This window comes from Corvus cornix, chromosome 7 (genome assembly GCF_000738735.6).
Source record: "Corvus cornix cornix isolate S_Up_H32 chromosome 7, ASM73873v5, whole genome shotgun sequence".
NCBI classification, from domain to species: Eukaryota; Metazoa; Chordata; class Aves; order Passeriformes; family Corvidae; genus Corvus; species Corvus cornix.
The window spans coordinates 6,825,578-7,368,480 of record NC_046337.1 but is presented as its reverse complement, the minus strand read 5'-3'; the positions used below and the strand labels follow the sequence as shown (position 1 = coordinate 7,368,480).

The window sequence follows — 542,903 nt, the reverse complement described above, 5'->3', positions numbered from 1 at the left end:
GGGAGAGAGAGAAACATAAACTGGGGCTTGTTTATATCCTTGGACTATTATGATGATAACACCACTATTGCCCATTTTATTTGATAGGAATAACAGCAAATCATGTATCAAAAGACGAACCTAGAAAAAGAATTTGACTGAAAATGTGATGCCTCGAATAAGAACTTGATGTTCTGGCCTGAGGCAAAATCTGCAAAAGGGAAACTGCATTCCTATCTACAGCTTGCTTTTCCATTCAAAATTGGTTCTCTTTGTGCTGCTATTCTGTTCATTCTCATAATGAATGCATCTTAATCCTTTATAATGCCTCTGCAAGTGAATTAGAAGAAGGATGGCAGCAGGATTGCTACAACAGCAAAGCAGAATACAAACTTCTGCCCTTGTGTTGTATCCATACTGCACAGGCTCCACACAGTCACACCTGGGACCCAAGGAATAACAGTGCATATTTTGTCCATGATCAGAAAATCTGTGCTTTGTTGTGTAATAGAAACATTATTATGTGCTCTCAGTTGCACCTATTTACTTCCTTGGCTGGAACAAATGTGTATTGCTGCCTTTTTCATGTGACTTATGCACCTCAACTGAACTGAAAACCTAAATCAATCACAACTGTAGGTACCTGACCTCCATAGCGTGTCATGAACATTAATTTGAGTAAAAACCGTGGTAACTCACAAATTTATGTAAAATCACCATTTTTAATTTAGTTGTCTTTTATTTTTTATTCAGAGATGTCATCCCTGTGCTAAATAAAACCAGTACATCACCAGTTTGCAGTTTAGTAGCTGTTTAACAGGCTTGTGAGCTTTCCAGCAGAGCACAGAAGCCCATCAGGGTAAAACCAAGCCTTAACACAGGGTCAAGTATCAGAGCAAGAAAAGCTGGATTGGAAAAGAGGATCAAGGTGAGCCAAGTGGGTCATTTCACAAAAGAGGTAGCATGAAGAGTCAGAGAGAGTGCAATGACACCATGGGGTTTTTTGCTACCCAACCATTTGAAACTGCAAGTAATTGAATGTGTGGCAGGTAAACAAATGGGTTTCTGTTCTGAGACACTTTTCTGGCTTTTACCAGTTGCTTATCAACTTTTGAGAGGATTTGGCTGCTAATGTTTGCCCTCTCACTCTAAATGGCTTTGCATAAGGGGATTGTTTAAAAACACTCATATTGTAGGTGTTTGGATTTCTCCTTGGTGTGTGACTTTTGATCAAAATACATTCTCTTCAGTTTACCCAAACTGTTGACTCCTCAGATTAGCTTTCAGAAGACAATAGATGTTATAAGGTTATTATATCACATCTATGGTCATTGTGCTGCGGCACAATTACTCTTTTTGTATTTAATTCAAGATAATTCAGGGAAGAGAGGAGGACTAGGAGGAGAATTTGGAACTCACATGGGCAGGTGTTCTTCTGTGGATGCAGCAGGGTGCTGCTTGGATATACAATATCAGTCAGCTGGATATTATAGCATCCACAGTTCTATTGGAGAAGCACGGATAAGCAGTCTCCAATTGTCTCTAGACAAAATGAGACATAACTAAAAATACCCCCTGTGATGGGTTAAATTATTTGGCTGCCTTCTTTCTAGCAGGATAGGGAATGTTCCCTTGCAGAATAGGGAACGTTTCCTCCACCAGAGCTGGGGGAAGGCAATGAACAGCTCATGCAGCATCTTTTTCAATTATCACAGCTATCTGCAGTCCAAGTTTCTTATTAAGACATATGATTTATTTAGAAACAATATACAATGCTAGTTAAGTTAGTCAACGGTGGAACACTTTAAAAGTACTGTGTTCTTCGATAAATGCATAACTCAATCTATTTCTAGTGACAATGCTGCTTGCATACAAAATGGAAACAATTTCAAAGCACTATTTCTGCATGCTGGGTGCATCCACACTGGGTTTATTCTATCTGTTTGGTAATATATAAAGAAACTGTTAATTCATTTCTGTAAAGTTGCAGTTTCTTGCTTGTCCTGCTCAAAGACCATAGGAAATTTTCCTGAAATAATACCTTAACAAATCACCAAAAAGTATAAAAGCTGATTTGCAGCTCTACAGTGCTGTGTCTGACACTGTTAGGATTATGTGAATGTCTTTGAAGAAGACCACGGCCAATTTTTAATGATGTGGTCTTCACATGTCCAGTATCAAAAATATATCAAAACTAACACATTGTATCCAAGTGTTTCTCTTACTCTGCTGCTTTAAAAAACAGCACTAAAAGCAAACACTCTGGTAAATTATGCTAATGAATATGTAAATTGGGGAAAATTTTATAGACAAACAGATTACATTAATTATGTTAGTCCTTCCTGTGAGAATAGGGGCATTAAGATCTCTATTTGGAGCACTACATGCCTGTTGAATTTGGTGTGCCATCCTAACAAGCCAACGAACTTGGCCTTGATGATCAATAATACACTTTGAAACATTTTGATCTAAAAATGGTGCACCAGTGAAGCCCCAGTCCAGTAGCTCTGTCTGTGCAATTCCTCACCTGATAAAATTTCATTCTTAGTGCAGTTTAAGACCATCTGCATTGAGAAGACCAGAGGCACATGTTAAAATTAGAAGGTGTGAAAAATGAAATGTTCCCCCCTGTATTTCCCTGCAGAACAGCTTCCAGTTTAATCCATTCCATAGAACCCATATATACACAGGAGGCCTCCCTTGCTAGTGGGGTAAGAATCAACATGGGCCATCCATTCCTTTGCTTTAGGCCCTTCCTAGGAGAATCCCTGCCTTATCTGGAGCATTATGCATTCCCAGCAAGGGATCAGTTCACTGTTACCATATTGGGCAATGCTTCCATTCCCTTTGAATACCACCTTATGTTGCAATGTGCCTCTGTGAATCATTGTGGTTATTCACCCAGGAATGTGCAAAAGCACAAATGTAAAAATCTGTTCTGTGTTCTGAACACGGAAGGGTCAGATTATCAGCAATTCCATCTGGTTAGCCTTGTGCTGGGAGAACTGCTTGACTTGACCTTTAGAGAATTTGCTTTAATGGGGCTATTCAATGTAAATAAAATTCTCTTTTGACTCTCTGTTAAGGCCTTTTTGGTGTTTTTGGAGCACATCTCCAGCAGCACAGGTATTCATGCTCACACATGCCTTTCTGCCAGCTCTGGTTGTTCAAATGGCTCTCTGGTTGTCAACATGCATGAAGGCTACATGTGCAGTCCCGTCCTGCGTACGATTTCTCTCAATGTCATGGTAATTCTGTAATTCAGAACACTTCCAAAAGGTTTACTTTCCATTTCCTTTTTGGTTTGCTTGAATAAGCTTTCAAATGGTTTTTTAAATCGTCTTTTTTAAAGCAAATTATGATCACAACTCATCTACTGAAAATAATTGAGTGATAGCAACTCAGTAATTTTCAGTCTGGGAAATCCCATTGCCAGTTAAGCTTCCTGTTTTCTTTCCTATTATAAATCAGCAGAGTAAAGAGACTGAAGTAAGGGATGACAAGTTCCCCAAACGAGTTGTTGTACTAGTCAGTAATTTTATTACTAGATAACACTTGCAAGCAGTGTTCAGTAGGAAGTAAAAAAAGCTCTTGGTTTCAATTAATTTTCTCCAGCTATTAAAAGTAATGGTTGATAAAAAATTACATCACAAAAATATTTGTGTTTTTTTCTTCTATTACATCCGCAGTGTAATATTTTCCCTGTAAGCACCAGTAGTTCTCATAGTGATCAGCATAGATTTTATTCAAAATAATAAATTTTTAAGCACTGAGGTTTCTTAGAGCCTTGTCATCAGGTAAAACATTTGAAAAAACAGCTATGTAGCAGCTCAGCATGGGTCAAAAATATGAAATGTTTGTAAATACACAAAAAAGAGACTGAAAACAGAATGGAAATTATAACTTTAGCAGTCTAACTATATTTTGTGTATTCATATGAATGTTTTCACTTCAGCCTCTCTAGAACTGGACCAGGAGGAGGGGAAGGCAGTGAGTATAATTGAGCAATAGGATCACTCCCTTGATCACAAGTGGCTTCTTGCAAAGCTGGACTTAGGATGTGAGAACACCTCAAGGACATTCAGGGACAAACATAAGACAGTTAAAACTCAAATAATGCAAAGAAGGTGAAGTGGAACAAGGATTACAAATTGTGTGATAAGATTATTAACCAGTGGCCTAAACCCAAGCAAAACAAACCATTTTCTGCTATGTCACAAGATTGTCTCAATAAATCCTTAACAGCTTTTGTGTTACTGAGTTCACAGAAGGGATTATCCAAATTCATAGGTCCATCAAGAGCTATTAAATGCATTGGCTGAATTACATCCTTCCAGATGAGGATGCTGTTACCCATTTATTTCTAAAAACTAGAAGGATGTGCCATGGAAACCACTCCCTGGTTTTGAACACCATTTTCCCCAGGCATCCATTATGAGTCCTGTGGAGACGTGAGGATTCTGAGCTAAATGGACTTTTGATCTAACCCAACAGGACAGGGGAATACCCCGCTGTCATGTGTCCTACACCGAGTCTAGTTCTGAACACTCAGACTGAATCATTTCCCTGTGAAGAGCAGAAGATGATCAAAGCTGACTTTGTCTGTTTGAATTTCTAATACAGTTTCTTCTGCTGCTTTGCCTTGTTCATCAACATGAACATCTTGTTCGTCAAAGATCTGTTCCAAATCCTTTTGAAGGAAGCATTTCTCTAAATTAAGTGGATTCAACTCCTTTGTAGAGATTTATTATGAGACCTACAGAGTATTAAATTTCATTCTTGGGATCTGATCTATTTCTTCCAAATCAGCTTTTATGTTCTTGTAACTAGAACATACATGAGCAGAAGCTAAATTCAAATTTTCTTTGTAAGAGCAATTTATAAGGCTTCCATGACTTGTGGATGTTTTATTTTATGAATTATTATAGTGCTGCTGGGAAGTAGATGTAGTTTTGCTTTGCCTACAGAAATGCTATTCATGTAGCTAAAATATTCACAGCAAGATAAATAAATATGCAGTATGTGTATATTTTCAAGATACATATTGTTTTATTACATGTGTTTACTAAAATCTAATTCCTGAAAAAGGCACAGTAAAAACAAACTGGACATAATTCTCATAATAGTTTCTTTCAGAGAAGACACAAGATCATCATGTGAACTTTTACAATAGGAAGCAAATTACTTAAGAGCTAAAAATACAGAGGTCCTGTGATATTTTAAAGTGTAAGAAGTACAAACTTCTGGGCTTCTGCCAATGTTGACCTGTTTTTCTCAAAACACCCCAGGAACCACAGTGTAAGTGCCTCATCCTGTGATGAAGAAATCTTGGCACTCCACCTGAAGGACAGCAGTTCTCTCCTGTTTGCCTGCCCCAGTCAAAAGGCTGAAAATCAGAACATTAACAAGGTGGATTTAACTGTGCTGCCATATTGACATGCAAACTGCTGCATTGCCTCCTAAAGAAGAAAACTCTTACACATGAGAAGACACATGGAGTTACACCCAGAGAGCTGGTCTTATTTCAGGTGGGATTTCATGTGTTTTTTTCTGTCAAAGGAGACTAAAGGATAAAAAGAGAGAAAATCTGCATATCACAGATATTTTGTCACTGCTAGAACCAGCTACTGCCAATCACCATGGAAAAACATTTTCTAGGGGCAGCAAACCAACATCTCAAAGGTGAATTCCTCTTTTCCAGAGCTCTTCTATCAATGCAGGTTCACGTAAGACGGAAGAGCCTGGGACTCTCAGCTTTCCCTGTTGCCTTATTTATTCTCCCTGTTCACATGCAGCGGGGTTTGTTTTTTTTTTTTTAATATAAAACATTCACCCAATTTTAATATAAATTATGCATAATATTTTCCAATATATTATTTAGTAAAAGCACTATTTGCTAGAGGAAAGTCTTATATGCAGTTTCTCTGTCAGAGTACTGGAGTCATAACTCTTTGGTTTTCTCTTCAGGTTTTGCTGCTGTTGAACTGAGTGGCCTTGGATAAACCATGTAAGTTTACTGAGTCTCTGTATAAATACTAAATAAAGATCTGCAAGACCCAAGAAAATTAGATGCTGTGAGATACACACGTGTTTTTGCAGTTACATTTTATATAATTTTCAGCTCCTCTGAATTTCACAGAATGCACCATTTCAAGAGGACTGCTATTTTCCTGAAGCTTTGGCTAAGAAATTCATTTAATGTCAAATCTCTTTTACAAAGTTGTAAAGTCAAAATTTCATGTAAAAGCACTATATTGCACATTTTGGCAATTTTGGCTGAAAGGCCAATAGTGATGGTGAGGCCAGGAGAACAACAAATCAATACAGCATTTATAATGTGTACTCAGAGTACATCAAAAAAGGACAGTTTGAACCAAGAGCATAATTCACTGCATGTCCTTGCGCCATTTATGCTATAATGCTTCAGGGTAGGGATTGTATCTTACAGCTTCTAACAACCAGTTTTATGGGGCATCAAACTTGTTGGACATCTCTTAGTGCTGCTATACGCAAATTAAAATACAGCTGTACTAAGAAATTCAGGCTCACAAAAAAGCCCAAACCAGTTTCAGACTAAAAGTTCTTAGAATTTGGGGGTTTTTTTTTAAGAAGTAACTTTTGTTTATCTACAGGAAATAACTCAAGCCCAACAGCAAAACTCACCCAGATTTATGATTATAAGACATCACATTTTTATGTGAGAGGGAATGGATATTTTCAATCACTAACTTGTAAGAAGGGTGAAATATAATATTTGATTTCAACAGTAAGTGTGAGTAGCATTTAAAATAATTTCACAGCTATATCACATGTATCACCTAATAACAATTAAACATCATTTACCTTTTTACTCGTGTATACATTGCTTACTCTTGTTTCCTAGCAGTTTTTGCTGTAAAATTTCCAAAATATGTAACAGTTAAATTTTGGAAAAAGCTTTATTTCTGTTAGCAGGTGAATACTGAATAATCTGCAAGATGTGACATACAACATTGGTTATCTTTAGGTTGGTATTGTGAGCTTAGTTCTTAAATATTAATCAACACTGACTACAGAGATTACTAACACAGACTGCAAAACCAAACCAAAGAAGACCAGAATCTGATTTTGCGATTTCATCTAAGCCTATAATAGTTCATTTTATTCAATATATTTGATAGACTTTGTCTAGTACTTCCTTTTGCAGCTTGTTAGTCACTAACTTATACATCTCAAAATTTTGATTTAATTTAGCTTGCATATCTACGCAATATCACTTTTTTATGGTCCTAAAAGAGTGTTGATAGCGAAGCAGACATCTATTCAAAAATTTAATTAGTTGCCACTACTTTCAGGTCCTGTGAGATTTTGTATCAGAGCGTGTAAAGATTATGGTAACTATGAAACTACGTTTCCACCACCTCACTGCATTTTAGGACGTTTCTCAAGGGTCTTGCTCACTTTGGTTTTTCTTCTTCCTTTTTTTTTTTTTTTTTTTTAACAGGCTGGTTTCAAGCTCCATCCCACTTCTGCATCTCTAGTTCTTCACACCGTGCTCTCTTCCTCTGCCGTTTCTGTTCCTCCATATTTTAGTTGGTTGTGGTTTTTTTTTTTTTGTTTGTTTTTTTGGGTTGGGTTTTTTTGTTTTGGTTTGGTTTGGTTTGGTTTTTTTTTGACTTGCTTGTCTTACAGTTTTGGACAAGCCCGTATAAATGCCCGTGTCTCCGGAGGAAGCCCTGCTCCATCAGAGCTGTACTACCCATTCCTTCGTTAGAGATGGTAAATCTCCTTGGAACAGCCGGTGCTTCTCCCGCTGCCAGCTCCGCTCCCAGGAGCCGCGGCGGGATAGCCCCGAATGATCCTGGGACCAGCAGGAGTCCGGGGTTGCCAGCCCGCTCTGGCTCTTCCCCGCGGTGGCTACGGAGCGGTGACTCCGCGCCCCGTTCCGCCGGTCAGGGCGGCACCCCCGGGCAGGACCCGGGAGCGAGTCCGGCGGCAGAGCGGGGCTTCCCGGCGGGACACGGAGCGGGCACCGGCAGCGCAGCCTTTGGCTGCAGACGGGACGGGCGTGGGGATGAGCACGAGGACGGGAACGGCATGGAGATGGGGGTGGGGGTGGTGATGGGAACGCTGCTAGGAATGGGGTCGGTGATGGCATTGGGGACGGGGATAGGGATGAGGATAGGGATGGTGGTGGGGACGCAGAAGGGGATGGGGACAGTGATGGGGACGGGGACGGGGATAGGGATGGGCATAGGGATGGTGATGATGACAGTGGTGGAGACAGGGATATGGATGGGGATGGAGACGGCGCTGGCGATGGGGACAGGGATGGGGACAGGGATGGGGACAGGGATGGGGACAGGGATGTCCCCCCGCCGCCTCTTCTGCCGCCCGGCGGGGGGCGGGTGGAAGGACAGGGGTGTGGAGCTGCTGGCCGAGCAGCTCGATGGGGCCGGCCCGCGGGCGGGGCGGGTGGGGCGGTCGCTCGCCGGCTCTGGGATGGATTGTGGGTGTCCGGCGCGGGCGGGCGGTGCCGCCGCCGGACGGAGCGCGGGGGGCGCCGGGCCCGGCGCGGTCTCAGGTACCGGGAGCGGGGCCGGGGCCGGGCGGGTCCTGCCGCCGCCAGGGGTGCCGCGGGCGAGAGGCCCCGCAGGGCTGAGCGGGGCCGGGCCTAGGAGGGAACTTTGTCCCTTCGCGCGGGCGGGGCGACTGTGCCCGCCCGGGCTGGGGGTGTGCGAGTGCCCCGTGTCCCGCCGCCCCTCGGCCCCGTCCGCCCCTGACAGCGGTGTGGGGAACGCGCTCTCCGCTCCACGCCTCGGGGGAAGTCCCCTGACCGGGCTGGGGGTGCGTGGAGGGGTTCCTCTCTCCCCAGAGCGAGCCTGTACCAGCCAATAGTGCGGGCAGGCGACCAGGGAAGTGATTGTGCCCCTGTGCTCGGCGCTGGTGAGGCCACGCCTCGAGTGCCGTGTCCTGTTCTGTGCACTCACTACAGGAAAGGCACTGGGCCACTGGAGCGTGGCCGGAGAAGGGCAGCGGAGCTGCTGAACGGTGTGGGGCACGAGTCCTATAAGCAGTGTCTGAGGGAGCTGAGGGAGTTTAGCCTGAAGAAAAGGAGGCTCTAGGGGGACCTTATCGCTCTCCACAACTCCCTGACAGGAGCCAGGTGGGGGTCGAGCTCTCAGGCAACAGTGACAGGACAAGAGGAGGCAGTGTTAGCTGCGCCAGGGGAGGTTCAGGTTGGACATTTGGAAGAATTTCTTTGCTGAAGGGATGATTAAATATTGGAATGGGTTGCCCAGGGTGGTGGTGAAGTTAGCATCCCTGGCGGTGTTTAAGGAAAGCCTGTGCCGTGGTCTGGTTGGCCGGGGTGGTGTTTGGTCATGGGTTATGTTCGATGATCTCAGAGCTCTTTTCCCACCTAATTGATTCAGTGATTCTGACCTGGCACCACTGTCCTGCCTCGCCGGGAGTCTGGGGGAGGGTCCATGTTTCCCCTGCTTGGGCTGCAGCTCCCTTTCCTCCTGCAGTTTCCATTTTTTTAGGTGCGAGTGCAGCACACTCATTTTTTACCCTCCAAGATCCCCAGGGCTTGAGCCATATATCTTTCTTCTTAGACATCCCCTTTTCCCTGAGTGCATTAAGGAGACTTACTCATTTCCTTCTCATTTCCTTTGTTCCTGCTACTTTTCCCCAAAGATATCTATCGTCAGGGAGGAGACCCCCATTCACTCTGAGTGCGGTGATTTTGCCGATTTCTACCTTGCCTGGAAGGCTCAGCTTTCAGCTGCCAGGGTGTCTCGCTGAAAGCTGCTGTGCTGGTTCTTATCAGGGATCTGTGTCTTTATATCCTGTGACAAAGCACGATATGTTTAGTCCTTGCACTAGACAAGATTAGATCTGCAGCATGTGAAATGGATGTCATTTGTAATCCTTAGCTGATGTTAAATGTGGAGCTACTGGTGGCTGACAGATTGCTCTGTACGTGGTGAAGCTTAGAGAGGCCTTGGCAGCTTGACATGGAGTTTTTTCTCCTAATGTTCCTGGACAAGAGTAACAAGGAGGTCAGTGTCTGTTCTGCTTGTCAACTTTCACTCTGCAGACCTGAAACTTGGGTGTTTCTAGCTCATTGCAGTCAGACTTCAAGTCCAGCAGGGTCACAGGCTTGGTGGGGGTGCTGTAGGAATTACTGAGAACTGTGCGCTTGCACAGGCTGGTGGCTGGTAAGGACTCTGAAGTATAAAAGAGATGAATACTCTGCGCTAGTTCTATATAGGAAAATTTGTTTGAAACGTTGCTTTATTAATTTTAAGTGCTGAATAGGAAACTTCAATTTCATTCATGAAAACATTCCAACATCCATGTCCTTTTTATTCCTTAGATACCCAGATCCAGCTGTGCCATGACAGTTTGATAGCATGACTGTTACATACCACCAGATTCCTAAAACATATCTTTATGTTAAGCTAAATTCTCCAAGTTTGGTAATAAAATTAACGTGTTTTCTGTGCAAACTTTGGTCTTGTGTAACTTCTTGTTTAGATGGGAACAGTGATCTCTACTTGCAAAACTCAGTACTGGCATGGAAAATTTGGTTGCTTTTTTGGATCTTTTGCTTCACTATGTTCTACAGATCCTACAGGAGACTTTCTTTGAGTAAAAATGACAGGGCTGTGGTGAATAAAATAATCTTGTTGCATAAGGCTCACGTTTCCATCTTTCCTGACCATTCTTGGCTTTGCTCTCGTCTCGTGGTACCCTTTGGAGGTTGAGTGGAGGTCAAAATTGTGTTAATCTTGCTTTAATGTATGCTTACAGATTTTGACATATAAATAGAAATCATTTTGCTTTCAGCTTTTTTCTTCTGGTTAAAGTGAAAGCAGTGTCTCTAAAAGCTATCCAATATGAAACAAGAGTCACCTGATGACAGAACATGTTAAAAGGGGGAGGAGGTTGTATCCCAGAACTTGTATTGTTGGAGCAGCTGGTATAACTGGAAAAACTAAACCCATTTATTTTGCTTGCAAGCCTTATCTTGATATGTTGTCTTTCAAATTGCACATGAAATCGTATTGAGTAAATACAAGGAAGAATTTCCAGTTGACTTGCACCATGGTCTGTGACTGAGCTGCTGTTCTGTGTCTTCTGTCATTCTTGTTACGTACTTTTTTTCTATTCCTTGGTGGTGGAGGGGAGAGACAAGCTATGTGTTTTCCTCGTAGAACAGTCAGAACAGCAATACTTTTGTTTTGCAATGATTTGGCAATTCTTTGGCCTATAATGTTCTTTTCCCTAATTGTCAGTGCAGTGAAATTTTGTGAATTTCATGTGATTTTCTCTTTTTGGGTGGAACTTTTAATGTGGAAATAATCTGCACAAAGAAACATTTGATGCTGTCCAAATAGGAATGCACATGAAGTATCAATGTTGCAGTTATATCTCCTGCCCTCAGAAGCTGCCTGTTGCATGTTAAGAACAGCAGGGTTGGACAGGCTGCTGGGCCTGTTGGCTTTAGTGCAGTCAGCTGTGTGAGCATGCACTGTAGACCACAAAGAGGGAGACCACTTCTTATATCTTTTTATCATAAATTACAGTGGTGACTCTTCTTACATGATCTAGGGTACTGCAACATTTTAAAATCAAAGTACAGTGTCACGACAAGAAAATTTTTAATGTTTATTTTTCAGAAGATCTTCATGTAACTGGCTGGAAAATGGTTCTACAAGATGACAGCACCAACTCTAAGACTGTTGGAATGGTAAATAAATTTTAGAGACTTTAAAAGGTCTCTGTGCTATTTGCTGAAAATTATAATGATATTAAGAAATGCCTTTTAATGAATATTCCTTTAAATGTCAGATTTGAGTTGCTGTGTTTAAAGTTACACCATGTGGAAAGCATATTTCTTTCCTCATAATGGAAACAAAAGGCAAACATGCTGAAGTTTCTGCTCTCTTAATAGAGTAGAATAAGGTATTTACTTTTAAACCATCATTCCTATTTCAGCCTCTCTGTCTTCTGGTGACTTAAATTTATAATAATTTTGTGCACTTGAGAAATTAAATGTTTTGTAAGGGTCAAGCCCTACAATAATAATGCCAAGGTTGTGGCTTCAATCCCTGGGCCATTCACTTAGGAGTTGGACTTTAGCATCCTTGTAGGCCCCTTCCAACTCACAATGTTCTGTGACTTACTGCCTTGGTATTCAGGGTCTACACTGAGCATTGGCTTTGTAGAGTAGAAGTTAGGTAATCACATACTTGTGTCTTAGAAAATGTGTCTTCCAGTTTGTTTGTGTGTTTGTTTTAAGCAGTTATGGCCATTTGGTAAACTGTGGAAAAGGTTTGAACTTGCTGTGTGTAAATGTTGAGTTCAGTGGGGGCTGAACTGCAGGCTTGTAGGGCCTATCCTTATGGGCTGCCTCTTAACCTCATAGGTGAAAAGCATGAATTTAGCTATTGCCCCATGTTAACAGTTTACAAACTCTCAGCCGTGCTTGACAGGTGATTAAGAGCAAGATATTGGGTAAGTATTTAGTTCTGCCCTTGCTGCTACTTCTGTTTGGGACACTAATTTGAGACTCATTAGCATAGTGTGTGACTCCTGTTGATTCAGGATATCCCTAAAACAGAGTTTAGAAACATTTCACATGAATAATAGTAATAATAATAATAAAAATTCCAGCACTTCCAGGCAATAAAACTTATGGCTCTATTTTGTATAATGTTTCTTTTCCTATATAACACTTTTAAAGTGAATTTTATTGAATGTGTCTATATGATCTGAGTTTAAAAATTAAAAAAAAAAGTTTCAGGTAAGGTGGTGTTTTGTTTTAATACAGTAATAATGCTGTATCCATTTTAGGAGTGATACTGGGCTTCCCCAAGACATAACATGGAGGTGCCTTATCTTTCTAGATTATTTTAAGACCAACAAGCCAATATGTTCTTCCATTACCTTTCTAGTTCTAATGTTTAAATACTTTGCTTAGGAATGTACACTTAATAAATAGTGCCTTTCTGTGCATAGCTTAAAAAATCAGAACTTAACATCATCAGGTTCTTGTTCCTCATGTAGATCTCTTATAGACAATTTATAAGGAAGGGATCATGTTCTTTGTAATATCAAAAGTAGTAAAGGATCATGTTTTCTTGCATTTCAGGGCTGTCTTGTTGGCATTTTTTATGCAGACTGATTCTTAAGATTCTAGATCTGTATGTCCCCAACACTTAGGACTTGAGCTGCAGAAGACGCTTGTGGAACTTGAAATTTTAGACAGTATTTTGCACAGATAAATGCTTAATATACCTATGCACGTGTTTCACACTGCTTTTTTTTTGTTTGTTTTTTTTTAGGAGGCTGTCTTCACTTTGACATGAAGTGTGAAGTTTGTTAGTCACCACTTTTGTTTCTTTTTTACAGTTATTGTGGAAGGTAATATGAGAAAAGTAAATACTCTTTTGTGTTCATTTCTATAATGAACATAAAAGTAGGGAATTGTATTTCATTGCAAGTTCACGAGTACTGTTAGTAAGTGGGGATAATGTGTCTGTTTAAAACTTTCCAAAATAGTAGTTTCAATCTGTCTTTGCATTTTGTGTGATGTTTTACTGGGTTTTAATTCTGTCCTAAAACTTAGTATTCAGGTTTCAGTAGGCTTTTGGATTTCTGCAGAATGTTGTAGGCATTTTAGTATTGCTGCTTTGCAACTTTTTTAGTCAGCTATTAGCTTGAAGGTGATGGTGCTGCACTTTGTAGTTACCCTTTCTTGTTAAGCTTTTTGCCTTGTTAGGGAAGGATTGAGCAAAGCACTATATTAGGCACACAGAATTGTTAAACAGATACTTGGTAGTCAGATGAGAAAGTAATAGCTGCTCTTATTGTAACATATAAAAAATTTCAACTTCAAGGCATAATTATGGGCTCTTTATTTAGAATTTTAACATCTACTTATCAAAGGTACAGAAGAAATGGTGTAAAATGTACACAGACTGTGAATAACTTTATGTGTAACTTCTTATCTAAGAAGTGGTGGATAGTCTGTCATCCTTTACTTTGCTCCCATTGAGGGATTTTAAAGCAAGGGATTTGTTCAAGCCTAATACAGACAAGCTGAGTACAAGATTAAGCAGCTGCAGAATGTGAATGTTGTCTGTGCACGATCTCTGTTCACAGAGTGTGCTTTGAAGCAGCTTGTGGTGAGAACAGCAGAGCTGTAGGTGTGAGGGAGCCTCTGATGTGGAGATGTCCAGTTGATTGGGCTGCTGCCTTTCCCTCCTGTCTCCCCAGCTACCTCTCCCCTCCTGCCTGCAGCACAGAACTGGTGGAAGGCTGCAGTGCTTTCATTTCTAGGATACTTTCCCACTGTCCATGTTTTGTGCTGTAGCCTGACAGGAATGAGATTTCTTCCTTCCAGTTTGTTTGGAGCTCTTCTATGCCCAGCTTCCATGTTAGCTGCATCTTATGCAAACACAAGAGCAATTTTTAGGCTGTATATAATATAACTTCATGTAATGGCTTGTAGGCTATTAGTCATAATAAAATGAAGGCAGAGTTTGTAGAGTATAATACATAGTATCTGTTAAACCAATTAATAAAAACTGAAAAAACCTTTATAAGCTTTATGTTAATTTATTTGAGTTTAAGATAATATACTTATTTGTTCTCTCTTTGAGAACAAATGTTTTCTCCTTTATTCTGTATCAAGTAAAAACTGTAATTCCTTGCTGAGTCTTTCATAATTTTGCCCCTCCATACTTACAGATTTCTGCTTTCTTTTGTCAGTCCCACCATTTTATCAGAAAAGCAGAGTAATTATCCAGAACTGATGCCCACACATGGAATATATCAGCATAGATCTAGTGGTATAATTATACTTCAGGAACTCTGCCTGTTCATTTTTCTTTTGAAAGAAGCCCTTTAAGAAATGGAGGAAAAAGTGTCAAGATTTGAACATGGCAGAGACTGCATAGAAATATGAGTCAAAGCAGGAAACAGTGCTGTGATCTCCAAGCACTTGTGCATATCTGGGCATTTAAATCATTAATCGGAAGAACAGGCTACTCTGGGAAAAAGAAATGTACCTTCCTCACTCACTGAGAGCATTGTTGCACTGTCTCTTTCATTAATAATGAGAAGAAATGTAAATAATGAGAAGAAAGCAAGTATTTGTATGTTCACACGTGGAAAAAACAAAGTTCAATTTAAATTTGCCAAAACATATTAGCAAATCAGATGACCTCTATTTACTGTGAAAGTCAGAAGCTGGTCTGTAAAGGTGGCTTGGATTGCAGTTCTTTGAGCAGTTCTCTCAGAGGTAGTGTTTGAGTTTGTGGTATGCTATGCCATCTGTAGTTATTGAACTCTTGATAAATTGGTTCTTAAAATATAGACATAAATAAGCTAATGTCAATCATAGAAATAACACATACATGTCTTACTGACATTCATTAGAGAGTTTGTAAAGGATTCTGGTACAAGTAGAGCAGTGAATGAGTCATCAGTCTCTGTCACTTGAGTTTGAAGCTTTTTAGTAATATAATTGAAACTTTTCCTAAATTTAGGCCATCCAATGGGCAGCTGTAAAGCTGTGTCACAAATCTGAATTCCCTTGTAGTAACATTAGTGGATTTTTGATAGATTTTCCCTTGAATTGGTTCACGCCTGTATTTCATGAATTGCCAAATAACTGTATGATTGTTTTTTAATTCAACTGCATGTGTAGTCTGCTTTTTAAAGTTTACAATTATTCTTTTTTTTTTGCTTGAATCACCTCTTGTTATAAGGGTTTATGATTTACCCAAATGTTTTCCTATGTCTTCAGAAATGTTTGTTGAATGCCTCTAAGTTTAAACGCATTTCTGACATTTGTCACAACACATCAATCTAATTTATACTGTCAGGTATCTGAATTTACCAAAATATAGTGGTTTCAAATTTTGCAGAACTTGCAGCACAAATTCCAAAAAGGCATTGTGTTTTACCTACTTTTGCTTATTTCAGTGCTAAAGCAGTTGATAAATTGTTGCAAAGTCAAGATTTATTTTCTAATTGTCCCTAATATCTCTGAAAATTTCCTGCCAGATCTGTCAAAGATCTGCTTTTTAACAAGCAGGCCTATGTGTGTCCTTGCATGTTAAGTCCTGTTTATATATATGAAACAGTTGCCCCCACTGCTTATTTTTTTGTGTGTCACTGTAATCTTCTGTGTTTTATTTCTGTGTCTCTTTTGCCCAGGTTCCAAATGGTGTGGGTTTTTATCATGAACCGGATGAGCTCCCAGAGCAGTTCGTCCACTCAGCGCAGGCGAATGGCTCTAGGAATTGTCATTCTCCTCCTGGTTGACGTGATCTGGGTGGCCTCTTCAGAACTCACTTCTGTAAGTGTTGTTCGACATCTTAAAGGGAAAATAAAAGAGAAGGATGCAACAGAAACATGGTTATCAAGCACTCAGTGTTTCACCAGCCTGAATCCACTTAAAGTTACAGATAAGCTCAACTCAGTGCCTGTTTCTTTTGAGACTGAAGGTGTTACTGATGACTTTAAAGAGCATAAGCTCATAACTATGTACTGTAGTCAGGGAGTTCATTTTGTTTATTGCCATATTGATTAAAATAATGCCCTTATGGTTCCCAAAAAATAGTAAATGAGCTGTAACATGGAAGACTGAGTGATGTGGTGCATTATAGTTCAAAACATCCTGAAGTCCAGGATGAAAGGACTTAGGTCATGGAGTTTAAGCCCTGTAATTGCATTTAGTTCATATATTCACCATATTGAAACTGTTGTGGTGTTTATTTCATACTAAGTTTTAGAACTTAAAACAGAGCTTTAGCAATGGAAATAGAATTTTTAGCAAATTCTTAAATTCAGTTTTCTGAACTGTCATCAAGGCATGTTCTATATCAGTTTTGAAACTAAGCACATACAAGTGTTTGTGCTTATCATGTGATATTAATAAAACATTTTTTGCAATAAGCTGGTGGAGTCACTTCTGAGACCTAAATGTTATTTAGCCAAAGTAATCTTCTCTAATTTATGATTAAAGTTATTGCTTATAAAAGTGGTCTTTAATTTAGAATATATTTGTATGTAAATGTATTTTCATTGCTACATTACAGTAGCATATAAATATGTTGCTTGGTGAGATGCCAGTAATAAGTAGCTTTCCTCCTGTGGCATTGTATCTTGCAAAAAGGCTTCTTTTTGTTGGCACCAGAGATAGTTTGGGAGAGGGTTCCCTAGAACAGGTAGGGCCAGTTGGTTCCTTTGGTCATCCATGTCAGTACTCACAGCTCTGTTATTTTGGGAACCAGACTGGACTATATACTTAACACCTGTTCATTCATTTTGTGAATTCTTACCTATTTGGTAATTTTGGATACTGCAATTATTTTCTTTCCACAGTATGTTTTTACAAGGTACAACAAACCCTTTTTCAGTACATTTGCAAAAACATCCATGTTTGTTCTATACCTCTTGGGATTTATTGTTTGGAAACCATGGAGGCAGCAGTGCACTCGTGGGTTTCGTGGAAGGCATGCAGCTTTTGTAAGTATTATAACTCTATAGATGCTGTGATATTTGTTTAAGTTTTTACAGAATAAAACCCCTTAAAACAGACCCTAGAGAAGAGCAGAGTTTATGTATTTGAGGTATAAACTGAGTCATGGCACAGGAAGACATAGCAGCTGTAACAGTTGTCATGTGAAAGGATGAGGCAAGAGAAAGCAGCATGAGATGTGTCAGGAGTTGTAAGAAATGCTCTGCTGGGCCAGACCATTGGCCCAAGCAGCCTGGTATTGTATCCTGGGCAGTTACAGGGGATGGTTCCTCTTAACAAGAGCTTGTGAACCCCACCGCTGTTGGCTCTTGGTTCCCTTTACCTCCCCCAACATCTGTAACCAATGGAGTCAGAACTTGGACTTTGTAATTGATTTTTAGCACTGACTTTTTTAGTCTCTGGCACAACTGTTTCCTAACTGTTTTGAGGGGTTTAAAGTTACATTTAGTAAGGGTGGTAGAATTATGTTTTTGTTACTGTTAATACTGTTTTTTATAGCTTTTGTGCATGAGTGACCTTCTGATGCCCATTCCAGAGTTAGGCATAGTTTGTGCTAGAACGTAAAATTATTGTTATATGGCAGAAATACTGGGTTTTTTTCCAAGAGATGCTGGGAAGAGCAGTTGTTCTGTGCCAGTGTTTCAAAATGCTGAACAGCAGCACTCAGGAAGCAGTAAGGCATTTGGCCTGATACTAATCTCACATTAAAAGAACAGAAAATGTAATCCAAGAACATGCTGTTAATCAACATGTCTTTATAGAAAATAGCTTGTGTGAAAGGACCTGATTTCAGATTTTCTGGATATGTTAGACTTCACTGATAGTGACAGTTGTAGGCATAACATATTTAAAGTGTTACATGACTTTTATACAAATTACTTTTATTAAAAAAAGACAAAACACAACAACTAAAAAAATTTCTTTCTTTTAAATTCTTGAGTTAAACACATAGAGCATTTAGAGTTAGCTGATATCTTGATATAATATTTGTTGAATGAGCTTTTAATACCAAGTGTCTGTGCCTAATATAGCACGTTAGACTTGACGTTCAGAATCATCACAAGATAATTTGGCAATAAACAGAACTTAGTTTCTTTGCTGACAGTAATGAAATATGAACTGGAATGCAATGAGTAAGAATGCCCAGTCTGTCACATGTTGTATGTGGTACTCATGACACTGCTACTGGAATGCCATTATTTTTCCTTTTCAAAAGAACAGTGCAGACAGGACTGTAATGTGCAGTTAGAAGTTTCCTTCCCCTCAAGGGATGTAGTTTAATATTCAACTCTATAATTATTGCAAGCACCTTTAAAATGTCTTGTGTTTATTAATCTGGAAAACATGTCCATTTATATGGTTTTATTTTAATGATTGCTTGGATAAACACATCTTATTTTTAAGTTCTCTTCCACATTAGAGGCTTTAATAGATTTGCTACCATCATGGTAGAACAGCAAGCTGCAGCTCAGGAAATAGGGGTTTGGTAAGGTGCAGAAAGGAAGAGGGAGAGGAATTTTGCCTCAATAAAATGAAGAAAGAAGCAGCTTGTTAACAGTTGCACGATAATTTAGTGGAGAATGTGTCCCTAAGACTGAATTTTGCAGGTTTTCTGTATCTAAGAGTCTCATTCTGCATTCATACCTGGGTAGTTGAATTCAGTGGGGTTCTTCAAGAGGTACAAGAAAGTACTGAAATTATTTACTGAACTTGTAAGCCCTCTTGGTATTGGGGAGAAGGGCTGAGGGGAGAGAGGGAATTGTGACAGAATTATGGAAAAAGTAATAAAAATCTTACTCTTCAAAAATTTCAGTTACTAATAACTTTGCCTTGGTAGTTTATTACATTAAAATTTCTGTAATTAGTTTGCAGATGCTGAAGGTTATTTTGCTGCTTGTACAACAGACACCACTGTAAACAGTTCTCTGGTAAGTGCCCTAATTTATGAAGGTCAATGTTTTTGTCATTTACAATAACATGGCACAATCATCCTGACTTACTGTTTATAAAATATGGCAGTCTTAAATGTATTAGTTTTTGGCAAAGGGGATTGCTAACTTATATGCTTATATGTTACTAATAAGTACTGCACATAATAGTATTGCTAATTATAAGAAATATGGATTCTCAGCTCAATAAAGCACTTACTTGAATGTTTCTGTAGTCATTTGTCAAAGAAATACTGTCTTGCACGAAGGAAACCTTTACATATTCAATTCAATACCATCTCTAATAGAGCGGGGGGAACAACTGAGTATTGGCAAATTACTGTATGGATATTTTATACAGAATTACTTGAAGAGACTTTTTTTCAGATGCATTCTTCATTTAATTTTTAGGGGATTTTCAATTTTATCTCTCTGTGCTTAAGAATAAAATCTTGTTAGCCTGCTCAATTCATTAAGTTGATGTGACTCTAGAAGCCTGGGCAATTTTGTGTTAATTTAAACATCCACCAAAATTCTAGTCCTAAACAAGCCTAATGTAAATCCAACTACCAGATCTTTTTCATTACTTCACTCTTACAGTTAATTAATTTAATCTAAACAAGCACCTTAAAAGTTGTCTTGTTAGCAGAAGTTTTAATTGCTTGAAATACTTCTAAGTGCTTTATGTATTGTACATGTTTCCCAAAGTTTTTTGATGTTTAGATCTAGGGAAGAAAATGAGGGCTTTTAGGCTCATGGGGAGAAAATGAGTGCATTAATTTTTGTATACATGTTCTATATTTCATGTTTCTAGTTTATAATTTGGACAGAAGCTATAGTTTTATTGAAATATCTGTGATATTGATCACTTACTTTGTAATTTTAAATCAGTAGGTGTGAATTTTCTGGCCATAAGTTTTGTATTCATGAGGATACATGCAAAAGAGCACAGTTCTCTTTTAGTACTGTGTTTTCCCAATATGTCTAATATGCTCTATACTTTATACATGGGTTTTGACAAGTCTATATGCAGAACCACTTTAAGTTTGATTCTCTTACTATTCACCAATCTTTATTTAGTTTTCTAATTCGCTAAATAAGTTCTACTGCTTGTAATTTAAATACCCTGCTTAACTGTATTTTTACTTATACTGATTCATTGCAGAGTGAACCTTTATATGTTCCTGTAAAGTTTCATGATTTGCCAACTGAAAAAAATGGCAGTAATAGTAGTGATGCAGAGAAAAGTGAGTAAAGACTTTTGGAATGCTGTAATGTTAGTTCTTTGGTGAAGGAGTTACTTTTCTCTTTGTTTAGTGTAACTGCTGTCATGTTGCAGGTCTTGCTTCCCCTTCCCCCCCACCCCCTTTTTTTTTTTTTTTTTTTTTTTTCTTTTTTCGCCTTTCTAAAAATCTCTTCTTGCATGAATTGCAGTCTCATGTATTTACTTTCAGGTAGAGAAAACATAGGCCTGTCGTTCAGTTTACCTTTCTTGGTCACTACAGATGCAGCCTATGTTTATCTCAAGGGACCAACTGGGTTCAGTACTTGTGATTCTTTCCTTCTGGGCTTGTAAGACCAGCAGCAGTGAGTCAGCCTCTGGAAAAACAAGCTATTGTCCTTTTTAGAGCAGGAGCAAAGCAGTCAAAGTAAGAATTTTAACAGTCTATGTGCGTTCTGGTTTTATTTAAGCCTCACTATCTTGTGATAGTACCTGAACAGGCCTAACTGTCCTAGACAATTGTAGAAAGGTTGGCTTCAAAACATCCAGTTAGCCAGTCCTCAGCAAAAGAGTCCCAGCTTATCAAAGCGAAAGTCTCTTAATTTCTACATGGCACACGTTAAGAACCAGTTTGGTAGACTTTGCTTCCTGTGGCAACATGCACCAATCATTTCAGAATTGTTCCAGCTGCAGCTTTCCCGTTACCTTTTTTTAGGAAATTAGGTATTGTTTCATATTGATCTAGGCTAATATTTACCTGTAGTGTGTAGTGTAATGTTTTCTTTACAGAGGGAGCTAATGATACTAAAATAACTATAAATAAAACATGATCCTAGTTTGCAAGATTAGCTAGAGGGTGGCTTTCAAAAGGGCAAGTGACTTTATGGTCTCTGCTAAGCTTTGAGGTCTGTTGGACTTTAATCTTCTGAATGAAACATTGTCCTTGCAGTTAGGTACAGTTGTGTGCAGGTTTTGGCTGTTTGGCTGTTAGACATTTAAAGAAAATGTTTGTCAATATGGAATAATTCCTGTCTAAAAATATGTTGTTACCTTTTGTTGATATTTTTGACAGGGAGCAGGGGTGATGCTTTTCAGTGAGGTTTTTGTGGATGGATAACTTACTGATTGAAAACAGTAATTAATTGTGCTTTGTCTTATTATTGGCCTCCTGAATAGCAAAATATTAGTTTAATAAATCATGATGGCATGTCTTCTACTTGGATAAAAACCTGTTATTTGTGCAGTATTGTAATTAATGGTGTGTTGCAACGTCATAGTTTTATTTGCATATTGTGTTGGCTCAAAAAGTTTAATGATAATACGAATCTTTTTTCTTTTTTTCTTTTTTTTTTCTTTTTTTCCTCCTTTCAAGCACCCAAAAAGCCTCGTGTGAGGTTCAGTAACATCATGGAGATCAGGCAGCTCCCATCAAGCCACGCTTTGGAAGCAAAGCTGTCCCGCATGTCGTATCCAACAGTGAAGGAGCAGGAATCAATCTTAAAAACTGTAGGAAAACTCACTGCAAGCCAAGTAGCAAAAATCAGCTTTTTCTTTTGCTTTGTGGTATGTGCTCCATTCTTTCAGAAAACTTCAGTTTAGATGCATTTAAAACTTGTATAATAATAATGAAAAAGTATTGAGATGACTTGTATTCTTTGATTCTTATTTTATAAATGTACTATAAGAAGTAAAACTTTCCTTGTGCTGGACATGCATGTGCAAGATTTAATTATGAATCCATTGGTAGATGCTGTTGCTGCATCATGCCTCAGTTGTGAGGGGAGAGAGAAAGATAACAGTGGCAGGATTTTTGAGACAGAAAAATATAGAGGGCATATCAGTGATACCTTTTCCAGAGGCAGCTTCACTAGTACTGCCAAGTGTGTTCTCTGTAATGTGGCTCACGACAGCTTTTCCTCAGGAAGTAGAGCACTTTAAACATTATTGTTATTGTTATTATTATCATCAATAATAATAATAATACCACTGATGCATGTGCCAGAAAATAGAGTTGTAATTTTTCCTAGGGTAGTGTCCTCATGTCCAAAACAAATCTTGTTTATTCTGTTCAAGGACACTACTGGCATGTACATGTATTATTTCTTGGACTTTAGTCTTATGTGGAAATATTCATAGAGAGTGGTTACTTCCCTTAGAATATATCTGAGATCGTATTAATGAGATCTCAATCAAGAAGTGAGAAAATGCTTGCCATTTTATTCCTTTATGGAGGAATTAGGAAATATTTTTTAGGCATTGAATGTAAGAGATGCTTGTTTTGAACAGTGGAGATGAATGCTGGTTTTAAGTACTCTAAAAGACCTCATTAGGCTGACTATGTCACATGCATTACTGAAATTTCTTTGCAGCCCTTGTGCAGTTATCTTGAAGCACTCCAAAACAAGTTAAAAGTACCTTTAGTTACTACAGACTAGCTATTATAATGTCATTTTAATTCTTTTTAAGTTCTGAAGTATGTTATTTCGTTATTAAAGATGTATGTGGTTGGTTTGAGCCAGTTCTAAGTTTGCTGCTTTCTTTTAATGTTCCTGCCACTTTAATAGAAGTCTCTTGAAGCTAAAAATCTAGTTCTGATTTTATTATTTTGGTTAAATAATTTTTTCGCTTATTCTCAAAGTAGGATTTTATTGCACTGAGAAACTTAAGCTCTGTTGTTGGTACCCAAATATTAACAAAGATATTTTTCTTTTTCCCCAGTGGTTCTTGGCAAATTTCTCGTACCAGGAAGCTCTGTCAGATACCCAAGTTGCCATCGTTAATATCTTGTCATCAACCTCTGGTAAGTTTTATTTACACCACCAGGTGTGCATTATAAGGCTGTTTATAACATAAAAGTCTCTTGTTACAATGGATTTGTGTAACATTTTTACCTGGGGATTTGACCTAAAAGCATTGAATATGTGTGTTTAGAAAATTCATTTTGTATTTGCAGTGGTTTTTTAGGGTACCTTCACTGCTTTTTGTGTGTGTACTTCTCCAGTTACATCTGTATATTAAAGAAATATATTTGGAGCGTAATAGCTTTGAAGCTGTGTAATTTTCTGGGCAAACTACTGGCAAAACTTGATTGTATAAACTCTTCTGAATTTCTTTTGCAGGGCTTTTTACATTGATCTTAGCTGCAGTCTTTCCCAGTAACAGTGGAGATCGGTTTACCCTGTCCAAATTATTAGCTGTTATTTTAAGGTAAGATAATAGGAGCGAACATTTGGTCAAAAACTCCCTGGTACAGTGAGGGGACAACTGTACCTACTATACCTGTGGTATCAGGTATAAAAGGTGTCACCCTTTTAAAAATCCTTGTTTCACAGATGAATTGAGCAAGTGAATTAAGTTAAATGCTTTGTATCATGAACCATTGCCAAATATCATTCTCTTGCAGGAAATTAGAGTGATTTTGGTTGGAAATAGATGAACTTATTTTATTGTTGTTTAGTTGTGGTTTGTTTATTTTTGTGTAAATGGTGAAAAAAGAAGAGGTTTGATGTTGAGTGTTTTCAGCCTCTTTCATTAAATGCCTGGTGCATTGTTCTGGGAAGTTAAAAGTGGGATTGGTTGTTTCTGACTTGGGATCATGCCTTAGCAGTTGAGAACTCCTTTTGACTTTCCAGAAGTGGGTTTTGATTAACTAAAAATGCCTAAAGATAGAATTGTATATTTGTTTTTCTCTTTCTTTTATCTGTTTTTTGTAAAGAAATTCCTGAGTTCGAGTAACATTTTGCATTTCTTCTTTTTTTGCTAGCATTGGTGGTGTGGTACTTGTTAACCTTTCTGGATCTGAAAAATCTGCTGGAAAAGATACAATAGGTATTTGCTTATGGGCTTTAATCCTGAAATATGCAGTGATGAGTACCATCTTCTGACAGTACTAAGTAGTCATATAGCAAGCTCTATATCTCTTGCTCATGTAACATTTCACAATCTGGCTTTTTAGTTTCAACTTCTAAAACTTGCCATTTATGATAATTTTCCACCCTGTGCATATGTTGGGAAAGTATTTACGTTGTAGAGCTTTCTCCATTTTTCCATGTTTTTCATTTAGTAATGGATTCTGTAATCAACAGAGATTTAGGAGAGTTGATCCTTCTGTGTGTAACATGCTTGGCATATCTCAAGGGATTATTTTTTCCATTTTTCCAGGTTCCATTTGGTCTCTTGTAGGAGCAATGCTGTATGCTGTCTACATAGTCATGATAAAAAGGAAAGTAGATAGAGAAGATAAACTTGACATACCAATGTTCTTTGGTAAGACCAAAAGTAACTCCTTTGAAAGTTTTAATTCAATGTGTGATTAAGTGATCAGGCACTGAACTGTGTCTGAGTGGTAAAGGCGCTTAGAAAAGCCAAGGAAGTAGAGAAAGCCTCTTACTCCCATGGTTACGAGTCCTTCAGAGCCTGGTTTAGTGAATTATTTCTTGTTTAGTGCCTTAACAATGAGAGGTAACTTCCTGTGGGAAAGCAGACAGCCCCACTGACTTAGTGAGATTTCTGATTTTTATTTTCTTTTCAGTTTCAAAGCTGTAAATATCTGATGCAAATTTAGTTTGTGAATTTCAGGTTAAATTTCTTACATTTGTTTCCTTTCAAAGATTTAAAATACTGCTTCATGGCTGCTTTGCTATATGCATATTGTCAAAATAGCAGATTTTAGCTGAGATTTTGGTTATGTTGAAGAATATTTATTGTGATTTACTTAATACTGTTTTTATATTCAGGGTTTGTAGGACTGTTTAATCTGTTGCTGCTTTGGCCGGGGTTCTTCCTGCTTCACTATACTGGATTTGAAGCATTTGAGTTTCCCAATAAACTGATATGGATGTGCATTGTCATAAATGGCCTTATTGGAACAGTTTTGTCAGAGTTCCTCTGGCTGTGGTATGTACACCATACATTGAATATGTTTCACATGAATTATCTTACCTGTGTTCTCAGATCTTGAGATGTAAAATTGTCTATGTTAGGGTTCTTGCCCTTTTCTTTTTCTTTTTTTTTTTTCTGTCCACATGTGCAGTTTTAGCATCGTGTCGTAATGTCCTGTTAAGACAACAGCTGACTTTAAAAAGTAGCTGATGTGATCTTGTAGTAATTAAAATACTGTGTGCTGGGCTTATTCCAGAATTAACATTTGGGACAAAAAGACTTTGTGCTACAGAGTTGCAGTAGCAAAAGGAGAGCATGAATTTTGTTGTAACAGTTCTGTGACAATACTGCAATGAAAGATCAAGGTGGAGTAGATGGATTTCCACAAAAACCTCTTGGTTTTGTTTGGTGCTATGGATTTTGGTTGTTTTTTCAAGTTGAAAGTTATGTATGAAATTTAATAATGAGATTTTTTGTTTATTGTCAAACTTTTACACCAGTCCTGGGTATACATGCATTGCGGCATATGTTGCTTTGCAATTGAACTTTTGTGTTGATAGAATATTTTTGTGATGTTAATGCCATCCTGTATCAGTATCAGTGTCAGGTTAAGTGTAGTTTTAACATAGGCAAAATAACAAGCAAACCAACCCCCCAAACCTCAAACATTGTCTCTTGTCCCAAAATCAAGTACTAGCGTAGGGTTAAGTACATGGATGTGCAGAGACTTTTTTACAGGATATTTGTTTAATTAACTCAGAATGATATTCCAGTCAATTTAAGAGCTAGTTTTACTTCCAGTTCCTTTTCTATAGTTTTGCACTGGGACTGATTCAGAGTTTGTGCTGATACCATCCAGTGTGCCACTAGTGTAGTCTTCTTTACTTTTTTTGGTAGTAAATAATGTCATTTAACCTACTTGTTTACTCCACCCAACCACATATTACTGACTAAATAATGGATGGATAGACGTGACTCTTCATTTTTTTTTAACATGCTGATAAATTTTTATTGGATTCTGTACCATTTGGTCATTTGCAGTTCTCTGTGGACAGGTTGGTTGTAATTCAGAAGCACTCTCTTATGCTATAGAGAATCATGGTACGGAAGCAAAATGCAGGTTTTTCTAGATGAAGTTACTACATGTGAAATAGGGAAATTTCCATCATCTCAAAAGATTGGGATGGGAATTAAGCCTCAGCCCAGAAGACATCAGTTGCCTAGTTAAGAATTTTATGCACTTTTGTAGATTTATAATGGAGTGTGATGGTTTGAGTTAGTTTTTGGTTATTTAACAGTAGCTAACAGTTCATCAAATGTCTTCCTCATTTGATGTATTACTTAGGTTGTCTTTTAACTTCTAAGTAAAACCTCATTATTATAATTATTATTTATTGTCATTAAATTGTATAACTGTTATTATTTTATTGTCTTTTAGGGGCTGCTTTCTTACCTCATCACTGATAGGCACACTTGCCCTAAGCCTTACAATACCTCTGTCCATAATAGCTGACATGTGCATGCAGAAGGTAAGGTACTACTAAATTTTGATCATTGTTTACAGAATTTCTTCTAATTAAATTCTTTTAGGCTTGTACTTGTTTATTTGGTGCAAGAAATCAGTCAAGTCTTGCGCTTGGAATGTTTCCAGACAAAAAGAAGCTTTGCTGTTCAATGTTTTCACAAGCAAAGTGTAAATTGTGATGAGTACCTTGAGACTTCTGAAATTTTGTGCATGTAAAAATGGGGTAAAAAAACCCCAAACACAGCTTGTATTTTGCTTTTACTTCATGTCAGTGTGGATTTTGGAAAATAAGTCAGAAAAATAAAAGGATAAAGAAAGGCAAAGTCAAAAAGAGTCAGACCCTGAATAAATACTTTCGTAATGAACATGTGACATACGGTATGTTTTGTGTTAGTACTACCTGCATATTACAGCAGGGAAACAGAGCAAATACTGAAGTGATTCCAACAATAGTAAAACATTTGTTGGTAAGATAATTGTATTTGTGTGGCTCTTAAAGCATCTGCAATGCACACTTGAGAGATAAATTGTAATGGGGTGGTAAATAACCCATGATAGCTATAAAGGATTCAAGGAATAAAATATCTGTAGACTCCTCCCCCAAAATTCACTTTCATGAGCTCGAATAGATTTATGAGTGAGTTAATGCTGGTAGAAAAAATAAGAATTTCGTATGTAGGTTTGTGTGTTAGTACTCATTTTAGATATACACAGGTGTGGGTGCATGTGCAAATACATTGGTAGAGATGTGTATATACATATAGTTACATATATCAATATATGAAAATTTTAGGTTGTCTTCTGAAGTGATTCATCTAAACTTTCTTCTGGGATACATTGAAAAATGGAGTATGTTTTTCTAATTCCCAGTAAACAGCTTAATCTTTAGGCTGTTTATTCTGAATAAACAGAGTCCAGATCTTGTAGAATTAATTTTTATTCATGTACTAATGCAATATGGAGGCATTTCAAATAGCAGAAACATCTCCAAAGCTCTCTTGGATGACTTTCAGCTGCTGTTGGTAACAAAAGGGCAAATTACCTTTGTAACTCCTGGTGTTGGAAGTAAATCCTTTCTGTCTTTTATTTTGGAAAATAAATTACTAGTATTAGAAAAACAAGTGAGGGACCCTGATTAAAGGCAAACTGCTGTAGACTTTGAGGGTTTTTGCACAAGTGTGTTTGTACAAGTCTGTCTCTGCCATACAGACATCAGAATATCCTAAGCCAAGCCCTGTGCTCACGGAAGTCTCAGGTGTCCACATCTCACATGACCTGATAGAAATTTAAGCTTCCAGCTTCAGGCTGCTCTGTTAATGCCTCCGGCCAGCCTTGTTTTTAGTTAAACCTGCACAAGAGTTCCACTGGCATGGCTAATAATCATGGAATCATAGAGCTTGAAGGGACCCATCAGGATCACCCAGTCCAACTCCTGGTCCTGCATGGGACACCCCAAGGATCACACCATGTAATGTAAAGATTAAAATATCAATACATGCAGCCTACATATGACTGTTAAATGGCATGGTAGTTATACAGTATTCATAATCACTAGCTTTCTGAGTATTTACTTTTCTGTAATTTTCTAACATAAATCTGAATCTTAGGAGATTACAACCAGGTTTCTAACAACTAATTAAATATTCCTTTTGGCAACTTACATGTTCTGAATTTAATTTGAAAATAGGCTTAAATAGGCTCACAGGGTTTAACAATTGCAGTTTATGAGATCTTTGAGGAGGGTCATCAGCGCCAGGTACCAAAGCTGAATCTGTTTTCTCCAAAATCTTCAGTTTTGGATCTTTTCTCCATTCAGGGGGCCATGCCCATAGCTCATAGCTCTGTTGTCCTGAAAGGCAGGTCCCAGGCTCTTCCTGTCCTTGTGCCCTTGGTTTGGAGTTACAGAACCATGGAGTGGTTTGGGTTGTAAGGGACTTTAAAGATCATGTCTTTCCAACCCGTGGAATGTGTAGGAGGCTTTCTCCTTGGCACCAGAGACAGAGCTAAAAACCTAAAACTGAGACTGTTTGGAAATGGTAGTCTTATTCAGCTCCCAGTGCAAACAGAATGTTCCATTGTAAAGAATGGATCAGTGGGAACAGGTTATGCAGTTCTTCAAAGAAGTAATAGCAATAGAATTGGTACCAAATAACTCACACTGTTTAAAATAACTCAAACTGCATCTCAAACTTACAATAATAATCATTCCAAATATACAGCATGTCAATTCTTTTTTAAGCTATTGAGTGAATGATGTTTGTGTTTCAATTCCAGGTGCAGTTTTCCTGGTTATTTTTTGCAGGAGCAGTACCTGTATTTTTTTCATTTTTCATTGCAACTCTCTTGTGTCACTATAACAACTGGGATCCAGTGATGGTGGGAATCAGAAGAATTTTTGCCTTTATTTGTAGAAAACATCGAATTCAGAGGTAGGACAATGACAAGCTATAATCCTGTCTCTTCTTTAGCTTTTCCACAATATTCATACTCTGTTTATTTTCACCTGATTTTATATTCAGGTGTATTAATTTCTTAATAGTTGTAGTTGCCAATCCGTTTATTAACCTATGTAATGCTCAGAAAATGGAAAGATGTGAAGTCTGTTTACCTTTTAAAAGAAGTTTCCTAGTGGTTGTCACAGCTTTTTCCCTTAATGCATCTGTGATAATTTCTGTACCCAGCACATGCAGTGAGAATTGTGCAAACTTGAGTACACTTAATAGACTTAAGGAGTCTTTGCATGTTTTTGATGGCTAAAGTTCAAACAGCTGCATACTTGGTACTTCTGTTGGATTCATAACAACCAATTTAATATTACTGTATGACTTAAATAACTGTGTTTCTTTCAAGAATGCCAGAAGAAAGCGAGCAGTGTGAAAGCCTCATCCCTATGCACAGTGTTTCACAGGATGGAGACAGCTGCTGTTCATAGACAAAAGGTAAACCTTTAATAAACCTCAAACAATGCACAGAAAGGTGAGGATTGGTTTTCATGGTGGCATTTGTGTTATGCAAGGACAAGTTTTTCAAGAGCATGCCATCGGTCTTGTTCTGTATCTATGGACAGAGTTTTAAAGTGTGTCTTCAAAGTTATTGCTACTACTTGTTGCCAAGCATTATTCTCACAGTTCTTGGTCAATGGTTTTGAAATGGAGTTTTTTACTAAAGAGTATTACAAAGTTCATCCAAAACTGGATGTGAGTCAATAAGCCAGAAGAGGTATTCAGCTTCTTGGCATGGATGATGTGCTTGGAAAACATCTGAGGTAATTACTTCAGTCTTTAATGCTGTTGGGGTCTCAGTCTGGGCTACTGCAGCTCATGAAAAACACCAACCATTTAAGGACATTTAGAGAACATCACCAGACTTTATCATTACGGGTCCCAAAAGTGGAAAGGAGCCCTTGTGTTTGTGGTTGACAAGAATTAGGTTGTTAAATTCTATTAAATATTAGGCTAAATATTTCTCATGATAAGCATAGGGAAAGTAGACTAGAATAGCTAAAGAGTTTGCAAAATATCCCTCCTTAAGAGGAGGTTAAACAAATCTCTAAAAGGAACATTACATGGTTTGTCAGTACTGGCTTGGAGCATTAAAACAAACAAAGTTTAGGACTCTCTTAGCCCTGTGCTTCAGAGCTTTGGTTTTCAATAATGTATGCAGAATTACTTGAAAGGCATGTTTTTATTTTCCAATGTTGCTTAAATCTAATAATGAAATTAAAAATATTCTAACCAGAGCAGTAATTGTGATGTCTTAAGACATGGAGTTATTTCCTTTGTTAGTAAGATGGAAACAAATACTTATGGTAATTCCTCTTTTGTAATCCTGAATTTTGTACCCCTGATAATTTTTTTTTCTTCTTCTTAGTTTAAAAATGGAATGATGCCCAGCGAAGAGACAATCTTCAGGAAAAGTCCCTAAGGAATCATGTTTCAGTGCCTATTCTGAATTTGTAGTAAAAATAAGACGTTTCAGTTCTTTTGAAACTCTAAACTTTTTCTTGCTTTCATCTGATTTTATAAATGAACAGATTTACTACATGCCTGTCACCATAGGGAGTCTTAGTCCATCTGAGCAACCAACCTGCCTTATAACACTTGAGCTGGTGACATTACTTAAGAAAATCAAGAAAGCAAATGCTGTTAAGTGATTTCTTTCTTTTTTTAAGTCACAATTTTGTTAAATGCTGGACAATATTATTTTTAAAAGATACTTTTAAGTGAGTTATGTAAATAAGTTTGCAGGTCATCGAGTCTTACAGGCTTTCAGATGAAAAGCTAAATAGATATGTTACCTGTAGTAGGTACAAATTAAATTTTTTATGTTGTATAAATGATTTGCGTATTAATAGATGAAAATAGAAAAATAATTTATTAAGTGCATTCTTATAATTACTGAGGAAGGATCTTTGTATGGTCCTGGAACACTACGTATATAATGTCTTAGGCCATTTTGAGTAGCCTTGTAATGGCAATGGGTGCTGATGTTTAAAAATCAAAAAAATTTCCCAACAATCAGGAATCCTTAACATTTCAGTGAATGATAAAATATTTCTAATTACAATACATTTGGGTATACATTCTTACACATGTTTTAAAACAGATTGGTTCTTTAACCCATTCTCAATCCCAGTTATCTTTCAGACATGAACATTTTCAGGTGTAGCTGCCACGTTGTGAAAGAGATAAATTGGTTATGAAAGTTTTCAGTCAATGGGTTGGCACTACAGTAATCTGCTAAGCAATCTGAAAAGGAAAGGTGTTTGCATTGATTTTTCTTTCCCCCCAGCTGTATTAATAAATTTGTTCTAAAACTGGTAATTATCTTCCTTCCACTGCAGTGTTTCTATCCTTTTGAATCTGGAGAAGCTATTATAATTATATTCAGGAATATTTGAAATTAGTCAATGCCATTTTTCAGCTCCTGGCCTATAAGACACTTAGATCAAAGTTAATTTTGGCTTTTGATGGATTTTATTTTTTTGTAATGAATGTAAGGTGGATTTTTAGCCAGGAGTATTTTCTTCCACATAACAAGGTTATTAATAATGTAGGGTATTTCTACTGTCCCTCCACACAAATACAGAAGGATGACATAGCAGAAATGCCTGTTCATATTTTGGCACTCCGTAATGATCCTTCCGTAAGAAATTTTGGTCTTTTGGTGGTAAAACCATTATTTAAAGGGAATGCAGGAAAGCAACATGCTTAACTCTGCATTTATAGAAGAATTTGAGCCAGCAGCTGGAATTTAACATAAGAACTGTGTGTAGAGAAGGAAGACAAAATGAACCTGGGGCTATTCTGTTCAAATATTTATCAAACCTTTCCTTCCTGTTTTTAATACTGGATTGCACTACAAACTTTGGTGATCTGAGGCATCTCTTCAAGATGAGATAGTAAATCCTTCTTGGACGCTAAAATAGGAATTAAAAAAAAACCCCAAACCAACCACAACGAAATCACAAACCCAAAAGAGACAAGAAAGTCGATTAAATTTCACAGTTAAATTTTCAAACCCCACAAGTCAAGGGGTTGAAAATGCAGTATGTTGAACTAAATTTTACTTTAGTAGAATTTTCAGGCATTTTTTGATCAGTGGAGTTTCCTTAGGTTTTGGATTTGTCCTTCAAAATGATGACAAATTTAGGGGATGTTTGCATCAACTTTTTTTCAAGAAGTATTGTACTGCCTACTCAAAATAAAAAGATAATGTCTCTCTTCAGTTAATGAAAAGTTTCAGCGATCCTGCTGAATATTTCATACCAGGCATTAACTCCAAATTTGAATCAGCTGGGACTTGTGGCATCAGTGAATTAAGCCTGGGAAGACTGAGTCTGCTTTCAGATGGGCAGTGACTGTATTTGTAGCAAAATTTTCTATTACTGTTATTTGAAATTGGTCATGCAAATATGATTGGATCTGTGATGTTGAACAGGCAGTTGCCATTTATATTTGCCCTTGTGCTTGTGGGTTAAAATCAAAGATCATCATAGCCTCCCATGTATATGACTGTTAATTTGCACTACTCATTAGTTTGAGAGGTTAATAAGAGAATATTCTTCTGCCTCTGACCCCAGGAATGTTGAAGAACGTTCAGTAAACTCAAAGTCATGCCTTTCCAAATGTTTTTGTTTTTAACAAAATGTGTTAATTTTTTTGAAAATAAGATACGAAATATTTTTATCTCGTGGCACTAGGTAGCTTAAGCTGTGTTTTTGCATTAAATTACAGTTCTTTGTATAGTAAGAACAAAACAAACTCTCCTTCCTGAAAGGATTTTTAAACAGTGGTGCCCCTGTAGTTACAAGAAACATGTTACACTTTTAATTACAGAAGCTATGACATACGACATTGTTCCTGCATTTAATAGAATGTGATGGAGTTTTTTCTACAAAACCTTGTGATTTTTAGTACAATGATATTTTATAAATATAATGTCTGATTTGAAATGTAAATTGCATAGCTCTCTAATGGGTGCTTGGTAAATGCACAAGAGATTTAGCTTTGATTCTCAGGTACCTCTAATGCAATGGAGACATGCTGGGTTTTTCTTCCCGTGACACAACTGGAATGTGAAGGAGCTCTCTCATGAATGCTTTACCTCTGTGTGGTAGTGTAAATTGTCATTGCTCTTACTGTTTTGATTTGGGAATGTCTTTATTCTGACTTACTTCTTGTAGGAACCACATATGCTTTAGAAAAATAATGTCGAGCATTTCTTTGATTGTCATTAGATGGTTAAGAAACAGTGATTTCCCAGGCCTACAAGGTGGGAAATGAATACTATGTGTTGCTTTGTCAAACAGTTGAACTAATTCCTGTAATCCTTTGAGACAACCATCAATTTCTTCTGTGTGTGCAATTGAGCTTTTGGGGCTGTTTGGTTTTTGTATATGAAGGAAATTATGATAATTTGCCAAAAGCTACAGAGCATGCCTTTGCTTTTAGGGTTTTGGTGAGTCTCCTGTAGTTTGATAAGCAGTGTGCTGCACTTCAGAACAAAGGCAGAAAAGGATTTCAGTTTTTCTGGCCACTTTGTGTTGGGTTTCAGTCATGCTGAAAATGTGTTCACTACAAGGGACTGCTGCAGATGTAATGCTGCTTCAGCAAGGGATGGAAATATCACATCTGTAACAGAGTCTGGGGCACATGAGTGCTCCTGAAGGCGCTGAGTGCCTGCTGTTTGGCTTTCCCAGTGTCCACTGCATCCTGCTCCTTGGCTTCTGGCCTGTGGGAATCCCTGTGAGGGGGTAGGGGCTGTAGGACAGGACTGGTCTGGCTGGCCATGGAGTTGGGCTGCAGGGATTGCACACCAACTCAGAAGCTGGAGGCTGAGGCACTGCCCGGGTGTCCCCGTGGAATGGCAGATGCTGAGGTATTTTGTGGAAATGGGGTGTTAAGCAGGGTGGTTGTTCAAGCTGGGGAGCTGCAGGTGATACTTGGTCTATTCGTGGCAGACCTCCTTGGAATGTACTAATGAAAATAGGAGAGCCTGCAAATTGCTTTTCTTGGTGTGTGCTGCTGTCATTGTCATTCCTGTCACAATACTCGTGCCTAGGTACTTTTATTCACAGCTGTGATGGCTTTAAATAAGGTGGCAAAATGATTTCTTTGTAATTCTTGGTTCCATTTCTCTTAGTGTTGAATGTTGTCATTCCTATTCCCTACTAAAAGATCCTCCTGTCTTCAGGAAATGATGTTACTGAGCTGAATGAAGCTATCAGAGGACAGGGAAAACCAGTTAAATTTTGGAGATAGGCTGAGTTTATGGACACACTTTAGATTTCATATGGAAATAGGCCTTGGAAAGGCAGAGTGTAAATGAAGTGAAGAACTGGCATGCTCAAAAATCAAGAAACAAACTGATGTTAATATCACAATGGTGAGTTATATGGCTAACTGTAGGATGGTCCTTTGAATCAGTTTTCTTTATTTGGGGTAAGTTTTGAGTTAGTTACCATTTCCGTTATGGCTGTCACATGTAGTGCCTGCAATTTAATAGTTACAACTCCAGTAGCATTTTGGTGTTCATTCATAAACTGTTAGGCCTTTTTTTTCCCCTATCTAATCCATGATTTCATTAATGTTGTATTTTGTGTTACATGATCATTGCAGGGCATGATTTCTCAGGGAAATATGGATGATACCATATGTTGTGAGAGGTGATAACTAATTCCTGCTTTTAAAATCCCTACAAACATTTCCAGGTTTCACTCAAACATTTCACATCATGTAACTCCCATGTTGAATTTCCTTAGGCTTATCAGGTAAATCATGATGAGAATGTTAAGAGCATTTAAAGATGTCAATAAAATATACTCTGCCCAACTCTTTGTTACTTTCTGGGGAAGTATCCATTCTAAGCTGTTGCTGAAATGTGTGTGATTTTCTACTTTATTATCCTCTGTGCCATAGAAATGAATAGTTACTCTGCTGATTTTGAAGCTGCACTTCTGGCATGACAGTGACATTAACTTTCAGGGTTGGGCAGTGCTGTAATAATACATAATCTAATTCTGGGGTATATCAGGATAAATCTCTAACATAAATATATTCATTTGTATCATTAAATTTTTACAAAGTCTGTTCACTTTGGGGATTTTTTGTTTGTTTTTCCTGTAAAGTTACTTTGGCTAGACTGGGATTTGATCCAAAGCCCATGAAAGTCATAGACAGCATTAATAAAGTAAAATTTTATTGAAAGGAACTCTGAAGTCAGGTTGACCTTTATGCCTTTGCAGTATTTCTGTCTGCAGCATGTATCTGGAGTGGTTTGCTTTAAGACCTCAGTAATATAAGTGGAGGGATTTTAGTGCTGGTAAAAATGGTAAACACTGCTGTTACTGGTCACAAAAGATATTTCCACATATCCAGTATGCAGCTTAATTATTTAGAAGGTGAATTTGTCTTGCTACATGACTTTTGTTTAAAATCAGCAGCATGAGAAATATTAACCCCTGCACTTTGCTGTGTACTTTTTTGTCTGTAGTGAGAATATGTGATCATAGTCATCAGCCTTGAGCATCAGCTTCCTCTTGGTGATTTCTGCTTTGACATTTCCATTTCCATGCCCTGTTGCATTCATTGCAAAGTGAATTTCCTCTCTAGGTAAAGCCAGTGTAATTGTATTTTGACTGCCCTAGTCCTCTGTGGTGTTAGAAATCTGACATAAGACATAAATCTGACATGTAATGTGACTACTTAGAGATCTGTGTTCTTACTCTTGTCATTAGTATTAGTAGGTAACCAAACCTTTTCTGGACATGCCTATCATGATGTGGAATGCATCCAGAATTCCATCTGGCTTTCACTTCCTACTTTTAAAAAGCATTAAGAGCTTTTCTCTGAGGATTTTTGTAGAAAGCAGCTGTTCAGTTCTACAAGTTCAGAGTCCTTTAACTGCATCTCAGTTTATGAAGTTGCATCCAATGTTCCCTTTCTTTTATTAATGAACTTCTGAAGGTTTTTTCAGGGAAGGTGCACAAATTTTCTTTATGTTTCACAGGAGAAATATGACAGGATACTGAAATGGCCTCAAATAATAATTCAGGGCCATTTCTATAGTTCTTCAGATATGTTCCTGATTTTTTTCCCACTTTTTTTTTTTAAGAAACCCAACCAAATAAAACCAATCAAACTCCACACTTATCAAGCTGAGGGGGATTAGCCATTTAGCACAGAACTAATTTTATAATATGCAAATGACTGTATTTTATCAATGATATCAGTCAATATATTACTGATGTTGCCAGTCCACAAGTCTTCCTTGTCTGTGTTACATGTGGTACTTCTACCTAAATCTGACCACTTGCATGCCAATTAAGGTAGTTCCACTGCCAGAATGACTAATTTCTAAAATATTTTAGGATCTACTTTTTCCTCTATGTAGGGTAACAGCAGGGCTTTCCAACCAACCAGTGTCACTTTCCTATTGGAGAAGAAAAAAAAATGTAAAAAACTTTAAAACAGAAATCCTAATTGAAAATCAAGACTATTAGTAGGAAGGTAGGAAGCATATGCTGTAAAATCATTGGGGTAATTTCTTACGTAGCCCAATTCCACATAGGAAGTGCTTGGGCAGTAGTTTATTGGATTGATCTCTGGTTGATCTTGATGTAATATAGAAAGTAGGTATTTTAAATAATCATTTCATATTGAAGCTGAAGGCTTAAATTAAGCCCTGTGATTGTTAAAAAAAAAAATCGTGGAAAAAAATTATATTTGGAGACTTAGGAAGGGTTTTTTTTTTTTTGTTTGAAGTTTGTGTTTTTTAAAACAAAAGTCCATCCAATGCAGTTACAAAGGAATGCTCTGTTAGTTGGCACTCATGAGAGGCTGTTTACACAAGGCTGCATGGAGACCACAACCAGGTGTTGGAGCTGACATTACCTGAATGGAATTAGAGAAATGTACTAGGTATGAGCTACAGCTTCAGCATTGTAGAGCTGAAGGGGTGTTTGTAATGATTTAAAATCTGTGTGAGATCTCTTTGGAATAGATATTAGTGAAACAAAATTGTTTATGAAACCTTGATTGATGAAAGTCCTGAAACTTGACTGTGTTAAAAGATGCACAAAGCCAGTCATAGTTTTGATGGTTGTTTTGGCACTGCATTTTATACCAACTTTCAGGGAATTCTCAGTTACACTTTTAAAGTGGAAGCTGCTTTAACTGAAGAGCTTTCACCTGAAGAAAACTTGGTTTCCCCTGAAGTCTGTACACTTTGCTGATAATTCAGATGTTCTGGGAGCATAGCAAGTTCCAGATATGTATCCTCTATGAAACATCTTTATGAATCATCTTTTAACCATTTTCTTTAGTGAAAGCAAAACGTGAATTGCTGATTTGTATTGCGTTTGCAGTTGAAAGCCTGATTCCAGAGTGTGTTAAACCTTGATCTATTTTTGATAAAAAAGAAATGTAGCATTTAAATCTGATTTCCATTTAATGGCAAGGATATTCATGCAGAGAAAAACATATATCAGGGTTTGATGCAGTGATTTTTAAGCCAAGAAAACAGCAGGATGGCAGTGGTAAATCTGGAAAGAAGATGCGTATCTCTTCAGAAACTCTGGTTTCCTCCTGCCCTCTTTATACCAAATTGTGTCTCCATTATTCCAGGATAATACAGGTGAAGCAAGGACCAGAACTTCTACCCTTTGTTCTTTAAAAGTGAACACTGGCTTTTGTCTGAGGTGTCTTTGTCCTGTCACTTCATTTTCTGATGTGAGGTCAGTTAAATAAAAAATATAGAATAAGTATTTTTAATTAAAATCAGATTTAAGCTATTAATTATTTTGAAAATCTCTATATTAATAGAGATCTAATGAATGGAAATTGAAGTCCTATATTGCAAATACTGAACAGTGCTTATATATTTTTAACAAAACCAGTATATATATGAAGATTTGAAATATGCATGAAGGTGAAAATTGGAAGATTGTTTTTATGTTAAAAGGTTTATAAATTGAAATTCTTAATATCCAGTACCAAAACCCTATAAAAGGGCTAATGAAAAGAAAATGTAATGTATTCTGATTAACAGCCTGTATAATACAATCAATGGGTGTGATGTTTTTGTTCTGTATTATATTTATTATATGTAAGTAAACAATAAAGATTATAAATCTTATTTTCTTAACAGGAATTGGTATTTGGTTGGGGTTACTGCCCAAGGTGTTTTATATCATCAGTTAAGAAAAAATGGTGACTAGGGGTGGGCTTAAAGTGAGTTTTGGGGTGTCATTTTGTCTCATTTTGCCTAAGCCAGAATGTGGAAGGTAATAATTTGGTGTCAGCTTGGTCTGCGTGCCGGTTTTGGCTGGGGCAGGGCTAATTTTCTTCCCCGTGTCTGGTAGGGGGCTGTGGTTTGGGTCTGTGCTAAGCACGGATGATAACACAGAGATGTTTCTGCTACTGCTGAGCGAGGCTTGCACACAGCCAAGGCCTTTCTGCTTTTCCTCGCCCCTCTGGGGAGGAGTTTGGGCTACACGGGAGGGTGGGAGGAGACCCCGCCGGGATGGGTGACCCGGGCTGAGCACGGGGTTATTCCAGACCGCAGGACATCGTGCTCACTACTTAAAGTGGGAGCAAGAAGGAGGAAGAGGGGGACATTTGGAGTGATGGTGTTTGTCCTGCCAAGTCACCACTACCTGTGATGGGGTCCTGCTCTCCTGGGGATGGCTGAACACCTGCCCAGCCGTGGGAAGCAGGGAGATCATTCCTTGGTTTGCTTTGCTTGCGTGCACACTTTGAACTGTTGAACTGCCTTTGTCTCAGCCCATGAGGCTTCCTGCTTTTACCCTTTCCATTCCGTCCCCGATCCCACTGCTGGGGCAGGAACGAGCGGCTGTGTGGGGCTGGCTGCTGGCTGGGGTCAAACCATCACAGTCGGGTCATTTAAGCAGTCAAGCACCGATTTTTGATCTCTTTTTGCGAGCGCCTGAATGGCAGAGTGTGCACAGGTCTGTGAGCAGCAGGGGGAGCTCCGGCCGTGCCCGTCCCGCGGCTCCGGCTGAGCAATTAATGTATAAACAGTGAAAAGACAATTAATTTACCTGTTTATCGTCCCTGATTCCCGCAGTTAACCAGGGCTAGACATTGACCTTTCTTCTTGCAGCTGAACTTTCAGCGTCTTTAATAATTAAAACCTCGGGGATGATAGGCATTTACCTAAATACGTAATAAAAAAAAAGAGGAAAAAAAATTTCCACCTTAGGCTTTTCTGAGTTTGCTGGATTACCTACAGCTGAATTATTTTTTGCCAAATTCATAAATAGTACTGCTATAGGAAGAAGCAGCTTTTTACACTAAAACAAGGGGATACTTGCTTTGGCACTAACTAATTAAAAAGAAGTTCATCTCATATTCCCTGACAAGCAACAGGAATTCTGGAGCTCAAATTAAGAATTTGAAGCAACTTGGCTTGAAAAGTTTCTATATACTTTCAAAGGCAAGTTGGCAACAAGAATCCTGTTCCTTTTTCTAGTGTCCTAACTGATGGCTAGAATCCCAGTCATTGTGTGATTTCTCCCTTTTAAGTCAGAGAGAGAAAGTAAAATGTGGAATAATTTTTGGCAGGTTCTGCCATTAAAACATAAAATCGCTTTCTTAGGCTCTGTCAGCACCTGATGAGTTGTGCTGAGAGGACAGCTGGCTGCATAAATGGCTGGGGCAGGTGGTGACAGAACCACAGGAAGCAGATTTTGCAGTGGAGGCTTTGATAGAGATGTGTGGAGGCCCAGAATGAGCTACTGGAGAAACAACTGAGGTAAGAACTTATTTTATGGTTTGTTTTTTTTTTGTTGTTGTTGTTTTGTGGGTATTTGTTAGTTTGTTTTTCCTTATCCACACTGTGAATCGATGTATTGTTATTCTGTTAGGCTATTAAGATCTAAACTCTCCTCTGTGATATCCTGACACCTGGTACTTTTCTGTATACAAAGGGATCAGTCAGTGCAGGCTCTCTAGATTGCTTTCAGTCTTTCGGATGTAATTTGTTGACACATTATCTTGTTCTACTCTGTATGCTCTTCAGTTTTAGGAGACGCATTTCGTACATGAAACTGCCACTTGCCAGAAGCTCAGTGTCACTTGCTGCAAGGTGAGGTTTAAAGCTTCTGAGAAGGATGATTTAAACCCCATTTTCAAACTTCTTTTCCTATCAACACTATGTATGTGGGAGACATTCTTGGATTTTATTTATGTCTGCAACCCAAGAATATTCCACTTATATTGATTTTAAAAAACTTGCACAAAATTTAAGATTTCCGAAGAAACAATAGTTTACTGCCTCAATGTGAACTCTTCTTCCTCTTTTCCCCTCACTTCCCCCTCATCTTGCCCCCAGCCACTATTTCAAGATCGTGAAACAAAAGCCAGTTCTAGTTTGTGGCTTTGCAAGCTTTCAGGACTTTTTTTTGGTAGTGTTACCTAATGTGTTATAATTTGCTGTGAGATGAGAATCTTCATATCATAAAGATTCCTTTAATTATCTAAATAGGCTTTTCTTTGTGGGAATCTTCCAGTGTTGGGGCATTTACTAGGCTTCTTTGATTTAACTACTGGGATCCTGCTGCTAATGATGATAGAAAACTCATGATTACACTGCGAGTGTGCATTTACACAATGCAAGAGAAGCTCCATAAACATAAAGGAACATTCTGTCTATCTGTAATAGTGTTCCCATTAAGAGAGAAGCTCATCTGCCAGTATGATTTTCTTTTTATCCCTTTGGAAGAAAAAAAAAAAATTGAAAAGTTAAGTTTTAAGCAGATGGCTTTTGTGGCTGTGGTGTTGCAGGAAAGCAAGAAGTGATGCCCTATGAGAGGTTTCTGGCCATGGACATGTGGTGATCTCAGACCAAAGGGAGATAAAGAGGAAATCCGATGCAAGGGCCGTGATGAATGGAGCTGGGTCTCATGCACACCTCTCCCCACGTCCTCCTTGCCTTTTTATGTGTTTCCTTCCTCACAAAGGAATGTACAGAAGACACTTTTCACTAATTGAGAGGATGTCATTAGTTCATAGTGTAAATATTTAAAAATATTATGGATATGTGTTAGTAATTTAACACATGTGTTTTGTGAAAAACACATTTTGGCAAAAGTGCTGCAACTGACTTCTACCTCCCCTTTCACTGTTAGGTAAAAGCTGATACAGCTCCATCTGTCACTCTTTTGCATGTGATGTTTTTCCCAGTGCTTAAAAATGGAGTTGGATTCATTACTCTTCCTACAGGAATGTGTTGGCCATAGTGAGCTTGAAGTGTAGGAAGAGAAGCTCCTGGAAAATGTGTTCCTAGGGTAAAACAGAGTTGCAGTGAAATATTTTTCTCAAGGAAACGGTTATGGACTAAGCCAGTGTCCTCTCTGAGATGCAAAGGGGCAATCAGGACCAGCCTAACCTAGAGAAGAAAAGAACAAAGTGATGATCTGTCAGGAGCTGATGGAGAGCCTTGGTAAGGGAATGAGCAGCCCCTTGGAATTAGATGCATAATGGATTTCCACTAAATGAGGTATACCTGAGCTCTTGCAAAAGGAGTCAGCCTGAGCTGAAATTATTCCTGTCCTTGTCTGCTCCTTTTGTACTCGAGGGTAGGGTAAGAGGTTGAGCTCTTGATAAAGCTTCAAGACAGAACAATTTTGTGAGAGTCTCAACTGTTCTGTGAATAGTGAATGAATCAGCTTCAGATTGTCATGGATTAAAAGTTTCAAAACACCCAAAAATTGAAATGGTAGAAGTGTTTCATTATTTTAAAAAACACTAATTTGCTTTTAGGGGTCTCAATGGTATAAAGGTTTGGTGACACATTGAGTCTGTCATGAAATAATAGTAATGTCATGTTGGCACCCTGCCAAAGTAATTCCTCAAAACACCTAGTTAATGCTTTTAATGATGTATTTCTGCTTTCTGGCTCTGGTCTGCCATTATACCTGCCAGCCTACCTCCTCCTTTTGCAGCTGATTTCTAAAACTGACACGTTTATGTCTCCCTTTATATGTTCTTCATTTTTCCCTTTTTTTTCCCCCATCTCCTCTCACCGGTTTAAAAAAAGACAGTTCAACTCTAAATTGTTCGAAAAATTGGCAGCAGAGTCACCCTAGCAGTATAGCAAAGAGGCACAAGTACAGAGGAGTTGAGAATCCTGGCTTTGTGAATTTCTCGTCACATACCAGACTATTTAAATCTGAAGTGTATGTTGGCCTTGAAGTGGATCTTCAAGAGAACTCCTGAACAAAGCTGCTTGTTCCACACAATATTGTGTCATTTGTTTAGAAAACACTGCTTCTTGCTTGGTTTGGTTTTTCAGGAGAGGATAACAGTTTCAAGGTAAAGGCTGCTGGGTGTCAACTCAAAACAGAATGGACTTTTAGAGAAGCTCTAGAGTACTACAGTCAATTCCATAGTGTCCTTCTGAACATGACCTGTTCCAAGGACCCAGCCTTTTATGTGCTGCTTTGAGAGTTGTGAGTAGACACAATACCTCTTCCCTTCCTTATCCTTACTGATTGTACTTGGGAAAGTTCCTTCACCTTCCAATGGTTTGGGTTTTCCCCTTCCTGAAATCATGATAATCATTACAATTCCTTTTTCAGGAGGCGAAAACAAGATAAATTGTTAGCACAGTTGCTTCAGGGCCTGGGCACAGAAATATTGTTCCCATGTCCTTAAGAATGCCTCAGTTCTTAAGGAAGCTACAGCTTTCAGCCCAGGCCCTGCAGCAATATTGCCATCTTGTCTCTCATATTCCCTAAATCTCCCTAATTCCTCCTGCCCTGCCTGACCTGTGCTACTTGAGCAGTCAGTTCACTTCCCAAAGTCCTTAATCAGTGCTAGAGGTGCCAGCACTGTGAGATCAGGACCTTTAGTACGGATGCCACCAGAGGCACACCAATGAAGATTAACTACTATTTCTTACATTATTAAAGGAAGTCTTTTAGCTGCTTGAAAAGAGAGTGGGGATTGCTCCAAATACCTAAAAGTCTTTTTTCTTCAATGTAATGAATGTTGGTTTACCTCAATGGCTGTGCTACAGAAGCTATTCCAGTACCAAAGGGTGCAGAGCCACCATAATGGAGATATAGGAACATTAGAAACTGTGGCTGGGATTCAGTTTTTGAGGAACTGGCCTAGGCTCCCCAAAATTCACATCTGTAGGAGACCAGGGAAAGGAATAAACCAAGAAGGGGAGAGGGGTAGGAAGAGAGGTAAATAGGGTGGCACACACACAGGGTGAAGGTAAGTCCTCTCCTTCCATCTCTAATTCTGACCCTTAAGGTAGTTATCAGTAATTCCCAACGCTGGAAGATCAAACCTTTTCCATGTTTACTGTTCTCTAAGCTATTCCTTCTTACAGCAGTGAAATAATTTTTGTGTTCTGTCCCCTTAGACCAGACCTACCTTGCAGCATTGAAACACCCCAGAGATGTTTGTATATTTATTTTTCGGTCTTAGAAAAACCTGCACATAGTGAAAAACATTTTGAAAACATTCTGCTAGCAATAATTTCATCACTCTCCACCCACAATCTATTGAGTCTGAACATTTGCTTCCTCTGAGCCGCCTTGTTGCCTCTAAACCTGTTCACAGACCTCTGAAAATGCTTTTCCTGCATTCTGCAAATCACCAAACTCAGGTAGGAGAAATTCTTCCACTGGTAAATGGACTCTGCGGGTTAGTGGTACCCTGGTGTGCTTTTTGTTTGGTTTTTAATCACATGCTACTCCCACAAACCTACTGTGTTTTTCCCATCTTTATATGCACCAAGTTACTCCTTGGAGATAGTCAGGCTTCCAAAAGTTGGGAGCCTGAAATGTGTGTCTTTTACAGAAAGTATAAGCACTTACATGTAAATTGTAACTCTCTGAAGAAACACCTAAAAAATTACCCCTCGCCCACACACTCACTGTCCCACTGAGCTGAGATTTCTCTGTGCTTTATGGGCTTTAAATATAGGGTGTCCCTTTCCCCCTTCTTAATTTGCTGCTGTATTGGGAGGGTTTTTTCCCTTCCTTTAGAGACAAAGCAGCCTTTTGGAGAATTCAGGATAGCTGAAACATCTCAGCAGGTGTGGTGTGAAACTGGGCTTGCTGTGAACACTGACTTACAACTTTTTGCTCAGAGGCATCCCACTGAGTCTCTGTTCAGGTGAACAAAATCCCACTTCTGAGAGCGTTACAGGCTGGATCATCAACTGGGAGTCAAAGGCATGGCCCCATTTATTTGAACAGAGCTGTGCTAATTCACATCAATGAAAAAATCTGATCTTAATGGATAATCTGCAGTTAATCCCTACAATGGGTAAATAACTGTCTCTAAATGCTGTCCTTAGGGTGCTTTTTTGCTGTTAATTTGATTTTGTAACTTTTCTGTAGATTTTTTGGTAGCAAATGAAAATTTATGTGACTAGAAGAACGAGATATACCTGAGGCTCGTTACAGTACAAGTGAGAGTAGGAGCAACAGAGATGTATCTTGCTCCTTGCTGATTGCATGAGCATGTGGATCACATGAATGAATTCTTTATATTAAATGTGACTTCTTTGTTGTCCATCACCCTAAAGGAAACTCAGAGTTTTAAATTTCATCTTTCCATTTCTCTCCTAGTTACTGCTTCAGTTCTTCTCTGCACTCTTCTTGGAATGGAGTTTTTTAATATTATTTCCCTAAATAGTTTGGTTTTAGAATGATATTAACATTATTGCTAATAGTAACTAAAGTGCAGAGCTTCTTGGAGCCAGCGATTTCATGGCTATGTGCTGCTTATAAATTTCTGGATGGGGTTTAACAAATCATGCCAAGAAAACAGAAGGGCATACTGTCCTTGACCCTTAATAATGTTGATTTTCCTGAAAAGAGTTCTTGTGTCACTAGTCTTGATCCTTTTGCAAAGTAAGTACCTGCTTGCTGCTGTTTTCTGTCTGCAGAACATCCTTCTCAGAATCAGTTAGGTACACTGCAATAATTATTTACTCTTAATTAATGTGGTAGTTTTATTCATGGCTTCCTTTACTGGTCATCTGTTCTATTATTTCAAATCCAGGTCTGGCAAAATTTCTTTGCCTGCAATTGCTTGAGAGGAAGATTGTACAACTAATTGAGCTGCCTGGCTCTGGTCCATGGCCTGTAAATGTCCATCTTGCTCACACAGCTGTATAGAATTTTCCAGACTAGCAGGCTGGTCTGGCATTCAGAGTCAAGCTTTATTCTCCCAGAACAATCATCACTTATCCCAAGAGAAAGAAAGGTGAAGACACCTTCTAGTGAAGGATGCTTCAAGAATTGGGAAACTGATTCACTCTTCAGGGGTTTAGTTATCAAACAGAGATCAAATATACGCTCCATGAGTTGACTCATCTAAATAGTAAAATGGACAATTACTAAAATATCCAAATTACTAAAGTATCCAGGCAATTACAAAATTAAGCTGAGCCTGATAGCTGACACAATACCTGGTGCTCAGCTCAGTATTGCTCCTCAGTCTTACAGACATGGCCAGGGGGAAAGGGAGGGGATGCACATGTCACAGTAATGCATCATCACACTGAAGTGTGTCATTCAAACTCACTTTAGGAAGCAGGTCCAGGTCTGTAAGGTGCAATAACAAAATAATCACATGTACTGTTTACTGATGTTGAAAGACCTAAATGCACAGAATTTGCAATTCTGCATGGTATAATAGAAACTAAGCAAAAATGTTATGGCAAAGACAGACTCCAGTGGGTGTATTTGTAAAGTTATCCCATACAGTCCTTAGCTGTTAAAACCTGCCATCCATTCTAATCTCCTCAGACACTTAGTTCAGAGCAGTTCTTGCTAAATTCACACAGTTTTAGTCCTGTGTTTATCTCCTGACTAATTTTGTATTATGTCCTCCTCTGTGAGCACCTCCTCCCTCTGCTGCCCACTCTGGGCACTCTCCAGGCTGTCCCTCAGCCCCTGGCGCCCTTGGCCCTTTCTGAAGTGCCATGGGTGTCACTGCTGGGCCGAGCTGTGCTCTGTGCAGGGTCTGTGGCAGAGCTGGTGGGAGCTGTCCATGTCTGGCACAGAGGGAACTCCACAGCCAGCGCCCAGACACGAACACCAGGCAGCAGGAGCTCTGGGCTGTGCTCTGGAGTCTGTCTCTGGAGGATTTTGGAATCACCAGCTGTGGAGAGAGAGCCCTGGCAAGCATGCTTCATTTCCCGATGCCAGCAGGGCCGGGTGAGCACCAGGAGCTCCTGTCAGGGGCCCTCAGGTGTGGGTGAGTGTGGGTTCACAGCACAGCGTGGAGTGATGAGGCTGGGAAAGCCATCAGATGAGCTGTTACTTTATTTTTTCTCCACAAAGGAATGTCTTACCCTGTGTCTTTCCATAACCTTGTCCTCCAGTTGCCACTTCCCACGGGTTCTCACGGACACAGTGCTTTGCTGTTGCCCAAGGGACATGAAGTGGCTCTCAGGGAGCTGCCAAAATAATGGCCTTGAAATCATAATCTTACTAACATAAGCTCACATTGGTGCTCTTTCATGTTTATCTACTTATGTGGTCTCCAGAGATGGCTTTAACATTGACTTTGGTTCATCTGGACATTACAGTGTGCCCTCCAAAGATGCCTGCTAAATTTATCTTGCCCCTGGCTTTAGCAGGGATGCCATCCCACAGAGCTCATACCCTGTGCTCCAAAATGTGATCATGTAGACAAGGTCAGAAAAATACCACAGAGGTTTCTAGTTTGGGTGCTTGTGCCACGTGTGCTTTGGCAGGCCAGGAGCTCTCTGCTCCCACACATCATGCAGTGCCTGGGGTGTGGAGCAGCTTCATTGGAAACACCTCCTGGTGCCTGGAGTTGGCAGGTTCTTTGGGAAACCTGAGAATTCACCCCCAGCACCTCTTGCTGTGCTGCTGATGGCAGCGTGTCTTTGCTTGGCTTGGGCAGGTGTTGGGTTGGGCTTGTCCCTGTGCTGGGAAGATTTTAAGGCTCAGGATGAAAGTTGCAGGTTGAGAGGTTGGCTCTGTCCTTAAACCACCAGTCTGAGCCTGAGTTTGGTCAATTGCACCTCAGTGGGTTAAGCTGCTCGCAGGGATGTAGGAGGAAAGGTGTTGCCTCCACTGCCTCACCAGCAATCTGTCCTGAGCTTCCAAGAGCAGAGGCAAAAGGGTGACGGATTTCTGTCTGTCCTCTACAGCTGCTCCTGCTGTCTGACTGTCTGGGCAGAGCTCTGTGCCTAAAATCCTGCCTTTCTGGAACAGCAGACAAGGTCTTTTTGTCTGCTGTGTCCTCTGATTTGAAATTGTGTGCACTGAATTTTAAAATTCAAAACCTTTCTCGTCCTTTCTTGCAGGACATGGTGTTGTCTTGCAAGCCAGGCCTGAGGTGACTGAATGTGATAGCATTTTGTAATTTTTGATGGAATAGGTATACTCTGAAAGTAAAACAAACCTAATGGCTCCATGTTCCCTGGGTCATGATTTTCCAAGGAAGAGACCTTGACTTCTTTGTGCAAACACAGAAACCTCTTACTTCACCAAAAAAATTTTAAGATATAAAATGGGGAGCTAAATAACCTGAAATATAAAGTATTAAATACAAAATAATTTAGCAAAAATATATGTTGTCTTTTTTTACCAAGGAAGAATGCATCCATCACATATGATAGTCTTTCAGCAGTAGTAGAAACTGCTGTTCTGCATAATAAAGCTAGTGGAAAACAGCAAATAAAATGGCCAAAGTTGCTGTTTCTCCAAAAATTATCTTCTTTGAAATCTAAATAAAACAAACATATAGAAGATAACAGGGAAAAAAAAAGCACCTTGTCTAGAGGTAATTCTTGCTTGCAGCCTGAAAGCTGAAGAATTTCAGCCACTCTGAGGCTGCAGATTTGCATGAGAGCCAGGCTGCTTTAAACTGCTGCTTTTGGAGCTTCTCTGCTGGCCCTCAGCTCCCAAAGCCACTGCCTTAGCAGCCTAAGACAGGTTCTCTTTGAAGAAAAGGGGTAACAGTAAGAAGAGCAGTTTACAGAAGAAAAAGGATACCTGTCAGGGAGAGGACACTATTAGGAATTAAAAATCTTGCCTGGTGGTATGTAGGTTGCTCAGGCTGATGGAGATTATTAGATTATTTTATCTTTGCTTCTGTGGCTGGTCAGGATTTCTTCAAATGTGAGGTTGATGAGATCTGGGTGGTGCCCCACTATCTCGGGAGCCCTTGAGGAAGGCAAGCCAGGAGAAGCAGCAAATTGTTTTGAGTTCTTCTTTATATGGGTGCCTAACAAAAATTGAACATAGCTACCCCAAAGGGATTGGTAAATAACTAACTACCACATCTAAATATTTTTTAAGGATGTGTTTTTAATCTTGGCATATTGTCTTTGTTTCACTGATTTTCTAGTTTATTCTCCTTTTGTTTTTTACTCATGATCAGCACATTCTTCTTGGTAATATTTATTTATTTGCATAAATTTAGACCAAATAATATTTTTGTAGTAAAAATTTGACATTTTTATCATCACTGGTAGCTGACCCTTTGTGAGTTTTTTTTCTGTGCAAGAGTGGTGTTGTTCAAGATCTCTTGAGCCCCAGCTCCAAAACTTTCTAAAGAGTGAAATTATGACCTCACTGAAACCAGTGGGAAAACACCTTCTTTGGTGATGGAGATAAAAGAACACTTTGGGGGGAAATGCTGGACATCCACAAATATAAGTGCATATATTATGTCTCTTTTTATACATCACTTTTAGATCTAAGATGTTCTCCACTAAAAGAGGTTAAAATGCCTGTTATATTCTCCTGGGGTTTCTCCCTTTCCAGCTTTTTTTCTTACCTTTTAGTAAGTTTCAGAGTCTGTGGAAATTTCTGACTCCTGGAAGTGCTCTTACATTTAATTTAAGACTTCCAAGTCTAAAACTTCTTACTCTTTGTAATGTATTCTGCAGAGGGACCATATGAATTTTCAGGCATGCAATAATGATCACAAACCTGTACTTACACACTGTGGATTTCATACAAATAAATGAGCATGCACTATTCATTTTCCTGCAGTGGGAATACAGCTTTCCTATATTTCTAAGATTTCTGGCAAAATTTCATGATGGTCTTAGTTACTCAGTACCTATTATGAGCCTCCAAGATGGGAATGTGTTTCCAAGAAATGAAACATGGAAGTGTTCTCCGAGCTATTTTAATGCTAATTCTTGTTCACTTTTTCAGAGCCTGAGCTTTAAACACCACCACTGTGAAAAGATCAGACTGAACTGGGAAATGCATTTTGGCCATAGAGATGAAATTGTGAATGGGCATTTAATTGTGGGAAGCGATTCTGTAGTAGGTCGTTTTAGATCTTTCAATTGGTGTGAGTCAGTGAGCTTTTATGGCAACAAAATTGCACAGTAGGCTTTAATTGTGCATAATTATTGCACTGCATGGTGCAGAGTACTATACTGTAGGCATTCAGCTGCATTCTGTTAAATGTTTTTTTTTGAACTCTCTGAAGAAGTGCACCTGATGCTATTTGATATATGTTTGCTTCATGTGCTCGTGCTTTTTTTTTTTTTTTTGTCTTAGGAAGGTGAAAATAATAATAATAGAATAGTTTTCATCCCTCCCCTCCATTTTCCAGATGACTAATTATACTGCATGGGATACCTGTGGGCATCTGCTAAAATTAACTGGAGTCCTATTTCTGATTTCAGCTGCAAGAATTTTACAAAAGTTCTTTGGGTTTATGAGGATAACTTTAAATAATACAGAATAAGACAGGGTTCAGGTTTTTTACATCCATCTGTACATTCTGAAGGCTGAATGATACTTGGCTGAGTTTCATCTTGTTACTTCTGTAATCTGCAGCTCTTTCCAATTTGATTATTTTTCTTTCTTGCGTGTTTTATGTCTGCTGGATCTGACAAGTGCACCTACCTACAACACAGCCTGTGATTCAGGATTAGGAAAACTTTATTTCCTACTCTATAAGTAAGTAAAACATTTTTATCACTATGGACCTAGTGATTTGTGAAATCCTATTGTACTTTCTTATTTCTCCTGCTAAGCTTTTAAGTTGTCAGCAGTGATCTGATTGTTTCCCATCATTTCACCAACAATGGAGCCCAGGCCAACACTCTTGTTGCTCTCATGAATTCAGTATCACAGCTCTCAGTCATCAAAAGGGCTTTATGATGTTTCTGGGATGTGACATTTCTGTGGAAAAACAGCTTTGGGTTCAGGGCTTGGGTTTTTTGGGGGATGAAAAACTAGAGCCTGATATTACTGTCATTATTCTACCACAAGATTCTGTAGTTCCCTTGCCTTTCCAGGGATGAAAGTACTATATAACAAACAGTAACTCTGGCAGATCTTTTTCCTGTCTCTGTTGATGAACTTGCCGTTGCTGTAATGTAGATAACAAACCTCACAATAACCCTTTTGCTTGTTAGCATCTTCCAGCACAGCAACTTCTGTAGCTGGCCTCAAAGAATGAATTTTGATTGCACCACTGCAAAAGCTTTTATTGTTCTTGTTTGTATAGTAAAAGTGAAGTAGAAGGAAGAACAGGTGAAAATTTCTCTAACAGTTTTACAGCTCTTTTCAGACGAGTGTGCATTCAGGAACAATGCAGGATCATTGGCATCCCACTTACTCTGGATTTTACCAGGGAAGTGTACCTTTATCATTTCTGCTTCACTACTTCTATCAGTGGGAAATAACTGTACAAACACCACGTCCTGTCTGACATCTGCCTTCCTATGGTGCTCTCAGCCCAGAGGGCAGAGAACAGACGCCTCTGCAGGAGGTGAGGGGTCACTGTTGATAGGAACTGTGAAAAGAAACATTTATACACATTTTAAGACCTTTCTCTTCTTTTAGCTGCTACCTGTTAAGTGGGGTCTGACCCTCAGTTAAATAAGGTAATTTTACAACATGGCAGGTTTAAATATTTTTTTACTTCAAAAGCCATTGCACTTCCAGAGATAATCAAGTCTTTGATAATGTGCCATAGAACTACATCAATTGTGATGCTTCAGTCTGTTTTTCGGTTTAGTTTTGTTCTGTTTTGTTGGTTTGGGTTTTTTTTTTTTGTTTTTGTTTGTTTGTTTTTGTTTAAAGGTTGTTATTTTAAATTTTCTTTGTTTTCCTTGCTTTAGTTTTTAAGGAGCAGGAGGAAGAATGAGCAACACTAGAAGGGAAGAAATTCTTACTGATTATATTACTGCGTTAAATGACAATTTGGATGTAGTCCCAGATTATACATCTGCCCCTTGAATGTACATCTGAAATGATGTTAATACCAAACCAGACATCTGTGTGCTAGATGTGTTCAGCTGCTTGGGAGTGTGGTGCTGCTGCTGCTGCCGCATCTGCAGGGAACAGCCTGAACTTCCTCCTGTGCTCAGCAAGGAGTGGCAAGAGGGAAGAGCAGCCCTCGTGCCCGGGCTCTTCATCCAGCTCACAAAGCTCTGTAATCGGCATTTCACCCTTCAGTGTCCATCCTGCTTTCTCTGTAATGCTCTCTAGCTCACATCTAGAGTCAGGTTATGCTTCAGATTTACAAAGGCAATGGAAGAGAAAAGCTTTTCTCAATGCATTGTTAACTGGACAGATGCCAGCACCGAGGTCCTGATGGGATGGGATGGGTCAGGGCAGTCTTTCCATGCAGGGTTGAAGCCTGAAATGGAGAAAACTGCAATGCTCTGGCTGTACCAGTTACTCAGGCATACTCCTCTCACCGTTCTTATGGTTTAATTAATTAATTAATTAAACACTTGCAGCCTTTCAAAGAGAACTGAAGCTTTTTTGCAGCTCAGGTGAAGTTTAATTGATTAATTAATTAAACACTTGCAGCCTTTCAAAGAGAACTGAAGCTTTTTTTGCAGCTCAGGTGAAGTTACAGGCCAGGGCAGGATAGTGAAAAGGTCAGGGAAAAGGTTTTACCATCTTTTTTTATTCATATAAACATATTTATATTTTTTTTGTATTTTGCTAATACTTCTAAGTTTAAACTAGTCCCAGAGTGGAAAGAGCCATTTACACTTGAAATCTTTTGTGAGAGAGGTTCATGTACAATGTAGAAAGAAGCCTGATATTCAACAGGTCCCTTCTTCCAGGTTTCTTTTCCAAAGACTTCATTTATAGGTTGCCAGGTAACCGTAACTCTTTGACTTTTAAATAATACTTCGTAAAGGTACAAAAAGCAAGGTTTTTTTCCAGAGCTGAAATGGCAAGAGCTATCTGAAATGAACAGTAGCCTTAGCAAATGTGTACAGAGCTGACCACTGATACACACACACAAAAACGTGGAAAAAGCCATTTCCAAAAGCCAAATTCCTCTGTGGCTCTGTGGATCCAATCCCAAGCACAGACAGTGTGTATTTTCCTAGCTGGTTATTAAATTGAATCTGCATATTCTTACTTAAGGCCATATTGCTGTTCAATAGGTAAATAATATTCTTCATCTCCTCCAGGAAAAGCAGGTGTCTGCTGCTCCCAGTCTGCTTCTGCTTCTCCTCTGAGCTGGCTAGAGTTTCTGCAATGTGGGAGAGAGGGATTAAAAAAGATAAGGGTAATTTAAATTGTCAGCATTAGCATAAGAAGCCAAATGTCTCTAGAGGACAGTGCCAGCTCTTCCTTCCTCCTTTCTACTTTAATCTGAGAAGAAGCTGAGTGCTGTGGAATACCCAGAATCACTCATGGAGCTGGAAGAAAGAGCTTAGTGGTGGGTCTGTTGGTTTTTCAGCCCAGGACAAGGCCATGGCTCAGTCACCACTTAGGTAAGGTACCTTGTTCTGAGGATCTAACATGGTATAAACCAGAGTTAAACCTATGCTCATTACTGCCCTGTGCTAACCAGCACCAGTGAGAGGATGCAGTGATTTTGGTTTAACCCTATGTAACTAAAGCACCCCAATCCTGACTGTGGGGCAGGAGAGCCCAAGCTGGGACTGGAGCCTGGGGAACAGGGTGGATCTCAAAAGTTGTTGGTGCTTCCAAAGGTGGAATCGACTTTCAAAGCAGTTAAAGGAAGCTGTGGCTTTAGAGCAAGAAGGTCATTGCTCCAACACTCCTCCTGCCCTGCTTGGCTTCGTGGTGACTCTTGCACAAGAGGAGTTTTGGTCTGTGTCTTGCTGTGGCGAGTCTAAGGGGCAGGTGATTGCCTCAGGTGATTGCCTCTGGTTCTTGCCTCTCTGATGTGTAGCGACAGGGCAGGAGTTTCAGCACAGCCCTGCTGGCAGGGAGCTGCCTGAGGCCAGGAGCTTGTGTCACACAGTTTGCTGTTTGTCCCAGTGTGGCAGGGAATTTCAGTTCTTACATGCTGAGATTTGAGACTAAAATCTCCACACAACAACAACAACTTTCATTTACCCTTAAAGGCTGGCTTTTGAAAATTTTCTTTTTCACAGTATTTTTACCTCTGAGGTCATTGTGGAATATCTTACAACAACATTCAAGCCAAATCAATCTATTTCCAGACCTTCATCACGGCAGCAATGCATTAGAACAACTTAATAAAATGTTTATATCAATGTCTGAAGTTCACAGCAATCTGAGAGTGTGCAATGACACCTGTAGGATAAATCGTACAGCTCAGCACTGAAACATGACCGTAGTACAAAGTATATTGTTTGGAAATCTACTGCCAGACAAGAAATCCAGCTTTGCAACTTTTGCTTCAGAGTTTATACTGACACTTCTTTATCATAAATGAGATGCTTACATGCCATCCTTTTGGGCATTACAGAATACTTCAGGATCAGAACTGGTGCTGAAAACCCAGCCTGTGTACCACTAAAACCAGACAGATTTTTCCTAGCAGTGTGCTCATGTTAACTTTTCTGATAAGGTAAAACTGATAACACATTTATTGTGTGACTTGCTAAGTCTGCTTCTGATTAAGTGCTCTGGAATTGCAGCATAAAGACTGCAGGCTTATTGCAGCAGAACATGAAAGTCTTAATCCTTTATTGCTGCAAAAGCAAACAACTGTCCCAATGAGCAGCCTAAGCCAGAGCAACAGAGCTCGGAGAAGAATCCTTCCACTCAGAGTTACTGCAGTGCTTGGGTAGCAGGTTACCCACTTGTACCTCAGTATATATTTATTGATACATATGTTACTAAGCTAGGAGGACTTTAGTAACACAAAGTAGAAATCTGGCATCTGCAGCCTGCATTTCTCTCTTTGCATTCCCACCAAAACCCAGTAAAACAGATTCACACCTGCCCAAGTACCAAAAAGCCTTCAGCACAGCTAATACACCAGTTTGCTCAAAATGGAAATGGAAGTGATTCATCTTTTCCACACACTAGCTCCCTACTGTTAGGTCAGGAATAGTAAGGAGATGTCAGGGAGCTGGAAAGTCACTTCAGCAGTTTTTTTCATTCATAATTCAGTTGGGGTTGGACTGAAACCTGTTGAAGAGCTATTGCAGTTGATTGCAGTAGGATTGTAGTATCCAGCTATTTACTATGCAGACAGAGAAAAACAGAACTTAGAAATGAAATACAGCCACATGATGCAATGGAATATTGCAGTCAAATCACACCCTAATCCTTCAGACCACACTCAAGTGTTAGGCTGTTTCCAGGTGAAGACAGCAAAATTGTCTGTAGTGATTCAGAAATGTTCAGTGAAGTTTCTTGGTTGATATCACAGCAGGAAGACTTAAGTTTAAAGCAGCAGACTTGGATGTCTTGCACTCTACAAAACTGACAAGAGGATTTTTAAAACAGCATCTCTGGCCTTGTGATGCTCTTTTAAAATCATGAAACGTGGGTTAAATAATTAAAGTAATAGCATTTTCCAAAGATTTAAAAAACTTGACATGGGTGAGAAACCATACTCTTATCCTTAACGTTGGCAAAATAATGGAAAAGTTAATAAGGGGTTTAAATGATAGAGATTCAAAGGACAGAAATATAATAAATGTTAAACAGCACAGCTTCTCTGAAAAATATAGCTTATGCAGGAAACCTGATTTTGAATGAGATTATAAATGTGTTGATAATGGCTGTTGCGTAGATATTGATAATATTTTTCTTATATTCTGATGAAAAATTTTGCATTCTGCAGCTTCAGTGAAGCATGCATTAAAAATGAGCTAGCAGATCTCAAAAGTGAGATGTCATTGGCAATTATTACAGAACTCGTGGAGTGCTCCAGGGAGGTTGGTTGGGGGAACATTAAAGAAAATATAGCAGATCGACTGATCAGCTCAGGCTAATCATGGGCTGGAACTGGGTATCCCCTCTGGGAATCAGAAAAACTTGGATGTATTTCAAACAGTTCACACACCATCTGAAACTACTGAACATTTTTATCAATGATCCAGCTGCAAGTACATGGATTAAAGCCTGGAGCAGTGGTCAGCATGAGGGCAGGGTATCCCAGCTTGATTCGTAGTTTATTCGATAAATCTGAGCCCGTGCACAAAATGCAACCAATAGACAACCTGTAAGGGATGCTTCTGCAGAAGGGAGAATTCCCTGGAAAACAGCAGCTTGGAAGATGTTTTAGGAGATTAATTGAAATTCAATGCAATTTGCCAAGGTGATACTGTGGCAGAGAGGAGGAGGAGGGGGAAGAATGAAGTGTTAGCTGAGAAACAGCTGATAGGGCTGGGAAGGTATGTCCCAGGTGTACCACCGTGCTGAGGCTGAAGACAGTAATGCTTTTCATGGGAAACCCTGACCTGAGAGGTGTAAAAAGCTGGATTCCAGGTAGAAAACAAACATGACCAGGGCCAGATATCTTGGTATAAGGAAGAAATAATCAGGAAGACCACACACAGGTGACAATATATGGGTGACTGGAAGAGTCTCTAAGTCCTTTCTCAAGGGCCATTTGAACTAAAATTAGAGTCCCAGAAAGAACTAGAGTCTGGAGGCAGAAATCAAACCAGTGCAAATAAGAACCTGTACTCATACTTTAAGGAACTACAAAAAGAAATAACGATGCCTCCATATCTTGAGGTCTCTGAGTGAAGGAGGGTGCAGGTATCTCAGCCAAACAGAATCTAATGTGCTCACTGTGAGGGGCTGGGTGATCGTCATGGGATCCAATCAGCCTGCTCCCTTCTGGTCTTCAATGAATGAACCTATGAGTGAAAAAGCACAGCTTTTATTGAAGGCAGTTAAGTTTTACCTAGAGAAGTTCTACAGCATAATTCCAGGTTTTCGAAAATTGAACAAAGTTCTTGGTTCTGAATACGAATCTTGCCTTACAGTGTTGCTGTTTGCACACATCACAGAGTTCTTGAGCTATTTAATCCTCATTAGTGAAACATTATTAATCCACAACACTGAAAGACAGGAGGTATAATTTAGAGAAATCCTTATGGGAAGGATCTCATAGGAGATAAAAGGAATTAAAGTGTTTCCATGGACTAGTAACACAAATCATGGAATTCGAATGCAGTTATTTATTCTATTAATGTTGTAAATTTAAATTCTGCAGAAGAGTTTTTGGTTCCTATGGGTGCTATAAGGTTAGGGAATTATGTTCATTTTTAATCTGTTTTATATCTAACCCTGGTCTGTGGGATTCCCATCTTGTTTGCTCCTTTAGGCTTTCCAGTAGAGTAATGTGTTAGAGAACCACTGAACTGTTCAGCTCACTATCTTGGGATTATTTTGCTTTATACTCACTACCAGTTTAACCTGTCAAAAACAATTATTAAGCAATATGTAACAGAGATGTAAATGGTCTCAAAAAGTGTATGACTGAAAAAAAGAGCAACGGCTTGCTGGAGCTTGCATTGTAGAAATCCATATTAACTTGTTTCCCAAGGGTTAGACTACTTGAAAATATTTTGGAAGGTTAGAATAGTCAGGAATTATCAGTCTGGATAAAAGGGGGAAGGGCTTTACAGCCACCTGTTCAGGGAGAGAGGGAAATCTCCCTGCTCATGGGAGGTGCTTCCTGTGTTTCCCACACTGTGCAGAAGAGCAGTTCTCAGGGACACATCCCAAGTTCCCTGGGAAGGATGTGATGCTCCTCGGTTTGAGAAGCCGGATCTGTCATTTCTCACAGCTTCCATGTGAGAGGTGCAATGCCTTGGAAACAGCAGTCTCCATGAGCCATGCTGCAATCAAAGTGGGAATGAAACAATGATTAAATAGCAGTACAGACACTGAAAGGGTATGGGAGTGATGCTCTCTTCCAAAATGTTTCAGTGTGGGAGGCAAATTATGTCTGCCAGTAACAAAGGGAGCAATGAAAGAGCTTGTATTTTCACTTAACAAAGCAAAATGGCTGCTTTGACCACATTCAGTGGTTCCTCAGCTCCTTCTCACTGAATTAATCACATTGTGGAGTTAAAGACATCAAGTACTTAGATTTAAGACTGACATTTATTTTTACAGCAGCACTGCATAACTTCCAGAGCAGCAGTCCCCAGTCTGGGGCTTCCTACAACCCATGCAGTCAGGCTTGACCTCAGTGTTGGTAATAGGAGACTTTGCCAATTCAGGGCCAAAAGAGGAGAGGGAAACCTCAGCAGGCAGGAGTCTCTCACTGCAAGGCCTCTTAAACTTAGCTCACATGTAGAAAAAGACCCAAGACCAACTCTAAATCTTGCAAACACACACAAAACATTTTCTAGGAGACCTTCCTGACTTATCATCCCTTTAGGCTGATGTTTGACAGTTCCAGGTTTCTTTTTGTACCCTAGAGAGCCTTTTCTTTCTGTAGATAGTGCACGAGTCTGAGTTAAAACTTTGTATTTTTACAAATTCCGGTTTGTTCTTTCTGGGTAGCATCTGGAGAGACTATCTTTCTAGGATAGTGTCTCCAGATAATCTCTATTCCTTATCAAATGTTTATTTAGGAGCAAACCAGGCAAGTCCATTCTGGACCATTCTGGTCCATTGACCTAGACCCGAGTTCTTTATTCATCAGAATGGATGTCCTGTAACACTAATGGCTCTTGAGCAGTCTGTATTGCTAGCTGGTTTCTGCATGCAGTGATTCTTCCTGATGGCTCTTAAGTCAAAGAAAAGTTAAGACTGGGAGCTACAATAGCAAAGAAAAGTCACCCAACAGTTGGGTAATCAAAGTAACATTCACAAAATGAGTGGGATATGTCAGCTGATGCACACACAAAGATTTTTACATGCTGTCTCCACTCTGTGTTTGTGCTGGGAGCTCTTTTTGTCAACAGAGAAAAGAGGGACTCCTGGGGTAGCAAGAATATTTTACACATCTTCTTTAGGATGGCACCAATCAAATCTTGGTTCCAGCGAGGAAGATCTTCACTGCCAGCAGGCAATCCTGGGGTGACAGTGTCAGATGTCAAAACAGGCCTTGTGGCAGCAGGCTGGCATTTCCAGCTGTTCGAAGCATATGTTTTCTTAGTAGGAAGAGTATGCCAAGGAACGAAGATAGAAACTATTGTCAAGAAGGGTGGGGATGAGGGGGAGAGAATTAGAGATTCAGAAAGTGAAGAGAAAAAAAGGCATAAATAAAATATTATCACATTAACTTGATATAATTCATGCTTCAAAATTTATATAAAAGCACTTGGTTTGCTACAGACAAAGGAGTTTTTGTATTTTTCTAAAACAGAAGAGCTCTACTTACCTACTATGTGAAGTCATAACAATTTATTGATCACAAGTATGTTCTGATAGGTGGTCCTGTTGTGCTCAAACAACCACTTGCGCAGAATGCAGTACCACATAAACACAGGTAAAATAAACAGTTTGGGATCCCATTTCCTATTTATTTCCCTGTTCAGTTTCAGGATTTAGCTCACAGTGACCAGCCACTTCCCATGTCATTGTTTAATAGAAGCATTTCAGAAATAAAAGAAGGTACACAGATAAAGTGAGCATAAATGCATTCCCAAAGCAAATGAGGAACCACACACACACACCATGCAGGGCCATCAGAAATAAGCACTGCAAACAATACAAACCCTAACTCAGAAGTAAAGTGTGTCCTCTAAATTTAGATCAGCTCACTTGCAGGTTTGTTTGTTTTATATTTTCCTTGCTTGACTTGCGTTTGTCAATACAGTGCTAAATTGCCAAACAGTCCCATTACACTGTTAATATTTGCCTCTGCATTTCAATGACAGCTAAAATGCAGTGAAGGAAAAATGCAAACCTCCACAAGTCAGCAGTGAGCTGGTGGTGTCCTGGAGCCAGATTCACCTAGTGTTTCTGCTGAGAAGAAGAACTGAAGCCCTGCATTCTGGCCAGATTTCAGCTCTGGCAGAATTTACATCTTTTACTTAGAAACTGAGATGTGGCATCTTCTATATGCATAAAGTACTGTATAATATTAATTTTCTTGCCGTATCCAGAGGTGATTGTTGCTACCTGCTGTAGCCCAGATCACAGCAACAGGTGAAACACTCTGCCTTTTTCCTTACAAGCTATTTGAAATTGAGTTTGTTGACGTTTCTGCAAGGGAATGAACTACATAATGGTAAAATACAAGATCCTTAAAATGAGAAGGGTATTTTGAATTTTGGCATCATATATGTATTGCAAATGAGAAAGAGCAGGGTGACAGAAGTGCCCTTGCTGTGGTGATGTGCTGCTAGGGCTCCTTAGAATTGGGTCAAAAAGCTGTCATTAGTTTGCTTCAGGCTAAACCCCATCAGCTGAGTTCTGAAAAGAGGCAAAATGATTCTGTAATAGCTCAGCTGGGCAAGTCCTGATGGTGATAAAATGGCGAGTGCAAGAAGCAAGGAGATAATTTTTGCTTTTCCTTCCAATTGTAAGGTTTAACATTTCTATTAAGAGATTTTTCAGGAGACCAGGATTAAACCATCAACACCTTTTACGAAGATTCCCTGTTGGTTTGTTAGGAAAAAAAAAAAAAAGCATGAGCTCTGAATTGCAGTGCTTTGGTACCAGCATGTGACAATCATTTCCATAGATTATCGACCTTGCAGATTTTTAACAAAAATTATGGAGAATTCAGGATGTGAGATGCATTTTTACAGAAGTTCTCTCTGTCTTGTCACTTTCAGCAATTAACTACATTCAGAGAAAGAAATCTCAGGTTTTTATTCTAGGGCAGTAGCACAGCAGCATCCAAAAGTGTGAACCTCTGTTAAAAGATGAGCTGGAAAAGTACACTGCACAGAAGAATTTCACTTAAAATATGGCATAAGGAACTCAGTATGCTCTCAAATAGGAGCTTTGAATTGTATTTTGCAGCCATTAATGTCTATTTGGACAAGGTGGCCATTTAGAAGTCACACAGAGAAAAATGGGATTTGATTCAGTGTGCTGGGGATTGTGCCCCAAGGCCCACAGTGGTGATTTGTTGAACCAAATGTTGTGCCTTGATGCCACTGTGCTTCAGACAGAGGGGAGGCTGACAGATATTTTAGGATATGAGTTCAATACAGTCAATTTGTGTTTATTGGGATCCAGGCTTAGTGTATATGTTCATTTTGGCTTTAAGTTACAGCTCCTTTATCAGGCCTGGGATATAAATAAACTCATTTCCTTTGGTGCCTCATTCCCAAAGGATGCAAAAAGGACCATCTCATTTCAGGAGATTTGCTTTACCTGCATTTTCCAGCCTGTCTTATCAGCTGCTCTCAGTTTGGGGCCATGACTGGTGGCCTCTTCTTGGCCTGTTAACACCTCCTGCAGTGTCAAGGGACAGAGAAGTGCATCTCTTCCCTTACTCCAGGAGTGGAACAATAACCCTTCCACTTCCTTGCCAGGCAAAGTGCTCTCCCACCTAATCACAGCAAACCACAAACCTCCTGCTGCATTTGGTTTACTTCAGACACCATTGCAGTTGAGTGAAGGCTTTGAACAGCTTTAACGTCTTTCATTTACTGGGGAGATCAGACAGCAGGTGGTGTATTGTTCAACAATTCCAGATATGGCTGCATACAATAATTATGTGTTTTGGTGCTGTACTTGTGTTTTAAATTATCATTAATTAGCATCAGTTACAAACACCAGAGCAGCCAGTGAAGACCTGTGTAAATGCATTTCTTGCTCAGCAGTCTGGGTGCTGCAGGTCGTGTGAGGAAGTTAGCAGGAATCCAGCGTATTGGTGAGGAGGCTCAGGTGTTGCACAGATTTTCTGTATCTTAGATAAACCATTTAGTCTCACTGTCACCAGTTTCTCCTCATGTTGCTTGCCAATTTGTAAAATACACTGCAAGCAGAGAAGCGCTTTCATCTATTTATTTAGACGGAATGATTTGGAGCAGAGATCTTTTTCACTGTGTATCCTGGAAGCACTTTTGAAATCCTATTTCCAAATCCAAATTTCTCTATCCTCCAAATAAGCATACACAATACAATGCTCTGAGAGGATGGCATTACAGCAGGTAGCACTGCACATTGCTGAATAAAAGATGGCAGCTTTCCGTATGCCATCCTTGTAGAGGTAATCTAACCCAATAGAATTCATTATGGATATTCAGGTTACACGGCAGATCCACTCTCCAGCTTGCATAACCCAGTCTCTCATCCTACCAAAAGAAAAGGAGCCAAGCAGTTAGCAGCAAAATGGTTGTTAAACTGTTTCACCCAAACCCAAACTCTTAAGGAAATGAATAAGACATAAATTTCACAAATGACTTGTATTTATTTATAATATTAACTGTGGGGTATGCCTGGGCATACCCCACAATTAACTATCAAAATAATCTTCCAAAGAAGAAAATTATAATTCAAGAATAACTCACCAAAAGAATACAAAGAGATCTTAAGGGTAAGGAGGCTTGTTAGATGCTAGAAAACTGAAAGAAGCCTCAAGTTATCTCAGAGCAGTCTTTAATTATTTAAATTTCTAATGAAAAATAATTTTAAAAGCCAACATGAGCTATCTTACACAAATTGATGTCTTAAAACATTTAAAATCACTTGGACATTTCACTTTTGTCTTTGTTGCTTCTTCCTTTCATTCCCACAGCACTTTCCCCTCTGCCTGTGCAGATCAGAGTAGCTGCCTCTGCAGAGCAGAAATCTCATTTTGTTTACTTTGTGTTTCAAAGAGAATTGAACAAGCCCAGGATTCACTTTCTCTAAACAAATACTGGCAAGACAAAGGTATCACAGATATTCTGGGGACAAGAGGTTTGTTGAGATGGGGAATGGTAAAGACTGGCAAGAAAAAAACAGTCAATGTGTTTTTATCTGAAAAAATTTTAATCCTTTTCACAGCCTCATTTTCTTTGCTTTTGAGATAGCTCTCCTTTTTCATTTAGGTTTTAGAGTTTTTAAGCTAAGGGAAGCAAGAAACCGAGATATTTTCTTTGTTCCTGTCAAGTAGCTTGAACAGTTTGAGAACAGAAACCAGTCGGAGCAGTGTGATTAGCGTAGCCAATTAAGGTGGATTTGCATATTCACAACACAGCTATCGAGAAATAATTCTGCAGAGGTAACGCGAGTGTGGCAGTGCCTGTGTGCCAGTCAGAGCAGCTTGGCACTGTGCTGCATGGTAATTGAGCAAGAGCCACGGGTGATCCTGCACCCCGCGGCAGCAGGGGAGGGAAGGGCGCTGGGGAAGGTGGGAGCAGCGATGGCCCCGCACGCTGGAAAAGGTTAATCTGCAACCCACTCACCCAAATGCAACAGCATCTGTCCAATGGGTTTGTTTTTCCAACATTTATTCCAGCTACAGTTTGTGCTACCTGCTGGTTTTGGGGGCCCAGCCTCATCAGGAGTTTGGGAGACCTGGCTTTTAATGAGCAGCTGGCCAAGGACTGAGTGCCTTGCAGCCCCTCCTGCCCCCTGCTCAGCCTGGTCTACGGGCACGGCGGGATGAAAGGTGGTGGGTGAGCTGTACAGGGTGCACAAGGGGAGCTTCATGCAGTGGATGTGTTCATGCAGTGGATGGTAAAGCTCTGCTTTCTTCTGCCCCAAAAAGCTTTTCACCAGGATGTTATCCAAGGACCAGGCAAGAAAGCAAAGAGCCCTCCAGGAAACCTTGTACACTCTGTTGGGTAACAAACTGGGGCAGGTGAGCACAGCAGCTTTATTATCTCTGAAGGTGAAAAATCACCTTATGCTCTACATAAACAACAATCTGTGCTCCATCTCCGTGATTCTCTATCTCCCACCTCTTGTCGTCTCTTACCAACAACTGCATCACTACAAACATTTGGGTGAGCATGGACAGGCCAAGTGAGTGGCACACATAGCCAGCTGCAACCTGTGCCCATGGCATCTGCACCCCCAGGAGGCTCAGCTTTCTTACCAAGGGGCTGACAAGTGATTGGCAGTGTGCAGCATCCATGTGTGCTGATTTTAGAAAGAAATACAGCCATTTCTATCCTTCATGCTCTTGCCTCCTCCTCGGTGCTGGCAGCCGAAGTCACGATGTGCAATGCAACAGATTGGGTGAGGAGAGACTCCCTGGAGTGCTCTCCCAGGTGCAACTGCACAGGCCACATTCACTTTCAGAACTGCTATGGGAAAGGCAACAACACAGAGATAACTCATGGTATTCACTGCTGCAAGATACGAAGGAAAACTTAATGAAATCCCTAAGGTGGGACCATTACCGAAACCCTAAGTTTATAAACTGGTATCACATCCACTGGGATAAAGACAATGGCCTCTCAACCTCCATGCCACAAAGAGGCATTAAGCACATTTAGTTCTGGAGAAATATCTCTCTGCAGGAAGATATATTTTCTATAATCACCCGTGATAGGCATTTTACTCTGGAATACTCACTCCTGGCTTATCTAATCCAGTAACCTATGTAACATTTTTTTATTTTTAATGGTCTCCATCTATGATCATCCACAATTGTCTCTTTCCTTCCTATCCCCTTTGTGGCACCAGCTCTTTATTAGAAACTTAATAAACTTTGTGTATGTTCTAAAGATAATATTGAAAATGTAAAATTGTGTTCTGCATTTTATAATTGGTGTGGGAAAAAAGGGGGAGATCTAATCCTATTGGGCCTTCTCTTTTGCTCTCTCTCTCTCTCCCTTTTCCCTTTTGATGGTAAGCAGCAAATTTTAATTAGCTTCATTTCCACAATTCAGTCATGCATATGTAATCTTTGTTCACACTTTTATAAAGTAAAATTAAGTGAAAGAAATGGGGTAATAATAGAAAGCTTGTCTGAGCAGAACAAATGTGAATTATCAAACGTAAGGAAAGATGACTGGGACTACACAGCTTGAAGTTCTGCAAGGTTTGAGGTGATTTTTCTGAAACAGAAGTGGATAAGTAATGCACAGAAACAGGTGCTGATTATCCTGTTTTGGGCATCTTTTGTTCATTATGTACTTGGGCTGCTGAGGTACAGTGATAACCACTGAATGTGAGGAGACTGCTTAATAACTTCCTAATGTTTCTCTTTTATCATGAGCTGCAAGTGTCACATGAGCTTGTCTAGTTAATAAAAATCACTTTGTGAACCCACTGTTCTTAGATTTGGTATTGGAGCAGATCACTGTGCTGGGCCTCTCTCTGTTACAGCTGCAAAAGCTGTACTGCTGTTTTGCACTGTAATTTAAAGGTCTCCTAATCCATATACTCACCCTCTAATTAAATGTTTCCAGGGGTTACCTTGGGAGCCTTCACTGCTATGGTTTGTAACTAAAACTAAACACCGCATTAAATTCTTTCCCCCCGGGGTGAGATGCAGGAGGGGGAAGAACATTTGCATCCCTGCTAGTCCAGATTATTTGAAAGCATGGTCATGACTGGGATTACTGACTGGGTTATTCTGTTATCTAAGAAGATGGAATTTTGAAGGGAAACAATCCACATGTCTAAATTTAGAACTCATCTTATTTTATAACTTCCAAGAAGCCTCTTTAGACTCTAATCAGTTATTTAAGGAGCTGCCAGTTTAGCAGCAGCAGCTGAAAACCAGAACCTCCTGTTGATGTAAATCAGTCTGTGGCTGCACAAGCTCCATAACCTGCACTGCAGATGCTGAGGTCTTCATTAGAGGAAACGTGAAGTAGTGAAGCATGTGGGCAGTAGCACATACAGTAGTGAAGTCTGAAGCCCAGTGAATGTTAAACTCATGAGGACATACTTTCTCTTCAGCACTGTTCATACATTCAGCCTGATAACCAAACCACAGCTTTAGGAGAAACACCTCGTCCTGTGAGTGGAAGTGAATTTCAGATATGAGGGGCTTGCTTTTATTTTTTTTCCCCTTCTCCTGAAACCTGCTGTGCTGACAGTGACTAAGGATAGCCAAGATTTTGGTTAATGGTTAACAGAATAGTATAACCACACAGACTGACTTCCTTCTGCTGGGGCCAGGACCAAAAGCTGCTTTGCTTGCAGGGGAAGAGGCAAGCGTGGAAAGCAGAGCAGTTCACATTGTGAAGGGCTGGAGAACAGAGGCTTCACCCTGTGGAGAAAGGAGGAGGAAAATTCAAAAAGAGCAAGAGGTGTTTGCCATAAAGAAAGGTAAGAACTGAAACACTTTCCTGTTTGACTGACTCAGAGGCTGTTGCTCACAAACCAACAAACCCCACAGGTGTGGCTGGTTGAGACACACGTTATACCTGACTGCTCGGACATGTGCGGCTCGGGGAGAGGGGCAGAGTGAGGAAGGATCTGTTTGCTGTGAACTTGAAAGTTGGAGAGGGCAGGAGAGCACCTCCTCCACCCTGGGACTGCTCATGGCAGGAGAGACACCCTCTTCAGACTGTTCTCATCTCATCGACCACAGCCACGTCCCAGAGTTTGAGGTGGCTCTGGGGATCAAGATCACCTTGGCTTTTATCTATGTCTTTATCTTTGTTGCGGGCCTCCTGGGCAACAGCATCACCATCAAGGCCACCAGGATCCTGCAGAGGAAAGGCTACCTGCAGAAGGAGGTCACTGACCACATGGTCAGCCTGGCCTGCTCCGACCTGCTGGTCATCCTGCTGGGCATGCCCGTGGAATTCTACAGTGCCATCTGGAGCCCCTTTTCTGCCCCCAATGGCAACATTGCCTGCAAGCTCTACTACTTCCTCTTCGAAGCCTGCAGCTATGCCACTGTGCTGCATGTGGCCACGCTCAGCTTTGAGAGGTATGTGGCCATCTGCCACCCCTTCAAGTTCAAGGCTGTGTCTGGACCCCGCACAGTGAAGCTGCTCATCACCTTTGTCTGGGGCACATCTGTCATAGTGGCTCTGCCCCTGCTCTTTGCCATGGGCACAGAATATCCCCTGGAGATCATCGAGGGCTACCAGAGAGTGAGTTCCTGTGTCAGACCTACTCCCAGGCACTACATTCCTGAGCTGAAGCACAACATGACCATCTGCACCAACCTCTCCTCCAAGTGGTCTCTGTTTCAAGCCAGCATCTTCAGCGCCTTTGCTGTGTACGTCATCGTGCTGGGATCTGTCACCTTCATGTGCCACAGCATGATGAAAGCCCTGATGATCCACAAGGAAGGGACTGTGGCAGTGAAGGGTGGACTAAGACACCAGGAGAAGTACCTAAGGAAAAGTGAAAGTTCAGAGGGCAAGAGCTCCAGGAGACAGATCACTTTATTCCTGGGTAAGAGCCACATCCTAGTCTGCCTCCCCTACCCCCTTTCCACATGGCAAGAAAGCCCAGAAACCTCCGTTTTTATCTCACCAAGCTCTCCCAAAGGGGAAACATGATTTGAAAGTGGTACAAAATGAGGGATAACACTTTTGGTTGCGATGATGCATTTTAAGAAGCCTGATCTTTCTGTATATTTTTGGTTCTTTTTGTCATTAGAACAGGTGGGAAGGAAGAAGGAAAAATCCATTTACTGTCTGCTATTTCTCTTTGATTTTATTACATGCCTACGTGCAGCAATATGGGTGACAGGCTGTTGCAGCTTGACCTTTGGGGTAGCAATAGGCAACAGTTGCCTGGATATAAAGTAGCTCTACTTGGATGTTTTGCCACTAAATGACAAATATGGGTGTTTTTAGTAAGGCTGCTGATGGGAGGGAAGACTGTCTTGCAAGATCTCAAGCTTGTGTCTCTCTGAAGGCATTTCCCTGTTAGTTCAGAATGCTCCTTGGAGAGTTCTTGCTTAGCCTCAGCAGTGGTGGCTGTGTTGCATCTGAGCATTAAGGAAGCTGGACTGGAGAGTCGATTTGGTTTCACAAATTGCGGTTGCCCTCTTTGATTTTTTTTTTTTTTTCCTCTGGTTTTATTTGAAGGCTTGTAACCCTGAAATTATGTTTGATTCTGATCTCTCTCACCACATTTGTCAGACAAAAAATTAATCAGGCTGTCATCTCACCAACTTGGAATCTTTCTGGGCAGTGATCCATGTAGTCTCCACGTTTGTTGATAGTTTTATAGGCACCCTTAATCATGCCCTGGCTGCATTACTGTTGGTTCCTGTTTTGTTGGGTTGCTTATTATGATGCTGGATGTAGTAAATTAACTATCTAGAGTAAGAATGCACTGTAGACCCAGTATTTCTGTGTTGCTTTTTGGTGCTCTGACTGATACGGCAGAGAGGGACTTGAAATTCATGGGTCTCTCCACTTCTACAAATTTAAGTAGATTCGATTTTGTATCACTTTTTTCCTCCTTTTATTTTTTTTTTCCCTGAGGATTCTCTGCTTCTTCACCTAGTCCTGCTTTTGCCATGGTCTGTGGCACGCCACGAAGCTGCCATGAAATGAAGAAATCATCTCCTCTCACAAGGTGTTGAGAGGCCCTGTATGTGGTTTATTGAAAGGGCTCTCTGTCCCTCACTCCAGTGACAGTACAGATTTCTGGGGGAGAGGCACAGCAGGGTAGCTAAATACACCTGTTGCACAAAGCAGAAAAAGATACCTGCTCTTGAAGTGCTGCTTGGGGGATCCTTAGGTGTCTGTGGGTCTCCCTCCCCTTGTACATTACCACAGCTGCATTAAAGCCCAGTCTAAGATACAAATCCTGGCTAGGTTGAGAGGGGAAGGTAAATTGCCCTGACTTTTCTTCCCCTTCTTGGTTATTCTTCGTGGTGCTCTAGCATGGAATAGGCAGATGCAGTGGTGCTTGCAAAAGTGCTGAATAAAGGAAAGCAACTGGTTTGCCCTTTATGATAAGGGAATTTGCCACCCAGTGTATCTGACACTTCCTCTGTACTCTCAGTTTCTGGAGGCAGGAGATACTTGTGTGAATTCCCCAAAATTATTTCAGTGGCAAGACTCTTAATACAAGTCTTGCTAATTTACTTGGCTTGGGGAATAAATTAATAAACTGAGGAGGAAGAAACTCCAGCTTGCATTTCTGAGAACAATGCAAAGCAATTTAATTTGGAGATTCCATAAGAGTGATGCTTTAGGGCAGTTTTAACCCAGAAGAAATGAACATATAAACTGTTTACAAATCGCTGAATTTAAATGTTGTGATTTAGAAGTCCTCTTTGTTTTTCATTTAACAGATGGGTCAAATTAAAACCAATACTTGTGCATTCACAGCATATTTCACTTTTAATGTGAAATGTAAATGACGGTATACAGCATCATGTCTTTGTATGTCGAACAGCAATAAAAACAATTTAGCATTTTCTTCTGGTTGTTGAAAGTGATAAGTTCTATAAAATGGAGATTAAAATCATAAATCTCCTGACGATGAGAAAAAGCTAAGTAGAGGATGACACGGGGAGGAACTAATGCTTTTTTAGTGTCATGTTATTGTGTGGCACTCGAGACCAGTCATGGAAATTAATTGTAAATGTTGAAAGTGAAAGATTACTGGCCATAGGTGGTATTGATGCTTGCAGGATAGGCTCTGGATGGGGTCACACCACTGCAGAAACTGAGTAGCTGCCATACTAATGAAAACACTTTGCTGATGGCTCCTAAATGAAATCCAAGCTTTTAACAGTATTTAAAACATCTTAATATGCTTGGCACACCCTGACAGGGATCAATTTAGTCCTTGTGGCTACTTGATCTTATCTTTCTCCGATGGCCATGAAGGCAGTGACCACCTAAATGGTCACAAGGTGCCACTGGGGACATCTTGCTGCTCCAACACTTGAGCTGAGGCCCCTGCACTCTAGCAGAGAGCTCTCAAGAAAGGGTGAGTTTGGAGAATTATATGTCTTATTATTATTATAAATATTATAAGTAGGTTGTAGCAAACACAGAGAATGTAAAGGTAGGATTCTGTAAAAGAGAGCCCCAACAAGTGCAGTAACTATAAATTATGAATATTACCAAAAAAATGCACTTCCATAGCTGAAAATAAGTTAAAAATTTTTCTGAAGTGCCAGCATTGGGAAAGGGGAGCAGTATGGGACAAGCCCCCACACAAGCTGCTGGAGGGAAAGCACCACCAGCAGTGCTCGATCACTTTGTGAGCATGGCTGCACCCTTCTTATCTTGGTCATTGTACAGAACCACATTTGTACAAAACCAACTGTGTGGTTTGTCAGCACACTGGATCTGACTCACCTGAACTTGCCCTCTACAACAAAGTGAGTTGTGACGATCCCAGCTGAAAATGGTGTCGCCTCTAAAGCTTGTGATGTTTCCCTTGGCAGCTGCAGTTTCAGCTTCTGCTAAAAGCCTTGATCATTTTGCATAAAGCAGCCTCAAGCCTACCACAGTAAAGACATTGAAATGAGAGTCCATTAGTGCTACTACATCCTCTTTCTTTGTATTATACACTTCCAGTTTGCCCTTTGGAGCAACACTCCTCTGTTCCTGCATTTCCACTGAGTTGGAGGCTGCTGGGCACGGTGGGTGCTTTGCCACTTGACATCTGGGCAGTATTTTTCTGTCTCCTGTCCATGATGAAACATCTGTCCTTCCCGAGATCTTCCATCCAGAAAAGAGAAATATCAAAGTAGTCTGGCTGCTGTGGAAGTGTTGGTGGAGGTGCATTAAAGCACTGCCATAGCTGCAGCAGTCAGCAGGAGCCAGAGTTGATGCTGGACCTGCCTGACTGGCGGCCCTGTTGGTACCAGCCCAGCACCATCAGCTCCCCTGGGACATGTGAGGCAGGAAATTCCCACTGCTCTCTCTTTCCCACCTCTACAGAACTGCAACTTTTCTTCCTTTGGGACCATCTGACATAGGATGAATTTTTCCAGGACAGCAAATATTCTGCAGCTCCTTTAATAAGCAGGCAAAGGAATTTGTTATGACCTGTGGCAGTGCCTCCATCTGAGAAAGGCAGTGAAGTGGTGGGTGGTGGTTTTTCAATTTTTTTTACATGGTCTAACACTTAAGTGTGTCAAATACACTCAGTGTCAACCTGAAGGCAGTGGCAGTGGTGGTTTCCTGTGATGTGGTATGGTACAGATAACTTCAGGTCTGGTCTGCTTTACAGGGCAAGAGTAGCCAGAGGCTTTACTGAGGCTCTGGTGAGTGCCATGGAATGAAAGAGAGCTCCTGTCTCTAAATAAAATAAAAAAAAAAAAGAAAAAAAAGAAAAAAAAGAAAATGGGCAAAAGGGAAGGACTGGAAAATCTAGGCAGGGGGAAGTCAGACCTGACCAAGGGCATACCACTTTTTTGGTGGCTGTTGTTGAAACAATGCCAGGCTAGTCTATAAAAACACCAAAGCCTCTGTAAACACCATGAACAGCTGTACCAAGACATAAGCTAAATCTTGACAAAACCTTGACTCAGAATTTAAAAGGATGTCTTAGAACTTAAGATGGAGCACCATTTTCTTTCCATATACTACTGCTGGCAGTTTAATGCTCTGCTCAGAATAAAGGTATTGTGTGTAGGAATAGCCTTTCCAAAGATCACTAGGGAAGTGCATTTTGTAAGGCAGTTGGCAAATTTCAGGAGGCAAATTACTTCAGAGTACTTCAAGTAGTTGTGAAAAATACATGGCTGTCATCTGGATATGACTCAGGCACAGTGTAACTTGACAATGGTGGGACTTCTGTTATAGGAAAATTAGATGCTTCTTCATAGGCTGGAATTTGGCTGGGTTTTTTCCTTACTGAAAAAGGTAGAGGTTAGGGATAGAAAAAAAATGGAAAGAACAATCTAATTTATGGGATCCCAGAACACAGCTCCAGCCCATGTTCTTTAAACTCAGCTTCATTGACTCCTCTTGGTTCATTTCTTTAATCATTCCATCGAGCTGCCTTTCTTCAGGCACTTTGTTGGAGACGTGTCTGAAGATGAGTACGCTGCGGGCTGGATGTGATTTTAATCTCTGTGCTTCGGATGGCGTTTCCATCCATATGTTTTCCTGAGCAGGGCTTTGAATTACTCAAGACAAGTAGGAGACTCAGAGCACAGCAATGGGTGGCAGGGGCTGAGCAGGGAACACAAAACACGTAGACCATCAGACCAGGGCCTGGCCACTCAGCATTGTGGGGCATCCACCCTCTGCAACCAGTAAGTTTTTCTTTTCGGTCGTGCTTCTTGGAAGGGAGATAAAAGAAAAATATTTTCCTGCTGGTGTTTGGTAAAATTTGCCTTCCTCTTCTCTGCAAAAGCATTAACCTGGTGTCAACAGCAAAACCAATCAGTGCTGGTAGCACAAAACTGAAGCTCAGATTTTCAACAGGTGACAATGAGGCTGCATTGAGGGATGATGGCTTCTCAGGGCAATTGCGTACAAATAATCTCCTCTCAAGAGCGGGGGAATTTCTGTCAGTTTAAAAAAAGTCCCCACAGAAAAACAGACTCAAGGCAAATTTCCAAAATCCAGACCTCTGTATGTTCACGTTTCCCACACAGCAATTTAAAAAGGAACATAGGGAGAGCCCAGCATAATTTTCCTCCCTATTGTACAGAAAGCAATTTATCTACTCCTGCTTTTAACTGGACTCATGTAATAGAAGATTGTGCTTTCGGAATAAGTAGACAGTCTTCCTTTCCTCCTACACTGAGGGATGGAAAATAGCACCAAGAGAAATAGAATCGAAGAATAGGGACTAATTGAGGCCAGCACCCCCAAGGTATTTAAGACTTTCGTAGTTTTAATGGAAAAATCAATGTGTGATTACACTTTTCATTAGAGTACTTAAAAATTGCTTCTGCATGAAAAGTCTGCAGCTTTGAAAACAACCTCACCCTGCAAATACTGTAGTCAGAGGACCAGACTCACCATTAGTGTAACCCACATAATTGTCCATATATGATATCTTGGCAGGTATGGTCTCTGGGGGCATCTGAGTGCTGGTTTTGCATGAGAAGCCCATGAGGACAATGAGTGCTTTACTGGTGCTTTTTCAAAGCTGTGGCCACGCTTCTGTCTTTCCCCTGATGCCTGCAAGGAAGATGGTATCTCACCTGGTCTGAAGGTCAAAGACCTAGAGGTCTTGGTTCTTTATGTTTCAGTGTCTGAGCTGCCCAGAGAATAAGTGCACAGCCAAGATTCCTGAAGTACTTCTGCCCTGTTCTTGCAGCTGCCCAAAGACTTTAAACCTCATTAAAGACCATTACCTGTGTTGGCCTTAAACTTTATATTATTAATCTCTCTCTCTCTCTCTTATAAGCTGTAGCTAATAAACCTAGTGGCCCTTGGTTCTTCTGGCACTCCTAGGTGTATGCTAAGAGAAGGAATTAGGGAAGTGCAGGCGACATCCCTCACTGTGGCAGCGTGAGCCAAGGAACAGGCAGGGGAGTGCCACCTTTGGGTGCTGAGGACTGGCTGTGTCACCTCAGCTTCCAAAAAATACACTGTGTCATGGCAAACCCTCCATAGCACACTTTCCCTTACAAGCAGAAGCCTTGGAAACTGTCTTTTTCTTCAGAGTGGATAAGAAAGCAGGGAGATTTATTTCTCTCAAAGTGGAGAAGCACAGATTTTGCTACAGGTGTGAAGCAGATTGAGGGAGACAACCCTCAGACAAACACAGCCCTTATTCTTTGGTCAAGAGACTATTGTCTAAGCATTAACTTTCCAGTTTCTCTCTCTGTTTTCTTGCTATCTCTTCTGAGCAAGGTGCCATCTCAAATGTAGATTGCTCTTGCAGCTCCTCAGTTTCAGTAGGTAGGAGTCATTTGTGGGAAGTTTGCAGATGATTTATTGGAATCTTCACCTGTGAAAGCTAAATGCATTATCTAATCCTCTATTTTTTCATATTCAAATTATACCACATTTCCTATAATTAAATCTTTTGTTTTCCTATCTGATGTTGGGTCCATTATCTTTGAACAATGATTGCAAGCCTGTGAATTTTAATGGGGAAGAACTTTAATATCTGTGCATTTGTTAGTGAAGCTTTAAATTTTGTTATTTATTATCCTTATTAATGACCCAGAGGGGTCGAGTGCTCCCTCAGCACATTTGCAGGTAACACCAAGCTGAATGGCGAGGTTGACACACCTGAAGGACAGGATGCCACCCAAAGGGATTTGGACAAATGTCCAAGGTCAGGTTGGAGTGGTCTTGGAGCAACCTGGTCTAGTGGAAGGTCTAGGAGGGGCTTGGAGTAAGATAAACTTTATGGTCCCTTCCAACCCAAACCATTCTATGATTATCCTACATAACTTCTTGGTTTACAACATTTATGTAAGAAACTGAGAAATGACTAACAGCTTAAATACTATTTTCTTCCCTCTCATTGTTGCAGCTGGGTTCCTAAAACACTGAAGGTAAACAGTTTTCAACTGTTTATCAATGTGCTGTAGCAGATTCTTAGCCCTTTTTGAGGGTATCATAAGCATGCTTATGCTGCTTAGGTGAGAAAGCAGTTATCCCTCTGATCCCTGCTATGCATGGAAGAGTAATATCAGGGTCAGAATATTATGGATTAAATGAGTTTGCCAAGAACCTTTTTATCTTACGAATTGTGACTTACAAGGAAAGGTGAAACTGAGAAAGAGGTCTGGTACCGTGATGAGCTAACTTTTCTGTGTTTCCTCTTAAGCTGTCTGTAAGCTTCTCATTGTTGCATTAATTCCCTCTTAAAAGCACCTAGCATTTTTGTTCTTAGGAATTTTTAGAATAAGGAATTTAAGTTGATAGTGCTGATATGAAGTTAGAGTTGGGGATTTGTCAGCAGGTGTATGCTTGTTACAGAAACATGCAGGGCGATTTCTGTGAGGCTCAGAAAGCACTTGACAACCACCTGCAAACAGGTGCATGTGTGTAACAATTACCAGGAAACTAAACTTTAATCATCAGTACAAAAAAACCAGGCATGCATTAGAGAAGATAACATTTCTTAGCCATCCATCCTTGTCCTCGGTGTAGATGGCTTTCTTTTCCCATGTTTGATTTGGTAGCATCTACACAGATGTTCAGGAAGATGTTCTGCTCCAATCTCTAGTTGAACCTTGCAAAAGAGCTCAGCCCCTTTTCAAGGGTAGTGTAAATATTTTGTCCCTGTTCATGCAGCATTTCTGCAAATCCACCTTGATTTGCTCCTCCATATATTATTGCCAGTTTGCTTTTTGTTCAGCATAATGACTTTCTTACACAGCTAAACGAGCAGCCACCTCATGCCCAGACTTTTGTTTTTGTGGTATGTCTGATATGGTGCTGCTGAAGGTGATTTTGATTTGAAGAAATATTAGAAGACTGTCTTGATTGCTCCTTCATAACCAAATCCCTGGAGATCAGTACATACATAGGCCTTCTATTAGATTGCTGTAACTGCAATTATTCTAGTCTTTTTACCATAAGGCACAAAATTCACCTTGTGAAACTCGCTGTTGTGGAGGCCAGATGTAAAAATGAGCTCCTAAAGAGGTTAAACATAACCTTGAAGGATAGTGCTGTCAAGAACAATATGTAATCTCCACTCTAGAAAGTCCTGATATTGCTGGGTGCCAAGACCTCGGTGCAAATAGAACAGGAAAATCCCTCTGTTCTTGTTCCTTTTCCTGCAGATGTCTAAGTGGGATCATCACAGAGAGAAATTAATGGGCAGATGAGTCCTAGGTCTGTCCCAGTATGTCTGCTTTTAAGATGAAACTTTCTGTATACACCAAAACAGGCAAGTAATCTGTCTGCCTTCAACTAAGTACAGGAACATGAGCTTTTTAAGATGGTAAAACAAAAATTTTGAGTAGACAAGAGAAAAAAAAATTGCTTGAAATGCTCTCCATCAAATTTTGGTTATTTTTCCCTACACCCCTATGCCCCCATATAATTTTTTCAAGAAAAAAAGCTATTCATTTCTGGGTGTGGTACTTACCTCTGTTGTGTGTGCCAAAATGTGTCTCATTTGATAGGCTCTAGTACTTGCTGATTTTCTAATTCCTTTCTAATTCTAACGTGCTTCACATTGTCTCTCTCTCCAATAAAGACAACGTTTGAGCTCCCTGAGTTTGAAAATAAAGCAAAATTTGTCCCATAAAGGCACTGAGAATAAAGGTCCTCTCCAGCTGAATCTCTTAGTAATGCTTAAGGATATCTATAAAAGAGAGTTCTTGAAACTGCTAAGACCGAACCAAAAATCAGAATAAAACTTTTAGGGTAGCTAGAGATTGCAGTATGTCAGCAACAGAGTACACAGGTGTTCAAACAGTCTTTCTCGTGAGCACAACTTTAAACATGTCAGAGTTTTAACCATTAGATAAGAACCAGAGCTGTGTGGTGAAGGTCAAACAGAAGTCAAAAGCAAGCACGCTGGTGCTTGCCCTTATCCTTCAGACAGTGAAATTGCTAAAAGCCTTCTGACTTTCTGTCACAGGTTTACTCAACAGACCTTTCTGATTGCTTGAAAGAAATGCTTGTCTAAAATGGGTGAAATGGGTTGTGTCACAGGTGTTCAAAAGATGGTATTTAAGGGATTGTTTTGTCTTGAAAGCCAAAATACCTAAGCTCTAGTGCTAGTAATGATGACATCAACTTCTGCCAAAATGTGTAAAAGCACGTATTGGTGTTTTCAGACACGCACATAATTTTGAAATCTTGGATGATGATTCTAAAAGGGCAACTTAGCTACTGAAGTTTAATGGTTTAGAATATATTTGTTTTTAAACTTGGACTTTTGAAAAAATGCAATGTGTAACCACCCATGTTGAGGTTGGAGGAAAAAAACCTTACCAAGGTGACTGGAGAATGGGGAGAGAGATCTTTAACAGAAGCTAAAATGAGGTTGTATTGTTTAATGTGGCAAACTGAAGAATACAGCTGGCTTTATCAGCAAATGCAGTGGGGCAGTGGGTGCCAAGGAAAGAAAAAGGTCTGGTTTGTACCCTGGTTTGAAAACCTTGCAAAACAAATTCAGAAACAGTTGTATGCAGAGTGACTCTGGGCACAATCAGTCTGATCTCACTGTGCAGTGAGTGAAGCCTGGCACTCTTGCAGTGCATGTTCAGACTCTGCCCAAGGAGCCCAGCCTAAGGTTATGTCAAGCAGTTTGCAATTGCCTACAGTTGCAGAGCAAGAAAATTCCCTCCAGCCTGCATACATCTTCCTCTTCAGCCTAGAGACTTGAGTCTGAAAGTTGTAGTACCCCTGATTAAGTCCAAATTTAAAGAGCTTTAAATCCAGGTTGAGTATGGACTTGCTATTAAAAAAACCCAATCAAAGAACAGCAATAGAAGAGCAAAATGAGAGTTCTTCTGAAACTGCTGCCTGCTGGCCTGGTGGGCACAAAGGGCCATCACCCTCAGCTGGAGCAGTGTCTGTGCCTGTGGAGGTTTGTGACTGTATCCCTCTTCTTGCCTTCAGTGCTTCTCTTGTGCCCTTTCTTAGAAAATTTTCCCCACCTGGTGTACTTGGAGGCAGCCTTGGGAATTCATCGTTACAAGCTAATGTCTGGAGACTGAAGCTTTCCATTGGCTCGATTCCCTTCCCTTTTCCTACCTCCTGCTCAGATACACGTCTACTGAATTCTGAAGAGCTTTTTGATAGTTTTGGAATTCAAATGTCCCCTCTCTATTTGTCTTCTGGTCCAAGCCAACATTTAAATGCATTCTTTTCTATTACTAAGAACATATTGACAATTTAGGAAACATTGTCCTACAGTGCAAACACTCTGATATTACAAAATATTGCCATGTTCTCTCCACTGATCTAAATGAGAGCATTGGCACAGGAACTAATAGGTCTATAGGGGCCATGAATGAGTACAGACAGAAATGAGAAAATTTCTAATCATGAGAAGGACATGTTCAGGGACAGTTTTCCAAGCAGAGAGCTGGACTGAACTCGTTCAGTTTCTGGGGTACAGAATGTGACCATTTCTGCAAGTCTGTGGTGTGGTTGCCTGTGCTGGGAGTGGAGACATATCTCTGGCCATAAAGACAAGGATTCCTCTGGGTTGGAAGGAAAAGGTCATGTTTATTGCTCCTTGGTGTGGCCTGTGTGACTCAGTATCCTCCTTCGGGCCACTGTTGAACTTGCAAGGAAGGTGCAGCAAGCCTAAGCAAGCTGAACATTTTCAGATACCTTTCATTTTCAAATACCTTTTGCCAAAAGGAAACTTTGAGAAAGCTGGCCTGGGACCACACAGGTCACCCTTGGCACACATCCAGATCCCTGCCTGTAGGTGGGGGCCCCATTTCCTTTGTGCTTTGGTCTCTGACTCAAGGGTAAGATATCTCTGTGCTGCTCCTCCTCTTGCTGCCCAGATCCACTCTGCCAGCCCGCCCTGGTGCCCTCCTCCAAGCCCACAGGGCTGTCAGCCTCCCTGTGCCTGATGAGTACCGTTCAAAACCCTGCCTCTGAGCCTCTATCTCCAAGAGAGAATTGCTTTAACCTTATCAAATGGAGGTGAAATTTAAAATGACTTAATGCTTATTTGCTGACAGGCAGGAATGTCCTCTAAATTGACTGTCACAGCTGGAACACAATCTTGTAGGACCAACTCAAAACCTCTTGCTGGCCTTCAATGAAACAATGTTAAATTTGGGAAGTGGGGATATTATTTTGGCCCCCTGGATATGTATGGATAGCATTCTCATTTTGAAGTTTCATACAATGAAGCTATATTTGATATTTGCATAATTCAAGTAGATGAAATCCTCAAACAGGCACAGAAGACTTGATTTCATTAACTTGGGAGGCAGCCATCCCCATCTTTCATGCAAATGGAAAATACCTTTCCTGTAAGTATGCTTTAAAGATTCATTTCTTTCTCTAATCAAGTGGTGAAATCCTACCCACGGGAACCAGAATTGATTTCTTTTCCCTTCAGACTCAATATCATAGACCGTGTTTGGGTTAAGTTCTGTCATGGAATGTTAAGGTTAACCCTTCTGTGTGCTGCCAATCAGCTGCCTGTGTTCCTGTTTGCTGCTCCAACACACTGAAAACACACGTGGTGCAGTTATCCTGCAGATGTAGCCATCAGCTCAGGGAAGCTCTGCCTCTTGTCAGCAAGGATCTATTTCCACTGAATCCCTGACCTTGAGAGCTCGTTTTTAAATTTCCTCCTGGGCCTTGAATGCTGTAATTGATTAGGGTTGTTTTGGTTTTAGTCTTTAACAATCAAGGTGAAGAATTGCTCCTGAATTTGTTAAGGTGTCAAGAGGAAGGCAGCTTGCCCACACTGCATGGACAGTGTCAAGGAACTGCAGTGGGCTCCTGCAAGCCTTCCATGAAACACTGATGTTTCTGGTTGGGAATGGAAATCACACAGGAATGCTCCTGGAGCTGGCACTTGTGCCAGGGGCCTCTTGGGGCTTGAGACAGCTCCATTGCATTAATTCAATTTAATAGACATCAGTGAAAAATTAAAGCTATTTGATGTTGGTCCAAGTAGTCTTAGGGAATAGTCCTTTACATTCGTAGTCTGAGCCCTGGCTGGGACTCCTGTCCACAGCAGTGCTTAGGTGAATCTCCCTTTCTCCTTGCTACTGAATTTCCTGCATATCTTTGTATGCTATTTTCTGGTTCACCTTCTTGATAATAAAGCTCTGCATTTTATTTTCTGTCTTTCAGATATATCACTTTTCACTTGAATTGTCTTATATTAGTTGAAACTGATAGCCTGACCCCTTGGCCATTGTGCTTCATCAAAAGCAGGATGCTCTGCTACATTCTAATGAAGAACTGCCTTAAAAATAACAAAAAAAACCCAAAACCAAACCAAATGAAACCAAACCAACTGACCAAAACAAAACTCCCTCCACCCCCCAAATTAAGAACCACAAAGACAAGAGGAAAATATGTAGTTTTCTTGGATGTCTGGGATGCTTAGTTTTCTCATTCTCTTTGCCTTAGAACACAAAGCAGTCATTGGGAAGGGACTTTTTCTCACTCTGAAAGTAAATTTGTTGTGTGCTCCTTGCCTCTCCTGCCCACTAGCCAGCCCTGCAGGAGAAAGCAGTAGGACAACTGCACTGAATGGCTCAAGAGAAGCCAAGATGACCTGGGTTTTCCTGTTGTATTGAGGGAATATTTTACTCTCTGGTTGGCACTGATTACTAAGCCCTCCCTTAGTGTGTACACATCGTATATTTGACCTTGCCATGCAACGCCCAGTACCTGGAGTCAGGTGCTCAAAGAAAGCAGCCAGCTGAGAGAAAAGCCATGTCTGCTTCCCTCAGGGTTCCTGTGACCACAAAATGTGGCTTTTTGACACCAGGGAATGCTGAAATGATCTAGGTCTACACCCACAGACATTAAATATGTATATAAACATATTTACATGGCATTATTGACTAATTAGGAGTAGCCCTTCTTACCAATCCACGTGCTGCATCTCAGGGCACGCTGCTCCCACTGAGCAGCAGGGTGGGTTTTTGGCTTGTTTGGTTTAGTCTTTAAGCAGGATCAGGCATATTTTGGGAAAAGACATGTCCAGCAAATCCCCAAGAGCCTGGAGAGTGGGGCAAACACCAAACTTGTCAGTTTTCACTGGAGATCACCGCACTGAATTCAGTAGGGCTAAAAGCATTTCAGACGTTGTGAGGCAAAATTCTTGCTGACTGAACTCTACTGAACTCTGCTTTCAGGTCATTTCAGGTCAGGAATAATTGCCATCTTTACATCACGATTTTCAAATTCTTTATCCTTTGAAGCAGCACTGAGAAAGTAAAGTGTCCCTAGGGTTCAAACCTTCTTTATTTAGTTTTCCTACTATTTTAATGTATCAATGGTTCTGATCACTTTTGCTCAATGCAGTTTTGAGGAGAAAATTCTGAGGCAAGAAAAAACCTGTTTAAAGTGAAACATTATGCTTTTGATCCAAGGACTGATGTTCTATGGGAGGAATAGAAACAAAAGTCTCATGATAACCCCTCTGCTTTCCTAAAATAGAAAACCTGCCTAGGTAATGAATATAAATGAATGTATATTCACTTCCTTTTTTTTGAGGTTACTAAAGCTGATTAGCATTAGGGTACCACGATTTATTTAAAGCAGTTGAGTAATTATTCTGCTTTCTATACTATGAACTTGCAACTTATTTATTACTAAAAGTTCAGGGATTTTTTAATTGTGTCCTTGAAATAACATTGGGGACATATCTTTATCATCATCTGAGTTTTAAAATAAGTATTTTACAGTAAGTAATTCTGGTATATGGGCAAAGAAGAAAAACTGGTCAATGTTATAGATAGTCAATAAACTGTGATGCATCATCTCACAGGAAAGGACCTAAAATCCTTAGGCACGAAATAATGTATTGACGATTTGTGTTTACACAAGTAGAATTCAATATTCAGCATAATTAAATTAGAAATTTATAGCTTGAGCAAAACAAAACAGTTTTTCAAATAAAATTTAACATAGGTGAAGCCACTTTGCTTTATTGTGACACCAGGTGGATCAGGGTGCTTTGGCTGAGAGTTATTTTCCAGCAGATCATCATAAAGTGACTTGTATGCAGTGGCCTTACCTGTTATGTTGGGCTAATGAGAATTTATTCTCCACTTGCCTGTAGAGGCTGTGTTGTTAGTAATGCCAAGCAGGTTAAGTTGCTCTCTCTGGGTCCATCCTTCAAAAATTGCATCTTCTTTTCTCTCCGACCAGCCGTCCTCAGGGTGTGGAAAGACAGGCAGAAAAGTGAACTGACTCTGGCTGCAGTCAGAGGTGTCCAGGAGCTGTGCAGGTGTGGAGATTTTTCAGGCTTGTTCCTTGTTGTCCCTTCTTTAAACTTTAATAGGCTGGCTGTTCGACAGAAATACCTTTAACCTGGTTAAAAGTTATTCACTAGCTTTACATAATTTAAGATATAATTGGAGTCTTCTTTGGGAGCACTTTAATTCCTCATGGTTGGTAGTTGTCCCTAAAGGTATGTAAAATTGTGTGTGGAGGAAAAGAAACAATGAACTTCTTAAACACAACATTATTATTTTAAATGTAGTAGCACCGTTTTAGATTAACTATCACTTCAGTAAGAAAATTCTATTTTGGAATTAATGACTAAATCAGAGACACCTCTAGCCAAAACAAATGAAACTGTTGACGTGAGCACCTAGCAGAGCAGAGTTTCAGTATTAGGCCTGCCTTCCCACAGGAACACACACAGAGCTCTCATTAGTATCTGCAAGTTCTGTGTAGGTACCCAGGGAGGAACATACACCACTTAAAAGCTGGGGGGAAATAAGAAAGAATCTGCTCTGGAAGCTTCCCTGCTAAAGCACTTGAACCTCATCTAAGGAGTATTACGGGACAGAAAAAAAATTCTGCAGCTGGTGAACTTTATGGCAAAGTTGCATTTCATCCTCAGACCTGTTGTAGAAAGACAAGCTAAAATAAATCTACATTTTGCAGATGTGCAGACAATTCATGAATAAAATTTAAATCTGCAAGCAACCTATTATGCTATAATAACAAGTTAAAAAAAATTCAAAGCACCTGCATGCTGCTCATTTAGAACCCCCAGCTTCTGAAAACAATGACGTTGGGTAGCCTCTCCTGACTTAGCAGGAGCAGTACTGAATTATATAAATGTGGGTATTTCAGTGATGTAACTTGTAGTTTATTTATCACATAGTAGTGCTTTGGAGCCCAATCTGAGACCAGGGGCCTGCTGTCTATGCACTGCACAGACAAGAATGAATAATTTCTATGTCAAAACGTACAAAATCTACGTAGTAGAACCTGAAAGAACTGTGAGAAGGAAATTTGACATATAGAGTAGATCTCCTCCAACTTTTATTAACAGAGCAGTTACATATTAAGTGCAAGTACCAAATATTTTGAAACTAGATAAGAAATGTTTATTTACAGGAGAAAAGTGGCCCAGCTGCTTCTGAGAACCACAGGCTCCATGACAACTGCGTAGCAAGTTTTAGGACACTCAGTTTTGCATTTCCTGAAAATGCACATGCAAGAATCTTCATTGTAAAAGCAATTATTTGTCTTTGAAGAGCTCATGATTGCCAGGGGCTCCAACATGTGTTGCATATTTTAAGATATTCATCATGGGTTACTAGATGAAAATGAGCTGCAGTAAGCTGTCAAAGGCAGATGGATTTGAGCAGTAGGAATTGCTGCCAGTAGACAATCATTGTCAGCCACCTCTGATGCTGGTGTTGGAAGATGAAGAGGATTATTTGCACCAGCTTGTAGCTGCTCAGAGGAAAAAGAGCCTCTGTGTATTTGCAGATTAGACTAGACAAAGGCTTTGCTTCTCTGAAGAAAACCCCTTAATATAACTTGCACTGAGGCTCTGAAGTGCAGCCTGTTTGTATTTTTCCCTTGGCAGTGTTACAAAACCTCCTGTCTCCCTGATCTGCATTTGAAGAGTCTTCATTTTTATCTCTTTTAGATATGGGACTTTTCTGCTTTAAGCACTTCCTCTCTTTCATTTGAGCATGGAGCTGTTGGGAGGCTTTTTTTCCCCATCTTGAGTCTGAGCAATAGTCCAACTATTTGCTTCAGAGTCCCTGGTTTGTCACTGATGGGCAGTCATGTTTCCAAATGGACTGACTGCAGCTCTCCTGGGTGAGTCTGTTTTGTCTGATTGTGTCTTGGAGTAACACAGGGACAGCCTGCAGCATTGTTTGTTCATAGAACTGCACATTCAGACACACTGGTGCACTAAACTTCATGCATTTAGGAGGGTAAACATCCCATGGCACGCGGAGCGTAGACCTTATGGAATCACAGAATCACAGAATATCCTGAGCTGGATAATTTTTAACATGCAGTTTCACATGCAAAGGAATTGTTTGGAATGTGATAGGAGAGAGCAATGAAACTGAGCATTTCAGTTCAGGCACACATCACAGGAACAGTCACTTCTGTGAGTGTGGTGTCTCTTTAATGCTTGCTGCATAACTAAATACTTTGGACTTTTGCAAAGACCATCATCTGATGCTAACAGTGCAGGTTTTCTGAGCCTGTGATATCAAGATGTGAAGAAATGAAGCTGAAACCTCTCTCTCCTTTCCCCTTCTTTCTCTAGGTTTCCCACCAATATGCCAGTTCTAGGTCAGTCAGCAGTGAACAAACATGTGGGACCTCTAAATGGGATAAAGGCATGCAGTTTACTCATGGCACTTGATATGAGTCCAAAAATGAGTAATTAAAGAATTTTTGGAGACTGATCTTCCTTTTTGCCCTACCTGCAATCTCTTTCTCCCCAGCTGGCTGAACAGCAGTGTGTGGGTATGTACCTGCAGATAATACAGGAAATTTCTTTGAAGCCTTCCCTGCCTTTAATTTCATAGTTTGTTCATGGAAAATGTGATTATATAGGCTGTGATTTCACAAAATCATGGAATGTTTTGGGTTGGAATGGACGTTAAAGACAATCTCTTTTCAAGAGCCTGCTATGGGCACAGTGCTAGACCAGGTTACAAACAAAACCAAAATCCTTTGATTTTCTGTGTGTTTCTCTGGAATCACTCCAAGAACTCCACAGCCTTCTGAGGCTGGGGCCCCAGAGCTGGATGCAGTGCTCCAGGTGGGCTCTCATTGGAGTGGGATAGAGGAGCAGGATCACCTCCCTCACCCTGCCGGTCATGTTTCTTCTAATGCAGCCCGGGATGTGGTTTGGGCTTTCTGGGCTGGAAGTGCACATTTTTGGGTCATTTTGAGCTTCTCATCAGCCAACTGACAACCACCTCAGTTTGACAGAGGTTGTTTTCCCCTTGGATGCTCGTAAGACCAAAAGTGATTGCCAAGTGTCCACCACTTTATGCTTTGAAGACAACATCCTCTTTGTAGCTTACAAAACCCTATAAGCCAGGAATGTGTTATGTGCATAAAATCTATGGCTGTCTCTTACATCCCAGCCATAATAGGGTTTTTTATAGCTCTCGTGCTCTTCTTCCAGCAGGTAGGACAGTTGCCTGAAAACAACCCCAAGTTTGTTGACCAGAGGTGTGTGCACAGTGTGATTGAAGAAGGGCTAGTGTTGTCAGCTCTCTTGTTTTGGAGCCCAGCCTAAGGGGAATTTTTAATTCTCTGGTTAGAGAAAGGGGTGCCAGCTCCATAAAGCCGTATTAGTTGTAAACTGTTACAGATGAGATAATATGAAATACAGTAAGTATTAATAACAGAAAGCACTGGACAGGAGAAGATTTTCTCTATGGGAAATTGCCCATCCACAGCATAGTAAAGATTTTATTCTTTTCATAAGTCAGAATTCTGAGTTCAGCTAAGGCTTTTACAACTTCAGATTTTTATCCTGCTGTCCAGCTGCCTCTGTTTCTTTTGGTGAACCAGTGAAAATTTTTCTTCTTAAAACACTTTTTCCATGCCTCAGCACCACACACCAAAGTGTATGAATATATTTTGCTTACAATATGGCCTGGGTTATTTATTATTTAACCTGCTTGCAATTAGGGTTCTAAAATGATAGCTACTTTTACCCCTTCACAGTTGTGAAGCAAACAGCAATTTTCTCACTGCTCAGTAGTAGCAAACTCTTTTCCTCCTTCTTCCCCCAAATCAAAAGTAAATAGGATTTAATTTCATTCCCCAGCCCCTACCTTAAGTGGTTCTGTCCCAATGGCACCATCTCTAGGATTATATTTAACAAATTTCATTCTTTATACCCTGTGAAATAAGCATGTTTACTAACAATAACGTTGCTAAATTTGTCGCCCTTACACTCAGGGACTGTGCCCTCAGGTTCTCTGTGCTTTTGCTATAGAAAAATTGGACAAGATCTTCAAATGGTGTAGCTGGAAGAGGAAGTACATTTCCAGTATCTTTTTCTTTTCTCTTAAAAAGCAGCAGAAATTATTTCAGTGACACGCAAAAAGATTTGTGTTGCAGAATAGCTGGAAAGCAGGTTTCCCTCCATTTGTATTCATGACAGCTTCCATATATTCAACTATCAAAACCTATTATGAAGAGCAGTATTGTAGTGTAGATAGATTTTTATGCTTGTCATAATACAGATCTATAGGTAAATTTGTCAATGATATGTTCACTGTCATATTGCTGTATTTCTTACAGAAAATATTCTTAATGATACCAAGCTACATATCTGTACCATGTAAGACTGAGTTTGGTCGGTTGCTCAGTTTTAAGAAGAATGTTTTAAATTAACAGGGGTTTTTCAGTTTGGAGCAAATGTAGAAACACCACATTTAAAACAAAAGTAATTTGCTAGCCTAGAGTTACTTTCTACATCCTGCTTTTTTAATAAGGTGTGCATGGTCCAACAAGCTTCTTTCCATGACTTCCAGGGCTAGATTTTCCTTCTTCTCGTTTATACATGAATTGTACAGCCCATCTTAGCAGCTTATTCTGGAATGGATTTTAACAGGTTGATTTAGAACCAATCCTCCTTGATTCCCATTTGAGCTCTAGGTTTGAGCTCAAGGGCTGTCTTTAAAACCTAAAAAAGAAAAAATCTCTGTGTTTTTATCAGGAGAAAATCTCCTGATAAAAGGAGTGACTTCTTCCATCTCTTCAGTGTTTTAGTTCTCATTCTGCCCTCCCATGTTTCTCCATTCCCTGTTAATAGCTGAAGTAGGGCTGAGTGTGGGGTGACCAGGCAGTTATGAGGAAGGAGCAGGAAGGAATGGGATGGGGGGTGAGAAGGGAGGTCACTCATACTAATTTAAGAACAGAGGTTCAGGGTTTTTTCCCTCATCAAGCAGGAGGTATTTATAGCAACAATTTGTTGTTTAATGTTTTTGGTCACAAAGATTAAAATAGTTCTTCACTTGGGAAAATGAAGCCTCAAGTATGTCAAGAAGATAAAGCCAAAAGGTGTTTTCTCATCTGCAGAATCAACAGTTTAGGTGTCCCCTGTTCCTCCCATGCCATAAATAGCAAACCCATCTAGGGCAGAGAGAAGGAAGAACTGAGGGCACAGCCTAGTTTTGGGGCTCTCAGGGTTGTGTCACATCCGTGGTGACACCTCTTATCTCCCACCAATACACAATAATGTCACTCCTCACATACACAAGCCCAGAGGTCAACACCTGTGGGGTGCCAGAAATCACTGCTGTTTTATCCTTGAGCTCTGACTAATTTCCTTTCCAAACATAAAAGTGACATCAACCATTGACTGAATGACAAACTTGGTGATGCCAAGAGGGAAAAGCAATCCAAGCTGAGATATGTCACCCCCTCACAAGGAAAATTCTGTGGGAGTGCTGGGGGTGCCCCAAGCCACACCAGGAAAACTCAGTGCATGCAAGTGGGACAGCTCAGCCAGCACACACAGGCATGGGGTGTTGATTTGACCCATGGGTGGTTGGGGAGCCACCCAGAAAATGCCTCTGTGAGAGAGGTGAGACAAAGGAAAAGTGCTGTTACCATCACACAGGCCTCTCCTGGGGTCAGGAGCTGAGCAGAGTGGCCTTTCACTGCAGTGACCTGTAAGACCTGGTTTCAAATCCACACCTCTTTGTCCACTTGAGCCCCAGGCTCACTTATGGTCACTGGATGCTGGCTGTACCAACAGCAGGAGGTACCTGTGCAGTGTGGTTTGGCAGTGCTGACCTGGAGCTGCCCACAGCTCTCAGCCTACTGCATGCAACACTTCTGTGACATCTCTGCATCCATTTCTGGGTTCATTCGCCCCTCCTGATCATTCTCTTTGCAGGCTTCATCATTGCTTCTGGCCTAGGCTATGAGCACAGGCAAAACCCCAGAAATTAGCTCCTTTTTGAGACACAATCCATGGTTTCCCTTTTGAAGGTCTTGTGCTCTGAAGAAAAAGGTACTAATCTAGTGAGAGGAGCCTTTCTGATTCCATTTATCTGGGATTTTTCCGTGTTCCTTTTCCCAAATTGCCCTGCAGGTTAAACTACTACTCTATGTCCTCTGTTGTTCAGCTCCAAGTACAGCACATACAAATAGCAACAGCATTCAAGATGAACCCAAATTGGGTCTGTGTCTGCAAGGGAGACAAAATAAAAAGAGCTAACTAGTTTAATTACTCCCCATTCAGATGTAATTCAGTTGCATTGCACTAAGAAAAATAAATGCTGCTGGGATGTTATGAGACAATTAGTAGGATAATGGAAAATAGTTAATATCCCTCATGTCTGTGAAAGAATGCTCTCCCCTCTGCTTCAGAGTAGCCTTGAAAGTGTTTTCTGAATTGTATTTTCAAGTGAGAGTATCTTCTCCCTTTGCAAATACTAACAAAATCCTGTCACAGGACAAAATGGTTATTTACAGTTTGGAAATCCTAGAGTTCAAAGAAATCACCTTGGTCCTGAGCCAGCCACAGGGTGCAGATGCAGGTGCTGTGAGGATATCCCTCTGCTGGGAATGATTGCTGCACTTCCTCACCCAGCAGGTTTGATTGTGCCCTGTGTTTCCTTGCAGGCACATCCAAACGAATCCTTGGCTGCAGTAGCCATCCAAAACATTTCACTCAGAATGTGTCACAAGTATCTTCCTTTTTTATGCTCAAGATTGAGGATTTTTTCCTCTTCCAGTGTCACAAAGTTAGGCCAGCAAGTTTGCCAGTAACTTACCAGCTTATCTTCCCAGCACATCTTGTCAGCCATAAATGCATTTGCCCTTGGCTACGGGGTCTGAGACTCAGGCTCTGATCCCAGCTCCTCTGTGGCCCTGCTGAATGACCTTCTTCAATCTGTGCACCCTCTCTGAGCCTTGGACACTTCCACACCGTAGTGATAATGATTTCTGACTCTTTGTAAGTGTGTTTTATTTGCCACAGCAGAGTTAAACACCCTGGCTTTTGCCACTGCGTGAATTACCAGCTGCCAGCACCCATGGGCACAGCAGGGTGATCCTGAGCACTTGCGTGGGCATTAATGCAGATTTCCTCATTTCTCTTATTTTGAAGTCCTTGCCTTGGGGTTAGGAGTTTGGGGATTTTTTTTTAGTCTCTTAGATGTGGAATTCCTATTAAAAGTCAACTGCCCTGTGCAACTCGATCAAAAAAAAATCCCGTTTAATGTGAGATTAGTTTAGGCTTTTGTACTTGGTTTTCTTGGGACTCTAATGGCAGTCTGAAAAAGCAAATCACCCCTGAGAACGTCTGGGTTTCACATAAATGTAATCCAATTAGCCCAGTCTAGGCCATGCAGAACTATTTGGTCTGAGGTTTACATCAATCTAGGAGAAGTACAATATACTGAGCTGAAAAGAAGGCAGATTGGGCATATTTCTTAATAGCATAACACAATGCAATTGCCAAAGGAAAGGCAGATGTTTCTGTCCCACATTACGCAGAGCCGGGACTGAGTAATTTGTGGGGGGAGGCAGGAGAGAGTGAAGTCCTTGCAGGAAGGGATTTTAGAGGTATCTTCCCTGGAGGCCAGTTTTGTAAAGGCATACCATCTGGTGCATTCAAAATGCAAAAAGATTTGTTCTTCAGAAGTCTGAGCCAGGGATAAAAGTCCATCCCTGCCAGGGATGGCTTAGCAGTATCCAGAGAGAGGGATGAGTTTTATCACAAACAACGAGATTCTCCTTTTCCTCCACCCTTAACCTCTAATTCAAACATCAAATAGACTGATCTGACTGTAGCTGCTGGTTTCTGCAGTGAAAGTTTCTGATGTCCTTGCTTACTGTGAACTGAGCAATGAACTGTTTCATTACTATTTCTGCTTTGCTTCTGAGCACCTTCATTTTACACAGAGGTCAGAAAGGGGTTAAATGCAAACGCTGACATTATCCCAGGCAAAGCCTGAGCTGGGACTCAGAGTGGCTGCTGCTCCCCCCTCGCATGCCTTCAGCAGCAGCCAGCCTGGGCACTGTGCTGCAGCAGCTCGTGGCTGCCCCCAGCATCAGCCTCAACGCTGGCACCTCTCAGGCCTGAGCTGCAGTGATTGAGTCTCCTCGCAGAATTAAGCGGCTTCTGCCCCGTGCCTCGCAGGCTGGATTTCGAATTTCCTGTAAGAGGAACGGGTGCATGTTTAGCTTGCCTTGTGTGGCGCTGTTGATGGAAGCCCTCGGTGCATCCCTGTCACAACTGCAGCTCTCTGCAGAGGCTGGGGCCGGCGGGAAGCATCCACTGGCTCATCCCTTCGCCAAGCACGAGCAATTCAGGGCTTAGAGCGTCCTTAGTGCTCCCATTGGGTGGGCTCAGGCTGGGCACAAACTTGGGACCAAAAGAATGTGCTGAATAAGCACAAGTTAGGATTTTACAACAGAAGAAGGCGTGGTCACTGAATAAGAAGATATAAGTGCATCGTGCCTGAATATTGGGATGTGATCACAGTCCACAGCTCCTGGGATATCTCACGGCTGCAGGCTGGGCTTCCCTCTGGACTCTGGGAGCCATAAGAGAGCAATCTCGAATACGGAGAAATTATGCTGATCTCTGGCTACTAGTGCCATGTAGATCTTTGCCTGCGTAAAAGCAGCAAAACAAGCCCTGTAGGCTGCACGTTCTGCAGCTCGGCAGAGCAGAGTGCTCCTGTGGCTCCCAGGTATGCTGTGTGCACAGGGGTGTGGTCCCCATGGACCCATAGCTGGTGTCCCGGCAGCCCTGCTCCTTCCTGTTCATGTCTGCAGAGCTCTGAACTTGTCTTTATTTTGTTAACTTTAACATGCAGCCAGTCAGTGTGCTTGTGAGATCCAAGTGCTGTCAAACCTCTTTCAGATGTGGCTTTTTATTCTAATCAGGTGTAAAACAAAAACTAACTTTAATCAATTACTTTATTTAAAAACACGGCTTATATTGGCTTTTCTCATACTAGGAGAAAAATGCTGTCTGCCAAGTAGAAGCAGCCTGTACAACCTCATCTTCCACAGGTACTTCTACAAGCGAGAAACTCATAGAAAATAACTTCTAGCCTATTCCTTTCAATTTCTCCTGCTCTTCCTCCAGATTTGTGAATAGACTTTCCCGTGTCTTTGAAGCTTAATAGCTTTAACCTCATTCCAGTCTTCCTTCAATTTGGGCACCTAATGTGTAATGTCATGGACCTCAGAAAGCAATAACTCACTGGAAAGTTATTGGGCATCTTCCTGACGCCCTGTAGTTAATGGGTGCTTCAGCCTTGAAGAAGCAGGCAGAATCCTAGTGGTGATGCTTTGCTTTGTGTTGCCTTTATTTGTTCCTTATTGATCTCTGAAATGCATTTGCTGCACTATTATTGAGTTCTAACAACTCCCACGTGAAATGTGCTTTTGCCACTAATTTTGTGATGTTTTCTTGGTGATGAGCTTACCTGGGTGTAACTACACTTTCTAACACTGGCCACAGCTTCTGCCTTGTTCCTGTCAATGGAAGGAGAAGAGACAGCACAAGAGCAAAATCTGTTTTGTTACTGTGATAACTTCTGTGACCAGGAAAATTAGTGCAAAATAAATATATTACAGAGAGGCAGCAATAGCAGAGCCCTTGCACTGTCCTTTGTGTGGCCATGGTAGGGCTGGCTGTTATGAATAAATCAGGTAATTTAAACTGGAGCTTTCTCCTGGTGAGTCTTCCTTTCCTACATTCTCTGTTCTTTCTCTTGCTTGGAGGATCTTTGTGGACATGATAGAGCTTGAGAGCTGAGGAAAGCTTATTCAAATGTAACACGTATGGTCAGGTTAGAGAGTGCTCTTTGCTTTCTCTATGCCTCTGTTCCCCTTCAAGCCCAGCTCAACTGATAGAGCACGGTGTCAGTGAGGCCAAAGGAGTGTACTCACTATCACAATTGGAAAAATGTATTAAAGCCCTCTGAAAACTTATTAAAGGTCGGGTTAGAAGCAGTGTTATTCTTCACCTGCCTATTCCTTTTAAGCTGTTTTCTAACCATCCATGTTGTAAATATTTCTGACCCAGAGGAGTGTTTCAGGTGGAAGCCAGAGCAAAACAAAAAATGTGGCTTAATTTAAAAGTCTTCTGGGGAAAAAATGTGTTGACCATTACAGCAAAATACCAAAGCATCATTAAATGCTGTAAATGTCCTATTAATAAAACACAGTTATTTAGAGTGGTCAGCCTTCATTTGCCTTGCTGTGGGAAGGACATGTGATTTAAAACTTTCTTTTCCCTCTGTCACCTTGAGTAAGGAGGACCTGGCGGATTAATGGTGAGATGGTGAAGGAGAGAATAGGAGAGAGAAGCTGTTGCTAGAATAAATTACCCTGAACTTCCCACTCTAGCAGTCAGCACTGCTGCTCTTCAACTTCCTTTTGTGGCACCCTTTCCTCCTTAGCACTGAGAAACCCTCCAGAGGTTCATGAAGGGCTCAGCACAAGAGGAAGCTGCTTTTTACTCTTTTTTTCCCCAAGCTCCTTTTGAGTGATACAGGGACCTTGTGTCATTTCAGCTGTGAGGGCCAAATTTCCCTTTTCTCTCTGGGGATGCAGCACTTCCAGAAGCCACTGAACTCTTGCTGGGAATGAGCAGGAAAGGTGTATGATGCTGTTGTGAGTAAATGTCTAGGCTATAATGATAAAGCTTTCCTTCTGCCTCATTCCTCCCTGGAAATGCTTGAGACAGGCAGGACATTTCAAGGGCCTGTACTTGAAGGCATTAAGGTTTTACTCAGTTCTGCTTAAATCAGTGGTCTCAAGCATATAGTCTCCTGCAATTATATATTGCTTCATGCTTGGTTTTATGGTTCTGCTACCATAAACTTCTGCTGGAGCTTTCTCAGGCATAAGAAAATCCGAAATGCAACGATCATTAGAGGAAGTATTGAACCATTTGCTTGTAGAATAGACATAGATTAACTGGGAATGGATCAGTGCGCTTTTATCACATAGCATCAATAGTAAGACTGAATCTTTGGGATAAAGAAAAAAAAATTGTTTCCAGTTGCAAGGAGATGAGGGGCAGCTGGAGAGAGCGTGGTGTGAGAGGTACAGCAGCCTGCATCCTCTAAACAGAAGTGAATATTTGTAAGCCTTCAGAAGTGAAAAAACTCACGGAGGTGGTGCATGGGGAAAAGAGACTGGCACTGAGCTGCTCTTTCCCCCCTCACCTGCCTGGGCCCTGGTGACTTGCTCTCTGCCACCAAATCTCCATGCTCTGGTTTGGCGCAGGGAAGGAGTTTCCGTCCCCTCCTTCCTCCGTGCTGCAATGGCAGCAGGGATCAATTCAGAGGGAGAATCCTCCAGCCTGTGTTTATTGACCAGGTCAGACCAGGAGATTGTAGTGGTTCATTCTGCCTTTCTAATCTAATAACCTGCTCTTATCCAGTTACCCTCTGGACTTTATTTTGAGCTACTATTCGATCAGAGTACAAACAAATGATAGGAACCCTCAATGACAGCATGCCAGAGGAAATGCTACAAAACCAGAATTAATTGGAAATATATATTCCAAGAGTGAGATATGGACCTTTTTTCTAATAGACTTAGACTTGGATATTATTACTGAAATACTGGCAAATTCACACATCAATGTAAATTGTCTTGCTGCATCTGTCAACAGGCACCTAAAGCAGTAATAAAGGCAGAATAGCTCCTCATAAATATCCAATATCCTAATTATCAGAGCTTGACTTAACCAATGGCAGGGTAATAAAAAATGAGATTTTTTGATCTTTTGCCATGACAAATGCGTACTTTATTCTTTGAAGACTAACTGCAGTGTCACAACTTTTGTGGCAAATAGAGCATGAAGCATATTGTCAAAAATATGGTTAGGGAATATGAAGCCACTAAATATTTTATCTTCCTGGCAATGTACTAGGAGAAAAGTATAAACCTTAAATCTATCAGGTTCCTCCTCCCACTTCCCAAACTGTTTTAATAATATAGAAATTCGAGTTTCTAGAGAAAAGCAATACATCCATTTTCCAGTGCGCTTTGATATAGTGAGTATCGTGAATTTTGTAGTTTTTGCATTGGGGTTTAAAATGTCATCAGTGTATATCTCAGAGAATTGTTCAGCAGTCACACTTTATGAATGTCCATTTTTTCCCTCTTTACTGATCAGTCACAATGTTCTGGCTGGATGCAAACCCCTTCTGACTGGGTGTCCCAGGGGTGGTGAGAGATGGCGGGCCAGGAGGGGTCCCAGGGAGGGACAAGCTGCTGTCAGAAAGTGACATCCCTCAGGACAGGGTGAGGCCTCTGCACGCTGTCACTGAGCAACAGCATTACACTTTGAAGGGAGGTGGATGGAGGGATGCCAGGAGTAGAGGGGTCCATCCCATTTTTTTTCCTCATGTGGCCATTGCTATGGTTGCTTGCTCAGTAAATTGCTGAAAATCGGTACTAAAACACTGAATCTATGCTGAGCACCTGGATATATGCTGTCGTTCACATTTTAATTTATTTAATTTATTAAAACAAAGCAGCTTTTTACAGTGTAATCAGGATATCATCCTACGTGGCAAGGATGCACTGGGCCCTTAGGACTGAGTGGTGACATTCACCTGACCCTTGTGAAAAAGTGATAATGAGAAAGTGTCTGGGTCATAAAATAGTCTTCTGCTGTTTGTTACTATGGCAAGGGAAAAGGGCATGTGTGTGCAGAGTTGTGTCACGTGAAGGCTCCAGTTACACAGCTAAAATCCCAGACTTTCTGCTCTCCAAGGGAATGGGTTTTCTGTTGCATCAGCGATGTGCAGACAAATTATTTCAGGGTGATAAGCCAATTCCTGCTTTATAAGTAGGAATCTTTAGATATAAGTGCTGCCTTTTCTCTCCTTTGTTTCCTTGGAAAAGCCAAAAGGAAGTTTCCCAGCCTCACCCCACCTGTGGCTGCAGTCACAGCCTGTGTCAGTGTGATGGGGAGGAGGGCTGGCCTTCCTCCTGAGGAAATCACACAGGGCTCACATCTCCCTCAAGGTCTCAGTGCAAAGTGTTTCACCCAAAGTGTCAAAATCCTGTGCATCCAGTTATTTCTTGAGGAGACTTGGAAGCAGGAGTACAACATACACACATCTTACTGGTGAACTCTGATCTTCTGGTGGAGAAATTTAAGTGCTCTGTACGATGGTGGTGGCACAGAAATACTGCATTCACTCCACTCTACATGGTCTGAAATAAAAAGGACTTCATAGTAATGTTTTGACAACAGTGCTTTTTGAGAGGCTTCATAACAGGGAGCATTGCTTTTTTGATGACAAAAGCTTATAGATGAATGTGCATGAAGAAGGAGAACCCAATTTTTCATGACTTAGGGAAAAAAGCCTCCTTCTCCTAACGCATCGCTCATGCTCCAAGTGCGTTCACCCCCCTATTTTAAAGCAGAAAAATGCACAACAGGCAGGACAGCACTGAGAGTACATCCTTTAGAAAGGATAGTCTATCATCTTGTCTCTGGCTTTATACTCCCTGTTGAACAAATCTGCCAACATGACACTGGATACTGATGAGCAATTTGTATGGTTATAAAAATATTGGCAATGCTCCATTGTTTTGCTATTTAATTCTTAATTTACATTTTTAATGTGCTGTGTCCTCATTCATATTATAGGTTTTACTCTTCTGTGTACATCTATAATAGAATGGGGTTTTTTTCTAAAAATTAATTATGAATACTAAAGAGCTGTTACAATTGCACTGTGTTTGAATTAAGGACTGTGCCTGTCTTTTAAGATATGTTTCCTTAGGAATGGAGTACTTTTGCAAGGGACAGGGGAAAATGGAGTAGGTACAGAATAGGTGTATTTTCAAGTGTTCTGCCTGAGCTACAGATTGTGTCCAGTACTCAGACTGGCAAAAAAGTGTAATAAATGATGAGGACTGAAGGACCAACCTCTGAATGGCCTGTCTCAATGTATTTATTAGTTTTCCCTCCCTCCCTCCCTCCTCCTCATCCCCAGTTTTTGATGAGGAGGATGAAGTGGATTTTTCCCAGCCCAAGGAAATAACGGGCTTAGCAACAGTACCTTCACTCTCTGTATCCATGCAATGTTTTTAAATTGCTGTGTCCAGTAAAACTGTTTACTGGACTATGATTTGCACTAGAACGGCACTGCTGGTAAATGGTTTGGTTTCCTCCTCCAGAACAACTTGCCCACAGAAAGCATCCTACAGAAAGCATCCTAATACGTGTGCATTTCTGTGCTGTGTTCCCACAACACATGGGCTGATAGGGGAGGCAGGGAAATACACATCTGCTGGTTGGAACTGGGGATGAGCAGTAGGAGCTGGGACCACCCTGCCCTGCCCTGCTCTGCCCTGCACTGGGGAGCTGGGCTGCAGAGACAGCCCCTCCTGCCTGCAAAAGCAGAGGTGCAAGCTGCACAGAAAGAACAGTCTGCAGGCATTTCATTCCATTGAACAGACTGTCATTCCCGGTGATTAATGGCTTATGGAATAGCAATACAGTGAAATCATTGACAGTGGGTTTAAAGTATAGTTTAAGGACTCTGAACCCAGAGAAATAACAGCAATCAAGTTTATGTGGCACAGGCTGATAAACCTGCTGCTCTGAGAAGCCAGTGCAAAACACGGAAAATGAATGTGTATGCACAGAACACCTCAGTGCTCCTCTACCAGTGCTGTGCTTCCTGTGCCCTCAAAAGCAGTGGGAAGGCTTCTTATTTCCAGTGCTTTGCTCCAGCAGAAGCTTTGCAGTTACCACGGAACCTTGCAACCTTAGGGCCCCTTTCAGGAGGGCACACCTTCCCCCAGTGGGGACTGTGTGTGAGCACAGGGAACAGCCCCAGAGGGTGCAGCAGGAGCAATTTTTGCTGTGTCATCACAGAAGGACTTGCAGAAACACTTGGAGCAATTCACCAAGAGTAGGAATTAGATTGGAAAAAAGTTTTTACGTACATATGCAGAACCAGGCATTTTTATGAGGACTCCTAAAGTTGGGGTTGAGATAAAAGGGCTACAGGGAATGGGAACCAAGTTATTCAGTGGAATTAAAACTGCATCCTGGACAACTCTTCTTGGATCACTGGACATCTATGATGTATATCTTGGACCCTATATGCTCATTGTATGGATTTATATTCTTAACTAATTGTTTAATCCTTTTTCTCTTTTACAATGAGTAGTCACAATACAGCTAAAAATAAACCACGTGTGGTTTATGTCCAGATTTGGACTTCTCTTTGATCTACCAGTTTTTTGAAGACATTGGTGGGGAAAGAATTGGGGCATCCCCTAACTCATAAGTAAGAGGAGTTTGCCATCTTGATGGCACTTTATTTTTATGGTTTTGTTCTAAACAGCTGCTTATGAAAAGAAAAACCCATTATCCAAGAGAAATTACCCAAGCCCCAATGGAAGTCTGTTCTCTCCTACGTGATCCCATACAGTCATACCTTTTTTCGGAAACATTAATAGATTGTTTTGCCGTTTTTTGAAAAGCGCCTCTTTCTATGGCTTTCCTCTTGAAAGCTGTGTAAGTGCGCAGTGGGAATTGTGAGTGGGAGAAGAGCTCTCTACAGACCTGCTGCTTTAGGGCATTCCCAGCACTGCTCGGCTGGGATGGGGGGCACTTCCATCCCACAACGTGCCGCGGGTCTCCCTCCTTGCCGGCGGGAGAGTTTGCCAAAGGCGGGGTGGGTAAGGAGGCAGAGAAAGCTGGGAAGGCACAGCCCCTCCGAAGGGGGAGGCTCCGGGATGGGCAGCTGCCGGCAGCGCTCGCCGGGACTCGATGCTCCTCCCCAGGCAGCCTGGAAGGCATCCAGGGCTGAAGGGAGATGCAGTGGGAAGGGTTTATACCTGCTGCTTGTGCTTCCTGCGAGAAAATATATTGGAAATGCCACCCTCGGCTCCCTGGACAAACACATGTTAGCTTCCCCAGGGCTGCATAGGGTGTAATAAAGTGTTACTGCAGGGAGTCTACCCAGTGCTTTAGTTTTAATTCAAAAGATGTCTTTAATCTTCCTGTTGCTTTGTGTAAGTTGTAAATTACATAAGCCTGCAGAAAATTATATGTAAAGTAGGATTATGATTCTCATTTTTATTTTGAAGCTGGCTCTGCATGGTAAAAACCGATTCTCACGGTCACTTAATTTTTCATTTACTCTCTGATTTGCATTTCGTGTATTAAATTCCTTCAAATCGGAGTGGATTATTGCCATGTGGATATTCCAAATTTATTTATAAGCAAACTAGCTAAACAGATGCTGTAGACATGAACTATAAATGACCATAACTGTTGGGCTGACATGCCAGAGGCTGTTCCTGTGCATGTGCTGTGCACAGCAAGAGCTGCTGCAGAGCACCAGGGTGCTCAGTGCTACAAACAGACCACAGCAGGAGCATCCCCACATCCCTCGGGGATTGGACAAGGTTCAGGGAAGGTTAGGAGTCAGAATTTGAGGCAGCACTGCAGACTTTTATAGGAAAGCTATACCGGGAGTGAAGAGGGCACAGCAACACAGGGAGCATCTCAGAAACTTGAAATTGGCTGTAACACCTGTTGGTGGTGGCAGTGCTGGGACAGGGTTTGATAATGTTTACACTTTATTTGAGTTCTTACTGAGCTCTGCATTCCTCTGCATCCTCAGTGTTTATTGCTTTGGAGATTGCAGTGCCTCTGGTGGGGGAAGGAGGATGAGGTGGCTGAGCTGAAGAGCAGAGGGCTTTCCTGAGGGGTGAACTTGAGGTGGGAGTGGGAACAGAACCCCAGAAATAGGGGAAGGAAAATTAAAATTTGTGAGAGGACATTGTCCCTGATGCTCCAAGATCCCTGCAGGAAGCAGTGGGTGGTTGGAGTGCTGCACTGGCCAGCAGACACATCCCTCTGGAAAGTTCAGCCACTCCCTGCTGCTGCTTTCCAGCTAGCACCAGTTATGGCACCAACTGGATCTTTTGTTTAAAATGATAGTACAAAACCCCACCTCCAGCTACTATGCAGTGCCATTCAATTGCCAGCTCTGTGGGACTACAGACTGGGTTTTGTGGTGCTGCAAGGGAAGGGAGGGAAGGGAAGTGGAAAGGGGAAGTAGGAAGGGCTCAGAGAGGACACAGGGGTAACTCTCAGCGGCAGAGTGGAGGGTGAGGGATGCCCTGGGGGAGATTCAGGGAGATTCAGCATCTACATGCTGTGCCCACAGCTGCCTGAGCACTGTGCCCTGCCCAGGATCCTCAACACTTCTGCCTTAGGCAGAATGCTTCCCTCTGCTCCTCTCTCCTTCCCTGTCCTGTACCATAACACCTTCTCCAATGCCCCAAGGCTTACAGCTGCTGCCTGGAAAGCACAGAAAGGAAGCTCAGGTTTAAGTGATGGAAGAAGTGTTGCTGCAAATCCTGAGTCAGAGAGCCCCAAACAGCGCATGCGAACTCTGACAGGGACCATTCCTGTGGTGGGGATGTGGCCCATCCTGGCTGGTTCTGCCTCAGGTGGCAGAGGGAGAGACGACTTGTACATCTGTGTCCCAGGAATATGTAGTGGTATGAATGGCAGGGAGGAAAGGAGGGAGAAGTAAGAAGGAGGAAATACGACAGCAGAGGAAGTGGGGGAGATGAAAATGAAATGACTAATTGCAAGAAGAGGAGAAAATTTAGCATCACCCAATGGGCACTAGCTCAAGTAATGTGAAGACCTTCAAATAATTTCTGAGATTTTAATCTTACAATAATATAAACTAGTGCATTATTTCACTGCTAATATTGAGTGCACCTTGAATGTTTCCTGATTATTAGGGATTTCTTTTTTCACCCTCCCCCATAGGCTGAAGGTTTTGTATGTAGTCTTTTCCTTCTTTCCTCTCCTTTTCTTTCTTCCTTCTTCACCCCTCCTTCTCTCTCTCTCTCTCAGTCTCTAATTTAAGCTAAATTGGTTCAGCTGTTTTTGATTTATGCAAGCGTGGGCAAAATATGTTTTTCCCATAAGTTCAGAATAAAATATGTGCACACTCATACGTCTAAGCTGGCTGGAACTAGCAATGTCAAATTAGCTTGTTTATAGCCCTCACTGGGGAGTTCCAAGTTTTGGAGAAAATTGGTTCCATGTTTTTGAGTTCTGAATGCTCTGGAAGTCAGCGTTTTCATGTACTCACATTAGGTGGGGTTTGTTTGATTTTTTCTCCTTCCCCTAATGCTTTTAACCTGAATCAGCTTTGAGCCTTAAGCATGCATTGCTAGGAGGCTCTTACATTCTGTCAGAGTGCTAAAGCACTTTGGTCACACATGGGTGCAGAGAGTAGCACACTTTTCTTCCTTCATAATAAATGTGTATAAGAACCAAAATGCAGTGGGGAATCTTGAATAATGCAAGCCTAGTGTTTCTAATGCTGTGTTAACCATGGGAAATAGTGAGTTTTCAGAACGATTGGACTTGTTTCAAAGAATTCTACTACAGTTTACAGCAGCTGCTAAATGTCGTTATGCTCTGTAGCACACGGTATCAAACAGGTGCACAGTAACCTGTAAAATCTCTCTGTAAGTGCTTTAAATGCAGCCATGCGTGCCACCCTGTTGTGCCTGCATGCTTTTGGGGAAGCCCTGTGGGTACCAGCCTCGTGCCTGTCCCTGGGGCTGAATTTGTCTCTGCAGTACCAGCCCTGGCCTCAGCAGCCCGGCCACAGCTCGGACCCTGCATCTTTGCTTCAGGACTTGGGCTCGCTGTTGGTACAGATCCTGCTCTGAACAAGTATTGGCTGATGTCAACTCTGGGAGGGTTAAAAATAATAAGCAAATTAACCTAGCCATAAACCCCCCACGCAGCTTTTTTAGCAGCTTCTGGCTACTTTGAAAGAGCTTTGCTGGGGGAAGACCTGGTTCCTCCTGTGGCTGTGCCCTGCCTCTCCCAGCCAGCACTGGGAGAGGGATCCAGAGGGATCCAGAGGGATGCTCAGGCTTCAGGACCACAACCTTCTGAATGTTAGCATCTCCTTATTTATGTCTGCACACATTATTTCCTCCCTCCTCTGTTTAAGCTAATCCCTGTCTGTTTTCCAGTGCAAGCAGGTGGTGGTACAAAATTTGACAGGGACCCCTATTGCCACAAAACAGTTCAGAGCTGTTTTCACTGGACAGGTGGCAAGAAAAGGAGTTGAAGGCTCTCTCTCTCTTCCTCACCTCACTACTCTGTGCCAGCCATTGAGTGGAAGCCCTGATGCCTGGCCCTGCCACTTTCCTCCCCACAGGCACCCAGGACGGGGGACGAAAGAGGGGAGAATCACTGCTGGCAGAGGAAAGGAAATGCCAGGCTTGTGGCAGCTGGTGAAAAAAACCCCTGTAATAGCAAAGACAAATCCCAGCGAGGATGGGGTTCAGGATTTGAGGGCACAGAGGGCATGCAATGGATGTTGGACAGCACAGCATGTCCCTGTTCATGCACACTTCAACACCTGCTCCCAGTCCCTGGGGAAACACCTTTATGCTGCAGTGTTTAACTAAAGTGACTGCATTTGCATGTCCAGGAATGAGATCTAATTTTGTGCTGTGTTAATGTGCTGCATCTCCAATGTAAAATCTGAGAGTTGAACTGTGGCTTGGAGAGACGTTTCTTGAAGTTGTGGTGGGTGTATTTGATGCTTGCACGTAACAGCAGTTTTTGGTAGCATGTCAACCTCTCCTGCTTCTGTGCAAAGTGACAAAGGGCAGGTTTGGATTAGACATGAGGGAGAAATTCTTCACTGGGAAGGTGATGAGGCACAGGTTGCCCAGAGAAGCTGTGGATGCCCCATCTCCGGCTTCAAGGCCAGGTTGGACGGGACTTGGAGCAACCTGGTCTAGAGAAAGGTGCCCGTGGCAGGGGACTTGGAACAAGATGATCTTTAAGGTCCTTTCCAACCCAAACCATCCTGTGATTCTATGAAATGCATCCAAAATCGCTCTCTATCATCGTTAACATTTATCATTGCTAATGAAATTACTTACTTAATCATTTTAACCTTGATGCTACCCTGGATAAAAGAGCTACGATGTATCTGAAAGGAATAACTACACATTTGATACAGTTGAAAAGATAGCACTAATTTATTTTAGTCTGATTTATGATTAGTACTGCACTGCATGACACACTCTGTGCCTCTCTGTACATCATTTAGGGCCCACAGGATAAATAATTGCTGTGCTCAGCATCCCAGAAGCTGTGTCGGGTGGGCACTGTGTGTGGTGGTGTGATTTTAGTTTCCAAAATATATGAGTGTGCTCCCACCATGGGGAGATGCTGAGCCATGAAGGTCTGAGAGGGTTCCAGCAGGGTGGAGAGAAGAGACCAAGGGGCTTCTGGGGTGCCAGGCATCAGCTTCATCAGAACGACAGAAAAGGCTCAAACAGGATTATACACAGTTATTTTCTTTTAAGAGAAGTCATCTCCAGAATCTTTCCCCGTTGGCCACCAGAATGAGCTTCCAGGGCCCAGATTTCCCCACTAAGGTGCTCAGGTTTAAATGTGCCTTTGTAATTGTGCCAGGCAGTGGTGCTGGTGAAATGAGATACGCTGCATTATTTTTGGTGCTTAATTTCAATTTAGGATGGCTTCTTCAGCCATACCCCAATCATGCTGTGCATCTCCAATCTACAGAGAGGACTGGGTCATTAGGATAATTAGCAGCCATTAAGAGTATAGGATAATATCACTATAAAGCTGTGCAGATGTTCTGTATTCTCCAGGTCTCTGTCAAAGGAGGAAATTTAACATATGTCAAGTCCTGGCAGTGATGCCTACTTTATTCCTGTAGCACATAGGAAGCTTGGAGGGATTCATCAAGCTAGACTCAGAATATTTTTTCCTTCCTTGTTTTTGAGTAAAAAAAGTGTTTTCTTCTAAAAAATCAGTGATTTTTCTCTCACTCCATTACCCCCTCCCAGTATTTGGACTCAGAGCTCATGCCAGTTCCTACTTCTCACTGAATTCCGACTTGCCTTTTTGTCTCTTACATTTATTCAGCCTGTGGTCATCAATTCTGCATTACACAAGCCTGTCTAACCTGTCATATTTTACTCCAATAAATGGAAAGGATGGCTCTGTGCAGCTGTTCCCATGTGTGATGGTTGTGACACTGGGACTGACCTTGCACACCCACACCTCCAGGCTGGGACAACTGTCCCCACCACATCGTCACATTTTAATGAGAGTTGTACTTGGGTGACCCCTGATAGTTCTGGATAAATCTAGGTGATTTTATTCAACACCTTGAATGCATTTTTTGTTGTTATTTTTTTTAAGAGAAGCATGGCTGCTTTGTCATGTCACAGCACATAATTTTAGATTGCACTGTGTAGATTTTGCCTCCTTCTCTCAAAGGTATATGTTAAGGTTGTTGTCATTTTAGACAGCGTCTCTGAAACAGATTTCCAGGTTATTTGAATGGATACCAAAAGGAATTTTAAGTCTTAATGTTAGATTTAGTTCATATCTTTCACTCACTCTCTCTCTGGCTTGCAAGATGCTTTCAAAATGCAGAGCTCTGGTCCTATATCCGTATGATTGGCACAAAGATTTAATAATCTCTTTTGTCTTTATGGCAGTTCCATTTGTAGCAATTTAAGCATCAGTCTCCAGTGAGCCTGAGTAAAAAACTTTATTTAATATGAGCCAGCTAAATATAATTTCCCATTTCTTTGATCTCCTCTATTTTAATTTGCTTCTTATCAGGTACCTGTAGGGCTAATAGATACAGTTGATGGTGTGCTGCTTACAGACAGATCTCATTTAAGCTACATGGATTATTGTTGGTGAGATATTGCAATATTCCTCTCATTATGGCTGTGGTACTGTAGGTTAGGGATGTTTTGCTAACAAACACCCTGCAGCTGTTGTGGGTAACGGTTTTGCTTCTGAATCTCCTTCCAGAAACTTCTGTAAAATATAAGGAAAGGATTTGATGAAAAACATCTGGAGCAAGTGCCTGTTGATTAATGCCAAGGGTACCTCAGTCAGCCCCATGTGGCTGTGGATGGGTGCTGGGTACCCACAGGCAGCCCAGGCTGTCACGATGCTGAGGAAGGTGTGAACATTGGCCTTTTGCCCTGCAGAAGCAGTCGGGATTGCAGGGTCAGGATCAGGCCTCCCAGGCTGCTGTGCCCTCTGCCAGCCCAAAGTGTTGCTGTGCCACTCTGCAGGGCAGGCCTGCCCCAGGGTTTTCTCTGGGGATATTCCTGGTGTGTAGCCTTAGCTGTGAACTGCAGACAGAGCATCCCTTCTTGAGTCACAGAAATGAGGTAAGAACTGAGTGTGGCCTTCAGGTGTCCCAGCTGCCTGCACTCACCTGCCTGTCTCCTCAGCCAGGGTCACCTTTTGCAAGCAAATTCCATCCTGAAATGCCTTTCCTGGAGACAGCTGGAGAAGAAGGGAACACTGAAGTCCCCAGCTTTTCTTTTCTTTTGCTGCATCACTTGTCAGTAAGAGCAGCAAGAGGCAAATAGTGCTTCAAAATCCTGGGAGGAAAGCACCTCAGGAGCAAGTGTGAGGAGCAGGATGAAAAAGCCAGGCTCAATCAATGTTTCGTGCTATTGCCAGCACCCACTGGAGATTTAACCTGCTGCCTGCATTTCCCCTTGAAGATGAGTGCTGAGAACTGGTGAGGGTAGCTCAGTGTCTGTGTCCTCCTCACCCATGCAAACCACCTGAGCATGTATTTGTAGAAGAAGAAAAAAGCAGCTGTTCTTTCGTGCTGCGGATTTTGGTGCTTTTGTTCTGTAGTCTGATGAGGACCTCGGTGCTTGTGAAGCAGAGATCAGGTGTGCACATGCCCAAGTACATTATACTAATTAGAGCCAATTTGAAAACCAAACTCTTCTGCACTATTTAAAACACAATAAACAGCTTTTCTCCCCAAGTGTTAATCATCTCCTGCTGTTCAGTCTCTGAAGCTAAACCCCTCTATTCACTTCAAAACACTCTCAGTAACCAAGTGTGACACTGCAAAAAGGATTTTGAGGACTTCAGTTTGCGAAATAGAGTATGTGTTTAGGAGAATCAAATCAGCAAGGTCTTTGGAATTACAAAGAAACTCCAGGCAAGAGAAGGACAAGAAATGAAAAAACCCAACCCTAGTCAATGTAAGTGGACGTGCACTAAAATTAGCAGGAGGGAGAGAGAGGAGGTCTGTGTGTGCCCCAGAGAGCCCCAGCCATGTGCCTGTGCACTTGAGGAGGGACTTGGGGAGGGAATTGCTGCTGCTTTTTCTCCAAGTCCCAAGGTGAGAGCAGGCACATCATGCCCTGGGTCAGTCTTGTGAAAGCTGGACACTCTCAAGGTGCTTTGTCACTGGGAGGCAATGAATTATCTGCTGTACAGATGTGCCCGCAGGGAGCAGTCTGCAGCGGGGGTGGGGTGCTGTTGGGGGCCTTGAACCCTCCGTGAGGGGGGGTGAGGCTTGCAGGTGGTCTCCAGAGGCAGAGGGAGTCATCCAGTCTCTCCCAGCCTGGCTCCAGCTCTCTCAGCCACTCTGGAGATCAGATTCTCCCACACCATCAGCACTGTGAGATGGAGTGTGTTATTAAGCTGAACCTACACATAAAGAAAGGGTTGAGAAATTGCTACAATCGCTGACCCATGCATTTATTATAATTGAGTCCATTAGCCTTAATTTTATAATTTCTAAATTAGCTTTTCAGATTTACAAATGGCCTTAATTGCTTCATGGAGAGTGTTGGGCTTTAACAAAGCTAAATGCCTGAAAACTGTATCAGTTACATCAGAATCAGTGGGTTTGCTGGTAACATAATGCTGCCAATTTAGATCAAGCAAATTGTTTAGAAAATGCATTGTTGAAGCATCGAAGTTACTTAAAGTCATTCTAGCTAGGAAGAAGAAACCCCAAACCTCAACTGGAAGTTTTCCCAGGCAGATTCCTCCCTATGCATGCTAAGCACTGATTTTAAGCACTATTTCACTGCTTACAAAAGGTGTTAGCATGTGAACATCAAACCTGATACTATCTCTCTTGACTAAGAGTAACTTCTCTGTATCAAAGTTCCCATCCAGAATTTGGGGTCATTTTCATGCTAGTCTGGGAAGACAGTTCAATATTGATATTACAATCTTCAATGTGGCTTTCCTTTGGACCTGATGGAAGGATGTTCCAGTTACTATTCCCACATCCTGGTGAGTGAGGGACATCTAGATGGGAGATGTTTAATCTAGAGATGACTATTAGAGGTTTTGGAAAATATTCTTAGGGGGCAGTGCTGGAAAGTACCAAATCCCTAATCTTTATTTATTTGTACAAATCTAGAAGAAGGTTCCTCCAGTCCATTAAGAGATGTGAAGTGCTATCAGAAGGTGATGGACTCTGCTTACTGGAGACAGCTGTAAGGAAGTAAGCAGTGAAACCTCAGTTGCCTTTCAACTTGTATTGTTGTTGGTTTTTTTTTTTAAATGCATAGAAATGCAAAAAACCCCCATCACTTTTAAAGCCTAATTTTCCTTTTGAGTACATTGCTGAGACTTGAATTCAGTCCAGCTGGCACATTGCCTCAAACGGCTGTTGCTGGTGTCCATCTCCCAACAGGAATCTTTTCCACCTTTTTTCCTCATTATTGAGAAATGCCAGGCTCTGACATTGAAATTCCTTTGATGTTAATAGCTGCAAGGTGAATATTTTAATGTTTTCCCTGAAATTTTGCTGTTTGACTTCCTTCACAAGTAGCATTTCCTGAAGGCACTGTGAAGTGTCACCAACTGTATGCAGGGTCAGCTACTGTGGTCACAAAACTCCCGCTGTCCTGAACTTCTTAGAGCAAGTTGTTAAGGCTGCAGTTTTACTTCTGAATGCTTTTATTCAAAGGAGGAAGGGATATGAGTTAGCAGTTGTAGTTGTCTCATCTTTATCTAGAGGAAGTAAATTGAGGGGAGTAGAAAAACAAGGGTTGAAATGTAATTTATTCAAAAGAAAAGAGAATTTTATGTATTTGGGGTTATTAATATGCAGCAGTGGTGTCTGTGCTTGAGAGGAAAGTGAACATAGAGACCTCAGCAGACAGCTCTGGTACAACATGTGACATTATAGTATGTTTGATTGTCAGTAGTACTCTGTGACAGACATCGAATTGGGACAGGCAAGACCAAATTACACATGTTTCTATGTGAACATTTCTTTTCAGACCTGGGTGCTTTGATTGAAGCTTAGAAACTGAACCCGGTTCTAAAGTAGGCAGCAACAACAGGTGTAGCTAGATTAAATATCTTTTTCCCTTCCACCTTCCGTTTCAAAATATCTGTGCTTTTCTCCTCTTCTGCACTAGGATGAGCTCTCTCCACATTTCCCCCGTTACTCCCCCAAAAGAAAACCTCCTCTATGAATAATTTGATGATGGGGATAGTTTTGAAGATGAACAGCAGAGCCAGGGCTGTGACCTAATCTGAACTTCCACATTACTGGCTATTTTGAGGTTGAGTCTCTGTGGCTACATCAGAAATTTCCCCTGTGACTGGACAATCTTTTCCTGGAGAAAGTTTCATTTAAATCTATACATGTATTTCTATAAAAATTACATTTAATGCATGCTTTTTCCAAGGTCAGGAGAGGAGAAAACAAACGTCAGATAGAGAATCCTCTGGAGTTCTGGTCCCAGTGGGGCCATGTTACTTTCAGAGAATGTGGACTTGTATAATGTGATTTTTATTATTATACTCTAAACAAACAATTTATTTTGTTGCTTACTCAGTTATGAATCTGAAATACCTCTGAGAAAAGGGGAAAAATAAAAAAAAAAAACCAAACCAAACTCAAACCACTTCAGACAACTAATGTGTGGATAACAGATAATATTTCAGAGAGTGGTGATTTTAAAGGTGTCACCCATGAATTGTAGTATTCATGTGCAGGTGAGCTCTGGTGCCCTTCAAATTTATGGTGCTGCATTCCTAATAACAGGAGTCAGAGGGAGTGGAGGAAATCTCCACAGGAGTAGCTGGCTCTGCTGTCGCTGTACCAATTTCCACTCTCTAATCTTTCACTTCCATGGCCTCCATGAGAGGCTACAGTCCCCTTAAGGGCAGGATAGCAACTATTTCCCAGTGTGTGAGGATGTGTCCCAAACCCATTAAATCTTTCAGCTCATTTTTCTCCTGTTTATCTGTTGGCCTGGAGGTTATAGCACAAATTTGTCCTAAGGCCACTGAAGGCCTCTTCAGTTACAAGTACTGGAAGGAGTCTAAGAGTCCATTTAAACTGTGCATGACCTTTTTGTCTTGGTCACTGACTTCATTTAACTTGAGCTTTGCTTTATTTTTGTAAAAGATTGCAATGGTAAAGGCTATAAATATTAAAGGTTTAGAGAAAAAGGAAAGTGCCAGGACACAAAGGGTTTTGTCGAGGATCTGTAAAGACCAGAAAGGCAGTTTCCTCCTTTCTTTTTCCTTTTTTTTCTTTTCCCAGCAGAGAAATGAACAATAAGAGATAAATAAGGTGGATTTCTTGAAGTTTTAGAGTACTCCTCTATCGAGCAAAAACCATGTGCAGAATTACAGGAATCTGAGCTCTGACCTTCGGGCATCATCACGTGCAGATGGGAGAGAAATGAATACAGGTGGTAGTCATGACACAGCTGAGAACAGCCTGCTTGATTTGCAAGCAGTGGCAGTACAGATGGTAATGCTCAGATTGGATGCTTTGATGGGATGATTTGTGCTGCATCCTTTGATGTCTGATAACAATCAACACCCTTTTATATCTAATAATATAGAAGCATCAGCCACAAGCTGTGATTGAATCCTGGTAAGGCTTGAGCCATAGGGCTAAGCCCATCCTCCTCCTCCTCCCTTCAGCTTTCCTGCCCTGCTGAATCTCACCTGCCTGAGGCCTGGTTTGTGCAGAAACTTGTCAGCTTGGGAGAGCTGGGTGTGTGAGTTTGGTTTCCTCATGGCAGCGCTGTGAGCTGGACACCTCACAATTAAGTGAGGGAATTTTGTAGCCCAGCCAGTCCTAGAACCACTGCACCACCATGCAGACGAGAAATGCCACAAAACATAGCGCCAGAATTTTCCTGTCTCACTGAAGTTTTAGGTTTTTCCAAGTTCTCTTCAGTGAAAATTGGAAAAATCTGGCACTATGGTTTTTGAGGCACCAGGGTTTAGGTGTTCTTTGGGATCCACCTTAGAGGATTTTGGGAGAAAGTAAGAGCCCCATCCTGGATGCTGAAAGAACTGAGTCCGTGGGTATGAGCCCAGTTCATTTCAAATTGGGGAGTCAAGGTAAATCCACAGTGCCCCATGTTCTCCCATGCCTGTGAGGTCCTGTGGTGTCTCACCGCACCAGGGTTGGGCACCTGAGCTTGGAGGGGCTTTGCAGCTCCAGGAAAGCAGCTGGTGCCTTTGTGTGGCACCAGCATCGAGTGTTAGAGGCTTGAGAGGCCTTCACTTTCAGCTCTCACAGGTCTTTTTGGATAAAAGTCTGCCAACCACAATCTTTGGGAATTAAAATTTTGGACTTTAAATTGAGCACTTGGTTCTCATAGTGAGAAAGTAGAAGGGTCCAAGACAAGTATTTCTGCCAGAAACCCATGACTTTTAGAGGGCAGAACTGCAGCTGAGCTGCCTACAGCCTCAAGGGTTTCCTTCAGGCTTCTGAGTAATGAGGCAAATGTGAACCAAGATGAGTGTTCCCAAGAAACTGGGAAAATGGTCACTTTTTGCAGCAGTGGGGTTTTCTCTGGAGTATGATAGTGACTTTGGGGGCATTCAAAAAAGGGACCCCCATGGAAATGATGTCAGGGTGAACACAGAGGTGGTGAGGTTCAGTTACTTCAGAGTATCAGGATTGCCTCCGTATTTATCCCAGCATAATGAAAGTGGAGAGGGGATGTGAATTGCAGTCTATAAATACATCGGAGAAGTAAACACCAGGGAGAGAAGGGAAAGGAGCTAGTTCAGCTAGAGGACAGTGCTGGCACGAGAACAAATTGGTAATAAACTGGCCATGAATAAATTTCAGATGGAAATTAGAAGCAGCTTTCTAATCAGTAAAAAGGTGAGGTTCTGGAAAAGCCTTTCACTGGGATTTTGGGGGCAAAACCCCACCTATTTAGCAGATGGATCTTAATCAATTTATTAATGTGATTGTGTGATGTGCTTGTCTCTAATATCAAGGGACTGGGCTCCTTGACCTGTACATCTCTTCAGTGCTGTGTTCCTACATGTTGTACTTCGTAATTCCCTGTGAATTGCCGATGTGCACTGAGCACAGAGAAATGCTCTATTCTTGTGATGCAATGCTGTTTTTCAAAAAGCATATCAGACTGTAAATGCACAGGGATGAGGATAGTGCTGGGTACCTTTTTATTTAACCTACTTTGAAATGAAACCTGGGTGCTAAACAGCCTTAGTCACTCAGAGGATATTGGCCATATCTCTCCACACTCCATTACTAATTTAATTTCTGAAACCTGTACTTCCGAAAAAATATTGGCTGCTTAGGACTGGAAGTGTTAGAGGATATATAATATTCAAGGTTACTCTGTGATTAAGGATAGCAAGCTGCCATCACATAGTCTAGGTGTTAGCACAGCCTTGTCCGCAAAAAGACCAGACACTAATCATTATTCTTCTACTTCCCATAGTGGTAGACACTTCAAGCAATAGAGAGAGCAATTTCTTACTTAGAAATTGTTTTACTGGTTTTCCTTCAAGCATCTGGAACCATCACTCTTGGGTCCCTCCCTTCTGATGGGCTGACTGACAGCTGCAGTGGAAAAAGGAGCTGGCTGCTAAAAAAAGCCCCAGACCCCTCTCTCTAGTTTTGTACGTGGGAATGTGAGTTTTAAAATGAATCCGGTGAGACTGATTGAATGTGATTGGCATCTGCCACTGGTACAGTGAGGAGAGGAAAGACCTCCATTCCCAACGGGGAGAAAACCGACACCTTGCAAAAAGCTATTCTTTTCCCTTCATTCATCATCTCTCAGACTCCTCAACAATAGCTAAATAACAGGAAACAAATTCCGTATTCTGAGCCTGCTTTCTGAAATGCCAAAAACCAAATCAACCTCCTGGTTCTTCCTGGGGTAAGAGGTCTCAGAATTTAAGTCAAGCTATGATGAATATACCATAATGCTGAAATTCCAGCAATGATTACTGTGTAAACATTATAAACAACTAGTCTGAGGGAGTAATTTGTTTTGCATTGAACAGAGTGCTCTGGTTGTGACTGTCAGCAGAGTCTAATACTGATCCCAAACCTCATTTTTATTTTAAAAAAGGTGTAATAAGCAGATCAAAGAATGTGAGAGAAGAAAGAAATCTCAATAGAACCATACACAGGTTCAGAAAATATCCTCTGCATGGAGGATTTGCAGTCATAAACCACAATTCATTTATGTAGGTTTTAAAGGATTCTGTGCATCTTATTGACTGTTGTGTGTAACAAAGCTTTTTGCACTTGATCATTGAGTTCTGCCTTGCACCCTGGTGGGGAGGGAAGCACGGCGTGGCAAAGAGCTGCTCGTGCTGGCAGGTGTGAAAGTGCAGGGATAACGTTCGTACCAGTCAGATCTATTTTGTGTCTCCAGTTGATAATTGCCTCAAATTTTGACAGGGCTGTGATGCATCAGGTTTGTGACATGTCTGCCAATTGCCTCTGCAGCACTCAGAGTGCAACTGCTCTGCTCAGGGGTGGAGGGTGCTGGGTTGGGGCTGTGTTGGCAGCGGATGCTTGCTCAGAGCACTCTGAATTAGCACTTCCATTAGCAGGAGGGAAACAGTAATCTACTGTCAAAGTACATTGAATCAGTAAGTCTCCTGCAAAGACTGGGGATTAGCCCCAGATTTCCATATGTTCTAGTCCCTTTAACTGAATTATATTTTTTGATGCTGGAGTCTGTTTTCCTTCTAGCCATGGGGAAGTGTTAGGAGGGAAAACTCGAACTAAATGGTGTTTTGCAGAACTTGATATTTGGAGTGCATTTCCATCTGATGCTCTTATTCTCTGAACGGTATGAATAACTTCATAAAGTTTAGTTTGTTGAGCATGATATGCAAATGTTTTGGGTTTTTTTAAGTCTCCATTTCTCCGGCAGAAGAAAGGAGGTGCAGCCTGATTCATACTTAGGGCTCAAACTGGAAAGTAATCTCTCAAACCATAAACATATCTTTTGATGTAGTCACGTCTCATTCCATTACCTGCCAGGCGAAATTAATGGTTTGAGCATTTCTGTTTGGTGATGCTGATACCACACTTGAGGCCTTCAGTATCTACTCTGTGCTCTTTGTAGCCTGACACTCCAGCAACAGTAAACTGAGCTTGTGTAAGAGCTCAGATGAGGGATTTTGACACAAGAAGTTATTTCTGAAAAACACGATGGTGAACTAATCTACCATGGAGCAGTCTCCTGCTGCAATGAATTTTCCCTGTCCCCTGGCAGAGGCTTGTTAGGAAAAGGGAGAGAGAGGGTTTCAAACCACTGCTTTGAGGGTGCTATGGGGAGAGGCGCTGTTGCAGGAGGGGGTAGGGAGAGAGACCACTGGGACCACAGCTCTGCTCTACCCCGCATCTGTAGATTCCCAAGTAAGGAGTCCATCCTGGAAAATCATATTGGGCTTTTGATTTTCAGAGGGAGAATGGGCAGAAAGGGGCTAGGATTTCGCTTGGGCACAGGGCCCTGGAAATGAATGCTCAAGGATGGTCAGCAAATGCCTTAAAGGATCTGTCCTTGGAGGCACTGTCCTCTGTTGCTCTAGTTAAACCCCACTCACTTAAAGTACATGAATTCAGTTTTCATTTCAGTGGTAAAAAGTAGCAGTATTACAAATATGCAGCACTGAAGCTCACAGCAGCCCTGGATGTATAACCAGGTGCCATGCTGAAGGTATAATGATGAATTTTAAAAAGGAATGTAAGCAACCGAATGCTGCAGGAATTTCTGTAGGGATTTGAAAGATTTCTGGTGTAAACTGAGTTCGGTTTTGCAGATGCAATGTGTGAGGAGTCACCTGGGACAGAGCAGGAATAGCTAATTAAAGCCAAGAAGAGTATAAGGAAGCCTGATGCTTTGGGCAGAGGACATGTGGGCTCCAAGGTCTCATTTGCTACTGAGGAGTCAGTGTTGAGTAGCAACAGACTGCAAACTGTGTGCCAGCTTGGCATCCCTTCTCTTACCTGGTGGAAGGGGGAAGCAGAGGGGAGAAGGGCAAGTTGTTCATCTCAGCACCCTGGAAAAAAGGTCTGTTTAGCTCTTGGAAGGGATGCACACACAGCAGAGCAACGTTTGCTGAGGCTGAAGAAGAATGAGCACAGCGTGTGCTGCATAATGAGAGCTCAGGTCAGTCACAAGCAATCAGTGAGGGTGAAGCCCAGGCTGACCAGCCCTGCTGCAGGTGGGACAGGAGGCTGAGCTAGGGGCCAGGGAGATGGGCAGTGAGGCAGCAGGTCGGGGAAAGATCAGGAAAAGAAGAGGTGGTTTGAGAGGGGAACTTCAATTTTTGCTCCATCCACACTGCTCACAAGCTGACAGCTGGGCATCCAGGTAGGGAGCAGGGAGACAGGCTGAGCCTCTCGCTGGGACTTACCGAGACAGGTTGGTATTGGAGAGGCAGATCTGAGCTGCCAGCATGGAAATGGCAGCTAAATTTGTGCTGGCAGCAGAGGGGGGACCAAGCGCCAATCTGTGCACCAATCTATGTGGTTCTACAGGAGGGAGAGTGGGGAATTAATTGTTCTGGTGATTAAATGAAGCAGGAAATAATCCAAGAGGCTGACCTAATTGGGGGTGGGGAGTATTTTCCATTTAGCAAAACTCTGTAGGATTGAAAATATTAATTTTGCAATTTTGCATGCTTCAGATAAGCAACAGACTCACACTTGATAGGACACAGAATCCAAAAGGAGTGTTCCAACCTGAAAATACACCCTGCCACCAAAGAGCTCTTTTCCATCATCAGCAAAAACAATATGGCACAGATAGAAGGGCTGTGGACAGAACTTCAAAACAGAACTGCATAATTAATACTTTCAACATGTGGATTTATTGACACCAGCTCCTGTGATTTTTTATCTTCAGCTCACTCATGCCAGGGTGCCTGCAGCAAGCTTGATGGGCTGTTTATGCCCTATGGAGAATTTATTTTCATACAGTGGGATCTAGAAAAGTGGAGAAGGGGAAAATAGGGTGGTTGGTGAAACTCCCAACCACTGCTCTACTGCAAATACTGCAGTCAAACATCAAAGCCCGTGGATGTATTAACTGGGAGGCAAAGATCACAGAGTGCTGCCACACCAAATAGCAGCTGCATGCAAGCAGGCAGGCTGCTCCTCTCAAAGCTGTAATGTAAAAACAAGAGAAATGCCCCTGCAATGACAGGAGGTATATTTGTCACCATTCTGTGGTGACATGACGAGGCTTTTAGCAATGGCATGTTGTGCTTGCAGCCCTTCACACTCCCATGCTTTGTCTTGCCTTAGGTTCTCTCTCCCCACGTCTGTACCCTGAGATCCCTGTTGCGTTGGCAAGAGGAATGATGGTGGGGAGCTGGAACGTGCTGGGCTTCAGTGAAACTTTTGGGTGCTAAACCCTGTGCTCCACTCCCACAGCAGCTGTCAGGCTTGTGCCCTGCAGAGATCCACAGTGAATGAGTGCACACAGTAAGGACAGGGAGAGCTCCAGTGTCTGTGCAAAGTCCTGCCAGCATTCCTAGATAAGCAGGGCAAATGGGTGGGCTAGCAGGGCTGTGGCAGGATTGCTGGCCGAGCTGTAGCTTCCTGATGCTGAGGTCCCCAAACCTGACGGGTGGAAAACTCCATCAAAGGTGGGACAGCAGAGACCAAGACTGGCCAGAGACTGCATTTGAGTTTTAGGCCAAATCTTATATCTTCGGAAGCATCATTATCTTCTCCAAGCTATTTCTTAGAGGAAGGCATTCAGAGAAACCCAAAAGTTTGCATGCAAATCAGTCTGTCCCAGGAAATCAACAGGAAATAAAAGATTTGTTTAGCATTTTTCCTTCTGACCCTATTTTTCTGTGCTGGCATGATTGCTTGGAAGGGCTGCAGAGTGCTTAGGTCTCCCTTGCCACAAAACCCAGCATGGCTGCTATATAATTAAACAGAAGTGCAGCAAAAATGTTGCCAAATTACCTTGTGATGGTTTTGTTTACAGGGGAGGGAGCAGAGAAAAACCTGTGTAAAGCAGTCACTTGAGGAGTGGTAAGAACTGTGGGTACGTGCAGAAAATGAATGAAACCAGCATTATTAACCTAATGGCTGCATGGCTGGAAGATTGCAGGGTTTTTTCTATAACAATTCCAACTGCTGTCTTTATTTACACTATCTTAATTTTTTTATACCTCTTGTTATGTTCTCTTTTATAAAGACACATATGAGGCTCCCAGCAGTAGTAGCTCAGGGACTCCTTTTTATATTTCTCATATGCAGTTGCAGACTGCCATGGAAACAATTCCTGGTGCAATTGGAGGACTTTTGTTTTTTAAATAACTTTCTCCTGGGTCCTCTGTTACTTTTATTTTAAAATATTTTGATGTGTAGGAGAAGTTTTTATAGAAAGTAGCAGCAACTTACTTATGGAACATAGTTTTAATTAAATTACAGAAACAATATGTTCTCCAGTATGAACAAACTATATTATTAAAGTAATAAAAGTGAAAGAAACAATTTATTGAGGACAAAATAGTGGGAAGAGTGAGCAGGAAGATAGGTAATGAAAGGCAAGTAAGGGTTTGGCAGCCCTCTACAGGGCAGAGTGGAGCTGGCAAAAGTCCAGCTGGAATACGTTCCCTGATTAGCCTTAATTCTCCACTTTTAAATTCAGACTGGATGGCAACGTGGCATTTCTCTGTCATGTGCGTTTCTCTTGCAGAGCGAATCCCGAGCAGGGATTTTGCGATGTATGGCGAGCAAATAAATAAATAAATAAACAAACGAATAAATAAATAAATAAACAAACAAATCCAACTGCCACAAACCATTTCGCTTTTCAAGACTACAGGATATGCTTTTAATGCCTCTCTCGGAGCTCGGCGCTCAACTGCGGGAAGTTCATTAACGCGCTCATTAGCGCTATCTGATTCACTGCCGCAGCCTCTCCCGGGGAGCAGCTGCGGGAGCGGAGCAGCCGGGGCTCCGGCAGATGTTAATAACGCTAATGCCGGAGCATTTGGTGCTTCTCAAGGAGGGAGAGACAGTAAAATATCTGCGCCGTCTCTTGCTACACTTAAAAGAAAAAAAAAAAAAAATACCAGTGCAACATAAAATAAAGCTATCAGCTCGGAATGTTTATAGTCAGTATTTATAGATTAGTGCAGTAAGTTGGAAAATCAAACACTACTATGCACACATGAAGACCCATTCAATGAATTATTCAGGAAGATCTATTGTAAAGTGCTCCACTGACAAGGAAAGCAAACTAATGTTTCAACTGAGTCTGCCCCCTCTGACCTGCCGGCCTGGCACCATCAATAGCCCTGGCTGGTGTGAGCTCTGTTTTCCATGTGCTCCCTGTGCACGCTGGTGGTGGCACCAAGGAGGTGCAGCTGCACCTTGGGGTTGTGCTGGAAATCCTGAAGGAGTCAGACAAATTGGCAGCTTCTCCAACAGCCAGCGGGGGAATGAGCCAGGCTGCTCCGCTCCAAAACACACCTGAGTGGCTCCACAGGTGTAGATGTGGAAAGCATTTGGCACAATTGCTGAGCTGAAAGAAATGACCAAAGTCAGCAGGAAAAGCAGCCTGTTCATATTTCAGCAGTGCTGGGGGCTTTCTGGGTTTGTGGATGTGTGTTGTTGGCCCATTTGAATCCAGCTTGCTGTGAATTTCTGCGTTTCCACCATGAAAGGTGAAACTGCAACCTGAGGTGATAGTTTTTTGTTAAATTTTCACCTACTAGGCTGCTTTGCTTGTGTCCTTTTCCTGTGGCTTTAGGAAGTCTACATGTGGATCACTGGCTGGTGCCTGGTGTCAGAAGAATTTTCTGCTCCGGTTTCCCACTCACTAAAATCACATCAATGTGGCATTAGCAAACTGTGCCTTTGGACACCACGGGACAGCTCTGCCCACAGTAAATGCTTGTGAAGGGCACAGGACTAACCACGTTGAATAGTTTAAAAAGGTGTGTTGACTTTTAATAAAAAAGTTTTGTTTATGGTTCCTTGTAAGTGTAACTAAATTCTGGTGTGAAAGGTGGTCTCAGTGGCTCTGGACACCCATCAGGGCTCACATACTGTGTAATGGGCACCTCTCCCCTCATAAATAAGTGATATATTAATTTTGCATGAACTGCTTAAAGCTAAAATAGGTTTTCACTCTCTTTGCCTGATTGCAGTATTACTGCTTGGCTCCTCTTATTCACATGGGATAAATCTTCACTTCTGGCCTTCAGAGTGTGCTTGAACTTGTGAATTTTTCATGCTATTTACTGTGGGGTTGTTTTCCTGCTCATGGTCTCTGTTAAATGCTGATACATTTTCAATTATTTTTTTAATCTGATAAAGCTTTCAGCTAATTTTATTTGAGTTAATAAGCAATTCTCCCCTCAAAAGTGTGTTTTCAGATCTTTTATCTGGAATGCCAATCTCCATTGCAAATTCTGCTTTCTGCTCACCCGTTGAGGCTTTGCACACCAGGATGATGTACAGCACAGCTGAGTGACTCCAGGATTGTAGACTTGAAAAGTGTTTGGTCCAGCACTGGGCAATTTTTTCCCCCTCCATATCTCTATATTTCACATTTGAATGTATCATTGTTCTGTGTTGATATCACAGTGTTACTTTGTACTCACAGTCTTTTATTGCTGTAACTCAAAGATGCCCTTCAGGCTGTGGTGTGGTGACAAAATACAAGGATCTCTGCAGTATGTGAGGAGGACTGGAGTGAGAGGGGTGTGGAAAGCCTCAGCTCCTTCCTCCTAATAAATTCACTCCTGGTCTGAGCATCATTTTACTTATAAGCTGTCAGGAGAGGGCTTGGCCACAGGCAACCCTAACTGAGCCAGCAGCAAATTCCCCAGTGACATGGGTATGCTTTTACTGGCATTGGGTGAATGAGTTTGTTTAATGAAAATCATGGGGGCTTTCCTACTTACTTTACCAAGTCAAGTGCTCTGATCTTCCTCATCAGTCCTGCATGGACAGCTCTCCTCGTGCCATAGCTGCAAGCCCAGTTTGTGTGCACCACATGGGTGGGAGCCCTCTCTTAGAAATCGGGGATATTTTAAATTTTCCTTTCTGTGCTCTGTAATTGCCAAGTTAAAGCAAGGGCCAGGACCCTCTGGAGCAGTGGGAATATTCGTGTCACCAGGGTGTACATTGTGTGTGCTGACCTTTGCTGTCGAGAGGACTTGTCCAGGGGTTGGGGTGGCAAAGGGGATGGGCTGGGTTCCCTGCCCCACCGTACACCCACATGTCTGCCAATAACACCAGTGTGACTGTCATGGAATATCAGGAATTACCTGCTGCTTCTGGCATGTCCAGGAACCCTGCATCCAAAGCATTATCACAGAGCAGAATTTACTGTTGAATCAAATCCCTTGGAAACTACTTTCTAATGGAAATGATAATGAAACTTTAATTATAACTGTGCTGCTTGGTTCCCTGAGCGTACACATCCCATTAGATGGTTTCTGCTAAGATAGTGACATCTTTCAAGTTAATTTCCAAGCATATTAAAAAAAAAAAAGAAAAAATGCTATTACCTGTGACGTTACAACTGTTGGTATTTTTTCTGGGTCCATTGAAATTTCATTGGCATTAATCAGAGATGTGACCAGAGAGTAATACAGTTCCTTGGGTTACAGAATTGAACAGAAATATTTGCATGAGCCAGAAATGTATTTTTTGAAGAAGTTTTATATTTGAAAGTTGTAAGGAATTTTTTGGTACAGCAGAAGGGCTTGTACAGATCGTTGTTTGGGCAGCATGCAGTCCAGGTTTTGCTCAGGTGATTAAGCATACTGTTCCCATGTGACTAGTAAAGGAAAAATACGGCACAGCCTTTCCTCATGTACCTCTGTATCATCATCTTAAGCAATAATTTTGCAAAAAAGGATATTTTACATATTAGATGAGCCGTTCCATTAGCTTCAGTTGCAGGCTCTGTGGGTAGGACTTGCCATTATTGCAACCCAGAAATGTGCACTGGAACTAGACTACATTAACCTGCTTATGAACGAGATTATTTGTAGGGCAACTACAACCCCCCACCACCTTTCTGCATGAGAAACTGAGCAGTTTATTTGGTTTTTGGATTGAATGCAGGTCACAGGGTGTCTCCAGTGACAAATAATACAGGATTATTCCAGGTGTTGGAATCTGATCTTTCCAAGCTTGTGCTTGGCTGGGGTGTCCCCTCATGACACCTTCTCCTTGGTGGTTTGGATATTGCAGGGCTGTAAGCATGGAGGCAAGAGCTGGCAGAGACACAAGCAGGTCTTGGGAGTGCTCCTCCTCTTCAGCCTCAGCACTTTGGGGTGTAATCAGCTCATGCAATGATAAGCAGCTATCAGACAGACTCCTCTGTGCACTGGTGCTGGGATGCAAACAGGCAGGGCAGCCCAAGGCACTGTCTGCTCCCAGCATGTCCATCCAGGGCAGTGAATGGCAGAGTCCAGGCTTTAGAACCCAAGTCTTTGTCCTTTCCTAGGCGGACTTGAAAAAGAACAATAATAATAATAAAAAGATGCGCTTTTTCTGATGCTACTATCTAAGAGGGACAGGAGAGGCCTTTGCAGCATTACACCACTGGAAAGTTGGAGATTTTTTGCTGTTGATTTTTGAAAAGGGGAAATAAAAAAGCACTCCAGTGCAGGAGAGTGTAAGAAAGGACGATGTTTTTAGTTTAAAATAGCCCCAGAAAGCAATTACTCTTCTTGTGGGAAGTGCAGGATTCCTGGGTACTTTTTAAGCCTGTCCTACAGGTACAAATGTGCCTTTTAAAGTTTAACCTGCTCTGCCAACCCTGCTGGGAACTCCGTTTTCTCTCCTCGGCTTTGTTGCTGTATCTCCTGCTTGTCTGTGTGAGCGATGCCAGATTGCAGTAAAGAAAATCTGACATTACAACTCGGAATAAAGCCTTCTTCCCTGTGCAATGCAAGGGGCTTGCTTTTTAGAGAGAAGGTTAGCACCTTCAGCTCCAGCAGTGCCCCTGAGTTAATGATTATCATATCCCAAATGCAGAACCAGGGGAATGAGCATGGTGCCTGTAAGAGAGGATACTGGAGGGATGTGCTGCCTTTGACATGATAGAATCCATCAGCTGTGAGCTGGGGGCCAGATCTCTTATTTAGTGCCCACAGCAACCTCAGTGTTATTTTGAGCTTTTCCCCTCTGCTTTCATTTCAGGTTTTTATTCCAGCCATTAATTTATATAAGATGCTGGGACTGGGAGAAGTAAGGGAACATAATTCAGCCCAAATACCTCACTCTGGGGTCAGGCCTTTGCTCCTTGCTGCTAAGCAAAGTGACAGAGGATTTAACACGTGAGCTGTGGGACAAGGCAGATGCAGTGTTTCCAGGTGTGTATTACCTGTTCAGTGTGTACCAAACCCAGCAAGTGAACAGTCCAATCTTTCCGTATTTGAAAACTAAAAAAAAAAAATTTAAAAAAGTAGAAAAGAAGAGAAGAAAATTAAAAAGAGAGAAAGGAAAAAAAAGCCCCTGTGTATGCTACTTAGGAGAACATTTTAACATCTGGAATAGCCAACATGTGTAGATCATGTTCGTCACCTTCCTAATCAGCACTTCCCTTAATGAGCTAATTGGTGGCAACACGAAGTGGCTGCATGAAATTGGTGCAGCAGGTTGCTGTGCAGTGGCTGCCTGAGCATCATGGCTGTAATGGCTAAAATCATCCCACTGCACAGCAGCACATCCTCTCCTGGTCTCAGAGGCCCTGCTCTGCTCCCTGTCTGTCATCCTGGGTTCCCACAGCTCCATGAGGGCTTTTCTCCCCTGAAGAGCACTCAGGGCACTGCTGTGGCCTCGCCCCTCGCTGCCCCAGGCTCGGAAACAGGCAGCTGTCTCTCCTCAGTGCCTCTCATCTGCACAGGCAGGATCAAAGTCAACGTGCTGTCCTTTTAGACAGAAAAAAATATCTCCGTGCCTGACAGTCCATGCACAATGGATTTTATGTCTGCACCATCTCAGGAGTGTGGGGTTTTGTCATCTCCATTGTTCCTCTGTGCACAGGGAGATTGTGGTGCAAACAGGAATTTGGGGAGGAGGGGCAACTGCAGGCTCGCACTGGGGTGCAGGAAAAGGTGGGGAGGTGCAGAGCGGATTGGCACACACCAGGTTCCTTCTGGCATTGCTTGTGCAGAGCCAAACCAGGAGAGGAACCATGTCTAAACAATACCAGGTGGGTCCAGAAAGCAGAGACACTACATCAGAGAGGGGTTCAGAAGGGAAGAGATGCAAATTCCCCCTGCCTGCACGTGGGGAGTTGGTGCAGCAGGGACTGTCCCATGCACCCAGGGCAGCGTGGACCTCTGCAGTGGGCATGCAGGGCCAGGTGGGGATGGGGCAGAAGCTGGAGCACTCCCAGAATTGGTGGCCAGCTCTGTGGGCTCTCAGGGCCCTTGATCCTCCCCTGTCACCCTTGCAGGGATGGCCCTTCACCCATGGAGCAGTGACAGGATGCAGTGGGGATGTCCCTGTGCAATGCAGTCCCTGGCATGGAGCCTGTCCTTTACCACCACACACAGGCTTCCCTCTGGGAACAGAGACTGATCCTGAAGTTGTTATTTTATTTATTTGTTATAATCCACTTTGTTATTTTATTATATATTGAAGGACTTAACATTTAATAATTTTATCCTTAACATGGTACTGCTCATCTCTGTTCATGATCTCTGGATTTCAAATGAACATGCCCTATGGAGCATGAATTTACATGGAAATTCTTACAAATCTGGGGGGAAGTGCAGACTTTGTGTCTGCGTTCGACTTTCTACTCCAGAAATTTCCCTCAAACATCAATCTGTACAATTCCAGTAAAAAAAATTAGTACCATGACAGATTAATTTTGTTTTAAATGAGACTCTAAGGCCCAAGCTTTAGGATGGAGTCAGCCCTAGATCTTTAAGGTCTCAGTACCTGACATTGTGAGACTAAATCCACATTTACCCCTGCAAGCTTCCCCCCATGCCCTGTCCTGCCCCACACATAGGCACCATCATTAAAAATGCCTTGGCACCAGCAGCCTTCCTCCTCTTCACGGAACAGCCTGGAATACAGAAAATCTCTGCGAAACAAAGTGCACATTTTATTATATAACCTCTAAATTGCAATTTGGAAAACAAACAGCTTCTTTTCTGGCTCCCTAAAGCTACTTTGTCTTACCAAGGTATCTAGTGTTATCTACAGTGTTTGTGTTTTCAATTGCAATGATAGTATGGGATTAATGGAGAAGAATTCCAACCTACAGGTTAGGGAGTAAGCAGGGCAGACCCACCCAGCTTTCCAAGGAAGCTCCACAGAACCTGCAGGAGCCTGATTTTAGAAGTACTGTGAAAGTGAAACCTGATGAACTGGAAGGACAACCAGATTACAACGCAGGCAGGACCAAGATTTTGAATTAGAAGTGTGTATTGGTGCAAAACCAGATAAAAATAACCAAAACCTCTTGATCTGAGGGCTTGCAGAGGAATAATGTCTTTCTAAGGTATGCTTTTATAAGCATTAAACAGTTTTTGGCACTTGTAATAATCGCAAGGTCCAAAAAAATGAAGGTAGAAAATTGCTTTTTTCTGGGAAAGAGCACTGTTAATATTGAAATCATTAAAGAAGCCAAATTATGTGAAGGGCGTCTTTATTCCTCTTTGGCACATCATGACTTCACTTCGATCAATGCAAGCTACATCTCCACATTTTTTTTTTGTCTAAACCAGCTTTGATCAACTCAATTGAAAAAATTTCTCCAGGCTTCTTCAGTAGTAAGGATGTGTGCACTAGGCTGGTCGCTGGCGACCTGTCCTTATCCACATGACCTTTATGATGAAGAAATAAGATTTAGAGATGAAATTTTTAGATGAAGAAACAGCATTCAGATCTCAGTGGATCAGCAAAGGGACGTGGTTGTGAGTTGCTGCCTGTCACTGGAGCTGCTGGGTTTATTCCAGCCAGTGGCATGGGGTGCCTGCTCCTTCATGTAGCCACTGGCAAAATGTGGGAGCTTCATTCCTTTTGGAGGGGAGATCCATAAAGAAAGGACTGATGGAAGTTCTTTCCATGACTGTGGGCTGAGCAGGCTGGGTCCAGCCAGGTTGGGCAGCCCAGGGAAGGAGGGCAGGTGTCAGAAGCTGCTGTTTGTTGGGAGCAGCACCAGGGAAGAGAGAGATGGGCTTGTAACGGGGACAAGAGGGGATTCAACAGGAACAAAACCCCACCTGCTTTAAAGAGGTGGGTAGAGAGGAGGTTTAGCTTGGTTTTAATCTCCTCCTTGAGCTGTTGATTCCTCATTTCCCTCCCTAATTCCTCTCCCCAGTGGGAGCAGGATACCTCGTGTCCGGGTGGCTGCAGCTTTCCCTCCCACCTGCCCCGGGCAAAGCAGAGAGGAAGCAGGGAAGGACACAGGAGACATAAAAACGCTCTGGCATGCACATAGAGTAAATCAGGGTGTTAGACAAAACCTCTGCTCTCAGCTAACGAATGTTTCAAAGGAAAGCATTTCAAACGCTGGGAGAGGTTGTGCAGTTAGCTGGTGATGCAATTACATGGCTGTAAGCTGAAGAAACTCTTTCAATGTGGCACATATTAAACCTTTCAGAGGTAGTGCTTTGATTTTTAATTTTACGCTGTTGGCAGGCAATCAGGGTCTTTAATAGTACGGGGGCCAGAGGGAAAATGTTTCAAAACAGCGAGGATCTTATCATAGTGTGCAATTAATGAATAATTATTAAAAACCAGAAATAGCTGGAAGAGCAGGCAAGAGCTGGCAATGCAATTCTCTGGTTTCAGGCCTATAATGAAATCTCAAGAGAGGGAAGTATGATATGCAGCTTTGTGCAATTAAAGCTGGGATTTTTTCCCCCTAGTTAAAAGGTCAGTGATCTTGAAAAGTATACCTGTCACTCAGGTTTGTTTTTCAGTCTTTTAATTGTGGTGGTAAAGCATTAACATATAACAAATATGGATACATTCTTCTGCAAACGATGGATTTTTGGGGTTCTTTCTTTTAAACAGTAAGATTTTGATTATTTAAAAAAAAAGAAGTTTGAAAAGGAGATTGTCAGCATAGTCTGAATGTGTTAATCTTGGGAAAGGGCTGAAGTAATGCTCTACCATTGCTCTGGCTGGTAAATTTGTCCACGAAGACAGAAGAGATGACAAAAAAAGATTCCATGAGGACATTAGATGCTCTGTCACAGGACAGCGCTTTCTCTGTAATGCTGAGGAAATTTCTTAACACCTGTGGTATGTTCCTATTTCAAATCCACTTTTAAAAGAACAACCAAAAGGTGCAGCTATCACTGTGTGTTACCACTGGTCTTGTTTTTCTAATCAAAAGTGAGCTTAGAGTTTGCATTTTCACTTGAGGAGTATAGGACCTTCCTGCTTGGAAGTGGGAAAAACTGCTTTGCTTTTAAAGCTGCATAACAAACCTAATAGTTCAATGTGCAACGCTCATGTTTTGCCACTGGAATCCATTAGCTTGTGGCACAGCAAGAGGGCTCTGCCATGCAGACTTGAAGATGCATTTGCTTGAACAGCCTCTTCTTTTGAGTACTGAACCGCATTTGCTCACTGCTGTTTCATTATACATGAATTAAACACAGAAAAAGTTATTTACAGCTCTCAGGCATTTCTACACACAGTGCTGAGAGGGGTTTTTTCATTAGCTGTGAGCTAGAGCAGCTCGAATCATGTGTTTATGTGTATGTGTGAGTGTGTGTGTGCTTCCTGGCTGCTCTCACCCTGCGTTCCTGTCCCTGATGTCACCCTGTGGGACTGGCACCCTGCAGGGGTGTAAGACGTGGCACCCTCCTGAGCAGTGCCTGTGCTCTGGTGCCTGACTGCTATTGACAAAAACAGACTGTGAACGACGCCGACGCCGAGCCGTGCTGAAAGGGGGAAAAACTCTCTTGGTTGCTTGGAAGGCTTTCTGGCTTGAGCACACTTTCGCATATTTATTTAGACACTTTGATTGCCACAGAGCATGGCAGCTCTGAAGAACTTCACGAGCTAGGAAGTGCTTCTTGAGGAACAATGAGATTTCCCAGACACATTGCACTGGAAACCAATGGTACTCTGTCAGGGGGGATGCCAAGTTGGCTGGTGGAGGCAAGTGAAACCCGGCACAAATGAGAGGTGGCATTTTCTTGAAACTGTTTCTATGAGACAGAAGTTGATCCTCAGCACTGAGCCTGGTTTCTTTGTGCTGGTGTTTTGTTTTCTGGCCTCGGTGTTTTATTCTGCTTTAGTTTTCTCCCAACTCTGATGCCCCCTCGTTTCTCCAGGATGTTGTTAATATGGTGTAAGTGTGTGAGAGAGACGCCCAGACCCCTGTCCTGGCTGGGGGACAGGAAGCTCCCAGGAGATGTAGGAGAGGGCATCCTTGCTGAGCTTTGCTAGCCAGCACTGCAGGAAGCTGATCCTCTGAATGGACAACTGCAGACATTAGAAAATGGTCCTTTCTTTGGGCAGAGATTTAGCAGTCCCTGTCTCTATTCCCAGGCAGGGTGGATGGGTGGGTGCAGCAGGGTTCCCATGAGGTGGGTGCCCATGAGGGCTGAGGTACCAAATGGGAGCCGTGTGTGCTCCAGTCCCCACATCACTCTGGTTTTGGGAATAGTCCCCACAGTGTCAGCAGCTCCTCCTCATCCCAGGGAACTTCTCTGAGTTCTTTTCTTCCTGAGACACCTCCTGAAGGCAGCAGCTTTTTTTGCTCCTTCTCGCTTTAAAGCTTGGAGGCAGAGTGTGCACCAGTGAGTTTGTTATGGTGTTGTACCCGCCTGCAGCTCCTGTCATCAATGGATAATCTTGCCGGATCTGCTGGAATGCAGTGCCAGCTCAGCAAGCTCCAAGGAGCTCTCGGGTAAAGTGCTCTCCATATTGAGACCATTGTTGGCAGCTTATCCCTTGATTTATCTCCTGTTTCCAGGTGTGGAACTAGAGGTGAGCTGTCATTGTAAATCACTAATTCAAGCAGAGTGAGTGAGCAGAGCACAGTTTGCATATTTCAATACCACTTAATTAAAAAAAAAACAAACCTTGTTCTGTACAAATGTACAGTGCAGATCTTTTCTCTTAGTGCTTCAGATGGGTAAAATGTTCTTTTGAGTCCCACATGTCTAACACTGCTGCTCATCTTGTTACAACAGACTTTTAATTTTGTCCCTGGGACCAGATTGGGAAGGAGCTTTTTTTAAAGCCCAACCCAGTATGTGTCTCAATCTGGGAAAGAATCCCTGCCTGCTGCTGGCACAAACACCAGCACTGACACCTCTTAACCCAGCTTTGAGCCTGCTGACCATACTTATTTATTTTTTAATTAAAAGAGGCCTTTTGTCCTTGGTAATTGCATAACTGCCCTTTTATGTCCCAGTAGTCCTAGATGAGGTTGAGCTGTGTGTCTTCCCTAAAGGTGTTCTCATTTGACTCTTGCTCAAAACCCGCTTCCAACTGCAAATTGTGCTTTTGCATGACTACACCTTCTGCTCTACCCACCCCTTATTTCCTTCAGCCACCTCCATGAAAAACAGACTCATTTACTGGATCAGTGGGAATAACATTTTCTTGCGGCATGCTGCTTCGAAAAAATAAGAGATTCTTGATACAATCACTGCCTTCAACCCTCCTCTCTTACCATCCCCTCTTCCCTTCCTCCATTACCCTTTATGCTCCTGCTGCACTGCTGGATGGCTGCACATCCAGCATTTGCATCATGTCCCTCCCTCTGCTCTTCATCTTGCCAGCCTAAATTGCTCCAGCAACCTCATAACTTTGGTCTGCAATCATTTTGCTCCAGTAGCTCATGGCAGTGCACAAACCAAATTCTCCCTTTCTTTTCAGCCAGGGCTGGCTCCTGGTGTGCTGATCTCAGAGTAACTCTGATGCTGAGAGGTTTTTGAGGAGCCAGGTGCACCAAAAGGCAGCTAAAAATTAAAGCTGGAAGAGAGAACATCCCTCTTGAGACACCATCCAGTGTTTTTTTTCTTTCAGCACTAGCCAGTTGCTATTTAAACACAAAGCTATAAAACCACTGTCCCATTATAAAAAGAAATATCCTAAAAAAAAAAAAAAAACCAACCAGCAAACAAACGAATAAACAGTAACACCATCTTTTGATTTATTGGTGTGGTTTTTTTTTTTCCAAACATGATTTCTAGCAGGCCTTTCTAGTGTGGCTCAAGAAATTGCATTGTACGTATGATTTTCTCGTTCAGATCAATTTGCTAAATTTTCATTTAGTTTCAAAATGGTTCATTTTGTTGAGGCTTCATTTTGTTTAGACCAGCAACTCAAGAGGTTTCCTGTAGCTTAGAGAGATTGCTTTTGAATTGGTACATTATTCAGCTATGAATTGTTTCTTTAGTATATGAGCAGCTGAGTGTGGATTTTATTACAAATATGAATTTCAGTGCAGAACAACTACTATTTTTGCCAAATAAAGAATGTAAAATTAAGCACAGGTCTTCATACTATGCTGAGATGCTTTTCCACACTGTGTGCATTGGGTGTTTTTTTAAGTACTTAGCAAAAAACTCCTATAGGACAGGGTAATATGATTGACTGCAAACACAGTTTTAAAAATAATACAGCTTAATGTGGAGACGTGGATACAGCAATAAGAACTGAAATAATTTTCTTATTATTTGGAGAGGCAAGTAAGTACATTTTGGTTTTTGTGATCAGCTACTAATTAAACAGGTTTTCAGCTGCCTGCAGCACCTGATCCTGTTGTGAAGTTCCAAGTGAGTGTAGCAGGATTTCTGCAATCACTGAGGTAATGAGGTGGCTCAGGGCAGCAGAGCAAGTGCAATCCCAGTGTTACGCACCAGCCTTTTAAAATATGGTTTTCCTCTGTGTTGTTTCTTGTTGTTTACCAGGGTACATGATTGCTTTTACCTACCTGGAATTAGTTTCCATCTCTGCAGGATTTTTTGTCCAGTATATTAACTTGGGTATATGGAAAGCAGTAGGAAAGAAGTGCCTGGGTTTTGAAGATGCTGTCTCTGGATTTAGGGAGATGCTGTAGGAGGAATATTCTTGTAGCAAATCAGGTGACATTGTTTACTTGGTGCTTGGGGTAAATTAGAGGCCCTTTTGTGTTCCAGCTACCTTAGTAAAGAGATGGGGGATCCCATCTGTGCCCCAAAGCAGATCTCCTGCTCTGTTTTGCTCTAAAAAGTTTAATGGTGCAGCTGTCAAAGAGTTTTCCCTGACTTCAGAGGTGAGAGGCAGGGTTTGGAAGGGCATCCTGCCACCCTCTCACAGCTGCCCAGGGGTCATTGGAGCACCAAGTCCTGGCTCTTGGCTCTCTGACTTCAAGAAGAGTCCATTTTTGCTCTGATGTCATAGAAAGGAGCTGCTTGTGCTTTGCTGTGTGACTTACTGGTCAAAGTTTATTGCCATATGGGAAGATGATTTAGACTTTTTGGTTTAATCTCTTGAATACTTTAAGAAAAATTAGCTCTATTACCTCTTGGGAGTTAGAGTTTCACTCACTAGTAGGTAGAAACCTTACAAAGTTCAAAAGAAGGTATTTGAAAATCTCTTCCCAAAATGTCCTAGTTGATAGGTCTGAGTAGAAAAACTAATTTCAAAGGAAGAGACCATTCTGGAAAGAGGATGAGAAGCGAAAGTCCAGTGGATATGGCTGTGTTAACAGGGGCAGAACAGCTACTTAATTACATAGCAATGTCAGAAGCAATGGGATTATCTATTTCTGTCATGGTCTGGGTCAAACTGAAGACCAACAGTTGAACTTAAAGTGCTATATAAATGCATAAGAAAGTTCCCAAATGCTTATAATCACCCTCTCAGTTCCTGTGAATTCTGATATTTGATGATCTTCTTTCTCTCTTTCACAGTCGTATTTTTATTATATGTGAAAGGGTTATTGTAAAAGTCTTTTCTCTTCACAGTGGTCCTGTGTCCCACAGCTGGAACCAGCTGCATGAGGCTGGAGAAAGAAATTTATTTTGTAATTTACAGCAGGGTAGATTTAGTCCTTGCTAAAATCCTTTGCATCTTCACTGTGTTCCAGAAAACGCCATCTTTATCACCAGATTCCAGAATATACATTAAAAATGGAATAATGAAATACCTTGCTACGTCTTGATTCTTCCTCTTTGTTCATAGGGTTTCCTCCAAAAAGCACTGGTTCCTTCATTTTCTCCAAGAGAGGGGTAGAGCAAGCTGTTGGGTACTTGGAGCTCAAGCTTAATTAGTTTTCTCAGGTCTGCAGTAATATCTTATAGTTCTCAGTGTTTCTTGGAAAGGTGCTACAAAAGATAGAAAGAGCTGCATGCTCCAATTCCACCTGGAATATTTTGGTTAGCTGTGGATTCACCTCAAGGAAATCAAAGAGAGTTAAAAAGCCAGCAAAAGGTACCCTGTACAGCTTGGATAAGGAAAGGAGCACTCACTGGTTTTTTCCAAAGGTAAAAATCATTATAAGGGAGATTATTTCAAATAAATTTTATACACCAAAATGAGCTGACATCTTTTGCTGTAACTGAGATGCAAGGCTGAGATTGTGTTTGTGGAGAAGAGGAGGAAGGGCTGGCTGACGTTTGCTCTGAGCTGCCCACCTGAGACAATTTGGAGTCCCCAGCAGCTTCTGGAAGCAAAGTGTAAATATCACAGCACAGACAGCAGGCTCCCAAACCAAATGGTGTCTGTGTTCTGGGTGAATCCATGCCCAAGTGTTTACCTGAATGCCATTTGCAGAGCACATTTGCCTTTTAACCTGGTACGGGAGACTTTGAATTCAGCTGCTGCCAAGGCTGTGGTGAGGGAGAAGAACACTCTTTATCTTGTATATGTATTTCTTGAAAAGGCTTGAGAAAGGAGGTTTTGACAGATTTGCACTCACTACAATTCTCTGGACAGCTCCAAAATGTAAATAAAAGGAGATTCAGGTGTTAGCAGAGACGAAACTTAATCAAAATACTACAGCTCCCTGAGTAGCCTTCTCGGAGGGAAGCTGCAAACAAGCGCTGTTTGCCTGGGACAGTTTTCTTAGAGTGATTTCAAAGAGCTTTGCCCTACCCAGGGGTTTGATCCAAATAATCAAAGGTTAGGCCTAATTTAGAAAATAAAGCTGCCTTGTTGCTTAGCATTTACTTTATGTTTCCCCCATTGACATGATAGCCAGGACACAATGCAAAGAGTCAGACTGGAATTCAGCCTTTGTTCATCTGCAGGGCCGGGATTGCCACTGGAGATGGCTGAACCAGAGATTCCTCCTCTCCCCACCCTTTCCAAAAGACACCCATCTGCCACACCAAACACCTCATTCCTCACCATCCTCCAGGTTATGATGGTCCCCGTTCTCAGGGACAGAGGACAACAGTGGCCTTCAGTCTCAGAGCTGAGCCCCTGAGCTGTCAGCCTCATGCCCGTGGTGCCACAGGTGCCTTGTGAATTTCTGCTCTTTCATTCCCTGGCTCCTGCTTCCTGTTGCAGATTTTGGTTGGTGGAATTTGGATAACTACACATAATTTTGATGGCAATTTGCTTTGGTTTCTCTTCTCACTTAGGCTGCTGAACATAAACTCCAGTTGCATTTGTTTTTTAAAGCAGCTGGCAAGCATGGTCGTGCTACCATTTGTGCATCAATAATTCCATTTTCATCTCACTTGCTAAAATACAGCAAGTATTATTCACTTGCAGATTTTTTTTACAAAAATCTGACTTGTTTATTGATAATGCATCTCTCATTTAGGAAGAGTTCTGCTGATCCCCCCATGATTATCAGTTCCATATAACATATAGTTAAAGCTTGTCTTTCTGGCAGAGCTCACAAGTATCTGATGTATCTGCCGAGCTAATACAGTGTCGTTCTGCATTTGTATTCTGCAGTTGATTGTTCAATGATTTCTCCTGCTGAATTGCAATAGATGAGCTGTTTAATGTTGCAACGGCTCATTTTGTAATGTAAAAACAAAAAAAACCTCTCAATTCCAGATTGTGTTTGCTAGTTAGAATGCAGAATTTAAACGAGATTTATATGGAAGATGTATTTTTCCCATTGTTTCGCCAATGAAGAAGGAAAACAGGTCTTCACTCTTTCTAAAAGAAAATCAAAGCAACCATGGTAAGAATTTGTTTTGCAAGGAAGAAACATCAATGAAAACTAAACCTCTTCCCTTCTACACATTTCAGTCCATATTAGTGATTTTTAAAAATACTTTCTCAATTCAGAAATAACAGTTTCCAATAAGTGTGTCTTTTCTGACAGCTGGAATGTTAAAATTTCTAAAAAGGAGCACTTTAAAATATATTTCTTTTACCCTGGTATGTCTTCTGATGCTGAGTCTATGAATATTTCCACAACATTCTTGATTTTCTTTTCGCCCAAGTACCCTGATTTTAAAGGGACTTATATTTTCCTGGAGAATTGTGCTCGTGAATGGCAATGAATGGCTCAAAAGCAGATGCTGGATTTTGTCTTTTATTGACAAACTGCACGAGATTGGCACTTGAATAAACAGCCAGCCCTCACTTCAAATGCCAAGTTGGTATTTATTGTACATTCATGACTGTTTACCCACCTTTGTGAGGCGAAGCACCCAAGAGGACAAGGGAGCATAGGGAATTCTGCTGGTTTTTATGTCTGGGGGCAGCCTTGGCTCTGTTCAGAGAGCTGGGGTCCCAGGCAAAGTGCTGTGGGGTGTTGGTGAGTGACCTGAAAGACAAACCCACACTCAGGGTCTCCCCATGTCGCGGGGGTGCAGCCTCAGCACTGAATTATCTGGTTTCACTATCGTAGATTAATCATCATCTCTGTGCACAGTCGTGCACATTTAGGACTGAATTACAGCTGATGAGGAGTGCTAAGATGGAGTTTGATATTTTAAGATTAATGCTGAAGAGCAAGATAAACCTCCAGTGCCGAGTCTATCCTGAAGCTGCTGGCATTGGCTCCACCGGACTTGGGGGAACGTTCTGGCAGCTTCTCACAGAAGCCACCTCCACAGCCCCCCACAACCAACCCCTTGACATGCAAACCCAACAGAGAGAATTAAAACTAACATGAAACCTTCTGGTACTCTATGAGCAGGTCTGGTTTTTAAAAGCATACCAACACTTTAATCACTACTTCTCAAAACATCTGCTGACATTCAGTAACGATACTCCTGTCACAAAACTTTTTCAAGTGTTTCTGGGTTTTTACTAGTGTTTGTACTGCAGAATGACAGTATTTAAAAATATTTGAGAAGCAAAACTTGACCCTGCTAGGAACTGATGATAATTGTCAGACATTTTAAATTGCTAAGAAGTAAAACTGTTAACACTTGTGTCCTCACTAATTATGTTCTGCATATCTGTGTTCCCCTGGCAACTTCTGGTGCCTCTGGTACCAGTCTAACTAATGGCTGTGGGCTGTTAGATGATGGTACAAAGCAAAAATAGCTTATTCTTCTGAAGAGAAATGCTTGCCAGTGCTTTTGGAGAAGTGTGTGATGGGATCCCCCTAAGTTGTTATGTTTCAATGCTGCAGAGTCAGAAAAGATTTTGCTGTAGTTGTTTCAGCTCCATGTAAATCTCTCATAATATTCTTTAAGGGCAGTGTTCACGTTTCTCAACCGAATGTGCAGCTATCAGCAGCTATCATCATCACTCTGCAAGGAAGCTCAGGTGTTCTTCTGGGCTTGTTCCTTCAGCACTGGTTTCTATTAAAGGTCAGGTTGCTGGAAACACAAAATTGGCCTCACCCTTTGCCATTGAGTCACTGATGGGGTACTGCTGTGCTGAAGCAGCCCAGAGCAGCTCTGTGTTGCCAGTCAAGAGAAGAAATGTGTGTGGTAGGGCAGGGAGGACCTGAATGGAGCAAACATTCGGGTGGTGCTGGGGTTTTATCCAGCGAGAGGGATTGTGGGCATGTTTTTGTATCCCTGGTTTGACTCACTGACACCACACTTGGCCAGAACCTCTGAGAAGCCAGTTTGGTCTCAGTGATCTCATGGCACTCTTAAGGGTATTTGAGGCGGGGGAGTTAGTCCAATCCAAAGGAGAAGATGTTCATATTGGATTCTGCAGCATCTGCTGGGCCTCAGGGATGATTTACGTAGTCACCTGTGAAATGAAGTGTCAAAAGCAGCAGCAAATGATTTTCTGATGCCATGGGACAAATATTTGTGTGAAATTCTTCTTCATATGCCTGACAGCTCCAGTTATCTACAGAAGCTTTAAATAAAATAAAAAATAAACTCCCTGTGTTGTCACTGCCCCACAATTGAACACTTTGCTGTTTTGAGCAGAGAAAGGCCACTTACGGGAGGAATTCGTGCATCACTTTAGCATTTGGGATTTAGTGAGACTCCTAATGGTGGCTTCAGTTGGAAGAAAGACAACTTTATGTGCAACAGAACAGCAATACAGTTATTAAAATCTTGCAGGTTTGGTTCATTTATTGCCCCAAGAGGCAGCTAGTTTTTCCTCAATGCCTTTCATTTATTGCACTGGTTCAGGGGACAGCACTGTCCTGTCACCCAAGCATGCTCGCTAATGGGACGCGGCCTCTCTGCACAGCACCCTTGAAGCTGGAAAGAGCATAACGAGCATGAGATGGACCCAAATGCCTCTGAAGGCTGTGGGAATTGCTGGTCCATTGGTTTTTTGCTGGAAGCTGTTGATTGGATGTACATGGAGCTGTTTTTCAGCCATTTGTCCCAGGCCATACGCTTAATCCTTCCAGCAGTATTTACAACAATAACGAGTTTGTTGCTGGCTTCTGTTCAGTTCAAACCCATTCTGAGAAGGGCTGTGGGATGTTTGCCACATCTCTCTGTGAATACTTGGAGATTTTGCTGCCTGTGCTGGTGACAAAATTGTTGTCTCCCTCTCTCCTTTGCCCCTGTTTCGGTGCAGTACCAGCAGAGGCAGTGGCAGGGGTTTGACCTCAGTTTTGCTTTGCCAGTGGCACCCGTGTATGTGGTCTGTAAGTGAGAGGGCTCCACAGCAAAGGCAGCGAGTTGCTGATGTGCAGCCATGAGGAAACTCCTGTTCTCTGAGGAGGCTGCACAAAACAGTCAGCCCAGATCCAGTGTCAGAGCCCAAAGGGAGCCTGAGGGTCTCCCTGGTGGTTAGAAAAACAGAACGGGAAATCCCTGGGAGATAGACACTGGCCATATCTTCTCATTTTTTCTCCCTGTAGTTCCTGCCTGAGTAGTGCTAGTTTACTTATTGCCTTCTTCCCCTACAGAGAAGCATTTTTGAGAGACAAATCCGTGATTCTGAAAATTGAGGGTAAAAAGAAGAGAATTGCTGAATAACTTGAGCTTATACAGAATGCATGTAGCAATGCATGTATTGACTTGTTTCAGTGAATATCAAAATTTATTGTCCTTTGAACTAAATATTGACATGGACAAAGCAATATCAATATTTATCTCTCAGGTTAATACATCTTATATTCGCCTCAACATACATCAATATGTGCTTATTATTACTATAATGTTTGTCCTTCAGCAGAAGAAACTTGCATGTGGTTGAGAGGGGCAAGGGAGAAGTTTGTATTAGTATTCTTTTCCTGTTTTTAATCTTCATCAGAAGTTTATCCTGCCCGTGGAGCACAGTGCAGCCCTCATTCAAGCAAAACCCTTACTGATGGTTGTGACGTTGTGCACTGAATACCGATTCAGAGAAGGGGTTTTGGGAAATGGGAGATTAATGGTCATGAGTACACTCATAAGGGCAGTGAAACCACCCCTTCTGTTTTATAGACATGGTGGTGCTCCCTGCAGTGACTCTGTAACCAAGATCTGTGTCACTGCCCACATGAACGGGGGCACAGAGCGTGGGACATGAGGGATGAGACCTTGATCTGAGACCCAGCTGTGAATCACTGCCTACAAAAGGATGCTGCAAGTGTTGGACAGGGGCACACGGGTAGGAACCCTGTGGTAGGCTGATCTCACGCCTGTGTGACGTATGGCACTGCGTCTGTGGGCCAGCTGGAGTTGGATTTGTGGGCACTCTGGTGCCATAGAGAACCCAGCAGCCTTCTTGGGCCTTCTACGCTCGTGTGTGGGCAAGCAGAGTGTGGCCACTTCTCTGTGTCTGGAGGACTATCGCTCAGATCTGTCCCATTGCCTTTTTTTTCCTTACTCTGGATCTTAGAGAACAAGGCAGAGGTTTCCTAGAGAGATGATGACAGGCTGCACAAAAAGGATGCAGGCATGACAGCACTGAATATCACAAGATTAATTTAGGATATACAAAGGCCTTTTAGCACATGATTTGTGCTATACAGACCCTTTTAAGTGGAGATACCAGCTCTGGCAGAAACATTGCAATTTCCACAGAAGCCTTGAAGAGACACTGCAGTTCCTCTGTGGATCCTGCTTTTAAACCTCCTGAACTTAAACCCAAGGGAGATGATGGGGGAGGCAATGATGAGACTGGGAGCAGAAGTAAAAGGTGTGTTCCTGCCTCCCACCCTCTGCACACCCTTCTGCTCATCAACAGCTCGTTACTGTTGGTCAGAGATAGAGAGGAGGTCGAGTCACTTTTTGGACACCAGATACTCACCAGGAGCTGTTAAAAGCTGCAGGCTTGGATCTGAAATTCTGCCCAGCTGCTTGAGGACCAGAGAAACTGATCCAAACTCTCACCTGTCAGAAGCAGAACCAGTAGGAGAACCTTGAGACTGGAGGGCATGGAAGACAGTCCCCTCCTTGAGCTGGTGCTCCAGCGTCCCTCAGTTTTCCGTGCTGAGGCAGAGCAGCCTGCAGTGCCGAGGGCCAGCAGCCATTCGGGCATCAGCCTGCCTGGTTTCTTTGCTGCATTAGAAGAAGCCAGACTTGCAGCAATGAAAGTAACAGCTGTTTGTAAACTGACATTTCAATGACAATTGTCAGGAGACAGCAAGCATATGGCAGCTGACTCCTCACATGCAGGGAGCTGCAGCAGCAGAGGCATGGAGCAGCTGCAGATGCTGGAAGATGGTGCTGCATTGATCTGCAGTTGGGAAGGTCATCTTAGTGATTGAAGACTGCATTTCATGCCTTGACTCTTCTTGGAAGCTAGAAAGAAAATAAACTAGTGCCTTATGTCCTTATTTCTAGCAAAAAGCAAGATTTTTGTCCTTGTTACAACAACAAATATAACACAAATACAGGCCAAACCCCACCTCCTGAAAGTAACGTTCTTAATTAGTACTTCAGTCTTTGCTTTTTTTTTTTTTTTTTACTTCTCCTGAGTTAGTAGTGGCTGATATTGAGACCACTGAGACCCTGGTTAGTGGCAAGGTATCTTTGCTCATGTTTTCAAAGCCATTTGTAGCAGAATCCAATAGGAACCAAGTGCTTTCCTTATGATTAGCATTGCTTTATGATGGTAAACTTAATAATTGAGGGTGGTGATGTTTTCCTCTGTTGGGACTTCTTCACACCTCTGATGCACTGCTTGAGGACTTTGTGACTAAGCATTAGTGTCATGTTGTGCCTTTGAGTATAGTCAGGCCAAGTACACAAAAGCTAAAAAAAGCTCTTCCTCTGGACCAACTGCATTTCTGCCTGCACTTGACTCACAGCTCAGTAACCATATGCTCATATTCCACTGACAATTGCCACTTAAATGTCATTTTACAAGCAGATGCTGAGAGCCTGCCTTTGTGTCATTAATTTAATCACAGAGAGGCAAAGTTTGAGGTCTAACCCTTTGGGCTGACTGGAACAGAGCAGCAGCAGCAGTCTGGCAGACCTTGACCCATGAGGATGGTCAGGGTTAAGTGCACAGGCAAAGGATTGTGTACCTGAGGTCACCAACAGCCTCAGCTAAGGGGCTGTGGCAGCCAAAGAAAAGCTGTTCTTGGCACTGTCTGGTGGCAATTATGATCTTGTTGACAATTTCAGGCTTTTTGGAACTGCTGGCAGTGGCCAGGATAGAGGAAAAACACTGGGTTATCAAAGGAGACAGATTTAAGTGCTCAGCTGCAGAAGAAAAAGGCAAAAATCTATTCAGTAGAAGAATAAGGGGAAGGGTGGAGAAGGAAGCCCTCTCTACCAGACATCTGCACATATTCAAAATCCTTCCCAATAAAGTTTATAATGAATTTAATTTAGTCTCCTATGGCCCAGAGGAATGTTCTGAGTAATAAAAATGTATTGCTAAGGGACAGATGAGTGCCAAACTCCTATTCTCTGCCAGCAATGAATATTTATACTATTGGCATTTAAATGCTAGGTTTATTTTACTACATAAATGATCCTTTGTCACATATTAAGATTAATACTGTGAGATTGACTTCTGAGAAGTTAGAATAATGATTCCTGAATTTAAAGTGGTGTTAAATTTGTATGTTTTATTTGTAAAGAGGCTTGGGCTGGGGGTTTTTTTCCCATTAAAATAGTAGTTGGATGTGGTAATTCCTATTTTGGGGTAAACTCTTTTGTGGCTTGTTTATGGCTTAGCTTTTTAATGTAGTTTTAGTCAAGGATCTTTTCATCTCGTTTTGTTTGTTACCTTGAAATATCTAAATCAATGTTAAATGAATTCTAAGCTCCTGTCCTTACTTAAAGGTTGAGATGTACTCACTTACAGAAACGAACATAAGGGCTCCTGGCTTCTGCTGGTGTTTTTATAAAACCCTTCTGATGATTAAACTGGAATGATTCAAATGCGAGCTGGAAATTTCAAGCACCAGTGATGTAGGTTGCAGAACCACAGCATTACTTTGTTTATAAACACTGTTATTCCATGGAAGATAAAGCTCTGCTCTGTGTCACTTCCATGCAGTGGTCAGGAAAATGGGGGGGAAAAAAAGCAGAGCTAGTGATCCTTTTCCCTTTAATAAGAAGGAGTGGAAGACAAAGTCAGATATGAGCTGAAATGTGAAGAATGATTCCTATCAGACAGAAAGCTCAAGGGAAAAATACATCAGTGCTGGTGTAAGATGCAGTGTGGTTTACATTCAAGCTGGTTAAGGCTGTTTAAGCACCTCTGGCACATTGCAGTACAACACAAACTCCTCGAGCCTGTGCCCAAGTTCAAACTGACAGCAGCAGTGCTGAGCATGGAGGCTTCCCAAGGTGCTCTTCTGCTGCTCTTCCATTTACTCCACACTGCCATGCCTAGTGTGAAAGTTGGAAAAAATATTGTGAGTCTGTCAGCATGTTTATTTGCATGGTGCATCTCCTTTGAGTCAACAAGCATCTTTTCAAAGTGTGAAAATGAACAATTAGTCATCCCTGGAAAACAACAGTTTTGCAGACGTCTCCTCCCGCCCCCCAAAAGACAAACCTCACTGTGCTGCACAAGGGCACAAGCAGCTCATTTTTCACTCGCTGTACACTCTACCAAATATTCAGTTCTCCAGAACAAAAGTGTCTGAAGCATATAAGGGGGTATCTTAAGCACTTGGCAGTTTGAATTAAAAAGAAAGGTCAATGCCAAGGAATTCAGATAGAAGCAAAAAAAAATCAGACATCTCAAAGCACTGCAGTTGGGATTTAAAACTGAATGCACACATTGTTTGCTCACAGTTTTTCACAGCAGCATTCATAATTTAGGAAACTATTAATCAGCATGATGAAGTATCCTGTTTCTAACCAGGAACAAAAAAATTACACAATACTGCTTATTTTCTTCTCACTTGAAAGAGACCTGGCAAAATTTGACGACAATTCCACAGATTTGGGCTTGTGAACTTTGTGTTTAAGTTGCACCAGATAAAAAGCCCCAGCAAAGCAACAGAATCCTTCCACTGCCTTTTTATGAGGCTCATGACAAGTCACTGCTCAGGGGGCCTTATTTTCTTTTGGCCTGTGCCAGAACTGCTACCCTGTAGTTGTTAAGCTGACAGGAGGAAAAAAGCACTGAAAGCTACAAACATTTGCAGGATTAATGCAAAATTCAGATCAATTTTTGACAGAGGCAGAGCAGGTACTGAAAATTGAGGCAAGGAGGCAGGGGAAAAGCAGGGTAGCAAGCAAAGGGGCAGGGAGGAGACTGTGGGACTGAGAGCAAGGAGACAGTGGCTGAAGAGAGTTCTGCTGGGCAAAGAACTGAAAATGGCAAAGATAACACATTTACTGTTGGCTTGCCAACAACAGCCCTCCAGGGCTCCTAATCCAGTGCTGTAGGTTTAAGATCTGCTACTTCCCCATCACACCAAAGTAACTGCGACATTAAGTGATTGCAGAAGCAAGGGATCCAAAGGACAGCTTTTATTTGGTAGCTCATTCAGGGAGATAATAAATTCGTTAAAGTAAGTATCCCTTTCATGAAAAAAATTAATTTTTATTTTTTTTAAAAAAAGGCATTTCATAATTTTTCTTTGCTTGGGGGTACTGGTGGCAAGAACTTGGACATACCTTGATGAAATTTCAAAGTTATGAAAAATCTTTCTTCTATAGTCTGCCTCCCTTCCCTGCTACATTCACTAATGAAGTACCATTTTCCTGGCTTCAAAAACCCGCGTGCGCTATTTCAGAACGGCATTGCTGCAGTGACCTGTTCAGTGGGGGCAATCTGGCTCAGCCTAGAGGGGTAAGAATTAAACAGCTTCTGTGCTGCTGTGGAGAGCAGAGGTCAGGCATTGGATGAGGTTAACGAGGTAACACAGAGTGAGAGCTGCCCTGCCAGCGCACTCCCTGCCGCAGGGAAGCAGCCAGCCTGCAACTTCTGCTCCCTCCAAGCGTTTGCGTAAGGCACGGCTCCTGCAAAGAGAGAAACACAGAGGGGACAGTAAGCTGGAGGCTGCATTGTGTGCCTGGCAGGGGGGAGCAGCAGGAGGAGTGACTTTGTGTACCTGGGATGTCACACGAGGTGTCAGGATTTCCAGTGCTGACACACAGGAGCAGCAGAGGATGCCACTGAGGAGCCAGGTGCCTTGCTCCTGCTCCATCCCCTGCCTGGGAACAGCCAGGTGAAGGAACTGACATGTTCCTGCAGGGCTGCTGCTCCGGCCATGGCATCACTGCTGGGCCCTGCTGAACACGCTCCACGCAGGCAGAATTTTCAGACATCCAGCACTTCAGCCACCCCTTTTTAATGCCATTAGTGATGCAGCAACATGTATTTATATTTACATATAAATACAAAATGGTCAGATACCACATTTTAAAGCATAATTTACAATCTGAAACTGCTTACACTTTCATGACTAGGCTTGGGTTTTTTCTCATTTACATTCATCATTTAATTCCACTGGAATTTGATTTTTAAGAAAGCCCAACATCTCTTAATTACCATAAAAAGATCCATACACATTTTACTTAAAAATAGCTTCTGTAAGAGGAAATCTACCAAAAATAACACGAAATATATTATTATGCATACATTTTCTTTTTTGTAAAGTACAAACAAGAATCTGATCTCTTCTGGGTATTGCCTGATCTAATATGGCTATAAGGTTCTATTTATTTTGTTTGTTTTTCAAAGTAAAGGGAAAGACAGAAGAAATGTAAGAGCACAACCCAAAATAAAAATGCATTCCTTCCAAAGACACAGATGATCAGAGAAAGAACACTTTGAAAACTAATAAATGACAACAGGTACAAAGAAACACCATCCAAGCGCTATGCAGTGTTTTGTCTGAGCATGTGCCGCAGTGACCTTGTAACAGTTATTAAAAACAACAAACAAAAAATGCTACTGGCAGAAAAAGCTGTCAAGCAAAACACTGAAAAATTGGTACCATTTCCTAAGAAGTGCAGAACTGATAGCATTTTATGTGTCTTCCCCCACGTATGCAGACCTTTCTTGCTCTCTCTGCCCGCAGGACTGATCATTGCCACTCTGGCGATTTGCTGGATGCCAAACCAGGTCAGAAGGATCATGGCAGCTGCTAAACCAAAGCAGGACTGGACCATCCCCTACTTCAAAGCCTACATCACCCTCCTTCCCATCGCCGACATCTTCTTCTACCTCAGCTCGGTGGTGAACCCGCTGCTGTACAACATCTCCTCTCAGCAGTTCCGCAGCGTGTTCCTGCAGGTGCTGTGCTGCCGCCTCACCCTGCAGCATGCCAACAGGGAGAGGTTCCTCAGGGCCAACCAGAGCTCCGGGGCACGGAGCACCCGCTCCCTGCGCCCACTGCTCTTCATGTCCTCCAGGCGCGGTTCTTCCACCAAGGGCAACACCAAAGTTTTCCTGAGCACCTTCCAGAAGGAGCCCACGCCTGGCTGCAGCCCACAGGAGCCGGGTCCTGCACCAGCAGATCCCAGCCTGGAAGCGGTGCCCCTGGAGCCTGGCTTAGAGCCCCGTCCGGGTGCACAGAACGGCCTTTGTGAACATCGAGCATGACTTCATAAGGCAAAGTTAATGCTTAGCAATGAGCTTAAAAACATGGAAACTGAAATGATCGAGGAAAGTGACTGCATCACAAAAGGAGTAACACGGATGGATTTGTTTCCAGTTATGCAGAAAGAACAGGAGTTCTGTATCCTGCTGGGATTTTTAAGTGCACACTGGAAACTCAATCTGCTAACTGAACTCATTAGCTGACAAAAATTTCAGCCCCTCTTCTCCACACAACCACTGAACTTTCCTCGCTGTTGACAGGGATTTGGAAACAAACGGAAAATAATTGCAGCATCTTTGAAGAAAGGAGGATGAAGGAAAAATTGTGTCAGGGCAGAAAAAAACCAAAACAACTTGCTTGAAGATTAGCAGTACAAAAACAACAAAGCAAATTTAAGAAGCAGAAGAGTGGTTATTACGTGTGCCCTCGGCACCACGGCAGAATTCCCCCTCTTCTTGGGCCGGGGTCCATTGCAGAGCGGGGTGTTGCAGCAGCTGATGCAGACAGAGTTCACCTTGCCAGGAGAGCAGAAGGACTGGTAGCCAGCAGAGGCGATCAGACACGCTGCCGAGGAGGCGCAGGACTTGCGGTACATGATTCCTGCGACACAGAACAAGGGTTACTCCATTTGATGGGAACACTTTGCAGCAGGATTCGTGCTCAAAAACTGCTGCAAACCCAGTTTGCACCCCCAAAGCGCTGCTGGTGCTTAGGGCAGACACCTCAGCAGTGACAGGACCGGCAGCCCTGCCCTGCAGGAGCACCACAGTTGCTCTCCTTTGGGTTTCTCTGTAGTTTGATTCTGGTTGGAACCAAAAATATTACAGACTCAATTTGCATAACGTATATCAAATGATGCATTTTATAACTGGAATTCTTCATCTTTCAGAATGAACTGTAGGAATAGCTGTAACTGAAATGCAATTAGTGAGAAAATTAGTTTTGTTTCTATTGCTGAACATGTCTGAGTTAAGGTGTCTAAGTAATTACAGCTTTCTATGCTCTTAATTTGTCTTTTGAGAGTTTTTTTTCCTTTTCTTGTTCCATTGCCACACACAGACAAGTAACCAAGAGTAAAAAGAGGATGATTATCAGCAAAACTTTCATCCTCCTCCCTCCCCTTTTAAATTCTTTTTTAAAAGAAGAACTAGAAGTACTTTTCCAGGTAATCTCAGTTCTTGCTTGTCTTTGAAGTTTAATACCCTCAATAACAAAAATTTCCATTTCTATAGACATGTCTTTTTTGAATTGAAAGTCTTCCCTTTTGGAATGTAATTTAAGTTAGTTTTAATTAATAAGCTAATTTATAATTTATCAAATTGTTTTTAACAGAAAAAAGTACATTCTGATGCACATAGCTGTTATTTGAACATGGTTTATAAAGGCTTTAAAATACACAGTTGTATTTTCTTCTGTCACAGAGGAAAATGGTTATGGCAGTTTCCCCTCTCATTACTCCAAAATTTTCCTGCAAGTGATACAGTCGAAATTGTGTCTTAGAAAAACATACACATAATAGAAATAGATAATGGAGGCTTGCTTGCTTGTAGCTACAAAAAGAGGTAGGGATATTCCTAAGGACGATAAAAATCACTATTCTTTTTGAATATGGGATTTTCAAAACGCTTTTATTTTTTTCCTCCTGAAAAGCAAAGGAACAGGATTCCCTTGGAGAATGGTGCCTCTGCATCTTGTGGCACGGCCCTGGAATGTTTTTAAATACACAGTGATTGAGACTTTTTTTGGAGGGTGTGAGGTGGGAATATGACCCACAGTTTCTGGACTTACAGTACCTGCAGATACTTATTCAGTTCCCAGGGACTTAATAACCACTACAGCACCTCCATGGTCCAGGAAAAACCTCTGTAAAATGGCATCAGTCACTGCACCTCTGAGTGCTGCGAGTAGCAGCAGAACACCCTTTATTTGGTCTGTGCTCAGAAAGAAGGATTTCCTGTCTTCAGAGACTTTTAATTAAAGCAATTCTTTTATATTGTCACAACACTGCTGCCATCCCAACAATGCAGGGGTTTCCTTGTTTTGTGTTCTCCCTCTGCAAATCTGAACTCTGAAACATGTTTTTAGGCTATCTATCTCGTTAAACTTATGAAAAAAAGCCCTCAAGTGAGTGTTAAATCTTCCTCTGTCTCCAGTGAGCTTCAATCAATCAACACAGCAGGTAGAGCCTTTTCTCAAGGAAGAGGAGCTGTGGGCTGTTCTCCCTGTAACAGCAAAGGCACACAGATCAAGCAATGCAATCTTTATTACTACAGTTTGCAAAAAGAAGGGAGTTCTGTCTCTGCTGACAAACCACCGCTGTCAAGGAGCCTCAGTGGTGCTGCCACTGCTCGGCTTTACAACACCGAAATCTCGGCTTGTTCCCCAAAAAGACCTGGTGCTTTGTCCATGTTACTCCTGCAGTCTTCCCAGAGCAGAGACAGATATGACCCTCCCCATAGTTACAATTAATTCTTTTCCTTCCCCTTCCCTCTTGGGAAAGGGCTCCTGTATTCAATTAAACCAGGCACAGTGACTGTTCTCTGTTCCCTAATCCCACATCTCCCCATCACAGATATTTCCCTGAGCTACGAACACCAACCAAACTCCACTACTCCTCAGTCTGCCATATGAACAGCAGTGAATTTGACTGTCCCTTCAAAGGCCAAACCTCTAAAAAGCTTTTGACACTGGCAGATTTCCTATTCTTATTATTTTATAGATCACTCTCTTCCTGCTGTTTCCTTTTCACAGGTTTCCTGCAAAGCCCTGTTCACAATTTGAACCAGTGATTTATTAGTTTGGGTCCCTGAAATATCACACTTTGCACTTCTCCCATAGATTAGGAGACTAGAATTGTTCAGTGCTGTGAACAATTAGATGATGCCTGCTGAGGTATGGTTTTCACCAAGCAGCTCTAGGAAACCTCTCCTGCAAAAAATCAAAGTCCTGCAGCTTAACTCCATGTGTTTACAACAGCTCTGTTCTCCAGGATCAATTCCATAGAACAACCCTGAGCTCCTTTTGAAGACAAAACACAGTATTCCTGTACAGTCTGAAATTTTCAAGAACAGATGTACCATGTTCACACCTAAATAGAGAGAATAATCTGACTAGTAGCAAAATGCCCTTCTAACACTTCTCCAGTGGCTTTTCTGTAAATGCCTTACAATAGGAAATTCCACGCCCAAATGATTTATTCCCACTCCCATTTCTAGTAATCTAAAGTTTAGAAAGAGTTTTTCATAAAAAACTCAGCATTTCCATCAGGTTTTCAATAGCTCCTTTGCTAACAACATATCCTTCCCATCCAAGGTTTTTTTCTCTAAGTACAGATAGATTCTCTTGATCTCACAAACCAGCTGCTATCCCACTAAGTGCTTTTTACAAAGCACCAGATATGAACCAAGCTTGATCAGCATAGAAAGGCTGTGCTCTCTGGTTCTGCAGTGTCTTGACAGGAAGACACAGTGCAAACAGGCACAGAAGTTGGTGGAAAAAGAGGGAATATTAGCACTGCAGGAGTGACATTTTTAAAACACTTGTGCTGTCACTCCACTTACTCTTAACCCTTCTTCCTATCATAATTCTGGTAGGAAATACAGTCAATACAACTGACTTCCATGATCTGATGGCAGGGACACCATCTCCTCGCTCCAACAAGCAGGATAACGGAGCCCAGTAACTTCAGCTCACCCCCTGAGTTCAGCCAGGACAGCAGCCTCCTCTCTGGGTTACTCTCAGAGATCTCTCCTCAAACTCCTCCTCTGCAGCATTGCTGAGCCAGTTCCAAAACGATTCCCAAGCTCTCCCTGAATCATTTGCCACCAGCAGCCTGAACTGCAGACAGTTCTTCAAAGTGGTTATCTGCCTCATAAGACTCATACCACAGACATAACTGCTAATTACTGGGTATTCTTGCCTGAGCAATCAGCTTGATGCATTCATTAACATATCACCCAGAAAAATAACTGCAAACATTTCTGGAAGCTTTTCTTCTACCTCAGATTGTTCTGAGTCGCTGGCTAGGCATGGAGACTTCACATTTTTATACTCTGCTTTTACTGGGATGGGATCATTCCCAGATACCCACCCCCAACAAGTGACACTAGTGATCAATTAGCATATTTACTACTACTCAGTTAGCATATTTATTGCCCAATTACTTGATGGATGAGAACAGAGTAATTTGTCCTTTCTCACAAATTCAGCAGTCCCCAAACACCAGTTTAGGTACCATAAAGATGTATGGTACCACGAAGCACCTGCTACTGCCCAACAGATTTTCCTTCCTTTTGGCTTCAAGGTTTGTGGGACGCAGTTCAAGTACTTCCAAGAAGAGACAACATGCTAATATCCCACATCCTCTCCTGTCACATATACTTACTGCAGCTATGATTGTTTTCAGGGCTTTTTTTTAAGGCAGATTTGGGCTTAAATTTGGCGTTGAAAATTTATTTCTAGACTAAGCAACTTGCCCATTGTTACACCTCTCTGTGCCCCACAAGACAGTGTCAACTACTATTTCTGCCTTGTTCTTTGCAATGAAGGAATGAGTGTAAATCTTAAGGCTTTTCTGTAGTTCCTGCTTGCAATATTTATTTTCTCAGCTAGATCCAGTCTAGTCCTGTGCATCTGCACTCTGGCACTGTTTTGGCCACACGCAGGTGCATTCTGTCTTGATTGTAACAAACAATTCAAGCAACAATTTATTCAAATTCAAAAGTGAGTGCTCTTCCCTCTACCCTGTCTGCACAGCCCAGTGCATTTCTCTTGAATAACAGCTTAACTTGTTACTAGGACAACCAAAGAAAGGTGACATCACACCTACACCCTACACTGCCTTTATGCAGAAGGCACCAGAAGATCCAAGGTTTTTCTCTTACTGATTGAAAAGGATATTATTAGACACCTCTGCTTCTTCTGTTCTAGGAGGTACAGACAAAAAAGATGCTGCGTAAGCATGACTCTCCAACTTTTAAGAGCCAACCACCACCAAAGCAGTGTGCAACTTCAGTTTGCACCTGTACTCTCATGAGTGTCCTTCAGGAAAATGCACACAGGGTCTCTGGAGCCAAAATAGGCAACCAGGATTTCACCTCTGAGATCAGTGACCTAATTTCCAAAAAGAGTTACCTTCCCACTCCTATGACCCAGCTACTCTGAAACTGCTGTCTGCAATGGCACAGCTCAGCAGGAAATCACAGCCCTGTCCTTCACCGCAGGACCTCATGGCCACAAAACTCTCCTCTCTAGGTTTGACTCCGTCTAGTGGACACCACCACTTTCCCCAACACTAAGTCTTCCAAGCCAGATGTTCTCTGACCTTGTGGACTGTGACTGACACTCCACTTTTCTAAAGAAAGCTTTTTCTACACGATTTTGTACATAACCAATTTCGCAGGCACATGTGACGTCAGTCTTGTGCAGCTCATTCCACAAACAGTGCTTTAGCAAAATCCCCTGCACTTGCTCTCTGTAAACCTGCCACATAAATCTTCTGGAGCTTAGAAAGACATTTATGTCCAACTAGGGACCAGCAGTGAGGCATCCTTGAGCCTTGTCAAGACTAGACCAGGTGGTGGAGGCAAAGAAATAGCTGCAGAAAAGTTTGTATCCTAAAGTAAGTAACTGAGAAAGCCAGCAGGCAGATCAAGGCAAGTTTGAGGTGTACATTTACGGTTTTGACAGAACCTCCTTTAGATTGGGTGTTTAAATCTTGCCCATCTCTTCTAAGCAAAAGGTAGAAAATTGGCCAGCAATGGACCATTCATAGTGTAGCACACAGAACTCAGGAGAAGCCCCCCAAACTTGTCGTAGCTCTTGTATTAGCATGCTTTCATGACTAGTACAGGATTTGTTTTGGGTGTTCTCTGAATGTTGCTGCTCATAAAGAGAAGTTGAGAACTGTGCTTATATACCAGTACTCCTGTCTTTTAATATCCTGCATAGTTCCAACTGTCTCATTTCACCAAAACTTTCAGTTTTCTGGTCTTGGTGAACCTGTAAGTTTTCCCTCTCATTGTGCATAGAGTTGATGTCTGCTCTGCCTGGCCATGCTCGCTTTGTGATTTTATTAATATATTTCTTTCTTTATTTTTTGCCCTAAACTGTCACTAGCTTACCCTGCACTCAAGTAAAATTCAGCACCCAGCTCTTTCCTAATGTCTGCCAAAAAATAAAATGAAAATTTATACTAGTGCAAGAATAACATGTAAACATGTAAACACCACTTTCTAGGGAACAGAAAATATAAATGTGACTATTTCTGCATTTTACTGCATCAGTAATGCTCAAAATTGTATTCATACGATATACAAATAGGTTTGTAAATTATGTTTTTTAATTTTCATATTAGGTTTTATGCCCAGCCTTTTGCTATGATAATGATTTGTTCCTCAGCTGGTACCTGTTCACATACATCACACTCCAGAGGTCCTATTGTGATTTGATGTTTTCTAGAGAAAGTGATTATAAACATTTTACGTAATAAGGTCCTAAATATCTTAGAAGGTGTCTGAATATTGAAAAGCAATCAAGCATTCTTCTGAAGTTGGGCTTCCCCAAACAATTTTTGTTGTAGTCAGATTATGTTTTATTGGTTTAAAATATAAATTAAGCTTCCTCAACACACAGCCTTTCAGCTATGGCTGTAAACGCAGTTACAAAAAAAAACCCCAAAAAACAAAAACCCCAAATCCCAAACAATTTAAGCAAGTGTAAAATATAATCATATCCAACCATGTCCTGTGTGTTTCACTTCTCACTAACTCTCCTTATCCTTGTGGACTCCAGAGAGAAGGTTGAGGAGACAAGTGGTTTAAATAATTTGTACCTTGCCAGAAATTTTATCATGAAATTTTCTAATCACCTTGTAAGCAGCTACTTAAACTCTGTGAACTACCATGATTGGTGTTTTCCAGATAAAAAAACCCCAAGGCACTAAAAGTATGTGACTTAAAATCTATTGCAAAGCTATGCACACACCTCCTGATTTTTAATCTTGTGTTTTAGGACTGCAGCTATTTCATCCTGGTCCTCCCTTTGATGCATTCTGTAGACAAGATAAAAGCATATTCATGCCATTAGGCTCTTACAGAATACAAAATTCTATTAAAAATAAACCCCCAAAATGAAAATAAAACACCCCCCCCCCCCCACCAAATCCTACCAGGTTCATTTAGCAAATTTGCACCGCAATTTTCTATGAAAACTTAATATCATCACAAATCCTCCATACTTTTGGCACTTTTTAAAAGTTGCACATTTTTTCAGAAACTAACAGGAAGTTTTTGACAATGGAAGTCTGGTTTCCTCACTCTCCTTCTGACCTTGACATGACACCTTGCAGAAATTAAATCAGCTCAGGAGAAAACTGGACAACTGTCAACTGACAGAGGACAAGGGTTTAGATTACCCTGATATCTTTTGTAAGAAGTTGTGCCTTCTAATTTTGGTGCTGGAAATGTGACTCAAAACGGTGTTGTTAACAACAAAAACCATCACAAAATAGTGTTTGTCACTGCTAGCAAAGCTGAAGCATAGCATTAAAATGCTAAAAAATGCACAGGATGAGAAAATTAAGTACAATTGCTAGTGGTGGTGTTATCAAATATTTTTTAAAGCCACAGGAGGCTACAAATGAGAGGTCAAAGCTCAGCTTTCACCTGCATATCCGATAATTCTTTTGTTTCCTGCTGTTCTTTTTTGTTTCTCTGCTCACTAATGTGGATGTACAGTCAAGCACTAAAACATACAATATTCCCAACAAAGCAGGCTCACAGCCTTCCATCCTCTCCTCTTACCTGATACAAACGTATCAAGATCTAAATGTCCTTTGCTACCAAGGCCTAAATATACTTGATCTTGGAGAGAGAGAGAGGTGAACTTGGACTCAATTTTCAGAATCCTGTATGAGCATTTTTCTTGACAATCCTTACGTGCTGAGATGAAGGGGAGCCACAGCCCTTATGTCTTTTCAAATGTTCAAATGTTACATCCTTGCAAAAAGTCACATAAATAATTTTACACATGAATAGTCTTGCTGCACCCAAATTAATGTCCTTACCAATTTCAGTGGAATGGCTCAGATATTGGCACTTGTCAGAACTTTGGAAATTCACTTCTTTCATATCTTTAGCTATTTTCATGCTCAGAGTTTCACAGCCTGTTCAGCTTAAGAGCAGGATTTTCCCGGGTTTTATATGACTTTTTCCAGTTTCAAAGACTTATTGGTAAGTTGGCAAAAACCAGTTTCGTCAATTTTGCCAAAAAAACCATCCGGACTACAAAGGAAAAATGGAAATGAAAACAGTTTGGATTAATTAAAGCTAGCTTGCTTGCCAATGCCTTGATAAGGTCACTGGGAGCTAAAACGAGCGACAGGGACAGGCCTCAAGAAGGTTTGGAAACACAAACTCATTTGTGTGTGAAATGCAGGAGGAAACTCTTAAGGGAGGTTTAAGAGACACCAGGCTGTGGGCACTGTATCATCACAAAATTCATTTGTATATCTTTCATACAGGCCTGAGAAATAAAATAACATAAAAAGCTATTGTCCATGTCCTGTGAAAAATGAAATTCGCTGGACCAGATACCCCATCTTCCTTAAAATAATGCAGCCTTCATCTTCTGCACTTGGATCTTTGTCATGACTTTCAAGTCATAAACTGCTTGAACTGTTAACTCCACTGCTGCTTTTCTTTATTGAAAGGCAGTCAGAACAGCAACTGCTGCACACTGTCATAAATTCTCCTTAGCTGACACACTTAGGTCAGTTCATTCCATAAGTGGCTGGAAGTTTTCTGAGAAACCCAAAGATTGGAAAAAATTTACAAGTAAGGAAATGGCTTTGACATTTGAGAAAAAGTGTTTCTGAATGGTAATGTATTCACAGTTCCAAGTTTTCAGCATACAGTGAAAATTAACAGCATCCATTGTAAGTATTTTATTCAATACCAAAAGTGAACTGTGTTCCCAATATTGATAATATGTCTTCATTTCATTGGGGACCTGGTAGCACAGTATGTGATGTTACAGGTACCAACTGTCCCATGAAAAGCTTTAAAGTCTTTATTTATTTTTTAGAATTGTCAATGAAGATTTATTATATTGTGCTTTGCTTTGATTAAAAAAAATCAAAACAAAACAAAAACTGAACAAAACCCCAACAAATTATGTTAATTTATGTTGATATGCTTTGACCAAGAAGTGTAGAAGAAAATAATAAAAAAAAAAATCTGCCACCAATGTAGCGGATGTTTCTTACTGTTTCTAAATGGATACTGAGGATGCAGCAACTTCCTATAAAGCATTAATGCCTGCAGTAATTCTGGCAACATTAAACTTTGTTTGCTGTCTTAATCACTTTCTCAGTAAAAGTACACCAGAGCATAATTTTCCCTTGATATAAATATGCAATTAGTATTAGTACTAATGGATTCTATACATGAACACAGAAAAAAAGTACGTGGTTCTGTAATCCTTGACAGGCACACATGAAGCAACTCAATCATGGCAAAACCAAGTAATAAGCACATGTAAAGAATCTACCACAGCCCAACTCATCGTACAACATAGCCACTGATAAAACAAATGACTGGAAAACCAGCACTGGAAAGAGTTTAAAGAAATAGATAAAGTTATAATTCAACACTGAGAGGATGGTCTTGCTCATGGTGCTCCCAGGCACGGCTTTTAAACACACAATCACAGCAACTGCTTTAACTACACTGCAGAGTTATATACTAATTGAATACATTAAAAGGGCCATTGTACCCCAAACAAATAAGCAAAGTTTCTTATTGCAGATTAATAGAATAACTGGATTGTTTCCCAATTTGCTTGCAAAAGGAAAAATTCTTGATATTGTAAAGTATTGGCATTGCTACCATGGATCATTTTCTTTTCCTTGTGAAAGTTAGTAAAAGTATGTTCACAACTGCCTTAGAACAGACAGTGTACTGTTCAAAACACACACATGGGCAGGTTTACTTGCAGAGAGTTCCAAGAAATTTAGACTGGCTACCTCTCTGGGCTGTCTCATCCTTCCTGCTTTATCCCTCTCTGATGTATCCACATTGCAAGTTTCATTTTGCCTTAAGTAGGTTTTAGATCAGCCTTTATGCTCAGATAGCTCTTCCCCTCAGTAAAAGGCAAGGCTACCATTACCAGTGTGTTTTCCATACTATAGAATATATACAAAAGCATATACACATTATAAATTCATCTATACATCACCAAGATGTTTCATTTCTTCCCAATGTACTGTGGGATTTTTTTGTTCCTACATATATTTTAAATTAGAAATGTCAGTGCTCCTTCATTTTTAGAAGTCCATAGACTGGAAAGAGAGAGGGAAGTGGGAGCAGGGAATCTGCCACAGGTATTTCCACAAGGTATCTGCAGGTAGAATTATTTTAAGAACTTTGATCCTTTGTCAAACATTCAATTTACATAATTTTCAAACACCTGCTTATCCTTTTGAAGAATGCACTGGAAACTTATCCTTTATATTAATCTCTGTGGGGTGAAAAATTTCTTGGTACTGTCTTGAGTACCACTTTCCATTCTCATCACTCCTCCCACTAAAGGAAGGCTTTTTTTTTTTTTAAGATTTAATTAACAAATTAGTTTGTAAAATTCTTTATCATAGGGAAAAGACTGTCTTGTCCTGTATCTTCCACTGGAGCAGAATGCTAACAAGCATAAAACTTTTTCTGGCAAAATTCTTAAATACAGCTCAGTCTTAGGTGAGAGAATATATTTTGGCATTTACTGCTCAATTCTCAATTCACGTTAAGTTGACCAAAGGAACAAATGTCTACCTGATACAACAAACAGCTGAGATCAGATGCCTGATGATCTAATTCAAAATAAAAGTTACTAACACCTGCTTTCTTAGCTGTTCACATCAAAGGCTGCCACAGGAAGAGCTGCTTTTTAAGCTCTGGGTTAGGACCATGCCTGAGCTGCTGCTATTTCTCACCTGAAGCTGTTTCTCCAGAAGCTGAGATAATGTTCTGAGAGAAGTCACTGACATCTAAAGCAGTAATTTTAGAGACACTGAGGAGGAGTGGTTTGTTTAACTACGATCAGGCATAAAGAACTTTTTACAATGGGAAGAACAGCACAGAGTTGCAATTTGCCACCGTGTTGCTCCTACTACTGGGAGTTTAATCCAGAAATGAAGCTGAGCCACAGAGCTGCCATGGCACAACTCCATGGACACCAGCAAATACCACGGAAAAGAGTCACTGGCCACATGCTGGCCACTGCACTGTAGGCAGAACACAGAACGTGAGCCAGTGACCCCTGTGACAGCAGAACACACAAATGAATGCCTCCTGCAGAGGAAGGGTGGCCCCATCAGGAGGGTGGGTACCTACTCACACTGTGAGCTTTATCTCAAACACTGCCTTTAACTCCTAAATAAGGTTTGAGAGAACTTGCAGCACTTTGCTCACTGATACAGCTATGTTTTATTAATGACAAAAATGGGTTAATCTACAGAAATTGCACTCCTTTGACTGTATTTAGTCAAGAGGAAAAAACTCTAATTACGAGATTGTGCTGTCAAATAAATGCAAATTCGCGTATTTCATATTCTGGGTTAAAAGCTCAAACTCAAGTCTATTATAAATTAAAATCAATACTTGAAACATTTCAGCTTTCAGTAATAAGCAACAACCAAAAGAATCAGGTTATGAAATATACTGGTGGAAGTAGAATGAATTATTAAATAAAACTTGGGAGAGTAAGGCATTTATATTGCACACATTTAAATATCAATTAGGAAAAAAACCAATAAAAAATGATGAACTGAATCATCTCTGTTTTACAACCAACCCACTCTAAAATTGACTGAGGGTAACAGAGAAACAAAGCTTGCAATGTAAATTTTATTCAGTTTGAAATAGGTTAAAAAATTTAATTTATTAACCGGCTGAAATTTACAGTCTCTGGACTTAAAATTAATAAGAACTGCATTTATAGAAGTAAATGAAATAGAACAGTGGCACCTGCTATTCACAGCATGCTAGTAACCTCCTAAAGGAAAAATCCAAGGATCTGCTCAGAGAAAACATAAAACTGCACAGAAAAAACACCCAACAGGAAGTTTAAGAGCTGCTTATTTACTGTATTGCAAACCATTTCTTCACAGGAGTAATGGCAAATTATACATCAATGAAAAGGGTTCGAATCTGACTTTTTTTTCTGTGTCTACTACTACATCTAGAGCCCTCCAAATCACCACAGCATCCTTTCCAACCTCATGAAAGTAGTACAGAAGCTGTAGTGTGGAGATAGCAAAGCCTTCAAGCTGACGTTTAGAGATACTCAAGATTTTAAAAGTACCTTGCAAGCTGTAGCTACCTTACATCCCCACCACCCTTTTCAAGTAAATTTGAAATAAAATACTCCACTAAAAAATAACTTAAGAGTGACTAATCTTCCTTTAAACAGCTTAAAACCAGCTTTTTTTCCCTACACTGCAGAGGCTCTAAGTATTTCACAGCAGTGGTCACTGTGGACGATGTTACCCAGGATGAAAGAGTGCCAGCAGCTCAGCTACTTTTGATGTCACAGCAGTTGTTATTATTTATCCAGGACTGATTACACAGCGACCTGAAGTTACTGGCACAGGTGCGGCCAGCTGACTGTCAAGCACTGGGAAGAGGAGTTTGTTAACCCAAGAACCATTGTTGCTGTTCAGGACGGATGAGTGCACACATCTGCTGGGTGGAGAGGCATCCTGCTGCTCCTGGAGGACTTGCTGGGAAAGGGCAGACTACAGACTACAGCTTGATCGACATTAACAGCGTAACTCACAGAACTCCACTCCAAAGCTGCGAGGTGGGCAGTCCCAGAGAGCAGCTTCCCCTTGAATGAGGGTTCTTCTGAAGCCCCAAGCTGCCCTCTGCTCCCCAGGCTTGGCACAGGGGGCAAATCCAGGCTGGGACTCCCCAGTGAGTGACTGCTCCTTGTCTGTTCCACCCTCACAGCAGTCAGAGCAGGAGGCTCCACGAGCTCCAACTCCCACCAACACCCTTCCTGCCATCCCACACTGCCCCAGAGTCCCTAATAAAGTTCTCGTCTTCTACTCACGTAGAAAGCTACAGAGCAACACAGTAGTGTAAGACCTGAAAGCTCTCTCTAAATCTCAAATCCCTTCCATGATGCTGAATAAAACCCAGCCATTTATAGCACAGCTCAGAAGACAATAGAGGCAAGATGCAGAATCACAGCTCATTTCCTCTTGGACACACTGATGTCCCAATACGTTAACTTTAATATTAATTGCAGTAAGGGAAAAAATTCTTAGAAAACTGGTATGGCAAATAAATCTATATGTGCTCTTCTCTTCCTCCTAAACTCCTTTTTTTTTTTTAAATCCCTTTCTCCCTTTTGCTTGATGGTTTCTTTAATGGATTAAAGCAAAGATCCCTACACTTTCCTTCCCTTAAGATGAACCTTCAGAGTATATAAATTGCCTGAGTAAATAAAAGAAAGGAGGGAATTACTAATTTAATGCTCTTCTATCTCTTGGGGAAAAAGCCCATGTAATTAACTGTAATGAGATTAAACTAACTTGTTGTTATTAATTTCGCAGTGCTGGGAAACTATATCGGAGACCCATAAGGCTGTGTATTAACCAGCTTTATCAACATTTGGCTTGCATCCTTCAGTTTCTACATCAGTTTTAAAGGAAAATGTTTAACTTCATCAAGTTGCAAAGCCACTCAGAAGTACAAGACATTGAATCTGGTCCCTTCAGGTAGGGACACAAGATTCATCTGTAGCTGAACACCATGAATGGGTGGAGCCACGAGCAACAAATGCTACCTAAACCAAGTAAACAGATGAATCATTATTAAATTCTTACCAAAACTTTTTTCCATTACTTCTTTCTGACACATATCTTGAACATTCACTGTACAATTCACGATGAACTCTGGAGAAGAGCAGTCATTATTTAGCTGGAACTCCTCACACTGGTAACACTGTATTTGCAAACCCAAACCTGGAACAGATAGAGATTTGTTCAAAATCATAGAATGCTTTCTGTTGGGAAGGACCTTCAAGATCATCTCATTCCAAGCCCCTGCCATGGGCAGCGACACCATCTGCCAGACCGTGTTGCTCAAAGCCCTATCCAACCTGGCCTTAATAATAGCAGTTGTATTAAAAAACAAAAACCAAACAAACAAAAAAAAAAAAAAAACAAAAACCCAAACCAAAACAAACAAAAACCAAAGACCGAAGAAAAACAAACAACCAACACGTGCCAGAAATCTTCCTTATCTTTCCCCCTTCGCATTTTGCTGTTCCTAGCTACTCAACAGCTCAGCCGAAGTACCCCTCTGACAAATATAAAGTAAAACCAGCGTGCCACCCGCTCAGCGGAGGCCGAGCGTTGCGGGCTCTGCTGATGCTCCTTTCCGCGGGGCGGCCGCTCCGGCGCTGGAGACGCCGCCGCCAGGAGGCGACGGGCACCGGCACCGACACCGGCACCGACACCGGCACCGGCACCGACACCGGCACCGACACCGGCACCGACACAGCCCCGCAGCCGCTGCCCATCGCCCGCCCCGCGGCTGCCCCTCGGTGCAGCGCGCTGAACGCCGCCCGCGCCCCGCAGAGAGCAACCCGGCTCACAGACACACTCCGGCTCTTATCTGTGCCGACGGGTTTACTTAACTACTAATTAATTACAAATGATTTAATTACTATTTTGCCATGCACAATTAAAGCGGCGGAGCATCCTTCGCCAGCCGCCTTTATCATGCAAACGAGGCGCTCCGCGTGGCTCGCCAGCCGCGTTCCGCCGGCAGCTCCCGCACGCCTCATCCCGCGGCGGGGACCCCCGGCCCGTGCCCGCCCTCCGCTGGGAGCGCCCCGATGGCACCGACCCACGGCCCGCGGAGAGGCACCGGCTGCTGCGGCTCGCCCCGCGGGCAGCCAGCGCTGGGGACACCAGGGCAGCTCTGCGGGGAGCGGGCAGGACGGGGGCTCCGCTGCCCTGGTCCTTTTAGCGCCGGTAGCAGCTCCGTCGAGGGGCTACGAGGGGACGGAGTCTCCCAGCGCCGGGCTGGCCGCGGGCGCCTCCGGGCGAGCGGTGCGGAGCCCCTTACCTGGCGCCAGGCACAATCCCCAGAAAGTTGCAGCGAGGAGGAAGAGCCGCATCCTCCCGGAGCCGCGGCCGCCGGGCTGGCGTGCAGTCGCGAAGGGGCATCAGAAGCAGAGATGCAGCGGAGGCGCCGCGCACTTGTGCCGCTTCCCCGCCGCCTCCGCTGCAGAGCGGCGCCCCGGGAGCCGGCGGCGGAGCCCGCCCTGCCCAGCCCCGCGCCGCGCTCCAGCCTCGCCGGAGTTGAGCGCTGAGACTGGAAGAAACTGTAGGAGAAGCGAGGGCTGGGGGGCGGCTCCCCCCTCCCTCCCCCAGCACCATGTGATGCCGGCGGAGCGGGGCGGGGATCCCCGCCAGCCGCCCCGCACCTCGCCGGGCGCGCCTCGGGGACGGGCGAAGTTCAGCGAGGGAGGGGAGCCCCCGCACCGCCGGGTCCGGGCCCGTCTCGCACGGCGCTGCCGAGGGACATCGCGACCCTCTGCCCGCCGGGGCTGCCCATCACATCCCCGCCCTCCTCCTCCGCTCCGGCTGCGGGGCTCGGGGACAGACCCCGCGCCTTGGCGCGACTCCCCGGTCCCTTTGGTGTCCCCGCCGGCCCGAAGCCCACAGGTGGCAGCCGGAGCGCTTCTGTGGGACCGCCAGGCCGGGCCCCGCTGCGAGGCGTCGCTCGCCTCCCACAAACGCCCCGCAGCACCCGCGTCCCCGGGAGGGACTGAGGGGAGGCGCGGCCCCGCCATCCCCTCCTCCCAGCCCCCTAAAAGGGAATTCAAGCGTAACAAAAGAGGGGAAAGGGCGCGGTGATCGCTACGTGCCGGAGCTACGGTCAGACCCTGCCTCCTCCGCGGACACACGGCGGGATGGGCGGGGGAAGGGGATGAGGCGGCGGGAGCTGGTGGAGGGGTGGGATGAGACGGGATGAGGAGGCAGCAGCTGGTGGTGGGGTGGGATGAGGCGGTAGGAGCTGGTGGAGGGGTGGGATGGGGTGGGACGAGGCGGCGGGAGCGGCGAGGAGCTGTCGGGGTCTGGGCAGCGCCCGCCCGTGGGGAGGGAAGGGCAGGGGCAGCCCAGGGCGCTGCGCCCACGTCGTCCCTGCTGGGACCGTCTCTGTGGTTCGCCTCCTCTCCTGATAACCACGTTATTTCCCAGGGATCGTTTCACAGCTCTACTGCAAGGAGGAGTTAATTAAGATTAAATCTCTGTTTAAAAGCCTCGTGTCAGGAATTCCCCGAACGCTGCCTGCCCGTGTGCTGTCCCGGAGCGCGGGCGGCTCGGTGGGTATCCCCTGATCCCAGACCTGCACGCCCAAGCTGTCACAGCACCCCCTTCCCAAAACCCCTCCGCAGGCACAGGTAGGCAAGAGAAGTTTTATTTATGAAAGGTGTTTCAATGAAAATTTCTTAAAAGTTGAAAAAGACGACGCAAGTTTACAGCAGAAATTACTTAAAATATAACAAATTGCACAAAATATTAACACTGATCATACAATATTTCAAAGATTAACAAGCATGTGCTAAAGAAACTGTAGAGTCTAGAAATACCCCAAATATATCTAGTTTACAATTGCTGTACAAAAAGCAGTTATAAATACTTCACATCTAGAAAAAATACACAGAACCTTTGAAATAGACTTTCCCTTACATATAAACAACCTTTGTAGAAAAAAACCAAAAACACCCAATACAGGCCAATCCCCCTGCTCCAAGATATGTCTGAACTAGTACTGGTTAGCACCAACATCTTAGTGTGTCACAAACAGGAGTTGTTTTGTTTTTTAAAAAATAATTTTAGTGTTTAGAATTCACTTAAGATGCAACAGAGACCAGAAAAGATAACACAGGATGGTACATTCATAATTTGATGGGAAATGAGTACAGAGGAGGTGGAAGTTGAAAAGCCATGTTGCAGTCAGAAGTACAGGGCAGTTTATGTGGTTCTCATTCCTACAAGACTCCTGTTTGTGTCAGCAGTGAATTGCTTTGACCCTGATCTTTCAAACAGTTATGTGCATGATTGATGAAGCCAATGCCAGCAGTATCAGGCCTTTTAATCTATTCATTTTCTTGCCATGTCAAAAGTCAAAACCCTTTTGAAATAAGACACCTGTTGTGAAGTTGTAATAAGTGAAATGCATGTTTCCCTAGAATACCTTTATGGAATTGCACTAAAAGTAAAAAATAAAGTATGTTTTCTTAAAGGGAGTCCATGGAAGTTTATTAGAGACAATCTGGCAGGCTCAGGATTATGGCAATGCAGTGTTACTACATACAGTTTTAAGACTAGAACAATTATAACTCTTTTTAAAAAAATCTACTAGCTTTTTTTGTTAATATTAACACCAATTTCTTTAAGTTAGTAATCTGCCATTACAGGAGCATAGCACCGATTTAATATTTATTGCTGTCATGTATCCCTACAAATATATTTTCCCAAGGTATTTACAACTGTACAAATATTCACAAAAGTGCAAAATTAAGACTTTATTCTGTGTATTCGTTGTGTTGGGTGTTGAGTCCCACACAGCACCGTGATGCTGTCCTGCCTTATTGCTGAGTGCTGGGAGGTCAGAACACCCTGATGTGAGCACAGCAAGCCCGAGGGGGAATTTTCAAGCACAGTCTCCTCTCCCCCTTCACTCCACGCTCGCCTCCAGCTCCATTCCGTGCTGCAGTCCACTGGGAAGAGTCCCTAAACGTCGTTGGAGCCTTGGCTGGTGCAAGAGGAGAAGCTGTCGTACAGGGAATCACTCAAGGATTCCAAATTGTCCACATCCTGCCGACCTGAGCTATTCAAGGAAGCTGCTTCTTTCTTTCCATTTTCTTCCTTTTGTCCTTCAACCTTGTTCAGACAGTTCTTCTCTTTTTCTAATGAAAGTACATTATTGCTGTTAAATTTATTGAGAGACTCCAGGGAAATTTTAGATACTCTATTCTGGGAATCTTCTTTTGTTTCTTCAGTTTGCTTCAACTTCTGTAAAAGTGAGGGAAATATTAGAAGCATATTCCTTAAAAAGTTATCCTATTGCACACCATTAATTACCATCTTTCCAAAGTTCATAGGGTGAAAGGAAATAGATTGTTAGATGCTTAAGTAACTGTTATGATTGAATAGAACATTAGTGTCCATTTTAGGATAAATCATAACTTTAATGATTCTGCTGAGACAAATAAAGCTCCATTTATGTAACACTCAAGTGCTATTAACATCCTAAGTAGGAGACCCTGGCCATGCACGTGTTAAACATCTCCAGCATCTTCACAGTAACTGACATCCTTTCCTCTATGAATACTTTGGGGGGTATGTTTAAACAGGTATTTGTTTAAGTACACTTTAAAAATAAAAAGCACAGAGGAGTAAACAGCATTTTCTGTAAATTAAGGATGCAAATGAAACTTGCTAGGGAATAACCTCACATTTTGCAGGTATAAGCCTATTGATTTCCACAAACCCAAACCCTCTCTAATAGACAAGAAAGCAACAAGACAGGAAATTACACTGAACTGGGCCGTTCCCCACAGACCAGAATCAATCAGATATTGGCCAGGCCTTCTTGGAGAAGTGGTGTAATTCTGTGGGAACACTGGACGATGTATTAGCACATTATATTAAAAACACACAGTAGGATTGTACCAGAGTAATTTTATCCCTTTGTGAGCTACTGGTATTTTCAATCAGAGATCTGACCAAGGAATCATTAGGGAGCTGTGTAGGGAGCAGCTCAATAAAAATGACCTGCTGTTCATATACAGAGTGTTTCAAAATCTGAGTAACTAACTCCTCTTACAGATCATATTACCAGAGAAATACGGGACAGCATTCAATGTTTTACAATCAACATTCAATAACCTCCTGGACAGATAAGATTCAAGGATTCTGAGATATGCCATCAGAGTGCAAAGCAATTCCTCATTTTCGGTACCGCCGTCAGATGGCAAAGACAGAATCAGTAAATTACTGTAAATCCAAGGCATCAATATTTATGTTTAGCTAGAAAATGAGATGGCATTTTAAGCACACTCAAGATATAGCTTGGGCAGATGTGTGGATGCTGTGGGTCATTACATGTGCAGCTGTAAAGGGTCCTTAGAACTTTCTGAAGAATTCAAGCTTCAAGTCAGTCTAATGTTGTGCATGCTGTGCTGCTTTTCCTTGGAAATCTTTGGCAAAAGGAAGATAAATTTTTACATAGTTTGATTGCTTGTTTTGATGGCTAGTTAGATAAAAACTGAAATGCCAGTCCAATGACTGGTTTTGCTCTGATCTTGTCACATTTCATAAACTGACAATGCATAATTAGATTACTATTTTTGGAAAATGTTTCAAACAAACTTGAGCAAAGCAACAGGAGATCCTAAAGTCTTAGTAAATGAACATTTCCTGTTTGGTGCCTTAATTAATCTTGAGTCTAAAAGGTTCTAGGGAACATTGTGTTGGATTCTAATTTTGGATGATAGTTAAAACTAAGGTCTTCAATATCTGTAATTAAAATGTTTTCTGAGCAAGAGGAATATAACCCTTGGTAATGGGAACGAACACAAATTTAGGACCCTACAAAAGAGATTTTTCACATTTTCATCTTGAAATGTTCTTCCCTTTGCCCTCATTTAAAATACTAAAAGAGTTGTTTCACTTCTCTATAGGCCAGATGACAAAATTCTCAGCCATGGCATCAATAACACATGTTGGCACTTTTTGCTTTTTGGAGTGCTAAACCTAAAATATTTTATTATATGACAGACTAAATGATGTTTCTTTGTCTGTAATTTTCCCACTTCACAGCTTTTCTTTAGATAAATTGAATGTGACTACTTAGCACAGACTTGGGACTGTGCGACTCAATACTGGAGTTAGTAAGGCCTGTGATAAAACTCTTATTGATTCAAATGGAGCCAATTTCAACTCCTGGGCAGAGGGAGCACTGTCTCCTGGAGAATTTGCAGGACTGAGCAGTTTGGATGAAGCATCACATCAGAGAAGGATTTTGGCTATCCTACTGAAGGATGGATTTACACCACAGAATGGACCAGACTGAATGCATTGGTATATTCTGCATATATGCAGTATCAATAATTTTTTATGCCTTTCAAGCACAACCTAGGCTACAATCCTACTTTAATCACACCCTAGAGTCTCATTTATTTTATAGAGTACATTAGAGAAACGGCAGGGAATAAAAGTACTCTACACATTTTAAGCAAAAACATTGAATCAAGTGAAATTGAAGTGAACTGAAGCCCATCAGTGAGACCTGCTGGCAAAAAGATACTGGGTAGTGAACAGTACATCTACTGTACAGTACATCAAGGCTTAAAGGGAAAACTAATTCTAATAGGAATAGCAAAATTTTTTACTAAAACAATCAACTCAGAAAAAGGTTATGGATATTTTCTGGACACAAAGTTGTTCTTTTTAGGTGTCCTAGTGCCCAGTTACATCCTTCTGTAAAAAACCCTCAAACTTTTCCTTTCTTTAACACATAGAAGAAAACTCATGAGCAAAAATAAAACTTTAAGCAGAGATATTCATGTGAGAATCCACATAATGAACAAATAATTTTCTCCCACAATAACACAATTATGTTCATTCCTAGAGCTGAAAAGTCAGTGGTCATTTCTTTAACCTTGGTGTGTGTTAGAACAAATGTTAACCCAAGTTAAGAACTTTTTCTCTAGTTACTATAGATACAATTTGTAAAAAATTGCCAAAGAGTGCTTATTTAGATTCATCCATAATGCATTTCTTATTATTCATGGCAGTCACAAAAGCTGCTGGATGAATCAAAAGGCAAAAGCAAAACAACTATTGTTAGAATTTGATTGATAAACTGTGTATGTGGTTATGTAGTATCTTTGGGTTTTTTATGTAGATTTGCTATTGGCTGCAGCAGAGTCAGAGCTATAACAAAGAACAAGGGTTAGCCCAAAGATGTTAGCATTGTGTATTTTAAAGTAATTAGTTCATTAATGCATTTGAGAGCCACACTAATGTGACTGAGCAGCTGCCTCTGCAGAGTGGAACGTGAGGCGGGCGTGTTCTACATCCACGAGAGCTGGGTGAGATTCGGTAAGAAGTGTAGAGAGCCCCCGACCTCTAAGTCATGGGCTCCAGTCAAATCTCTCCTACCTCAGGAGTGATTTCTGCATAGTGAACAGGTGGTTTTACCACCTCAGCAGCAAGAAAGACTCCATGATTTTGCTCAGTGCTGCTACAAGAGCTAAGATGGGACCAACAGCCTGTGCTTGCTCTCACACAGGATCCTTCTCAGCAGTAATGCTTAAAACCATTTCAGCCTGGAAGTGTTGACTTTGCTGCTGACTATTCTGAACTGTTCTGTGAATAAGGTGAGTGCTGCCTCCAGTGTGGATACCATATGCTTTCCTAAATATCAGTTAGGGGAAAAGACAAAAACATGTAGTCAGAGACTTTGGTCTATGAGAGAAAGGTAACAGAAAAAGAGAAAAAAAGGCTCAGTGCAGACAAGAACTGTGGTTTTCACAGTGCCTCTCTAACAGCTCTGGCCCATCACCCTAAATGGTTAGCTTGCTTTACTTATCCTAAGTGTATTTTTGTATGGAAAACCTGTACCATTATGGCCTTAGGGTATGGGGAGAATTTGTTGTTATACACCACTGTGTAGGTGGGGAGCTTCCCATGGCTGGAGGTTCTTAGCTGCCCAATGTGGGGTGCCTTGTACCATCTCAGAACAGTGACCAGTTGTCAGAACAGGAGAAACTCTTCCTGACATACACAGACATTCATCACGAGTCACATCACTTTGAAATAAACCCATGGGTCATGAATCAGAATAATGTTTCCTCGTTGGCAACATCCTAAAGGGAATAACTAAAACCCATTAGTGATGTAATAAAATCTGGCATGTCACTTCAAGCACAGCAAATTAGGAAAACAAAACTAGCCTGCAGTTACACTGATACATTATAAATAGGTGTTATTTCTACATTAATGCATCGAATTACATTTTCTGCAAACTGTAAAAATGAGAGGTTACATGTGGGTAGAATGCCTTTTCAGAGCTGTGTGATCCAGGACCAGGAACAACTGCAGCCCTTCTGAATGGCACAAAGATTCCTCAGGTGTAGTGGGAAGGAGAAGCAGGGAAGGGTGGGCACAAAGCACAAAGGACCCCACACCCACGTGCAGGAAGGGAAGCAGCAGCAAGGCCATTTCTTGTACGTGGTAACACACAGAAGCTCTGATTATCTGGAGGTCAGGCTACGCTTATAAGTCCTGCTAGAGCCCAGAAATAGCAATGAACCATTATGCAGGATAAATGTATTTTCCAGCTGTCTAAGTTTAGTTAACCAGCACTTTAAAGGGCTCAGAATCAGTTACAAAAAAGAATAAAATGAACTCTATTCATGTCTCTCATGCATTGGGCAATTTAGTTTTTAGATTAACACAAAAGCAAGAAGGGCATTGCTTCAAGTGAAGTATAACTGCAGAACACTATTGGGTAAAAACAACAAAATTGCTATGAGAATTAAATATAGATCAACAAAATCAATACTTAATTGTATAACTCAAGGTCTTCCATTTCAGCTCTGATCTCTAATAGAAGACAAAAAGTATGTTCCCTTTTGTTTTTTTAGTTATTGCTCATAACTTTATTGTGAAGGGAAACAATTTTCTAGATTTTTACTTTTTAAAAATTGCTTGTTACTTTGTCTGCATATGCTCAGGGTAAACTTGATCCCAGGAGCCACTATTCCTTATTTTAAATTTCCAATTTAGGCATCCTCTAAGTCCTGTAACTGCTTTGTATATATGACACACCGGGTCTAAGTGGGATACGCTGTTGCAGCATTACACAGGCTCATACATAACCCGTTTAGTGGGACAACTTTAACATGTTCACAGCTTGTTGTGGAGCAGGTGCAAGGAGATACAGGGCAGTTTTCTGACCAGAGATGTACTGGTCTAATCAGAAGTGACTTCTCACTGAATTCTGTGGTGTCACATGACAGTTTGCAGTAGAAGGTGCCACGTGAAAAGGGCTGGGCTTGAGCTGCCAGGCAGCGGCTGTCTGTCACCCAGCCAGGACAGAATGCCATGCAGGCTCTCTGTGGAAAGCGAACAATCTCCAGATCTCATTTAACATCAAGTGAACAAGTAACGCTCAGCAGTGAAAACAGCTGTACAGCCACATCCAGGAAACTACAAAGGTGAAAGCTGTAACTGGGTGACCTCTACTGCATTACAGCTGGGCTAAAAATGTGATGTTTGAACTTCTTTCTCTTTAAAGCATAAGTTTAAATAATAGGATTAGCCTTGCTCTCCACTGTACATTGTCAGAAGTTTCATCTATTTTCTGGACTGACAGTAAAATAATTTTTGAAATAATGAATCATTTTTCTTTTTTCTACTTAAGCAGAAATCCCAAAATTATTTTGCTGTAGCAGACAATGGCATTCTCAGAGACATACCATCAGATTTCCATGACAAACAATAAGTGCCAGTTTATTTTTTGGGAAAAAATGCATTGCTAGGAAGCATTTTTAAGTTAATTGGTCTGTTCAGCAGTTAATAGGAAAGCCAGCTATACATAGGTATGTATCATCCCCTGATAGCATTATGGCTAATGCAACAATGACAACATAGTCAAAGTTTACCTACTGTATTTCAGAGTACAAAAATCTACAAATATATTTTAGTATCACAAGGAAAGCATTTCTCATGATCCTGAATTGTAACTAAATTACCTCAGAGGAAAAAAAGCAGATTAGCACAAACTGTGTACGACTCATAGCAGCAGATCTGGACAAAACAGCTATTGCCTAATGAACAGGTGGCTGGGAAGTTGAGACTTATGTTGTCTGTAGCTTGAGTTCTTGTGTGGTTTAGGAGATAAAAGACAGTTTAGTGAATTGGGCCTTATGCTTTCAAAAGCATAATTTTCATAAAATGACGAGGTGACTCAGTACATTCAGCATTCTGATGCCAAGATTAACATCCTCATACATGAATATTTCCTTGACATGACAAGACTGTTTGACCTGATTAGCTTTATACCAACCCTCTTTGAACTTCTGCATAATTTAATAAACCAAGATGTTGAGGTCTGAGTTCCCAGGCTTTTTGCCTTCTGTTCAGGTATGAACTGAATGGCACAAAAGTGGTTGTTTTCTCATAGTGCCTCAGAATGGCCAATGGCTGCATCAACTCTGCATGGACAAAGTTTATTTAAAAAGGAATAAGAAAATACAATTCTAAGTGGCAATACCTTGGAAAATGATAACAGTGCTGGTGCTCAGCCAAGTGTGTTGAGGGGATGTATTAAAAAGAAAAGCAATTAAACACCAGTACTTTCTCCAGAAGGCAAAGCACAGCCTCATTCTCTTCACATTGGTAGAATCACCAATTTTGCTTCTCACAGAGGGAATCTACCCACTAAAAGCAATGCTTAGTGCAATCAGAAGCTCACCACAAGGCATTAAGGAAGAAATATCCACGGTGAGAAAGGAAGCTGTTACTCAATTGAACCTGATGGGCTGAAAATGAACAGGAGATGTATAGGATTCACTTTACTTCTCTTCTTGAGATCCTTTTAGCTTTACTTGTAGAGGGACTTAAATAGCAAAATTTTTCTGATTTTCTAGTGATTGAAAAAAATCATACTGAAAGGTAAGATTGGTGACAAAGTTATTGAACTTGGCTTAACCATTTGAAGGTCAATACTCTTCTTTGGCAGAATTATATGAAGGGTTATTTTGCCAGTGGTACTGGAACTATGCAGTCCTAAATAACTTCACTGTTTCAGTCTTCATCAGACTGTATTTCACCTCACAGAATTTAAATATATAGAGGTTTGTCCTACTGAATGAAAGTAGTTACCCTTACCTTGATGAAAGTATGGCTGATTGTTTCAATAAGGAAGGGGTTTTATACAAAAAAGGGGCTACAATTTTATCCTAGACTAGAGGTTTGAAGGATTTTTTTTTTTTTTGGGATAGCTACACAGAACTGAATCAAGGAAGGAAAAAAAGTATAGTTTGAATATTTTTTTAAGATCCAGTACCAAATGTAGTTCTTAATGAGACAGATTCCATCTCCCATTTGATTAAAGTGAAAAAATCCTCTCAAACTCGGTAAATGCAGGATTGTACTCATAAAACATATAATCTCACAGACATTTTCAGTAATCAGAGTAATTTTTTCTGTATGGCTGAACTATTCTCAGACTTCTGCTCCTGAGTATTAGCTGTGTTCTTACCTGTCTTCAGCTTCCACCTTTGGCTTTTTTGAATAAGACAATATATTTTGGTAGTTACAAAGACTTATCCCTCTCCCTCTTGTGATGCCTCAGTTCCTGGCCTGTACTGTCTGTGTGTCAGTCACCCGGAATACTGGAATTGGGAAAATGGAATTGCACTCCAAGAATGTAATGTATTGTATCGTAAAAGGTAATTGGAAGTGGGTAATGATCTTCCTCACTAGTAGTCCTGTCTTTTGTGTCCTGGAATAGACTCATAGCCTGTGACCATCCAGCTGGCCTGTGGATAAAAAGACAGAAGCAATAGAAAGAGAATCATGGAATAACAGAACTGTTTAGGTTGGAAAAGACCTTTAAGATCATCGAGTCCAACCACCAAAGAAGCAAGATTATATGGCAGGATCAAGAGCAAATCAGCAGTATGACAAAACCACGTGGAAATAATTCTCCTAGCTATGAAGACTGGCATATTTATGCATTAAGAGGGCTGTGCTGTCTGGGGGAGAGTTCAATGAGCATGAATCTCTGCTGGGAGACCTGCAGAGGAAGGAAAGGGAATATCCCTTCTTGCAAGTCCTCAAAATGATTCAGAGAGGTAGCTTAAACAAAGGAGTGAGTTCCACAGCAAATAGGGCTTTTTTATTTTTAGCCTCTGAGGAGGAAGGAAATTTGGGAAGAGACAATCTTCCCAGACCCATCAGTTCCCCTTTGTGTGACTGCAACACTCGCTGCTGCAGAGGGAGCCTTCATGTCCATGGTGCACACACATCAGAACTGAAGCTCTTCCAAGCTTTCAACAGGAATATAGAGGTCAAAATTTTAAAATTTGGAAACAGGGACTTCTTCATTGTTAAAAAATTCTGAATTAGCTTGCTTAAACCCCAGTCAAACAATATAGTTTATTTTAGGAGCCTGAAGCTGACATTTCCCTTTCCACTACAGAGTTTAATCAACTCTCTACATAGCAGAGATTTTACCAATAATGATTCTAACCAAAACCCACTGCCCTTTCTTTCCCCTTCTGTGACACCTGGCCTCTGAAAGGCACTAATGAAACCCACTAGATGTGCCCTCCTCTGCACCTTCCCTAAGCGAGGATTAGGGGCTGGGGCTGGGCAGCTCTGTACTGCTAAGTGCTCCTGGAGGAGCAGGGGTAAAGGGTAGAGCCCAGGTTGCCTTCCCAGTAAATATGGAGCAGCCTGAACCATGTGCGTACTGTTTTCTGACTCTGTGCAATGAGACTAGAGAAGTTCCTTTGTAATCAGAGGAAACTGGGACAGGATAGATGCAAATAATGATGCTGGTTACATGACTGTGCTTGCCACCTCTCCAGCTGACATTATGAGCTGCAAAGTTTTCAGCTCTGATTCAAGCAAAGCATGAATTGCAGATGGAAACCTATGTTTTAAGTTCATCTGCTATCAAATCCAACATAACAGTACAGTTATTTACATGAACTTTCTAAATTTATGCAAACAATTTAGCTCTGCTGTAGGGCAGAGTATTTCAGGGACAGCAGCACAACATGCACAAAATCCAAGACAGTTTCAGGCATAGGCTGCAAAACCAAATTAAAGTAGAAGGATAAATCCTCTCTTGCAATTTTTAGTTCATTTCAGTACAGCAAGTTGTATCAATAAAAAGCCCGTAGTATAAGTCAGCTAGAAAAGAAATGCTATGAAGGATGTTCCATTTTATGTTGTTTGAATCTGATTAGTGATTAGTCCTGGCAGCTAAACCACATGGGAACAGTAATCAAGGTTTCTCTACTGCGGTTCTGTAACAACTGGAAAACACTGTTGGCTCATGTCCTATTCCATGATGGGATATTAACCTAAAATCTAATTAATATATGAATGAATTACGTTTCTAGAAACATACTATATTATAATCAATTTTAAGTGAGTTCCTAACAGGGGATAAGATGAAGAAAAAGCTGCAGAATTACCAGAGGCTGATAAATTCTGTTTACTGTGACTGATGATTTTTATGGAGGATAATTTTACAATCCATCAAACTTTTGTCAGTTCAAGAATCATGCTGCCAAACGTATGCAGTAAATTAATTTTTAAATTTACATATTTATTAAAAGTCTTATTGAAAACAGCAGGAAGTAAGCCTTGTTTGAATAACAAAATAACTTGTTATTCTACTGGAAAGAAAACAAAAAAACCCCAACCTTCTATTAAGATGATTTTATAGCAAGGCAATAATTATAAACAACTACATGAATTAGTTAACCAAACACTGTAGTAAATAGCCAACCCAAAATTAATCAAGAGTTTAGAAAACCTGTTGGAACATAATCAAATAAAAAATGCAATTTGAAAGCTAAGAAATTCATGGCTGAGTTTCAGATGTGCTGGAGGACAGGTTTTCTAACCCAGGCCTGTTGGCTGGAGCTCCTGGATTCCTGGGGAAACCACAGGGAGATGCAGGTGTCTGCCTGTGGCTGGAGGGGCAGAGGAGGAAGGGATGTCAGCAGTGTTCCCATGCACGTGCCCACTGGGATGTGGGATCTTTGTTCCCTTCCCTGCAGTTTTCTTTGGCTACTCCTGACACTGGGGCCAGCCATTCACACTCTTAAAACACCTACTTTGTGTGTGCAAAGTGCACACTGGGTACGTGCAGGGAATAGGCAATTCATGTCCTAAACACTGACGGCAGGCAATAGTCCTTTTATTAACTCAAAAACAAACATTGTTTCTCTATTATTAAGAGAATTAAGAATTAGAATTATTATAAATAAGAATTTAGAATTAAGCAGAGCAATGCTGGGCACCGAGATGACCACTGCTGGAGATGCAGATGAAAGCTCCTACAGCCAGGAGATTTATTAGTGTTGAACTTGACTCCTCACTGAATTAAAGCAGTGATATCCATTTTGATTAACATGCATATCATCTGGCCGTGATCCGAGGGGAATTTTAGTTAATTTATGAATTTAGATGTGTTTGCTTCATCTTTTAGAAACATCTACATCTGTTTCTGGTCATGAGAAGCTCTATCCTACTTTGTGGCTCAGCCAGGCATACAAAATGTCTCCCACTGGGAGCTGGCAGGAGGCATTAGTGCTTGCAAACTCTCTGTGAGGGGTACAGCCTCGAAGGAGAAAACTCAAGGACAAGGGCTGGACAGACCTTTGCCTTTCCACCTTCAGCTTCCCTGGGTACCAGCAAAGTTCAGGTTAAGCATCTAACAGGACCTGAAAGGGTGGTAACTGCTTGTGCTGAGCCCATCTGGGCTGTAAAAGGCCCTTCCTAGGCTGTGAGGTGGTATTTTGGCAAGGCTTTCGAGGCTTTTTCAGAGAAAGGAGGCACAGTGAAAATATATATTGCGAACCCTGGTTCTGTGGGGTCTGACCCCCCTGTCTGGCTGTGAGAAAATCTTTGTTGGGAATGATTGAAGAAGGAATTTGGTGTGAAGAACCAGCATAGGCTCCTGCTCCCACAGTGGGCTTCCTGCAGGGGCAGAATAACGGAGTATTTTTTTGTGTTGATTTTGCTGCAATTTGTGTATAAAAAGAGACATGTGTGAAGTGACAGCTGCCACATGACTGGATTTGTTGGACAAATGCTTTAGGAGACTTATTGACCTTAGCAATGCAGAAGTGTTACTGCAGTACCAATGCTGCAAAAGTCAGTGAAATACTGGTGATACAGAATGTGTTCCTATGCCTAAACCACAGATTATAATATTGTTAATATACTAGGCCACTAGGAGGACTAAAATACAACTGGAATTCATGCAGACACACTGTACAGCTAATACACACTCACTTTTTGAAGCCCAAAGACAATACAAACAGAAAATCTGGATGAAAATACACAATAAAGCAGTTGCCAGACCCTACTAGTGAATGAATAATTTGAAAAAATGTTGCTGAAAATGAACAGGCATGTAATATTTATTGGAATACAAAAACAAAAATTCTTTTAAGTGTTGTTTTCTTAAATATCTTAGATTATTCAGGATTCAAATACTCCTAACAATGGAATAAAAATTTCCTCCATGCACAGACATGGTTAGGAGCCCTGTATGGACAGCAGGACTGCTGAAGGTGGCCGAGTTCTGCCCATGCAAAACTCTTTGCAGGATCAGGGTGTGAATTTGCTTCTGACATTTCAAAAATTCCTCATCAGAGGAGTGATGTGTTTATGGTTAGCCTTTCTAATGCAAGATCCCATCTTGAGCAAGAATGCTTGATGAGAATATTAAGTGATAATGATTATTTGCTTAGTGCTGCTGTGGGGCCTTCAAAGCTCTCAAAGCAGCCTGCTAACAGTACTAGATTAAAGCCCAAATGCAGCTGGAAGGTATTATTTATATTCTTTATTTAAAAAATGGGGAATTTAATAGGAAGAGAGGTTTAGCAATTTGGACATTCAACCAGAACATCATCCCTATCTCCACAGTCCTGCACTCGTCTGCTACGCTTTTTGTCAGTATTTGAATATTTTTTTTATTTGCAGGCAAAAATTTCTCCATGGAAAGACGGAGGCTTACTGTTCTCACTAGGGAGCATCTGAAATACTCTTCAACATACAGGACCTGGCATTTAATCCACTGAACATGGTAGTTAATCAAATGTTTTGCACTGACTTTAGTAGAGTTTGGATCAGACTCTTGATGCATTAGAGAAATAAATTATTTAACTTACTGAGTTCCCCTAGAAACAAAATATTGAGCTGCAAACAAAGCTAACAAACACCAAATGGGATGCCATCTGCTGCAATGAACAGAACATGACCAGTTCCCCCCATGCTTGAGATTTCTCCAAAATACAATTTGAAATACGTTTGTTAAACTCCCAACTGTCTCACCGAATTGGCACAGCACAGGTTAGCAAATGCTAATGCCACCAGCAGCAGCAAGGCAGGCTCTGATGTATCAATTGGAGTCACTGATGATTTCATTCCTATTGGACTGCCCTGTGTAAACTCCCAGGGTTTTGGGCTGTCCAGAGCCTATGGAACCCATGGAGATGCCTGTCTTCATGCCCTGTATCCTAGGGCCAATGGACACTGAGTGCTTTCTCCCCCCAAGTAAATATGAATGGTAATTATCCATGTAATGCTGCACTCATAAATCTGGATTTTTCTATCCTCTGATATCCAGACTCCATGCCTACTGGAGAAACAGGATATGGAGGCAAAAGTTCTGCTTCCCACAGATATCTCCCCCAGGAATGGCACGAGATATCTGAAATCCCAAGTCCGGAGAATTCCTTGCTTTGTAGGGAAGTTTTTGGCTGTGGAGGAGAGAGAGTGGGCTCCCCAGCACTTTCACAGGAACAGGAGAACAGCGCTGAGCTAAATGCAGAGCGTGTGACGCCTGTGGGTGACATCAGTGCCAGCCTCCTTTCTGCTTCCCAAGCACACTAACTGGGCAGCCAGGCAGCTTTTATGTAATGGGAGGGAGAAACCCAGCAGGATTGGCCTTGTAGAACAAGACAAGAAAATAAATGTCTTCATACCTAAATTTCCTGCCCAGCCAGACACTTCATCTTCTTGGATCACCACGACAAGTGATGGAACCACCACAAACAGAACCTCCAAAGACAATTTAGTCTTTAGCAGTCAGCCAGGAAGGCTCCAGCCCTCACAGGACACAGCTTCTGGGTGGTGGCTGCTGTCCTTGGCTTGCTCTGTTGCCCCTGTTTTCAACACCATGCTACTAATGATGTCATAACACAGCTCCCATATTTTCACAATGGATTTATTTGTAGAAATGCTGTATTAGAGATGTCGACCTCTCTGTACCCTGGCTTGCCACAGTGGTTCTAGGAAACATTAAAAGATAGGAAGATGTTCCTATAATAGTGATAGTAAAAATATTCTGTAAAATGATACAAATTAAAGTTTAAGCTTTTTCCAGTTGCTCATACACTAATGTTAACGAAAATGCAATAAAGAAATGGATTTAAAAATATGAAGAATTTCATTATGGTATGATTTTAATGGGAACACAGTAGGACCAGATTAAAAATGCACAGTGTTTGAGTATTTGGCCTTCCTTTTAATCTGGGGGAAATGTCTGCTGACGTTCCATGTCATTGCCCACAGAGCCAATGTACAGAAGCAGCATGCTACAGACCAAAATTCTGCCAGTCAGAGGGAGACTAAACCAATTTTCAAGCATCTATATAAACTCCGTGATTTTCACACGATCCAAATAATGTGAATTGGTCAGAGACATCAGCAAAAGCTACAGATTTGTAGCACTTTTGAAAACTGGGCAGCTAAAGTGTCTAAATATCCATTTGGGCACAGCCATTAAGAAAAGAAACTTGAAAAAAACCTGACCTTTATTTTTACTGATTAGAGGCCATAAACAAGTCTCCTCTTAGGTATGCAGAGCGAAATAATTATTGCAAGAGCAATCAGGAAGGATGTATTGTCTGCTTTGCTACTTCTGCTCCTCAGTTTCAGGCATTGTCTGAATATCTTTTACATTTCAAATCTGCTTTTCATCTTATTATATGTGTTACCAACAAGCTTCCTAATCTGGTAATTTTTTTTTGTTAGAAGAAATATAGACTATTTCTGCATAGTTAGCATTTCAATTTTATAATCCACAGCAACACACCCTGTTCATATTTAATTCCTTCATTTCCACCCACTTCTGCTTCTCTCTTCATCCTCCCAAACCCATCTGAGGCCTTGTTTTACAGTTTGCTTTACAGAGCACTCAGTAACCCATAGGATATGTGCATATGTAATAGGATGTCAGAAAAATCACTTTAAAGTGTTTGACTGGCAATTTTTCAGATAATAATCACTCGGGGTTTGATTTGCTGAGAATAACACTAGACTAGCTAAGGGAAGTTCTTCAGGCTACAATTTTTTACAGTATGTAAAATTTTTAGTGACCTCTATTAATGAGGAAGAAAAGAATGGAGAAATTGAGAGAAGGTGGCACTAATGGGAGCAGAGCCATCAGGCTGTGTCTCAGTCATTGATGGATTGATGAGCAGCTCAGTCTGGGAGGACTCTGACATGTGCTATGAAAACTTATGTCACTCTTCTTAGCCTTTGTGAAAGATAATTACACATTTAAATTACGTAACTACATCTTAAGAGCTTCCCAAAGTTCCCTGTGTCACTTATTGCTGCTGAATCTGCTAAACACCATGTTTGTTTCTCCTATCAAATACAAACATTACTTTTTATTAAATTAATATGAATGCTGCAAAAGCCTGAAATTCATGTATTGGGGCCTAAAAATACAGTAAGACATAAAATACTATGCTTTGGGACTAGCTATGAAGTAGAATGTTTTAATTTGCAAAAATATTTGCCAATATTTTTCCTAAGGTTTTAGAGAATCTGTGTGTCATACTGCACAAACTCTAGCATAACTTCTCATTTCAGTGAAAGGCAAATCACTTTTGGGAGAGGAGAACAGCTAGTGGAACAAACTATAAACACCAACAAATTATTTAAATGTTTTTGTCAATATTTGACACAAAATTTGCCTTCTTTTCAAAGACCATGTTGGTTAGGATATTATTGTCATGTGCATATGGAAAGAAAAAGCATCCACTTAAAAATAGAAATAATTTGCTAATGTATTCTCAGTATATTGCCATAATTCCTGCTACCATCAGCTGTGTAACTTACTCCTCATGTATTCTCCTTGGTACAGAACTCTCACACTAGAAGATCAGTCATTTCCCACCCTTCTCTGCATGATGCTTTGAGTGCTTTATGCAAAACATATCGCTGTTATAGACGGGGAAGGCAAGTTTCAGCTGGAAAAACAATTCACAAAAATATTACAGCATTATTCATCTCGTTTAACTCTGATAATCACATTCTTCTCTTGGAGTCAAAATATTTTCCAGCTTCAGAAAACAAGCAGCTCACTGAATACACCTCTGTGCCCTACTGCTCATATCTTGATTGAGCAATCCAATGTTTATTGGATCCAATCTACATTTTAGCGTTTTCTTTTATTACTAATATCATTTCTGCCATTACAACAATTACACTATCTCACATGCTTACTAATATTTATCATTTTTTGCTGTTAATGTGCCCTGAATTCCATTTTGGCCCACAGTATTACTATAATATTCCAATTCGACAGCGAGAGAAATGAAACCTGCAGCTTTTATTTCCAAAGATGGGGGACTGAAGAGTGCCTGGTTACAAATGGCAGAAACATGAGTGCACTTTGGGCCGTGCTGCAAATCACATCAGCTCCATCTGTCAAACCTCTGAAAAACAGCCCAGAACATTTTCCACTTGGGGAAATCACTAGCAAATGATACTTTTATTCCATATGTACTTTTGGTTCCTATTAGACTAAAGGATCTTCCTACTTACATCTAACAGCCCCTGTGCCTATTAAATCCACATGTAATCTCCAGTTATAAAGGCAAATAGACATTGGAGTGCTGGGGATGTGTCTGCAGCGAGCAAGGGGGTCAAGGGTCTTACCCACACCTGACTTACTGCAGCTACTCAGCCCTGCTGAGAAATGACCTGGGGTACCCAAGCCACCAGAGCGGAGCTAGCGCTGTGCTGGGGCAGGCTCCCTGTACATGAGCTCTGCACAGCTCTGCACAGCTCTGTGCTGCTCTGCACAGCTCTGCACACCTCTGTGCTGCTCTGCACAGCTGTGTGATGCTCTGGGCTGCTCTGGGCTGCTCTGGGCACTTGCGCATGAGCACTTTTGGGCCGACCCTCAGGGGCTCCAGCAAATGAACTGCAGGGCCTTTTGCGACATCTGGGCCAGTGTGTAACGTGATAGTGCAGCTCCCACATGCTGAAAAAACAAGCTTCTCTCCATAATTTGAAATTACTTGCTGAGACAGTGGGATATGAGGTTTCTGCTCCAGTGATCAAGTTTTTCCACTCAGAAAGGGCAAAGTTCTCCCCTCCTTACAGCGCCAAAGGGGTTCTGTGAGCGCAACGCTCCAGCTGTGGCCACAGGACATCTTAGTGTGCTGCTTTAAATCAGACAAGCCCAGACATCTGCATGTGGCACTTGACAAGCCATGCAGGCACAGTTCACTCGGTGCTGGGAGCGACTGGGGCGTTTAGCACTCGGTGACACTGTGCCAGAGGCACTGCAACTGCACCTACATGCTCAGCCACGCCTGAGGTCCTTGGCTTTCCTGCTTTCCACCTCCTCCATGTCTTCTCTCAGACTCACATCCAAACCATTCTCCTGCTAGCCTTGCACACCATGTGTTTTAAATGCCACACAGCCTGCTCTACTATGCCAAAGACTTTCTGTCCCTCACTGATACCCAAATACTCTTAAAACTATGTGCTAAAAGATATTTGAGTTAAAATGTCGCCACCTACCCATCCCCATAAATACACTAACCAAACATAAAATAGCCTTTATACCAGCTGGAGGGCTAGTCAGAATGGGGTTTGGTGGCACAGTACAGAAACTACTGAGGCCATTAATGCTAGAAGCAGAACTGCTTCAGCAGATAACAGCTTCCGGGTTTTCTTTAGGGTTATGTTTTCCCTAAAAACGTCCCTTGCATACCATTAAAAAGTTGTTTTCTCCGGTGTACATTGCGTTCCAAATGTTGTTCTGTCTTTTAAAAAGTCAAGAAAGTTATGGAGAATGCTATCATCCTCCTTGCTGAGGCACTCTCCATTGCATAATTTTTTACTGAAACTCTCAGCAGCATAAGAAACCTCAGCAGTTTCACCTAGAAGGCACAGGGAGAGAAATGAGTCTCTGTATAACTGCAGCTTTTTACTGTTGCCAAGCCAGTTCCCCAGGCTGGCTGTAAGGATGTTCTTCCACACCACACAACATTTCTCTTAAGTGATGTGTGTCAAGTGAGACTTTGGTCCCAGAAGACTGCCTAGCTAGGCTTCAAATTGCTTGTTTTGCTGTCTCTTCACTTCACTTTTTGGGGGCAACTTTGATGGCAAGGTATTAGAAACAATAAAGACCTCATTGGGAATATAAGGCTTGGAAGCAGATCTTAGAATGTGAACTTGTCCTATGGAGGGGAAAGAACATGCAGATACAAGTGATTTGTTGATGTCTGCAGATGTCTTAGCCTATTTCTAATTTTGCGTTTCCCCACATGAGCTGAATCAGACTTTAGGCTAGAAAAAATATGTTAAATTCTGTATTATTCCCAAGGGTGGTATGGTCAAATCTGTTTTCTTATCAGACCATGCTCCTGTGGTTTTTGTCATGTTGTCAAATACTCCTATAGAATTCCCCTGATATCAGACATGGGTCTTACATCAACTTGGGCAATTACTCAGACAGTCCCTGCTTTGATGGCACAAGTATTGCATCACTCACGTGAGGATCAAACCCCTTTGATTACACAGAAAGCAAGTCTTGCAGCCCCAAGCCTGTCAGCAGGAAAATCCTATTGAGGCAATTGTGACAAATGGAAATGTGCAGCTCAAAGATCCCCACGAGGCCACGCTCAGGGATCACATGGTGGTGCTGAGTATTAATATCACCAAATGCTTACATTACTAGATCACCTCCCTAAACATATGCAATGATTTGTTATATTCAGTCCTTACTTGAAAGAAAAGCAATGATCTTAAAATGCCAGAGATGGGTGAATGAGACTGCAGGCTTATTCTCCATCTACAGATTGTACAATGGCAGTTTCTTCCTTAATATCCTAGGTTCATCATGGCTAGGAAAGCAAACAAAACTGATTCACTCCCTACCTCATCATCTTCCTCTCTCTTAAGCCTGGCAAGAAAAAGAGCAAAGAGAAGGTGAGGTTTCTGTGCTTGATATGCAGTAAACTGAATTATACAATTAGTGCACTGAAACCTACTGTCACCTAATTTCTGCATTTGATCCAGCCCATTAGATGCTTTCTCTTATTGACAGGGGACCTCTTCTACTTTCTGTTACTTTCTAGTATAATAATTTCTAAGAGCTGCTTCAAACTCTCTATTTGCAGTAACGCACCCACTGTACAAAACAAGCTAAGACTGAGGGCATCAGGAGCATTTGCTGTTCTCTACTGGTTGTAACATGACATAGGTGTTGCTGTCACCAATTTACAGACAGCCAAACAGATCTTGCTGGCCCAGCAACTGGCCAAATATCACCCAGTGCTGCCCCAGCTGCAAGTACTCCTATTATTATGAAAGTAAAAGCAAAGTAATTATTTAGTGCTCACCGGAGAGCGCACCGAAATGTGGTTTCACTCTCCCAAATACAGATGGTAGCTGCAACAGCTGATTTTTAGTAGTTCCCCACAGACAAAAGTTTGGGGCAATGTTCATGTTTTTAAATTTGAATTGAAAGTTTGGTATTAAGGATAAGGAAGCTGCTGGTCAGGGGAAAGGAAGAAAGTAGTTCCACAGGGCAATACCTTCTTTCCACTTTAAAGTCTTAGGATACAGCTTTTCCCAAGTGCTAATTGGACCAAAATCATTATCTTAGGCTTTTCCACACATGAAAAGCAGAATCCCTCCCTAAGATTATTTGATATAATATGAAAATAATTAATTCTTTGTGAAAGCAGAGCGCACATGATCTCCCCAGAACTAGTTCAGATACTTAAATACAGAGAATCTTTTTAGAGAGAGACTTAATTTAAGACCGAAGAGCTTCTCTCTTTCAGAGAGAACAAGGCACCTTCAGAAAGGGTCTCAGAGAACCCAAATCAGGCACACAAACTTTTCTGGAACACTCTCCAAGATCTGCCTACAGAGGTGAACAGTGCAAAGTACCCAAAGTACCCAAAGTACTGCTGCCAGTTCATACCCTAGCTCAAGTCTTACTGACCTCTGTAGGAGATGAGATGCAAGAAGCAGCAGCTCAGGCCTTTCTTTATTTTCCCCTCACTCTTGTTTAGTGTAGCCTGCAGAGGTGTCTGGGCTGCTCTAAGTGATGCTGTAATTCAGCCAGGCTGGAACACCCTCTCTAGTATCATCTTAATGCTCAGAGATCCTTGAGGATGGCAAATGTTGTGCAATTACCAGACTTAGTCTTGTTTCTAGTCCTTTTGTGGGTGCTCTCCTCTGCTAATAGGAGGCTTGCAAGCACAACAAGTCAATCATACAGCATTAACTCCCAATCAGCTTACTCAGCTGTAAAATCCTTGAGTTTATCTGGGAATGCCGCCAGGTCAGTCCTATTTGTAAGTGCAGTCTAAACAGCAGCAAAATGTCTAATTTTTCCTTGGCCTGTATTTGCCAGCAATCTGTAATGCCTACTTGAATTTCCAGACACAGGGATTTGATCTCATTCATGGATCATCTGTTCCACACATACAAACTCCACCATGGTGGGTGCAGCCATAACTTCACACTGCACAGAGAAGACTCTTTCATTAAATGAGTCTCCCAGTTCAATGCCCATGAAGTCAGCAAGGTAACTGTGCCAGAAATGTCAGATTTCTTATGTATCTCATCACAACTGGGGGAAAACAAGAGGGAAGTAGAAGCTTCTGATGGGTTCCAACCCCTTCCATAAGGGATCTTTTCTTTAAAGTGCTCAAGTCATGCTTTGAAACACAAGTAAGCCTTGATGGTGACGCCAATTGAGTAATAGGGACAAAAGAGAGCAAGAAGGGCTGTATGACAGAGTAGAATATGTGACGGTTGGTTAATGACAGAGAAGTAAACATTTTTAATAACTCTTTAGCACTATAAAGATGATTTAGTAATAAAATCTTTGACCAACTCAGCTACTTCTCCAAATGGTTCCTGGTCAATTATAAAATATGTTAATAAACAATAGGGTTGAGGAAGGGAAATTCATCTTGTTTTCTGAATTCTTGTAAGAAAAGAATCACTTGAGCTTTTAAAGTCTAAACAGTAAATTAACTGATGAAATGTGAAATAATTCTTTCATTGCATTAACGTGGTAACAATCAGGACGTTGGCAAAGGGCTCAGGGCACTCCCAGTGTCTGCTGCAAGGAACAGGAACAGCTGTTTAATGCAGGGCTCAGTGAAGTTTCACTGACATTGCGTGTCCCATGGGCTGGATGCACTGGATTTTGGATCAGGTGCTGCATATATTTTATTAGATCAGAGAAGTTACTGTTCAAATAAAAATAATTCACTTGATACATGTAAAAATGAATGTTTCTTGTTGTGAAAATCCTACATGAGGAAAATACACCAAAGCTGTTAATTTAAGTGAAAGTTTTCTGCTAACGATTCAATGCATTTTATTCCTTTCTTTGAAATTGTGATTTGCTTTCCTTGCCCAAGGTTCTGCAGTGTGCCAAGGGATGACATAATTTCAGAATATGTTTTTCAGGTCAAAATAAAAGTAACGTAAAATTGGTCTTAGTGCTAAGAGAATTTAACCAGGATGCTGTTTAAGGCTGTAACAATAAGTATTTTTCCTTTCAATGTCTAAAAGCCCTTTTTGAGTCCTCAAACTGTCCCTGCAGTGTTCCTTTATCACAGTAATTGCCCATCAGTTGTTTCTCCTCTGAAACTCCTGTATAGTACTTTTTTGCTGATGAAACTTGCTATGTATAAACTTTGGAGGTAATGCTGGTGAATGCGTTGGTTGGGAAGGAGACAATCAAATGATAGGTCTGGGCTAAGAGAGTTTCCTGACTGTCTCATTAGAGCCCCCAGTCTGAACCACTGCCATCCTGGAGCTGCACAGCCCAATTTAATTGGGCTCAGAGACTGTCACAGCACACTTGCTCTCCAGACAAGCACTGTAAACTCATTTTGCCCATCACAACATTTTTCTGACACGCATCTTTTGTTTGCTTTTTGAAAGGCTTGATGAACACCACTTGGGAATTAAATTCAAAGCCTGTACGATTTCCTCTTTCAAAATGCCAAATATTCTGCATGAAAGCTGCATTAATCCCCCCTCAAAATTTATCCTTTTTTTTAAGATTTGTTGGCCGTAAGTCGTTCCCCTTCTGGTGTTCCCTCTTTTTGTGGGTAATGTCGCAGATCACACAGCTCTAATTTAAACAGACTGTGGATCTTCTTGGGTTGGTGTTGCAGTGAACCGTGGCCAACACCACAGTCAGCCGGATCAAGTGGACCAAAAGGTCCATTGGTTTGATGCCTCCACAGCCCAAAAGCCTTGAAGTCACAGGCAGCACCCAAAAGGCTGTGCAAAATATGTAGATCTGTGCCTTACCATTGGCCACTTCTCCTCTCCCCTTATTTCTCATATTTGGTTGTCTTTCCAGAGAGTTCTATGTTCCTCAGTAGTTGATTGGCCCTTGCTACTCCTCCCCACCCACTCCTTCTCCCATTTGCCACAATTCCTTCTCCCCACCTTTGTAGCACCCCCTAACTGAGGTGTTATTGGTTACCGCATGTTCCCCACGCCCACTCTGTAGGGCTATAAAACCCCATGTCGCTCCCATCTTCTTGGCTTCTCCGTGGTGTTCCTGTGTTCTTCAATAAACCCTCTCCCCCACAAAGAAGTTCCTCTGCTTCTTTCCTGCCTCCTTTGCCATGGGTGGGCAAGGCAAACCCCACCAGGAGCTTCGCCTGCCCTCCTGCACTGTGATCGGCCCCGTCCTCCCCTTTGGGGCAGGCAGGAGATTGCCCGGTGCTCGGGGCAGCGTGCTAGCCAGCAACAGCACCGAGGCAGCTTGGACAAACTACAGCTCAGAAAAATCTGCTGTGCTGGTTCAAACAAGGAGTTCAGGGAAACCTGCTTTTCATGGTTACTTCCTCTCATTTGTCATTCTGAAAAGTTTAATGCTAATAGGCAAATCTCTAGTGCTTTATTGAGCCTTCGCTGTGCAGGGAGAGGCAATGCTGTTTGGAAAGCTATTTCAGATCCTTAAAAAGCAAGCTCAAGAGCTCCCCAGCATAATGCATGAAAAATGCTGGTGCTGGCTGAGATACACCTGGTGCCCTTTAGTTTAAGGATGGAGTTTTACAGGATCCTAAGGCCAGTTCAGTGGGCTTTGTTTAGGTTTTGAGGCTGATCAGGCGCATTGCAGAGATGTCATTCACAAGGAACACATGAAAAGAATTAATTAAAAGTAGATGCAACTCTGAGTCACTTTTCTAGACTGGAACCAAATCTAATTTCTCTGTTAATAGCAAAAGATCTTGGCCTTCAGAAGGCAGAACTGATTTTTATGTATTTTTTTATATACATATATATATATATATATATGCACACATATATAATTCGTCTCCTACACATAATTAAACTATGAATGCCTGGATGTTCAAGATGAGGAATTAAGTGGATGCTCAAATTATTTTCCTGCACTTACCCTTTTTAACACCCTTCTGCTGCCTTCTTTCCTTTTTTTTTTTTCCCAACTATGAAGCCAGATTATTTAAAATTGTTCCTTCTAATATGACCCACAAATATTAAAATTGAATCCTATTCCGGGTACTAATGAAATTGGGTTGATTGGGAAATGAGGCAATATATTTCAGGATTTTTCTTTTGAAGTTTGTGGTCAATTTAATATTCAGTTAAGCAGGACTTTGATGCCAGCAGAGTTGGAATAAACAGGGCCACTGCCATTTTGCTCTTCATATTCCTTCTGCATATTTGGCCCAGATTCCAGAAAGCTCCAAGACTCTAACTTTGGTTAGAGTTCATCACCTCTGATGTTACAAGGCACAGCCATTTCCTGAAACTGAAAACTGGGGTCTGGGAAGAGATAAAAATTCTTTTTCATTTATGCACTACACCAGTACATTACAAACCAGCAGCTCATTCCTTATTTTCTGCTGCCACCTTTGTTTATAGTGTAACAATCCCAAAATGTGCTGACTGCTACACACAGAAACAAAAGAGCTGTGTCTAAGAAGAAGATCTGGGGAAACAGACAGAACACGGAAGCAAAATGATTACACTGGATCATGACTGGATGTCTCTACTTTCAAACAAATTGGCTTGTTAGATCAAAGGAGAGAGGGAAAGAAGTGAGAAATGATGAGAGGAGAAGGCATGAGAACAGAGGAGGAAAACAACAAGTTGAAAAGGTCCTCTTCAGGGTTGCTGAGGCTGTGTGATGTCAGGTTCAATACTTTCAGAGACAGAAAAGAAAGTGGATTCACATGAAGTACGAGGAGAAAACAAATTTGTTTCAGTTTAGCATCAAGGTCAACCCATCAGATCAGGACTGATCTTCATCAAAATAATGTTTAAAACCATCAAATCTGGAATTCCAGAGCCAACACCAATATTTCAAAAGAGATCAGAAGATAGGTGATTTCCATAGTGTAATTTCATTTAAATTTTCAGGAATACTTCTTCAGAGTTTTAAGTCATTTAATACATGTTGTTCTATATAAACTATCTAATTATATGCGAAGGAACAGCCTTAAAAGATAAATTTGGTGTTTTCTTGCTAGCTTTAAATTTCAGCTTCTCACTAATGGTGGAGTACAAGTGCTAGCCTGTCTCTACTTGTCAATTTTGGAAGTCTAATTCTATGACAGGTGAGCATTCAAATGTAACATTCTGTTCTAAAAATATTCAGATCTTTGCTCTTCTGCAGGTCCTGTTGTTTTTTTCAAGTCTGCCTGGTTTTAGTAATCAATCAACACACTGAGGAAAAAAACCAAAAAGCAAGCAAAAATAATAATGAACAAAATGAGAAGTAATATAAAAATTACAGTAACTCACACTTGGGCTCTCCTTGCCCTTGCTGTCTTTACTGGAAGCTCCGCTCAGCTGCTCAATTAAACTGTAATGTGTTAATTGTTCAGGTCCATCTTCTCCAAAATGGCCATAGAGACTGTGTTGGTATAAATCCAAAATCGACATTGGGTTCCCCAAAAACGACCTTCTATGACTTTGTTTTTCCTGCACAGCTGCAAGAGATGTAACAAATAATATCATTATGGCAGTCTACATAGATTTTAATGTAATTTTACAATTTTAGATGTATTTCAAGTGTTTTTTAAGATATCTGAACTTCAGTGCAATAGAAACATTAAAAATACAAGCTTCTAATTCTCCAATGCATATACAGGGAACTGTTCATACTTAACATACAAGTTGGAGGAGATGGTAAGAGACATACAGAATTAATTTTCTTTCTTTTCAAATTATAGACAAGATGGTTAATTTGGGGAATCATCCTACTTAATTATTTGCAGTAAGGTTTTGTTCTTCTCCTTTAACAGACCTACATGGCAGATGTGCTAAGTTCCTTTAGCCTTTCAGTTTGACTGTACTTGATAGTTCTCTCCTTTTCACTATATTTTTAGTTAATGAATGTAACAGCATAAAAAATACACGAGGTATTACACCACTAAGAGAGTGGGGCTTGTTTTAAATCCTGCTGTTGCACAACAACATTAGGAATAAAGCCCCAGTTTCCAAAGTCCAAGGCTGAAAACTCATTCAGAAGAACAAAATAAAAAGGAATTTTCTGCGGCTCCACGAAAGCACACAGGAGGCAGAGATGTTTATGTGAACATTAAGCTCCTTTCCTCATACTTCTTGTTACACAAACTTCAACTCTGCCTTGTAACCTACAGCCTTAAGAGAGTATCTGCCTTCAACAGAATCACATCAGGGTAGAACTCAATTTATGAGATTGAAATCAAAACACTTCCATGGCTGAAGAGAAGGATCTGGAATATTTGGCGTATTCCCTCTTACTCTACTGACCTTCTCGTAACATTGGGCAATGAACTGGGAGTCTCATGCTAAGCCCATTAAATTAACAAAGGTCTTATCATTGACTTTTAATAGCCTTTGCGTTGGGCACTCAGTCTTTCTGTTCCCTGCTCATAAATGGAAAACGAAAATCACTACAACATTATAATTGTGCAACCAGTGAGTTCGGGGACTCAGCTAATAAATGTAATTATCTATTCATATAAAAATATTCTCTGTGGATTGGTTTGCTGGAGTCCCTTCCCCAGCCTCATGTGGATGTTTTGAGGTTATATCACTTGTGTGCATAAAGACACTGAGACCTTTGAACACAGAACGGGATAAAGCATGGTTGTTAATACGATGTGAGAACTGCATTTAGAGAGCACAGAACAGAAATCCTGACTATGAGGAATGACCACAGCAGAAATACTTTTTTTGTGTTATAATCTTCTATTTGTCTCCATCACAATTATGTATTTTATTCTCTTACTGGCTAAAAAGTGAGGCACATACACAAAATTAATGAATCTCTATGTAAAATGGTCACCTCAAGTCATTAGATATCATTAAACTTGGAATCTGCTGCCATTTAAAGCAACTGGTAACACATGATAAATCCTTTTTTTTTTTTTTGCAAATTGTGATCAATACAGGAAAGAAAAAAGCTTATTTACCTCTTTAAAAAATCCCATTTATTTCATTGAAATATGGTTTGTAAAAAGCAAAATCTGTAAAAAGAAGTGTTTATGGGCTGACTAAAATGACTTGCAATATTTTCTACAGATTAAACCCACAAAGCTGCAGCAGTAATGTAAATAAATGGCCCTAGCTTCCTATTCTGCTCTCTCCCATGGAACAACAAGCAATGGATTAGCTCTGAAAATGCCAAATGTAAGAGCCCGATGCCCAGCAGACACTGAAGAGCACAGCATCCAGCCACCCGTGGTGTTTTCCCTGCCATCGTCACTGCGGTGATGATGCTGCAGGTGCTGATCTCTGCCAGGTCAGGCTTGGGGCTGCACAGGGGATCAGCTCTCAGGGTGGTGCCAAGACCTTGCACTGGCCTTTGCACTCACCAGAATTTTCCGCCTGCAGGAGGGGATCCATGGGCTGCAAGGACAAGGACAGAGCTGCCCTCCCCTTGCTGCTCCCAGGGCACACATCTGCACTGGAAGGTGGCTCAAAGCACAGCAGGCTGGTGGTCAAGAAAAGCCAGCAATTTTCTGGGTTATTAAACACACAGAAAACTATTATCTCAAGAACGTCACTTAATGTATTTTTATCTACTGGAATTCAGTAAATTCTGAATTGCCATCAATTCTCACTAAAAACTTTGGTACTTGAAAGCTGCAATATATACACAGAGGAAAATGAGAGACAATTCACTGTGGCACCATAACCAACATCACCTTGATACAGAGGTTGGGAAACTGTGGCCTTGATGGCTGCATTATTTCAACTGGCTGTATAATTAAAAAGAAAAAAAAAAGAAAACCATATTTATCGTCAACTTTCAATTTTGTAATAATGTAATTATTTTTATTTGCACTGCAGAGAGTTAAGAATGTACAAGTTAAGCCCCTCTGAGGAAAAACTTTGGAAGAGGGGGAAAAGCATATACACATAATAAAAAGCAAAAGGTAATAAAAAGCTAATAGAGAATTAGACTGAAGAAAGATTTGGGGTTAGAAAGTGAAAACCAGACAGAAAGTTCAATGAAGGACACCATCTGCTGCTGAGTCAGTGTGAGGATGAGGGACATACATCTTTATGAACAAATTTTCAATTACCTTGTCTGTTGTTCTTTGTTAGCTCCACAAGAGTCTCCTCTGCAGTTCTGAAATAACTGGTTTCATACTCTGGCTCTGGCTCACTGTCAGTGCTGCTCGCTGAGTACGTGCACACCCTTAGAGCTGTGTCCTGCACAAAGAGGGGTATGGCAGCAAGTCAGATAATGCAAATCAAAATAATGCAGAAGATAATATTAGGAGTAGCACATTTTATATACTTCATGCAGTATAAATGGGTAGTTCAACTGGGAAATCTGCATTACCAGTCTAACTCCTTCAAGTAAGCAACCATCAGTCTGACATGGGGGAAATAACACATTCTTGTCCTGGTAAGTCCCCTGAGACAGTCTGGCAGAAACAATCCTGACTTTAACTTTTCAAAATTTTTTCCCACTGTAACACTGTTTTTGATTCTACCAACATTTTCAGATAATTTTATCCACCAAGTTCAATTTTAGAAGTTCTTAAGTATATTTAATACAGTCTATTTGTAACATGCAAAATTATCACACCACAAATGGCTTGCTGCAAGCAATTCTAGAGACAGTTAGGATGGCCAGTAGACAATACACCATTTCTACACCAGTAAATCCTAATTGTTTCCTGAATTCATGTCACTTGTCCTGGTGTTTATATTACAGTACTGGAGAGCCTTTAGTTCCCAGCTGATTCCTTTGCAAGTTCTTTCCAGGAAGCAATATTATTGATTTTCTTCTGGGAATAAAGAGGAACACTGACAGCTCTGGACAGCTTCTAATCATGGAAGGCCTGAAGGCTCAAACTATTCAGGAGCAGCAGCTCAGTACAATAAACCCCACAAACCAGGTAGGGGGAAGCTAAGCCTGTTACTGCTCGGGTAATGGCATGTAGAAATACAACCTACTACCCCTATCCCAATTGTCTATCAGTGGCTCAAATGAGGTTTTAATTCTGTTTCTCTAAAACGGATATTAATTTCCCCATCTTTCCATCCATGCTGCAGTTTCTAACCGATGCAGGAGGACATCCCTTTGTTAGGAATCACACACTTGTGGAGAGGGAACCAGAGCTGAGGATACCTGCATGCAGCCAGGTATGCCCAGCATTAGAGATTGCAAGCCAGCTGTAGTCCCAAAACCCCACAGAAGCATGTTACAAGAGTATTGTCCTGTTCACAATACTTCCATAGCACATCTCTCAAACTCTCATACTACACAGCCATACAGACAAGGAACCTAGGCCTGGGGAAAAAAAGAATCTGAACTTCACTAAAAGCAACAAATGAGATCAACTTGCTAGAAGAGAAGAATGTGTTTTTCTTTTCTAAAAATGCCTTTGAGGATTTTTAATTAAAACATGTTTATAAGCAGGAGGACAAAGAACCTTTAGGTGCTGTATTATTATTACTGGTAAATAATGAGATAGCAAATGAAGGGTAAGGAAGTAAATGTAGCTGTTAGATTGTTAGTTACTCTTTTCACCATATTAAAAACACTGGCCATTTCTGATACCTCTACACTGGCCACAATACCCATCTCATTTAAGAGATGCCACCTCTTAACTTATACCTTTGTTTTAGTAGTTTTCTTGGGGGTCCACTCCGGAAGAGCTTTTCTATTTTCTACAGTCTCTTTGGTGTGTTCTAATGAGGCAGAGGTCACAGAACTTGCTTCTTGTTCACTTTGCTTTGCAAGGTTAATTATTCCTGAATTAAGAGAGACATTATTTAAATTCTAGGTCTCATCAGCATCTTCATGATAGCGTGTCAATTATAATTCAGTAAAAATTGGGGGCAAATTGTGATACTTCCATTACGTCAAATAATATTTTACTGCTCAAAGGAACAATTTACTAACTTACTGGAATAGTTCTAACTAAAGTGGCAGAATTTCATCCAAATCCTTTTCCAGTTAACAAGAAAAAAGGAAGGCATGAATTTAAATCCCTTCATTAGTTATAAAATATATACTCTTTCAACAAAGAAACAACATTCAGTAACTACTCCTAGGCATTGTACTCTGCCATTTCATGTTCTCAGAGAACAATCTTTTAACATAAATACAATTGGAAGTACCTTTCTAGCAGAAAGCCAGCTTTTTTATTTGCTATATTTGCACTATGCAAAATCGGAACATCAAAGAAGATATATTGTGCATATGAAATAAAGTGATAATTGTAATTTGGATGAGAAAGTGAGGGAGAGAAGAATTGAATGAAAATAGTCTAGTAAAGAATGAGTTGACCCCATCATCTGATGTGTACTACTTTTTTGTAACATCTCTTCATGACAATTTAATTAAGATACAAACCTTACAAGGTTGGTGCAGTGAATATTAGCATTAAGATCAGAACAATCTTACTGCTTCTGACTTCTTATGAAGCAATTCAAAGCTTGCAGTTTCTGTTCAATTTGTTATAATGACAGTGTTTAATCATGGGCTCTACTCTATAACACACTGCTGAATTGAGGTCACACATGTGACCATTCAAGCATGTAGCACATAATCTATAACTAAGATTTCTCTTCTGAATCCTTCTTAGCTGTATCATTAATTAACAGTACACTTATTTAAAAAATACTAAGTATTAAAATATCTTTTTATTTATTTAGCTTTGATTTGAAAAAAGCAGGGGAGTCTGCAATAAAGTATACAATGTGTGTTTGCAGTCTATTACACCATTACAACACTGCACTGGGAATATTGCTAAATCAACTTAGTTTTAAGATTTTTAATTAGAAACCTTCTGTTATACATCCTATGAACATACAAGAGAGGCTTCTTTCCTCCTAGGCTCAATATATGTCAGCTCATTAGCAGAACATATATTTGATGGCTTTAAGCTAAGCTCAAACTTGATATTTAACCTTACATGCTAATTACACAGAATGTCTCTTATAGATAGAGTGATACAGATTTATGCAAGTTAAATACAACTTTTACAGCAGCAATAACTGGGCTGACAAAGTGCTAAACACCATAACCCCAGTAAATAAGTGACATTGCATTTGGTCAAGATAAAAAAATACCCATTAAACTAATCACTTTTACTGTGCTTTGTGCTGTATCTGTCATGCTGACTATGAAAATTTCCCTGTTGCTAATGCTACATGATTTTTAATGCTATTAACATATATATTAATAACTCCAAAGTCTTCAAAAACTTATATAAATAGTCAATATTTGTTTATGAAAAATGCACAGACTTCAATGGAACTATATACTAACACAAAGTTATTTTCTGGAGCTTTGATGGATTGCCAGTCCTTTTATACCTTTGTCAGCTCTTGTTTTCTAGCTTAAACACACACGTAGCTCATAAGAAAAAGTCAGGTATTTTATATTCATATATAGAAATGTGTTTGCACGATGTAGTAATGAGAGCCTTATTGGAGGCCAAGGCTGTATATTCAGTGGGACAGAATTTATGCATCAATGCCAAATGAGTCTTTAGTTCAAATCCAGTATCAAAATCAAGTCTTCATGAATATATCTTTTCTATGTCACAACATGGCTGTGCTTTGTACTCTGTGTTCTCAGTCTGATCCTGAATATTGCTGAACATCCATATTCTTTTTCAAGTCAACTTCCAAGGCTGGCATATGTTTTTTTTCTTCAAGTACTGTTTCTTGAGAAAAGGCTTTAAGAGCTAAACTCATTTTTCTTTCTCAGATAAGCACTATGTATAACAAAATTTCCATATGGCTCAGGTCACAAACTTGTTAACCTTATGCATTCATAAAAAGAGTATCTTCTGCTCCGCATTTAACATTTCTGTTATCAATTGCCTTTATTACAGGATTTCTGCTAATCAAAACAGAGGCCAAGGCAGAAATAATGTGACTTTCAGTGTAATTGACATTTTACCTGAGGAAGCTGGTTTGGGAAGGTGACTTTGAAAAGGTCGTATACCTTTGGTAGTCATGGCCGGATCAGATGTTGAGTGACTAATTATGTTTTCCACAGCCTCCTGGCTCTTAGCTGTTGAAGGCACTTCTCGCTCAAGAGTTTTGGCTTTTACTGAAGGAGCTGAAAGAAGAACTTGCTCAGATGCTGCAAAGACTCCCATTTCCAAGGCTGATTCTTGCTTAGAAATATGTCGCCCCGTCGATCGGTTCCCCGAATCAGGGAGGGGGAAGGTTCCAATCCCACTGTCCAGCGTCCTCATCTGGCAGCAAGACTCTATGGCACAGGAAATTAGTGTGATGGGATGGAGCTAAAGGTATTTAAAGTCAGTGAAAGCATCTGGGGGGAAAAAGGGCATCATAAAGGGAAGGTTTCAAGGCCAGGGAAATGTTTTGCACTTTGTGACTGTGCTGTTACCTGTCACTGGAACGCTTTTGACACCTTGTCTAACTGAATACAAGGAAATACCCTGTTGAGGTGCAATGAAATTAAGTGCCAAAACATTGACACTGGCCTGCTTCAGAGTAACAGTGTGAATGGATAAGTGGGACTGGTCCTGGAAAGCGGTTACAGATGGAATTTTAAAATTGTTTAGTTTGAAGGCCCACAGAATGTCTGGAGAGTACCAGTGTGAGGCGTGGAGTAGTGTAATATATTTCTTCCAACATAAACCCACACTCCACAAAGGTTTGGCCTCTCCATATCTCTGTTTTGCTAATTGTTTCTCATACAAGAAGGTGTTAACCAAAATGTATCATGCATTCTTACATAAAACTAAGATCTGCAGAATATCTTCAAAATACCCATCTCTCAGAGCATCCTGAAAAACTGGGACAGCAACAGCCATGCCTGTGTTTACCTTGTTACGCTCTGGTTTTGCACATCCCAATTTGGGTAAGTGTACACAATGCCAGGGATACCTCTAGTACTTTTATTTTTCAGAAGCAGTATGGTTCCACACAGCCCTCCAGCTTATTCATCTTACTGGAAAGGTGCTGTACTAACCATGAAACAGGGAAAGGTGCAAGTGTAGGTGTGTGCACATGGCTATCTGAGCAAACAGGATGGACTGGTAACCCCCCTGCCCTCTCATTCTCTATCAGTTTCCAGAGACTTCCCTTTTGTTTCTATAAGGGGCAAACAATGTTGAAAAGAGTGTGATGGCAAGGTCCTTCTGAGAGCTATAAACACCAAGGAGGGAACTTCAGCACTAATGGTTGGAAAATGAGCATAATTTAGGTTAAATGTCTGGAAACATCCCTTGACAGCAAGCTCTTAAGTCTGTGGCAGACACTCCCAAAGGAAGCAGAGGAATTTCCTTTGCTTTGAACAATTTAAGGCTACACTAGACTAAAGATATACTGCAGTGAACAATTGTACTCCAGCAGGAGATGCAGAATATGGCCCAATATATCTTCTCCATCTCTATTTTAGGTGTTTCTGAGTATTGATTCTTTTTTTATGATATGTCCATTTGTTATTTAAGTCTGTTGTAGTTAGCAGTCCTCTGTCAAGTCATTTTCATTATTTTTTCCTCTGCTGAGTTTCTAATACTCTCAGAAATTTGGAAATATTTCTCCCCTATGGGTTTTGCCTATTTGTTTTTGAACAGAGAACATTACCATGGTCATTCTCATTAAATATCTTCATCTCAATGGGCCTTTCTTGATAACAAGTCAGAAACAACTTATAGATAAATTAAATATGTATTTCTATTTCATGGTTCTTGTGAAAGGAGAAGCAGCCTTATATTTATGTGTCCTCATTACCTTATCACTCAGGGTCGAAGAAGGACTGAAAGTCCTACTGAGCACCTGAACCATACAGGGCCTGGCTGAGCTGCAGCAGCAAAAACTCTATAATTGTCTTTTAAAAGGGCAACATATGACTCTGGTTTCCCTCAGAAAATTGCTGCATACCAATAATTTCTCTCTGTAGGTAAAAGGAGGTAAGATGTGGAAGCCATGCCTAGCTAGCACCTACATTTTCTGTCACATTTTTGAGCTAATATGTCATAATGATTTTAGAAGTTGCTGAAGGTTTCCCAGGAAACATGAAGAAAAAAAAGAGAATTATATTTGGTTCTGCAGCGTCAAAAGGAGGTATCCCATCTACTGAACCCTCTTACCTCAGCTATACTTCCTCTGAATTTTTTTTTGTTGTTTTTGAATAGCAAAATACCTAGCTAGAAGTGGGAATGCAGAAAAGCAATTTAAAATGCCAGGCATTGCCCTTGCCATTTTCTGTACATAATCAAGCTGAAACAGCATGTTAGCTCGTGGACAGGCAATTCTTCAACTAAAGGCTGTTGGTGAGAGAGTTAGCAAATAAAGAGAAATATGGAATAAGAAAGGACTTCTGTTATTTGCCTCTTAACCAAAAGACATCTGTGCAACACTGGTTGTGTTGGAGAGGCAGAGCTCTTCAGCAGAGACACTGAGCAAATTGAAAACACCACATAAAAGAACACGAAAGTCTGGGGAGTCCCCCCTCTCCTGTCTCTATGGTCAAAGTGAGACCTGATTTTGTAACCATTTCCACGGGGACTTTGAAGGACCTTGTAGTGTTGTTTCCTTTCTGACCATTCCCTAAGACAATAAAAAGTCATTCCCTCCTAATTATTACAGGGAAATTAAGTAGGATCAAAATGTGTATCAAAAAGCAAAGCTACAGCCTTTGCTAAGGGAGAGCTGGAAGATGGAAGCTTTTATCTTCTGAGGACATGTATCTTAAAATGACATATGGATTGCTCTTGCCCACTGTTACCTTGTGTACATCTACGAATGGACCATGAAAGCAGTGGCATAGAATCAAAAGAAATGAACACTGAGGGCCAGACTTCCAAGAAAATACAATCTCCTGCTGTTTCTAAAATAATTGGGAGAGGGGGGGAGGAGCACACCAGAAGTATCGCATTTAATTAGCAGGAAAAATAGTTTTAAGCGATTCTAGTCTTCCTTCATAGAGACTTTATCCATGATAAAGGAAATACACCAGGTGGAAAACAGATTTTTAAAAGAGGTCACTAATTTTTAGTTCTGAAAAACCACAAAAGGGTCTGGTTTTCAAAGCGCTCAATGCTTGGCAGCTCCCGTTGTGACTCTTAAAGACAGATTTTTTTGAAAATTCTGTGACTCAGCTATGTTGAAGAATCCTCAAAAACCTAGTCCTAAATCCAGACTACACCACAAAATTCTTTGTGGATTGTAATTTTTCATTACTGAAAGTAACTAATCAACCCCTACAACTAATACAAATAAAAAAGTATCTTTCAGACAATTTGTATTACTGAAAGAATGAATACACATTATCTTGTGTTGCTTTTAAATGTTTATGAAGCAACTGCAAAATAAAAAAATACGTTGTACATCCCAGTGACAGCTTTCAAACAGCTTCATGGCCCATCTGATTTCATCAGCTGCACTGACACTTCAAATTACTGTTATCAGTCAGAGCTGCGCAAGACTACATAATGAAAATATGTAAAAGTTAAATCTCTGGTGCTGTGACAGTACCACTCAGTAGATGAAAAATGACTCAGTGAAACATTAAAGTCTGAAAAGAGTAATATATGAGCTTAATTACTTTTGCTTGAGAATTCTTCCTGATATACCAGCCAAATTCCTTGCCTGTTTCTGATTTTTTTTTCCCCTCCTCTTTCCTTGCCAGGGAAGAAAGAAGCTCACAGAATGGTATTGGCTTTATAGTGGACACAGATAGACTCACTCACCATCAGCCATTTCTCTGAATAATCAGACTAGAATCAAAAGCCTGAAATACTGAAATAGCTCCTTCCCTCCGTCTCATCATGGGGATTCTAGTCTGGACCAAAAACAAAGTCCCTGGAAGTCCTACTGTAGAGGAACAATTCCAAACTGAAAATAGAAACAAGGAAGAATTTACAGATATTTCCTGGAGATCAAGAAACTCCTGACTGCATAGGGATCTTTTGATGACAGAGCGTTGTAAGAGCTCAGTGGAAAACTTGAGGAAGACCTTTAATTTTGAGAAGCCTCTAAACCACTGGAAAAAGGGAGTTAACACTGCATAAAAAGTTTTCTGAAAGTTTTCCAAACTACTTCTCAATAATTTTCAAATTTAGTATTTTCATGTGCAAGACAATCCTGCAGTTCATGTCCTGCATCAGCTGGACACCACGGTAATTTGTACAGCTGGACAATCCTTTGCAATATTGCACCATCGCTGGTGCTTTACCAACATTTTCTGTATCAGTAAATCACCAAGGTCTCTTCAACATGGAGTCAGCACGCAAATTAGAGACGGAATAAAAAGGATCTGTGAAAACTCTGCACCACTCTGAGGGTCTGGACAAGAGGAGAGTAGGAAAGGGACATACACTCAGGCTGGCAGATATCAGGAATTCTAAAAATCAGATCATCACTGGGGAAAATAACTCTAGCAGCTCCTTCTGTAGTTTTTTTTTTTACATTTTCCTCTGAAATGCAAAAATTAAAGAGTTAGAAGTAAACATACCCCACTGATAAGAACTGACAGCTTGGAATTCATTGAAGTATTTTAGGGCATTCTCCTGAGCATAGATAATTTAAAGATGCATCTTAAATACAAGCAAATCATTAAACCTAATTATTCTTCAACTTTTTATTTCTTCTGAAAGACTTGAATTAGGCATAATAAGAGGAGACATTCCTGGATGGTGGCACACAGGGAAGGACTTACAGGTCAGAGAGGAAATAATTATAGGTCCTACCATGTTGTAACTGCAGTTTTGCCTCTCTACCCACTTGTGCCACAAGTGACAGAAGGCAGCTGCGTCTTAGTGCTGCTTGAGGGTATTGAGACTTCCAGAAGCAGCTCAACAACCTCAGCCATTCTCCACCATGATGTTACTGAAACACACTGATGGACACCAGATGCAATTACTGCAAACAGACCCTATTTCTACTTCAAATGACATATAAACAGTTTCTGTTTGGGGGTGGCAAAGTTACAGAAGTGTTTGTGTTACTTAACTTTGATGGCCAATCTATCTTAACATTCTTAAAAAGAGGACAAATTTATTTTACGTCAAAAAGATCCCAGGTAGTTCTGCTTACATCAGCCTTTGTAGGTACAATACTAGTAGCACAAGGATATGTTTTCTTTCTAAGAAGCGTCCCACCTCATGAAAAATGTGGAATCCTCCCCTGTGCTCACCACTACAGCTGGTTTGAGATATTCCTCACATAAATTTTCAAGTTTTGGCCTACAAAAATGTACATGATTGACAGAAATTTCAGCTGAAATCTTTAAGTAACCACCAGAATTCTCCACAGAAAGCAGGCATTTTCAGGAAAAAAAATATCAGTCAAAAATAGCTCTGTATCAAGAACAGTTTCGCTGGGAAATTTCCAGCAAGCTGTTTTCAGAAGTACAGACTCAAGCCTTGACGTGTTTCGAGTGGTACATAACACTGTATGGGCCAGCTTCAAGAAGTATCCAGGACATTAAAAAGGGAAGGATGTAGTTCCCATCAGTAACAGAACACACAAATTCTAACACATTATGTTTCCTCACATTAGAAAGTTCAAGACTTCCCACTAAGCTGGCACGGTGAACCACATAACACATACTGTCTTTCTTCTGAAACACAAAGGGAGTATAGTTTTTCCCAGCATTTTGAAACATGCCAAATAAAAATTAATAGATTTTCTTTTTTTCTTTTCAGAAGAATATTTCAAATGTAGATAGGTCCCTACAAAATTCTTTCAAAAGTTAATAAACATCTTTGAGCTACATGTGGCGTTGGCACAAAGAACTTAAACTACAGATGGCAAAGCAGATCTCTTTATTTGCACATCCTTCTCTTCATCTGCAATGCTAAAGCAACCACAAAAAAAAGAAAATGTATTTCTGCCAAATCAATGTCAATTTAAAGTAGATTATTCCTTCTGGATTTACACTATAATTTGATCCAATTGGTCAAATATGAGTGCATTATTGTTTTCTATCTAGATCTGAGGTACAATCAGTGTGCAAAATTAAAGAACCCAAAGGCTCTCCAAGGTAAAACTAGAAAAGACCCGAGTTTCCACAGCCCTACACTCCCATGGGTACTGCACTGGTGGCATGGGATTATTCCCATTACATACTGAGGAGGGATAAACGGGAGGACTGTGCTGACTATTTTCAAATGATGGAACTTCATTCACGGCTACTTGAATCTGGGATTATAATTTATGCCTATTTACAATAACAATAAAGTAAATAAATAAAACTTATTTTACCAATTTATTCAGTGCTCTTTCTATTTTCTTCCTAGTCACGCTTTATTTTGCAAAACCCGACAATCTTCAATATGTCATTCATCCATGATTTGTCAGTTGTCTTCACAGTTTTCCGTGACCACAATCCCATCTGAAGTGTATTTTCTGAGTTGAAACAGATAATTGCTGCCTCATTTTAATTCCAGTCCCATCTTAAAATACATTTCTACTAGTAAGTCAAAAGATTAGTCTTAATTATTAGAGAATACTAGCAATCTTGTACTCCAATTTAGCAGTTATCTATGGACTTTTTTTTTTTTCAACAAATGCTTCCTATGCTCCTCCAGGCATTTAGATCTGATTCCTGCATGCTTGTAATGGTGGCAAGCTATGTGGAATAGGGTTTTTACAGAGGACAAAAAGAGCTGGAAAAAGAACTTGGATGATTTTTTGGATTTGTTACTCGACACCTCTCAGTGTCTGTTGAATACGAAGGTCTACATGCAGTTTTCCAGTTGGGGAAGTCCCACAGCTAATGGCACCTGGAATTATCTCTCTTGTATTATGCTGTTACATTTACTTTCTAAAAATCTACTCACTGTTCTCAGGAGACAGGATATTAGGAATAGATATAATTTTAGTCCTAGAAAAGATATATTGAGATTCATTTGAAGAGCAACTTGAAGCTCTGTGTAAAAGGTAATTAAATGAGGACCAGGTGCAGCCTGGCTGTCAATGAGGCCAGCCTAGAATTTCTTTGGGGAGCTATTCCTCTCTTGTAGCTGTATATCCCCCTTTGGCTTTACATTGCCAATCAGCCTTACAACTTCGTAGCTATCTTTGAGAAAGCTATAGATGAGTAACAGCTGAGAGGAAGGAGAAGTCCTCACATCTCAAGCAAGGTGTGAATCCACGGTAAGCAACAGGTCTGCTGCAATACAGGAATGTGGCTTTCCCAGACTTTTTCACCAAGCAAAGCCTTCTGTTTCCCTCAGAGCCCTGAAATGTGAAGGTTGGGAGCCAGCAATCAGTCTCAGGAACATTTTCCTGGGGATGGCTCAGTCAAGGCATGGATGGATGCTCCCCTTCCTCTAACAGGAAAGACTAACAGCCCTCAGAAATCCTGTCTGTATGTAGCAAAGCCTAAGAAAGGATGGTTTGTTATTTACTCAGTTGCTAAGGGCTGCCTCAGCCATGCCTTTTCCATGTAACCACAGGCCTTTATTTCTCTCTATGCCCCAGTTCTTCACATTAAAACACAGAGCTAATCCCACTTCTCCAGCATTGGAGTGCTGCCATGAGGATAAAGAACGTAAATGTTCGGCAGCCAGTGCATAACCAACCTGCAATCCCTGCCATGAATAATACTTGTGTAGAGATACCTCCACTCAGCTTTTCTGAAGGTTGTTCAGCAACTAACAGCAAGCTGCAAAATACTTACAAGAAGCATTAAGATTGGTGTTTTGCTGATATTATTAGAGGCAGCTGGTTTATTTTAAGAAAAACTGCATTAAAACACAGTTAGAGAAGTGAAGAGGTCAGACTTAGCATCTCAGAGACATGGGCTCCACGTGGTGCCCAAGGGAGAATTTGGCTGCTCTATGGAGGGTTTCTGTTCACTGATGGCTGTGCTGGAGGCATTTAAGGATAACGGGATGGAAGCACTGATTTACTTACTGTTAAGCAACTCTTATAAATTGGAGTTTGGTTTCACTCACATTCAGATACTTTCTTTGATTTTCTATTCCCAACAGATAGGAGTAGGGATAGTGCTTTAAGCATAAATGCTGTCTCTGGTAAACATGGACCAATTTCTAAGTGCATAGGAAGCTCTGGGTTTTGCAAATGCACTAGAAAACTTACTATATTTATTTTGTAACGTCACTGCTTTTTGTTTGTTAGTACAAAAAATACTGAAATTAAAGCCACATGAATATTAAATTAAGCTTTAAATAATTTATTTTTAGTTTTGCCCTGCAGATGGCTTTACTTAAGGGTACTGCTAATGAACACTTAAAAATATACATGCACACCTGAAACAAACTGATTTTATTTCTTAATTGATGAAAACTTATTAGCAGAGGGAGTGCAGAGAGCTTTAAGTAGCTTTTAGGTGCATTATAGTCCTTCCATTCTGGTACCCAAGTTCAGCTCCTCCAAACCAGTGGAACCAATGTGGAACTAACTGCAGGCAAGCAGGAGCTGGTATGAAACCATCATGATTTGAAGCCAGAAGAATGAACTAAGACTTTTTTTCAGGATATCTATTTTTTGCAAAAAAGGTATGCCATGTTACATGGTGTTACAAAAACACCATTAGAATGACCACTTTGAAACAACATACTGCACCTCTTTGCCTATTAAAGATAGAAAGTAGAGAAATTACTCACTGTAAATATATTGGTTGATTTCCTTTCCCTTTCCTAGCAGTGAATTTTCCAAACACTGAGAAATTGAGTTCACCTAGTATTAAAAAAGTATGCACTAATTGCATAGGTATTACTTCTCTCTTAGAGTGATTTTTTTTGAAGAGTCTGTTTTTCTATGATCTCCAATGATGACTAATTGCATAATCCTATGTCAACAATTCAGGTGTCAGACTGAAGACATGCATCAAAGCTCAAACTCAATTAAAAACAGCAACAAAATTAGGAACAGGCATCCTATCCTCAGAACGAGAATCTGGAAATGCATATGCCAATACAGCTCAAGCTTAATTTATAATTCAGGTAAAAATGTATTTTTCATAAAGTTCTACTAGATTTCATTGTAGGAAAGGAGCACAAAATCCCTGTGAGCACGGATGAAACACGTGTTTAAAATAGCCCAACACATCCTCACTCAAAATGCTTTTCAGTTTGCTCAGTTGCACTTCAGGTATATGAATTAATGGGAAATGCATGACTGAAGCTTCATGCACACATCCACAGATGGCCCTTGCCAGGAGCAAAAAACATGTAAAGTAGAAAAATTTCAAATAGAAGGACTCACACTGCTATAGAGAATACCAGCGTGTACTATCCTGTGAGAGGCAGGATAATCAGGCACAGTGCTGATTTGGGGGATAAAAATTAATATAGATTGGGCTAGACTGTAAAGAACTGTAAATCAACACAGCAGCGTTAACTTCAAATAACTTGGCCATCCTGTTTAATTGACATTTTAAGCCTGAATGAGACCAGCAGATTCTCAGTATCTTGAATAATAATTAGACTGTATCCTACATATAATGCATAAAGAGACACACTTCTCCTAGTGATAAAATTTGGTATTTCTGGGTGAATAAATGTAAGGTAAAAGAAGGAACTTAACAGCAAATCACTGTGGCTAATAAGGAAGTGTTGATCAAAAATATTAATTCTCTCCACAGAGGGAAGACAAGCTAGACAGTAAGACTGCAGCAGAGCTGTAGAAGAATTGGCAATTAGACAAATGCTATGTGTACTATCTTTAAAGTACAAAGAAATGATTTGTCTTTGCCAGACTGTGAAGAAGGTAAGATGACATAAATTAGAAGACATTAATGGATGTTAGTTTCTTATTATTCACATTGGCAAGGTTCTCCATCATCTTCACAGAATACAAGTATCAACTAGAAAAATGCACAGAAAGTTTCACTCTGTTATCATAGGCTCCTCCAGACCATTATTTTAAAATCAATCCCTGCAGCAATGCCCAAATGCCAAACAAGAACACAGCACAGCTGACACTATTCATTCCATTTCTAGTGGTTCAAACCCACACAATGCCATTCCTCTCTCAGCTCACTCCATCCTGCAGAGTAGCTTGTTTACCTTCTCACTCATATAAAAACCATGCAAAACCCCCAGTCATTTATTTTAATGAAATTCCACTGAGAATATGCAGAGCAGCTCAGTAGAAGGAAAGGACATTTAGTCAGCTTTATGCACCAGTGTATTTCTGATGAGCAAGGCCTAGCATGGTAATTAAGGCTGTTGCACACTGCCCTGCAAGGCCACTCAACAGCAGGACCACACCAAATCTTCAGCAAGACAAATATTGCAGCATAACAACAGAGGACTGCTAAACGTTGTGTAAAGTCTCCCAAAGAAATGGCCAGAGACAGATGTAGAACAATATCCTTGAAGATTTAAAAAACTTGACTGATGAGGTCCCTGAGCAGGACTTCCAACTGTGGGGGATGTTTCTACATGCAGGACAGTCAGTTCTTGCAATGCCCACTAGTTATTAACCCAGACTTCCCACCAGTGATGACTCATTTTAGCTGCTCTGGTTCAGAAAACTAAGCAAACAACAGCCACAGGTCATTTCAATGGTGTTGAAGGATCAGAAAATGAAGATGTTGGAATACAAAAGGGGAAGAATAGTGCTTGATAATTGCATGGAAATGTAAATGCTTTGGGGAAATTACAAGGAGGCAGTAAATGGCATAAATTTAGAGGGACTGACTGAGATATTTTGGTAAGTAAAAGTACAAATGAAACTGCTTTTTACCCAGTTGAGCTCAGTTCACTCAGCTGTACACTTTCACATATGCCTCCTGTCTGTATAGTAAGACCATGGTAGGTAAGATTGTGATGGTCTCTCACATCTTCCAGGACACTTTTGGCTCTAGATTTTGAGGCTTTTTTGGTTTGTTTCAATTTTTTTTTTAATGAAAAGGTTTGGATCCCAGCATTGCTCAGGGCAAGCAGTTTATTTTACTATTTATTAATTCATCATTGTTCTAGCAGTTGGGAACTCAGCCCTTTGGATTAACTGCCAAGCTGGAAGCTGGTTAGATACGGCAAGTGAGCAGGTTTTTAAGATGCCTGCTACACAACCCCCATTTCAAGGCTCTAGCACACTTGTTAAGCAATACAGCCAGGACCTACAGATCTAACACCTACCTTTCAGCTTCCACGTGCACACAGGGCTTGGGAAAACAGCTTTGTTACGATGTGCAAATAAATCCATGCATACTTGTACCATTGCTCATATAGGGGGTGCATGAAAAATCTAATACCCTATCACAACTTGTATCAAATGGAACATTTTGCAGATGTGTAACAGGAACAGACCCAGGCTGGAAATGGATTCAGTGATAACTGGTTTTGCTTGATGACTTTTATAGACAGCAACCTCACGTATAGAGACTTCTAGGCATTCCACAGCTTTGCTGTAGTGTTGTGATGGGGAAGATAAAGCAAACAATTTTCCTTTATCTGAAAATGTGTAAATGAATGATTCAACTGCCATATCAGTGATAAGATGATTGCTAAATGGTTCTTCTCAACTTCTATCAATGGCCTGATGAAAGGAATTAATGCTGACAGTGATAAATTGTTTTTTCAGGCAAGACAATGACAAGAGAGAACTTCTTTCGAGGTCAGAAGACTCTATCAGTTGAATATTGTTCTTCACTACATGCATTGGAGGCATACAATGATTTGCTGGGCATCTAAGCAACTTGTGGCTTATCCCTTTGCCTCTCCACAGGGATGTGAATTGCCTCTCCTTACTGAATGCACAGGCTATAATACAGATCAGTTTGCTCACCATCTTTCCTCTCTCATTTATCCAGTTACATTTATCTCAGTAATCCACCACAGACCTCACATAATCTGTCTCTAGGTTTGGAGGGTTCCTTAATGTAAATGTGTTTGCTCAAATATATCAGACTTAATGGACATGCTTTAGGATGATGCATGTCAAATTTAATGTATTTACCATATTAATCAAGCTTATTTCCTTCACATCTATTTCAATTCCCCAAAAATGAGAAAATATGAATTTAATAGCTGTTTACTTAGTACCCCAGTAAACACACCCAAAGCTTCAGTAGTTTGCATAATGGTGGACAAAACCGGGTGTTTGGTTTGGCAGAGGAGGTGTCCAGTACTTTTTTTCCTCTCATTGGAAACTTGGTACAAGCTTATTAAATAAGCAGAGGGACTGCTATTGTTTTCATAAAGCTTTGGAATAAGACATTGGATAATTTATATAAGTAAGCACTATGAGTATGTACATTAAATGGCACATTCAGAAATGAAATTTGAAACATACTTTCTCAGTTCCAGTGTTCATCAGATCTAGATTTCAGGAAGGAACCAAGAGAAACAAAAAAAGCAGATTGCACTGAAGCAAGGATCTGTTGGTTAGAAATGGTTATTGGTATGGATACAGAAAGGCAGGCTCTGAATGGTAGTCTGGATTTGTGGGGAGTCAGACAATGAGCAATACTGGGGTACCACACAGGCAGTAGAGTGATCACCAGTTTCAAATAATGGAGGTGAACAAACAGGAAGAGAAAGCTGAGACAAGAAAATGGATATATTTGTGGGAAAAACATACATTAGAACCAGGAAGAAAAGAGGAGCCAGAAACAAGTTTATCTGGAACACTAGAAAGAATGCAGGTCCTTCTCATAGAAAAGTCTGCTCATTAAATGTGTTTTCTTATTATCATATAAATAATTTCATAGTATGGCTTAGTATGGCTGCTGAATAAAACAAAATCAGAATACAACAGCCAAGGTTATCCTCTTTAGTATTTGATATGTCAATACAAACAATTGTAATGCTGTAATGTAATTCATTTTAAGTCAAACCCACTTCTATCTGCAATGTTACATGTTCTACCTTTGCTATCAGTAGATCTGTAAAATTGTTATCAAGGAGCTAGCAACTTAGCTGTAAAACTTGCTGTGAGGGACTTTCCTGGTTTCTACTGAAAATGGAGTTTGATCACTTTGCAGCATACAAACCTTAAAGAAGGGGATTTTAAAACAAAATGCAACATATAAAATACCCACTACACTTCCTCTCTAGAACATGAAGCATCTAAGTGATTCAACCAAATGCTCTAAAGAAGACAAATCTCCAAAAAGTTTCTTCAAAAGAAAAGTTTCTTCCTTTTTCTGACCAGATTGCCTTTAAATTATGCTGCAAAATCCTTCTGAAAGGTTGTTCTTGGAAAGCAGCAAAAATGATGACAAAGCCTGCTATAAGGCAGATGATTATCACAAACTTTAATGGAATTGAGCACTGGGCTACTGCAGAGCTACAAAAGAATCCCTTGACCTCGGTGTGTGTTTTTGTTCTGGCACAAAGCTGCAAAGTCTACAGTGCAGTTTTAATGTTGCTTTGATTGTGTGGAAGCCCAACCCTCTACCCAGCTAGAGACTTTTCAAAACCCTTTTAAGTCTCTGAAGGCATTTGCTCTGTATTATCTACAAGGTTCCCATTTAACACTGGATGAGTCCATTTTGAACAACTGAGCTGGACCTCCAATGAAAATTTGACAAAAATTAGTTCCAAGTCTTTCTTCAAAGTTTCAAAAATCCTGGCTACATTTGTCTTCATAATCTTTGTCCAGCTCTGAATTTCACTTGAAATTCTGCAAACAAACAACAGGGGCCAATGCACAGTTAGGTAATTCCTTTCCAGGAATTGTGAATCTTTCTACTGTGGATTCTAACCCCAGCCTGCCTCAGGGGTTTAATTCCCCACAAACCTTTGGTAGGAAGTACCTTGTGTTTCCAGTGGAGCAGGCAGTACCAATGACACCCAGATGTATTTTGGATTGCTACTACCAATTGTCCTATTATCAAATATTTGCTCTCTAGACAACCCACAAGCAAACTGCAGGTCTATTCAGATTCAGTTAAAATCTATTTTATTTTTAGCAGTGATGTTATTTTGATGACAAAAATCTACCTGCAGTGATGTCCCTGTTGTCAAAACTCAACAGGATTTTACTAAACAATGAATCTGGCCTTTAAGCTCCATCAGTGACATGTTAAATAAAACATTTGAAATCATAAGCTTTCCAGTTCAATAAAACCATTTATTTAGATGAACAGCCCATACTTTCATGTACTCCCTGAATTTCAGTGCTTTAGACCAGAAGTGTTTGTTTGATTCACTTATGTTGCTAAGGATGAAATGACTGCTGGAAATCCACTATGGAGAATAAACATATTCACACATAGAAATATCTGTGACAAAAAAAGAAACCCTCTTTCTTTGTATTGAAACCTGAGAATAAATTGAATAGACTTGAAACTTTCTCAGACACTTCTCATCAGCCTATTTATGCTGAGGCTGTGTTTTGTGTGAAGCTTGAGTATATCATTAGCAAAAAGCTTATTCCATGCTGACTTGCTCCACTAGCAAATTTGCCACCCATTTTGGGTAACAACGAGAAAAGGAAACTGGACTCAGAAAATTTATCATCATGCAACTTTCAAGCTGGGGTTTGATAAATCACTGAGAAAATGGCGCATTCAGTCTTTCCCTTCAGCCTCAGCAGAGGTTCATACCAACACTGAAGAATGATATGATTAATTATGACTAAATTTCCCTTTCATTACAGATATATTCCCAAAAAGAAAACAGCCTGGTAATTTGTGTATACCCAAAAATACTGTTGCTGCATACCCTAATATTCCCATGAGAAGCTGTCTGCAAGAAAGAGTTCTTCAGTAATTAGCAATTGTTTGCTTGTGCCATGGATTTTTGACTTCTCCCTTGAAGCTGTTTATCAATGAAAATTCTTAATGCATTATAATTAATACAATCACACTTTTGCAGAAGCAGCTGCTAATTTGAAACAGTACTTGAAATATGAAACATTGAACTTTTTAACAAATGCTTTGTTCCTTTCAAGATGTCCAATTATTACATTCTGCATGTAAAGGTGTCATCTGTAACTGCCTTGTAAGTTTTTGGGCCATTGTGACAATGGGGAAATTCAAGACAAATAATGACACTTCTACTCCCTCCCTTGAGGGGAACAGAATTCTTTTTCTTTGTAAAATGAAGGCACCTTTTTTATGTTTACATGGGAACAATACTGTCAGGAGCTCGCCACATCATCTGTGCATTCAATAAAGGAATTTTATTTATAGGAATACTTGAAGGCCCTGCTGTACCTCTCTGAGCTGGGGACTCTGTCATGACATGAAGGGGAAGTCAACCTTTTTATCATGTCTTTCCTCTTACTAGGTACTTTAGCATTTTCCACTTCATCCCTCTTTCAAAACACAACTACTTTATTGCGAAGGGCTTGAGGAAAGAGCTCTGAAGATGGCTGGACCTCAAAGGGATACTCATGGATCCTTAGGTCTGCTGTCTGTGGGGGTGGGAGCACTGGTAGCATCTGTGCTGCCAGGGCCACGTTTGGCTTCCTCACTGACACTACAGCAAAGGCATCCAGGGTATAACATATTTTTAAAAACTTTCAAAATGGTTTAGATATATTTTGAAGAGCCGTATACCACAATATAAATGACTGCTTCATCTGGAAATGATCATGTGTTCCTGGCATATAAGTATATGAGGAGGAAAATTGTATATAACTGGGCATTGTTGCTTTCTTTCAACTGAGCAAATCTGAAGAGCCAGCAAAATACTTAAATTGGTTTAGATCAGCAACTGACAATTAAAAACCTAGTAACTGGTATTTTACATGTTTTTTGATTAATGCACCTAGCAATATTTCACTATTAGAATGTGATGAACCAGAATTGTCTCCCATGACACCTACCTAGAAGACTGTCATTAGTATCTTGTTTATTAGTTAACTGGGCAGGACTGATGTCAGTTTAGTTATTTTAGTGACAACGACGGCAACATGTGTTTTTCCTGCTGTATAAAAACCATATTCCCTGCTTAATCATAGCCTTTCTACATCTTCTATACATTCATCTCTAAGTCTGTTTTGATCAAACCCAGTGGAATAATGCATTAAAATACAGCTAAAAACCCACAGTGAACTTTGTTTTCTTAAAACAAGGAGGAATGGCCTTAAGATGATGGAGAGTAGATTTAGGAATTAGTAAGAAATTCTTTAAGGGTGGTGATGCCATGGAACAAGTTAGTGAGAGAAACTGTGGCTGCACAGAGTTTCAGCAGGAAAAAAAATCAGTTTCTATGAAACTTTGTAACAGAAAAATGCCAGAACCTCTATCAAGGAATTTTAAAAGCATCTGACCACCTGCTCCATAACCACTATGTCCTGTCAGAGACTCAGATTTAGTGCCTGTGGTAGGAACAAAATATTAATACTCTCAGAAGCCACCAGCACAATATATTACAGGACCGAATGAGAAAAAAAAAATTCTGGTAACAGAAAATAAGTCCTTTATGCACAGAATGATTGGCATGCATTTCTGTTTGCAGGGCTAGTGCCTACCCACACAAAGAATGCCCTCAGAGTCCCACATTGTACAAAGATCTTGTTATTCAGCTGCTGTCATGGAGCCAGGTTATGGCTGAGTTCTTGGAGAAGGAAGAGTTTAGGATTCTTTCCTTCAGGTAACACAGCTAGAGTTTATTTGTCTGAATTTGGGACTGAAAGAGCTGTACAAGTCAATAAAGCATGCAAACATTTAAATTATTTGCCCCCAAAACCAATGTGTTTTGACATGATACCTCTGTTTGGACTTGCTGGGTTGGCAGTACTAGTGAAATGAAAGAGATTCTTGCTAGAAAATATGGAATCAGATTTTAGCTTTTTAATGAAATTTTTTACTGCAGTCTCTATCTGCAAAGGGAACTTGCTAAAGGTGACTTTTTCTTGTTCAATCAGTTCCTTATACTGACACACTGCTCTAATACAAACCTCAGACTTCTGGTGTGTCCTCCATTGCCCATTAGATATTTTTACATGTACTCAGATTAAAAATTAGTACATGCCAATCACAAGGCAGGGTGGATGGTGCTACCCTTCTACAGCAAAGGCAACTTTGTTTTCAATAACAGCTTTAAGGTCTCCTGAACAGACACCTGTTTGCTTCTCCGTGTGGTTTAGTTTATCACAGTAATTATTCTGCTATTTAAATTTTATTCTGAATTTTACTAATTCAAGGCCAGATGACAGAGTTACAGTATGTCAGTGTTACTCCCACTGAATATGTCATGCACAACAACCCTTATGTAACCCACTAGTCCTGGAGGCTGAAATGATCTTTCATAACCACATCCCGAGACTCTCCAGTCAAGCATTGCATTGACCACAAGGGTAATGGTGTGTACTGATCTCATGCATTTGATGGAATCTGGCTATCCAGGAGCTAAATGAAGGCTAAAGCTGACATAAGGGGGCAAACAAATAAAATAATGAAAATTAAACATGTCTTTTTCCCAAGAACTGACAGCAATAAAATGCAGTGTAAAATATAATTTTGTACCTATCACATGACTCTGACATGTAGTCCTTGTCATGGTGTCCTCCTCTTCTTCTTGCAGGTTTTCTGTGACTACTTTAGCCTGTACATAGTGCAACAACAAAAGTGAAGAACATCTGTGACTCTGTTTATGTTGTTTCATGACAGCTACAGAAAACTGTTCAGAAATAAATCAGAGTAAAGTTACATGGCAGCTGAGTGGATCTATAGCCTGTCTTATTCTGTGAATGATATCCAATGATAAAAACTTTAATTTCATTCAAAATCACAATATGCAGCAGTGAAAAATAACCTTGGAAGATGTGCTTCTTCAAAATAAAAACCTAATATATCGTACGGTATCTCTTTAGTTCAGTTTGCAAACACTGAACTTTGGCATTTTTATTTCCACCTCTGTTTAAAAGCATTTATTAGCTAGACAGAGTGAAAAAATTAATTTAAGAATGCAGTGCAGTCCAAGAGCCTGTATGTGGTATTCAAGTTTGTGTTATTCAAATTCCTCAGATATTCTGTTTTTTTTCAGACAAAGATGTATCTTCACCCGTTATTCTGCAGTCCTATTTCCCAAGTGGACAGATAATCTGAGAATCTCCCTGGCACACAGTGAAATTCCCCTCCACCATGTGCCATCAGTGGCCACAATTCAGATCCAAGGACATATTTTCCTGCCATGCTACATAAATCAAACAGGAATAAAGATACTTCCAGGGTGACGAGAGCAGGAAAGGCAGCACCACAGAAAAAGTTGCTTTCAACATCTCAGGGTTCTTAAATTATTTGCTAATCACTCTCTGCTGTTTTACACTGCTCACAGCACACTCACAATAACAAGAGCATATTTTTAAATCTAAACTACTGGAATTTATCATCATTTGCACGACACATCTTCAATCACAGTGCAAATCCTGCTTACTGGGTTACACAAGTAGCCCTATTGACCTCTTGTGACCAGCCCAAGTAACACACCAAAGATTCACTCTACATTTGTAAAAGTGCATTTATCATCTCTCAATCCTAGGGATTTGATCACATCTTTTCTTTCTTCCAAAATGCTTCTCCAAAATGAGGAGGCGAGTGATCATTTGGCATCCAGTTCCGGGTGGAACAGTTTCTCACATTTGCAGAGTGCATGGCCAAGTGCTGCTGTGACATTTGACAATATTGCAATAGATCCCTGGGTGCTCCCCAAACACACAGACTGCACACATGGAGTGTGACACAAAGCTCCTGGTGTCTCGGGTTTGGTGCAACACTTCCACCTCACAAAGTGAAGCCCGTGGCTGTTCTAAATCACACGGGGCTGTAATAAAATCACAAAGATGAAATGAAGCAGTGTGGCACAGAAGTGATTACATCTCACCTTAAGCTCCAGCCAAGGACATGAAAAAGTACTGGAGGATGTGGAATATCCTTGGTGTAGGCTATAGTGTTATGTATTTCTGCTGGCTGGCCTTTAGAGCAAAGTGCTTTTTTGATGAACGCTAACGGGAAGTGTATCCCTCTGAAGGTGAATGCACAAGGCCACCACTGGTAGAACATTGCTTTTTCCATAAATTCAGTGGAAGTCCAGCAATAACATTCTTTGCATGAACAGAAATCAGAGGTAATAGGTGCATGTGTTATGGCATAACAGTGCCTCAAGCCTTTACCTGGCACATCATAAGAAAAGTGATTTAATCATCAAAAATTAAATAGCTTTTAAAGGAAAAAACTTGCTAGAAAATTAATGTTAAAAACTGTTCTGGCCCGGATTTGAAGCAGCAACATATATCTGATAAGCAGCTTGGAAATACAGCAGCTTCTGCACTGAACCGTAAGACTGAGTGCACTTTGCATTGTTCAGAAAAGAAAAGAAATCTTCCTGGTTTAGGGCTTTTCAAAAGATTTATGCTGTTTTCTCCAAAAGCTATAATTTTGTCTTTTTATGAGAAAAAAAATGCACAACAGGTCGCTCTACTGCATGTGACTGTTTTCAGTCACAGCTATCTCCCAGCCCTTTGCAATTTGCTTCAAAGTAAGCAGACACCAAAGAATAACTGGAAATGATAGTAATAAAATTCATGAACTTTGAATTTAAAGACTTTGCATTGTTTTTCTTTTAGAAGTTTGGAGGACAAGATGAAATATCACATATTGAGGAATCTCAAGGTATATCTCTTTCATAAGTTAGCATTAATAACCATAAGCACATTTTAAATCTCATTATTCTAGATGTCCTCAGTCTTTTGGCAGTAGATATTTCTTTCAGGAATTAAGTGCCACAGTAAACACAATATGAAACTCAAAAAGTGAAACATATAAATGTAACTTAATCTTCAAAAACAATATAAAATACTCTGTTTCCGTGCTAACAAAAGCATGCATGGTGTAGCAGAAGTAATGCCTTTTCACCATGACTAACATGTCCTTAAAAACTAAATAGTATAATTAGCATATCTCCATTATTTACATACATTAAGGACAATCTTTGTAGTTCCCTCATAAAATGAAGTGTGTTTCTCGAAGATATACTTAAAACACTATTATTGCAGCATTTAGAAAGACTTCACAAAATGACAGACAAAAAGCACAGCAAATTATTGCAGCATTAGAAAATAATAAGTTAGAAAGAAACTGTAGAAGCAGTGTGTAGAGTTTTTTGTACTTCTGTACAGTGAAGATATACCCTAAGCTGTCAGGACCATATTAAATGGGGCATAGTTAAACTGAGTGGCTCTGATAAGGGGCTCTGCTTTGCTATCTAAGTTCTAGATCAGTTGGATTGAATTTCCTGCATATTGCACATTTCCAGACTTTCATTCTCTCTCTTTCCTTTCCGTGACACTACAAGGACAGCCTTAGATATGCTTATAATTTGTGGTTTTATAATGCAGGAGACATCTACATTTTCAAAGAAGACATGATACCAGAGGAGTCAGGAGGAAAGTTTTCAAACACATTCACTTTGCATATGTTCCCTGTAAGTTTTTAAAAAATGACCTTGCAGATGTTTCCAGGAAAGACATCTGTATTAAAGTAAAAAAAAAAAGAAAAAAAGAAAAATTTGCCTGAATTTGAAACATGTATGGAATGCCTTGACTTCAAGCATCCTAAACATCATCCCTAAGCTGAGCTTTTTCAGCTCCCATTATGAAGCTTTTTGCAATGCTCCCAGAGAATTTGTATTTCAGATTCCCTCAGATGAAATATTTGTATATGCTGCACTTCAGTAACTCAGTTCTATCAGAACAACAAAAGCAACAGCTTCACAGTAAGCATTATATTTGGCACAAGTTTCCAGACTGTTAAAATTGTGGTTATGGCTAATAATCATCATGATAATGTGGACAGGACAGCTATCTCAGGAATGAGGTAAAAAATCCTATAGGGCTAAAGCATCTCTGTTCTCCTCGTGCTGGACTTTAAATCATCATAGGATAGGCCCTTGCTTTTTAAAGGCAAGACACTGCTCATTAAATTCTGAGGTTAATTAAAAGAAGCTTCACTAGGAAGGGCACCCCTTCAGCCTGACTTTAGGTTACAATCCTAGACTCTGTGTGAACGCTTCTCAATGCAGTAAAGTTAGTCCAGAACCAGAATCTAGCAGCTAACAGAAAATAAGATGATTTTTCTTCTACATTGCAACATTCCTCCTCTCTGGGTTAATTAAATGATCAGGTACAGTTAGTACCTTATTGAAGAATAAAACTAACTACAGGGCATTAACAGGGAGATTTTTAATGGCACAAAGAGAGATGCAGGTCCAATGTATGTTTTTGCTTTTGAACATTCCTTCTTGAGTGACAAATATTCCCAAATGTGGTGAAATACTTTGTGTTTTCCACATCAGCTGTGCACTTTTTGGCTTAATGACTTCTATAATGTTCAGAGGAATGTTCAATACTGGCATGCAATTTTCAGGGAAAGGGGGGAAAAAAAATTAAAAAATAATGGTCCTATTATTTCACTCTACTACAGTATGATTATAGCATCATTGTGCATGTATCTTCACTGGAATTGAATTGCCAGCAAAAGCAGTAGGATCTTCATGACTCTCTGTATAATGTGGCCTATAGTCAAGCTGCCAACTTCTGTATTAATTCGCAATCCTCTAGCTACACAAAATCTTTCTATCTTATATATAAACAGTTATTATCCTGTTTGCCTGCAATGGCAATAAGAAACACATATGGAAGTTAAAAAGAAGGTAATAATGTTTTCGTGTACTGAAGCACTTACCAGGGTCTGATTCTGCATTTCCATATCAGCTTTTGTGTTGCTGTTTTTCTTGTGGTTTCCTTGAGAGATGATAGAGTTGCCATGAAGAGAGGAGCCCTGGGAGCTGCCCTTCGACACACTCCTGTAGGAAACATTATTTGATCCACTTTCTGTCTGCTGAGCTGCTTTCTTATCAACTCTGCAGGTAGAGAGTGATTCCTCTGATAAATTGCATTGCCCTTCTTCAATCACTCTACTTTCCCATTCCTTTAATGTTTAAAGTAACCTCTCTGTATCTTTCTGTCTCTAGACCTTTGAGTGATAAATGTTTCTAACTAGCCTTGATCAAACCTGTCACTTGCAATTTCAGGTAGTATATCAATTTAGCCTTTCACATATAATGATTTATATTATATTTGGGACTGTTGTGGGGCAAACGTGAAAACACAATATACCAGTTGCTAAGTTCTTCTGTGACCAAAGGTTGTGATAGCTAGAAATTTAATTAATTCTGACAGGTTACCAAATATGTATTTTCTGGTTACAGTACAGGAAGATGGAATACATTAAAACATGTACCTAATTACCCTCTATCTTTACACACCATCTGCCTAGATTCTTGATTTCTGGAATAATTTGAATTATCAGCTTGGATGTAATTCGCCTATCTTTAATTTCAAAGACCAATGGTTTGGTTAACAAAGTAACATGAACAAAATTATCATCTCATTGTTAATTTTTTTTTTTTCCTGTAGAGATTAAAGTCCCAGCTGTGCACCTACTGTTTGCTACTGTGCATTCTTAGCACAAAAGGAACATACATTGAACTTTGCATCTGGACATCTGTAAAGCTACATGGACATCAACACATCCCAAATTGTGTTCTGGAGTTTTACCTGTTTAAAAGCTCTCTCATAAAACTGTCTTTTGGTGAGTAGGCAGCTGTGGTGGAACCTCTGACTTGTTCACACTCAATCTCACCAGGAGGGTCTTGGGAAGGCTTCATAAATTTGCTCTCCATGGCTAAAACATCACCATTGTCTGTTTTCCTGTTAATTTCATTTTCTATTTCACAGTGTTGTTCAGTTTTCTTTTTTTCTTTTCTTCTCTCTAATTTTGCCTGCTTAATTCCAAATCCTGAAACTTTTGCGTCCTTTTTTTCCACTTTAGTTTTAGGAACATCAGTTTTCCTGCTACTCAGTGCTGGGAGCTTACTCTTTCGGAAGCCAAACCAACTGGCTATAGAAGGTCCAGTCTTTTGTTTAGTCTCCACAGTGGGGGATTTGGTTTGTCCCTGACCCTTTTGCACATTTTCTTGAATGCATAACATGACTTTCTCCTCTATTGTAGGTTGCAGAGATGGTGAACTCAAAAGATCATTAACCTTCTCAGAGGTTTCTGCTAATTTTAAAGACATTTGCTGCCTTCGTGACTTTGTTGCTTCCAGTTTATGAGGACACTTTACTCCATCAAAGCTTTGGAAGGACAAAATTTGTTGGGAAGATACAGTAGCTGAGGCTTCTAACTCCAATTCTGCTGATAGAACATTTTTTTTACCTTGAGCTTCGTGCTTAAAGCTTTCAGTGCTTTTCTCACTCTGCACAGATAGACTGCGTGCATCTTTCTGAGAAAAGGGTTTGTTTCCATCACATTTTGAAGCATGGTGAAACTGGTCTACTTTTTGAGATGATCTGAAGGGCAGTTTGCTTGGGCTTCCATGCTGGCTATTGCAACTAGTCATATTTCCAAGAGAGCCTTGTCTAGCATAAGAATTTTCTGTGGGTTTAGTAGTATATAAAAGAGTCTCTGGTGTCACTGCTGACCCAGAAATAGCCTTGCTTTGAAGCCCTTCCATGGCTGAGTTCTGCCTTGTTAGAGAATTCCCTCTGTCAGAAGTGTTTGTAATAATCTGAGTCCGTACTTTCCCAGGACCTTCTGTCACAGGGGCAGATGGCTTCTCCCCTGTGTGAATGCTGAAACTCTGACTACGAGCTTTCGCTCCGTTCATGCCCAGAGCTGGCTTCAAGTGTGACTTGTTGCCAGAAGAAACAGACCTCTTAACTAATTTGTTTTCTAATCCATCTCCTCTGTCTACCACCAAGCTGCAGTTTTCATGTGAATGAGCGGATGCTGTATCCATACTAAGTCCCACAGCACAATTATTTTTTACTTCAGTATCAGACTTGGAGTCCTTTAATTCCGCATCCGTTGCACCTTTGGTGGTTACACACGCAGACTCACTTTGCTTGTACTTACTGGAACTCACATTACTTTTGGAGGCTGCATTTATACTGTCTTTTTCCTGCTTCCCTGGTACAGTAGAGCTCTTGCGGAGAAGCTGGGGAGATTTGACAAATAATTTCAGTCCCACAGGGAGACGGGTTTTCATTCCTCTCTCATTAGAGTTTTGAGTAGCATGTGCAGCATCACCGGCATGAAACAGTGTTGAGGGGAAATTGTTTACCTGAGATAGCAAAGGCTCACTTGTGCTTGTTGTGTGACATTGAGGAGTTGTGGGGAGAATGTTTGGCATCTTTTGTAGCTGATCCACACCACTGTCACTGGAAATATTGTTTTTGCTGGAATATGTGTCTTGTGAAGAAGTTGTTTCCAATGACGGACAACCTAGCGAGAAGGACCTGGCTGTTTGAAAATCTGTGCTGGAATATTCACGATTTCTGTGGAGACCCAGCTGATTAGGGTTTTTTGGGCAGACTTGCTTTGTGGAAACTTTGGAAAGTCCTTGGCACGCACTGTGGGATTGCTGAGATGTGCATTTATTTTGCATAATTCCTTCTGCATTTTCTTGAAGGTAAGATAATTCAATTTTGGCCCCAGAAGATACATTTTTTGCTTGCATTTCATGACTAGATTGATTATGAAAGCCAGAGTTCACAGTTCCTTTTAATGGAGATGATTTCAGTATATTTTTTGCTGTTTCAGTGGGACGAGCTCCTCCTAACTTTACTGCTAGAGGTGGAGAATTAGCATAATTAGGCCGAATCAACAAGGATGTTGACCTGCCTGGAGGAAGGGGTGGGGATGGAGACCGGGCTTCTACAGCAGCTAAATCACAATGAAAGTCTCTGGTTGGAGGTTCCCCATAGCTACTGGGCTCTATAAGGTGCTGAGGCAACAGTGGTGATGCTAGACTCTGACTCTTTGGATACTTTGACCCATCTCCTCTGCCTGGACGTTTCAAGTCGGGCAGGGGGTGGGCAGGGGGCTTTGGAACCTGAAAGTCAACTTTAGAGTCAAAATGATGAGGTGGGCTTTGGGCCTTTTTGAATCTTGAAAGCTTTACAGGTGGCAGAGCAGGTGATTTCTCAAGGGCTGTGGGGCCCACTGGTAGAGCTACAGGTGCCTCCCCACTCTCAGTCATCACAGTTTTTTGGGGAGAAAATTTACCTCTGCTGGGTATTTTAGTTACATTTGGCTTTTGATTGATTCCTGCATGCACAGTGGAGCTTGAATTGACCTTGCATGATGCATCATACACTGGCTTCACTAGTTTTTGTCGTGAAGTATTTTGCTGTGTCACTCTTCCACAGCGTGAAGATTCACTGCAGGTCAAGGGGACAACTGCATTTTTATTCCCTGTATTATCTTCAAGAGTATTTTTCCCAGTTTCATCTTCCTGTCTTTCTAAAGCAGTGTAGTTTCTAGCATTGGGTCCTGGCTGCAAATCAGTTCTTCCCTGAGGTACAAGTTCAGTGTATTCTGCACTGGACGTAGTCTGTGGCTGGTTGATTGAAATCTCATTTCTTGTTACAGTGACAACTCCAGTTTGATGTGAGCTGAATTCAATTGGCTCACCATCCTTAGCATCATATATTACTGTAATGCACTCTTCAGAAGAGGTCTTTTTTATAACCTTTTGTTGTTTAATGAAATTACATGTCTTCAGCCTAATGTCTGAGTGAACAGGTATCTGGTTCTCTTCTTTGTCAGTAGATACAAACTGAGAATTCTCCGTGACTTTGAGCAAGTCAGAGGTCTTTGTGTACCTCTCAGGAAAGGGAGTTGATAATAAATCTGATGGACTTTTCTCATCACTGCTTTCTATATGCAATTCATCCAAGACTTCATTGTCATCAGTATCTGAAAGCTGAAAATTAAAGTCCTTCCAGCCCATATTAGAATGGCTTTGATCTAACTGTAATTCAGGCAGCTTTGCTCTGGTGCATGATTTTACTTCTGCCTGAAATCCACTGACAAAACTAGTCAATTTTTCAGGTCTTTCCTTTGAATTAAAAAATGAACTTCTTTCTGGCAAATGTTTCCTTTTAGGATCCCAGTCAAAGAGACTGTCAGAAATGCTATGAGTTAATTTGTTACAAGAGGTCCTGCAGTCTTTGCTTGGTACTTCCTGTGGCAACAGTAAAGACGAAGAGTCATCATCTGCATCATCATGTGAATCTGAATCATAAGAGAAAGTTTTGTTGTGTTCAATGCAAATACTTCCCATTTCCATTGGCTTACAATGGGTCTGTTCACTATGGCTGCCACATTTAATTCCAGGGGAATATATTCCTTCGTTGGAGTTCATGCAGTCTTTGTAACCCCATTTTGATATTACTGAAGGTGGTTCAAGAAATATCTTTTGCTTCTGTAATTTCTTCAGCCCTTCTAAGATATGGTTTTCCTTGATACGAGTTGGAGGTAGATCATCTGCAGGGCTTGAGAGGTTGCTTGGGAGCGAAGAACCAATGCTTATTCTTTTGTCCCATCTCACGGATGACTGTCAAAACAAAATAAAAATCACTTTTGTTACTCACAAAGTGCTGTCAATAAAAGTGTTCCATTTTGGTAAAGAGATACAGGAGTTGCATAAGGGCATTACATTCCACTCTTTGCCATTTATAGCAAATAATTTTTTAATAAAGGATTTCACAGTGGTGTGAAGGCTGTGGTGCATTAAAAACCTGTGGGAAGAACAATATGAATGGAAGGATTAAGATAAAGAAGAAGAGCAGTTTGGACTATGAAAGGCAGAATAAAAGTCAGAACAAGTGAGGACACTGTAAGCAAGCTGGAGTGATAAAGGAATCATTAAAAAAATTAAATGGGGGGTAACAGTTTAGTGACAACTGTTTTCAATATAAAAGAGAGGAAAGTAAAAAAACTTCTGAAGGCAGCTTTTCGATTAATCTTTTTTCAGATTAACTTAAGCTAACACATGTAGAAAAGTAATTTGATTTACCCTTTTACTTGTCTTTCCATCATTCCAAGTGTAGGAGGAACCACTGGAATATTCACTGCAAGCGCTTGAGAGGGAGAGTTCACTGCTACTGCAGCTGCTCCGGGGATACAGGCGGCTAGAACCTGTCATATTTAATTGACTCTGGCATTTCAAGACAGGTATGCTGGATTTCACATTCTGCTGGCATTCCTAAAATATGAGAAGAAATAGAGGTACCTTATGGGTAGAAAATCATTTAACTTCCCCTTGATTAAGAATGGCAAAGAAAAGGCAAGTAAGCCAGTTACAGCTTCCTATTATGTGATTTAGCATCTGGTGAATTTAATACACAGAACTAAATTAAAAATTGCTAACAATTTCATTTGTCGGGGGAAAAAAAATCCACAATCCTCAATGTTTTCTTCTTTACTCTTGAACTAGTATTCTGCTCTTCTTATGGTAAAGATTATTCTGAGTCTATTTGAATTATGCTTCATACATAAGCAGCGTGCGCCGGTAAGATACAGAAAACAAAGTTATAAGAATACAAGTACATCTTGACAACTGCATTATAGCCCCACAATGTAACAGATGAGGCTGCACACCCTGGACAAGGTAAATTAATTTAGTATCCCGAGCAGAATGTCCACTGAGAATGGAATCTCTCCATTACAGTCTAATTTTGGTTTCCTATCTAGTTCAAAGCTTTGTCGAAGAAACTCTCTGACGTAGGACAATCCATCTTCGTGTCGCTCACAGACAGCTGAAGCCTCTTGCTTATGCAATTTATTGACACTTTATGGCTGCCTTTAGTACTTGTGTAGTTATCGCCCCTCTCCAAATGCAATTTCAGCTGACTGTGACTAAGTGCCAGCTTTGAGGAAGAGAGTAATGAAGAGTAGATAGCACTTTAGGTAAAATATTAAACCTCTGTAGGAGTAGCTAGGATGCCTTTAATTTGTTTTCAAACTAATACTCTTGAGCCTAACAGCATTAGAGCTTCTTTAGTGTTAAGTGCTTGCACTATTCTTCAGTTTCCTTACAGAATCAGACATCTTTTTAATTACCAGGAACACCAGACATGACTACATGAAAAGAGGTTGTAATGAGGTGGGGGTCAGTCTCTTCTCCCAAGCAGAAACTGATAGGACAAAAGGAAACAGCCTCAGGTTGTGCCAGGGGACGTTTAGATTGGATATTAGGAAAAATTCCTTCACTAAAAGAGTTGTCAAGCAATGGAGCAGGGAAGTGGCTGAGTCACCATCCCTGGAGGGATTTAAAAGCTGTGTCGATGTGGCACTTGGGGGCATGGTTTAGTGGTGGGATTGGCACTGCTGGGTTAATGGTTGGACTCAGTGATCTTAAGGGACCTTTCCACCCAGTGGTGGGTGAAAGGCTGGATTTGATGATCTTAATCATAAAGGGCTTTTCCATCCAAAGGGAATCTATGATTCTGTGCCTCCTATGCATAAAACTTCCCTTTGGATTTCATTAAGGCAAACTGAAACAATATTTATTGATTTTTGTATGTAGATATACCTCAAATTAATTTTGCTTAAATGGAGAATTTACCTTTACAGTCAGGAAGAAACAAGAAATCTAAAGTTATTGAATCCATAAAACAATTATCAAGGCTGTGTTTGCCATAGACACAGCTTCTTCATGGAAATCTCTGGAACAACACTCAGTTTGTAGGCACTTTGCATGCACTGACATGCTTTTTGGCCTTCTGCTGATTTCTTCCATTTATTCCCCATGTTCCTCCCATTTACTATTACTGGGGTTGAACCTTTTTTCAGCTGAATGGGAGAGAGTAGAATTTTTACTGCTGAGGAGTTCATCAGCACAGATGTTCATCGCTCAACTGACATCATAATGTTCTGCTTTTGACAAACCTAACTACAGGGCAAATCATTATTCTTTGTCACAGGCAAAACCTATGAATGGGAAAATCATTCAGAGGCACCAAGAACACATTTCACCTCTGGGAATTACTGGTACATGTTCTCCTAGGAAGTCAAATGGATGCAGGCAGAACAGCTTTTAAATCCAGTGGCTCTGGGAAGAAGACATCTTTCAGCATCAAAGGCAGGCTGATGCCTGTGTTTTTGGCTCTGAAGCAGACTCTCTCGCTTTGTTGAGACAAATTAGTCTTTATTTCTGGCACTGTGGTACCCCTGGGGAACCCTCTGCCATCAGCTTCCTCAGCTGTTGGGGTGTCACTCCTGGTGAGGGTGACTGTACAGAGGCCAACGGCAGCACCTGCTTGTTCTGGCTATTCCTCTGCATTTCGTCTCTGACATTGGGAAAACATCTCATGGAATTCCTGCCCCTTACACTGGGCTGTGTCCCAGCCACCATAGCATTCAAGGGACAGATGCCTGTAAATCCTCTCCTTTAAGAATCTCCTGTAGGAGGAAAGAGATCAAAGCACAGTGACAAGTGTGGCCTTCCTGTCATCTTCAGCTAGTCTGAGAGCCTCTCCATCCTCTCACTTTGTTTCCTTTGCACCTAGGAGAGGAGAAAGGCTTTTGGTCCTACAGTTCCAGCAGGGGGAAAAATGGAGCTATCTAAGCAAGGCTAAAGAACAGTATATTACTGTAATCATCTTTAAGAGAGGAGAAAATGTACAAAAAATATCATGCCACTCCAGAGTATGAAGTAGGGTATCTACTCAATTTCTAGACTGCATTCAGATCACTTAAGAGTGGAGTTTTCCCCTGCAATTTGCCTTTATTCTCTAAATTATCCAAGAAAGTACTTTGAATAGCATGTTTATGATGCATTAATTAAATACATTTAACTTGCATATAGGTCTATTAACTGACATGGTGAAATTTTAATTTTTTGTAATCATGACTCTTTAGTCATTACCTTTAATGAAATTAGAGTAAAAAGGCCTGAATGTAGTATTACAGTTTAAAAATGTAATTTTCACTAGAAATCAGAGAAAATTGAAATAATCAGACCATTAAAGACACAAAACTCTATATTAGAGCAACTTAACCTGAAGGCTTAATTAAATATATGGCAAAGGGTTGTTAGCATTTTTGTGAACCTTTGAAACAATGCCTTTTCATTAAAGTAGGTATTACAAGGGAGATTACATTTTTGTTGACACTACTATACTTCAAGATCAAAGGCACATGCAGGTTCAATGTTCTGTTCTTGTACTCTTTGTTTCCCTGTACGTGATTTTTGTTTTTTAAGCTACTTTTCTCTTTGACAATGAAACATGAAAGCCACGCTGGAGAACATTTTGCCAAATAAGCACAAAGCTCACTCCGTCTGAAAAAAAAATGCAGAGCCCATGAATTTTTAAAAGTTCATACATAATATATCATAAAAATGGGATGAATAATACGGGGCATGGGCTTTAATAAAAAGCTCCTTGACCATTTCTCAGAGATTCTGAGATGTAATCAATACTCAAAAAGGTGTATCGGGGACATTGCTAAGATTTATGCTTTTTTTGCACACAGTGACACTATCTGCTCACTATATCAACCGAGGACACAATATTGAATTTCAGAGAACAGAAGGAAGCAAAAGTATTGTTATCTGCCTCAACGGGGTTTCAATTCAGAGATCAGCTTTATGGCTCTTCCCTGACACCAGACTTGAGAGGCGAAGAGGAGGTTCCAGATGAGGGGTACAAGGGCAGCACAAACACTCACGTGCATCTGAGCATCAGCACTTCGAGCTTGCACCAGGCTTCGGTTTCGTTCTACTTCTGAAAGCAAATCCCCAGATGAGAGGTCCAAGATGCGTGAATGGAGTTTCTGGGGGGGCAGAAGGGAAGGAGCAAAGCATAAGTATTTGACAGATATGCAGCAGATCAGCATTTTTAAAATTCCAAACTCTGCTGTTAAATTTCAAGGGTAATGAAGAGCCTGAGGTAAAAGAGGATTTGTTCTAATTTGAAATGTTGTTCTTTGTGCTTACTTTGTCCAAGACTTCCTGTCTGGAGGACAGATCATTCGTCATCCAAAAAACTCTACTTTTTCTTCTAGTCACTGCTTTGCAACTTATCATTACTTCACACACAACAACAACAAATGAATATGAGTCTCACCATTATCCATAGAGTTTGACAGGTTTCAGGAAAAAAGCATAAAAATGAACTACAAAATTAACATTTATAAATCAATCAACATGTTAATGTTGTTTTATTTACGAGCTGTTACACCTTGCTTGAATGATTGCAAAAGTGACCCTATTTTTAACCAGCATTGATCTGCTGAAGGCCTCCTCTGCACACATTTTAACTCAAAGTCATTAATGTCATCTGTTAGGAACAATTAATGTGAATAGAAAATAATTGCATCAGGGAACTGGGGACTCAGAGGATTTTGTGCATTAATATTCACATGCTGTTTGATTATATACACAGTTCTTCTCTCAGTTTTGCTTGGAAGGATGGCTAAGCTTGTTCTTCTTCCCTCCATGTTCACCTGTACACTAATTCTAGGGCTTTCAGTCTGCATTAAGCCTGATTTGTTTTAATTGCAGTTTCAATAAAATCCATGATTTATGTGAATGCCTTGGCCAATGACTTCAAAAGAAGAAATATCTGCAGTCTTGTTAGTCCTGGGCCAACATACCATGTAACAGGCAGTATGGATCTGACTCACGGTCCATTGAAATCAATGAAAATGGACTAAAAAAGTAAAAACCAAGAAAAAAGAACTTTGGATCAGGCTCTTTTCATTTTCCCTTTAATTCTCCAGGCTTGCAACCTAAGAGACCACATTTACCCCCTCTGCTTGGAGGAACAAATGGCGCAGACCCTGCCAGGTGCTTTGCCAGGGGACTCTGAGGGATGCAAACCTTGGAGATTTGTCAAGGCAGTGTGAGTGCCCCATCACCCTGTCCATCCAAAAAGACTGGCCAAAGAGAGAACAAGAATCTTTAGCCAGAAAACCCTCCACACACTGTAGCAGTAGCTCTTTGCAGGGCTCTGAAATGTGAGCCACACCATATCTTACACCCTGCTACTCCCCAGCCTGCTCTCTGTGTACCCACTGCAGAAATTAATCTGCTAGAGAACAAAGCAGGCAGCCATTCCTACAGCCTCTGTTATCTGCATGCTCTGCTTCAGGCTTCTGTTCCCCACAATATAGGAAATATTTTTAAAAACTACTTATTATAAATTTGGGAGTCATTTCTCAAGAGTTACATATTCATCTAGGTTTATTAAGGAGGTAGTTTGTTGCAGAGAGATTATGAAAAATATTTTCAATGATCAGTACTCTGTATAAATATATATTGTCCAATAAATTGCTGAATAGATTAAAATGCTGCAAGCACTCAGTATCCAAGATATGTTTCATTATAAATATTAACTACATCCAGGCTATGTGTTTTTTAGCATCAGTGATGCCTGGTTATTCGGCATGCACCTTTCAAAGTTCTACTATTGGTATTACTGTCAGGTGCTTGTTAAAGATTTAAACTCCAGGTAAAATGCCTGCCCAAAGTCACAGATTTACTGACTTTGTACACTTGTTCCTCTTGACGATAATTCCAACTGCATCACTGAGCCACCAGAGAATTCCACTGTTCTCAGAACCAACAGTCACTGGTGCTATGAACAAGTGGTTTGCAGACAAATTAGTTACTTTCTCCAGGGATACCAGTCATCTGAGATATTTTAGTGGAAGTTACAATAGTCAGACCCGTGCATTGGAGATGATGACTGGGGACATCTGAGATGGATGAACATTTGTTAAGTGAAAATGTATTTTCCCAGAAAAAAAGGATCCTAGAAGTAGTGCTAAAGGAATTTTACAGTTGTAATATTGTCTTCCCATTTTTCCAGAAAGGCATTTAAAAATACTTATTACTTAAATGGCAACATTTACACATTTCAGTAAGGGAAAAAAAGTATTCCCCTACAATGTCATCCAATGGAATTTAGCGTTACTTACAGAGTACAGAATCTGTGTCAGGCATAAGAGCAGAGGTCAGCCCAGCTGGAACAGGCAGGAATCAGAAACAATTTTTGACGAGTGATCAATCATAGCCCAGCTGGAAACAGCTCAGGGTTCTGGGGGTCCCTCCCCAGTGGCTCAGTGACCGGAGGGGCTGGGCTGCACAGGGGTCATGCTGTGTTTGAGTTACCTTTGCCATTGTTAAACTCAATGACTCTGTAAAACTGCAGTACCAAAGCCAAATCAGCAGACTAAAATGATTAACAAAGAAGGAAAGTGTGTTCTCGAGATGTATAATGTGATTATATTTCTGTATCAAATGAGATCATCACACTGGGAATATTCCTCCCCACACATATGCAAATAAACTAACAGAGGTGGCCAGCACAATGACTAGCTTTAACAAACAGCATAATAAAGTTTGAGGTCATTAATTAAATATAATCACACAGTACTGAAGCAAGTCATCCAATTACAAAAGAAAAGCATAAGAAAAAAATGTTTCTCTTTCATTATTTTTCTTTTTCCTTCTCCATTGTCTAATTTAAAAATGGGGAAAACTCTAGTATTTGCTAAAAAAACTCATTAATGATGCATTTAAAATCAAGTAACAGATTGTGCTAACTATGTATCTTCATTCTGATTTCTTCTCAGATACACAAAATGTACTGTGTCCTTTACGGTTATTTTCAGATGACAGTCACATAACTAGATCAAGGAGTTACTGCTGCCTTGAAAATTGTACAGTATTAAAATCGCTGCTGATGCTATCATGAGACAATGCAACAAAAGGCAGGCCACTGCACAGAACGACTTCCACAGAAAAGATCACATTAGTTTAAATGAATACTTAAATATGGAACTGAGGAGTTACAACTATAAATCCAAGTTATCTGCCCCGTTTGTTGGTGCCTGATATAATGATAAGGGGAAAATGAGCAATACTTAGAGGTGCTGGGGAGCGCCTGGGTCCCTCTGGAAACAGGAAACATCAGGATCACTGGAGTGCAGCCCTGAAAATCCATATGGAACTGAATGCAGCATGGACTGGGCCAACTTTCTTGGAAATTACCCTGTCCTGAATACTACAGGGCAGGTGTGGACTACAAAGTTTGTTACATCTTAGTTTGACTGGACCCACATTGTCCAGAAAATGGGTACTGAGAGGCCAGGGCAGAACAGAGGGGGCCTCTCTGCAGATGCCTGTGACCAACAGCAGCAAAGCTCCTCCCTCACCTGTGAACAGGCGAGGGATTGATGCAGAACAGGCCGTGCTCTTTGTGATTCAATGTCAAGATTAACTCCCGTAACCCACATGAAAAATAAAAACAAAGCAATTGATAATTTAGGTGGAAACCTATTATATCAAGCGCAATAGGAAATACAATTATCTGGGAGGCAGATAACCAATTCATCAGCCAGCAGGCCAGTTCCCCCTCCCCCAGCAGCATTCTTATTAAGACTTTCTAGGAAGATAAAAAAGGCCACTACCTGCTGGCATGAGGCAATATTACAGAGACTCCCCTAACCATTGTGCCTCTTGCCTCTATCTCTGCAGAATATCTATCAGTTCCCATCTCCTTTTTGAAACATCTAATGGTCTGCAGCATTGCCAGAACAATTTTCAATGAATTATGCCAAAGAGTACACAGCTCTCCAATATTGGATGAGTTAATTGCTATTAAATCAATTGGCTTTGCTTTTCTCACACGAGCCAAAGCCCATCATTCACAGGAAAAAAATTCTCTCTCTAGGTACCAAGGAGACATTTTCATCCTGCTGCTCCTTGCCAGAGCTGTAAATGTTTGTTTGGTGTCTGTGGCCCTCTCCTGTCTCTGCCGTTTTTCAGGGCATCACAAACCTGAACAGGCACACTCTGGCCTGCTTCCCTCTATACCCCAGCCTTTGAAATTGGGCTGGTGGGGAAAACCTTTACATTTCCATTTCACCATAAAGACAGCAGGCCACAGAAGGAAAAGAGATTATTAGGCAAGATATTTACATATTATTAGTTTATGTAGAAGTATAATCTTTCATTAAACAGAATTTTGATTTTTGTAGCCCTTAGATACGTTTCAGAGGGGAGGTTTAGCTGGAAATGAGAACACCTCTCACCTATCCCACCAAAAGTTACCTAGAGTAGAACATGCACTGTTCAAAATACAAAGTGTGAACTTGTCATTCACTAAATATTCTGGAATTAAGGAGAAAATTAAGTATAGTTAAGGAAAAAATAATAAAACCTCCGAAAGTAGAAATCAATTTTGCCTTTAGACAAATAAGAGTTTGCAACATATATGCTTTTGATATATGGAAATTCTGCCTTCTAAAGAGAGCAGAACAAGTGGTTGTCAACAAAAAAATGGGCAAATATGAAGCAAAAGTGAAAGGTGCAAGAAGATGCTTCCATTTTATTTAATTCTAATAATGACTAACATAGGAAATGTACTTGCAATTGTACACTGTGCGCATACAGCAATTCCTGATGCTTTATTGCATATAATTGATATCACAAAAACAAAGGTATAATCATTTTTTTTTCAGCTCTGGAAGCCATATATTTAATAGAAAATTCATAATTATGTCCTACTTTCCTACTATTCACTTCCTATAAGCAGAACTTCATGGCTACCACTGTGAACTTTGTAGTAAATGAAAACCAGGCCTAGCGAATGGCATCCGTGTCCATGGCAGGGAGGTTGGAATGAGATGAGCTTTTAGGTCCCTTCCAACACAAACCACTCTACAGTTCTATGAAAGTTATTCTTTCTCTTAATGTTGGGCCACGTTTAGCCATTTACAGGGTTGGGGCTAAAACCAGAGTGAGAAACTAACACCCTTTGACTCTTTAAAATACTCCTCCCTTACGTAAAGTAATTAGATGTTCATCACTTAGACCTCTAAAAGTTATTAATCTGGCTCTGAGCAGGCAAGAACATCCAGCTTCTGATTGCAAAGCTAATGCACCACACTAAGCTATTTTTTAAATTTCTCTGGTGCTACAGGTACCATTTCCAACAGAGCAAGCTGTTAGTGAGGACACTTGATATTTGACAAAAAGCATGGAACATTGCAGAGCTCAGTCTGGAACAGGCAAAGCAGCTCAGAAGTCTTACACCCTTACACCTTACAATGTTAGTTAGTATGAGCAGGTACATTCACATTTCAAATTCTGTTCTGTCTTAGGGCTTGCCTGACATTAACTCAACTTGCTCCTTATGCTGCTGCAAGGGCTCTCAACAGCTCTTACAACAGAACACCACCACCATAGCTGGTTGTATTTCATTTTGGTGGGAGGAAAGGGTTAACCCACTGAAAGGTGAGCCCCAGGATAACTCTTACAGCGGTCTGAGCAAACAGTTGGAGAGTTTTATTGATCCTACCCCTAGCTCTTTAAAACACATGAAACAATCACAAACATGCAGTATTGCTCAGTGGTGATAGGAGAAGTGTTGTACATAAGTGAATATTAAAGGATTAACTTTCAAATGCATTTCAATAAGCTAAATGAGTACAAAATTAAAAAAAAATTTAAAAAAAGGAAGTTTTCAGCTAGTCCTTAAATTTCAAGTGAAGTTTGTGGATTTGAATTTTCCATTAATCTAATAAAAATACTTCCATGAAAGTTCTAATTTGATATTTTCCATCTGTTTTGTTGTTTTTCCCTCCTACAAGACCTAATTTTCTAAAAAACCTTTACGGAAGATGTTAGACTTTAAATCCAACCCTGGAATCAACAGTGGTTTGTCAGTTTTGCTGGCAAATCCCCTGGGTGAGTTTACTGAGATTAAGGCAACATCCAAGACAAAGTACCAGGGCACGATACTTAAACCATTTGTATGGAAGATTAGGGTGCTAAAAAAAATCAGAAAAACCTGCTAACAAGGCAACTCCAGCACAAAAAGTAAAACAAAGGTTTCATTTGTGTCTGCTGCAGAGCTTCCAAGCTTACAGCTCTCTATTACTATTGAGCCATCCAGAGATGGCAAAACTCAATTAATCAGACCTAAAGTAACTCCAAAGGCTGGAAACTTATATTCTAAGGTATAAATTGGGATTATTAAGCAGGCATTTGATGCATAAACACAAATAGCATAATCTTTCTGTATTCTTCAGAGAGTTGACAACATTAATGTAAGGCTAAAATTACTCCTGTTTCAAATCCTTAGTTTTATTAATTTTTATAAACTGCTTTAAATAAAAGTTACATTGAAAGACACAAAGTAATCCCCTCTGATCCCAGTTTTCATTTTGTAAGTCTATCAGTGTTTTCACTGATAGACTTACACTGAGATTCCAAAGTTCTCATTTTAATAGCACTATGGTAGGGGTCTGTAAATATTGCATTAATATGAAAATGAGCTAATTTAATTTCTTAGGAAAATGCATGTATAAAGTTCCCTGTGGTTTGTAATTACCGTAAAGTCAACAGTTTACATCAATGACCCAGTAATCAGCTACTCAGAACGTGAATAATTAATGAAAAAATGTTTTCAACGAGCTTGGAAATGGAAGACTCCTTGGAGTATGGTGAAACAGCCATGCTGTGAGAATAGTGTTGTGCAGAAGTCAAGCCTCTTATTAAGTACATATTTGTATTTTGTCTTCTATCTTTCTAAATGTCTTCCCATTGATCTAATACTACTTAGTGTGTCAATTCCACTGTGCTAAATGAGGGCCTGCAGGTGCTGTGGATTATGGCAACAGCAAAGAGTGAAAGGCACATCCTGCACATCCTCACACGTCCTGTTGTTGCACTGTCCACAAACAAAACCACTTTGTTTTTAACTCTTCAGCATTGTCAGAGTGAGTCTAGCAAACAACTTTATCCTGAAGTCCTGCAACAAGGAAGAGCTATACCATTAATCTTTTCTGGCATGCCCTACACATGCTATCAGCAGTAAAAAGGTGGGCTGGTTTTTATCATCTCACTGTATTTAAGAAATGCTTTAATATAAAAACAGAAGGAAAAATTCTCACTTCTGCAACAGTCACTGCATTATAAATCCTTATATGATTAAAAGCTACTCACTAATTTCAACATGCTGCTAAATTGCTCATACAATGACAGTCAGTGACATTCCTGGTAGCACAGCATAACATCAGTCGTTGTCTTTGTGATTCCTACAGTTTAAAATCCATTTTCACATTCACTTTCTGACTATGCCCCAAAATAATCTAAAGGAATTAGGCAGACATCAGTGAGATCTTCTTATTGACATTTATGTTGATCAATGTTGGCTCTACCAGAATTGGAATCTACAGATCAATTCCCTTATTAGATTCGTTCTCAGTGCTGCCATGATCATTTTATCACAGAAGCTGCTGCCATCAGATGCTGCTTTATCACTTTATAATGGGATAAGCTGAAGCTTTCCTCTGGCATATACTTGGAAATGATAACTGTCTGAAGTCTAAATATTTCTTTCACAGATTTTCAAAAATATCCTTATTAAATGCATAGGTCTGTTTTAAACACTATTTTCAACTGAATTTACCTAAGCAGCAATAATTTTTGTCCAGAAGAAAATTCCAGCTCTCAAGTTGTTAAACAAACCCCGATGCTAACAGTGGAGACTGCCCTATTAATCACTTTCTTCTTGCTGAGCCTATGAGCCAGATGACAGAAGAAAAGAGGCTAAGAATGAAGATATGACAGAAAAATCAGGATGGTCTCAGGAACAGTGAGCAGTATTATATGGACACACAAACACACATGGGAACACTCCAAAATAGCACCCACAATACACACACAAGATTTGTCACAAGTTTTTTATCTGGTTTTGAAAATATGCAGGGACGTGGTATTTTTAGTGAGTGGTGTTACAGGTCCTGTTGAGAGAGAAGTTCATCACATTAATTTAAATCTCCGATAAAATAAATTAGCTTTTTTATTGCCAGGTTGAACTACAGGGCTATGATTGTTATGTATTGCTACAGTCTAAGTCTTAATGGCATTTTAGCCCTGTGGTGGTCAAACAGAAACCATTTCAAACCTTCTAAAGGCTATTAAAACATGTGCAGATGTCTGGAAAATTAATACTATTATCTAACACTAACCTTTTGCCTGTAGGAGGAAAAGGAGAGAGAAGGCTCAGGGAAGATGTTTTAGATCAATACATGGCAACCCAGGAGGGCAAGCTCCGTTTCACAGAGAAGTTCATTGGCTGTGAATGGGGGATTCAAGTGAGCAGATTCATCCTTATTTGGATTTCATTGAAATCACTCATTTACTCAAAAAAAAAAAAAAAAATTAAGAGAGATGAGCATTATTTTCACAATCCTTCCTCACTGCTGTTTCCCAAGGTCCAGCAATCTAGACACTGAAAAGATTCATTCATTTAAATGACAAGAGCACGAATTTGTCAAGGTTAATGTTGAACAAGCCATATTTTCCTTGCTTCAGTATTATGCAATAAAAGGTTTCTCCATTCCTCCACCCTCTTTTTTTGTTTTTCTTTCTTTTTGTGTGTGCAATATTGTTGAAATGTCATATGGATTGAAAGGACTTTAGAAGTAGGAGGAGAGTTGCAAGAAATCTTTTATTGTTAGGTTAAGGCTTTTACATACATATTTTCTCTCCAACTTTAATGCATTGGTTTTGTCTCTGACAGAATAATTTCTAATAAGAAGAGACTTTTCTTGAAAACCTGGATGCAAAGTACTGGATTCTATTCCTTTTCCTCAAAACACTTACTTAAAAGCATGATTTAGAAAGAATAAATGGGTAGATTCCCAGCTGGCAGAAATTATTGGCTTCACTTCTCCTACTGAAATGCAAAGAATTTCTTCCAGGACAAGAGTTGCCCCGAAGACCTCCCAAACTTTTGCTGCGTTTCAGAAATAAAGCTTCTAGAGGGTCACAGTGTGCATTTCCAGTGGCATTTCATTCTTGAAAGTCCCAAATCTGACCACAAGACCTCCAAATGGCAGTTCAAGTTCTGCAACATTTATCCTGATACACCAAAATCACAGGGCTTGTGTAGGACACAGCGCAACCCTGGAGACCTGATGATCTCAATAAGCAGCTCAAACCTTGGCTGTAGCCTTCTGGAATTCCACCAGCCTACTCTGGAGTGATGAAAAAGCATGGAAAGATCTCCCCATCAGCCTGGCTGTGCAGGCCAAGTAAAGTTTAGTAAGGCTGAAGCACAGGTGAGGAGGGAGAGCTGGTGCTGGTACCAGCAAGGAGGGTGCATGGATGGCCCGAGGACACAGCCCTGCACTGTCCACATTCATCTGCACCTCTCTCCTACTGCCCCAGCCAGCAGGAACACCAGGAGATGGAAAATGAGAAATGCCAGTCATTGCTCCTGGGCCAACCTGTGCTACTGCAAGGAAGGGCACCGTGCCCTCGAGGCATTATTTAGGACCTGGACTGGCCTTGGGAGGGCTAGGGCTAGGCGTGGCATGGGATGGCATGGAAAAATCCCCTCTCCCACCCTGCAGCCAGAGGCAGCCTGGCCCAGGCTGGGAGCTTTACCTCTGGCATAGGTGGCTGAGAGCTGAAAACCCTCTCAGCAGCTGTCTCTGCTCAGAAGCAGCTGTGCCAACCAGCTCTTGACTAGGAATCTGTGCCCTTGTGAATTGATCATTTTTATCCCTGTGGATAAAAACAGGGCTTAGGAGGTATTATATAGGAATTTCAAAAGGGATCAGCTCCCATTTTGGCAGTAGCCAGATTTTTAGAAGACCTCAGCACAATGCCTGAACACTTGAAATTCTGGTCCCATGTACATGAAGGACCTAAAAACCTAAATGAAAGGTTAATAGCATTTGTTATTCCCCCAGGAACAAACTACTACCAGGTGAAGACTGGTGACAGGGCAGAGAGTACCCATATTTCTAATTATTGTCAAGATCTCCTAGGGATCATTTACTGGAATAAATCTAAGTGAGCCTCTAAAACACACTGCTAATCTCTGATTCATGCTCACACTTTCAGTATCTATAATTCATAATAATTGTGCCTAGACCTGTGACTGTGCCTGCATCTACTGCACAGGAAAAGTACACAAGGTATATTTAGAGAAAAACAGTTAACAGTAAGTAATAGAAAACTCAAGAAAAAAAAAAATTGAGCATTTCTTCTTTTAAAATACAACTGAATATAAAAATTTAGGATCAAAACACTACAAAATTAAGTAGCTCATCTCTGAAATTGTATACCAGAAAGATGAACTGAAGAGTGGGTGTATATTTGTGATTTTTAAAGCACTGATATTAATTCATGATGCCATTACTTTGGCAGTCTGTTTTCCATACTTCTAATGCAGTAAGATGGAGTTCAATTCATAATGTTGAAGATGCCCTTGTGATGCACACAGGACAAAGACAAATCGCTGCCCCTTCCTGCACCCAGACATCACTTAGTGACTAATGGAACACAGCTTGTCCCCATCTAGAGAAAGAAAGGAGCAGGGATGCAGTCTAAAAATGCTAAAAATACAGAGAAACTTAAGGCTGTCAGTATCACATTGTTAAAGATTTAATGACAAAGGTAACTTTTCCTTTCAGCTTGTCCTTATCAAGAGAGATACCCAGATGGTAATTTAAGAGTTAAGGCATTAATGGACTCTTCAGTTTCATTGAGCAACTCATGCTGATTTTATCTTGCAATACAGTATTTCACATTCTCAGCGAAGTCAACAGAGATTTAGTCAATAGTGTCATGGCCTTTGGATGAGAATTTGAATCCTACCAGTATCCAAACTATCATTAAAGAAGATAGGTCATTTGGGAAACAAAGGAGAGCATTAGTAAAATCCAATACTAAAAGATGGGGTTGGTTCCGTAGGTGTTTTATGATTCATTATGAGTAATATTTTATTCTAATTATTGACCCTTTCTTCTATGTGCAGTATCTGTAAGAATGTACAAAAAATATAAAATGTATCAAAGGAAAACTATTTTTTTTCATAACAGATGGCAACAGAAAATACCTATTGAGTAATCTTATGTGCTTCAACCCACTTAGCATAATGTTAGTTTGTTTCATTTGATGGAATGTGTAATTTTACATTACTAGCAATTTACACTGACCTGATATAATCTGAACAGTTTAAATGTTAGGAAGCAGAGCACTTATTGGCACACCTATTTCTCAGTAAAAGAGTCATAATTCTGTATTGCTTCATGTCTTTAAAGTGCCATTGCACCTAAATAACCCACAGTAATAAAGAAAAATACAAATGAAGTTTTATGTGTATTGTGTAATAACAGATGAAATGAATCCTTTATCCATTGTTGTTTCATATATACTTTTGCATAATTATCCTTCCTTTAAATCTCAAAGTTTTAAGAAAATAAAAATGAACTACATACTTAGCTCCATTAATGCAATAAAAAGAAAATCAAAGATCCGTAATAATAAAGGTTATAATTCTGTAGCACTTTAGAATTTGAATAGATTCCCACTTTACCACAAGACAGAGCCCTTTAAATCTTTGAATTAATTTTATACATTCTTTTGGTATTTCATTTGAGAGTTACAGAGTGTGAAATATGCACCATGACGAGAAAACAATTACCTTGCACACCTGTTGTTTGAGCATACTGCATTTAAGCAGGATTTGCAGTGGGCTACTATTTTATTCCACTGTGAAATCCAAGATGGGGGAGGCGCTAAAACCTGACCTGATGATATGGACTTGAACTTTTATATGTGACACATGGCTTTTAGGGACCACATCATATACTGTGATAACATTAGAACAAATCCATACTAATTTTTGCTATCAGAATGTCCATGAGAAATATTTTTTTTTCCATTTAGAAAGGAAATCTGAAGGAGTGACCCTTGACTTAAATACAACAACCATATACTAAAAAACCCCATAAATTGCAAACTGCAAAACCAGAAACATATCAGACAAAACATGGATCTGTTGGTCACACAAAATATAGACACGAGTAACTCATAGTGTTCAATATGTTCACAATCTGTCTCTAAGCAGCCTCTGTACTCACACTTGACCATTTACGCAGGGATTCACATGGAAAGTTGCTGATAAATCTTGTCAATACATTCAACAAACAGAACAGGTTGAAAGAGTAGCTTAACAATGTTAAGCATTGTTGTAGGTTAAATATAACTGCATGGAATAAAAAAACATGTCTTTTTAATGTTTATTACAAATATGAAGCACAGGGCAGGTTAGGAAAGGAATACAGCAATACTCCTTCCTGTTGTGGGATCCCTTCCTTTTTTTAAAATTTATTCCCATATGGAATATACACAGTACAGGAAAAAAAATATGAACAACATTCTTGTACTTCATTACTCTGTCCACATACTTGCTTAGGGTTTCAAATGCCATATTGGATTCCTGCCATCATGTGGATCATCACTGATAACAAAAATCTATGCATAGAATAAAGAGAAATTGTCGGTTCACCCAGTGCCGGTTGCTTATTTTTCTTTGTCTGAAAATAGGCAGTAAAATCTCACTTTTGTTGTTCAGGCCTGTCACATCAGTACAGCCCCACCATTCTCCTGACACGTGCTTACTCTGAAATACCCTCTTTCCTCTGAATCATGCCAATTCATTTCTTCAAAACTTAAAAAATATTGCTCTCCTCAGTCAAAATCATTCATAAATACTTCACCAAGGATCACTTGTGGCTTTCCTGAAGATTATTTGCTCATTTGATTTACTGGTTTTGGCATCACTGTAGCAATTTATTTTCATCAGGGTAATGGAAATGGCCCATTTTTAGACTTGGTAGCTGAAATTTATCTATTTAAAATTGTATCACAGAACATCATGTTTGTGTTGATGTGGAAAGCCTTTCAGTGGTTTTCTGTGGAACCTCTCCAGGCCAGTTAAAATACTTGGACAGAGGAATGCTGAGCAGTTGGGGGTAATTTTCTCTTAAAAGCATTACCATTCTCATCAGAACTACATGCCCTGCGAGCTTAAGTTAATGCTTTGCTTTTGTTTAAGAGCAAATTGGTAAGAACTGAATTGCTGAAACAAGGGACAACAGCCTGACAAGAAGGTAAATCACCAAAACACAAATACTGATGGAGCAGACCTATCAGGTCAGTTGATCTAAGACCCTCACAATAAAATACTGTTCTCCACTGACCCTCTCACTGTGCTTTGGTTTAGTTTGAACTATTGTGAGAGATATTGCCCTATCTCTCCTCTCCTTCCACAGTCTATAACAAACATTTTTGTGTTCCTTTATCAGCCTGCCTATCTGGAAGCTCCTGCCAGGGCTGACTGTATATCAGTTACACCACCAAATTCTTTCAGGTATTGTGCAGCTGCTGTGCATTCAAAACTAGAAATCATATGGCTTAGGGATATTAGATGGAGTTTCTCCAGAGGGGCCATGTTTCCTTTCCTTCCCTCATCACTGACTTTTTGGTCACCCATTTATCTAACCAATTGGCTCTCATAAATATTTTATCTCTGTAATATTTCTTCAGCATATATTTAGAGCTCCAAACAGGGCAAGTAATACATATGGTTTATAATGTATTATTACATGTTGATGATTTAAGCTGGGATGAAATACAGACTTTCAAAGTTTTGCATTTCTGTCTTCTCAGATGTTATTTGTGAGCGAGGACATGGAACAAATAGGAAGTAGATAACAGTTTACTGAGGTAATGCAAGACTGGAAACAATGCCATCACCAACTTCACATGGATAATGTTCCTTTAATTTGTTCTTGAAATTCTCAAAAAGCTTGTGTTCCGTACTAAATCACTCTCTTGATTCCTGATCTACAGAAGCATTCTTCTAATTTCTCATGGCTACAGGGCTGGAGCCTCTTTCCTGGGGTAGGATCTTCATGACAGTAACTGTGCACTTTGGTAGCCTTGACCTGGGGGAATCAACCCAGCAGGGCCTGAAATCTTTTGAGAACCATAAATAGAGTAAAACCCTTACACTTCTTAAAAGGGGTTCTGCTAGGAATGAAATTTCTGGGTAAAGGTTAATGTAGTAGTTTAAACTTAATATATCTCAAACATGCCTTACATTTATGTGATCACCTTCTTCTCTGTTGACACAGCCCTGGAGATTGTCTTAACTTGCAAGCAGTATTCAATTACTGCTGAAGCAATTAGCAGATCTGGAATTAATTTCTCCTTCAAACCACCAGTCCTGATTTCTGAGTAAGGAAATATCACTACAGATGCTGCCACATCTTATTTATATTTATATCTTTACAGAGGAGAAAAGGACAGAGTTTGTTCTGGAGCTGGAACTTTGCTGAAGATTTGCAGAGAGGAGTGCCTTGACAATCCAATGGACACACAGGAATAAATGTGAAGTAAGCAAATAAGCAGGTCAGCTGCAGGAGTTTCACAACTTTAAATACAATTTGCTGATTTGGTATCAAGTCTGCCTGCTCCCTCGAGAGCCTGCAGGCACCTGGCTTCTGTGAGATGGGAATTCTAAGGCTGCTCAGCACATAACAATCCAGTTACTGAAATGTACTTTGGAATGCTGACAAACTGTTTCGTAACAGTGTGTGACGATCTTTAGTTTTAATTTCAAACCCTCAAACACCTACTCTCTGAAACACTTAAATATTACAAGGATCTCACTGCTGTAAAGCAATGCAACTTCAGTTTTAACCTCCTGCATTCAGACTTCATCATGTCTAACGATGTCTGGACCAGAGGTCAGGCTCTGAGCCCAGACATTCCATCTCCCTTTGTCAGGTGTTAGGGCAATTAAGTGCCCTCTTCTTCTTCCCACATATAATAATGTCATTGCTGCGATCTACCCCTTCCTGCTAAACTGCGCAACTGTTTCCATCACAGTCTGTACAGCCACACCCTGTCTTGTACATCAGGGGCAGAGCTGTCAGGTTATTAAAAGGGCTCATACCAATGCAGTCATAACAAAGTAATTATTATTTAAATTGACCTTCTGAGAATTCAGATCTGTGCTGTAGAATTTTAGAAAAACTTTTAGGTGTAAAATTAAACAATGTGGATGGCCCATGAATAATAAATGTAACTAATCTAGCCAGAGAAACACAAAGAGAAAATAGATGCTTCAGGAGACCTCCCTCCTTGGTTCTGGGGTTGATAAAGTAGAATTTTTATGATGGAAATAAAATGGCAATGAAAATATAGTTTAAGATCAGGGATATTGTAAATCTTATGATTAGAAATATTATCTTATACTTTCCCAACTATGAAAATTTTATTACTTATTTAATCAAATAAATCAACTCAATAAATTTTGCTACTTGCCACTTTTTCATCCCTTTCACTGAAAAATCCTGCATGGTTTATAAAAAATCCCTGTGACAACAATGTTCTGGGTGAAAAGTGAAAGCAGGACTTCTCCTGTGGGAACAATTCATCTAGCAAACATCTTGAACTTGTGTAAACAGAGCTATATAATATAAAAAAAAAAAATTAAAAGGGATATTTATAAGAAGGCAACCCCTGGTCCCTGTCTTATCCCTTCAGCATCCTCCTGTATATCACCTACACAGATTTCTCTCTTCACTTCTAATTAGTTTTCCTCTACTCAGTTTTAAATCTCTGACTATTATCCCCAACTATTTGTCCTACTTGCAGATGAAGTACAAGGTGGGTCACTAAAATGGAGTTCCTGGTTTTGTTTTGAAATCCTTCTTGCTATGACAGGCAGAATTTAACATCTTTTTAGCGACCACATTAACAGAGGAAAATTATGGCTGCTTGGGCAGAAGCTACTCTTTTGTGCTAACATTTAACTATAACTATTGCTCTTTCTCAGATGGTGCTGACATGAAACAATTTTCCAAGGCTTCATCATTTTAAAAAAAGCTGTTTCAGAGAGATTTCTTGAATATTATAAAAGAATAAAAATAATAATAAAAAAGATGATTTATTTATTCTAGGACTGCCTCTGTAAATCACACACTTCAGCTCCAAAGAACGTCCCCAGAAAGAGAGGGTAGCTCCTAAACTGTCTATAGTATCAGAGGTGAAGAAAAAAAAGCCTGAATTATCTCTTTATCTCCTAACATTTTGCATCAGAGACTGCATTACTTATCTTTTCACGACAGGAGTGACACAGCATCTGTGTCACTCCCTGCAAGCAGTGACCACACCAAAATTCCTGGTGGCAAAGAACTTACAAAGAACTTACAAACACAATCACAATATCTCAACACACATTGCTTTAAAAACACTACTAGGCCCTCCAACTTCATAAGCACTTACACTTTTTTTAAATGCATGAAATGTAATACTTTTAACACCATTTCAACAGTGCAGGATTCCTGAGGCAGTCATGAAAACTGTACTACATTAATTTATTTTTTTTTTAATTGGTAGCAAAATGAGTTTTTCTTTTGAACTGTGTAAGAAGCATGAGCAAAACCAACACAGTGCAATTGGTACGGTGTGCAGGCCATTACTCTGCAGTCAAATTCAAACCACTTGTATCAATCCAGTCACTGAAAAAAAAGGTGAATTATCTGCTAAGACATATGAATCATGTATTATTTCCTTGCAATCATACATACAAAAAACCTAGGGCAATGGTGAAATCTACACTTACCTTTAAATTTTGTTTTTAAAAAAGAAATCTATATTTCTGTTGAAATTTGAAAAGTGAAAATGTTTATAGTTTAAAAATAAGCTTACTTTGTAATAAAAAGAGTCTTCTAATGTCAAATATGGTATATCCAAATATTCCAAATAACCAAATCACAGAGGCTGACATGCAGAAAAAGTAGCTAACACTACTGATTTTTAGCTTGTGCCCTCTCCCCCAGCATTCTTCAAAATCTGTAGTTTTACTGAGTGTGGCTACTCCTAGGATGAGATCAGCATTAAATAAAACTGGACTGTATTGTATCAGAGAGTACAGGAAAGGTGAAAACACCCTGTGCCCCCTGCCCCCAGTTAGCAGAGTTTGCCCACTCCTTTGATTGGGGTCATGATCTAGCAGGAATGTCCTTAAGCACATATTTATAACTTTTCGGTAGAGTGACACATTTAAACAAATATTTACCTACTGCTCTAAATCTGGGCTGTGTGCACTTCCAAGAAGACATAATGCAAACTGTTCTTTAACTTTATGCAGGCACACAACAGTATTTGCTCAAATTCAGTCCTAAGAAAACATCCTCCTTCAGATGTTACATCTCAGGTTGCAAGATCACAGACTACATGCCATCTCTTTGAGTCTGGAGTATAATTAGAGGATAATTAAATTTCTGGAAACACACAGATTTACTGTTTTGTTTGTTTTGGATTTTTTTGTAAAAAAGGATATATGAAGTGTTTTAACAGAAGTTCTTCACTTTCCAATGTACACTGCAACTTGTTCTCTGCTTTTTTTCACCTAGGGGGTTAAAACCTATTGATAGCAAGACAAGGGACATAATAGCAAATTTTGCTCCAGGGAGACCTGGACTTTCTGAATGAACTTAATTCCCTTTTGTCCTCAGCTAATAATGACAAATCAAGTGAAAAGGGGGAAAAAAAAATCTATGCACATTAAGTCCTGCCAAACTGTGCAAGAACAATGATGCAAAATAGTTTGAATCCCTCAGGAAAATCTGTTAGATCATTTGTTTCTTTCTTCCACCTGGCGCAGGTTCATCTCTTTCAACTTTTTTCAGAGCTGCTGCACAATCCAGTTTCAAGGAACTCAACTCAAAGCGTTGATCCCCCTTTTCAGATGCTAACACTTCTGTAGCATTCCCAGAATAACCCAGTATTATTGTTGCCACACAAGGAATTGGGAATAGGAGATGCATCTGTAATAATGAACGTGCAGCGTGTGACATCTGTGCAATCTAACACCAAGCTAACATCACCTGGAGTCAGACACTTTGGAAACAGGAAAAAGAAAGAAAAAACCACCCCAAACCAGGAAGAAGGAGCAGTTGATGTGACTGTCAAAAGCAGAACTGAGCAATAAAGATCCATGCTGTGGTGGATGCTTCAAAACTGTGAATGGATAAAGATAAATCAGTTCTCTGTACAGGGGTCTATGAAGGATGAACTGGGAAAGAAAGCAGGGAACAAGGGACAAGAAAGCAGAACAGAGGAGGTCCTGACCTAGCAACACCCAAATCAACACAAAATTAAGAGACAGAACAAGAACCTGAGGAAAACTGAAGAACCCAGCTCCTTGTGATGGTGACCAGGCACCACCCTGCCCGTGCTTTAGAGCTCCTCAGTAAGTACAGCCATTTGCCCTCACCGTGGGGATTCCCTTGTTCCCTTTAACATCATCTGTGAGCAGACCACGTTTCTGCAGAAAAACCAGCCCACCCTAATGAGAGTTAGCAGCCCTCAGCTGTTGGACAACAGTGCAAGGGCCAAACTTTCCTCTGAGATACAGATACAGAGCAGTGAGGATTTAAGATCCATATTTAATATCACTTATGTAGCTGCTGTGTCCGGCAAAGTTCTAATTAGTCTTCATTTGCTGTTCTTCCAGCTCATGGTCAGATTTGTTGGAATGTCTGCAAAGCAATTCTACTTCTACAAAAGGGTGACAAAGCGATGGGTTCATCCACAATAGCAGACGTTGCCAAATGAAGAAGGGTACTGAAACATCTCTTAGTATTCCAGAATGGCAAATGAGTGAGGCATGGGTCAATTGGTTTCTCAGCTATATCCTCCCACAAAACATTGGCAAAAAAAAATTGCTCTGAGCTTGTGAAGATGTACTTAAACCCTTGCAAGTAGGCTGAAACCAGGACAGTATCACATATGGCAAAAGTTAAATAAATGGGCTGTCTTCTCACAGGAAATTACACTGTTCACCATCAAGCAGGATGTTAAGGAATACGAGCTTCTCCCCTGCAGAGGGATAATGAACCCCTATCATTCCATTTATCACAGCGAAGAATCACCTTAAAAAGTAAGTTACTCTGCAGGTGTACTCCTCTCTCCAGATTTGCATGCAATATCAGAGCTCATTGGCACACATTTTCAGTTTCAATGAGATCAGAGTACAGATATTCTTCTAATATATTAAATCTATCAACTGTCATTTCCCACTTACTGACATAACCCTACAAAGAAGAGAAGTATTTTATAATTTTAAGAAATATAAAACTCAGCTTGCTTCCTGCAAAGGCCATTTCCTACCTGAAGGAGGAGGTCGGAAGCTGGTTTGACTTTCTGCTGGAAAAGCACGCTTAAAGTTCGATTCTGTTGTTCCAGATCAAAAACTCTCATTTTCAGCTTTATACATTCCTCCCTCAGACCCTGCAGCACAAGGGAAAATAGTAAGATTAGAAAGCAGATAAGAGAAGCACTTAAAAAGCTCTAAGTAATGTCAGATACTAAGAAGAAATAAATACACAACTTTTAAAGTAGTATAAATTGGAAGAGTGTGCTACTTAATTTTCTCTGGTTGTTTGATCACCCACTATAACAATAAAGAAAACCTCGTAATGACAAACAGTCGCTACCTGGCACCTCCTTTCAGAGTTTTCTGTTAGTATAAAAATGATTTTTCTAGTGATGTGTTCCATTTTGCAGCTGACACAAAGCAGAATGCAGCAATTCATGTATGGCTATTGTAATAAGCATAAGCTAAGTAAAAAGCCAGAGCTGTACCAAACCAGGCAGAAGTTCAAAGTGGCACTGTTCCTTCAAGGTACTCTTCTGAAGTCTGATCCCCTCCTTGCTTTTTCTGAACAACCAAGTCAGCATTGCTGTGCCTGATGTGGATGGGCTGTGTCTTCCCAGACACCCCTGGGTGGGCCCAGGTGGGCAAGAAGGCCAGTGGCATCCTGGCTGTATGAAAATAGTGTGGTCAGCAGGACCAGGGCACTGATTGTCCCTCTGTACTGGGCACTGGTGAGGCCACACCTTGAGTCCTTTGTTCAGTTCTGGGCCTGTCACTAAAGAAAGACATTGAGGGGCTGGAGCAAGTCCAGAGAAGGGAACAGAGCTGGGAAAAGGTCTGGAGCACAAATCTGATGAGGAGCAGCTGAGGGAGCTGAGAATGTTTAGCCTGGAAAAAAAAAGAGGCTCTTTTTACTCTACAACTCCCTGAAAGGAGGTTCTAGCCAGATAGGGCTTGGTCTCTTCTCCCAAGCAGCAACTGATAAGACAGAGGAAATGGCCTCTGGAATGGCCTCCAGAAGAGGTTGAGGTTGTATATTAGGAAAAATTTCTTATGGAAAGGGTTGTCAAGCATTGGAACAGGTGGTGGAGTCATCATCCCTGGAGGGATTTAAAAGCTGTGTAGATGTGGTACCTGGGGTCATGGTTTGGTGGGCTTGGCAGCACTGGGTTAATGGCTGGACTCAATGATCTTAAAGGACCTTTCTAAGCAATTCTGTGATTCTATGAAAAAACCTTAAAATTGGGCATTAGAAGCAGAGGTGGAGTGTAAAACCATCAAAGCTACTAATGGCTTTCAGATACAGATCTGTCTATCTATCTAATCTCTGTCTATCTATCTTCAGTGTAAAACCTGCCTTTCCTGATCACTTGAAGGAATACAGGATTCTAGCAGAGAGAGGATTTTGGAGACAGTGCAGAATATGACACTCAGCTTTTCAGCATATTTTGTGCAGCGGTCCATTTTGAGGTAGGAGAGCCTCAAAAACCAGGAAAAGCAGTCTCCTAGTAAAGCTTACAAATAAAAATCATAAGCTGCATCCATATCTAGGTTGCTTTGTTTGTTTGTTTTTTTAATTTATGTCTCCAAAATACTTACCCTTATTTAAATTTAGGACATTTGCTGCCCTGTGGTATTGCCTCGCTCATATTACTTTCCACCATAGGAAGGTGGAGAAACAGTCCTCAGCACCCCCATATGTTGTCCTGTCAATACCATTTACAACATGATGACCTGGCTTTATGAGGAAACAACTCAGAGGGGGAAATTGTAGTCAGATGTAGCTTAAATTCTTGCCTGCAGTTGCTCTAGTCTCTGCTCTAACCAGCAATGAGGTTAGAAGAGGTGAGCACACAATAAAATATGTTCATCTTGAGACTCCCAGAAAAATGCAAACATCTTTTTATGCATATGTATCAGATTTTATGAATACTGGATGAATGTGGTTATTTTCTCCTGATGGTTTTATAACATTTGTTTTAGGTGGCTGTCAAGTGGTTGTTCAATTGAAATTGCTAGAACCTTCCACACGACCCTCCAAAAATCTTGAGGTTGATGATTTCCAAAGCCCTGAAGCTTTGTTTCCTGTCAATGAGACCTCTTACCCCTGGTCTTGCACAAGGCAATCTCTATTAGGAATAGAGATTGTAAGCATCAAGACCCATCATTATCTGCCTTTCACAAATCAGAGAATTTAAAACTGAGCCTTGGCTGTTACAACAGTGCTTAACATTTCAACACTACTAAGGGCACTGAACAGGAAAAATGATTCACAGAAACTAACAGTGTAGAAGAAAATTAAATCTTAGCAAGGCCTCTGCTCAAAACCTTCCTATCTTACAGTTTTAAAACCATAAGATTTATGTTTCAAGCCTTAGAATTTCTGTAAAAAAGTGAAATATAAGATAGTAGATTACCCAGCCAGATGCTGTAAACCCTGCCAATGGTAATGCCACCCATAGCCCAGAGGAGAAATGAGGCACATAAAGGTAGCAGTATTCTGGTAAAATAAAGTCTGAGTTTAGAAACTTGAAGTCCTAAAATTACCAATTAATACAACTAGCAAATGTCTCAAGTATATAATTCCTCTCCTGTGGGCAAAACAACCAGCTATTAAGGTAGCAATCTCCCAAATATTTAAAGTACTCCTGGGGATTCACTATAGTAATATCTGAGCATCTCTCTAGTCTTGCTTTATCTCTTCAGTGTGAACTAGACTAACTCTTCTCCAAAATGGGATCCAATGGCCTCAGCAGAAGTTCCAGAAGAACACTGCTCTCCCTCTGAACATGCTTCTTTCTGCTTTAATTAACACTTAATTCACTTCTTTTTTATTTCACTGATGAAAATGGAGAAGAAATAACTTTCATATAGAACCCAGAGTAAAAAGAGTAATCTCCTGAACACACTCCTATGGAGGAGATTATTGTGCAAAAAGTAGATATACAAGTCACAAAATAATTTAATTAAATGGTTTAACTCAAATTTAAAACTGTGGATCCAGGTCCTACATGGAAAAAAAAAAATTAAAATCCTGTTCTCAGTAGTCCAATCAGCTCATGTTATATGAGAAGTCTTTGGGTGGACGGAGAAAGAATGCATGTTTTCAGTATCATAGCATACAGGTTTGCCTCAATTAATTCTGTTGGATTTCTGACTTCTTAAATTTCCTAGAGGCAAAATTTTCTCTTAATAAGTGGTAGAAAATCCATAGAATTTTGCTACATAAAATTGTGAAATTATTTTGTATGGCTAATTCAGCACAAATTCAATTTAACTTCGTTTCTCCATGGTCACATAAAAAAAATCCTCTCATGTTAGAGAAATTCTATAAGTATTGTAACAAATTACATACTTGAAAAGTGAACGTTTAAGACTGTAATTCCATTTCAAGGATTCAATGACATTGATAAATCACTTAAGCTTCGCTCACTCAATTTGTGTCACCAGAATCTCTCAGTGGGATCACAGTCTTTCCACATCCCAGTGAGTACACAGCGCTTTACTCATTACATTACAGCATGTACTTAATTTAAGCAAAAATTAGTCCTTAAAGGATGATTTCAAATTCTCTGCAAAGCCTATGCAGTGTGTGCTACTGTACAAAATCACTCTTCTCCCTTTTGTGAAAGCTCTCAGCTTTTCTTCATGTCTTGCTCTGCTCCAGAGGTGTGTTATCTCTCTGTGGCATGACTGACTCGGTCTTACTGCTCAGCTGCATGATGGTAGATTTATCTGTTTACCAGCTACTATTTGGGCTCTGATATCTACCCTTTTGGGAATGGTGTGAGGAGTGCAATTTCCTCTTTATTGTATGCTATTGTGTTCCTGTCTTTTCTTATAAAAGGACTTGTATGAACGGTGTCAGGAGCACTATAACAGTTAATATTCATTAGCATTTAGAAAAGTACCCTCTTTCCTCTTTCTATGGATATTAAATTAGCTGTTATTACTCAGTAATAGGTAAGCAGCTGTTAAATCCCATCAACCCTAAGTAAATCACTTTATTAAATGTATTCGGATCTGGTTTTATGGTATCCTTAGGAACTCCTTGGTTCCTATGGGTTTGGAAGGATTAATTACTGAGGAAGTATGTAGTCATCAAAATGTCTGACACCTTTGCAAAGGAAGTCAGGAAGCTTCTCTCTCCATTTGGGAAACAATCAAAATATTCCCAAACTAGAGATTAATATATTGAGATTAACCCTCTGGTGAATATTTCACCATGTATGGTTTTATAATACAAAATGTGTATGAGGTTTTTGTGTATATTAACATGAGAAAATAACTCCATTTCCATTTAGAATGTACTGAAACATAGATTTGGGATTTTTTTAGAAAATACTTTAAGTTATATTTCTAGCAGGTGTCACAGCAATAGCTCTGCAGTCCTCTGATGATGCACAGACTCTACTCCTATGTGTAAACAGAGAAACACAGCAGAGACAGCAGCAGGGCAAACTTCCCTGGATGTCATGGCTTGCACAAATCACCTCTGAGCTGCAACACTTCCAGCTGCTGGAAGGCAGCATCCCTCTTCCAGAGTACAAGCCTTTGTTGTGGATCTAAAAATCATGGGATGAGCAATGATACATTCAACCCTGTGTGTCCCCTCTGTCCCCACTCTTCCCTTTGCAAGGAGGATTCTGAATGATGTCCTGCTGGGAGGAGTGATGTCCATAAGGGAGGCTTTGGAGCTGGTCCTCAAAATCTGTTTGCATTTAGAAAGCTTTTGGATGCATGGCAGAGGTTTTTGATTATTTTAACTTGGTGTTTCTTGCTGCATTTTAAGAATGTTATTACTTGTCCTGTCATTAAGTGTAGACAAAACAGTTTATTTTCTTCTTTGCACTATCTGCTTTAAAAGACAGCATTTATGTCTCTTTCCGAATCATCTTTTTAAAACTAAATGATCCAAAGCATTTTAATAATGCCACATCCATCAAGTGGTCTAGACCTCACAAAGGATCATTCCATGAATATTGAAGTGCTCAGAGCTTATTGTTATAGATCTTGATATTTTGTTTGTCTTTCCTTCTTTCTCCCCCTGACAAAATGAAATCATGGAATCACGTTTAACTCAAAGACCATGTCAGAAAACCAGAAGTTCAGACGTGACCTGATGCAGAACAGATCTTTGTAGAAGCCAAAGTGAATCTTTTCACTGTACCAGGTTTGCAATTACCCTACAAGAATTTTTCCTGTGCAGTACTTCCCCTGCTTACTGAATATGTGAACATAGTTTAAAAAATGTATACTATTTAAGAATATATATATCTAAATCTATTTCTATATATATATATACATCTCAAATAAACAGTGAACATCTACAAGCTTTAAGCTACACCAAAATACCCAAATCACAACTTACCTTTTGAGTAAGTAGAGCCTGAACAACCTGGTTAGCTACCTGAAAGATAAAAAGTAAAAAAATTTAAGTATGTTATCATGTGTGTAAATGCATAACAATACCTTCTTCTGTGGCCTGTCCTGGTTTCAGCTGGAGCAGGGTTAATTTCCTCTCAGTGGCTGTTACAGAGCTGTGTTTTGGTTTCTGAATGAGAATGGTGTTGATAACACACTGATGTTTTGGTTTTTTGCTAAGTTGTGTTTATCCTAAGTCAAGGACCGTTTTTTGTCTCGTCTCATGCTCTGCCAGTGAGGATGTTTACAAAAGAAACTGGGAGGGAACATTGCTGAGACAGGTGACTCTGGCCAAAGGGAAATTCCAAACCACAAAACGTCATACCCAGGATATAAACTGGGGCAGTTACCAGGAAGGAAACTGTTTTTATCTTAACATACAAGTTTTATCCTGATTCTCCTCCCCATTCCATCGAGGTTGAGCAAGCAGCTGCGTAGTGTTTCATCTCCATCTGGGCTTAAAACCATGACAGTCCATTTTTGGCACCCAATGTGAGGCCCAAAGGGTTAAGGACATATCCAACCAGAGTGTGTTGAAAGATTGTTATGAACATTCACTGTGTTGGTTTCACAGTTGCCAGTGGCTTTCCACTCCACTTTCCATCTACAACCACTACCAATTCTAGCATTTTCATTATTTACTAGTATTTTAGTAAGATAATACTAGTAAGAATACATGAAATTCACATCAACTACTTCTGTTCTAGTCCTCATTATAAGCAAATGTGCATTGTATCAATTGCAGTGTGGCATGAGGGGCATTTGGTTAACTTCTGTCATCTCTTCTTTGCAGTACATTAAACTTTCACAGTTCTATATGCGGCTGGTGTGCATCAGCATGGACTGACTGCATCCACTAGAGTGGACTTTTACCAGCCAAGGATGGAGGCCTGAATGTTTTCATGAAGTTTAATTGTTTCTTGATTAAATATTGACAAAATGGTACATCTATCATGACAGGCAGAAACCATAAAGTGCCACAGAAAATTAAAGTACCTACTGTCATTGAAATGTGGTTGGAAGGCATTCACCCCACATAGCATAATTGACTTGAATGAGATTACACACCATTGATTAGCAAACTATATATTCAACACGGAATATTTGAAGTTATCTATTGTATACATCCTTTCTAATTTATATTTACCAGCAAGGATAGGGGCAGTGAGGTGGAAGAAGGAGGGAGAGAAAGAGAGACTGAGGTAAGATTTTCTGTTGATGCTAACTTGAAGGTTCAACACCATATATGCACACGTTATCACACATTGTGCTGATTTATACTTCTGCTCCTGCATTTAGGCAGAGCAAGTAGAGATGTCTCTCTTTGAAAAAAGAGATTTTTTAATTTGTTTTTGGTTTACAGAAATTATATTAAAATTTATGCAGGTATCATTAAATAACCTGCATTGATTCTTGTTACTCTTGGCAAATTACATAAAACCCCCACCACCACTGATGAGAGCTCAGTTGGGAGAAAAGAGCTGCAGCAGCTAATTCACTTCTGCAAATAATTTGGTTCTGGCTAGATCCAAAAGTTACATTTGATTCATACTCATAAAGTTGCCTTGTATCAAGTCTTTTTTCCAAACTGGTTTCTCACTTCAGGCAGCCTGTGGAACAACACTCCAAAAGAACAGCTCTATACGTGATTTAACAGAAGACACAGACTAATATTAGAACAGTAATAACCAACAGAAGTAAGCATGCTATGGTTTTGAAAGCCCATGTGCCTTGCCCTGCAGGCTCTCAGGCTCTCCATCCAACACTGTTCCTTCTGCCAGGTACTTTAAGGTCTGTTTGCTCTACCTGAAAATTGAACAAACCATAGCGAATACATTATTTCTTTACTTTCTGACATGGAGTTACTTTACCAAGGAAGAACTAAAAGGTTCTTTGAAGTGTGCACTAGTCACTCACAACAGCATAGCCTACAAAATGACTCCTACAGCTTTACATATTGTACAGAGGAGTGTAAATGGCATAATATTCCAAATGGGAAAAAACTGAACCTGCTGATGCATATATGACAAATTTTTCTGCTTTTGAGTGAAAATAGGTATCTAAATGGTAGTACCTGCCAGTGATCCATAGCTCCCATGGAACTCAAGAAAGATATGTAACCAGGTTCTTTAGAAAACGTGGTTTGTTTTTTTTTTATTATCTAGCATCTTGGAAAACTGTGTTGTTATTACCATTCAAGATTTTCAGGTCTGTATTTTTGGTATTCAGCAGGAACAGAGGTGGGAAGCCTTCAGTGAAATGTTTTGCAGTTACTAAAATTAATTTAGCACTCAATAAGTGGAATCATAGCCAAATGTTTGCATTTCAAATGAGGTTGCCATTCCACTCCTACAGCAGATGGAAGTAAGCTGCTAAACTCAACAATCTACTTCATTTTAACTTACAGGTATCAGGAGACACCATGATGTGAATGAACAACATGAACCAGCTCCACAAAACTGGCAGTCACAACTACCAAGAACTGTGGAAACTGAGACCATCGAAGGCAGAGGAATTGACTTCTGAGATGCAGAAAATATGAAAATTTGAAGTTCCTGCTTATATGAGGCATAACTGTGGCTCAATCCCAGTGAAAAGCAGGCTGTAAAATTACTTGACCTGTGGTAACTGCAGTTAATCAAGGTGAAACAAGGAATAGAACAGAGCTGGCTGGTTCCTTGGTCTGCTGTTCTGCAGAAGGTGACACTCCTTGCTTTCACACTGCCTGCCTTTCCTTTGAACTTAATAGCCAAGATCTTTAGGTGATGTTTCCTTTTCTGGTTTGCAATAAAAGAGATAAAAGATCCAGCTTCAGTTTTTCCGTAGGCAATTATGTTTACAAATATATGTCATAAAGTGGTCTTAATAGAAAAGTTATAAAAGAACGAATCAAAGAAAAGAGATCCTAATGCAACATCTGTCATGCCTTTTACAAGTACTGAGATTTTACACAGCTGCCTTTAATGTATGATTCCATATGCAAAAAGACATTTCAAGTGTACTAAAATAAAAGATTTATCTTTTATTCAAATCTTAAAAACAGAACGCCTTTTTTTAAGATAACTCTGCATTTTTGATTAGTTAATTCTTAAAACATCAGCAAAAATATCAACTACCCTAAGTTGCATAATTTCCTGCATGTGAATATGGTGAAGGTTGACAGAAATCTCAGCTGGCACAGTGATGTGAATAACCATGACATTGCTACCTACCAATCAACTGACATCTGAATTCCACAATAGGAAACTGGGATTAAGCATGTTAACCTCAAAGCCCAAAGGTACAGGAAGACAATCCTGGGTTTCACAGTAAATTTTTCAGCAACAGAAAGATACATTTATGGAGTATGTCTGAAATTAAATAAGCTCTTTTCTTATTTATCAAGTACTGGAACATTTCAATGACACCTTCTTCCAAATACTGTTCCAAGTTTTTTACATTTACACTTCAGAGATGAACAATTACTTTAAAATCAGTGAATAACTGTTAAAATTCATAAAGGACTCTGCTCAGCTTGACCCATATGCTTTTCAGATTTAATCTCCCTGAACATTTGAGTTTCTTTGAATTTTACCATGAAAATGATTACAGAGCATGCATTTTTATGTCACAGTTGCAGGCATTCATACAATATTAAATGTAGGGCATTATATGAATGAAAAGTACTATGTAAAATAACTGATTTAAAAAAAAAGAAAAATGAGAGAAAATAATGGCAAGCATAGCTTTAATAATTCAGCTCTGGCATCTCTTTGCTACAGACAGACAGAAAAATCACAGTGGCTATTCTTACTTCCTTCATATTCAGCTTAATGGCCATCAGCACCTGAGCAGAGGGCACACTGGGCATAGCAGGTGTCCTTATCACTTTGCTGTGACCCTGAGGGACCACGAAGGTCACACTGCCAGGGTGGCCAGGTTAAATGGTGCTTGAGTGCCCTGAGCAGAGTTTGCCTGTGCCCAGGGGAGAGAAGCTACAATCTGAGGTTGCTGAGTGATGAGTGAAAGATGGCAGCGTTCTCTCAAGAGTCATCAAATGATGTTCCCAGCCTTCATTACCTCCAGGGCCTGTCAAGGCTCCCAGGCATGTAACAGCCAGAATGGCCAGGTGGTAGCTTGGGAGGGAAGCACTCCTTGTGCATCAGCCCAGGAGAAGTTCATTGCACTCACAACTAATTTGACTGAAGAGGCAAAATTAAAATCATGATTGTAGTAGGCACTCACATGTTTTGGTGGCACTTCAGCTATGTCAGGTTCGGGTGTGATCACAGCCTTGTGTTCCCAGGAACAGCTCTGTTCCTCACTCCAAACCTGCCAGGTGCCCCTGAAGCAAAGTGGGACTGCAGCACAGACAGATACACGGCTGCTCCTAAGTTATATCTGCTCCTAAAAACACTGAACAAGTTCTGAGGGCCAGACTAGGGAAGGTCTGAAGAGATTCTCACTTTCAAGAAGAAGGGCTGGTGTAAGATGAGTTATAAACAGAGCAAGCATCAGACTTAAAGTCTTAAAGAAAATAAAATTTTCAGTGGAAATATTTTTAAATATTTTAATTTTTTTTTTTTTAAATCTTTATAGAAAGCACTTTATTTGCTTAAGATTTCCAGTTACAATCCCTGCCTGGAAAGGACTTTTGGTTATTAACTAATTGAATTTCTGTCTTATCTCCTATACTCTTTATTGTTACTATAAAATAGAGGGTGAGAATGTGTGATTTCTTGTGCAGCTCCACCAAAGGAATGTGCTCAGGTGGATGCTGACCCGGGACTCCTGCAGAATCTGCAATTATTAAATATGGTTTTCTTGCCCCAGTCACTGGCAGAAACTTCTTCACCTCAGTGACCAGAAGGCATTAGGTCCAAGCTTGTGTCAGCTCAAACAATGCTGGTTACAGTGCTTCTGCCAAAGCACTGTGAAACAGAACACACAAAAAAAAGAACAAGATAAACAAAAAATGAAACAGGGAAGCCCAACCCAGGGGTGGTGAGAAGCACTTTCTCCTGAAAAAGTTGACACAATGGGAGAAGATGGATAATACAGAAGAACTGAAAACAGCCAACATAATGTTGGAGATCATGAACTTCAGAGCATAGTTTGATGTAATTATATGATCTTTAGTCTGAAACGGTGTGTGAAAAACAATCCTGGGTCAGAAATCCATCACGTCACTGCAAACAGCATAAAAGCATGTTTCCTGTCCTTATAATCTGCATGGAGTGTTTTGCTGAAATGGACAGTTACAGTGCTTTGCTCATTTCCAAAATTAATTATGTAAGCAGATTTTGTCCTAGACAATCAGAAAATAATTTTAATTCAGGCTCTGTAATTTAAAATGAAGTTAGCAATTACATGGTAATTTCATCCTTATCACCAAGATATCCATACACGGTTCAAGTGTGCACTGAAAGAGTGACTTGGGCCAATGCAGACAAAGGCTCTGCTCGTACCCCAGAGCCACAGAATGGGCAGAGCACGACCCTGTGGGAAGGTGTATCTGTAAATTCCCTGATAAAACTATGCCACAGTGGCAAAAGAGTGGATTTGTTGATGAAAATCTGCACTGAACTGAGGTTTCTTGTGCCAGAGCTGTATTGCTCATGCTTCTAACACTTCAGCAAATGCTGATTAAAAATTTAAAAAGCTGGTGGGAAGACTGGAATTGTCATCTGCCCTGGGTGGTTTGCTTGCTTACACACTCTTTTCTCCAAGGTGCAGCTGGGGTTCTTCTGGTTTTGTTTGCATGTCAGCTAATTACTTATGCCACTACACATCCTTATTATGGAATGGGTAAATGATTTCTGCCAAGCAACTCTTCGAGCCACTAAGAGTTTTAAAACTGCTTTAAACTCTCAGGCATGTTGAAGAGCCTTATTGGGAGGAACAAGTGAGCATCAGTACATGTGTGGAGAAATCTCCAAGCAACAGGAGATGGTAGACACTTCTGGAATTGTAGGCATTGCTGGAGTGCTCAGACAGTAAGTGAGGGGCAAATTACATTCTAGCTGTAATTGGAAGCTCTGATCTAGAAAACAGCTAGAAAAAAACAGCATTAAAAGCTGTGTATGTAACCCTAAGGGCGAGCTGAGGACTAAATTCTGGGGTTATGGAATGTATCACATGAGAAAGCTGGGGGGCTCTTGATGGGAGAAGCCACTGTCACACGTGTTCCACTTCAGATAAAAGGAGTGCACAGCACCTAATAGGCAAATTATAATCTCCTCCTCCTCATGAAAGCAAGCCAGTTCTATGTATTGACCACTTTTCAGTGAAGAGGTGTGGTCAAAACAGGTTTTACGCAGAGGTCATGGAGAACAACACCTTTGACTGCCAGACACATGTTCTTGGAATTAATTAGAATGAGGTAATGCGAAAATTGCAGAACAATGTCAACCTTCTAAGAGAGGGAGAGATTAATTTGTATTCATTTAAACATAGTAGTAGGTAAGAACAACCTTTCCATATACCTTACCTCATCGAGACATCTCTCATACTGTTCTCTCTGATTTTCGTTTTCCAGAGCCAGCGCTGAATTCTCCGCCTACAGTAAAATGGAATAAATATGTAAATATGTACATTTAGCAAAGGATATATTTCACCACATGACAATTCATAAAAATTCTCAGGGGGCTTAATTATTTTCCTTCTTCAAGATCCAGAATAAAATGCACCATACAATTTATTTTGCTGCAGGTTGGTGCTTTGAGTAAAACCAGAAGTGACATTCATTTATGAGATTATTCACACCATGCATTACAATCCAGAACAATATCATAGCAGATATTCCACGTGTGTCCACCATCTCATCTTGTCAGGTGCAATAGACTTGGCAATGAAACACTATAAAAGATATTGACATCTCTTCTCTTCCTCTCCCTTTTCTGTTCAGAGGGAACTTGATAGCTGCGAACCACTCAGATGCAAACAGAGGCAGCCACTATCACAGGGAAACAAAAGCCAATCTTATGTAAACTTTTAACTCATAAGCCTGGTTTCTGCAGTGGGGAACTCCAGGAGCACAGGTCCTTCTACAGCTCATTGGTGAATTACACCCTTTAACTGAAGCAGATATATGTAATAGTCTTTACTTACAAAAAAAATATCCTCCTACTTCAACAGTGAGAGGTATTTTGCTACATCTAAACGCAATCTTGAAGCCAGATTTTTTTTCTCTCACATATGTAATTCTAAATATGATAAAGTTTCCTGTATATTAGGGCCTTTCATCTGTCTTTAATTTTCACCCTGTTCATATTTTTGCACTGTGAAAACTTCAATATAGCACAATCTGGTAAGTAAATCACAGTAAATGAAAGTATTTTTTTTATATATATCTGTATTAACTTTAGGAATTCTTATAGTATTGGAAAAAGAAAATTTTTAAAGTGTGATGAAGTTTCATCAGAGCAAGTTTCTACTATTCTTCTCTTAAAGGCTGAGAAACTAAAGCAATATATATATAAATCTATGAGTTATAAATGGCTCTAGAAATCTCTGTGCCTCCCATGCATAACTTCACGTCACATAACCATAACACCAAAATCAATACATTCCCATAATTACAACTATTATGCAATTTACAGTACTTGCATTACTTTAACCTTCTGTCAACCTATAAAACTTAAACAAATGCTGTTTCAAAGGAATTGTCGTTACCAAAACAACAGTGATAAATATAGTTAACATTTGTAGTTTTAGAGGAAAATTAATGTAATGTGCTGTATGGAAAGACTCTGTGGAAAGATGCACTGTTCCCCCTTCCTTGTTAAAAATAGTCAATGAATCAACAAAATAAGAATCCCAAAGTCTATTAAATTGGCCCATTAATAAAAATTTCAATTGCAGCTGAATCATAAAAGTAAGGCTTGGAAGCAAAAGCAAACATACACTATTATCCAGCATCTTGAAAGAGATTGAAGAGTGAAAGTGTGCTAAGAAACAAGGGCATATAGAGTTTACTTATTTAAAAGTCTAAATAAGCAACTGTACGGAATCTGCGCTTTATCTCCAGGGTACAATTAAAGCCAGCAAAGGTGGTAAAATGCTCTGCATCATATTTTCACAATGTCACCTATGAAAGGGTTCAACATATGGCTATAAAAAGTCTATGGGTGATCCTGCAGAGAGCACTGTGAGATGAGGCAGCAAAAAGTAGCAGATGCAGAAGTACCAAAGTAGAAGAAGAAGCTGCAAAAGCAAAAGCAGTAGTAAGAAATCAGAAGCTGGAGGGTAAATAGTCCTCCAGACTGAAGAGGCCATAGTTTGCTTTTACAGACAGGTTCTTGCAGGTTCATTGATAAAATAAAGAGATGTTCGTTACATAAAAATATATTTCTGAGTTAAAGATTTTCAGATGTTTTCTCTAAGAATATCCCCCTAAAATGCCATCCAAAAGAAATTCTTACTGTTTTGAAGCAATCACTAAAGGATTAGTCTGCACATATTTTCACTCACACATATTGACATACTTATGGATTTAATTTTTAATTTTCATTTTCATTAACATAAAAATATATTGTATGATTTTATCCTAAAATAATTTGGGCAGATTGCTTCCACATAGAAATGTGTAAAAGAACTACAGCACACACTTGTACTATATGAAATACAGAGAGAGCTCCCCATGCTTCTCTTACTCTATATTTTGGAATGCTGTTAAATGGAATGCTAAATCTTCTTGGATCTGTTCACTAAATCCCTGATTTCAGCAAGCTATTCCATTACAAACAGGCTACCAAAATTAGGAGATCTAAACTTGACAGTATTATAAATAAATGCTACATTTCAGCTCTTATCAACCCACAGTGGAAACATCTGTATAATAAAACCTATTCTCACACCACTGCTTTCAAAATTGTAGTGGAAGGATGTAATGCAGTTAATATTAGCTTGAATTTTGTGCTTCTTGATTGCCAAGCAAATCAAGCCTATTTATTTGGCATTTTTGTAATGAGGACCAGACTAGAAGGGAACACTTGACTGACTTTACTTTAGAATCTGTGCCAGTTCCCACAACATGGGAAAACCAGTACTTGATACACTAAATCACTCTACATTGCAACCAAATACTTGATAATAATCCTCATTCCCCTGAAAGTATTCTTTTGGAAAATTTGTAGTAGCACTTACAGTCTCAAAACCCTGCCTCCTAATCCAAACCTTCATTTATTTAACAGAAATCACTGGGTTTTGATGTTATTGTAAAGCTGCTCAATTTTTGCTCCAAAGAATCTGCCTGCCTCTCGTATTGTATATTCTGGGCTTCCTTTGCCAGTTAAGCAAAGTACATCTCCTTGAGGGAAGCTGCTATTAAATCTACTTCCATTTTTATTTTCAGGCCACACTTAGAGAAAGCTACGCTGCAGTAAGAAGCCCCTCTCACTTCTCACAGCTTGAAAGCTTTTGCACCCTTGCAGGCAAGCAGGGGCAGTGACAGTTCTGACCCCCAGTGCAACCACTAATCCCATCCATAACCTGGCAGGGGACTATGCAGGGAAAACTGAGCTTGCTGAGAACAAGCAACTGAGAGCCCTGAGAACAGCACTTTCTGAGATAGCCACTGATTTCTATAGAGATTTCTAGTTTTAGGCAGAGCTGTCCTCTAGGAATTGATGTATATTTCATGTTACATTTAGAAATGAACAATCCTTCTCTGTCCCTCAGCCTTGCAAGCACTAAAAGCGATGCAGCCCAGCAGACACGGCAAACTCAGCGCCTGCCACCAGCACCTCAGGCAAACACATCTTTTCGGGGGGGGGGACAGATCTCAAAGTACAGCAGCATTCAGTCAGCCAACAGTAACTGTGGCATAGTTTACCACCAAATGAAACATCAGTACATTTTGGTTTTGGATCATTACAGATTCAAGGATCCTAAAATGTCAAAACAGACATCCCTCCCAATTCCGATTTGGGAGAAAGGATTTTGCACAAGAGTCTCTCCAAACATTGGAAAATTTAAAGATTTCAGTCATGACTTGGATAATGCTAAGCAGCCTCCAACTTCCTGAATTAGAGACAACATTGTTCTGAACTGAGAGATTGGGTTTATAGAAAATCAGTTTGAAAGGTAAAACTTCAGACTACTTTAACAAAACCGAGGCTGCCTTGAATTGATACCACTGCTAACACAGTCATTATAAGAGACTTTGCCAACTGATTTTAATTCCTTCCTCAGGATGAAAAACATAGCCCTGGTAATGATAAAAAGTCTTTGGGTCAGCTAATAGCTTTCTCTCCCTTCCACAGATATTTTCTCATCTGGGGCAGCTGTTAGCACAGTTTCAAAGTTAGTAAAAGGCTACACACCTGATGCTTCAACAGACAATGCTCTGCACTTTTATAATGACAAGGAAATTAATTAAAACATTGAATTTTCTACTAGAATGCACGAATAAAAGAGAATCGTGACTAAAAGAGAATTACGTAGAAGATAGTTTTCCTTACTCAACCACTGCAGAGATGAGACAAAACAAAAGGACGGGAGGGGGAAGAGAGAAGAAAGCAGAGAGCGTGATGCATTTTGCACTAAGGGAAGAGGAGATCACAGAATCATAGAATGGTTTGGAATGAAAGGACCTTTAAAGATCACCTAGTCATGGACAGGAGGTGAAGGTCTAAAGGTTGTATGTCTAGTTAGCAGCTCAGCATGCTCTGAAGGTATCATCAATAAAGGTCAAGAGGAACAAAGTTATGACAGTGAACTTTAAAATCCCTGACAGAATGCTACTCCACAGTTACCAGGTTCGCTCCTTTGTTATTTATACTAAACCGTTTGTCCATTTACAGAAAGCTTTATTGATTTACACAGACACTCATTTGTCATGCCCAGTGCAGTGTATTAAGGGCTGTCCAAGCACTTCAAATGTACTCAGCAATTTTTTCCTGCTTTCAGCTTCTGATTTTGTATACTTTTGTGGTCACAACTTCCTACAGCACATGAGAGGTCAAACGCTGTCATTGGCAAGGTAAGAAGTGATGCTGTTGCATTTTTTCCTCAGGTCCTTAGAGCATTTTTGGTGAGCTGCTGTTCTGGGAAGAGTTTACCACTTGAATCACCTCTGTGTCATTGGTCACAGAGAACTTTTTGCATTTTTCTGTCCCTGTTATGCAGAAAATTTGTCCTTTGAAAGACTAATCCAACAAATTGTCAGAGGAAAGTTTAACACCATACTTATGCTGGTCAGAAGAACTGAAAATTACATTTGTGCTTTTAAATCAATGTAATTGTAGCAACAAAAGCCTTAATTTAATTCTACCACTGTAACAGCATTTCCACTGGCCACTTTCCAGTGCCTTTTATATTAGTAAAGACAGCTCTTTGCTAGGAGTAAAATGGGAGCTGCACCTCAAGGCCACCTGTCAACATTTGGATGTTTCCACCTTGTCCTTTACACTTTTTCCACAACAGATCAACACTGGGCAACCACAGAGTGTGCCCCTGCTGAACAGCTCTGCTCCCTGGCCCCACATCCCCGGGACACTGAGCCTGGGCAGTGCTAGCTACTGATGCAATAAGCAGTGAATTTAGTGGAATAATACTTAGGAAAAGTGCATTTTTTTTTCAAATGTCCTAGTCTTAATTATTTCTTCTGGATCATGGAGATGGGAGAAAAAAACTCCCAAAACAACCAAAAAGAACAAATTAGTGATAGGATGACAGCTTCTCACCCTTTCTTCAAAACACTTAGCCTTCTAAGTAGGATCATTTTCTGTTTTATTTTTCAATAGCCTGTTATATTTGACCCCACTTAAAACATTTGACATATTTTATCTGAAATATTCAGCTACTGTTTAATTCCCATTCACTTAAAACATGGCACGAAAGTCATACATATGCGATGCTAAATAATAAAGCACAGAACTATACAAGTGTCAATTATAATTCTGTCTATAAAAAGGCCACATTAAACCTTACTGGGCAGCACTGGTGGGGATCATTCTTGCAATTCACAACTTCAGCAATATTTTTTCAATTCTTTACTGCTACAAAACTGTATTAAATCTCAAAAGCCGTCTATCTCCCAGGCCATGCTGTGCTATAACTGTGCTACCCATGGGTTTGTAGACTCACAGAAAGCAGTACAACCTTCTAAAGTATGCTAGAAATCAGAAGATACTTATTCAACATCAGGAAACTAACCACTTAAGGCTACCAAAAACTCCTTGGGTTTAAATGTTGCTAAGAAAAAGCAGCCCAAGGTCCGTGCAACTTCTTATGATGCCTTATCAATTATTGATTAGCAGATTCATGTATTTAAACATGAATTTACAGCAGAAATTAGGTAACAGTTTTAAAATTTGTGTTGATTTCATGCTGTCAGAGATCAGAACCCAGAACTTGTTCATTTATCTGCACATTTTCAGCAGATTGCACGAAGGGATTCCCACCCACAGTCCTGGTTAGGGCTCATAACCACAGAGATCTTTCCCTCTCTGCTGAGCTACTCCCAGTTCAAACAAGAAGAAACAACGGGTGTTCAACCTAAATGAGGGAGCCTCCCTTTGGAAAGAAGGGTATAACTAGAATTTAATCCTTCAAATCTACTCAAACTGGATAAATGTATAAACTTCAAGACCTGAATCAAACAAACCAGAACCAAATGAGATTCATACACTGCTGATGAGACTGTGTCCTAAAAATGACTAAAGCAAACCTCATATTCCTGGGAATTCCTCTGCTAAATACCTTTATTCTGCCCCCCGCCCCAAATCTGGGCTGGAAATTTTCAACTGAATGACAGTATTTGTCTTTTCTTCTTCCAGTTAACTCTAAAGTAGTTAAGAATTACAAACCTTTAAAACTTTAACATTTTCCCTTCTGACACCACAGAAATGTTTGGAGTTGACATTTTAAAGAGAAGGTTAGGAATACATCTAGCGAAACAGACGGCATTATAAGCACAGGCTTATCTCCAAGCAAATAATCACCCAGGCTCCTACTAACAGATATATCAATAATAGTGTTGTATGTTTACCTGCATGCAAATTGGAGAAAACAGCAAATTCTACCAGTATTTACAGAGATAATAATAGACTCTCAACATTTCCACTGGTAAAGCACTGTCAATACAGGCCTTTGCACAAATGGGTTAAACTTATGAAGAATGTCTTTTTTTGTTTCCCAAAAATTTCTTCCAAACGAGCACATATAAAACAGTTTTTGAGGACCAGGATTAGAAGAGGTCTGAATAAACAGAGAGAGGCAGCAAACAACTATATTTCCTAAAGACATGGTCTATATAACACACATGCACTTGATAAACCATAGAGGTACAAGCATGGGGAGCCAAAAGCCCCACCAAGACTCCCACCACATCCTTTTTTTCCCCCTTCTTGTTTTAAGTGATTTTTTCCTTACAGAATTGCTGTCCCTAAAAACAGAGAGCATTTCACCCTGACAGACTGACTGTGCTTCCTCATGTAATATTCACAGATAGTTATTTCTTCTATAAAAGAAAAAATCCCTGCTCCATGAAAAAAGGTCTGAGATCCTGAAATTGTGAGTCAAACTAAGATTCTTACAATTAACACAGACAGATAAAGGCAAGTGGTGTGGACTTGATTAATCTGAAATGGCATTTTGTGGTTAATATCTAATTGTATGTGACTCATACCTAAGTATCTTTGCACTGAAACCTCTTTTAGGAGCCAATCACATCACATTTGGTCAGTTGCATTTGTTTCAATTTTTCTTGAAATTCTAACTCTTTGAAATAGTAATTACTTGATAAATTTGATAATAGCAATTATTAGTAAAGATTACTTGAAAACCATTGACTATCTGTAAACCCAGTGCTTAAGCTCAATACAAAACTTACAATGCAGTCATTTGCAAAGAAAATATTTGCTTTGCTTTGCAGGGAAACATTTTGGAGAAGACTTTTATCAAATTTAGGAGTCACATTGAAACCAATAACTAAATTTTTTAAATTTAAAAAATTTAATTTTTTTACCTTTTAAAAGGTAGGTTTTTCTTTTAGTTTTTCTTTTTTTATTTAAATTCAGATCTTGAGGAAGACTCATATATTTTAAGACAGTTTTTCAAGCACTAAGAAAGACCACTTTAGAATTTACTGTAAATGAGTTATCCTTCAAAGCTGGGCAATTTCGACCATGAGCTCACTGACACCGTGACAATTTTGTACTTTCTGTGATTCCATTATCCACACCTGAGCAGCACACTCAGCTTCAAGGTTCATCTAATGGGGAGCTTGAAAGGAATAGGGCATTTCAGATCTCTATATGAAAATTAATCTCTGGGCCACTTTATCCCAGCAGAAACACTTCCTATTTCCCCCCTCTTGTCTTTGAGATGCTCAGAGAAAATACTGAAATGCTATTACTGATCCTTGGCTCTGGGAAGTGAGTATGGAAGAGGAAGACAAAGGACAAACTGCCTTTACAGGTAGAAAACCTTGAAATTAAGTATCAGGAAGACAAGGATTACATAAAGTATTCAGGATTTTTTTTTTTTTAATTTCTAGAAATTCTATCAAGAGCAGCTCTTCTCTAAAGTAGCTTTTCTATGGGTTTTTTGAATAACATTGGACTGAAAATAAAATATAATTTCACAGGTCAGTGGAAAAAAAAACCGGCTTTAATGCTGTAACTGGTGCTTCCAGGCTGCTCAATGCACCTGAACCAAAGGGCTGCTATTAAATGATAGTAAACAGTAAAAATCTGGAGCTCAATTTGGCACTGTCTTCAAGGAACACCAACACCAGCCTCCTCCCCACTTGCCCATTCCACTCCCCCAAGGAAATTAAGCAATTGAGTTTGCTCATGGGGGCTGAGGATAGAAACAAAATATTCAGACTTTACTGCATTCCTGCTTTTTGTCCCCTCATTTAACGTATAATCTACAACACAAATGTATCCCATACCCAATTATTTTGGATCTCACTGGAAGGTAAAAGAGCAGATGTTTTGCTCTGACTTCAGAGAAAGTGGATGCTGAATATTTATCAAAAAATATTTTTTCCTAATTATTTATCCTAAGTTCCTTCATTTAGTTCAAACAAAAGTAATTATGAAATAAAATGATTTAAACTGACAGTGTGGAAAACACTGATTCCATATGCTTGAATGTCACATGCACTGGTTGGGTGATGGGAAACTCATACCAGTTCTCTGCTATGCAAGTGGGGAAATCTTTTTTTCTTCTTTTCCAAAGAAACATGTATGAGTTTTTCTGAAATGGAAAAAATGGAATATACAACTGGTTTTCCATTTTAAAAAATGCCCCTTCAGCTTTTTTTTATTTGAATTACAAGAAAAAGAATGACTTTTCTTTGTTATACTATGCAATAGACTTAAAAATTATGTGATGGTATAATTGATACTGCCACAAAGTATTTTTAAACATAATAAAATATAAAATATATTTTTTTCCTTCTCCTATGCTGAATCATTTTACTCTGTTCCTTTAAAGACTTCAAGTTAAAAGCTTTCCACCACAATAAGCTATTAACGTCAACTGTTTCACACTTCGCAACATAAATTTATAACAAGTTTTCCTGTTTTAACTACATGGGAGCACTGAGTTATTCCTGAAGGCGATGTTTCCTGCAATTCCACTCTCTTCATCAGAAGTCACCCATAAGTCAACCTCCCCAGGTATTTCAAAATGAACTTCTCTTGATGGCCTCAGTTATTTCTGTCCCTCCCAGCTAAGGAGTCGTGAAGCCGAGTGGAGCAGGACAGGTATTGGTGCTGTGTTATGGAGAGCATCGAATGCCACATAACGTGCAGCAATTGTTTTGTAGCCAGTAGCCAACTCCTAATACCTGAATCACAAAATTACTGCTCATTTCCAGCTAGCTGAAATGAAACTCTATTTGCAAATATCACCGTGTTTCTCCTGAGAGCTTTGAACATTCTTCTCTTTTGTTCTTACAGGCGCAGCACGAATCGGGCAATGTCCCTTGCTCCACACAGCAACATGTGGCTTTTGCAGTGACATTTGTTAAATTGAAAGTTCTGATTCATTTAATTTTTAATCTTTTAGAGTGAATTTGCAGAGTAATTGTATTTGGCCTAAAAGAGCAACAGCCCAGGCCTCAAATTCTGCCTTTTAAAAGATTCAGCAGATTGGAGTTGTGTCTGGCTTTTTCTGCCCTGTGCAGACTGTGCTCACTTAGAGAAGATGGGATGAGGATCCTGTGGAAAATTATGTGGCAGCACCTGATTGTGATCCTAACGAGTTATATGAAATGTCTCCTACTGAGCTGGCTGACATCAGGTCCATCCACATTGGATTTTGGGCTTGGATGAGCTGTGAGTGTCCAGATCTCCAGTGATTTTTCTGATCATTACAGTGACCAGGTAAGAGCTCAAACCGTGGTGTGGCCTTGGATCCAATGGACTGGGTTTCTTTTACAGGAAATGGGAAGAGGAACTGCAGCTGCTGCTGGGCTTTCCTGGAGCTCAGCCAGAGTGACTCCCCAAAATGTACAGAGCACAACTCTGAGGATCTGCTCCTGTTACACTGCAGTGCTCCCAAGGCAGACACACAATTATAACAGGATGTCTCCCTAAATTAATAGGGAAGCCCTAAGGCAGTCCACTGCCAGGACAAAATCATATCCCACAATACCAAAGTAAAAGACAGGTCTGTTGGGAACTTTTTCCTGCACACAAGAGAGATGTGCCAGAGGCATTTTTCTACTTGCATATTTTTATAGCTTTGTACATTATGAAAACAGAAAATAAAAACCTGCACAGAAACATATACATTCAATCCAGCTACATAGAAAGCAAATTGTATTGTAATTATATATTTTTAAGTGCTCCTGTGTTATATTAAAGTCTTTCTCAATTATTAACTTAACCTTGCTCTTCAGCATACACAATTTGTCTCAGATTTTGTTCTTTGTACTTCCATTTGTTTGCAAACTACATTCTAAGAGGTCCAAGAAAGGCCTTAGGCTACAACTTTGGGAGAATGTGGCATACCAGAAGTTCTTAAAAAACAAGGTTTGGCTGACAATCACAGTCTCATATGGCACATATTTTAGGTCAAAGTTGATGGCATTCAGTGGTGCCCCAGTAAGAAGCTCAGGCATGAAAAGCACAGCAGCAGCAGACCAACAGCCCAGCCCTGATCTGCAGAATGAGCCAAAGTAACATCATACATAATTAAACTCAGCTCAAGTGCAGCCACTGGAACTGCACCCACCTTCACATGTCTAAATTTGATAGCCAAATACAATAACACTGGTATCAACGATGAGGAAATGTTGCTGTTCTCTCATTCCAAGCTCCTGTTTAGGAGCAGGATCAGTGATTAATCAATTGGCCTAAAGGGAAAAGGCAGAGAAAAGAACGAAAATAAATCGATGTATGAAATACTATGCAATGTCACATATATCTAGAATTGATCACATTACTGTTCTGTCAGATTGCCCTGCAATTGGGAAATATTCCTGTCTGGCAGATGTCACCAGTGAGGCAAATCACTTACTCAAAGCCAGGAGCAATTCTCATCTCTTCTTTCTATTCAATGTCTCTGTGAAAAATACAGGTTTTGCCTAATACCAGCAAAGTTCTTTTTTACAATGAACTAAGAATACTTATTTTTACTCATCTAATTGGGTAAAATTTTGAATAGTTATCCTGGGGTCACTTCAAAGGGCTAAATATTTGAGAAAAAGAGTATAAAGACAACCATCACTGGAATGGAGAAAATCCTATATTGTGCCACAGCAAGAGGAGCCCAGAGGAAGACACAAATTGTTCCCTTAAAAATGGAGTTATGTCAACACTATCTGCAAAGATCTGCTAAGGCTGGCTCAGGTTGCTCATGCATCGTTCTACTGAGGCCAATACTCTGGTTCTCAAGAAGAGCTAATTAGCTCAAATGAAAGCTTCTTCATGCAGTGACACTGCTTCTGCTACCTGAACTACTTTGCATGGCAGGGCATTATATAAAAAGATGATGCTGTTTATAAAGCTTGCAACAGAGCCTTTTTCTCTGTTTCACACCTCCTACCTTAATTGAATCAAATTTATGCATGTATATGTGTAACAGTAATCTCTGCACGGCACTGGGGAGATGCTTCAATGTCTAACAAAATCCTTTTTGTGATGATACAGATCAGACTTAAGGTTACAGAAAGAACGCTCATTGTATTTAAGAAAAAGAATATTACAATGGTCATTATTGGTAACAGCAGCTAAAGAATGGTGACATCAAATAGGACTGAAGGAAATTACCAAGGAGCAGGCAACAGGCTTTTCTCTGACACCTGTCTAAGGTCTGAATATATAAACTCCATAAGGTTCAAAAGATGAGAAAGGAGGAGCTATTGGAGACAATTAAGGAGAAGCTTCAGCTGTTTCAGCCCCATGATCTCTTCACTGAAAAGCCTCTGCTCATTTCCAGATTAGCATTAACTGTTAAGAAAAATGCTAACCAAGTCTTGCAGCAGGACAGATGCACTACAGGAAAATACCTTAACTTCTGTTTAAACACACAGCAGCACAACCCTCATACCCATTTCTCAGCTGAGCTGAAATTGTTGCTGCAATAACTTTACAGAGTATTTTGTCTAGCAAAGTAGCCAATGTGTAAGTACTTCTTAGAGTTTAACAAAAAGCTGAATGAAAAACTCAGGTCTTACCTGCTTCCTCTATTTTAAATGACTTTTTCCTGAAGAACTTAAATGTTAAGACCCAGAACACTTAAAATCAGGAGGATTTTTCTGGAGGAACAGACTGACTGAAGACAAGAAGGAAACCTGCAGGCTTGTTAAAGGGAAACACCTGTAATCACCAACGGAGCCCTTCTCCTAAATTATTGCCAAGTCTTGGCCCTGTCTGAGTACACACTACCCAGAAGAGGAATAGGAAAACCCATGAATCACAAAGATGAACGAGCACTGTCACCACACGTGATGGAAGGCCAGCAGGGATCACAGGTCTTCCCGTGGGAAGGGAAGAAGCTCTGCCCTCTAGATGGCATTATGCGCCTGTAGATCCCAGATGGAGCTGGACAGCCCTGCCAGGCAAGGTAACCACGTCTCCACCTGCATGCGAGCCCAGAGGTCAGGAAGGTCAGATGGCAACTCCTGGACTGCATGGGAAGGTGAGAGCTGCACATTCCTGAAGGGCAGAGCAGGAGCTGTCCTGGGCAGAGACCTGCTTTGGCTGTCCCACGTGGGAAGCAGAGGAATGGTGCTCAGCCTAAGGTGGAAAAAACTGGAGGATCTGACCCCATATGGAGAAAGACAACTTAACTGGAAGAGGTGGGCAATATGAGAAAACATGTAATAAAAACCAAAAACAAACAGCAAAAAAACCACATGTCCTTATGAATAAACACAACTCTCCTTGACATTTAATAGCATCTGAAAGAGACAAGGGTACAGTAAAATGTGCATGTAGCTATCCACATACAGCACATGAGGCTATATTGTATCCATGTATAGCTTTTCTGACTATGCACTGAAATTCAACCCTTACTTAGTGATAATCAGGTATCTACAGAACCATCAGCAAAAATCAGTTTCACACATAATGGACTGATGTCAGACTATTCCACTTTTGATTTATCTATCCTCTCTATATATTTATAACTAATCTTAAAATCTGTGCTTGTCACCATGACAGATTAGGCAGACCTAAAAATAATCTTTTGGGTATTTTCTGCTGTGGACTATCAAATTAGCTGCATAATAAAGCCAGTGAATATCGAATTTCAAGAGTATGTTAATCATAGAGATTTCACATGTGTAGTTAAGCATTTCCCAACACAGAAGCCAACCCTCACAGGCTAGAATTCAGCACAATGCCCGTAATTCCAGTGTATCAGTGTAAGTATACCTCCCCAGTATCCCTGCTCTAATCTCCAATGCTGTATTTCTATAAGATGAACAAAAAGGAAATCACTACCAAATTAAGAAACAGTGCATTGCCATGAAGATGTCATTACTGTTGAAGCATTTTCAAGGTCAGTAAAGAGAAATTATTTTACTATGTAAGAGTTGCAAGGGATTCAGCTCTAACAGCTGAGGTAAATGAATCAGGATTTCCTATGCAGCCAGTGGAGAATGTCCACAGAATACTCAGACTTTTAAAATAATGTTAGTTTGAAATGAACTGCAACTATGTATTTAGTTTATGAACTGTAGAACTGTCATTACTGTCAGCTAAATTGCATGCATTAGTATGTAAATTAAAAATATAGGGCATGATTCTAAACATCTCTGTCACATAGAAGGTTTCCTCTGAAACAACTGCCACTGTGAGTAATTAGCAGGCTCACAGAAAGGGCTTGTGGAGAGCCAGGCTCAGAGTGCACAGCTGAGAGAAACTATTTAAAAAACTCCTGAGCCTCACTCTCCAAAATGATAGATGTGTGGGGATAAACACAGCCACCTAGATCTATAACACAGGGTTGGAAAATCTCATTCCATTCAGCAGAGAGAGTGGATTTTACATTGTACCACGTGCCTGATTGCTAAAGAAGGTGAGTTACATTAACTGCTGATTATCTGCAAGAGGGCACCACACTTGGAAAGAAGGGCACTGAAAAACTATCATTAGATTATAAGAGGCAGACAGAAATAGCAGATTCCTTCACTGCAACCTAGCGAGGACTGTGTGCAGAATGCAGTTAACATTCATTTCAATAGAGAAAATCTGACAGGTTTAATAAAACCGAGATGATTTTCCTTGACTACTGTGACTTACCTTTTCTTCACCAACTACACCTATTCCTCAGACCTCTTGGCACCAAATCATTATTCTTGTGGCCATATTCAACCCTCTATTGTGAATGAACTATTCTAGAATGAACTCTATGAACCATTCAAAGACTGTTGTGTTAGCAAACTAAGTACTTTCATACTTTCCACACAAGGAGGTGTATGTGCTATTGTCAATACCACCTGTTGTTCTTATGTGGACCAAAATGGAGGGATTAAGAAAGATTTGGATGAAATTTGGAAGGGAACTCAAATTCTACATGAAGTAGCTTCTAGAAATAACACCTTAAATTTTGATAATATTTTTGATACCCTCACCTCATGGTTACCAAACTGGGCCTGGGTGAAAGAAATATTCATAATAGCTGTAATTGTAGTTATGATCTGTGTAATTGCCTGTGGAGCAGCTGGTTGTGTAAACTGGTTCTGTGAGTAAAGAATAGAGTAGAGACTAGACAAGGTAGAGTTTTGTTAGTCTCTAAAAGGGGGAAAATGATGCCATGATGATTTTTTACCTTTTATACCTTTTTACAACTTCTGTATTCTTAGTGCTTTTTGCTTTCATCCTTGGACTTGTTTGTTCAGCTAGGAGACTAAACATTTTAGAAGCTTTGTGGTTAGGGATCAGTGTGCCCCAGACCCCAAGGTCCTCTCCAGAACATATTCTGTAAACTAAGGTAGAACCATCCAGGGGAAGGCTCCTTGGGGAGGGGGTCTCACTTGAGCCTCTCACTGGGGAATTTTTGATTGATATGCTAATTAGTAAAGCCTATAATGTTATACCCGATCTTTTGGAGGTGTGCATTGCGGGGTGCATCTCGATGCATATGACCTGGACATGTGCACCTAAGGATCCTTAAAATAAATACCAAGGTAAAATCCCTTTTTCCCTTCTAACCATGTTTGACTCTTGATTTTAGGACCAGGAAAAGGCATCAGTACCACAGAGCTTTCTCTGTAAGACAAGAGCCATTGGACTGGAACTCGGAAAATCATAGAAAAAATTAATTTATAACCTGGTTCTTACAATATATGTTATTCCATTTGGCTGTGGTAAAATGAACATTAAATGCTTATCTCTGTTCTCATTGTTTCAATAAAGTTTCCAGATCTCAGTATATTGTCTTGAGGATTCTATAGTTTACCTATAATTTTCACAGCAGCATGCACCAAAATTTAGGGAAAAAAATCACTACAGTAGGTGAACTAAAAGATATTCCAAACAGTACCCTGACTAAAATATTAATGTGAAGTAAAAAAATTGCATGTAAGACATAGGCATATATTGTGTTTTCTCCCACCTGAAAGATGTTGGATTTACTGCCCTGGAAAAGAGCATTTTATATCACTCTGCCTTGAGAAGGAAGAAATCAGGAACAGCACAAGTTAGTCACTCCTTTCCTATGTGCCTTGGAACACACTGATGTTTGTGATGAGCACTGATGCTGGAAAGTAACTTTCATTAAAGCCTGTTTACTGCATGAGAAAACTAAAGGAGAAAAATTCTGATACGCAGCAAAATTCACGAGTAGTTGATGGGGTATGACACGAGGACACACTCAAAACAGTTAAACACTGTTTTAAGTCACAACAGAACAGGAATAATAGCTGAAGCATACTCTGTTGAGCACTTGGCTGAATTAGCAAATTTCAATAGATTAGTGCTTTGTGGGTATCTCAGAGTAAAAAACCAAGAGTTGATCTGGAAGCTTTTACCTGTCCAACACGTACCAGAAACTCAGAAGCTCTGCATGTTGTGACCCAAAACATTTAACTTCTGAACCACTGCCATGGTATGTCATAGGAGATGCAATTTGATACTCTTTTATTTTCCCTTAGACTCAGTCAGAAAAGAAAACAATACCATTTGTAACTCAGACTAAAATTCCCAGGAGGCACCACGGCCTTTCTTTAAAATCAATTTCTTTGACTTTAGAAAGCATTTTAAGCTGTCATTGAACTGAATAGTGAGAAAAATGCAGATAAGCATGGCCTTCTCTACACCTCTTGGACCATGAAGACAATGACTTATATTATACAGTTATTTATATTAAGGCATTCTCCTATTTCAGGAGCTGGAACTGTTTGGTGAACAGTGGATCAGAAATCTGTCTCTAATGATAGCAGGAAATGGTTACAGCACTGACAGAGTAAATCTGAACAGCTCTTCTTACATCCAGTGGGCAGAGCTATTTTCAACACCCTTGTTGTAAATTCATATCCCTACTAGATCATCTTGATTCTTCCATGCCAAAAAAGAAATTGCCGTGAATTTCAACTGGCTTAGGGAAAAAAAAAACATAAAGGGAGAGAGAAAAATAGAAAGATCAATATTTTACATGTCTGCAACAAATACATCCTCTTCTCTTAAATACTCACCACACACTGAGTTGAACTGTCTGCCTGGAAGAGGTTTCTATTAGTCCTCATCCATATGAGGATGTTACTTTCAGTAACATCCCAACAGGGATATTACTGTGCCAGCTATGGAGCTTCACACCCTCATGGGATGGCTGGAAAAGCCACAGTGGAAGACATGAACTGGCAGGAGGGGTACAAGCATCTGGGAAGGACGTGCTTTTGAGGACTTCAGCAGGAGCAGGTGAGGGCAGACAGCAGGAGAAAAGCACCCCAGGGCACAAAGGCAAGGAGAAACAGGTAGCAGCCGTGAGATTTGCATCCCAAAGACCACATGAGCCACTGAGGACCTACAGTAGATGAGCTCAAGCATCAACAGGTTATAGAAAACATTCAGCTTGGTTTTAATTTAAAATTTACTCAGTTATTGGAAAGCTGAAGCAGTTTGCCAGTACTGTTATCTGGAAAGAGCTGGAATAAACTGGGCTGGTCTTGAAACCAGTGATGCAATTCCGTGCTGATTCATTATCAGCCACCGTGTAAGTCTGGAAATAAGACTTTCCCTGCCTCATTGTCTGATCCCTCCCTATAAAAAAACAGAAGTGTTTTTAGGTACAGTTCAGAAAACTAATTATAAAAGTCTCCTACTGAAAAGATTTAAAAGTAAAATAATCCAATAATTAGAATTAAGTAGGTTGGTCTTTGGTGACAAATCAGCATAATTAATCTAGTTCCATGGATGGCCAAGGCATTAGGCTAAGAAGAGGCTTCTGGCTGAATCAGATTAAACACATTGGCTGGAACAAGATTGGTTGCTGCAAAATTTTTAGAATCTTGCTACAAAATATTTAAAAGTTTCATGATTTTTCCTCTTTTGCATCTAAGTCAAGTGATTCACATTGCCTGTATACCAGGGAATCAGCTGACTTTCAATAAACAAGAAGTCTTTCCTCACAGATATTTTCAGAAACTCGGGCTCTTCATGCCTGCATATGGTGTGTTTCTTTCCATGGAAAAGAAAATAATTATTAGTTTTCTTACCATTTTACATTGCAATACATGGAAAATAATTTTTTAAAAAATAAAGAAGAGAAAATAAAAAGCCAAATAAAAATCACCAGCATCCCATTCAAAGTTATCTTCTCAATCCACTCAGAGGAATTATGTACCCTCCTCATATTTCTTTTTTATAGTTCATAGTTCATTGCTATCATGTCTTTCTCCCTCTGCAGAGTAGTAAAAACATTATATCGGAAATACTTGACATACTTCCTCATTTGTTTAATGGTGATGATACAAGGGAAATTACCCCTCTAATATATTTGAACATTTAGCTTATTATCCTGAGTGGGTTTTCTCCCAAAGCTCAATTTATTAGAACAAAACACATCTTTCTATGACGAACTGCAAAGGGCAAGAGGGCAAAATTCGTTAATTAAAATTAGAGTGATTTCATGATTCTGCCCCAGCAGAAACCACTTCTACTGCAGCTTAGTTTACTGAAACTTTCATTGAGTCTCACTCACCCGCAAGCAATGAGATTTTCACACATGAATTAGGCTTTTCATTCGATAACTTCAAGGTTACAATCTAATGCTACCCCAGTGGTTTGCTGAAAAATGCCAGGTTGGGAACAGCCCTCAATCAGTATTTTTTGAGGCCAATAGAACTCGTGCCAATTGCAGAGGAGGAAGGGGATACAGAGCAAACCAGGGGAACCTCCTCTTTGTTGGAAATGTTTATTTTAATTTGAATGCAAATACTGTGGTTTTAACAAGGTGTTAACTGTGCACTGTCCCAGGCTGTGGCAGGTAAACCACCTCTTCTGATTACAGGTGTGCTATCAGGGTAGAAACAGTTGGACTGTTTGAGGATGCAGGAAATCTGCAGCTGAGATGGAAACTGAACCCATTCTTCCTGAGTCTTCATCCAGTCTCACACTCCCCTTTCCTCTTGAGGGAAGGGGATGACATGAAGAGTGTCAGAGGACACCATCCACAAATTTCATGCATCTTACAAAATCCCTTCTTTACTGTCAAAGCAAAGCACTGTCCAATGCAACTTGCACTAAGTACTCCTTGGTCATTTAGCCCGGAGCAATCCCAGACAGCTCACTTTCTTCATGAGCAGCCAAAAGCAAATTCTCTTTAAGCAAGTTGCACTACTGCAGTTGCAAAGAAGGAAGTCCGGAAGAGGTGGAACATTTCACAGAGTCAGACACAGTTAATTCATACTGAATTACTGCATAAATGTCTGTGCAAATGACAGACTTTAATGAGCCTTCAAAGCTGACACAGTATTTATCACTGATTAAATTTTTAAAATCAAAGTAACTATAGCTTTTACAGACATGTTTAGATTAAGACTGACATTAATGCTGTATATCAGTTTAAATCACTTGCAATTATGCAGGTGCTTGGTGCTTGTATTTCAGTCATTTGAGGTTAAATTGGGGCAGAGAACCCCTAGCTCCATATTGGCTAACAAAGCTCTGGGACACTCTTAAGGCCTTTACAGACACAGTTTGTCTAATATCGAATAGTCTTAAAGCTTTCCTCTGTGGACTGTAAATGTGTAAATTGTTCTTGCTGGAAAAAAGAAATAGTAGACAATCTTGAAATGAAAATCCATATAACACCTAACATACCCAGGAGAGCAAATTAGGGCTTTGTGAAAAATCTCCTACTTGTATGTCTATGACTTTGGAAATACAACATTATTGTTTTACTGTAATTGTGAAAATTGTGAAAAAATCTGGAATTTCTGAATGGGGGTTGATGCATGTCCAGAATAAATTACATTTTTTGTATATTTCTGCTTACAATTTATAAACAAAAAATTTGCAATTCTTCTGGTGATGAAAGAAGAATTAAAAAAAGGAAATTCCACCATTGAGTTCATATGTTATTCCCCATATTTCATTAATATTTCATTTTTTGCAGCACTCCAAATACACAGAGAAGATATCAGAGAATTTCTTTTTCTTTGCAAGAGTTAGAAGGCATTTGATCATAACTGCTGAAGTAAGTTAAATGGCATTTCAAGAGAAGCCAACTAAAAATGCTGAAGGCACAAAGGAATTCTGATATCCAGGAAATCACAATTAATTTCAACTATGTAAAATGGGATAGAAGATAGTGTGAACCATTTTTTATTTGTCATCTGTTTCACTTGATTAGAAACGTAACGTATTTATCACTCAGTAGAGTGGAAATAGATTTTGCTGTAAATGACAAAGGATGTAAAAAGAAATTACAGGCAAAAGGAGCAATGGGAGAATATGTGTAGATATCTCTTATCAAAGTATATGATAGCTTTCACTTGGGCTGACTAGAGAGATACTTTACTATACTGACATGTATTGTTCAGTGAGAAAATTTCTAGGATAAACAGTGGTTAATAAGACATAAAAGATATTACTGAAATTTCTTTGGTAATACAATTGACAGCAAAAAAAAAAAAAAAAAAAGAAAGAATGTTAAATACAACTCCCATGCTATGGAAGTTATTTAAAGAAAGTTCTCTGTGCAACTGAAGCCTTGTCCCTTTTCTCATTCTTAGATTTCCTGCTCCAGATCCAGCTGACCAGGATGACTACAGGTTTTGTCCCACTCACAGAAACTCCTGAAGAAAACCACCACGTACCCCACATCTACCACGTCAGTACTCCAGGAAGGGAAGAAGCAATTTGATCTATGTATGGAACAGGAGTTATTTTCCCATACAGACATTCCAAATAAAAGAAACTAAATAATCTGTTATATTGCATATGTGCTGGAAGAGCTGCCCATTTATCCCTGTGCTGGTGGATTGCTTTTCTCTTTTGGTACTTCATTCACTGAAAAATTAGCTCAGACTTATCCAAATTTTTATGTGATCAGCCAAGGGAAGGTATTAACCAGAAAAAAAAATTACCTGCTGGATCTAAACTTTTATAGAATAAAAACTTCACATCACTTGCACTGTCACATACATTTATATACATGTGCATAAATGTAAATTTATAATACATGTGCCTTTGTAGAAGCTTTTAGAGAAGCTCACCCAAGCAACAGGCCAGTGAACACAGGTGAAGAGGATGGAATAAATCTACAGTGCTCTAACAGACCAGCTTGTCATGAGCTACACTTGAGCAGCAAACAAGCTAATAGGAAGAGATATGAAAATTTTCTTAACAGTGTTGATATTAATGAAATTATGTATATTATATATATTGTACATATTAATATATATTAATGTATTAGGTCACACACTCTGACTATTACTTTCAATAGCTGCTGTTTATAGGCAGTCTTCAGATTCTAGAGGGCACAGATGGAGGACTGACTCTAGTAAGCACTTTATTAGCCTTTCTGATTTCATTAATTCAGTAACATCTAATCACGTAAAGTAAGATTAAAGATCCTGACACCCACAGCACAAAAACTAACAAACAGTAATTTTCTGTTCCTTTCTAGATAGACTAATGAAATATTTAGAATAATTAGTCTGAAAATAGTAAAGAATTAGAACTGCTAATAGCATGTAACTTTAAAAAAAGTCTTTAATTAATAAACCATACAGTCTTTGACATTACAATTTATATTCTTCAAGAGAGAAATAAAGCAAAAATACATAAACAACACACAATTAACAACACTTTGTTTTGATTATATTGGATCACAATTAATGTTGGCTCTGGAGTTCATCTTTCTACTTTGATAGCTCCTTACACTACTTCTGTAGGTTAATCCTTCAAGTGTTGGCACTCTCTAATATGTGGTTTTGAACACACCACTGCACAACACTGACACCAGTGAGGAGAGGTCTCCACTGCCCTTCCTGAACCAGATCCCACCTATCCTTAGTGCTACATTTTGTATCTGGGGAATTTGTCACAACTGATAAAGGCTGTGCCATTATTGAACACCTTGCTACCAACTGAGGACACAAAGAACTGTAAATGTCATGCAGACTGATTAAGAATGAGGCAAAGCAAGCAGAAATCATGCATATTTTGGAAATAAAGGATCACAAGGAACCTACATTCTCCATCAACAGATAAAGCAAGACTATATTAAACTGTACATTTTTTTTAGAGTTTTACAGTCTTAAAAACTTAGTAGCATGTGTTATTTTCCCCAGGGCAAAATTAGAGTTATTTAAAATTACATGTGTTTATTTTACAAACAGTCTAAGACTTTAAAGTAAAATTGCAGAGGCTGCCTATACCTTTGAGACTTCAGATTCTGTATTTAGATCCAAACAGGATTGATTGTAATTGTTCATGCTTTACTTTTAACAAAGTCCTCAAGAAAAAAATCCCAGGGTTTTAATCTGATCAGAGTACAACTCAACCCAAAAACCATCATGTAAAAGAGCTTAAACAAAAATGTATAGGCCCAGTGATAAATCTTTGTCTACCAATACCCTACACAGGCAAAATGTCACTCAGATCCTTCTAAGGCATTCATTTATCCATACCTGTAATGCTACATAAATGCTTGAGCAGAAGAGAAGGGAGGAAACATTAGAAAGGTCAAAAATATGACTTTTTAGTAGTTAAAAATTAGATTAAAATATGCAATCTTATCTTTTCATAGACATTGAAGCCCACGCTTCTATCAAGGAGCACAGAATAAGTTCATGTATACTGTGGTTACAGTTTTAGCTGCACCTTGTCCATGGCTGCCTAAGAACACGTTGAAAATTTTCCTCTAGTTTGAAGCTACCACAAGGTGCACTATTTTGCAGATCCTAATTTTCCAGAAATGCACTCAAAATGTAGAGTGTGCAGTTCTCTGTGTGGTCTACAAGGAAATAGATTTTCCCCAGCCCAGCAGTAAAAAGGCCTGAGCTCTCCCAAGCAAGCAGTCCAGCAATTAAAAACTGAGCAATAAACTACAATGGAGCAAAACTAGTTTTATGACAGTTGTTAAACCACCTACATTAGTCTTGCAATATTAATAATTGAAACAAAATGAGTAAAACCAATTTTTCTTATTAAATGGTCTCAAAGGAATTAAAATAATGTATTAAGTTCCTTTTAAAGATATCTGATGCTCAGCATTAGAGAGGGATCCTTTTAGTGACTCTAAGCCTCTTGTTCATCCTTGGTAAATGAAATGTAAAAAAAAAATACCCCATAACATGAAATCAGGTGAACTGTGAAAGATCAGATTAATACTACAGGGTGATTCAGTGCCAATAAATGAATGAGGCAGGGGGAAGGGTGGTCTTTTATGTGTGAAACTGTTGTGCTTCTTACCTCCAGAGCTTTCAAACGCTCCAAAAGCAATTTTGTTTTTTCTTTTTCCTCCTCAGTGCTGCTGCTTTCACTTCTTGAATCTTCATCTGCCAGAGTGCGAATTTTTTCCATGCCTTCTTTACATCTCCTACTGTCTTCTGACAGCTTTTCCTGAAATGATTTTTTTAAAAATGCCGTTACTCACAGGTGCAAATGAAGTTAACTATGCAAATATCTCCAATTCTCCCTTGTATATGAATGAAAAAAAGAGCAAGTTGCTAGTGACATGATTAAAGTACTAAACAAGTGGAGTCAGGAAGGGTCTGTGACATATGCTATGCCAATTCTGCAAGTGTATGCACAACTCCACTGATACATCTACTTCAGATTTTTAAAAAGCAGAACTCATCACTTCTTTCGTAACTTCCACTTTCTTCTTTAAAAATTGCAATGAAAATTGAACATACCAGCTTTCAATGCTAACACTTTGCCACTGAGAGATAAAGCAGTTTATTGAGGAAAAGCTAACATACGTTCATGCCTAATGTAGTTCACCTTTCTTCATCTAGAGCTAATATTTGAATTATTAAATAATGGGCTGAGAATCAAGCTACCAGACGAATACTGATTTAAGATCTGCTCTAGCATATAACTGGAGAGAATCAGACTGACAACAAAACTTTCAGAAGTACTCCAGTCTACTTCTGGTTAGTCAGCCTGAGTTGTTATCAGTTGCAGCTTCTGAGTGGACTGTGGCTGCTGTTTTACAAGATGTCTGTAAAAATGATAGGATTGAACAGTGAATCCTGCTAACTCTGTTAATAATCTGTCCATGCTCTCTGTTCACAGAGAGAGTGAGATAAAGCAAGCAAAACATAAAGACTACAACAGGCAATGTAAAACATTGCCCAAAATGACAAGGAAAGCAAAAGGGGAAAAAAGAGAACTCCACAGATGTAGAGAGTGAACCATCATTGGAGCACAACCTGGGAGGCACAGGCTCTACCTTGCAAACCACCTGCCCTAATTGTATGAGCAGATGCAGTGTGACAACTCATGAGAATGGAAAATGTGAGGTAAATCAACATTAAATACCGGGTGTCAAAAAAAATCTAGAGAATTCCTTCAGTGAGCATCTAGTCTTCTTCATGTGCCTTTCTGTTAATTCTTATGTACAAAAGCTCACACATTCATGATCTTTGAGTTACCCAAAAGCGAGATGCTTTCCCCATAACTACTACACAATACGCACCCTGTCTAAGCATAAAAGTGTGCATTTTCATGAAGAACTGATCCAGCTTGAATAACTGTGCAAATACAACTTTGTTTGAGAGTTAACAGCAAGGCATTACCTTAACTAAATCCATAAATGTAACTCAATTAAAAATCAGCAGTCTGGATCACATTCACAACAATGTCTTTTTTAAATATTAACTAGCTTAGAAATTGACTACTACTATGTTAAAACTTTAATCAAGAATTAATTTTATATGATATGGGCTTAATTAGTGAACTGCGAAGCAAAGATCTCATTCTGAGCCCCAAAACATAGATGTCAAAGAGCCATTCCATCAGGTTTCCAACATTAGTGCTACCCTGATCAGAAGGAACCATAAATATAGTACTTGGGCTTTATTTTTTTGTGCTTGCTTCTCACTGATGCAACAATCAGGTATCGGTAAAAGAGCCATTAAACCGTTTTTGCTTCAAGTTGCCCCAAGGAGTGCATTGACATAAAACACTTCAATGAACTCAGGGGAAAGAAATGACAAAGGTGTATCTCTCATGCAATTCAAATACAAACTATTATTTTTAGGAGGGAATGTGACACGAATTGCATGTGTCTAACAATAAAAGAGAACACAAACATATGCACAGGGTCACCTTTCCTGCACAAACTCAGGGCAGCAATTTCAAAGGACAGGTAGAAGAAAGCACAGGTTGTGACATTTCATCAGAGAAAGGGGAGTAATGCAACTTCTCACAGAGTAAATCCCAGCCACACAAAGAAGTAACCTGTTCATCATCTAATTACAAAATTAGATGAACTTTGGACACTAGTGGCATAATTAGGAACACACATCCTGTTTTACTTCAATTTGCATTTGAATACCTCACAAGACTAACTACTGTTACCCCTGCCTGAGTGCTGAAGTACAGCACACATATTTTGAAATGTAGTTTATTACTGAGTAATAATAAATGAGTTTCAGCATTCCAGCCATGGAAAAGGTGCAGAACAGAGGAAAATTCTTCTAACCTTAGAAATTGTGCTTAGGCATGCCATTTGCTGAGGACACTGCCCCATCACATTCACCATTTCCACCTGGGTGATGTCTAGTGAGGGTAGAGTGGAAAATCCACACTCCAGAAAGCAAACAAAACAGGTATTTGTAAAGCACCCTTTGTGCTAGAAGTCAAGTCCTTAAAGAGGGAGGATGACAAAGGCTTTTGGAATGACAGAGGCCTCTTGAGTGTGCAACATCTGTTAATATCAAAGGCAGCTGGCTTTTGGGGGAGGAAGGAAGGGGCAGACATCTGCGAGAGGAAATGTGCTTCTCCTGTGGGATGCTGGTCAAATCCCACAGAGAGCTCTGGAGTGAGCGTGCTGAAGGCAGCAAACAATGGTGTAAAGCATCTTACTCCCTTTTTCTCTAGAGTCCTACACTTCCTGTGTTACCTCAAATAAAGAGCATCTTTTGCCACCCCTGAACAGTCTCTGCTCATGCCTCACATATTGCACAGTCACAGGCAGGCTGTGTTCAAGCTGAATAACAAAACCCTCCCCAGGTGCAAAGTCCAGCAAAGGTAGAGCAAGTGCTGTCCTGCTGCTCAGTGCAGTTTAATTTCTGGGAAAAGGCAACAGATGGAAATGGTGTTCTGGAAGTAAAAGAGTTAAGGGGGAAAAAAAAAAAAAAAGCCATAACTCTGCTCCGGGTGTCCCCAGACCAATGAGTTTAAGGTACATGCCTGTACCATGAGAGGATGCAAACACAGCAGCCTGATGAGAATTCTGCAGTAAATCTGCTTCTCTAATGCTCTGTGTTAACAAAGACACAATAAAAATATTAAAAATTCAAATCTTACTGAAATTAGGATTATGCTAATCACTGTAGACCCATTCTCACAGAAATTAATGAGAAAATTACAATCAAGTCCCACATTGTGTAAGCTTCTCAGGCTGGCTTAAGCTGTCATTGCTCTTTTGAAACCAACAGTATTTTGCAAATCTTAAATGAAATCCTGCCCTGACCATTATTTCTTAGTATTCAGTTTGCTCCATAAATCAAACAAGCAGTCCACTGATGATGAACCCTTTGATGAAACACTCTGGGCCCTGTGGCCAATAGAAAACAGGGGATGGAAACAGCCCCTGCAGCCTAGGAATGGCAAGCTCTCCAGGATCAATGAAAAGATATAAATCACTAAAGAAATTGATCTATGAAGCTGTACAATGCAGTGGCCTGACTGAGACTTATCAGAAAGCTGGATTTCAGTTAGCTGAACTAGGAAAGAGCAGTATAATATACCCTCTTCCCACTAATAAATAAAGTAAGAATAATAAATTAAGAGAGCAGGAAATTCACCTGAAATTGCAGATGATAATTTACTGGAGTTTGTGGAATGTGAAGCTAATTTTCTCTCCTGTCTCCTCCACCTAGCTTTCAGAATACTGAACAAGAAAGTGTTTTCACTGTTGATAAACAGGGAGTAACTATAGTGATAGAAAAGATCATAGGGAAGCTTTCAAAAGATAAGAGAACAAATTGCCTATTTCAGAAATTACCTCTTTCTTCATCCCAAGAAAGGCAATAGGCTGCTAACCCTAACACTTAGTCATTGGGATGTCTTTCCTCTAAGAATTGTCACCTTTCCAAGGAAGAGAAAAGTGTCAAAGGGATACTTAGCCAGCTACTTCTTAACCATTATTATTTCAGAAATTACGTTACTTTGAAAGTTTTATTGGCAGTACCATCAGTTGTCTGTCCTTTTCCCTTTCTTCTTTCTAAGATGCTTTCTGAGAATGACACTACACACATATACACACGGAAAAAGAGGAAAAAAGAGATCTCACTTTAAAATATTTCAATTTGCAGCTGTAAAATTTCAAACCAAGAAGAGTAAATGTCAGAAAACACAAAGAAAAGAAAAAGTAGCTGGGAAAAATTATTTTAGAATTTCTTTTTTACCATAAAAACCAGGATTAGGCACTGGACAAGTGGCTAAAATAATACAAGATAGCATAATCTAGTACTGATATAACTGGGTCTGAGATCCAGAGCACTGATTATAAACAAGCAATCCTTCACAAGCACATGTGACAAAAATCTGATCGAACCAAACAAGAATTAAAAAAGATCAACATCTTTGAAATGCTGATTTTCCCAATGACTCTTGGATGACATGAATTGCTTGTCTGGAAAGTGATAAGTAATAATTAGAGGTGACATCTTTGCTTGCAGAATCTAAAGATCATTTCCATGTGATAAACACAAGTCCTTCAGAGAAGTGAAGTTTTTCAGATGCAATGCAGTAAGGATCCCTCAGACACAAAAGATCTCTATTTCAATTTGGGGTGTCAGATTGTGATGCCTGAGTGGGATCTTCTTTTCTGAATTCCTTTTAATTCTTCAACTTCTGAAATTTATTAGAGACAAGATTTTATAATGGTAACAAATTCAAATTCTTCTGAGAGTCATGCCTGCAATTTTCCAAAAACACATTTTAATCACACATTAATCGACCAAGAATAAAATGTATGTAGGATATATAATTAAACAGTGCTTATGACTGCTCATAACCACTTATTTGAGGAAAAAAAATCAGAAAGATTCATGATGTAGCTATTAATTGTTCTTATAGAGAGGCAGTGGTAACAGGCATCCAAGAATCCAGTCTATGTGGAGCCCAAACTATGCTGATAATTCAGCACCTCAAAAAACTTAGTGCTTCCTGTGGTGTGTCCAGAGCTTCCACAGGACCTTCTAAATGAGATATTTCCTGAACACTTATCTTAGATTTCAGTGATTGAATGTGGTGATCTGAGTAAAATACACCACACTCTTTCTATAATCAAGGCAGACTCTTCCCTCCACACCCAAACTACAGTTTACAGATCCATACACAGAATAGATTTTGTTTGCACTGCTTTTGGCTGGGGTACAGTTATTTTCTCTCACAGTAGCTGCTATGTGTTTTGGATTTGTGCTGCAGTGTTGACAACACCAAGATATTTCATTACCACTGAGCGGTGCCTGCATGGACCCAAGGCCTTTTGTGCTCCTCACCCCACCTGCGAGGGGCTGGGGGTGCACGAGGAGTTGGGAGGGAACACAGCAGGGACAGCTGACCCCAAGTGACCCAAGGGATGTCCCAGACCATAGGACATCCTGCTCAGCAATACAGAGGGGGAAGGCTGGCCAGGGTCCACTGCTCAGGGACTGGCTGGACATCAGGCAGTGGGGAGTGAACTGTTGTTTACATTTGCATCACGTCTCTTTCTTGGGGTTTATTTCTCTTTGCTATTTTCCTTTCCATTACAATTTGTTGCTGTTGTCTCGTTATAATATTTCAATTAGTAAACTATTCTTATCTCAATCCATGAGTTTTCTCACTTTTACCCTCCTGATTCTCTTCTCCCCATCCTGCTGGATTCAGGTGTGGGGCTTGGCTGGAAGCTGCAGTCAAACCACAACAGTGTATTTATAAATTGTGAAAGTTTTTCCTTGCAAGGCCATTCTATAATCTATAATCTTGATGCATTCTTAGATGATGTCTTTTCAGTGCTGTTTCCACTGCAGACCTCCTAGTGTTCAGCACTATTCCCTGTGAGCAGTATGAAATGAGAATTTCTAGACTGTTGATAAGGATAAAAACAGTAGATGAGGGTTTATTTGTACTTTCATTAAAAAATACAGCCTCAAGCTATGCACAAATAGCTCAGTCTGACTGCACAAGCTGTAAAATGGCAGAAGTTGCTCCAAGGACTACAGACTTAACATTCCAACAAGGTTAAGTTTGTTTTCCAGTGGCACCTTGCTCCTCTTTCTCCCACATCATGACCTCTTTTTTGCTAAAAATACCCTTTGAAAATTGGCAGTATCTTCTGATATGCTTTACAACCTATTCCTTTTAGCAAAACCTGAGATGTGTAGAAGACACATATGTTAAGTCTGAGCAATGTGAAGTAAATGATGAATTCTCAAAGTGTGTCCTGCATGATTCTCAGTACAGGAGTAACCACTGTGATCTGAATATCTCTTTCCAATATGCAACTTAAAAAAAAAAAAAAAATAAAAAAATTCTTTATTTGTTAAAGGGAATCCCACTAAATACAATAACCCAGGTCTGGAAAAAACACAAACCAAACTGTAACTGAGCAAACAAGTTAAAATATAAAAAAAAAATTACATGCAACTAAAATTACATGCAATTGAAATTATCTGTGAGTATAAGGCTACAAATACGACTTCTGCTTTAGCTTCCTTGCTTTTATCTATATATTCAGCTGTTTTCTCTTGCTTTCTTTTCCTCCCAGTGGAAGGAGAGACTAAAATACAGCTTGCTTTAGATAGCACATCAGTAAGTGTAATAATAATATATTTTTGTTTAGTGAACAGCTTTTGTTCAGAACAAGCTGACCAAAACTGAAGGAAAACAAAGGAATGCAACATATCACAAAAGTTTACAGAAACATCCCAAATCGTTCATGATTTAACATTACCCTTGTCAGGAAAACATATTAGATTGTTCTTTTTCATCTGTGGATTTCACTTACAAAGTAAGCAGAGCGAGCAGCAACGTTCCCTAGATTAAATACTTGTGATGGATAAGAGGACCAAGTACATACTTTACATTTCTGATATGTGCCTTCCTCCACCCGCGTATCAATCTAAATGTACTCCACATTATTCTCCACTCAGAACACTCCTCACCAGCGCAAGCTACCATCCCTGCTGAGCAGTTCTGAGGGAGCATTAATAAATTTCCCGATGATGTTTTTATTGGCCGTTCCATGCATCAGAAACATATTTTTGAAAAAGTTCAGATCAGAAAGGAGAGTAAAAGCAGAAAACCTTCAGAGTGCACTTGAGGATGAAGTGTACTCCTCAGACCACTGAGAGGAGATGGAGTTTCTTAGCCCCAGGTTCCCAGCCCAGGACCAGCTCCTGTCCTTAGTGAAAGGATGTTCCCACTACCAACAGCACTGCCACCTCTGGCATTGTCAGACCCAGAATCAAAGACTGACCATTCTGGAGGTGACCCTTCCACGCCAGGTTTCAGGCCCAGCAGTGGCAGGGCAGTGCCCAGGAGCTCACTGTGTTCCTGGTTCTTCTCAAAATGAAAAACACCAGTTACATTGATAAGCAAAGTTACCAGCAGGAAAAAAGGACTCTTCTAAGAAGCTATTCCTTCTTCATATATGCATATAAGGAAATAGAAGAATAATATTCAGTGTGATGTTTTATGCACGTATTCTCTTAGAAATTGGCTCATTATAGTACCATACTCAAAGTAATAATCTTTCCTTCCAGGAAACCTACAGGTAGCATTTAAACTTTGGGAAGGGGTTTGTACGTATTATAGTAACTACACTTGACTGAAGCTAAAGTATTAAAATACCTTCCTTTGACTGAAGTAGAAATAAGTCAAACTATTCTGAAATTCAAATTCAGTAAATTTTATGTAACAGCAATTACGGCAACAAAATTCTTCTGGATTTAAATTTCTAGAAATAAGCCAATTTTCCTTCCATAGTATTCTGGAAAGAGAGCAATGTATTAACTGACAAGTTCTCACCATAAGCACAATTGAAACTGACCTAAGAAGTTACTTGTGGGATTAGGAAAAAAAGAAAATTGGTGTATTATTCCATTACCAGGCAATTTTTTTGCAAGTGCCAGAGAACAGTTTCATGTCTCTCAGCCTTGTCAGGAGAATTTCTGAAAGAAGATCAGAATTCATATTCATATAGAAATAAAATGTAGGAACAATCATTCCAGATTAGATCAAAACTTCAACTTTTCAAATACGTTATTATAATTCAGATTAACTCTCTTAACTTTTCCTGATCAGAAGAGTACTTTCTTTCCAAAATTTACTGGTGTAGTGCTAAGTGAGTTCTTTTGTTAAAATAGTTTTCAAAGACAGAATGAGTATGAATTCAGCATAATCTCCCTTTTTTTTTTTGCCTCAGAAAATAAACAAAACTTTAGATATTTTTTAACTTTTTAAAATTTAATAACTAGCATTGCTTTCTGCTGGTTTGAAAATATCGAGGAAATAATATCAAAGTTCCAACTGAACAGTATCTTACATGGAGATGGGGAAGTAGGGAGAGAGCAAGTCACTTGACCATATATAAGTTCATTCATCTGGGAAAGTGAAACACTCATGTTCAGGCAGTGGGTGACTTTTGTGGCCTCATTCCCAAAATTAGAAGATACAGCCAAAGATAGAAACACTGTATTGTAGAGGGAAATGTAAACTAGAATTACAGTCAGTATAATACAACATAATACCATCGAGTCAGTCAATCTTTACCTCTTGATACTGTAGGTATCTAGAGGATGTGTGTTGGATTAAAGTGCTACTATAATGGCACCCATACACTGTGAAAATGTAGATCTGGATCTGGAGGCCTCATCTATCCTTCTGCAAACTCAGTGCTTCAAGGATTGGCATTGCATTCTCAAACCAAACCCCTGATGGCAAGAAAGGTGGCCAGTCAGGCAAAAACTGTGGGTGATTAGATATAATCAAAGACTATTCAAACACATGGATAACTCTTGTGTAAATACAGGACATCCTTGTTCTGCTTCCTCTTTAATTTTGCAATTTTCTTTGTTTTGAGATGTAGCCAAGGCCAGGTTGGATGGTCTAGTGGAAGGTGTCCCTGCCCATGGCAGGGGGTTGGAACGAGATGATCTTTAAGGTCTCTTCCAACACAAAAAATGTTGTGACTCATGATTCTGGGAAGGAAAGAAGTGCTTGTTTTCTGAGCAACAGGCTCACAAACGGCACATTCCAGTTATGAGATTTTGCTGTGTTAAACACAACTCCATTGCTGTGTTTCTGTATCACAACCAAACAACCAAAGAGGGAAAACTCTTTGCAGCAAAATTGAAAATTTTGAACAGTGTCTCAGGAACACCATCACCCTCTTTTGGGGGTAGAGAATCCAACCTCATTTTTGTTAAATATTTATCAAAATCTTTGCATAGTGGTAAAATCTTTGCATAGTGGTGGAAATCTACAAAAAGCCACAAGGTATTAGTTGTTACTGAGCTAGCCCCAGATTTCTCTGCATGGAAAAGCAGTCCAAGAGCAAATGCTTGTGTCCTTGACAGCCCAGGATTTCCAGTGGAGCTCCCAAGAGTGCGGATGGCTCCTCTCTGTCCTTCTCTGTGAGACACAAAGCTATTAATATTTGCCTAGTAACGTACTCCTTAGTAGCTTAGGAGGCTTGGTTCATGAAGTCCCCTATGGGCACTTCCACTCCAGAGACAGATGTTTAATTTTAAGGATATATATCCTCTTTCTGCAATAGAAGTTAGCATTAAAAATCCTATGTGGATTTTAGCTAGGGAATTCAACTAGTGCCTTTTTTTCAATTCATGGCCATGCCCCATCTATAAAATGTTACATAGCAATGGCCTGAACAATAAGCTTGTATAATTTTGCGTTAAGACAAAATTAGATTGCCAATAGTTACATTTTTTCTTCTCCTGAAAGAGCTGTTGACACCAATGGCTGTGCAAATTAGAAGTGACAGCCACAACAACTGTTCCACATTTGAGTATCATCACAAAAGCATGCAGACAAAAAATTGGGTTGATGTGGCCAACAATGCCACCTGAAGTGTGCCTGTATCACTTGTGTATGTTTCCACCTCCCCAGTGTGACTGCACCATGTCTGTCCTGAGCTTAAGTGCCCATGTTGACAATTCCAGAATTTTAAAAAATTGTGAACTTACAATAAATTCTCTTCCTCATCTATTTCTATCACTGTACACTGACATAGAGTCAAAATGAGTTAAAAACCCCTTAAAGTCTTTGAGTGATCTGTAATCAGGTAAGACTCTACTTAGAGTATCCAGTACTGTGACCAAACAGGAAAGTTTTTTGATACCCAAATCTCAAGGGCAAACTTAGGATGGAAAGTCTGTGGTGTGCTTGTTTTAATGTCTGGGGTTCAAGAACTGCATACAATTATTTCTGGGGAATACATGAGCTCTTGGTTCGGCCTTTCATGATCTCACTTTTAGGTGGCCAATGTCTCTTGGAAACACCATAAAGCTCATACATTCTAGAGCCTTTTAGTCAAGTAAACTTTAAGAAATATGAGGGTTCATGGCCATTCAAATAACATGCATTCTTGTCTACATTTATGCAAACATTCATTATAAATTTTCCCTCTATTATTATGTAAAACAATAACAAAAGAGAATTTTATTTACAATCCCGCTTCTTAATTCATTTACCCAAAAGAAATCACATAACTCATCTGTAAATCCAGCAAATTAAAATCCCATAGGGCATCTAGCTCCGTGAAAGAGTTAGAATATTTTGCTTTAAGAGAGAATACTGGTAAGATCTAACAAAATATTGCAATAACACCGCATGCTTTAGGCCCCACTTTCTTATTGTTATTATTCTAACATTATCACTATGCAACATTTGAAGTTCATTAGCAAGAATATTTATTCTGGAGTCAGGCATATTGGTATTATAATAAGAACTCAATTTCATACATCCCAGAACAATAATTAGATTTGTGAAAAACAAATATGTAGACAATGTTCAATAGATCAAAAACATTTATTGTGCAGAGTTATCTTTTATGACTGTTCAGATATTTACTTCAAAAAGCTTCACACACACTAACCACAGTGTCAGAGAATATGGGACACATTGATAAGTCACACTGGAGGTCACCTCATTTGTCCCCATTTGTTATGAAATACAACAGAGTTGTATTCAGAGAGTTGTGAATCTGCACTAAAATCCCTTACTCTACTGCACCAACTGATCATATAGTTTGGATCATATCACAGTAATCACAGAGAAAAGGTGAAATTCAGGATATATTCCATAAGGTGATGGTAGAGGATGGCTTTCAGAGCAATGCTAGTATTTATACATTCAATCAGGTTTCTGTATGTGTATTTCTGTATAATACACAAAACTTCATTTACACTTCCTTCACAAATAGAGGTTGATAATATGGTTACCATGTTCCCAAAAAACTGAATATATCAGTGCTTTTAAGGAACATTACCTGGGTTTTACATTCAGGTTCTATTCCCATTTGTGAATTACCCTTATAAATATATCAGAAAACTGCCCGAGTACATTTGGAAGAATACAAATGAAATGCCTTTGCTGCAATATTGATGTATCTTCCCAAATTTGGACACAGCACTTAAATAAGATCCATTGTGTATTTACACGGTATCTTTGTCCATGGTTTCCACATAGCTGGTTTCAGCAACATATTAATGATTCATCTAATGTTTCATTAATATGTTTCTCAATGTTAAAATGCTTTGCAAACACAAGACCAGAGATTCTTTGCCAAGTACCTGTTTTGAGGAGCTTTTCAGGTATGAGCTGTGACTGTGACATGCAGTCGCTGCCCACATCCCACCACACAGCTTTTACCGTATGACTGGGTAACAAGCACACACCAAATGAACCCATCTCTGACCTACATAGCAGGGAGCCATCCCAGGGCATGTGAACGCAGCCATTCCTCGAAATTCCCAAAAAACAAGGCATTTGTTCAGAAGTTTGTCATAAAAGTGAACAAAAGGGATTTGGGATGAATGACTCAAAAAGACATTCCGGAAAAAAAACCCCTCAAAGTTTACAGCACAACACAAATGCTCTGCATTTCTGACCTGATTTAGCAGTCACAGACTGGTGTATGATGCAGCAGCCTAGCTATTCCTCCAGGAAAGGAAAACCCATTGCTTCTCAGTCATGGATTAGGAGAGGAAATTCATAAGCAAAGAAGATTGCATATCGGCGATATGGAAGAAATGAAAATTGCTAAAAAACAAGCTGAATCATATCATGAGTGAAAATGTTCCCAGGAACAAGAAGAGAACAGGAGAGGAAGGAAGCTGTTTTGCATTAAAATAATCCCAGAGAAATAGGTATATGGGTCTTTTAAGGCCCTGGGACAGAAACAGCTTCACTCTGTAAGAAAGCAAAGCTCCAGTTTGAGGAATTTGCCCTGAGTACCACCCAGAAGGTTCAAACAAAACCTTGTGTCCAGAAAGAAGGGAACAAAAGGGGCCAGTTTGCTAAGTGGAGGGGGCTGTTTGCTAGGGCTGAAGGAAAATGAAGAACTGTTCTTGCTATCAATAACTGGGCAGAACTGCCTTGTTCTTTTGCTGGTCAGAAAATAAACCCAGGCAATATCACACAAAACACACCATGGTGCCCTCTCTCCTGCCTGGCTGGAGACATCAAATGTCTCTATCAGTGTGGCCCAGAGGGAGAAAAAAAACCAAGACCATACCCAAATTCTCTCTTTTTTCAAAAATTAAGAAACTAATATAAGAGAGTGAAAAAACTACACAGAAGTGTCCAAAAGAAAAAGAAAGAACTCCCAAACCCTCAGTTCGATGAAACAAAATTGCAGTATTTTTTTGCTTTTCTTCTCGAGGGTGCAAAAACAAAACCCAAAGAAGCTGAAACCTAATTGTGGTACCACCTTACTGGGTTTCCACAGTAAGATAGCATAGAGAAAAGCAGGTAATAAAATCATTCCAGACGTCTGTTACGAACAGCCAAGTAAACCACCTTAAGGAGAGACTGACATCGAACCCACTTCAGAACAACCACTGTATGGCGGCAGGAGTGAGCAGGATGTATGGATTTAAACCCTGAAATAAGAGAAGGGAACTGAGTTTCAGTTTTGCACCCCAAAAAGATAGTGCATAAAATAGAGATGCCTTTGTCACCGGTATCTAAAAGCACGATGTTCTATTGTAACTACAACAAAAAATTTAATTTGTCCTGAAATTAAATTTTACAGGCTATCATTTTAACAAGAAAATTAGATTATATTGAAGGTTAAACTAAAAGATTCCTTTCTCTTCAATCCAAGCTTAAAATGAAAATTTAATTACAGTGATAAATACTCTTTAATATACATTTTTGTTTAGCTATATTGCTGTATTTCTGATACACTGGCTGTAAGAACGAACTAATATAACTAGAATTTTTGAAGAGTGTTTTATCTGATGGATCACTACCTGGTAGAGACTTTAATATAATATTACAGTATTTTATGCTTTGTAAAAATGCTTATTCTGCTTAAAAACATACAGCACAGGACTGACTTCATTAAGTGATATTTTTAAGAATTCATGTGCCTGATACTTGATTAACTGAGATGTATCTCTCTCCTGTTTCCAGACTCTTAAATTAAAAGGTTACCCACCAGCTCAGGTGCACTGTTTCCAGAATGCAGCAGTCCATTTTGTAAAACTCTTCTGTCTTATAAACAGACCTGGTTCCCTTTGAAAAACCTCTACAATCTTTCTCTCCTAAATTCTGTCCTGAGAAACTCTCTCTCTACCCCTAGTGAGGGTGATAAAACGTACCTGCCACAAGCAAGGATATGAAACTGTGAAGCTTGATAGGGATCCCCACACCCAATAAGAACATAAGTGGTAAAATTATCCATCACAATCTGAAGGTCAAGCTGTCAAAAACACCTATGTTTACTAGAGATGCTGGAACATATGACTTAAAATATTAAGTGCTTTAATAAAGGTTTCAAAACTGGTTTCTTTGTCCCCTGTGAAATATGAGGAGCAACAACTGCAGATAACACAAGGACAATAAAAGTGAAAACCCTTAAACTCTGCTGAGAGAACACCTGGGAAAATGTTGATGGAATCAACTACCACTTACAAGTATTCATAATTAATAAACACATAGAGGAAACAATGCCAGACACATCTATCTCAGTAGTGGGATTTTTGTTTTAAAGAACTTTTCTATCACAAAAAAACACTTAATAAGTCACTAATACCTGATATACCTTCATGATATTGACAGTTCCTTCTCCATGCTGGCCTGGGGATCCTTGGCTCTGTAGCAGATTTCTCACTGTCTCCTCCATTCTAGAGAATAAAAATATTTATAAAAGTCAACTGCATGGAAAAAATTTAAGAGTTGCATTGAGTGTTTTTGTTCTTTACAAGAGCCTAATGCATCCATGGCTACCATGAAATTAATATTTAAAGACAATCCTAGCCTTATAATGTTCTCATGCTCCATGTTATGAATAACACATTAAGGGCACTCTTTTATCTTTTGAATATGCACAGTAATTAGTTGTATTGTTAAAATCCTATTGGAGCTCCATTACAAAAACTAAAACCAAATGTGTGCAAAAGACATCACCTTGTTAACAGTGTAAACAGCAGCACGATAAGATTATTGCCATTTAGGAAGAGTCAGATTAAAAACCCCACACCCAGCTGTGTTCTGAGCCAGCAGTGGGGTTTGTGCAGTTCAGACAGGCTGTCTATGGCATTACTGGTATTTACTCTCTGTGTTATGGGTGCAGTCTGTGCCAGTGCCTTGGTTTATAGGGGCACAGCTGCTGAACACATTTGCCCTTCTCTGCCCTTTCAAACAGGTGTAAAAAGCAAGTGCAGGCTCCAATCTGGTACCACCATCTCAGGACAATGCGATCAACTTCAGCTCCATCAATGAAAGGAGGAAGGCTTGCAGTTCCATTTTAGAAGTTGTTAATAGACACCATCAGAAGTCATCTCTAATCCACACACATTCATCAAGAATGTTAAACTGATAATAACACTAACCCTGCTGAATGGAGGCTGCTCAGAATAAGGAGTTCTGCTCCTTCCCACAACAGGAGTAAGGGAAGCCACCTAAGAAACACTGGCCCCATTCAAGGTGGATCAGAAATTAAATTCCATGGGCTTGGAAGATGTCATCAAGGCTGACCACAAACAGTGGGCTTGGGAGTAGGGCTGGTTTCAGCTATGGGTAAGAGGAGGAAAAGGATCAAAAGCCAGAGGAGCAGTGATGGACCCAGCAACAAAGGCACTGGGTTTCACAACAAAAATTGGTGAGTGACAGTTCCAGCTGAAGGGCCTCATACTTCTCCCCAATCCCCTTGTCCTACAGAGATTCTCACCCCTGTACAACTTCTCCTTCAGCCATGTTGCAATAGTTTTTCTCTTTCCCTTTCATATTTTCTCCTCCTTTCCTTTTAAGCAGTCTCAGTCCCTTGGGATAGTTGGAAAAACAGCCCAGATGGAATAGGGGCTGGAGAAGGGAAAACTGCTGTGTCACAGGCATAAGGATGATGCAAAAGCAGGAGAGAGAAAGGAATACCTTAAATCATACAGCCAGATAACACTGTACATGAAAACAATGACCTTGAAGAACGTGCCAGTGTTCCTGGGCATATCAGACCAGAAACTGCCTGCTGTTATTTATTTCTGCTGTGTTTAGAGAAACATGACTTTTGTGTAGTATTCTTTCCAAATGAAATTGAGCAGAAGAATTATTCACAGCATATCTTTTTTATATTTGTTTATTTCTAAGGTAACAATCCAGTGAGACAGAAAATATTAGCTAACTGCTCTGGCCAAAGGCCAATAGCATTATCTTTTATTATACAAGCCTCGTAGTTTTTTTGTCCTTTCAGTCTTACCAGAATGAATGGCACTGGCTAATTTAACAACAAGGTGATGTTATTCCAGGTTTTCTCCTTTCAAGTCAGCCCACTGTGCTACTTTTCAAGAAGCTGACACTGGGTGTTCATTCTACTCAGATGAACACTGACATTCTACTTATTCCTGTGATGTTTTTTTGTCATTGATGTGCAGACTTCTACACTGCCAGAATGCCCACAGAATAGTTTGACCATCTGTTGACCAAATGTGCATAAAAACCAAGCCAGCTCTAATCTCTAGTGCAGACAGTGGTGCAGTTTTTCAGTTGCAGATTGGAACCATTTCTGCTCATAGGCTGACCTTAATCAGATGCCTTTTACATGAAAGAACAAATCATTTTGGTTCACGCCATAAATTCCTGTAAAGTCCTCACTGAAAGATTTAATTTCTTAACATGTTCACCATTTCATTTTTAAATTAATGGTGTAATAGGATTCTTAATTATTATGTTTATCTATGCAAATGCAGTTCCAAGGCTAGTCCTCCACAACATTCTTCCAAATTAATAAACAAACAAAAATGGGAGAAAGAATAGATTCAACCAGCACTAAATCACAGTTTTTCAATTTAGACCTAATAGTATTAAAGAAAATAATTGCATATAATAATCTAGTTGCATATTACTATGATCACTTAAACCAGCTCAGAAAAAATGATGAATTCTAAAATTCAATAGGTCCTTTAATCTTCAGTCAAACTGAGATAATCTATTTTGGACCACAGGCCCATCTTGTTGAACAGCCTGACAAGGACAGGTGAGCACAAAACTTCTTGTGGCAATCAGAAACACCTCCCATCAGCACCCAGATTTCAAAGCAATAAAGTAATCTTTGCAACATGACCAAGAGCTCAGTTAAACACAGTTGAGATTTCTGTGGGTTTGCTGTTTGCATCTACAATAAAAGTCTGTAAGAGCTGACAGCTATGAAGTTGAACCACAGACATAACAGACTGTGTGGTCACATCACTAAAAACCAGCCCTGGGAGGATCTTAGAAGCTTTGGGTACTCATGGAATATCGGAAAAAGAAAACTAGTTTCTTACAGACAGTCAAATTCACTGCAAAGCTTCAATGGCCAGTGCTCTTGCAGTTTGTAAGCTGCTGCTTCTTCACTTGCATCCCAGTTGTCCATTTTTAGGAAGGACCAAATATGGTACAGGAGGCTAATCGAGATTTGTTTCTTATGAATGAGAGTTTTTGATGCATGAATTAATGGCACCTTAATTGAAAAGCCATTGTTATACTATGATCTATAATACTCTGCACAGTGACAGCACATGCCAGAACAACCTAGTACAAATCCTATTTTAAGAATGCAAACATAATGGAGCCTCTATAAATTTAGCTTGGGATCCCATGGTTTGCTCCCTGAACAAAGCCTCCAAAGGGCATGCAAATTTTGGAAGTGAAGCAGAAAAATTATGAGCTTTAGGAAAGGCTATTTCTACACATTGACCTATATTTTTCCCCCTTCTGGTAACCACAAAAGGTTATCTGCTCTTGCTCATGATTCTAATATCCCAGCTGGACCCTATCCAACATCCAGCACTTCCAGATTACTTTTAGGATGGTTATCCCCATGTGTGTATTCTGCCTTCTTGCTGGACTGTTTTGCCAAGGACTCTCTGTATCTTATGTAACTACCAAGCTGTTAAAATCTGAAAAATCAGTCTCTAAAGCTCATCACTTCTGAGTCTACATTCTTCAAGCACTATTTAAGAGCATTTATTTTCCCCTTTCCTTTGTATTTTATTTACTGTCTATTCATCTGAAGCATCTCACATAGTGCCATTAAATTTTCTGTTACATCTGTCATTTGAATGGAAAATTTAATTTTCTTAAAACTCAAGTGTTCCTTTCAGCTTCTGTTTTATAAAAAATCTAAGGGTTTTTTTTTAGGGGAAAAATAAATGAAAACCATGTTTGACCAAAGCTCCTTAAGTTTCCTGACAAAATGCTGGTTTAGTGTAGGGGAACAGATCTCTACCAGTCCTAACTGAAGGATAAATTTCTCAGAGCGCAAAACAGAAGAAGAAATGAGGGATTCAGAAACCAGAATCTGTTCTTGAAATATAAGAACTTAAGTAACATAAAATATTAATGCTACTGTGGAAAGCACTGTCAAAATTCCATCTGGAAGATATCTACAATTACAAGTGTTCAGGAGTGGCTCATCCAGAGAGGATTCCACGAACGACTGCTCTGATGCTGTTGAAATGACAGTCTGTGCCACGAGAAGAGACTAAACAATTTGCTAAACTTAGGAGACCATGGGTTTAAGAGGCCAGGTATGACTTACACAAAAGAATCAGTGAGAAAAAGTAAAGTGTGAAAGAAAACTACACCAACCCAAGGCAAATGATTGACAAAACAAGTTGGGAATTTAGTGGTTAGAAATATATTTAGAATGGAATTAGGATGTTTTTCATCATTGAAAATGTGAGACTCTGAACCAGCCTGCCAGGTAGAGTAACAGGATGAGAAATACAAACAGTTTTAAGCCACAATTGATTAATTTACAAAATTAATTATGCATCAGGGTCAAGAGCTGAGGACTTGAATTTATGATCCACAGGTTCTTGCTGCTATTCCTCCTGAACCAAAATCATTCCTACACTTAAAATATGCAATTTTTCCTATGCTATTGAGAGAATACCAGGAATATAATCCAACTGCAACGGACAGTTATTTATTTTGGCTTTGTTTCCAAGTGTGTTTCTGGGCAAGGGGGAGAGAGGAACCTATGGAAAGGAGGAAACATCATTCCCTGACTAGGGAGCAGCCCACAGCACACAGATGCTCACATGTCCAAGATTGCAGGAGGAAGCTTCCTCTGTATTTTTGCAGGAGACTTGCTTTTAACACTTTTTGATGTTGTGTTTCTGACAGCTCTGCTGCCTCCCTCTCCCGCCTGGCCCTGCTGGTGCAACTCCCAGCCAGAGCACAGATTCAACCAGGCCAGGCTGGGCAGACCCTGATGAGGTTGATGCATCAGTACTGGACAATTAAGCTCCTAAATTCCCTCTTAGTTTTCTCAGGACCATTGCTTTCATAGGCAAGCACGTCCTTTGTGCCATCCTGCATCAGAGTCGTGATCAGCAAACCTGCCTGCTTTGTGCCTCTCCCAGTTCTGTCATAAATAAATACTCTCTCTAACCCATGCTCTGCACAGCCCTTTCTGCAGTTCTCCCTCCAGGGGACAGGTAGCACGTAGTTGCTCCAGCACTAGAAGGTAGATGACAGTTTCAACCCCTTCCCCCCTGACCTACTTCCTTCAAGATTTCCACAGGCTGGCAGCTACCTTTTGCTAGGTGCTATCACCTTCCCTTCTCATCATCCTCAGGCTGATGTGACAGTACTTGGTGGTTATTTCAAATGTATGTCACAAGAATTCCTTCAGCTTGAAGGACTCTTGTAAGACTTAGTCTTACAGAGCTGTAGCCAAAGGTTTCTGCAGAATCTTACTGCAGCAATTGAGGTTTATATTTCAGCTTTTTCTTTCTCGTGCACCAGGTGCAGGATTCTTTTTAGTCTTAGAGAAAAATATCAATAACAGATCTTTCTCTATCTTCAGCTTAAGTTGTTACTTCAGTGTGGTTAAAATTCTCAGGTGGATATTTTCTTCCAGCTCTTACCTGTGACACAGTGAAACTTCCTGACTCTCCTGGGCAGTCTCCAGTTTAAGTCTCCTAACTTCTATTTTTAGTTACAGATTTCCTGGATGTGCTCTGGGTTTTAGCTCCTTGAGCTGTCTCAGCCCTTGCTACCACCTGATCACAGACAAAGGAACCAGTTCCCATGTGGTTTCTCAGTTCTTTTAGCTCTTGTTCACCTGCGAACCAGATGGTATTTTCTCCAGCTGGACTTTGATTGTCTGTTTGGAGACCACAATCTGTCTGGCCTTGTGGCAGAGTTCTGTGCCTCTGTCCAAGCCTTCCAGTTTTCTCCAATCTCATAATCCAACCAACCAAAGAGCTTCTCTCTGACTCACATCCCAGATTTTTTGTTTTCCTACTTGTTCATAATTTTTGAACTTCAGGTTTGGGGTTACCTGCATCTCATTCCCTCACCACTCTGTTCAAAGCTCTGCAATGGATCAGGTTAAACTTTCTCCTTTCAGCAAGTTCCTCAAACAACCAAAAGCCTTCAAAGTAACCAAACACACATACACGCCCCCGGCTCCTGAACAAACTAAAACCACTCAGATTTAAGGTAAGGCACCAAGTCTTTTGAAACAGGGAAAATATCAAAGTGGATTTAAAATATGTAACAGAAAAAAAAGAGCTCAACAGCAGTTCCTGTTCACTGCATCCTTGCAGGAGTATCTTTCCTTTTACCTGGTTTCAACTAAATTAGTGGCTGGCTGAGCTGCAGATGCTGCTTACTCCCCACGGTCTCCAGGGATTCCCATTAGGAACAGACATGGCTGCCTGCTCTCCTCAGCTCTCCCCCTGATCTGCAGGCTTGTCCCCAGACTGTGCAGTGTCCTGCCAGCCACACCGAAGCCTCGACACCCTCAGTGAACCATGGTGGTCCCCAAGATGAAGTGGGCCTTCCCAGGGCTGTGTCCCAGGCTGCTGTCCACTCCTGAGGAGTCCCTGCAGCCGGCTGTGAGCCCATGGCTTCAAGGGTGGGGGGCCAGGAGACAGACAGAAACTTCTACAAAGAATTTAGATATTGGGAATGGATTAAAAAGAGAGAGAGAAGTGAAAATGGGTATGTGATAAACTTAAAAGAGAACTGACAGATGGGAAATGCTGGGTCTTTAAACCCCAAGGGGTTTTCAGTTCTGCTTAGGATACAGCACGGGTACAAACCTTATAGCAGTGAGGTGGCTGAAGCAGAATGCTCAATATTCCCCTTTAATATTTCAGTTGGAAAATAAAGTAATAACATCCTTCATAATAGCAGCAGAAAGACGGACATGTAATGTATAATTTATATTTATTCTTTCTGCTCATCAGCACAGGTGCTTATCAATCCAGAAATACCCAGGCAAATCCTCCTCCTGCAGCACCATCACCACCCTTTCACCACCACAGGCCCTGGGCAGTTCAGCCCTGTGGCATTTGTTAGTGGCAAATCCAAACTGCACAAGACATGGTCTTTCCACATACCCACACAAACCCCTCTTTCCAAAACACACTCAAAGCCGACTTGACCTGTTGCCCAAAGGGCAGCTCTCTGAGGATGAGGAGCATCACAAGTATCTTGTGCATGATGAAGGCAACTATTGCACATCTGTGCTGGAATGAAACAGGCCTCAAGCTCCAGTCACATGAGTAGAAGAGGATTCTTCCCCAAAGTGGACATCCTACTCAGGTTCTGTGTCCCCTAGACCATACCACCACTCCAAATTACACAGAACTGAAAGCCTGAGCACAACTTTTATTTTGTTGAACCACTGGCTATTGATCCCAGTGGAAATTTTCAAGGTATCCTTAAAATAACGTGAGTGCCTTGAGCACCAGATAAGTAGGGTAGGATTTTGAAAGACCTCAGCGTTGGCATAGCACTGCTCCCACACAAGTCTGAATTCTGTTATCACGCAATGGCAGGCCTGACATTTCTCTGAAACTGCTCTACCTCCCATCTGAGCCAGGAAATGTTGGAAGTGTTTCCATTGTCTCTCTCAGTCATAAGGATTTCACTCATCAAACTTCTATCTACAGCTAAAAGCTTCTGAACTGCAATAGAAATCAGTGGTAATGTTTATTTCTGTGTTGACAGATAGACAAATGCCATATGGAGTGCATGGGTGTCTTCCATCTCCAGCCCTGTATATGATTTTGTAAGTTACAGGCATGGAGGAATAAAATCCAGTCCAAGACTAAGCCTTGCAGAAAAACTGCTCACCAGCAATTGAAAGGATTTTTCACCTGGAAGGATTGTCCCTCCTACAATTCCCCAGTAACTTATTTGGGACCTTAGGACAGGAGATATTTTCATCAACTATAAGTGGATAGAGCCAGGCACACACAGGAAGTTAATTATTGTGTCATCTTAAACATATGCTCATAAGTTCAAACTATATTCATGCTGGAGGCATCAGAAATAGTCACGACTAAAAGCTTCAGAAAAAATTACAGGCAACTATACAAACAGACTGCAAATATTTCCAATTTCAAACAATGGTGAGGGTTTACTTTTTTTCTTCTTTTCTCCATTTTAAACAAATATTTGTTTTTCCCTATTTGCAAATGTTTAGCTGAATGGAAAGATTTATCTACCAGTTCCTCCAAATGCACATATTTAATTTTGCATATCAGGACCCTGATACAGACCAACCACTCTTGCTTTAAGTTACTTACAGAACAGCCACTCAAAACTAAAAAGCTCTTGTTCAATTCTGATTAACAGCTTCAAGGTGGTTCCGAGACCATCTTCACACAGCTGCATAAATTTCTGCATTATGTCACAATGTTATTTGTGAATTTAAGGACTTTGAAAAACTTGGTAGTTACCAATGGAATCTATGCGAGTCTAACAAAAAAAAATTTAGGAAAATGTTCCTAATAATAACCTAAATCTTACAACAAAAATCTAATTCATGCGTCAGTTCCAGCCCCTTCCTGACATTGTACTGCCAGCTGCAAAGGCCCAAACTCCTGCACATGTAACTACACAAGACCCAACTATGAGAGGAAACCTTCCCACTTTGAACTGGGATTCCCCCAAAATGGGTCACCTCTGAGGTTCACAAAGAACATCACAAAACAATGCTCTGGTTCCCAACCATGAGATCTGCTAAAAAGTACTTTTAAAGACAACAGCAGTCTTAATAAATATAATTTCTTTTGAATTTTTGGACTTAAACCTTTCCAAATCTCAGCTCAAAAAGATTACAATAAGAAAAGCAAAAAATGGAGATTTTCAAGTTAGCTGTGACTTCCAGAAAGCATCGAAGTATAAGATTAGTGAAGATGGATGAAATGTGTAGGAATACTCCAAATGATTGTGTTACAAATAATGATATGATAATATTTTAATTTTAAAGGGGATAATATGCTGCTGAAGGTATATCTAAAATTTGTCTTTCCTTTTTTTTCCTCAGCAAAGAGCTGACTTTGGATCTTCAAATAAACATTCAAAACAGAGAGTATGAGACAGTTCTGGGCTGATCAGCTGTGATTGAGTGTCTCCAGGAGCAGCTGATGCCCTGATGTCCTTCTGTGTGACTGGGAATGTCTCACATGACAAACCCTTCACATTACACTCTCCAAATTACCCAGTTATGGGATGAAAAATATATAAATAAAATGCTTCCAACATGTTTTGCCTCAAAGTAGATCCAAAGTGACTGCCAGGACAGTGAATGCCAAGTATCTTCTCCTGAGCATTAGGAACACCTTCTTCCAGGTGGGTTTCCTGCAGCACTGCCTGGAACACAGGTTCCTATTCCAATGGTGCCCAGCTCAAAGGGAGTTTACACTTCTGCAGGACAGATGCAGTAAGCAGCAATATATATCTACTACTAAAGAAACCTCAGATGTATAAATAATTAAAGTATAATTTTCTGGTGGTTAGAAAACACCCACAAGACCAGGTCATGTCAGAGACATCAGAACGAAAGCTTTGTGGCCTTAGATTTCCAAATCACAGCAGCAGAGCAAAACGGCCTAAACAAGTAATATATGGTTAGAATAATGGTCTCCAAGGGCTTAATTACCTGTGTCATTAGGTAGTGGTAGCCTCTCTAAAATTATATTGACAGCTTTTCTACAACCAAGCAGTTGAAAATGAGGCAATAAAAATACATGACAGTGCACAAAGAGAGTCCTGCAGTCGTGTCATAAACAGCACCATCAGCTTTGATACCAACAAACAAGAGCTGCATGAACCTAACTGTGAACTGGTCACAAAAAAATCAAGGACACATATTTTGTCATTAATAAATTTTCATGTTTTCCCTTTCTGTATGTGTGCAAGCCTATGGAAAGCAAAGGAAGATAAGAAAAAGAAGGGGAAAAAAGTAATATCAAGATGCAAATGAAATGTAAGAGGAAAAAAGTAACAGCTGCATTTAAAAAAAAAGAAAAAGGCAGGAACACTTTCATGCCTTTATGTTAAGTGCCATAAAGCATTGCATCATCTTTCCAAACACAGGGTTCTGTCACAGCCCTTTTCCATTGTATGATGTAACAACAGGAGTACACAGCTTCAAAATGCCAAATTTGACACTATTGAAGCCCTTCTCTTTAAATTGTATTATCCTGGAGACAAACAGAATAAATGCAGGGGAACATTTCTGTATGAAGGATTTGCACTGAAATACACAGAAATATTTGCTGCATGGATGTGCTTCAACTAGTGCCTGCTCCCATTTAAGAAGAGAATGGAGAGAATGGAGAGGAAGAGAACAATACAAGACATGAGAATCAGAAATAAAGACAACATAGCGTAAAAGATGTAAGAGAACTTTGAGGACAAAAAAAAAGTCATGAAAAATTTAAGCAAGAGGTAAGAAGACAGAAAAAGAAAAGTGTAACAAAAAAGTTAAAGACAAGAGAAGTGAAAGGATGTCTAGATATCTCTAAGGTGCAAATGTTTACCCATTTGTACTGTACTGGTATTTCTTTTGAGAAACAGGAGCGCTATTAGCTGATCTTCCAACAGGAGATCATTTAAGAAGGCCTTAGAGAAGGATTTTCAGTCTAACTACAGCCCTAAGTGGAGAATCACAACAGCATTCCCTCCTCCCCATTCAAGTACTCGTTCTTTAATTATTTGTCTTCAGCACAGCACGGGATCCATTTCCAAACAGCTCTCAGGATTTTAGCAACATGGCTCCCCTTGTGTTTAATGGGAATCCTGTGGACACAGCTCCGTATGAAGCTTTCAGAATGAACTCCAAAAATCTCTAAATAATGCACTGGTTGAACATTACCCTGTTTACTTCTCATAGGACGTGACTATAATGACAAAAAGGTTAGGTCATTTATAAAACTAGTATTTATTGCAAAACTCATTAGTGTTTCCTATAGGGATATTTTTTTTTCCCTCTGTAAAAATATTTAGCATGACTATTTAGGATTTACTTTTTCCATAATATCTAAAGCAGAGAACAAAATCAACTCAAACCTCATTTGCTTCAGAAAGGAAGATCCAGCAGTTAACACATCAGCCTAAGCTTCAAGAAGCCTCTCTTCAAGACTTTCCACTGTTATAGCACACCTCTGTGGCTTTGTTTCAGATTTTTCCTCTGAAAATTGACTTAATAGTTTCTATTTCATAACAGCTTTGTGAAGATTATAAATACCAGTGAAGCACTAATCAAAGATTCATTAGACACAGAAAAAGACCTTCAATATCTGCTCCCTCTCTCCCTTCAAGAGGAAGGCTGTTTCCATGATCAGGTCTGACATAACTTGAAAGCTTTGAGAAATCTTTGCCATCCATGCTCTCTAAAGACAAGAGCTTCATCTCTGTGCTTTCACCTTTCACAAGCAGCGTTCAGAACAGATCCACGAAGATACAAGTTTAATCAACTTTCATGCACCCAAACAGTGGATCATATTCCATCATCCCTTGGAATACAAACCATACTTGGGCACAAAGAAAGTTTCAGGGATTGCCACTTCAGGGGACAGATCCTCAGCCTTTTGAGAATGTGCTAAGTGGAACAGCATCACTGTAGAGAAAAGGCTGACACCTTCACTAGGCCAAAATTTAACCAAGGAACAGCAAACAGAGCATATTTAACAACATTTCTAGCTTCAGAAACTAATTTGGGTGTAATACTAACTTACATCACTGGTTTCCTATAAACTGTCACCTCGCACATGCAATTTGTACTACTGTGAAAATGTAAGATCACCTCAGGAATAAATACATTTATGTTAAGTTACCTGAAAATCTGGCTTAGCAAATAAAATTCTTATGTTATGAACTAGATTAGAAATTTTTTTCCTGGCCTTACAGAACAGATACTGGATATGGCAGTCTACTATGAAAATCTCAAGAAATACTGTAAGACACGAAGTTCAGCATTTTGAAAGACTGAGTTTATGTCAGTGGAATTCAGAAAAATTAGATGACTCTAGAAACTACTGTGTCTACCAGTTTTAAACTGTACCAGCATGAACTATTGCAAAATTGCCTAACTTTGAGCACAAGTCCTTCCACTGAACTTAACAGTTCATTTCATAGAGTCAGGGCCTTTGTGACTTAAGTGAACAGACAGCATGTATTCTAGCTAATCTGGTGGAAACAAAGCCTGCCTTGCTAAGAAATAATTTAGTGGTTCTCCTGAGGGACTTTTTTCCCCTCTAAGCAAGAATCAACACAAAGGAAAAGATCCCTTTGAATCCTTAATTAAATATTATACAAAGTTGAAAGAAAACAATCATTATCTTATAACACACCATTACACTGATTCCTGCAAAACCAATTTAGATATCCATGTCCAGGAGGGGAAAAGGGCAATAACAACAAAAAAAGTCAGAGTGATACAGGAAAGAGAGGCTGGGCTGGACATGTTGGGAATGAATGTTAAGCACAGAACAGCAGCATCTCACAGTGCCAAAGGTTTAAATATTCCATTTGTTCTTCAGAAAGGAAGGACAGTTTACCTTCACCATGAGCAAAAATGCTACATAGGGCAGGACCTCTTGTGCATGACAGGGGATTCCCATAATGTGAGAAGAAGGTGTGTTGGGTCCTTTTATATCCATAGCTGGGCAAGTGGAAAAGCTGGACTCTCAGGCGGGTACACAAAAGCAATACAACCTGGGGGCACAGGAGACATAGACTCCTGCTTGCTCCATTAGTTTAAGCTCTCTGTTATGACACAACTATAATAATTCACCCAGGTTTCAATGTTCTGTAGTTACAAGGAAAAAAGATTTTTATTACAGATGTGACCCAAAGAGGCCAAGGTGGGCAGAGAGGGCAGGATGGGCTCTGGCAAACAGGAACCAGCATGGGCCAGATGTCCTGAGGGGGGCTGCGCTCTGGAAAACACAGATGTTGCCAGCCTACATGGTTTTAGATAGATGTCAGCCAAATGGAGTCAAAAGGAAGAATAAAGCAAGAAAGCAAAAGTCATATCCCTGCTAAAAAATCACATTCAGATCAGTGGTTGTAGAGTGGGTCTATCTGCTTCACAGCAGAGCCAATCCTACCTGACACAAATGCAAGCAATGTCATCTTGCAGAACATCCAATGCTGGCATTGAGCGTAAAATTAAACTAAAATGAAACTGAATTACTTTAGATCACCCACATTCACTTTATTTTTAAAATAACTGCTATAATAGCAATTTGTAAATTATCCATATTTGCCTGTTTTATTAGTGTGTTCTAAACAGCATTTTTATTTCAAGATTCTTATAAAATAAAGATGCTGACAGTCTTTTTATTAGCACAGTGCTAGCCCAGTATTTTTATACTTTTGTTAAGCTCACTGCTAATGATTCACTTCAAAGTAATTTCAGAATACTACAATAAAGTGTAATAGATTTCCTTAATCTTCATGATCTCAAACCCTAATTTACTGCTGAAGCCACTAAACACATAGCATGTTCTGAGAAATTGCTTGGCCTGCAAATGGCATAAACTAAACCTGCTAAAAAAAAGCCTTACTGTTTGGAAATGTAAAAATTATAAATCCAGCAATATTTGGAATTGCTGAAAGAATATGGTAACTCATTTCACAATAAAGGCCACATGCTTCTTCACACAGGCCTTTTTTTTCTGATATTTACACTGATGCATCTCCAAATGAAAAATAGTCTTATGGGAGGAAAAGAGACAAATCCTTAACTGGTGGGGTGCTCACTTTCACTGTTTGACTCCTAACACTGTTTGCTGAAGGCAAATCTTTTAGAATTTGAGCAAATACATCTTGATTTTAGTAGATTATATCCACACCTCTTTGAACAAGTGGAATGCTTCTGGATTTTTAAATCTGTTGGGAACAAATCTTTCAGTCTGTCACCGATGAAAAATTAAAGCGAGAGAAAAAAGCTATTGTTAGCTTAAAATGTAAGCAATCAACTCATTTTACTATTGAGTACTATGTATTATTTATCAGAGGCTGCTGTTGTCAAGAGAGTTGTTTCAAGCACCTGCTCACAAACATTATCAAAACACATACAAACTGGAGGAAATCAAGTGTTAGCTTTAAGGGCTGAAAAATGGTTAATAGACCTAAAAGATTGTGTGTAAACACTAATCTGAAGGGATAATGTACCTCCAGCACAAGCCTGCCTGTAATAAACAACAGTTTTCAACTGTGAATACAAAAATCACATTTTCCTGTATTCTGTAGAATACCTGACAGTATTAAAGCCTTCATCTTAGCCAACCAAGAAAAAAAGACTTCCAGAATTATTTGGCACTTCCTACACTGTGTTTTGTCATAAAAGCTTTCTCATTTTTGGTAAAAATACAGGGCACAGGAAAAGTTGGTGACTTGCCTGGAGACAGTCAGCCAGAAGGGTTCAAACTTCCTTTCACATTAGAGTGAAAGCAATACCTGGATGGGTTAATAATTTAGTCAGAACAAAACCCAGCATCCCAGCTTAGTCTTCTGTTACCAAAGCAGACAAAGTACACTCTGCTTCCTACTTTCTTTAATAATGTAAAGGTATTGTTTTACATCTTAGTCCTTTACAAGGATACAACAAACTCCTACAATACAAACTCTATGGTTTGGTTTAAATTTTGCTGTGTAATGCCAATATTTAAAATACAACTATTCTCCAGTAAATTAATACAGAATTACCAGCTATGATTTTTAGGGGGAAAAAAGTATCATCTGCTTCTGAACTGGGCTTTGAAAATTTATAACCAGTGTAGATCTAAGATAATGAATATTTTATGATGTAATATTGTACTGGGTTGAAAATACTTGTGTTTTAAATATGAGGAAAAAAATTTCACTTTTTAACAATCATAAAGATATTTCATTTGGCAGTAGAAATGAACAGGTTACTTTCAGAGTACAAACATACTTATGGGAATCCATATGTAAAATTTGTTTTAAAAAATATTATTACCCATTCTATATGAATGTCTAGTAATACATAAATGTGAGAGCATTATAAATGTGGAAGTCTGAATTTGAAGAAAAATATTCTTAAAATTGCAATCTATTCAAGTTATTGAAGTTGAACCTAAACTTTGTTAGAGGACAGCCAGTTCCAACTGTTAATTATTTTTAAAATATCATGGGAAAAAATTTATCGATGTCTACTTTTTCACTCATGTTCACTTTGGGATGAAAAATTTTGCTTGAGGTTTTCAAGCCATGCAGACTGCACAGATTATACTGAATTACAACACTCATGCCTTATTAAAACTCACAAGTATATATACTAATGAATGTCATATCATATAAAATTCATATAATTCTGCCCACACATTGCATAAAATTGAGATAAAATGCCACATATATAAACGAATGATAGCTAAAGTTTTATGAACTATAAACACAAGGTCAGTAGTGCTTCACTTCTGCAAGATGAATTTGACATTTGGACAGCACTGTGAATCACAACCAGAACTGCAATGGCCAGGGAATATAAACTGGCTATTAAAAAAAATAAACAAAAAATACAGCAAACCACTCTTGCATGGACTTCTCAAAATATTGTAACATCAGAAGCTAAGGCTTCTTTCAGCTACTGCTGAAACTGTTCCATCCTCCAAAAATCATGAAATCATCCTCTGAGATAAGGTCTTGCAATAGGATTTTCAATCCCATTTGTATACAAATTTTTTATATGACCTAGTAATAGGAATAAGTAAGAATTCACCCAGTGGTGCCCATTTATGTCACTTTTCTTTTTTTCAGGAAGTATCTGTGCTCTACACCATAAGATGACATGCCACATTCCTATGGCAGTGTAAAACAATTCTGTCCTCCATGGCATGTATCAAAACTGATAAGAAAACACATTCAGAAAAGAAATATACTTTAAAAGAAAATTTAATTTAATTCTACTAAATCGATTTAATTTTTTGTTTGACTTTTTTTGGTGAGCATGTCTGCATTTAGGTCTCTGTATTTCATCATGCATCAAGAATAACAGACAGAGGAAGCCACTCATTATTGTTTTTAAAATAATTGCTTAATTCAGGCTACCTCCTAGAACACAAGTCTTAGCAAAGCTCAGATCAGGCCCTCAACTTTTTTCAATGGTAAAAAGTTCAAAGCTAGAGCTGGATGATTGAATGGGTCCAGTTTGATGGCATTTCAGCACAGTTAGGAAATGGTGGGTTAGGCTTTCATTTTGTTTTGTTTTTTTAAAGAAGAATCTTTTCACTTTACCTTTGCTACTAACGAGTTTCATTGTCATTTTGATTGAATGTTGTTTACACGACTACATGTCCACATTACCAGTGTGGCTCCAGGCTTCCACCTTAGTGCCCTATTTTTAAATCTTTGTAGAAGCTCAGTCACTGTGCTAGATTGTGTCTAGTGCTGATACTGCCGCAGACATGATAGGCAGATTTAATTTACTCAAATCCGGACCTAGCCCGAATTTTTGCATGAATTTAATATTCAATTAAAGGAAAAAATAGCAAAGAAGAAGGAATTCCCATGAATATGATTTCAAAAATTCTGCTGGACAGTTTTCCTTAAATATTTTGACTGCTTTTATTTCTACATTTAAGAAAATGGTATCTCAGAGAATTAGCATCGCTTTTACAAGAACTTATGGCTGCACTTTCTTTTTATCTGAGTTAGTGAGTGTATTCACCACTATAAAAAGCAAGACTGGGGATCTTAATGCCGTGTTTTTCTAACTTTAGAACCAGATAATGTTACTTAGGAACACGCAATAAAAATCTATTAATAAACTTCAATAACATATTCTCCAGGAGATGCTCTGATGGCCTATTCTGCATTATCCTGAAGTTTCACTTTGGTTATTTGTTGATCACTGTATTATTATGGGTCCAGTTCAATGAATAGTGGAGTACAAATTTTCAAAGTTTAGACATTCACACCAATTTAATCAACAACTCACACCAGTTTAACAGTAATTCACAACTTTTTAAACAGAGAGCCTTTTTTCACTGCTGACTTTTTTTGTTCCATACATTCCATTTTGAACAGGAATACCCATATTACCCATAAAGAAGCACTGCAGAAGTGATCACCAATACAAAAATGCACTAGGAGGGCGATACCTTTCCTCCTCTGTTCAGCATTCACTTCTATAAGCAAATATTGGTTTATTGAACGGTAAGAAAAAAAATTACTAAAAATGTTTAGGATCTCAAATGCAAGAGGAAAAAATTCCCGGCTTTTAATCCATCCCGTGTGCAGTCAGAGGGTGCTACACAACCTTCCCCAGGCCCACTATACACAAACACCCTCAGAAAAAGATAAATGGGATCTGGAATTAAGTGGATATTGCCGAAAACTATGATAAAAGATGACATAAGCACTCCAGAAACACTTCCAATATCATTAATTTTCCAAAACTCACGATTAACAGAGACATAACATCTACAAACTGCAAGGAGCGTTAAAATTACTGAAACCTTTTGTATCTACCTTCCATATGGGGAATATAATCAAATAAATTCAGTTGTAATTACATAGGACTCATATTCAATTTAATTCAATTATTTGGAACGTGTGCACACTGCAGGACAGCCTCATTAAGATGGCTCAGCAGTTTGTTTTCAAACGGGACCGGTAAGTCAACATTTACGATGAGCCATCACAAAGACTGCCCATCCACTCTAATGGTTCAGAACAATCAGTTATTACAGCCAATTCAAAACACTGCAGAACAGCGAATAAAACTGTTCTGCAGTTGTATGTCAGGAAGATCTGACCTTCCAAGCAAGAGAAAGACACTGCTGGAAATTTTTGTTTCCTTTCCTGGCTCATATTTGTGATTCAGAATAGCACACTACCTTGTGGGGATGCTATCCCCACTGTTTTCCTCAAAGAAAAGGAACTTTAGGTTCTCTGGATTGCTACAAGAAGCAGAGTACTGCAATAAAGAAGAAAAAGATGTTTTGACCTCAACACCAACAGGTTGACTTTGGTATACTGCCTATCTGCAATACATTAAAAAGCAATGTCTTTCTATTTTGCCCTCAGCAAGAGTACAATCAAATATTGTTCACAACAAAATTCTTCAGGCATGTTTGTTATCTTTTTCCTCTTCTTCCCCTTTATGTATTCCTCTCCCTATTTTAAACACTCTGTTTCTCTCTTTTGGTAATTCTTGTAACACAGGAACAAACTGCTATAGAATAAACAGCAAGTGTTTGTGACACATTAATGTGATTAAGGTAAAATTTTCAGTGCTTAAATAGATTTTTTCTTTTAATCTTGGTATCTGAAGAGGCAAAATATGCTTCTTTTTCCACTACCAGGGATATTTTTGTAACATCACAATCATCATCATATTAAATCTGCGGGTTCGATGACAACAAATGTAATAAGACCTGAGGCATGAACAGGAGCCCATTGTACAAAAGTGCATCTGTGAAGTCAGACACAGCTAAATCCTGGGGTTCAGTGGCAGGGCAGTACAGACCTCTTTCCAGGCCAAGGAAACAACTGAAAAAGAAATCAGCAGTATCTGAAAACCTTGGTTTAAATCCTTATGTAAAACATAGGGTCAGTAACCCCAACTTTTTAACAGGATCCCTCTCTCAGAAGCATCACCAACAACACCACCCATGCATTGTGCTTCCCTAAATTAGTTGCAACAGACACTTCCCAAAGAATTATTAATATATTCATTTATTCAGCTATAAGGAAATTTCACTTTAAAAAAACAACAAAGGAAAAGAGTTCTTTTATTTTCAGACCCATATTCACATAGCACTAAGACGAAACTATCACAGAATACTTCACTCTTCTTACTTGGTCACCAGCTTCTCCAAATCATCAACATCCATGTGCTGTATAACCCAGCTCCTAGATCTAAATTTGGCCAGCTCTTCTCTGGAAGGTCTCATTTTCCTATCCTCAAGTTTCACTTTTTATTAGCTGAATCATTGGCTGGGAGCCATTACTGAAGTTCTCTTTTTGCCACTTCCTGCGAGTGTCAGGGAGGTAATGTAGTTTCTGCAAGAGTGGCTGCCCCTGGAAAAGACACTGGGAGCAGGTGAGGGAACTGTGAGGGTCTGACTGAGTTCAGTGGGACACAACCAGACTGAGGTTGATGCTTTGAATGCTGTAACCTTACTACCAAGCAAGTCTCTTGCAACAGCAATAACGTCGATTTAAAGAAGTGGAAAGTGATAAGGGTTTATGTCCTTCAATTTACAAGAATCAAAAAAAAACCCAACCAAACTATTTCAGAAAGGCAAGATAGTTACAGCAATTTCTCCACTGCTTATGGACAGAAATTCAGACATTGCATCTTCCCCAATGAAATGGGGAGTTATGACAAACAGTAACAGACCACAAGCTCAAAAAATGTCCCCAGACCTGCATCATTGCTACTTATGAAAATTTTGTAATACTTTTAAAAAGCAACACAATGTAAAGTAGAAGCACAACAGCTTTAATTTTGTTCAGTGGCTAAGTGTACCTAAGTAATGTTTTTGTGAAGCTCTAACATTACCCCCAGCAACAAATTGTGGGAAAATAAGGAGTTGTTAACCAAGTACTTGCCCTAAGAACACTGTAACATACATAGTTAATAAGGTTCAGTGGCTGAGCAGGAATACTTATCTCCTTGCTGCACCTATCATCTCTTGTTATTATTCACGTCATTACTTAGCTGTAGGTCACTCAAATTCATTTTCCCAGGGTAATATTATAATCTTGCAGGTATTTGAAACAGACATAATAAAACAAAAAGGTTAATTGTGCATTCTGTCAGGACCATGTGGCATCAGGCCATGACCATCAATTGCCTGGTAAATCTTATCTCAGTTTTCTTTGCTATTTAAACTCTCCCAGCTGAATGATAATTTTTCATTGTCTAAGCTGTCTAAAGGGTAGGTTTCAAAATAAAGTTCCAGGTTCTTTTGTTCATATCTTGGTTCAACATTCTAAAAGCCCTCATTTTGGTAATGCTTTGTATATTCTTACAGATCACTCACTTCCTAATAATTTAATACTATTTGCTTTTGTATTTTAAATGTATTATGAGACTAGTCTCCCTCAGTACATGGCTACAAGTGAATGCATAAACCATCTTAATAAGCCATAATAATATGAACCTAGAAAATTATATTCCTTGCTATCAGCAGTCATGACAGAATGAGGCTTGTACATAATAAATAGAAGGCTGGAACACTGTTGCAATGTTTTTTTACTCTTTTGGCCAAATTCAAATCATGGAGAAGAAAGTTCAGCCATGCCAAGGACAATTTAGAACTTCCTCAGTAAGATCATTGTGAGTTTGACTGATAAGAGAGCTTGTGCACCTGAGACAGAGCTGAGTCTGATTTTAGAAGGGAGGAGAGCAGCACTAGAGTCATCAAAGAGTATCTGATGTGGTGGGTGCACTTTGAATACAAGTATCACCTCTGCCAAGGACTGAAAGTGTGTTAAACCATGTTCACAACAACTGAGTAATGTGGGGGGGAAAGGTGATGTTGACCTTTTGTGCTGCAGCTCTGTAGCTGGAGCTTATATTGAGCTACAGCCACTGTGAAGAATGGAAAGAAGGGTCTCGAAATTACCAGTTCCAGGAGAAACATGGGGCAAATTTTTCCAGTGACTGCACAGTTACATGGACCCATGCAAAAGGAACTAATTCCAGAAGGACACCAGCTTTAGGGGAAAGGAGAATATTCCCATGAGGAGGCCATTCATGGGCCAGTTGGGGGACACCATCCTGAAGGACAGCAGAGCAGCCAGAAACCCTCACCCGAAGCTTGTGTAGATAGTGTGTGCTCCAGTTCTGACTCAAGTGCTGCTTTCATTGCGTGGTCAGAAGAGAAGATCCCCTACACCATCATTTCTTCTTCCAACCAGTTGAAAGACAAATTCTGAGCAGCTCAGCTGTGGAATTCATTAACATGCATGAGCTCTGTGAAGTGACACAGTCTGACCCTCAGCTCTGGGTGCTTTCTCACTCAGCATGAAGACTTTTTGAATCACCCTTCAGAAGCACCTTTCTCTGTGTCTCATAGTAGGAACTTATGCACCTAATTTTGGTTTTTTTGTTCCCTCTGCAGGTATATTTTTATTTCACTTGAAATCCCTTTGCTTTTTTATGTTAAATTCCAACTATACAACAGATCTACAAAACCCAGTGTGCCTTCAAGACAGCAAATGCTTTCTTATTCCATTTAATATGATATGGTGCTTTCAGGAGCAGCCCAGCAAATATATTAATATTATCACTCTGTTCCAGTAATTAATAGCAACTCCCCTCACAGCTCTGATAAGCTAGGAAACACATTTCATTTCTTGCCTTTTCCTGGTCATGAAATCCTGATGGAAGAGGAATAGGTACTCTTGCAGTGACCTTGTATTAGGACAGCAACTCCTTTAGACTGACCCAGAGACAGCATGGAGCCATTACGAGTTTGCAGCAGTAAATGGGATGGGACACCCACACTAAAAATTTAGAGAGCATGCAGGTCAATGAGGCATTTCAGTTCTATCACAACACACTATTAATGCCAATTATGGCATGAAAGATGCTAATGCGAGGTTCTTCAGAGACCAAGCAAAAAACACCTATCAGTTCTGGAGACAAGATTTGTCTTAGTTATCAGTTTCCATGCCCAAGCACAGATTGATCTGTAGAACTTTTGCAACCTGTTTATTTCCCTGTCAGTTTCCAAGGTTCCTAGAGCTGTAAAAATGGAAAATTAGGCACAACCTTCTGTCTCCAGAAGAAGAAATAGCTAAAAAATAGGACAAAGAACCAAATTACTATTGTAGACAAATTTTCATATGTAATTTCCATAACATTTCCCCTTCTCCTCTTATCCTTGATGGAAGAATGACACATACATCCATGTGGAGCTTGGAGAGGGGTGTGGTGGTGCTAAGACACTGCTGGCTGGAGAGATAATGCAGTTTCATAAAGCAAAAAGACAGTGTGTGTGGAGAGCAAGGTTTATCTATGACAGCAAAAGGCATAAACCTCTCTTTAGATCCTGGCAGAGTTTGTAGAAAGAAATACACTTGTCAAGTGGTAGATCTACACATCCCCAGAAGATAGGACTTGAAATTTTTGGGGTATCTTAAGAAAATTGTCACTAGCCCAATACACATGAAAATCACACAATGAAGTAGCAAAGTTCAGTAGCAAAGTTCAGAAGTAGCAACGTTCAGTAGTAAAACCAAGTTAATAAAGTAGAATTTGGTTTATGTTTCCAGTGGGCTATTACTATAAAGCATCATATGAAATGATGATCTTAAGACTGAAGTTCTCCTGCGAGTGTATTTTTAAGCTTTGTTCAGTTTGTTTGTTAGTTTTTCAGCATGTAGATGCTGATCATCAGCATGCAACTTTAAGGATGAACAACAAAAAAAAGGATTTTAAAATAAAAAGAAAAAGAAAAAGAAACCCTTTAAAAAACAAATCAGGATATTACCAAAGAACATGCTGAGTAAAAACACATTTGACTGCCACATGTTCTCTTGGTGTTTATTTTGCTTGTGATTTCTGCTGTATGGGAGCCATCACTAGCAAATCAATCACAACAGATTTCTAGGAGGATAAAGTGTCCTTTTCAAAAAAAAAGCAAAGAGAAGTTCTCATTAAAAAGCAAAACAAGACAATGGGGTTTGACTTTCTCACTATAAAACTCCCCTACTCAGTGCCTGCCATCCCATGGAACAGACCCAATGGCAGAGGCATTGGGCCTGAGCTACACTGAGCAAACCCAGGTTACTGGAAAAGATCTTACTTCAATACCTTGGTACCATAAAGAATATGATACCAAAATGCTGCTGAAAACCATTTAAATGAGATTTGAGTAAACGTAATTCTAGCAATTTTAATTATACCAGCATTTGTTTTAAAAGTGTAACCAGAGGGAGCTTTTTCACAACGGGAAAAAAAAACGAAGAGTATCAGACATTTAGTACTGATATCAGGCCTGTGTGCAAAATCACAAGAAGTATTTGAGATATGATTTTCCTGTACAGGGCAAAGCTTTTGCTTAGGAACTCCTAACAAAATGACAGTGGGCAGCAAATTAAATGCTAACTGTGTATTAACATAACTTACTCCAGCATTGGCTGCCACATTCATCCTCAGCTGGAAGACATCTACTTTCCTCACTTGCAACTTCCTCTCTCCAGCCATAGCCACAGGGACTGTTACAATCTATATTCACATATGTCTTTCAGCACAAAGACAGGATTCTGAAGTATTGTGAAAGGTTGGTTTATGTGCATGTTAATGTATGCCTATGAATTATGTAAGTGCAAAGAGAGCCAAAAAATATATCATAGAATATCTACCTACCTCTATTGACATCATATCTAACAGTGTGGCTTCACAGGAGAAAGGTGACAGCCACAATTCACACATTTTAGGTTTTGACTGCTGTTAGGTATCTTCACATCTTTTTGCTTCTACGTGTCTGTTGGCAAAAGAGGTTTGTCCTCCACTACAGGGGGATTTTTGATCTAGGTTAATTACTTATCAGATCCATAAGAACAAAACCTCAAGAAAAAAGCTCCTAGTGAAATGTGAGAAAGAAGTATTTGCTCTTTATGGTTAAGAATCTTGGTTTATTTTTCTCCAGTGGTACTATGATTCTATAATTCAATTCCTTTATCAACAAATACCTTCCCTGTGTGTTTCTTCTTGGAAGCTATAAATGAAGAAAATTCCATTTTTAATCTCACATGGTTTCAGTAACAGATGCAGGCATCTGTCTTTGGACAAGTTGATAATCCTCCACAAAATTGGAGTATGTTAGGACTCCGCCCATCTATACTGCACTAATCCTAAACTTCACAGTTTGGAGTCACAGCTAGAATATTTAACTGCAGAACTGCAACAAAGACTTCTTGCTTTTCACTATACTGGTAGGAAATTTGATGACAAACTTTATAGCAGTTACATAAAATATTTTTACTTTTCTCACTTGTAAGTGGAAGTTGGGAATTATATGCAAAAAAGGTATTGTCATTTTTTTCTCTTTTTCCTCATGCATATTTCAGCAATTACAAGTTACAGGTGTCATATACCCAGGCATGGAAAAAAAATGTGATATTTGACATTTGCCTTCGGTTTGTGGGTTTTTACCCTTTAATTAAAATAGTTCTCTAAAGACATCTCTATTTGCTGTGCCTTTTAGAGTCATAGAAGCAGATTTCCTGAGTAACTGGGAAAGATTTTGTATGACTAATTGGATAAATTTGGATTTCCCCTATATAGTCTCCTCATTTTTGGAGCTGAAAACCATCAGTTGTGTTTTGACAGAAGCTTATGGTCAATGAAGTATCTCCTGAGCATGGCGCTGCAGTATGCAATATTTAAACGCCAGATTTTATACATGGTAACTTCCCTGCAAGAACAAAAGATATTCATGATATTTTAAGCACATGAAATTTCATCATTGAATTAGGTTTAAAAATGAGTACTTTTTATACAGACTTAAACAATGATTGAGAAGACAGACTGCAAAAATCTGAAATGCAAACTTAAAACACCAAAACCCAGAAAATTCATAAAATAGCCTTAGAATGGTGCTATCAAAATTGTCCTATTTCTATGTCCTTGAGTTGTAAACACAGATAAATTTTTTTTAAGTCTGACATGTGAAAGCTTAACACATGAGAGCTCAAACTGAAGAAAACAAGCCTACATAGTGATTCCTGTCAGAAACCATTAACTTCACCTTCCAAAAAAAGCCACTGTTGTTGCTGAAACAATCTCCAGCAATACTGTTCACCAGTTATGAAGAAGGCTGCACACTTAGCACAGAATTTCTCTGTTAGGATTTTATGTAGTGCTAAGACACACAGAAATACCTACAGATAAATTTTCCCATTTTACTGCTGCATTACACTAAGTGGGTGGAACATACCCATGTAAGCACGACTGTTCGAGTTGCTCTGTGACCAAAACTGCCTTTAGTATTAAATTAACTGCATGAGTTGAACTTGAAGGGATCGATGGGGAAGAATTCCTGGAATTAAACATCTTATTATGTATTTGTACATCAATACCTGCCTAATAAAAAGAAAGAAAATCCAGCTGTAAAGAGCCTGTAGTCTAAACAAACTTCTCACCATCTCACCTCAACTATTTTTACACAGGATAACATGTAAATAAAAGATGCAAACTATTTTCAATATCCCTAGATATTTTATATGACCAAAGTTTGGTTTGTTTTTTGTTTCTTTTTTTTTAAATTTTTATCAATAGAATCATCTCAGAAAGGTGCTTAACCTAGCAAGACAAAGAAAGGGAATACCCCAAGACTCTGTGTCAATTTTTTCTCTCAGAGTACTGGCAGTAGACTGAAAGGAGGATAAAAGGACAGTGTTCACAAAAATGTTTGGAAAACAGATTCGTGGTGTTATCATCAGGAAAATACATACATCTACAGATAGATAATAGATAGACAGACAGACAGATAGATAGATAGATAGATAGATAATAGATAGATGTCTTCAGCTGGCTGATGTAGTTCACAGCTCATTGCAGTCAAGCTGCTCTATACAAAACAAGCAGTCTACAAAACATTAGATTGGCCTAAAAATTAATTACACCCAGCAGGAAGAATTTGATTCATCCAGATTAGTTACTAAAACACCCGCAGGGGGTAGATATAATCTTTCCTTAGAAATGAATTAAGGATACAATTCCAAGTGTCATGCTTTGAACATATAATCAATACTCCCATTACCAAAATTTCCACTGTGAACTTCCTTAAAATGATATCAGCCAGTGTAATTTTGTGAGAGATCTGAAAGAAGAGCTGACAGCAGGAAAAGCTACTGTTACACACGACAAAGGCACTCAGTTAACCTCAAGGGATATAACTAACTCCATTGCAGCACACACACATTTTGCAGCCACTTATTAGGAATTACATGCCATGGAAGCACACTGAAGCTCCAACAGACATAGCAAGGTATATCACCTGCAACTGAGAACACTTTTACTCCATGGACACAATGGTCTACAAAAAAAGATGCTCACAAGGAGTCTTCGAAGATGTTTAAGCCACTGCTTTTACAACATCAGTGCACAGCAAGTTTGATTAACAAATTGACAACACGCAATCCACCACTTTAAACTCTTACTCTTTTTTTTGAAATTCAGCTACTCTTGTCTTTTTCATGAGGCATCCATCCAAAAGACGCTAGAGAAGCCAAATAAGGAAAATTAGAATGATGGCTTCCTATCTGATCCTGATTATAGTTTCAATTAATATTGCAATTTAAGACCTCCAGCATATTGCAGCTACAATTTAAGCTCCTTGAAAAAATACAAAAGTTACAAAGCAACAGATTTTCTGTTTCTTACAAAGACAGCACTGCACTGTGTAAGAACTTCTCATTTTCTAGCAATCTTTCCATACATTTTACGATCCTGTGCACTGTCTCATCCTAGACACCAAGGGTCTTTCTTGATGGCAAAGTTTAAAAATTCAGGGACTTAACTGCACAAAAATAATTCTGCAATTCTATTCTACTCCTGTGATGACTAAACTGAGCAATTTAGACAATGGAAGCTAGAAATTAAAAAAGAAAGAAGACAAAAGATGCCTAATACTGGCTTTATAAGTAAGGTTTTCTTTCAACTGTTTACAGCTACTCTCTCTCTTTCATCTTTGTTCTAAATGCTAGTCCTTAAAAGAGCCATACATAATTGATCAGCAAAAAACCTAAAAAATGTAAATATAACTGTAACAGTGAAAACATATTGCAGTTATAAATAGGATAGATGCTTAATGACAACTGCAAATTTGTCTCTAAAGAAGGCAAACCTTCTAAAGATGCAGTCTGAAATGCACATGAGATGGAGCTGGTCTATGTGCAGTCAGTTCTCAGAAATCATTGCCATGATAGGTTTTTAAATAATGGGAATTAAAAAATTTGAACAAAAATTAAGAGGAAGAAAAAGACCGAAGATGACTAAAATTTGGATATTAGTTTTTAAGTCAACAATAGCATTATCACAACTTCCAAATGAAATTAAGAAAGCTGTCAGAACACTTTTGTTGCAATGGAAATAGCCCATGATACATCTATGAAACTATTATAATAAAAGTATCTAAATCATGGGTAAATTAAATTTGTGGCTTGCATAAATCACACTTTGCTACATATCAGAGTTATATGCTTTCCATGGCATGAAGAATGATGAGATTTCACATAAAACACTAAAAGAAGGAACAGTTCTTCCAACCAACATTCCAAGTTCTCCAAAAAGGGTCTAAAGACCTCTTAAAATTGATTGCACACACGTACTCTATCTAGTTCACACAAGTGAACTCTATCAGTATATAATCAGCTTCATGAATTTTACTGTATCATTCATCTTAAATTCTCTCAGACTTAACACAATCAATAAGAAAAGTTTCTCCAGAAAGATGCAATACCTGCAAACAGCCTCTCTTAGCATGAAATTAAAGTCAGGCTCCAGTGAGTAGGCTCTGCCAGGGACACCCCTCTCGTGCACTTTCCGGGACATCGCCAGTTCCTTTTCTGACTTGGACAAATGACTTCTCACAAGGGGCTACTCGGGAGCTGAGCTGCTTTTTGAAAAAGCATTAACATGGCCCCACAGTGAGCAGACACTCTTCTGCATGAAGCCTTCATTACTCATACATTTCAAATCTCTTTCATTAGCACACAGGACATCAGACCCACTCATTCTGTCTGGCACTCTGTTCCAAAGTCCGCAGAGCTCCTGTTCCCACTTGTGCTGGGGAAAACAGGCTTTCTCTTCACCACATGTTAGCCAGTGCCTGACCTACATCAGGAAGAAGAATGAATTTTCCACTAATCCACATCCTAATAGCCAGACTTTCTTAAACCCCAAACAGGAAAGCCAAGCATGCGACAAGAAGCATTATTCCTCCCCCCACCTTTCATTAATATTCTTGTTCTCCAACTTCTTTTTCATATCCTTTTTTTCTCTTTGCAAAAATATATCAGAGCAAATTAATGACATTTATAACAATCTACTGTGTTCAGAAATTATAAAGATATGATCTGCCATTCCTCTGTTTATCAGAAAGCGAGGTATCTCTGTAGTAGTATTTAATACAATAAACCTTTTAAATCAGCTTTAGCAGAACTCAATCAGAACGTGCTTGCAGTGAGTAATATTCTGTACTGGACCTGAAAGTTTCTTATTGAAATAGCATCATCTATGCCACACTGAATTTTGAAACCCAAAATTATACAGTGGGTTGATTTTTTTTTTTTTTTCTTTTTTTTTGTCCCAAATGTTCTTAATCTGATTTGGGAGCCTGCAGACTTAGACCAGGTAAGCAGAGCTTTCATCTTCTCGATTAGTGAGAAGACTGGTGCTGACTGTAAACATCTCTACACTGGACAGGAACCTTTGGAAATGTGCGTCAGGTATTTTTAAATTTAGGGATTTTAGAAAATATATTTGTAAAAGGTCTTGTATAATCAGTAGCACACTGGTGGTTAGACCACGGAGCTTGGAAATTCAGATAGAAGAACATTTTCCTGACATCCAGCAACACTGTTCTCTCCTATTTAACCCACTTTTCATGTTCAATTTTAATCTTTTTTAGTATTTTTAAATATTAATTCAATGCTGCTTAACAGGCTTGACCAACTGCTACTTTGTTTTTCAGGAAAACATTCAATGCCTGATGAATAACTCAATCCTCTTATCCACCTTATGAAGTTCATCAGAGTCAAGATTGGGATCTTTTGTGTCAGGTGTGACATTACTTTACTGAAAAAACAAAGATTTACTTTGCAGAACACTTTGAATTCTACAGATGAGAATTCTCATATATGTATGTCATCCATTTGCTTTTCCTTTACTAGTATTTTCTTCTGCTGCCTCCACAAGATACACTGATGGGGACTGAAATCCCCATCTCAGAAACTGGGTTATTTGCCTCTCAACTACCCAGAGCAGCTACTGGAGAGGCCCCAGGGACACCTCCTGCATCACCTCCCTGCAAGGGACGCCCACAGAGAACGCTTTAAGGAAATCAAGACTTGTAGCTCTCAACCTTTCACTCTACTCATAAAAAAGGGTTGCAAAATAATGCCTTCTGCTCTGCCACACCCCCTCAAAAATAAACACACAGATATTTATCAAGTGGCCTATTTATGAGGTTATTTTCTTATAGGAGAGGACCTATTTCTACCCACATCCTACTGGGGAATTTAGTTTTGTTGTAAAACTCCTGGGGAAGCACTTGTGTCCCTGCTCTGAACATCTCAAATCCTAAGGAACCATCATAAACCCTAAAATTTTGTAATAAATGTTTAGCCTTTCTTTGTTTTCAAATGTGCTTTTAAAAATATCATTTAAAATTCTTAACAAAGAGCATTCCAGTATTTCCTTCCTCACTAAGCACAAGTTACCTGAATTTACCATTCTTGATTCCGGAAAGGGAGACAAGACACACAAGGAGTTGTCCCTTTTTCTGCTCAGTTCCCTCAGCACTGGCTACTGTGGGTGTTTTTAATGGGAGTTAGTTGGCTGGGTCAGAGCAAAGGCACACACCTTCTGTGCTATAATCACTGTCTCTGCCCCTAGATCCCATTTCATAACATAACTGCACAATTTTGATTAATCACACCAGATTCAGGTGGACTGTGCTCTTTTGTTACTCACTCATCGTTAAGAACACAACACCAAAGCACATGCTGGGTTATTCTGGAGGCCCACAAGGCAGATTTTTTATACACATACATGTACAACTACTTTGAAAGACATCAGGTCTGATGACCTGCCACTGATGGGGTTAGAAATAATGGGGTCAGTAGCCACTTGAAACATTTTTATGGCTTCCATTAAATGCAATCTGTCTGTGAATGACTTGACATCTGTTTAGAGTTCATTTGTGTCTTTTCATTCTTACACGTATCTTTTCTTCACCTAGTAGATGGACCAGATTTTCAGTTACCAAGGTTTTCTTTCAGTGTTTAAATACTTCCCATCCTATTCTTAATGCTATGTATAATTTGACAGCAATATTAGTTAGTGAATTGTTCAGAATTTCTCTGTTTGCTTAGCTGTGAAACGTCACTATTTTCATTTTGAAAACAACAGAGGAAACAAATCCCAAGAGATTTTGAATCATTTTCATAATCTTCTTTTAAAACCAACTGGTTTAGATGCAGGAAAACAAAAGTTGAAACATGTTTACACAAATGTTTCTTCAGGTCAAAACCAGAAAATTTCAAGCTAGGTATACTCTGAATTATTAAATCATATTGTTTATTACACTTGTATCAGCTTCTATAACATGGGACACAACCAATCTTTACAAATCTCTATTTCCACGGACCAGGAAGGCAGTGAAGCTATCACTACCATTTATTAAATTAACGTGTTTTTCAAATGTAGGTTTGAAATTTCAGGAAGTGTGATTATTTCTCCTTAAAAGAACTGCTTGTCTTCCTAACATACTTTATTGACTGTTATTTCTGCAGGATTTGCATCCTCTTCTTCAAAAGCCGTGCTGCAGCTCAAATAACCAATGAGGAGCTGGTGTTGGCCCTGACCAACAGCGCTTCACTGAGGAGCTCCCTGCACAGCAGTCCAGGGAATATTCCTTGGGGGAGCAGGCAGGCTTGGAGGATACACTGATGCAGACACTACTTCTGGTGCTGTGTTACTCACTGAATACTTTCACATCAGCTACCATCCCAGTGTGGACTGACCCCGAAATATTCTGGTGGGAGAAGGGGTGTTTCTTTTTAATTTATCTCTGCAGCTTCACAGGCTATTAGTTAGCTGTAAAACCAGCACTTGTCTTGGAAAATCCTAACAAAGCAAGTAAATCAAGTTCTCAGAATGCCTAAAATGTACCCTTGTGTATTACTTGCATTACTGTTACTGATATGTACACACAACAGCAGATGCATTTAGAGGTTTAACTAAAAAGTTTGAATACAAAACATTAAGAAATAAAAGACGATACTCTTCTTTGGTTTTTTTTCTATTTAATCCCAATGCATTTATGAAATTGAGAGCAATACCATTTACAGAATAGCTAGCAATGTTTCAGGTTTGTCTATGTAGCAGAAATAAACAGAACTAGCACAAGAATTGGCTGGCCCTCTTTAAATGTTAAATTAACTTCAATACTGCAGACATAAATTTCTGTTAGAATTACATAAGAATATACAGAGACTAAACAAGATGCTTAAAATAAAATATGTTCTTATCTACTATATTTATGGGATAAAGAAACCCACTGTCCCACTTCAAATTAAGCATCAGAATGAAATCACATCCTCAAAGGAATTAGTTAAACAATCCTAATCCTCCAGCTTCTAAATCCAACACTAACTCTCAGACTTTATACTGTTTAATCTGAACAGTGAAGAGGACCATCATCTAGTTCTCTGAACAACATCATGATTAACCCTTCAAAATGAGAACCAAGGCACAGACTGAAGATTCAAGATGAATCTTCCAAGATTCCCACACCACATCAGAATATTTAACTAGAAACATGACTAATCATACGAGCTTTGCCGAACAGCAGAAACTCAGCAAATACCAGTCTGTCCTGACTGCAAGGATTATAAAACTGGCCATTCAGAAATTCTGCTGGGTGGTAGTCAGTATGTATTTGTAAAAGGAACCTGATAAAAGAGCAAACATGCATAAAGGGAGCAGTACTTGTGTGTATTACAAAAAGAGCAGCTCAGTACAGAATAGGTGTGCAACAGCAACAGTTGGACGCAATAAATATTCCTCAGTGGGCATGGTGAAATCATGGCAGGAGTATGTGCCAGGATTGCTCCTGACAAGGTGGGGCATGAAGCTTCTTGGCCTAACTTTAGACACAAAAATTTATGGGCAAAAAATACCTACCAAATAAGTAGAACAAGTCAATAAAATAGAGAAAGTGAACTAAATTACCTGGTTATAGTATGAATTACAAATTATTCTCTACCGCAGGCATATTGGTTGTATTTATACCTAGATTAATACCCATATTAAAATGCCAGATTATTGTAAACAGAGACTGTAACTTTTAGATTTAAAACATTTTTAACTACTCAATAACCTTCATAAATTGGAAAGGAGCATTTTGAAGAACCTAGACGAAATAATGAAGCAGTGAGTTTTTCTCATAGCGCAGTATTTAATTTCATTAGGACTTCATCAATGCCAATACTGCTCCATAGCATATGCCAAACTAATGATAAAAGGTTATTTCAAATTTTCATATACTCCAGATGGCAGTGATTCAGAAAGAATCTCACTCTTTATTTCAGCAGGATTAGGAAACCTCTTACAACAACCTCAGTTGACATTTCTCATCCTGCCAGCACTAGGGTGGATCCTGATGCCTGTGTTTCACATTGCAGTTGCCAGTATAATTGTACTTTTACACACTGGTTGAGAACACCCATACAGCACTTCAACAAACACTAAATATGTCACAAAATATGAAGCACAGGGCTCACAGTGAAATGCAGGCAAGTCCAGAACAGGAAAATATCATTCATAATTTTGCAAAGCTATAAATTTCAGCTGAATGAAACCTAGAATATTTAAAATATTTTCACAAGGACACTCAAGAAAGTACAAAACTAGTAAAACCAGTGACCTGTGATTCTCCCCTGTATACACTAAAACTGTCAACAAATATTTCAGGAACAAATCCAAATGGCCTGTTTGAAACTCAGTATTTTTTTAACATCCTACAGTAAATTCACACCAATATAAGAGACCCTCCCACTGTTCACTGTATTGGCTTAGGCAAAAGGGGCTCTTTTCTCAGCGAAGGGCTAAGACTATGATGTAAGAACAGAATTTGAGACACATATGCCTTTTAAGGAAGACATTGACAGCTGGATTGTTTTGTGGTTTTCTCTGCTCAGTTTGAGAATAAAAGCGTAGCAGCAGCAGACACTTGCAGTACATGAGAAGATGAAGAAATACTTTGTTTTTAACAGCATTCATAATCTGAGATATACTTGTAATTAATTCAGTCAAGTCCCTGGCTTTTTAATCTACTGATTACCTTGCTCTGCCTTACCTGCCTTTCATAAAGTAGTAGTGTTGGTCAGAATTTTCTGGTTTCTTACTGACTTCTCCAGTAAAAAGCAATATACACAAAGGCTTATTGTTACTTGCTTATCATCCACACATAACCTATAAAGGATCAGCTTTCTCACGGTTTGTAGACACAAACTGGAGGGAATCTGCCAGATGAAGACAAACAGAACACAGCAATAAAACCACAATCAATTCAGTGCCTACTAAAGGGCTTTAGGATGAAGGATCAAACCTACAGCTGAAGAGAGAAAAATGTTTCCTTCTCATCAGGTGAGGCAGAGTCTCAACCCATGCCATGTTCATTCAATTAACACACTGCTGCTTGCTAACACTGATAAGGCTACTACAATTTAATAATCTAATCTGTATTCCTAGAGACTGAAAAGTCAGCTCAAAACACAAAATTGGCTTGGATTTCCAGTTCTGGAATGATGTACATCTTTCTCTGCTGGCATGGAAAAATGCACAATTAAATCCTACAAATATAGAAGAACAAAAACACTAGCAGAAAAAAGGTATGTCAAGTTCTAAAATGCAGCACAACCTCCTGTGCCAAAACAAGACTACAGAAATCCCTGTTCCTTGCAGTGTTAAGCCTCATGATCTCACATCTCCTCCTAACCACTTTACTCATGACAAATGCAGCTCTTCCTTGGCATGCCACTTCTTCCTTCCTATCTGGAGTGGTGGTGAAAACCAAGAGTAAAATCCCTTATCTTCCTAGAAAGCAACTGAACTGAGATTCAGTTATCATGAAACAGAATGATGCAAAAGAAAAATTTTCTCCAAGGTAAAATGTAAACTAAGAGTGTGAAACAACATCCTAAAAGACTAAAAGTGATCTCTATGATGTGACTTGTTCTGAACTGGATTTGTAATTTTTTTGCATCATTTTGCAGCACATCCTTAATTATCTGGTTGTCACAAGAGGAGCTCATTTTTTCATGCAATACAGTATTCTACTGACATCCTTTGGACAATGTTTACAGGATAACCTACCTGTAGTTATTACACTGCATGCTTAGAAGATGGATGCTTTCTGAAATACATATTTAATTAATGCTATTTAATACACAGTTTGACTGAAGGGTAGTAGTGCCCAGTCGTAAAATTTGAGATCTTGGGGTGGGCACTACACACAGAATTAAAACCACATTAAACTGAAACAATCATTCAAATCCTTCTACATTTGCTTACAGTATCTGCAAACTGAAGCACGCATTATGACCAAAGATAATCACCTTAGGATTTTTGGCAATGCTCTACAATGAAAGCTACCTGAAATAGAAGACAGTAACTGTTACTAAACTGTGACAGAATCCCTGTGGAGTTAGGAGTTACAGTAATGTTAGTCATGTAAGTTCAGGATGATTAATGATGCCTCAAAAACTATCAAGAAAGTAGCAATTAACCCTTTACAGGCAAAGCCCATGGTAATTACTGAGGTCCCTTCCTGCCATAAGCCAGACAGACATACCTGTCTCTTATTGTTACATTTTAGTGCAGTTCCCTGGCCCTGTTCAGGAGCTGGTGAGAATCTGGTTCACCAATTTCCTTATTTATTTGAATAGTTTGAATCATGTCAGACGACTTGAAACTGTTCCACTTGTCCCTCAGTGTTTCATTCTTAAGAAGGGAAATACTTGTTACTTTCCATGGGACATTCCCGCTGCCAAGTCTAGATCCAAACCTGGGGAGAATCCGAAGAAAGACCTCACAGCTGTCTTTGCTGATGCTGATGGACTAAAACCAAGCACCTTTTCTTTTTTAAATCCCATTTTTTCTTCTACATGGCATATGTCAAGAAAATGAACCAGCAACATCCATGCAGCTGAAACAAACTCCTTTTGCCTTCAGGAGATAAATCCCTGAGGACAGACCTGCAGAGCAACTGTGAAAATGTAGTATTAGAGTAAGGCATGAATAATTAGAAGAAGTAGGTCTATGAACTGATACAAGGAGAACAAATTCCACCCTGATATCTTAATAGTTATCATATACCCTTAGAAGCCAAGCTCCAAAAAAGTGTGCATCTAGTGTAATAGCTTTTCACTTTAACTATATTCACTGCAACCTTTAATAATCATATTTGAAATGTGTGCATAGAAAGAAACACACACCCAAAATGTTTTGGTAAAAGAGTAAGATTAAAACTAAATTTTTAAGTTGCCCTGTCCAATTTTGAACACTGAAAAACAAATGAACTGCTGCACAGGCTGTTACTTTAGAACAATACTGTGGAATAATTACAAGTTCTAAGATAAAATTAAAATTACCATAATAATTCTCCTGTGAAACAATCCAATCTGTGCAGGCTACGAATTGCTACTAGGTTGAAAAAATGCATTACCACCTCAAGTCAGGCAGATGAATAATTCTATTTTCATTAGTTAGTGGAGATACTTAAAAGGTTATGGAGAGCAGGATGAAAAACTGATTATATTTGCAAATTATGTATTGGTCATGTTCAAAGACTAGCTCTTTACCCACACACCAGCATTAGAAAGCCAGCTATGCAAACTGAGAGTAAAGATATGATTCCACAAAAGTTTCTCACTGAGGAGAGCAGAAGTGCCAATCTATAGGGCCCACCTTTGGGTAAAACAAGTGATATCAAGACAGGGACATCTTTGTGCCTGTTTTCCTGTACTGTTGCTTGTACCACTTCCTTTAGAGTACTTTTGGGAAAGGCGTTTTCTCCTCCCTGCCTCATATACACATGAAAACCAGAAAGCCTTGCTTTAAATCTAGACAAAACAAAGTATTCCTCTATTATTCTACCCAGAGAAACAACAGCCAGGATTTCATGATCTCCTCTTTTCCACTAATCTGTACCTCCCTACTACTTAAGGCACTAAACTCCCCAAAAGTGCTTGAAACACTCTTTTCCTTCTGTCCTTAATGAGAGTTGAATCATAGAATGGTTTGGGCCAGAATGGTTTGGGTTGGAAAGGACCTTAGAAATCATCTACTTCCAACTCCACTGCCATGGACAGGGATGCCACTCACTAGGTCAGATGTACAGAAGTCACACCAGCATGTTAAAAAGGATGAGCACTTTTCAAGATCAGATTTTCCCTGCTTGCAATTAAAATGGGAGTGTAGGCTCCCTGGTCTAGTTGGATGTAAAACTGTAAAGGTAAAACTTAGACTCAGTCAACTGAACCTTTGAAGGTTCCAATCATGTTCATAGAAGAGAAGTATAACTATGAAGCTCATTTGATTTTATGTCATCTTTTTAATCATAGCATTCCCTCATGGTTTAATTTGCTCTGCACCTACGACCATCAATCTGAATGCACACCACTGCCCATTAATGATACATTTACAGTTTACAGCACGAGTTTTATAGTACAAAAAAATTACTAATACAAGCCACCTCAAGCACCTAACAGGAAAACAACCACAAGAATTGTGATCATAAACTCATGTTTCTCTCTGATCCATTAGTAAAGAGGAACAGTCGATAATCTGCAAACTGCATATTGAGCATGGGTTTTCAATCATGTGACAAAAGAAACCACAAGTCTGAGAGGATCAGTACACTAAAATGGGATAAATCCATGTTGTTTGGGTAGCAATTAATGCTAATCATGAAATCAGAGGATCAGTCTCATTTATACTGATTTTAAATGTGTGTGTCTTTGTGACTCTCCAGGGTAAACGTTCACTTTGAAGAAATCAGTCCCAAAGTGTGGACAGCTCGTGTGTGACTGAGAGAAGCATGGGAAAGACCACCAGTTGTGACAGGCACATGCATTGGAGGTTTCAAAACATTCCTGTAATTTCCATATCAGGAAGGGGTCATTGATAAAAAGTGCCATTGTACAATACTACTGGATAGGACAAGAAGTCAAAGAGAGATGGAGTCACTGGACTGGTGTAGAAAACAACTCTGCTGGACAATCCTGTAGTCCACACCAGACTGATGCTTTTAAAAACAGCCTTTTATTTTACCAGAGTCATCCATGATAGATCCTAAGGTAACACCTGTTCTTTGCTGGCCTTTTTCTCACCTGTTCTTACCCAGTTGAATGTCTCTAATCAATTTACTGGGACATAATTTCTATTTACACAGATCTCTTTGAATAACTGGGTTCAAAATGGTAAATGACAATACTGTTTCAAAGGTGACTCTCCGTAGTATTATTCCACTGAAAGGATTTAAGACCTTTATCACCACACTGCCTGGGTATTTCCTCCATTTCCTTTTTAATATTCTTTTGCTATACAGATATTATGAAACATTGATAATTTTTTAAAAGTCAAAGGTATGCAAACAATCGGAAGTAGAGACATGTTCAGGTTCAGAAAGATGGATCTGATTTTCACATGAATAAACTAGACTTTGAAGACTTCTACCCAATGAAACAGGAAGCAGAATATCATTTAATGTCTGAGAAATCAGTAAAAGGCAATAGATGCAAACTTCCAGAAATCTGAGTATGATGCATACTGTGAGCACATAGACAAATACAAACCAGACACAGAATTTTCTGAGCACACAGATCACCACGTGTTTGCCTGTGGAAGATAAAATTACCTTTTTCTCTGGTCCCCATACAAGAAGCTTTCAGCAACTAAGGGCTGTCATGAAACACCACCACACGATTTACCAGTGCATCAGGGTACTGAAATAGGGCTGGCTCTTAATGTAGCCTCAGTGCCTTCAGAGTCCACAGAAGATGGAGAACTGGAGGTCCCTTCCTGTGCATCTTGAATAATGCCTGGAGCAATGCAATCCTTTGCTCTCTGAAAGTGCTACACAAGTCCATATACATCATGCAATCCAGCTTGCTGTAATTTCTGGTCCTGGCATGACTTCTGTGTGTCAAGCTTACCCTGGTTCCTCAGTCACTCTCTGCAGTCGCTCTGAGCTCATTGCTTTTGCTCTTTCTCAACTTCAGTATGAAAATATTATTTCAACCTGATGGTTTCTAATGTGAGAATGAGAATTTTGTTTTTGAAGAAAACTGAGACACCACACTCACTGAAGGTATTTCTCATGTGTATGTATTTTCAAAATAACCATATTCATACACAGAATTAAGAGTGGAAAAAATTGGGCCTCGTATCAAAAATGATAAAATTTCTGTTTTACTTCTTGTTGGTCAAACAACAGGAAACCAGCATATTTACTACAAAGTAGCCCAGAAACTGAGTGGGGTCAAACTCCATATAAACTTGGGGCAATCTCCTCTTTGGGCTTAGTTTCACGAGTTTAGTAAAGCCATTCCTTTAATTTCTGTCAGATGAAAACTATTCAAACAAAAGCTCCTAGATCTTACTTACAATAGTTCTTGACAGTTCTGAGTAACTATTATAGATGAAATATGTATCCAAGTGTTGTAGATGCCCATAAATAAAAATACTAATATACTCACCCCAACAGTGTTAATCAAAAAGAAACTTCATTCTTTAACTCTGTCAATTCTAATCAAAAGGTAAGATCAATATCCTAAGCAGTAGGTCAGAGCTCCAGAAAAGCAGCATTCACACCATGTCCTGAGGCTTGGAGAGTCCAGCAACTTCCCCCATTTATCTCTGAGCCAACCTGGTTCCCACAACAATCCTTCACACAGGCCATGCAGGGAGAATGACAGGAGGCTACTGCAGAACTACACAAACGAGAATTGCAGACAACTTCCTCTGTAGTCTCCCTCTGAGAAAAGGAGTGAACTCCCACACAGTATTTTACTCATCCCTCCTATGACAGAATCAAAGGAATGCCATCAGTAGCTGCCAGGAGAGCATTTTAATCTCTTAGATTAATCTCTTAGAAATTAGATTAAAATGTTATTATTAGTTGACCTTAGACAAAGTGACCAACCACAGGGCCTACTGAGCTGGTGTGTACTTCCCAGACGTGGTCTTTGTTGGAGGTGGATTACCAGTCATGGCAGAAAGGCCACGCAGGCCTTCTGAGAAAGGCAGAGAAAGCAGGTGTGACCTCTAGATCAAGCAGACTTTACAAATTAAAATTGATGACTCAACATCAACACGCTGATGCAAAGCATAAAAGTCTCCTTATCACAGCTGCGAGGAAAACAGTTATCATTCCCAGTCACCTGTTGGCAAGACAGAATGGAGCAAGGGGAATTAACAATCATAGGAAAAAACCACAAAGGTTGTGCCTAAACCAACAGACACACAGTCCTTTTATGCCAAGAGTTGTAGCAGTCATTTTTTCCCTTGTCAGAAGCAACAGGCTTAACCCTACGGTCAGTATTAATGTGAGAGGAATATGCAGTCTAATGAGAACTGCACTCATCCCACTCACAGGACTCCGGCAGATCAAACAAGGACCATTTCCTATTTTTCCAATAACATCTATTCTTAAAAGCCTGAGCCAATTTTCCAGTCACAGACATTGGTACCGATAAACAACACAACCTCAACTGAAAGAGTCTCTGAAATCTACCCAAAAGGGATTTTAAGATTTGCTAATGGGCTCTTCAATTACTGTTTCCAGATATACTTTATAATAGTGTTTATTGAATTTGTTTCATTCAGACCAAAACAGAGATCAAAGTAACTAAAGTAAAGCTACCTCTTTTACTGCTTTAACATTTAATCCCACTTTAGAGTCACCTGAACTGTTTCATTCAACAGCCAACAAGTTCTATTGCTTACTGATGTACAGCAGGGAAACACTATCAGTTTATTTGTGTCTATTAGGGTGCTTTTTAGAATGATACTATAAATCACACCTACTGCTGTGGGCAGAGGTGTTGCATTTCTGTTCCTACTCTTGTAGGAAAATGCTGAAAGCAGGAAAAGCACAGCTGAAACCAAGAACAAGGAGGTAAAGAGACACAGTGTACAACAACAAAAATGGGAAAGTCAGACTGCAGGGCACTGTCTTGGAAGAAACTGGGCTGATTTTTTCTTATAGGGTAGGTCTCTGTGCAATTGAGCAACATGCAGCTATACATGTCATGCCAAAAAGCCTTATGGAATTCAACAGCTGCAGCAAAGCCACAGATCTCAGTGGGTTTAAGAAAGAAAACATCAAGTATTGCAACTCAAGGTGAGATTATACTAAGGCAATGCAAAGATAACTGCATCCAACTACAGTGTAAAAACCCAACTTTAGTATTAAATATTTTTCCTGCAGGGTTTCTCCACACCTCAAACATATTTCACCTCCAATAAAATTAAAAATCAAATTTAAAACTTCTTGGACACACAATTCTGGAAAAGAAACTTGGTTTTAAGAGCTCTTTCAGCAGGTATCACATATTTATCAAACCAACTACTGTGTCACTTTAAGGCTCTGGCAGATTTATACAGGTGTTAAGAAAGAGAACTTTGATTTATTTCAGACTACTAAGCTGAAATATTGCTTACTTGGTAACAACAGAAACGTCAATCAATAAGAAAACCCCTCGCCTTCTGAAGTTCTCCATCTCAAATCATATGCTTATATGACAGATTAAAGTTTTCCCACAATTTCATTTAGGAATAGGCAGCAACACTCTCCTGATTACATAGGTCAACTTACAGATTACCACTCACTATTACATTTCATTCTTTCAATCATGCAAAGAAAATAGCTTGAAATGCAAAGAAATATATGTAGAAATGTCTAGGTAAATCCTCTCAGTTCAGGAATTACATATATTGAAAAGATTTATGCTATAGTATATCTTCTTACATTAGTTTATCTACATCTGAAAGACAGAATGTTTGAGCCCATAGTATTATTCTCTAGTCATCTTCTTCACTTGATATTAACATTTCCTTCCATCACCATTTGTCTCGTCCTGTTTAATTGTGCTCAATTTGAGAAAAGAAGTTGCAAATCCTTCAAACAATACAGAATTTCTAAGCAGCACAAGATTATCCAGCTTCCAGTTTCATTATTTGCTCAAGCAGGGTAAGAAAAAATACACTCATTTAGGAAGGAAATCTGTTTGTGTAACCAAATATCTGGATATTCTACTCAACATCACAAAAAATCCTTTAATATTCATCATAACAAACATAATGTTTTAAAATAAAACAAAATAGTTAAGTGACACATTCTCTTCCTAGCATCTGGCCTACACTAAAATAAAACCACAGCCTGATGAGGCCAACAGGAGTTTTCCTCACTGGAATAACAGGGCGAACCAAGGGGCCATTATTGAAAAGTGATATTTAAGTTTGCCTTCAAACAGTTTAGCCAATGTGCAGTCGGCCTTAAAAAGAACATAATGCTGATTTAGATGGCCTTCACCTTTATCTAAATCAAAGGGACAGACATAAAGAGACAAACAACTTTAATTCAAAGAACTTGCGTCCCTCTGCTTCTCAATAGACCCGAGCACGCTCGACTGCAAATAGCAGTGGAAGAAAAAGAATGGATTAATTTGAAGATAGTGGACTTCAGGGATCCTAACTAATAAAATAGTTATTCTTTTCAGAAACATGGTAGAAATGAATCAGACTACTGCAGTTCCACAGGAATAATGAAGAGCTCTCCTGAAAAGATCTGAATACGCAACAGTTAAAGTTTTATGAAGGTGCTGGGAGTACCCCTCTGGAGATTGGCTCTCCCTCACCCCGTCTTTTCTTAACCATGGCTCCATCACCTTCAAAGTTAATTTCCAAGGTTTCTAGCTATTGCAACAATAATGCTGTTCTAAAATCAGGACCTCAGGAAATTCTTCCTTAAGCAAAGGTTAATATACAATAGAGAAAAATATTCTAACCAGGAATACTCATGGGGTGGATTTATCTTGTGTGTATTACTCCAGGAGTCTCATCAGAATATGTAAAAATGAAACCAAGGATCAACAAAGAGGAATAAAAGAAAACTAAAAAAGAAATATCCTTAACATTTTTAATGGAGAATTTCAGAATTAACTGAATACTTTATGGTTTTTTAAATAGTTTTTTTTAATTCTGCAGAGAATTAATGCAAATCTTCCAAACACAAAATAACAGAGAACAAATTTTATTATTGCTATCAATGGTTTTTGCAGTGTTGCTTAGAAACCCAGATTCAAATCAGAGGAGCAGCATGGCAAACACTGAGGAAAAAAGAAAACCACAAAAAATGCCCAAAGCAAAAAACCCTAAAAACCCCAAGAAACATAACCAATGAAAAAGATAACCCTCCAGGGTTTTTTCGCCTTATTAAGCTGAACTTTAGCTTTTCAACAATTCAGTGGTCTAAGGGAATGGGTTAATATTCAGTCTTGATGGAAAATATACAACACGAAATTCCATTGTCTCTTTTGATTTTTTGGATTGTTTTGTTTCTGTTCATGTGACAAAAACAATGAAAAAAATCTGTTTGATGTACAAGATCTCATCATGCATCACGAAAACAATAAATAACTCAGATCCTTACTATTATCATATGAATGGTTTGTGTTAATCCCCGTTCTAAGCTGGTTCTCTTGTAAATGGAGCTCTGTTCTAGCCCAAAGCTCTGGCCCAGACAATGCAGGAAGAGATTTGAAGCAGGTCCAAGCAGGATGAGCTTGCCCAAAGCTGCCAAAAGGCTTCACTTTTTTCCCTCTCTTTATTCAGACTGATCCCACCCATTCTTGTTTACAAGACACAAACAGCCACATAATGACTTATCTGTGGCAAGCACTTCTTGAGAAGTGAAGACCTACACTTAGAAAATTATTGGGAATTCTAAAAAACGCAAAATCCCTAGAAATGAAAATTTTCACCATCCCATAAAATGATGGCATAAGCCTTTTAAGTATTCCAACAATCATTTAGCCAAGAGCATATGATGTCTATAGAATTTCAGAGGGAGGGCAGTTTTTGCCTTAGATTAGATCCATTTTAGTTATCAACAGGTCTGAACAATGTTTCTGCACCAAAGTATGTTCTTCCCATATTCTGAATGCAGTTTACTCGTGCAACATACCTGGAAAACTGTTCCTGCAGCCCCCGCATCTGAGCTCTGCTCCGCTCTGACTCCAGGGTCACCTCCCGTAATCTTTTTTCACTCTCGAGTCTCAAATGCCTTTCTTCCTCCAACTCATGTATCAGCTTCTCACGCTGAAATACCATAGAAATGTATTCATTAATTTTACACATAAACCATGTTTTTAGGAAAAAAAAAGATTTAATTTGGGAAGAATCATCAAAAAATCAAAATAATTAACCTACTAATCCAGTCTTATCATTTTCGTGCAGCAATGTTGCACAGAGAAGAATTTTTTCAGGATATCCCATCACACTGAGCAACCCTTCCTCAGTTCACTCATGGATGTCAGCATATTGAAAAACAAACACCCACCTTCTCCTTCAAAGGGCTTTTTCTTCACCTCCATTCAAAACAAATGTAAAAATTACGTTTGAGATTTGTGACCCATCTTGCTTGAATGCAGACATGGGAAGCATGGAACAAGTCAAGAGGACAACTTGTCACCCATCTCTTAATGATTCAACCTCATGAGGAGGAAAAGAACCTGATTCTGCAGCCACTGATTTTCTTGCTTTGGCTGAGAAGAGGATTCCTATCAATAGAACAGAGTCTATTTGAATTTATTTAGTGAAATATTATGATAATGAATACGTTTTTAAAAACTGAGTACAAATCAAACCAATATGAGAGCAATAAAAGTGTCATTAATTTTACTAATAGTTCTCAAAAGCAAATGGTTGCTAATTCTTAAAACACAGGACCAAAAACCTCAACCCGAAACATACAGCACTACCTGGATAAATCTACATATGTCATGGCCTAACCCTTTTTTTTAAAAAAAGAAAGAACATAATATAAAGGGTACCTAAAGATTTTAAAATCCTATTTCAATAGTGGCTAAATATAATTTAAGAGCAGCAGAAAAATTAACCTAAAAGTTATTAAAAATGTTATTGCAATTAAAAAAAAATGTATTTACAGCCTTTTCCATGTGACCCTGTTAAATGGAAATGAAATTAAATTTTATCCTTGTGAATTTAAATGAGATAACAAATCAATAAGACCCCCAAGGATTTTACGTGGTACTACACTATACTCTGTCAGTGATGGGGTTCCCATGCATAGGAACAGGTCAAGTCATTGTGAAGCTCCAGTGGGTTCACAGGCTTTGTGCCTGTGATGCAGGGAGATTTGCAGCCTGTCAGACAGCCTGATGTAGTTCCATGTCTGACCTAAATTTTCATGACATACTTGCAAAAATGTATATAAAAATTATCCGTACAGTTTCATTAGTAAATAACAAAGGTATCTTAGAGATAAGCCATTAAATGGGGGAGACAGGCTATTTGTACAAATCTCCCAGCTATAAATCTTACTGGATAATAATTTACAACAGCAGTAACCAGGGGACCAAAAATATGAACATTGCCAAGTGGAAAATGGATCTTAAAGACAGTGATAAATAAACAGTTGCCACAAAGGGAGGCTGCAAAGGTTTAAATGAAATATCTATATGCTTGTGAAAAAATAGGAGGACTTAAGAAAAGCTTTCAGAAGATAGTGGTGCCTACAGAAACTGGGCTTAAAACCAAACGTGCAGCTGTCCCTGCAAGAACTGAGAAGCCACCTTGGAGGAAACTCAGGCGCTACTATGAACACCTGAGTGGCCGAGCTGACTCAAGGCTGTGCCTGAGCTACCTGACAGAAAAGCTTAACTACGACAATGGACTGTAAGCCAGAGATTCAGCCATGCCTTCAAGGCTTATTCAGCATCACAACAGCCACAATGATCCTATTCTGATACAGCAACTACTTCTGCATGTCTGCTATGCTGACCATGCTCTGGTCCTCAAATAAATCTTCCTACATTATGTACAAAGCCAGATCTCCACGGGAAGGAGAGACAAAAGGTGACACTCTGGAAAGCAAATGTGTATCCTGTTCTCCATCTCACTGCCAGGATGTTTTGCAGGTTGCTCACACCTCCACTGGCTGTCCTGCAGAGGGACCGTGCTGTACCTACAGGCACGGCCATGCTCCTGCTCATCACAAACCCACACCTTCTCGTAGAGAACTGCATAGACAGCGGAGATTCACAAACCCAAACTTCTCCCTACAGGTCAAAAAGCTGTGCAAGCTATTTCTAGGTTTTATTTACCTCTTGCTGATAGGTCAGAGAATGCTGTTGCTGCCATTTACTCCTTCTATTCATGTGGGGAAGTCTGTGTTATAATCCTACACAGAAAGATCAGCATATCCAATGGGGATTTTTTCTTATGAAGAAAGAATGTAGAAATTACCTTAAGAAAAGTACTCTTAAACGAGCAACAAATTTGCTTAAAAGAACAATAACACTACAGGAATGAGATCCCTAAACATTAGGAACTTCTGGAAAGAGCTAAATGTCCAGTTCCAATTCAGCCACCTCACAGGCAAGAATTAAAACACAGTTTATATGAGCACATACTGTTGCTGTACAAAACTCCTGCTTCTTTCAGGGTAAGGGATGAACAACAAAGCAGTCACAAGGCTACAAGACAAGAAACAAAAGCACTGACCTATGGCCCTGAAATTCTGGGTTCTCTTCCCAGCTACCAAATTCTCCAGTATGAATGGGGCAAAGACTTGCCCATGGGACAGCTGCACAGCAACAACACCACCAGCCCTCACTGCCAGGATTCCTCACAAGAATTTACTGGCAACCTTGCAGCACTTCTGACATTTCTTTCAAGCAGAAAGCAGATCTGCCAGCCAGATCACAAACATTAAATACTGTGAAGTGGGGAGAAAAAGGAGTAAAAGACCACCCATACTTGGGAAGTTTTCAGTCTGCAGGACACAAAACACTCAAGTATACTACACACAGAAAGTAGGTCCCAGCTGTAGTGACCTTATCCACCAGAAAAGAGAACTAGATTTTTACTCAAACCCAGAAAATCCATAATGAAGTGTCAGAAGAGAGAAGTGAGCCTAACGTGCAGAAAGGCCAGGATTAAACAGAGATTTTTTAGATTTTTTTTTGTGTCCTAGAAGAAGAAAACATATCCCTGAACTTTGCAGGAATTTTGTGCTGACATAATGCACTTTATAAGCTCCTCTGTGCTAACCCCACTTTATTCCTGTGCAAAAAAAAAAAAGGCGTGTGAGAAGAAATAAACAGAACTGGTTAAAGGTTTTATAGTGAATATAAGCTTAATAGAAAGTAAGAGAATTAGCATGCTATGTGAAGAAAAGGTTAAATAAAAAAAAGTATCATGTGAAATGCTTCAGTTCATTTTAACACCAGAAAAATCATTGCCATCTTCCAATGAGGTTATGTATTCCCACTTGCCAATTCCTCTTTAATTGCAGATTCTTCTCTCCATGAGCTCTGCTCAAACTATTTTTCCCTGCTTCCTCTCCTTGCATTCTGCAGCACAGCTGAACCCTTCTCTTCTTAGAAGCATAACCTTTACTTCATTCTTGCTTCCCCTTTTCAGCCTCCCCAGAGAGCCTGACTTTCATCACATCACCCAGTCAAATTCCTGATAACTTTCCAAACAGGCAAAAAATTCATGTGAACAAACTAGAGTGAAAGACAGTGTTAGCAAACTCTACTGATACTTTCATGCAAGTACTGGAATATTTTAGCATGGAACAAAGTTTCACAGGCTGCTCATTATGCTCCTGAGCCAGCACCTGTACTTCAGCGAGCTCATTTTTGTGTAGCTGTAGAAATGTTCGTGTCAAAATGTTTCATTCCTCATCCAGGCAGGCACATGTACCACACATTAAGTCATCTTCTAAAAGCTAAGGAAGGAATCCAATGTGAGCTGCTCACGATCAAAACAAAATGCATGAAAACTATTTATAACTAGATTGGAAGTAACGCATGTGTTTGACAGAAAAACATGATTTGTTACTCAGCACTCCATGAAGAGACCAAGAGACACCATTTATTCTCAGAGTTACTGGTTAATAGCTGTTCTCTTGGTCTAAGGACCCTGTGCAGCCATACAAGTGTCTCCCCAGAGGAGCTCCTTTAGTTCCCCTGGGATGTGTCACAAATGTCAGCACCCGGTTCTTTCACATTCTACCAAACTGCAAATGTCTTGTGTGGGGAGTGAGGAAGCATGAGCGTGCATGGGGCAGGTGGCAGCCTGGAAGGCAGACAGCAGCACATGGTGCTGTAGGGCTGAGGGATGCACAACAGGTCCTTTGCTTCTGAACAGTCTGACACCAGCACACAGAGGGAATGTGTGGCACAGCAAGGTTTGGCACGGAAAGGATGATGCCTTACCTCTTTTTCCTTTCAGGGCTGCTTAATTGCAAACTTTAAATCTAGACATGGATGACACTAAAGCCTTCCAAGTCAGGGACTTGGAGTTTTAACTCCTTTACTTGTTACTGCTGGTAAAATCATCAAATGTCTCATCAGAATAGCAGCCCCAACATCATGACAATACTTCTCAGAGAAGTACTTGGTGATTTCTCCTCATGAGGCTCAAGCATTTCAGTAACTCAAGCAGATTTCTCATTCCAAAACTGTCTCCCTGTCGTTATCTTGGTGTATGAACTTGTTTGTCATTTTTTGTCCCCCAGGTCCCACTGAAGAAGGGGAGCAAGAGCAAAGCTGACCCAAGGCTGAGGTTAGCCCACCACACCAGAGCATTTCATTTTTTAATTTTTTAATTTATCTTTCACATAAAAATCCATACCACCATAATAAATAACTTTATCTATACATTAAAGAAAAAACGTGGCTGTGTGTCAAGATTTAAAACTAAAGATGACTGTAAGGGAAGAATTAGAGGGGTGGAGTACACACACACACCCCATGCAGGCTGCACAGGGCACTGCTATCCATCAGGAACAGCCCAACACTTCCACTAGGAGCTGCTCCCTCCTGCTTAGCTTATCCTTGAGTCTTACGAAAACCAACTCTTCAGATCAGTGAGATATAACCAGACTGATCAGTTCAAATATCAAAAATGTCTTAAAAGGGCCACACATGCAATCTCATCATTAAGGTTACAGTATAAGTAGGGGAAAGAGCTACTGATTAAGCCTTGAATTTGTCCTTTGCTTCCCCAGTGCATCGTAAGAAGAGGTTTACTATGGTACTGCTAATTATGCAAACATGGGACCAATATTTTGTCCAAAAAAGTCTACATGAGAATATTTAGCACAGGCTTAATGTTGCTCAAAATCAGGCTAATAACCTTCACATTAAAATTTTAACAACTGCTTTAAAGCATTTGCTAAAGAGGGTCACAATTTCTGTGTAATTAATATCGATTTCAAACAGATACTTTGCAATGAATTTAAATGATGGGAAGAAAAGATTAAAATATTTCTTGGTTTAAAGTACCATTAAGTCATTGCTAACCTAAACTGAGTCTTTATGTATTTATTTTTAATGCATTTTCTGATGTTGTGCCTCTGATACTTTGCCATAAAAGTCATAATTTAACAGACTCATAGCCTGGTTTACAACACAACATCCCACGAGCCAGAGAGAATACAGACACAGAGAAGACAACAATGACAACTGAATGAAGCAAACAAATAGCAACTACTAGAAGCACTACAGTTAGTTTTTCTAACAAGTCAATGCCCAATACTGTTATGAATAAATATGCACATTCAAAGTATTCAAACCCACTATTTTATCACCCTTGCATACCCTTTTGAAAGACTGCTGCAGGCAGGAGCCATAGAATAGGCTGGGACAAGAGATGAGAGAGGAATGGAGAAGGAGTTCCATTTTTCAACAATTAATTACAAAATATTAATTGAAATGGAAACTGGAATTTGCAACTTGGTCTCCCAGTTGGTTTAACAAAGTAACCCATTCTTTCTGATGCAATGAATATTTAATTCTCCCAACAAAATTCATGGTGATCAAATGGGGTTTGTTCAAGTGCCACAAAATATCCCTGAGCCCCGGCTGCCCACGGCCCAGGAAGTTGGGGAAAGGGAAGTACAAGTGTTCTCTGTGTTACAGGTATTTTGTGAGAGCTTGTGTTTGGGTCCTGCAAATCAGACAAATCAAGGAGTCCAAGGTGGTTTGCCCTCATCTCTCTTACAGAGAAGGTGGATGAAATCCCTTTGGTGAGATTTTCACCTCTCTCCAGAGGCAGGTGGGCCTGCTTGTCCCCCTCCCAGTGCTCTTCCTCCAAACTCCCTGTGTGCAACCTGGTCTCAAATCCAGCACACAGGATATTACAGTCCTCTATCTATTTCACTCACAAATGACAGGAAAGACATGTGATTAAAAACCAGAGAGCATATATCATTTTTTATTTCATCATGAATTGCACTGGGTACTGTATTTTCGTTCAAATTAAAATGAGTCAAACTTCAGTGTCCTTTGTTTGCTACTCATCGATCCCTGTTAAACCAAATGTTTCTCATTCTGTAATCAATACTTCTCTGCAAAAATAAACCCAGGCACTGACAAACAACTTTGCAGAACATTGCAGCATTCCTTGTAGTGGACTTTGTCAGCTTGAAAAGGCATTACCCCAAAGAATGGGGAGAAAAGAAGTGCACTGTTTATTGTGCTTATTACAATTTTTACAGGCTGCTTACAGCTGAATCATTTTACTGAAGAAAGACTTATTAAATTAGCCAGCTATTGAAAGCAGGGCTTCCCAACAGTGGCAGTTAATGTGCCTTTGTCCCTCGTTACCTTTCCCAGCTACACTGGGAATACTGACAAATATACTTAAACACACAAAACCTTCCCAGTGATGAAGTTCAGGTGTATTTAAAGCACAGTGAAGCACTGAAGTAAAAACAGCAATAACATAAACACTTGGAGGGTTCATAGAGGGAGAGGGTGGCTTTATTTCCACATCTCTTCAAAATAAGAAAGTTAATGGTGAGGTTGTGTGGCTGCTTTGCAATGAAAACAAGTTTTTTCATTTTTCATTTCATCTTTTGCCTGACACAGACTTGTACTACAGAGGCTAAGGAAGAAATTTCCTTGTTTTATATTAAGCCTCTACTTTTTTTCCCCAATTATTTTATGATGTAACCATTTTCCTTAAACTTATTCCTGCTACAGCTTTGCAACAGTAAGATATAAATAGTATAAAAAGCAGTATCCTAATTTTAGGCTGGTGTTTTCTAGCTTTTTCTTACCAGTAAGAAAAAATGATGGTTCTTTAGAACAGCATTCTGCTCCCAAAATGACAGGCTGCCCTAAAAAAAACCCAGGAAAATTTAACTGACACTAAATAATTTGTTTTAGAAGTTTCTAAAAATGCCTTGAAACCAGTTAAAATTAAATAATTTGAAGCAAATCATTTATTTTCCACTATGAAATTTTTATATACTAGCACATCTGTCTCTTTGGCTTCATCTCAGACTAGCACATGTATCCTGTGAGTTTCAGATATAAACCTCAAGCTTTGCTTGCCTCTAAGATGAATAAATAACAAGACAGGAAATACTCATTATTATTATTAGGGATATTTTGGTGATGGTAGTTTACACACTTCATATTGTTGGGTGATAACACTGCTCCAGAGCAATTCAAGGACATTAGAAACTGTTTCTTGGTGTAGTTACTCCTTCTGAACAAAATAAGATGCTAGTTTTCATTGTGCACTAGCTCAAAATTGCCACCATGTGGAAGGACAGCAACTTAATTTAGCATTATTTATACTGCATTGATATGGTTTTAATTGTATTTGTGCCACAGAATAACTGCTGTGCTGAAGCTCCTTTATCATTGCAAGCCTACAATTAATCTGAATTAGGCAGGCTATTACACCAGCAGTACTGTATATATAGTTGGAGTTGTGATAACATTTATTTTACATGGGAAAAAAATAAATTAAATAACTCATAAAACCTTTTGGCTCAGAGCTGGATAGCGAGCACCACTGTCTGCCCACCCCCTCCAGGAGCTGTGGTGAACAGCCAGTGCTCCAAAAGGGAGCTCTCACTACCCAGCAGCTCTTTAATTCTGTGAAACACCCAATGGCAGGCCACACAAAATTGGAGTCACCTTGGGAAAAGAAATTAAATGCCAAAAATTCCCCCTCATAGTCCTCCAGAAATTAATAGACTGAAGTGAACTCTGTGGACCTCTTTTAGCACCTGTCCTGGAGACACAGCTACAGACACAGAGCTCACACAGCCCCTGACAGCAGCACATGCACAGGTAGGCTTCATCCAGGTGGAACACCTGCACCCCAGCAGCCACCATTCTCTCAGCTTCTTAAAGCTCATCTCTGAGTCACATTTGCAATGTTGAATGTAGGCAAGTAATACATATTTTGAAAATCTTGTCTCCGTAATAAAACTATTGCTACTTATTCAAATTCGCAATTCATAGCCCAATCTTGAAAACTTGCTTCAGTTCTTAGCATAATTCATTTCTCCATTTTAAACATTATTTTCTTATAGTTGGAGGGGTGTAGAGAGAATACTATTAGTGAACCTGAAAGTCCCACATAATCAGGTCATGATTTTTTTTTTAAATTAGTAATCTTTAAATGATAACACTTTTAAGAATGAATTTGCAAATGTAATTGAGCTTCTAATAGCTTCTACAGACAGCAATTAAAGAAATCTCATTTCTCTAAATTAAACATAATGAAATGTTTTTCAAGTTCAAATAAAAACTTGCAAACTCTATTAAGATAGACATAATCCATATGAATACCTAGTATTCAAAAGTGTGAAGTAAAAAACTCTGTCGATACCAAAATTAAAAACAGTGGGACTGCTAAGTAATACAAGGGAAAAAAAATTCCCTGAAACATCTTAGATTACAATGGGTAATTATAATTTCAAGCCCTTTGCTACATGCTTTTTTTTGTAAGATGACTTGCTTGACATTAGGCTTTTTAAAGCTGTTTGTTTGGTTTTCTATACTGCGTGTATACAATATCTTCTTGTTAGAAACAAAGTTTTAGAACCAAGGTAACTTGTTTACAAAGAGCCTTTTTAAATTCAGTTGCCAACAAGCAAAAATCCCCTCTCTCTGTTTATGTTTCCCACTTGTTTGATTCCAGAAATTTTATAATAATGGTGTTTGAACCATAAAACAGCACACAAGAGTGTGTGTAGAGAACAACTTGCAAGAGCCAACCCACGTGGGCCAGAAAAGTGTCAGTTGTTTGATTGTCCTACAATTTTCTGTCAGATCTGCAATTCTTGAACATTTCCTGAAGGGAAGGAAGCAATGCAGAAAACAGAAGGGGAAAAGTTGTCTGACAAAACAAAAGCTCCAGCTCACAGAAACTGAACTCAGGTTTTGGAACTTGAGTTTTTCATAAGAACAAAACTGTATCTATGAATGAACGAAACTGGCACCAAAACATGAACTAGTAACACAGTTATAGCCTGCATTTACACACCTAAATACTTCACAGACTCTGAGAGTTCGGAGCTGAGTGTTCTGAGCAAGGCTCTCAGGCACTTTCTAGTAGATTTATTTGAACGAACAGGCCATGGGAGTGAACTCCCCACTCACAAAGATAAGAAATAAATGAACCCAGGTCCAAGAAGGATCCAGGTTCAAGAATATGCCTGACCTCGTGGGATATTGTCTATATTTGGTAAGCAGAAACTTCCTCTTGGATCAGAAGTCTTGCAGCAAGAGCCAGAAGATTTGAAGTTCACTCAAGTTCTTTGGACTTTTTGTGACCTACAGCAACAACTGTGCTCTGTGTAGGTGCACAAGATGAGCCTTAGGCCACATGGTTTAGGGTAATTTCCACTCTTGAACTTGCTGAGATTACTTTTAATTTTTGATGTGGCATTGGTTTCTTTTATAGCTAAGTAACAGGTATTTGCTGTCAGTTTGGATGAAATTTCAGACTAGACATAGACTTGAAGAGAAAGGAGTGAAGGGAATCCTTGAGCTCTGAAAACCAGGGTATCCCACCGCTAAGAAAGATTTACAAAAGGGTTTTTAAAAAGTCAGGCATTTTCCAGGTCCTGTCAGCATTGTTTGGAGTGTCTATATAAGATAATTCCATGAACAGTGCTCAGCTCAGACTCAGAAGATTTAAGTTCTTTTTAACCAGGTAACAATATTTCAGTAAGTGCCTATGTAAACATTACCACAGAACAGTATTTTTTGCATACTTCCAAATGGCTATGAAGGCCAGACAGAGTAGGGACAGAGGAGTGAATGGAAGACTATGAATTCATAGTCATGCTGGACTTTGATTTCTCAAACATTGATGCCTGTCCCTTTAGGGAACTTGTTGCAGTGGACAAGTGCCCAGCAGAAATAAAACACAGTCTGTGAAATGGCAGAAGAAAAGGGATGGCTAAAAAAGTCAATGAAAGGCAATATGTCATTCATGCTGCACTTTTACACCTGGTATGGATTTTAACCTATGGAATTCATGTGAAGCAATGCAGTATTACTGCTACACTCCCTGAAGTGTGCAGTGAAGGGGGGACACAGGCCCAGAGCACGAGTAACAAGGAGGGCCCAGCCACCAGGTTTCCTCTAGATCCAGCTGTGCTGGTAGACAAGGTCACTGCCCCAGACTGATCCCTCCTGATCAGCAGCTGGAGGTCACCAGCCTCTCCAGTCAGCAGAGAATTGCCTGAGGCTCAGCACAGGAACAAGGCAAGGCTTAACTGAGCCCCCAGAAGGGCTTTGAAGTAACCTGGCGGGTGGTGCAATGAAGCAGATGATGGAGCAGCAGCATAATCCCAGCCCAGGCTGGGGTGACAGTAACCCCCAGCAGGGACACAGCCACATCCTAAATGCCTCCTGCCTATCTGCAGTGCCTGTGTGCCTGCCTCCTCTGTAACTGACCAACGTGGCCTTTAGATGATATAAATGCTTTCTTTTCTAAAGGATTGAATGCTCACAGAACAAATGGGCACAGGACTGAACCAAGCATTTCCCGCTTGGATCTGTGTCAGCGAGATAGGAGCTAAGGCAGCAGGATAAACACAGGATAAGCACTAGGAAAAAACACACTTCTGAGAGGTTTATTTGGCTTTAATGGATTGGTCAGTGGAACTCTGGTGCTCCAGGAAGCTCTGGGATTTACTCACACACTATGATAGTATGTGGTTTTTTGCCCTGATTCCGGGGAGTATTAGGGCTTCTTCACTTTCTCCACTTCTCATTAATGTGTTTGAATTTCCTGCTAATAAATAGGATGTCAAGGAGTTAACTGAAATAGATCTAAGGTTAAAGAAAATCTGTGAGGCTGAGAGAAGTAGAACTTAAGCATGCCAGTCATGAGATGTGCTCAGAACAGTCTGCACTGCCATCAGATCCCCACAGATCTGGGATATATCAATATTTTCTTATATTTGCCTTTCTCAGCTGACACATTCAACACCTCTGGCATCACTACTTTGCTGCTACCTTCCCATACAGCATTTCTTTTCCTCAGGCTCTTTACAGCATTCCTCATGAACATGTCAGATCTTATTTCAGTTTTTCTGTGTCCACTTGTAGAGTCCATTTATGGTTGGTAAGTAACTGCAAAAAAAGATGCCTTATTTACTCAGCTGTTCCTTGCATGGATTCCAGAGTCCTACTGCTTTAGTTTTCTGACAAATGTGTCTCTTTTCCGTATTCACCCCCCTAGCACTGCAGGCACTGCCATAGGCAGTAGGGAAATGCTGTGGTTTTTCTGTTAGCTGGCACATCTTCTATGGTATTTTTAACAGAGCTGCCACTGCAAAACCTTTATTAGTGCTGACAACACACACTCTCAGAGGAACTGACTCAACTTTCAGGGGCCAGCCTGAGTTTGAAAGTCTGGTACCTGGCAGAACATGAAAAAATAAAATAACAATTTTTTCATGCAGTTTTTAATTCATTCGCTGGTCAAAATGGAGTAATTAAAAGACTCTGTCTCCACCTGATATAATTTTGCAGTATCACTTTTCAGTAATAGGTCCATTTGAATTTTTGTTTGTGTTCCCAGAGATGAAATTCAGCTCAACTCTAAGTGCCAGCCTTTAGAGGCTCTACTCCTTTAGAGCCCTTTCTTACTAGAACAAGTAGCCTGGATACACTTGTACAGCTGAAGGTCAGAAACAGATATAAAAACTCTTGACACTTTCTTCTCTGGTCTTCATGTCCTCATTAATCTTTATACATAGGATGTAACTGTTTTATTGGATTTAACCCTAGTTTATCCTCATCTCTTCATAGCATGTAGTCACATACATATCTCATTTAAGACATTAAAAAAATCTGGGTTTTTTCAACTTAATAGTGAGTGTTGACAATTGTAAGTTTTAGCTTGATATTCTTGAAGAGAAAAAGGTAATTATGTTTCTTTTTCTACAGAAAATACTAACTACTAGAACCTTGGAGTGCAGCTGTCCCCTCTTCTGCCACTTCTACCTTCAGCACCAGTTGAAAAAAATTCAGCAGCTATGAGACTGAGCAGAAGTTCTGCTCCTGGACAATAAAACACATAATCACATAATTAAAACTCAGGACTTTCCATGTGCATTTTCTGCCATGTAGAGCACCGAAACAGGAGTCAGGAGAGGCAGTCTGAATTTCTTAGTACTTTTTGGCCAACACACTAAGGTTTCAGATCATTTCCACACATAGCTCCCTCGTCTTTCACTGGGGCAGAACCAGTACAAGCAGGGGAGTGACCCCTCTGCCCTGAATCAGGGCAGCTCAGCAAGGCTTTAGAGGCTTCCTGAATCCCAGCCATGCCAGTCTGGGTACAGCCCACGGGGCACAACGAGTATGAAGAGTGGGTTAGCAAACTCTTTGTAATTATACAGTCTTTAAGCTCTGGCAAGAAATAAATTCTGCTGCACATTTGCAGAACAGGAAATTTGCTCTTTCCTAACGTTTCTGGGGACTGCTGCAATATATTACTAAAACAAACAACTCCTGTCACTCGCTCAAGCCCTCAAATTTGACATCAAATTCAACCCAGGAGAAATATGAACAAACTTGTCTAAATGGGGCTGAGGAACCACCCTCGCTGTAAATGACCCCACAAGCAGAGCTGGGTTCCCAGGAATCAGGTGCACAAAGCTTTGGCTCAGCTTCAGCTGCTGCAGGTTTATGGGCACCAATGCCATCGAGTACTGCTGGTCCTGCTCCTGCCCAGGCATCAAGCTGTAGTCAGTAGCTACATGGAGAGAGCAAAACTAAGAAAAGTTTCTCCTTTCTGTCTCCCTTTACACATTAAACACATTTCCAGAGCTGATATTCTTGTTTCTTGTGGTTCGCAAGAGAATTTCTGCTCACCTGCTCGTGCTCCTTCTCAAGCTCTTCCTTCTGATGTGTGTTAGATCACATGCAGTCTTCACACCTTGACTTCCACTTATCTCCTCCCACCTCTTTGTTAACAGGTTTCCCTTATCCACTGATGGAAGATACAAGCACTGGGAACCTGCCTTTAGACTATGAGAGCTGGCAACTCTCAAAGGCTAGTTTTAGCATGAAATTAATTTTCAGCTTCCCATTTAGTGCATGTATTTTCTGACAATATCTCCTGCATCACAAGTTTTCCCTTTTAAGGTGGTTAATTATGAATGACATCAGGAAGTAGTTCATAACTCAAGATTTCCAACAAGCACCTGGAAATTCTGACCTGCTCCTCTAGAGACACCCACGGAAAAAGTTTCTTAAATGGAAAACTGTGCCAGCCACTGCCACAGGGCGCTTTTTAATACTTACCACCAGGAACAGGATGTTCCCAAGAGATAATGATTTTTCTCCAACACTCAGAAAGTATTTCTAAATAAGCAACGTCACCATGGATGCCAATCACAAATGTGCATCGTAAAGATGTAATTACACAATGACAGCTGTGTGAACAGTGCACACTGGCCAAATCCCCTCTCAGTGTTCATTCCAAGCCCCTGGGCTGTGACTGTTCATGGCACACCAGCACTCCAGGGCCCAAGCATCAACCAGCACTATTGAGAAGACCCTGCCTCTTCCCCAAAGAGTTTACTACCCACACGGACAACCAGCAAAAGAGTCAGAACAAATCTAGTTTTACAAATTAGCTATTTAGATCAGAAATTAAACCTTTTCCAAGATTATAAAGGGTTCAGGTGGCAAAGGTAATTACAGGCCTTGTAGGACACCAAAGTTAAAGAACATGACCCTTAATGAATGTAGTGAAGAGGGGTTTTAGGCACCTCATTATTTACAGTCACACAGGAAGGTACTACACAGAATGCACAACTTTTCCATGCAGTTTGGAGAATGAAGGAAAGCCACTTCACAGCCAGGTAAGGCCCTGTACCAGGCCTGGCACTTTCATTAATTTCCAAACTAACTACAGAGTGCATCATGCCAAGCGGTATGGAAATAACACAATCCAAACATCAGAGTCATTCCCACAGTCTAGACAGTCTCCTCTTGCAGGACATGCAAGCAAGTCTGATCACCAGTTCCAGACTTGGAAAACTATGTCATGAGATCTTCATTATGAAAGATCCCATAGAATATCAAAAGATGCCTTATCACAATGCAATGGACACGGAGCCAAAACAAACAGAAAGTATGTAAAAGCAAATTCCTGACAAAGCAAAAACTGAATTAATGTTTATGAGACTGGAGTTGGGAGGGAAAGGACAGGAAGAGCCACAGTTGCTCAAGTTATACGGATCTGTAAAAAGTTAAATATGTTTAGTACAGAAAGACATTATTTCCTTACTATGTTTTAATATTTCTTTTAAATCTTGGAGAGAAGTTGCAGAGAGATGTGATTATGCTCTGCCAAGAGAAAAACAACAAAAAAGCTCATGGGACTTAATGGCACAAAATATTGTCCAAAATAGAAAGTCCAAATTCTTGCTCAGATGAGCTGTAAATAGTTTTCCTGTCTACCAGCAAAGTGTTTGGTGGTCAGAAATGGGCCAACAGTTTTTCCCTGTTGAAATTTCCCTGTTGAATTTCTGCTGTCTCTCTTTAATTCACCCCCAACAGACTATTTTCAATATACCTTTGTTGTGTCCCTGCCCAGAGGGAGCTGGACAACCAGCAGAACCTTACCCTGCTCTCTTGGTGCTGTGGAGCAGTTATGGATCAGGGCCCCATGGGCTGGATGCTGAATAAAGACTTGTTGCAGCAAGGAGTTTTCACTCTCAAATGCGATTTAAAGCACTGCATGAGCTGACTCGTTCCAAGGGTCAGCACTGACTTCACAGAACAAGCTTCAAGAACACTGCATGAATTTAAATAAATGGGAAATTGAGAGATGCAGTACAACTGAGCAATACCCTTGGTATATAAATTTTGTCCTTCCTTATACAGGAACTTTCTCTCCCTCCTGGTAACCTTTTCTGCCCCAAGTGGGGGGGGGAAAAAAATCAAAATTTTTAAGTAGAAAAAAAAATTTCAAAAAAGTTTTAAGAAGATAAATTAAGGGATTTTATTCTGTTCTCCAAACTAACAATGGAAACAGACCTTTTACAGAAGCAGTTGCTGGGAAGTAGTATAAATTCTACAGTAACAGTTTAACTACAGGCCACCAAAAAATAAACCAAACAAACCAAGCCCAACAAAAATCTATTGACTTCTTTTACTTCTTATAATACACTAATTTCCCCAGCTACTTCAAGAAAAAAGTTGCGACACCAAGTATACCACACCAGTTTCACCACCATTAATCTGTATAAATTTACCTTCCTAGTTTGCATAAAATTCAAACTCTTGGCCCAGTGCACACATTCACCTTTTCTCTTCCTCATCCTTAGATGTTGTGATTAATTCAGTCCTACCTGAGACCCCTCTTTTGCATGAGCTAAAACCAGACCATAAATGTTCTGCCATTTCAGCCTGCAGATTGGTGGCCTTATTCAGGTCACCCTTGCAAAAATATTAATCCAGTGAGTGTGTGACTTACTCGAGTCAACTCCTGCCATTGCCTGAAGGAGCTCAGGATTGCAGAGCTTAACCTTTGATATGAAAATGTCTGCAATTCACTGTTATTAGTGCATGGGCGCATCACTCCCATTAGGCAGTGAGGTATTGCCTGGAGCAGGATCCATCTGCTTCCAGTCATAAAGCAGGATTTGCTTCACGCTGGAGCCAACTGCCACTTCGATATTCCATACACCCATAGATGCTATGACACTGCCTGTGCCCTTTCTGCACTTGCACATCTCCTGCCTTTGTTACCTATAAATGGCAATTTCTACTGGAGGGCAGTTTAGGTGATATGACATGCTTTCTACCGATTGCCTCTGTTTTACTTTCAGATCTTATATAAATACATTTTGATGCTGGGTTTTTTTGTTGCTGTTTGGTTTTGGGGTTTTTTTCAGTGTTCAGTGAGTTTTACATAATTCTGTTTGACTTTTTTTTACGTTGACTAAATACCTGCTGAAGAGAGAGAGACACCACTTCGGTGCGGGGAAAAAAACTTATTGCTGCTCCTCTGGATACAGTGCTGGCTTTTCCGAGCCGGTGCCTACGGAAAAAGCCACCGAAGCGGCGGGTGGAGGGAGCACCGCTGCCTTTGGAATGGCGAGCTCCAAGCGCCCCTCCGCAGCCCCGGGAGTTCCAGGGGCGCTTTCCCGTGGCTGCAGCGCCCTCTCCTGGCGCGCGGGCGGAGCGGGGAGCGCCCGGCCCCGACCCGGCCGCGCTGCGAGGAAATCCACGGGAATCACCGCCAGCGTGGAGTCCGGCGGATAAAGAGCTCTCCGAAACTCATCAGCCACGCCAGGGCAACCCATGCTTTGAAGGGCGGCCGGCTCTGAGCAGAGGCAATCAGGCTCCCGCTGGAAGGTGACTGCTGAAGGTGTCAGCAGCTTAAATCATAGAGAATACTTACATTCATAAAAGCTTTAAAATACAGAACTGCAAAATATACACGCATTTGCAAATTTGAAGCAAACAACAAATAGTACCCAGGACATAAGGTCTTATTTTAAAACTACTGAAGATAAAACTGCAAAGTTGTGATTGAGGACATTTGGCCTAATGAAGTATGAAAAACTAATGAGGTCCAGGAGCATTAAACCAGGCTTGTAAAGAATTTCAATAATCATTACTGATGCTAAAACTACTACTAATGTCACTGAGTTTCCATGAGGACTATATGGTGAAGTTTCTTAGAAAAAGGAGCCAGACAGCAGGGCTATCTGTGTATAAATACAAAGCTTCACAGAGAGGGCAGCACAAGGGTCAGATTGCTTCTTTCTGGCTTAGGATATTTAATATTCAAGGAGACATTTCAAAACAGCTACTTTGCCTCTCTCTCTCTGCTACTTTCTAATTAAAGCACAGATAGAAGCTTTCATAGAACATAAGGACCCAGAAGGTGGGAAAGACAATTTAGCCTTTCATATCTCATCTTTAACACTTCATTTATTACTAAATATCCTCTATTTTTAAATGACCCGGGTGCTCCTGCAACAGCAGCCTTCCCCACGGCCAGAGGGGCTCGCAGGGATTCATCACGCTGGTGACAGCGAGCGCCTCTGCGCTCGTGGCAGGACATTGTGCTGCCATCTGTAATACCCTGGCTGGAGAGCAACCTCAGCATTCCCCCTCCTCCCTAAAAAGCTGGTACATAGTGCAGATGTTGGGAGCTGGGGGTCTGAGCACACTGACCCTGCTGCTGCTCAGAGGGCTCCCTGCTAGCTGATTAATGGGGCAGCATTAATGTCAGCTGCGGTGCTGGCCACAGGGCCGGGATGGTGGCCTGAGTCTCAGTGCCCTGCGAGAGCTGAGCACCAGCAGAGGTAAATGCAGCTCCCAGGAGAGGCACTATTTCCTATAATCACTGGCTGCCTCTAGAACTGTGCATTTTCAGCTTCCTACAAGGAAAAAAGAAATAAACAAGATTTGGCTTTCTATCTTCCTTTCACTCAGCTCAACAAAGCACCATCAAGCTGGGGTATGATCTCTTTCTCCTCACCAAAAACTAGCACCCACGCTAAAAGCCTGAACTTGAGCAAAAGAGCAAGCGACAGAAATTACATACAACCCCCCTGGGAGTTTGGAAAATCTGATAATACAGTCAAACTTTCAACTGACTTCAATGCAATTTCAGTCAAGACCTTTTCTGCACTTCAACACATCCATCTCCATGTGAACACTCCGGTTTGGCAGAGCTTGATGAAAAGAGGCAGATCTTTTCAAAGCTGATTACAACTTCTGTTTCAATCTGGAAACAAGAGTGGTTTGGACTTCCCGTGGTTTTTGAAGAGGCTGTTACATATACCTAAACCCATTACATTTAAGAAAGTTGTAACAAGCAGAAGTGACTCAGTTCCTTATAATAATGGGACATCTTACTGACACTGCGAGGTTTTTTTATGCCTTTTCCTTTTTATTTCTTCCACTCTTTATTTAAAAACTTGCAGTCTCCACTGTTTTACTGCAAAAACTGTTTGTAAAGCAAGAATTGTGCTGATCACATCAAAACTCAATAATATAACTTGTTTTTCCATTATTAGCACCATCTGAGCCTGTTGAAAGCCTTAACCAGGGCTTTAATTTTTCCACAGAGAGCTTTAAATTAATTAGTGGTTTACATGCTAACAAAGAATCTGATACATTCATAAATCAATCTAATGCAGAAGGATTACCAGAGGGTGGAAATCTATTCAGTGGGGACCTCACATTCACTTAACATGGTGTGTTTTCAACAAAAGGGTGCAGGTGTGGAATAGACGGGTACCAGGAAGAGCCCATGATAATCACTTTGCATCACTTAAAGGACACATGGTAAATCAGAGCCTAGGGCCCACCCCAAGTGAAAACCATGTAGTTATAAAAGGCAGTATCATCCCACTTTAACCTTCACAGTTAAATTGCCAGAGTGGTACAATTTCTTTTATGTAGGTTACAGGCCAGTGAATTAATGGAAAACAGAGTCAAATTAAAGGACCTGGATGGGAAGAACAAACTAACAAAACTGTATAAGACAGATACAAATTGAGATATAAAAAAAAAGTAACCATTTTTTTCTGGGTAACTATTAATGAATCCAAGTTATCAAAACACGATATCATTATGTATACTCTTGGTTCATTTTAGGCTTTTAAACTAGTTTCTGCTAAAATAACACATGCTGCCGCAAAAACTCTGCCATGTTAAGTGTGGCAGCATTTTTTTTATATTTTTCCTAACCCAGCACTGTTCACTGTTAAGAAAATTTCACAAAAATGAATGCTTTTCCTGGTCATGTTTTGTGTCCAAAGGTGCAAAGTCATGCACTTCAAAGATAAAAAAAATACTTTGATGACTAATGTGGTTTTCAGTCTTCAACATGTTTTGAAATAAACTTGTGATTTGCTTTGAAAGCTGCTTATTTTAATAATGGGATCTCTGTCACTACAGACACCTGCACAGTCCCCACCAGATGCAGTGAGAAGTGTAAACAGATGAACTGATGATCTCCTTTTCCTTTACAAAGAGTCATCCTTGATGAGTCAGAAGAGACATGACTAAGAAAATTGTAAACATGAACACTATGAAATTACAGACCATGAGTGACAGAAGAGCCAGACAGCAATCCTGGCTCAGTGCTGCTGAAACTTTCAAGGGATGGATTGGTAGTAAGAAATCCTGCATTTTAATAATGAACAATCAATATTTACTGATGGTGGTTCATAAAATGAAGAAACCTGAGCAATTGTCAGGTATTCAGCCTGAATTATTCAGTTCACCATTCAAGTAAGTCATAAATACATACTGCATCCAATATATGAGGTATCAGATTTTCCATACAATCATATGGAAAAAACATATTACAAGATTACTTGTATATTTTTGGTGATAAACATTTATCTTGAAATGAAGTGTCTTCATTTCATCTTCTGTAGTACCTTCCAGTAACAAATCAGTCAGGAAAACTGTAGCTCTGGGACATATCAAAAGCCCAATTCTTTTGGGGAGTGTTGTGGGTCCCACACACTGGCACCACACAGCACACACTGCCTGAGCTTCAGCCTCAGAAAAACCTCTCCTCATAAACATGCATTTCATCATCACTCACCAGATGTTATTTATACAGATGCACAGACCCATTTCTTGAGCAAAGGCACCATGGTGTAAGTAGCTTCTACAGCACATGCTTTGTGTTTGTTGGTCATTGGTTTTATGCACGTGTCCACCTTGCAGCGGTTCCTGGGGTGCTGGGTGAACCCAAGTGGGAAGGACAGGGAAAATCAACTGCACTACATCCTTCCAGCACATACAGGGACAGGGCACACAGTCCCTGCTCTCTGACTCTGCTCACCCTAAAAGTGAGTGTGGCTTACATAAAGCAGTCGCCTCTTACCCTCATGACCAATCTGTGACAGCAAAACCCAAACAATTTTTTTTTAAATAAGCAGGAAATGCTAGCAGGTATTACATGAGGTACCATCCTGCCAAAGGCTTGTGTGATGCCTTACACAGTTCCCGGGATGCAGGGCAGCCTGTGCTCCCTGCCCTGTTTCACACTGCAAGAAATGCTCTCCACGAGACCGAGCAAGGCACTGGAGGTGGCACTGAAGGTGCCATGTGCTGTCACCTGTGCCCTTCCAAAGTGAAGGAGCTGGTCCCGTGAAAACCTTCGTGCCAATCTAACCAGCACAACAAACAGAAAATGGGAGCGAGTAAAGGCGATTAGCTAATTAGTGACTAAATAAAGCTGTGGCCTGTCACTGGCAGGGAGGCTGCGGGGGTGCCATTCCTTTGATCCTGAGTCGCAGCCGGTGACAGCACGGCCGAGCCCTCGGGCGCCCTGTGGCTGGCTGGTGGCCCTGCCCAGCCTGCTCGCCGCCGGCGCTGGCCCCGGGGGATGGCCATCACACCAAAAAGAGCAGCACATGGGCTGGGCACCCGGCGGGCAGGCTGCTGGCAGCCAGCGCTGCTCCGGAGGGAGCCCCGCCGCTTGCCAAAGGCTTGCTGGCTCAGAATCCCTCGCCGAAATTTCGCTGTGAATGTTTGTAAAGTGTTTGCTCCAAGCCCAGCGTGTGCAGCCGGCTCCTCGCCGCACGCCCTGGGAACGCAGCTACACGACTTTCTTCATCCCTGGCCTCCCCTGGGTTCAAGTACTCCAGCCCCTAGACCCCTGCTGCTCTCACACTGCTCACAGCCCCGCAAGTTCATTAATGTTAATTAATGACTGCTGTGTTTCATATTAAAATCACCAGCTCTAAGACACAAAGAACTTTCCATACATCAACTGCTTCAAAGCAATCGTCTCTACAGGCGCGCTAGCTCTCGGCTCTAGTTGCCGGATAATTGTGGGTATTACCCCTCAGGGAAGAGGGGAAAAACTACCCAGTATTTACCTTGGGGGAAGACTGCACCCCCGGAGAGCTCCCTGTCAGCTCCTAATGGGTTACAACACTTGGCCTCTCAACAAATTATACAAAATTACAACCTGGTTAGCAGGGAGAAGTGATCTATCCCACAGCCCCATAGATGTAAAAAGTGTCTGACAGTCAAGAGAGGAGACCACAAGGTGGGTGCGCATACCAAAAGCCTTACCAGCTCCAGAAGGTTAATCAGTATTGCTCATTTCATATAGCCTTGGATTATCCCACTAAGGATATTTTACACTCAATATATTATATTACTGCTATGCCTCCAAGGGAATTAGTTAAAAAAAAAATTGAAGGAAATATTTCAAGTAGAGTAAACAGCTCTTCCCAGATTTTGACATTTATTTACACTGAAAACTAAAATGCAATTGCAAATCCAATGCCTGATCTTTGCCATTCTTCCTCAGGCACAATTTCTCCTGGAGGCAGCAGGAGCTTTATCTCAGTCACAGACTTTTGGATTGCAACTTTACCTGATACAAGTTTGTTCCTCAGTCCCTCCAGGACTTCTGTGCCCATTCACACACATTACCCACGGGCCAGGCTTCCCAACTGCTTAAACCCTATCGGAAAGTCTCCTTGTGGCCAACCCAGCCACGCTGCAGACCCCAAGGGCAGGAACATTGGGGTGGTGTTGGGATGGGAGAGGGCAGTGGCTCCCACAGCTGAGCTGGGCACATCTGGGGCTGTGGTGAGAACAGTAGATTCAGAGCTGGTTTCTCTCACCTGTCACTTAGGTCCCTCCAAATCTCACATCATTGTATTAATCACTAAGGATTTATAAATGGCCCTCATTGGAGGCTAGTGGCATTTTAAGGACCCTGCATCACACAGTTCACAGAGCACCCCATCCCCAGAGACCTTCAACAGCTGCTAAGTTAAACAAATTTGGGACCAAAGTCTTTCACGGCCAACTGTGCAACTCACTCAGATCAGCGGTACTTCCACGTATGTTCAAGGGGACAGTTTGGGTTTGAAGGTTTTTGAACAGGTCTGCTTTATCCCATGGAAGCTTAAGACATTTTATCTGAAGATAGGGACAAACAAACTCTTTAACAGATGGGAGCAGTTCCTCAGATATTAAGTAATTAAGCACACTCAGCACATGTTAGCTCCTAAAGAAAATTGTTTTGAAGAGATAAGGCACTCTATAAATTGAGGTTTGCGGTTAACCAAAAATCTGCCATTTCATCTTTTGCTTACAAGGCTAATCTCATGAATTGGTACATGAAAAATGAAGATACAAGGAGCACTACATGATTTACAAAATTATCAGATTGAGGGGTTTTTTTAAGCTTCCATGCTTGTGTTCTTCCATTTTTCTGTGGTTGGCTAAGATTTAATAGGCAAGTAAATCTACTGCTTTTTCATCAGAAATTGCCTTTCTGTGCTTGCCTTGCTTCCAATTCCAGTAAGGACCATCAGCAGAAAAATGAAGCAGCTTTTCTCTATCATGGCTTTTCCAAGCAAGCGAAGCCTTGAGTTTCTTCACATTTATGAATACGTCATTGGCAACCCTTTGTTGTGTCCAAGACAGCCTTGATGCTCTGGTGACCACCTCCAGCCAGACCAAATGTGCCTGAAGCAGCAAGACAAGAATTGCAAAGCAGCGAGTAGGCACAGCTTACCATGGCTCCTTCGCTCTTACTCTGGGCAACTTCCCGCTGCAGCCGAGCCACAGACAGCTTCTCCCTACGGAAAGAAAAGCCTGTGAATAGCAGTTCATTTTCCAGTGCCTTCCATCAGGGCAGCATTCCTGCACATCGCTGGGGTAACCCCCAGCAGGCCCCGCTCTCCTCCCCGTGTTCTCCTGCAGTATTTAGTGGCTGCATTATTGTTTCATTTCGTGGCAGTTTGACAGAGCTGTCAATAAATCAGCTGAATCCAAACATCATTTGCTTCATTCAAACAACAAAGTAGCTCATCATGCCAGTGATATAGAAACAGACTGTGCAAATCATATTGTGTTATTTATTTTCCTATAGCCCTGCCCATCCGCTTTATTCTGCACCATATTAACCCATGCCAGAAGGCTGCTGCATCATCAATAAATATATGCATAAAATTGAAATTAAAACCATCTATTCTATATCTAAACATACTGTGATGCATTTTGCAACTACTGAATTATTAGATTTTTTTTTAATTAGCCTTTTTTCATATAAGATCCTTACACAAATGTTTGGCTCGACTCAACTAATAATTACTTTGTTTAATTAAGGATTTGGCAACCACAACACATTTTTAAGTACACTGAAAAGTTGTAAGAAAGGAATGAAAAGTAGTGATTAGCATACATAGAAAAGGAAAGATAATTTCCCATTGTATGGGCGGGGGCAACTCCATCCCCCAAAGACCCACAAAGCTGCCAAGCCGGGGCAGAAGTAGGGCCCAGGCTCTGTAAATGGTCCTATCATTGACTGGGGCACTCTCATCCAGCATGGAAAATAACTGCTCTATGGTATTTTATTCCCAAATGTGCAGAAAAAAAAAGTAGCCTTTAAACCATTTCTCAGGAACCGTTCCTGATGAGGAAAATCTGAGCATGCCTGCCTAATTCCTGTGGAATGACAGCACTCCTGTCACTCAGCCACAGCTCAGTGTATGCTTGGGTCACTGCACCAGTCCCCTCTCTCCATTTCGGCAGAAGATGTGGTATTTAAGCTGAGTCTCCCTGCTGGTCACCTACCGCCACATGCTTGCTCAGCATTCCCCACACAGCCAACAATCATGGTTATCAGATTAGCACCAAGCATTGCCAAAATCCTGATCTGTAAACAGGGATGATGCTGAAACCATGGAATATCAGCAAAAGTTGACGATGATACAGCCACAGCCCTGTAGAAGTTGGGTTTGTGTTCTCCAGCATGGTATCAAGATCTTTGGCACATGTGAAAAATTATAGAAAACTGAGAAGTGGCATTGAGAGTCCAGCATTGAGAGCCTTAACACAGGTGTCCTAAACACAGCTTCTAAAAGACACGTACCACTTCCCCCCTTCCTTGCTCAGATACTATCACAGGCAAATTACAAAACTGGTTAATCCTATTTTAAGGATTTAGTTCATCTGCTGGAAATAGCCCCTCGCATTTTTGCACTGCTTCAGTGCCCTAATATGTTCTAGTGGAAAAAGCAAGTATTCCCTTTGAGGAGGTTTTGACCTTTTAATTGCAAAACAAATGCCTAAAGATATTTTATGAGAAAATATGTGGGGGGTGGGGGGAGAATAAACAAACAACCCCCCCACAAACCACTCCTCCATACATTTCCTGCCAGTGGTCTGGAGAGGTTTATTTAGCTATGCCTCCTACATCAGGAATACTCCTACTTCCCTCTCTCCATGTTAACTCCAACATGGAATCAGTTCCACATTTCTGGAATTTTATCAGAATAAATTCCCCTCAAGGTCCATTCACAAAGAGGGCTTCTCCAACGATGCCAGGTCTTCCTTGTCTGGGTGAGGATCCCTGATGAGATTCAGAAAGGTTTTCTCAGCAATTTTCCCAGTGAAGGACAGCAAAGACAGGCATTCTCAAACTGTGTTTATAACATTGCTGCTGTTAGGAACAGAACCACTTCTCAATAGCAGAAAATGAAAAAGAAACCAGCCTATCATGTAGAAGAGGGAAAAAAAAGTGCCATAGTGGGTACAGATGAGCCATCTGTTCCAACAATGTCTACAAAGAGTCAGCTTCGAGGCAAGCAAACTCTATGCTCCCGCTTCCTCCCTCCCACCAGCATCCCCCAGGTGAAGGAGCTGTGCACTCCCAGCCAGCCCATGCAGATGGCTACCTTCCTCTGGGCAGGACGTGTGGCAGAAGCTCAGTGTGCCTGTGGACCACAGTTAACCCCAAGACTGTTCCAGGGAGCTCTGTTAGTGATGCACGTGGCCCATTGCCCACAGCGAGCCGTTTCCCACCACCGCTACACAAACGCGCACCCGTGTGATTGACAATGAATGTGGCCAGACTCCCTTTACAAGCCAACAGCATTTAAAACTAATTCACAGTGTTGGAAGTTTTCATATGAGATAGATGACAGGAGGGAACAAGGACCTTTATGTCTAAGGATGACCAAATAAACCCTCTGGTTATTATCCACCATCTCAGTCAGTTCTGCTTAAGGCAGCACCTTCAGTGACTACTCTCAGCCCCCATTTCTAACGTGGTATTACAAAACATTTTACTATGATTGAGCTGCAAAAATAATAAGCTTTTAGCTGCTTTAGTCTTTCAGATGTTTCAAATGTAAAGAACGTTTGACATGCAGCTTCAAAGTTAATCTTGTTTTTTTAATCTTTGTTTTTAAATAGGAAAAAACAGTAGCATCGCTTTGTTGCTATATGATTTTATTTATTTTTAATCAAGCATGTTTCATCCTTATAGCATGACTAATTAACAAAGTTAATTAGCAACTACAGCCAACCTGCAAGGAAGCAAAATCTTCTCTGGGGATTTAAACAATTAATACATGTTCATTGAGAAGGTCTCATGTTCTCTTTTGAAAAACCTCCAAATGATAAAAGGTTTACAAAAATGCTCTTTGAAAGCACAGTTTATGCTCTTAGGTTTGAATATTTGTATTGTAAGTGGCAAAATTCCCAGCCAAAGACTTTGCAAAGAAATAATTAAAGAAGCCAAACAAGGATTCAATTATATCCTTTCCAGATGGAGCCAAGCACACAAGCAGTCAGAGTGTGGATGGAAGAAAGATACATTTCAACTCCCAGTATCACTGGTAGATATTGCAGTAGCTTGTTCTAAAAAACAACAGTTTGAGGAAAGCCCATTTAGTCCAAGAAAAACATAAATGTGCTAAATAATTCTGCATATTCAGAACTCTCCTTTAACTAAAATTCTCCTTCACTCTCCTTTCCCACCAGGTTCAACTCATTCAACTGCCAGACAAAAGAAACCCTGTATCAGATGGCAGTAACAGCTCAGGGCTCCACCACAGAACCACTCTGCTCGAGCTTCTCCCCCATCCACAAGGACAAAGGCAGGGAAGTCAATTCAGTCACAAGCCCCTACCTATCCCTTAACTCTGAACAAATGCTGATGCTCTTCCTGATGTGGTAACACATCTCCTCAGATCAAGCACCACAATAAAAGCTACACTGGGTACATGAAAGGATCTATTTTTCTCAGTTGTTCTTTTTGTATTGCTACTGTACATTGATACAATAAACCCAGAAACTCTAGAAGTGTACTTCAGCTTCCCAAACTTTGATCTTCATTTTTATTTGGAAACTTCAGATTCAAAAACTGTCAGATATAGGGCTTTGCATCTCCATCTAAGAAAGATATTACTTAAAGTAGCTTCTGAATAAAGTTAAAATGTGCTGAAATATATCCAATTGCCAAGACCTCAGCTATACAGAACCAGGATGTATTTTCAGTGGTAATTTTACTGTTTTAATGACGAAAAGTAATTTTATCTTTAATGACGAACACAGTCAAAACTCAAAAAGAATGGGAAGTATCTTAGAAACATCATCTGAAACTGAAGTTAATGCTTCAGCAAACCTTAAGCCACATGATCCCCTAGGAAGAGAAGGGCTCTATCCACCCTGATGCTGTCCTTTCCTGTCCTGATCAGCTCCACAACCTGCCAGCATGTATTGACAGCTCTTACATTTTCAACAAGTGTCAACATTGGCACTTGAAGATTTCAAACTTTTCCTATTTTCTAAGTAAATTACTACTTCTCTACGCAACAAAATTCCATAGGTATGAAGCTCCAAAGTTACTCATTCATTTCTCTATCCACCTTTTTTTCCATGAACAGGAATGTGTTTTCTTCATGTTTCATCCTGTCTTGGAAATTTTCACTCTGAAGCAATTTCATTCAGAAGCAATCAGTCCTGCACCACAAAGTGAAGCCCACCTTTTCTTGTCGTTTTATAACTTTCACTATTTGAAAAGCCAGAAAATCACCACTGAAAGAGTCAAACTTTGAAAATACAGTGAATATTTGTTTTATCATTGGTGACTGTGGCCAAGCAGAATGGCCAAGCCATATTCCAACAAGTCCTTCCATCCCTTCTGGAGGCTATTTTGGAGCAGAAAAATCCCAACCAAGTTTCCACTCTACACTATCACAGTGATATTCAGAAGGTGAATAAATACTTTTTTTCTCATGGGGAAAAAGCAAACAGAAAACTGACAGAGACTCAGAACCCAGACTTGCAAGGCCTCCCAAACCTCCTTGTGCCTTGGAACCATTCCTTATCTACCGCCTACCAAAATTACTTCTCCATAACGTTTTTCCCCCTGTATCATTACTTGTAGACACAGCATTGTCTTTCCAATGAACCAGAAGAAGCCACAACTAAACCCCATCACACATGGATTAAACATAGCACGGTGCTAACAACTGACCCAGGGGCAGGGTGCTAGTTTGTGCAGAGAGACACAGTTTGTGCGTGGCTTCCCTCAGCTCCTGGTTTTCCAGGGAGGTTTCCCATCTGAGCGCTGACCAGGCTTGACCCCATCGAGTGGATGAGATGTGACAGGGGAAGGGCCCAGGGTGGAATGGCTGCAGTGAACTCATGCGCCTCTTTCAGCTCCGATTGCGGGCGCGGCGCTCAGCAATGCTGCTTCCCCCGACCGTCACGTACAGCGACCGCGCTCGCTGCTCCATAAATGTCAGAGCATTGTGGAACTGGGCTTTCAGAGCCTCAGCGCCTTAGCCAGATCTGGCAATAAAGGAGTCATCCTGCACAAAAAATATTCATTGCAAATTTAAAGCTGAGCGAAGTACAGGCTTCATTTAACTACTTTTACAATAATTGCAAGGACTGGAGTTACAATAACAGAAGTACTAATGCTGTCAGGCAGAAGCAGGAAAGATAGGATGAGCCACCAGCAAGGAACAGCTCCTATTCTCTGCTAATTTATTGGTAATAAAAGATAAGCCTACAGAAAATATAATTTACATTAAACTTCTCTTCTATCAGACATGATTCTGCCAAATCCAGACAAGCGAAACAGGTAATAACTTATTTAAACTGTATTTTCTTTGGGTGACACTAAAGCAAGGAAAAAAAATTGTAACTATAATCTAAAATAAGTATCAGCAATCCTCATGAGCTCCTCACCAATTTCCAGTGGATTTTCATGTACATCAATCTGAAGAAGTTCAAAGACAACAATCTAGTTGGAAGCATCCAAACAAGACACCAGATACAAAAGAAATGCCATGGAAGAAATCACAGGAGAACAGGTCAGAAAGGAGGAGGCGAAGAGAGGAACACCATGAGGGGAGAGCCTTCATTATAAAAGCAAAAACATTGGCTAAAAAGTGGGACAGTCATGGCAAAGAAACTAGAAAGGGAAGCTTATCAGGAGTCCATGGCAGATTATCCCCAAATTGTTTCCATGACAAATTACTCTCCCAGCATGGGCACAGCATCCAAGGTCAGCCGGGCACCTGAGCAGGGTAATTCCCCTCCTCTGAGCACGAGCACGAGAACACGCAGCGATGCCTTTTCAACAGAAGCATCCTCTCTCACACTGGCAATCTTTATTATTTCATTGATATTTATTGTTTTCAGCACTGAAATTATGTGTGCAAGGCTGCATACTTTAATGATTCTTTGGTATTTCAGACAACATTTCAAATATATCTATTTATCTATATCTGTTTATTTATTAAAGTTGGACTGTCTTCTTCCATTATTAGCTCTGACTCCACAGTACTGCCCACCTTTCAAATTTTGTACAGATTTAGGCAAAAAAACATAGTTGAGGAGGTCTAGACCCAAAGTTTAAAACATTGGGGTTTTTTTCTCTTGAACATCAAGATGGTTTTTAACCTTGGTGATGCAGAAAAAACAGTAAGTGAAGAGCAAAAGCTTTATAAATACAGACCCTTAAATAATTTTCATTAGTATGTGAGAAATAATTAGAATGACAAGAAATAGAGCTCCCAAGCAAGAGATGGCATCAGCCATCACATCAATGCAGTTTCTTGACTAAGAAAAAAATAGGAAAAAGTGATTTCTCCCCCATTAGGCACTTATTCAATTGCAGAATAAAAGACTAATGTCTGTGTGACACAATGCCAAATCATTGAGATAATTATGAATCATACCAAGCAATCATTTTACAAATCTCCTGGAACATCTCACTTTATGACCATTATTCATGAGATTATGCATTCAACTGCAATTTTTTTGCAGATACATTCCTCTGAAGCCTTTCTTTTGGTCTGAGATTCCAGACCAAAGAAGAAGAAAATTGGTCTGGGAAAAAAAATTAGTTTTTCTAGAAAGAAAAAAACGGAGAGAAAACCCCATGTTTTTCTAACAATGTCTAAAGCCTGCAGAGAGCAGTGAGAGATACTTACAGACTTCTTTTAAAAAACAGCCCAAACACAGAGCAGTAAACTGCAGCAGGAAGAGACTTACACCTGGCTATCCACCTGAATGCAACCCCTTCAAGTATAAAACATCAAAACCTAAGTGCCAAAAAACACCAAGTAAACAGCACCAGAATACTGAACTCTGAAATACATGTAAAGTACAAGTTGTCACATTATGAATTAAATAGCCCATGCATTATGGAAACCTTGCATTTATCAGAAAGCAAAGTGCAGGGCCAAATCTTGCACAGATTTGCTCCCTGTTTAAACCTTTTGATTCAATATATCCCAGCTAAACTACTAAAAGCCACTGCTAAAAATAAATGAGCACTGGATCCATCACACAAAATTCGTTATTATTTAAACTGGTACATTAACCAGAAACCTTATTGTCTCTGTTCTGAAATCCACACCTTAAAGTATAGAGCAAAAACAATTTGACAAATTCACAGTGCTGTAGTTTGGAATTTCTTGACATAAGTGACTGATTTATCAATTTAAGTATTACATTAACAGCAATATTTATATTTAATGCTGTATTATTTCTGCCAATAGGTTGCAATCCAAGAAGCATACAGTGGGAATTTGTACAATTAGGCAAGCTGCCAAGTTCTCAAACAATTATCATCACTGAAAACCTCGGTGTTCAAACAGGAAAAAAAGAAGGAAAGGACTAATAAAAGTTAGTTTGGAATATTAATTCAGCAAAAGAAAACTTTACATTACAATATAGGCAGCTGTTGCACAGCTAGTAATTCTAGAAGAATTACTGCTTGCTCTTTTTTCCAGGTGCTAGTTTAAAAAAATATTTTACACTAAGCAAAGCATATTTAATCAAAGCCTTTAAATGGTACAAAATTTCTCCCTGAGAATCCTTTAACAGCTTGCACTTTTCTAATTAAAACATACAGTGGTGTTTATCTGCTTTGTGACATCATCCTCAGAGCCACCACATTATTCTTATGACCTTCTCCAGTCCAGGTCAGTGTGAAAAGCAAATTGTCTCTCTGGTACATGACTAATTCACCTGATCCTCCCTCAGCAGCATATGGTCCAGGAGCTCCACTTCTTTAAGTGTGATGATAAGACCATACAACAGGTTGCTCAAAACTTCCCAGCTTAGCTTGATAGTGCAGTTGAGTTCAAAGTGGGTTAAGAAAGAGGCACAGGGTCATTGCTACATGCAAGTCTGGCCCATGGAGAAAGACAACAGTGTAAATCACTACCTTTTATTCCCTCTTATTCCCAACACACACAAACTGCCACTATTCATTTCACATGCCCACAAGACACTTTTTTTGGTCCTAATCCCCAAAAACAGCTGCTCTCTTTGCTAGAAGTACCAAAGCTGGTGACACTGGGCTGTTCGGTAGAGCTGACACGGGCCTGGCAACACATCAGTCACCAACACAAGGAAGGTGCTGCTGAAGCAGATGTTGCTTCTAAATTATTTTTATTTCTGTGACTTGGTGACACTGAAAGCAACAGCAGAGATGTGAATGGAGAAGTTCTGCCTATAGAACTATCAAAAGATTATTTTTTTAATGCTCATTCAAGACAGAAGAGACAGAGAAAGTACTAGATAGGAACCACTCTGTGTAAGACCATCTCTCCCATCTTGCCTGCCCTGAACACGTCGTTCAGCACTTCTGCTTTATTCCAGACTTCAAGCCAGGCTACAGCTGTAGGTCGTGCACAGCATTCCTGTTAGGGCACACAGAGCTGTTCCTCCTCAGTGGCATTGCTCTTAGCAGTGTCTCCCAGCTTGTGAGTGTGTAAATTCTCATCTCTTTTCTTGCTGTTCAGTTTTAATCTGGGTCAAGCCATTCTCTAGACTAGACAGAGTCTCAGTTCTTGTGTTTCTGGTTGGGGTGTTATGGATGATTTGCAGTATCAGATCCTTACAGCATAGAGATTTATACCATTTTTATTGTATTGTTTACTCGTGTTAGTTTTGGGTTTTTTTCTTAAGTAAATATTTGGAATCCAGAAGATATCTATCTCCTGCTGTATGATAAATACTTTGGTTTGTGACCCAAACCCCTTCAGCCATTTCTAGCGGAAGTGAATTATTTTTTTCACTGAGCCTGGATGTAACACAACCTTGGAAAATGAAAAACAAAGGAAGAAAGAAGCAAACAAGGTTTTCTTTTTGCAAAGGACTTGAAAGTTGAGCTAACAAATTCCCCCAATCACTTTTCCTCATATATATTTTTTCTCTGCAGATTTGTCACATGGAGATGATGTGCTGTGGAAATTCTTTTGAAAGGACATACATTTCCCTAAGGGGTTTTTAATGAGAATTTATTGCTCATGAAAGATTCAGGATTGGCAGCACTTCAGTCTTCAGTTAATGATCTTTTGTTTATTAACATAAAATGCATCACACTTAACAGGAGTGTAACTTTCCCAACCAATGCATCAAAGCACAAAAGAATTCTCACTCCTTCCATCTTATCCCCTGAGGCTGTCTGAGAGGGTGTTAGCTGAAATTTATATGGTTGTCCTCTATGAAAATGAAGTCAGAACTCTTGTTTCACGTAAAACTGAAAATCACGGAAACATTTTTTCATAACCAAAATTACCCAGACATAAACTAACAGCAAGAAATGTCAGTACACTACTATGACTTCTCACAGTGCCTGTTCCTTCCACACAAACCTTTTACCACAACCAGAAGGTCTTTGCTTAGTCCTGATCCTAATTACTTTTACATTTTGTGGGTAACATTCGTGCAAAGTGCTGATTCCACATCCTGGTAGTAAATTACCATCTTTAGAAAATCAACAAATTTGCAAAGAGTGATGAAGACTATAGGCAACTGGGTCTGTAAACCAGAGTTCCCAGAAACACACCCCTAAGCCACCTCTTGTATTTTTAGGGAAATGAAAAGACAGAAATACATTTCTTAAAAAAAAAAAAAAAAAAAAAAAAAAAAAAAAAAAAAAAAGGATGAAACCCAACACTGAAGGAAAATGGGTGTAAGGCACAAACCCCAAATTCATTGTTTTGGATACTAAGCTCAACCAAACTCCTAGATCCAACTGCTTTCTTCATAACTAGCTTTCCTTCAGCTCTGCCCAAGAGATACACCCAGTTCTCATTTGTTTGTGAGAATGTTTAGAAAGATTTTCCTCCCTGCTCTCTACAAAGCCTTTCATTTTTGCTCTTACAGTTCAAAGCAGATGCCTGATTTTGCTTCATTACTGGTTGATCTCTTACCTCTGTTTTCCACTCCTTTGTTCCCAGATCATCACAACAATTCCTGGTATTCTTTGTAATCTCTCTTTAAAGGAAGGTGTTACACAGTGTGATGCATTTCTATCCCACAGCATGAGGACTTCTGGTTTTCTTAACAGGCTGCATTTGCTATGTCTTTTTTCTCTCTGAGCTATATTTATTGCAAACTCTGTAACCTTCCGGATGTCACTCATGTCCTGCTCTAACTGAACACTGAAATACCTTGAAAAAACCATGTGGATAAGAAGCAAGACCAAAGTGATTTTATGCTTTGCTCACTTTGCTCACAACCCTCTCTCTTGACTTTTTTTTTTTGCATTTACACAATTGTTCAATACTTAGATATTCTGGTACAAATCACTAACCAATCTGCAATAACCTTCCACTTGCAGAGAAAATACAGAAAAGGATCAAACCTGGTCAGAAAGTCCTTTTCTTTACTGAATAAATTGTTTTCTTTTTGGTTTTTTTTTCTTGTAAGATCATTTTGCACCCTCAAGAATACTGTTCTGGTAAGACCCAGAAATACTGCTCAGTCAGGTAGACATGTTTCACTGGGAACCGTCTCCATTTTAAGGCCAAAGCAGCTGAAACTCAGATCAGGGCCCTGGAGTAATTTTTTCTGTTGTTCATCACTCTGAGAGATAAAAGACAATTTCTTCTCACATCATTTTACAGAAAATCAAATAATCTGAACAGTGAGATTACACTTTTGGATACAGCACTTTTGATACAGCCCCTGCAGGTGCTTTCCAATAGGACTCTTAGCAAATGACAGATAAAATAAATGAAATATTTATTTTCTGAGACGATTTCTTAAATGTCTACATCAAACATACTTAAGATTTACCAACAGGCAATAACTGCCACTTAGTTTTCAGTTTCAGAAATGCGATCATGTTTATTGAATGCAAAGATTTTGAAAGAGAAGGTAATTCAGACTTTCCTATAAATTTCTATGGACTTGGGTAAGCTACTAGAGCTACTAGTTTCATGAAGAGAAAAACAGATGAAAGCTAATAAGAAGAATCTTCTTTTTTTTTAATTTAAAGTGATGCTGTAACAAACTGCCTCGGAAAAAGTTATAAACTGCTGGACTTCCCCCAGTCCTCCCACAGGCTAAGGAACGTGTTTCAGTGGGCCTTAAACAAAATAATGTTCTCTACACTATGTCTCACCATGCTGGAAACAAAACAAGCAGTATGTTGAAAATCACTTTGAAGTATCCTTCAGTAACCCAACACACGAATTCATATTCATGCAGCCTTACAGCAATAAAATCAGTTCCATGCTAATGATATAATTGTTTCTTCTATCATTCTGTCTATAAAAGAAGACTAGATAAAGTCAAAGGCAGTGGCCTCTGGCTGATTATGTGTTTTGACAAATTAGATGATTAACTGAAACCTCAAACCCAAGCTTTGCTGTCTCAATAGACCTAGAAGAGGAGAAGAAAAGCTTGGCTTTTGAAAGGACGTGGCTCTACAGGGACCTCAGCCCAGACTGAGAGCGCTCCTCAAAGAGCAGTGTTTGTACTGAGCACACAGCCGTGCACACAGCCTAATTCCAACAGAGAAATTACAGTTGTCACTTTAAATAATGGAAGCAGCATATGGCAATATATGCAAAATGCTTTCCAACATGTTCAAGTAGAGATGCAGAAACTAAGTTATCAATGACAGTTTTACCACATAATATACCAGTGTAACACTTAACAACACCGAAAATGAAATCCAGACATATCAGTGGGGCAATGGCAGTATTTTTATATTTATGAAGCTGTTTAAATTCACATACAGTCAAGGCACAACTAGAAATAAAACAGGGAAGACTGAATAGCAACAGGCACAAGATCCACTTGTGTTACTCAAGTTGTTTTACTGAGCTCAGTCAAAAAACTCAACAAGTGGTGCTCTGAACTTCTTCAGTATAACAGCTTCAAGCTCTGTTCTCTGAATATTAAATGACAAAGCATTATCAGGTGAAAGTAGAGTACTATCTATCCTTCCAGTTAGTACAGCTCAACAAAGCTGGGCCAGAACTGTTACATAGAGCTTTTCCAGTTATTTGTGATGTGACTGAAAATGCTGCTATAAAACAGTGTCCTTTCATCCTTTTACAAGTAAACACAATCTAAAAAAACAGCTTTCTGTTTAAAACCTGAATCAGGGAAGCAAAAACCTCAAGAAACCCCAGACAAACTAAACCCTCTTGGGGCATTTTCCCCAAAGACAGCCAGCTCTGCTCTGAGAATGAGGCCAGCTTCTCAGAGCTCAAATAGCATCAACTTCAATGGAAGTTCAGCTTCAGCAAACAAGACACATAATTTAAAAGATACGGATGAATAAGGATTAAGATGTGTTAGTGTTTGGGCATTTCCAAACATATTAAATGTATATTAAGAAATACTAACTGTCTGAAGTATTAAAATGGGAATGCTTTCAGCAGTTCAAATGTCAACCAGACACTTAGGCAATTCCACATTTCTCTAGTTTCAGCAACAAATATCATGTTTTGAAATCATCTGATGTTTGAATAAAGCTCTTTGCCATTTTTCACAGCAGATGTATTGTATCTGGGTAATGAACTGTGCTCTGAAATAACTTATTACAGCCATCACCGCAGCCAGCTACATCACCTTTGGCAGAAAGCAAAATAAAAATCACACAGTGCTCACATAGCATCACCACAAGTATTACTTCATTTCCAGAATCAGGAAAAGCTCCATTTTAAATCAAGGTATTGATTATTTCAAAATTCAATTCCCCAGTCAAAAGCTGTAACAAGAAAATAAATCAAATAAAGGGCATTTTCCAATTAAGTAAGTGACCCTAATCTTGATTTTAAGTTACTTTGATATTAGAGATCATAAAGTAGAACCACACTTTAAGTATCCAGATTATTAGAGGAGGAGTTAAAACAGACATATATAAAACAGGTAATTAATTTTGTAGGTAACTCTCCTGCATCATGGCCATGCCTTTAGCATATAAGATCAAAACATCTGACAGAAAATTGATAGATGGGTACCTTGATGTTTTTCTGCTTAAACCTAAGGTTTACCTTTAATTCCATACCTTATTTTAGTAATAAAAGGGTCAGAATGAGGCTGCAACAAGCACCTACTTTAACATCCACTCCGCCCAATAACGAGCAATTTTCTTAGAGAAAGCCAGAAGCGACCTCCTCCACACCCAAGGTTCATTAGCAAAATTGTAACTGTGGCTCTTCAGTGTTTTACAAGAGTGCATAAAAAGCTGAAAGTTGAATATATGTTACTAATGGTCTAAGTTGTTATCCAGGTGGTCAGAGCTGCTCTGAACTCAGGGGATCAATATCTAAGAGATATTTGGGTTCACTTTCCTTCCCGAAAGTCCCCAAAGCAGAAGAGAATCTCTTCTCCTTTTTCACCAGGCTGCAAGAACCAGCAGACTTTGATGCACTAAGATACTTCCATGTTGACATATTTTCCTTAACAAGATATTTTCTTAATTAGTTTCATCTGCCATTTGGAGGTTATCTAGAAGACAAGTTAAGAAATTTTTTTAGTGAAGCAGAAAAAGCCCATATAAACATATTAGGTTGCATATTATTCCTTATTATAAAACTAGTACCTGCTCATTACTGCACATCCCACAAAAGCAGTTTTCACAGCTGACACTGAAAGCTGTTATCATCTAATTTCATGTGGAAATGAAATGCTAGGATATTTTTCTGCACAAAACCTCCACATATTCATCCCTTCATCAAACATTTTTGGTGAGACTGCATGAACCAGACACAGAGGTATTGCCTTGCCCTGCTGCTGGCTCTGCCCACAAAGGTAAAGCCTTACACCAGTAGCTCTTCCCTGGCTTCTGCCTGCAAAGCTCGTGGCATCCACACAACGTCCCAGTGTGTTAGATAATATAATACAGCTACATGCTAAATTAAAATATATTTTAGTTAGCATGCTGCTGCTTTTTTCCCAGTCTCAGATAAAGATAAGGAAAGGACAGAAAAAGATAAACTCTCAAGGTACATGAGGTCTGTCAACAGGTATTTTACCTCAGCAGTGTCTTACGAAAACATTATGAACTCTACCTACATATAGACAGTGCTTCTGTATGCACCTATAAAAACTATGGCTTTGTTTAAAAATCCTATTATTCCAATTTCTCAGAGACGCAAGTGACAGAGAAAACAATTTATTTTCTAGATAGGTAGGGATTAATTTTTCTCTTCCCGTATACACAGATCATGGTCTACACGGTTTCCCAAAGACATATTTTCTTTAAAAGCTGCAATATTTCTTGGAGCATTCCCTGCAACAATAACAATCAACTTTTCTTTTACAAGGAAAATGTTTCTAAGTGCACACAAGTACTGATAGCCAAAAGTATTAATGAAGAAAAGTATTTAAAACCACTAGGAAATTATGCCATCATACCAAGCAGTAATTTAACACTTTAAACAGGCAGCCAGATGGCTGGTTTCAGTCAGCCCATTTACAGTGACATGTATTTAATCAGCTGAGTTACCCCAGACAAACAACCAGCCTGGATTTCTCAGAGCAGGACAATGACGGAGTGGGATAGCTGGAACTGCAGATCAGCAGGGTTTAGAAATTACTTCAGGCTGGGGCTCGCCAGCCCTTGGCAGGCCAGAGGCTCAGCCCCGCTCCCTGGGCCAGCAGAACCACTCAGGCACCTGCTGGAAGCCTCAGTGGCTCAGCAGGACCTGTGGGACATTCCTCCAGGGCCAGCCACAATCCCCCAGATGGGATTTTAATTACAGTCCCACCACTCCAGTGCCTCCTGCCATCCTTCAGTCCTTGAGCCTGAGTGCCAGCAGCCTCGGACACACATCCCCCTCTGCCAGTGCCCAGCTGGCCAGCCAAAAATCACACAGGGAGAGATTTACTGGACAGGGAGGGGAAAAAACGCTGTCCCTGCCACACAGCAAAATTTCCTCTGACTCTTCAGACTTTTGTTCTATTGATATGCTCTTCAGTAGAGACCTCCAGCCACTGTCACACTCTGGCTGGACTTTTTCATTTAGGTTATAAATCTGCTCCTTCCTCAACGGTCAGAGGATTTTCCCAGGAATTCCCTGGCCAACCACCAAACAGTCCCACTAAAGGCCAGAGCCATGCTTTAACCTATTTAACTGTACCCCCCAATGCCCACCCTCCTCTCTATGCCTGTATTAATTTCCTCCACATCCTCTCCTTCTGTATTTCCACAAAGCACTCTGCCCTTCACTAGGATCTTAACACTGCCGAAGTCAACACGTTCTCACCAGTTCTAATACATGGGTTTGGTGCTGGTTCTCCTAAGCAAACTTGGTTTGCTCCTGAAGTCAATGATTATGCACAGAGCCATTCAGGAACATCTGTGTACTGTCCCTGGACATCACAGAAGAGGACAAACCTGGGGAGAGCCAACATCACAGTCTCTGAAGAGGTCAAAGCAGCTGGATCAGTAACTGCAGAGAGCTGACAGAGCCCCTCCCATTATTTAACACAAAATGCAAAAAGGTGTCATAAATTTTCACAAATTGCTCAAATATTATGATCTGAGTACTCAAATACTTATTTCTACCTGAGCACTCTACAGGAAATGTGCCGTTTGAGTTGGTAATAGAACCACATTAATGACTCCCAGAACCAGACCCAACTTTGAAACAATGTGTGTTGAGCCTCACTGCACAAAGCAATGAAGACATTACCCATGCCGTCCACAAGAAACAATCTCATACTCAATGCTCACTGTTACACAATATACTGCCCTAGTATTTACTGCCCTTTTTATGCTCTTCTATGCACAGAGGCACATAACATTGTCTTTATTTTAAGCTAGTCAAAGTTTGAGAGCTTTCCTGAGAGATAAGGATTTTTTTTTCATTTCATTTGTAAAAGGAATTAAAAATCTAGATCACAACATCCAACAACAAACAACAGTGGAAGTCAGTGCCAGGCTTGCTTATTCTCAGAAACAAAGTTGAGCAGTCTCAAGACCTTGCCATTTGAGCATAGATTGCATTCTGGCATATCAGATGCTGCGGTAATGGGATTTTATAAATCTGAAATGCATTCATATTGTGTACATAAAGAAATCTCTTGATGTTTTACTTAGTTCAATGCTCTTTTTCATCATATGTACCAACCCATGCCCCCCTGCTTTCAACAGCTAATAACCAATACATCTGATGAAAATTAATTGTCTTGACAGCTTGTATAAAAACTATAAAGGTGCAAAGGAAAAATGCTGTGGCAGCATTTTCTTTCTCTGTAGGACAGTAGCTATGGAAACTATCTTCAGAGGCCAACTGGCTGCCATCCCAGTGCAGCACAAAAAAAAAATCAAAATGCTACTTTTAGAGGGTTACTCAGTGGCACCAGTCATAATTATCAACATCTACAAAGTTGCTGCACATTAGCCAGAGCAAAGTATTGGTTCATTTTGTTGGAAGCAAAGCTGATACGACATTATAGCACTATTACAGACCTGGATAATACAGAGCCTTATAAACTATCATCATATTGATAATTATTATGATAACCTGCCAAAAAGAGCATAAAAACATGTGAAAATAGACAGCTATCTAAAATATCAATGTGCAAACCATTCGATCTCCTAACAGAAAATATTTTATTACTTATTATGATAGAAATACTCAAGTAAATACTTGCAGATGAAGAGGAAATCTCTAATCTTATTTAACTGTCACATTTCACTAACTGAAACTTATCCTTTCTGAAGGTTTTATCCCATATAGCTAGCCTGAACAAAAGCCGTGATTTCTAATACAGTCAGAAAAAATCAACCTTTTTTATAAATGCTGAGAGATTGTGAAGGATTTTTCCCTGAAAAGGTGACACACAAAGGAGCCAGAAGTTCATTACTGCAAATGCATGTGAAAACTTTCACTGCCAGCCACAGAACAACTGCAGTCACAGGTCATTGATGAGACTCAAACTTTTGAAGAAATATGTCTTCCATCCAGAACAGTATTCATAAAGTAAGAAGATTTCAGTCCACAAGAAACTTATAAGGAAGAAAGCTGGAGTGTACATACACCTCAAGTATATACATAATTCCACCATTACAGAGCTTGGTATTTCATTCAACCATACAATTTTGTGACTCTGTGGTATTCTCTAGTGGATAATTTCTCTTTCTGTGGATAATTTTCTCCAGTTTCTCTGGAAAACTCCTTCTCTGACACCAGCAATTCTTATTTAAATGGTTTATGGAGACTACCCAGGAACATCAGAGTTACACAGACCAGGTTTATGTTCAATCAAGAGCCAAATTCTCACATTGCACTGGCTGGGCGTGGTCTGCTGGGGGCTGCAGAAATGGTACCTCTTGAAGAATTTGACTTGAAACCTTGGAACCTTGACACGCACTACAAAACCTGAGTGTCTGAGGCACTGGGCTGTCGTCTGGTTATCCTGGTAACCTCTGAGCACCCACAAATCAATGATGGCCTCATCCAAAAAAGTCTATGCCTATGGGCAGAAAATAGCTAAAAAATAAGGCACGTGCCTAAAATACAGGATATTAAGACAACTTTAAAATCCAATTTAGCTCACAGATTGCAATCGCTGTTATTCAAGCATGTCTGTATCTCCATCCTGCTGTTTCCACCGAGATGCTATGATCCATCTGCTCCTTAGCTCATGAGGATCTGCCTGTAAGAGCAGACCCAGCAGGCTGGGGATTCACAGCAGGCTCTACTGCTGTAGCCCCATTTTGCCTGCTGAAGATCTTTTAACCCAACTACTCCACTGCCCAGCTCATTCCAAATTGAACCAAAGCAGGCGATTTTCAGGCTTTTAAACCAATATGAATTACTATAAATAACAAGTAGGTCAAGACCATGTTTTCTCCTGCATTTTCTCTTGCTCACAACTAATGATCCAATTCTGACCCCTGCAGGTCCCTTGCCAGGGTGGTACAGCCGTCCCTTTAGGGTCGACAGGGAAAGGTGGCACAGTTCTCCAACGACAGCTCTGGGGAAATCCCAGACATTATTCTCCAGGCACATTGGTCTGTCTCCTTGTAACCTTAATCACAACCTTCAACAATCCTGCAGGCAAAAAATGATTTTCCACAGATGAAAACTTCTTTCTCTTATAGAGGAAAGAAGGTGTTTAAGCTGTATTTATTGAAGATCTAGTAATACATGCCTGTCCCTTATTTTTAATAAATTAGCAGTGTTGAGCAGCTTTCTCTATAAAGCAGTGGAGGCAGTCTCTCAGAAATATGTATTTACCTACACTACATATTAGACAGTCAAAGAAATAAATTAAGACCTTCAATGCAGTCTTAATCCAAACTATGGCACTGGTTGACTGAGTGCCTCACGGTTTGGAAAAGGAGCTTTCACACATCCTATCCAGACCTCACTGACAGGATAATTTGTAATAGCACTATAAAAGAAAAAGAACAACCTGACAACAAAAAGGGGCAAGTTTTCTGCAGGCAGAGGGAAATTCACTACTGCTTCAAATGGGAAGAGAAACCCATCTGTAGGGCTGTGATTTCATCGTGTCGTGTAGGAGCTCTGCATCTGAAATATTGGTTGGGGTGACTGGAGGGAAGAGGATCATGACATGCTGTCATTCTGCCCAGTTACAAACCCAACCCGCTACACATGCTTAGATCCCCCCAGTGCCATCAATAAATCCATGCTTGACTGGAACTATGGGTTTTATTTTAGATCTAACAACAGCTGTCATTAATTCACCTGTTACCTCTACATAGTTGTATCAGCAGAAAATTGCAGCAAAACACACCAGAACTATTTATTACATGTCTCATACCAAGGTTTGATCCAGCTACTACTAAACAAACAAAGTTAGGGTTCAACTAACTTGGATCTGACTCAAAAATACGTGGTCCATGCTGCCACCATAAAAGAGGAGATTAAAAGAACTGAAAGGACGGACAATAGGGTTTGTGTGCCAAAAGCCTGACTTCTTTTCCTGTCTTAAGCTCATAAGAGACACCCATGACTGAAAACTTTGTCTTGCCTACCGTCCTTAAGACTATCAAAGCTACACGCTGCCGAGTGAAGATGTCAAGGAGATTCATCCAGACTCCAACAACACTTATCTAAGTATTGCTAAAAATATCTCTCTTAGAAAGCCTTTACACGACAAGGGAGAGATAAACTCACATATTGATACATCCCAAACTATCCAGCCTCCACTCTCACACAAACCCCAGAATCAGACAACAAAATGCACAATAAATAATAAAGCACATTTTCATTACTCTAGGAAGTAAATCCGTCAGGGACCACTGCCACCATTTGCTTTAAAGGTGCACACTACACCAGTAAGTTAAGAGCATGGGCTTTAAAGAAAAATATTTTTAACTAGCTATGAAAAATTTGATTCTTTCTTTGATGCGAATAGCTCTCCCCGAGAAAACAAGTCCCAGTAAAAGAAAAGATTTCTAACATCTGTTAACACCACACTTACTCTCCTACAGTTTTACAACTTGGTTTCACCCCTCACTGAAATACATGCTGTTGCAGATCTTAGTATCTTTCTCCACTCCTTCTTTCACACTTTGCAACATCTGTATCACAAATCCCAAGACTGAACAGGCTGTTCCACTGCATTTTTTTTATTCCTTTAGTTCTGACTTTCCTAACTCAGCTTTTCAAACTTAATAGTATATCCCTTTGCAGTTAAGTATTTTCTGCCTTTGATTAATTCCGGCAAACCTGCAGTTCTCTTTCTGAACACAACTTCACTGTTTTCTTCCAAGAGGAAGCAAATCAAAATTCAAGGTTATTTCCTTCCTCCTCAGCTGCCAAGATCATTTTGATGTCTCAGTCCCTCCTCTCACCTGGTCATCTTACTCTTCCTTAGAGTTCTGCTGTCCCTGGTTCCAGTTCCTTGCCATACAGGTCTGTTACAGTCTTTCCTGGCTTAAAAGCAACAGCCATCCTTGGTTTTACTTCATTCTCTGAACATTGAACAACTACACTGCCACTCATTCCCATCCTTTTTCACCCATGTCTTTCCTATCAAAACACCAGAAGCGGTGTTTGACCCTCTGTGAACTTGCAGTCTCAGGAACCAACTCCTAACTCCTTGTCAGGGAGACATGAAGCCCCACAAATACTAGCTCAGACCAGGAGATGCTTTACATGGAGTCCAGAACTGGAAACCTTGGGATGTGTTGGGACTTTCTGGGTTTCAGATATGGAGTTTGGACAGAGGCAGCCCAAGGTTACCAGGTGATGTGCATTTGTATGTTCCTGTTACCTACCAGTCACATATGGGCCTGTAAGACACAGTGCCAGACACAGAGGCTCAGCAGTTTTGAAGCAACACTTCAGATATCTGACACAGTGAGAATGTCAGGCTTTGAGAACAAATAGAAACTCTGACATCAAAACAAATCTATTCTCGCTCTCTGACTAATGATTCCTCATTTTTCTTTGTACCCTGCAGTCTAATTCTGTCATCATTTGCTGAGCTGTGTTTCGCACATACAATGTAAAGTTTTGGACACAGACATTCTTTGTGATCATATTTTAATTCATTAGGTGCATTTGTACTTCCAATTTAATGTGAAGAGGGGCATTTTGTCAGTGAAAATTTGACTTGCATTGACATTTAAGGTCTTGGGCCCGCCATTCATGATGGTGTGCCTTGATTCCCCCCTGCAGCTGTGCTCCAGGACAACAACCTGAGCACCCCAGATATAACACAGATGCAAGGTCTCCAGCATCTCCTTGCTGTTGACTCCTTGCTGCATGCCCAGGACGAGCAGCTGATGCAACCTCTTGGGCCAGCTGGGAGATGAAGTAGAGATGTGGTCCGGGACCCACAAGAGACCACAGCAAATAATTTTCTTCTCCTTTGTGCAATGTCAGTTGGTAATACCTGCTCTACTACAGTGTCAAAGCAAATGTAAATAAAGTTATTTAACAAGAAAGAGCATTAAAAAAAAATAATCAAACCATAGCCACATACTGCAACTCTGTAATTATTAATTTCCATTAGGTAACATTGAAAATGGTGACTGGATAACTTACTCATCATCTCCAGGATACAAGCTCGAGCAAAAGTAGTAAAGCCAATGTTACTTGACAGAGAGCCCTGCAGCAAAACTTAGACCAAATTGTTCCTACGTTATGAACTACAAACACCCATCTAGAGCTTAGATACCAGAGGCATTCCCAGAAGTCCCTCTACTACCACATGTCCTATTTACATGAAAAAATATTTTTATATGCTTGAAAGTTGGCATGTCAGATTCCCATTAACACCACCAGGAACGACTGGGATTCAATCTCATGTTCGGTAGCCACCAGGAATCACTTTACTGCACATGCCAAGGAGGCCAAGACATAACACATGGTTACTGTGGCTCCACTGGTAGCTCTGGTCTTCTCCCAAACTCAACAGAAAGATGCATTTGTTGCACTGGGTTTGGCCTACATTCCCCTCTGACCACACTTCACACAGGTGTGCTCTTAGTCAGGACACTGCTGCCCTTCAGGGTGCAGTAAGTCACTGAGGTCATCATTTTACAAAGTGCCAGCTGGCTCCTATGCCTGAGACTAGGAACATCCACTGGAATGCAGACATACACGGTGGGCATGGAGAAGAGGTACACAGGCAGTCAATTCAAAGAAGGGAAGAGAAAGGGAAAGAAATGGAAGGAAAGTTCTGTAAAGATCAACATCTGTTGTCACAGAAATTACTATTTATGGCAATGAAACCTGAAATTATAATTTGAAATGCTTAAAGAATATAGCTCCTCTTCAGAAAAAAAAACCAAACTTAGAATAAGGGTGTGGTATATTCAGGCACAAACTACTTTATCATCATCAACTATACAATGGGATAAGGATTTCAGCTTCCTGTAGTGGCTTAGACCAAGAGCATGGGTAAAACCTTGGCACAGAGAAGAACTAAAAGGATTCAAGTGGACATAATGAGAGAGCAGCTGCATTGTCTATTTAGAACAACACAGGCCATCAGGAGCCAAGAGCCTTTTTAGAGAGGTTTATACACAAAGCAAGGGAAGTTATTAGAAGGTGGAACAAGGATGTACATGGATAGCAACTGGTATATATTTGGCTCAGACACTTGGAACCACATGGATTTAAGAGGAATCCTATAAAGAGAGATGGGGAAAAGAGCACTTCTTTTTGTTCTGTCACAGCACACAGCAGTGTTGAGAACTTTGTTTCTGCAATAGATCAAACGTTTTTTTCCCCATACCTTGGTTTTTCCTTCATGATCTTACTTTCACTCTGATTATTCTGAGGAATAATTTATGTTTCAGATGCCAACTGTCAGTGCACACACCACAGCAAGAGACACAGAAGTACTTGATTCTCCTTTATGAGCCATTAATTTCTGTATTTTAAAGATTCTCTCTGAAAAAAAAACCCAAAAAAACCCTTCCTATTTCCTATTTTCATTTCAAATGATAAGTACAGAAGAAAAATAAATTCTCTAAGAAACAGACAATTGAGGGTTTCTGTCATAAGTCTTGCTGCAGAACTTTCTCTTAAGGTTTAAATCATTTGAATATATCAAAACTATATGTTTATTTTTTAAAATTCCATTCACATCAGCTTGAGATGGTATCCATCATCTAATGTCCTAATACTATCGATTCTTCTGTCATTCCTAGGAGTTTCCATTATATGAGATCTAAATATCAAATAGTTAGAACCAAGAAACAGAATTTTGCTGATGTAATAGTCTCTCAAGACCTTTTTCAGAATGGAAGCATAAACACAAATCCCACCATCAACTTTCTGGATGATGTTTTTATGCAAATATTATTAAAATTGCCTTTTCATTCTCTCATTCCTGAGCAGTGGCAACTCTGCATTACTGCTCTGACAGCCTCAACTTCACCACAGTTCAGTTTCAGGTGGAGAAAGAGGGCTCAAACCTCCATGGAAACATCAGCCAAGAGCAGAAACACCGTGCCTGTGTCTTAAGTACTAGTCCCAGGTCAGTTCCATCACTCAATGGAATTATATTTCAGCTAAATAGCCAAGCTAACAGCAGCTACTGAATTGCACTTCCTGAGAACTGGAGCAAAACAAAAGTGGATTGGGTTGTTTTGGGGTTTTTTGTACAGCACCTCTTTGCAAGCTATAAGTGAAGAGATATACACACACCTAGCTTTACATGCAGAGTAGCCTATCTATTTCAATGCTGTAACTCTAAGGTTAAGCAGGGGTCTAACTGGTGGCAAAATCGCGGTCTTAAACAAAAAATTAATCAGTGTAAGAAGTGGATTTATGCACAACACCTGGCTCCTGCTGCTGGTGGGCTTCTCTATGTAGGGATTTATCTGGTGGAGACAAGCAGTGGAGTAGCAGTAACATTCTACAACAGTTGTAACCAACCCTACATGGCATAGGAGAGGAAAAGTTAACCATTAATAATTATTACATAAAGGGAAGTTCTTTGCTTAAGAAAGAGGGTGACAAGAAGTACTACAAAGCATACATTTACACTTCAGCAAGAAAAACTTGTCAATAAGCGCATGCTACGTGCAATAAATTGCAAAAATGCAGATGGGGAAAAGCTGAAGTGGGAATAAATTTCCTAGGAAATTCTCTAAAAAAGAGACCAGACTGAAAAAGCCAAAAAGTACATACAATAACATACAATATTTCTGAGCTAAAGTATATAATCTTCCTGTCCATGATGTTCAGTGAAAGGGGAAAGTGCATGAGAGATGCTGAAACCACTGTGAAGGTTTTATATTTTCCATATTTCCATCAGAGCTCTGCACTGAACATCCAATGCATCCTCCCTGATCAGCACACCACCGAGCTGGGGGGACACACCATGTGGCTCACTTTACCCACGTAAATTGTGCACTTTGACATGAATGGGACTGCTCCACCGACACAGTCAATCACCAGTTCCAAGGATTTGGCAGAATGGGGATTACACCACATGCTGCAGCTGCTCTGGGAACAGGCAGGGCTTCAGACAGGGGCAGCACAGCCAGGCTCCAGCCTCGTTCCACACGCCCGGAATCCACCGGGTCACAGCGAGCTCTGCAACTGCTGTAACCTGGATGACTCAAAATTTCACTGGAGTATTTGGTTGCAATGGCAACCTAATAATGTACTTTTTCATAGTGCTTCCCTGCACAGCACAGCAAATTTCAGGTTCTAAAAGAAACATGTAAATCCATCGCAGCAGAAACCTGATGACATTTTTATTCTTGCTACTGGAAAGCCCCATGTAATGCCAGTGGCATTAATCCCAGTGTTCATTAGCAAAAGGAACTAAGTCCTGGTAAATTCAACCAAGGGCATTGGTGGCTTTATGTTGAAATGGAATACTGTATTTATCTTATATTATTTGTTTCCTCCTTTAACAAGAAATGTAAAAATATTTGTGGTATTCACAGCAAAAGAAACTCCTATATTTGGTTCATCACCAATGACAGACACAAATGACCAGCATAAAAATGCACTAAAAAAAAGTCCTCAGCATTCCGATTACTGCCTTGTTACTCCCCAAGCACATTTAAAACTCTAGACTGCCCATTCCAGCATTTCAGTGCAATTTTTATTGACCTACTAACCTGTAACTCTGGGAAGCCTGGAGCTAAGAATGCAATAATGGCTAGCAAATACAAGTCTCCAAACAGAGTGTAATAACCTTAAGTAAACTACTGCCAAGCAAAAGTCCCGCAGATCAAACAGTTCCCACGAAGCCTTATGCTATTAACTAGGAAGAGAGTCCCATGATATCTCCATAGTCATGCACAATAACAGAGCACTGTGCTTCTGTTTACTTACATAGCTTATCTGCAATCCAGTAATGTATACAGCCAGCCCCTCCGATGTAAATCTCTATTTCATGATACTTCCCTTGTTAAAAACTTCACTAGCTTCCTAGTGATAAACGGGGTTTATCTGAAATATCTCTTTTTAAGGGACGGGCAGTGGACACTTACAAAACCATTTCAGTAAGGGACTCTATATTGTTACATGGAGAAAGAGAATCGCTAACATGTAAAATAAAGTTTGTGACAACACGGTGTTTATGTGGCTCTGCGGTTTTCCTGCTGCAAGGCCCACCTACACTTACTCTACCTTACTTCTGTCACTTCCTGGGTAACCTCACCTCAGGAGATGGATAGTGGATCTAACACACCCTACCTGCCAAAGAAGCAACAGCTAAAAGCCTCATGGCCAGCAGTGGATCACTCATCACTCTGCGTTTACCTCATGCCCTACTGCTTTGTGTGCTTCAACTCATTTCAGAAAGATCTCTTCTCTACCTAGCAGACTTCTTCCATGAGGACAGCCATCAGTGCAATGTGGAGGGGTCAAGCCTTAAACAATCAAGAATAATACTAAAACAGAAACAAAACTCGTTAGGATGCTCCTGCCAGAGGCATAGAAAGGAAACAAAACCTGCTGCCTCTGAAGCAACAGGGCTCGAATGCAGACCCCGCGGACTCCTTGCCCGCGGCTCAGGGAGGAAAAAGGCAGGAAAAAAGCGTGTTGCCCTTCTCCCCCGGCCGAAGAGGGGCTGAGCCCCGCGGCGGGACCGGGCGCGCAAGGGGCGGTGCGGGTTCCGGCCGGCCCGGTCACAGCCCGCTCCCCGCAGCCGCGGCGCTCCCGGCGCGCAGGGACCCGGCCTCCTGCCGGCGCTGGCTGCGGCACGGCCGGCGGGGCGGGGAGGAGGCCGGGCCGGCGGCGGGATGCGGCGGCAGGTGCCTCCCCCCGCCCGCGGGCCGCGCCCGGCTCCGCGCAGCGCCGCGGCCCCGGGCGGGGGAGCGGCGGGCGCCGCCGGGGCGGGAGCGGGGCGCCGGGGAAGGGGAGGAGACGGCGGCGGCGGGGCGGGCAGGAGGCGCGGCGGGCAGGTGAGGGAGGGAGGGAGGGAGGGAGGGAGGGATGGATGGATGGATGGATGGACGGACGGACGGACGGACGGATGGATGGAGAGGCGGGAGCGGCCGCTCCTTACCTGAGGCGCGGTGGCTCATCCTGCGGCGGGCGGGGGCCGCGCGTCCCGGCGGGCCGGGGAGGCCCCCGCCGCCGCCCCCCGCCTGGGCAGAGCGGCTGCCGCCCCCCGGGCCGGCCGCCCCGCCGCCGCCGCTCGCCTGCTCCGCTTTGTTCCGCCGCCGCGGCTTCTCCTCCCGCTGCCGCCGCAGCCGCGGGACGCGTAACATGTGCCTGGGGAGGGCGGGCGGGCGGGCGGCTGCCCGGGGTGGCACTTTCGGCGGGGCGGGGAGCGCGGCGGCCGGGCCCCTCCGCCCCCGGCCCCGCGGAGGAGCGGGGCTGTCAGATCCAGCCCATCTGCCGCGATCGCAATCGGTCGCAACTGAATGGCTCCGGCAAATCTGCGGCGGCAGCAGGGGCTCGCCGCGGCGGGGGGGTGGGGGAGGCCGGGCCATTGTCTGCGGCGGCCCCCGGGTGCCCCCGGGCTGGGGGTGGCGGGTGGGGGCTGCCCGGGGACGGGGTGTCCGGGAGCCTCGCAGCCTCGTCTCGGCGGCACCGGGGCCGGGCAGCGCAGCCTCTCCGGCGGGGCCGCTGCCCGCGGGCTCGCACATCATGGGGAAAACCCTCCTTCCACACAGCCCCGAGTGGAATGCTCGCCTCGAGTTGATGCCGTCCCAGCTATCCTCGAAAGTTAGGAGAGGGGGCACGCGGCGTGGCAGAGCCGCCGGGATGAGTTGGGATGCGCGAAGGGGCAGCGGCAGTGCCCATAGGGCTTCTGGGGGCCTGGTGTGTGACACACAGGTGAAAGACTTCAGATGGATAGAGATTCACGCTTTTAAACCTCGTAGTATATGAAAAAGCAGTTCCAAAAGAATCTCTGAAAGCTTTGGCATCTGTTAGTCCAAAAATAGCAAGTAAAAATTTTTTCCTGGTTAGAAGAAAATCTCACTGGTACGTGATCCAGTTATTTGTACATCTGGTATGTGTAAGAGAGCCTAAGATACGGTACTTATGAGAGAACCTAAGTGAACAGTGAGCAAGAGTTCAGGCAGGATTTCCCAGTTCAAGGAGAGAAAGTGAGAGATCGTGGAAACAGGGTGAGAAAAACTGACATGATGCAAATGAGAGACAGTGGGTACACTGGAGTGAAGAGACTGCAGGAACCAGGGTGCAAAGTAAATCCTCATATATGATACTGAGACCAGAATCAAAAGGTAGAGCTCTATCTGAGAATCAAAGACAAGTACTGGAAAAGGAGAACTTCAAAAATGAAGGTGGCAGGAGTTTTCCTGCATTTTGAATTTGGAGGTTTCTTAGCGGAGGAGCTCAGAAGAATGAATAAATAATTGGATAATGCTCATATTTTACTTAAAAGATTGGCTGTGGCTGAATACAGTGCAGTAAGTTGGAACCTCTTCCTGTGGTGGTACAGAAAACAGTCTTTGCAACTAACTGTTAACAACTGTGTTGTTAAGTAAACCCATAGCCAGGTCTCTTAATACAGATTTTCTTCCAGGCTGGCAATTCCTTTGTCCAGTATAGAGTGAGAACCTCCAAAATTCCTTGAATCTGTCAAACTTACAAGTTTGTTCTTTCCAGGACAGCAGCTTACACAGGCAGTGTGCTCTCTCCTAATGAGACACAACTATTCAGTTTTCTGGGGGCTGATCTACAGTCCTGGGCTAGTCAATGTTCTTGGGTTTAATTAATTGCAATAGGGTGAAGCATAAAGTCTGTACTACACTGTGAATCAGAGTAGATGATACAGTGATGTTCTTAAATACTCCAAAGCTCTGTGACAGAACATTGCAAAGCAGCATGAGACAGGAATTGAGCATCATGGCAGACAAGAGGTCCTCTCCAAATCCAGTAGAATTTGGGGTCTCCAAAGAGATTTTTATTCTCCATTCAAACATGATTTCATCATTTAAACCATGACCCGATCTGCTGATGTGTTTTAATTGCTTTGCTGTGTGGGAAAACACCTAGAGCAACTCCTGTAAGAGACAGTTTTGCCTACTGAGTAGAAAATACATTAATTTTCTGTTTAAATAGAAAAAAACGCAATAAAATGTAATCGCACTATAATGCCTGTTGCTTGCACAAACAACCTGAACCGCCGATCCAGAATCCTTTCTAATTAGTGATTGAGCCTGCAAATGCTACGTGGTTTTTGAGACTTGGCTAACATGCGAGCGGCTGCACTGGATCTGTCCAGAAGGTCTGTATAGTTCGGTGTCATTTCTCTTCAGCAAACCCCAAATATCCAGGGGAAGATCCAGCCCTTCACCCCTCTCCAGTCCCCTGGGAGCTCAGCGATCTCCTGACCCTGCCCTCTGTGTGTTTAGTACATCTCACTAGCTCCCTTCCATGACTGTCCATGACTGAACACTTTTAAAATCCATGGTACCCTGTTGCAGATGCTCTGATCCTTGTTTACATTAAAAAATCTCTTCCTTTCATTTGTTTTTCATTGTGCTGCCTGTTTTCATCAGACAGCCTGTATTTCTTGCACTGAAATAAGCAGTGGACAATCAGCTCCTCTCCATGCTGCTCACATTTGAGCTGTCATTCCGCTGCCTTTTTCAGACTGAAGAGCCCTAGTTGTTCCATTAATGGAAACCAACTCTTGCTTCTGATTACCCTTTTCATCACCTGAACTTACCTGGTTTTGTTGCACCTCTTCTGAAGTAGGGGACCAGAATTGCAACTGGTACTCAAGAAGCAGTAAAATCACTGGTATAATCATGCTCCCTTCCTAGGTGTTGTACTGCAGATCTTAAAATACTATCCTAGTCAGGGTCAAGTCTTTCTATGAAGTCTGTAAATTATTGCATAGAAAGTTTCTCTTTGAAGACCACATCTATCTTTCCATGATTCTCCTTTCCTGAATTCACATGTGAAAACACGGAATGGTTTCACCAAATCTGCTAGATTAACCGGGGCTGAAGGAATAAAAAAAGTAACAAAAAATATTGCCTGTTCTTTAATTATTTTCAGGCCTGACCTTACATCCACTGAAATCAAGAGTGACAGACTTGGTCTCCTACTCTGTAACTAGAAGTGATTTAGAATTAAAAAGAACCAGTATTTATCTACAACTTAAAGCTATAATTACAACTTGAAAGTGTTTTTTATGCATATCGAGCTGCACTGTATCTGACTGCTGAGATACTGTTCTTCTGTGTCTTTAAGATTACTAGTATCTCAGTTTCATACACAGCAATAAGTACATGTTCCAAACCATTACTTATTACTTGTCCCCAGGCTTGCACAATTTTGTCTAGCACAGACATTTACAAGATAATGCACCAGTCTTCAAACAAAATTCATGATTTTGCTCACCATTGCTTTGGAGAGATACAAAAAAATGCAGTGCTCATACTTCAAAACAGTAAAATGAAGTAGATGATAGCATTAGCTCAATACATTACTGGTAGCCATAGTTTTAAGTAAAGCAACCTAACATCTGGCACGGGCAAATGCAATGATTTGGGGGATTTTTTTCATTTCCTCAGAGGCGTCAAGCCTCCTATTGGAGGGACAGATACTTCCGAAAATGATTTCTGATTCTCAGCTAGCATAATGTGCATGTGGAGGTGATGAACCTCTGCTCACTGCTGCATTCTGCAGCTCTTCCAAGTGGGAGGGACTTGGGAGAGAGCAGGTCTGTTGGCAGGTTGGAAGTGACTGATTTGCATGGCAGTATGAGTCCATAACGCCAAAACAACCATGGAACCTTTAAGACAGTCGCTGCTTCACAGAGAAACTTCACACTTAAGAAGTCTAGGAGGGGGAAGAAACCTCCCAAAATGCAGTTATAAAGCTTTACTCACTTCTTGTCCTCTTATTAGTTATATATTTGCTTACACAGGACTGAGGCTGTGTATGGGTGACGTAATAGCAGATTTTCAGATGTTCTACCGAAAGGTTACTGGCGCTTAACACCAGCGGTGTTCCAAGGCTCTGTTAAACATGAGCAGGGTAGAAATCGCGTGGACTGACGTCATTTATAGAAACAGTTGCTCTTTCAGCCTGACACAGGGCACTGTTCAGTGAGACCTGAGGCAGCACTGCCCTTTTGAGGACTTCAATTCAACTCTGGGGACGATTGCCTGTGCGCCCGGGAAAACTGCCAGGCCAGGCTATTGCACAAAAAGCTGTGCAACAGGAGCTGACAGGGACACTCATGGAGCGCCCTGTGCTGGCAGGAAAAATCAGCTGCTGGAGGAGAGGTTGCAGAACAAACTGGTCCCCAGTAACCATGATGGAATTTCCCAGTGCAGCGGAACTACAAGAAGACAGGCAGTCTCGCTGCTGACATGTGTTAGCATCAGCTCCTGCTGCTAATGGTACATTCAAACCAAAAATGAGTCCACAAAAGTTTTCTCTGGATCTCAGTGGAATTAGAATTTAGATCCTTCATGGGAATTTTGAATATCTTTTGAATTGGCTGAATAAAGGGTCAAGTGCTGCCACTTGCACAGTTCCACATTGCAGAATGGAAGTGAAAAGAAATCATGACTTTACAGTCACAGGGAGGACACAGCATTTGGCCATTTTTTCAAAAATTTACAGCAGTGTTATTAGAGGAAAGCAGAAGAGGAATTGAGAGTGTTTGCAACCTCTGGTGTGGTTTTGGACCAGTTTCTCCCAGGGCTCTTCAGGAATATAGGTACTTCCTTGGCATTTGATCTCTCTTTCCCAACCAGGAGGAGTGGAAGATCATAAAAACACAGGAAGCCTTGCAGGAACCACAACATATGTACTCATTTCTCTCAAAAGGGCTTCAGAGGCTTTAGGCTTGCCTGGCAGAGGACTAAGAATCTACTGAACGAAAAACAATAATGGATTTATTACAGCATTATCAAGAACTGAACTGGGAAGAATTTGTAAGGTAGTATCAAGCTTCCTCAGTACAGGGCAATAGGAGCACGTGCTGATTCTGTCAGGGTGTGGAAGCAGATCAGCTTCTCCCATCTTTAAAGGTGCCACATAAATTACAGCAAACTAAATAGCCTGCAAAATCTGACATCTCCTTACTGCAAAGCATTTGATGGAGATCAATTTGGGGTTTTTATTTTTTGCTTATTTGAGTTATACTTTCTAAATTCTGCTTAGCTAATCAGGTGGTAATAAAACTAAGAGCCCTGCATTTTGCAGGCTTTTATTAAATTCTGAAAAACTCAGGGGAATGTCTACATAAGCAAGAGTTAGCAAATTGTGAGCTATGCAGATTTAAGTAGGAAAAAAATATGCTCATGTCTTTAATATGTGATGAATGCTGCTTTATATTTGAAACCCTGTTCCCAGTGGAACCCATTACAATAATGTTTATACAGGTTTATGCTATAAATGCATGATATTTTCCCTACAGCAGAATATGCTGGAATTTACTCCTGATTTTAAAAAAGTGTGAATGGATGATATCCCAGAATCTGGATTGCTACAGGCACAACTATGCCCTTTTATTAACAAATGAAGCAATGAAAAGTATAATTTGTTAACATAAAAAGGATTTTGTACAGCAGGCAGAATTGATAGGAGGTGCACCCTAAATCTCCTGCACCATGTGTGAACTGGAAGCCAGCCAAGTCCTACAGAATTCAGGGAAACTGGATCTTCAGGTGCTAGTCTCACACAAAGCCTGGACAGAGGCACTGACTGTCATGGGAAAAAGCAGGAAGATGACAGTGATGGATCAGCACACAATTAAACAGCAGGAAGAAGTGGTGCCACAGCAATATTTTGGCTGCACAGGTGTCCTGCTTTCAACTCAAGCAGTATTTATCTTGTAACAGGCCCAGCCAGATGACACAGGATCTACGTCCATGGTTTTTTCTATGTGAAAAAGCATTGCATCAGCACAGGAACATCCATGTACTTTAAAATAAACTGCCTGAAGAGAACAGGACAGAGCCCTTCTCTCCTGCTCCCCTTGCCACTTCCCACCCCCTGATAGAGGACATCATTTACTTTATACGGTGGAGTGACGAGGGACAAGGACAGGAGCTGGAGAGGACTCTTCCAAAGATAGGTCACCTCTTCCACACCTCATCATGGTGTGAATTGCAGACACAAGAAAAGCCTCTCCCATCACACAGCATGGGATGAGATAGCCACCAAGTGTGTTTTAAGCCATAGAGCCTTTTAAAGATTCGAGCAGTGATGTGGGAACTTCATCCCTCAGCCTGGAGTGAACAGGCTGACAGTACACAGTGCTGTGACATGAGAACACAGCAAAACTGTGGCTTACACATGGATCTCTTGCATAAGCTCCATTACTTACTTTTCTTTGTTAAAAGGGAATTATATTATTTCTTGTTTCATCCTTGGGGCTGAGGAGACAAAAGCCGTTTCTCATTTTGTGTGGAACAATGAGGCCCTGTTCTCAATTGGGTTCTTAAACTCTTGCTTTAATGTAATTTAGAAAAAAAAAAAAAAGGTTAAGCATTACAGAAAGAAATATAAATCCTAAACTTCATTATTTAAGTTCTCTTTCATGAGTGAAACTCATTTACAGGGAAAGGTGCTAACCCAACTTGTATGTTTCATATACAATTTCTCCTTGGCCTCCTTTACATCAGCTGTGCCCTATTTGTAGAATTCATTAGTGAAACAGGTCAGTAAGGTACAATTCCTTTAAAAATAGCAAATTCGTAGATCTTCCTTTTCTTCCTTAAACCCACCGTCTAAAACCCCATCTCACAGCCTGTGTCTGTGCCGTACTTATTTCTATAATATATTTTGACATCCTCTTTTTATAAGGGGCTGAATTCTCAGTTGTTGCCTTGATGTAAATCCGTAGATTTTTCCTTTGCCAAATAGGAGCCAAGGCTCTGTGTAAAGATAAGTTTTTCAGTCTTAGAGAAGACTTCAGGGAAATGCCACTGTTACTCATTGAAATTATTCTTTGCTCTGTGAATAAAGCCAATAAGATAATTGGGATTACCTGAGGAGTGAAATATGATTTGAGGAAGCATGGCTGTGCGTAGACATTAGTGGAAGAGTGAATTCAGTAATAAAGAGAGACTATAGTCAGTTCCCATTCGGAAATGTTTGATTTCTAAAGAGGAACGAGGTAATCTCAGAGCACCAATGTCAGATAATTGTGTATTCATTTCTTTAGATGGTTGCGTTGCTCTGTGCTGTGGGAGATGAGCAGGTGCCCTGAGGTTTCCCCGCAGGGCCGCGTGTGGGGTCAGCCCTGTTCCCCCATGCAGTGATGCAGCAGTTGTGCAGCGCCCGGTGCTGCTACCTGGGCCAGGCTGCACTGCAGGAGACAGACAAACTCCTGCCACTCACACTTAGCGTCAGACAAAACCACTTCAAAGTAGATTTTTTTTCTCCCTAACCCTAAATAGCCACTACAGTAATAGGTATATCTGCATACACAAAAGAGCTTGTTCTTATAAAAAATCTAAAACAAATGCAGAACCATGCCAGGATTATACATTTCATTTCCCAGCATACAAATGAGGAACTAATTTAGTCTGGGCTGTTCATGCATTCTGCTTTTAACAAACATCCATATGCCAAATAGACCTTCCACATACTTCCCTGCTGGAGTTTTTTTCCTTTCAACTTGGTAGGGAACATTTGTGATCCTTATTCTACCAAATATATCTAAAGAATATATTTTGCTCAAGGCCTTCTATTTTATAATTTAAGAGAAACAAAATCAATTCATGGCTCTGGCAGTCTCGCTATTATGACAAGCATACATCTGTGCAAAAATACCCCAATCCCTAATTAATTACAGAATGCTATTAATATTTAAAAATGTAACATGGTTAATTTATTTAATTTTATAAACAGCCATATGAAGTTACTTTTTACAGACCACTTTCTCATCTTTTTCCTGCAGTTTTGAAATCTGAGTAGTTTAGCATAGATACAGAGATATTTGATTGTATCAAGATTATTTTCTGTTCAGATGGTTCCCAGTCCTTTATGTAATGACTTCAATAACTGAGGCTTGACACTTCACTCCTGACTCATGCAGCACTGATGAGCAGTGTTAATGGGAGTTTTTTCCAGTTAGAGGAAACAGGCTGAGAGTCATGTTCTTTAAAATTAATACTTTTTATGAATACATAATGCCAAAAACATCCCAGATCATATTTCTCATTTACCAGAGCACATCAAGTTGAGTTTAATTTTAAGTCAGCTTAGTAAATACTTCTGAAAAATATGCCTTGTCGGAGCTAAAATGGCTCATTGCTGAAAGAGATTTATTTATTGATCTGGTAAAGAGCTGCACATAAAATTACTATCAACTTTAATCAGATGAGGACAATCATTTTATATGTCTAATTAGTGGAACTAATAAAAAAAATCTTAGCAGATATAAACTTCTGTGAGGCATTTATATTTGCTTGAAAGACAGTGATCAATCTTGATTTGAACAAGATTGAGACAAATCCTCCAATAAGCCCTGTTTCTACTGCAACTGGAACAAGTGTTCTAGCAGCTCTTCAGCCTTTTCCTGTGCATGTTCAGTATTTATAGTGGACATACATAGTCCATCAGGTTCATTTGTAATCTTTAAACTATCCTCTCTTACTTTTCTATGACCCTATCAAAAATACAAATTAAAAGGCAAACAGTAAAAACCTTGCTTTTCTCTATATTCATTTTTCAAATTGCTCTCACCCAGTCTGGTCCTGAAGTAGTAGCTTTAATAGCTGTGGTGTGACATGGGCATTGTACCGGGGAGCCAAAGGAAACAAGTGGTTCTCATTCACAGATAATACAATGGCAGCGCTTTTTGTGGCCTGTAACTACATCTGCACTGCTCACTGAACCCTCCACGTTTATACTCAGCTAAAGAAAAGCATATTTGGCCAAAAATAAGATACATTTTTAATTGGTATCCCTGTGCGCATATTTAAACACCAATCCTTGGCAGAAATGCTCATCTGAAGCAGTACTGTGAGCTCTGTTATACAACTTGGTAGCCTTATATGGTTTTTATCTATGTTTTTGTGTGTTTTTTCACACATAAGGTCACAGATAAGAAACCTCAGCTTTAGAGAGATATGTGATATTACAGCGTTAGTTGGAAGCATCTGAGTACCTGTGGTGACCGAATGACTCCTATTTTCCAAAACTCAGTTCTACTCTACCTCATTCAGCCTCAGCTTCAAATACTAAGGGAACTAAAATGAATCAATGTTTGCATGGATTCTACAAATTTATCATATACATCCAGCAGTGCTGTAGAGATGTAGAAAAAAAAAAAAAAACCAAGAAAACACCACCCCAGCAAAACCAAACACTGATGAAGAGACAAGAGGCAGGCTTTAGTGGCTAATAGCACAAAACACCTTTTTGCTGAGTTTATGCATTGCCAGGATGGTAGGACCAGACAGGTGGATCAAGAAGCAAAGCAGAAGGAAGCCTCATGCTCTTACCACACCACACCACACCACACCACACCACACCACACACCACACCACACCACACCAACCTCTAATCGTAGACTACAACAACAATTTTGAAAGATAATTAGTTCCAAATACAGTCTATAACTCACATTAGCATCATAGACCAGAGGCAATGTTTGTTATGAGAAACTTCCAGAACGGGTTAAAATGGAGTTTCGGCCCCAAGACCTTCATTTTGGCTTATACCTTCATCCCCCTCGGGCCAAGTTGCTAAACCCTGGCAAGAAAAAGATGTTTGTGCAGAGCATGACCTTATTTAGTTGGGGTAGCATTTGATTTTTTTCTCGGCCTTCATTACTGTAATATCATACACAGGATTTTTCCTTTGTTTGCCATGCAACTTATTCCCCTAAGATTAGTCTTTTTCTAGTCAAGCAGTTTAAAGCTAATCACAGTTGTTATTTTAATCTGTGCTCACCATTAAGAATTCTCACAGAGCTATTTTGCTTGTTCACAATTAAGGCATCCCAATGGAAGTTCATGATTACAGCAAAAGCAACCTGTTTAATACTTGGCACCTCTTTAGTACACAGGCATTAAAACCAGGAGCACAGAAGCATGCTGATGCTGCTGATGAAAGCAGAGCAGATCTATTTAACAAAGTCTGTTTTGAATATAGAGCGTTGCAGAAATGCAATGCAATCCTCATGTGAATTTCTGGTCCCTCCCCTCTGTGTTTTACATTAGTGTAATAAGGTAAGGAAGTGCTGTTGGAGCTTCATTAATTTATTACATATCAGTCATGTCTGAAGTGCAGCATATCCTCATGCATTCACCAAGGCAGACTGAAGTGTTGGTCCTGGTTCTAGTAGCACTACCAATAAAATTCCCTGGACAGGTCTCGAGACCAGGGTCTGACCTTTGCTTATTCAGACAAGCACCCTATGCTGAATTATGACTTCTTTCTTCTGTTAAGAGAATTAGTAATTGCTGCCACTAATCTGTGTGTCAAGACTTAAAAATTATTATCCACCATCAAGTCAATTAGCAAAGACTGCAGGAGCAAATTTTTGCTTCTGATATTGATTGTCCATGTGATTCTGCCATGAAAATTATACATAGGAATGCCCATTAGCTGAACTAAAGCATTAAATAACTAGGTAAGAAACAACATTGCTGGGGGATTCCCCTCCCCTGACCCAACTCTGTCCTGTCTAAAGCTATTTCCAGACAGAACAGGGCAGAGAAATCCAAAATAATTTTTTTTTTTCTTTTAACTGATACATGGAGGTGCACAACCACTCATGCATCACCTTCTGTGGTAAATGTTGGTGATTTACATTGATGGGGTGAAATTTGTCTCACATTGGGTAAATGTGTTTTTTTCCCTGAGAAATAGGGAAATCACTGACAAGTGGTTAATATGTTAGTAAAGACTGCATCTTCACAAACTAGTGAGGTACCTTCACTCATTGTGGTCAAGGTTTCAAGAAAAAGGCATCTGAAGCTGGGCTAAAGGTCTGCTTTAGTGGAAAGCAATAAAACATGACCTAACCATAGCCAGTCCTCCTGGGACGGCAATTACAGCAATAAATGTTCCACAGCAGATGCTAATGTCATGTGTAAACAGTCATCCTCTAAAGTGAAAAGAAATTTTGGCCCCCACATGTCTTTTAGGGTCCCATTGTACGTGTGGAAATGTAAAGGAAATGTAAAATTGATATGCACACCATGGCATTTGGTTTAGTCTCCTCTGCTTCGGCCTGGGCACTATAAATCTGTCCTGGCTGTGAGTGAGGCTGGAGGAGCTAAATGGGCAGAATTTGTGTGTGTCAGTTTTATGGGCTCGCCCCGAGTACAGTGCGGGTTATCGGTCAATGTCAGGTTCAGCGCCCAGTGACCCACTGGGTTCACATCATGGCAGTCACAAATCAAGAGCATAATGAAGGCTGAGGAGAGGGCTCTGCTGATTTATTAGGACATCTGTCTGGCTGTAGACAGCCCAGCACTGCCCCTGTATAGTGCCAGCTATTAGCATAATCCTCACCATGAATCTTCTTAGAGATTTGAAAGAGAGGAATAAAGTGTTCAAAGAAGACTGGCTAAACCAGAAGGGTTTTTCTTGTAGTGCTCGTTACCAGTCTTAACTTTTTATGCCAACACCCCATAAAAATAATAATAAAAATAAATAATATTAAAAATAAATTAATTTTAGTTTTCCAAAACCTTTGAATTTTCAGAACACATCTGTGTCTGTTTATAATAAAGTCACTACCCCTGCTACTTTTCAAAGACTTTTTAATATTTTAATCTTTTATTATTCATTTATATTTAACCACAGCAGTGTCATGTGCATATAATGTTATCACCTTCATTCTTGAAAAGTTAGTCTCCTGAGTTCTGTAATGTTAAATGAAAACTTCAATTTTTTTGTGTCAATTATTTTGCCTACTTTTTAGGAAAAGCAGACATTAAGCACAAACTTTCTGAGTTTGTCTCTAAGAGTCAATATCATAATGCTGTACGCTGTAAATGCCATGATACTACTTTATATTGTATAGGTCAAAAAGTTTGTGAGGTGCAGAACAACTAATACTGGTTAAGAGCAAAAAAGAGCAAAGCTGCTCTTTTTTTGTACGTGAGAGGCATTCATCTGAAAAATCAGACAGATCATTACTTCTCCCTTGATCAAAACTAAGGTGAAATAGGTTTCAGTCTATGAAGATTAAATTATTCCCTGAAAATTCTTTTATATTTGACTGTGTATTTTAAAAGACTGTCACTGTTCATATGTCTTCAGAAAAAGGAAGTTAAATATCACATTAAAAAAAATTGCTGTGAATTTTGAAGGCATTTTATCACTGGTAGTATTTGATTTCCTTTGTATTAAATGTTATGTTAGACAGGATTTGAGCAGTTACCAGATTTGCTGTAGGCAGGGTAGAAACACCCACCAGCATGTGGCAATCCCTGCTTTGCTTAAACCAGGGTGAAGTCTGGGCAACATGAACAGAGAAGAAATAGAAAATCCAGACTCTCAAGACACCGCAAAATTGTAAACCTGTATTTATTTTAGTTTCAAAACTTTCAATTGGTCATGCTGCTATGCTGGTTTTTTTGGCTAGATTTTGTGTGCCATTCAATGAAAACACTTATATTCAAGGATATTTCTGAAGTTCAGTCCAATTAAAAGTATCTGAAGTAGAGTTAGCATCCACTGCCTAGAAACTTTAACATGAATAAACCTGTGCATGTGTGTAACTGCCCTGATTTGGCTCATGTGTGCCCTGCTTATTTCATGTGGTAAGATTTGGTCCCTGCAAAGAATTAAAAAATGGAGAAACTGAATACCCAATCATTTCTTTGAATTCAAAAATGGAAACTATGGATTGCAGTAACTTTTCCTAAATAGCAACATAAATATATGTGTGCACAGTACTCGCCTCCATAAATTCCAGCGTTGTTCTTCCAGCTGAGTCACTAAATGCTCTATGTATTTGTTGGAGTCCATATATTCCTAAATGAAAAAAAAATATTAAAACATTAGTTTTTCAGTGTTCAAAGCATTTGTAAAATTTTGAGTAAAAACCAGTCAGAGTCAGTTTGTGGAGTGCACTTTGATTTTGCTCCCAAAGTTATCCCATGTACATAGAAATCACAGTGATGTAAAAATCTAGATTAAATCCACATTTGGATTTATATCACATGAACAGGGCAGAAGCCCAATGCACTCTTCAGAGATTTTTTGAGAAAAAGACAAGAGGCACTGAGGATACACAAGCAGCACATTATAAATTCATATCCATATTCCAAGCCCAGAACAATCTTCTCTGGATCCAGACTGAAAAAATAACTTCCCAGCAGTGCAGTCACTGTTTTGGTGCACATTTTGTTTACTTTAGATATAAATCAAAGTGAACTGAATACTTGACTCAAATATTTATTTCATGGACAGTATGAAAAATACTATAGCCTGTACCCTATTTGAAAATGAAGCTATAACTCAGCTCCTACATTATTTTCCAGTCCAACTTTTGCAGATGCAATAACTTGCAATATCAGCTCTATGGAACCTCCTGTACTTGTATCTAGACAGAATTTCTGATAAATAATCTTGACCAGATGAACAATTCTGATTTTTTTCCTATTGAAGCCTATTCTTTAAACCCAATGCAAAGAGATGATGTTTAGTCTCAGCAGAGAAATCTGTCAGTAATAGAAATACACCACCTCATTTCCAGGAGGAAGGCAACATCAGTGTTATTTACATCAAATATTTCAGAATGAGCCCACAAAATAACGTGATATGATATATTTGTTTGACAGCAGTACCAACACGGTCACATTACTATTATTCTGAAAGCCTATCAGTAATAATATAACTTTCCTGAAATATCTCACCAAAGCAAAAATATGTCTCAAACCTCATACTTCAGGAAATAGCAAGTGTTGGAGTACTACATGGAAAAGAATCCATCTTCACTTTCTGGAGACAAAAGCTCCACTTTTATAGCTCCACTGTTTTACCTTTGGACTCATCACAGAACCACTTTGTGGGTTTCCTGTTTGTATTAGAAGTTGTTTCTTTACTCTTATTTTTTCTTTTGTGTACAAATATGGATTTTTGTTGCAAAGTAGTTGTTTCTTCTGAGCTATTTATCTTCATGGCCAGGAATATGAGACAGCCACTACAGGGACAGTACATCATCATTTCTTCTCAAGGTGAAGATAAATGTTAGCTGATTTTAAGGATCATAATTTATGTATAAATGCACACGTTTATTTTTCAGTACTGGAATTGTTCCAAGCGATTCTGTGTTTCTGACCACAGTAATTATTTCCTTGTTAGAGGAAAGAGAGAGAGAGGAAGGGAGGGAGGGAGAGTGGTCCTGCAAAGGCACCAGGAAAGGTCCCTGGCACAGACAGGAAGCAAGAGTACGACTCTGTTCCCAAGGAGCCTCTGCAAAAGCATCTCAGCTATATCCTGTTCAAACTGCATGGCTTGAAAAGCTTTGGGTATTGTAAAATTTTCCATTAAACTCTGTGGTTACTCCTAGTTTAAATTTCATTCTAACCGCTGTAAATAGAAGTATCTTGTAGCTGTTTCCTTCAGAACACATTAAATAATGTAAATCCTGGGAAACACCATGAACTTCAGTGGCAATTAAGCAGGAAGCTTCTTCTAAGCTAATTCTAGTAAAATCATTCTGCAATACACATATATTAGAATTCAGAAAATATATTCCGTGCAAATATATAATGATGATTAGTTGCAGTACCAAGTTCTTTAAAACAAGTTGCCTATTTTACTTTATATTTTTTACTACGACAAATCTGGCATAAATTAGTATTAATACCTTTACATCTTTTTAATGTAATATTAAACAATATTCCTGATTTATTCATCAGTGCACTTTGCCCTACAGGCAAAGATAGGATCAGCAATTTTATTCTGCATAATTCTACCATGATAATATAAAAACCTCATTCTGAAGCAATTTTCTTAAAAATGTTTTCTGGAAATAAGGACAATGGGGAAAAAGAAAGCACTGTGCTTATCCTATATGACTGCTGCCTTAATGTTAAGGTTTTCCTGTGACAAATCAGAAATATTATTCTGTTTCTCTTTAAAAACCTGCAACCTAGGAGTATGTGATCTGTCAGTGTCCAAAAGTGATGTAAAAAAATCAACCATGATTTGATCATGGTTAGCAGCACCTCCTTTCTTCTGGCACATTCATGTGCCAGCTGTGTCCACAGCAAGCCATCTGCTTCAGACAAGGCCTCTGTCCCCAAGCCCAGGTTTCTGCTCTCTTCTCTTATCAACTCTCCCAATAAGACAAATTCTGCCATCCCTGGATCAGGACCCAGTGTTATCATTTTGTCAGTGTGAAGCAAATAGCAAACAGTCACTTGAGATTTAGAACAACTTCGTGGTTTGGAATAACTTGGCACATTCAGTGACAGCAGAAAATGTGAATGAAACCCCAAAGTAATCACAGTGGTTTACGGTTGGACCCAATGACCTTAAAGGTCTTTTCCAACCTGAATGATTCTCTGACTTTATGTTCAATGAGACAATGTATACAGTTCATTAAAGCACTTCACAGTGCCCAATAGATCACCTCTGGAAGGGAAATACAGCTATTCTGTAGCTTCCTTGGAGCTCTGTCATATGAATGCTTGTGCCCTGCAGACTCTGAGTAGCATGGATATCTGTGGAGTCTGAAAGAGCATCGTTTTCTGATGTAAGGGTAAAAATCATTTAGGTAGACATGATGGTGCAAATATTAGATACTAATGAGACAGACCAGTCAAAGGGGAGAAAGGCTGTAAAAGCATAGCAGCCCCAGGGTTTCAAAAGGGGGTCACAATTCTTCCTGTTCCCCCTAGAACAATGGACACTGAGCACCTGCAAAGCAGCAGGGGGTAAAGCTGTGTAAGGCCAAGTCAATATTTCTGAAATGATGCAGCATTTTTAATCTGAAGTTGTAGACTCCAAATTAGTGTATTTATGTACATTTGATACTGTTACATAGCGACTGTGCTGGTTGTAGAATTGCCATCCATGCTGTTATCCACACCTGGACTAGACCTCAGCAGCCTGCACTGTGCTGGCTCTGCTTGGAGTCCCACTCCTACCTCCAGCCATGCCTCACAACTTGCAGGATTACTGAGAAGTTCATTATTTAAACAAACAAACAAAAAAAAAATTAAAGTATTTTTCAGAATAATGAGTGAAACCTGTCCCTTTTCTTCTGAATTAGTTACCTTGCAGCCATGAGAAACTCACTCCTCTATCTGTCTTCCTGTGATGGCATATAACTGCACTGTTTTAAGGAAAAAACCCCTTCTGTAATATGTTTAAATGCAGGAGCAAATCTTTCTAACAGCTGCATGTACTCTGGCATGCAGGAGGAGATGGCATGCAAATGTCACATACCAGCTCATCTAATTTAGAGAGCATTAGAGAACTGCTCTACCCAAATCGTTGCTGAATTGAGTTGAAGCTCAAACCTAGAAATATACCTAAATATGGTTTGTGGACAGAACTAAATATCTCATTTTGCAATGCTTAATTGTTTTGCTAGTTTTTTAGGGTTTTATTTTTATTTTCTTTGTTAGCTGGATGGCTGTCAGGAAAAAACAGGGAAGAGAAAGGAAATGAAATGCCTCCACTGAGGCCCGGGATCCACTGCTCGGTATTTTGGTTGGTTACGTGGGTATTTGTTCTGGCATATCCCTGTTGTTGTGCTGGGCATGGTATCAAAAATTATCCAGCACACAGAACATTTTCCCATCCATTGTTACAGAGCAAACCCTTAGAGCAACCTTAGGCTCCCAGCACAGGAGTCTCCCTCGCTGGAAGCTGGAGGTGATAAATTCAAGCCAAAGAAATAGCACGTAGGCTCTGCCTCTCTTAAGGAACTTGCACAGCTTGGTATCAAAGAGAGTTTAATGAGCTTAGCGAGATGTGAAAAGGATTAAGGATACCAGCAAATCGCTTGATTACGTACTTAATTCAATAGGGCTACTCATGAGCTGCAGACTGGGGAGCAGGGCCATGGGCTGGGACTGGCCCTTCCTGCAGCACGGACACCCCAGCTCGCCCAGACCCACACACCTCAGCCAGGCACGCGGGAACACGGCCACTGTCCCCCTGCCACCACTCTCCTGTCCTGAACGAGGTCCCAGCACAGGGCCTCGTGCGTGGCTGGGATGCCTGGGCTGTGCAGAAAACAGGGACACTGGGACAGAGACTAGGCTGGCACTCATGTTCCTGCAGACCAGTTTTGAAGCAGGGCTGAGACGTAAACATATTCAGCGCTGTACAGCCCAGACAAAGTTTCCCATTCCCCTCCCCAGCACATCTAATTCCACTCCCAGTTTGGCTGGGACAGACTCTGTGCAGACAGCCCCAGCCCACTCTTCCACAACACTACCCCTTGATTCCCCTAATATTTGTGTTAGGAACCAGGGAGGAAAGCACCAGCACAGATTCAGGCTCCTGTGCTCCACAGAGGAAGACATTGGTCACTGGGGAGCAGAGAAAAACCAAATGAACAACGGGATAAGTGCACAGACAAGTTCCTCTGAGTGTCTGGAGCCATCCAGCCCTGCAGACAGGGAGCTCCACAGAGAGCCCACAATCATCTGCTACAGTTCAGGAAGTCACATTTTCACAGGGAAAGGTTATTAGAAATCAAACAACAACAAAGCTGTCTGCAGCCAAACAGCAGACTGTTGCAATTAGGAAATGATGTTAGCAAAGCAACAAGGGGGACATCTAAGCTGTTACACTGAGTGTGGAGACACAAGTCATTTTTGAAGGATCTTGGAAGAGTGCCCTAGGGTAAAGCTTTAAATCTAGGGAGGGTGACTTCAGAGAATATTATAACTTTTGTAAAATATTTATTTTTGTTTTTATCCTGCTGCATAAACCTTGGATAGAAAACAGACTTTTTTCCAGCAGCCTAAGAGGACATACATATATATTTATAGATAGATATATTTATTTTATTGTCTTGTCTAGAGAATGTTTCTCATGTCCAAAAGCAATATCAATGAGAATTGAGTGAGGTTTCGGTTGCACACTAAAAAGAAACAAGATATAAAAAAAAAAACCCTTTAGGATTAGTATTTTTTCACTCCTTTCAATACCAGACCTGGATAGACTGCTCACCTTTGGTCCTAAATAGCAATGAAAGCTAGACTGTGTGGCTTAAGAAAATAATATCTTTTGAAACTGCCATTATTGCTGTTTTATTATTTTCCTACATGATTTCAGCATGTTATTTTAATTGTTGGGTTTATTAATAACTGGCATGAAAGTGTACATTGAGAGCCTCTGCAGTGGAGCAGAAGGCTGGCAAGAGCCCTCGTGCACATTACACCATTATGGAAAAAGCAGTAATGATTATTTTAATAAATATGTTGAGCAAATTTCTTAATTGTTCAAAATCACTTAAGCCTCAGTGAACAGTTCATATTACATCTCAACTGCAGTGATTAAAACTGATTTCCAATTCATCTGAAGCCAGTTGTTTTCATAAAAAATCAGCTGGGTTTTCCTCCTGCTGCTGCTTGGCTTCCGCTTTGCACCCTATTAACCGGCACCATCCACAGACAGCAGCAGAGTTTAATAAAGCCTGAAATAGCACAAGCTCGTTAACTGATGGACAGATTCTGCACCCTGTGTTCTCTGAGGACAGGGATGCAGGGATAGTTCTCAGAGGAATGCTATCCAGCTCTGCAGCTGGCACACAGAGCCCTGCTGCATTTGGGTTTTTGCCAGTTTGTCCCTAAAGAAGTTCAGTCTCTGGGATAACAGTGCTTCTCAGTGACACTGATGTTGGAGTTCTTTCCCCACAAGGAAGAGAATGGGGAGAGAATGCTGCAGTTTTATGCTGTCTTCCAGTAAGACAATTTCTAGGAGCAAATCTCCTGTCTCAGGCAGGCATGTGCAGGAGAAATGTGGGGACCAGTACTCTGCAAGAGCTCTTCCGTGGCTTGTGTCCTGGGGTGACTGTAGGATACTGTATTCCCTATCGTCTGCCCTATGCCAGACATGAATCTTGTACCTTCCCGTGTCTTTAAGCTGTTTCTTAGGAGAGCAGGGAGAGAAGCCAGGTGAATTTTTTCGGAGTGGTTTGTATCTCAAGGACATATACACTCCCCTTCATTCCCTCACTGCTGCAGCAGAGCGGAGAAAAGAACTTTTGCCATGCCTACAAAGGACTTTGAATTTTACCATGTTCTCTCCACAGCAAGAGGTTTTATTATTTAGCATTATTCTTTTTCTGTGCCTGTGTGCACTCTGCTTGTAAAATAAATAACTTTTTTTTTTCACTTTCCTCTGAGGAATGTCTTTCTGAACCTGATGGGGGAGAGGCTGTTGAAATCTGCCTTCTATTAGAGGATACATTCACTTCAGACATTCCTCCAAATTTGTCTCAAACCAGGACAGCTTACTAGGCCAGTAGACCATGAGCTGGAAGGTGCAGAACAGATTTGGTAGGAACCACCACCACCACCATTCAGATTTCCAGGTGCTTGGCTGTTTTGGATTGTTGCAATTTTTTTCCCTATGAAAATAGCATGGAAATCTTGTCATTTCTGCTAAATATTGAGCAAATTATTCCATTTGGCTGTAGAAGAAAAAGAAACTGGACATTTTGTCCATCAGGAAAATCCATGCTGGTTTTAGCTGACTTTTTTCCCCTGAAAATATAAATCAGTAAAAGCAAATGCAAAACATTACCTGAGTCATTAGAGTCATCTTGAAATAGAAAAGGATGATATCGTAGCAGGACAGTTTGCATTTATTAGTCATCCTCTTAAGCTGTGGAGCTCTTAACACCCATCAACAGCTTCATTGAGCAATACATCCCTACAGCACTGACACGTGGCTGTCCTTAATTTGGATGTGGATCCAAAACAGTCTCCATAAAGGCTGACTATCCATGGATACCCACCTATCCCGAGGTTCAAGTGGCTGGGTAGGGCCTGACGCTCAGTGGCAGTCAGGAGCAGGAGCTGCAGCAGGTGCAGGTGATGGTGCAGATCATGGGCTGCGTTCACCAGCACTTGTCCCAGAGGAAGGAAAACACCAATTACTCTTTGAGCTTCTAACATGCCAAAAAAATCAAGACCACTGGACCAGCCAAAGATTTCAGCAGAAAGTGGGAAAAATTTGCTTTTTGGCCAGGAAGAGGAATGAATATGGACGAGCAGGTTGTACCAGAGCACCCTGGCTGTCTCCTGAGCAGGTTTGGGGTTGCTCTCCCAATTACTGCAGCTTATGGAAAGTTCTTTTCCTCAGTGAGTATAAAACCTCTCCGTACAGTGAAACATAAAACTAACGGAAAAAGTGAGCTTTAGCATTGTGGTACATGTGAGAGTTCCTGGTTGCTGGAAGTTATTGATGACCATGTGTAAGTTAAGGAGGTGTCAGAGAGACACAAATGTTTATAGCCCAGCAATTCCACAAATGAAAAGGTGACAGTGTTATTTAAGGCAACAGGAATTTGCTATTTAGCTAAAACAGATATCCAGAGTTTAAAAAAAAAAAAAAAGAGTGTAGGAAGATGTGCAGATTTTATGAGTCTGCTGCTATGCAGTGTGTATATTTACACGAAATAATTAGCTGTAGTCTTGTTTATGTCAAATCCAATTTACATTAATAAACTTCACCCAGCAAAGACTCTGATGCTGTAAGAAAATGCCCAGAAATGTTAGCAGCTTTAAAAAATGCAGAGTAAACACTGGAGCATTTAATTAATCAATTTCTGACATTACCAAGTAATTAAAATTTCTGAATAATTTTTTGAATGTTTTTTATGAATATAAATCAACCACAACACATGGAAGAACTGCTGGTGGGAGGCATTTGACTTACATAGACGTATGGCACTTGCACGTGACTCCCACTGTCTAGAGAAGACAAGGAGTTACAGCAAAGATGGAAAAACATTCACAGGGTCTATTGCAGAGTTGGGAAAATTGAATTCTAAGGTTATTACAGACGTTTGGGATTCACAAATAAAGATGCTTCATAGTCAGAATGTATCAGACTTTTTATCTCACTTGGAATAACCACTGTCATCTATCCAACAATGAGTATCTCAGGACCTCAAGTTTTTGCTACCATTTTCTGCAGTTGCTTTGTTATCACTCGTCCTCATGTTTATTCTGGCAGCCTCTGGTGAGGAACAATGTGCATACATGTAATTCAAGCCCATCTTCATATGGTTTTATTTACACTTAAAAACAACCTAAGAAACAAACAAACAGTAGATGCTCATTCATTCAATCATTAAAAGTCAATAGCAAAAATTATGCAATATATACTATATAGGATGGCCTGGTTTGCAGAGCACCTTGAAGACCATTTAGTTCTAACACCCCTGATGTGGATAGAGACACCCTTCACTGGACCAGGTTTCTCAGAGCTCCATCCAACCTGGCCTTGAACACTTCCAGGGATGGGGCAGCCACAGCTTCTCTGGGCAACCTGTGCCAGGGCCTCCTAATATCAAACCTCAACCTAATCTCTTTCAGTTTGAATCTACTCTCCCTTGTCCTGTCACTCCATGGTCTTGTAAAAAGTCCCTCTCTGTCTTTCTTGTAGGCTCCATTCACATATATAAAATATCTGAATGTGAGGTTAAAAATCCAACACAGTGCTATAGACACATCAATCTGATGATGTTGAAATATGTCCAAGCATCAGTGGACAAAACAAGGTGAGAAAAAGTTCTGAAGATTTCCAGCTTCCAACCACCACTCTAAGAACAAGGGTAACCTGAGGTTTAGAAAAACCCAAATTACCAACCCTTGAGGGTTTTTATGGATGGAAAGCAGGGAATCTGGAGATGAGCAGAGAGAAGGTGATGTATGGCACCACAGGCTGGGACCCCTTTTCCAGACAGATTTCTCTTGCTTTCTCCAACCATCCCTCTTTTGTCCACCTGCCACCACGCTCTGCTCTAACCACAAACATTTCCACACAGAGGAGGGAACTGCTTATGGCACATTTTGAGAATTAATCTCTATGTCGCCGTCTCTGTTTGCAACATCTCGCCTGTGCATATCTATAGTCAAGAAAAAATTGTCTCCGAGTTAATAATGTAGCATTGCTCAGAAAATCTCAGAAGCTGCTTCCAGCACTCCACCCCTTCCTGGTATGCTGAATTTAGTGGGACTGCTTACATCCATCCATCTCATCTGCATGATACATAAACACAAGCACACAGAAAAATGACCGAACATGCAAATAAATATGCTCCTAAACATCCCGTTAATTCTTCACTCTGTGCACAGAGAAAAAAGAAATTAATCAGAAGCTAACACACAAATATATCTCTGCATTTTCATACTTTATTACAAACAAAGCAGGAGCTGTGCTCACAGGGAGCTCTGTCAGCTCATGGTCTGCCTGAAGCACGTTTATTGTCACTGTCATTACCAGGACTTGCATCAGATTCAGCTTTGGGTATTGACTGATTGTAGGACACAACTGAGTCTAAGGTATGAATCAGTTATAAACTGTTGCCCAAATCACAATTTTTCTTCAACTCACTAATTTCCATGAGATATCCAAGAAAATAAAAACCTTCATGGATACAACAGGACTGGCCCTGCTCGTAGGTATTTGAAGGTAGGCAAATTAAAAAAAAAAAAATTCTGTAACATTCTATGTATTTTCTTGTAAGTAACTATTCCGTTCCATATGGGAGGGAGCTGGACTGTTCCACAAAGCAGGTTTCTCATGAGGAGCTGACAGTCCCCCCTGCGCAGGACAGGCAGGCAGCGCGATGGAACCTGACTTTCTGGGTCAGGGGATTAATCATAAGAAGTTTGGCATTTCCTAAGTGGTGTGTAGGCTAGACAGCATCATGTGATCCTGGCTGGAGATAAATTTTTAGTGTATCAGGGATTTTGTGAAAGTGGATTTAGTGGAAGGAAAATGTTTCACTGTAATGGTAAGATATAAGCAGAGAGTTCAGTGAAGTCCCAGAAAGGAAATAAGGAAATAAGAACTGGAATATTTGTGTCAGCAAACAGCATACAGGCATTCACTTATGTTGTGTAGGCCTGTTAAATACTTAAGCCAAAGCAGTGCCTTTAGTTACAGACACTAATTCCCAGTAAAATCTGGGTGGAACAGAAAGCACAAAAGCACTGCAAGGACAATTTCTTGTTGGGCTGCAACTCCAACCCTGTCATCCCCACCAACGCTATAAAAACTCACAGCCATTGGTACCAGTCTGGGACAGTGGAAATTTGCCTTGGGAAGGTTAAAAAACTCATGGGCTAAATGGGAGATGCCCAGTGGTACCAAGAGCGCTGTCGGGGTGCATTTCCCGGGGTGAATATGGATGCCAGTCTTTGAGTTTAATGCATAGGGGTAACTGAGCCTAATACAAAGCCTTTCATAAAATAGGAATTGGTAGTTCTTCCTCTTTACTTATGTTGCAAAGAAAAACTCCCTCTTCAAATCCTGTATACTACAGTTGTATTAATAATCATTATTATCTTGTGCTTTTATAAGCAATCTGACACACTATTAATGCTTTGTCTCCCGAACATTTGTGACTCCAGTATGCCATGTATGACAGCTGCTAAACAACCATAATGATGCTGCTCAATTTAACAAGAATCTATTTCCTTTTCATAAAAATTAAAGTGAACCTTTAATTTCATTCAGCATTACACAATTCACAGGTACAATGTAGTAGCAGTGAAATCAGAGCTTTAATTTAGTTCCTGGTTAATATTAATAATTTTTCTGCAGTTGAATATTGCTGCCCTGAATTGCAGATCCATCTCAAATGTTATGTGCCTAAAGATATTAGTTGCAGTTCTTGCAAAGCATTCTGTTTATTCAAATCAGACTGAAACAAACACAAACTGTAGCATGAAAGGCTGGAAAATATTTGCTTAGATAAATATTCATTGTTGGCTTCTATGCAGGATATATAGAGACAATTCAGATTACATGACAGCTTTTTGTTTTATACACCATCTTGCCAGTTAGCATTCAAAAATGTAACTCTAAAAATGCCTTTAATTTTATGTGTGATATACAAAGTGATGTACTTAGCTGTCCATGCTTCTTACACATGAATCTTTCAATCCACAGGGAACTTAATAGGAATTAACAGTAGAAATATAAGCATAAATCTTTATATTTCTGGTAATATAATTTTGTCGTTAACTGCAGCTTACTGGAAAAGTTCTTTGTGATATTTAACTGAATTACATTTTAAAGATCTTTATCATCATCAACTGGAAAATCTATGGCAACAAGTGATGTGTCCTGTTAGCGTACCCGCTGCTCTACTGCCACCATTGTGATGCTTAGACAGTGTCTCTGTCTTGGGAACCAGAGGCAGAGACACAATTTCCTGCAGAAGCCTTGGCTCTCATTGTTCCGAGACAGAGAGGGCAAATTAAAAAACCCACCATGCATCAATCCTGTACCTAAAGGCATTTTTTTTCACATGCAGGTGACATCTCGTTTCCAGTGTGCAAGGGTGTTACGGGTCTGCTTCAGCTGGAATCATGCTCACCTTGAGGGAATTAACTGAGGCCATGTCAGTCCAAAATGAACATAGATGAGATTCAGAAAGTAATCAGGTTTTCCTCCCTATGGTTAATGGATGATTTTTAGAGTAATGGGACAAAAAGAATTTCAAACACTGGTTTGAAGAAGTGTCATTTGGGGATAGTAATTATTGTACATAAGCACTCTGGAATGCACTGGCCTCTTGCTATTATCTAGCATTTGTTAAGCATCTCATGTTTCTGAGTATTCAAAACTAGCAGCAATAATTGATGTACAACAGAGGGGCTGAAATTCTGCATCTGAACTGTGTACGTGCTCCCTGCGTGACTCACAGGCAGTTTATTGTATGATCTTCACAAAAGCTAATGATTTAGATTCATTTCCATAAGCCTTAGATCAGAAATACCAAGCTTATATGAAATCACAGAAGGAAAAACTCCAAAACAACAACTTCAAAAAACTTGAAAAGTTAAGAGAGGTTCCAGCCCAGAAAGTGCTTTTTTCCCTTTCAAACCTACATCATCTACACCAACATGCCCTTCACAGGCATTATTTTTGAAAGGGTTGATTAGTGTTGAAGGCTCTGCCCTGCCCCACAGCTCAGGCAGGGCAGGTCCCCCAGACGCCCAGCTCCCATCAGAAGTCACAATGGCAGGAATTTCTCATGTCTCACTCCTCACATAAAGAGAGGCCCACCAGGTAAGTGTGGTTTTCAGGTGTTACACACATCAAGAGAGCCATAAAACCGAGCTGCTGCCCCCAGTGAGCCATGCTCATGTCATGTTGCGTGGCTTTGCTGTGAGAAGTGCTGAACATCTTCAGGTCTCATTGATGCTGCAGAATTAAACTTATTCAGGGGAGAAAAACCAATTTCCAAACTTTAGATACAGTCCTTAATCATTCATTTAAAAAACATTTCCATAGCCATCAACTTGACAGTATCTAAATGAAAAGACTGAAAATCTCTTGTTTTCCAACAGGAAATGTATTCAAGGATTGGCATTTCACATGTATAGAGAAATTTACAATAATCGTGTCCTGATGACAAGTCTAGGAAAGGATTTACATCTAATAGGAACGATCTAATTTATCTTTCATACAGTAATACCCAGTGGCTATTGTGAACATTTTATTATGAAGGAAATTAAAGACAACACAAGAAAATTAATGTTTTAAGGGAAAGTCGTATGGTCCATTTAACTCTTCTTTTGACTGTCCACATAATGTAATGAGTTAATTTGCTTCTTTTCATATGCTTGAGTAACAGAAATAACACTTTTCATAAATCAGCTACAAAAGCTTTAAGAAGAAAAGCCAGCTAGTCAGTATAAAGCCTTTGAATTACTTCTATATAAATGCATATCACCAGTAGTTCTGCAACTTCTCTCTTGTAAGGGCAAAAGCCCTTACATTTTAATACAATATTTTAATACTTTAATAACAACCTTCCTCCTCTTTTCCTTTCCAACTTTTTTTAGTTTAGACCAAACACTTCACTGCACAACAGTACTACCCCATTTGCATAGGACTCAGTGGAAATTTTGTTACAAACAAGTGTCACACAGTCCTTGCTTGGATGTGGAGACAGTGGCACACTATGAAAGCAGGGGAAAGACTCTTAGTAGGAAGGTGCCTCAATATTTCATGATCAAAGACTTTTAGGGAGCCACTCTAAAGTTTGCAGGTGAGCAGAGCCATTCCTCTTGTCTCACCTCCCTTTTTCCCATGTACCCTTTATTACTGAGTCTTGTAAAACAAAATTGTTCCACCCAAAGGTTTCTGTGGTAGCAGTGAAGGGACAGAGCCTCAGGAGAGGTCTCCATGCACCTGGGATGTGACTCAGGCCCTAGACCTGGCATCCCAATCAGTTCTCCTGCTGCAGCCTCTCTTGATGAGGATGCCTGGGGTAGGATTTTGGACAATGCCTAATCCTGCAGTGTTTACTTAATCAAACAAATCTCAGGGCTCAGTATGGCCTGGGTCTTTCAGTCCAGACACTTTTGCCTGTGTGTCGTGACCCACTACACTGTGTCACTCCAGTTGTTGGAAGGAAAAGCACAAATCACAAAGGAATCAAAACAACACAGTGTTAGATGGAGCATTTAAACAGCTAAAGATAGGCACCTAACGAGATTTTAATGGGAATGTGCTCATTCTGCTTCCTTGGAGGTTTCTGAAATGCTTTTTGGTAAATTTTCAAAACTGTCTCCCCATTCCTTCCTGTGTATCCAACTGCTTTGCTTTTCTTTTTCTGAGAGGGGGAGGGCAAGGAAGCCCAGCATATAAATTCCTTTCCTTGCATTCATACTGAATAAGGTGAAGAAAAATTTCCTCTGTACATATTTGAAAGACCCAATCACTTATGTGGATAGCAGAATTCCCCCTTATATTACTTTGGATTCATGCATCAGGTGCCTGGGGCCAGAAGGACATGATGAATATGAGAGTATCTGTCTAGCCACAAAGTAAATATGGTGCACAGGAGGATTAAGACAAGGCAAACGAGTCTGTTGTTTCAGACTGCAAAACTTTTCAGGCTCTCCTGCAATGCCAAAAAAAGTTAAGAAGTTCACAGAGATTATTGGACTGATCTGCATACCAGGGGAAACTGAGTCACTGAACAAGTGCCTTTCTCTGAGTCACCCTGGCAGGACCATGGGTGAAAACAAGACAACCTCAGCCCTTCCAGTCCTTTAGTCTGGTTACATCCTAACCTGACATTCAAAAGCTGCCTGGCGTGGTTGTGCATTACACATACACACATATGTACAAAAATAGCTCATTCAAAAAGTGTTTATTTAGTTCAGATCCTGTGACTTAATCTTACAGCCTTGAAAACTGGAGAGGCCCTTTCCATACGGGAGTCACGCAATCAGCTCCAGAGACATCTCAGGCACAAGTGATTTTTTGCTGCTTTGGCAGATTGCATTGCCTGTGCTAATATGTGTCAGCTAATAAGTCTCAAGCCATATTGAATCGTTTTATCTTTCAAATTTTGGTGAAAAAGAACTTTAGATTATTTGTCTCCTAAAATGCTCCTGATTAGAGCTCTGCTTTCAAATCCAATACTAAGTTATCAATCATGGCAGTTTTCTGCTTTCCACAAATCAATAATTATTCATTTAGTCCTGATTAGTGCTACGTGAGGAAAACCTTTGTTTTAAAAAAGGCAGCATTCAATTCTTAGCAGATATAGTACATCATAAATGTAGCTTGGAGTTGGAATTATGTGGGTACCATTCTCCTGGGAGATCTGAGGATTTCCTCCACATCTAATTTTTAAATTATAGCACTGATATGCTCTAACTGCTTTATCTGAAAAACACGAGGCACTTATTAATATCCATCAAGAGGAAACTCTTGAACATGACTGCAAACTCAGAAGTATTTACTAACCTATAATCTTTATGGAAGCACTAATTAGTTTCATAACTATTATTTTTATGCCCTCAAAGCCTTGGGAAAGTTTTCTAGTGGATAGCACTGCAATTCCAGTGACACCTGAGCACAATTCTAGGCTGGATTTCACCATTTCTACTGCCAATTTACATCATTCTTTATGTCACCATGTACTAGCTCCCAGAGAGGCAGTCAGATGTGGAGCCCAGCTACGCTGCTCTTCATGCCTTGACCACCCCAAGGTCAGCAGAAAACCTCAATCTAACAAGGCTACAGGGAGGACTGAGCTTGAGAATGAGCTCCAGGATTAGGGTCTGTGCAGACAGCAGCAGGGAAAGGGATGCAGTGTGATATCAGTATCAGATATTCAGTAGGAGAGGTGTAGTGTTATTGCTATCAATTAAGATGATAGAGCAGCATGTGTCTGCATTGCTGAGCGTGAAGAGCAGCATCAAAGCCCTTTCTGAGCCCACTCTCTCCCTGGACCAGCCTGTGGAGCTGCTGCCTTTTCTCACACCACCCAAGGCACACAAAAATGCTCCGTGCTCAGTCAAGGTGTGCTACACACAGCAAGGAAAAGGAACAAGAAAGAATTTCTTTCATTCTCTGAAATCGAAAAATTTCAGGTAATTTTCATTACTAAATGATATAATTATGGCACTTGTGGCTCAAGAACAATAAGCATAGACCTGTCAATTAACGTTTTGATTTTGTGCACTTAGAGGCTCACTCATGACTGCAAACATCTTCTCCAAGACACAACTGGTGAGATTTCCCAGCTTCTCATCTATTTTCCTCCTGTTGCTCATGTTATGACTAAAAGCAGCAGGCTTATATTTTTCTCAGTGGGAAATACGTCACCTGCTGTTGAAAGAAAAGCAATTATTGTGTCCTCGCTAAATCTTGGGCCTATTTGTGTAGAGCTTTAGAGCTTAAAAATATAAACATCCTGCTCTGTGCCAGTGTAAGTGGTTAGACACTTTGGAATCCCAGCTGGGATCCCCCTGGATGTCACCTTCAGTGCCTGTTAAGCACAGGGAAAGATGCCAAACCCGAGTGCCTTTCCCATAACTGTGTCTAATCACTGGAAAGTAAAAGTGAACGATGTGCTCCCAACTCCAGCACCGGACACCTCAAAACATTATGTTCTCCCTCCTCCCCCCTTACTCCAGGAGTCAGTTAATACTTTTCAGCTTTACTGAAACAAGATTTATGTCTGCTCTGCATTTGAGCAGTTGTTTTCACTCCTTTTGTGTGTTTTTATGTGGCTGTAAACCTGTCTGACAGAGGGACAGGTGTTTTATTTGCACACTGTCAGATGCTATTTCTCTGTGCAATCTCCTGTTATCAAACAGAAGAAGTCTCAGAATCAAAATGGGAAATAAAATAACTGGACATTTACATTTGCAGCTGGCCAAAAGCAATGAAGGAACCCAACTCACAAATTACATATATATGCATACACACACACGAAAGGACGTAGAGGTGCATGCTGAGAGACAGTAGTTCTTAATATACAAAGCTTGTTTCTCATGAGTCTGTTGCTATTTAGAAATTATTTTTCCCCATAGAAGTGAAGAAAACATATATAAACACTTGAAACAAAAAGGCCAGAAGTATGACTAAATTTAAGAAAAAAGTTAATCTTCCACTAGTTATGAAAGGAAGGTTCTAGCAGTACTGATCAGTATCTTAAGATTTAGGGAAGAGGATCTCAAATCAGTTATAGGGAGAGGATCAGCAGCCTCAGGACTGGGCATTATTTCAGATAATAAAAGAATAGGGTTCTCAGTGTTTACCACCATGTAATGCCAGCCAATAATAATAACAGTCATGAAGAATTATTTTCCCTAACATATATTAAACAGTTACTTGACATTTAAAATAGGGGTCATCTACAAACACATTTAGGAGGCATTGTCTATGTAACTGTGGGATTTTAGAAGAAAATACACCTTCATACATCGTTTTATTTCTAACAAAGCATGCAAGTGCAAGCAGCACAGCCACTACATTTAGTGCTTCATATGAAAATACTAGAAGAGAACTCTCAATTTATAGGCATCTTCTAAGTATCTGTCTTGTGTTAACCATGTTGGATAGATCACAAAGGTCTAGAATCTGTTTACTCAGACAATAATTATACTTTTGCCATCCTCTATATCTTAACAAAACCACACAATTTTTCAATGAATGAACCCTATGCAAGCTTGCACTGAATAGAGAGGTTGAGATCATAGCACTCCCAAAATAAGTGAGACACCTTCCCCATTCAGACACAGTGTGCAGGCTGCTCCTTCAGCAGCAGCTCAGAAACCAGTGATCTGTCAACCCTGCTGCTGCAATGCTATTAGAGGTGAAGATAAAATCGCTGTTTACTTGCTGATTGTGTTTGGCTGGATTCGGAAATTACCTGGATCCTTCTCCAGTTCTGAAGGCTGCAGGTGACATGTATTACCCACTACACAGTGTACAACATTCATAGTAGGCTGCAATTTAGCATGTAAATCCATATATATAACGTGAAAATATGCAAGGAAAACGTTATGAAGAAAACCAGATTTGTGCTGCTTGTTAAAATAAAAAATTCCCAAATTCTATTTGCAGTGTTTTGCATCATGGACAGCCTTTCCTCACATTTGTTTTACAACAAGTGTACATGGTGTTGCATGAACATTGAGCGTATACTTTCCCAAATACACCAGTTCTTGCTGGCCAAGAATTTATCTGAGGTGAAGAAGGAATATTGCATAACAGACGAAATGCTTTCCTTCATGTGATCTGACAGAAACAAGGGCTTTTACTTTTTCATGAGATTGAAACACTCTGCATATGCAGAGGTAACTGTTCAAAATTGCAGCCTATGAACTAAGTTGGTATTTAACAGCTTGACCTATAAAATCTTTCCTAAGCTGCGATACAGCATATGGTCTTTGCTGAGATGTACCAAAAGATTCAGTGATAATGTAAACACAAGGCTTCTTTCTTTCCAAATAATTTTGGACGTGAGCTGCCAAAATCTATAGCATATGGATGTATTTTCATTTAATTTAATTCTCTTTCATTTCATTTCGTTTTTTATCCTCTGTTTCTCTTCTGTTTCTCTTCTGTTTCTCTTTTCCTAAAACTCTCCAGAAAAGCTGACTTTTAATTCCAGAGTCAGTATTACACCCACTTTGATCAGTGAATCACAGACATTTCAGTCTGGCCTGTGAAAGTTCATGAGGTTCACTATGGCTCTCGAAATAGAACTTTGTATCCTCAGTTTCTAACTTTGTATGGCCTTCTAATGTTGTGTCACACTGAGTATCACACTCATATCTACAACAGATTTGTACTGAGACTACAGAAGAGAAATACTGTATTTCCCTTCTTTTGTCAGCTCTGAATGAAAGTGGTAGCAGACCTCTAATCCTTTCTCTATGGGCAGATGGCTGTTTGATGTATGTACTCATCTACAAACAAAATTCAGAAATTCATTTGGCTTTATCTTCATTCATTATGTATTACTGGTCTCCCTTCATTTAACATCAAAAGTACAAGTAAGAGGACTGCCATTCTTTACGTTAATTATTCGGTTGATTATTCATGAATAATAACACTTCGAATTTATATCGTTCTTTACGTCCCTAAATTACTTTATAAATCTTGTTTCATCAAAAAACCTGAAACTTTTTACCAGAACATGCTTTCTAATAATAAGGTCTAACCAAAAGGAAAAAAGCCAGTGTCACAGTGTTATTTGGTATTTAGTGGTTTGAGGTACCAAAGCAACTGAGTGCATGAGCTTTGATAAGGTTTTGCATTTCACTCTCATGTCATAAATTCTTCTCTTCTGCATACATGGAAATAAGCAGGCTGCAAAGGGGATGAGATATGAAAGAGGAGGGAAGCATTATGCAAGTGAAGATTAATTTATTGAAGGATTTCATACCACACCTCCTGTTGCCTGACTGCCCAGAACAGGTAAAATACTGAACAAACTTCACCTGCATGGTGGTTCTATTGAGGGCTAACTATCCCCACTTTTGAGGGTAAAGACAAGCCATGGATAAATTGCATCCCTGTGGTTCTCCATACTCCATTCTGCTTGCCAAGAACCTGCTGCTGCTGTTTGGCAGGTTTTTGTTAACCAGTTCAGGGTAATTTTTTCCCAAGTCGGTGGCCCCCTGTCCCAACCTATGGAACTTACTGCACAAGTTTTCCTTGCCTAATTACTGCTAAATCACCCAAATAAAAGGCCCTAAGTGATGACAGCAGGGACTCAAATGAGAACACTCACAAAGTTATAGATGTCAACAGAATTTCCTTGTAACAAGGGGAAAAAAATTCCGCAGAATGCTGGAGTGACATACCTCAGTGCCTGTGCAATCCACAGGTGTCCCCTGTGGGTGCAGGTGCACAGCTGGCAGCCTCAGTGCATTTTATGCCTGACACTGAGTGTCAACAACTTTCCCTTTACATTATTTCATGTAAATGAAACAGATTATATCACCGTGGTGTATTTTGTAGGAATTTCTAAGCATGGAGTTTATCCAAAATATATTTTGGATTTATTTCTCATCGTCTTTGTTTTAAGCAGATTTTATTGCTACAGTAGTTAGAGGTGTAAGTCTTGTGGCAGTCTGAGGCACATTAGCCAAAAGTCAAGTACTGTGAATGTCTTATTTCTTCCTGATGGCTGTTGGTATTAGCTTGAACATTAACATGCAATAAACCCCTATGTTTAAAATAATTGTAACAATTTAATTGATAAGAAATAACTCAGGTGTCTAATTTCTGTTTTGCTTGATGGAAAATTTGGTCATTGACTCCACTGTCAGTAAAATGGTTGAAACAGCAAGGCCAGTAGCAATAGTCATGCAGTTCATCTGGACCATAAACACTTCAAAATTTTTACTTTGCCAAAAATGTTTTGATTAAATAAAAGTGATTTCCATTTAAAATAGCTATGCATTTCACCCTTATTATGGCTAAAGTGAATGCATTAGATCCTTGGCATCACAGAAAAGTCTATAAATGAATGAAGAGCCCATTTCAGCCACCTTGACATGATTAGTCTGTAGCACGAACTGTGTAATGTATCAATTGCACTATGATTTGCTGGAGAGCCTGGTATGTTACGGAAATGACAGATATTTAGGCTCCTGTGCATTTTTTTGCTTCATTTTAAAATTGGTCCCCTGGGCTTTTGCTTAATAAAACCCACATACGTTGCTGTAGTTGTAAGTCATAAATAAGCCTGGGCTTGGGTCAGGGCTAGCAGGAGGATCCTGGGCTCCAGAGGCAATGAAGGAATGCCAACGACATTTGACATCCTGCAGTTTTTGAGCATGACTTCATGGGGCTGGGCGTGTGGGTTGGTGTGATTGCAAACACTTGAACAAATTTCACTGGGAGCCCTGGGAGCTCCATAGGAGGTAATAAAGTGCAGGCATTCAGAAAGAAAGACTGAAGGCAGATCATCAGAGTCTCAGGAGGGACTTTAAATTTCTCAAGAGAACCCCGTTATAAGTGAGCACACCCTTCACAGCTGACCTCTCCTGGAAGGCTTTTAATCTTGAGCTGTTCCCAGACTTCCAGGCAGAATAACCTGACAGTCTTCCATCTTCCTACATTCCCAAATTATTATGTGCCAGATGATCTCTTCCAATTTCTTCAGAATAAAAAACATTAAAGATGGTGATGAAGAGAGGACAGAGCAGAAGAATTCAGGGTCCTCTCAATTCAGTAGTACTGGTCTTGCAGAAGACAAGTTTTACTGCAGGATTTTGGGAAATACCTGAGTCCCTTAAACAATCATTCAATTTCTCTCAGGGTTTATGATGTTTAAAAGGTAGACTGAATACTGCTGAATTTTACCTTTTATCCAAGCATTTAACATTTTCTGTTCATTGTAAGTCACCAATATATAGTACACTGCTGTCTCCTTCCAGCAGGACAGGAATAGGGGGGACAGGAATGCAGCACTGGATCTGCCTGCTCTGCTGCCATCGAGGGAGCTGTGGCTGGCAAAGAGAAGGTGGCTTTTTCCTGTAAAATCCCATTTCTATAAGCTCTGTCACTGCCAGTGCTGTGGGGTAGGTTTAAGCTCTAGGCAGGAGGTACCAGAACTCCATGCAGCTCTTTCACTGAAGGCTCAGGGTTTCAGGAAGCTCAAACAGACCTCAGGTTTAAGGAAAGAAACAGGACCTTTCATAAAATAAGGGGGGAAATCACAGAGACCAGTATTTGCCTGAGGATTATCTCAATCCCCTGCTGTCAGTTCCAGAAGCAAAGTCTATTATTACACCTCTGCTGCTGCCTTGAACAAGTTTCTGCAGTGTAAATGAAAAGATTCTTATTATCTGCCCACGATGGTGATTGAAAAGTTTGCACTTTGTAGGAACAGCTCACTGCTCTCAATTGCTTCATCATTGATTTTCTCTAGGCCATGCCTCTCCTGTCACACCACAGACAGAAAGCCGCCTTCCACCGAGCTGGTCCAGATGCAATGAATTTTACTGCTGCTGCGACTCTCTTTATCCCAGTGGAAATTTGCAGAGATGGAGCCAACGGAAAATCCCGTTACCTTCTCCTTGCCGGCTCTGCCATGTGCTTCCTGCAACCCACCCCACTGTGCTCACTCTGAGGGCTTGATTTCTCATCAGGAAGGTAAAAACCCATGACAGAGGGCAGAGCAGAGAGAGGATGAGACAGGGGGAGTCCCTCCGCTGACGGCGATCGGCCCTATCAGAACCGCGCACCTGCTTGGGGAGAGGTACTGAGCACGCAGGTGGACAGGTTTTGGTAGAAAACTAAGAGTGAGACAACATGAAGAGCTCACAGGATAAATGTGATTACATTTTCAAAAGCCACTAAACCTCATGAGCCATATACACACACACACACACATATATATATAAAGTAAAATATTTCACTCCATCCCGCCTAGGCTCAGAATTTCTTTCCCACAGATATGACAAAATTAGAAACACATTTTCAGAGAAGGCCTAAATCCCAAATAGATGTGTGGCCTTCAGAAAGGCAGCTCTGCCCCTACAGCCTTCTCATTTTTGTCTGAGCAGCCGTCTGCTTGGCCAATTAGATGTCTGACTATCAAAAATCCAGTCTCAAGGAAAATGCTGTGATTCATGCTGGGTGGCTGTACAGTTTTCCTCTCTCACACAGAGGAAAATGCACATGCTGACACCGACCCATCTGCCTTGTGACACAGATATGTACCTTTTGGTTCCTCTGTCTATCAACCAAAGTCTGCTTCCCTCCAAGTTGAAGTGCAGTGATAATAAGAGCATGACAAATTGATCATCTGCTGTGGCCAGTCCTTTGACACTGCTTTATGAACAGTTTGAATTTGTTGGGAACAAATTAAAGCTGAGATTAAAGCAAATCTGGACTTTAAAGACCAAATTGAATCTCTTGCTGCATCTGCAATAACTGAGTGGTTCCTGCCTGGTAAATATGGGCTGCTGTTTTCTTTAGCTGCGTCCACAAAATAGCTAAAATCAATTATAGAGATGATAAAATCACATAAATTAGTTGCAGTTAATCAACATATGAAAGGTTTGCATTGTACTGTGGTCAGTAATTACCAGTTATTTCAGGTTCACTCGTGTGACTGTTACTTTTCTGTGACTTATCTGTGTGTGGCTAAGCCAGTTCATCACAGGTTAATACCAATGCTTCAGCAGTGGCTCAGTGTACGCCCTTTCTAGACTTAAACATTATCTGTTGGCCCTTTTGTACCTAAAAACATAAAATTAATTCCAAAAAATATCTTTAAGTGAAACATTTATTTCATAAGGCTGCCTGAAAAACATGCATTGGCATTAAGGGAGCTGAGTAGACAGTCATGAGCCTGTGCCACAATGATGTAGTGGTTTAACAAATGCTTTCTTGACTATGGGCTTTTGTGACTGCTTAGCATTGCTTTCCTTTTTTCTTTCATTATTTTAAAATTACTATGTCAAAAGGAGTGCACATGTGAACTCAGGTAGCTGGGACAGGCTCCCCCATGTTTTCTTACACAGCCTTTGCATTTTAACCCATTTGTGATCCTCTGTACATAATTTGGTACCAGCATGAACCCTCCCTGCACCTTCAGTGAATACACTCAGTGAAGAGGACAGGAGAATCCTACATGGTGCTGCAAGGGATACAATACTCAGCAGACCAGAGTGTTCCTTTAAACATTCTCCAATTCCCTCCTCTCATCCTCCTCTTCCATCCAGGTAACTTTCAAAGAATTCTGAAATAGTTAAAGTTTATAAAAACATGAGCCAAGCCACCCAAGCTAAAGCAGCATGGAAATGTACTTGAAAAATGCCTTCTTATTTGGCAGACGTGCTGAAAACCTTTTATCATAATTACAGCTGCTGAGGAGCTTTATAACTACTTTCCATATAAGGTGGTCATAATATTTGAAAAATAGCAAAATTCCTGTACGCTTTTTGAGCTCTGACATAAAATTATGGGAAACACAGTTCCTACATCATGTTTAAGCACTCTGTGGAACACAATGCAGCATCAACACAAAGCCAAATACAAAAAACAGAAAGGATTTTTTCATTAATATAATCCTTAAAAAGCTGCATAAGACAAACATAAAGATGTCCTTGGAAGAAAATGACAATATTTTGCCCATTCTCAGCTTTGCCAGATCATTCTAAAGTATTTTAGTAATGTCCACAAATGATTATGGATGTTGTCTTAGATGGTTGCCCATTGCCCTAAAGAAAATGTTTATGACCTGAATAGATTAATTATATTCTCCCCCTAAATATCATTCCTTCAGGACTAGTTATTGTTGAGTGGAAATGTGCCACTTTATATGCAAATAAAATGGACTGAGAGTGGAATAAGAAGTTCAGCATATATCTACTGACAAATCATCTCATTATGTTTTATATTAGTAGACAGAACATCTTGTGGTAGGAAATGTTAATAGACCTCAACAGGATGCAGTGCTTGCTTCCTTGTTTCTAGAAAATCTTAGTCAAACTTTCAATTATTTTCTTGTTGTCACCTTTGCTTCATTTGAAATGGATTTTAATTGAATTGTAAGAAAAAGTGATATAGTGAATGCAAGAAAAAGTATCTAAAACTCATTAATGCTTAATATTAGTAAAGCAATTTAATAGCAGTGGCATAAATTAAAAATAGAAGATAATGTAATCTTGAATGCTCCATTAAAGAGGATTCAAAACAACTAATTCCTCAGTTGATATCTCTAGAAGGTACAAGGGGAGAGATATGTCTTGGTTTGATTCTCACTTGGGAGTTTCATGTCACATTATTCCAATTAAAAATTATTACTGCCTCAGGGACAAAAAACCTCGTGGATTAGGAATGATGGTCAGTTCTTGGTCTAATTTTTCTCATCTATGAACAAAACTGGGAGTCTTCAATAAGACAAATTAGCAAAACCAAAACCACCCTTAGCAATACCAAACCCATCTCTGCTATCCATGTGATCTGCTATTTGAGGAGGATAAACCTGGAATGAAGTTGCATAAAATATTAAAAGTAAGAAGGTATCTATTCCTATGGCTTAAATTTGTTCTGAGCTGAAATAAATCTATGAATTTGAATGAAGCACATAACATTACTTGAATACAAAAAGTTGAATGAAATTTTATGGATTGGTTTAGTAAACCTTCTTCTCTCATATTTTTATCCAAACTTTTAATTAATGTAATTATACCATTTTTTAAATGGCATTAGTCAAAATCTGCTGGAGTGAACCTGACTGAGCCAGGTTAAATGTGGAGCTCTGGATCAGGCCATGATAATTAAAAGAAAATCGCCATCAGAATCATTTAGTCATAGATACATTTTGACACAGAATTATTGCCCTTGAAGCGTGAACTTAATTATTGAATCTGCTGCTGGGAATCCTCAAATACCATTGAAGCTCAAAATACTCGGGGCCCCTGAGATGCCCCCACTTCTGAGATGGACTGGCTCCAACAATGGGATCACTGGGTTCATCAGCACGGGAATACATAAGCAGAATATATAATCTGTGTGTTACACTGACACTGCTAATGTGTTCACAGGTGGGTTGGCTGTTAATTTAGGATTCTGTAAGAAGTACCAGGAGCATAGGGAGAAATAAGACACTGCATGAGGCATAAAATATTTGAAAAATGTTTCTCCCATTTTCTCCCTAAATCCTTGTGCAGTTTTGAAAGTAAAAGCTGTGAAAATGTCCTTCTTTCACTAGAAATCTGCTCATGTGGAAGGTATTGGCAATCTTTGAATTCCAAAGAATGGATAGAGAACAAATAGATTGATTGATTGATTGACTGATTGATTGATAAATTAGATATAGATTATATAAATATAGATAAATAAATAAGGATGATGGCAAAACTGCCCATAATATTTTTAAGCTCCTTTTAATCAATCTGTCCAAACAGACTGAAACAAAATTTGGGAAAAAGCCCCAACAACCTGCTTCATTTAGCTCTTGCATGCCAATTCACAACTCAGATATCATTTTTACAGCTGTAATAATCCTATGAAAGCGGAATAAAACTGCTCCTGGCATTCCTCAAACTGTTGTGGCACTATCAGGAACCTCTACATTATGAGGAGATATTTGAGCCCATCATCTCCAATTTCCAGATAATATACTGACTTAATCACCACTCTCCACAATACAAAGTAGGCAATCTTTCTGTCTTTTGTTCATTTTTTACATTTGAGAACAGCTGTGTTTCAGTCTTCTATACATCATCTACTCCCACATCTGTCTCACACTATGTAACTGTTCTTTACAATTCCTGCCACGCTTATTTTTGTTGCTACTTTGAAATCTTGTGCATAATTATGTGAGGTTGCTATGGAGATTCTGTGTGATTTGTCATGAGGAAAATCTATTGTGTTTGAGATAATTCTGCGCAATAGTGACCACTGAATCTTTCCTCTCCACCACTGCAGGGATTAGGAGAAAGTACCTGCCAGGATGTTCACAGCTGCAAACCAGACTGGTTTTATAAACAGAGAAGTTGGTGCACTGCACAGAGGACAAGGATGTTCCCTCTTTTAGGCAGAGGGATGTGAATTGGTGCAGGTGTACATATTTTGAAGAATGCATCAGAGGTATTTTTAAAGCGTCTATAAAGTTCCTTTGATGAAAATATCTCCAGTCAATGCTCATGATGGAGATCTGGTATGGTTTAAATTTAAACTAAATACAACAGTGTGGACAGTACTTTGAAAATTATGTAAACACCAGTGCTTTGAAACATTAACTTCTCCATCCCTAGCTCTGTGTCCTTTTCAGAGCTGGGCAAGATCACTGTGACTGATCACTGCACATCAGTCACAAGCAATTCAGCCCGTCCATCTTGGGCTGAACAATAGCTAGGGGCTAACACAGCTTTCAGCCAAGGTCATGGGTTAGCCCTTCCACACCCCAGCGAGCAACTTCCCTCCTTCCTCAGGCTTGGACTATCCCAGAAAGCCACGTGTTTGCATAACAAGTGGACAGGGAAAAGGAACATGACAAGCTTTTCCACCATGGAAGATCCAACTAAAGAAATCACAGGGATTTGGTAGGAAAATCCCTCTTGTTTCAGGCAGAGGGGTTAGAGCACAAACCCAGCAAGTTTCTGGGAGCAAAGAAACATACTCATAGAAACAGGAGGTGCATAAGGAAACTGCAGTTCAAGGAGCTGTTTTAGAAAAGCCTGTTCACATGACAACTCCAAAATAAAATCTAAAGTCTTGGACAGTCACAGACTGCAGTTCAGTGTGGCTGCCACTAAGCTGGTGCAGGTGGGAAGCCCTTTACTACCCTGGTAATGCTGAATGGAAGGGAAGGGGCAAAAAGTACAGAGGCAGAAAAATAATTAGATCTTTAACATTCTATTTGTCTATATGCATCAATAATTAGATCTCAAAACATTCATTATCCTCTGCCACTCCCATTCCTCATAAGTGACCCTCATCCTTTTTACTACCCTTCTACATATCACCTTGTAAATTTTATTTTTATGCAATTACTGATGAATGCTTGCTGGCCTAAGCAATTCTCAAATAACTAGTAATAGAAAAAAACATTAAGATGCAGCTTGTAACAGGAGAAACACACCCTGAGGTGTGTGTATCTTTATGCAGAACAACTTCTGGCTTCCCCACATAATCTTGCATTAACCCACTGCTCGGGACTGCTGCCTGTGAACTCAGGATGACATCTGAAATGGAGACTCTTTAATTAAAACCTAACTTTCAATAAGAAACTACTACAGACAAGCCTTTGAAAAAAAAAAAGAATCCATATGACACCCTTTCACTCAGTGGTTTATACTTCAGAAGCAACAGGACTTTGGATGATTCTTTCGTATCTCCCATCCCCTGCACAGCCTGCTTGCGATCCAGTTTGCAACACTTTGATTGCTGCCCCGCCATGCTCTGAAGGGGTAATCTGCTTCAAAAGCTGCATAAATTGATTGCTCTGACTTTGGTGACATAAAAAAAAAAAAAAAATCCAAGTTTGCTCTGGTGGTTCATAATGTTGCCAAAACCCTCAAAGGAATTTATAGCCTCATTATACACTACTGGGAATACATTATTCTATATATTGCTGATGTTACAGTGGTGTTAAATAATAGAGCTTTTTAGTATTTGAAAAGCTCTTCTACAGCACCTTTTGGAGGTAGTTGATAAAATACAGTCAGGTAAAGCCCATTATTGACTTTAACTGAGCTGTTATACTACTCTATGCATTTTTAAGCATATTTTTTTGTGGTCAGAATTAAAACAGAAGTCTGAAAGAGTGCTTTTAAAATAAGAATAAATCAGAGAAAATGAAGGAATGGTGGTTAAAAACTCAAATGTGTTTCTCAGGCATACAGGTTTTGAAATGCTGCATCCAAGAAAATTGTGCAATTCATTGCCTCCCAGATATATGCCAAAAATATTCTCCAAAAGAAAGGGTGAGTAGAGGTGATCTGGAAAGGGCTTTTAATCTGTGTGATGAACTGCCAAACACCATTACATTTAATGAGTGCCATCAATGCAGTGCTGGAATAGCAGGAATAAATAAATAAATAAATAAATAAAGCCCTATCAAAAAAGTAGTACAAACAATTGCATGAATTAATAATAAGAATCCCATTAATACATGCATAATTTAGAGATGTTAATGAAGCCAATTTAAAGTTTTACTAATGTATATTTGATTCTGTGAAGTCCAATTTTCTAAAGAGGTCTTCATTCCTTTTCACTATTTATCCCTCGACCTGCCCCCTATTTAAGAAATGAGGGTTTCTGGAAAAAAGCATGAAATTTAATGGAAAATTGTATTTTCTGCAGGATTTTAGAACTGCATTGTGAATCTCTTGTTCCTGTAGAATACTCAGGGGCTTAAATATACAAACTTGTAAGAAGCACAGAGCCATCATTTACATCCATACACGTCCATACAACCCTTGGAAGCCTGTTAGAAGGATCTATTGTTTCCAGTATTCAGGTCCTACTACTGTCATTTTACTGGAATAAAAAGCCCTTAAGGAAAAGTTTCATATTTGGCCAAATGTTAAAGAAATATTCCAAGGGGAACCATCGTGTATACACATATCTTCAGAATACTTTTACACCTTAACACGTTCATATAGGCAAAGAGATCCATCTTGATCTGCAATGGAGAAATGAGGTAATGAGCTAAAATTCTGCTACACTGCTTTCTGAGCAGCAGATAATATTGGTGCCTTGGCAAGAAATGATTCCTGTCACTTGATGGTTAAAATAATTAAAAGAGTAAGTTGTGAGCAGAAAATAAAGTGATGAACAAGAGGCATCTACAGATGATTAGAAATAATGAAACCCAAGTTGAGGGTAGTTCTAAAGTAGGGAAATAAGAAAAACGTGTTGATTGGCATCAACATCTGTTTGCAGAAAATGTTTGTTGTCATTTTCAGGTACTGGCTGTGGTCAATCCTCTTTCTCACTGCCCTCTTAAGTTCATTTGGTGGAGTTTCCAGGTTAAAGTGAGAGGGACAGTCTCACCCTCTGCTGTTCCTAGTGAAGCTGCCATCCAGGCTCCAACGTTTGTTCCAGGTCGAGTGAGGATGGAAAGGCAGATGCCTCCAGGATGAAACAGAAATCAGCAGGTGGGTAATGAGAGGACTTTGCAGGATCCACTTGCTCTGTGGCTCTGTGAAGTGTTTACTCCCTGCCTACAAATAATTCTTCCAAACTGGTTGTTTACAGCTGACACTGGGGCTGTCAGAAATGAGAGGTCTCACTTCACTTGGTGGCAAGTGGGCTTTTTATTAAGGGTCTGGACTGATGCAGTGTGGGGAATGCAGGAAGTACATGACCCTTAATAATTCTGGTATTTAAGGTATATTTATAACCTCAGTTTTCCACTCATCTCTGAACAGGTGGATTCAGGTATTTTGGGCCATCCTCTTGGCATGTCTCACCAGACAGCACACTTGTAGGGGGCTGCGTTTGGGTTTGGGACACTTTTACCTGTGAAATGTTTTGCAAATTGCACAAGATTTTTTGTTTATCTCTTCTTAAGTAAACTATGGTCTGGAAAAAAAAAAAAAGATTAAATTTGAAGTGCCAAAGATTTATGCTACGCTGCAAGAGTGACAGAGCTGAGTGAAGAGGGCAACATGCTATCCTGTAAGGAATTGGGCTTCATGATCTGACTCTGCAGAAATGACATTTAAAAGCCCCTGGTGATGTCTGTTTTAAGTTGCAGTGCAACTGACAGTGATGTTACCAGCTGACATCCATCACAGACCCACGCTTTAACAAGGAGAAAACTCACAGATATGTGAATTCTCTTAAAAGCACGGAACTACAATATTGCCTGCTGATCTTTTCTCCTCCTCAAGAGGTATATTCAGCTATGTTTTGAAACTCTTCTCCTCAGTAGGCATATTAGATTCTTTCCTTTTGCGGTGCAGCAAATGGCAATTATTTACCATGAGAAATATTTAAGAAAATATAAGATGTGAGAAATTGCTGATGAGCATTCCATCTCATCAGCACAGCCAACGCTGTGTACTTAATACCTACATTTACATTTCCAGTGTCCAGCTAATTTCCAATTAGCTATTTTTGTGGAGGTTTTCTTCCAAATGACAAGAGTTTATGTTGCACTTATAGCTCTATCACACCTCAGTCTGGGCCAGGGTACAGCACTCTAGTATTGATTTAAGTCTCTAAAATACTACTCCTGACCATCTCTATTCAATCCTACTTCCCTAAAAACTGAGTATACCTTTCCAAAGTGTCGCAACACTGTTTACCTTGTCCAGCTGCTAACCAGATACCAGAACTCTACTTATCCTCTAAGGTATGGAATTTCATTCAAAAGGATTCAGATCCATCCCAGCTCTCCTTCATTTCAGCAATATTTTCCTCACTCGGTTGCTTGCAAAAGCATAAGCTCATTATGTGCTGTCCAACACTCATCAGAAGATTATCATGTATTAATTTTCAGAGCTAATATTGCATTTCTTACTTGTGATAAAGTTTCTCAGAACAGAGAGACACAAATTACTTTGGAGTGGCAATTTGTAAAGAAGATTAGTCTGGCAAAGTGGGTCTGAAGAGTTTGTTTCTAATTATTTCCATAAATGAGCCTTACAGGAAATTCTAATAGGACGTTCCAATAATCAAGAAATTATGCCAAAATAAGCTCTAGTATTCTCCACCTTCAGATACTACATTTAGCCCATATAGATGTGTAGACATTGTGAATAACACAAGAGTCCTAACATAACAATGAACATTTATTTTATTATCCAATTTATAAAGTACACATATCATGTGCTTACCTTCAGATTCCATTTAATTGTGCCTTATACCTAAAGGAGTTTTATCACATTAAGTGGACCATGTTACACATCTGTGCTCATTTGTAAGCATTATTTCACAGTTCAGTGCTTTGAGCACAGTAAGGAGGAGCTAAAGGCTTTGGCTATCATTTTGCATATGCATAAAAATTGACCTGGAAAGGAGCACAGCTTTTAGTAACATCTTGTAACTTTTAGTTTGCTCATGACAGAACAAACATTCTGAGATACATCATCTTCCCTCAGTATCAGCTTTCCAAGCCTCAGAATTACAAGATCAAAGTGACAGCAAAGAAAACTGCACATCGCACAGTCTCGGCCAAGGCCCTACACCACACATGCACCCTACTTTCAAAATATGCAGGCACTCACTACCTCTATTTCCATCCAAATTATGCAAAGCTCTAACACAGCAACCCAAAAATGAATATTTGAACTCCACTGAACTCATCACATGTCCACCACATGGGTTTTTAGATCATCCTTTTGTGTTCCTACCTCACATGGGTATATTTACACCAAATAGGATGATCTCTGGGAATGGCCGCTCTGCCAAGACTGACATTTCCTAAGCAAGGTTCATCTTGAAATACCAGCTGCAATGTGGCACCAAGGACCTGGTGATGGGCAGCCCTGTTATTCTGGAGGTGGCACTTCCCAGACATGAGGATCTGAGGGGAGTGATCTCATTGGTGAGAGCACATTAAATATTTTCTAACCAAACTTGATTTTTTTTGCCAGTCAGGATTGTAGTCATATTCTTAAATCGATGTCACCAGGAGAGAAAGTATTGCCATAGTTCAGTCTTTTGGTTTAATTAAGAAAAATTAATAAATTACATCAATTATTCATTTGCAAGCATAATAATTTTGTTTTCAGTGATGCAGCCCAGATTGTCCATCACAGCAAGCGGAAAGAACAAAACAGAAAAAGAACAAACTGCTGAGACTCATTAGTATCTCCTATTCACATCCCATACAGGCACATATGCCCACTGACAAGCAGGAAAAGGAAACCATGGAAAACCATCCAACTGCAGCTTTTTCTTCCCTAAATTGCAATCTACATGGTCCACTCCATCAGCTTATCCAAGAAACCTTGGGCATATAAAAGGAGAAATAATAAAGCATCTATTTTATCTTTCCCTTCTCATTCTACAGGAGAAATAGCCCAATTTGCTGTGTGTCCATTTGTGTACTCAACTGAGCCAGCAGAGCAGGTTACATGTGGGATGGAATTACTGATGTAAATCTAAAACTGAGGAAACAAATCTGACCTTCAATTCTGGAAAGAATTGATATTTTCTTTATTTTATATTCTCTTTACATGACTTCTGGAAAAAAAATTGCATTTCCCACGGTAAAATGTAGCTTCTCCCTTTTTTGGATGCAGCTGCTTGGAAGCTTTTGGGATGCAGGTGTTTGGAAGAAGAAGCGATCTCAAAGGTAGCAGGAGCCAGTCAATTGATGGCTTTTAAGTATGAGGGGCTGAGGCTTTGGACTGTTCCACAGAGAGTCAGCAAAGGGAACAGAGAACCAGGACGATGCCCATAATCACATATTGCTGCTGTTTGGACTGGCACTCCACTTGTAGATTTTTCAGTCTGTCCAGCTTCATTCCTGTATGTAATGTTCTACACTAATCAATATTAGGAATTATGGATGTTTACACCACCTAGGGCAGCTGTACTGCCCAGTACCTTTGGTGGCAGCCTATCCACTGCTTGGAGATGAAGCTCAAAAATTAGCTGCAAGAAAGCACTTCCCACAAGGGCACAAAGCAGCCCCACTCAGTGGAGAGCAATTAAAAGAAGAGGTCGTCTTGCTGTTGCAGAAAACATCAATTGTGCATTCATCAGTCCTGCAGCAGAGTCCCTTCAGCCCTGCCAAGGCTCCCTCTGTGCCCCTCTGTCTGCCAGAGCCGGCGCAGGAATGCAAGTCAGCTCACAAACAACGAGTTAGGGGCTAATGAAGAGTGTTTTGTTGAATTCTCCTTTTGATATAAGTTCAACCATGGCTGAATTTGCTCACAAACAAAGCTGAAGGGCTAATAAACACGCTGGAGAGAAGAAAGTTGTAATGACCTATAATATCAGGACACATGGAAACGTGCAATTATTCCATGCTTTGGAGTGAATTATCAGAGATAATTGGTGTAAGGGGTACCGAGGAAATTTTGATGCGTTACACAGAAGTCTGGTGATATTGTTCTGATGTTCCACACAAGTGTGCCATAACTGCACTGTCATTGCCAGGAAGTGCTTTGTGAGATTTTAGGACAAAAAAGCAAAGAAAAATATAACAAAAAAACAAACAAAAAACCAAACAAAACCAAAAACAAACCCACAAAAACTTATGGGAAAAGGAGAAAGAATTTTAGTAGGGCATTTCACCTTCTGCTGTTTGCAGACTGACTCCTGATTTGTGAAGGGGCAACAGCCCAAATTTGAACTGTTGCTTTATTTTAATGCTCTGTGGCCACCATCACCACAACTGGTAGGTGTAATAGGTAATCCAAGCACCTTTAAAAACCTGAAAGGAGCTGAAACATAGAACCTTGCCCAGTGCTTCCTGAAGGTGGGCAAGAACTGTACAAGAAGTTGAGAAACTTAAAAATCTTCCTTTTCTGTAGTTTGGAAAAAAGTTTGGGGTTTTTTTATCATGGAGTTCTCTTGCAATAAATTCAACCTTACATTGATGAAAGGATGTTAAAACTTGGTTTTCAGCAGGAATTCAAGAACTACCTACTTACTGCTTGTTTTATTTATTTAACTTTCATAGGAAAATGTGTAAGGCTGAAGCTTTTGCAGTTGTGACTACAAAGGTGCATCATTCATGAGTTTTCTCTATCTGACACTAGTACAAAGGGCATGGAGCATCATAGATATCAGAGAATGAGAAAGACACTGAACTGATTTAAAAATTATTTCTCTCCATTTCATTGTGGAGACAGAAATAATTTCCTTCCCCTTTCACATACTGAAAACATGTTTTCATAAGAGTTTTTAACAGCTAATCCACATTTTATTACTCTCTTCACTAAATCTGAGGAAACATGTATCTTATTTTAGTGAAAATTCACTGTAGATTATGGTTGCTTGAAAGTTATGTGATGAAACCCAAAACCAGACACAGTGCTGGGGATTTTCCGCTTCATTTCAACTGAAAGGTGTGCCAAGCTCACAAATGTTCCTATAAAGACAGCCAAGCAAGTGCAGGACAATACAGCATCTGAGCTTTGTTTGCCACAAATAACTAAAACCCCAAGCCAATCAAACCTTTGTTCACATAAAAATCCAAAGAGCATTTGGAAAAAAGCTCTGTCACACTTCTGATTCGTCTGCCTGCTTTCTCAGAGCATCTTTTCAGGGTACAAAAGAACAGCTAAAGTAATGTGTCTCCTCTCTCCTACACCGAATTGAGTTGGACAAAACCTGTACACAACTTTTTAAAAAAGGATTACATGCCTATTCAGTGTACCTGCATACTTGGTCACATTAATTCAGATTAAATAAGAAATATGAAAATTCAGTAGAACTGTTGTGCTCCTCTGGAGGTCACATCTTCTGTGCAGACTGCAACACACTCCAAGAGATTATCATTGTAGCTTTTGCTTAAGACAGGGCCCCACTATGACAATTCATCTGCAGATCAGTGCAGTCTAATTTATTTACTCTAGAAAATAATCTACCAAGCCTGACTCAGTAATACAGATTACAGCTACCTGCTTGTGGATGAAATACTGCTTGAAAAGGTGAAGAGATGACTTAGTGAGTGCCTTCACAGGATATCATCAGTAGAGTATGTACTGACACAGATGCTCTGCAGATGCTCTGCTGACACTCATCTACAGTAGGAGGAGAGAGAATCCATTCATCATGGACTAGCTTATTTTTGTAAAAGACAGTCTAAATCTGTACCCTCTCATTATCCAGGTTAGAACAGACGAGTGAACTGATAAACATGGCCGGGACATCCAGATGTACCTTTCTTTGCCAGACCAAAGCCTGCGTGCTCTGAAACCTTAGTTATGCCCTTTCTTGAGTGAAGACAAGCTCAGTATATGTCAGGAAGTCACTATCCATGAGTTAGAACTCTCAGTAGTATTTAAAGGTGCATATTTAAAAGCTGGATTGATACATCCCTTGCTATAATAAATAATGTTATAATTAATTAATATAGTAGTCATGTAAATGCACATCTCAAAACTGTCTGTAGTACAAAAGATCTCCTCTGTCATTATCTAGATATTCCATCAAATCAAGATTTGTGTATTTAATTGGAATTGGTAGGTGTTATTCATTATTACAGTCACATAACACTCGGTATTTTGTTCTTCACTGTGTGACTGAAGCACTGTCAGTGTCAGTGATGCACTGAGGATCTATGGCCACCCAGCCAAAGAAACACATTCTACTGGTGGGACAATTTAAACAAATGACAGTAGGCACCTGGGTATCCAAACCCTCTGGTCTAACCAATCTGAAGCTGCAAGAGCTGAATACCCAGACACAGATGTTACACTTCCTCATTAGGTAACTTCCAAGCTGTCACTTGTTCTTCGTGTTAGAAAAACTGCAACTTATTGCAGGCAAAAAAACTGTTCAAGCACTGCAAAGTGCTGAGAAGTGTAATACAAGCTATGAGGAGAATTATGATAAATACTGATTGTTCTTCTGTGTGGAATTTCTCTTATGTCTGAGGATATGGTCACAATTCTGTTAGCTCAGAATGTTGAATCTTGTTTTGTGTTTGCAAAGGCAGGACACACAGGTCCTTACAGTAAGGCCCTTGACCTCAGCCAAGGTAAAATCACTGCCAAACCTTCAAGAGACTGATGACTTCCAAACTGAAAAACACCACACCAAAACCAGAAATTGGTTTTCATTTTATTCTGGTGTCCTTTGTGAGCTTGATATTACTTAGGGTTTTATTTCACATCCTTTTGAGGGTTCTCTTGCTAAAAACAAAGCCAAACAAGTTTCTCTAAAGCATGGAAGGATGCAGGCTTCCAGGACTGCTCCATGCACAGAGCTTTTCATTGGAAGGGGCAGGGAAGAAGGGTCAGATTCAGGGCTCCCATCCCACCCTCACCCCTCTCCCCAGAGGAATTCATGTCCACTGACAAACTGCCCTCATCTGTGCCCTTTCCATCTCTTCCTTTCCAATTCTCTTTGTCATTTTTGTCCCTTCCTGGTAGCTCACTGTGCTATTTGTGCTGTTTTTACTATTTTGTTTACATTTAAACTTCCTCTTCTTTAGCTCCCTGGACATATTTACATTCACACCAAAGTGTAGTCCCTCCCTCCTCCCCGGGTGCAGAGCAGCACACTGGGAAGATCTGGAGGGCTTCCTGACCTGGGGGGAGCAGCTCATTGCCCTCTATCTTAAACCCAAGGTTTGTTAGTTATCTCCAAGATAACATCAGACGCTGACTTACATGGATCAAGGAGAAAAATCCAGTTCTCCTTCATTAAAAGGAGAACTATTCTGCCTGAAGCCAATATACAGTAGACATAAATTTGAGAGTTAACGAATGATATCTCAAGGACTCGAGCTTTAGCAGGGAGCATTACTAGAGTTCTGTTATGAAAGTCATTTCTGTCCTTGCTGAATCCTGGATAAACAGAGGTTTTAAACCCTGGAACAGTGTCAAGAGTTTTACAAAGCTGCCACCATTTGTTTACTCCTGAAGCAGAGTTTGAAAGAGCCTAATGGAGTGCATGTCTCTGTAAGTTACTCTGCAGAGTGGGAGACCAGAAAACGTGTGACTATTTTGTGTAATGAAGAGTGAACCAAGGAAAGTATTAATAACATATGAAACAATGTAATCAATATGCCATGTTATTTTCTGGACCTAAACCAGCAGTATCATGAACTTCACATCTTCCTCTGCATAGATCCACTTGTAGCCTTAGTTCTGCTCACTGGAGATCCTGATCACAGCTTCATGCACAGCACAGAAAGAGTAACCAGTGCCAACAATCTGTCTGCCAGAATGCATTCTGATTTTTAAACATGGTTTGTCTCATTTAATTCCAAGTTGCGACCACAAAAAGTAACTGAAAACTGCTAATCAGAGTGTAAAGAAAGCACAGATTAATGTCAGGTGAGAACAGAAAACCCTGGTGATGCCAGTGGGATTTTCTATCCCTGGTCTGTCTTTGCACAGTATATAACTGACTATTTAAGACGCCTAAAACACAGAGCTTTGGCAAATAAAAGACTTTCCACTTATAATTTTCCCACTCTCCCTTCTCCTTGTAGTTAATTATCCTATAAAAGGAAGATTTATTGAGGCATGTTCCAATAAATGCTGTGCATTAGCTATAGCTATATATATCCTTAACATTTCAATGCTTGAAGTTCTGTGCTTCACACAAATCTTTGTTACAGGACCCCAACTCCACAGTTCTTAGACCAGTTGTTCCCTCACTACAACCCATGAAGCATTTGCCAAAGTTAGAACTTACAGGTGAACCCACAAACTACCAAACTCTCCAGAATCTTCAGTCTGACAATAATTTGCTGTGCAACGCGCTTGTCTTGGCAGGACCTAAGCTGGAGGATGCTCTGCTACACAGGGCAGACCGTAGTCCTTGCTTTAGATAACAACTGAATTTTAAAAATCCTCTAAAGCAGAGCTAGAATGTACCTATCCATTACATACTGGCAGCAAGTAGTAAATATTTTGCCAAACAAGTTTGTTTGATTATTATTGCAGGGGAAAGCACTGTCTAGAGGCAGCCCTGGATTCTTGGTAAGTGTCAGGATGGTGCTTGCCTGCAGCCCCAAGCTGGGCACCCAGCATGCAGTGATTAGAGCAGGCACCTCTGTTCTCAGCACCCTGGCTGCCCTGCAGCCCCTGTGAGCCGTCAGGGGCTTCCTTCCCAGGAAGGCTCCAAATGCACCAGAAAGGCAGCACCCCACCCCTGGGGTGCCAGGATCTGGGGTCCATTGCCATGGAGATTTGTATGGGCCCCAGCCTTAAATGCCCTCCTGGGGAATGGAGCAGAATTCACCAAACAGTTTCCCCCTTCCCTCAGGAATCCCTGTGGGATCTCATCCTTGCGGTTGCAGTCTTGGCTCAGGCAGCAACAGGAGCTGAACAAGGCATTTCCCTGCCTAAGACATGAGCCTTTCTTGAGGGTCAGGTTTTCAGCCCAGGAACCAGCAGAGCAAACATATATCATCCTAGGCTGATGACAGAAAGGTGACATTGAGTGCTGAGAGACAGCTGAAAGGTACAGCTCTAGCTCAGCCTTTGATTTGTCCTGGTCCAGCAGAAGCACTGGGGAGCATTGCACAGCGCAGCACCCTACTTCTTATCTTGACTTTTGTCACAGGTGGGCAGGTTCAGAGAACTTAGGGAAAAAATCCCCAGCTACCTGAGAGATTTTCCCCAGGATTATAAAATTCTACTTAAGTTTTCCACCAAAGTCATCAAGAGTATGGGTTTAGATGAAGTCCTTGTCAACAAGCATGACAGAGTATTAAACCATTACACAATGAAGCATAAACAGCAATGTGCTTCATTTGTCCATTTACTTTACAGTCAGCTGAAAGAGTATTTAGGTCATTACATTTAAAATGCCATTTCAGTAACTCATCTTTTAAACAACACAATACTCAGACATTAGCAGATCTGCTGGGTTTCCTAATACCTCCCTGGAAAGGTATAGATGTTCTGATTACTCTGACAAAATATTTCACAGAAATACACACAGCTCTGTGTGTTGGTGACTGAAGGTGGGGACAGTGATGTTGGGCAAAGAGTTTTGGCTGATGTCAGAAATGTAATTTCAGGATGTCAGATTTTAAAAACAATCTCACAGAACTGCAGCCAAGTCCTTGGAAAAGAGAGCAAAGTATACAGAACAGCATGAGAGATAAAAGACAGCAAATGCCAAGTGTGACAGCAAGGTGCCTGAAGCAGGAGCTGGAACCGCAGCGCACTTCCCAGGAACCCAGCAGTGTCTGGGTACAGCTGCTGGCACTGGGAACACTCAGGAAGTTATACTGCAAGGGGAGAAAAGTAAAAACAACAAAATTCTTGAGAACACATTTTATAAAACAGAGAAAAATCTGGTATCTAGATGCATGCCAGTGTTGGAGCGGAAAATAGTTCAGAAGAGATTTCCCTGTCCGCATTACACTTGTCTGCTTTTGAGCATTGTTTCAGCAAACATGCCAGCAAAGGGCTTTTTTTCCTAGTTAAAGAATGTTTTAAATTAGAGGATTCCTTTGCCCAGATCAGGTCTTTGTACCTGACCTATTTCCTCTGGACTTGCCAGCTTCTGTAGAACAGACCTGTACCTCACACTACTTCAGTTTACTGCATACAAAAGTGGAAACCACTGCTACTCATAGAAGGAATTAGAAAATTAATAATATTGGTACCAAATTCCACAAATACATGTACATATAGTATGTGAAGCAAAATTTCAGTTTTGAGAAAAAAAGGTAACATACTTAAGTGCAGGTAAAGCTGAGTGTACACAAGGCATGGAGCACCACTGTTCTTGAAGTCTTGAAGGCACCAGCAGTCACACAGTCCCATCCAGCAGGAATCCAGCAGAACCCTTAAGACAGTTTGCCAGCTACCAAAACACATTTAAAATTCTGTCTCCAGCCTCTGGTAGCAGTTACAGGGAATATCCACCTTTTAGCAGATATATTCACTGAGTCTTTTTTCCCCCCTGTTTTTTTCTTTAATTCCTACCATCAGTGTTTTCTCTGTGTGCCTTATTAAATTCTGGCATTGACTAGTAAATACTTTGCCAAACAGATGTTTGTTTGTTTAAAATTATTGGGGAACTAGGCTGATTTCTGTGCCTGTGGCTCTGTACTATAAATAATTCCCCTGCTTTTTGAATACCTAGGAATTAAAAAGAGAAGTTCAGTGAGGAGTCGATGGGGCTGGAAGTGGCTGCAGTGCTCACCTGACCATCAGCACGTTCAAATGCCATAGGGAGAAAAGCAAACCCTTTGAGCCAACTGGACCTTAGTGCAGAATATTTGAAGGCTTTAGCTGGCCTGTCATCCTGTGTGCAATCCAGGCTTTTCTTTTCCCACATGTCTGGCAGTCTGCAGAGAAACCATATGGAATCCCAGCAAACTGCATATGGGAAGGACATGACTATCCAGGGTGAGCACAGGGAAAGGTCAGACAGGCTCTGCCTGTTGTTTGTGACAACCATTGTACCTGTAAGGTGCTGCGTCATTGTCTCCCATTAACTGGACAATAATTCACAAAGCCATTCTTTACTCTCATACAGAACATAAAGAGTCCTTAGTACAGGCTAAGATTTATTTACAAATAATAAATAAATAAATAAATAAAATCTACCATCATTTTTATTTTCAGAAGTATTTTTTTTACTATACACCGCCGAAACACTGCATTTCTGTTCTTGCTTCTAAAAACACATAGCTATTTCCAGAGTTTATTTTCCTATTAATATCCTTTGAAGATATTCAACATATTCCACATAATACATATTTAAAAATATCATTTTATGTCATATCTTGGAGCCTGAGGAGTGGATTACATAGAGAAATGAACACAGTAGATGAAGAAGTTTGAGAAGGATTCAAGTCACATTTCAAATCTAAAATCTCCAAATTGGATTTTAAAGCCCCAGTCTCAGGGAGGAGCTGCCATGCAATTTCAATTCTGTCCTAGGCAGGGCCAAGGATCAGAACACAATCCAAAGAAAATACAAGTTGCAAGATTCTTTCTTCAAAATTCAGCCTGAATTGAAAGTATATCCTACACAGAGATATAATCTTTAGGGAGAACTGCACAGTGCTGGAATATCAAGGAAGTGCAGCAACTGGATCAGTGTTGTATTACCGCCACAGAACCAGGGACATCCCTGTTTATTAATGGGAAGGTGGCTGGTTCTGCACAAGCATAACATACTTAATGGACAATTCTGTGTTTCTTTCCATGGCAAAATTCCTCTCATGCTAAAGGGAACTTTACCAGGAACACAAAATGTAACTAAACAACTGTTTTCTGTAGCATTTGCAGGGAGAGCCTGATGAACCTCCTCGTGTCTTACCCAAGTGTGATTACATTATACTGCCTGATTATGTCGAGTGGTTATTAATCACTTTTAAAGCCAATTTGTGAACTTGGCTTAGAAGTCTGTTCTTACATCTTTGCTGTTCTCTTTGGCTTTTATTTAAATTGATAAAAAATACCACAAAAACCATTACCAAAACAGATGTTGTGTTCTTTTTCAAACTAGCTTGAAAACTCAGCTACCTTGCTTCATAGAGGAGATTGTACATGCCACTTTTTTTTCAGCCATTTAATCACGAAGCAAAATTTCTTCCCCTTAAGCTTCTGTTTCCACTGTTAAACAAAACCAGACACCAAAAGAAGCAACTTATAGTTTTGAAAATCCCCATTCTCCTGCCAAACATTTGGTTTAGCTCAATCACACAGAGTAGCTCCAGGGTTTTCACTGCATGAATCGGAGTATGACATTAAGTGACAATGCACTGAAAAATAATGTAAGTCTAATCATTCAAAGTTAAGCTCCCTCCAAAATACAACACCTTCTTAAAAGTTTCTGAGATGCAAATTAAAAGTATTTCTGGATTTGTTCAAAATGTTCACCTCCACAGGCAAACATTTCCTCCAACTACAGTGAAACAAACAGGAGAATCAAATCAACTTCATTATATTTATTTTATTCTGTAACCTCCGGGCCAGATTCAATAAAAGCTCTATCTGATTTTAGTCTGTGTGACAGAACATTAAAAAAACATGCTATTTATTTAATTTAGCACTCACTACTTTTTTGAGCAACAAAAGATAACTTCCTGCTGACTCTTGTTTACTATGACTTATGCATGGGAATTGTGCTTTAAATAGCTGAAGTCCTCAAGATGTCAAAATCTGGAACTTGGGTTGGAATGCACACAGATCTTATTAATTAACAAGGCCTGGGAAAATAAATGGGATAGAGAAAATATATTTGGGCTCTGGATTCAGCATGAGAACGAAGTCTGCATTCAGATTCAAAGCCAAATCAGAGCAAACGTTCAAGTATGCATGGAATGAGGTCCCTAGCAGTGCTTATTGTGAGATTCCTGCTCCAGCTGACACAAATCTCCTGATATTTCCTTCATTTCTAACAAACTCGGAGCAACTTTCTTGATTCCTTTGTCTCTTTAGTCACCTTTATTTAGACACAGGGACTTATATCCCAGTCCTGCAAATTTGAACCATTTATCTAAAATGATCAGGCTCTATTTGGGAGGAATGTTCTCTCACAGAGTTGTTTGTAGACCAGATGCCATTCCACTATGTGCTACACGTAATAATCTCAGTTCCTTATATTGGATTGGATTCCTAGCTCCATTTTTCCTTTCTGAAAAACTATATGCCATTTGGAAGCCTCTCCATGTGCAGAATTCCCTCCTGGATTAATGAGGCTGATGTCACCGCTGTGCAATTCTGGGTTAAGCCGCAGTAACTCCCCTGATCTCAATAAAGCTGCAGCAGCAGAAAACTCCAGTAATACAAAAGTGAGTCACACCCAGGCAGCTCTGCATGTGGAAGGGTTCTGGATGTGTCCAAAGAGTAATCAATGAAAGCTTTTCATTTTTTACCAAATGCTGGCTGCATTACTCTGCGAAACAATGGTTCAGCATGCCAAGGTACACTTAGAAAACCCACACAAAGCAAAAAACCAGAGAACTGTTTTCAACATTGGTGCTCCATACACATCGGGACCCAAAGGTATTTGAGATACCAAAGGTTATCGTGTTGTAAGGCAGAAAAAATGATCAAATATTCCTCATTAGATTAAGCCACAGCTTATTAATCCTTAGTCAGTGTCACATATGGCTTTCTTCTCTGTTTGGTACCTTGGCTATAGCACCATGGGTCAGGATCCAAGTTTTTTATCAAGAACGCGCTTGTGATTTCTGTCTAAGAACACAACCAGGGTTCATTGTTGCTCCCATTGTTTGCAGAGCCAGGCAATGTCCATTGCACATCAGTTTGCATATAAATGTTAGACTTTTCTCTTTCCACGGCTCCCTTTCCCTGCAACATTTCATACAGAGAGACTGCTAACAAGAAAGAGTGCAGGGACTTTCCCAGCCTTAGAAGCAAACCCATAAAATTTAATGTGCCCAGCATAGTTCTATTTAAAGCACTGGTAAATGAGCCAACAAACTACTGTCCATGAGCATTACATCACGTGTTGCCACATTTCTCTGAGGCTATATAAAGCTGTAATATGTTCACTAATGAATTGCATGGTATGTTCAGGCCATATGGCTCCCCAGAACTGTACAGAACAATGCTGCAGTTATGGGGGTACGGAACAATCACTTTCTGACATGTACATCATCATGTGTTTATGAAATGTCTCCCAGGGAGACCACATGCTAAAATAAACCATCAATATTTTATTGTTCACTCTCTTGTGTGCTTGTTACAATTTGGTTTATGTTTTATTTGTTTATAAAACCATTTGTGCTAATAACCCAACCATATTTTTTATTTTCCTCTATGCCCTAATTTCACTGCTGCTAGGGCAATACAGAAGCAATGATTGGCTCTGGTTATTTTGTTTTAGAATTTCCAGCTGCTGACTAATTACCTTGTTGGAAAAGCAAACACGGCTGTTTCTCATATCTACACTACGTTTTCTTATTTCCAAATATGAAGTTACAGGAATCCAAGGCAGTTAATATGTCAGGTTTTATTTACATGGCTCTTCAGTTATCATCTCTGCTCAACCTTCTGGATTATAGGAGGATTTTGTTGAAAGAACAAATGCTATGGAATGGGTTAAAGTATGTATATAAATTTAAACAAACACAAATAAAAAGTAGAGCACTTGAGCTATCTCTGTGCATTAGGGTAAATGAAACCCTAATCTCCTAATACCCCTGGCGATGAGGTCTCTCCATTAGCTAATAGCTGGTTTAAAATGCAGTCTTATAATAATTCTACCAACTAAATAAATATTTTAAAATGAACACACACACATATGTGCATAACCATTCCAATTTACAAGGCAGAAAAGAAAATTATGTTCCACTGTCTATTTTCCAGTCATTAAATTTCTGATAATGTAAGCCTGCATGCAAATGTGTGACCCATAACAAAAATACCCCCTTGAACCTAAAGCATCTTTGAGGTACCCACCCAGCTCCCTCACAAGGTGGGAGCTTCCTGGGAGAGCAGACCTACCTTTAGCAACTGAAGGAATGATAAGCCATGCAGGGCATTGGACTGGGCTGGATCTTTTGGGCTCCTGCAGCCATCCATTGTGGGTATGAAAATCCTGGCTGTGCTCAATCAGAAAAGCAAGAGCGTGTTCTTCTCTTCAGCCCGAGTGCTGCTGCCTTTCTGCTTCTTGTCAATATTTAACTAGTTTGTCAAGTTGGATTATATCTCCTGTCCTAAATCCCACTCCTTTAATTCAAACTAAGTGGGTGTGCTTCCAAGGCAGCTTCTTAGTCATGTATTGATAGCTTATCAAAGTCATTTGCTTGGCCTGGAAGGTTTCTCCCTGGATGCATTTTCATGTATAGGCGATGCAGCCGCCAAACCAGTGCACCAGAGAAACCACCACGGTGAACAAACAGCCATGGTTTCTGTGTTCCACAGCAACACCCACAGAAAACCATGGCTCTGTTGGATTTTCAGCATTTCTTGATCACTCTTGGCCTCAGAATGAAAATGTCACTCACAATAATCGGAGGAATTCCGATATATACACACTTTTCAACAACTAGGATAAAATAACGTGTTTTTTCAGACTTTTTAAAGCAGAGGCTGAGGGAAGTGCTTCCTTAGGGTTGATCCCACCCTCAGATGTGGTTGCCTCTTCCCTGCAGCCACTTCAGCATGGCCAGGGCTGTTTCTGCTGTCTGCAAACAAACCAGTTCAGTGTGACTTGCTGGAGATGCAGCTACGCACTACTATGAACAGGCTCGTATGAATTCACGTTTTGTACCACTTATCAACATTTATTTGCACATTAAGTGTGTCTCTTAGGCACAGGCAATCTGCCAACACTGTTCTCAATGGAACACAATTTTGCTTTCCAAATTAAGAGGTACTGATAATATCAAGCAGCAAAAACAATGATGCAAAACCTGTATAGTGCTTCAAGCTACAGCAGATAGCATTAAAAAGTCAATTATCACCAGTTCACTGCAATATTTTGTCTCAGAGGGTAGATTTTTAAAAAGAATATTACAATGTCTTAGTTTGATGGTTTTTTGTTTGTGTTTTGGGAGGTTTTTTTGGGAGGGGGATTTGGGGCTGGGAACACTGACTTTTAACAATAAACTTTACTTGTTCCAAAAAGGGATAGGATGCAAAAAGGCTACAGGTTTCAAAATAATAGATAAATATTCCTCACAGATCTCTTTTTCCCTGTCCTCCCTCTAAACTTTTTCACAAAAAAAGAAAAAGAAAAAAAAAGAAAAGAAAGGAAAAGAAAAGAAAAGAAAAGAAAAGAAAAGAAAAGAAAAGAAAAGAAAAGAAAAGAAAAGAAAAGAAAAGAAAAGAAAAGAAAAGAAAAGAAAAGAAAAGAAAAGAAAAGAAAAGAAAAGAAAAGAAAAGAAAAGAAAAGAAAAGGATATTTGGAGCCAAAGAAGTCAGTTCAACCAAATGATAGGAGAAATGAGATTCACTTGCAAGAAGCAGTAAAGGTACAGGAGGTGGAGTCTACCTAGTTGTATTCCCCAGCTGAACTTCTGGAATTTTGTGGCTGCTGGGCAATTTTTCCCATATCTTCAATAATACAGATTGTTTACATCCCTGTAATGTTGTTTAAATTAACCTAGTGTTATTAATAGCTAATTCAAATCTGAAAACGTCTCTGTACACATGGATGTACATAGTGAGTTCCCATTATAAGTTATCAGATTGAGATCATTGTGTCACTCTGCCTGACCCACAGGCTGATGAAGCAATGGGAAGATTTCCTGCTCATTCTCTGACCTTCAGGCTGGGCCAGGCTTCACCAGCACAAAAGCACAGGAGGCACTGAGTGTTGCTTAGTTCCATTCCCATACCTCTGTCTCCAAGAGAACAAACTCTCTGTTTCAGGGTCAGTGTACAGGGTCTTGTCCAGCATGACATGATTTCAGATCACCAAAAGCTGGCAGAAGCTCACATCTGCCTCTCAGCCTGGTGGGCACAAACCCTCAGGGGACAGTTATCAGCCAGTGAAATCGTATGTGCAATGGTTATTCCAGATATAAAAGGATTCTTAACCTATATACAATCTCTTGAGCAACAACTCCCCACCCCCTTCCCCAGTGCTCTCTGAAACACTCAGCCTGCCCTGAAATAGATGCTGAGCCTCAAACAGTCAGAAGTGATCTTGTAGTCTGAAACCCAAACCACGCACAATTGGCCTCTGAAACTAGTGGAACAAATGCTACTCTCTTGCAGCAAGATATTTTTGTCTTTGATAAATATTAACTGACATGCAATAGTCATAGCCAAAGCAGCTGACCCATATTTCATAACTAGTGGAAGTTTTCCCTGACACTATCATTAGAAGCACTCAACTGCTGGGGGCTGTGATCCAGATCCCGCTGCAAAACTGCTGCTCAGACCAAGGAGTACGAGATCACCAAACACAAGATTACTGCCTGTGGCCTTGACAGGAGGAAATGCATTGGAGATTACTTGACAGGAGATTTTAATGTGGCTCTTTACATCCTTTTAATTGGTTAAAAAGTGAAAAAGCGGAAACATACCAATTTTGCCTTATTAACTGTTATTTTTCACTGGGGAAACTCTGCAGACTCACCTCTATCAGCACAATCACAGGGAGGGAGCAGATACTGGGTAAGGGGAGTTTTGTCACAGGGATATTGTGTGATAGAGCTCATCTGGCTGAAGGGATTACAAGATAACATGCAGCGATTGGTCATGAGGTCACCTTCGGTCTAACTGAATTGCTGCTTTCAAAAAACTATCATTGGATGCAACTTTAGTGAAAATTATTTAGTAACTGAAATCTGCAGATCTCAACAAGATTGCTAGACGTCAGGAAGTCTTTAGAAAAGACTACATTCTTGAGCTTAGAATGCTGGGAGTTTTTATTATGAAGCTGAAACACTTAATGTTTTCAGGGTTGCGTTGAAGTTTGGGTGTTTTCTGCTTTTTTGAAAATAAATAGATTCAAAGTTTACAAACAAAAGAGGAGTGCAGAAAACCTGAGAATAATCACAATCTGCCTAATATTTTAAGTAATATAAAATACCATGAGCCTCAGAAGAAAATACTACAAACCTGGTACAGGAAAATCTTTGTTTACTTAACGCAGTTCTGACTCCTTATCCATTATTTATTTATATAAGTATCGCACGAATTTCCCCAGCCAAGCTGTTCGGGTTGCCAACATGAATAGCTTTCCACATCTGCTGCCAACTGATGTCTCCCCTGACGGTATTCAGAGCTGAAGACCAAAAATTTCACGTAGAGCAGAATTAGCTCTTTAATAAACGGGTCTGTGGAACACTTCAGCATAGAATAAAGCAGCTGTTTCAGTGGTCATGTGGCTTCTGGCAATTGTCTCCAAACCTTTCCTGTGCCACATCTCATCAAGGTGTTACCTGCTGCTTCCAACACAAGGCTCCATTTTTGCATTTTTAAATAGTATTTTAAGTGAAATGGGGACCCTGAAGGGTATATTTATGTTGCTCAAATTCTGTGTTGTTTGGGGAATGAGACTAAATTCTAACCTTTAGAGCTCAGTGAAAATTTGTCATGCTTTTCTTGAAACCCACTTAAGCATGTTCAGAATTTTGCACGTGCATAGGGGAACATTTCCTGGTAACACACTGCAACAAAGGGAACTCCCAGATTCCCTTATGCATCTTAGACATGTCAGCTGAGGTCTTACGGTCTCACAGGGACTGCTGAGCTAATTCTGTCAAACTCTCATTGCCCCCAGTGGAAATTTGCACAAAATTAAATTTAAAAAAGAAATTGTGGACCATGCTCTGTGTTGGGGTGAAAAATGAACTGTCTTGGTAGCTGCCATATTTGTGTGCCAGGAATTGTTGTGTGGGATTTTAAAAGGTGCTTTCTTTTGGACTCTGTTCCCAGTGAAATCAGTCAGTGATTAAACTTCCATTGACCTCAGTGGGAACAGATTTAAACTCACATTAAGCATTTTAAAATCCAAGTATGCAGGTTTTACATATTGGACAGCATACCTTTCCAAGCACTGTTATAAACCTTTTTCTCCCATCAAAAGTATTGGCAATGCATCTTTTGCAGTAGATGTTGGAAGAGACTGAAGAAGTGCAATTGTTTTTCAGTGTCACTTAAATAAATTGAGTATAGTGCCACAGGCTGAATGAGAAGTTACAATTTTTTATAAGCTGGTAATGTTTTCCTTTGTCTTAGAATGTCTTAGAATTGTTCATTAAACTTTCAACAGTGTACAGCACACAGCTTCTGACATAACTGCCGTGCCAACACTGCCGTGTCTGCCCCATCACACAACAAACCAGACATGACTTTTTAATGAAAAACAATAAAAAATGTTCATCAATTATTAAAGTTTTCTTTTCAGTATGCATGGCCAAAAAAAACATATAAATGAAAATATCACTTCCTACATGTCACTTACACTAAATATTTTGGTTTTCTTATAAGCCCAGCCACTCCAATACCTTGTCTAGAGCATTGTTTGACAACAATACTTTACTTTTTTAGGCATGACGGAATTCAAAACCCTCACTACTGTGCAACACACAGCTATGGCCTTGGGCTAGAAAATAAATACCTGCTTTTCACAGAATGCATTAAACAGTTCAGCCTTTCCAGAAATAAATTCTTTCTCCATATCCTCTATTTGGATCTTTTCAGAAAGAAACAAAAGGTCTCTGAAACATTAATTTTTGAATGTGGCACTGTTAATGAAACTGATGGCACACAATGTGAAGAGGGTGATTAGTCCTGCAGTCCAGCATTCCCTCCCATGAGTGGGAACACTCTCCCTGTGCAGATCCCAGTGACCTGAAGGTCATTCCTCTGTACAAGGACATTTGCTACAAGGTCACTAAGCTTTTTTTAAACTAAAGAGAAAACAAGGAAACTGCTTTCCTCTTCTGCCAACTTCTCTTCAGAGCATCACCATGTCCCTTACAAACTTTTGCTGCCTCCTGCCCCGAACTATTACCTGAGGAGTGGAAAGTTCTTTTATTCTTTGACCTTCATTGCCTTCCATAAGAAGGCAATTTAACTTTCTTGAGGCAGAAAAGACCCTCCTTTGACCTTACCTTCCGTTTTTCTTCATTCATGGATGCCAAAGGAGAAAGATGAGGAAATTTGTTGTTTTATTCTCCCCCACCTCATTCCCAGTCATATCTCCCTCTTTCCCAAGAGCAGTCACAGCAGCTCTTGCAAAATCTTATCTCCTCAGTGCCTCACCCTATACATCCTATAGTTCCCTTATCTAGCCCAAGATAACAGCCCCTTGTGCAGGGGGTATTAGCTCATTCTGGGGTTCTGTAGTGGGTCTGAGGTGAGTGTGTCACCCAAGAGCTACAAACACCATTTCCTGTGCTATCCATATATTGAAATGGTGGAAAATCTAACATCCAAATATCGGCAAGCCAAGCTTGGCTCAGTGTGAGAGCAAAAGAGATCACAGCCCAGGGAAGGATGGCTGCAGGCCATAAATGCAAATAGCTGTGCGATTAACAACATGTTATACCCATAAAATTTAAATCAAACATTGGTCAGCTGAAGGTCATTAAAGAAATAAAGTCCCTTAGTTCTCCTTTAGGCTGCTCTGAAAGGCTGATACTCACTAGCGGGAGCTATGGTGGACTAAGAGGAAACCACACAGATTTAAAAGATTTTGATTTGAAAAAAAGAAAATTGATTTGCTGAGTATTATGGTGAGCCCAATCAATGCAAGCAAAGCAGTAACAGACTATAAATTACCAGAAACAACAAAAAAAATCCTTGCTGATTGGAGTGACTACTGTCAATACATATCACTTACCCAGCAAACAGTGAGAGCACTCGCAGCACAATTATAAAAAGGCCAAACTTTCTAGAGTGTTCTAGATCCTTTGCCAGCTTTTGTAAGCTGAGTTCAAGAAACGTGAAACTACTTACTGTCAAAGGGTTGCCTGCTGACTGTGAATAGTCGCCTTAGAAAAGAGCTAGAGGAGATGTGGAGGTTGTTTCTACAAGCCTTTGATTTGGAGCTCCTTGAGGCAACAGAGGAAGCTCTGCAATACCTCAGTGCAGGTACAACACATCAGGTCAGCGTGGGATGAAACAGCTCCTGAATAAACAGATCTGCTTAACCTGACCATTGTCTCCTGCATGAACCAAACCAGGCTTGCTGGCAGTACAAATACCATTTTTTTTTCATCTCCACTGCTGCATGAGTAGAAATTTGCTGGATTTAAATAAAACAGAGAAAAAGACACTTAATCCTTGACAAAATTACCTGTGACCAAGGTATGCCTTCTATATCAATATTAAGACAAAATATTATAAACTATACCTGGTAAATTAATTTAACATTACAAACTAGCAAAACAAACTCAGGGAGGCTGAACCTTTTGGTCAGAGCTGCACATCACCATGATAGTTACAGAAAATGAAATGCTGATGTGCACTTGAATAGCTGCAGGACAAAGTAGTTTCTTTGGAAAGTGTTTGAGCTTGTGACTCTTTCAGACTTTATCAGGGAACTAACTTTTCTTCATTGGTGCCAAACAATAGGAAAGATCATAAAAGCCCAAAACTGGCCTACTGAGAAGCATCTATTACACCTGGCCCCAGGGAAGGATGGCAGAATGTATGAAAAGGTCTGAAGAGAAAAGTGCTTCTATGTGGAAATTACCAAATGCAGTACATTCACATAAACACTCCTATAAGTATGTTTATATTTATGAATGGTTTATATTTATGAACATATTGCTATTGCATTTTCTTCCTTGGCTTCTTCATAAAGTTAAAAGGAAAACAAAACAGTACTGGTCTTTGTCTGATGGTGACTTTATTTATTTGTTTATTGCCAAGCAGAAGCCTAAGGGATGTGTAAAGTATCTGTTGAGACACACAGCACTTTCTTACTAGATCAAATCTAGGTCTCCACCGACCGCAGACGAGCACAAAAGGGGAAGTGCAGATGAACTCACACTAGAATTAGAAAATGAAAGGATTTAAAGCTGAAGGATTTGAGGGAAAGCATCCACTATGATACATTTCACATTCACCATCAGGCTGCCCTTGGGAGGGACAGAATCAAGAAGCTGAACAGGGTTTTAAATGGGCTTCCTGGGATGCGAGGAACCACTAGACCTCCATTAGACAGATTTTTGACGGGTCTCCCTGTTAGCATATCCAATATATAAAAATAAAAATGGGTCCAGTTGGTAGGCTATTGTTTCTATGGCAGTGTAGAACAAGACCACTCAGAACTCTGAAGACTTTGAAACCAAACTATTTTCTAAAACCACAGGAAGCACAGGGCACAGATATGGCATCATTCCTGACTTGGAGCTGGGTAGAGACAGCTGCCTTCTCTCTGCTCTCTGCTTGCTTTCATGGGGAGGCATGTCAGTATCTGGGACTCTCAGGACTCAGCAGACATAAAACTATCCCTGTGCAAACCAAAGGGTCTGAGCAGCAAGGCAAACACAACAAATCTTAAATGTTTTGTGAGACGGTTTTTATCATTTTGGCATGGTAATGTTAATTATCACTAGTCCTCATTCTGTCCATGAAGATATAGAGTAGAAAACTGATGATTCTGTTCAGTTTTTCTAAATTTGAACCCTTTTTTTATGAGGTACTTCAGCTTCTGTTCCTTTTGGGGAGACTCTACTCTGTTTTTTTGCAAATCTTTAGAGAACACTTGCAGCAGGACAGCTTCCCCTGTGTCAAGAAATGGGTGTTGGAATATTGCTTTGTAAAGTCAGAGAAAAGGGTTGATTTGGAAGTGATTAAAGACTGAGAGCTACAGAAGCTTTGAGGATGGAATATAGTGTTCTACACAAAAATGTTCCCTGCTTAGGCTCTCTTGTTGCTTTACGAGATTACAAAGGGTTTTTCCAATAGGAAAAAGCAGAAGGGGCAGATTGAGCTCAGGGAATTGGTTTAAATTAAGGCTGTGTTCTTTTAATCTCTTGTTTCTAGAAGAAAATCCATCAGAAGAGAAATAAATCCGTGGCAATGAAAATACTTGCATTATACCAGTATTGGTAGAGTATATATTTATTTTTGAACACCCTTGGCAAGCTTAATATGAACTGACTGACTTTAATATAGGAAATATTTGCATTCTAGTTGATCACTCATGTATGGATTTTCATCCTTTGCTTTCCACATTTCAGCCTCATAAACTAAGCAGGAACACCTCCTTTTCTGCACATTTTTAAACAGCAGGTTCTTTGCAACACCCAAATCAGACAGCAAAAAGTAGCCACATAAGACAAAGCTGGATAATGCATCACCTTCCCCTGAGGGTCCTACCAGAAACTATGAGAGTAGCAGCACCTGAGGTCAGAAGGAGATTCTGTTTCTTCCAACTCTGCAGTTAGGAGCCCACAGAACTGCACAAAGCAAACACCCCCTTTTTCTGTAGGTCACTGGACAAGCTGGAAGGGCGCTGTGTGAGGGAATGGGAGCTGAGTAGAGGCTGTCAAGGGCAGTGAGGAGAAGGGATGAAGTTAACTAGCTGCCTCCTGGACTCTGACCCGTACAAATCTGAGCTTGAGGAGCATCCTCTGAGTCCAGCAAAGACATTTCAGTGCATTCAGTTTGTAAGGATGGTAACACAGGGTTCAAACAGGGAGATCTCTTTGTAAGTAAATTCTTGTCCCACTACTACAGCTGTGTCAAGCCTGATGCCAGCTGGCACTTGAAGCTGTTCTACTGCCAAAATTTTCTGTCTCCAAAGCAAATGGGAACGAGCCAGCATCCTGTGGATCTCAACTGTAAGTAGCCATCCAAGACAGAATATAAGATGAGCTTGCAGAAGAGCCTGGCGATCTCCATAGGAACAGTCAGCTCAGAGACACAGACAGAGTGAAAAAGAGGGAGGTTATCCCTATTGCATAAACAGTTCGTTTTTGTCTCCTGACTAATATTTAGGATCAGATTCTCCACTGGGATAAATTAGAGTATCTTTAGCTCCATGTTTGAAAAAATCTTGACATCATTGTATAAACCCTATTATTTGAAATGATAAATCTGTTTTCTTTGCCTTACAGTTTAAGAGCCTCCGGGCTATTGTTTTCCAGGCTCTTTCCAACATCAGACAGGCAAGAGACTTAGTCACACTTCATATTCATGCAAATGGAGACTGCATGCAGTTCCCCAAGTCTGGGTTGCAGGGAATGAAAGAAAAATCTTGTACCCAACACCACAAGGCAAGTAACAAAATCATAAGAAATAGTGGCTGCAAAGTCTGTCCATCTCCAGCTCACATCAGTGGAAGAAGTGATTTTGTGCCAGCTGAGAACCCACCCATCAGTCTAAATATTGACTCAGTGTTTGGCCTCCTGGACTAAATAAGAAGTTTCATGAGGCATTTCTGAACCCAGTTGAGTTTGGAGAGCCTGAAGGCCTCCACTTCAACCTTTATGTGATCAAATTTCAGAGCTCTATTTGAGACTGCTTCAGAATACAGTCAAAAGATTTCCCAGCTGCTTTAAAACTTGAGTTTTAAAATTTGAGTTTTATATTTGCTTGCTGCAGCACATACAACCTAGTAAGTATTCTCCACAAATGGAAGAAAAAAAAATTCCTGTCCCTGCAGTCTTACCTAAAGCTGGACAAAATATTTAAGAATCATTTTTCCTCTCAAAAAACAAGTCATCTATCTGATTCAGGAAATGGAAATCAATCTTTACTGCTATGCCTGAAGTGAAAATTGTCTTCCACTCTTCTGAGAGCTTTGTGTTTTATTTGGTCAACTAAGTATGTTTTATGGGAACTTAGGAAGAAAAGAAAAATCACAAACATTTGAATGTTTATCAAATTCTTTCAAAAATATGGCAATATTTGCAAGATTTGTATCTTTTAAATATTAAAACAGTAGAAGGATTTTTCTGTAACCGAGGAGAAGGCATCAAATACCATCTTCTGCAGTAGATGTGTAAGATCAATCTTATTCCAGGACTACGAGCACAGTAAAGTACAAGCCTTTGCTTAAGAATTTAATTTCTTCAACCCATTTTCATCTCTACAGTCACCAAAAAACTGAATTGTTTTTGAAACATGTTCTCTCTTGATCCTGATACTCTATTTTCAGCATACTGGCTGTGCTGCAAATTTTGGAAAAATCTTTTCCTGAGCAATTGCTGTTTTTTCTCTGACACTGAACTTGTCGGCTCTGAATTCCTTCTCTGGATTGAACTCTGCTCCTTTACAGGCTCTGTCAGTGATATGTTGTTACATATACTGATGTAGATCACATCAATGTATCATCCTCTGCTCTCATCATGATTCAGTAATTGCCGTAGCCAAGGCAAAAGGTCTTAGTTAATTGCTTGCTTCCTTAAAGGGTATTTGGAAGATCATAGAAGGAAGACGGGTATGTTATTGTTAACTATAATACAACTTGCTCTTTCAAAGGCCATCAAAACCTCCTCAGATCAAAGTTCCTTACTGAGAATTCACACTAGGCTGTATCCTAATGAGTACGGACTGGGATCACGAGTCCTCAGGGCTCAAGAAAGAAAATCACCTCTTTTTATCTGTAACCTTTTATTGTTGCTGTTTTCCTTGACTACTTAACTCTGGCCTTAAGTGCTCTTGTGCACCAAATTCCAGCCTCCATTTACTAAGAGGTTACCCCACCAAAAGGACAAAAGCTACATTAGCCCCAGGTTTGAGAGCAGACACATACGTTGGGAATTTTTTCCAATAGAAAAAATAAATGCGTTTTTCTACTCCCATTTTCAGTTTGCTACATCTGCCTACGATGGGGTCTTTTATGTTCTCACAACAGTGACAGCAATGAAAGTGAGAGTGTGTCAGTCCCTCAGTCAGTATCCAGATTCTGGACATGGTGTAATGGACGTTGCCGGTGGGGACACACTCGAGGAGTGCCATCTGTGCTGAGGGATATTGCCTATATCAAAAGGATGGGAAAAAATATGTGTCATGAAGAGGAGAAGAAAAATTTATCTGTTTTGCAAGGCTATCAAGGATTTCAATAAAGGGCAGTAGATCCATTGCCTTTGATTAGCTCATAAATGCCCATATTACCATTCTGGGGAAATGAAGTTCTACTTAACAGACTCTGCTCTTTCTCACAGAGATGGGAGGAATTTATCTCTGATGGCTCCTCACTGAAAGCAAGCCATCGTTCATATCCCAAGAAATACTAGGATAATGAAAAGTGCCATACACAGTGCAGATACTTCCCCCAGTTTCCTTTTGGAAGCTTATTAATTATCAGAACTTTCTGAGAGGTTTGTAAATCAGAAGGGAATCTGATTAAATAATCTATGAATGTGTGATATTGTTCATTATTTTCAGCTTGGAAAAACAAGTCCATGGGCAATCCCATCACCACAGCAGCACCCACTTTTGGTCTTCTGAGTGTGTGAGGATCTCCAGTCTGTAAACATGACACCCTTTCTTGTGTTTCCTATTAAATAATATGAAGGAGCAGTGATCATTTACATGGATTCAGCTAAAGATCTTTATTTTATAATACCTGTGCCCTTTTAAGCCACTTATTTGCATTTGTCTTAGGAGATGGGCTAACTTCTAAGAAAAACACAAAAAGGCAACAAATACCTGGAGAAGAACACCAACACAAGAAAAGGCTGACATCTGCTTGGGAAAAGGGATCAGACGGGCCCAAACCAAAAATAGAGGAAGAAACTGCAGCCTGTGCTTTCCAGCATCTCCTCCTGCCCATGACCCCATGCCCAGTCACCACAGGGGAAGGAGCAGCTTTAGAGGCTTCTCTACCTTCCACTTTCCACCCAAATCCAGCTGGGGACACAAGGTCCCCCACATGCAGGTGCACAGAGTTGCAGTTCATAGGTTTGTGAACCAGCTGGAATGATTACAGACCAATAATTTCACAGGCAGCTTGGTTGGAGATGGCCCAGAGGGCTCATTCACTTAGGGGAAAAAAAAGAGCAGGACTGACTTCTGCAACGCAAGTATTTACAGAGGCAGATCACAAATCCAGTGGTTTTAGCTGCTCAGTCACGGGGAATGACTTGGTAAGGCCAGGACAAAAAACAACACTTTGGAAGAGCTTAATTTCATTGTCTAAAGGTTCCTCTGCTGGGTTCAACCAGCCCTGCCCTCAGCTTGTTTAGGCAGCTTTTCTTGGTAACAAAAGAGTTTCACACTCCAGCATCCATGAGAGATACAATTTTCAGATGCACTGACATGACACAGCCTTGGCACTGGCCTCGCTCTGTGCAGACTGAAAGTAATTATGTTCTGGTCACTGGTCTGTGGGCAAACACCAGCTTCCAGTCCACACAGTAATTAATGACAGCACAATGACATCCAAAATCGACACACTTCACGCTGGGGAAGGGGGATGTTTGGAGGTTAGAAAATTATGGTTTGTGAGTTTTAGAAAGTCTTGTGATCCAACACTGAATGCCACAAATACCCAGAATGTGGATTCCAAACTGAGGAGCCGTGAAAAAAGCACAGTTCTCCTTTCTGTACAGTAACAACAAGTGTATAGAGAGTAGCTTACCCTATTTTTAGATTTTTCATACATTCATCTCTATCCCTATCTCTTCTGCACCACTTCCTGAGCTTTGCTAATTAGTGCATTGAGCCATACATGTGGATATATAAATATAGCTTAGATATAAAGACCTTGTGGGTCTGAGTTTTAAAAATATCCCTAAAAATAGATGCTAATTGTGTCTAATAGGGAGCAGTGTTTTTCATATTTCCTTCCTTGCCTTCATTTTGTGAGTACAATATAAACAATGATTTTACCATCATAAATAATTCAAGTCATTCCACAAGATATCAGTAATGTCAATTAGACATATTTCTTCCCATCAGTGAGAATTTCCTGTTTTCTACTACATTGGGAAAAAATGCTCTGCCTTGATGCATCAGGAGTTGAAAACGTGTCTTTTCTCATTCAGGGCTTTCGGAGTCCACCTCGTACACTGTGAGCCCAGATTCACAGGTTTGTGCTTCCTGAAATTTGTATCCTCATTTCCAAGTGCCATCCTGCAATTCATGCAGGGCTGGACAACCTATGGTACTCATTAAGAAAGCACCATAATGCAAATTCACTGGGCCCCCAAGTGGCATATGTCATCATATCACTGGCCCTGAAAAACATGTAATCCATATTAAATAAAGCCCCAAGCCATTTGCAATAATATTTTCTCGGTTTTAAAAGGTCATTAGAAGGTGAGAAAAGGTTGAGGGAGAACTTTTTAAAATGGGTAAGAATAACACAGCACAGATGTAACATTTCTGGTGGATGATCTACCAGGTCTTTGCAAACATTAATTAAGCCTCACATTTTCCATATGAGATAGGTAAACACTGTGGCTCCCTCGCTCTCTGATCTGTAAAACAAGGCCAATAAAAGACTTGTGACTCATAAGACATCAGAGGAGCCAAGAGCAAAATTAAAAAAGACACAGCAGCCAGCCCACATTCTAGCAGTGTGAATTAATTCAGTCAGTGATGGTATCCCTGTGCTCTGCTCATGCAGGGTCAGGTCCTGTTTCCCTTGCCAACTACACCAGAGTCCTGGATGTACTTGACTTCCACTTTTGCGTAACTATAAATAATCTGCTACATCTCATTCTTCCAGATTCCAGTCATCTGTAATTTCCAATATGACTTCTTTCCTCCTCCTCCTCCTCTACTGCACTGCTTTGATGCTTAGTCCCTCGGTTCTTTTCTTTGCAGCGTGGTATTATAAGAAACCTCAGTAGAAAGGGAAGCTGTGAACCAAATGATGAACATGTTCAGTGTAGTCCACAGCTGCGAGAAATTGAATATTAACAAAAACCAGCAGGAAAGTGTTTAAATTCTCCCTTCTGTCCTCAGATCTGAATAGCAGCAGGGTGTAAGTGGTTCATGGACATTATGCCTCTCATCCTCACGATGGGATGAATTTCCCTTAAACAGCGCAGTCATATCTCATAGCTTTGGTCTCCATTCCTACCTATTTTCAGTTCTGAGATAGATCCAACAGAAACTGGATCTGATAATAAATAATAAATCACACTTGTGCTAACTTCCAAATACAGCTATGCACCTACAGATTCAAAGTGCTGCACCGGACAGGTGGACTCAGAGATGAATACATTGACTCAAGATGGAAACATAAATGAAAAAATTAAGTTCATATACTGCTGCTCCAAATTTTCATGCTGTTTTATATATTGTATAAAAATATGCTGCTTTATATATTGTATAAAACAGACAACCAAATGATCTCTTTCTGTAGTTGGTCAAAGATGTTCAAAACTTTGTCTTGGAAAGCACTTGGGAAATGAATGCACTAGCAAGTTGTTTAGGACAGAAGTTTCAACTAAGAAGTGCAGGTTCATAATCAGAATCATTGTTTAGAATTACATATCCAGTTATTAAATCTGAGGTCACATTTGCCTAAGTTATTCAGAAAAACGTATTTTATTATTTTTAACTCTTTGGGCCAAGAGTCCTCCAGGAAAGAATTCCACTTTGTTCTCTTTCACACACTAAAAAAACATTGCTGGAAAATTTTTAACTGTGGCTTTTGTCCCTGGTGCAAACACATATATTTGTCAGCTCTGAAATTGGATTCATTGTGCAGGCTGTCAAAAGAGTCAAATTGATGGTGGAAAATGATGATGAAATAGATATGAATCCTTCACCTGAGTATCAGGACACAATGAGCTCTACAAGCACCACCACCTTATTTCCACAACCAGATGCATTAAAAAATTTATCAGTATTTGTGCCATTTATTGAAATATTTTGTTAATATCTACGTTTCAGCGTGGAGTGCCCATTTGATTCTACACAAATTCAATGTGCACTGCTGAGGGCAAAAGAAGGTCAAGTTACCTCTTGACCTGTGCATGGAAGTCTTGCATCATTAATGAGATGTGAAAGGAAGGATCACATTTAGGCAAGTGATCCAACAGAGTAAGTCTCTTGATCTGGAGTCACACAGTTAATTCCTCTGCATGAATATTTCGGATGCATCAGGTTGAGGGGAAAATACACTTGCCAAAAACAACAGTTTGGCTTAACATCAAAACCTGTAACCTGCAATGTGTCAAGTTCCAATGTTCTTGGAATGCTTCCTGGTTTTATGAATACAACTTGCAGTTCAAGTGCTATTATGTAACCAGGATAAGAAGATATTTAAAAATAAAGGTATAAAATGCACCATACCAGACAGATTGTGGCTTAAGAACATAAAGAAATGCAGAGTCAAGTCATTGCTCATAAAATATCATTTCAGTAATCTGAATGAGTAACCTAAAGAAAGGGATGGTTTGTATGTGATGATAAATATGCTGGTTAAAAATGTAAAAGCTCACAGGTTTCTTTAAGACTAACAGCATTGGAAATCCTGAGCCATACCAGGCCAAGCAGCATTCACTTTATTCAGACATAACATCTTCTGGGACCTGAAGAGGTGTCTTTTAGTACAGCACTAGCCAGGCCTAACTTGCTTTTTCAGATGAATATTCACTGAATATTACAATTTACTCAGGTTTTTCTTGTACTGATGTGGCAGTTCATCACAGCTGCCTACCACTATCAGCATCTCTGTTCTCCAGGCAGCAAGGCCAGAAATTCATTTCAACAGGCTGAGATAAAATAATAGAAAGCATAACACCCAGAATGCTGGAGACATCCCATGCTTGGGAACCCGAGTGTGGTTTGGACAAAAATGATGAACTGAGTAGATGCCACTGGAACAGCCAATTTGAGTGTGCCTGAGATAAGTGATTCCTGTATGGGTCTCTCCCACCCTTTGTGTGGAAGCTTCCTCACTTTGCACAGAATATTTAATTAGCCAGAAAGATTTTCTTGTTCTGTGGTAGTAGATTTAGATTCCTATTCCTGTACCAGTGGACAGTCAATTATTTATACAAAGTAGAAAAGAGTCGACAGAAGGGACTCTGAATGCCCCATGCAACATTTTGACCTATTGCTTGGAGGCTGTAATGCTCTCGAGGCAGAGGAGAGAACTGAACCTCATAAAAGCAGGACAAAATCATCTCCTTCTCCCTCGATAATAGAGGTCTTTTGCTACTTGCCTCTTTTTTTTTTTTTTTTTTTTTTTTTTTTTTTTTGTCCTGAAATGAGAAAGAAAATTTGACCCAAATTCACAAGCAGTTTCCAGGCAACTGAACTTTGCCAGAACATGTAATGAAGCTCTGAGATGTTACGTGCCACCCTGCTGGAAAAGCTTAATGGATTGCAGTCATACCACAAGGCAAAGGAACTTCTGAAAGGCTGCGGGGAGAGTTTCCTGTCACTGACAAAACACTAAATACTGATCACCAGGAAATACTTTTGCCTCCAAAGGATGATGATCCAGATCTTGAAAGGGATGGGAATCCTTCCCCCACCATCTAGAATCTTGTTTCCATTTCTGCTGTTTGAAATTACTACTAAGCCCTTTCACTAGGTTTTGGATCTAGGAGACCCGCTTCCTGGTGGTGTGTAAAGTGTGGATTTCGGGCAGGAGAATAAGCAGGGATTTCAGAGGAGGCGTCACCTTAATAATTTTCAATACATGGTGCATTAAAGATGTATTTTAAAGGTTTTTAAAGGAGAGCAGTATCTTTTGGCTATTGATGACACATTTTTCTGAAGAGTAAGGAAGACATGGGAAATAGTATGGATGCCTTTCAATACCTCTCCAAGCAGAGTGGTGAGTTGAGCTTTACACTAATGGTGGGTCAGAAGGCAAACTCAACCCTTCACAAAAGGCTTGAGAGCTAAATTTCCTAAAACACATTGAGAGACAGGTGAGGTAACGGAGGTCCACAAAGTAGGAGATGATCTGACGACTGAGCAGACAGGAAAATGAGTCTCTCCCTTCAACAGACTTAAAGTAGCGGAGTTTGCTTCTAACCTGTTTAACAGATTCCATGATTCTATGGTACTAGATTACCGAAGAAAAGCCACTCCTTTGCACACTCTGACCAGCTTAGGGGGAAAGAGTCCCGTCAAGTTCTCACCCGTCACTCTCTCATACTGGGTGACCACATCATACATGCTGACAGTTTGCTTGATGGCTCGGCCATCACAGCAGATCCTCAGGACTTCCAGTGAGATGGCTCCTGTTGGAAGGGAGACTCTCAGAGTGCTGACAAGTTAAAGCTGGGATTGTCCTCTGGAGACAAGCCTTGAAGTTTTACCCTGAGGTTCAGTGCCACAGCAGAAAGAAGCCTGGAATCTTTCAGTATATTAAAAGGTAACCAATTTAATTAGTAAAAGATTTCTATCCATCTTTAGTTCTGGGTAAAGCCCTGTTAATTAGCCTTTGAGATAACAATATGCCAAATATTACCAGCAGTCTTCCCTGTTCTTCCTAGACAGATGTGAATGCAGACAGAGATACTTAAGAGGATAATTGCACCCCAGCTCTTTGTTCACTGAAGAAAACCCCTGTTTGAGCTTCTGCTTCCTTCTTGCACTGAGAAACCCAACAGAGCAGCTCATTGCAAAACTGGGTAGAAATATAAATAATCTGTACAATTTATTTTGTTTGCCTGACTGTTGCTTTAGTTATTGCTAGCTGTCCCATCCCCAAACTATATTCTTTGTCTTGAAGAAGCAGATGTCCAGAGAGATGCCATAATCAGTGCTTATCTACTGTGCAATGTGCACATGGACAAGATATTTTAATGACTCTGGTAATCTATGATACTGTTTTAACCATAAATTAAATCAAGGGGGGAAAAAACTAGATAAATGTATAAGCTGATCAAAGTCAGGCAAAAGAACTATACTCTCAATTTTTCCTATAAATGTAGAATATATTGTACAATAAAATAATAATGATAGTAATTATACAGTGTTTTGAATAAAAACATTTCAGCAAAAAAGTATTTCCTCAAAATTCTTTTTGTTGTTTTATTTTTTTACTTTCTGGATTGAGTGATCATATTCCACATTAATATAATTAGGCACCCATTCTCATTTTAGTTCTTCTACTGACATTGGTAAAATGGATCACTCTTAAGATGAATATTGTCTAACACTGTCAGTTTTGTACTTTTAATGCCCCCTGCCATTCAGCATGGAGGGCACGGGAGAGGCGGAGGTCTGCTTTCTTCAATTAAATATACAGCTATTTATTTCTTCTGCAGTCGGTATTTTCTTTATGATCTCTCAGATAAAGATGTGGGAAACAGTTTGTGTCCAGATTTGCAAGGCAAAACAAAGCACAGTGTGACTACTGCCGAGTCTCACATTCTTCTGCGTGTCACAGCGAGTGAACTTAATTACGGTTCATTAACTTCAAATCCAGTTTCTCATTCGTGTACCCAACAGTGTGGTATCAAATCATCTCTCATAACTTCAGTATGAGAAAAAGTATGTTCTTAAATCAATGTGGACTTTTTTTTTATCATCATACCCTATAGTCCTTGCATTCTTCATGATATTTACACATGGAAACACAGCACACTATAATTAATGCTTTCAGAAGCTAGTTTTGAAGAGAAATAAATTGGGATTATCAAATCTCTTCTCTGAGGACAGAGACAGTCTGATTAAGTGCTTCCAAAAATTCCTGTTCAATATCTTTTGCAGAAAATGCCCTGCTGTGCCTGCCCTCTGGTTACTAGTTTCACCTGTAAACAGTTCACTGCCACTGCTGACTTCACTAAACATCTTCTTTGTATTTCAATCTGCATTTTATGTGAACTCTGGAGCTATTAGCCACTAATATCAACAGCATTGCACAGTCTAGGAACATTTATTGGTCCCCTGCCTAGTTTAATGTTTCTGCCTTAGTACCATAATATTATCAATAGTCACAAAGTACAAGAAAAGAAAATTAAGTGTTTATTTTGTTTAGGCTTTCGCCACTTTACCTACAGCTTTTTTCCATTACATTTGCACATAAATGAGCATACACCACATCTTTTTAAGTGCATCTAAAAATCAGGGCTTAACTCCCCTAATCATATTCTATTTTCAATCATCTTTCAGGCTACTCTATTTGTTATTGCAAGTGCAAGTATATCATGGGAAATCTATATATATATTTTATAGAAATGGATAGCATGCATTAGTAACTATTCATCTTGCTAATAGACTTCATTTGCATATTTTTTTTTCTTATAAAAGAAATATTTTGTAAAAAACATCTTGTCTTCAGTAGAAGCATGACATAGTCTGCAGAACATGCTCGCATCACACGCATCCCAAAATAGCCCGCTTACTGCTTGTGGTGCTTCTTTATTGTTCCCCTCAGTTTCACAGTTATGAAACCAAAATTGAGGTTTTAATGCCTATTAAGATGAGCATTGATTCAGACGTATTTCAAACTGATGTGCATGCGATCCAGAGACAGTTGCCTTCAAAGAGACAATGAAATTCTGAAGTGTCCACTTTCCCGAGGAACATTGGCCTCCACAGACAATGTGCTGGTAAAAAATGATCCAAGTCATATCTGGCCACAAGAATAAAAATGAAAGTGCTTCCCATGGACATACACAATTATGCATGAGAATAGCATTAACTGCATTCCTTCCAAAGACCAGCTCGAGTACATATTCCTATAAAAGGAAGTAGAGGGTGGATAAAATTAAAGATTACACGGTTAACGAGTATGTAAAACTGCAGCTGCAAAAAGCCTCTTTCTGGATGGGGCAGGCTTTGTGCAGTGCCCTGGCGGGCACAGCCTGGGCTGCTCCTCTCCCACTGCGTGGCAAAGGCTGCCAACAGCTGAACAGTCAGTCTGAGAAGTACCGGTGAGGAAATGGAACATAAAATAACACTTCCTTAGGTTAAAATTTAACCAGGCCCATAATCTCTTTAGTAGAGAGATGTCAGTCATTTCCCCTGTCCAGATAATTTAGCTCCGCAAGTGTCCCAGCCGGTTCTGCAGAACTTGCACAACCTTGTACAATGGCAGCATGAACTACCTCAGTCACAGGCAATTTGGTCATGAAAGTGCAGGTCAAGAAAAGCCTGAAGGGGCTCAGATTTCCCAAATGGTCCTTGGAGAGGCCTTCTGCCAGCCTGGCACAAGTATCTGGTATTATTGGACTCTCCGTGTCAGATTCAGCTCCGTGTGATTAAAGTGATTAAAGCTTAACACTTCTAAACGGCTTAATGAAAGACAGGAGGTGGCTTATATTTTTTCTGTCTCTAATTTTTCCATTATTCAGGGGCTTAGATTATATGCCAGGCATCCCAGCACCACAGGAAAGGTATTAGGTTCTCTATTCTCCCTGCAGACTGAAAAGTGATTCTTTGAAATGTATGCATTTGTTCGCCTATATTCATTTGTACACATAACTAATTATAAAGTAATTAGTATTATCTCCATACATCTAAACAGGCAAGCAAAGGAAGACAGAACCATTTATTACAGTGACAAACAGAATCAGCATTTTCTTATCATGAAAATGCAAGTTATCTTGTTTTCTTGTACATCGGTGTAATTAATCACTGTGTTTAGCATTCACAGATAATAACACCCAGTATCTGCTTTGATGAGATACAAACAAGCATATTATGAATCACTTCACATACAGACCATCCTAATTGCTAAAATTACTGTCTCCATGTCTGTTGCTCCTGTAGCAGCAGTTAACGAAACGCCTCAAACACCCGCTTACTTTGGCGGCCAGTTTAGCTGCTGTGCTAATGTGGTGTTTGGGATTTTTATTATGAAGCCATATGCTTCCTTTATTTACAGTTGCCTCAAGCCAGAGAAGTTCAGGGGTGGTCACTGGGTGATGCAGGCCATAAGCAAGGACATAGTCAGACTTTATATAGTGAGTGACTGAGGGAGTGAAAAATAGTGTAAAATTTACTAATTCACTAATCCCACCTAAACAAACCTCTTCACTGAATAGAAAACAAAGTGAAACCTTACTTTTATCTTTAAATGAGTAAAAACAAACAAAAAAAAAAAATAGAAAATAGGAGTACTGTTATCAGTTAATTGAGATTGTCTTCAATTATATAAATGGGACTGACTAACCTTTAGGGCTTTTCATTAACCAGAGTTCATCAATTCTAATCATCTGACACTCAAACACTCCAATGGCCATGCCAACGTAATTACAAGTTGCCAATTCTGCTGACAAAGTTCTCAGGTTACAAATACAGTTTATCAATGCAGGATAAGTAATATTGTGCCACACCGATTTCATTTTCCTGTTGCATTAATGCTTAACTGGTTACAGATTTTATTAATGAAATACGTCTTCAAATATGTACTCAGTCATTATTTTTGGTTCAGAACAGGAAGCAGCCACTGGTTCCTAAGCCCACATGATATTTTATCACAATTAATAAACACAATTGGAGTTATGGTAGAGTTAATCTTCATCTTCAATCAAAATAATTAAAGTTTAATCTTCTAAGGGTAATTTGTTTGACCTCATCCTACCAAAAAACATTCTGCTCTACAAATTGTGACTGAGGGCAGAAGGACAGGCAGAGTGTAAGGAACCAATTCAGCAGTTGCTTTAGAGCATCTTTCATGTTGCACTTACATCTAAATGCAAAGTGTAAAAACTGCTCATCCCTATAAGATGACTTTCCAGTTAAATAATGTACTTGCCACCGACAAAATGTGCATAAATTAATTCAAACAGCATATAATACTATCTGTTAGTAACTGAAAAGCATTCTACAAGCTTATGCAGCTAAAACACTCAAGGAATAGCCAAATATTACACACTGGAATAGTTTCATTGGCTTCCATCAGGCTGATCACAAGAGTACAATTATCTTCTTGTTCAGATGTGGTTTTTCACTTCCAGAATTGCTACAGGATACTTAGGAATAAGTTTGCAAGATGAGATATCCCCTTTCCTTCTTGCATTCAGCATTCTTTATCTTTTTTTTAATAGATCAAGAAAAAAGAATCAGAGAAAATCTTACACCATATGATAAAAACACCTTAGAGCAATGTGATTTGTGACAAAGAACAGTCTGAGTTTCAAGTATCAGAAAAGGAAAGAACAACCAAACTAGGTCAGATCAAGGGCTCTGAAACTGGCCAGCAGAAGCTAACAAAGTGAAAATGTTAAGAGGATGGCAAGCATATTTTTGTGCTTTCACAGAACACTTTCAGACAGTTCTAGTCTCAATTTCTTCTCCAATAATTCCTAAATTCAATTTTCTTTCTTGAGCACTACTGAAAATTGAGCTGACATTTTCATTAAACTATCTATAGTAACTATAATGCCTCATCCGTGAACAGTAGTACTTAGTTTCCATCTGAATATATTGAGCATATTGAACACTTATCTAATCACCAGCCCCTAGAGCAATCATAATTTTAAAAATTAAAATACAGTTATGAAATATAGCTGAGCAATAAATACATCCAATGATCTCTTGGTTGCTTTCAGACATTTGAAAGCAAAAAGACAGAGATATTCTAAGAATTTTGAGGATTTGGTTTTGGTTTCTGAGGTTGGTGCCTTTTTTTCCACCAAAATCACAGAGGGGCCATTAGAATTATTAACTCACGGGTAATCCCTGGCTTTTTGGCTGTGTGTCATAAACAGTTACAAGATGACCAAAAGCAAAGTTTAAAAAAAAAAAAAAATTAAGACATGAATTGCTAAACATTGTTGGTCATGAGTATTGACATTATGAGTTGTTGGCTCCCTGTTCTGCTTGCAGAATTTCTTTAAACAGAACTGTCAGATTGTGCCCATATTGAAAGAAAGAATAATACTAATTTACTTCTATCTTGTAAGAGTTGCTAAGCAAACTCATACTGAAAATTTACATCAGTACTCAAGCTCTCCAAGAGTAAACATGTAGCTGAAAGTAGGCAAGGCTTTGTTGTTTTTTTTTTTTATTTCCACAAATAAATTACTATAGTAACTACATAGGCATCTACCTATACTAGCTTGAGGCTGTATCAGCTCAGGTCCTATCTTACAATGAATTACTTTGTGTATTTTTTGACCTCGTGCCAGTCCTGCTCAGAATATCTGTACAACTATGCTGGAGTCAGCAAAGCCTTGAACTTGCAAGCTGAAGCAAATGTTTCTCTGTGCTGGCAAACTGGCTGCTGATATCAATGAGAAAAGACACAATGAATAAAAAGTGAAATATAGATAAGGTTTTGTAGGAGAAGAGCCTAGAGAAAGTGCTTTCAACTTACAGATGTTTGGTATTCACTATAAATGTACATTCCCACATGCATTTCAAGAACATTTGACATTTTGTAAAGCTCATTGCTCAGGAACAAAGTGTAAAAGCTGCACTGACTTAGCATGAGTTCATGGTACAAGTGCATGGCAAATTCAAGAATGCAAGCCTGCCCTCAAAATACAGACTCACTTTCTTTCCACATGACAACCAAGCTGATGCACATGTGAAAAACCCCTAGAGAGTCATATTATCCCTTTGATGTTCCATCCTTCTCAGTGGGGCTGTCAGAACATGCACGATGGCAATGCCAGGCACTGAGTTTGTCAACACTGGAGAGGAAATCAGAAGCAATTAGGCAGCAATATTGGTTAAAAGTATCTAATCTCTTAGAACTATTTCTTCCCACAACTTATATTTAATGACAAATTCTGGAAACTTCATTCAATTTTCACTCATCTTAACAGGCACTAGCCCTCTGAAGTGCCTGGGAATTGTTTTTGAAAGGGGGTCCAACAACATTGTCAACTTTTGGCCCAAAGTCAGCTGGAAAAAAGCCATAAGCTAGACACAGATGGCCCATAGGACACGCTTCCAAAGACCTTGACAAACTTAAAATTAAATTTTAATTATGTCTGTTCAGCTTGATTTATAATAATTGCCAATATCTGTGGTTTGAAATAACACGTTTTACAACATGATCAGTTAGAGAAAATATTTTCCTAATGACTAAAGGGAGGAAGAGTCTGCATTGAGTCCAAGAATTATATCATCAATCTTATTTATTATTTTTTTAAACCATAACACAAAAACATTTAGGAGACACTGATCTGAAATTGGGGTGAAAGGCTGAAGAATAGAGTGTTTTCCTGGTTCTGCAGCAGTCAGATGTAGAAGTCTATTGCTACAGACATGAGACCAGCTGAGGTCCTGGGACTTCAGAGATAATTAATGGCATTTGATATGCTCACAAATTTTGAAGAGTTCCTAGAAAAATAAAAATTTTATTGGACAATTACTTTTTTTCAATAATTATGTGCCAGGAGTTGGCAATTTATATATTTGGACAAAGATTGTTGTGATGTTCTTCGCAAGTAAACCCACAATTATTTTATACCACAGCAAGTCTCATTAAAATATTCAGTTCTTTCCTGTAGAGTTCACTTGCAAAAGTGGGCTTTCAAGCTTATTAGTTTTTAGGCAATATTTCTGAAATAAACTGCCATGACTTAAAAATACCAGGCAGAAAAACGAACTCTCTTTCTCAACTGGTGTCAGTGGTTCTTACCTTCAAGCAATGGCCACTGGCACAACCACAGGCTCAAGCTCTGGCTGTGCCAGGAATTTGCTAAATCAATACTTCAAGTTGCTCAGTAATCATCTTCTATCCTGCTTTGGATCTATTTACAAAGAAATTATTGAATATGGCTTTAAACAAGAGGAGTAAAAGAGTAGATTAAAACGGCAACTCAATTAATGTGAAATAAGAACTGCTAAGTTAGAGTGAAGAAGAGACTCCACTAATGTCAGCAGAGGAGCATTTAGAGGTCATAAACCACAGAAATATTGTAGCTACTGTCCCTGTGATGAGTAAGTGGCTCACCAGAAACAAATCCTGTCATTTGCAACCATTGTATTGGCAGGTCAGTGTAAGAGGTGATGACCAGATCTTCAAAGGGGGTTTTTTCCCTTCTAGAAAATGAATAAAACTAATAACATTTCCGTAGTTTTTTTATTTTTTTACAACTTGACCCTGAAATTACATCTGCCGTGGGTCTTTGAATTCCTGGCCATTGCTTGATTCATTCTGACCAGCAGTCACTTCAGCTGAAAAGATATTATAAGCTTTCTAATCTTGTATTCTTTTTAGAGGTAAGCTCCTGTAATATCTCCTCCCTAATAAGCTATTTGTTTTTCAAGGCACCAACTGAATGAAACATTTTGCTTCATACATCAAATCTTGCCTAATTTACTGCATTCTTCCATTTGGGCTATAAATTAAAATTACTATTGCCTTTATTTTAAATAAGTGGATAAACCCCTGAAACTCGTGTACAATGGAAGACAGGACTTTCCAGCTTTTCTGCATTCTATCCCTCTACCATACAGTTCCTAAACCAACAGGTTTCCTCACACAAGTCCTCCCCTTTTTTACAAGCACAACTCCAGAAACTCTGCATATCATCTGGAAGGCTGTGTGTTAGACCTATTGATTATCTCACACCATGTCCTAAAGCAAAGTTTCTCCTTTAAGAATTACAGCACATTATTCTATAACAATATTTTTCCTCTCACTCAGGGAGCAGAAATATGAGAAGGTGATGAGATCCTCGGTGGGAGTTCACTGAAAGCCACAGGAGGGTGAAGTCTATGGCTCAGCTCAGCTTCAGACTCCTCGCTGAAGTCTGATTCTCTGCCTTTGAAAATAATGCAGCTTTATAACGTTTTTGACAGCCTCTTCTCAAGTTAGAATCCCAGTTTCTGTCCATGACTGTGCAACTCTGGCAGCTGTGATGGGCTGCATGAGGGTCTCAAAGAATTCTGCACAGAACCTGTCCTCCCAGAGAGCAGGAAGGAGTTATGCCCAACATCACTAAACCTGAGCACAGACTCTTCTACAGCCTCCCAAGCCATGAAGATCCTCCTGGTTTCCAGCTTGCAAGTTAAATCAGTATTTAGGAGGCTGAGCAGGCACGGTTTAACCAGCAATTCAAGTAAACAAACTGGTGTTCCAGAGGAAGAAACCTTTAACAGCAAAATTATAAAAATACTATTAAATATTGTAGTTCTGAGCAATTTGAGGGAAGGGATCAGTGGAGCTTTAGAGGACTGCGGGCAGGGGAAGACACACTCAGTTTGTGTTCCCTGGTCTGTGTGACCTTAGGATAGGTGATGAAAGCAGGGCATTTGGCATTGCATTTTCTAGATCTGGAATAATGACGTGAAACCTGCATATCACCCATTATTACAGGGAAGCTTTTTGAGAATTATCTTTTGAAGTAGGGGGTTTCTGCAGAATTGTATCTTTAAATGTATGTTCTCACAGTCCAAGGATATTAATTCAAGAGTGAGTTTAATCCTTTGTAAAAATGCTACACCAGAAGCTACTACTTGAATACAAATAACATTTTTATATGAAACAAACCCCACACGAAGGAGAGTAAATAGCAGATAGTTTGCACTCATTTGATAAAATTATGAAATCATAGGCTTGACTGAAATAAAAACTAAGAGACAAAAATTTGTTTGGAAACAAAAATTTCACCTTCTTATCAAAAAGAGAGTTATACAATATAGATTTAAATTATCTTCAACTTCTTGACATCTCCCAAATAAAGATGGTGTTGTAGTAGAACAGTGGTCTTAGGATCTCTATCCAGAGCCGAAAATAAAGTATAAAAACAAAAACGTTTCTCAAATGCATGTTAATTTGAGATTTTTTTACTTAGAGGTCAAAAGCATTGCTCCTATGAGCAATAATGAGCTTTTTCCAAAATAATTTCCTGGTGAAATAGAAAGAGGTAGGTTTGCTGTATTTCATGTTACTTCTTTCCATTCTGTACCAGACAAAAAAAAATTATAAAACTTTTATCAGATACAGAAGGGGCCACAGCACAGCTGCCTTCTTCAGAGACATGGAAAGGAACTTGAGTGAAGAACCTGGACCAAAGCTAGGAGTGGGATCCCCTGACATAGCGTGGTTCTGAAATGCAGAATCTTTCAACAGAATGGGGGACAAAATAAGATCTAAACCAAACTGAGTCTAAAAGGGAGGAATGATTTTTGGATCATTTGAATGGTGGAGGTGAATGTGATGTGTGCTGTGCCAGCAATGTATTTATTAATACAGAGCTTAAAGCCATAGGTTCCAGGGACAGCTTCCCCCTAACACACAGCATCCTTGCACCATACATTTCCTTTTCCTTGAGGGAATACCCCACAATGGGATATTTAGCTACAGAGAAGAAACTGAAAATTTCTGATAGACCCCAGTGGAAAGGCTTCTATGGTGCCTTCAATACGACGGCTTCTATGGTGTTTTTTGGGGGACTGAATGTATCAGTCAAAGAACAAGCCAACACCATGACTCCTGCCTTGAGCCTGTGAATCCCTCAGAGGACTTCTCAGCACAGAGAGCAGCAGGACCTCATAGCCACAGCATGGGCACAACACACACCAGCAGCAATAAGACTTCTCTTGGCCTTGAAGTGTCCAGCCCAGATTTAATGGCATCAGGCTGTCAGCTGCACAGCCTCACATGGCAGCCTGTGTTCTTCTGCTAAACCAGTGCCTTCTGTTCCAGGCAATGGACGTTGTATCTTTACAGGAGTTACAAATTATTGGATAAAAAAGGACTTTCAGGGAGACAGGTAATCATAAAGAAAAAAATAGATTAGACTGGTTTGATTCAAAAATCATCTCATTCAATTAGACTCTGTGTATTCAAGAGACCTACAACCTTTAAATACATTAAATGCAAATGCAGACAATTTCTGCACAAATAGGAAATGATCAAGTAATGTTGAATTAGTTTTTAAAGGTCTGGTAAACTGGACAGGTCAACATAAGCTCATGATTCCACATGCCCTTCAAGGGCCACAGTAAGAACTTTTCGTTACTCTTATATGTGCTTTGCTCCTCTCTCTCTCACAACTACATGGATAAGTTCCACAGATGTCTGAAGGAAACACAGCTGGGAGAGAGAAGAATGCAGGGAACAGTATCTCTGAGTGCCTGGCATCCCTTCCACTTGTGAGCTGAATCTCACTTGAGAAAATACAATTGCTTAATGCCAAAATGGATTTTCTGAGTCCCAGCAGCTCTTGACTTGCTGTTCTAGCCTGCACAAATACAAAAGGTAGCACACCCAGACACAAATGGGGGCTATAACTAGCACAGGACAATGACAACTGAAGTCATACAGTTCCAGAGAAACCAAGATTTCCCCTCGTTTCCCTTTCTCTTATCATGTATCTCTTCTATTCTTTCATCTAAAAGTGGGAAGAGCACAAAGATTGTAAAACACAAGAGAATTTTCCATTCTGTCAGTTCTGAGACCTTTTACTACACACTGTAACACACAGTGCAAGAAGAGCACCAGAAATGACACTGATGTGTATTTTCCTCAGTATGTGGAGAATCACATTTCTAACACACACAGGAACAGATCTGTAGAGTAGCTCCACACACATTTTCATTTGATTTTTATTTCATCCTTAGATATTACTATTGGAGCATTATCAGTCTAACATACAAGATTTTTTGAGCAGTGGTATCTCTTCAAATGATACAACGTCAAGGTTTTTGTAGCAAAACTGCTATTTTTTGCCAGTAAAATTAAGTCCTTTGCCACTTTCACGCATACCTTGTGTGCATACAAGACCTTTAACCAAAATATATGTCTCTCCTTTTGAAGAGTGATTTCTTCTTTTGGCAACAGTACATGCATTGCCTGCTGAGCAGAGGATCATCTAAAAAATTTAGCTTCAATTTCAGTTTTCCTAACTCATACAATCACTACAGCCATGTCTTGCTTGATATCAGTTGACTATAAATGGTTTTTCTTACCTAGAGGGTGAGCAAAATAGAAACAGGAGACAGAATATAACATTTCAAAAGAAATATTAGAGCCATTAGTTCTATAAACACACTGCACCTAACTCAGAACCAAATTCTACTCTCAAAAAATGACATGTCATTTATAATTATGTGTCTGTGTGTACATACAGAAAGTGAAGGAGACAGAATATGAGAGGACAGTCTAGTCCCTGAATTTCATAAAGAAAAGCCTGCCTCAGGTGTCTGGATGTTGTGGAGATCTACTGTATTGTTATCTTTGTTTAATAGGACTTAGAGTGTATTGCAAATGGAGTCCATCAACAAAATGAATTAATTATTTTACAGAAATTGTTTGGGGTTTTCCTGCATTGATTTTTAGTTTTAATTCAGAATGCTTCTACCAGCTCTTGCTGTCAACATTGGTTACAATTAAACAGGCAGGCAGGAGATCAGGAGCAATTTCAGCATGCTTTATATGATAAAAAATGTGTAACTTCAAAATAGCTAATAGAAATTTGGCACAATATTCATACATTGCAATTTCATTTGAATATGATTCACGAACCCTTTTGGGTTAAGTATTACTATTTCTGGGATAGGGAAATTCTAGCTAGAACAAGCTCCTAGCTTTGTTTCTGTGCTCACTTCACTCATGCCCTATAGCTCCTCTTTGAAGAAATTTCACATTTCAGGAGATGTTCCACCATTTATGCCGCTTGCCCTAGGGAAAGGCAATTTCCCCGTGATGTGTCAATGGTACAATCCAAGATATACCCCAGTGGGTGTAAATACTGCAAACAGATTTTGGCAAGACATGTCTCAGCACGCATTTCAGAATTTTCCTACGCTGAACTGGGAAATGCCAGAGACCTTTATAAATAAAAACCTGATACATTTTAGCAAGAAAGTTAATCTGGTATTTTATATCTTATGAGAGAGTTGGAGAGTTATATTCTCTTATTCTACTGGATACAAAACAAAGTGATAAAGACATTGTTCTTAGACTCATCATGTGGTCTGCACTGGCTGGGACAGTTCTCAGAAACAGTTTCCCAGGTCTTCTTTGGAATACTTCTCTGTCTTGGAAAATCCATAGTTAAAAATCAAATTTTTCTTCTTGAGTTTTGGCCCTAATGTGAAGAACATGATACAATTTGTCAGGTTTCTAACATCGCCCTTTTCGTCTTCCTATTTCTTTTCTTTTATTCATAGCAGATCACCTTGGCCTTTGATAGATCAGTTTGAAAATTCCATTGGGATTCTAAAAGCAAAAGCAAAGCAATACATGGCAAAGATAAAACAAATAGCTTTAAAAATGGCTGAGGATCAGCACAGTGCTGATGGAGTGGTGAATCAAAAGATGCACATTCTTTAAGGTTTCATTGTGATGGTCCTGCATTGAAGGCATGAGGAGACTCATCTGAGTCACGCTGTGTTGTAACATTTATCATAAAGCAGTGCTATTAATGCAAGCAGACAAGACAAGTCACAATCTGATGTATTAGTCCAGAGAGAACAGAGGAACAGATAGATTTTCTACAAACAAGCTTAACCCAAAATAAATATTAAAGCATCTTTGTTCTTTGAAATGGCCCTCTCATTCATACTATTCATACTTTTTTTAGAAATTCTTGGTTTTAAATTAGTGTTTTCAGTACAGCATATTCCTCCAGCCAAAAGGTCAAAGGAATTTTAAAGCTGGTACATTTCTATTAAAAGTACAGCAGCTCTTCCCTCCATCCCAAAAGTCATGGGAAGGCGAGCAGCTCAAGGAAACTGGCTGCTGCACCAGATGGTGAAACAATTCTGCCTGGGTTCTTCCCTGAACTGCCCTGCTTCCCTTCATGCTGCTTCCACCTATCCTGCACACAGTCCTTCCACTGGGGAGGATGAAAGTTTGTCCATATGCAAAACCGTTGGTAGTCACTTCTACTCAGAAAATAGAAGTGACACACAATAATGATACCCTGTCCTCCAGAGCACTCTCACAGCATTGCAAAGCACTTGAGGAAAGGTATAAACCATCAGGCTGAAAATGAGACCCAGAATTAACCACACTGAAAGCACAGCTATTACTGAAAGCAGCCACTAACTACCAGTTTCTCTTTTTCACTTGCATTTTGCCCATCATTTTTGAAAAGTTATGCCAGATCTTGCTTTCTCTGATTTTTTGCTTGTAAAGAATAATAAAATGCTGCAAATCTCTTTCCCCTCTGGGAATCACAGGAGTGATAGTGTGGCTTCACAGCATTACAGAGCTGAATAACAAGGAGAGAGAATGCCAGGCCATGACAGCAAAATCCAGTTCCTGATCTTTAACCCTCTAGAACTGCAGAAGTAGTAGCTTTCCTAAGCAGTAGGACCACCATTATCTTCAAGTCTGACCTCCTGAATAATGAAGGTCACAGAATTTCATTCGGTAATCCAGTCAGAGGAGGGAACTAATATGGGATGCTTGATTCTGCCTGCTGAAGCAGCTCTTGAGACTACTTGTAAGGTTAAAAGGAGGATATCTACTGGCTGCTCCATTCCAGACAGTAAAAGCTAGGTTAACTCTATACTATCCATGTTTAAAAATGGGCAGAATTTGCTTACAAGCCCTTATCCTCATTTATCTGCTCATTTAGCAACTCTCTCAGGCTATATCTACAAGCACAGAGCCATTGCCTTAAAGCCCTGAGCTAAGACCAGCTATACAGCAGATCTGCTTAAACCTAAGTCCACAGTCCAGCCCAGTCCTGGAACCTTCACCAAGAGATGAGCCAATCCCTTTCACCACCACCCTTCCAACACACACTTTTCTATGCTCTGTTTTATATCTGTTTGCACAAACATATGCCGTGAGCTCAGAAAGTCTGTCAGCAATTCACAGATGGCCACATTCAAATAAGCATCTTTGATAGAGATACAAGGTCTGACTGAAGATGTTAGAAATCTCTAATATGACTTGAAGCATCTCAGCTTGGTAATGTGAAATCTGGGTTAGCCTTGTGCAGAGACAAGTCAGCTGCCCTAAAAATTCAATTTTATATTCTGAATTACTGTAATTCCTGACTTTTTTTGGCAATTTGGGACTGATAGAACATGCAAGAAGGTTGCCTGAAAGTTGCATTTTAGTTTAATGCTGTTGCCAGATCTAATAGAAAATGCCACATAAAGGGGAGCATTTGTCAGCTTTCTGAGGCTAGACCCAACGCCTCTCTGTTTTCTAGGGTAGCCCATGTTGCCTGTTTGTCATGAACAAAAGAAAATTCTGTGTAATTCACAGTTACAGAAAGAGTAAAATATCAAAACATTGCTGGGGATGCAGCCCACACTGCCTTTCCTTACTGCTGATCTACAGTTCTATATTGCCTAGAAACATCATCAGGGAAGGGAGGTAAAATGGAAGAAAACAGTCTGAAAATAAGTTTGGCAAGCCTTTTGTATTTTGAATACTGGAGAATGTATAAACCTTGCTTCTAAGATTTTATCCTTATTTCATAGGAATAAAATTTCATATCCTTTTATCCTTATTTCATAGGAATAAAACAATGCCAAATGAGCAGAATGAAAAACAAGAAAACACTAGAAGCATGAATTTACAGCAGAGAAATCACAGTAAACCCCACAGCATCATCTCCTTCTTTCAGGAAAGTACATGACAGAAGTGCCCATGCCAAGCTATCCAGAACAGGGGCCAATTTATCATATGAGAAGGTTCACCACAAGCTGCAATTTGGCTGCATTTTAAGCAAATGAACAGTAGCCCATTGCAACAGATGCTACCCCAATTATGAGTCCTCTCTTGCAGAGCTTTCCCAATTCCCACCTGGGGGTCTTCTTCTGAGTCACTTCACTGTGGCCAGGCTGAGGACATTTGCTGGCTACAGGACAAGCAGGGGAGTCCATTCCCAAAACACCCAGTCTATCCCAAAGCTACAGTGGGGATATCCACAAGAAAACAAGGCCCTCTCACAGCTCTGACCTTTCCTTTTCTGCTCAGGCATCAAAATCCTTCAAAACCCATGGCCTGTATCTGCACCAAAGCACAACCACCATCCTCCTGCAGTCACCCATGATGACAGTGGTGGCTCCTTTGGCAGTCCTACTTTTTCAGGGGATTCCTAATTTCACTTCTTTTCAGAGAGGCCTTGATGATAACTTGTCATGCCCCAGGCATCCTAATTTGACCAAATGATACATTCCACCATATCAAATGTGCATCCTGTGTAGCTCAGAGACTTGTACTCCTCTGTAAAATTGCAACTCGGTGGTATTTAAAGTACTGCAGTTACCTCCTTCATTATATGTGTGGAAATGCTGCAGCTTGACAAAGGTGCCTTTCCTCTCTCCATCCTGTGCTGTACTGATGCCCCCTGGGTATGCCCATTTGGCAGCAATTGGTTTAGGTCAATGGTTTATTAGCCATTTGTTTGCTGTCTGAAAGGCCCCGCACAGATGCTGGATGCTTTGTTTTCCTCTCCTGATTGCTTTAACACATGAAGCTGTTAAGCACATGCTGATGGATCAAATTAAACTATTACACACCTAAACTCTTACCAAGCATACCAGGTGAAGAGCACGTGTAAGTGCCTGCTTTGTTCAGTGGTGCTTGTGCCAACCTGTCACCTTGGTGGCTTCCTCTACTTGCAAAATAGTTGGAATGTTGAAAAACTCCAGTCCCAGACCATTTGTGCACCTTGGAACAAAACTCATCCTCCAAGGAAGCCCTAGTTAATTTATATTTTGTAAACTTTTAAGAAAATAGGCATAGTTTGAAATACAATACATCTTCTCTCCTCAAACTGTAGTGGAATTACTGGCAAATAAGTGTCATTGTCTCTACTGGATGGATTTAGACATAATTTTTCCATTTTGCTCTCCCATGGCTCTTACCGACAACATGGCTTAAGTTCATCAATTCTGGTTTAATTATAGTCATGGTGAATCCAAATACTAATTTCCATCAAACATTCCATAGTTTCAGCTGTAATACATTGATATGTTAAATAAATACATTAAATAAATTAAATGAGAAAAGCTTCCAAATTTCAAGCTGTGCTCATTTACTTATTCTATCATTAGAGAAAAAAAGTATCCTAAGTGCTATACTTGTTACAAACACTTGTGGAAAAACTCAGGTTTAATATAAAAGTGCTCACAGAAGCTTATTTTGAGTGCAATTTCTCTTCTTTCAGTTCTATCTTTTGAGAAGCTGAAGATACAGGGTTTGCAGCAAGGACAGTCATTGACTCTTCGAACAAACAGAATCCATTCAGTGACAGGCTTTTTGCTTGTTTTCCTCAGAAATATTTCCTACAGTGGGCATCATAGAAAACTGCAAGGAACCAAAACATTAAAGGTGTTTCCAACTGCATGATATGGGATTCTACAGTTGGAATGGTATTTGATAAAACAGCGTTCCTAACTCACTTCGTCACATCCAAGAAGAATGCTGGGATGCACGAGATAAAATGGTTGGGTTCAGTAGAAAAATTGGATTTTATTTGTTTTCTGACAATATTTTTGGTTGACTAAAGCAAGGCTTGAATCTCCCTGACATCATAATTTCATTGAATCTCAGGATCTGCACAGAACTGAATAACTCTGCTTGCTTGAACTGTCAATGTTATTGCTTTAAAAGCTTATGGAAGCAAGGACTGAACTGTAAATTTGGCAGTGCTGTAGTATACAGAAATGTATTTTAAAACATCCCTCAAAATGCTTTTTCAAAATGGCAGGATTAGGGACAAAGGTCACATTTTTGACATTATTTACAGTCAAGTTGCTCAGATTACTTATGAAAAAAGCAGCCATGAGATTTATACCCACAATCACCCATGATTGCAATATATGTTCTTGCAAAAAGGTAAGACCAGCTCCATTGAGGAAAGAGACTGAGATGAGAAATGTTGGCTACTACACATGGCAGCATTTCAACCTGCAAATTACCCAAACATAAAGAGTTAAGAGTCAATCTAAAGTCTCTCCCTAAGTACTGTATTTTCCTCCCCACAGCAGGAGAGGAACTTCAGCATGAGAGAGCAGTAAATCAGAGAAGAGACAATACAAACTTTAAATGAACAAGAGATTTCAAGAGGTCTTAGAGAAGTTAATTCTATTTCCCACTAGAAAATGAGGTTTCTTACCTGACTGGAATATGAAAAAACAAACTCTGAAAATGGTCTGTCCTTGTACTTTCACTGAGTATAATTCATCTTATCATTTCTCTAGCATTCCTTAAAACTGATTTCAATGGGTGCCTAATCAGCACTGCCACAAGGGCTCTTGAGATGTCTCAGCAAAGCACAATAATGCAATGCTACACTGACCACTGCAGAGTCAAGGTTTTGGGCTCAATTTTAAATATATTTTTCCTTCCTTGGATCCTTCCATAACTCTCTCTCTCCCATCAAAGCTGAGCATCAGTAAATGAGAACAATATATGCATTCCTTAGACAACTACCTGCATTTAAGTCTCAGGTGAGGAAACCCTCTCCTCCATCCACTCTGCAGTTTTGCAAATCTGAACTTCCATGGCAGCAAGTCACCCCCAAAAAAGAGCTTCACCTCAGAGGCATCACAGGGTACCCATCAACGGCAACATGTTTGAAGGAAGAGCTGAAAGCAATGCTTGAATAAACTCCATTCAAAGTCACAGAATATCAAATTTTAACAGTATCTGACTTCAAAGGGATTTGGGGGGGGGGGGGGTGTTTGGTGGGTTTTTTTACTATTTTGTTTGTTTATTTGTTTGTTTTTGTTTTGGTTTATTATTATTATTATTATTATTTTGTTCTGACATTTTTAATAACCTGAAATTTCTTAAAATAAAACAGTTGAAGCACAAAGAGTCCAATTAAGTAATCCCAAGACTATGAAACAAGCCAGGTACGTCAAGAAAATTCAAATTAACACTCATCTCAGGATTCAAATCTAGTGTCAGTTTGTTCCTTTTGATTTTAATTTATTGTAGTCAATATTAGTTAAAGCTGGAAACATTTGTTCTCTTGCTAATGATATACACATAACTCCCACTTACATCCCCTCGCTCCTTCCAATTAAGAACTTCTTCTGAACATTTCAGCTAGAAGGCTTATCTGGCACAGATTATTCACTGTATCATATGGATTCAGGTTCTTATGTCTAGAAGCTCTTTAGAGCAGCAATTTGTTCTTTGTTTAGAGCATTTTGCAGTGTATGGTGCTAAATAAGCTTAGGGAGTACTATTCACTGAGGCATGTTTGTGCTCAGTGGATCCAGCACTGCCTTGTGCTCTGTTCTTTCAATCTGTGCAAACTTCCTCTCCAATACAATGTGTAAAATCCAGGCTGCCTGTAAATCAGTCTGGTTCTTAAGGAAATCTTCAGACTAAACACACAGAAATTAGGGGATCTGAGGAGCACTGCAGGTGGAAATGCAGCACGCGTTATATTACCTTGCTATTCCCTAAGTACACACAATGAGCACCAGCTCAGAGCTTATCTCCTGTGCACAACTAATTGCCTTTGTTACCACATGGCTCTGACACATCCTCTGTGCACATTGGGAAAATTTAACACCAACTGAGCAACCAAACACCAGTGTCTTGACTTCTTCAATTCAACACAGCTTGTCCGAGTTAACCACTGCACTGTTGCATTATTCCTTTACTTTTCAGCCTTATTGAAATAAACTTTGGAAAGCAAAAAGACAGATTATTCCTCTGAGCCTTGGAATAGGCTTCCCCCATCAATGCAGAACACATGATATTTTATGAAAGCATCACATCTGTTTAGCTCCCAGCTCCATCCTCTGAACTCTCAAGCTTTCTGGACAAGTGAAATTGATGCCAGGTAGATGTCTGAGAGAGGTGAGAGCACTACAGATCTCCTTCTTTTCCCCTTCAGGAGCCCAAGAAGGCCTTACTGGCAAACTGCACATGAACAGAGGTTTGTCAGGCCAAGCTTATGGTCAGGAAAAACAGCACCATCCAACATGGTGCACTTCCTTCCACTGCTGACAAATATCAGGGAGAAACTTAGCAGACACCATTTCACCTAGCACCACTAATCTGAGAAAGAAATGCTTTCCTCCAATAAAATATAGGGAATCTCCTCAGTTTTGGTTAAATCATTACAGTTTTTGAGGAAATTGAAAATGGGTAATTAGTAATTTTCACTCTTTATAGGTTTTTCCCAAAGGAAAGGGAAATTTAACATAACACATTTTATATCTTGTGTAACACTCACCCTCTTGACTCCTACATCAGAGACTGAGAAGGGATGTATAGATAAGACACTGTAAGTTGTTACAAGGACTGTGTAGCCAAGGCACGAAAATATTCATGCTCTCAATTGATTGATACAGGAGAGGACTTGCAATACCTACAAGTTATGAGACGTTTGAACCCAGACAGAATGCTACAATGATTGGAAGGATACTTACACTGAGCCCTTGATTTCTGAAGTTGCTATATGAACCAAGCAATCTGTTCAAAACACTGAAAAAGGCTTAAGTGCTTAAGCTATTGACACTTCTTCCTCTGATGGAGATTCATGAGAGCCAGAGACAAGAGTATGCTGATGAGATTTCCACCGACAGAACAAAGCAATTTCACAGAGCTACAGAGCCAGGCTTATGCCTTCAGTCAGACCAGCATCCATCTGTAGAAACCTCACCACCTTGCCCCTCATTGCAACGCCTCAAAGATGTCTTTAAACAGCTTTAGCAAAAGGAAATACTTCAGGTTTCTTGTATGTTGACCTGATTTTAGTCACACCTTCTTGACTGTTAAGCTCTTAATTACAGCTAATTTTAACTTAGCATAAACTGAATTAGCTTGATTATCATCAGTGCCAATTTATATCACAGAAGAGCTTGGTTCACTGACTTTCTTAAAATGATGCTTGATTTACTCTGAAGCATATGGGGGTGAAATCAGGCTTTGTCACTTCTTTACATTGAATCTTTAAGCTGAAAGCTTAATTTTGAAAAGGAGGCTGACAGAAAAATGCTTCTGTAACATATAGATTAGCAAAGGAGGATGTGTGCTGATTACCATTAAGCTTTATGTCACTTCCTTCCTTTTGCCTGCCTCAACCCACCTACCTAACCCGCTCTCCAAATAAACAACAACTCGTTCAGGTTGCATGTGACCTCACAGTTTCTTCTGATGCTCCCAGATCACCCAAAAAGGGATTTTACGTATATATTATGTCAAAGAATCCTTTAGGTTGGAAAACACATCTAAGATCACCAAGTCCAATCGTCCTCTCTGCACTGCCAAGTCCACCATATCCCCACATGCCACATCTGCTTGTCCTTTAAATACCTCCAGGGAATGTGACTCCATCACTTCCCTGGGCAGCCTGTTCCAGTGCTTGATAACCATTTTGGGGTCTTGTGCTTTAGACCGTTCACCTGCTCCGTTGCCCTTTGGAGACACACTCCAAAACCTCAGTGTGTTTCTTTTAGCCAGTGGACCAAAAGTGACCACGGGATTTGAAGTGCAGCCCCACCAGTGCCCAATACAGGGTGACAGTCCATGCTTGCCACACTGGTGCTGAACAGTGGCTCCCATCTTCTGCTGTTTGTTGCCTCTGGACATTGGTGTAGAGGCACTTCAGCTGGGCTATTGATCCCACCACCTTTAAGCCCTAATTTCTACATGACTATTCTCAAGCATTCTGTGGTTTCTAACACATTCCCAACCCTTGTGCCTTTGCTGCCTCATGGATCTCCATCCCCTACCTCCACAGAGCTGGGAGACTGAAGGGACTCTCCAGCAGAGCGTCCCTCAAACATCTGTATGTGCCTCCAGGCTTACATCCAAACACACATTTATATGTTCCCTATCTTGTCTGCAGGGATTGACATTTTCATAAATTTTTACATATGTTTGTGCATGAATGCAAATAATAGCAAGTTCAAAGCCCAGGCAGTGGACTTTGTATTTTAATGAGCATTACAGGCAATGATAAAAACACCTATCAGTCTCCAGTCATGAAATTACAAACTCGCACAATTAAAAACAAGGCAAACAAGACTTACAAGTCTTCCCCTTATTTATTTGCAACAAAATTCCATTTTTTTTCTGCTACTTTTAAATAAGGTGCATCTGTGGCTTGAAATTGGAAACCTCTATCTCCAAAACTCTATGTTTTAAGATGTTACCCAAAATACGCCCAAAGTTTTAACCTCAATGTAAAGAAAAGAAATATAATATTGGTTTTAGTATTAAACTTAGTTTTATTTCATGCATTTAAACTACTGAACTCTACCTCTGGAGTGTTTGTTTGTCTTTTAATCCTATTGGAACACACATGAAACCAGCTGCCTATTGAGTCAGCTCCCTACAGTACCGGGATCTTAGTGAAAGGTAAGTACCAGGAAAGGACAAACTCTCTCCTGCCTTTACAGGAAACCCTGTTATACCCTGCAGCAAGAGATCCAATTACACTTACCACCATTAGCCAAGGTCAAGAAATTATTGAACACTATTAAAAGTTCGTCCACAGTATCTACCTCAGCAAGCTCCAGCACTTATGAATTCCACTGGCATACAATACAGTGGCTTAGTTATTGCCTCTTATCTGAGATGGACCCTAAGCTAAACATGCTAAGAAATGTTTGGGTGCAAGGATTTGGGTCAACACAGTTTTAATTCATAGTAACTCTTTCATACCTGAGAGTCTTACTGGCTTCTCTCAGGCTTTTACCTGGATATTGTAAAGCCTGATGAGCACACCTGACTAAAAGCCCATGGATGACATCACTAACCTTGGCTGATTACACTTATCGCTGATATACTTATTAGGACTGCAGAATCTCACAGAAATAAGTACTGGAGGTTAGCTTTATAAAAGGGTTGGAGAGGTTTCTGGTTGTAAATAATGCATGTATCTCTGCAAGGGAAGTTGAGGCCTACAGGTAGGACTTTCAAATGCTCCTCACTGAGTGCAAGAAGTATGTTCAAGTCAGTATCTTGACCTAGCAGTAACTTATAGGATCCCTCATCTCCATCCCTCCTCTAGGACCCATGTGGACTGAGCTTTCTGTGTGTGGGCCAACCTGACAGCACATCTGCACAGAGCACAGCACAATATAATTACATTGCAGTGCAAAAAGGTGAAAACTAGAGTTGACGCCATCAGCAGAAGGCTACAGGCAAAGCACTGTAAAGATATTTTAATTATTTGAAAAAGAAGCATTACAAATTTAATTTTTAAACTTTTTTTTTATTTGCTGCATTGCTTTCTTACAGTGCAGGGTATTATCTTAAGTTCAGGCTCAAAGAAGTAAAAGTATTTTTTGACAGAAGCCCATATCTTTGAGTGCCACTGGGGACACAGTGGATAAGAAAGCTGCAGGCTGTGTTGGACTTCCCTTTCCATGGCCTAAAATTGGTCCTGACCAGCAGAATGGAGTAATGAGTGAGACACTGCCCTTGACCCAAATATCAGCAACACCTCTGGTCAATAACAGGCAGAGAAGTCAGCTACAGCACCCTCCTTAGAAAGGCCTGGCGTTACATATGAGATGGGCCCACATGATACACGTTATGCTTTCACTCAGTCTGCCCTCACACCACTGTGAGCTCCAGCAGTGCTGGAATTGACCTTCTGCCCTGTCCAGCCTCTGCAGGTACTGAGCTCAGATAAACAATGAGAATCTTTCCAGGCTTGTCCCACCCCAATAGGATGTAACTTTTATTCTGAACAGTGCATTTTTCAAGAAAGCACTGATGCTCTCTCCTTCATGCAAATGAAAGAACGTGGAGGATGTATTTACCATTTGGAAGAAAGAAGAAACTCTGCTGAAAAAGAAACTTGTAGCTACAAAAACTAGAGTGAAAAAAATTTAAATGTACTTACTACAAACCTGATTTTTTAAAATTTTAAGGGTTGGTACTATTCCTCCATTAAAGAATTTTTTTTTAATTCTCTCACATCTCTAAAATACCTAAAGGATTTTTTAAAAATTAATCTTAATATGTAAATGAATTAACTGTCATAATTGCTCATTTCAGAAAGTTAATTTTGTACTCAAAGAGTAGATTCTGTAATTTTGGTGCTATATAAACTAGATAGAAAAGAGTTTTATTTATCTAATCTGCATTAGCAAAGTTTTGGCAGTTGAAGAGTACTTTGATCTGTGCATGATTACAAATCTTTACTTCTGTTTGACAGGTAAGGCTGGATTTTTCAGCTAGCAACCCCCTGTCAAGCACATCTTTGTGAATGTAATTTCTGAACAGGTGAAGTCACACTGGTTAAGATTTTCAAAGGAACGGGTGACTCAAGCTGTCTGAAGGTTTCTAATGTCCCCCTTAATGGGACTTGTGTTTCAAGATGTCCAACATTTCTGTAAAAAAAGTGCTCAAAGTGAAATGCCCAAAGTAATCCATCTGCAGTCATTAGTCAATTAACAACCAGCAGAACTAAGCAATTGTAAATCAAAAGATTATAACCATTAGACTGGCAAATGCAAAAAACCTTAATTCCTTTGAAACACATAACCTCTATCAAAGGAGATTCTCAGGTCACTTAGGACTGTCTCTGAAAGGAATCAGAGCTTGTGCACCAGAAGGAAGCAGAAACATGACACCAGCAGTGTCCAACTCCCTCAAGGACAGTGAGTGAGGGTTGTGAGACAACCTCTTCAGTGAGGTATGTTACAGTCATTAAATCCATTCATGCGTCACACAGACAGTGGGATAGTCCAGGACATGGGCACGTGAGGAGGGAAGGTAAAACCTCTTAGGTTTAAACAATGCCACATTCCAACATAATTCACTGCCTTGTACAGGTGTGGTGTGCTGCTTTCAAACACGTTCAACTGGATGTCCTTTAGCACGTACAATGAATTTTGCACAAACTTAAGAACACCATGTAACAGCCAATCTGGGAGGTTGTGAACCAGCTACTGCAATAATTCAACCTGTGCTGTTATCCAGACATAAATCAAACCCTCTGTGCCCTGCTGAGACAGCAAGACCTGAGCTTTTGCTGAATTCCTACACAGATGAAAAAAAAAAAAGCCTTGAAAATGTAGTTGATGTGGTACTCAAAGGAAAGCTTGAAGTCACAGATGAAACCAAGATTACAAGGTTGTTGGAAAGTATGTAAGAATCCCATCAAACAGAACCACACAGGGAAGAGGGTTAGGAGGGACCTGCTGCTTTGCCAGAGACAACCAGCATGATTCAGTATCACAAGATGATCCAATTTACAAAGACACAACATGAGAGAAATCTCCTGTCCGACCCTCAGTAACAGCAGGAGAAACAGGCAGGACGTGCTAGTTGATAACAAAAAAACGTTTGAATGAAAATACCTACAGAATAAATGAAGGATGTTAGCTTGATTTTTGTCTCATACAAATGTACATCAGAACAAATCCATCAAGTTCCAGAGTTCCAGGCATGTGGAAGACATATGAGATAAGATGCAAACACTTGCAATGTCAGGTTCTATTACCTTAACATATGTGGAGTGTGCACTTTCCTGCCCGAGATAGCTCTCTAATCAGTGCCACTGAAGTTTCTGCTTAGTGGAGTAAAGCAATAGATAGACTGGCTAATGGTAAAAGCAGCATCTTTTCCAGCTTCAGTAAAGATATTCAGGAATTTTCTATAGACTACTCCAGAGGAGACTGCAGTTTCCACAACAAAAATCAGAATTTTTGAAGGACAATGACAATATAATTCTGAAGAAATAATACATTTCCTTTAGGATAACAGAAAATGTTTAATTTCTGGGGACAATTTACATGAATCTAATGCACACACACACACACACACCCCTTCCTGCTGTGAGTCAGAAGGTTTCTGTTTGCACACTCAAGCATGGTGTGTTTAAGGCCATGAAAGATGCAACAAAGATGGGAAGAAAGTTAATTCAGTTTAAGAGGAGATATTTTCCACATTTATTTATAAATAAAAATAAAAATAAATAAAATTTTAGTTGAAACCAAAATGTCAAAGCATTAAAGCAAATTTCCTGGGATGGAAATACCTGTTCTGCCCCAGTCTAATGTCCCAGTCTGAGAGGAATTCTGCATTGCAGCTCTCAGAGTCATTTGATTCAAGCACATCTCTTCCAGGAAAGGTCTTGAATGAACAAGTATATTTGAATCTACTTACAAAGCAATAGAAACAAAAGAATTGTCATCAACAGTCAAATCTGGCTCTTTTTGACAAAGACTGCAATTTATGCCATAAAAACTTTGAAAGAAGTTGGGAATTAAATTGTACTTCAAAAAATTCTTTCAATACACTGTGTAATAAATAGTACACTGAAGACAAAAACAGATTGGCAGGATTTTGGAGAGCAATGTCCCATATTATTACATCACCAAAGACACATTGGAGCCTTCTGAACAGTTACACGTTTGTTTGGGATTCAGTGCAAGAAACCACTACCCTGAAACCTAATCATATTATGAGTTATCTTTGCCAAAACTCATAAATTCAAGCACAGAGAAAACATATTGGGTGTCTGGAAACAGTGGAGGTAATTTTTCCCTTCAGACCTAGATAGTTTTTCACTATAGTGAAAAACTCTAAGGTATCATTCTAGAAATAAGTTGGGAAACTGTTTCCCAGCCAAAATAACTTGGATCTGCTTTAAATGCGAGGAAAAAATACCCACTGAAATCATAAAAACTCTCTGGATTTACACTGTTAGCTTCCCATAAAGCCAGCTGTTGATGCCCAATTGTTTTAAATGCCTTGCAATGATCCCAGCTCATTTCCTATCTGGGTCACACAAGGCCCTAAAAGCCAAAGCACACATGCAGGCTCAGGGGTGCGGGAGCAGAGGCAGGAACAAGCTGCCAGCAGAGCCATTCCCAGCAATTAGAGCTCGACAAGCACCTACAGACTCCCTGGAACAGAAAAATATCTGGAATTGGGGTACCTACCCTCAAATGTCCCTGCCTCCAGGGGTCCCGAGCAAAAGACATATTTACACTGCAGAGTTTTGCATGGCTCTCTTGACAGCACAAAGCAGAACATTTTCCATGTGGAAGACTTAGCCAGCTCTTTGGCAGCTTGGTTTTTAATGAGGAAACACTTATTCCACAAAGGCAAAACACATTGTGATTTAACTGAAATTTTCAGTAAGGCACACTTTATCTAAAGATCAAAATTGTAAACTCGTGAAGCAAAACATTGTACATCATCAGTTTTAGTGTACATCATCTATCATAGCTATAGAATTAAATGAGCAAGGAAACAAAAAAAATATATCTATAAGAACAAAAAAAAAGTATATTTATATATTTATATATTATATTAACAAAACCAGAATTTTCCAGGTGGAATTAAAGTATAAAAACCTCAAAATTTTTAACATGGGCTCAAAATACTGGTTTGCAAACAGAGCTGTAGCTTTGATTTGAGGTTATCTCACATTCACCTTGAGCAAGTGGACAAAAGTAGCAAAATTCAAGACCATACCTATTTGTAAAACAAAACTCAAGAAATGTCAAAAAATGCCTACATATCTTTTTGCAAAGATTTTTTTTATTCCCTTTGTATATTGGCATGCTCACAAGCCTGTGAAAAGAAATTTAGAATCTTCCATGGATGCAACAATAATCAAAAGAGGACATTTGAGGGGATGCCATGACTGACCTAGTGGGGGGTAGATTCACTATTCATCCTTGGTCTTGCAGGGTAGGGAGTTATATCAACACTATAAAACAACACAGGGCATAATTTTTCCTTTCTTTTCTCCCTAGGATTGTATTCAAGTGGAATCAGGCAACTGGGAGAGACAGAGGAGATTTGTGCTTCTCAGGATATGTGTTATGTTTAATTGCTGAAGGCATGAAGCATTTTAAAAGGTTTGTCAATAAAATCCCTATTTAGTTAACCCCAATCTCTTCAGATCTCTTGTTACAGGCAGCCTTCTGCTCTTAACATCTGGGCAGGCAAAGCCTCCAATTACACTGCTACATTTGGTAGCTTACCAGATCTAGAGAAGGGTCCCCAGAATATCCATTTCCCTTGGTAGCTGCTTATCCCTGGCTAGTCGGATGATGCGCAGCCTTCGTGTCACGGGAGGCACGTAATCGCGTGGCACACACCCAGCGGGTGTGCGCACTCCCGTTAAAGCCAAAGCTCTCCGTGACCTCCCCTCTTCTGGGGCTGCACTTAATCTGTCCCAGCTCTACTCTCTAATTGGTGGGGCAGGGCAAAGGGAGAGAGCAGCCTGAGATCGCAGCCAGAAGCCGATCACACCACTCGAGCTCCTCTCCCCTGCGTGCAGCCTGGTCCTTCAGGGAAAAAGGCAGGAGCAGGCAGGAGGCTGCTGAGGTGGCTCTGGACCAGAGGGAAGGCACCTGCCAGCTCCTCCCAAAAACCTCAGGGAGCAGAGCCTGGCGTGCACGCTACAAATCATCAAACTCATCCAAATCAAGACATGGGGCTCCATCCAAAATAAAGATCCACTAGCAATCAAACAGCTCCACAGCAATTTTTCTCCTTAGTATGTCCCAAATATTGAAGAAAACCAAGTTTCAGCACAGTTGTCTCCCCTACACCAAGATAAAACTACGACTTTTTTTCTTCCAAGCCTTGGCATCTGCAACTATAAATTACCACAAACTTCACAAAGTTCAGCTTCTGGAGTCTTTCAACTTAAACACTTAACACCATTTCTTTTTGTAACACCCAGATTTTGTATTGTACTCTGCTGAACTTTCCTTCCTGAATAAATCTCAAAATTCATGCATTTATCTCTTGCTTTTTCCTTCATTTTCATTTTTAGTTCCTCCTCTGCAGCCAAATCAGTGTCTTTAAATGCTTATTAGGAGTTGTTGAGAATTTAATATTTTAATGTCAAAAGTCTGACAGCAAAATTACTGAGATTCTGTAGCAACATAGGCCAATTTTCCAACTTTTTTAGAAGGCAACAGAATATCATTGCCCTCTGTTTGTTCCCAGTCCATCTGCCAGCTAATTTACAGGCACAAGTAAAACCATCTTTTCTGCTCTCTGTACTTACTTTTCCTTTACTTTTGCATCCAGTTCTGTGACAATGAACAAGGGTAGATCAGCTGCATAAATTTCTCTTAAAGATTCTATTTTAACCTTCAAGCCTTGTGTTTGTCACTTTAAGTTTATGTGCCAAAGACATGAGAGAGCAAAAGCCAGCAGTTTGTCAAAGCATGATCTCTGGGGACGTGGGTACTGTTTCAGCTGTCACCATTTCACCCTATACACCTATTGATGTAACTTTTGATGTGCAGCAACAAATGGTAAACAATTCTTCTCTCAGAGAAAACTTCTGCCTGTGTTGCAGTCAGTGCTTTTGATCAATAAACCATTGAGGTATCTTCCAGCAGGAATGTTATTCAAAGTGTTGCTCAGGAACAACATGCTCCATGCACTATTTGTTTTCAGTGCTGTGAGCTTTTTATTTCTATTCTCTCTTCAAGCATCTTTCTATTGCTCACTGTTTATCCACATCTTCAGTTCCTGAAAAGGATCACTGGTTTCTCTTGGTGTAAGCTTTAATTAAAGCAATAGGTCACTCTCTGTATCACCCCAAGCACAAAATTCGGTTCTTTCTGTGGCACTGGTACCTCACAGGATCATTTCTTCATGTTAGACCCTATACTCACATCTTCTAACATAATTCCCTGGGTTCACTGAGCCCTCTTGAACTCACAGCCCCTCGATTTCTTAGTTATGATGTAAGGTTTGCCAGGCTGCTCCAGAGTTTATAAATGGCACTCACAATAACTAACTGCTGTCAGGATAGCCAGTGCTTTACACACTTCATTTTCAAATCCCTCTTCTGCAAATGCAATCCAAACCAGCCATCTCCACCACTGCTACATGGAAGTGCCATCATCCATCTGTCTTGGTATAACTAGTGACTTTATGCTCTTTATCCAAGCTGAAGTAGATTCTACTCCTAGTACCCTAGATGTACTGCTGTGTTGGTAAGTGACGTCCTCAAATCCACGCAGACCACAGTTTCCCACATTGTTAGTATTACTGGTATGTTAATATAAAGCCTAAACACTGCTGTGCCCTGTCAGTGGTTTCTCTCTTCTCCTCACTCACTTCTCCCCAGTTTCTGCTGTAAACTGACCCATTTATATGGCTCTTTTCTTCTGCCTAACACACCAGAGCTCTTGTCTGAATTTTCACTTTATTAAAAATGCAAATGCAGAGTAGTCTGTGCTCTCTGCACTACATTTATAGAGCGCTCTGTTTTCTCAAAGTCCAGGCATTAAAGGCCCTGGGTGTGCACCACAGAATCTTTCTTCTGTTTAGACAGCTTTTACACACTCTACCCACACTGAGATTTTCTTTTTCTACAAAGTTCCAGTCAGATTCCAGAACCGTCTATTATGCAGACAGCTGATAGCACTTCATTTGCCCGGTCTCTGGAACAGACATCTTTACTGACAGATTTGCAGAATAGTGTGATACTAACCTTGCCCTGAGGAAGATGCAGAGGGGTTGGAACAAGACGATCTTTATGATCCCTCCCAACCCAAACCATGGCATAATTCTATGAATAATTATTTCTTAGAATTCCATTTACTGTGCCCTTATGTCAGTTCCATATCTTATGGTTTTCTCCATGAATGTGCAAACCTTCACCTATGCAGTTAGTCACACAACCTGTGCTTCACTGCTGTTCTTCCCTGTATTCTGTCTTCTACCTCAAAACTCCCCACTTGTCACCTTTATTAAACTGTTCTCCTTGACTTACACTCCCACTGGATGCACTGGATGTTATGAATGCTTTATCTCGCCTCTGAAACATGCTGAAAACTCTTCGTTTGAGGCTCATATTCTGGGCTCATTTTCCAGTGCTGGACTATACTTTTGCAGTGCCCGATTAAACCCTTGGCACAGGATTTTCTGTGACGGTGTACCCAGCTGAACAAAATCCTGAATTATAAATTAGCACACAAATCAAAACCCAAGTTTTGAGAGGACTGAAAATACTCCAGAGGAGTATTGCTAAGGAATTTGGCAGCAGTTTTTAGGTGGAAAAAAATATTCAGGCTACAAAAGTTAGAACATTAGCTGACATCTGACAAGGCAATGCTTTTAATGCCACCTTTCATTTCAAAATGCTGCATTATGTTATGTTGCACAGTGATGTCAGACACACCATGCATGTCACAGTCAAGTAGCAAAAAAAATAGTCAGGGCTATTCCCTTTGCTGAATTTAATTCCCAGATACGAAGGGTTCACCTTCTGCCTTGCTGCTGCAGCACTTTTCACAGCTCTGCTACAGCGTCATGTTTTCTGTGACAACTTTCATCTGAAGATATCAAAGCAAGCCACAGACTCACACTAATAACAGACTATTCCTGGAATACTTACAAGGTAAGAAATTACTATAAAGCCCAATTTATTGATGAGAAAATGGAATCAGAGTTTTGTTAACGAGAAAACGGAATTAGAAATTTATTAAACTGAGCTAGGAATTGATTAGAGGTGACAGTTGACAGACTTAACCCCTGAATTCCGGGCTCCCAGCCCCAGATATCACATGCACAGTTCTCAGCAGTCTCCAACTGAACTCAGTGTTTTTGCCCATGACTCCAACCCAGCTGCAGGCAGATGAAGGTATTCCTCCCACGCCCCAGAGCAATTCATTACATTACACTCTACCCTTATTGCAACAAAGTGGTGCCGTTAAAGCCCATCCTACAGAGCCCCACAGGAGTGTGTGACCAGAATGAAAGCAGCAGGGCACAGTTCACGAGCCACCAGTGAAGCACTTTACCACAACTTGCTTTCAGAAGTAAAAGCCTCATTTTAAATAAAACAAAAACTTCTGCTTTGATAAATGGTGGCTGCTTCAAAAAGATATTCTGTTCTCAAAGCTCCCCAGCTAAATGCCACCACAGCTGTAAGGGCCAACCACGTGTGTAGTCAGGCTGGGAATTATCCACATAAATAAAGAGCACAGCTTGAAACATTGACTTTTTCCTGATCAAAAGGGCCTGGGAGGCAACTGGACAGTTTGGATCAGGCAAAGGATAGGGCTTTTATTATTTTCAAAGAACACCCCAGTGAATAGAGTAGCCAATGTGGCCCTGGTGGCAGTGATATGTTCTAACACTCCCCTCATCCCACACAAATTACTTAGAAGCTTGGCTTTGGTCTATTTATGGTTTGGGGTTTTTCCATTTTTCTTTTTGTTTAAGAACTTTTGTAGGGAAAACCTGAAATACAATCAATCCTTTCACAAGGCTTTTTAATATCATTGCCTGTCTGAGATACCTCCCTCACATACCAAATAATAAATTGCAAATATTAGCAAAGAAATCTTCTCATATGTCTTCATTTTACCCATATTAAGAAAATAAGTGCCTAAATTCTGTCAAAGTACTTTTTTTTATTTTACTATGAATTTTCATGTTAATTTCCTTTGTATGTTTCAGTCTGAAATGAATAAAGAACACAAAAATCCCTTTCCTTTCCTGTTTTTATTTCTTTCACTAGTTATTTTCAACTACATATGCTTAAATGCAAGATTCAACAGGAAAAAAAAATCATGAAAAAAAAAAAATCAAACTCATGAAATATTCACACTCTTACATTTTGTAAAGATGTTCTATTTAACCAAACCTAAAGGGTTTAAGCCACATTATAAAGCTAAATGTTCTTCAGAAAGAGGTATTTATCTTTTAACAGAAAACAATCTGACATGGGTGTTATGTGACAGCTAAGCAATGTATTCCAAATAAATACATTCCTTCAATATTTTGAATTTTGCAATTTGTTTTCATGCTAAACAGAAGTACTGTGGCAATAACAGCAATAACTTTGGTCTTGACTTCTTGAACAGCAACCCAGAAGGACACAGAGTTGTACCTTGTTCTTCAACTGTTGTCTATCTTATCATCCTATGACCACATATACAATAAAATATCTTTACTAACATCATAAAAACATAGCAGATGCAGATATGTTATTTAAAACAAAAAAGATTCAGAGACAATCTTTAGTTCTATCTCAAACCAGTTTGATTTCCAGTTGTGGTGTTTTGATTGGAATCAGTTTGCAGAAGAAAACATTATAAATTCAAAATGCAGTAGCATCACTTGTACAACAGATGAGACAATAAGGTAGTATAAAACTATATTGAAACTGTAAAAGATATATCCACCCTGGGTGGTATGTTTTGGCTTTTAAACGTCAGGCAGAAATTACAAAGATATTATTTTCTATAACTGATCTCATAGGATTACCTGGGAGAATTGTTATGAAGTTAATATGTTCGAAATTTTTTACCTGAATACAAAGCTATGAAACATCAATGTCACTGCAGGCTCACCTGCTTTGCCTGCAAATGTAAATGAGTGGGTGTATAATAAATCTCCAGCATGTTGCCAATATGGGAAACCCACAGAGCAGTAACAGCCATTGGCTAGACTGGAGATTTCTGGAATACCACCTGTGATATAATGACTAAAAGTGGATAGGGATCTAATTTAATTGAAGCTAACAGCAAGATGTCCCTTTGACCTGGGCAGCAGTACTAGCAATTCCTCTGGCTTTTCTTAACAGTGGTAGGATTCTGGAGCTTGTTAAACTGCATGGCTTCAAACTACTAGCTTCCAGTAAAGCATTAATCATCACTCACTAAAAAAAATGTGCCCTATGAAGCACATTTTATGAACATATTTTTGCACCTATCTTTTTAAATTTTAAAACATTTATTTGCCCTCATTGTAAAGCTTATTCCCCCAAGACACCATCTGCAAGGGGTAGAGTAGTATAGGAAACAAAACTGAACCCATCTCCTTTAGCTGAGTGATCAAAAAGTAGTCACTGTGCCTGTAGTGTAGGGAAAAGAGGTTTAATTTGTACAAAATTTCTCCCTGTTTGAAGGATGTCCCTAAGATGGATCTTTTTATCTGAAGCCTGAAACTCATTGTTTGATGGGGCAGGCCTGAACACAAACCACTGATGAAATTTACAGTCATATTTTGAAGGCCTAGATCCATATTCTAAGGGAGAGAGAAATCATATCTTTTCTTCAGAAACACCTCTTTCCTTTTCTCATTCTTCCATCAAATACCATTGTAGCTTCTATGTTCAGAGTCTAAGAGATGAGGAAGGAAGAGGAAATTTTTTGTTGTTTTAAACATCACTATGCAATACTTGTAGATTAAATCATGGAAAAAAATTTCAGATTACAATCTGATGCAGATGGGAAAAGCAGCAGAGCCAGGCAGGGTGAGGAATGTTATCAGAAACACCTATTTGTATCTCATGGCCCAGAGTGCAAAAGTAGAAACATATTTTCTTTAAACACCCAGAAATTAGAATTCTTTCTGAGATATGATAAACTCTCCATCAAACAGGGAGAAGCTGGATTCGAGAGAATCAAGGGCAGATTCCCCAACCAGAGTGTCCAATCCTGAATGCTTGAGAGGTTAAACACAAAACCTTTGAGAAGGGAGAGGACAAGAGAGACCTAAGAACTTATACAAGCAGGGGACTGGACTAAAGCACAATGTTCAAACAGAATTTGGTGATACAAGGGTAAAGAAGAAAGACATATATGAAGGTAACAATTAAGAGAAGGTATGATAGAACAGGAATTTGGGGACAACAAGGGGAATACAAAGAGCTTTGCCTTTCCCAGTTCAATTTCATGGAGTCACAAAGGCACTTGAATCTCAGAACATCTCTTCCAATTTGTTATGAAATAGTAACTAGGAGTAGACAACAAAGTACTCAAAAGTTTCTAATTAAACGTATGGATGACACTCTCTGATCCAGTTACACATATCTGACTCAGTACAAAGCTTCACAGACCCAGACCTGTAACACCCCAGTACAGCAAATGGATGTGTGCACTGAGAAACTCGACAGGTGACACAACCTGTAAGTGCCATTTGTAGCAGAAGACATTGTTTTACACCTGGGTGATGACAGCATGATGGGTTTATATTCACAAAATATTGAAGTATTGCAATATTTCTTTCCCTCAACACGTTTTCTTCAACACTTTCACACCAATGTGGGTTAGTCAGCCACAGAACTTCAGCTGCCACATGTTGGCACTAACTCACTGACCTCAAGCCAGTGCTTGAAGACTGAGTTCAGCTGTGTGGAGTCTCCCACCCTACTTACCACTTACTGAAGATCAGAGAGAGAGCATTACCATCCCATACAGCCTCTCTGTTTTTTCTCCAATCAAATCCTCATGGGCGTTTTGATATGCACATAGCACTGATTATAGCACAAAGCACTTTGGATGGTGTCGCACACACAGTATTTCCTATGTCATTGGCAAATGTCTGTCTATACTCTCCCCTTACTGATAGGGAAGGTTAAGAATTAGACATGGTACCCTATCTTGGCTATAAATCAAATTCAAATTTGCAGTAGGTGGGACTGGAAGCCAGAAATACCTGGTTCCTTGTTTCCATCCACCCAGCAGACCACACAGTCACCAGAGGGAAATGAAAGTTTCTATCTTAATACATTTAGTAAAGGCTAAATCTAGTCCATCAGTGAAAACATTCAGGGGAATACTATTGAATTCCCATACTGAGCAATATCTTTATATAAAATTCACAACTGCTAATATTTCCCTTAGCTTTCAGTACCCAGTTTCTGTGAGTATTCTTTTCTCCAAATAAACATTGACAGTCTGTGGTTGATTGCTTGGATCACAGCAGTGTATTTTAGCTGCAGGATTTAGGCTGGAGTCTCTTTTGGGGGTGTGCATGCCTAGAACTAAAAACAGAGGTTTAGGCCCAGGGACTAAACAGACTTCTGAGCCTACAAAAACTTTTTAGATTTTGTTTGTCTCTGGGTGTATTACATAAAGTTGTGAGTTCATACCAAACCTACCTTCTCTGCCCACAAACTAGAAAGAGTTTTAAAGTGCTGGGAGCACAACCTGACCTGCTGAGTGCGTGCAAGCCGAGAGAGCAGGTTTTGTTGCAGACTGAACAACCTGAAAACAGTCACGTCTCAGTATCAGAGGCCTGAGCTGCGTGGCCTGAACAGGAGCAGCTTAAACAGCTCTTCCTTAGGGTTCTGAGCAGCTCAGAGTCTGAGAGAGAACTCTCTATTCTTCTCTACTTTATTTCTCTCCAATTAATTATATTTTTCAAAACAAAGGGATGTAATTCATCAGCATTAGAAATGGTGCCAAGAAAAGGACAGACCCTTTTTTAAACATTCTCTTCACATTTCTTCACTGGCCAACTGACATTACCTGACACATGCCTTGTAGCTAAGGCCCGACGGAGAAGAGCAGAGTCCTTGAAGGAGTGGAAACCTGGGAAGGTGGAACTGCTCTGCTGACCCCAATAAAGAACACAGCAGGTGAATGAAGAGCATCAGTGGATAGACTGAAACCTGCTGAGTCCATGTTCACTGCTATTAACACATCAGTGGGCTTTATACTTTGGGGGGAAACAAAGCCCAAACCACAATTTTAGCAGCAGAAGAAGGAAACAACATAGCTGTAATGATGTGTAAAATTCAGGTAATGGGGTTAGCACAGGTGTGGCATTGCAGGGAAAAGGGCATTGGGGTCCCACAGTCACTACCTCTGTGTCAGAAGACCACCTATGAATGTTAAAGAGATGGCACAGGTTTCCTTGGATCTCTCAGCTTTGCCTGTTTCAGTATTTGCAGACTGCCATGCTGAGTACCTGACATGGACACTCTTATCCTCATACACATCTCTTCAGCATCTATGAGCATTTTCTTGTCAAGTATCTATAACACAATTCTAAAAACTCCTTGTTTGTCTCAGTCATCCTTTGAAATTATTAACTAAAAATAAATCTAGAATACAATCTCCAATGAATTTAAGTCCTAGGTACAGCAAAAGCAATTGTTTTATAGCATGGAGCATTTTTGCTTCTCTTTCAGTATATATTACAGTAGTTTATACATTTGCTATGGTGAACACATTTTTCCTGATATCCTGATAAATATTTCTGACTAGAGGACCTCAGCTACTTACAGCTCTCATATGCTAAGTATGAAGCAATACAGGCTGATCCCACAGGAGCTGTGTAGTATTTTAATTACAAGTTTGTGATAATTGTCTGGATTCCTTCCTTGTGTAAATCCAGTGAATGGACATGTTTCCATATGATGACAAGTTTCTACCTAGCATTTTATAAAATTCCTCCAGTACTTTTTCTCTGGAGAATCTGAATAAACACAAAATGTTGTGATATTTTGATGAAGAGATAAACACCTTTAACATACACGAAATTGTAAGTATTGCCTCTTAACAACTAAAGTTTTATGACAAGATATATTCATTAAATGCAGTAAATATTCATTCTTACCACAAGACTGCTGTCCAGAGAAAGTCTTTTCCCAAATTCCCTTTTCTGTAGCTGCCTTTTTTTCTCCATAGCTGAGGTTATTTTTTTTTTTCCTTTTGATCGACTAGAAATACCAGGCTGCTTTCAGCATCACTGAAAAAAAAAAAAAAAGTAAAACATTTAAACACATATTTCAATATCTTACTTAACAGTTACTGTCTTTCATCATTAACTTTGTAATAACCCAGCAGCTAATGACTGTGTTTCTAGTACACTATGTTCCAGGAACAAATTTTCTGTGCTAAAAAATCTAAACTCTCCAAACAGAAACATTACCAATATATTTGGGTCGCGTCTCAAAGGAAAAAAAAAAAAAAATCAGCTACAACTCTTTATCAATACACCCATGTTTCCATGGTCTTTTGAAATGGGCTGAGAGCTGAATTTGCAGAGCCAATGATTTACCTGACGCTGGGCAGGGGGAGGGAAACAGTTTGTTTCACATTAATTGCACTTCTCAGTAAGCCCTGCTTGTTGGCACATCTGTGCTGCCACTGTGATGTACAAATTTTGGACCCAATCCTAAAGAGTTCTAAGAGCTTTCAACTCCCATTATCCTTAATGAAAGACAAACGCCCTCAGCAGTTTCCTTAGATTTTTATGGTCAAAGATTCTGCTGTGATAATCAGACAGTCCCACTGCCTGTACAGTACAGCCAGGGAATTCAGACCACAAAGCTTCCACAGAGAGAATTAATCTTTCCTCTTTCATAGGGCTTGGTAAGTCCTGGCCAGTGGTTTCTACTAAAACCAAGGCACAGTTTACAAGTAACAACTACCGGTTCTCCTCGTAAATGTTCACCCTGCTATATGTATCTGAAAGTTTCAGCTTGTATATTAATATTTATTTGTGATACAGGAATATGGGCAAAATTAATGAATTTATTCAGAATATACAGAAAGTAGTAGAATGATAACAGATATCAGAGTCTAGCCTAAATTAAGGCAGGCAGATGTGCTCATACAGAACCAAGAACAGAAGTTATCTCCTGCATCTCATAGTGACTGTATTTACTCTATCAGAGTCTCACTAACTGAAAAAACAAGATTTGGTAAAAGGAAAGGATCTGTGTGTTTCCAATCCTTTCTGCTTGTTATGAACATCACCTTGGGTCACACACAGCCAGGTGATGCACAGATACCTCTGCTATAGGGTAGCACAGCTGGCATTCCCAAAAGCAGCCTTGCACATGCCCTCCAAACACATTTGCATGCCTGTGGAGAGACTTCTCACACACCTGTGAACGATCCCATCTGTCGCTGTGGGGGTATCAAGTGGATAAAACCATCACAGCTCTTTCCTCAAGTTGACCCTGAATGCTCTGCCATAAAGGGCACACAGGGGCCTGAACGCGGGCCAAGCACAGGCCGCCTGCAAGGAGAGCAGGATGCTCCAGGCTCAGCCTCCGAAGCCAGCTGGAATTCAGAGGGCTCCCAGAGGCACACACACTGGGATCACCAGGTACGCTGTGGGCATCACACTGGGACTGCTCTTTGAAAGCAATTCCCGTGGGGAAGCTGTGAGTGCTCCAGCTACCAAACCATGCAGTGTTGAATTCAGCCTTCTGTTGAACGGCATCTCATGTCTCCTATGCTTCTTTTGTTCTTGTGGTTTATACTTATGCAAGACCAGAATTCAGGTCATTCTCCCAAACAGATAAAAATTAACCTCTCTGTATATTCATCTAAGGAACACATGCAGTGAGAACACGTACTTACAATGGTGGGAAAAGCTGTTATTGCACTGTAATCACTGCTGCCTTGTGAGGTTTTCTTCAGGTTTACCTGTAAGCCCTTGCTTGCTTTCTTTTGTAGTTCCAACCTAAAACTACACATGCTATTTAATTCAGTTAATAAGGAATCTCAATGATGTACTCTCACATAATTCCCATTGTTTCCTGATTAGCGAGCAAAACACCACAATAGATTCAAACAAACACAGCAGCATTGCATGACACTGTTTGTGTGATTATGCCAGAAATTAGCAAAAGACCTTATGTAATCATTATATCATTCTCCTGAGCATGTATCATGCATGGAGAGCATGACTTCCACCAAGGGAGCCTTTGTTGAGCACAGAACCACTTAAGAATGAGTTAGTGAGAGCTACAGCTGGAGCCAGTAATCCCCATGGAAGGTCAAGTACTTAATATGAGTTAAGTGCCTTAAGTTTCCATCTGCAGATATTTGGTGGAACCACCCCAAATTCTAGTTTAGAAGTAAAACCAGGAAGGATTATTATTAATTATTCCTATAGTTTATATGTTGCCCTGGGCACTTGAAGTGGATTTACTGCCATAGGTAGCACAGCACAAGGACCTACTCATGTACTGGTGCAACAACTCCAGACCTGCTGGCTCCACTCCTTCCCCCACATACACCATGGGAGCTCCTACCTCTGCATGTTACCTTTAGCAAGCTGTCACACATCAGTCTGAAGAGTTAACCACCTAGGGCTAAACACACTTAAAGTTTTGAATTACAGGTAATTATCAGACAAGATAATACAATACATGTACCAACATACGTTGATGCCTTAAAGTACCCATCTCAGAAGGCCTTTAAAGAAAAACGATCATCAGAGTGAAGCACTTAAGAAAAACAGAACAAGTTTCCATCTTGGAATGGTCGTTTTTGTGCATCACACTGCTCGTCACAGAGAAAAAATGACCCTTCCAGGTAAATCTCTCTTCCTCTGAGACCAAACAAAAGATTAACAACAACTCAAAATGGAGCTAACACATCCACTGGGAAGCTCAGCAGAGGAGAACAGCAGCCCAGATGGATCAGTCTTGGAACACAAAAGTGCTGAGAAGCATTTTGCCCAACCATCAGAAATACTATTTTTGTGCTACCAAGAGAACAGACTATAGAAATTTACATGCCTTCCCTGACCAATTTGCTTGTCAATATATTTACAGCAGAGACCCCAGTGCTCAGCACTCAGACCCTGAAAATCCCATTTAACTGAGTGGAACCCTGAACTATTGCAAAGTCACATCTGATTTATGGTGTCTTCACCCATACTGCACTCACACGTGCACATTTCCAAATCTTTGGGGGCACATCTTCTAGTCCTTTGTGTTGCAGGAAATGTTTCTGCTGTAGGACTCTTCCCTAAGGGACTATAGAGTTCATCTGTGTTGAGCATATGGGGGCAGGCACTGGGTTTAAAGCACTTGGCAATGAAGGCTGTATGCCCAAGAAGCATGTGGGATCAGTCTAAGAGAATGCAGGTCCCAGATGTTTGCCCAGTGTCTTCTCAGGTTTGTGCTGAGCTCAGGGGAGAAGGTTTTGTATGGACAGAAAAAACTCTCAGAGGAAGACCCGAGCATGATCTTACTTCAGTAGGGTATTATCCTCCCTGCTCAGGAAGCCAGCAAGCCAGAGGCATCAGCTTGATTATATATCCCAAGGTGCAGTGTTTTTAGTACTCAGTACAAGAATGTTCATTACTTCAGGAGATGGCTTGAAAAGCATGCCCTGGAGAAATGGTGTGATTAACATAGAAAAGCAGTCTCTAAAATCTATGCAAGAAATTTCTTGGATTATAATACCCTCTTCATTTCTAGTAGTAACAAAGGATGATTGATGTATATTGCTTTAGCTGATGAAAACATACAACATTATATTCCTTGGATAAGCATCCGAGATATTTTCAGGCAGTTTGAAACGGCAGTCACATTTCAACAGAGCTATGCCAGCATATACTGTGTGCTAGTTCCCAGCTGGCATAACTGTTTGGTAACTGGAAATGGACTGTATTTATTTTTCTCTTACAAACATGTATAAATTTAACAGTTATGACACATGACAAAAGTGACAGCTCTGCAAACCAGCATCGTTTTGTTTAAATTCAGGGCAGATACAATGCAGCCTCCCCACTCTTGGTTTTGCACAACTTAATGCTGCCAGAGGTAAAACACCCGTGGGGCAGCAAGGAATTCCCTCTCAGCAGCCAGCTTGTCTTTCCCAGGTGTTAACAAGAGGAGAGGATTTGTGATTTGTGGAAATCTAACTGTTGGGTAACCAAACGAGGCCAGAGTTATACAGTGATCACCTTTAAATGTGTTTTCTACTCTGTTAGCCCTGCTTCCTTGATGGCCAGATTTTAGACTGAGAGGAAACAACCAGAACTGGTATTATCCCTCAGCAAAGAGAGGAGGAGGAAAATGATATCACTGGTATAGGTCAGGAAGCAGCAATGAGAAAGTAAAGGTTGTCATCAATGGAAATGTTAGTTAGAATGAACAGGTGACCTAAAGGTGAAATATTTTATATCTCATTATCAATCTGTGGAGTGATTCAGTTTCCTAGGAACCTAATTGAATTGAATTGAGTCTGTCATTTTGCAGCTGGGTTTCTTTTGCCAGCTCTGGTGTTAACACCAATGTGCATACACTGGCTTTTGTTGTGGTCTTTGCAGCGAAAGTACAATAAGTACAGTTCATCGGGGCCTCCCAGAACTGGAAGGAAAAAAAGATTCCAGAATTAAGGAGTTGATGTTTGCGTAACAGACCAATGTTCAGCTCTAGAAAATCACTACATTTATCTTGCTAGGCATAGGCCACTCAAAAAATACTAGGTTTATATAAAGCAATTTGATTATTTCCCTTGGTTTTTTGGTGGGGTTGGGTTTTTTCTTCCCCTAAAGGCAGAGTATTCAAACCATTCTGCCTAGTCATTACAAGGCAGCTGTGAACACGGTTTCATTTCCACATCCTTATCTCTCCCCATTGTGGTATGTAGCTTGGTCATGGCTTTAAATGACAAAGTAGAAAAATAGTCCCTAAATTCTCCTTTGAGTTGGTATTTCAAAATTCAGTACTTGGGAAATAGAAAACTGCAGCAACATCAGCACTTCTGCAACCTGACAGCTAAATTCTTTTTGTTCTGCCCCAGTGTATTTCACAGCATTGCCATGGGCAGGCCCAGCCTAATGCCAAATACTCCCAGGTATTTGCTGAGGCTGGTCAGCAGTTCATTAGCACTAATGTACATGTCATGCACTCACACCCACTGGATTAGGTTGCTATTTAGATTAGCAAGCTGCATTTTTGCAGAGAGGGAAGGAGAATGTGCCATGTGCCAGCATTAATGAGTTAATTAAATTAGAAAAATTCCAGCGCAGGAAGCTAAAATCAGTAGAATATTATGGGAATTAAAAGACAGCAAACACAGCACTGCTGTACCATTCTGCCTACATACCTAGATATTGACTGGCTTTGGAAAGTTTTATTGAAAAATGTCAAGTTGTTCTGAAATATCTGGGTAGAATAATATTCTTTTCTAGTTCTCTTTTTTGTTGTTCTTGTTTTCCTGTGGAATAATTCATTTTGATACACCCCAAATTTCTTACAGTCTCTAAAGCTGTTACAAAGTTTATTGGAACTGTATAGGCAGTGCCAAGAGGCAACTGTGCCCTGCAAGTTATTTTGTGACCTAAAACACTCCCTAAACCAGTGGTCCTCTAGTTCTGATTGAAAATTGTCCAGTGGTCATAGATTCAATGGTTTGGGTTGAAATGGACCTTAAAGATCATCTTGTTCCGACCCTCACATCACGGGTAGGGATGCCACCCCACTATCCTGGGTTGCTCCAAGCCCCATCCAACCTGGCCTTGAGCACTGTCAGGGATAAGGCATCCACAAGTTATCTGGACAACCTGTGCCTCACCACCCTCTGAGTAAAGAATTTCTCACACCTAACCCAAATCTCTCTTCTTTTAGTTAAAAATCATTCCCCCTTGTCCTACCACTGCTCATCAGGCACCAGGCCACGGTAAAGTAGACCCCCAAAGAAGTGCGGGAAGGGCCAGAGGTGGATAAGGAACCGTCTCATCTTTTACCCTGCCTTGGCAGAGTTTGGACTAGATGGTCTCCAGAGGTCCCTTCCAACCCTAACTATTCCATGATTCTTTGCTTTTTAAGACTTTATTTAGGTACAATGACACTAACACACAGCAGTCTACAGAGAGACTGAGGGCTGACTTGCTTGAGAGCCAGATGCTGTGGATCTCTCCTGCCCTTACCCCGTCCCTCAGAAGGGAATCAGTAGAGAACATGGGATGGTCTCATGCAATTTCTGACTGGTGATCACTTGCCAGCAAAGAACAGACTCTTAGAATGTTCTAGAAACACAACTTTCAAAAGAAAGTATGCCAGCTCTAAATTCCACCCTGTTTCAGCCACAGTTTTCAAAGCATATTTATGCTTTCTTCATGCAAGATAATCTTCCAGTTATTCAGCAAACTAAACAACCAGTAAAGCTTTCTATAGCACTGCTCCTAGGATTTAAACAAGTTAATATTATGGGCTTAAATCCAGTAAACCTATCAGTGTGCTCAAAATAATACCAGGAATTTCAATACATCAGAAAATAAAGAATATGGCATTAAAGATGTTATTACTACGACAGCTGTCAAGATGAATTGCATGAGAAGCATTTAAAAGATTTATATCTCAGTATCTCACCAGGTTAATTAAATGGATGCATGCATTCATTTAAGAGGATAAGGTGGGTTGCAGTGACATAAAATGAGAGGGCACAAGATTATATTCTTTCAGCATTAACAAGAACAGGTTGAACCAATATCATTTCCGTATTCTGTAATAAGCATGATTCATCCATTGCCATTTTCAGCTCTCATTTTCTTTTTGGCAGGAAAAAAAAAAAGAGACTATGAACATAGACTAACATAATCAAAGCTTTAACCTTTTCAGTGTTTTCTATTTGGATTGGCTGTCCATTTTTATCATAGGATTTCAGGGCCATGCCTCAGGGGGGAGAGGAATCGCCAGTAAATTACACCAAAGAATGTTGGAAAGGTCAAAGGATTACCCTCCCCTGTTTGCTTTTATGGGACATATGAAGCATTCATATCATGCAATAAAATTATCGAGACAAAAATGATGAAAGATAAGCAGGCAGAAGGCAGGAGTCTGTAGTCAGGACAGCCAGGGAAGAAAAAGGATATATTACAGTGTTATCATCAATAAAAAACAGATTATGACAATGGTGTTTCTGTATCCTTAGCTTCTGCACTGAAATCAAATCCTTCAGAGCAGTGTAAGACCTGTAACCAAGAAAGAGATATCCAGGCATGACTGAGACTATTTAGGCTGAAGGAAACATTAGACCCAAAGCTCCCATTTCTTGGCTCAGTTTCTAACCACCTATTATTATATATTACTTATTACCAAATACTACTATAAATTATGTGAAATAGGTAATTATGTGGTAAACATGCATTCCTTTAGTCACTGAGCCTCTTTCAGCAGTGCAAGGCTGTTAACCTGCAAAAGGCATGTTCTGAGCACAGCAGCAGCTGCCTCTGGGGGTTTCAACACACATTTGTTTCCCTCGGGAGCCACAGCTGAGCTTAGTCAGAAATAGTCAGTTCCAGGCACCTACAGAAGCTGAACTCCAGGACTTGAGGAAATTTCACTGTTACTGCTCACAGACCTAAAAGGTTATGTGGAGATTTTGAGGTTCAAAAGCAAATGCACCATTTATATCCCAATAAAGACTCCTCTGGCATCAAGTAGATGCAACCTCTGTAATCTAGTACATCATTAATAGGGCTAGTTGTTTCTCATGGTAAAATGGCTGGCTGGCAGCAGAGACCCAATAAGGATCTCATCAAACACTGAATTACAAATCTTCTTCAGAGGCAGTGGCATCCAGTTCAGCTAATATGTTACAATAGTCAGAAAAATAAATGCAATTAAATCCAGCATCTGAATCAGTTTGATAGACAACTAACTGGAGAAAAGAATTTACAACACATAGTCAAGTTCTCTAAGTTTTGCTCAGTTTGATTTGTGTTTTCTTCTCATTTTTCTTTCATTGACATAAACCAAGGCACTGCTCAAAGTCCAAGAACTGCAGACCTAAGACCTGTAGCAGGGTCTCTGTTGCAAACAGTGGTGGATTGTCAATTCAGTTTTTGAAACTAGAACTAAGAGCTTGTGAAATGTGCCTAAAGATCCCTCTCTCTCCAAGAGAAATGCATTTCAGTCAGCAGCTCTTTTGTCTGCCCATCTGTTGTAATCATAATCCAGAGGGACCACTAAAAATCATTGGTTCATTGTGTGCTCTCCACCCCTTCCACCTGCACTGCTAAAAGAGATGATGATGTCTGCAATGGTCACAGTATCCTAAATAAATGTGACTCTGTTTAGTCCTCCTTACCAGCAGAGATTAAAGGAATGAAAGATCATTTATTTACTGTGGTATTCCAGCTCAGTGGATATGAGGAATTATTAAACCATCTTGACATAGTGTTCAGTCATCTGGTTTTACTCCACAGAGCACTGGGTAACACTTCAAAATGTTCACATGGCTCAAAGAAAAACTCCCAATAGAAAGTACTGTAAAAATGTTTCCTTAGTTACTAGTAACACGTTCAACATCCAGTTCTGTGCATCCTTAGATAACCAAAGCTACTTGCATCAGAGGGAATATGTCAGTGTCTAGGCTGCAGAACTTGTTTCTAATGAATCTGGGGCTTTGTTGGTTGTAACACAGTGTCTCACATTTCACCTTGCTATACAGATGCTCCCAGTGGGCCAGGGGATAACCTCATGATGAAGGTATTAGTTCAATAGCAGCCCAGAAAAGAAGCTGAATCAAGCTCATAATCCCTTTCTGTCCTTTGAAAAATAAGGGAAGATAAGGTACAGTGAAATACATGCCCTCCCTTCATGACCTAGCAAGTGGGGAGCTGAGAAAGGGCTCCACTCCTCTATTTGCATAATGTGAAAATAACTCCTCCCCCCCCCATGACTGGAGTCCACCCCGGGGGAAGAACACGAGCAGAAAGACAGCACTGATCTCTTCCAGCCAAACCAGAACTGAGCCCCTGGTTTGAAGGGAAAGACTAGCAGGGAATGAAGCAAGAACATCCTCAGTCAGCTGAGCAGCTCCAGGTGCTTCCCACACAAAACACTGTGCCTATTTTTATCAGAAAAAAATTCTTCATGTATTTCTTATCTTTCTGTGCAAATGCCTTCAGAGTTGTGTAAATCTGGGCAGTTAGGACAGCTATAACTACAGCGACAGGTCCTTGGACTGCTATGGACTGACACACAAGAGATGTGGTACCAGAGCAGAATTTGGAGGTGCCAGAACTAATTTAGTTCCTGTTAGGATGGGCACTGAAATCCTTCAGCTGGTTCCCCACCTTTTCAGGCTTTACAGAAGTTAGAAGAATTCTACTCTCATTTCAGCTGACCTAACATCATCTAAGGATGACCCAAAAGAATTCAGCTCCAACTTTCATGCACGCTTCAGCAGCGTACTTCACGGTCACAGCAGAAGGGTGGCAGGGTACAACTCAGCTCTACCACCTGCAGGTTTTTTGTAGGATGTATTCCCTATACATTGATGAGAATACATAAAGAAAAACTCTAGGGAGATATCCCAGCCAATAAAAGTTCACTTTATTCTTACACAGCAGAGCATGTAGGACTGTGGGATATCAAGACCATAAAATTGAAAGAAATTGATACGCATTGATTAAACTTCATCTTCAGCTTATGGCCAAGAAAACTATCATGGAAACATTAAAAATGAATGATGTTCTCTCTTCACACGTATTTTCTTAATGGTGACAGAACACTGCACAGTGTTGGCATACCAAACAGCCCTCCACCTCTTAGCTCTGCAATTCTAGAACAATCTCATCTCAATCACCAAATTCAGTTCTGGGCCAAAAGGACAGAGACAAACTTTATGGAATTCAGACAATTGCAGCAAAAATGATTAAAGTATTGGCTTGGTGAGGAATGATTAAACAGTCCCTTCACCACAGTTTTAAACAATGACAAACAGACTAAAATGGGAAGGAATGATCATCCACAAAAGTTTGAGGGACATATCCTAACACTAGAGACAGAAAGAAATTGATTAGGTTTATTGACAGTAGGCTGAAAAGAAATAAAGAGGAGGAAACGATGCTGAGTATCTGAAGCAATTACCTAAAGTGAAATCCAATGCAGAGAATCAAAGGAACGCTTGTCATATGAAAAAATAAGGCAGGATGAAGTACAATAACAAACACTGGAAGTGAGGATGCTGCCAGAAATGAGATGTCCAACAACCCTGATGAGGAAGAAAAGAGCCTGCTCTGCCTTTCTTCTCAGTATCTCTGTACTTTGCTGTGGTTCATCCACACTGGAGATAATTAAAGGCTTTTGCTTTTGGAAAAAGTGTTATTCCATCCTTCCTCCCCATGCCATCAGCTGCTGGCAGTGCTTATTCCAGTTCCTCAGTGTGAAGACTGCCTGTCACACACTGATTTCTAATTTCTCCATCTGCCAGAAATGTAATAAAGACATAATTTTTTTAAAAAATTAATGAATTTCCTACTTAAAAGGTTCATAGTTCTTCTATGTTTTATGTCATTCTCTCATTCTTTAACTCATCTGTGCTCAGTTCTACCAACTGAAATGTCAGTGAACATATAAACTGCCATCACAGATAATAATCTTACACTCTGGGATTATGGATACAGTACTACCCAGAAAATATTACAAAGAAAGGAGCTATACTCTTAGAATTTCTTAATCTCTCTCTCAAGCATCTGTCCATTTTGAATGCAAAGTAAGAACAGTTCAACTACAAAAGAAAAAAAAAACAACAACCAAACCAAAACTACTGACAATTCACAAGTCAGTTATTCACTAAATTCTGAAAGATGTCTTTGCTTGTAGTAGGAACAGTTGGGTTGGTACAGAATTTTCCATCCACTTTTTTCTATGGAATTCGTGTAAAATCTCAAAGTAGATAATTTTTACCTAGATTATTTCCTGGATGTAATGCTATGCAGATTTAGATAAAGCCTTTAAGAGTATAGTTTATGCACCTCCAGACTTGGAGTAATCAAAGTTATTCAATATTCCTCTTAAGCTCAAAAACTAAGCTGGGAAATAAAAAATATTATTAATATGGAAGGGAAAAGTGTTAATACACTTGCATGTTCTAAATGATCCACTGAATTTGAAAGTGCATTTTGAGACCAAATATAATCTTTAAAAGTTTTTTTTTTTCCCTACATAAGGTTTATTAATTCAGGGTAGATTGGGGAAAAACAATTTGAGCATAAGCAAGGAAAAAAAAAAACAAACCTTGGTTCATTTCAGGTAAATCCTAAATGTTTGCCCATATTTTGAACTGGAGATTTAGGTTGATTCTCTGACTTCTCCTGTCTCAGTTTCCCCACTACACTGTGAAGGTAGTAATATATTAAGTGTCATTTACTGAGTAAATCCTCTTTGTCAAAGACTTTAATAGTGAAACTTTCTATTAGTGCTGCTTCTCTGTGTCATTACTCTTCTCTATCTACCAGATGTGCACATCCCTATAAACTCAAACAGGGGAATAATCCTCTCTCCAAACTCCGTGCTGTGCAGTGGAAGACACTCAGTTTTCATTCACCTCTTTGCTGTTCTGTCAAAATTAATTTGATGCGAGAAATTCAACTAGAACTGAATTAAAGCCAACAAAGAAAAGATTCTGCCACCAAAAGATTCTGCCATCTGTCTGCTGTGAGACAGATATCCTCTACTCCCTCCACAGATTTAAACCCATCTTCCCTGCAGGGGAAACTAGGAAGCATTAAAGCAACATTCAAAAAAAGAAAAGTTAGAGCAAGCCCCTTTTTGTCTTTAGTAGTGAGGGAATTAAGTGGGTTACTGCCATCTTCAGTGCTGTTCACCTTTGATTTTCCTTGTTGGCTCACAGTAACATTATCTGCAACTACTGAAGAGCAGAAAAACTCTGAACGGGACTACAGGAAAGGGAAGATAAAAGAAAAGAAGAAGCCAGGTGGGATCTTCATGGGACTTCTTGCCTAAGGGTGTGCCCTAAACACACAAAAAGGTTTCACATCCTTCCTGTCTTCTTGGATGAGGATCGTGGACGTTAAATCTCCACCTCTGCTTTGCCTCACACATGGCTGTGCCACCCCATCTGAGCTGAGTATGGTAGGAGCCAGGGGGATCTACCGTCCCCTGGTTAAGTGAGAGATCTCAGTTATGCTTCCCATAGTTATAAACTCTTGGACTCTGCATCCAAGCTCAGAATACTCTGTAACACATAGGATCCAAACCTGGAATTCAGGTAGAGAGGAATAAGTAAAACAGGTAAAGCATAACTTGTTTTCACACAGACAACAGCCAGTGGGTAAAAGTGAGACTTCAGTGCTATACTGGGGAGACAGGACCCACCAGTAAGATTGGTTCCCTGCCAGGAGCAAGGAAAACCCTGCCTAGGGTTTGTGGTGCGTGCCTGCCTGTGCAGTGCCATGCTGCCCATGGCTGTGTACCTTACAAATCATTCTGTTCCCAGGACTGCACCCAAAACTATCATCTAGGTGATAAATTCTTTTCAATGTCTTATTAAAGCTTTTTCTTGCAACAGGAGAATTTTCTGGTAATCAAAAAGAAAAGCAAGTCACTTGACTAAAAATAAATTGGTAAATATAAATGGCAGAACTGGTTTGCCATGAACATCTGGATGCATTCCCAATCAATAACACCAAGACAGAACTGCAGCTTAAGGAAAGGAATTTAGTAGTTTTAGGAAAGCACATGATTAAATCCTAGAGAAGTCTACAGATTCTCAAGCAGAGAGACAAGAAGAATGGCCAACCTGAGGCTTTGTACCATGTGCTGCTGTTGCCAGTCATTTGGAGCTCTCTTTCATTTATTGGTGCAGCCTCAAAATAAGATGAAGATCTTGGTCTCAAAAGTTAGAGCTAACAACCAGTGACATAACAAAGAGCTGTTTACTAAACTGTTACACCAGGTTTCACTTTAATGTTTTCCTTGATACCAGATGATGTTAAAAATCCTTAATGACTTAGCTAAACTTTTAGTAATTTCTGAGTGTTTCTCATATGTAACTACAAAGAGAACCTAGGCCTTTTACCTCCAGCATAATATGGGGATTAGATAGGTCTGATTATTGATAATTGGGATTTTAGCCTTTCACTTCTGGATCAGTATTTAAAACTCAGATGAGGTTGATATTAAATAAAAGTGATTTCCATCAGCTGGCTGCTCAGTGACCTCTAAGAAATATTACAAGTTGGTAGTGGACAGGTGTCTATATGATTAAAATACACTTCGCAAGCACAGTTGGCACCCTGGAATTTACTTATTATGAATCTATAATCTGCTCCCCCCAGTTCATAAATGCAAAGTATTCAGGAGCACTGAGATGTCATTTAAAAACAAGGAGGATACAATGTTCTTTGCTAATCTCACAAACAAAGTACCTCTGTTTCTACAGCAGTTTTGAGTCCCTGGACATATGCTTTGGGCACTGCAAAGATTATCTTTCAGGCTATTAAAATTCATTAATTAAATGTTAGATATCAACATTAAAAACCAAATTAAAATCTAGAGCACTGTAGGTACTCTCTCAAAATCTCACAGCGAGCACCATGGTGTTCACTGTAAAGAGAATATAAATACAGACAGCACCAACAAAGTATCACACAAGGTGTCTCCCATATGCATGAATCTACATTAATTGAATGAATATTCCCAGACATACACATAGAACTCAAGTGGTTTTGGTAGCAAAAAATGGTAAAGAGTTTTTGACAGGAGAAGGTGAGCCCAATCTCAAAATGAGGTGGCTCTCTGACCAAGAATCAAGGCAACAGCTTTGTGTTTGAGCAGGATTTGGGGGATGGGCAGGGAAAACACCACAATATTTTATGGCTTTTGAATAACCAAGCCCAAAAATCAAGCCTCAAGCTTTTAATCTGTTTCTCTTTAATTCATTCAGAGGTTTTGTCAGAGAACACGTGAGAAAATATTCTCCATTAACTTTTCTTTCTTGTTATATCAATCCTGAACAAAGCGAGGCAGAGCCCTTCAGCTTAGGCCTTATGGCAGATGCAGCTTCATAAAACTGTGAGACTTTCCAGGCCTGTCATGGAAGTTTTTGTGGACTTGTCAATTACTCACATCTGTGTCAATGAAAGAGTAGGAAAACCTCATACAGAATCCAAACAGGGAAAGACACTTTGGTAGAATCAATCCCCAGCAGTTTAAATACACGTGCAAGATGTTTCGCCTCTCTGAAAAGGAACATTGTTTGGTCTGGCCCTGTTCAAGATGCTATAAGATTTATAAGAACATAAAAGAACAGTTGCTAAGCTTGGCACTGTTGTGCTGTAGGGGAAGGACTATGGATCCATCCAAGAGCCCTCACCTCAATGTGGGAACAAAACACAGACAAGATTAATTAGCTCAAGAACAGAGTAACCTTAATTTTGTGAAAAAGTGAGAGATATGAACCACAAGAAAAAAAAAAAAAAAAAAAAAACCACAACATTTTCTAATGGTCCTAACCAAGAAAGTCCTACTAGAAATTTCCTCCTACTAGGAATTTTCTTTTTAAACTGATTTTCTCAGCCACTAATTTCCTCTGGAAGTGGCAACTGAAATATGGGGACAAAACTACTGCTAAGCAACCCTCAGCACTTAACCCTTCAGTCTCCAATTTAAATTCATTAAAAGGAGTCTGCATTTTACATATATTTTAGATGGAGTGGTTAAAAGGAAGAGGAAGAACAGGACTGTGTGCAATCAAAGCAAGTACCCATGCACCCATTTTTATCACTTTCCTGTCACACTGTCCAGCAGAACAGCTATAACCTGCTCAAACGGAACCACAAACACAAAAAGTTAAAAACTGAGGATAGCACTGTTAACAAATTGCAGATGCATGAGACTTGTCCAGAAAGACCTCACAAGTCAGCAATGAGAGGAAGAGAGCAAATCATGCAGAAACTATTTAATCAATGAGTAAAGACAATTATAACATCTGTTAATCTTTTGTGTAGGTTATAATTAGATGCTGCGGAGGAGTAGCCTTTAAGGGGGAGGCAGGGAATCCTTTAACATCTGCTAGAAGGGCAAACACTGTGCAATAAATGACTTTAAATGCAATCAGCAAAATGAGGGCTGAGCAGAGTTCACAAAAGGCCTGTATAAAAGATTGAGGATAACAAAATATTTTGCCAAAGGTCAACTCCTGCAGCACTAGAGCTTGAATAATGAGTTCTAGTTTATAGGCCACATCAAAAACAAACGTGATTTTACCTCTGAAAAACAATTCTTTTCTCATTTGTGTCATTATAGCAAAAACACATGCTGCTGCTGTATATCACGTCAGCTTAATGACTTATTAGCGCTCTATCTATCAACCTTGAACAATTTAGAACAAACAGGTAGGCGTGATGTATTTTAAAGGCCAGAATTCGGTCTGATTAGACTGACACAGAACTGCGTCACACTGTAAAAGTGATGTGATTCTGACTGTAAATAATTAATCATTCAATAGCTTCTAAAAGATCTAATTATTTACTCATTTTGCTGTTGAAAACAACCATATGCTTTAAGCTGTTCCTCACTGAAAATGTGAGTCCAAGAGGGAGGTATTTTATCCAGTTTAACATGGCCCTCTACTGGCAAAATAACCCCCCAAAATCTTATCATTATGTACCATTTTGTCAGATCATTTCAGAACAGCAGAAAAGATCCTACATTTTACAGCAGTTACACCAAATCTTAAAAGATAGAGTAGATCAGAGCTTTAGGAATTTGCATAAATTAAGTCATCACTTAATCTCTCTAGAATTCCCTTGAGGAGAGCACTACTTCCTTTCACCCACCAGATGCAGCTCTGGCCATCAACAGAGCTCTGAAGAAACAAGCCAAGTGCTCATATCTAGAGGAGTAAGTCATTTTAGAAGCAAATGCAATCCTTCTACTTGTGTCAAGTTGTGCTGTATTCCTCAAGGAGTGCCACTTGATTCCCCACAGGATTGATGCACACATGTGATTTCAGTTTGCACAATTAGGTAATACTTAGTATAGGCGAAACAAGCATAATACAGCCCAGCTGCCAAAAGGATACTGTTTGAAATACAAATGCTAACTACCACCAAGAGCAACTTCACTGCAAAAGAATTCCTGCCTCCTTCTTTCCTCCACCATTGCTGAAAATCCACAGTGGCAATTCAATACAGCTTCAATCAAAGCGAAGCGGACAACACAATTCGCCTGTGTTGTTGCACGTGGTAATTAACTCTTCCTATTTGTATTATGTCTGAGCAACAAAGAAACAAAAGGATACCGTAAAATATTGAGTTTAACAATTTAGATAACAATGAATTCTAAAAATCAATTAGCACTCTCAAAGAAAATAACTTGTGACATGCATCGGAATCTGTCCAGACCTATTGTGTGCACACACTATCCAAGGCTGGTTTGGCTCTGGAAAACAAATAGTGTTGTCCTGTGGAAAGCTTATCAAACATTCAGTTTAACAGTGGCATTTGTTCTTGCTGTGTGTCAATATTAATAGACCATATTTCAGCAACATAATTTTTATCCACTGCTTTATAATCCAACCTGCTTTTCAGGGTCTGCATCACTCATAGCCCATAGACAATGTTACAGCCCGTTTCCAGAAGCCATTGCCTCTGTACAAACCACGTTTATCTGATCCACCTGAATGCTAAGCAATGGGCACATAAAAGATTTCCCAGTGTTTTTCATATAATAGCTATCTAACTTTTCATCCTGAAAACATCATGACTAATTTATGTAACCATCAGGGAAAACCTAATATAATTCAGGTTCCTGCATGCTACACGAGCAGTATCAGTAGACAGTACAGAACAGAGCATTACAAGTGTTAATGGCTCGTGTTCTATTTACATTGTACATTTATTCTGGTTTAGTAATAAAACTGCATATTACATGCTTTAACTTTTGAAGGTATTTTGGCAGCTCTGGCATGAATTTTTCTTCAGCATAACTGCAGTCCTGCCAGGAGCTGAACACGTGCAAAGCCACACACGAGCTCAGAGCACCCTGCTGCATTTGGCCCTGGCTGCACCATGCCGAGCTCCTCAGCCAGCTGAGCTTCCCTTTGGCACCTTTGTTCTGTGTCTTTTATCCCAACCCCAGTCCCACTTGTCAGACGATGACAGGCTGGGGTCTGCTCTTATTCTGTCTCTTTTCAGATGGCAAGAAAGCCCAAGGAATTGACATTCTCTTGGCAATTGTCCCTTTTTATGCCATCCCAGAATATTATTAGATTATATGCTGTATCCTTGGGCAGATTTTTCAGGAAAAATCCAACCAGGGGATCCCTTGGCTGAAAATGAGCTCAATCTATATCCTAATTTGCTACATTGGTAGATAAGAAAGAAAATGTAAATGTGAGAAGGAAAATGAAAATTGGATGCCTACAGGCTCATCAGGTTTTGAGAGTCTGCTTCGGCTTTTAAGGTGATTATCTGAAGATTAGTTCATAACTGAAGTGGAATTGTACCCTCCTGCTTTACATTTACTGGGACAGGATTTCCACTTGTGTAAATCTAAGTCTCTAAACACTTATACAAAATTCATGTACAAGAACAATACCATAGGAGCCCATTAAGTTTTCTTTAAAAGCAGTAAAATTCATGTTTTTCAGATGAAAATTTGCACTTAAAATTAATTTAAGTAAGAAAGATAAGTAGAACCTGAGTAGGGTTTTTTATTCTCACTTTGTTCTAATTATTTTGAAGATTTCAAAGGCATTTATTTGCCAATATCTGAAAATTTGCAAGTGTAAATTATCAGTTCACAAAAATAGATCATCTTTATTGACCACAAGGTCACAGAGGGAAGGAAATACTGGCTCACAGGAGTCAGTGATAGAGATCAAACCACCTTAAACCCATTCCATCTCCCCAAAGGAAAGCCTCTATCACAACTCTCAGCTCTTCACTCCTGCATTTGGTGGAAGTTTCTGAGCTACAAAAAACATCTTTTAAAGATCATATAAACTTTTTTTAACACTATTTCTGAAAAATGAGGATGAACACCTGAGGAATAAAAATATGCTCTTATTCACACACCCATTTGAAACACCAAAAGCCTTTGCCGTTCCCATGGCATTAATGCAGAGCTAAATTTAGGTTGGTTCCCCCCACACCCCAGGAGAATATGCTTCAATTGCAAAGACAGAACAACAGCTCCTGAATTGCACAGTATCTTGACATGCCAAGCCACATTACAGCATGAAAAGAGAAGAGCTGGACAGTTTTCATCTGTTGTAGAAACAGGGTCACTTGAGAGGGGCATCTGTAGTTGTAGCCACTCAGACCTTAACAAAAAGCTCCAAAAATCTGTTGCTGAGTGGGACTGAGAAGCCTTGTAAACAAAGTCAGCAGCAAGCAAAGCAAACCAAAATCAATAGTGCTGATAATTCAGGAGGAATCCTCCAATTCCTATCTGATTGATTTGCACTGTCTTACCCTCATACATTTGCCAATCATACTTTTCTGATTTCAAGCCTCAGAAATGTGCTTTGTCTTCACAAAGACAGCTCATTAAGCAGAGGTAAACTGTAATAAAAGTTCCTCATGCACAGTACTGTGATTAGGTTACGTCCTAGAAAAGCCACTACAACTGAAATTGCAGTAATTTAGCATGGGCTTCTGGTGAAAGACTGAAATGAGAAGCAAGAGACCTGGGGTTTGTTACCAGCTTTTGAAGTGGGTAAGCTAAATTTTAATAAACCGCATCTACGGACCAGTTTACTCCTCTGTAAAACACAAATAATTCCATGCCAATCACAGCTACTTGTCCTGAAAATTAGTTAATCTCTGACCAGAAATACAGTTGTGTCCCACAGACAGCAGAGAAACAGTTTTTTCACAGCAGCTACCAGAGTGCTCTGATATTTCAAGATGTGATGGATTTCTAACTTAAACACTCAAAACAAAAATTACAGTTTCTCATATAATTGACAATTCATTCTGTCCAAAAGGCATCAGATTTCCAAGCACTGTATGATTCTCTCTTTTAAACTTATGCACCTCCAGAACTTGAACAGGGGCTGAAAGTGAAAAATAGTCAAGCTTTGCTTGAAATAAACACCTGCATAAGAAGCAAAATAATTTTTAAAGAAAACTGTACTAAAAACTACAAGGAATTTATATTAAAAATTCAACATAATCTTCAATATTCAAATGAACATAATTAAATTATAAAAGAACAATCTTCAGACAGCCCAGGTTTTGTTCAGTTAATGACAGCACTCAGGAGATTTGAAGAATCTTAAAGTTTCATCACTTAAATTAAGAGAGAGCCACTTCAGTGTAATCTCATACAAACAAAAGCCAGAATAAAGTTTTCATTTGTCCTGAACCACAGTCAGATGCATGGCTGTAATTACTCCCAACAACTACATACTTGCCGCTCTTTTAATTAATACAAAACTACAAATAACAATGCTGACACACTCCTAGAGAAAATAAGCTTTACAGAGATGATAAAAACACCAAAACAGCAAAAGCCTTACTTGCTGCAGTTCAGTCAAAACATGCCAGCCCTGGAGAATTCAGAACCGTAAGAAGTCTTTGCAGTCCAGAAATTCTCTTGAGTTTATCCAGTGTTTATTTACCAAGCTTTAAAAAGTCTGTGGTTAGAAGAACAGAGTTAGCTTTCTACACCCTCCACAGCACCAAAGTCCTTCAGAAACAGCAGACATGAAGTTTGCTGATAGTTGGGTTTGCTGCTGCTATGTAGTTGCTCAGTACTTGTAAATACAAGCTCTGTGGACAAAGTCCCAAATGACATCACAGGCAGCTGCTTATTGTTGAGTCTTTATTAACCGACTGTCAAAAAAAGAAAAGCGAGGAGGAAAGAAAAGCCCAAACTATCTTCCCTGCAGCACAATTTGCATCTTAGTAGGAGTTGCAGTGCTACACACATAAATACTTCTGTTTACTCAACTGATGTTTTTCTAGAATGAATAAACAGTGTTTGCAGGGAAAGCAGAAAAGTAAGAAACACTTAAACAGGGAGAAAGAAAGAAAAAAAATGCCAGCGGTGCCTTTTTCACAATTTATCACTGAATTCTTCTAATTCTTTTGTTTATTTAACAATAGGGGTGCAAACCTGCCTAGATTTTAAAGCACAGAGAAGAAGACATCAGTAAGTTGAACTGAAAGTTTCACCGCATTCCGAATTTGAAAATTTACAGAATTACAATCTATAATCTTTGCAAGGTTTAAGACAGCTCAACTTCAGTATCAATGTGTTTTGAAGAAAACCATCTTACTTTCTGAAGATGAAAATACAAGAAAGCAAGAAACAGCATCAAACATTGTTATTCACAAGGTGCTAATAGCATAAATACTGACCTTTCCTTCTCAGAGGGGAGGTCCAAGACTAAGTAGCACTGGGGAGCTGAAACACACACTTGACTCCCACCAAGGCATGGGGTACTCCCTGGAGAACTAGTCCAGCTCCTAATCTGAGCCTCTGTCACAGAGTTCCTGCTGAAAGAGAAGGGCTGGGACTCTGTGCCTTGATTTCCTCAGAAGTTAGTCCTTTCAAGTCAGAACTTCAAACACTGAAAGAGCACCACCAAGGCTTGTGACAGACTGAGCTCTCTTATCTGTGCACGTTTCCACACGAAGAGGTTCAATATTGGAAACACCTGGCCACTCACATCTAAACACCCTAAACTGTTCCACGAACAACAAAACATGTGAAACTTGAGCTCAGGGATGAGCTGAAGCCAAGTTTGCACTGCTTTTTTAATTGCTACACATAAAAGCCTCAACCTAAATTCTGCCTGTATTTACAGAGAGAAAACCAATCTTGGGTCAGATACTCAGCTGCTGTAAATCAAGCTAGATGCAATTACACACCTGAACAAGAGCAGTCAGCTGCAAGCTGAAATCCTGCTTTTAGCCTGAAAGAGTGCCATTAAAAACATTTGTGTGACCCTAATAACAGAGTGCCTGATTTTCTTGGTCTTGCCCTGAGTAGCAGCAATACCCTGCTGACACAGTGGTGCTGGGTTCATTGCAACTGCTCATGTAGCCAATTGCTACCTCTGCTGCTTGCTGCCTCTAAAATATGAGTTTGTGCTTTTGATGGAGATCTGTTGTAAATCCCCTACATTTATTCCTGTAGCTAATCAGCCTGTAGCACACAAGAAACACCACGATGTGTAAATATGGGTTATATTTACCTCCCTGCCTCAAACACATAGGGTTGTGTTCCTCTTCCATTGCACTAAGCAAGGTTTTATATCTTGCTCATTAAGAGTTTGCCAGTCTGATCCAGGAAGTCTTCAAATACTTTGAGGATGAAGTGGGTTATGGGAATAGTAAGTACTAACACATAATATTGAATTAGATGAATTTCAAACTATAGAGCTTTAGTTCCAGGTTCACAAGTGCCATTTAAGCAAACATGAACAATACCCTGTGCTTGGATAAACAGCTCCATAAGGCTTCAGCTTTTTCTATCAGAAATAAACCCATAAAATGAGCAAAAGAGTTAAATTGTGCTTAAACCTGTTGCTGATTTACAGTGTGCTTCCTCAGACCAAGAACAAGATTCATTTTTTCACCTGCCATTACAAGTATTTATAAAAATGCAAAACACAGGTTACATTGAAGCTTTGTTGATGAGAAAACTGGCTTGCTCCAAAACACATGTAGAAGAAAGAAGAGAGTATAGAGTCATAAAAGAAGGAAACCACTAGTTTAATTGAAAAAGTTTAATGAAATTAAAGAGGATGAGCCTTAAGGAAAATCGTAACCAGTTCCCAGGAAGAATTTGTATTATTTAGCAAAATTTAGCACTTACTAAATTTCCTAGGATATGTTAATGCATTTCCAGGCTAAGTACACCTGGGTGAGCAGGACCAGAACAGCACACACACTTCTCACATCACTCTGGTCAGGCAGCACTGCAGAGGCACCGAGTTGTCTGAAAGCTATTTTTCTTAGTTTTTCAGAAGTGGTGGTTATTGTGAAAATAAATGCGCAACAAAACAAGTTCTGAGATTTGTGGGTTTAACCAGCGAGTTCCCAAGAGGAGAATTGCCATGAGGGTGGACAAACAGATTCTGCATTCTTCAAATTACAGCACTTATTAAGGGAGTGGCCATTAGCTCACCCTGTCAGTGCACTTATCCATCTAATTTCTATTCTAAGTCATCATAAGATATAGCTGCTGGCTGTGCAGATACAACTTATTTTTGGCAGGAATGCCATGGCTTCTGCTAGAACAAAATTAACAGCAGAATTCAGACACTGACTAGCTGCAGGTTGAGTGAAAAGATAAAGAAGTCAAAGTCATGAGCTACAGTCATTGCTCCTGGCCTGAAGTGCAGTAGGCTGAACTGATTCTTGTACCTGAGGAAATAATTCACCTTTGTACTGCCTCATTTTTGATGAGCAGACAGGTAAGATGAGATATAACAAATTGATCGAAGTACACACAGATATTAGGAAAGCTTGTCAATTAACTTCTTGCAGTATGGCCAGGATCTCTCAAAGACCCCATGTCTCACACTAACACAAAATCCATACTATTTCAGGTTCACTGTCCACATTTGACTTTACTTTTTTACTAATTTAGAGCGTTCCTCCTCACTGAAGAAGCCAAAATAAGGACATCTCGGGAAATGCAATAGTTGGCTGGGATTGAGTCACCTAAACTGCATCTTTACTGAAGTATGCAGGAATCCCTGCACTTGTGATGTGCTTGTTCACTTCTTACCAGCTCAGGAGCAGAAAACAGCTTGGACCCAGGGGTCTCAAGATTTTGTCTCATTACAGACCCCTAAAGCTGCAGCAGAGGTGATCAGCCCCACAGCCTGAAGAGTTAAAAGGCAGGTGGGAAGAGCTAAGAGCATTTTCCCCAAGGGATGTCTCACTGTGCTGACAGTCCTGTGTGGTTCGGTACAGCTTCAGCCAGACAGCCCATGTAAAAGCCTTGTTTTACTCTCTAACTACTGCTGGGGCAAGCACAGGCTGAAGAGCAGTTTAGTCTAGGGCGAAACTGCAGGACGTTAAAATCCCAACAGATTTTAATAGAATATAAAATCCTGAACTGTTACATTTTTATCCCATGGTAAATATCAGATCACTAGAGTACAAATTAAAAAAAAAATAAAGTTAAACAAATTGTAGACTGGAGAATTTGCTCTCCTTGGAGTTGCACATGGTTGGAAATGTTGAGCTGGTTCTAAAATATCATGGAAATTTCTCCAGGGTACTGAAGAGCAAAATGTTGTTTGAAAATTACTATTATGCTCACTTTTGCCAACACAGTTAAGTATGTCTTACAAAACATATACCTACAAGGATGTGAGGTGTCACAAGTTAACACAGTAAACACTTTCCTGGGGTAACTGGCCAAGAAAATAAACAACTGACAAGTTGAAATAAGTGGAGAGAATAAAAGGAAGGTGTGAGGGCAGTGCATGAATCTCCTCAGATACTCACTGTCAAAAACTGGCCTTCAGCTGAAGCAGTTTGATCAGGCTGGTGAGCTTTTGATCACAAAGATAATTTGATTTTTAACCTTGCTAGGTGATTTTTCAAAGCTTTTTACCTCCCCTGCATGTCAAGAATATGGAAAAGGTCCTTAGCAAAGGCAGGTTTTACTGCTGGAACAAACAATAGCTCTCTCTTCTGTCATATTTATGAATTTAAACTTCAGAGAAAGCAACAAATAACATATAACAAAAATAACTGTGTTCACATTGGCCATTCTGCTACATGCAGGGCTGGGGATACCATCAGTCTGGTTTGTCCTTTCCAATTGTGTTCTCCATGCCTGGCACTGCTATGTTGCTCTCTCCAAGAGCTCCCAGACAGCTTCTGTAAAACCTATGTGCTCCTCAGTACCTGTCACTCCAACAGCTTAAAAGATATTATATTCTACCTCCTGGAAGAGCACCTCTATATGGAAATATTTGCTCGAACTCACATCCCACACAATGGGAAATCCTGTCCTTAAGTGTCAGGATGAAGCCTTGACACTCGATTCTGACACATGGGAAAAAGAAAGTCTAAAATGAAATGTTTAATCTAGCCTTTTCAGATGAGCTGAGAGCTAAAATGAGCATATACGGTTGTTCCTGCCATAGCAGTGATTTGCAATCAATTTCTAAATCTTTTTCAGTTCCATAATTTTTGCTTCAGTAGAATTCTATGAAAAGCATTCATCGGAGAAAATTGATGGGATGTCTTTAAAGGACATTGCCTTTCACTACAAATTGCCTCATTGTAAAATATGATATTAAGCAAATCATAAAAGTTTGCTTTGAGTGTTTGCCACTTGAAACTGGAAGAAGTAGGCAGAAGCTGGATTTTTGAATTACAGGGGAGCTCAGAAATATTGTAAATATGATTACAAAATATAAGTACGTAGGACTGGCTCTCCTCTGTTCCATAGTTTAAGTCATTATTCCTTCTTTGCCTTTCCTGTTGTTTCTGGAATCAAACAATTGATTCACCTACCAATGACCTTATCCAGAATTAATTGAAATCAATGGCATTAGTGGATTCTGGAGCAGGTCCTAAACCAATGTGTGTTCAAGGGCTTTTGTATGTCCATAATCACACGAGTAAGCCTCTGAAAATTTAGATTCCAGTGGATCCAATCATTAAATCAGTTCTGCAGTGTTTAGCTTCACATATGGACAGGGGTCCCCTGCTGGATACAGAAAGTGGTCTCTATTATGAGGAGAAGGTTATTGCCATAATCTATTTCTGATGAAATACAGGTGTCAGTGATCCAGCAGGGCTGGTACCTAATGGGAAGGCTGACTAATTTGCACTCTCCTGCTGCCTCTTCGGACATGTCGCTGTGTGTCAGCAAGCAGAGGTATCGGCTTGTGAAACACACATTCCTCTGATGCAAGCATCTGGCTTCTTGGCAGCCAAGTCGTGACAGGTTCTGCAGCAGCTGGGATGGCCCCACGCTCTTTCAGATGGTTAAATAGTCTTGTTTTTCAGCCTAGCTGTTTGTTTTCCTGCTGCACTCCTGGATGGAAGCCCATTCACCCTTTTAATCAATGAACTGGCCGTTGGATTGGAGTAATCAGCCACATTTTTGTGCATGTCAGAGCAGAGATTTTTGCCCAGAGATTGCCAGCCCTACAGCCCTGAGCTCTTGACTCCATGCTTAACCTTGTCCTGCTTCATCCTGACACCTAACACCTCAAAGGAAAGACTGTCTTCCCAAACTGAGAGTAAGCACTAGAACAGCATTCTTCATCCCTCAGTCATAGGATTTCCTGGATTTCATAGCTCCCTCTTTGTTACAGGAGATGGCATTCAGATCAAATAAGGAATACAATTTATTTATTTCAGATGGCTTTATAAACTGTCCTCCCATGTGCACACACCAGATGGAGATAAGAATCTGGCTGGAAGCTCTAGCCTTACACTGTGTGTCACAGAGGTAACAGCACATCAGATTATTGAGAGAAAAAATTCTTCAGAGAAGATTCCATAAATCTGAAATAAATTTTATCTAAATTGCCTTTAAACATATTATGCAAATCCACAACATAACGAGCAGTTCCGAGTAATTCCCTCGAATAAATGAACACATGGCACTACTAACACCAAATGTGATAACGCAGTATTAAAAAGGAGTTCTCACAGGGATACCACAAAAATGAAAAGCTGTCATCTACCTCTCAGCCATTCATAAACCACCTCCAACTTTTCACTCTAAATGATAATCTGTCTCTACTTTTTTCCTATGTAGTGCTGCTTGTGGAGGGAAAATAAGTAATGAACTGATTTGGACAGGCTACATTTTCCCTTGGCAGGGTTTTACTCTTTGCTCTTGTGCTTGCCATATGAAGCTCTTTTCGTGGGATGCAGCTACTGCTATTTCTACACTCACCAGAGAGAAAATACACAAAAAGGTCAATTCCTGCCCCTGTCACAGAGAGAGGAGTGAACAAATCTTCCCTGCCATCTCTCTTCATGTGTTCCATTGATGGCTTGTTGAGGACCTAGTAACAAGCCGATCTGTCCTATCCCCCACTGTTTGCCAAACATGCACACACACATGCACATAAAGATGCTGTTAATCAGTTCTACTGGCCAAAATGAGGCCTGTGGAAACAAGACATCAGTGTCACCATGGGTTCCAACCGCACTAGGCCACGTGTATCCAGAGTGATATGGCAGTCAGCACCATCCTGTCCCAAAGTAAGAAAACAAGAGTCGCAAACCAGTGTGAGATATGTTACTATAATTTAAAGTTCTCTTTGGGTCTTTCCATTCCATCTTCAAAGCAGGGCAGGTAAGAATTGCTTCCAGCAGATGACTTAGTGAATGAGAGCTGTACCAACATGCCTGGTTTTAATACCATATAATTCCATACTATGACACACAATATAAATTGATAAAAACCCTCTCATTTTAATGAATGACTGTTGTCAAGAAGAGGCTATCTGAAATGCATTGCCAGTATTCTGGTCTCTTAGCATCTGTAAAATCTGCAGAAAGTTGATCCATGTCACAGGTAAAATATTCAAGGATTAAGCAGTTTGCTTAAAGCCCAAGAAAAGACACCAACAGATTAAAGTCCAGGAATTACTGCTCCCAGCACTGTCAATGGAGCCCTGGACAATACCATGAAGTCTTACTCAAAAGTAACTCAGTGCAAGTCCTCAGGCCTCTCAGCTCTCCTCTTGAAAAAATCCTGGGTTGTTGTAGAAAGCAGTTATAAACACACTAGGATTTCAACCACATGCTGCAATTACTTTAAATCTGTGAAATACAACGACTCGTAACAGCTACCAGGACATTTCCCAGGAGAAGAGACCAAAGTGTATCTGCAAAAAGGATGATGGAAAAGCACAAAATTATTTTTGTGAGGAGAAAGGTTTCCTAGTCTTCCTGCAAGAAAAATAAAGCCTCCATCCTATTCCTCTGGATAGAAAAGGACAGGTATATCAAACAAAAGCTGTTCTGGTTTACCACACTGCCTTCTCCATACAATGCTGAAGATTTTACTGCGTGCTATAAAGAGAGGAAAAACTCATCTTGTAGTCATATAAACACAGTGAACAACACAGAATAAGTATCAATTACTTTTGCAAGTTTCAGTGATAGCCTCAAACCCTGAGGATAATTTCAAATGGTACGATAAAGACTTCAGTTAGATTAAAACATCAAAAGCAAACTAGCATTCAAAACCAAACATTTCCGTCGCTGCTGTGGAAGTTACAATAAATTTTCCGAACTGGCAGATTTCCCTCCTAGCTGTTCAGCTGTTCCTTTCCCACAGGTAAAATAAGTCAATCTGTTTGAGAAGACAATTTGCCACCCAGCTTACTTAATGCCACACATTAAAATTAAATGACTGACTAATTTTGTTGTCAAAGAGCTGTTTTAATGGGAATCCATGATTAAAAGAAATAACTGCAATAAGGAAATAAAATCAGATGATGCTGACTTCCATGTGAATTAGAATGAAATAAAATAACTGTCCAACTTTTTGCCTCTTTTTTCATGGAACTTTTCTCAAATCCTTCAACAGGTCCCTGCATATATGTCATTCCCTGTTTACTTTAATCCCATGATCCAAATTTGGCTCAGTGAAGTTAGTATAAACACAAACATGACTAACAGAAAACAGTAAATCTGTGATAAATTTTTGCTCATCTGGAATTAGACATGATAAATTCTTGTAGCATACTATCAAGACAATGGAGCTGCATTTTCCATTTCCCTTGTGCCAACATATGTGGCTATGGAAAGTGCGTGGTGGTGCTGGTGCTGGGTGTATTCATACAGCGCTGTGCAATGCCTTGAAGAGATATTTGAAGCAGCTTTAAATGTTACTTTGGTTCTGGAAAGCAACTTGGCCACGTTAGTTCCCTGCCTGGAGCCCAGCACAGGAAATACGCTTGGCAGAGGCCTAAGGGAGCATTACAGTCCTGCCCCAGCCCAGCCAGCAGGTTCAGAGCCAGCTCAGTGTCTCCACATGACACTGCCCTACAACCACAGAAGTATTAAAAGTGTTCATTTTGCTTTCAGAAAAAGGCAGAAAAATTCTTTATGTTCACAGTGTAAGTCACAACCTGAAAAGGCTTTCCTAGTCATGGTGTGAGCTCATTTGATTCATCCTAGAACACCATTTTTAACTGAAATAACAAAAGCTGCTCTGAGGTTGAGTACAACCTTTGAAATGGTCTGTGGCAGCATGAACAAGACTCACCCTTGCTTTCTGATCAAATGAAGGACTAAGGCTCAGGCCATTTCACTGCCCTTTGCCTGCAAAGGATCAAGAAATCCAAGTGCACATTGACCAACACTGCTGGGATCTGCTCCATGTTTCCTTGATTTCAAATAATATTAGCAATTCAGGTGAGCAACCCAACCAGTTTTCAAAGGCTGAGTGCCATACACTCAGCTGTCATACACTCATAGGTACACATGTATTAATTACAGGGATTAGCTGCCACTAGCCAGAACCATTTGCTTACAGTATTTGGAATATCCTGGAAATATGAAGCCTTTACAATTTTAACTCAGATATTCTTGCTCTACTTTATGTTCTAGGTTGCTTTGCTGAAGAGTTTGGTTCAAGTCTTGTGTGTTGACCTAGAGGTCAGTCATGGCAGACACCTGCAGCAGCTTCTCTGATGTCTGCCCTGCCCTGTTGTTGCTTCCTTATCCCTCCAAAATTAGAGATACAGTAGTTCCCAGCATGCAGAAATGTATCTTACTCTGTATGAGTGGGTGTTATCTGTCGGTATTGTTTATGTGATGCCACAGGTAAATGGACAATTTCAAAGAATTTTAAATAAGGCCCATTGTGCTCATTGTCTGCATTTCATTTCAGAACTCTTCCAAACATCCCAGAAGTTCGGACAAGAAAAATTTCTGCTGTGCTCTGGCTTTGGCACATATCTTTTAACAGATGGAAATTATTGTTATACAGCCTTAGGTCATATCAGGATCTCTTTTTGTTTCTGTAATGAGGCCCAATTAATACCTAGGACTTTCTTCCACTCAAAGGATTTTAAAATATCAGGATTTCAGCCAGAACTGTAACACTGATGTGTGCTTTTATGATATAATCTAACTGTAATTACCTAAAACAATATCAACATAATAGTCATTCTTATTCTATAGGAAACTTGGGTATTCCACTGTATTGAAAAAATGCTTACTCTAAAAGACTCTTCTCATTCCCATTGCAGGGTCAGCATTTCACCTTAGTGTAGTTGCAAATTAGAGAAATTAGAGTAATTATATTGAGCTAGACAGTCTTTAGGTTGGTCTCCATGAAAGTTTTGCTGCAAAATAGGACAGGACAGCTGTCACTCTGTGCAACCTTACTGTGTAACATTAGAAATATCTGCACTGAGAAGTGGGGTAGAATAGCCATTTTGTAGTGATTTACTGCTAATTTTGTAGACAAAACCCTAAAGCCAGGTTTCTATTTTTAGGGCTTATGACTTTCAGAAGCTTTTACATAAAATGACAGCAATGAAAAACTTTATTTACAAATATTCACAGATTAATACTATAGCTTATTCACCAAGTAGGACCTCCAGGGTTACCATTACCCCTGGAAAAGTCAGGTCATGAATGCTTGAAATGCCTACAGTAATTTTTGAACTTTTACTTGGTCATTAGAAGTTTGCACTGAGTATTTAACAATTCTGGGCAAATGATAAGATGACACAACTTTTCAGTTCAGCTTTTTCTCTTTCTCCACTTGCAGCACTGGGAACCTCCTGTAATAAATCTCAGCACCTCTGATGAATCCAATAGGACTGTTCACTAACTGTGGTTTCCAGCTGCTGCCCAACATACCTGAAAATTTTTACCAAACTCAGCATCCTGACCATCATACTGAGACAGATTAAGACAGAATTAATTTACCCAAATGCATTACAAAAGAGAAATTTACAACCAGGACTAAACTGAATGTTACTAAAATATAATGATATTAATGTAAAAAATCTTGGTATCTCCTCTCCTCTCCTCTCCTCTCCTCTCCTCAGAAGTATTCAATGACCAGATAGTTGGCAATAAAGAGTAAATGCCACTGTAATCAAATGGGCGCTATGTACCAGAAATGGTAAATATAATGATAGGAGCTGGTTTACTATTACATGGTATGATTTTAAAAAATATTTAATTATTACTGTCAGAAACTGTGCTAAATAAGTTGCATTTTTTTCTACATGACAGATAAATGTAGGAATGTAGCATTCACAAGGAGCTGTTTGTACTAGGCACTGTATTTCCTCTCCACCCAGCAGAACTTCCAGAAGAACATCATATGAATTTTGCGAGTATATCAAGGAGATAATAGACACCACAGGCTGTAAAAACTGCAAGATCATAGACATGCAAGTTTATGCAGGTGCTACAAGCAAACTACATTTTCTTCCTGCCAAAAACGCCTCTCTAATCTCTAAGCTAGTGAAAATGTCCTCATTGCTCCAATATTTTCCCTGCAGCCACAATAATTTTTTAAATACATATGCAGCCATTTGATTTTATCCCCTAGAAGGACAAACCCAGCAAGTGACAATGTCCATCAACCCCCTTGAAGTTTACATACATTTTATATGCATCTTGCAAATTAGTCTACATACTCAGGCTCTCTGTAGTTATTAAAATCCTACTATCACTTTTCAAGAAAGAGAAGGAAGGATGTTGATTTTAGCTATTCAGGCATAATTCTCCCTAATTCAAGTGGAGAGTCAGACCATACGGGGACATTAAGTGATTTCAGGTCTCTGCTCCACTAGATCATCCCCACAGAGTTGGTTTAGTTCAGAAATGTTTGGTGTCAGGACCTGAAACCACAGTTGCTCATTACCCAAGCAGCTGCTTAGGATGAGATGCCCCATGTGTGCTGGAGCGGGGCTGTCTGACACCAAGGCACTCAAGCCAACATGGTTTTAATTTACTCAGAATAATGGTATCGTCATGCCTTGTACACCTACAAGAATAGCCCTGCTTCCATGGGGAATGGTGGTGTTTGGTGCTATGAACTAGAAATGCACTTGTCCCAAACAAAGCCAAAGCAGCGGTGAAGTAGCGCAGCTCCCATTCTGACTTTGCTGTTCCACATGTCCTGGCCTGCCTGGGTGGCACTTGGTTTCTACAGAAAATACCAAGAACTCACCTCAGAATGATTAATGCCACATCTAATGAGGAAGTACTCATTTTTCACACATACCAATAGAAAACTGTTGTCCTCAAGCTGGCATACTCTGGAAGCATTTTTGAGGAAAACACAAGTGTTGGGAGCAAGGCAGCAGCAGAGACACTTCCCAAAGAAGATGTTCACCTGGAATCCTTTCCATCTGAGTTTCTGTCAGAGCACAAGCCCTTTAGCCAGCCATCTCAGCTTTACAGAAATCTTTTCTGGGAATTACACAATGACCAAGTGTCTGCACCTTACCACAACACTTACTCCTTGCTCTAGAATTTAAGCTTTAATTAAAAGTTTCTACACCTTATGCCTGCAAGGAAAATTTATCAAAACACAGGCAGAACGTAAACCTTCAACCTATATAAAGCTTGAGACAACAGCTCAGAGAATCTGTTTTTCTTCTTAGCACATCACTGAAATGAAATCACAGCATTTCCTAAAGGCAGCTTCACTGAGGATTTTTAATACACATTAAAGTGCAGTTCTTGAGGGGTTTTTGCAACCCTTCCCAAAGCAGCCCAAAAGATTTTTGCCTTCAGCCTCACTGTTCTTCCCTCCACAATCCCAAAAGAAAACCTATACTTTTCTGCTATCTAAAACATATTTAAAAACAAGATATTGACAAACTACAATAAATTGTACTGAACAACATTATAATGGATTTATTTAGCAGAGCTTTGCCATAGGAATGTATTGACATATTTGCTTAGGCAAAATCTCCTTCCTTCCAAAAAAACTGAGCTGCAACCAAGAGTTTCAGGAAATGCTGCAAGATGGGCTGGGCAAGGACCTGCATGGGAGTACAGCTCTTGCCTCATGAGTCTCTGTGTCACAGATGCTGGCACGAAACTGCCTCTTGTCCATGTTTTAACACCACAATTAAAAGCTGACAGAATGACTGTTGATGTCCATGGGAATCCATTACCTTCCATGGGATTTGGGTACATGTACCATGAACTGCACCACACCAAGCACCACCAAAGGAGAAGTGCTCCACAGTATTCCCAAACAAGACCCAAAGCTGCAGGGCAAACCTCACGCTGTTTGTGGCTGGACTTGTACCATGCAGTGCCATCTTAGACTCCAGAATGATAGTTCCCATCCTCCAGGGAACAGCAGACAGACATTTCAGTCATGGAACACTGCAGAGGGCATAAGAACCCAAGTTTGTTTCAGGACAAATCTGTAGAAATGGTGAGGCTTCTCTTTACACCAAGCCCAAAGCTGCACAGGGAGCTGTCAGCAGCCACAATCCCTCTCCCCATTCCAGGAATGATCTCCCTCCTCCTCCCCTGTTCCCTGTCACAGTTCAGGGTGACTCAGCTCAGCTCCCAGGAGGAAAATCATCCCTGCCGGTCACATACATGAACTCTATCCGTCCACAGTGATACACATGCACTTCTGAGAAACTGTAAAAAGAACTGGAGAAAGAAAAATCCATGGGGAATGGTAGGACAGAGATGAACTGGCACACACAGCCACAGCTATCCTGCATTAAAATGAAGTTACATCCATGTGGGTTTCCAGACAGAAGGCTGCTATGGGATCTCCCACTGAACATCATTCAGTGTAGTAGAGTGTCCTGTGCTTGCACAAAGTGCCCCAAAATTTTGCACATTGGTTTTGTTCCTTACTCTAATGAAAGAAATAAAGCTATTAAACTTTCCTCATACAAAAACCAAATTTATCTTCTATACTCATCTAAGTGTATTGACATTGCAACCCCACTGGCACCCACCAAAGAGTCCTATAATAGGCAACTCTTTTGCAAAGATTGGCTGTGCACCATCACAAATCTCTCCAATATTTATATTTATGGCTTCCAGTCACTCACCTAATCACTATAAAAGTGTCTTCATGGGACTATATGGTTACAGAGAGGAGAACAAGGGGGAATCCAGTGTATCACCACCTCTCCTACCTTAACTGAGTGCCAGAGATTGCCCCTTGCTCCCATTTCTCTTCTTTCATTCCTGTTCAAGTATGAATGATAGCATTCAGGGGACATACTCCTGAGAAGAGTGGAGCTTCCTTCACCATAGAAATCCTACCTTTGTAAAATGCTTCAAGCTGCTAGGTATCCTTATAACACACAAGTTTCCAGTTCAAAGGACAGTGCTCTGCCTCTACAACACTCAGCTCCCATACTGGTGCCAAAAAGAGGATTTAGGCTCAGCTCTACCTACAGACTATACCAGAAACAAAAAGGAAAAAAAAAACCCAAACAACTCAGTGGCCCTCACTCCTTTCACTGTCAATACATTTTCTAATATCATGTTCCAAACCACACACTCATGGGCTGGTTTTGTGCAGGGCCTGATAAATGCCAGTTCAAAATTAACATGCACTGATGAAAGACCAGTCTATGAAGGTGAAAGGTTTGGACAAGTGGGAACAACTTCACTTTGCTGTTTGGGCAGTGCTTTGTTGCATATACAGACCTGAACAGCTCTGGAAGCAAGGCTGGTGCACAGATGGGAATTCAGCTGAAACATGAGGAAGTTCTTCCCACTGCTACTGGCACTTACACAGCTGCCATCAAAGAATGCCTCTCACCTGAATTTTTTCAAGACACAAAAATAAATTACCACATGAGTCACCATTTCTTGGTTTCTTTCTGAACAAGAGCACACACAAAAATTTTCTAAACCACTTTGTGCAATACAATTTCTAGTATATTGTCAAAGATTACTGAAAAAGCTCATGAGCCCAGGAGATGCTGCATGATAGGGAAATATTTGTATTTTGAGCTCTACCAATTCTACTGACCAAGATATACTGTTGTAACCACTGAACACATCAGGGGATTAAAGAGTTAATAAAAACATAAGAAACTGCACAACTAGATAAAGTACAATCTGTCACTCAGATATTGGAAACAGACTATGAAGATGCCAGGATAAGTACATGTACTTATATACAGAGAACACTTTAAACAGTTGACCAGGATTTATACATGCTGCAGCTGTCACACACACTGACATCCAAAGAGCCTATGCATACTTTCAGTGGAAGAAATTTCTAGTTATTTGCCATTTTGTAGAACTGTAAATCACATAAATGCTCATATTATTACCATGTGTTCCGAGAGTTTGCATCAACAGACCATCTTGGAAGAATTACAATGATGAATTATTGACAGTATCTCATATAGCTGGCAAACATTTATTTGAAATGCTGTGGTACAGAACCGGCCTCTTTCCGGTCTTGAGATTGACCCTAATGTAAACTATAGCATACAACAGATCAAAAAATATATAGCCTGGCTCTCAATTTGTGATCTCATTTTTATCATTTGATGGTTCCCATAAAGATTGTTTATTATTGGTGTGAAATGCTGGAACCAAAAAATCCTGTAGCTGGAAGCTGGAAGTCTCAGTAACTGAGCCAGAGTGACTCTTCTGGCCTTCTCTAAATATGCTTTATTTCTTCTATTGAATAAACAAACAGTCCCATTCTGTAATGACAACACCAGCCAGGATTTTCCCATATTGTTTTGACAGATGTTGTCAGGGACTGATTACAAAAACCTGTACACCTAGTAGATATTTACTGCTGTGATGTTCTATAATATAACTGAACTACATGCAGAACAAACTAACGTCATAGGAAGCTGTGCTAATGAAAAGCCTCTGACTATGGAACTGCAAAATAACTTTTCAACTGCAGCAAAACTATTTTTAAAGGTACTGGAGATAAAAATATGTTACTTGGTACACTGTACTAATAGAGCACAGAAAACGATGAATTGATTACTAAAATAACTTAGTGTTTTGTTCAGGCACCTTGCAGTGAAAGATCACGTCCTTTTCCAAAAGTCTCAATACTCCAAAGCCCTCAGCCAGAACAGCCAGACCAACCCTCAGCTGACTGCTACTTGGTTCAGTACATTCAGTCAGAATTTAGTCTATTAATTATGTTTTCGGTCTGTATTTACAGATAGGTGGAATATGCATCAAAGCTGGTGGGGCTGAATTATAAAAAAGTATTTTAAAGCATTTTCTGGGGTTTGTGTTACACTGACCATACCCATGCATTATTTTAAAAAAATAAATAAAAGTAGACTGAATCCCTGCTACAATTACAAACAGAAGTGTGAAACAGAATGATTTTCTATTATCAGGTGTTAATGTGCCCTTCCTAACCGTTAAAAGGAAACCTGAGACACTGCACCATCACGGGTTGTCCTTTTGAATGCTGCTTTTCAGGACTGTAGTCCCCAGTGGCCCTGACATTTACTTGTTAAATAGGAAATCACAAAGTGAGTACCAAGAGGACAACATTCTTTTGAAGCTCAGGGAGAACCAGGGGACATCACAGTGAGGGGATTTGGATAAACCAGATAGTGTTTTTGCAAACCTGGTTGACTAAAAATTCTGGAAATTTAAAACCTGTAGCTCTGTATGACTGACCAAAGAGATATTAAATCATTTTGTCTGTGCAGGATGAGGAACTACACAATTCATGTGTAAAAGTGTATTTCCTCAGTATTTCTCTAGATTCCACAGAAAGAGACCTGCATGAATGTGTGCATACACACTGAGGGTAGGGTTGAAAGGATAAGTAGAGATAAAAGGGTATCAACACTACATTGCACATTTGCAACAACTGAATCCTTGTGTGGTTGGTTGGAGGAAGATCCTAACATGACATGAGCTGAAAAGTCTAAAAACGTTCACTGATCAAACGGTTTCACTACTCTCTCTAATAAAATACTTCCTTTGGTAAAAAAAAGAAGAGAGATTTTTTAATTAGCTGTGGAAATGTATCATTTCATGGCTTTCTTCTGTAGTTTGTCTTCAGGTGTGTTAAACAAGCCCAAACCTGAGAATGTGACAATTTTTCTATTTATAAGTAAATTTAAATAAAACCTACTGAAAACTGAAAAAAGGCTTAATTCTTCACCAGTGTGAAGAAAATTTGAAATATATTCACACAATATAGTGCAGTTGGCATCCAGAAAGTAAGGTTTTAGGTGGGATTTAGAATACCTTAGCCTTTCCAAGGATACAGGCTTAAGTGACAGGCTTTCCTGGATATCAAGGACAAGACCAAAGCCCATTTTAAATCTTGTAAAGTTTTCCAATGATTTGCATTACTATTAGACTGATTTGATAGAAATCTCACAAAAGTGAAAACAATCTTCCCAGTTATCATGTGCCTTTACTTAAAATCTTAACTTTCCTCATACTAACTTTCCTCATACATATAAAGAGCATTTTTTCGATAAACACAGCACCACCGAAGCAGTTGAAAGCAGTCCCTGCCTGGGAAGGATTATGAACTGTCTATCATCCCTCTGTGCCCTAAGTAGGGTCAATAAGTCATTCTTGCCATGCACAGTATTATGTAAGAAATTACAAAGGGGCCCTATTTAGATGACCTCCTTTTTTTTGTTTCATATTCTAATTGCCCAGCTAAAAAGAACACGTTGTCCCAGCGGAAACTTTAGGAACAGCACTGGGTGAGATGCGCATACAGGAGCACTTTACACGTGCACTCTGACCTCTCTTGACACTGCTGATTCTTTTCCAATTTCCAAAAGTTTCCGGGAGGAAGCAAAGGGAGTCAGCCCTGTCTATGTGATGTCTCAGTGACATTTCTCTGAGATGATAGTTCGCTGGGATTTGCACATCTGAAACTCCCTCCAGGGAGGCTTGTGAAAGCTTCAGCCTAACCTACTTTCAGGATTCCATGGAGTAATTCTGTTCCAAGAGCCAGCAGCCACTGATGGCAGCAGGAAGATGCAAAGGAGTGCAAAAGGACCTCAGCCCTGTAGGATCCAGTGAGGCCTAAAAGCCGCTCATAAAAATGAAACATCCCCATGAAGTTATTGAAAATCAAGATCTGATTTAAGGAAAAAGGTGGACTTTTGGGGGAACAATATTATTGAATTAACACAAAACCAAAAACCAAGTATGCCTTCAGATGAGAATCAAGCAAAAGCTTTATTAAAAAAAAAAGAAAAAGCAAGCAAATTTGAAAAAAACCACATTCACCCTCCAGTATCTTTGAAATCAGTTATGCTTCTAGCTAAAAAAAATGTGTCATTGTGAGACATATGTGATGACACTCATAATATTTCTAGCCATAGGTTGCATTAGATGATCAGAAAGTCAGGCTTAATCTGGCTTCCTCTGATACCTGAATTCCAGACCTGAAGCAGCTGTGGCAGAGCAGAGGCTCTCCCAACACATTCATGGACCCCCACACTGAACTTTTTAATGTTGCCTCCTCAAACAGAACAAGTTGTGGGTATTTTCAGCTCTCTCTTATTTTTACCCTTGTCTCATGCTGCAGAATCCCAAGGACTATCTAATATATTAGCTTCTAAAGGCATCGTCTTTTCATGCCTCCTGAATCCAATTTAAACTTCAAACTTTATTTGATTGAAGGGGGATGATGCTTAGCACCCCTGTGAAGAAAATGAAGACTGTTAAATCCATCAACAAGTGATTCATCTTTCAGATGAAATGAGCACTACTAGGAAATAGTGGAATAAAACAGATCCCCAAAAACCAAAACAGGTAGGCATCATCTTTAATCTAAATGCATTCATTTGCACTGTTCTGGTCACCTTCAGTGATTATTAGTTCCTGCATGCAAGGAGAGAAATGTAAACTAGAACCAGTCAGTGAAGGCAGGATGCCAGGGAAGCAAAGTAAATAAAAAGGCAGGAGAATTTCAGCTCTAGTGAAAGAGGATGCAGCATTACTGATTGCACCACCATCTTCCCAGTGGGTTATATACAAATGAGGACTGGCAAAGGTGAGGTATCCTTATAACAGATACACACAAGCTGGGTCCCAAGTACTTGTCCCAAAGTTTGGCTGGGTGAGTGCTGATTCCAACCCAGCCTTGCTGCCCTCAGACTCTTCAACCCCTTCACATAATGCAGCACCATTTATTTTACACAGTGAGCTGTGTTGCACCTCTCCTTCTCCCTCTGACACCTGCCAAACCATGTGAGAGGAATACTTCCCTCAAATTCCTTGCCTTTACACTGTAACTAATAGAGCTGACCGTGGGCCTACAGGAAAGCAAAAAAGTGCAGTTGCCACAATTACTGCAATCTAATTGTTCCGAACGAAAAATATTTGTAACTCTTCAAGGCTGTCAATGATTCTAGAAAATAATTCTAGAAAAGTTTTGCTTAGTTTAACCTACACAGCTGATAACTCTTCTATTAAAATTTTCTGTACTTTATACACAGAGCTCTACAGATTTATTTCATATCCATATTATGTTAGTCATATAAATTTGTCATTTAAAATTATTTTAGGCATAATGTTTACAGAATTATTACAGTAAGAAAGCTTATTGCAGAGAGATTCCAGTTTCAACTGCAGAAACCACTTGGTCTAATCATTTATGGGAGTAAATAAATGTTATGAGACTTCATGGAGAAACTATTATCCAAATTACTGAACAACAGAAAAGCCTTTATTATGTTCCAGGAATGCATTTCTGGCAGAGAAAATAACATTTGTATACAATGTCTTTTTATAGATTAGACAGGAGAAAAATGCCTGCATTGATGTACTGCAAACTGCAGGGATTTTTTTCTTTCCTGAAGAATTACAAGTGACATCAGTTTCCAAAATGTCTGAGGAGAAGAGAACATACTTTGTTAAAAGAATTCCAGCCTTTCTTATTCTGCTAAATTGTGTACTAAGACAAACTTTCCCATTGTTTATTGTTTGCAGGTCGTGGCTCTGGTGTAAAGAAAAAGTGCTTCGAGCTCTCAAGTATTCCTCCTGAATAATTATTTTATTGTCTTCTCTTGAGCAAAGCGGCAAAATGACCTGACAGAGATCTGTAACACCATTTGCCAGGAGCTTGAAGCCTCTGCCTCCAGTGGATAAAAAAGCCCTGTGAGGTCTCAGCAGACTGTTCTCAGGTTAGGTATTCCTGGATCATGTTGGTTCAAGAAATCCTCTTCAATGGCCAGATATATTGTATAAAAAACTAAGTAGTAATCACAGGGGTTCTGCAGAGGAAAACAGCTTGTAAGATTTTCCCCAGGGTGGTAAGCAAAATGCACATTGTAGAGGGAAAAAAGAAAAGAGCCAAGGTGTTGGGATTTTATAGTAAATCTCTAGGGAATTCTACTTGTTCTCCCCTTCATTGCTCTAGCCAATAACTGGCAGAGTTTTGGGCCACACTACTGAAGCTGTCTGATCCATCAAACAAATCTTTGCTCTGAAATAAACCTGAACCTCTTTCCAGCTTTGTTGATTCTGACTGTCAAAATATTGGTGCTGGAAGCAGCAGGAGCAGCAGCCAGGCTGGGATGAATGAAACCCCCTGTGGAGTATGACATTATCCAGGCACCTGCAGTACCACCACAGGACTTCTTGTGTGTCCAGCACCTGCAGCATGAAGCTGCATCCTCTCGGTATTAACAAAGCCCAAATGAAGCTGCACCTAAATTCCAATGTCTTAAATCATATTAAAGAGCAAGTTAGTCTCTAAAGCCAACTCGGTATGTCACTCAAGCATATTTTTGGATGACACCAACTGCCACAGCTGCACTGAGGCTCAGCTAGTAAGTTCAACAAATTCCATCCTAGGATCCTTTCCAATGATAAAAAATATAAGTATTTACTCATGGTTGCTCCGCTCTCTGCTCTCCACTTCCTCTTATTTTTTTCTTGTGTATGAAGGAAATAGCTTTGTAGGGCAAAAAATCCCTCTAATTAAGTGTGCTGGCATAGAGATCAGCCTGCTGCCTTGCAGTAAATCAACAGTTTTGCCATTAGAGAAAAGAGAAAATGTCTTTGATCACAGCACAACCTGTGTGGAGCTCTTAGTGGTCAATGAAAGAAGCACCTCATTACAGATCCTCCATCAAGAAGGAGAAGTTAGCTCAGAAGATGAGATAGAAGGCAATCTCAAAAAGCCAATACAAATTTCAGAGTAAGAAATTGGGTTCTGCAGAAATTGTAGTGCATGGCTCATGTTGCTAGAAAAGACCTTGTTAGAAGTACCCGCATCTTGATTCAAACACAGTCTTTGTGTTGCACAACAAAACCACTACATTCCCCAGAGAAGCCTCTGTCCTCTCCACTCTATCTCCTTTAAATGAACAAAGAATCCATTTAAAGATATTTAGTTTCAAAATTATTCGGTTTTGGCACTCCACCACAGCCTCCTGAGGGGACCAGCAGCAGTACAGGGGCCTTGCTTTCTGCCCTCATAAAGCTCTCTTGTTGAGAGGCAGTCCATAAAGTGTGCTTTCAGTTTTTACTGTCAGTAGTGATACATCACATTTGTATCATGCACGTCAGGCCAGGCAGTCACAAAGCCCTTTACCAGACCTTATTTCACAGAAGAGCTGTAAATGCACATCCCACCCATGCACAGATACCCCCTCAGAACTGCATGTCTGTTACCTGCATGGCCCAGGTGATCCTTCAAACCTCCCAGCTGAATACTTACCCAGCCCAGCTGGATTTAGATTGCAAAAGAAAGCAGGATTACATTATTCTCCACAGCATTTTGTAAACCATGAAATTTTATATTCAAATATTCCTTGTAACATGTATCCCTATCCTACAAGACTGCACAACAATTCATGCATTTATGTTAAATAATTCAGGCCAAATATATGTTGCAATATTAAAAGTAAGTTGTTAGCAATAAAAATGGCAAGAGACAAAAAATCAGCCCCATGCTTCTCCACAGAAGAATCAGGGAGGTATAAAATATTTTTTACAAATTTACCTGCACTAACTTGTACCTCATGATGCCAGAGAGTGTTGCAGAAGGTAAAACTGTTGCTTCAAATGTGAACATGGTTCCAAGAACGCATTTTGTCCCCACGTAATTTTTTGCAGTAGGTCAGTTTGGTTTTGAGCTGTACACAGCCTTTCTAGACTGAAAAAAGAGGAGTACTACAAGTGCAGACATTATTTGGATTGTGTCTCTGCATGCATCCCCTGTGGGCTCAGAGAGGTGGAAAGAGTAGGAACTACACAGCTACTGTTATTTTCTCTGGAAGGGTGATTCGGAAAGAATAAAGAATTGGCTTTTCCTTTAGGACCAATCACAAAACTGAGCCAGTGTGAGTGAGAGGCTGGAAAACAGAAGTAAATTACCTTTCTTCCAACAAATGAAAGAAATAAAGGCAATTCCTTCCTTGGAGCAATCATATTTCTAAAAACTGGTGTCTAGAGACACAGTCTGACCCTACAGGAACAGAGCTAACAGCAATGAAGCCAGCTGCCTTTCCAGGCAAAGTTCTCCTGGGTTGATGTGACAAAGACAACATTCATGTGGGCTACCACTAAAGAAATCATATCAAAATTACTCTGAATTCCTGCTTAGTGCTTCTTACCACAGACAACAGAAAGGGACAACTCCTTGCCTTTGGACAGGAAAATAAATTTGGTCCTGCAAGGAAGGATATATGTCTGGAAGAGTAATTTCATTAAGGCCCAGGATCCATTCTGTGATCCACAGCTACCTGCACTGATCATCAAGGCCTTAAAAATCTCATTTAAGTGTGATGTCCTCATTTATCAACTCTAGTTATCACAAGATTAAGGTTTTGGACTACTGCCCTGAACTGTCCAATTGTGGAAAACTAAAATACAGTGTTCATTAGACTTGCTTTCTAGGAAGGAAAGGATTGTCAACAACTTCACCATGTGCGTGATGATTTTAATGCTTAGGTGAGAGGCTGGAGAGCTGCCTGTTATGCCACCAACAAACTGTGCCAGCAATTTGAAGAAGGTTAATCTCAGTTTATCCACAGGCTCTGTGTGAGGCTTGAAATGATCTCTTTAAAGACTATAAAGAGAGAGTTTCACCATGGTGGTGAAGTTCTGCAGAGAACGGGCTGCCTCAGCTCTTACAAGCTCCCAGATTTGAAGGACAGCCTAAATCAGTATTTCCAGTCCCATGGCTTGGGTAATTCAAAGATACCTGTAAGTTTTTGCTTCATCACTGACTATTGCTCTTTTTTTTTTTGACCAGCCAATGACTATTGATCATTTCGGTTATCCTTATGCCATAAAACTGTAGGAAAAAAAAGGAAGTTTACCAAAGAACTGGCTCCACAAATACTTAGAGGTGCTCACAGGGCACTGCCAGCAACATATCTCTTGCAGTACACTCAGAAAATCCTGCTTACCTTCTACTATTTCCTACTGGAAATCATTCCTAGCAAAATTATACTCAGCATGATACACACATCTGGTATACATTACTCTTTCATTTAGGTTTTCCACTGGCTGTGTGAGAGGGTGTAACTATTTATATTACTTCAGTATTTCTTCTCTTCCTCCATCCATTTATTACACAACTTCTATGTTTAGTAATAATTATCTGTCCTCACAACAACTTGTCCCCCAACTTTCCTGCATGTGATCCATGGAAAATACTGACCAAATCAATGACTAACAAAAGAAAATAGAAAAATTATTTTTTTTAAAATCCTGCAAACCCAAAAATCCCAGAACTGCTTCCCAGCAGGTTTTATTTTGTAATAACAAACATTATAAACGTTCAGAGCAAGAATTGGTCAGCTTGCTGAGGAACAAAGTTTACTGTTTGATGAAGGTGAAGAAACATGAGGGCTCTTCTAGCCACTTTCAGCAATCTCTCTATAGAGACACAGCGCAGTAGCTGCATTTGCTTTCAGTTCACAGGTCACACAAACTGTCAGACACAACTTTGGTGTAAACGATAAATTCTATTTGTAATTAGTGTCAGTGATTTTCACTTTTAATCTAGAAAAACAACCACTATCTTTTTGGCTTTTTTAAAGGTATTTTGTTCCAAGCTGTTCTGGTGTTTGGCAAATCCTTACAAAGACCATTAGACCATTGTCCACTGAGAGGCAAAATGCTGACATTCGCATCCCAGCACACTGCTGCCTCACATGTGAGGACAGACCAAGAGTTCTGGAGTGATAATGAGTTTAGGAAAGAACTGTGAAAGATGCACTAAAAGTACTCCAAGCAAACACACTCCTCCCGGAGTCTCCTATTGCAAATAGCTTATTTCTGTCCCTGTGCCAGGAGGATTGTGGGGCTCAGGCCCAGCTCCAGTTACATGGCAGAGGATAGAGCAGTGGTAGGGAAACATGGGTCATGCAGCTCCTGCCACAGAAACCAGCGCCAAACCTCAAAGTTACCATGGCTGACAGAGGGGAACAGCTCCCTTAGGCCAATACCTTCATTTGTACCTTGCCATACCTGAAGCATTATCAAGCATTAAGATGCAGCGCAACATAAAAAGCAGAGGCCTCCATTCTCACAACTATTGGAGAATACCATGCACTTAGGAAAAATCCCCTTCTGCCCAGGTGGAAGGAATTTTGCTATTAGCTAGGCTTCAGGTTGGGTCAAACTTTCATCTTTATCCACTAATTAACTTGATATCTCTCCATTGCTGTACCACTTTCCTTAAATATGGGGCCAGGCTTCGTCCTCCAGAATTCCCTAGAGCACCAGAAGGAATAGTAAATCCTACCTAAAATTAATAGGTATTTTAATGTAGAAACCAAAGGGCACTTCACTGTTCAGGAAACCAGCAGAACAGCCATTCCCCTGTCCTACGGGCAGTATAACCATTGCAGACTCCATGCAAGGTTTTAAATAAAGGAGGGTATATATTCAGATACCCAAAAATTTCAGAGTTTGATCTGCCAAAGGCATGAAGTAGTAGTGGCTTTTACTGTAGCAGAATCACTGAGTAATACCACCCAGGGGAAAACTTGAAGCAAGTTCTCATCTGCTTGCCATTATAAATTATGTCGACCCTTCAGTCAGACTTATGTAATTTTCCCTGTGGAGACACACCAAAGTTGTACAACTTTTCAGCAAGTTATTCTGGGGAGAAGCCCAATAGAAACCTGCCTGTGTTTTGGCAGGATTTAAGGGCTAATATCCAAGGAAACAATCCAGAAAGCCAGCTTTCCAAAGGATATTTAGCCTCGGGGACACCTAAAAACTTTTTAAGTGTTCCCAAACCATTTCATCCACACCTGTGCAGAAGTGCAGGGCAGTTTGGAAGGTTTCTTACACAGCTCCACCTAAGCTCCCCCAAGCTCCAGAGCCCAGGCAGCAGTGCCTGCAAGGCCAGTGAGCTCCCCAAGACACTTGCTCCCTGATTAATTGTGAAGCAAAGGAGGCTCTAATTTGCAAACATCCAAACCCCAGCCTAGTGCTGGTACAATGAGATCAAGAAGGAAATACAGATGGTTATTGCATCCTCTGCACCTGTTTGTGTGACCACTTTCTAAGCACCTCTCTTGCTTTCTTTAAGGTAACTGATATATCACATGAACCACTGGGCATAGGGGATACATCTGTCATTGCACATATGCATAAAGGAAAAGCAAATGACATGAAAAATGTTATTATTCCTGAGGACCTAGATACATCTTTTGATTTAAACTGAGTCAAGACCATTTAAGACAAAGGCTTAGTTTGAAACAAATTTTGTTAGCCCTGAGATTCCATTAGAGAAAGAAAACCATGGACTGGCTTTTCAGTGAGTCTACATTTAGTTATCAGCTTCCTCATTTAGCAACTTTAGAAAGGAGTTATTTGGTCTTTTGTAATAATAAATTACTTATGTTTCACTGATTGTCTATAGATCTCAAAACTAATAAAAAAATCCATTTTACAATCAGTTAACTCTTGTTTGCACCCTCCTGTACCCTTACTGCTGTGGGGCTTGAACCAAACATTTAATGCTGCTATAGGCCAGGTGCTGCTCAAACTTATTGTATGTATACTATGTATTTCATAAGCACATAGACTTGCTTATTTCCATCATACTTATTGCTATTAACATTGACTCTAATTTTGCAACAGTGACTGGGGATTAGTTGGACTTACCCAAACAAAGTAGTTTTAATCTATTCAATAGGTTACCCTCTGTAATAATTGTCAATTAGTAAGGCTTTTTAAAAGAAAACCAACCCCTCAACTCAGAGATTTTTCGTGTTGATTCTCTTGAATATTTTGTGATTAACTGCATTACAGTTATTTTCAAAGCATATGTGTACTTGCCTTTATGTTTCATGACAAATGTGTCTAAAACTTGATTTTATAGTTGAATTGGCATTTATTTTGGCAATAAGCTTAGTTCTTATGAGCCTGTCTTCAGCACATGCTCTGTGCTACTTCCACATTAACAATTAACAAGGCACATTTAACTGAACCCCTACTGCTGCAATGTGATCTGTCACTAGAAACTTTGCAGGAGTCTTTACTCAGAGTTAACAAAAGTGAAGTCAAAACGGACTGACTGACTAGGACATGTTACAAGAGGAAGCAATCAGGAATTTCAAATGATTTCATATTAATTTTGTGTGGTAAGATACAACACCGGTAGAAAACAATACTTGTTAGTTTTGGAAAACATTTTTTTCCTATTTTATTTGTTACTTCCTGATTAAATTAAGAAAAACCTGAGATAACATAGGGAACACTTTTGATTCACCTGATTTCAAAGATTTGTTTTATATCAAAAGGTTAAAGACAGTGCCCTTCAATAAAATATTGCATAGAAAAAAACCTCTCTGAACCGTCTATAAAAATTTTGTTTCCATTTCTAAAATCAGCACAATGATCTACTGGTTAAGATTAAATTTTGCTAAGGCATAGTAGAGGCAGAAAAATTGGAAATCTCACATCTAGGCAGATGAAGGCATGAGCATAAAATGCCTAGAAAGCACCAACATTCAAATACAGATGTGAATTTAAAAGTCTGTAAGGTTTCTGCATCTATAGGACACATTATCCACAGCGGCTGCACACAGCAACTTCCTGGGCAAAGTCTTTCACCTATTTACATGGTCTGTTCTATCAGCCAAGCTTTTTCCCAAAACATGAGGTTAAATCAAAAGTGTTAATGGCATCTTTCAGTGCTACTAGCTGTAAAACTCTTTTATAATATCATTTAAAGCATTAAACAAAAAAATCTGTCCTTACTTACAAGGCAAAGCAGAAAAGGAAGGTCATTCATTACACCCCATTCACTATTTTCTGTTTCATTCTGTAAATATTATAGTGCTACTGAGAAAAAATATAATGTCTAAGGTTCTCAGATCTTCCTTCAGAGTTTCAATCACTTGCTTCCCAAGAAGGGGTTTAACAAATACCGCACTGTTCTGTCAATATTTGTATGCAGCACCACATAGGGCAAGCTGCCAAACTTGCATGGTTTAAAGAGCCAAGGGTGGAAAACTGACACCCTAACAAACACACTCCCGACTTTGTCTCTTTTAAGGTGGTGGTAAAAGTGTCATCTTTGCCTCTGACTGCAGTTTTGGAAGGCTCTTTTGTTTGCTTGCTCTACTTCTCCAGAAATGCAGTATTTGATAATCGCTGTTCACTAAACTTCAGGGATTTGTTTCATGCTCAAACATTTCTTATGCAATTATAAGCCTTTTGCTCTCCACCAGCTGCACTTTAAATGTATTTTAATTGGCTGGAATTTAGACGGAATCCATTTGGCAGTCATTTACATTTGAAGCACGCCCCTAGCAGCTGAAACAGACCCCAGAAGAAACCTGATTACTTCATCAAAAGAAACTGCTTGAATACCCTCAACTCCTACATAACTACAGTGAACTCTATTGTATAGGTGTGGTGATGTAATTAATAATTCTCTGCTATGTTTTTGCTTATACTGGGACCAGAATGGATTATCAACCGAAGCATTTAGGGAGTGGTCTCAGGTTTACAGCGCTCAGCATTAGTTTTCAAACATCACTGTCTTTCCAGAGAGGCCTTTCTTGTGCTGTTTCTCTATCTGATGTAGCAACACTGTGGCCCAAACAGTGGTATTATTGTTTCTATACTTGCAGCGCAGCAAGAATGTCACCAGCTGGATTTTTTTTGTATAATATTATTTTAAAAGCTTCTAATGTGCTAGTTATTCATGGATCAAAGTATAAACTAAGTTTAGGACATTACATTAGGAATGGCTCAGTTTTCCATTTCTCTTTATTTTTGGGCTCCTAATGTGTATTGCAAGCCAACTTTGCAGACCTTGATTTAATGTAGTAAGTTCACCCTGGCCTGCAGTTTGTAATGCAGAGGTTTAAGAGTTGACAGCAGTAGGGAGAGCTACCAACAGCTGCTCAGAAAAAAAGAATGAGAAGACATTAAGGAGAGAACCACAAGAATTCTCACTGTAAGATGCAGTATTTAGGATGAATGTAGTGACATTAACAGGTCAGATTTAAAAACAGAGAGACATTCCAAGTGGTGCTGATTGAACACGGGGTATCTGAAAAACCCAGAGTTCTGCAATCCATGAAAGCTTCTGTGAAATTGTAACTGCTTGAGAGTTCACTTATCATCAGCGTGCCATGGAGGATGAAGGAGCAAAAGAAAAGGGATTATTCTCTAGCTGAAGTACAATGAGAACTGTTTTCTACATTTAAAAGGTGAATAGTTCTTGAAGGGAAGTTATGACAATACTTGCCACCTACAGAGAAAAGCAGCATTTCAAGTGCATTGTATGAAAAGGAGAAGGATTAATGCCACAGAGAGAGACCATTATACCATAGAAGAGCTGCATATTTTAATAATTTGACTCCATCCAGCTCTAGAAATTTCCATAGTTAACTGGCTTATATTCCTAAGAAGTGGAAACCCTCAGTGTACTGAGTTCTTAAGGGAACTTACTGGACAAGTTACTTTAAAAAATCTTGAAAACATGCAGAAATGGCCAAAGCAGATGATAAAACATGAGAAGCCAAATAATCTGTTATTTTTCAACCACCTTATGATACTTCACTGAGAGAGGTCCAAACAGCTCTCCAGACTCTGTTTGCACTGTTACGGTAACCCAGTGTACCATGCTCACTGAGTATTTCATCCTCAAATATATTCATGACATACAGAAATATTCTTGGTTTCCTCCCTTTGAAGGCACAATGCCTATAACCAACCTGGGACAAGACCCCAGCTTCTCCATGCCATCCTGAATTTATAATTGTCCCATGCAGAGACACTTGTGGCCACAACCCTGATCAGAGCTGACTCAGGTTAACAGCTGGAAAGCACAAGGAAACATCCTAGATCTCTGAAAGCCAAAGAAAACAGAAGTGGGGGCTTAAATCCAGAATTCTTTCACCCTCATCCAAGCAGGAACAGAAGATTAGAAGCTGCATACCTTTGTCTCATCTGTAGCCTACCAAAACAGATGACAAAACTCCAACTGAGTTCAAAAGGTGACAAGGAAGGGAGAAGAAAAGAAGAGTTGCAGAGCTATCTGTGACGTCAGCTATAAAGGAAAAGAAAATCCTATACCATTATATATACAAGCAAACAAAATACATCATATTTGAATTCTTACTCATGCATCATTGCAGACTTCACAGCTTTGCCTACATGACTTTACATGTTTGTTTAAAAAAAACATAAAATCTTCCTGATAGAAGGACTAGAGTGTAAACATCTGGGGGAGTATTAATAAGAACGGTGTGATGGATGAAGAGGAATTCTAGACAGGAAGGCAAATGACAGCAGGCGTAACAGCCTGCTCCTGTCCGCCTGCCTCTGGCAAGTGGCAAGCAGCAAACTTAGGAAGAGAAAGGTCAGCTCACTATTCATGCTGTCACTCTGGGAATCCCCTGCGTTGTCATGGACTGCATGATGACAGCCATGAAGCCCTGATGTGTCCTTGACTCTTACAGGACACTGAAGACAATCAGCCATTATTTAGCTTCAATATCTATCTTCACCATTATTTAAATGTGAGACACTGGCAAATGTTTCCAAAGAAACCATACTGGTGTGATTTTCTAAAGAGGGGGACTGATTTATTTTCAAGCCTTATCTGAGATTCGAGTCACAGCAACAATAAGCCTCAGAAAAGCTATACACTAAACTGATTTTCTGGTAGCAGTTCTGCAAGAAAACCCTTGGATTGACAAAGCTTAAGCATGAGAAACATTTACTATTAAGACAGTTAATAGCCCTAAGCACAGGGGAAAGGAAAAGCGTTTCTTTGAAATTTCAGAAACTATTAAAAATAAAACACAGAGAGAAATATGGGTGCTATCAAAGGAAAGATAATCAATCCTTCAAACACAGAGGCACCAAGCAGTAAAGAATACTTCCACCATGCCTAATGGCAATTCTTTGCTGCTTTCCTTCCCTAGATGCACTTGGCATTCAGCTGGACAAGAGGGAAAAAAACCACATTACAGTCATACACACATGCAAAAATGAACTGTGGCAAAGGAGACACCCCACAGTGAAAGAAAAGCTGATGTGCTCTTGTGCAAACTCTATGCATCAGTGAACCAGATTCCAGTCTAACAGAACCATCTTCAGGAGATGTATAAGGCTATTAGTGTAACTGATACCTGGTTGAAAATGGAGGAGGTGAGAGGGATGAGAACAGAAGCTTGTAGGATTTATTAAAAGAGCAGCCCAGCAGAGTCTTAGTGAAACATATGAGAAATGACAAAAATGATGTCTCTGAAGAGGACTCTAGGAATAATATGTCACCCAGCCTGTATGCCAGAAACCAGGAGGTGGAAGTATTAGAACGAGGCTTATTGCAACCTTTTGAAAACCAGGTGAGAACACTGGCCACTCAATTATTTTTCTTTAATCCAGAGGTTGCCCACGTGAAATGCTCTGAAGGTAAGTAATTGGATGATCAGGCTCACCCTGGTCCTAACTGAAATAGGCAAGCAGAAGGAAAGTAGAGAATAAATTGCAGCCTTTGTGCTCACAAAGTGGGATTATCTCTGTACATTTAACATCATTTTCTGCCTCTCCATCTTCCTTCTATACATTTCAAGATTTCCAAATCTGCACAGACAAGTGTAGGATAACAGCAGAGTTAAGCTCCACTGATGTGTAATACTTTCCTAAGCATCACCCAAAAGGTGCAGCACATGCACAGCTCCCTCCATGCTTTGGTGTATGAGAAGGGATGTATATTTATTAGAATACATTTCTTTCTCTGACCTTCTTTTGAAATCTGGTTCTGCATCCCTTGCTCTCTTCCTTCAGGGAATTACATCCAATTCAGCCCTACATACACATAGGGTGTATCTTCATGAAGACCATTAAAAAACTCTGAAACTCACAGCATGGGTGCCAGGTCCTTGGCACAATTATACTTCACTGCACCACTTCTGCTGCACTGCACTTATCCATGCTGACATATCCCCAGTGGAAACAGGGTATAACAAAACCATGACCAGTTATGAATGTGTCTTATGCTTCTGACTAGCAGCGTTGAGGCCTTGTAAACAAAAGAATTTATACAAAAGATACCTTATTCTTTTTGGATGGCGGTGACCTGATTACAAGACCTTGATGCTGTGCAGCAGTACAGTGGGTGAGGAAGACGCACACTTTCCCTGTGCATTAACACCTCACCTTCCTGAGAGCAACTGCAAGGGGTTTGGAGATGTTAGAAACCAACCCCATCCCTTGTAGTAAGCAGCACTCTGAGAAATGCTTCCATGTCATCGGTCTGCTGGGAGTTCAAAGGTCATCTGTCTGTGACTCCTTTGAAGGAAAAAAATCTCTGATATTGGAACTGGAACACAGGGCACGTTAGGGAATACCAGGAGCTGGGAGGACAGGCACTCTTTGATAGGTCAGTTCCCTGAAGATAAGCTGTATGCATGACTTTATCTCTCTGCTATCTGCTACACACACTCCTGCGATAAGGTATTTGCAGCACTACTACATTCTTCTAAGTAGGCCACAGTGCTAAATATGGAAAAAAAAATTCAAAAAATAACAGTTAGTGTCCAAGGTTAAATCCATACTGTCAGCAAAATTGGCTGCATACAAAGTCATACTATTCAGCCTTAAGATAAATGTGGAAGCTTATCATGGTATTTGTGTCCCTGGGCTTCTTACCACAACTTCTCAATTTTCCCCCTCAAAATACTGTGACTTTCTTGTTGCCTCCTATCACTTGAAAAGGGAAAAGATATTTTAAATATGAGTTTGGATTCAGAGTTGATGGAATCATATGCTTTGCAAATCACTGCTGTCAGAGAAGGCAGTGATCTGTTCATGAAGAGGAGAGTAAGACCAAACCTGGTTGATACAAAAAACTCCAGACCATTCCTTTGCACAGGCATGGCCTCAGAGTTCAAGTTTTCAAGGCAGAAGACACCAAAAGCTGTGGGATAATGCAACCAACTACAAACAGGTCTGGACAACACAACTGACTGGAGGGCAGAAGTAAACAGGGGTGGAGCAAAAACAATCCAAATTATGCAGCCTGCGTGGATGCACATTCACCTTCAGGGGAGTCAGTCTGCTGCCCTGGAGATGTGTCATCTTACAGTGAACAATATTTACTTTGATGCATAAAGACAAATGTCATTTTCAGTTGCTGCAAGCTGGCTTACCTTTTAACCAAGCAGATTCACATGTCAAGCTGTGACAACTTGAAAAGTAATACGAAAGAACTATAGAACAACTATATTTTTAAAAGGTATCAATGTGTCACTCCTCCCTTGTGGAAAACATATAACACCCCATTGTAGATATTTAAAATATTTTAAAGACCCACTGCTTTTCTAAGACTTCTCACTGAGGATTAACTTAAAAAAGTTGGGGGACACAGGGAAGTCCATGACTGTTCGTTCTTACTACTTTTGTCAGCTTAAGTTTCTTTTAACAGTTAGGTTGAGGAAGTCTAATGGATACTTGACACAGGATATCAAGGACCTCTAGAAAACTGAATGTTTTGTTTATGCACATTTCTAATTATCTCTTGTTCATAAGCACTCCCAGCTTGTAATAAAATAATGCCTGAAAGTTCATTTCAAGGACATTATTTTCAACAAATATCAGAAGTTATGACATTCTCATTAGCTTAATTAAGGTAAGACAACCTGCAAAGAGCAGGTGGTTTTTAATTAAACTATGTATTGGAACAGCAGAGAATGGTAATGTACAGTGTTAACCAGAGACACCGGTAAAATACTAATTTTTGTGAAATAAGGTTCTGATCCAGGACACCAGCCATACCAGCAGATCATCAGTGCTGGACCACCAGTGCTGGAGAATTTCTACATGAACACAGAATTCTAATACTTTCCTCTGATGGAAGAAAGTTACAGATCATACTTTAATCACTCAGGTTTTCACCACTACTTAGCAATTATTATAACAATGCATATATTAAGCACCTTGTTTCAAATATTCATTTAATAATAGCAATTGGAACTTTATACAGTATTAGAGGATTCAGCATCTAAACCTTCCCAGAAGGCAGGGATATAGTAAATGACATGTTCTCATAATGCATTTCGGTACTGTATAGATGGGACTTAATTAAAGGAAGACTTAATTAAAGCTTTTCTTCTCCAGAGACAGACAGGTAAAACATAACTTACTGTATTCTCAAGAACAAAAGAGTCTAAAATTGTCTTCACAATTACACAACTGTAGACTCTCAGTACAGCAAATGAGAAATACAGTGACAGTTGGGAATAAGTGTTGTTTCTATCTCTTCTCATTTCAATCTGAACTAATTTTTAATCCCTTGAAACAAAGCAGTCAGGTTCTATTCTGCTTAGTATAGAAAACTTGACTTCTGTAGCTTACTGCTAAAAAATTGTATAGGTGATTCTGCTCATGCTAAACTGAACTGCTTTCAGTGGTACACCACAAAAATCTACCTGGGTGGAAC

The 542,903-nt window shown here is 40.1% G+C and overlaps 4 protein-coding genes across 14 annotated transcripts; 2 read left to right on the top strand and 2 right to left on the bottom strand.

Annotated features, from left to right (window-relative positions):
• The first annotated feature begins 8,482 nt into the window (after nucleotides 1–8,482).
• SLC35F5 (solute carrier family 35 member F5) lies at nucleotides 8,483–38,714 on the top strand. 2 transcript variants are annotated; one of them, XM_039555018.1, is made up of 17 exons: nucleotides 8,483–8,542; nucleotides 11,646–11,716; nucleotides 13,314–13,392; nucleotides 16,195–16,336; nucleotides 17,365–17,508; nucleotides 19,387–19,449; nucleotides 20,615–20,696; nucleotides 22,044–22,234; nucleotides 23,390–23,471; nucleotides 23,791–23,878; nucleotides 24,435–24,499; nucleotides 24,833–24,937; nucleotides 25,408–25,567; nucleotides 26,991–27,081; nucleotides 29,352–29,506; nucleotides 29,928–30,016; nucleotides 30,948–38,714. In XM_039555018.1, exons 4-16 carry the CDS (start codon nucleotides 16,202–16,204, stop codon nucleotides 30,007–30,009), a joined length of 1,443 nt encoding a protein of 480 aa, XP_039410952.1. In that variant the 5' UTR covers nucleotides 8,483–8,542; nucleotides 11,646–11,716; nucleotides 13,314–13,392; nucleotides 16,195–16,201; the 3' UTR covers nucleotides 30,010–30,016; nucleotides 30,948–38,714. The 2 variants fall into 2 exon arrangements, with proteins under 2 accessions (XP_039410952.1, XP_010405422.1); XM_010407120.4 differs by lacking the exon at nucleotides 8,483–8,542 and adding an exon at nucleotides 9,181–10,022.
• Nucleotides 38,715–65,088: 26,374 nt separating this feature from the next.
• On the top strand, nucleotides 65,089–140,761 carry GPR39 (G protein-coupled receptor 39). Its single transcript, XM_019290607.3, has 3 exons — nucleotides 65,089–65,919; nucleotides 65,990–67,002; nucleotides 140,238–140,761. Exons 2-3 carry the CDS (start codon nucleotides 66,135–66,137, stop codon nucleotides 140,759–140,761), a joined length of 1,392 nt encoding a protein of 463 aa, XP_019146152.2. The 5' UTR covers nucleotides 65,089–65,919; nucleotides 65,990–66,134.
• Nucleotides 138,667–156,101, bottom strand: LYPD1 (LY6/PLAUR domain containing 1). The gene is made up of 3 exons (XM_039555292.1): nucleotides 155,891–156,101; nucleotides 154,642–154,779; nucleotides 138,667–141,359 (listed from the first exon to the last, which is right to left on the bottom strand). Exons 1-3 carry the CDS (start codon nucleotides 155,940–155,942, stop codon nucleotides 141,124–141,126), a joined length of 426 nt encoding a protein of 141 aa, XP_039411226.1. The 5' UTR covers nucleotides 155,943–156,101; the 3' UTR covers nucleotides 138,667–141,123.
• A 1,132-nt stretch (nucleotides 156,102–157,233) lies between these two features.
• On the bottom strand, nucleotides 157,234–536,295 carry NCKAP5 (NCK associated protein 5). 10 transcript variants are annotated; one of them, XM_019290553.3, is made up of 21 exons: nucleotides 536,205–536,295; nucleotides 523,691–523,805; nucleotides 490,166–490,297; nucleotides 392,154–392,227; nucleotides 353,389–353,452; nucleotides 330,515–330,648; nucleotides 287,851–287,941; nucleotides 273,819–273,968; nucleotides 250,979–251,047; nucleotides 244,457–244,495; nucleotides 239,100–239,219; nucleotides 219,767–219,871; nucleotides 216,111–216,299; nucleotides 211,804–215,648; nucleotides 210,929–211,106; nucleotides 206,714–206,792; nucleotides 189,296–189,610; nucleotides 186,998–187,134; nucleotides 185,451–185,580; nucleotides 182,677–182,864; nucleotides 157,234–158,850 (listed from the first exon to the last, which is right to left on the bottom strand). In XM_019290553.3, exons 3-21 carry the CDS (start codon nucleotides 490,232–490,234, stop codon nucleotides 158,569–158,571), a joined length of 6,258 nt encoding a protein of 2,085 aa, XP_019146098.2. In that variant the 5' UTR covers nucleotides 490,235–490,297; nucleotides 523,691–523,805; nucleotides 536,205–536,295; the 3' UTR covers nucleotides 157,234–158,568. The 10 variants fall into 10 exon arrangements, with proteins under 10 accessions (XP_019146098.2, XP_019146096.2, XP_019146097.2 ...); XM_019290551.3 differs by lacking the exons at nucleotides 523,691–523,805; nucleotides 536,205–536,295 and adding exons at nucleotides 509,587–509,703; nucleotides 510,431–510,621; XM_019290552.3 differs by lacking the exons at nucleotides 523,691–523,805; nucleotides 536,205–536,295 and adding an exon at nucleotides 510,431–510,621.
• Between the last annotated feature and the right edge of the window lie 6,608 nt (nucleotides 536,296–542,903).

Excerpts from the sequence above, each read along its gene's own strand:
- SLC35F5 (XM_039555018.1), top strand. The coding sequence starts at position 16,202 with ATGGTGTGGGTTTTTATCATGAACCGGATGAGCTCCCAGAGCAGTTCG. Across the intron at positions 20,697-22,043 it reads TAGTAGTGATGCAGAGAAAA|CACCCAAAAAGCCTCGTGTG; the intron begins GTGAGTAAAGAC and ends CCTCCTTTCAAG. Across the intron at positions 22,235-23,389 it reads GCTTTTTCTTTTGCTTTGTG|TGGTTCTTGGCAAATTTCTC; the intron begins GTATGTGCTCCA and ends CTTTTTCCCCAG.
- GPR39 (XM_019290607.3), top strand. The coding sequence starts at position 66,135 with ATGGCAGGAGAGACACCCTCTTCAGACTGTTCTCATCTCATCGACCAC. Across the intron at positions 67,003-140,237 it reads ACAGATCACTTTATTCCTGG|GACTGATCATTGCCACTCTG; the intron begins GTAAGAGCCACA and ends CTCTGCCCGCAG.
- LYPD1 (XM_039555292.1), bottom strand. The coding sequence starts at position 155,942 with ATGCGGCTCTTCCTCCTCGCTGCAACTTTCTGGGGATTGTGCCTGGCG. Across the intron at positions 154,780-155,890 it reads GGGATTGTGCCTGGCGCCAG|GTTTGGGTTTGCAAATACAG; the intron begins GTAAGGGGCTCC and ends TATCTGTTCCAG. Across the intron at positions 141,360-154,641 it reads AGTAATGGAAAAAAGTTTTG|GAATCATGTACCGCAAGTCC; the intron begins GTAAGAATTTAA and ends TCTGTGTCGCAG.
- NCKAP5 (XM_019290553.3), bottom strand. The coding sequence starts at position 490,234 with ATGGAGAAAAAAAGGCAGCTACAGAAAAGGGAATTTGGGAAAAGACTT. Across the intron at positions 287,942-330,514 it reads CTGCAGGAACAGTTTTCCAG|AATGGAGGAGACAGTGAGAA; the intron begins GTATGTTGCACG and ends TTTATTCTCTAG. Across the intron at positions 219,872-239,099 it reads CTTCCGACCTCCTCCTTCAG|AAACTCCATTCACGCATCTT; the intron begins GTAGGAAATGGC and ends CTGCCCCCCCAG.